Below are 546237 nucleotides of genomic sequence, written 5' to 3' on the forward strand. Positions count from 1 at the left end.
GGTCCGGGAGGATCCCACATGCCGCGGAGCGGCTGGGCCTGTGAGCCATGGCCGCTGAGCCTGCGCATCCGGAGCCTGTGCTCTGCAACGGGAGAGGCCACAACAGTGAGAGGCCCGCGTTCCGCAAAAAAAAAAAAGAGTAGGGTATGTTTTAGCCATCATTGCTATGTAACATCTATTGCTATGTAACAAGCCACGCCAAAACTTCGTGGCTTAAAGAACAGCAACCCTTTATCCACTCATGATCCTGCGATTTGGGCTCTTCTTTGCTCCCCGGGGAGCTGGCTGGGGTGATCTGACTGGAATGGGAGAACCGAGATGGCTGGGGTTAGAATGTTCATATGGCCCCACTCATTCCTCTGGCTGCAACCTTCGGGGGCCGGCTGGTCCTCTGTTTCTCCAGCTGGTCTGTTATCATCTGGTTATCTGGCCCAAGTTTCTTTCCATGGCAGCTGACTCCCAAGCGAGGAAAAACAGAAGCTAAGCTCTTAACCCCTGGGTTTAGAAGTCCCAGAATGTCATTTTCATCACTAACAACATTCTGTTGGTAGAAGCAAGTCAGAAGGCCCAGACTCAAGAGGAGGAGAAATAGATTCCACTTTTCATGGGAAGAGCGTGCATATGGGGATGGGAGGAAGTGTTGGCGGCCGCATTCGCAGGTGATCCGCCACAGGACAGAATCAGATTTGGGTTGCGGGAAGACCAGTCTCTCTTCACTGCAGAGAATGGATTGTAGCTGGGCAGCGTGTGGGCAGGAAGGCCAGTTTGGAGGGAATTACGGTGGAACAGGCAAGAGTTGAAGATCTAGGCTAATGGTAAGGACGGAGGGAAGTGAATGGGTTTGCAGGATGCTTTTACAAGAGGAAGAGTCAGGTGACGCCAGGGCTCCTCCTTGATTTCAGGGCAGCTGCCCCTTGTTCCACGAAACCCCAGCTTAAGAAAGTTATTCTTATTCCTAAATGAACTTTATCTTTCAATAGTGCTTCAGTCCGGCTAAGGAGGTCACACAGGTAGGGTTAGCTTGACTCCATGAAATCAAGGTAGATGAACTGTGCTTAAAGAGGTCAGGCAGGGACACTCGGCATACGTGCAAGCATCAGAGAGGCAGCGTGGCTGGTGGCTTGAAAGAGTCTATGGGGGGCTTCCCTGGTGGCACAGTGGTTAGAAACCCGCCTGCCAATGCAGGGCACATGGGTTCGAGCCCTGGTCCAGGAAGATCCTACATGCCACGGAGCAACTAAGCCTGTGCACCACAACTACTGAGCCCATGTGCCACAACGGCTGAGCCTGCACGCTAGAGCCCATGTGCCACAACTACTGAGCCTGTGTGCCACAACTACTGAACCCACATGCCACAACTACTGAGCCCGTGTGTCACAACTACTGAAGCCCACACACCTAGAGCCCGGGCTCCGCAACAAGGGAAACCACCAGAATGAGAAGCCCGCGCACCGCAACAAAGAGTAGTCCCCGTTCACCACAACTTGAGACAGCCCGCGCGCAGCAACGAAGACCCAACACAGCTAAAAATGAATAAATTAAATAAATAAATTTTTAGAAAGAAAAAGAAAGAGTCTATGGGAGACAGAGCGGTCAGCTGGCCTCACCTCAACCCACTGCTTCTCTGTCTCTGGTGGAGAGGAGCCAGGGTCAGGCTTTTCTTTCTCTCCTTCATCCCACACTGTGAGGCTTTCCGCACTTGAGCGAGCGGGAGAGTCAGGCTGACCTATGTTCTCTCTCACCGGTAGCCCTAGCCACCAGCCCGAGCAGGACATGAAAATATCTGAGGTTGGTGAGTGTCAGTGAGGCTGCAGAAACTCTAGTTCCTGTCCCCAGAGAGCAAGAGTCTGTTTAGAAAGCTTTTGCTCTAGGAAACTGAGCCAGGGAGGCCCGGGATGTCAGACCTATGATCTCCTCCGACAGGTCCGTTGGGAAGCCCTGATTTGTGGAGCAAGGACTGCTGAGAAAAACAGAAGTCCAGCCAGCCAGGTGAGGTTCCCAAGCTTCCCCTTCCCCTGTGACACGGATGACAAGACAGAAACATCGGGCAGAACAGCCTCCCTCAGCACACTTCCTCACCTTGGCACCTGGCACTGAAAATCTGGAACAACTCGGTTGTTTATTGATCCCTTAGGCTCTTGGGTCATTTTAGGTTGTATAAATAGATGCACCTCGATCTTGTGCAAGATACAAAACTGGGCTCTTTTTTTTTTTTTCCTCTAAGCACTGAAACTAAATTTTAAGGGAAGAAGAAACAGCTATAGAAACCAAACAAAGCAGCTCAAGAGAACAAACAACGCGTCCAAAACTGAAATCATCGTCTTTCCCCCACCCCCAGTTTCCCCTCCGAACTTCCTTATTTCTCTCAACAGTAACAGCATTCTCTGAGCTGCCCAAGCTCAAAAAACTATATATTTTAAATGTTGACCCTCTTCTGTCCCTCGACCCACATAACCACTGGCACCAAGTCTTGCTGGTCCTTCGACTCAAAGGCTCTGTGACGTTCCCACAATCCTTCTCTCCCCCAGGGTCTGGCCTTTCACCCTTCACCCTTCTAAATGCCTTGCTGGCATGTCCCCTCCTTTCAGACTCCCATTAGAGTATCCTCTTCAAACTGCTACCCTGGCCACGTCCCACCCGTCATCCCGTCATGATCTCACGTCTGCCCGTCTCTCCAAGACTCACCTCTGGTCATTTGCTCACGTCCACCTTTGCCAAATCCAGCCAATCTGCTTGTCATCCCTTCACTGCCCCCTGCTCCCTCTTGCTTTGGTGCCTCTGCGCCTGCTGTTCCTCTGTCCACTTCTGCACCTCGCTAAAGCCACTCAGTCCTTCTAGTGTCCCTTGCTCCGGGAAGCCTTCCCTGATAGCCCAGGCTAGAAATCCCCAACTTTTCTACCGTGGTGTTGATGGCACTGTGTTAGGATATTCTGCCTCTGTCACTAGACTGTGAGCTCCTTCAGGGAAGAGCTGCTCTCTTCCATCTCGGGACCCAGAGGAAGAGCCCATAAGTGGGGCTGAACGACTGAGCCCCTTCTGACTGTTCTTTCCTTCTCTCCTTCCCCATGTCCAATTCCTTCTGCACAAGACTCACAATCTACCCCTATCCGCCCTGCCCGCAGAACAAAATAAAACAAAACAAAGCATACACTTAAGGGAAAAATTCTTAGCGAAGCTGCCATTCATGGCTCTCCGGGAACTACCTACTCCAACCCTTTCCACTCTAACCCTCTCCCCACTTCACAGGCACCCGCATAGCAGGGCTATCACCCTAAGGCTCCTTGACTCTGTCCATATCTTGCTCCAGGCCACCCAGTCCCCTTGGTCCAGCCCTCTTCTCCCTTTCCCCATTGTTCCGGGCCAGGCTAACCCTCTCCAAGGGTTTTGAAATCCTGCTCAAGCTCCACCCCCTCTCCACCCACTGGACGGCTCTCTATCCCTCTTTTCTGAATCCTGTGGTCTTTATTAATCTAATCTAAATCTTTATTTGTACTTACCCGTATGCAACCTCATGCTGTTCTTTCTTGAGGGTATATTTTTGTTCCAACTAGATTCTAGGGCAAGGGTCATTTCTTACAGGACTTTTTACTCCTGTCAATATCAATTATCAGGCACATTACAGGCCCTTAATGTATATTTAACAAATCATAGGAAGATATAAAATCATGGAAATATACAATCCAGCAAGAACAATATTAAACTTTTATCTTTAGCATGAAGTCAAGAGTTGGGCAGGAAGTGGAAAAGAGGGACCTGCCTTCAGGGAGTTTACATCTTAATGAAGGGAGCTAAGACAATCACAGATTAATGCCTATTAACACAAGTGATTGAAAAAAAAAACTACAGTTGTAAAGAGAGTTATTTATATAGAGATTTACTAGGTAATTTCGGAAACTGAAATCAAGAGAGGACTGTCTGGCCAAACTCAGTTCAGATCCTTTTCCAGTTTCCACATCACTCTCCCAAACCTCTGGGCACTAAAACATCTACACAAGAAGTTCTCAAACTGAACTTCCCTAGTAGCACAGTAGTTATGAATCCGCCTGCCAGTGCAGGGGACACGGGTTCGAGCCCTGGTCCGGGAAGATCCCACGTGCCGCGGAGCAACTAAGCCCGTGCGCCACAACTACTGAAGCTCGTGTGACTAGAGCCTGTGCTCCGCAACAAGTGAAGCCACCGCAGTGAGAAGCCCGCGCACCGCAACGAAGAGGAGCCCCCGCTCGCCGCAACTAGAGAAAGCCCGCGCACAGCAACGAAGACCCAACGCAGCCAAAAATTAATTAATTAATTTTTTAAAAAAAGAATTTCTCAAAACTACATGAGTATCACACCCCCAAAGGGCTTGTTAAAACACACATCGCTGTGCCCTGCCCCTAAAATTCTCATTCACTGGGGCTGGGGTAGAGAGCCCAAGAATTTGCAGTTCTTCCAAGTCCCAAGTGATTCTCATAGGGCTAGTCTGGGGCAGCACACACACGTGGAGAATCACTAGACCAGACCATTTTGGAACCTAATCACGGAGATTATTAAGTTTTCGGTTGATACTTTTTTTTTACTTGTGTGCCTATCTTTTCTTTCAGATAGACTGCAATCTCCCACAGGACAGGGACTATTTTATCATTGTTTTTCTAACCTCCTCAAATCCTAGCACAGTTAGACACAGCATGTAATTTAATACATCTGTGAAAGCTGGAGAAGAAAGGAAATTGGATCCTTCGTGGCCAAAATAAAGGCAAAAGAAAATATTTTCATTCTTTCAAGTCTTGGTCCAATTAAAGGAAATAAGTAGTACCAGTATTCATACTAGTGCCTTCCAAGTCAGCCCATTCTCCTCAATAGCACTGAATCCTTCTCGAATTAAAAGGATCATCAATGAGATCTGTATATCATGACTCATCCACTCATTCATTCACCCCCAACCCGGCACCAATCTGAATCAGTTTAAACATGACTGAGCAGCTCTCTAAAGGATTTATCACATTTGCAATAGGAAAAAACAATCTGTTTGGCAGGAAACAAATGATATTACGGGGCCCAAAGGTGAGTAATTGGCCCTAATGACTTGGAAATAAATTTGAATTCGCACTGAGTAGGCTGTATAAATATCTAGTACCGTATAACTGAATGCCCGGTGCTTCTGGGAGGGGCAGCAAGAGGGTTGGGAGGGGTGGGACGAGGGGAGCAGAGAGCGTTGTTGTCTGTTGCCCCCTCATAGCTCGTGCTGCCCCACTTTCTTCTCCTCCCCAAGCAGGTTAAAGGAATTGCTGAAGTGAAGAAAGTGGCAATTCAAAGCCTATTAACCTTGGATTTTGGAAGGTGTGCCACTCCCATGATTCTCCTCTGCAGCTGGTTTTAACGTCATAGCTGTGAAAGATTCACCTCCAGGTCAGTTCTGAGAATTATGTGTTTGGCTAAGACTGACAAGAATTGGAAGAACTTCCTGGGGGTCCCGGAAAGGTAACTCAGTTGAAGAAAGACTCCTTTGTGGACCAGAGAGGCCAAATGTATGATGGTCACTGGTATCTGGGATTTATGTCATGCCTTCCCCCCAAGTGTTCAGAGGAATGGGTACAGTGAGAATGGACTTTGTTCAGGGACATTCATTGATTGCATCACTCCAAAAATATTGATTGAGGACCGGTTCCACCCTTCATTTGGAGCTTCTACCCTCTTGGAGTTTGCAGTCTTGAATATCTTTCTAAGCTGGGGTGGCCATCCTTGATGGTTTGCTCAGCACTTTCAGTGCTAATACCAGGAGAGTCTCAGACAAACCGAAAGGTAGACTCTTACCTGGACCCACCATTCCCTGGTCAGGGCTGTCATTCATGAACTTAGGCTCAAGAATTCATAATAAATGACTCTGCTTCATAATAAAAATTTCAGAAGTATATCTGTGTCACATACTAAAGGATATCTACAATGATACCTGTGTTTCTGTATGATTTTTCCTTTCAGTTGGCTTTTTTATTTCTAATTTTTTTCTCCTCATCAAAATCCATACTAGAGTACATGACAATTTGCTCCACTGTGTTGATAAGAAAGCTGAGATATAAAAGATACTTTATTAAAAGTATCATACATATCAACACTTCCTTATTTTGTTTCCTGAGACCTTGCTAGAAGTCTGGTTTGCTAATCTCTAATGCTTAATTCCTGATAACGTATTAATGACTGATAACAGTGTAATAATTCTCTTGTAGAACTTTCGTTTAAAAATAGATCCCTAGATCTTAGAGTGCCTTATCCCAAAGGGAGAAATTTTCTTTTCTTTTCAAGAATGATATTCTAATGGTAGAACTCTAACTATGTGGGCCAATTCACTACTTAAAAGGGCAGCAAATGATCTATGGTCAACCTTGACCTTAGATTGGAGAAAGGAGATATTTAAGTGCCTCTCTTCACCTAGATAATGATTTGGGCTGTGGATAAGTAACATAAGTCCGTTACTTTTGTGGATGTAAAGGTCATTATGTTGGACTTTCACAATTTTTTTTTTTCTAAACCATAATTTTAATTTAATTTTTTTGGCCGTGCCACGTGGCATGCGGGATCTTAGTTACCTGATCAGGGATCAAACCCGAGCCCCCTGCAGTGGGAGCACGGAGTCCTAACCACCGGACCGCCAGGGAATTCCCTTAAAATTATTGATGACTATTATAAAAATTGAAGTTGGGCTTAAATAATACTCTATTACAGTATAAGCCCATCTGCTAAGCCAGCAAAGTCAAATACTTTGGCTGCTTCTTTATTTAAAAGTTTGGGGAGGAGAAGAAAAATTTTTAGGCAGAAAAAGACATTCAACCTTTTTGGAACTCATCTTTCCCCATTCTTTAGGAGAAAGAACTCTCAGCTGATTGATGGTGCTGGATCTTGGGAAAAAGCAGGAACCTAGGATGAAAGCTGGAGGGGACAAGGTAGTTTGCTCAAAAGGGACGCCTTTGTCCCAGATGTGGATATTGGACCCATCCTTGGGCCACAATACTGAAAATTGAGAAGCTTCATCCCTTCCCCCCCATCCCTACCTTTTCCCAATCCCCATACTTATGTACCCCAGAAACTTGTAAATCTTTGGATCAAGTAGGCCGTGGCTAGGAGATCAGGTGCTGGGAGTGCCATCTATAGAGTATCCTAATCTCATTTACCTCATCTTGTAAATTCATGTCACAGGGGAAGTGGATGCCAGAGAGCCACACAGCCTATCCCCATTACCAGACAAACACCTCAACCTCAGGACCTTTTGGGCACTGGTCATTTTCATTTGAAAAGTTAAATTTACAAGGCAACTGTATTAGTTTGCTGGGGCTGCCATAACAAAGTACAGGCTGGCTTAAAAAACAGAAATTTATGTCCTCGCATCTCTGGAGGCTAGAAGTCCAAAACCAAGGTGTCCGCCCACTTATTTTCTTCTGAAGCCTCTCTCCTTGGCTTGTAGATGGCTGACCTCTCCCCGTGTCTTCACATGGTCTTCCCTCTGTGTGTGTCTGTGTCCAAATTTCCTCTTATAAGGACACCAGTTATACTGGATTAGGGCCCACTGTAATGACCTCATTTTAACTTAATTACCTCTCTAAAGATCCTATCTCCGAACACAGACAACGTTCTGAGGTACTATCAGTTAGTACTTCAACATTGCAATTTTTGTTGAGGACACAATTCAGTCCATAACAGCAGCAGACAAATATCATTTGTCAGATGAATACATCCACACCGATCTTGAGTTTTAGACTCACTTTATGAAAATGTCTGGGTGTATTATGTTACTGAAGGAACATGAAATGTTTCATTTCGTCCTCTCTTCTTTGGACATTGCACAAGAGAAGTGCTGGCTGGGAAGCAAAATGGAGATCTCTTAAGTACCACTTGTCAATCAGTTTCACTTCCCCAATAATTGCAGCTCCTTGGTGGGAGCTGACCTCTTTGAAAGAGCACTCCAGATGCAGGGAATTATTTGGGACCAAAACAATCATTGGCACAGTGCCAAATTCCATTCCTTTATTTCAGAAGCGTCTATCTACCATGTGGAGATGCTTTGCTAGGTAAGTGCTAGGTGCTTTGTAAGCGGGTAAATGGAGAGTATAAGGAATGTGATTCTGACTGTCTATGTCTGAGACCTGGAAAAGTTTGGGACAGCTGCAGCCATATTGACATGGCTGAGAAATGTCCAAGGATCTGTTCTATAGTAATTTCAGAAAATCTAGCCTCCTTCCTCCTGGTTTCTCCTATCCTCTAGGTTGAGAGAATCTCAACCCATTTGGGATCCTAAGTTGCTTGGGAGATAAGGATTCTCCTACCAGTCGGGACCCTAGTCTCCTCTTCAAACATACTGACCCAAACAGAGTGCCTTAATCATGGGCTGTGACAATCTATATATCTATCTATCTATGTATTTTTCTATCTACACAACCATGTTGTATAAAATTGGTATGATCACAAACTACCCAGATTAGTATTGATTTGTACAGAATCATAGAATAGTAGATTTGGGAGGGTGTTCAGGCCACAGTCTCCTTCTTTACAAGTGAAGAAAGTGACGCCTAGCAAAGTGACTTGTCCAACGTCACAAAAAACTGAGACTAAACCCCAAGCCTTCAGATTCCCAGTATAATCTCGCCTGTAAGCTATACTATATTGAATAACCACCCTGATGTTATAGTTTTTCTCTTTGTATCTGTATTTGTCTACAATCATAAATGCCCAAAACCCTCTAAGATACCATACACTGTTTTTTTTTTTAATGTTGAGCCATCTTTTAATTTATTTATTTTTATTTTTGGCTGTGCTGGGTCTTCGTTTCTGTACGAGGGCTTTCTCTAGGTGTGGCAAGCGGGGGCCACTCTTCATCATGGTGCGCGGGCCTCTCACTGTCGTGGCCTCTGTTGTTGCAGAGCACAGGCTCCAGACGCGCAGGCTCAGTAGTTGTGGCTCACGGGCCTAGTTGCTCTGTGGCATGTGGGATCTTCCCAGACCAGGGCTCGAACCCGTGTCCCCCGAATTAGCAGGCAGATCCTCAACCGCTGTGCCACCAGGGAAGCCCCCGTACACTGTTTGAAAGCCCTCACCTCCTTTATCTTATGCACATGCACACGTGGACACAAAAAGACATTGCCATTTTGTAGTAATAAAGGCCTGATTGTGACACTGTGGGTCCCCTTGCCTTGTCCTGCATTTCTGGACTTCACCTGGGTTCAGTGCCTCCTCCCTTTTTCTCAGCCCAGGTGCCCTTCCTGTCTGAGGACTGTTGGGCTCCACTTTGCTCACTTAGGAGGGCTGCAAGTATCCAGAAAGGTGAAAGTGCAGAGAAAGGGGAGCATTCTAAGCAGGCCCTGGGTACTCTTTGGATGGATGAATGAATGAATGAACAAATGAAAGCTAAAAGGAGAGAAAAGAAAAAAAGAGAGGAGGCTGAGCTTCCAGATTCTTGGGGCTGAGGATGAGTAGACGGGGGTGGAGTTAAGGAATGGGGCCTCTTCTGCAGTCTCCCAGGAGGCTCAACACCAGAGCAGCTCATGGCCAGCCCTCAGCTGAGTAGAGCCTAGAGGCCCCCTACTTCCTTCAGACGTCTTCGCTGACATTCCTTTCATGAGGGAAAACTCAGTGCTTTGTATGCATGTTTTGAGGATAGGATTTGTTTTATTCAATTTCATATCCTTAGTAAATGTTCAACAAATGTTTTTTTTTTTTTCAGTGAATGCTTGACAACTGAAAGACATCTAGAAATTAATAATCCACTAATTTCTAGTCACAGTATAACTGCTGGTGTCCAAATCTCTTCTGTTTTACTGTGTGTGTGTGTGTGTGTGTATGTGATCAGAAAGAAACGTGGTCCCGGGTTTCTGTAAAGGTATGGATGAATCTGGGGTTTTGGAAACATTAAGATTTCAGGAAAGAACATAAACTCTGCAGATGTTACAGTTTTGCAGGAGATGGGCTCTGGTTTTGTTTAGCAGCACATGGATTCATAGGCGCCATGGGCAGAGGGTCGGATGGAGATTAACCAGCATCTTGGATTATGTGTCTGTGAAAACCTTGAAATGTGGAAGTTGGGGTGAACGAGAAAGTGTAGCCCTGGACTGAGCTGGGCCGGTCTGGAATCAAATGCACCTCTGGGCTCCTGACTGGTGAAAGCTACTTTTCTCCTACGCTACTCCCTTTTGTGGCCCTGACAGAGTGAAGAGCTAATGATTCCTGTGGTGGGCTGTGATTGCTGTTGCTTATTTGCTGCCCAGAATGTTTTTCTCCCACTCCTTCTGGTAACAAATTGTGCTCCACCACCATGTCCATGGTGGGAAACAAGTTTTCTTTGGAGCTACCTTCGCTGCCTGCTGACAGAAGAAAGAAATGCTGAGATGAATGGAGAGAGAATGAGAAGCAAGGAGATGGGGGAGATGATGACATCATTTGTAGCCCTAAAACTAGGACTCCAGATTCCCCAGCTCCTTAAGCAAAGCTCTCCACCCCTTTTTTTTCCATTAGCTCTTTTCATGTGGGCTTCGTTCATCAGCGACAGAAGATGTCCTGGTTAATACAGTTCCTTTCCTCTTTCCCTGCCTACTTGGAATCTCTATGCCTCAGTTTCCTCATAATGATCCCCTGTGGTCTCATTAATTACTGATAGATTTTTTTTCCCCCCAAACACAGATTACCTGTATTATTATAAACAGTAACTTCTATTTTTAGGAACTGCAGGTTTCCCATCTTGGCTGCCTTACCAGAGTTTCTGAATCGGGGTCACCTCACTTTCAATAACACAAGACATAATCTAAGCAGAATAGTAATGATAGTCCAAAGATTTTAGAAAATCCAAAGAACCAGGGACTTTCAGTGACTTGTATAAACGAGGTCCACAGTCAACCGGTATAAAATATTATTTTACTGTATCTGGCTTGTGCTGTGGCATTTAAGTGAAGCTTGACAAATAAGACTATAAAGTCAGGGACAGGGAGCGGTGAATAACAAAAAGAACTAATGTCTCCTTGACATCACTCACTCTTAAGAAGGCTGTTTACTTCTCGGTTTACCTTCTAGTGTTTTAAAATACTCTGGCAAATCTCAGCTTGAAATAGCTGTTCTACCTTCTCTCAATAGAAGCCCCTACCTTCTAAGTACACTGGCTCACAGTTATTTATAAACCTGATGTGAGTCAAAGATTATTTTTTATATCCCTCCTCCTAACTCCCTTCCCCCTACATACCAAGATAGACCTATATAAAATTAGAAACTTCACATAAAGTATTCAGTCACTTAGGTAAGAATTATTGTCAGTCAGCAATCATTTTTGAAGCATAAATTCATCATATTGGGTGAAGCTTGTCTCTGAGACTGTTCCATGGATACCAGCTCCTTAAAAATAGGCTTCTGTGGCCAAAGTAGTTTGGAAAACTATATGCCTCTTAGGGATTTTCAACTCTAAAGTGTCTTTGGGTAAGTTAGAAATTCCAAATCTATCTCCTCAAACATCCTTTTCTTTCAGTATCTGGTAACATGGAATAGTGTGTCTTGGATCACATTTTAGAAAACCAGGGAGGTGGCCTGCACAAGGGATGCAGAGACAGGAGGCCTGGCTTTGACTCCTGGCTCTGCCACCCTACTAGTTATATGAACTTGAGCAAATCATAACCTCTTGCTATTTCATTTTCACAGTGGAAGAGTGAAGATGGTAAGACCTATCTTAATCTGGGTTGTTTTATGGGTTAAATTATATTATTATGACTGTGCTTTAAACACTATAACAAGTTATATAAATGAAAGGTATCATTAGATATCACAGAGAAACATAAGGTTGTATTAGGCAATTAATAACATACAAGTATAAAGAAATCTGCCCTAGTAATCCTTACCCAACAATTATGTATTTAAGTCTACTTAGGGGGGCCAGCACTGAGAAGGGAACAAGGAAGCAGAGTACAAAGGTCAAAGTAGGATTAGAGCATGTTGGATCCACAAATTTCTTTGGCGATAATTGAATTTAACCCTCTCATTTTATCGATGATGAAGCAGAGGCCCACAGGGGTCAAATGAATGGCTTAAGGTCACTCAGAGAGTTAACATTAGAAACATCTGATTCCCACCCAGTGATGGGCCTCACTGCCCAAGGGCGGCCTCAATATGAGACAAATCATGGCTCCGGTGAGATTTTCAATCTAAATAGGAGAGACAAGATATATAAATGACATAATCAGAAAACAAAGACAACATGGAATAAAATGTTAAAGCTCAAAAAATGGGGCTAATGGTAACCATGTGAGGTGAGAGATATGTTAATTAGTTTGACTGTAATAGCCATTTCATAATGAATATACGGGCTTCCCTGGTGGCACAATAGTTAAGAATTCGCCTGCCAGTGCAGGGCACATGGGTTCTAGCCCTGGTCCGGGAAGATCCCACACGCCGTGGAGCAACTGAGCCCGTGCACCACAACTACTGGGCCTGCGCTCTAGAGCCCATGAGCCACAACTACTGAACCCACATACCACAACTACTGAATCCCGTGCGCCTAGAGCCTGTGCTCCACAAAAGAGAAGCCACCACAATGTGAAGCCTGCGCACCTCAAAGAAGAGTAGCCCCCGCTCGCTGCAACTAGAGAAAGCCCATGCGCAGCAACGAAGGCCCAAAACAGCCGAAAATAAGTAAAATAAATAAATTAAAAAAATATATATATATACACTTGAGTGGTTAAGTTTCCACACCTCTTTAAAAAATGAATATGCATATCCAAACATCACGCTGTACACCTTAAATACATGTGATTTTTATTCTTAAAAGATGTGGCTGAAGGAACAGGGGCAATGAGAATTCAAGAGGAGGAAGCCCAGCAGCCAGGCTGAACTGGAGATAAGACTGGAGCTGGGCCCTTAAAGAGTATACAGCACTATGGTGGATTTGGATACTGGAAGAGGAGAAACAGTAATGCTCCAAAACGCAATTGGAGATGATAGTCAAGAGACTAAATGGCTGGCAAAAGTCTAAATAGTCAGGCATTATAGTTTGGGTGAAATATTCATCAGTAAGCATTTACTGGACCCTGCCAAATTCTAAGAAGTTTCTGGAGCTTTGGGGAGGGGATGAGAAGTAGACAACTTCTCTGGTCTCTGACTTTAGAAAGCTTATTTTTTATTTGGAGAGGAGATGGGAACATAAGACAAAATTGGAGAATGTAAGCATATACGGATATAATACGGTGGGGCAGGGAAGATGGGCTATTAAGGCAGGATTTCTGGAGAAGATGAACCTTGAGTTACTTCTTAGAAGAACCATGGCTGTGATTCATGTGTGGAAGCACGTGGGATAACGTGTGTCATCCCTGCATTAAGAGGGAAATTTCAATATGCATATAATATAGGACTGAGGATTATTCTTCTGTCCTTGGTCTTTACTTTTTTTTTTTTTTTTTAATTTATTACTTTTTTTTTGCGTTACGCGGGCCTCTCACTGTTGTGGCCTCTCCCGTTGCGGAGCACAGGCTCTGGACGCGCAGGCTCAGCGGCCATGGATCACGGGCCCAGCCGCTCCGCGGCATGTGGGATCTTCCTGGACCGGGGCACGAATCCGTGTTCCCTGCATCGGCAGGCGGACTCTCAACCACTGCGCCACCAGGGAAGCCCAGTCTTTACTTTTTAATTCCTTCCTTGTCATTTCTTTTTTTTTTTATGTTGGGGGTAGGAGTTTATTAATTAATTTAAGTTTGCTGTGTTGGGTCTTTGTTTCTGTGCGAGGGCTTTCTCTAGTTGTGGCAAGGGGGGGGCCACTCTTCATTGCGGTGCACGGGCCTCTCAGTGTCGCGGCCTTTCTTGTTGCGGAGCACAGGCTCCAGACGCGCAGGCTCAGTAGTTGTGGCCCACGGGCCTAGCTGCTCCGCGGCATGTGGGATCTTCCCAGACCAGGGCTTGAATCCGTGTCCCCAGCATTGGCAGGCAGACTCTCAACCACTGCGCCACCAGGGAAGCCCTCATTTCTTTTATTAAATAAGTTTATTTTATTTATTTATTTTTGGCTGCGTTGGGTCTTCGTTGCTGCGCGCAGGCTTTCTCTAGTTGCGGCGAGTGGGGGCTACTACTCTTGGTTGTGGTGCGAGGGCTTCTCAATGCAGTGGCTTCTCTTCTTGCGGAGCATGGGCTCTAGGCGCTCAGGCTCAGTACTTATGGCTCGTGGGCTCTAGAGCACAGGCTCAGTAGTTGCAGTGCACGGGCTAAGTTGCTCCGAGGCATGTGGGATCTCCCGGGACCAGGGCTCAAATCCTTGTCCTCTGCATTAGCAGGCGGATTCTTCACCACTGTGCCACCAGGGAAGCCCCCTTGTCATTTCTTACAGGAACTCAAACGGTGGACTAGAATGCTTGGTTAAATACGATTGCCCACGCAGATTTGGACCCAGAATACTAAGTGCCTGCTCTTATTCGTGTCTGATGATTTGCTACCTCTTCCTCTTTCACTTCCATCATGTTCCCAGGCTTCCTACAGTGGATAATTGATCTAATTAAGGGCATAAAATGTAAGATTAAGGCATGATCTTTAGACTCTGCCCTATTAGTCACCATTCCCTCCAGCTAACCAGTTCCCAAGTCCTATTGACTTTTGACATTCTAAGTATTTCTCAACGTGTTCTCTGCTAGCTCTGCTATTTCCTCTGCTGCTGGATTCAGATCATAACCATTTCTCACCTCATTTATGCAATAACATTGCAACTGGTTTCCAGCTCTCCCTGCCTCTCTTTTCTTCAGTCCTCAATTTCATCTCTCACAATCAGAATTACTTTTCAGAAACACAAATCTGCCTTATATGGCCAGTGAAAATCCTTCTGAGCTTCTTGTTTCGCTTACAGGCAAAGTCCAAAGTGGCGCACAGAACCTTTCCGGTCCTGGCCTCTGCTCACCTCTCAGTTTCATTTTTGGTCGCTCCCACACAAAACTGAGTCCCATCCATAAGTGTGGTTGTTTTTTTAGGTCTCATGGTTTGTTTGTTTTTTAATGCGGGAAAGTTGCTCAGCAGACTTCAAACTGCTGATCTCCTACTCATCCTTCCAAACTCCTTCATTCCTGGTCACCTCAGCTAAGCATTCCCTTTAGCACCTTTTCTATAATGCAAATACAGTACTTTTTAGAGGTATCATAATTGGTCGTAGAGTCTGCCTTTTCTACTGAGCTGTGTGTTTCTTGACAAAGAACTTTCGGTCTCTCTCTCTGTGTCTTCAGGAACGAGACCAGTGCTGGCACACAGGTCCTGTAGGAGCACTGTACCTAGTGAGGTCTTCCCCCACCCTCTCATCCCCTACTTCACGACTTGGAAGAGGTCAAGAGACCTGCTGTGAGAGGTAAAAATCGTCAGGAGAGTGATAATTCACTTACAGAAAATGAAAAAGAGGAGGAAAAGGTAATCTATGGCTTTGCCAAGATGGCAGCGAAAGGAAGCTCATCTGGAGACAGTGACTTCCACAACAGGAAAGCCTTCCAAGGGCTAAAAAGGCCGACGTATTTTCCTTTTCAGGGAAAGCGACAGCTAATGTTATACACATCTTTTGGAAACGAGCAAACAGCCCTCAAGCTAAATGAGAATAGTTTTTCAAATGTAGTGACCTGGAGACGGTAGCAGGTAGCCCGCAGTGGAGTTCTCCCGGCCTGGGGACAGAGACGCCCAGCCTCGGGGGCTAGCTGAGGGAACCGAGAAGAAACCCAGCTCTGTTCTTTAGTATTTCGCCTGGAGATGGGCAGATCTGACATTAAACTTCCTGAAAGCTGGTGAAAACCCTAAGAGTGTGGAGACCTGGAGACCACCGGAACACAGGTCATAATGATCAGAAAGTCTTCTGAAACCACCTCGTTGTAACCTAACCATCAAGTCACGTGGGTGGCCAATATGGAAACGTGGAGTCTGTTCTATGGGGTCCTTCAGCATAGGCGCCACGTGAAGGCTCAGCGGGTCGTTTATTTTTCTGATTGTGAAAGGGACATAGGACGCGTTATTTCAATTTAGAAGGCAGATTTTCTTTTTCTAAAAAAGGAAAAGTAATACTTAAAAAGCATTTTAAAGCAGCACTTTATTTCATTTATCGAAAGCTTCTAATAACGTGCTGGTTCTCGGCTGGGTTCACATTATTATATAATCCACCCCACAAGGTTTGATGGTCACTAATTTGATGAGGAAGCTGACCAGCTCAGAGAGGCCGTCGGGTACCTTTTAGGAAGGGGCCCAGGGGTGGTTTGAATCCAGGTCTCTTACCTCGTGCCTGAGACCTTTCTAGACGCCAGGTTCTCTCTTCAAAGACTGCTGCAGGTAAAACCTAACAACTGTGATACTTTCGAGGTAAGGAGAATCTGAGGAACGGGAAGGAGAATTGAAGGTATGGGAATGAGTACGAGGGGGTATTTATTCCACTTTTTCATTTCTTAAAAGGGTTGCCCGAGAGGAGATGCTTTAGAACATCACTTCTGTAAAACCACGGTGAAAACGAGGAAATTAACAATGCAGAAAGGCTACGAGAGACTTGACAAAGTTGTTAATAACGCGAAGGCCGGAGATACACCAGGCCCTCCCTACTTCATTTATACTGACGATTAAATAAGCACAACAGGGGGCAGACGCAGGTAGAAAGCAGGCTCTCGCGTGGCTACCGCCGTTGACATTCCTGGCACTCGGCGTTCCAGATGCTTCCTTACGGTGTGCGTGTCTGTGTGGCTCGGGCTCCATATTCCACTCGTTTCCCCCTCAACGTTTTAGTCTCGCTCACAGGCGCCCCAGACGCAAAAGACGCCGGGAGCAGCCAAGATCGAGCGTGATCTCCTTAAAGACGGTGATCTTTTGTAGGAGGCGGCGGCCGGGGCTTCCCTTTTGAGGTCCCCCTACCCCGGACGCCGTCCTCGCTCTCCGGGCCGCGTGCCGCGCCGGGAGGTGGCCTTTCCGCGCGGGAGGCGCGTGCGGCCGCGGGCAGAGGTGACCTCGGGCTCCCCCGAGTCCGACCGCGGCACGCTTCGTGCGGCGACGCGAGGCGGTGTCCTGAGGTGACACCGGCTGCGCCGCCGAAGCAGCAGGCGCCGCCGATCAACTAGTTCGCACCGAGGATTCCTCTTGGTGCGTGGCCCAGTTTTCCTTAGGACTGGCTCCAACCCCTCGCCGACACCGCCCCCCGCGCCGCCACGCTCCGAGGCCTTCCCCTGGGACGCCGGGCGTCCCCCCCACGGCCGCTCGGCGCGGGCCGGCGCGCGCGCGATTCCTCGATTCCACAGGCGGTTTGCGCCGCGGGTGGGGGCGGGGCGCGCGGGGAGGGGGCCGGCCGCCGCGGGGGGGGAGGGGGGCCGCGGCCGGGGGCCAGGGGGCGGGCCGGCGTGGGGAGTTCCTTGCTCGCGGACCACACGCTCTGCGGGCCAATCCCGAGCCAGCCTCTCTCAGTGTCACACGCGGGACACGTCCAGGCGTTTGTTGGCAGGGCCGGCGAGGGGGAGGGGGCGGGGAGGAGGGAGGGGAGTTGAGTGACAGGCTTGCGGGGCAGGCTGGGAATTGTAGTTCCCAGCTCCCGTGGCCATAGCCATTTTGTAGTCGGGGGACTACAACTTCCAGAAGATCAAGGGGACCATTCTAAGGTGCCCCGGGAATAGGCGGCTCTCCCCGGGGCCGGCCGTCCTGGGGCACTGGCACCCAGCAGCCCGGCTGCAGGTAGACACGAGGCGTGGCGGGGGCTAGCGTGTGGCGGTTGTGGGGTGAGCGGCAAGCTGGGGAAAGGGGGTGAGGTGGAGCGACCGAGCGTGCCATGCATTGAGCTAGGGAGTCTCTCTCAATTCCACTCTTAGGCTCGGCGTGGGAGCGATGTCTGAGGGGTAGCCCGGGAAGGGTTCGTCGAGGCCTCTCGGGTGTCTCGTCGACGGGGCTGCGGGGGTCCTCTGGGCTCGGCCAGGGGCGGTCGGCACCGGAGGAGGCGGGCGCTTGGTGGCCCAGCTGTGGGAGTTTTCGGCTAGCGTCCGGCGGGGAATTATCCGAGGAGCCCTAACTTGTATAAAAGCAGAGTCCATTTAAAGTTGGGCTGGATAGCCTCTCTCTCATTGGTTAGGGGGCTTGGAAAAAAGAGACTCGGCGAGCCCTCGCTGTGGTGCTGCCGCCGCCGCCGCCGCCGCCGCTGGAGTTGACTCTTCTGCTCGCACTGCTGCTGCAGCACAAACGTGACTTCCAACATTTTTTATTTATCTTTCCTTTTTCTTTTCCAAGATGTAACTACGGATCAGACACTAAGGACCTTCACGTTTCGCTGATGTAGTTTTTGGAGGAAAAAGGGGGGGGAGTGAAGGGCGTCGGTTTTTTTTGTGTGTGTGTGTGTTTCGGGGGAAATTTTCCATTATGAGTGTTTTACTAAAGTGAAATTTTTTTTTTGTTTGCTTCGTCTTTGGCTTTTTTTTTTTTCCTTCCCAATTTCGGATTTATTTCAAGGCGAATCGGGCTTTGGGGGAAGAGGAAGAAAAGTCGGATTCCAAGATCAACCACCACCACCAACAACAATAAAAACCACCAGGATATTTTTTTGCAAATTTCTGACGGCTTTAAATTCATGAAGCAATTGTCCCCTTTTGCAATCAGCATTTGGATCTCAGAATGAGCAAGGAAAGACCCAAGAGGAATATCATTCAGAAGAAATACGTAAGTGCTCCTAACAACACATCCTTTGACTTGTAGTTTTAAGCAATGGCTGTGAATGTCAAGTTTATAGATAATTCTGCAGCTGAAGGGTTTTAAACACAGCGTCCGATAAGGCTGTTTCTTTCTTTTCTGAAAGAAGGCTTTTTCAGGCAAAGTCGTGTCTGCCTAGTTTGGACGAAAAAACAGATTGGTGTAGCGATACCTCCAGTGAATAAATTGACCTCGAATGACACAACCATAATCTAGTTTTAGATGAAAGGCAGGGGATTTTGGTGGAGCCTGGGTGGGGGTGTAGGGGCTGCGGTAATGTGACTAAACTGCATTCTCGGGCGGATTTGGCCCCTATTGCACTTTGCATGCAAATGAGCCTGTGTTATTATTATTAATGTTATTTGGGAAATCGTGTAACGCATGTGTGTTGGAAGCCCTTTAAGTTGCAATCGAGGGTCCGATTATGGCGATCTTGTTCCTTGCACTGGCACATCAAATTTAATGTATGTGGTCGTTTTGGATTATTTGGTTCGCAACATAAACCAATTGGGAATCGCGTTACAGCGAATGCATTTGTTGGGATTGACTTTAATAATGGGACTGGTTTTGTTTAAAAATTCATGGTTTCCAGTTTTAGGGGGAAAAAGACATACAATATAGCTAATGTTTTTAAGAAGGCATGTGAATGCATATGTAAGTGACTACAAATAATTACTCCCAGTTAACTGGCCTTCTGAAATTGGGTGATTATTCAGAGATTTAACTGGTGTGGAATAGTTAAATTTGTTTTGTGCATAGTACAGCTACGTTTTGATTGGCATGGGGAGTGTTTTTGTTTTGTGTGTGGTGGCTTTTTTTTTTTTTAAGTTTGGGGGGAGGGAGGGGAGAGGGGTCCGAGGATTAACCAAATATGCACTCGAGTGATCGGTGATTAGCTGCATGCTTTAAATCAAAGAACCCATTAAAAAAAAAAGGCCAAATGAACACACATTAGGAATAATGCAATGTTATAAGAAAGTTTTATTTAACTCGGGTCGACAAATTGGTCTTAATATTTTCCCTTTTTGAGCAGTGTGATGTGTGTAATGGGAGATGACCTTCGGGGCACTGGTTTTGTAAAAAATAGATTTAATGGAAAAGCTGAATATCTCTTCTTGAGGGCTGATCCTAATCTAGACACGTAAACTTCAACTATGAAAGAAATGCAAGGTTAAATAATTAAGCCTTACTTAAAAAGCTGTTCCCTAAAGAATTTAAGAATTAAAATACATCCGCATTGCAGAGGGCTGGGGAGAATGCAAAGGACTAGTTTAAACTCGGGCAGTAGAAACTGCAGGGAGACAACCTTGTCTGCGAGCGTGGACGCCTTCCCGGGGCACATCCGATCCGGGTGCAGCCACAAAGCAAAAGGGGTAGAACTTGGACCAGAGCCACCCCCACCCCCGCCCCAGTCATCGCGAAGTTGGGGAGCGGCGTGGGGTGGGATGTTGTGTTGCCGGTGGTCAGCGGATTGTGTCGAGTCCTGGCGTCCGGCCGCCTGCCCGTGGCTGGCGGCGGCCGCGGGAGGCAGAGCACGAGTTAACGCTCGGGGAGCGGAGCCCGTGTTCCCGATGTGCTCTAGCCGGCTGCGAAAGGGAGGGCGCTCGGGGGTCGCGGCGGGCTGGGCCGGGGCCCGGAATACGCGCGCGGCCTGTAGGGGGCGGGCTGCAGGCTCCGGACTCCGGACTCCGGGCTCCGGGCTCAGGGCTGCGGGCTCCGGGCGGGCGGCGCTGGCCGGCGGGCTGGCGGATGGGTGGGTGGGGCGCGGGGGAGGTGCGGCCGGTCGGCCTGGGGAGGGGGCGGTGCGGCGCGCGGGGCGGGGGCGTGGCGGGGAGGGGGCGGGCGGCGCGCGGCTGCGGCGGGCGCCCCCCAGCGCGCGCACGGCGGAGCATGGCGGCGGCGGCGCGGCCGGCTCCCCGCGGCCCTGCCCGCTGGCTCCAGTGCGGGCCCGAGAGCAACAGGTTAAGCCGGCGAGACGTCAGCGCGCCCCCTTCCCGCCCCCTGATTCCTCCCCCGCCTCGCGCTGGCCTCCCCTCCCTCCCTCCGCCCCCCGCGGCTCCGGGTTCCCGGACGCTCAGGCCGCGTTCTTTTGTCATTGTGACGTCACAAAGGGACGGGCCCGGGTGGAACCTTCTCCTCCTCCGTGACGTCAAAAGTCGGGCGGGAGGTTCCAGCGCGGCGGGGCTGCGGGGGAGGAGGGAGCGGCGCGGAGGCGGGGGCTGCCGCGTGGGAGGAGGAAGTGGAGGAGGAGGAGGATGCGACCGGCCTCGGCCTTCCGCAGCGAAACGCCGCGCTTCCCTCCAGGTGAGCGCGGAGAGTCTGTGGGCCCCCTGCGAGCGACCCCGACCCAGCTGATTCCACTTAGGGGGTGGGGAGCAGGGCGGAGACGTTTTCTGTCTGCAGAAACGTTTTCGTTTCCTCTGTTTCCAGGTCTGCTGATGCCGTGGCATTACTGTGGTGGTGGTCGTGTTCTCTCGTCAACGCTTTTGAAAAGCAGGGAAACTTCATGCAGGGAAGCTTGGCTTTGTAGGAGAACCGTGTTGTGGATTTGGCCACCTTGTCACTTTTAAGTCGTGTTGGGGGTGTCTCGGCAGGATGTGGCGGGATGCCTTTCTGGGTGATGTTGCACAGCATCAACTGTTGCTCTTTATGGATGCCTTGAAACACCAGAGTGGCACTTCTTCGCTGTGCCAGCTCTAGGCCTATTGAGTATTTTAGGGGGTGGGGCAGACGGGGGAAGACTGTCATTGATGCGCGTGCTTGAAAGAGCACTGGACTGCGAGTCTAAGGTGTTCTGGGTTTAGTTCTTGAGAACCGGAGAACAAGAGGCTGGAAATCTGGGTCTGTTTACTGTTCTGTAAAATGGAAAAAGTAATACGTGCCTTTGTCACTTCACTTTATCTGAGGTCACGTGCGTGAGATAATGTCCGTGGAAGATGTAAAACAGTATGTATGTTCTTTCATTGTAAGGTGGAATTATTACTTGAGCTCGTGGAAGGCAGCACATTTCCTGCAAGTAGTCTCAAAAGCCTTAGATGCCTGCCGCGTTCCCGTTTAGTTTATTGCTTTAGCAAAGCAGAGTTTGGGGGTGGGATTGTAGATGGCAGGCTTTGGGAGAAATGATTGTTATATTTCATATTAAATGACGTCCTTGAGAAACTCATAAATTGCACTGTAATCCTGTCTTAATTGCTGGGTACGATTCCCGCTACAATACCTTAAATAACTGAAAACATTTGCCTTTCAAAGCCCTAATTCACTTGGACAATAAAAACAGTTGCATGTTTTGCTCTATGGGTATTTTATGCCATTTCCATCACTCCACTGGTTGGTTATTCCTAGGCAGAATAACAGATGATACCCAGGTTGCGAAAGCATTTGATCTTTGATGCTTTATAGCAGGTATGAGTTTGAAATAAAAATCTCTGCCACATGAAGATATGATTCATACAGTTAGCGTGAAAACAGATTACCAGTTTGATTCCTAGGACAGCTCAAGCAGAATTTGTAACACTAGGCTGTAAATTTTAAGTACCTAATTTTCTGAGTTAAAGGTGCAGTATGATTGAAAAAACTGGGAAAAGTTTGTGTTACTAGATTCAAAAGTGGGATTTACTATAATTACATAAAATTGTAAAGAAAAAAATAGAACGACACCAAAATGTAGTGGTAGGATTTATGAGCTTCTGTCCCCTGCGGTGCCCCCCTTCCCCCCCATTTTACACCCAATTGAATTATTTTACAGTTCTGGGGGAAAAAATGTGTACACATTATTTAATTGCTACACTTTTCCTTTTTTAAAAAATATTTATCGATTAACAAATATTTATCGAGTATATGTGGTGTACTGCTATAAAGTGAATGGTGGTTTTTTAAAAAAAGATTTTATTTTGGTTTTGGCTGCATTGGGTCTTTGTTGCTGTGAGCGGTCTTTTCTCTTGTTGCAGTGAGCCGGGGCTACTCTTCGTTGCGGTGCGCGGGCTTCTCGTTGCAGTGGCTTCTCTTGTTGTGGAGCACGGGCTCTAGGCACGCAGGCTCAGTAGTTGTGGCGTATGGGCTTAAGTTGCTCCGTGGCATGTGGCATTTTCCCGGACCAGGGCTCGAACCCGTGTCCCCTGCATTGGCAGGCCGACTCCTAACCACTGCGCTGCCAGAGAAGCCCAGCTTTTCCTTTTTTGAGCTGTTCATGTGGCTTGCTTTCTGTCTGTCTCTAGTAGTGGAGAAAACTTTTCTCTTTGTTACATAGTCTCGGGCAGAGACAATTTAGCAACTGTCACTGTCTGGAGAGATTATAGAAGGAATATTGTCAACTTAAGAGTCCAAAGTGTGTCACTGAAATTAAAAAAAATTATGTTTAAAAATAATCCAATTTGAGTTATTATTACTTCGGTTATTATTACTTTACTGTAGACCTGACTTGTGTGTCACCCATAGCCATTGGCCCAAATAGCCAGTTAGAATTATTTGGTACTTAGATGGTTTAATGGCTGTTTCCTCTGTCATAGGAGGTTAGACCAGTTCCTGTTGCTGGGCTGAGGGCTATTGACTTACAGACGTCTTGGAAATAACTCCAGTGCTAATACATATCCTGTTCCAAAGGTTATTTAAACTTTCCTCCTTCAGAAAGAGAAAATCTTGTGGAGTATGTAACCAATGTTTCTTAGATTCAAAATAGAACCCTTTTCTTCCTTTCAAAGACGACATGGGAAAGTCATATTAAGCCCAGTACATTAAAACACCCGGTAAAGGCTAAGCTGGACCTTTTTGTTTTTAATTTAATGATAGTTTTATTTAACCTTAGTATAATAAAAATATTATCTTAACATGTAATCAGTACAAAAGTTGCTAAGATCTTTTGCCTTCTGTTTTTATCTTGTGTCTTTGAAATCTGGTGTATTTTTTTTAACCCTTACAGGGCAACTCAGTTTGGACTAGTCATTTCAAAAGTTCAAGAGCTACATATGACTAGTAGCTATCCTACTGAACAGTGCAGATCTATGTAACCAGAGGTGTATGTAATGTAGCATGGTGTCTGCATTGGTGAAAAACCTCAAGTTCTACAAAATCGCACACTAAAAATTACAGGGCTAGTGGAAAAATAAGGATGAAACATGTCACTCAAAACATATAACTTCGGTGAAGTGAACGGTAATGAGTCAGTAATGTGGATTTGGAAAAATGACATGAAATGATCAGGCAGGCAGCTCAGACTCGAGTGAAGAGTGGTTATACTCACAGTCTTTTATATAGAGTAGAGCTGGTATTGCCAGGGTAGTATGGATGGAAGTAAGCTCTTAGCCATAGGCATTGTTTTCTTTGTTTTATGGGGTTTTTTTGGGTAGATGCACACTTTTGTAGTTTGTTCTGAGTTTTTTAAAAAATCGTGACTGGATGCTGAAAAGCTGGTCTATTTTTAAGGTTTGCCCTTGATCATGATGGTCTGAGGACCTGACTCCTGACATTTTCATCCAGATGGTTAAAAGTTTTGCAGCCTAAGAAGTTTAGTTATTGGAATTCTGCTTGCGTTGTTTTGGTGCTCCTGTTACTGGTCCAGGTCTCAGTCTCCCCTAGGATTATAGTAACAGCACTCCTATTAATCGCCTTCCACCTACCCAGCCTCCCTGGTGCTCCTGGCTGCAGAACATCCTGGCTGTGATATCTCAGCACGAAGCTCCTGGCCAGTGGGCAGGCCTGGGAAGTGTGTACTTCTGTCCCCTTTGGCTCCTTCCCATATAGAAGACTTGCCAAGTGTCAGTTGTTTATTCCCAAATCTGGTTATTCCAGTTAGACTTATTATTGCAATTTCGGTTAAATATTATGTAAACCTTTGAATGAATGTGAAAAGAGAGTTGGTTTCTATGAAAGCTTGAAGCTGAATGTTTGAGAACCCTTGATAAAAGTGAAGTACTAAAAAAAAAAATGAGACGGTTAAATTAGATGTGGGCCCGCCATTTTCCCCATTTAAAAGGCTTGGGGAAAATCTGTAAGGATTCTGCACACGTTGCTTTACAAGTGGTTCCCTTTTAAGAACCAAGCTTCACTTACGGCCAGACTTCCTTCCCAACAAACAAAAAAGCATAACATGGAGCACCAAGAGTTCTCAAAAACATCTGTAACAGCACATTTATGTGTTCATTACGTTACATGTATGTGCGTATATGTATATAATCTACGTATCTGTATAAGTAGATATATATATATTTTTTAAAGATTTCCTGCTTAGTAAACTTTATATTAGCTAACCAACTTATGGTCCCTATCAGCTCTGATAAGAGCTTCCATTGTGTTTAGCCTTAATCCTCAAATATTAAACTAGACTAGCTTATCTAGTTTATGCCAGGTAGCATAGATAAAATGTGGGTCAGAGTGGCCCTGCTGAGGTAATTTGTATTACTTTTAGAGTTTGTGTCATTCTCAGGATGGCGGAGGCAGAAAGATGAGTGATATTACTCCTCATTTATATGGAGTTCAGAAGCTTGTATCTTGTAATCCAGCAACTGTAATTATTTTGTCTTACTTAGGAGATACTGCTAAAGATCTGTTCCATTTCAAATCCTCAAGCCTACCTGTTAATGGAAACAAGACACATTTGAATCAGTTTCTGCTTAGTTCTCTTGTTTCTTTCCATCTCCCAAGGTACCTCTTCTCCTCATTTCTCTGACTGCCCTCCCCTCCACAAGCCTCGCTTCCTTTTCCCGGCCCCAGACTTCGTGTTTCTGGTCCCTTTTGTCTGTCCATAAAGCCTTTTCTACACTGGCCTCCTCGTCGCAGGCCCCTTTCATTCCAGGAGGTGGGAACTCTGATGACTTTGGTCTACCTTTTTGTAGACAATTTGAGTGAGATTTTTGTTATCCTTTTAGGGTTTAATCTTTCTTGACTTCAGACAACCCTATAGCCTTCTGGCAGCCTCACACTTTTCAGTCAAGGATTTTCATTCATTTCTGACTCAGAATAAAATTGTTAAAAGTAGAGCTGAACCTAGCAGGAAGTGGCAGCACTTGCCGGATATCCTTTTGCTCCTGGTTGAATGATCCTGCCTGCTTCCGGGACTTCCTGTCCTGTCACCTCTTGCAGGTGGCTTTTGTCTCTTTTGTTCTCTTTGTCAGGATGTGCGGGGTGGGAGAGAGCCCACGTTTTGCAGAGGTAGATCCTATCCTGAGGGCCAAGTCTCAGGCACATCTGAGTGGGCAGCTGGACCACAGCCCTGGGCCTTGCATCTCTGTTTGGCTTTCTTTCTACTTCCACCAGTCTGTCTTGCCACAGATTTTACTGCTTTTGTGAGAAGGCCTCCCATGCCTTGTGGGACTTCTCTTTGCCATTTGAAGAAATGTGCCAGAGGAGCTTGGATTGTAGGAAACGCTCTAGCATCATGAGGAGAAGATGTCAGTTCTGAAGTAAGTGCCCACAGTTATTGTTTCCCTAGTGAGTTCACAGGAGAGGAAGAGGCTGTTGAGTCCATTTTACAGAAGGGAAAACTGAGGCCGGTAGGCCCTAGCCAGACAGTGAAAGGCTGTATCTCCTCCCCACTTTTTAGTCCAGATGAACTTGAGGTAAAAGGAGTGATCGGAGTAGCCCCGAAAAGGGGAAAATGCCATAATGGGGGCTCTTGGCAGCCTTTGGAGAGGTGTTTTGGCTTGAGAAAGTTGGGGGGAAGTTAAGGCAGTTTGTCAGCCTCCAGGAGCAGGAGTGGATCTGTCTCAAGTGCGTGTTTGTTGTTTTTTTAAACACCAGTTGCAGGAGCTACCCCCTTATCCCCCGCTGGCTGTCTCCTTGAGTCCTCAGTGGAAGAAGAGCTGAGATCCCAGTTGTCCTGGGACCCGGCTGGTTTGTGCTCTGTATTTTAAAAGTGCCCCCACCCCACGCTCTTCGGTGTATCTGAGGGCCGGCCTGGGCTGTGTTTGCTCTCCAGGCTTCCGAATTCATTTGATTTCGCAGGGGCTGCGACAGATCAGCCTCGATGCTTTTTCGCACCTTTATTGTTGCCCCTGACTTTTGCTGCGTAGGGTACCGTGGGGCGCTGGGGGAAATCATTTGCCCTCCAATCCTCACCAGGGTCTGGGCCGGGCAGTAAACAAAGGCTGCCTAGATATGTTAATGAGGCAGCGTGAGTAATGGGAACATTATACATAATTACTCGCATATTCATAGGGTGTATGAGGGCCTTAGAAAGGGGAACGCTACTGGCAGAAGTTCTTGAGAGCTGTTTTGGAGAGCTGGTGTGGCCTAGAAGGCCTAAATTGGATCTTAAGTTCTAATTTTGTTAAGTCTGTCAAGCTCCACCACCCATAAAGAGGAAGGCAGTGAGCATTGAAATACTGGCAGCAGTGTTTAGTTACCTTGAGTCCTAGAAGGTCATAAAATTCATAGCCACAAATTTTGCCCCTCCGTGCTCCCAGTACAGGTCTTCTCACGTATTTTCTCCAGTACAACCAGGAGTTCTTTCCCAATGATAGTTTTGGCTGGGGGTGGGGAGGCATGAGAGGGGTGGGTTGTGTGTGTCTTTTCCATCAGGAGACTCTCTGGTTTATGTGACAGCAGCCCAGGTATCTAGTGACTGAATCACCCAGGGGAATGTGGGAGCCATTTGGGTGCCCTGTTTTATTGCTCTCTTTTTAAATCTGGGTGGTTCTTTCTCCATTATTTCCCAGCCACAATTTGGGTTAGGGCTACAATGGTTGTGTGTGTTATCTCTTGGTTCTTATTTCTGCCAGCTGTTAAAAGTGTTTGGTGCCTCTGGGGGCAGAAACAGGTGCCAGGAGGAAATGAGAAGGGATTAGGGCTGAGCATGTGTTTCTTGCATTTATTCCCTCCCTAGGTTTACAGAAGGGGTGCTGCATGAATGCTTATTCTGTTAAGCAGCAGTTGGATGTTGACCTAATCAGGACTTGGAGTGTTTTGTGCTTTGAGTCCATGCCTTATTGCTAGTATGTGGGCTTGGGGAATTTAATGCCTCAGATTGGGACAGGCTTGTTTTGAATATGTAGGGCATCTCTGTGGTTATAGTGGACAAGATTGGGAATATGAGCTGTGTGACCCTGAGCAAGCCACATAACCTCGCTGGGCTGCTTCCTCACCTGGAAAACTTGTTCCATGCACCTCACAGGCTTGTTGGGAGGGTCAGTAAGATTTTTGATGTGAAAGCACTTTGTAAACTGCATACTATGCACAAATGCTCAAGAAGGTATGATTACACAGTTGGAAATCACCAACCTGGAGACATCAGGTCTGTCGGCAGCCTTCCAGGCTGACTCAGGAGTAAATGAATCAGATGAATTCTATACTTTGCCTCTTAATAAGCCAAATGAATAGCAACAGATATTCTGAAGCCCATTTTGGGATATAGAACAAAGCTTTAAAGATTAGAAGGTGATTATATTCAGTATCTCATAATAACCTATAATGAAAAGGAATCTGAATAAAAAATAAAAAATGTATAATTGAATCACTTTGCTGTACACCTGAAATTAACACAATGTTGTAAATCAACTATAATTAAAAAAAAAAGATTAGAAGGTGATGTAATCTCTTCCCAGCCCCACTCTCTGGTGGTTGAATCTCTTCTCTATTATCCAACACTTGACTTCTGAATATGTCTGGGTGGTGAGTTAGAAAGACTGACAGATTGAGAATTAAGATTAGACCGGCACTGAATCTTTGCACAGAGACGTTTCACCAAAGATGTTTAACCTGGCTCTCGGAGCAGTAATCCTTGAACTTGAAACTCTGACCATGAACCTTCAGTGGATCCAGTCTAAGCTGCGTTTGTCCTCAGCACAGCATAAAAAGCCCTTGCTCTACCTTGAGCTTCTGGCCACCCGTTCCACTGCAGCTGAGCCAGCCTCTTGGCCTTTGCACATCTTGGTTGCTCAAGTTGCTCAGGGGACGGATTGCCTGTGGAACCCACCTTGACCACGCTGAGGCCTGACTGGGCAGCCTGCCACCCTCTTCCCCAGTCAGGCAGAGCCACACCCCTTTTCTGTGGGCCCGACTCCTCACACGTACCTGTAGGTGCTGGAATTAGTGTTTACATGTGTCTCACCCTATTAACCCCACACGATTAGAGGCTGAATTTTCTGTCATCACACAGTTTAGGAAATATTTGTTGACTTGAAGCTTTTGGAGTATTTCAAATAATACCCACTAGTGGGAGGGAATTGGTAAGGGTCTAGTGGAAAAAGGTGAGCTTCACTAATCAGAATTTCACAGCTGAGAAAACCTGAGGTGTCTAATAACAAAGGTTGCACGTTTTATCAGTGACAGCCGGGGCATGAAACCCAGCCCCTGATATAGTGGAAGGCCAGCTGGGGTAATGCTTTTGGACCGGCTTTCAGAGATGCTTCCTCCTGCCAGATGGATCCTCAGTTATCCATGGTAACTGCAGTTATTGATTCATTTTCATGGGAAAATAAAATCTACATGTAATCCTCATACCTAAGTGGGCCAATAGGGTTTGTCCCCCTTTGAAAACGATTCTTTTTGCCTTACAAGAAATCATTCAACTCCAAGAGCAACACAAAGGTAAAGTCTACTGCAGTTACCTACGGGGTGCTCCTGCACTTGTAGATAATGTCGTTTTACCTATGTGGGCTCATACTCCTAAGAGATGTTCTATTCCGTGCTCTTTGCATTTATATCTCATTTCAATTATCAAAATATGATTCTGCATCATTATTTTTAATAGCTGCTGGGCACTCGGTCAATCTGTACCACAGTTTTCTTGACCCGTCTGTTCTTTTTTTTTAAAAGTTTTTGCGGTACGCGGGCCTCTCACTGTTGTGGCCTCTCCCGTTGCGGAGCACAGGCTCTGGACACGCAGGCTCAGCGGCCATGGCTCACGGGCCCAGCCGCTCCGCGGCATGTGGGATCCTCCCGAACTGGGGCATGAACCCGCGTCCCCTGCATCGGCAGGCGGACTCTCAACCACTGCGCCGCCAGGGAAGCCCGACCTGCCTGTTCTTGATGGTCTTTTCACAGTATGGGGGCTGTCGTCCACAGTGATGTGTGCAGTATGCTTTTCCTGTATCTTTTCGCACTTAATTCCAAACTCCTCAGTGTGGAACTACCACTTTGTGTTACGTGTGTTTACAATTCAGATCCCTTTTACGTTGTTTTCTGGGAGAGAGACTGTACTAATTTACAGTCCCCCAGGTAGTGCCAGCGGGTTTGTCTGTTGGCTTTTAAAAACCAATACAGGCACTTGTAATAAGTAGTAAAGATGTCAGGTGGGTTTTATTTAAGTTTCTATTTTCTTTCCTTGTCCTCTCTCAGGGCATTAGAACTAAATGAGATAAGATACGGGAAAGCACTTTGTAAAACAAAATTGCTCTGAGAACACAATGTGTTATTTAGTCAGGATGACTGTAGCAGTAAAGGAAGAAGCGTCTGTGGAATTGTACAATTACATATTTCATGTTTATGAAATGCTTTTTTTGTGAGGATGTGACATAACTTTAAAATGACCCCAGAATCCCATTCTTTTCGCAAGTGATTTCAGCCTTGGTTGTGAGGTGGGTGTTGTACGGTGACAAAGGTCCCATTGGGCTCTGGCTTGGAAGACTGTTCAGTCACATACAGCTGACGTATTCTCTGACTCTGTTAGGGGTTAGAAAATATGACATTGTCTTTGTCTTCAGAGAATTTACAGTTCAGTTGACAGCAGAGATGCCAAACCCTGTGGGAAGAGAGCCGGTGACCTTGGGTAAATCACTTCCCCTCAGTCTCAGTTTCTTCATGCATAAAATGGGGAGACTTAGACTTTCATGTATTGGCCCCTCAAGGTCATTTTGGGGGAGGCAGAATCGTACTTTAACATGTGAAGTGCTTTATAAACTAACTATCTAGACCAGATTATTCTTATTTTAGGTCCTGCAGGTCTTTGTGGCTGTAATTCTCCAGCCTCAAGGTTGAAGAGGGAACACGATGTTTCTGGGTCATCCTTGCTGATTACAGCCTATCTGGGTTGTCTGAGGAAGAGGATAGAACTGAAAATAATATAGATGCTTTTTCTTCCAAACTTAAGGTGAAATGCAGTGTGATCTTTGTATCAGACACACTTTTTGATTGTTCTGATGATGGCTTTTTATCATCCTCCCTCCCTCCATGCGAGAATGAGGTGATATCCCAGAACTGCTAAGAAGCAGCATTACTTTTTGGCATTTAAGAGTACTTTTGGATAAACTTCTTCACCTTCGTTTTCATTCTTCAGTAAAGATGTCTTTACTTTTTAAATTTTAATTTATTTTTATTTTTGGCTGCATTGGGTCTTCGTTGTGGTGCGCAGGCTTCTCATTGCAGAGGCTTCTCGTTGCAGAGCACGGGCTCTAGAGTGCAGGCTCAGTAGTTGTGGCACATGGGGTCAGTAGTTGTGGCTCACCAGCTCTAGAGCGCAGGCTCAGTAGTTGTGGCGCATGGGCTTAGTTGCTCTGCGGCATGTGGGATCTTCCCGGACCAGGGCTTGAACCCGTGTCCCCTGCATTAGCAGGCGGATTCTTAACGACTGCACCACCAGGGAAGCCCAAGATGTCCATTTAGAAATGAGGTAGGACTTAAATGTTTATTGGTTTTACCTAAATTGCCCCCTTTTCCATTCTTCTGTTGCCCAGAGCATGAAAACGCTGTGCGTTCTGTTTTCAGCTTGTGATAACGTCTTGATGTTGGGGGATGAAAGAGTCGATGTGATGGCGAGAATCCGTGGGCTGGAGTCCCAGTTAAATTGGTAGCACATGGCTTCCACCTGCAGTAGCTCCCTGCCACCAGGACCGGGTACTTGACACATGCCACGTGACTCCTTTCCAAACTGATGATCCCGAGTGGCCGAGGCTACCACCTTTGATAGGTGCCAAACGGGCAGTCAACCTGGTTTCTTAATCGTTTGAAAATGACGAAAACACTTGGCATTGCTCTGTAAAGAGCTCATTCCCGTGCATTTAGGAGGGTTTAGCAGGGGACGGGGAAACAGTCTCACTAGTAAGCCTGATTCTTGTGTGGTTTTTGTCTGACGTTCGATTCCATTCGCTCTGCAGCCTTTTCACTGGGACTTGTAGTTGGTTACAATTTTTTGAGGGGGGTTTATTTGATATATTTACTTATATACATCACACCTTATTCCAAAAAGGATTTAAGGCCATAATGAGCAGTCATCCTGGGAGCAAACAGTTTTTGCTTTGATCTGACTTGAAGTTCACTTTCTAAATCCCCAAAGTGACAACCACATTAAAATACGGGCAGCGAACACTTGTCCTCAACCCACCAGTGTTTGGGCTGAGTAGCCTTTTGTTTTAGCTCTAAAATCTTGACCTAAAACTTTAGTTAAAGGCAAGGTTTGTTAAGTAATATTGGTATTGACACCCTGAGAGAACTTTTAATGTGGAAGAATTCTAAAGATGCATGAAAGTAATCCCCAGTGGTGATCACATCCTTGAATGGCAGAGATCAGATTTCTATTTAAATGCCAATGCAGTTTAATACCACCTTTTTCCACCATGCAGGGGGTCAGGGAGGGTCTGGATTTAATAAATGAACTTCTTTGGGGGAAGCGATTGGTACATGTGACTGCATGGTCCAGCATTCTGTGTTTTTAAAAATGTTTGCAAATACTCATTCTGTACCATAATCCTCAAAACTGCTGTTAGGATTCCAAACCATTGTGGTTTAAACTTTGCTGGAATCTGAAAGGTGGCTGACAGAGTGAAAGGAAATCTCCTTAAGTGAAGAACCCATTTGACTTGCCTGATTGTCCCAGGCTCTGGGCTCTGGGCATATCTGAGCCACAGGCCTAGTCTCCTGGTGGAAAAGGTTGGGGAGTACTGGTTTCTTTCTCCTGGACTGCCCCCCACCCAGCTCAATATAAACACCATCATTTAGTCCTGCAGAAACTCCTGATACAAATATAGACTTGCAGAGCCCTGAGAAGCACACTCTTTTGTACTCGTGATAAATCAGAACTCTAATGATGCTATAAAAATGGGTTTTCTTCTGGCTCTGGTAAGCTAGGAAGCACTGGGAGGTCAGGAAGATGACGGGTCTGACTTGGAAATAGCTGAAGCTGAAAAGTGGCTTTTTTTCTTTTCTTCTAATTCTGCTCCCTGCTCCAATTACATGGAGCTGCTACCCCAATGCTGACACGGCCCCAATGAAACACAGTTTTACTCTGGAACTACTAGCCTTTTTCCTTTGCATCTAACGTGAGACTTGCCGAAGTTGTCATGTTATTTCCTTCCAGAGTTTTTTGGAGCAGTAGGCAAAGCCTCTTGGGAATATAAATAATGATTATAAAGAACAGTTAGGGGCTTCCCTGGTGGTGCAGTGGTTGAGAGTCCGCCTGCCGATGCAGGGGACACGGGTTCGTGCCCCAGTCCGGGAAGATCCCACATGCCGCGGAGCGGCTGGGCCCGTGAGCCATGGCCGCTGAGCCTGCACGTTCGGAGCCTGTGCTCCGCAACAGGAGAGGCCACAACAGTGAGAGGCCCACGTACTGCAAAAAAAAGAACGGTTAGTTTACCAAGGAAGACCATTCATTATCTTTTTCTTTTTTAAAAAATAAATTTATTTATTTATTTATCTTTGGCTGCGTTGCCTCTTCATTGCTGCACGTGTGCTTTCTCTAGTTGCCGTGAGCGGGGGCTACTGTTCGTTGTGGTGCGCGGGCTTCTGACTGTGGTGACTTGTTGGGGAGCACGGGCTCTCGAGCGCAGGCTTCAGTAGTTGTAGCGCATCAGCTTAGTTGCTCCGCGGCATGTGGGATCTCCCCGGACCAGGGCTCGAACCCGTGTCCCCTGCATTGGCAGGCGGGTCCTTAACCATTGCGCCACCAGGGAAGTCCCAGGCCATAATCTTTGATTTGCAAAAGCTTTTACAGCTGAACATTGTTTGCTTACAGTTTAATACAAATGAAGACCTTAATGGTACCTATTGTAAGAGGAGTCCTTTTACTCCACTTGTACACGGAGGAGGTCATCTCAATAAAGAACAGAACACATTGCTCAGTTCTAACTGCTCGTTTCTCCGGACAGGCATTACATACGGTCCAGGGAAGACCTGGGGTGGTGCTTCATGGTTGCTTTTTTCCTACCATCAATGGCACAGAACCCTCCCTGCTGAGTGTGAAAAGATTTTTAAGGCTGATAAGTGACCGAGTGTACTTTTGGAGTCCCTCCTCTGACTGCTTCCTTCCCAATTTACAAATCCAACCAAAGACGGTTTTAAAACGAATTTAAGGGACTTGTCTAAGTAGGCACTGACATTGGATAAATATGGTAGGCTGTCATGCTCTTAATTAAAGCCCACAACATAGCTGCAGGGAAATAGGAAGCCTCCAGTTGCAGTTTTTATTTTTTGGGAGATTATAGTTACCCCTCATCACACTTTTCAGTCTAACTACAGTGTGTGTGTATATATATATATTCTTGGCATACATTGCGGTCCTTGGCTGCTGTATCTTTAGCAAAGTGTCAGCCCCTTTTAGCCCTTTCTTTTTTAAAACTCTCATATCCCCAACTTATTCCAGTTCCTTTGGCAGTTCTTCAACTATGTTTCTTTTGGCGTTCTACTGGTGGTTCAAGACAGAAAGGCATCCTAGGCATCTCAGTCTTCCCTGAGTGATCTTGGATGTGAATGTGATTTTTTTCTTTTTTTTCTCGCTTAACAGTTCGGTGGTTTTTAGTATATTTGGAGTTGTGCAATAACACCGCGATCAATTTTAGAACCTTTTCATCACCCCAAAAAGAAACTCTATACCCATTGGCAGTCACTCCACATCTCACCCCAGTTTTTCTAGTCTTTGGCAACCACTAATCTACTTTCTGTCTCTATGAATTTGCCTATTCTGTACATTTGATGTAAATAGAATCATACAATATGTGGCCTTTTGTGACTGGCTTCTTTCACTTGGCATAGTGTTTTGAAGGTTCCTTCATGTTGTAGTGTGTATCAGGACTCGGTTCCTTTTAATGGCTGAATAATACTCGATTGGGTGGGCATACACCACATTTTGCTCATCCATTCATCAGCTGATGGCTATTGGGGTTGTTTCCACCTTTTGGCTCTTGTACATAATGCTTCTGCGAACACTTGTGTGCAAGTTTTTGTGGGGATGCTGCTTGCACTTCTCTTGGAATACCTCAAGCTAGACCGTCTTGCCCATCTAGGTGATTACTACTGATATATTTATTTACTGCTCTTTCACCTGTGAAGCTGTTCCTCTTAGCCTGGGTCCCAGAGCCTCCTGTGTTCTGTGCGGCAGAGGGCTGCATGGGACCCTCTCCTGCGGGGGGCAGCTGCCTTGCCTTGGGGTGGTGGGGTTCGCACTTTCCTCCCTGTCTGGCTGCTACTCTTCACTGTTTGTGGGTGGCCAGCAGTGGTCTTATTTCCCCTCCCCCTTTTCTTTGCAAGCTCTGAACACTTGGTCAGGCGTGAGAAAGTGGTGGGGCTTGGAATTTCATCACGGGATGATTGGCTCTTGGTGGGTGCTCAGGTGTTTTGGGTTGTCGTTCTGGGCCTTCAGGTGCATCTCTGCATAGCATTTACCACGTAGTTTTGGGAGGAGCCAGGAGTTTAAAAACCCTGGCTCCGCTCTGGGCGGCAGAGTAGGACCGAGGGGCTGTTTTCCTGTCTTACCTTTGGTTTTTGACTTTGTCGTGGTTACCGCTGTTGACGTGCTTTGGCAAAAGACTGTGGGGAAGAGAACCACCGTCTACCTAGAAATTCGCCTGATTTTCTTGCTCCTTCCAAGCCGCCTTTTACCTAAACGAAAAATGCTTAAAAATCAAAACAGGGCCTCATAACAAACTCCTTTAAGAAATGGGAGTTCTTTTAAGGAAGAGGGATGGTGCCATGTTTTCTTTGGATATTTCTGATTTTTTCCCCAGATTTATTTTTCCCAAGTTGGTGTGAGATTGTTGAGATGAGATCAGTCTCCTACTTGAGTAGAGCACTTCTGGCTCATTTTTAAGTGTTCGTAGAAAGTATGAAGCGATAGAAGAGAGTTGGAATGGTGGGGATGGAAAAAAGCCCCATGACCAAGGGTGCTGGAGGCCTTTGGAGACTTGGACATTGTGGGTTCTGGTTCTCTGGGAGTGACGACTTGGTGTGGGTGTCCCTGCCTTTCCTCGAGGTTCCTGGTGATAGGAAGCCAAAGGCTAGTGTGTTAGCATTTGGGGATCTTATTACCTACTGCTCAAGTTCAGTGTCAAAAAAATTCATTAATAACGAGATTAATCACGTTTTTCCACCACTCCCCGGTTTTTCTGGTACAGCTCTCGGTTCCAGATTGACTCTTGTGTCACTGATTTGCCTTACCTAAAGGGCAGATGGCTGTATTCACTATTTTCTCTGTAGTGGCTAACTAACCAAGAATTTGCAAGGTAAGATACCCACCTCAATTTAGAAGGTGGTAGGTGTGAGTGAGTGAGTGAGTGTATATGTGTGTGAATATCTAAGAAGGAGTTGCTATTTTAAACTTTGCATTGTTTAACTGGAAATCTGTGTTCTGTTCTGCCAGGCTGCCTTTGTGTGGTGTTACCTATAGCCTACACACATACTTGTGCCATTTCAAAAGCAAATGCCACATCCCTCCTACTAAAATTGCTTATTAGAGCTAATTTTACGAATTGAGTTAGAACTGCCCTATAATGTAATGCAGAATATTTCCCAATAATGCCTAGGTTAACAATGATAGTCTTGCTGTATTGTGCAAAAAAGGCTTCTGTTCAGACCCAGCTGGGTTTCAGGCTTAATTCATTGCTCTATGGTGGGATCACCACAGCTGCTGTGGGGCCTTTACAAATGCAAAAAAGCTGTCAGTGTTTGTTTCATCAGCTGCATAAGTGATGAGGCCAAGTTGAGGAATCCATTCCAGTGCGCAGTGTGCAGGCTGTAGCCATTATTGTTTACAGAATTAGTGTGTTGGAGCTTTAAAATAGTTGGCACATCGACCGCCCTTTAAAAGCACAAGACTAAGGGACAGGACCAGTTGGTTGTACTTGTAATGTTGGCCGGATCCAACTCAGCCCTTGTCTTTGACAGTTGCTTGCCCCCGTCTGTGCTGTGGGACTGACCCGCCCTTGGACAAGGCAGGGGTGCTGAATTCATGTCCCTTTCGTTCTGCATCTCAGACTTAGGTTTGCGGTCTTCTTCTTCTTCTTCTTTTTTTTTTGGTTAGAGTTTTTCTTGTTATTTTAGAGTCCCATAATTGTAATTGAATTTTAAAGCCTTAATAATCCTCCTAGCTCCAAAGAGATATAGGACTGTCAGCTGGGACTTCAGATATCTGTGCAATAATGTTCCAGATCCAGCTCTATGGGGTTTATTTTGTGAAGTGATATCGCTTTGGGAATTGTCCTCAAGTCTCCCTGTGGATACAGAAGTGAAGCCTACTTCTTGGCTACAGAAGGAGACAGTGGACAGGTCACTTTCCAGCCAGTTAGGGGGTATCCCTGCAGGGTTCCTCAGTGGTTGCTGACCCCCTTCCCTAGGGACCTGGTGTAGCCATGGCAGCACGTCTAGTCCCTTGAGGGACCTGCATCCATGGTATGTCACGGGATAGTGTAGAATCGTCCCTTTCATTTTAACCTGATTGATTTTCAGCCCCCTTCTCAGCTCAGGGGTCTGTCTGAAAGTCATGCCTCATGGAATCGGAGGGCACTGGTGGTAGCCAGTCTGTACAGGTTTTAAAAGCGGAGCTTGTCAGGTCTCTTAGCCAACGGGGATGAATAACGGTGCTTCCTTCCTCCCAGCTGGAAAGGTCCCAAAGTGTTCTCCCATGTTCATAAAAAAGATGGCACGAGGCTCAGGGTCTCCAAATTAAAGGTCAGTACTGATCAGCTTTATCTCAAATAACTGTCACATCTACTCTTCCTAATTCCTTTATGTCTCTACGTTTTACCCTACAGAGTGTCTGGAGCCCAAGAGGACAAATGGGTCCGATGAATCCCATGTGGTATTTGAACTGATTAAGCAGAGTTTGGGGATCCTGGTATGTCCTCCCTTGAAAAGAGCTCTCTTGAAGGGAGAGGATGGTCTTGGACAAGCATATTTTAACTCATACAGTGAACTTGCATATAAAGTCAAACATCAGTCTAGATTTTTTACTTTCTTCCTGCAGCCCCTCCCAGCAACCGTGACACTCACCCTGGAACAGTAGTAATGAAAAGGAAAATAGCAAACAGTGAGTTCCACATCCTCTGCCCCTGGGGGAAAAAAACTACCTCTTAGGGCCTCAGAAGGAAACGGCAGTTTCCTGGGCCTCGCTCTCCACCCAGAGTGCTTGGCTGCCCTTCAGGAACCGCATTGCCTCACCTGTTTCTCCTGGCTGCTGTGTGTGTTGTATATTTTGGCTTTAGGAGTCTCTTATCAATGACAAGCTTTTATTGACATTATGAGGCAGAAACGTGTTTTTGTGTTAGCTTATATGGAAGTACTGCATCGTCTGTTTTAAAACAATTTTGTGAGTCCATAATCTGATGGAGCGTGTGTGTCTTTGTGAACATCATCTCACCACTCTTGGAGACCTCAGTTGCCTGCCTCCTAGGAAACTGCTCTCAATGCCACCCTGCCATGTACTGGCTGAGCGCCCTGGGAGATCCCTGGGCCTCATCTGAGAGCCAGCCTCAGCGTTCTGCACTGTAAAATGGGATGCAGATGCCTCCATGAGGGAAGACGAGGTGTTCTGTTTGGTGTAACTGTGTTCCCTTATGCTGCACATCAGTGTCGCTCTCTTACAGCCGCTTGGTGGAGGGTTTGGACTAATACTGACGTATTGCAGCTTGCTGGATGGCAGATGATTAGTTAAATCGTTCTCCTTTGGCTGTGGGGAGAGGTGGTGAGCTCAGCACAGAGCCTGAGCTTCCTGGAGTGTCATTCTCCTGACCTCAACGCCCTCCACCCATCCAAAGAAAAATCTTAGGCGAGCAGCTCACCAGCATCAGATGTAGCATTCATTGGCTTTGCTTTTCCCATGTGGAGGTTCAGAGATCTGTTTGAGGGGAAGCAAAAGGCCTGGGGATGCCAGCGACTGGGAAGGGAGCGGCTGAATCCTAACCAGCTGATGTAAATGGCTTCAGGTGCCGAGGAGGGAACGCCTGCTCCCTGGCAGGGCGACAGTGGTGAAACAGTCCAGGTTGAACGTTGTTGTTAGAATCAGGTTTCAAACGATAGTAAAAATGTGGACGGACTCGAATACTCAGAATGGAGTGTGCCGATTCTGGTGAGTTTTCTGGTTGGTTGTTTCAACCCCTGCTGTTGAAAGTCTTTATGGGAGGATATTTCATTGGCTCTCCTGCCTTTAGAAGTCCGCTGTGATGTAGGAAGGAGATTTCACCTTGGTTTCATTACTGAGGACCTTACGGGGCCTCCTGGCTGTTAGTCTGACAGTTCTTTGTTACCGTACACCCGTCTGGATGGGATCAGAGGTTGCTGGGCTGTGTGCATGCTGATCCCCAGAGGGCTGTGTGTTTTACCTACATTCCGAGGATGTGGCCGTGTTACTTGGGGCCCTGGAAGTAAGCTCCATTCATCCGAGGGTTCAGATGAGGAAAGTGGTTCCGTGGAATGCACATTCGCATGGCCCCCCAGAATGCTCCTGGGTCAGAACTCCTGTGTCTTAGCCCCAGAGCGACAGAGGGGGGATGAGTCGTTTATACTCTGGCCACGGTATAAATGGGGGGGACATGGACTCCTCCCCACTCAGAGGGTGGATGGCTGGTGGATGGAAGTGAAAGCTTTGCTTATGAAACTATCTGCTCACTGGACCCTGTGCTGAGGGGCGGTGCCGCCACTCTTTCCCTTCTCTGGACCTACCCCTTGATGTAGAAATTTCAACCAAAGCCTCCAGACCCTCTAGGGTGACACATTTGACCAGAATTAGCCTTTTGAAAGGGCACAGCTAGGGCTTCCTGCATAAGCGCTTCAGCAGCACAACCAAAAAGCTCGTCAGCTTGGAGCTCTGATTGTTGTTGACCGTGGTTATCTTGCTGCTGCTGATAGAAACGAAAAAAGCTCATTTGCCAAGGGGACTGTCCGTCTCCTTGCCAGGAGTGCAGCTTAACTCTGGGCTTCCTCTGGTCGGAGGAAAATGGTCGCTTCCTCCCTCTTCTCTTTTCCATTTATCCAGTTGTGGCTGAACTGCTGGGGGAGGCCTGCGGAGAAGGGGGTGAAAGAAAGAACAGCTAAAAAGTGGTTGTGCAGAATGTGTCTGGAAAGGCCGGTGGCTTTAGAAAGGGGGTAAAGTGGGAGGGGGTGACAGTCGCTGAAGCATGACAAGCCTTCAGAGGCCCCTGGGACTTAAAAACAAAAAAGGGAGCTTTCTGCAGATCTTTCACACGCACACGTCTTCCTTTCCTCCGTCCATTCCCCCCTGCTGGTTTGTAAATCTCTCAGTTGGACATTTTTAACATGGGAGTGCTTCGTCCTGTGCTTCAGTTGGCAGGATGCTCACATGCAGCTGCAAAGAATTTGCTTCTCCTTTTCACAGCATCTCTCAATGAAAAGCATTAGTGGGGCTACAAAACAAAATAAAAACTTGAGGGGTTTTCAGAAGTGGAAGCCAAGTTTAATTAAAGTCAAGGAAGTTGGGGCTATATAACTCTTTTGTTAAGTCTTTTCAAGTCAGGCGTGTGCCCGTGGCCGGCAAGGTGGAAAGTGCCGGGTGGCTGCCCCCAGTTGGGAAATTTGAGGCCTCCGTGTCTGTCCTGTGTTTGGGGAACATCCTAGAGTTTATCAGAAGATGTGCTGAGCCGTCACCTCTTGTTGCCCCTTTATTAGGTGCTTGCCTGTTTCTTGTTAGAGGAGGAAAACCCTTAAGTGGCCTCTGTCTCGTCACACCCCTGCTTCCACCCCCAACCCTAGACCAAGCCCCTGGACTGTAAAACTTCTTATAAAAAGTGAAGTTTCTGACTTGATAACTGCCTTCTCTCGTTGGCTTTTTAACCTTTTAGTGTACTTTGGAGGTACTCCTGAGCATTTTCTTGGGTGATGGGTCATTTGCTTGGTCTTGGAGATTTTGCCCGTGTTCACAAACGTGTACATTTGCGAGCGCCTTTGGGAGGAAACCCTCCCTGTTATGCAGGCGGTCTGTATGTGTGTCTGCAGTGCTGACTGCAGGGACCGGAGCCCAGGCAGGGTCCAGAGCCCAGGCAGGGTCCAGTCAGGCCTGGATTGTCAACAGGAAGGAAACTGAGAATTTACCTCACAGGTTGAAGAGAGGTACATTTAATGTTTGGTGACAGGGCCTTAAATTGAGTTTTGCCAGGAGACTGCTTAGCTTTATTCCTGATATTCCTGAGTAGTCACAGAAATTGTGTAATTGTGTGTGTTTTTATAAAAAAAAATTTTTTTTTTTTAAAGACACAAGGTATTGGTACACCCAGCGAGCTCAGTCGGTAGAGCATTGAGACCCTTAAAGACGAGGAATTCTGTACAAAAGGAAAACACTGTTTCGTACTTTCATAGATTCTAGCGCTTTTCTTCTGACTGAGGAAACGATTTACTCAGGATCTTTTTTGGGTGTTTTCGTGTATTTGATCCTAACCATTTATTAGGTAGTCTGACAATCTTCTCTCATTTCATTGGTATAGAATTGGTGCTTTAAGAAGCTTAACGGTTTCAAGTGCTGTCAGGCTGACGTGTCCTGGGGCCTGGAACTTGAAACCGTACTTTTGGACTTGACAGTAAACGTGTTGTAGAGGTGCTCAGCTCTGGTTTGGGTTTATGCTCTGACTTGGAAAAGCAGTGGAACTTCGTACAGTTGAGTTTTCCTTAGCTGAGAAGTCGTAATGTATGATGGGAACATTCTGATTTCTGTCTTCCTAGACATGTGTAGCTCGACGTCGCTTTCGCTTTATTCAGCTTTAATTCTACAAGTATTTATTATCTTCTTTGTGTTATTTGTCCAGTTACGTATTTTGTGCTCTCGTGGTGGGGAAGGATGTGGGAAGGAGTCCAGGATTGAGACCAAATAACGTTCCAGGAGGTTTTCGGCCGCTGCACGCTGATCACACAAGGATCTTATTACGAGGGAGCTTCTCGTTCGGCAGGTCTGCGGTGGGGTTTGAGATGCTGCATTTCTCGAAGGCTCTCGGCGGATGGTCCTGTGTCCTCGCAAGGGTTTAGGACAGCTTTGATTTTTGTGGGTAGTTTGTGCAGTGGTTCTCATTTTTTTCACGTCTGTGTCACAACCAGAGCAGCTCTCGTGCACTGGGGAGTTGTCATCAGATCTCTTCTACCAAAAAAAGTTTAAAAGCTTCACTTTAGGGGATCCAGCTTGCTGAAGCAGCAGGGACTGAAGACCACATTCGTCATTCTCCCCCAATTGAAAGATGTTTAAAAACAGTTATGGGATTGTAAAGCCTCATAAGCATTGCTTCCAGCAGCCTCTTTTGGCCCAATGTCCTATACGCTCTCCTTTCTGAGGACCGTTCTTTAATTTTTATTCTGGAAGGAAGCCTGCTGTTTCCTTAAAGACTAGTTATTATAATGCACTGTCTGTATAATGTTATGTGTTTCCCCAAACTCTGTCATGTCTCATTTGGTAAACACAGAGCAGTCTCAGGGATTTCTGTGTAGGGCCCTTGCTGTTTTGCTGGTTTCTATCCAGAACTCATCTTGAAAGCTTATATGTCTTTTAAAAAAGAAGCTCTCTATTGGATGGTAGCTACTATGAGTTTGTACCTACTTAAATGTTTTATGAAACAGTGTTTTATCTATTCACACCTTACCATAGCCCTGTGAAGTGGCTATTTTCCCCCAAACTGCAGTTGAGGAAACAAGGCAGGGGAAGGGGTCCAGGGTCGGCATCCCCGGCCCCCATCCCCGGGGGAGGTTTGAATCCTACTCTTGTTTCGCTTTGAAGGCTGTGCTTGTCGTCTTCTGGGCGGGCAGTGCTGCCTGGTTGTTATGCAGCTGAGCCGTGGGTTTCAATTCTGACTCTTGGTATTTACTTAATCTCTCTGTGTCTCAGTTTTTTTTAATCTTTAAAATGGGGGTCATAAGTAGTATAGTATGTGTATGTCATTTAATTTTGAGTGTCTGGCCATTTTACTTTTTTTTTTTGTTTACTACGTTATTATTGCTGCCACACCGTCACTGAATTCATAAGCCCAGATCCTACCGCCCCCCAAACCTCCACAGTAGTTCTTAAAAATCATTCTCTCAAGTGTTAAGATTTTTTTTTTTTTTTTTTTTTTTTTGCGGTACGCGGGCCTCTCACTGTTGTGGCCTCTCCTGTTGCGGAGCACAGGCTCCGGACACACAGGCTCAGCAGCCATGGCTCACGGGCCCAGCCGCTCCGCGGCATGTGGGATCTTCCCGGACCGGGGCACGAACCGGTGTCCCCTGCATCGGCAGGCAGACTCTCAACCACTGCGCCACCAGGGAAGCCCCAAAAGAAGAATTTTAATGATTTTTCGCTCAGGTTAAAAGGTATGATACTACATTAAGATTTATTTTATCAGTATGTGAAACAAAACCTAGTAAGTCGCTATTTACAGAGAAGGAAGTTGGACGATTCACAGTTGGTGCTTACTAGATTTTGTGGGTCTTCATTTGTTACTTGCTCCATTTCCCTGTGTGTGTGTGTGTGTGTGTGTGTGTAGGAGGGGGGGGAGTTCCTTCTGCCTGGAAACATTGCAGCTTCCTCATAGTAAGAGTAACTGCATTTCCTGGTCACCACACTCACGTTCACTTGTCATCTTTTAAGAAATATTTTTAATTTGCTAACAGTATTGAATACACATAGTGAGTTCTCTGTAAACATATGCTGAATTGAATAACGAAAGGATTAAAGGCTTTAAATAGGATGTGTTTATAATCTTTTCTTCTACAATTATTTATCCCCACCGGTGTCTCCACTGGGACCAGCTCTTAATTATAAAAGTAAGGAAGTGATCTTCACATAATGGTTGTGTTCTTTAAAAAATTGTTTTTAAGGATTTTTTTTGAAGCATTTTTTTTCCAGGAGTAATGTAAATTAGTAGGACCCTGGTTTTGAATTCCGAAAGATCAATTTCATTCTTGTGGGACTACTCACTGAAGAACTTACTGTTTCATTTTTCCCCCCTTTTGTATCTCTTTCAAAATATTTATATCTTTTCCTTCTCTATCTTTAAAAAAATATATATATATTTAAGATGTTGGGGGTAGGAGTTTATTACTTTAATTTATTTTTGCTGTGTTGGGTCTTCGTTTCTGTGCGAGGGCTTTCTCTAGTTGTGGCAAGCGGGGGCCACTCTTTTTTTTTTTTTTTTGCAGTACACGGGCCTCTCACTGTTGTGGCCTTTCCCATTGCGGAGCACAGGCTCCGGACGCATGGGCTCAGTGGCCATGGCTCACGGGCCCAGCCGCTCCGTGGCATGTGGGATCCTCGTGGACCGGAGCATGAATCTGTGTCCCCTGCGTCGGCAGGCAGACTCTCAACCACTGCGCCACCAGGGAAGCCCGGGGGCCACTCTTCATCGCAGTGCGTGTGCCTCTCACTATCGCAGCCTCTCTTTTTGCGGAGCACAGGCTCCAGACGCACAGGCTCAGTAGTTGTGGCTCACGGGTCTAGTTGCTCTCTGGCATGTGGGATCCTCCCAGACCAGAGCTCGAACCCATGTCCCCTGCATTAGCAGGCAGATTCTCAACCATTGCGCCACCAGGGAAGCCCCCTAAAAATATTTTTTGACGTGAAATTTTTAATTATTTTTGGCAGTGTTGGGTCTTTGCTGCGCGCGGGCTTTCTCTAGTTGCGGTGATCGGGGGCTCCTCTTTGTTCCGGTGCGCGGGCTTCTCATTACAGTGGCTTCTCTTGTTGCGGAGCACGGGCCCTAGGTGCGTGGGCTTCAGTAGTTGTGGGCCGCGGGCTGTAGAGTGCAGGCTCAGTAGTTGTGGCATACGGGCTCAGTTGCTCTGCGGCTTGTGGGATCTTTCCAGACCAGGGCTCGAACCCGTGTCCCCTGCATTGGCAGGCGGATTCTTAACCACTGCGCAACCAGGGAAGCCCTGAAATATTTATTTATTTGCATTTTATGAGAATTTCAGGTATGTCCTTACTGTTTTGCATGTTTCTTTAAAGGTGAATGAAGAAACTGGTGCATTGTTTTTTTTTTTTTTGGTCAACTAGAGAATTTTGTGATTCTGTGTATGTTCACAGGAAAGCTAAAGGTTTCTATGTGTTATCTAGTATTTTGTTCTGAAGAAACGTGTGCTATTTGTAAAACAGGAAATGTGTGGGAAAAGGGCAGTTCAGCAGCCAGTTGGGATCTGAGATCCAAATTAATTTGCCTTCATTCAGGTAACTTAACACAGTCTGGTACTGATCTTTCCAGAGTGGTTTATTACACAGCAGCCCAGGACGGGAAAGGGAGATTTTAGAACTTGCGTCTTTATGTGTGAAAGCGGGTACTTCAGTAGACCAGAGCCAGCAATTCTGTTGCTTCACTGTTGATTCTGGATTTTTTTCTCTTCATGGTGATCCTTGGCATCTTTAGTCTTCGTAGGATCTAAGAAGGAGATTTTAGAGGTTTCCACTCTTCCTTTCCTTTTTTTTTTTTTTTTTTTTTTTTTTGGCAGTACACAGACCTCTCACTGTTGTGGCCTTCTCCCATTGTGGAGCACAGCCTCCGGACGTGCAGGCTCAGCGGCCATGGTGCACGAGCCCAGCCGCTCCACGGCATGTGGGATTCTCCCGGACCGGGGCACGAACCTGTGTCCCCTGCATCGGCAGGCGGACTCTCAACCACTGCGCCACTAGGGAAGCCCTTCCTTTCCTATTTTTTCCCATTCCCTGATCGCATCAGTGGAACCCTTAAAAAGCTATTGACAATCTGATGGTCTAAAGCTCCACCTGCAGTTGGACGCCGGTTGTCCTTCTGGAATGTTCTTTCCACAGGAGGCTGCTGGTACTAGTCTCTGGGCCATAGTAGGTTTTGGTTAGACCTTTGACTTATGGTCTCTGGAGAGGCCACCAGACTGCAAGAGCCTTTCTGGCTTCCCAGTTTGTGTGATAGGATTAACAGTGGGTTTTGCTGGGTTACCTGGGGCTCTGTGACTTGAGGTCACAGCCTCTGGGTCACAGAGCAGCAGGAGGTGTGCAGGCAGCAGAAAGAGCTGTCGGGTCTCCCTTGTGAAGACGTGTCTGGGCTGAGGATCCAAGAATGGAGAAGCACAGTGCAAGGGGCAGCACAAACGCTAGCCCTTGGGGGTCAGAGGCAAAGACAAGAACAAGCTGGAAAACTTTGTCCTGACCTAGAAAGAGGTCATATAGACAGGCCTTTGGATCTTTGTCGTTTCCTTTCTTTTCTTTCAAAAGGCCGAGTGCACAGCTGAATCGGAAAATTTCCCACATCCACAGCTTCTTCATTAGGTACTGATACCGGTTAATTCAAAATCACTTGTAATTGGAAGCAGCTGCTGTTTCCCAGCTGACTAGGTGTTGGAGTCAGATGCTTTGAATTAGCTGGACTTGGATTATTCATATTTTAATTAAAGTCCATTTTATCTCTCCCCTCCTCCCCCCAGTCTCCTCTCTCCAATGGCCAGGATTTTATGGTAACATATTTGAAATTACAAGAGCATCCCAGTAGAAAGGCATAATGTAAGTTCAAGGACTTGCAGTTGATTATGGTCTTGTATTATTAAATAGCGAACTTAACTGCATTGCAATTCCCTTCTCTCACTCTCTGAACCTTGCTTCTGTAGTGGGGAAATTCCATTCCGTGTAGAAAAGTTGAGATTTTTGTCCCCTTTCCTCCTCTTGGGATACAGACGTATTAGCTTAATTGCTTGTGTCAGTGCTATGGGAAAGGTGCTGCATGAAATGGGATAGGCAATTTTCTGGTACTTTTCATCTAATGGGGTTTGCAAATTAAGCCACGAATAGTGGGGCTTTGGGGCAGTTGGGGATATTTTCTTATAAGAAGAAAAGTTAATGAGTGCAATGGTGAGGCTGTTTAGTGCTTCTGTATAGATACAGAATGTTCAACAAGCAGCTTGTAGGGATAAAAAAACCGACTGCCTTAATTTTGAGAAAAAAAGGTACTGGAAAAATTGCTTTGCATTTCTCTCTCCATTGATGCTAGTGAGGAAAAGAGACAGTGCTGGAGGGAAGGAGGTAATCGGATGTTGCTTTCCTTTCCCTGTTTAAGGTGACTAACGTTTGACCTGATAAATGTCCTAGTTAATTTAATTTTGTTTTGGTCCCTCTCCTCCCCTTGAATGTCCGAGTTTAGCTGACTCGCAGAAAAACCAGGGCAATGCAGACCCACTCGATTTTGCATACCTGTTACAATGCTTAAGCATTCTGTGCAGTCTCAGGAACCTTTAAAAGGGCACAAGAGATAAGATTACTGTCCAAAAGGAGTTTAAAGTGCCCCTGGAGAGAGAAAGCGTGTATTTGTCAGTGCCTTTAGGGAACTTTGTGAATCACTGTCAGTGCATCCCATAGGATTTGGCTCATCATCTACTGAGCACTTCTAGGGGCGATCGGCTGTTTGGAGGTAGAAGGTCACCCCTGGAGCAATGAAAGAGTCCACCCAGCCTAGTCCTTCCATTTCCCTGTCTTTGCAGAGGTTGCCTAAGGATGTCTACCTAGTTGTCAGCACCTTGACTAGAGACTCCAGATCTGTCTAGCATTTTCTCCTGTTCCTGTCCTGCCTTGGGGCAGAGATCTGGGGCCCTGTGGAATGAAGCAAGGGATTTTGTTGGCCTGTGTACACGGTCAGGGACTGGGACAGATGGGCTGGGGTGTCACTGTAAGGAGTAGTGCTTGTGTGTTTCATCCGTGCCACCTGACATCTCCAGTGACTATTCAACATAAAGTTGCTATGCTAGTTTCTTGGTAATAGGCCTGGCACACTTTGATTGTTTTTGGATTTTTGCTACAAGGCCATCAGCAGGCAAGCCCTAGGTATGCTTTAAGGAAGAGGGAACACGTCTGACAAAGCAAACATCTTAGTACCATGTATTTCAATAGAAAGCTACAGTCCCTTCAAATTTACCTTCTTCATGAATGTGGGTGCTTAGTGAGAGGTCTTTGTGGAATTCTCTCCATGATAGTAAGCACCACACTTTTGAGTGCCTGGCCTGCTAAAAAACAGATTTAAATGTTAAAGTGTGTAAACTAAATGTATATATTCTCACATACCTCTGCAAAGCAGAGTTTATTCTTTTATTTTACCGATTAAGAGTCTCAGCTTTTGAGAGAGGAGAGGCTGAAGCGGTGTGGGGTGTAGGCGGAGCTGGAGTTGAGTCCACTTTTCTCCATTGTATAGATTTCAGTGATGATATTTTTGTGCCCCAAGGTGTCTAGGCGTACAGATTTTGACCCTTCTCTCTCCTGGGTAAAGGTTTTCGGGGTTGTCGGCCAGCCCCTTTTTCAGGGTACTCAAATGAAAAGAGGAACCAGTAGTTAAACTGAAATCTCTAATCAAGGTCCAGCAGGCCTCATTTTGCATTTTAAGGTAACTCTTGAACATAACAACTTAATAAGGTAAAATTATGATTTTTATAAATTGAGTAGCTATTACTGAAGCATTACACTTATATCTATTTCAAGAAGAAAAACAGGAAGAATGTATACTATATAGCTTACTAATATGTAAACAAGGATTCCATCTAGTTAGAGATGCTTGGGGAAATTTCAGGAGAAAGTTGGCAAGAACAATATGGATAAATGGAGACAAAGCAGAAACAACTTTTTTGGGGGAACGAGCACACCGGCGGTGCATGCTGTAGAAGGTGCAAGGAAAAAATTAACCCCAGTGAGAAGTATGCCCTCGGGAAGACCAGTGTGGCTGACATAATTACTGAAGGTGCAGGAGAGGAAGGGTCCACACCCACAGGAGGGAACTGATGTGTGAGGAGGGGATGGGGCAGAGGTTACCCAGCTGTTGTGTAAACTCACTGCAGGGTCCCAGATCGGTGGATGCTGGTGGCTACTGGGGGATGGCGCCAGCACCCCAAGCCTAGTCTCGCCTGCGCTGCTGAGTCTCTCATTTCGTCTGAGGTTTTCCCCTGATGGGACTGAACCCACATTTGTGAAGGGGTAGGGGAGGGGGGGGAGGAAGGTTTAAAGGAAGGTGGGGAGGAAGAGTAGGGGGGGTGTTGAATTTCAATGTTTCTCAACTCAAGGAGCAGGAAAGCGAGATTCTCAGAGTATAAAGAAAGAATTCTAATTAGAGGATAAAAAAGAATTGAGAGCTGGGAGAAAGAGAGACTTTTGGTTTTCAAAACTTGAGTGTGGGGAAGAATCACCTAGGCCTACCCTATTGATGCCCCGAGATGCTGGTCCCACCTAGCACTAGGAGAGAAGAACGCAGCTGAGATTAGAACTTAGCCTTGTCGGGTGCTTTTATTGTTTGACTTCAGAAAAGGGTTTTTGTCTTCTCACAGCAAAGTGTACAGGAGGCCACGTTGTGGGTGTGTGCACGCGCGTGCATGTATGTGTGTTCGGGGTGTGATGGTGAAGGAGGACGCCGAAGAGGGGAAGTGACAGGTGCCCAGACAAAGACGAGAGAAGCTGTAGGGCTGCTGGCTGTCTACCTTAGAAAGCGAAGAATAGTTTACATTTGGAATGGGACTCAGGGAGGAAATGCTTTGAGATTGAATTTGTTTCCCCCTGAGAAAAACGAATTATTATATACCTGTTGCTGATGGATGATAAGCTGCTTTTTGTTTTTTGCTACTAACTGTAGCTGTGACCCTCATTTTAGTATCTCTCAACTCACATTCTATAGGAAGTTCTCTATCACATAGACCTAGGATTTCAGTTGTCTGGTCAGAGGGTATATGCATTTTTAATGTTAATAAATACTAAAATGTTCTCTGAAATAATTGAAGTGCTACACTCCTCCCAGCAAGATATGTCCTTGCTAAAGTTGATATTGTCAGGTGTTTTGTTTTTTAAAGTGTCATGAGTCTGACTTGTAATGTGTATGGATTCGTGTGTTGAAGTTCATGGCACACCATGCTTCCCGTTTTCAGTGATACTCTGGGGTCTAGAATGTTTGTGTCCAAGTGTATTACTCTTTATCTCCCTTGCTAATTTATAAAAGTCTTTACTGACACCACTTGGATTAAAATTCTGCTGTCACTTCCCTTAGCTCTCCAAGCACAACTTTGTTGTACTTAAATTTATACCATGTTTATCTGCACTTGTGTTGATTGGTTAGTGTGGGTGAGGTACTATCTCCTAACTTCCCTACTGTTGTCAGTCATCTTTCATGAAAACAAAGTTACTTTCCTGCTCAAAACTTCCATAGCTCTCCATTGCTTATGGGATAAAATCTAAGCTCTTAAGTGTTACCTAAAACCCTTTGTTAGATCGATCTTATCCCAGTTTCATCTTCTGCAGCATGCATTCCTGTTCATTTTCTGTCTCTTTCCTGTCAAGGTCATGGTCCTTTAAGGCTCTGGTTGTATTGCATCTTTCTTTCTTCCATTTTGCCACTGGTGACCTCCTACCTTCCCTGAAAGGCCCCTGGGCTCCCTCTGTGTGTTGATACTGCTAATAAGCATCTACTATGTGCCGGGCACTTGGCCTTGTTCTTGAGAGAAGCTCGTGAGCAAAGGCAGTATTGTTGATAGGCAGATACCTCTTGTAGTTCACCTTTGGGTCTACTGGCCTGTATGGTACATCTTCAGGTCTACTGGTAGGCAGGCAGTAAATGTTTTTTGTTATCCTCATTTCCACCTTAACCCAAGGCTCCTCCAGATAAATTTGATTAAAATCTCTTTCCCCAATTTTTTATATTATGAGAAATTTCACATAGAAAAGTTGAAGGAACAGGTATGATGAACACTAGGACACTCTTCACCTAGACTCCAAGATAAACATCGTGGGGCGTGTATGTGCATTACCCAGCGTCTTCTTTCTTCTTCTCAAGTCTTTGACTTTGGAAAATTTGAATGGTGCTCTTGCTTATCCATTAAAAAAGGACTTTAGTAGTGTAGCACTTTAGAAGTATTAAAAAAAATTCAGTGGCTGTAAATGTTGGTAAATGTTGGCTCTCGCTCAGCTGTAGTATTGTGGCTTCTCTCAACATGTTCGCGTTAAACTATAGCAGGGCCAAGTTGAGAAATTAGTTTCTCGGTTTTCTCCTTCCAATTTAGGAAAAAAAATTAGATTTCAGATCCTCTCGTTCCTATAATCTTCTTCTTGGTTCTTCCGTCCTCCTACATTAAAAAAAAGATCATGAAGAATTGGCTACGATGTCAGTGGGAGGAATGAATATCCGAATTTACAGGAGATTGTTGGTGGTAATCTTCAAATAGGGTGCTTGAACCTGTATTGAAGGTAGTTCATTTAGTGCAGTTTCTTCTAAGCCGTAAGTAACATGGGAAGTAAAGGGCCATAACTGTTTGGTTTTTTTGTCTGTTTGTTTTTGTTTTGTTTTGTGGCCGCACCTTGTGGACTGTGGGATCCTAGTTCGAACCCAGGCCTTTGGCAGTGAGAGCTCGGAGTCCTAACCAATGGACCATCAGGGAATTCCCAACCCCTTGGTTTTAACATGAGATCTTTGCTTTTCTGCGACGTAGGTGTTACCATTAGCCTGGAAATCCAAGTGCCGTCAAGTCATGCCACCATGTAAGTGATAACTCAGTGTTCTCGTGCATTAGCTGGTATTTGAATGCCTGTGAGTAGGTTAGAAAGTTTTAAGTGTGTCAGTGTTCAGTTTTTGGAAGTGCAGGAGTGCTGAATGTAATCTGTACTTGGGAGGCCACTTCCAGTTAGTCCGCACAGAGGACTTGGAGGGCAAACGGGCTACAAACCCCTTGTAGTAAGGGACTGATTTGATCAGGTGACATGCCCAAGGCATTTTGGGTTTGCCCCAGATTGTCTGTCTTTCACTCTTCACTGCATTGTGATCCACGTGGTGCCAAAAGAAAAATAATATGAATACATCATGGTATGCAAAATTCAAATTGATTTTGAATTTAAATTTAATTTTGAATTCAAGGTCAAATTCAGAAATGTTCAGAGCAAAACGTGAACCCCCCGCCGTGTCCCTTATGCATTCGTACTCAGTACACTTTCTGTACATTTACACGCATATTTATGTAGATGTGTGTATATATATAGGCTTTTTTCCCCCCTTTTTCTTCTTTTTGGCTTGTTTTATATAAATGGAATCATGGGTCATGTTGTGTGATCTAGCCTTTTCTCACTTAACTATGTCTTGTAGATCTTTCCATGTCATTCTTTTAAGTGCTGTGCAGTATCTGACAGGACCCTATGATTTCTTTCCAAGAAGAGTGCCTGGCATTTAGGGAACGCTCAGTAGACATTTAAGTTGTTTCCTCTGTTTTGTTTACTTAAAATAAAATTTCTTTCTGTACATCTTTCACACGCGTGGGCATGTTGGCATCAGATTGCATTGGAAGTACTGAGTCCAAAAGTATGTGCTCGGTTTTTACAGTAGGAAGATATTTTTTTTTCCTTCCGAAAAGGTTTAACCAGTTTATTTGTATTTTCACCAACAGTGTATAGAGTCTTTATTTCCCTTCCTTCTTGCCAACAAGTATTATAAAACTTCTTTAGTTTTTGCTAATGAATCAGGTATGACTCATCATTGTTGTTGGATTTGCATTTCTCTGTACTGAGCCTTTTTCATTGGCCGTCCATATTTCTTTTGTTCATGACCTCTGCCCTTTTTTTTCTTTAAAGAATCCACGACAAACTTTATTTATATATTTATTTATTTGGCTGTGTAGGGTCTTCGTTGCTGCGCGCGGGCTTTCTCTAGTTGCAGCGAGTGGGGGCTACTCTTTGTTGCGGTGTGTGGGCTTCTCATTGTGGTGGCTTCTCTGGTTGTGGAGCTCGGGCTCTAGGCGTGCAGGCTTCAGTAGTTGTGGCGCACGGGGCTTAGTCGCTCTGCGGCATGTGGGATCTTCTTGGAGCAGGGCTCGAACCCGTGTCCGCTGCATTGGCAGGCGGATTTGTAACCACTGCGCCACCACGGAAGTCCCTCTGCCCATTTTTATATTGTTTTTTTTTTCCTTACTTTTTGCCAGAGCTCTTTATGTTCTTTATTTATTAAACATATGACAAATATTTTCTCCCAGTCTGTCCTTTATGCTTTAATTGTGTTTAATTGTGCCCTTTATCCTTTAATGGTGTTTTTTTCCTCATAGGAGTTTAAAATTTTTCTGTAGTCGAGTTTGGTTTTCCTTTACAGGTTTGTGTCTTGCTTAGGAATGCTTTTCTGACCTCAAGAATATGAAAATATTCTGTGAGCAATTCTCCTTCCTTTATTATTTCCCATCTGGTTAAATACTGCCCTCCAGTTTCTTAATCTTCTCTGTACTCTCACATCAGCCACTAAAATGGTATGAAAACTCAGGTCTCTGGAATCTTCCAGTAATGACTTCTTCTGACAGCCACATTTTATGGATATGTTGGGCTTTATCCCCTACTTATATACCCAAAGGCTTAAAATGTACTTTTAAAAATGTTGGTACTTAATTATTGTCATGACTATCATTATCCTGTATTAAATAATATATTAATGTTCCCATGGATGTATAAGAAGACAGCCTTGGCCTATGCATCAGTTTCTGGATTCTAAATCCATTTAAATATACATGAAAATCTACATCAATTCTGAGTTTTCTAGTCTTTAAAAAGAAAGGACAGAACAGAGGGTGAGATAAAGGAGTAACATCTATTTTGTACCATTGTGTTATACACATGAAAGGTAGAAAACTAGGAGACTGCCCCTAAACAAAGTAGCTTTCTTTTGCGGTCAGATTTGCATTGGTAAGAGTCACTTTGAGAACTGGCTCTGAGCTAGGAGACTGCCCCTAAACAAAATAGCTTTCTTTTGCGGTCACATTTGCATTGGTAAGAGTCACTTTGAGAACTGGCTCTGAGCTGCTTGCCTCTTTCGGTTGTACATATTTGCCATCCACAGGTTTCTTTTGAAGGATAGAACTGCTTTAAAAGCTTTTTAGAACAACTGCTTTAGCCTTGGATTTTCTCCCTTAATTCGAGTTTTTCCTGATTTCTTTTGACACTTGCTGCTTACTGTTGGTACCATGGATGTGTCTTTAAGTCTGTTTTCATCATGTAATAATAGGGGAAACCAGTTAACTAGGTTATTGCTGTATAAGGTAAAGCTAAGAAGTCCCTGATTAAGGAACTGGGCCTCTGTGAGAAGTAAAGTGTCATTGCTTTTGTCTGTGAACTTTGAAATTGCTTTTGGTTCCTCAGAGACCCTTTGTTTATTGTCTGCTTCTCTAACATAGTCCCTAGTAAATGAGGCTAGAAAAGAAGGCACTGTCTTTGTGTTTCTAACCTTTTGCCTCCATAAAATTCATATTTCAGTAAAACAATTTGGGGAGTCTTTGGAATCTCTTAATAAAGGAATTTTTGCTGGCATAAAGCATGCATTATGTATCAGACTTACATATTAAAACCTGCGTGATGGAAGAACAGGAGATTTAGGCTGGCTGACTCACCAACCTGCAACTTCCAAAGTCTAAGTAGGGTTATTCTTCCTCCCTCCCTCCCTCCCTCCCTCCCTTCCTTCCCCCTTCCCCCTTCCTTCCTTCCCTCCCTCCCTCCCTCCCTCCCTCCCATCTTCATTGCGGTGCGCGGGCTTCTCATTGCTGTGGCTTCTCAGTGGCTTCTCTTGTTACAGAGCGAGGCTCTAGGCGCGCAGGCTCAGTAGTTGTGGCTCGCAGGCTCAGTAGCTGTGACACAGGGGCTTAGTTGCTCTGCGGCATGTGGGATCTTCCCGGACCAGGGATCGAACTCGCGTCCCCTGCACCGGCAGGTGGATTCCCAACCACTGCGCCACCAAGGAGGAGTCCCAGGTTATTCTTTATACATCGGTTAGACTAAGTTTGGAGTTCCTCCTTCTAGTACAGTGTTCCTACTGAAATTATTTTCTGTGAAAGCTGCCTTCCTGGTACAGCCCACTAGAACCTCATCCTGAGAAGTGTTCGCCTCCCAGCTCATTTCCCTGTACCTACCTTATCTTTGCTGCCTGCCCCTGTGTCATTTACCCATTTTCCAGATAGCAGTGAAAGTAATCAGATTATCACTTTAAAGCCCTCTGGCCTTCGCAAGCTCAGCCAGAAGGCTGGGCTCAGAGCCAGTTTCTGTTGACTCTGCACTTCCCCTCCCCCAGTCCAGAAAAACTTTTTGAGCTGTTCCGGTTCCCATTCCCCAAACACATGCCCTTTTCCTTATCCCAAAGGCACTTGTAACTTGTAACCTTTTGCAATCTGGTGAAAGGGTCTCTTGACCCTTTTTCGTAAAATGCTTCCAAATGCTGAGACAGTAAAATATCCAGGATTAAAAAGGGAGCCTATTACATTGAAATGTAGCCATCAGAATGTGAAAAAGCAGATTTGTGAGATGGTATAAAACATGTTTACTTCTGAATCCTCTATTAAATAACTAGCCCTAACAGTGGGTTTAATTATTGCAGTTTCACAGCAGTGGTAGCAAATGGTATTCCTTTCATGCTGTCTGCAACCACTGTAATGTGGTAGAAAAATATATAATCTTAATTTTAATGAAAATTAGCTTGGATCGTAGCCAAATTAGCGTATGTCTATTGATACATAATTTACATAGACACACCCATTTCAAGTGTATAGTTCCTTGAGTTTTGACAGTCATATACATATTCCCACGTAACCACCCAATTAAAATATATTTTCATCACCCTAAGTGGTCCCTCCTGCCCTTTGTGTAGTTACTTCTGTCTCCACCCAGCTACTGTTTTAATTTTTATCACTAAAGATAATAAGCGTTGCCTGTTTTATACAGCATGATTTTTTCAGATTGATTCGTGCTGCTGCATTTATCAGTAGTTCATTCCTTTTTTATTGCTGAGTAATAGTCCATTGTATGGAAATATAGCTCATGCATCTACTTACGCATTGTGGGACTTTGGGTCATTTCCAATTTTTGGCAGAGGGTTGCTGTGAACATTTCAGTTCAAGGCTTGGATGTAGTCAGTAGGTTTTCATTTCTTAGGAGTCAGTCATTCCTTAGGTATGTAATTGGGTCATAAATTAAGTGTATGTTTAAATTTAATAAGAAACTGCCACACAGTTCTCCAAAGTGCTTGCACCACCTTGCCATCCTGAGTGGTCCAATGGCTCTATGTCCATGTCAGCGTCAGTATTGTCAGTCTTCCTGCTTTCTTTCTTTCTTTCTTTCTTTTTTTTTTTTTGCGCTACGTGGGCCTCTCACTGTTGTGGCCTCTCCCGTTGCGGAACACAGGCTCCGGATGCGCAGGCTCAGCGGCCATGGCTCACGGGCCCAGCTGCTCCGCGGCATGTGGGATCTTCCCGGACCGGGGCATGAACCCGTGTCCCCTGCATCAGCAGGCGGACTCTCAACCACTGCGCCACCAGGGAAGCCCCCTGCTTTCTTTTAATGGTTCGTAGTGTTAGGATCTGGCCAGAATCAAGCTCCCATGATGTAAGGTTGGTTTTCAAATGAGTTTAAAAATGCTTTAAAAATTTACATTAGATTCAGCTTGTACAGTTAGTTACTAAGTAGCACCTTAGAGTGTTCATCTTCTCTTAGGTTGGAAAGACTCTTTTATTCATCTTCTTGAAGTTTTGACTCTATACCAAACCCCCTTTTTCACATGCAGTTTGCCTTTATATGGGGAAGACTGAGGAACCGTTGTGCCTACAGCTCTCTGACTTAAACGGTCTGCTTTCTAGGCCTGTATCAGACAGGAAGTAGCAGTTAAGTCAAGACGGGGAATTTCTTGGACTAAAGGAGAAGGGAGCACTGATCTCAGATGAAGGGATGTAGCTGAGAGCCTGTGATACCCCAAATCATAGTGACCTGGAGCAGTGTATTGAATGGGCAGGCAGACCTCCCATCTCGGCTGCGATGCCACCTTCCTGCGTACACTGCGCGCGCGCATGCGCGCACACACACACACACACACACACACACACACACACACGCGTATTTTAAAATAATGTTTTTTTTTTTCTGAAGTAGTAACAAAGAAACAACCCACAGAAAGGCAGAAAAGAAGTTGTTCCTAGCTTAACTGCCCCACACAACTGTTGTAAACATTTTGCTGTATTTTGCCGGCTGTTCTTTGCCTCTGTGAAAATGTTTTGGTAATCCTGTGGTATATACAGTTTTGTTTCTCTGTTTTTTCCACTAGATATTATCATAAGCATTTCCTTATGTGATTACATGTTTTCCATAATAACAATTTTTTGCCCCACCTCACTGCCAACTTTTCTGAATCAACCCCTTCACTCGAGGTTTTCATAATGAATGAGTCTGAGGTCTTCCCCGGGTTTGCCTGTCCTGTGGGATGAAACTTCTTTTTGTATTTGTTCTTTCTTTCTTCCATAATAACAATTTTAATGGGGGTGCATCTATTCAATGTATGTATAAGTGCAGTTTTCCAGATTTTATTATTATTTTTATTACTTTTTATTGTTTCTTTTAGGATATATGACAAAATACACAATTACTGGGTCAATGGAAATGGACATCTTAAAAATATATCTCTTGTATTTTGCCAAATGATTCCCCAGAAGTATGATACTGCTGCTTCCCAGCAAGTGTTGTTCCAATACAGCACCTCAGAGCCCACTGGGATATTTAAATATTAACATTGTGAAATCCAGAGTCACCTGGAAGTTAAGTTGTAATATTAATTCAAGGTAGGACATGGTTTTAGAAATATTTTCATGTGCAGTGGCAAGTATCAACAATATTCTGGGAAATCCATTCAGGACTGTGATTTGCGATCAAGCCTCGAAAACAGTTTGCCTTTTGAAAGCTGTGTATCCCTAAAGCAATCTGAGAAACTGATCGGGTAAAAGAAGGTTACGTAGCTAGTTCTAGGCTTATTGATTCCTTATTTCTACCTCCAACAGCATAGGATTTTGAAATAGCTGAAGATCCTCACAGAGGGATGCCTTTCCCCTTCCTGCGCCTGATGCCTATTTTTTTAATGATTTATTTTTAAATTTAACTTGGCTGTGTTGCGTCTTTGTTGCTGCGTGCAGGCTTTCTCTAGCTGTGGCGAGCTGGGGCTACTCTTCGTTGTGGTGCGCGGGCTTCTCACTGCGGTGGCTTCTCCTCTTGTGGAGCACGGGCTCTAGGCGTGTGGGCTTCAGTAGTTGTGGCACGCAGGCTCAGTAGTTGTGGTGCACAGGGCTTAGTTGCTCCACGGCATGTGGGATCTTCCTGGACTGGGGCTCGAACCCGTGTCCCCTGCATTGGCTGGTGGATTCTTAACCACTGCACCACCAGGGAAGTCCTCTGATGCCTATTTGATGCTCTTGAGTCTGCCCCTCATTAGTTCACTATGGGGTCCCTGGACTGGAGTGTCCCTAAGTGTCACTAACCTTTGTGATTGATGATTTGTGTTTGGATTTAGGTCACTTGCATTTTTTCCCCCTACAGATGTTGCAGTGATCTGTAGTAATGGCAAACCTCGTTAGGCATCATGAATTATGAATTCATGGTGTTAAGAGTAGTTGGTCACATTTCAGGGATAACTCCCTTTCCCTTTTTTTACCTAAGTTTTGATACCTGTTGATACCTGTTAATCTTTTCCACTAATAAATCGTTCTAGAAATCATTTTTAAAGAACTCTGGTTCTTTGAAAGGGCAATTTAAAAAAATTTTATTGAAGTGTAGTTGATAGACAAATAATTTGTAAACAAAGGAATTAGAGGGCTTTACTTTTAAATGGAGACTAAGTGTTTGTGATAAGGTTTTGTGGAATAGTCTTTGATTTATTTAGTAAACATTGATAGTGTTTTCCAGTAAGATTGTCCCTTATCTTAAGGATCTCATTGTCTAGCAGGGGAGACAGGTACACAAACTGCTGATTATAGTATGTCGGGGGACTGAGGGACACCCACAGGCCATTTCAGAAGCTTCCAGGAAGGAGGTGCCTAACTGTTGTGGGAGTGAGGTATTGGGTCAGGGAGGGCTTCCTGGAGGAAGGCAGTTTCTTATAAAGGATGAATACAAGTTAGTCAGGTAAAAGGCTGGGGCTTGAATGGTTAGATAAGCAGGGTCAGAAAGAACACTGCAAAGCACCAGGGCCTAGAGCAGCGTGGGCATGTGTGCACACCTGTGTATGTTGGTGTGTCTGGAGTGGAAAGGTCAGTGCTGGCCATGGAGGGAAATGAGCCCGGAGAGGCAGGGCTTGTTCCTGCCAGTAACCAAGAATCAGTGAGCCACAAACTTGAAGACTTTTAAGCTGGGCTGATGGTGAACTACATTCTGAACTCTGCTGGGGGTAGACTCAGAGTTAGAGCCTCAACCTGACTTCTCCTAATGGAGAAGAGACACAGGGGAAGGACTTTGTCGTCTGAGGGAGAGACATCTGGCAGCTTGGGACAGAGGGAGGATCCTGGGGCCAGGAGTGTTTTAGGAGAGAATGTAATGAGAACCATTTCATTTTCTTGTATAAGCAATATAACTTCTTGAAAGAGGAAACCTATAAGTTGCTCCAAGGATTTAGATAACTCGAAAGCACCATCACAGGTAACTGGAGCTTGGCTACCGCGGCCTTCTTCAGCTTCTCCTTGGTGTGGAACCATCTCGTATTATGCAGACTACTGCTGTGACCAGAGGTGGCTTTGCTAACATTAATGAAGTTAATTTTATACAAGTAGATTTCAAGAAGTGTGAAGCAGTTAGCACTTCAGGCCATTTTAATTGGAGAAAATTTTTTTCCATTGAATCGCTGTTTTTACTGTGGCTCTTAAATGAAGATTGTGTGATGTAACTATAACTAAACTGACAGACTTGGGGAAGCCGCAGACACTTGATAGAGTTGACCATCTTCTCAGCTTCTGTAGTTGAGCTCTAGTTCTAGGTGTCCCTGCTTCTGGGTGTAATGAAAATGATACTGGGATTGCTGGAAGTCTTGGCTGTGAGGAGATTGCTAGACGGTGAGCAGTTAAAGAGATGCACATTTCATTGTTGAATAGCTCTTTGGCTGCTTAGGGTTTTATATTGGAAAAAATTTTTATGTCTCACATAAACATACAAAAGAGAGACCACTTCTGCCAGGCCTGTGGCTTTCTCCCCTTTTGTGAGGCTGTAACTTAATGTCAAAAGTGTCCGTTCACCAACCCCCTCTCCCCGCCCAACGCCTGCCACCAATCTCCTTCATTTTTTGATCTTGCTTCTTTTCAGTCCACAAAGAGAAGTTGCTTTTTGTCTTTTAAATAACTTATAAAAAGAAAGGCCTTTGTCAGTAACATTTTCGTTAGGTTGAAGTGAATGCTATTTTTTTTTTATTATTCTTGGTATAAGTTAGTGCAGTTGGGCATTTGTAGTGTATGTTCTAATGCTGTCATTTTTGGAGTCTTGGAGCTTACAGATTTTGACAAAGAAGACAGGAGCAGCAGATCTTTCTAAAGCAGGGATACTCAGATCTCTTCGCACCTGAGAACTCCTGGTGACTCTTTTGCACTTTGTTTACTTTGTGGTAGGTTTTTAAAAAATTTTATTTATTTATTTTTGGCTGCATTGGGTCTTCGTTGCTGCGCACGGGTTTTGTCTAGTTGCTGTGAGCGGGGCTACCCTTCGTTGTGGTGCACAGGCTTCTCATTGCTGTGGCTTCTCTTGTTGCGGAGCACGGACTCTAGGCGCACAGGCTTCAGTAGTTGTGACATGAGGGCTCAGTAGTTGTGGCTCACAGGCTCTAGAGCGCAGGGTCAGTAGTTGTGGCGCATGGGCTTAGCTGATCCGTGGCATGTGGGATCTTCCCAAGCCAGGGATCGAACTCATATCCTCTGCATTGGCAGGTAGATTCTTAACCGCTACGCCACCAGGAAAGCCCCGTGGTAGGTTTTTTTTTGTTTTTTTTTGCGGTACGCGGGCCTCTCACTGTTGTGGCCTCTCCCTTTGCGGAGCACAGGCTCCGGATGCGCAGGCTCAGCGGCCATGGCTCACGGGCCCAGCTGCTCCGCAGCATGTGGGATCTTCCCGGACTGGGGCACGAACCCGTGTCCCCTGCATCGGCAGGCGGTCTCTCAACCACTGCGCCACCAGGGAAGCCCCGTGGTAGGTTTTAAAAGTTATTTCTAACTGAAAAGTTGCAAAAAGAGTACAAAGAACTTCTGTCATTTAACATTTTGTCATGTCTGGTTATATTTTCTCTCCTCTGTGTCTTTCCCTCACCGCATACTTACTCTGAACCATTTGGGAGTAAGGTGCAGACATAATAACCCTTTATCCTCAGATACTTAAGTATATATTTCCTAACAATAAGAATGTTCTCTTACAAAACCTTAGTACAGTTATCAGTGAGGAAATGAATATTGGGAACCCTTTAAGCTGCCTCCTGTGTCTCTATAACACGTCCCCATTATTCCTTAAGCACTTTCTTACTTTCTGATACAGGAAGGTGTGCCAGGCTCATCTTGCACGTTCCCAGCCCCTTATGTATCTTGACCATTTTATGGTTTTCATGCTGTTAACGTTTTTTGTTTTTGAATTTTCCATTCTGGTTTACACTGTAGTATTCATAACATCTCATGTGTGGGTTTTGTCCATATCGTGGCTCCCTGCTTATGTCCTCTGGCCATCTCCATCCTTGAAGTGTCCATTCCCAGTTTGGGTAACTGTAGCAAGTCTCAGAATTCCTAAACTAAGGCATCTTCAGAGTTGTTTCAGTCTGATGATTCTTTGCAGCCGTCATCATGTACTGTTTATCTGCTTATGCTTTTATAAGTCATGCCTTTCTTGGGCTTTCCTTCCCCACACAGCACAGAAGTCTTGTTGTGGATGGTTGGCCCTTACTCACCGGGGCTGGTCATTTCGCTTTTCCTTCCTCTGGATCACGGCTGTAGCAAGTCCTGGACTTCTTTGATTCCTTTTCGGAATCCTTTCCACATAGCAGTAGTGGTAGCCCTGCTGATCTGTAAGAATTGGCAGGAGAGTTGGAAAAAAACATCCAGTATTAGGTTATTTAGTGAACCCTATATTTTCTCTATAAATGTAACATGTTAATGTTTTTCCTTTTGAAAGCATATATGTAGTACAGGAAATTCAGAAAGTAGAAAAGGAATAAGTAAGAAAAGAGTAAGACCTACAATATTAGTGCTCTCTTACAGTAATCTAGATCTGTGCACAAATAGATCTGTGACAGTTAAATCACATTTACAGTGTCAGACTTTTACCTTACAGGACTCTCCTCATGAACTCTTTGTGGAAACTTAGTAACCAAGACATTTTGGGGGGCTTTAATCCAACTTTTCCCTCACATATGGCAACAGAAAGTGATGTAATCAGAGTGTAATCAAATATAATCAAAACTACGTTTGAGGGCTTCCCTGGTGGCGCAGTGATTAAGAATCTGCCTGCCAATGCAGGGGACACGGGTTCGATCCCTGGCCCGGGAAGATCCCACATGCCACGGATCAGCTAAGCCCGTGCGCCACAACTACTGAGCCTGCGCTCTAGAGCCCGTGAGCCACAACTCCTGGAGCCCGGGCACCTAGAGCCCATGCTCCACAACAAGAGAAGCCACCACAGTGAGAAGCCCATGTACCACAACGAAGAGTAGTCCCTGCTCACCACAACTAGAGAAAGCCCGTGCACAGCAACAAAGACCCAATGCAGCCAAAAATAAGTAAGTAAAATAAAAAAACAAACAAAACAAAACTACATTTGAATTGTAGTTCAAGTCATTTTTTTTTAGTTTGTTAATGTGCTTTATTAGATAGCTTCTCAGGGCTCCCATCTGTTTTCCTTGTATCTTTACCAACAGTAAGAATATTTTCTTAAAAAGTGACTGCTGGTGGCTTCCCTGTGGCGCAGTGGTTGAGAGTCTGCCTGCCGATGCATGGGACACGGGTTCGTGCCCTGGTCCGGGAAGATCCTATGTGCCGCAGAGCGGCTGGGCCCATGAGCCATGGCCGCTGAGCCTGTGCGTCCGGAGCCTGTGCTCCGCAATGGGAGAGGCCCGTATACCGCAAAAAAAAAAAAAAAAAAAAAAAAGTGACTGCTGGGTTCTGTTAGACAATTTGTAATGGAGTCATATTTCTATTAAGGGTCTGAAGAGTTCACTACTACAATGACAAGTTGAAACTCCATGAGTTTCTCTAGTTATTGTTACATTAATAACTTAATTTGTACACTTCAAACCTCCAAGGATAAGGACAGTTGCCTGTTTTCAGTTTCTCTGAGCAAGCATATTTTTACCTTATAAGCTCACATATTACTTAGAAAAACACCCTCCTCCCCAAATACAGACCTGAATCAAACCACCAACAAAATTGAGTGAGACAGAGTAGTGTGGTGTATCCCAACTGTGTTCTGAGAAATATGTTATGCTTTTGAGGGGGCCGGGGAAGGAAGCTTCTGTGGTCAGATTTTTTTAGAGAAAGAGAATCACAGTGCACATGAACAAAGCTAAAGGAAAGAAACCTGTTTAAAGCTGATAATTCTCAAACTTAGTTGGTCAGTGAACCCCAATTATGAATAATATCTGTGGACCTAGGGTTCTCTGGAACACTCTTTGGGAAAGACCAAAGTAGTGTAAAGAGCACTGACTGTTCTAATCACGCCTCTGCTGCCAGCAGCTAATTTGTAAACATGAAGGTGTCGGTAGGATAAATCAAATTTCAGCTTTCTCTACAACAGAGGTCCAGGTGTGTTTGACACCGGGAAGAAATGGCATTGGTCTCTCTCTGTTTGGGGTCATGAGGAAGAGGGTCTGCAGAGGGATGAAATTCTTTCTGTGGGAAGGGGTTGGGGGGTGGAGTTAGAGGGAACCAGAACATTTGTTGAGTCCCAGCTTTTTGCATTAACTCACTAAGCCTGCCATCAGTGCTCAGAAGATGGTGTTATGCCCTTTGCTATAGTAAGGAGCTTGCAGCCTGGAGAACGGGTGGAGCTGGCATTCAGAAGCGCTGGTTTCCTGCTCAGTTAGGCCTGGGAGGGGAAATAAGAACAAGTCCACCTAGCTCTGCCCGACCCTGTGGTCTTGGTCTCGGTTCCCTTTTTTTCCATGGCACCGTAGCTTGGGGGCCACACAGATGGCCTCGCTGCAGTTTCCAGAGCAATCCTCATTTGGCCGGAAGTTATTGAGGCAACCTCTGCCAGTTTCCTCACTTCAAAGAGGGTGGGCGTGGGCATGGGGGAATAAGACATTTGTATTGAATCATATTTTCTGTTGGTCTGGCTTGCTTGCCTTGAGGCTGATCTGAGTCTTCTCTTGGTCATCACTTTGCCTGCTGCCCCTTAAGAGAACCAGAGTTCAGTGCTGCCAGGATCTCAGGTCCTGAGGCCGTGGGCTTCCGAGTAACTGCCTAGCATGGCTGCCCACCCCACCATCACCCCGCCCCTAACCTGCGGCTTCTTTTGTCTCTATACATGGAAGTCCAGATCGTCCTGACGTGTGATTTCTAATTAGTCCAGTATATGTTGAGAATAAACCACTGAGTCCAGAGTGTGTGTTTATACCTCCATTTGGAGTTTGGATGGTGTGGAACTGCCCTACGCAGACTGAAATCTGTTGGAAAACTTCTCAGCAGTGAAGGTTGGATGTGTTTTTCCTAATTATCTGACTGCTGTGCCTTTCATCTCATAAGCATGTAAAAACCTCTGCTTAAAGACTAGTTAGCAAGTTCTGATCTGAAATATATTTTAAGAAAAGATGCATAATATACATGTAAAAATTTCTGCATCTTAAAGATGTGCTGTGGGCAGTGAGGGAGGAGGGAGGGCCTGGGAGCAGGAAGGCCTGTTCCACTGTGATGGGATCAGTGACATTGAAGCGTCAGTCCATGGAAGCATCTGGGCTTGCAGCTGACCTCCTTCCCCTCTTGGCCCCAGCTTCCTGAGATGCTGTTCTCGTTCTGAGCTCATGGAGAGTAATAAACTGCACCTGTAATTCATGAGCTTGCAAGGCCTTCTTTAACTGCTTGCAGCCAGGAGAATAATGACATCATTTAAAATTACAGATCGTTCATTTTGGGCCCTTTCTGTTTCAAGTTACGAATGAAGTTTGTGAGCCAATTACTGGATGGTGGAGCCTGTTTGCAAAGACCAGGCACCCTCATGTTGTCACTGCTGCTGCTGGTGTGTGTATGGGCGGAGGGGAGGGGAGAGGTAGAGAAAGGGAGCAGGCAGTCCCCTGGTGCTTTCCCAAATCTTGCGTTCTTTTTTTTTTTTTTTTTCCCCTTTGCGGTACGCGGGCCTCTCACTGTTGTGGTCTCTCCCATTGCGCAGCACAGGCTCCGGACGCACAGGCCCAGCAGCCATGGCTCTCGGTTCCAGCTGCTCCGCGGCATATGGGATCTTCCCAGACCGGGGCACGAACCCGTGTCCCCTGCATCGGCAGGCGGACTCTCAACCACTGCGCCACCAGGGAAGCCCCCAAATCTTGCGTTCTTAATTTGAAATAGTTTTTAACGAAGGGTTAGGGTTACCCAGACCCTCTCAGGGATACGAGTCAGTAGATAACTCTTCAGTGAGTGTGTTTTGGTAGCCAGGAAGCAGAATATATTGGGTTGAGAAGATTCTGGGTATAAAAGAATAAGACTACGTTCCCTATGTAGTCTCCCTACAAACTGAAGACTTAAAGGCAAACATTTAAAGCAGTGTATAGGTAACTAGGTTTTCAGAAACTATTTCTGAAATGGCTATAATTACTCAAATCCCAGGTCTTTAAAAATTCCAAAGGAACAGCAGGTGCCGTGTAAGGAGGAGGGCTACAAAATGATAGGGTGTGACTTGAATTAGCAAATTGGAACTTGAGCCCTTTTTTCACTCTAAATTTCTTTTTTGTTTTCAGAGACTGGTGAGAATGTTAGCATAACTTTAATGCATTTAAAAGTGAGAACATATTAATCACAGGCATTTCACTTTCTGTCATGGGTTCTGGACATTTTGGCTTGAAATCAGTCACCAGTGTGTTCCTTAGATATCTACAGAATCTCATTTATATCTTTATTTCTTTCTAGCCTTTTCACTCAGGATTCATCTGAGTGACGGGAAGTGCCATTTATTCATTGACTGTGGAGGGTAGGTTACATTAATGGATAATTGCAGTCCATCTCCCATTGTGAGAGGATCACATTAAATGGAGAATGTTGGCCAGATTTTATTTCTTGTATAGATTTAACTGCAGCCTGTAAGCTCTAAAGAGTGGTTTGTGTGGGATGATTCTGTTTTCTTTCCCACCATGGTTTGATAGGAAGAATGAATGCAGAGCTATAGTTGTCCTGTATATTTGCAAGGTAGGGGAAATTACATGGATCCTCGAATATGAAATTCAGATCAGCAAATGAGGCTGCCCTCTTGGTGTGTTGATGGACACATTTTATTATTAGCCTGTGAAGGAAATGTCTGGTTTGGTGACTTAGGTTGTAATAAGGAGAGCTCTTTATTTTTCTGGAGTAGTAAAAATTTGATTAACGTAGATTGTCAGTGTTGGTGAGTTGTATGTTGATGTGTTTTTTTGAGTCACTGATATTTAGGGAAAAGTATATCTCTGAAAGGGGGGAAATGGGTTACGACTCCCTGTACATAGGAGGGTAACAATTCATGACATCCAAATCCTTCATTTTACAATAATTACAAATGCGTTACTTCAAGAGTGATGAAGAAAGGTGTATATTGCAGCTTTAGTAGCTGAAAACCTAGTGCTCTAATAAGTCCTCTGTTTTTGCCTTGATAATATTCAGGATGGTTTATGTCTATGCTTTATTTAGGGTGATTTAGAGTGGTCCCTGTTTCTTTACTCACTTTTCCATATTTTGTTATCTTTTTGCTTCATTCATTTTATAGTGATTCACTTATTTTAGTAGCTTTTCTTATAGAATTCAAGTAGAATTACTTACAAAACTGAAACGGGGCTTCCTGTGCTTTGCCCAGGATGGACGATTTTAATGCGAAGAATAAGAGAACATTAATAATACACATACTGCGATCACAGGATTTCTGGTGGTTAATTTTCAAAATAGGTGACAGTTAGGAACCACAAAGAATTTTCAGTAAATTTCCTCTTGTTCACACTTGATGGCAGAATTAGAATAAAATGGTAATTCTAATTTTTAATTTATAAATGAAAGTTATAGGAATCTGGGGCTGATTTTGATAGCCTTGTAGCATTTGATTGGTTCCTTCACCTCTCTACCTCCACTTGCTTTCTGGTGGAAAGTGTGATCGCGACTCAAGGCACACATACATCCTTATACAGGGCAGCACTTCTCAGACCTGCGTGGGAATCACCCCGGGGCCTTGCTGCGATGCCTGTTCTGGTTCAGGGCCTGAGAATGCGCACCAGGCAGGCTCCCAGGCTGTCCTGAGCAGGGGGCCTGGGGAGGGGGCTCTGTCAGTTGCCCCCACTTGCAGGCCCAGCAGCTGCTGGCCTTTGCTCTTTAGGATGCGTTTTATCCTTAGGACTTGATGTTTCTTAAGTTCGGCACTTTTGTTTGCTTTTATTAATTTATTGGAAGCACTGTTTAAAATGCTTCTTGCCCTCTTTGCCCAATCAAATAAGATCTATTGGGAGAAAGTTGCCCCTGTTTTGTGATTAAATAATTGTGATTAAAATCTTTAGTATTATTTTTAATACCGGCCTCAACATCCTGCCCCAAGAAAGTCCCCAACCCAATCACCATTAAGCAAGGTATAAGCTCATTGGACAAGGCAGTAGTAGCTGAGGGAATAGATATTTCCAAGTTTGGACAGTGCTATTTCAGGTGCAGACGTTACTGTGTATTGTTAGTGTTGAGTGCTTTCTTTTTCCCCCGGGGTGAATCCTGACTGTAGGTTTAGTGATAGGTAATCTTGAACCCAGCACTGAACCCCCAGTGCATAATTTATGATTCGGAGCACTGGGTCCGAACCCCAACTCTGCCCCTTGTTCAAGCTGCGTGACTTCCAGCAAGTTGCTTATGTTCTGTGTGCCTCAGTTTCTTCAACTGGGATGATCATAGTATCTTCCCCATGGGGTTGCCTTGGAGGTAATTAATGTCAGGTGCTTGTAAACATTCCTAGGTAAGCAGGAGGCAGTGGTTGCTCCACTAGGTAGCCAGCCAGCCTTGATTTCACTTCAGTTGTCCTGGCCCTTTTCTACTGTGCTTCCTTTTCCCTGCCTCCTGAAGTTGGTGGTAGAGGATGGACATTGTTTAGTGATCCTCACTGTGATTTGGGGGAGATGAACCTGTACTTTTTGGTAGCCTCCCAGAGGGTTGATCATTCATTCATTCTTTAGAGGAATGATTTAAAGCTGGAGGATTCCCAGTCTGCTGGCAGCCTTTCCCAGGACAGCAAGTTTACAGACACTGGAAGAAGCCAGCTGGTGTGGGGTACAGCCCTCTGTGCAGCAGCCAGACCATCATCTGATGGCCCTTCACAGACTCCCATTTCTAGATGACGGATGCTTTACTTTTGACCTTTGTTGCCTGGCCTTTTCCCCTCTAGCTCTTTAATCATCTCTTAAAAAATCAATCAACAAATATTTATTGAATGGTTCCTCGTAGGTCCCTAGGCTGTTCCGTGGATTTCTGCCCCGAATCCAGCTCTTACCCTGGACAGGATCATTATCCTACACAGTAGCCCTGGACAGTTTCTTTGGTGTCTGGTTTCCTAGATGATGGCCGGAAGCTGAGCAAGCTCAGCACTTTCCTTGCATCACCATGTGTGTGTGCAGAGCACGTGCTGGTGGGGTCAGCCTGGTTCCAGGTGTGCCTGGCGCGGTAGGGAGAGCCGTTGAGCAACTCTTACACTGTTTCATCCCTTTGATTGGCTCTTTTTTCTTAGCTAAAGGCTTCCTAGGACCACTTGGGCTGGAACGTCTGAAATCTGTCCTGGGGTCACTGCAGCCGGGTTGCCCCTTCTTGGCACTTGGTAGGAGGGGTGGAGGGGTGCCCTCTGAGAGTGAGCACAGACCTGGGGTTTAGTTGTACAGGGTTTCTGGCCCGTAATTTGCACCTGGAAAATGAGCCTGTCCGAGGATGTGGCTGCTGGCTTCTGTAAGGTCTTCTGTCTTTGGAACGGTAGCTGTACTGCTAGCATTGTTGTTGCAGTCTTGAGGAATGATTTAAAGACTGTCTGCTTATGTTTGCTTATCCTCTTGAACGTGCCCCCTTATGTCATGTCACGCGAGGGGGCTTCCTCTTTGAGAGCAGTTGACATCTGTGCTGGGGAAGGGGTACAGGCTGGTGACATTGCTCCACTTTGGAGACAGAAAGGCCCCACTGTGTGGTGTTGCTCCCGAAGAGCTAGGTGCCTTTGGTGGCTTTTTCTGTTTCACCACGCTGCATCCCATTCTCCTTCACATCCGTCTTTCCCTGCAGCGTAGTTCAGCTTAGAGTTAGTACTGATTTCATTCTCTGGTGGTGTTTCCATCTTCGGGGGAGTTTAGGTTCAGGCTAGAATGGGGAGGGGCGGGTTGTGATGTGTGAGTAAAGCAGCTCATTTCCCCATGGACCATGACCTCGTCGCCGTCGTTGGGTAATAGGTCAGAAGCAGATGTCCTTGTTGACTGAGAATAAACAGAGTTCAAGGGGTCTTGGCCTTGGTTTTTTCCCTGATCTCTTTGGATTATTCCTTCAATACTTAACATTCTGTCTGTAAGAGATGTGCTTACAGTTCAGATGAAGTCTCAGGAATTACTTGGGCAGGGTATGAATGTTTACGAGGGGGTCTCACCATCCCTGTAGGGTATTGTACGGTACACATTATGCATATACACACATCATTCTGAACATTTTCAAGTTAAGAATTTACTAGTATTCACTATTCTGTTGGCTGCATTTTCTTTAAATGCAAAGAAGAGCTCAGTTTATATTTCTAGAGGCTCACTTGTGGCACCAAATCGATCTCTTTTCTAAATATCAGGTTTTTCAAAGCTGTAGCAGCAGTTTCTCAAGGCTTACAGTGTTCTGAGTTTCTGCTGGCAGGTAACTTCAGTTTTCTTCATACTTTGAGATTCACCAATGGCAGATGCTTTGCGTGCTTTGCCGTCAGCAGTCATGTGGTGTGTCCTGAGTGTCTTTTGGAGTTGGAGTACATCAACCCTAGCAGCAGCGACCGCAAAATCTCGGTCACGATCCCCTACCCACCCACCTGCCCACCTACCCACTGGCCTCCTTTCTCATTAACAATGAGAGGCAGGAGTTGTTGGCTTGGCAACATTTTACCTTAGGGATCATGCCATTTAGTCCAAATTCTGGTGAATTGAAAAGAATACTGTCTTCTTTAAATGGATTTTTCAGATACTTTAAAGAAACTTTGAACTTTCAAGTGAAGTAGCTAGATCAAGAAACAGAATCTATTTTTTTTTTTTAAAGATGATGTTGCGGGTAGGAGTTAATTAATTAATTTTTGTTGTGTTGCGTCTTCGTTTCTGTGCGAGGGCTTTCTCTAGTTGTGGCAAGCGGGGGCCCCTCTTCATCGCGGTGCACGGGCCTCTCACTATGGAGGCCTCTCTTGTTGCGGAGCACAGGCTCCAAACGCGCAGGCTCAGTAGTTGCGGCTCATGGGCCTAGTTGCTCCGCGGCATGTGGGATCCTCCCAGAACAGGGCCCGAACCCATGTCCCCTGCATTAGCAGGCAGGTTCTCAAGCACTGTGCCACCAGGGAATCCCCAAGAAACAGAATCTTATCAGCCCCTCCCTAGTAAAGTTGTCTTCAATGCCATAGTTTAGTTTTGAATTGTTTGGACTTTTTTTAAAAATTAATTAATTTATTTGTTTTTATTTTTGGCTGTATTGGGTCTTCGTTGCTGTGCGTGGGCTTTCTCTAGTTGTGGTGAGCGGGGGCTACTCTTCGTTGTGGTGCGCGGGCTTCTCATTGTCATGGCCTCTCTTGCTGTGGAGCACGGGCTCTAGAGCGCAGGCTCACGGGCTTAGTTGCTCCGCGGCTTGTGGGATCTTCCCGGGCCAGGGATCAAACCCGTGTCCCCTGCGTTGGCAGGCGGATTCTTAACTACTGCGCCACCAGGAAGCCCTGTTTGGACTTTTAAAGAGGCCTGGGAAGACCTTTCACAACAGGACAACAAAAGAGTGTACAAGGAATGTAGGAACAAAAGCACGAGGGGCAAGTGGGACAAGTGGGATGGAGAACAAATAGAAGGTGGGGAAGATCCACACGCCATCCTTTTTCCTGACCTCATCCTTCTGCTTTGAATTTTAAGTGACTGTTTTCTTTGTTCTGTTTTTAGTCGATTGCAGTTAACTTTTATATATAACTTTAAAATTCCTTGGAGCTCTGCTTGGAGGAAGGGGTTGTGGTTTTTACAAAAGACCTGTATCTCACCCACCAGGAAATTGGACTGGTCTATTCTGTAATTTCATTATGTAGTGTTTGAGGCTGGAGGTTGCTGTGGGTTTTTCCCCCTTTTTTGCTGATGCCCTGCTATGAATCAAGAACATTTTTGTTTATTGGGCGAAATTTTGTATCTTTCTGTAAGTTAGTCTTTCCTTTTGATTATGTGATTAGTTTACTTTCAGACTTAAGACTAGTAGCCAATGAGAAATGCATTCATTGCCCAGATTTCCTAGGAGAGCAGAGCCTGGTTTCAGTTAATTTGCATAGTTCATTATAGTGCATAATTCATCAGGTCCAAGAAATCCAGACTCCCAGCCAGTGTAGTTTAAAACTTTATTATTTTTCTCTGGATCCAGTAAAGTGACAGCTAAAGCCAGCACTTGCTACACTGTAGACCCTGACTTGGTTTTTCTCATTCAGATCAAGAGTTTCCATCTAGTGTTCCTGCCATAGCGTGGTTGACAGTGCTTCCTCCTTGAGTTTTTCCAGTCTTTTGGAGAGGCACAGAGAATTCTGTTATTTTTTCTCCCCCATAATGTCCCCTAGCAGTTTCCAGTCATTTTCCTGAATGTTTTCCCTCTTTTTCGTTATTATCTGAGTGAGTCTTGTTGAACTCCTTTGTGTTGTTTTGGGAACCCAACCACCATTTGAAACATGCCTTTTAATGATGAAGTGCATCCTGAGTTTTAAATGGTCAGTGAGTAAATGAACTTTCAGAAGGTAGACTGTTTGAAAGTCGATTCTGCTTGTATTTTTTTTTGTTGTTGTTTGTTTTTTTTTTTTTTTTTTGCGGTATGCGGGCCTATCACTGTTGTGGCCTCTCCCGCTGCGGAGCACAGGCTCCGGATGGGCAGGCCCAGCGGCCGTGGCTCACGGGCCCAGCTGCTCCGCGGCATGTGGGATCTTCCCGGACCGGGGCACGAACCCGTGTCCGCTGCGTCGGCAGGCGGACTCCCAACCACTGCGCCACCAGGGAAGCCCTCTGATTGTATTTTTAAAGTCATCTCTTCACCAGCCCTTCTTGCTTACTTGAGCGTCCTGCATTATTCTCATGGATTTGGTCTCTCTGCAAGTACACTTGGAAATGACACTGATGGTGAAAAGAAGTGTCTGACAGTTAAATGGCACTTTCTGTGCGCTGGGCACTAGTCTAAGCATTTTACATGTATCAACTCATTTGATCCTTATACCATCTGTGTCAGCATGGTACTGTTAGCTCCATGACAGGGATGTGGAGACAGAAGCCAGAAGGACCAAGCTCACAGGTGGTCTGGCTCCGGAACCTTTTTTATTGTCACCCAGAACTTGATGCTGACAGTCATTTCATCCATCTCCCTGCCTTTCTAAAGAAACTCAGATGTTTAAATAGAAGCACAGCGTTGTTTTTCTCCATCTTTGACTTTCCTTTTTTTAAAAAAAAGTGTCTTTTAGAAACTTCATTTACATATGAACGTTGGTAAAAATTGAGGAAGAGATAATCCTATCCCCCCTGTGGTTAAATAGTGACAGTTGATCTGTTGAATACCTTCCTTCTTTAAAAAACAGGGAGATTAGGCAATTACAACAGATGTTATCATTAGAGTCACTTACTCTTATTACATATATTACAGTGAGGGCCTTAAGCTGTGAGGCTAAGCTAGACCCTCCCCATTTTGAAAAGACATAAAACATGTCACTATGCTGTCGTCAGTGACTGAATCCACCATTTGGTCGACCACAATTTTTTTGCTTATTAGGGAAATTGGTTCTCTCAGGAGCATTTTGTGTGCAGTCAATATGCCACGTGCTCTGATCGCTGTTAGGGTAACAGAGGAAAGTTTCATCATGGCTCTTCTCCAGGTTCATTTGAAGAAAGCGGTGAGGAGCCCTCTGGAGGGTTGACATAGTAGTAGTTGAACAAGTGTGACCTTTCTGGTTGACTGCCTTTCCTGTGACGCTGGCTCGGTCTTTCCCCTGCCAGGATCCCTGCCTGCCTCAGCCTCAACTCTTAAAGCCACCCCACGGTCCTTGTTGGGTAGCTCTTTGGGAAAATCCCACACTCTTTCCCTCTCTTTCAAAGGTTCCCGTTTTATCCTCAGAAGGAGCTAAATAAACATGACTCCCATCTAACAGACTCATTGTTCTTCTTCTTTGGGCTAAACAGCCCCTGTGTTCCCTCAGCCAGTTGCGTTCATTATTCTGGTTGTGGAGATCCTGTCAGTATCCTTAAAAAAATAACCCCTATTTTAAGTTTTCCATGTGTACTATAACTAGTATAATGATTTTGCATACCATTGGACTCAGCCACTCTGCTTCTAGGAATTTATTTAGACTTGGCCACAGGGATGTGTATCAAGTGTATTTCACTGTGTATCACAGTGAAGAATTGTAACCAATGGGTGATTGGTTAAATTAGTGAACATCTGTTCCATGCAATCATTAAAATGATGTGGTAGCAAGAATATTTAATGACATAATGTAGTAAGCGAAAAAAGCAAGTGAGAAAATAGTATGTACAGTTTAATCTTTTGTTATTATAATAATTCAAATAGTATATTTGTTCAGGAAGAGTACTATAAAAGGATATATATATATATGTGTGTGTGTGTGTATACATATGTATAGGTACACACACACACACCCAAAATCAACGGTGTTTTATTTGAGTGATCAAAATAAGTTTAGTTTAATTTTGGTTTATCTGAGAAATAGTTATTGATTTATTGATCTCCTACCATATGCCAGGCACTCAATAGTGAACAGTGGCTGTGGTGTTATAGACGGAGGGGACAAGACAAGTGCTTTGATAGGTGAAGTGTCCAGGGTGCTGTGGGTACACTTTGGAGGGACAACTGAGACTTTCTGGATGTCACAGTGTAGACACTTGGAGGGTAGGAATTAGCTGGTGAAGATGGGGGTGGAGAGCAGTGTGTTTGAGAGTAAAATGTAAGGTTTCGTGATAAATCATGTGCAGGAGTTTGGGAAGAGGGAGGGATGCTTAAGAGGTAAGGCTTATTTGTATTTTTTTCAAGAAATATGCACTGCAGTGTAACTTAAAAAATTGGCATCTAGGATCTTCCTTGTCCAAAGAAGAGAGAGTCCGGGAAGCAGTGAGAAAACAGAGTCGCCATGTCTTAAAAGAAGCCGCTCATCCAGCTGTGGATTGAGACAAGGGAGGTTTTCCCGGACTGACTGGTTGTGCTGGGCTGGGCTGGGTGTCTCTGGTGAAATAGATGAATACCAGATAGCTAATTTAATATCTAGAAGTGCTGCTTAAATGCCTTTGTCCCCTACTACTGATGAGAGCAAAACAAGCATGTGATTTATGTAAAAATACATGAATATTTTAGTTTTTGTCATAACCCTGAAGAGCAGTGTAAAAGGGATGCTTTCTGCTGTAGCCATTTTGCAGAATAAAAGTAAAAAAATCAGTATTTTTTTTGAAAATATTTTACTCTTTATTTTTGTACTAAGTGTTGAAAATCTGGTTGTTATTTTTATATTTTTGTTTTTTTGTTTTTAAACATCTTTATTGGAGTATAATTGCTTTACAATGGTGTGTTACTTTCTGCTTTATAACAAGGTAAATCAGCTATACATATACATATGTCCCCATATCTCTTCCCTATTGCGTCTCCCACCCTCCCTATCCCATCCCTGGCTGCTTCCCACTAGCTATCTGTTTTACATTTGGTAGTGTATATATGTCCATGCCACTGTCTTACTTTGTCACAGTTTACCCTTCCCCCTCCCTGTGTCCTCAAGTCCATTCTCTAGTAGGTCTGTGTCTCTAATCCCACCCTGCCCCTAGGTTCTTCATGACCTGTTTTTTTTTTTAAGATTCCGTATACATGTGTTAGCATACGGTATTTATTTTTCTCTTTCTGACTGACTTCACTCTGTTTGACAGATTCTAGGTCCATCCACCTCACTACAAATAACTCAATTTCATTTCTTTTTATGGCTGAGTAATATTCCATTGTATATGTGTGCCATATCTTCTTTATCCATTCATCTGTTATGGACACTTAGGTTGCTTTCATGTCCTGGCTGTTGTAAATAGAGCTGCAATGAACATTGTGGTACATGACTCTTTGAATTACGGTTTTCTCAGGGTATATGCCCAGTAGTGGGATTGCTGGGTCATATGGTAGTTCTATTTTTAGTTTTTTCAGGAACCTCCATACTGTTCTCCATAGTGGCTGTATCAGTTTACATTCCCACCAACAGTGCAAAGGGGTTCCCTTTTCTCCACACCCTTTCCAGCATTTATTGTTTGTAGAGAAAATCAGTATTCTTTACAAATGACTAGTCACCGTGGAAAACGCTGTCTGCTGAAGTTACCATTTATAGATAGCATTAATAAGTCGCCCTCCTCCCATGTTACTGCAACCAAAGCTGAAATGGTGGTTTATACAGAAAACAGAAGGCGAGTGGAACAAAGATGGCCCTGAATTTTGGTGAAGGGATTCTCAAGATGGCATAAACCATGCTGTTTCTGTCCTGTGCTGTCTCTGCATTTTTTGCCAGGTTGTTCTGGAGAGCTGGGGATGCCCTGGCTTCTGGAGGTGCTGAAAGGAAACGGGCCTAAGTCTTCTGACTGATCTTCCTAGGAGATGGGATTTAACCTCAAATACTCAGTACCCTTTGACCAGATTTAGACCAAGATTATTGTCTTAAAATAGCTCTTGGATGTGACCCCTGCCAGGATGACTTGTAAATCATTTTGTGCCAGGAACTGAGCTGACTTTGGTTTGTGGGCTGCTGATTCCAGGTCTGGGAACGTGTTCTGATTTTCTGTGTCTCTGAGGGGCCGCCTGCCCAAAGACCCCTTTTGCGAACCCTCGTGGAGTAGCCCACTGTGAGCGCCGGTCCTGGGCTCCTTTGGGACGCTGAGGTTTGCCATGGCACTTTTGGATCTGCAGTGCGATAACTCCTATAGTGTTTCTGTAACAGAAGTTGTGGGGCTCTGAGACTTTCCCCTGTGGAGGGTAGACTGGGGCAGGGGATTCATACCACCTCACCCCAAATCCAGTCTCCTCCCCCAGGGAAGAAGTGCTGGTTGCCTGCTTCTTACCCACCTAGTGTGAGTCCTGGCTGTGGGGAGCCTCCCTCGGTTTGAAACCTCACTGGGTTTGAAAAAGCATGAAAACTTATGAGCAAGCCTTTTCTCTGCACAGGTCAATATTGGGATTTGCTTTTCTGTCCAACACAGAAGCAAATCCCTTAAGGCAAACCACAAATGGTACTCTGATTCAGCTTGCAAAAAAGTAACTTTTTTCAAAAAAGTAACTTTTTTCTCTGGTTTTTTTTTTATAAGATAAAATGTGCTTTTTCTTTAAATATCTCAGGGTCTGAAAGGGAGTTTGTAGTGTAAATATTTCTTTAATAAGTCACTTTTAACAGCATGAAACTTGGGGAAATTTCCCCACATTTGGACCGTGTCCCTGAATTGTGTCACCAGAGGTGTGGCTTTTGGCATTGACATGTATTTAATTTGGGTGGCTACTTTCCAGTTTAACCCAGTGAGTTGTCACAACTGCCCCTCCCCTCTTCTTTTTAAAAACAATTGTAAATCAGTTCAGATTTAAAAAAAAAAAAAAGCACTGTTGTAAAAGTTCATGTAAATGGAAGCAATATTGTATCTAGGTCCCTTACTGGAATGCCTTTGAGGTTCGTACATGTTGTGTGTACCAGTAGTTTGTTCTTCCCTTTTATGGCTAAATAGTCTGTTTTTCTTTTTTCTATGCCTTTCTTTTTCTGTCTAGTTCTTTCTGTTTTTCTTGTCTTCTCTTATCTTACCTTCTCAGATGGTCTGGTCCTTCCATTATTTCACAGAGAGTCCATTTCTTAACTGGGCATGAAAACAAGCTTTAGTTTTCACACAGACTGGAAAAGCCAAGTACCTGGAGTGATGATCCAGCCAGATTCCATGCTCACCCCTCCAGATGAGGGGAAAAAACAAGCAAATGTATCAACAGACCCAGCCTTTGTTCCTTAGCATCAGAGCTGGGAGTAAGCCCTGGAGTTCTGACTCTCCTTTCAGCATCTTTCCCTTAAATCAGGCTGCAGCGTCCAATTCTACAAAATATGTTTTTTTTGCTTGTGTTAACTTGTTTTGAAACTTAGTTTTTGGGGAAGAGAATTCAGTGCTGAATGTCACAGAGCTCAGTGCCGGGCAACGGTCTCCTACGTCTGTACCTCTTTACGTCCCTTCTTTTGATCAGAGGGGAGAAGTGAGCCAAAGGGACTCCAAACAGAGAGGAACCACGGAGCCTTAGGTGCAGCAGACTGTCTCCTGACCTCTGCTGCAGTAGTTTTCATCAGTGAGAAAGTGCCATTCTGGTGGATCTGTGTGCCTGGTTGGTGTGCACTGTAACTTCTCATTTTCTTTCTTATACGAAGAAGGTGCTATGTTGAGAGCAGGTGTCCTGTGTGGGGCGTGGGCGGGGTTGTGGCCTGGGCGGTGGCTGGGTTGGGAATCCGGAAGGGTGCTAGCTCCACCTACTCCCGGAGCCTCTGCGAGCCTCTGCGTAAATACTGGGAACTGGGGCGCAGGTCTCACAGAGCTGGCATTTGTACCTCCTTATTGTGGCCTCACATTTTCAGGAGAGTCAGCTTTTCTGAGAAATCTGTCAAAACTGAAATGACAGAATGCTGCTCAAGTCAGAGCATGCGGTTATTGGTGCTTCAGCAGAATGTTGTACGTCCAGGTGCAGCGTTGAGAACCACGTCTGTCTAGTTCGTGAGGTGATGCACGAACTCGCAGAAGTGTGTCTTTTCTCTGTGGCACTAGTTTTTTGACTTGCAAATCTGGGGAAGAAAGTTAAGTAGCTTGAAAGTAAGTGGACTTGGTGGGAATGTTCCTTGGTGATATATAGGAACTTCACTGCATTTTAAGAACTTATTATTAGAAGGTTAATTTCATCTCACTTGGGCTTTTTCAAAGCAGTACCCGCAGTGCATTTGTCATCTAAGCCTTTCCCCGAATGGCAGGTGTGAGGCTTGCTAATTACCTTAGTCATTAGCTCCCCAAACAGCCTCAGACCTGCTGCTCCCGAAGCCCTCATGGAGGAACCCCTCTTTGTTTCTCTTCATTATCTTGTTTGGGGAAAAAATGCTGTGTTTGGATTCATGGTATAGCCAATATAAGTGATTCTAATTCTGGGTAACAGCTATGCAGACGGTAGGGTTCACAGGCGAGGACCCCTGTGAGGCTTCCTGAGGTCAGCACCGTGCTGAAGGTCACTGAGGCAGTGAGTGGCTTGGCCGGACTGCAGTTTGGGTTCTGCCTGTGGCTCCCTGGCTGGCCCATGCCATGCTCTCCCCACTTGTGTTGCTCTCCTGCTAGGTATTCTACCACATCGCCCTTTTATTTCTAGCACGTACCACTATCTCAGATACCTTACTTGTTATTTACTTGTTGTTTTAGAATATAGAAGCAGGAAGCTTTTTTTTTTTTTTTTTTTTTTTTTGCGGTACGCGGGCCTCTCACTGCTGTGACCTCTCCCGTTGCGGAGCACAGGCTCCGGACGCGCAGGCTCAGCGGCCATGACTCACGGACCCAGCCGCTCCGCGGCATGTGGGATCTTCCCGGACCAGGGCATGAACCCGCATCCCCTGCATCGGCAGGCGGACTCTCAACCACTGTGTCACCAGGGAAGCCCCAGGAAGCTTTTTGTTCTTGCTCAGGTCTACCTCAAGCACCTAGAACAGGGCCGGCACTGTACTTCCTAAGTGAATGAGTACATAGTACTTTGAGATTTGCTGTAGTTCACTTTGTGACTTGTGGTGTAAGATTTCTCATAGGCAGGGCTTTAATCCAGTAAATGATATTGAGAAGTAAGAGCCATGCATTAGATGTAACTCATATGGTTTGTTTGGTACTTGTGTGTTGAGGCTGAGAGGCCCCTGGAAATACAGTTGAGGCCTCTTGGAGTGGGAGGAAAGAGGAAGCTTAAATTTGCAAAATGCCAAAGGGAACCCAGAGATGTCAGAAATAGATCTTGGAGGAAGAGTTTGCGGACTGTGAAATAAATTGGCAGAAATTATTTGTGAACTATTATTCCTGGTTTCTAGCGCGTGTTGGTAAAGCAAAACATCTGCGTACCTGGCCTAGTTTGTTTGATCCTGGCTGCCACCGTAAAAGCCTTTCACAAGAAACACAAGAGTGGCATGCTTGTCTAAAAATCATCACTGTATTTTTGTAGATTGATTCTGTTGGAAAGAAGAGCTTAGACATGTTTTTATTACAGTCATCACTTCTTTAAGACGCCAGCTAGTGGACAATCTGGAGGACTACAGAGGGTCAGAAACAGTGCGTTTGGTCCCTTAGAATTTTGTTTGATTGACTCGATTATGGGCGGCTTAGCAAAGCGGATGCCTTACTTTCCCCCCATCGATGTCAGCTGGCCTCCCAAGGTAATGAGAAACGACTGTGTGTAGCCGCATCTCGAAGCATTATATTTTCAAACGTAACTTTGGTCTTTAGCCGGGGAGGCATAGCAGAGTCAGTAAACCCTAGAGTGCGGAGTGGACTCTGGAATTTTGACCTACACCATTTGTGTATTTTGGAGCGGCAGTGTGTCCAGAGTGCAGGTGGAATACCTTCATAATTAGGATGGGGTTTGGCCAAAATAGATGAAGTGTCTTCTGCTGCTTCAGCCCCCCCATTTGTTGTGCTGGTCCTGAGTTCCTTGAAGAAACAAGTGGAATTTGTGCCCAGTTCTTTTATGTCTAATTCAGTTTGAGTTTTGAGTATAATACTGTAACCAGAAGTGGGAAAGGGCTTTAATGAAGCAAGTCCCTTGGGGTGTATGCCAGCTGGGCCCAGTGTGCTGTCCATACACCAGCACCTGCTGGTTCTGACTTGGAATCTGATTTCTTTATGGCTCCAAAATCTACGAAAGAAGAAAGTGATGCTTTAAAAATTAATCTTCTTTTTATCTTTAGATTGATTTCCTAGTGATGGAGGACTTAGTAAGCTGGAGCCGGAGATCATTCATATGGGTCCTGCTTTTGTTCAGTTCCATTCCATAAATATTTTGTTAAGTGTTTTCTCAGCTAATACCACAAGTACAACTAAAACGGTGACCTCTACACACTTTGATTCTAAAAAGAGAGCTGCTTGCTTGAGAAGCTCTATGAAATACAGATTCTGTTGTTATTTAGCCAAGGGTCCCAGTTAGGAATCTTTTATAAGAAAGATTGTTTCTGTAATAATTTTCAGGTTTGTTGCTGAGGACGGTAGATTTCCTTATGCTTTGCAGTGCTTAAAAGCGAAGACATTTTGGGCTGTTCTTGGCAGTAATAGTAGTGGTATGACAGAAAAAGTGGAGAGCCACCTTTATTTCCCCTTTTCAAGTACTGGAAGATGCTGACTAGCATTCCCAGAGAAGCAGCACATGTTTTAGTGTTTGCTGTGCCTGTGGGCCAGGCGACAGAGAGCGGGAGAGGTGCTGAATGGGCTGTGCCTGGAGCCTTTCTCTAGACCAGCACCTCATGTGAATTTGGGGTGAACCCCTAGGCCACAATAGGGTCATTGCTATTGCATGAAGCACTTGAAATCAGTGAGACTCGTTGTTGGAGACTGTGGAAAATGAAGAATTTCCCTCGTTGCAAAGATTATCTGTCTGTCTTTCTCTCTGTTTATCTATCTTTTGGAAGGTCATTATTAGTGTCTTTATTTTTTTTAACCTTCCCTCCTTCCCTCCCTCCCTCCCTCCCTTCCTTCCTTCCTCTGTGTTGGGTCTTCATTGCTGTGTACAGGCTTTCTTTAGTTGAGGTGAGCGGGGGCTGTTCTTCGTTGTGGTGCGCGGGCTTCTCATTGCCGTGGCCAGCAGAGCACAGGCTCTAGGCGCTCGGGCTTCAGTAGTTGTGGCTCGTGGGCTTAGTTGTTCTTAGTTGTTCTGCAGCATGTGGGATCACAGCCCTGGACCAGGGCTCGAACCCCTGTCTCCTGCATTGGCAGGCGGATTCTTAACCACTGCACCACCAGGGAAGCCCCATCAGTCTCTTTAAAGAGCCCAGCTGTTGTTTAGTTTTTTTGTTTTGTTTTTTTTAGTAGATTTTATCTATCTAGATATCTACCTATTTATTTATTTTTGGCTGTGTTGGGTCTTCATTGCTGCACGCGGGGCTTTCTCTAGTTGTGGCTAGTGGGGGCTACTCTTTGTTGTGGTGTGCGGGCTTCTCGTTGCGATGATGGCTTCTCTTGTTGTGGAGCTCGGGCTCTAGGTGTGTGAGCTTCAGTAGTTGTGGCTCGCAGGCTCTAGAGCGCAGGCTCAGTAGTTGTGGCTCGCGGTCTGTAGAGTGCAGGCTCAGTAGTTGTGGCTCGCAGGCTCTAGAGCCCAGGCTCAGTAGTTGTGGCGCATGGACTTAGTTGCTCCGTGGCATGTGGAATCTTCCTGGACCAGGGCTCAAACCCGTGTCCCCTGCATTGGCATGCGGATTTGTAACCACTGCGCCACCAGGGAAGCCCCTCTTGTTCAGTTTTTAAGAAACCTTTGAAGCAGTGTGGTTTGGTTAAAAGGATTGCTTGAAGCCAGATGACTGTGTTTAAATCTCAGCTCTGCCTCTAGTGGAATGACCTCGGGCAAGTCATTTAGCCTGCCTGCACCTCAGTTTCCTCACTTGTAAAAAGAGGATAATAGTAGGACCTTTGCCTTAGCGTAACTGTGGGATTTAGATGAGTGTATGTGGTTTAGAATGCACCCCTGTAGACACTCTTAAGTATTAGCAGTTGTGATTTTTATACATCCTTTCCCCACCAGTTATTTATAATTAGAAATGGTACGTTGCTCAGCATTTAACTTGATTCTGTTAATTAGCAATAGAATTTTTAAAGTCAGAAATAATTTCTTCCTGTCCCCCTATGAAAGCCCCTTCAGAAAGGGGGAAGAAACAACTCTTAGAAACCAGTTCAGAAATAAATCTTATCTGGGAAATGTAGAGACAATAGCACGTGTCAGTTTTTTTCCCCTTTTACTTGAAAATGCAAGTCTTAGGATGATAGTTGGGCTTCTTAGGTGGTTATGGTTTGCTGTGGCTTTGGGAGTCATTTGAAGGTGATGAATGGATTTGTAGTAAAGATACACTTTAATTTGAAATCTGAGATACTCAGCAAACATTGCCCTGAAAGTAATTTCCCCCAAAACCCCCCAAGAAATTTTTACCTTTACTTTAGTAAACTTGGAGGTTTGCCTTTTGAACTTAAGTTTTGCCCTGCTTATAAGATCAGTAAAGATGAGTTTTCCCAAAGGTAACCAGGGGGCTCAGAATCCAACCAGAGCGTGTCCTCTGAATCCCTGAGGTGTTGGGTTGGAATGTAGTTTTTGTTTGAATTAACTTCTGCTGTTGAAATGGCCGTGACTGCCTGGGTATTTGTTCTAGGCCCTCCTACCTATGCCCCCTTCATTCACCCCTCTTCACCCCCAGGGTAGGTGTGCCCCTGGCGGGGATTAATTACCTTCAGGGCACCACATAAAGCTGGGGTGTGCAGAGCTGGCCGAGGGCAGGGCTAGGGGGGTGTCGATCCCCGTCGGGTCTCTTTTCAGTTCCCGTCCTGCTCCCCCAAACTTGTGTGCTTAGGCCTCTCTTTCCCAGCTCTGCTCTCTCCACTGTGTCTCAGCAGCAGACGAGACGAGAAGCTGCAGAGGGAGGCAGAGGCAGCCGGGGTCTCCCAGGCTGCGTGGAGGCTCGCTGATGGTCCCGGGCGTTGAGCTCACCGCCCCCCACTCCCCACCGCCCCCCCCCCGGCTGTGAGAATGGGAGTGATTACTTAGACAGCTTGCTCTGCCTTTGTGTTTAAACTGCAAAGGAAAAGCTGAAGTCCAGGACTGGGCCGGGGGACGAACGGCTGTAGCCAGCCAGCATTTTGAGAGGGAAAAGGAGAAAGGAACAAGGAAGGTATAGGGAGCTGTGCCCTGGCTGCCCTGGTGGGGTGTGCTCTCCAGCCATGCCTCCTTCTGGAAGAGGCACGTTGATGTCTGTTGTAGGGTACCTGGGACCTTTTTCATACCCAGCAAGAACTGTTTGTTTTCCGGCGACAGGAGTAGAAAGAAGCAGCTTGCTTTCAGCGCTTCTAGCTGCTGCATAGTTGCTGGGACGTGGAGGCTGGGAATCACATGCTCTCAGAGCCTGTCCTGATGTTCCCCAGAGCCACCCCCCACCCCCTCTTTAATATGAGGCATCTCAGAGGAGCTTCCTTTGGGGCAGGCCTGATTCCCGGGTATGACCGTGCCAGGGCTGGCCAGCCTCATTAGAGAAGATTTTTGGGAGCAGAGACAGTGAGGGATGGGAAAGGTAACAAAAACCTCTTGGGATTCCCGGATTGCTCAGGATGTTATAAACAGTAAGTGCTGCCTTTGATCTTGGAGGGTGGTGTGGGGCAGGCAAGAGGCGGGGGCTGGTTACTGGGAAGAGAAGCTGGAGCCAGACAACCATAATGGCCTGTCCAGCGGCTGCTGTGAATCCCAGTGGCAAAAGGCTCTCTGCTTGCCACTAATTTCTGTTTTCTTTGCTGTGGTTGGCTTTATTAGAAGGGCATAAGGAAGCAGCCTAGACATTCAGTTCTAATCAGTTTTCTGAGCTAAGAGCGGGGAGAACGAAATCAGGCCTTTGGTGATGTCAGAGAGAGGATGACTGGCTTTATGGCTTATTTACTTTCTTGGGTGTGTGGAGAGATATATATGGAGTGTTAGAAATCATCAAAGGGATTCATGAGACTAAAACTCAGCCTTTTCCTTCTTTTTGGAAACCTGGGACCAGTGAGGGGCTGCTGCCTTAAACATTATTTTCAAAGGGTGCTTCTGACAGTCATTGTCTTGTGTGTAACCTTTTCCTTTACTTGGTTTCAAGCTGGCTTTTATGTGCGTGAGTGCGATGGGTTTACCTGTCTTTGGTTTATGCAACAAAATTTGGAAATGGGGTCTGTACTGGAGAGTAGCAGGGAAAATATAACCTGCAGATGGCCCCGCAACTTTCTATGAGGAAAAACCTAATCAACAGCTGCAAATTATGTTAATTTAATGCAATAATCAAGCTTCTTGCATCAGCCTCATTTCGATTTCAGAGAATTTCAGCCCTGTGACTCTTTCCTTCTGTGAACTGGAGCTGAGCGCTGAGATATTTCAGTCACACCCTAGTTAGGGAGTGTATCTATGGATCTACAAGTTGGTAATTTCAAGCAGACACAGCTATATTGTTAGAGCTTCGTTAATTTGAGCTCCCCAGATTCTTCCATTCTCACAATATGTTTTCCAGTATGTTTCAAATAATTAAAACTTCGTAGTTGCCCCCTTTTTAGCATGGTTCGCTTACGATCCCGTGCGTGGATGTATAAGGAGAAAGATGACAGGAAGGAACTGTGCTTGGGGAGGCTTGTGAAGAGAATGGAAAATGCATTGCTGTGTTGATCCCCCCGCAATCCCAGTGACTTAATATTTAATCAGGACACAGGTCAAGTCTTGGTTATGTAGCAGGAGTCCAAGTTAGGCCAACCCTGTTTTGTTTCCACCAGGACTGACTTATAAGGAAAAAGGAAAACCTTGCATTTAATTAGGCAGCTCATAGGACCTCTGGGTGAAAATAGGAAAAATACAGTTTAAGAGCCTCAGTGATTGTATGCTAAATACTAATTCAGAGTGGATTGGGATCTGGGAAGTGAGGAGTGTTACTGTGTAAGTGGGTTGAGGTCTGTAGAAGATGAAATATTGACTGTTCAGTATCAACAGGCTACATAAATGTGATCTGGAGGTTGTTTTGAACCCTAGGGTACTTTAAACTCATCTGGTATTCATTACAATGCATCTCCTCAACAAGATGAAACTGTATAGCTAATGACATAAAATGTTTCCTCCTTATCTAATCAGGAATCTTTCTTGAGCAGCTAGATTAGATGTTGTTCAGAATGGATAATATAGGAAATAATTACTCACTGTATTTCATTTGTGGAATTAACCGTATGGCCTCTTAACATATACTGCTTATGGACATAAAACCAGCGAAGAGCAGTCTCTGGTATCTTTTGCCAACGGCAAACAAGAATACGATACTGTTTTTTTTATTTTGTTTTTTAAATCTGCATGTGAACTATGATATGCAGTTTGGAATTACTTTATGGTTTTGGTGCCTTTGCCCATCTTGTTGGTGGAGTTTTATGAAGTTGTAGTATGTGAACGTGGGGGAGGGGAGGCAGTGTATCATAATGAATAACATTCACTCAAGAGAGTACATGTTGTACAAGGCAGTATGATGGGCACTCCTTTGCCTGTTGTGAGCACGTTGAAATTGCCGGAAACTTACAAGATAATTTTGAGAAGAAAATAACTAGATTTCATTTGCCTTTGATTTCTGAATGTTACCAATTACAGAGGACCTGAGCCTGGGCCGATTCAAACTATTGGGTTGGCCAAAAAGTTCGTTTGGTTAGTGAATACACTGTTCAATAAAGTTCTTGCTGAAAATGAAAAATGTGTCTTTTATTTGTACTTAAAAAGTGAATGAACTTTTTGGCCAACCGAATACATTGAGTTTTGCTGTCATTGATATAATCATCCCCATTCTTTTATTAAAAAACAAGTTTGTTTATTTATTTTTGGCTGCGTTGGGTCTTTGTTGCTGTGTGCGGGCTTTCTCTGGTTGCGGCGAGCGGGGGCTCCTCTTCGTTGTGGAGCGGTGGCTTCTCTTGTTGTGGAGCATGGGCTCTAGGCGCACCGGCTCAGGAGTTGTGGCCCACGGGCTCTAGAGTGCAGGCTCAGTAGTTGTGGCACATGGGCTTAGCTGCTCCACGGCATGTGGGATCTTTCCGGACCAGGGCTCGAACCCGTGTCCCCTGCATTGACAGGCAGATTCTCAACCACTGCGCCACCAGGGAAGTCCCACGCCCACATTCTTGTTGTAGGGATAAAGGGCAGTGCCATCTTTCACCTCAAGAAAAAGGAGATCGTAAAAATGATTCTTAATAGTTATTTGTGAGTTGTCTACTCTGTGTGTTAACTGTGACCACATGAGTGTTGAGGATATTAGTTTCAGAACACATTTTGTTACTGTGAAAATGCACGCTTACCCAAGGATTAAGTCACTTCAAATGATGTTTGACAAGGAGATATTTAACAAGTTCTAAAATTCTTTTGGTTGGGTCACAAGACACTTGGCTGTAGCTTTTTATTACTTATGCTGTCTCTCTACATTCAAGTATTGGAGGCAATGAAACCAGGCTGTCTGTTCTGAACCAAAGACTGGGCACCAGGAGACTTAACTGTTTCATAACTTGTCCGCAGAAGACACGTTTCTTCGGCATCTCATGAATAGTTCTTGTCTTTACAAAGTAATGACTGCGTTCTTTTTTGGATCAATGGCTAAGCAAAGTAACAACAGCCAAAATATTTTCTTGGAAGATAGGAGAAGTTAGTAATAATGGAGTATGAGTTAGAACTCTAATTTTATGATTGGAAGCGTTCTTAACTATTACAGTTGGTGTCCAGGGGTTGATGGGAAGGTGGGAAATCTTCATTGGGCCAGACTGGTAGAATGAAAAATACGGAAGTGTAATTTCAGACATACCAAGAAGCAGATAGAATAATATGATTGCTTGTGGGACCTGAGTTTTCAAGAGACAGTAAGAACAAGGGGAAGGTGTGTGTGGGACCTGTGGTTGTGATCTTACACCCGGTTGAAGAACAGGATGCTCAGAGAGTAAGAGCTATATTCATTATTCTGTGGACTAATTTAGTATTGCTTTGCAATGGCCTACCAAATATATTAGCCTTCAGCGTATTTCCCAGTGCCTAAGAGGCTCCAGGTAGATGCCGAGGTATGTGCTTTGAGTAACATCCTTCACTTGAGTCCTTTCCTTTTTTGCAGGGTTGGAGATACTAAAAAACAGCACCTACCTTGTAAGTATTGAGTGAGTTTGAATCACACGACAGATGCTTAGAATAGTACCTGGCATATGTTGAAAGTGTTCAAGGACTATTTCTAAACCGAAATCCTGGGCAGTATCTTCAGCCAGCAGTCAGGGAGTACCTGCGTCAAGCCAAGGCCGAACCAGACTTTCTCTCTCTGTCATTTAGCTAAAAAGATAGCTTTGTACAAGGTACCTGCAACATTGGGGGTTGGTGGTACCACTGTGCCCCCGGGGGAGACTTCAGGATAGAGACGGATAGATGATTTCTTGGCTATTTCCAGATTATGTCTTAAAATAACCCCCCCCCCGCAAATTCCAGAATATCAGACATAACCATAATATAAACATAACGGCATACTCTTAAACCAAAGAGAAAAATTCCAAGCTGTTCTGAATTATCTGGTTCATTTGAGATTGGACTATGTGATTTGGTCGTGGCAGGCTCATTCTAGAACTTCAGTGCGGTTAACTCAGTTACATGCTAAGGTATCAAGCACCAGGGCTGTAGTTTGCTTTTCCCCACAGCATGGTGGTGGTAGATTTCCAACAGATTCATTCTGGCTTTTTGTCTTTTCTGCTCCCCTGGGCTGTGGTAAGGAACCTCTTAGATCTGAGTGGGTGGTGGGCTTTTGCCTGCTAGGCAGGCCAGCACAGCCTGGTTTTCCACATGCATTTCTCGCCTTGCTTTGTGCATCCATTAAGCGTATCTGAATTGTGTAGGAGTAGCTATTTCGTGTTCTTCGCTCTTCCTTTCTTACACTCTGACGAATGAGCTGGGGTGGTGTGTGTGCGTGCTTGCATGCATGTGTGCGCGCGCGTGAGTGACTCACCGTAGCCTGGCTTGGGCGTGCTGCTGCACCAGAGAAATCCTGCCCCCACCCGCCCACCGGCCCGACTCAGCAGCTTTCACAGATCTCCGGGCGACTCTCTGCTACCCCTGAAGAGTCAAACCGGGGAAAGGTTTTCCGACACCTTTTGCCTTTCTTCCGTTTGTGGCCTTTCCTTGGGATCATGCTTTGTCTGGCATTGTAGAGCTCAAAGTTATTTCAAATGTAAAGGGAGCCACTCTAGCCACCTGTGAGCAATTGAAGCCTGGTCTGTATTGATATGCGCCATTGGTGTGAAATACACGCCGGATTTCTAAGACTTAGTAATATGAAAATAAAGCTAAGTCACTTGATTTTTTTTTTAACTGAATGAGTCTTTACATTTTCAAAAGTTTCACACACGATTCATATAGTCCCATAATAACCCCTTCCCCCCGACCCCCCCATGGCACCCCTTCCCTCTCCCTGCAGGCAGCCACTAGTTAGTTTCTTCTCTAGATCTTAAATCACTTGATTTTTATATTGACTCCATGTTTAAATGATAATATTTTGGACATATTTAAGTAAATTTTTTTTTTTTGCGGTACGCGGGCCTCTCACTGTTGTGGCCTCTCCCGTTGCGGAGCACAGGCTCCGGACACGCAGGCTCAGCGGCCATGGCTCACGGGCCCAGCCCCTCCGCAGCATGTGGGATCTTCCCGGACCGGGGCACAAACCTGCGTCCCCTGAATCGGCAGGCGGACTCTCAACCACTGCGCCACCAGGGAAGCCCCTAAGCAAAATATTTTTGAAACCTCACCCGTTTAGCAGTTTTAATGTGACTATTTGATAACTTAAAATTATCGTGTGGCTCGTGTTGTATTTCTCTTGGATAGCACTGGTCTATTGTGTGCAAGAATCTTGGGGCACACCTGTGTCATTATGCTCTGAGCAAAGGGACATATTGAGGTATAATTAGTATGCAGTAAAATTTACCCATTTTAGGTATTCACTTCTGTGAAGTTTGTAAATGCCTTGAGTCATGTAACTATCACAGTCAAGTGCCCTTGTCAGGTGCCCCTTTCTAACCAGTGAGTTCTTTTCTGGATTTTCTGTGACTTTTCTGGAATGTCTTAAGTGGAATCACATAGCATTTAGCCTTTGAGTATGGTATAGTTTCTTCATGTATTGGAGATTCATCCATGTTGTTTGTATCAGAAATTGATTTCTGTTTATTGCTGAGTGTTCTCTTGTTGGCTATACCAGTTTGTGTCTTCATCATGGACGTTCACGGACATTTGGCTGTTTGCATTTTTTGGCAATTTTGAATGGAGCTGATACACACACATGTGTGTTTTTGTGAGGTTATAGTATTTATTGCTAGGTATTTATTGCTAGTGTATGTTTTAACTTTTTAAGAAAATGCCAATCTTTTCCAGAGTGACTGTGCTCTTTTTGCGTTCCACAAGCAGTGTATGAGGGTTCAGTTTTGCCCTGGAGGGTTCATTTGTATTTGGTGTTGTCAGCTTTTCAATTCTAGCCATTTTAATAGGTGTGTAGCAGAATCTCACCGTGGGTTTCAATTTGCATTTCCCTGGTGACTGATAGATGTTGAGCATCTTTTCATGTGTGTATTTGCCCATTTAAAATTGGGTTTTCTTATTATCAAGTATTGAGAGTTTTTTTTTAAAATATGCTGTGGATACGAATCTGTTACTAGATATGTGTTTTGTACATATGTTCTTTTTCTGTATTAGTTTGCTTAGGGCTGCTGTTACAAAGTACCACAGACTGGGTAGCTTAAATACTAAAAATTTTCTCACATTTATGGAGGTCAGAAATTGAAGACCTGGTTTGTCTTCTGAGGCCTTCCTCCTCGGTTTCTGGTCACCTTCTCCCCGTATGTTCACATCCTCTTTCCTCCGTACACGTCCAGACTTCATCTTCTTATAAGGACATCAGTCATAGTGGAGAAGGCCGCACCCTCATGACCTCATTTTAACTCAGTCACCTCTTTAAACACTGTCTCCAAATGTCAGTCATATTCTGAGGTACTTTGGGTCCGGCGGGCAGGGAGGGGTCACAGCTCAGGCCATGATATTTCTTAACATTCATTTTCACCAGTGGAACAGAACTGTGATTATTTGAATGAAGCTCAAATTATCAGTTCCTCCTTTTTGTATCCTGAGAAATCTCATGGCAAGGATTATCTCCTGTGTTTCCTCTAGGACTTCAATAATATTTTTTTTAATCAATACATTTGGGCTCTGACCACTTTTGGAGTTAAGTTTTTTTTGGTGCAAAGTATGGGTCAAAGGTGATTTTCTTTTTAAAATGAGTCTCCTTTTGTTTTTGTTTTAAAACTCTGTGCTCTTTGGCAGAGTAACCCATGCCCTTTGACAAAGCATTTCAACAGCACAGAAGGGAATAAAGTTATAAATTCTCCACCATGTCCAGTCTCTCTCTCTCTCTAGAGGAAATCCTTTCCAAGTTTTTCTCTGTATTTGTATGTGTGTATAATTTCATCTTCCTCCTAGCACAATTTTGAAACTTGCTTTTTTCACTTAATCCCAAAAGGCCCCTGAGTGTGTTGGGTTCCATTCCCAAAGGTTGAGACGGCTGCTGCTGGCTGGTGCTGGTTGGGTATCTGTGTTTTACACTGAAATCCTAAGTGGGAAGTCTGTAAGGAGAGGAGCTTGTGTGTCGCGGAGATCGCTTGTACCGGGCATGGCCCAGCTTTCATCTTCTTTTTCCAACAGCTGACTTAATCTTTCTTTTTTTTTTCCTCACTATTGACTGTCAGGCTTCCCGTTTTCAGTCCTTGAACAGATATCTCACAGGTCTATTTGTGTAAACCTATCTGTAGTTTTTGAGTGCATAGCTCCATAGGCTAGATGCTTCCAGGGGGAGTTGTGGGGTTTCCTCCACAGCTGGTCTTCTCTGGGTTCTGTCCCTCTGGTCCCTTCGCCCTGTTTCGTCCCCTGAGAAGTCGGCTTTGTTCCTGTTTTCTCCACAGGCCCCCCTACCTTCTCTTGCTTCCTCTTGAAAGGCTGTTTTCCTTCCTATCCTTTTTTTATGAAGACTTTAGAACCTATACCTTGTACCTGAGCACAGTGTTCCTGTAAACTTTGACTTTTATCTGTGCTAAGAAAGTTTGAATGAGACCCAGTGTCTGTGCATACACGCAAACAGTTGAAACACGTTTCATGAAACTTAGCCTTATGTTCATTACTATTGGTGATGTACTTAGATCTGTCCGGTTTTTCCTGATTTAATTTGAAAGAACGCTTGTCAGGAGAGCCGGTGTGTTGATTTCCTATTAGGGATCAACAGTCTAGAGCACAGTGTATCTTGGCTATTCACCGCTTGCCTTGATTTATGTATGTGTTTAAGCCACTTTCTCCCAGTCCCTGCTACACGGAGGCCCTTCTTCGTAACAGTGCTGTGTGTGGGAGGGGTTTAGGGGGACACAGTGTTCTTTTCTGTCAACTCTGTGCCTCGTTTCACTTCACAGTAAAGAGGAGTAGAGGGTCTTTGCTGGGCTTGGTCGTAAGGGGAAGTTCTGCTTTTTCCCACAGACTTTCCCCTCCATCTCAGTGGTTCTCAGTGTCACACAGGGATCCCTGGGGTTCTCAGAGTTCCTTTTTGGGGAATTCGCAAGGTAAAAAGTATTATTAGAGCAATACCATGGCATTGCTTTCCTGCTTCACTCTCGTCTCTCTCAAATGTGCAGCGGGGCTTTCTAGACACTACACGGTGTGAGAGAACGAACGCATCGGATTGAATTCTGTTATGAGCATCCAGGTGACTTCTGTTACACCAGACATTAATGAGGTTTGCCAAAGTGGAAGGCAGTGCCACATTTTTCAGTAAATTTTTTTATTTTGGAAAATATAACTTTCATCAGGATGTTATTTATGTTAATGTGTAGTGGTTTTATTTTCTAAGTGAATTAATGTATATTAAAATTTTTTCTCAGTCTTAATTTGAGTATCTGTCTATCAGTATCTAAATATCTACATCCCATGTAGTCAACAGCTCTCTAGGTCCTCAGTAACTTTTCAGAGTTCCAAGAGATCCTGAGACACAACAGGGTGAGACTTTTGCTGCTCTACTTAAAGGCTGTGTGGTTTAAAACCTTTTTTTTCTAGAGGAGCAAACACCTTCCCCTCCCCCCACCCTTTTAAACAAATTTATATTTATTTATTTTTGGTTGCGTTGGGTCTTTGTTGCTGCGTGCGGGCTTTCTCTAGTTGCAGCGAGCGGGGGCTACTCTTCGTTGCGTTGCGCGGGCTTCTCATTGTGGTGGCTCCTCGTTGCGGAGCACGGGCTCTAGGCATGCGGGCTTCAGAAGTTGCGGCACACAGGCTCAGCAGTTGTGGCTTGTGGGCTCTAGAGGGCAGGCTCGGTAGTTGTGGCGCATGGGGTTAGTTTTGCTCCGTGGCATGTGGGATCTTCCCGGACCAGGGATCGAACCCGTGATCCCTGCACTGGCAGGCGGATTCTTAACCACTGCACCACCAGGGAAGTCCCACCGTCCCCCTTTAAGAAACATTTTATTATAGGAAATTGCCAACCTATGCAGAAGTACTGAAAACCGTCTAATACACTACCACATACCCATTTCCTGGCTCCAGCAGTATCCAATGTGTAGTCAGTTCTGTTTCATTTATAATGTCTACTTCTACCCCTTGGATTGTAGTAAAAGCAAATTTCAAACATATCATTTAATGTGTAAACATTCTATTATTAAACTTAAAAGATGAGGATTCTGTTTACAGAAGACATGCCCAGGATACTGATAACATAAATAATAGTTTTTAATATAAAATAACTTGTCAGTATTCAGATTTCCTCTACACTGTCTCCTTTTTTTTAAACAAAAGGTTGGTTTAAAATAAGGTCTGTGCACTGAGATTGGTTGATTAAAAAATAAGTTTATTACTAATCTAATACCCCAGCCCTCGCCCCTGTAGTTTGTAATTTGTTGCAGGACAGGGTCCTTTGTCCTCAGGGTCACAGTTGTGTGTGGCCTCACTTGCCAGCGGCTTTTGGGAGAGATCTGAAACGCCGTGGATGGGGTTTTGCTTTGAGGAGAGACCTGGCCTTGGGCTTTTTCACATCTCATTTTCCCTTCTGACCAGTCTCCACTCCCTCCTCTGTGCCTTTTCACATTTCAGTCCCTCAGCTGCACTTTTTCGGGGGTGCAGATCTAGGTATGTGTAGCGTTCTATCGGCATCTGGAAACTAATGCAAGATCCTTATCTCCCGGGGTCTGTGAGTGCCGACACACATGGGTGTGTAGTGTGATTGAGAGAGCGGACTGTGAAATCCTGGTTGCCCACCTTGAGGGTGGGATCGGCACCTGGAGTCTTAGGTGGGTGCAAGTGTGAGCAAGGCTGAGTTCAGCACCGTCCCTTCCATTCTGATGCAGGTTGACCTGCGGTGCTTGGGAGGCTGGGCTGGGGAGGAGAAAAGAGGACTGGGAGGGAGAGAGGGCCCAGCACCCATGAGGCCTCTGGGAGGATCTTGGAGAAGCAGCCCCGGCTGGATGGTAGAAATTTGGTTCTAGGGCAGGTTTTTTTTTTTTTTTTATATATATACACTTAGAGATGAACAGGGCCTAAAAGAGGCCTTCTAACCTCTTTATTTTTACATTCTTACCCTTCCAAGATTCGGTGTCATTTCCTTTGTGAAGCCTTCTCCCTTCCGCCAATTAGATGTATCTTCCATACTGGTGTTAACTCGTTCTCATTTCTGTCACAACGCAAGTCACACAGGCTCTTAATTGTTTGTTTTCAGAGGTGCCTTTCCCCCTCGGTGCTGCCCTGGCCCCTGTTGATCCATCCTGTTAGCAGATTGCTGGTGAATATTTATTTACCACAGGCCTGGCTGTTCAGTAAATGTTGGCAGAATAAAAGACTCACCCTGAGTGAGAGAGTTCATGCCGGGAAAATTCCAGGAGGTGTGAGGTGTAAGGGTCAGCCCTCCTGCAACTCCCCATGGAGGGCCTTTCCATATGATGTGGGTCCTTGTAGGTCCTCACAAAAAGGTACACGAACTTTGCAGTGTTCTGAACTCATTATTTGGTGCTGATGAAAGGATTAAATGATTATATATGTACAGTGCTTAGAAAATGGGTAAAATCCATTGAAGGCTTACTCCCGTTTTTACAGAAGAGGGATTCGAAACATGAGACTGTTCATCCAAGTTGCCCAGCGTAATATTAACATTACCCCAGAGCCAGGACTGTGAGAACACAACGTACAGCCATAATGAGACTGTGTGCCCTGTGACCTCGAAGCAGGAGACTCATATTGTCAAGACACCCCGTCCCCCATTTCAGAGCGATAGCAGCGTGGGTTTTACGGGATGGGGTTGCTGCTGTTGTAGGATGGTTACTTGTCAGGTGTGTAGAGTGTGGAGACTCATCCATTAGATCTGTAGCTTGGAGGCTGTAGCCCAGTGACGATGGGCTGGGCACACACACACGGCCGGTGTACAAGAAGCCAGCAGGGAAAGCCGGAGAAGTGATTGCAGGCCTCCAAATGTGATGTCCTCAAAATGGGATTTTTGCTAGGTTCTCATCTTTCCCTTGGGACCAAAGAAGTATCTGTACACCCACTGTAAATCCATTGACTCAAGGAAGCAAACTAGGTCAGAAACAATTTAGGAACCCAGAGAAGCAAATCCGTGTATTGGTGCTTGAATTTAATGAGGCAGAAAGAAGTGTCCTTTGCATTATTTTGGGATCCCCCCTTAGCCCTGCAGTTCCCTTCTTTATCGTCCTCTTACCATCCCTTGGGACTCTGGCCTGGGGTTCTTCTGCTCTGTGGTTCCGAGTGATCCTGGGGGAGGGGATTGAAGGGCATGGGTGTGGGTGGAATTGGGGATGGATGGGCCTGGAGAAGTCAGTTGCTTCCAGGTCTGCAGGGCGTAGAGGTTGAGTTGACAACCTGCCTTGATCTAACAAAGGTTTGAGCACGAGGGAGGTGATGTGTTGAAGTGAACTCCTTAGGGTTCTGCCTCTTCACTCATGGCAGGCTCACAGTCCCCCAGGGGAAGGGTGTGTGTGTGTGTGTGTGTGTTGGCGGAACATACTGGACCGTATGATGGCCTCTTTTACTGTTCCATCCTCATTTGGGGGTGTGCCCAGATTAACTAGCATCTCCCTTTCATGGTTGAGAGTTTCCATCTTTAATATATAGGCTAAACCACTTACGCTCTGTGTACCTTGCGAAGGTCAGGCAGCTCATTTAGATTTGTCTTCCTGTTTCTAGAGTTGTTGTGCAGTGTTAGCAAAGTTACTGGGTCTTATTTTAAGATGTTTCCTTCTTTCTCTTACCCATGAAATACCTTTATTCTTCTTGGGGGAGGAAAATAAAGAACATGAGTCTAGTGCTAGGCTGTAAATGTTGTTTATTTTTTTGGGAAAAATTGTTTTTGTAGAATATTGGTGTAGGCTTGTGTCATTTTGTAGTCCTGATGATTCGAAACATTTACTTTGTATAGTTGTTGATGTACATCTCGGTGAAATAGATGTTTAGCAGCATCTTGTCTTCTACTTAACTTTTCCCGAGTGTTTTTTGGGTTTTGCTGTAATTAAACTTGGCATTCATTTAAGGAATACGTTGTGATTTCTTTAGCCATGACCTAGAGAAAATGACATGTATCTACTCTGGGAGTGAATTCTGGTAAGAACCTTTGTCCCTCAGGCCGCCTTTTTTTTTTTTTTAAATTTCATGAGTCAGACTGTAACTTTAAAAGAAACTGTAGGAGCTGTTCCCCAGGTTATTCACAAAATGAGTCTTTGTCTGCTTTTTCATTCACCATCTGGTTACAAAGCTAAATTGGAATCGTGCTTGTTTTAATTATTTTCTACTTGTGTGGCCAGGAGGTTATTTGGTCTGGCGAGGTTACACTATAAGCTCACGCTCTCATTAATACCGCCGCATCCACATCCTGCGCCAGCACCAGAATGGTTAAGTTGATCCACTTGTGTGGCCAGCGCTTGATACAACACAGTGGTCACGACTTAAAATTACCAGAGGAAATGTGGTGTCAGTATGTGGGTTTTCTTTTTTTCTTTCTCTCTCTCTCTCTTTTTTGTTTTAATCTCCAATAATGTTAATTAAGTACATTTTTCTTCCAACAGAAATATGATTATAAATGGCTTAGGTTGGCAGTCTTAGATTAGTGCATGGTGTTATTAAAGGGATATGGTGTACATTTCAAAAATTGGTATAATAAGAAAATATTCAAAACACATTTTGAACACTCCACAGCATGAATAATGGAAATAGTGTAGTCAGAAGCGTCTCCATTCAGTCACTGTTTTTGATGAATCAGCCAAAAGATGCAAGTATTGCAAAGAGGTAGTGTTTAATACTAGGAAAGTGACATCAAAAGATCTCTTAAAAGCTTTAAAAAATTCTGCCCTTTCCTGCTTGGGAGGGCTGAATACTTCAAAGCTTCAGTGTTTTTAGAAGGTGACTTAATTCAGAGTTCTGTGAAATACAGTTTGTTGTTGTAATTAAGTAATTGTTTCTTAAGATAGTCTGATAAGTGCTTACATATGCAACTTACATATTCATTATAATAGGTAGTGAAACGTACATATTCATTGTCTTGAGAAGTCAGTAGTGGTTCTGTCCTCCCCACTCCCCATTTAAAAAGCACGGCAAATGTGTAGTCTAATATAGGGAGAGGAAAGCAGAAAAAGCTTCTGCAAAAGTATTTAAAGTTGTCCCTTTGAGCAAGAGTTTATGAACCACCCTGCGACTTGGGAGCATACTTGCTAAGGTGACCCGCTACAAATGTATGTTCTGGCATGAGAGCCAGCGTTGGGTCATGGCCTAAAAAATTTGGAAAGGCTGGTAAAAAGAACTACTGCCAAACGAAAAACCAGTAGCTCTAACTTAGCCATTCATCAGTGTGTAGAAGGAGGAAGAAAGTGGGAGGATTAAAACGGCCTAGGAAAAAAAGGCCTGCCAAGAAGGATGACAATATTCATGCGAAATTACTTCGCTGATAATTTATCGATGTTTTACAGGATGGGGTTAAGTGGTTATTTGAGAAAAACAAATTGCCGATTTGCCTCACGAGTTTAATTTTTAAGATACACCTGAGTAGTAATTGGAACTCAAACTTGTCACACAGTTCTTTTATTAATGAATCAAAATACGTTGTGTAATAGTGTTAATGTAAGAGACCTTAAAGTTAAATCCAAATCTTTATTTTCATTTAATTAAATGGGCGGTTTTTTGCAGTAGCACCGTGGAGAAACAGTTTTATTATCTGGAAGGAGCAACATTGAAACCCCCTCTTCTGAAGTACACATAACCTCCCAGTACTTCTAAAGGAATATGTTGTTGTAGTGACCACACCTGAACTTCAGCTCCAGGAGAAAAGACCAAGATGTTATAGATTTGTTGGATGACTTGGTCTCTTGCCTGCCTGGTAGGCCTTCTGAGTTGTGGTAAGACTGGAGATTTTCACTCTTTAGCCCCTGCAGAGTTGGGAAACAGAACAATTCTTCGTGTGGATTTGCCCTGAAAGACAAACAAATCCAAACTGGGGAAATAGACATATGTTCTTGTATTTTAACACACATACACACGTACACACATGCACATGTTTCCTAAGCTTCTTCCCACTATCTTTTTTTTTTTTTTTTTTTTTGCGGTATGCGGGCCTCTCACTGCTGTGGCCTCTCCCCCGGATGCGCAGGCTCAGTGGCCATGGCTCACGGGCCCAGCCGCTCCGCGGCATGTGGGATCTTCCCGGACCGGGGCACGAACCCGTGTCCCCTGCATCGGCAGGCGGAGTCTCAACCACTGCGCCACCAGGGAAGCCCTTCATTTTTTTTAAGTAACAGCTTTATTGAGATATAATCCATGTACCATAAAATGTACCCTTTTAAAGCATAAAATTCTGTGGATTTTAGTATATTCACAGAGTTATGCAACTATCAACACTATCTAATTTCAGAACATTTTTGTCACCCCTGAAAGGTAGACCACACACCCACTTGCAGTCACTGCCCATTCCCTCTCTCCCCCAGGCCCCACCAGTCATTCATGTCCTCTCTGGTGCGATGGATATGACTGTTCTGGACATTTCATAAAAATGGAATTGTACAATATGTGGCCTTTCGTGCCTGGCCTTTTATTCACCCATCATCATGTTTTTGAGGTTCATCCATGCTGTACCACGAATCAGTACTTCACCCCCCCTTTATTATTATTATTTTTATTGAAATGTAGTTGTTGAAACCTGCAAGTTATAGGTGTACAGTATTACAGGTGTAAAGTTGTACACCTGTACAAGTGTACAATTCATAATTTTTAAAAAGTTATACCCCATTTACAGTTATTATAAATATTGGCTATATTCCCTATGCCTCCCCCCTTTTAATTTTTAAAAATTGTGATAAAATATACATAACAGAATTTCCCATTTTAGCCATTTTTAGGAATATAATTCAGTGGCATTGACAACATTCACCTTGTTGGGCAGCCATCACCACTATTGATTTTCCAGAATTCGTTCTTATTGCAAATAATATTTCATTGTATGAATAAACCATATTTTATTTATCCATAAATGACATTTGGTTGTTTTCATTTATTGGCCATTATAAATAGTGCTGCTATGAACTTTTGTATACAGGATTTTGTCTGGACAGAGGTTTTCAGTTTTTTTAGTTGGCAGTGGAATTGATTGGTCATGGTAACTACTTATGTCTTTTGTACATCTTTTTTTTTTGTTTTTGCGGTACGCGGGCCTCTCACTGTTGCGGCCTCTCTTGTTGCGGAGCACAGGCTCCAGACGCGCAGGCTCAGCGGCCATGGCTCACGGGCCCAGCCGCTCCGCGGCATGTGGGATCCTCCCGGACCGGGGCACGAACCCGTGTCCCCTGCATCGGCAGGCGGACTCTCAACCACTGCGCCACCAGGGAAGCCCCTTTTTTACATCTTTGTTGGAGAAATGTGTATTCCTGTGCCCATTTTTGGATTGGGTTGTTTTGTATTTTTGTTGTTGAGTTGTAAGAATTCTTTATATATTCTGGATACAGGTCCCTTATATGGTAGATGATTTACCAATAATTCCATCCCCTACTGTCATGAAAATAGGGATATATTGGATGCCCCTTTTTTCTCACATCCCTCTGAATGTGTTTTGGTATTAAGAGAAAGTGTTATAGCTAGCTTAGCATCCAGATTTGTTCAGGAATGTGCAGGTGAAAAAGAAAGGAAACGAAGTTGAGTTACATGTCAACAGAAATGAGATTCAGAGTTGGTGCCATAGTGTACAAATGCCTGGGGAATCTTGGGTCAAGGGAAGCATATACCACTGAGGTGGTAACACAGAGTTTGATCAAGTACCAGAGGAATCTGTTATCATGCAGGACATTCTGGAGAAGAGAGGAACTTTTTTGTTTGTTTTTGGTTTTTGAAAGTATGGTTTTCGGTATGGAAGAACACACAAAACCCATTAAATGGGCAGACCTTTAAAGTACTACAATGTTTTACAGTGGGAAGTCCATAGCCCCAAAGGAAGCCTTGCTTGGTGCAAGCAGAGGTGTTTCTCGGAATGTGTGTAAGTCTGTACGGATGTGCAAACAGGAATTGATCTGACAGTGTGAAGACATGGCAGCCTCCTCTAATTAAAGCCTCTTGATGACATTAAACTGTGTTGCTTAATTACAACAAATCATATATTAACAGATCACGTCTCTTAAGAGGCATTGTCAGTGTGCTGCATAATGGAAGAAAATTTGACCTTGTAAGTCGCAGGGGTTCCTTGGAGGTGATGGCTCTTGTTACCCAGGGGAATGTGAGCCACACTTGAGTTACCTTGGAGTAACTCAGATCTGAAGAGAGTGCGTCCTGATAATTCTGTTTATATGAAGATGCTTTTTATATGGATACATACTTGAAATGTAGGGACCGTTTTATATACATTGAAGGGAATAGAGTTTTCCTGTTCTTTTTTCACAGCCACTGATTTTCTGACCCCCTCTTAATTTGGCCGGTGTGGTCTGGGCTTGGCTTGACTTAAGTCCACAGCAGTTTCTGCAGGCTCATGCGACAGAGTGCTTGTTTCTTTGTCCCTCCTTCAACCAGCATTTGGAGCCCATTGACTACCAGATGGATCAAGCAGGTATTGGCTATTTTTACCAGTTGAGCATCAGGTAGACATTATATCGTGTTCTGTATGTCTCTTTCTTAGATTCTTAATTCTGAAATACTTGGGATACTGTAGAACTGTAGAAGTAGAAGACCTTTTTGAAACTCTGCATGAAGTAACAGTGAAATAAGGGCTAATGTGGGACTGGGAAAATTCTAGTTCCTGTGAAAAATGGACTCCTACTGCCAGTTCAAGAACTGGCACATAATAGCATACGACACCTTGGAGCAGGCTCACAAGGGCTGAATAATAGCATACACACCACCTAGGCTCACAAGGGCTGCTATTAATTTATTTTCATTGGTTTAGTTTTCAAAAGTTAATGGTATTAAACCAGTGTAGTATATTTAATTTCTCCCTGATGCAGACTAGTAACCAGTCATCAACCTTTTATTCTCTCTTGAGTTTGTAAATGGTAATTGAAAGTCAGTACATCTTAGCTCTGGACAACCAGAGGGGGCCCCAGGGAGTACTCTGTCTGCATCCCTCGTTTTCTACACGGCAGCGTCAGAGACGTCAGGGTCACCTTGCTTTACAAGGCAGAGGTCTGCTTTGAATCCAGATGTCTTAGGACAGGCCTCTCTCTGATCTATAGTGTCACCTATTACAGCACTGGACACGTTTGTTCTTCCTGCAAGTTCTCTCCCCTGTCTTTGCATCTGGGACACCATTTTCTTCTTCCTTTGTTCTCTTCCTGTCACTGACCATCTCTAGCTGCAGTTCCTCTTTCTCTACTCGCCCCTTGATGTTGAGGTGTCCCTGAGCATCTCTTGTCTCATGGTGTCCCCTGTCCTTGGAGGGCCCCCAGTTCTCTATCCACAGTCTCTTCTCCATGCCGCAGCCGTTCCTCTTTGACTGCCCTCTGTTTCCTGGTGAGCAGCAGTGAGAAACGGGCTCCTCCTGTCCGTGGATGCGCTTGTCCCAAGCATGGCCCCTTCATTGTCCTGGAGGACACCATCAACGTGGCTGGGCTTCTATCCCTGAAACTCTAAAAAAGGGAGTAGACTACCTCTGGGTGGGGGGTGGGGAGGGGAGAGTATGTCAAGTCTAACTTCTCTACTTGTGTGTTTTATGATGCTATTTCTAAAATTTCAGTATCTTGCTAAAAAAAATAGGAATCTGAAACATTTTGGCTTTTTCCTGTTTTGGAATGAACTATTTCTGTAAGCCTCAGAATTTAATAATTGCCAACATTTAGTTAGAGCTGTAGTGTATACTTTTTACGCATACATTTAAAGCAACATTTGTAAATTCCTGTAGACAATGATAGATACTAAGGCTTTTGTAAGGGAACCGTTTTTGCCTGGGGAAAGAATGTTGTACTATTTCCCAAATGTTGAAAACTGCTCTCTGGAGCTTATTAAAAACACACCCTCTTCTGTGTTTAGTTTCAGCATTGGTTCACTAGTAAAATACAGGGTTACAGTTTAAAAAAAGTGAAGTTAAAATTTTAGGTGCATGGTTTATGCATTTTTAACACATAACTAGGATCCTGTATCCTATCATGCTCTCTAGGTTGTGACATGCAGTCAGGATTGGGAACCAGCAGTGGACTTAACCAAATTTCTTTTGCCAGGCAAGGGTTAACTGATTTTTATTGAGTGTGGTTCAGTTGGCCACGTGTAAAAATCAATTTGTTACTTCTAATCACCCCTCTTATATGCATTCCAGATTACAGGGTTTTCTCTCTTAATGCAGATGCTGTGTTCTGAAGCCATGGCTATGAAGTTGTTAACAGTCAGGACTAACAAATTTTGCACGCCTGTAAAGTGCCCGGCATGTCCTTTCCTCTTTGCCTGTGCCTTCTCCTGTAGTTCTTACTTTACAGAGGAAGGAAGCTGATGACCAGTGAGGTCACAGCAGATAAAATCATGGGCCGGTTCCTGAGCCTGATTCTGACTGTGTGACTTGTGTGACATGAATGGAACTTTTGATACTTTGCTTTTCACTAGTTGGGCGTGTAATTTACCTACTAAATGGGAGTAGTTAGGACCACTCAGTCTGGTGCTAGAGTTTTATTTCCTTGTGTAGGGTGTGCTAACCCCTAGGCTGTAAGGTCTCCTCCCCCCAGCATGCTTTGAATGGTCATTTTAGTGGATGAGTATTGGAGAGCTGTTGAATTCATGTGTATGTAGGAAACGTCTGATTTATCTAGACTTCCATTCATAAGGCTTGGTGGTGTCCTGTACGTCTATTACAATTCCAGCCGTGATGGGGAAGGTAGATTTATGGTGTTGATGCCATGATCTTTATTCCAGTCCTTCTTAGTTCCTTCCAAGTCAGAAATATGTTTCCTGTGAGTGTCAGTGTCAGATAGTTTTAGGTAACACTCCCAGATCTCAGGTGATCTTGTGACTGTGTAATCCTGAAGTCACCTGTGGGATGTTAACTGAAGTCTGCTTCCGTGCTGTTGTTGGGACGTGTCTGTCTCTCTGTGATAATTTAAACTGTCAAAGTCCTGGTCACCTTGAGCAGGCTTGCAGTGCAAGTGTTTGCTTCACATACACCCAATGACCTCTATCTCTTTAAAAGAAAAAAAAAGTGAAACAGAGGAGACTGTTTGCAAAAGGAAGTCTTCTATACCCCGCTATTCTTCCTGCCTGTGTGATGTTATTTTCATTGTTCTGTAAAAGTTCTTGATGGTTTCTTCTGTGTAATTTTGAGATGTTTCCTATTCAATGGAAAAGTGTGAAATATTCAAGCAGAATTAGTACCCTCTCCCTAGCCCATTTCTTTTCTCTTGCTCTATGTACCTATTATTTACATGAAGAATTCTTCCTTCCATATGTTCTTTCCAACTCATCCACATTTTGAGTGGGGAAAATTAAAAAACTCTTTAAAAAATATAGTTAAGGTTTTTCTTTGAAACAGTGGATATAAAATTTACAAAGTCTTCCTTAAGCAGATGGGCTTTTAGTTTCTCTACAACACATAGGGAAGTGGTCACAGCCTGGGGCAGGCCCCAGCCTCAAACCTCACATAGACATTTGCCAGAAACGCCTATTCTTCCTGGGCCCATCACATTTATTATATAAACAGTGCTCATAAGACTTACCACACCTCATTGAGGGGACTTTCTATTTTTGTGTTTAGAAGAGTTTATGTTTATATATAAAGTATTTTCTTTGGGTAATACTGTATTCTAGGAATTATTGAAGGGGTGCCAGTTAATTTTGCCACTAGCTTGCTGGATTAGTCATTATTCTTTAGTAAATGGAGATGAGAAATCACATTGATGAAAGGCTGGGTTTGGAACAGCGCCCAGGCATGGGCAGAATCACAGTCTCCTCATTGTACCTTTGCTGATAGATAGTCAATAAATGTTTTCAACAAATGCAATTATGTAATTAAATATTATCAGGAGGGTGTGCAGTACTGAGAATGTCTAAAGTTAGGAATTCCAGAAAAAGAAAGAGTGTAATTTGCTAATAGTTGGATACCCTATTTTGTGTGAGATTTATTTAAATTAGCTTTTTATATCACACAGTATTTTATTTTCATTTTAGAACATTTAGAAACTCTGGATGCTAAAAAAAAAAAGTAGCAACATTTGTACCGCTCTGATAATTATTAACATTTTGTGCTTATCAGTTTTTCTTTCTTTTTCATTTAGTGCGCTGAAACACAAAGAAACAAGACAGAAACAGTCCCCAAAGCACATTGAACAGAAGACTTACAAGTCTTCTATTTGAAATAATTTTCTGCATATTTCTTTGTAACCAGCTATATAGTGTTCTACAGTGCAGGGGAGTGGAATCACCCCTCTCCCAGGCTTTGTGCGCTGGGCTCTCCCCTACCTCCCCTTTCCTTAACTGTGCCTCCTTGACCCAGAGGGTGGGTGTGGATGTGGGAACCTGGGGCAGAGTGCACACAAGCTCTGGGTGGTCTGACAGCCAGATCTTCAGCCAGCCCAGCTCAGCCACTTTTCTGTGTTGCCAGTTAGAATTTATTAATACCTGGCTTTGGGATAAAGTAATGAACATCCTCAGAGTTTAGCGCATCTTCATAATTATCTCCTTAGGATACAAAGGAATGAATTACTTGGTCCAAAAAGATACTTTTTTTTTTTTTTTTTTTTTTGTGGTACGCGGGCCTCTCACTGTTGTGGCCTCTCCCCTCACTGTTGTGGCCTCTCCCGTTGCAGAGCACAGGCTCCGGACGCACAGGCTCAGCGGCCATGGCTCACGGTCCCAGCCGCTCTGCGGCATGTGGACCGGGGCACGAACCCGCATCCCCTGCATCGGCAGGCGGACTCTCAACCACTGCGCCACCAGGGAAGCCCCCAAAAAGACACTTTTAAGAAGTCTTTTGATGAGTCTCATTCTCTACATAACTCTTAAATTCATGGAGATGCTCTGTGAAGTTTCATAGTTGTTTAAAATTATAGATGGTTTTTACCGACAAAGTGTTTTTCATAGGATTATTCAAATAAACTCTTCTACTTCAAAATGAACATATTATGTAATGTGGCCTTTTTTCGTCCCAGTATTTACTTTGTATCCTTATTTACCCATTACTTAGGCATTTAGTACTAGTACTAAATTACTCATTATTTAGATGCTTTGATTTTAGGTTTATTTATGCCTGTGTTCTAAGATATGTTAACTGAATCTAGGCAAGTAAAATAATGAGGATTGTTGTGAATAACTGCTTCAGTGATGCCTTCCTAGTTAGGACTGAAGAAATGCTGTTGTCCATGCTTTTCAAATTTGGTTTTCTGATTTTTTTTTTTTGGATTTTCCCACTGAACTTCAAAGGACGTGTTTCATTAAGTTCTCCTTAGATGCAGCCAGATCAGTCTTACGGTTTTGGTGGGCATAATCATTGCTGGTGGAATGCAAAGATGGTGAATATCATATTTAAAACGCTCCCCCGAAGCTGGGTTGAGATTACATCGAAGAGTTGGATGTGTGTTGGAGAGTATGATCATCTCTCCATGTAAAATTGGGCTGTTGTACATCAAAGAGACCTGTCGCGCGCGCGTGTGTTGTGTGTGTGTGTGTGTGTGTGTGTTGCTGTCAGCGAGAGGGAAGGGCAGCACGATACCCTGTCGCTGTGCCCTCAGCAGTTAGCAGATGTTCTGTGAGTTAATGTGGCCCTTCCGTTATCTCTGACAGAAGCAGGGTCTGGTTAAGATCAGATTGTTTAGACTAATGCACGTTGATCTTGGCATAGTAGTCAGGAGAGACTATGAGCTAGCTAGACCAGGAAAAGGCGGTGGTGAATTTAGATGAAAAGACAAAGTAGTTAATTATTGGGGAATAGCTTTGGTGTCTTTGACTCATAGTCATTCATTCTGACGTATGCTGCTTTTAGATTTACCCGAGAGGACCTTTTAAATAGCTTCAGAGTATTAAGCTCCGTGCTGCTGACCTTGCTGATCTGGGCATCAGAGTTCCTGCCAGCCCTTCTTTTCAGCCCTCCAGGGAGATCACGGAGACAACTAGCCATTGGGTTGTTTTTGCAGCTATGTAATACCTCAGTGTTTGGCATTTGTCCTGGAGCTTCAGTTTAACTTAGCGTTTACCTAATTTTAACTTAATGCATATGTATCATAGAATTGAATGCAAAGTTTGCTTGAGTTTTAGGGGAAGTACATGAAATTCTTTCACACTTGAGGAGTAAGTGGTGATGTTATAGTTTCCAGCGGTAGCTGTGAAACTCACTTTCATGGTTTGACTACATAAAGTAGTAGACCTAAAGCAATTTCGGAAAGTAGAAGAAGGAGGGAGGCACTCACTAATTCTGTGGGTTTTTTTTTTTTTTTTTTTTTGCGGTACGCGGGCCTCTCACTGTTGTGGCCTCTCCCGTTGCGGAGCACAGGCTCCAGACGTGCTGGCTCAGCGGCCATGGCTCACGGGCCCAGCCGCTCTACGGGATGTGGGATCTTCCCGGACCGGGGCACGAACCCGTGTCCCCTGCATTGCCAGGCGGACTCTCAACCACTGCGCCACTGGGGAAGCCCCTGTGGGGTTTTTTTGTTTGTTTGTTTTTTGTTTTGTTTTAATTCAGTGGGTGGTGCTTGAGTATATAATTTCCTCTCTTCCATTCTGTCATGTTCCATGTAACAAAGATGAAACATACTTTGACATACGGAGATTTCCCTGGTTACATTGGGGTTTAGTAGTGTGGAGTGTGTGTAGCTCTGGCTGACTCACGGGTTGTAATTGAAAAATAGAATTTTTGGAAAGATGTTTTTGAATGAGGTTCGTATGGAAGTCTGATGAGCTCTCTGCTGTTTTCTTAAACAGGTTTATTGAGATATGTTACATACCATACAGTTCACCCATTTAAAGTGTGCAATTCAGTGATTGTTAGTAAGTTCTCAAGGTTGTGCATTCATCACTGTAATATAATTCCAGAGCATTCCCAGCCCTCAGAATCTCTGATTTTAGAAGTAAATTATCTGTGATTGTTTCTCTCCATGAATATAGATCATTCAGTGTTGACTGGAGGTTTTTGATGGATTCTCTCCTACTTGTGTGTATCTTTTTATATTCTTGGCAGAAAGTTTCTAGTCCTGCATTGTCTGTCTCGTCTTGGTCTGAAGTTTTCTGTAACAGTCAACTCTTAATTAGCTGTAATAGTTTTAACTGCCTGCTATTATAATGCTTTGGGCGTTTTTCTGTAGTTTTATTAATAACTTAATCCGTAAAGTGCTGCTAATATTACAGTACGGTTTTGAAGACTTGGATTATGTACTATTTGGGGTTGTCAGCGTCCGTCTTTAATATTAGTTGAGGATCCGTTAAATTTTTTTTTTTTTTTTTTTTGGCCAGAGCCTAATTTAATTAGAAAGGTGAGTTTGTTGCTGTTGTAGAAATCAGAAAATGCGCGTCAAATGTGATTTCTCTTCGTATGGCACGGTTGCCCCCTCCCCTCCCCCCCGCCCCCACCCAAAGCTGCAGCTGTCTTCCAGGCTCAGGGATGATAGTTGGCGGGTGTTCCTACTGCTTTCTTGCTACACTTGTCAGAAGTTTCTAGTATGTGTTCTTGCAGTTCTGTGCTTTGGAGTAGAGACTTACACACTGCTTATCTATCTGTGTAGACAGGTTTCTTTCAAGGCCTTGTCAAGAGGGGCTAGAAGAGATTCAGGAATGCGGTATAGTCTGATGTTCTTAACCAGGGATGTCCATCTGAAACCCCTTGTGGAACTACAAAAATTCAGCACTTCTACCCCCAGCTACTCTGGTTTGGAGTGGAGCCCCGATATCATGATTGGAGCTGCATCCCAATTTGAGAACCATTTTAAATTGGTTTGTCTTTGTACCGAGAGTCTGAAGGTCAGGGTTATCAATTTATCTTTGTCTAGCTGTTGTAGTCCTGTTTTTTGTCTGTGTAATTGAGAAAGAGCTTTTTTTTTTTTTTTTTTTTTTTTTTTGCAGTAGGAGGGCCTCTCACTGTTGGGGGCCTCTCCCGTTGTGGAGCACAGGCTCCGGATGCGCAGGCTCAGCGGCCATGGCTCACAGGCCCAGCCGCTCCGCGGCATGTGGGATCCTCCCGGACCGGGGCACGAACCCGTGTCCCCCGCATCGGCAGGCGGACTCCCAACCACTGCGCCACCAGGGAAGCCCGAGAAAGAGCTTTTGATAGGAATTAGGCAGTATTTGGAAAAGTAGTTCACCTCTGGGTGGGGGATAGGATTCAATCGAAATTCAATTTCTAATTAAATACAGCTGACATTTTATTCATATTGTTTTGGGGATGAAGTAAGACCATCTGTGCATTTATAGCTTTTATAAATTTACTCTCTCTTATAACTACTTCATTTTCTTTAGAAGAAATTTTCTGAAGAGGATTTCCATTTTTTTATGTTTTCCTAGAGTAGCACGGGGTAAGGGTCTGGTTTAATACAGCTCTTGAGTTGCTGTGTTCTGTTTGGGTCCCATCGTGCCTCGGGGATACTCACTTTGCTTGGTTGCTTTGGGAAGATCTGTGGGAAGATCTCCCCTGCCTCTTAACTCGCTGTGCGGTCTGGGTCACGTTAGCCTTTCCTTCATGGGATGGTTCTGAGAAATGGTTGTGGTCGTACATGTATTCAGTAAGTGTTTATTGTTTTTTTGGTTGTTATTCAGCTATTTGTATTTGAAATAATGAATTCTTATGAAGTGAATTTCCTGTTTGGAAATACTACATTCTGTGTTTTTTGTCATATGTAGACTGGAATCTTTGAAGAGGGTCACAGTCTTTCCATCCTATTAAATGTGCATTGAAGCATCTATTTGGTGAATGTTACTTTGGTGTTTTAAAGGAGTTTAAATGCACTTCCCAGAGATCCTGGCTCACATTAATGTATTCATTTATTCTCTTAGAGAGCAATTCATTTTTTATTGCACAGTAGTTTATAGCAGGTGTTAGAAACTCCCGTTAACACCAATGGCAATCAACATTGAACTTTTTTTCTTCACTGTCTGCTGTCTTGTGGTTTTCCACCATTTATTCTTAATTCTCATGTGTAGTGGAAGTAATTAAATCCATGAGTCTCCTCCTCTTATTATAACTGTTTGCACCCCTTTTAAGTTTTCTCGGCTTTCCCAGATTCTGGTTTCAATTAAAGTGCCGATGGTTTTCTGGTTTGTAGGGCAGGATAGTTGGCTTTGGTGTGGCTTTTTTCCATCTTCCTTTCTGCTCTTCTGCATTTGGTTGATGCACCTGTGTACATAACTCTAAGAAAAGAATTTCCCTTCCTTTATCTGGGAGGGGGATGTCGAGTCATGGCCTAGAGAAGCCTTCTTGGCTACCTCCACAAGCGGCGCTTGATGTCATTTGTCCTGAATATGGTCCAGTGGACATAAGCATTCAGATGTTTGTAATTCCAAATAGATTTTAAATATAGTTGTCAAGTTTATGTAACTGAACTATTTTATATCTGAAAAAAGCCAGGTAGAAGGATTTCCTAAAGCTGTATTTGTAACCCGAGTGATTAGGTGATTAAGTAATCTGAGTACACTTGGACACGTGTTATGCAACTAAACATTCAGTAGCTACTCTATTTAAGGATTTGGCACTCAGGATTTGAGTGTGTTGATTTAATGTAAGATTTCAGGAAAATGTGTGTTGGGGGAGGTGGTGAGAAAGGGAGAAGAGAGCTGCATGCTTCTCCTGAGAGAAATGGTTATTTAAGCAAGGAAGCGTTCTTCTAAGTCGTTTAACCTTTTAAGCCTTCAGAATCCATTTTACCTTCCCTGATTATTTACGTGGCTGCATTTTTGAGAAGTGTTTCAGTTCTCATTATGTAGATACACTGTGAGGATGTGAATGAAAATGGGACAGAGAATGAGACATCCCCCAGTTACACCAATCTCTTTTTAAAGGTACAATTCTGTTGGGGTTTTAAAACTTACACTTTGTATATGTTGGTGGCAGCGGCTTAATCCATTTTACAGGACAGGGGAATTTAATTATGGCTCTTCAGCATGCTGTTTTCTCTCGGAGTTTTCACTGTAGCAGATTACTGTGTGTGCATGGGGGAGACTAGTCAGTATTTTCTAAAATGTATTTTGGAAACTTCCACTGACTGGTTCAGACTTTCCATAAGCTCACAGAAATGGTTTAAAGTTTTAATTTGATTTAAGATTTTGTTCCAGATGTTAACTAGTGGATTTTCTTCTCCTTTTTAGTTATACTTGAAAGGTTAGAGAGAATTGCTCTTGCTTTCTTCTCAAGTATAAAAATGTCAAACTCCAAGTTATCCTTTATTCTTCATCGAAACCATTAGGGGTAAAACGCCCACAACCAAGCCTTTGCAGACAGTGACATCGTACAGCTAGATGAGAAGCAGCTGTACCAGGCGGAGCCCGCAAGAGCCCACATAGCTGCCAATGCTTAGCATTTACTATTTACTGCCTCTTTGGGTGGGTGGGTGAGGAGAGTTAAGCCAATTAATCAGACAAAAATATTTAATTTATTTCAATGGAAGAGGCAGGTCATAGTCTACCATCTGAAGCTTACAGGATGGAAGTCGAAGACTTAATTGAGGAGATGAAAAGAGCTCCAGGGACACAGTTGAAAAGGTTTTTTCACGTTGGTAGTCTTTGCATTAGGGATGGAAAGCATTTCCGTGAGATATCTTAGACCATCTTGTACTGTGAACTCCCCCTTTGACCTTGCAGTTTAGGTTGCTCTGCTTATCATTTTCTTTAAAAAAAAAAAAGACAAAATCCCATCCAGGAGGTCACCTGTGGGTGACTAGGTAGATTAGTACTGGTTAGTTCTGAAGGATCTAGTTGTTATTTTAGCTTTTATTCTCTAATCCAAGATATGGTGATTTCCTTTGGGTGATGGAAGATACTGAGCAAAAAGTAAAAATGCTCCGAGAGTGGAGTTTTGTGGGTGAGTTTTAGTGTCTCTCTCCATAGCCACAACCGCATCATGTGCCCTAATTAGGCACCTGTGAGTGCAGTGGGCCTCACCGGGTTATCCAGAGAGAATGAGCAGAGAGTTTTCAGTCTGAAGTATTTCCAGGTTGGAAAATTCCCATTTCTATTTACAGGGTTTTTCAGTCTGGAGGTAGAGGACAAATTGAAGAGCGCGGTTTTAGCAGTGGGGTTGGGCTTTGGCATGGGCAGCTTGATAGTTGCAGTTTTGGCAAAAGGTCATCGATGGGTTTTGGCTCGCCAGGAGCTCCCGAGGAAACACTGAAGAAAAAAAGGAAGGGATACCATAAAGTCCCCCACTCACCCTCCTCAGGCTGCGGTTTTGTTTGTTATCAGTAAGACTGAGGGAGAGTTGAAGATCTGGTGGATCGAAACCAGCGGTTTCTTATTCCGGCCTTCAGCTTAACGCGTTCCGCATCGTTTCTAGCTGAAATCCTGGACTGTTGTGTTTTGGAGACAAGGCATGAGCCATGTAGGCGTTTCTTCTTACAGCTTGACCCTGGATTCTTTGGTCACAGATGTCACATCTGGCCATTCGTAGTTTTATCACCCAGTAGATGGTGAAAGTTGTAGAGATGGGTTCAGAGGTGGTAACTGGGCCCCTCTGTATCTGAGAACTAAACCGTTGCTTAAGTCTTCTGGATTATTCCTGCAGCTCTGTGGATGCACAGCATCTGTTCTGACAACTCAGGACCCGAATTTGGGGAGCTGGGTCAGCTCTGGGCGTGAACACCCGAGGGATCACAGAATCGCCACCAGCAAGGTCTGCTGGGTGGGAGGCCACTCTGTAGGGTCGCTTTTCTTTTCTTTTGTGCTGGGAAGTAACCAGGCACCTGGTGTGACCTCACTGGTTTGCTGTATCCATGAAGAAGGCAGGCTGCATGTCTTCCTGCTTCCAGCTCCTTCTCTATCTAGAGACTTTTATCAAAATATGTATTGAATTAAGCGTCTGCCTGGCAGATATTCCTTCACTGTAAACATGGAGACCATGTAGCTATTGGGAGTGATTTTGGTGTTACTCGGTAATTATCATTTTTCTTTGATTCTAAAATGTATTTGGTTTTCATATTTTAAAATGTTTAAAACGAGAAATAACCAGATGGCATCTGTGACATAGTTTCCAGAGCCAGAGCATAAGCAGGTTTGGTCATGGTGGTTTATCTTATAACCAGAACTTCAGTGAAGTTACAGGCACTGTTGGGTCTTTACATGTTAGAATTAACTCCTATCTAAACAAGATTCGGAAAGACTTCGTTTCAATGCCGGATCATATCGTTAAGTTATTTTGAATAAACAAAGGCACAGAAATGAAGCAGCAGGCTGTAAATTTGATATTAGTGAAAGAAATATTTGTCGTGGCCAAAATTTATGAGACCTAAAAAAAAAGAAAGCTGGCTCCCCCGCAGTGGATGAAGTTCTGTTAGGTCCACAAGGATCGCCTGTTCCAGGGCATCTGAAGGTGGGAGGGACAACTGGACTTAAAATTCAGGGCAAAAAATCTGGTATCTTGCGGCGTGATTAGCGGATTGTGCCACAGTGTGTTCCGTCCTAGTGGTGCAGAACATAACGGGGAATTTTTTACTTTTCGGTGAAGGAAGAGGATGCTGCTAAACACGGACACTGCTCAGGGTGAGGAGCCTTGAGCTCACCTCGTGGGGTTCCCGTGTAGTCGGGGGAGTCAGGCGGTGGGTAGAATCTCTGAGCAGGCGTGTGGTTCTAATAGGAGAACCACATGCTGACACTCTGAGTTCGAAGAAAGCTTTTCTGAGGTGAAGAGAGACATCTCAGCCGATACTTGACAGGTGACCGTGGGGAGTTGGGGGAAAGCTGGTGGAGCTGTTCTGCCGGCACGGATGGCTGCCGTGGGTGGTGGGGATTGACTGTCCTGTTCGCCGGTCACACAGATGAGACAGCCCTTTTGCCGGCGCAGGGTGGCCTGGTGTCCTGGGAAGAAGATGTTGGCCTCACGAAGCAGGAGGTCTGGGTTCTCATCCCTGCCTTTCTTGGTGGAATCCTAACAAGCCTTTCTGACTGTCACTTAGGCCTTCTAGGTCTCTCTCGGGTCCTCACATGTACATTTTGGTGCAGGTTTGTAGCGTTCTGTCGGTAGGAAAGTAGTGCATTTGTATCACTGAAGCCTGCTTAGACTGTGCCCTCTGAGAAGCAGCTGTTTTGGGGGCCCCTGCTATTGATCATTACTTTCATATTTGCTGATTTTTTTTTTTAAGCAAGTGACCACTTTATGGGTTAAACTTGTAAGTTATTCTGGCCTTCTGAAAAGTTGCTGTGTGGTCCCCCTGTACACACACTTTTGTGCGGCGTTCTAAATGGGATGTTTTGGCGGCGGCTTCATTTGGCAGGGGAGAGAGGCAGCCTGAGTCGCTCTCCGGCTGCTGCTTCCAGGCTCCCCCGGCTCCTGGCTCCCCTCTGCCCGTGGCATCCCAGGAGACTCTCTACAGACTCCTCTGGCCTCGGCTGGAGAGTTGGTAAAAAGGAGCAGATACTCCTGTAGAGAAGCTTTTTTAAAAGGAGAATCACTGTGCTGAATCTTGGGGCCAGGAGATATTCAACGTCTATGTTGATTGTTCTTTTTATCTTTTTTCCCCCTCCCATGAATAGTCTCCCTCAGTGCTCTCAGATGTGGCAGAGGAACTCAGCTCTGCCCACTGGCCCCTCGCGGTACAGACAGGCAGGAGTCTTCCTTCCATAAACCCAGTCTTTACTGCCCGCTTATCTTGCCAGCTCCCCTCCTCCCTGAAATCCTGTTTGTTTCTTGCACTCAAATTAATTTATTGACGTGTAGCTCTTTGTAAGAGAAAGCATTAAAGGCTGCTGTAAATCTGAGCGATCGTGCTTAGCCAGACTCTGTGAGGCTCCAGGTTTGAACAACTACAGCTCTCTGATGGTTAACAAGGAACTCTCTTCAGATGCCCCTCCCCCGCTTCCCCAACGTTAATGTCACCTTGCCCTCTGTCTGCGAGTTGTTTCCTAGTAACACACGCACACTGTCAGTGTCCTGGCTCAGACTCGGACTCCTGAAGAAGCAGCCCCGAGGAGGCCCACACCTGCCTCTGTGTGGTCATAGATCACTGAGTGGTGTGGGAGGTCTTTGTCTGGGAGACAGGAAGCTGCTGCATCTTGGGGTTTCCTTCCCTCCCCCTTCTTAGTCCTCTCACTTTGCTCCCCTAACCTGCTGTACACATGAAGTTGTCTGAATATCTGTTAAGGGGGATGGTGGTCCTGTCTTGCAGGGAACAGACATTGGATGGAGCGCCTCCAGCTGGTGGAGCGGTAGAAGGGTAGCGTGCAACTCTAGCTTTTGCCACTGCAGACGTGACTCGAAGTCTAAATTCTCTGTAAACACTCAGCAGATATGCAAAGTAGAGCCGGTTTTGCAAATGAATGCAGTGTAACACCGCAGAGGTTATTTATTTGCACAGGGCAACTTTATTGAGATATAGCAATACTTTCTTTTCATTGCTGAACAATTCCATTTATGGATATAACACACTTTTATCCACTCATGATTTGATGGATACAACTCATGAATTGTTTCCCCGTTTTGGCCATCATACACGATGCTGCTTGGAACACATGTATGTGCAAGCTTTTGTGTGGACATACAGTTTCACATGTTTGTCTTGGGTACATATACCCCAGAGTGGCCTTGCTGGGTCCTGTGGTCACCGGTTGAACTTTCTGAGGAGTAGCCAGACTGTTTTTCAGAACCACTGTCCCACTCTTCATTTCCACCACAATGTGTAACGGAGCCAATTTCTCCACATTCCTGTTGGCTCTTACTTTTGTCTGTCTTTATGATTATAGCCATCCTAGTGGGTGTGAAGTGGTGTCTCATTGTGGTTTTGATTTGCAATTCCCTAATGACTGATGCCGGCAAGCATATTTTCATGTGTTTATTATCCATTGGTAGAGCTTAGAATAGAAATCTTGAGGTTAATTCGTATCATCCCGTTACCTCTCAGAAAGTTTCGGCATATTCACATGTCCTTTACTTTAAATTTCTAGTTTAGTGCTAGTTTTGAAAAGAGCAGTCTGGAGATGGCAGAAAAAGCACACCTTTGTCTTTAGGAAACAATAAAATAATTAAGAAGGGCTTTTTTGAATAATAAAATAAAAAAAGTAAGTTCCAGCCCCAAATCTAATGCCATCTGATAAGGTCAGTTAACAGTTGAAATCCTAGCAGTCAGTGCGGGCTTAGAAGGTAAGACCCTATCACGTTAAATGATCCTGTGCCTAACGTGTGTCCCATGTTCCTCTTTATTGAGGAATCAGAACAACAGTAAAACCCTTCAACCAGTTTGCCACTCCCCTACCCCTGTGATTTCAATACAGAAAAAAAAGTCTTTTCAATCAAAACACTCAATTACTTTGCTGTTTCTAGGGAACTTTGGGAGATGGTTGTTCCACCCATTATTGTCGACCCACTTGGGTGTTCCTCGTTCATTAGTGCAAGACTTGAGGGACTGATTGTATATTTACGTACACTAAAAGAAAAACAAATGGGAAAAAATCCGGAGACTCATTTTCTTTCAGCCTCCTCATGTACAGCTTAAGAGAGGGGAGGCTGCATAATGACCCCCAAATATATTCAAGTCCTAGCCTGTTACTTTATGTGGTGAAAGGGTCTTCAACGGGGAGATGGTCCAGGTGGGCCCAGTGTAATCACAGGGGTCCTTACAAAACAGAGGTGGGAACATCAGAGGCAGAGAGAGAGAAAGGAGATGTGAAAACAGAACGTAGAGGTTGGAGTGAGGCTCTTTGAAGTTGGCTGAAGGGACCACAAGCCAGGGAACCTGGAAAGGCAAGGAATTGGATTTTCCCTTCAGAGCTTCCAGAAGAAACCAGCCAAATACCTCCACTTTAACCCGGCAAAACTGATTTTGACCTTCTGACCTCCACAGCTGTAAGAGAATATATTTGTGTTTTAAGACACTAATTTGTGATAATGGTTAGCAGCAGCAATAGGAAAGGAGGCTGTGTTATCCCTTGTCTTTGTCCTCATTAACAGAGGGGTGGCCTTGACTTTGTTAGCTTATGTGAGTTAACTTATCGCTTTGACCCTCATTAATTTTTCAAGATGAGAAAATAATGAACTGTACCACCCTAGAAAATCAAGTGTTGAGTGTATTGAAGGCTACATATGCAGTCTTTGAGTTTTTGCCACATTACTGGTGGAATTCAGCCAGTAATTTCGTTAGGAAACCATGTAATATGTGCTCCCATCAAATAAGAATTTTATGGGTGATAAATGCTCTGAAGAAAGTTAAATCAGTTATTTAGATTGTGTGGTAGGGTGGTCAGAGGAGCCTTCTTTGAGAAGGTGACATTTGACTGAGAAATGAATATTGTGATAAGGGAAGATCCAGAGGAATAGAATTGCAGGGGGAAAAAAAAGTGCAAAAGAGTTATTCGGGATATGGGTTCAAACCATTGCAGAGCACAGCAAGGATGCAAAGGAAAAAATACTGAAAATGAGGAAGAATGTTGAGATTATTATATCAATACTTGGTTCTGTCCCTTTCTGTATATTTGGTCACTAATGTTTGTCAGACCAAGGCTCTGGGTATAGAGGGAGCGAACCCCACACCCACCCATCCTTCCCTTATGATAAGAAGTTTATGGGTCTCAGAAAGTGTATAATATGAAGGAATTGTCTCCTTGTACATTCTATTGATTTTTAAAATTTCAGTGATGATGCATTGTTAGAAGTTTCTAATGAACATGATAAATATCAACTTAGTTGATATTTTGGTTTGCTTAGGGTGCCATAGAATGATATATTTTGTATTTGGAAATTGTTAAACTTTTTACTTGGTAAAAAGTGGTTATGGATTTGTTTCACGTATCAGTGGATGATTTTACAAGCCTTTTAAAACTCAAACCCAGTTTGCCAGTAACATTATTTCTAGAACTTTCACCTGGGAATAATTTCATTATTGTCAATATCTCAAAGTTAATTTTAAGTAGAGTTTGTTTTGAGATTAGCAAATTTAACATCATAGTATAAGTTTTGGTTGTTGAGGTGAAATTCACATAATACAAAATTCATCATCTTAACCATTTTAAAGTGAATATGTTTCAGAGATTTCTTCGAACAGGTAAAGATGAGAGGGACGGCTTCAGACTGCTGGTTGCTCAAAGCCTTTTTGCTCAGTGTCCTAGGACAATGGTGCTGGAGCCACTGACAGGCCCTCCCTCTGCCTCGTCTTCCTTTCCTACCCCAGGCAAGCCATTTGTTTCCCCATCAGTGCATTGTTTCACCAGCATCTCTTAGAAGGTTGCCTAGAATATGGTTAAGCTCAAAGAGTGCAACCATAAGTATAGATAGCATGGGGTTTTGCGGTACTGAAGATACCATGTTTCACAATAGAACAATTCTTGATCAGATGCGTACAATATACAGAATGGTGAGGATTATGAGGCAGGTGCATGGACTTATTTTTGTGCTCGTCATTCATTATTAGTGTTTTCTGTGCTTCCTATCTTTAATCACAGGTTCGTTATGGAGATGATTTAAACAGTACATGTCAGTGAACTTCAGTCATCATTGCAAATGATCACATCCTCATCACAGTGGGAGCTAGTGTGGTTGGACTGATGGACAGATGCCTTCTACGTTTGAGAGGCACTCGGACTCTCGAGCTGTTTTTAAGGGAGAATCTCTCTAAGTAATTCTGTTTAGTGATTTTTAAGAAATTCCAAGACATTGGAATAGATTGGGAAATTTTATGCCAAATGTACGGGAAAGAATAAGTGAGAGTAATGAGAAATACATCCATTCTCAAATATTTTCTTGAGTTATATTTTGTTGGATTTTCTGGAAACTTTTCAGTTTGTACTGCATACAGAAAATGAATTGTCACCGGATTCTCTTTGTACTTAAGGGCTGTGCTGGCAGGTTACACCCTTGTATCCTTTGCTGACTTGTAGACGTGTCCACTTCCCTTGTTTGAGCATCTCCCGGATGTGTTTCTTTGCATCTCACTGAGAAGCAAGTCTCCTCTCCTCCCAGTTTATTGTTGGCCATGTAATTTTGTTTATGATGTTTTTGTTTCTGGTGGTTTTTCTCGTACTCTGTACTCTCACTCAGGAAGCCCATCTCTCCTTTTCTATTTATGGTAATTACTAGAGAGCATTTTATTTTGGCCCTTGGGGAGTGCTTGCTGGGTTTCTTTGTGTGGGCATGTATGTTAAAATTGGAAAGTGTTTTCTTTGAGGTCAGGGCTTTTGTTAAATGGTCTGAAAACTTTGTCAAACCCCAACTGGCCATAAAAAAAGAGAATTGTTTTGTATAGGATAACCTCTCCTCCGCCCCTTCCTTTTTCCTAACTTTAAGGATAAAATCAGTCCGTTACTACTGTCGTGTTGGAAGGGTGAGATCTGTTTCTCTTGTGCTTGGGGTGGACAGGTCTTTTTGAGAGCTGCTGTGTAACTGGAGAATATTAGCAAGAAGGCGGCAGGCAGGCAGCTTGGTCTCTCTGGTGTGCTCTAGAGGCCCACTTACCTGGAAGCAAAAATAGAATTATATGTTAACGTGGGCAGTAGATCTCAGAGTAGAGCCTGACAGTCCTCGTTCTGATGGCACAAGAAGAGGAACGAAAGCTTCATTCATGTCCTACAGTTGACTTAGGGGCTGGGGTTATTCTGCAGTGGCTTGAGTTTTGGGTTAAGGAGAAATTGAACATCTGAAGGTTTTTTCCCCCTTAATTTAGTTCTTAGTTCCCAGTGATGGGATATTGGGTCAAAGATGATCTACCTTTCCAATCTCTCCCTCCTGATAGAATTAAATCAGTGAACAGCCGTAACCTAGTTTCCTGATAGTATTACTGAGATAGTATTTTTGTATGTATTATTGGCAATTCAGAACTGGGCTGTGACTCACAGACGTGCAGGGTTGGTTTTCCTCATTCAGTTGGAGGTAAGGAAGCTTTGAGTACTTTATTCAGTGTGATTCTGTCCTTGAAGGTAGTAGGGGCTCATTTTGTGTTTCAGAGAAAGGAAAGCTTTAGTATCAGCTAAAACTTTTTCTCGAGTTTAGAGAATACTGAATTCTCAATTTTAGAGGGTTAATGTCAAGAAAATAGAGTGTATTAAAACATTCTCTGTGTTCTATTTAAATAGTTACCTGGTTTCCTTAGTTACGTCCTTTTTTTCTTTTCTTTTAAGCTTCATTTCCTCAACAGTTTTTTTTACTAAGCTCCTAATGTGTACCAGGCTTGCTGTTAGGGAATTGTCAGGATATGGACGATTTTAATGCAGTGTGACTGTGATTCCATCAAAGGTGGCAGTGGCGATGGATGGGTGGTGCCGGGACCGAGCTCTGAGTTTACCAAAATCTCTGGGTGCAGGCCTTACCCTGGACCATTGAGTCAGAGGATGGTGGTGAGGTCTGTCCTCGATAAAGCTCCCCAGGGGATTTCCAGGGCAGCCAACCTCCTGTGCTGCGCAGACTGGAACACTAGTCACCAGCGGTGGAGGTGGGGGACTGCTTAGGGAGATGGGAAAATGGGTTTCTGGGAACCCCTGTTCAGTGTGTTTTCAGCAGAGAAAATAGAAATTCGAAGAGAAAGCACAACATGGGTATGGCAGTGGGATGTGACTCATGGGTGGGTATGATAGAAAATAGAGTCGACCACTTAGAGGGCATTATTTCCTGTATTCTTCCACCAAGTCTTAGGGTGTCCAGAAGGAGCTGCTCTGCTCTGGATCCTTCCGCGATTCTCTTGAGAGAAAACAGGTTGTAGTTTGTTTTCAGCCCTGTGCAAGTCTTTCTGATTTGTGTCCGTTTGAAAACTTGTCTGCGTAGTCTCTGTTGCCGTACAGGGTATCCTGTGAGCAGGTTTTGGGCCTCAGGCCTGCCTCTGTCTGCCTAGGGGTGGATGTCGTCATTTTCCTCATTTGCACGTGAAGCTAAATATAAGAAGGGGTGTCTGGATTTGTGTGTGAGTGATTTATGACTTCACGTGGCTACACAGAACTTTCTTACTAGCTGCAGCCGTTGGGCTACAATACGGCCTGAGCCGAGCAATGGGTTTCTGAGGTCTCCTCTGCCATATTGTTGAACTTAATTTAGGGCTGCATCCAATGTGGATGTTTCTAGAATGCCTCTGGAGCATGTGAAACATTCCTTTTCTTCCTTCCATGTTCACTCCTCTGCCTTCATTCACTCTTTATTTGAAAGCCTCATTTTCCCTAAGTCTCCGAAAACCCTTTTAGCCATAAAATGACTTGTCTGGGTCAGCCAGCCTTTACCTGACTTCACCCTTAACTTGCAATGAAGAGGTGAACCTTTGATAAAGTACCTAAGGTTAGAGTCTAGGTTGGATGTTGAACCAGCAGCTATATTCAGATCGCCAGCTTTGACACGTGGCCTGAACTTTGACCTCTCCTCTAGGGTCTGTATGGACAGCTCCAACTCAGCATGTCTAAAAACGAAACTCTTGGTTCCTCTCTCCCTTCTGTCTGCTTCGGAGCACTCTTTTCAGAAGTGCCCTTTTTTCCTCCAGAAAGGAAAGGAAATGTCCTGAGATGAAAAATTTTGGGGTTGATCTTTCACTCTTCTTTTCTCACGGGTACTTGTACTAAGGGTCCTGGTCACATAGATCATCAGCACCCAGTTTTTCTTGCCTTCTAAGTGTTTCCAGAATGTAACCAGTCCTCACAGCCTCTCGCTGCCTCCTGGGTTCTCACTTCTTGTGTAGGCAGTTGTCACAACCTTCCTTCATCACCCCCTAAGCTGGTTTATTCTTAACCCAGCAGCCTGTGCAAGTTTTTACAAATGTAAAACAAATTCTGTTACCTCTTTGCTCAGAACTCTCCCATGGTTTCCCATTTAGAGTAAAATTGTCATCTCCCCACTTCTGCTTTATTCTTTCACACACGTTACCTGAAGTGTAAATAGGAAACTTCTGCTTAATATCCACTGTGCTCACAACGTGAGTTTTGTTTCTCTTACCACTGTGAAATGTCAGCATAGGAAGGACCATGACGTTGCTTCTAGAAGGCCATATTTGCTTTCCCTAACAGCTTTGCTTGAAAATGAGACTGCACATATGCCATGTCCCCTTTTGGGGGGTCCGCCCTCATGACTTTGGAGGAGCTTTGTCCATCTATAGGTAAGCATAAATCTTTTCATTGAATCATTCACTGGTCTATGAGGCTGTTTTATGGAGCTGAAGAAACGGCAGGAAATCTCATTTTGCATGAAAGAAGCAATGCTAGAACTGGCTTGGACACAGGAGCCAGCAAATGTTTCCAGTTTTGTTTAGGTGGCAGAAATAATTGTGATCTTTGCAAACCATTGTGAAATAGTAATATGGTTAAACCTTGTCATTGGACTAGGAACTGGCTTAACTGGTAGGAAATATCTCAGTTTGAATAAAATTGATATCTTGTACTAAGTGTCCTGGTCACAGAGATCATGCATTCTATGCATTATGAAAACTGAAAGCTGTGGGAAAATACTGAAACAGACATACTTGGTAAATTGAGCCTAATAGACTGTTTATATATTTCTTGGTACTAAAGTATTGATGTGAAAGAGATTTGAGGTTGGACTTTTATCTTTGTGTATTTAGAAAATCTTTTTTTCCTGTGTATGTATGTATGTATATATGTATGTATGTATGGCTGTATTGGGTCTTGGTTGTTGCGTGTGGGCTTTCTCTAGTTGCAGCGAGCGGGGGCTACTCTTTGTTGTGGTGTGCGGGCTTCTCATTGTGGTAGTTTCTCGTTGCGGAGCATGGGCTCTAGGTTCGTGGGCTTCAGCAGTTGTGGCACGCAGGCTCAGTAGTTGTGGTGCATGGTCTTAGTTGCTCTGCAGCATGTGGGATCTTCCCGGACCAGGGCTCGAACCCGTGTCCCCTGCATTGGCAGGCAGATTCTTAACCACTACACCACCAGGGAAGTCCCTAGAGAGTCTGTTCTTTATTTACTGTTGAGTTATTGTTGAAGTCATGATCAATTTTTAGTTAATACACCAGTACTCCTGTTTCCTGATAATCTGTTTTGAGATGGGGATGCAAGGATGAGAGCTATTGTTTCTACTTGAGATGCTCACCCCTTGTCTGTTGGGGGGTAGTGGTGTTGGAAGCTCTAGAGGGGGAAGGACTTAAAACCTCTATGGTAAGTTGGGTTAATGATAATTTTGTAGGCCATGCTAAGAAATTTGGAAATTCCCCCTGTAGTAGCCATTGGGGAGCTATACAGAGCTTTTGAGTAGGGGAAAGAGCCCCTTGGATTGATGGTTCTAGAAAGTAATGCATTGCAGTTATTATTTAGATCATAATCAGAGATTGGGATGGGCGGAGGAATCAGAGTTGAAGGTAGTGGGGGAGAGGAAATAGGAAAACCAGGGGAGAGTCAGGTTACCAATAAATTGCATTGGATTTAGCAATTATAATGTGTTTCATGGCAGTGAGAACAGTTTTCATGCAAAGGCGAGGTGGGAGTCAGGTCCCTTGCGAGGCTGTGTACACTTGCGGTTCTCAAAGTGTGTTCCCTGAGCAGCAGCATCAACATCACCTGGGAGAGCTCTGTGGGTGGCAGCCACAGTGTGTGCTTTCTTAAGCTCCGGAGTTGTTGCTCACAAGCTCTCAAGTTGAGAGCCACTCCCTTGGTCATTTGTTTGTACATCAGTAAATAGAGAATTCCAGAACTGGAATCCAGGTCTCTCTTACCCCTGTTAATATGTGTTTATTCTAGTGAAGTATTTTTGAATGCCTGCTGTATACTAGACTCATCTAGTTGGGAGCACGAAGATGAAAAAGACCACGTGGCGGGTCCTCTGGAGTCACACAGGCTAGTCAGGATGCTGTCTGTGTTAACCTCATAACCTCATGTGCATGATTTGGAGATGTTTGTGTGATGCTGCTTCACTGGCTAGTTGTAAAATGTAGAGGACAGAATGCATGAGAAGCAAGTGGTATGTGGCCTGCTACACAGTGACCTGCATTCTCTATTAGTGGGAAGCACTGTTTGGAGGGGTGACAGGCATTGAAATTATTTCTGGAGACCCATGCCTGTAATGACAGGGTGCAAACCAATCCCAGGGTGGTCCTTAACTCTGGGGACCGCTGGAGGAAAAAGTGGGAAAGGACAAATGTGATGCGTTGTCAATTTATGTTAAATTCAAGGACAAAGTTTATTTGTGTACTTACTTCACTATAACTTGAAATTTTTCATAAAATGGCCCCCCCAAGGCCTTAATGGTTTTACAATGTAGCATGACCAACGAGTCCCCAGCGAATGTATGGACACTTACATGCTTATTTCCAGGATGGAGGTCCTTGATGAGCCAAAAAAGCCAGCAAGTCAGTCAGGTATTGACAGAGCCCCTAAAGTGACCCAGCAGTGTCCCAGGGCCTGGAGGAAGGAACAGGAGGGTAAAAATTGCCCTAAGCCTTCGCCACAGCTCATAGGCCGATAACTTTGGCTGGCCCTGGCAGGAGGCGTCACCCTATTGGTGCTGAGAGACTGGCTGGTGGGGTGCTGGCTTTTGTCTGTTCTTAACCCAGAGGATGAATTTTGTAGGGGAATTCCTTAGAAAATGATTTGAAGGCATGTTAAAGCAGTGTGCATCTTCAGGGCTTCCTTGTAGACGAGAATTTTAGACTTCATCCCCTGAATTTCATGTATATTCCCTGCCAATCTGAAAGGCCACATGTAGCAGAGCAAATTGGAACCACTTCCCTGAGAGTTGTATGGGTGGATATCTGTTCTTACCTACTTTAGACTCTGGCTTTCTTGTGCAAGGTAGTCTCATATTCCAGAAATTTCCTGTTCCTGAGTAGAACATAAAGGTACATGTTTTGAAGAGTCTCAGGGACGTAATGAAATGCACGAGCAAGGAATACAGTCTATTGCAACCCTGTCCAATTAATTATAAGCGTTGCTCTACTACAATGATGATGGAAACATTCTTTAGCTGACCTGTCCATTTTGGGACACACATGGCTGTTGAGTTCTTGAAATGTGTACACTACAACTTAAGGAACTTAATTTTTTGTGGCTGGAGACTACTGTATTGGATAGTTCAGCTTAGAATATGCCATTTGGGGGCTTTGGGGGGGGTATTCTTATTAACATGAAAAGGCTGTAGTGATTAAAAGATCCAAATCAGTCAGAATTCTTTTGGGAACCTACTTGTTAATAATTTATTCCCAAATGAGGCCATTTTGGAGTCGCACGTTGGCATTGCTGATACTGGATTGTCCCTCATTCTGATTTCTTTTTCTAAGATATCGGTCAAGTATTGTAATTTGACTTAATTTCGCCCTCATTCTGAAGGTAGATTGCCAGTCTGTTTGCTGCTGGATTCTTGGAGATAATGCTGCTCTAGATCTTGAGTCCTTTTTGATTATGTTGAAACAACAAACTGTCAGACCAAGAATTGCAGGGGGTTGAGTGCTGTGTTGCATGGCCCTCACTGCTGGTCCCTGACTGCACTGTTTAACAGTGAACGTGCGCCGGCGCAGCCCGTGCTGCTGCTGCCTTGACAACGGCGGTGTTGGACACGCTCAGAGGCAAAAGGGCTGACTTGGCAGCTGCCCAGCAGATTTTTATAAAGGCTCAGTTGGTGGCCGGAGATTCAGGCTGTCAGAGTTGTGTTATGCAATAAACCGTTTTCAGCAGAAGTTCTTAATCCAATTTCAGCTGTAGCTTTTTTTTTTTTAAATAGGCGGTAATCAAAGATAAGTACACATTATTTAATGGGAGTTTGGAAGAAGTAAAACTCTCCTTGCATAAGCATTTTCAGACCGTTTGCTTTATCCTGGGAAGCATGTCTGTCGGAGGAAATTTGCTGCTTGAAGTGCTTTTAATGTAAAACCAAGGCAAAGGAACATCATTCACAAGTTCAGTAAGTCAGTGGCTTCCTGGCCACTTATCTAATTTCTAGGTGTGACTATTCCCCGATTTCTCTTTAATGTTTGAGTATTGACAGGTGAACCATTTTATGGAATTTTAAAAAATGGATTAGCATCAAGTCGATTTGAGAAACTGAGTTGATTTCCAATGGAGAAAATATTTTGTTAAAAGGGGAAGAGACAGTAGTTTTAGCCTAAGTTGTGCCTCTCTCTCACTTTATCCTTCAGTGTTCTCCCTCTCTCTCTAGCTCTGTAAATCCTCGTTTGTATGGAGTCTGTGCCAAGAATCAACACCCCCAACAAATTACTACTATTATTTCCGATGCCTTTGTTGTTCTCTCAAACTGTTGATGGAAGAGGCTGATATTTCAGACAGCAACCAATTGCCTTAAGTAGGATTATTTAATAGCAGGTATATGCAAAACTTGTGCTCTAGAAAATAAAAGGCATGCATGTAGAGTTTTCCAGACGGTTTTCCCTGGAAGGAGGAAAGGGCTATGAATTCGTTCTCCCCACCTCCCTCCTGGAGCAAGTCTTTTAAATTTGCTTTTCTTGCTGGTCATCTCTTTGCAGCCATCAATTCCCCGCCCCATACCCCGCCTTGCCATTTGGCATTTTCTGTTAATCCAACCCAGGGTGGAATTGAGCACTGGAATTGGACATCACACTTTATTTTTTTAAGAAAAGGAAGTGGAAAGTCACAAATCCCTCCATTTCCAGAGCCTTGACAGAAGTGAGATATATGCATATTGTGGTATTAGTAACTCATCCAGTAGCTCCTGTAATCTAAACACATAATTGTTTGTCTTAGCACTTGTATAAGTTTTTTTTAAAATAAATTTTATTTATTTATTTATTTATGGCTGCATTGGGTCTTCGTTGCTGCACGCAGGCTTTCTCTAGTTGCGGCGAGCGGGGGCCACCCCTCGCTGCAGTGCGCGGGCCTCTCCCGTTGCGGAGCACGGGCTCTAGGCGTGCGGGCTTCAGCAGTTGTAGCACACGGGCTCAGCAGCTGTGGCTCGTGGGCTCCAGAGCTCAGGCACAGTAGTTGTGATGTGTGGGCCTAGTTGCTCCGCGGCACGTGGGATCTTCCTGGACCAGGGTTCGTACCTGTGTCCTGTCGAATTGGCAGGCGGATTCCCAACCACTGCGCCACCAGGGAAGCCCTGTATAAGTTTTAATAAGGGGTTTCATGTTAGGAGAAGGTCTTCCTGCCTGTGAACCTGAATGTTCTCTTCTCTCCCAACCTGCACAGCCCCATCTGCTTGGTTTACTTACCGGAGGCTGTGAAGAGCATGTGACGTGCTGTGCTCCCTCCCTGTGGAAGCAGGAGTGTTTTCTGTGGAACGTGGTGGCTTCTGCGTCTGTCCCGTGTGTCGTTACCAGTCCCACCCCCAACCCCCCGCAGGTTGAAATTTAAAACATTGGTGGGAGGTTCTGGATTTCAACTTAAAAACGCAGGTGTGTGTCACACTTTTATCCCACTATGTCGTGGATGTTGGCTTTGTTTTATGTGGTGATGTTGTTAAAAATGATCTGTGTGGTAGTGAAGACCTTTTTTTAAAATAATGGATTCAAATCTGCTGGAAGGGGCCTAGTCCCTGGTTGACCTACGTCCCAGTTTTCTATCAGTTGTCCCAGCATCATTATTAGCAGTGCCCTTGGCTGCGATGATAAGTTACCGGTCACTCTACCTGTGATGGATGAGACTCTTACGCAGTTTGCTCGCAAGTAGTGGGAAAGTCACTACCTTCCGTGGGCAGGGGGGACCCATTTCATTTTTAAAATAGTTGTAATTGTTAGAAAATATTTTTTTAAATTTGATCAGAAATGGGCTTCCCTAGAACCTGTGCTTTTTCATCATTGTTTTCCCTCTCTTGAGTCAAGATGGCCTGAATTTGAAACCATAAAAAAAATGGAGACATAGAGAAATTGCATAAGGATGCTTTGAGAGATGCCCATAGAATTGATATTCTTTCAGTTCTAGAAGCCGGTTGTAAAGGCCAGTGAGAGGAACTCCCTCCCTCCTTCCTTTCCTCTCCTCTGCCTTCTCCTCTTAGTAGTTTCCAGCTCTAGCTGATGCATGAGTTGTTTGTTTTTCATATAACATTTATATTCACCCCTTGAAATTAGTAATTTTAATGGTGCTTTCATTTAGCAGCCAATGTGAGTTGCCCTTTTGATGTTTTCTCTTTAATAACAAATTTCTGAGTTTAGAATTTCGCTTCCTGATCTGACACCTGCCCCGTAGTGGACCGGCGGACTCATAGTGGGTTCCTGAGGTGCTCCTGCTTCTCTCCAGCCACGGTGCCTTTGGGCAAGACCCTGAAACTCATCTCTGAATGATAACCACGAGTTTCGTGATTCCGTCCTTTCCCATCCCTTTTAAACTAAAGGGAGAAAGCATGGTGTGGCCCTTGTCCGAAGGGGAGGCCGAGCAGAGAATCACGAGCATTAACTGTGCAAGCAAGTGCTGAGCCCAACGTCTGGTATACAGCGAGCACCCAGGAGACGTTTGCCATTGTCATACAGTTGGCACTCCACAACCGTGGGTTCTGCATTCCTGGATTCAACCAATGGCAGATTGGAAACATTCAGGAAAAATCTTCCAGAAAGATACAAAAAGCAAAACTTGACTTTGCTCCACCAGCAAATATGTAAATACTTGCCCCACCAGTAAAAATGTAAATAGCATTTACATTGTGTTAGGTATTACAAGTAATCTAGAGCTGATTTAAAGTGTACAGTAGGAAGGATGTGGATGTAGGTAGGCTATATGCAGACCTACCTTTATATAATAACCTATATAATGGTTATTGTATAAAATAACCATTTTATATAACAGACTTGAGCCTCCTGGGACTTTGGTATCTGTGCGGGGTCCTGGAGCCAATCCCCCGTGGATAACAAGGGATGACTGCAATCATTATCGCTTTTTATATACTTCCCTTATGACTGCAGGGGTATTGTCCTCTGCCTGGCACCTGTTTTGTAAGCTTGACTGACCTGGACGTCCCTGTTTCCTTGCACTAAAGCATCTGGGCGCTCAGAAGAGGATTGGAAGCCCAGCTTGGTGAAAAGCTGGCCATCACTGGAGAGCAGAAGCCCGGGAAGGCTTGGCCCAGGCCTGTGGCTGAATGGAGGGCATGGCTTTACTGCATCACTGACCTGATCAGTTTTGACGCAGTCAATTAGAAGAACTCTTGGTGTAGTTAGAGCATGTTAAATCAATAACCCAGTGTTTTGAAGTGTGGGCCATGGAGGGGCAGTTTGAATGGTCAGCAAATTTATTTATATTAAGATCCTTTTTGGGCTTTATTTAAACTAACGTTGATTTGAATTTATGCCGTCAGTGGAGGTTGGGCTGGGCACTCAAGCACATTGAAAACAGTCATGCATGCCACGCCCATGTCCACAAACCCAGCCCTTCTCCATGACGGTGTGTGTGGGGAAGACACAGCAACCTGCACCCAGCAAATCCCGTACCTTCTTTTCTGTCCTGTCCAGTAAACCTGGGTAAGGAGGACAACTTGGTTTATGGTCTCATTCACACATGACCCTCTGTGGCCTGTTGTGTTGGTTTTTGTTTTTGTTTTTTACCTTAGAGGTCAGGAGAGCATCACAGAAAAACAATTCTACAACTGGGAGCTGTGATTTTTGTTGGATTGGAGCCTTCCTTTGGGTTTTGTTGCTTTGTAGTGGGGGGGCCAAAAAAGGATCCCCCCGCCCCCCAATAAAATCACCTTGGAGGGTACAGTTAACTGCAAGCTTAATGAGGTCCTGCTGTGTAATGTGGCTACTAAAATGTATCCCAGCTTCTGGATTGTGCACGGAAATAGAAATGATCTTATTGCATGTGTTGGTCCTGTTGTTCTAGAGTATTATTCACATGTTGGAATGTGTGTTTAATTCTGGATGTCACCTTTTTAAAGGGAAGTCATTCCAAATTGGGTAATCAGAGAATGAAGGTTTGAGACATCATGTCACATAAGAATGATTCAAGGAACTATCCACTACTTGTCTTAGCTTTTTTGTTGATTTTGCTTTTTGCTATTTGGTCGCTTGTTTTAGTTCAGTGAACAGACGTCAAAGGGAAGAGTTCTCAGAATATGTTAATATAGACTTCTGTATTCTGACAGTAAAAATGGCAACAATTAGATGGTTGTTAGAAGTATTCATCTTGGGATTTCACCTCATCTTTCTTTACCTTTGCCTGTATCGTGATGGAGGTTAGAAAGTGACGTGAAATGGGCAGAATGGGGAACTAGTGTGTACAGCAGAGCTTCTGAAACTTTAATGTGCATGGGAATCACCAGAGGATCTTAAAATGAGCCTGCATTTCTAACAAGATGCCAAGCGGTTAAGGCACTGGTGGTCTTTGGAGCACACTTGGAGTTGCAACGGTATGGAAGGATGTACAAGGCTGTTATATCTCTAACCTGGACTGTGGGCTTTGGAGAATTGTTAGATGGTGCTGTTTACTGCAAGGTGTGTAGTGTCTTCATGTGCTTACCTTCTGTGCCCCTTTTTCTTACATGTCTGTTATAAAACTTGGGGCAGCATGAGGTTATGCTGTTATTTTTCCTTTTAATGAAAAGATCATGTATGACCATAAACATTCTAGTTTAATTCCTGACCTGTTGCCATTTTCAAAGTTATTTCAAAGAATGGTAGACATTTTACAAATGCAAAGAAAACCCTGTCACTTTTACTTTTAAAGGTCTTATTACTCAGTCTTCCATTTGCCAAAGAAAGTGATTTTTCGCAGTCAATAGCCAAGTGAATCTAGATCTATGTGAAGATTTTTTCCCCCCCGCTACAGCCAGCAGACCCAATTATTTTTGTTTATTTCAGTGTTTGCAAAGCATCTTTTGGTCTTGGGGAGAAACAAGTAAGAGATGGGGGAAATGAGGAAAGGTGGTGTGTCATCGGGAGCCTGATTGTTCTTCTCAAGTTTTAGATGGTCTGTTAACCTAGAGGTCTTATGGAAACTCCAAATGACAAGAGCTGTTTTTAAATCAATAATGCAGTTCACAAGAATAGACACACACTCTGGGCAGCTGAATTTGCATCAGAATGAGGCTGCTAGACTCCATATCAGTGGCTATGCCTCCTCCTGTGTCTGCCTTTATTAAGCTGACCAGTAAAGTAGAATGGACTGAATGCTTGGCTACTTTGTTCCTCGGAAGAAGAACAGGGAGAACTCAGAAGGGGTATTTTGTGAATGAACTGGTTGGTGTTTAGCTGAGGGTAAGGGACTGCAACAGGGGCCGCGGATTTGGGCCCTGTAAGGCCGTGTGGACTTGGAGATGGGCGCTGTTTTTTGCAGGGAGCTCTAGGTGGTGGCAGAAGGGGTGGTGTGGCCCCTGTGTTAGGACACTGACACGCTTACTGCTGAGAATGTGAGGTGTCGCCTGGCCCTGTTGGATTAGTCACCGTGGGGAGTGTTTTTGGGGAGGAGCTGTGGTTTCAGTCAGGAATTAGAGTGATTTCAGGCACTTCACTTAACCCATTCTGGAAGTTGGGCACTGGCAGTCCAAGTGTGGGTAATGGTACATGGGAGGTGTGAGGCTGAGTGTACAGTTTTCAGAAATCCTGAGCTCTCACTCTGTCAGGCATGTTTCAGGTGCTGAGCAGGAGAAACGATTTCCTGACTCCATGGAGACATTACTTCTCAATAAGACAGCTGCTGAAAAGGGGGCAATATAACAGAGGGCTGGACTTAAAGGTCATAGAAGCTCTTGGGCTGGGGGGTGGCCGGGGAAGAGGGGGGTTCACCTGAGTTGCTTGACTTCTGGTGAGGGAGTTAGTTACATCTGGGTTGTTTTCTAGAGCACTCAGTACTTGGTCCTTCAGAACTATGATAAGGGTGGGTAAGCGTTAGGCCTCTGAAATACCTTCTTTCCGGCTTTCCAGGACTCGCAGCTTAGGTTGCACAGCCCTGTGCTGCCTCGTGGTTGGGTGCAGGCCCACCTTGCTAGCCTCCCAGTAGGGAGGGGTGTAAGCGGAATGTAGCGATTCATCGTGACTCTGCAGCTGTGAATGGCAGTTGGATTTCTAATCTCTGAATTCTTACCTGCTGAGCTTTTGGAAACAGAGCAGAGCCGACTTCTTACCTGCTAGGTTTGCACCTTGCATCAACACTGAGGGAAGTCTTGACCAGCATTCTAGATTATAAAAGAACTCGTGTGTGTGTGTGTGTGTGTGTGTGTGTGTGTGTGTGTGTGTGTGTGTGTTGTTTTGTTTGATTTTTAATGTCTAGAACTGGAAACCCCATACTCTGTGTCCTGGATTTGCTTCTCCTGTATTTAAAGTACTTTATAGGGGTCATGGGGCTGCTGGTGTCAACTAAGTGAACCTTAAATGCATCTTCCTTTGCAGGAGTTTTCCTCTCACATGGTTTATGTTTTAATTAGATATTAGTTGTCGGGGTATAATTCTCCCATATGGAGGCCTGGAGCCAAAATGAAGGCACCAGTCTGAACAGGAAGCAGTAAATCGTCACAGGAATTTTACATTGAAAGCTATTTTGGGGCTTTACAATTTATAAACTCTGTGTATGTAGGAAATAATCATTTATAATCACAGCCTGGCTTGTTGTGGAGACCTGAATGCTGAGGGTAGGAACCTGGGGGTGGTGAAGAGAATTCTGCCCGACAGACTTCCCTGGATCCTGAAAGGTGGAATTCAGCCCAGCGAGCATGAACTCTTCCCGAGGTTAAGATTATCATTCAGTTGAAACCAAAATGCTAGAGGCATTTTCACACTGAGGGGCGTTGCTTGTTGCCAAGAGTGATTCATTGTGCTTTCCACGTGTTGTGTAGCTGAATCATTTGCCTCTCATGCAGGTTGGTTCCTTGGGCTCCTCAGGTGGGGTCTGGTCAGAGCGCTTCGTTTTCCTGGTTTTCAGCCATGCAATTGGCAGGTCTCTGGTGACTCGGACCCAGTGGTGGTTAAGAAGTAACCTGTGTTCCTCCCGCAGGGTGGAGGCCAAGTCTGCCTTCAGCCTTCATGTGTGGACTCGACCACCACCCTGGTCTGTAGATGCCTTGTCTGTCTTAGGAGAGCGACTGGGGACACAGGATGTGCCTTCTGCCTCTGGAGGTGACGGAAGCCTCGGCTTGGCAGGTCTGCAGAAGTGAAGGACATCCGGGCTAGGTGGAAATCCTAGCTCTTTTCTCCCAGGCCTTCTCTTCCCCTTGTTATGGAAATGGAGAATCACTGTCATTCTAAGAAATTCTGGAAGCTTAACAGGAGCACCGCCTCAGTTACTTAGGGTTTTAGAGTCTGTGTGGTTGGATTTCTAAGATGTAGTGTGTGTTTATGCAGCGTTTAGGAATTTGTGAGCTGGAGAAGACCTTGGATAATCTATTTCCCTTATCTCGGCCCCTGGAGGGTTTAGTTGGCCGGGTAAGTGGCAGGGAGTAAAAAAACCCAGTTCTGTTGGATGTTGAGTGTAATAGCACCAGCCTGACTCTAGGGTATTTGGCCTCCTGTTAGAACAAAAGGAACCTGAGTATCCCAAATCCTGCTTTACTGGGGTATTAATGTTTTCCTTATTCTCTTAAGGCCCCAAATAACTGAGAAGCCCATAATCCTTCCATCTCTAAATTGAACTCATAAAATGCTTAAGTCTTGAAGTAGGTGTGTGACTGTAAGAACTTGTTAGATTAGCAAACAGTAGGCAGATATCCACAGAAGAGAACCTGTGAGTATCCCAAGCTGTGTGAAGCAACTCTTTAAACCTTAAAATAAAAAACTCTCTTGCCGGTTCCCTAAAACAGTGAACTCATTTGGGGCACCGGTATCGACCATCTCCGTCTTTCCAGACTTGGCTGTTGTCCTGCCTCAATCCCTGCTGGTCTGCAGTCTGTCGTTCTGTGTTTACTACTGGAATTGCTGGAGTGCCCTCTGGTTCTTTGGTGTGCCCCCCGCCTCACCTTTATTTTGACATAAGGGAGCCACACTTTTAAATGAGAATCTTCAAGACCTATTGTATGTATTCTTTTTCAAAAATCATCCCCCCATTCCCCTGCCACCCCGTTCTCTAGTCCACAAAGATCCGTTGCCCTTTTCTGCAGTGGTCCCTCTCCCTCTCTCGTTTTTGTGATTCATCACCTTAAAAGGCCAGTACAGATCCAGTTTCATTTCTTCTGACGGAACTGTAAATTCCTTGAAAGTAGCACCAAACCACAACACCAACAGTAAGTAAACTTTCCAAAGGGGTGTAGCTCGTGTCTGTAAGGTGCCTACATTCTGGCATTATTCGCTTTAAAGAACTCCAGTACAGTGATGCATTATACCTCCTGTTGTGACTGCAATAACTCCTTTTTTTTCTAAACTTTGCCAGGAATATAAAACTTCTCTATTACCAGTGAATGACGGGATTTGGTGCGGGGCATGTAAAGGAAGTGCGATGCTTGTGTCTCTCCTCCAGTCCCTTTACAGCCTGAGGGGTAGCTCTTTGCTTGTGGTCTCTCCAGGAAGGGCCAGTGCCCTCCCTCCACTATAGGAGGTAGTTCTGAGCTCCGGAACTTGGTCTCAGTCACTTAATACTTGTTTGGGATTTGTTGGTTTTTTTTTTTTTAAAGTTTATTCTGACTCTTAATTAACATTTGCTTGCTTTCCGTTAAGTAATCCCCTCTCCCCATTCTTCCTTGTTTCTCCAGGATGACAGTGATGGGATTCCGTGGTCAGAAGAAAGGGTGGTACGTAAAGTCCTTTATTTGTCTCTGAAGGAGTTCAAGAATGCCCAGAAGAGGCAGCATGGTGAAGGCATTGCTGGGAGCCTGAAAGCAGTGAATGGTGAGTGGCCTGTTTTGTTGTTTTGGATGATGTCTCTGGGCCTGGCCTTGTTTCCGAAATGGATGTGCTTTGGGCGGCTCGTGCTTCGCAGGCTGGGCCCCTAACGGCAGTTATTCTGGACATCCCGCTGGGTTTATAGATTTGTTTTGATGCTCCTTTGTATGTTGCATAATATAATTGGCAAGGTGCCTTAGTCTGCGCCCTATAGACAAGACCAGGGCTGCGATCTGGTTTCTGCCCGTTCTTGGATTGAGTGTGGAGCCTGACTTACAGGTTTTTCTGTGAATATCTGTCTTTCTACCCGAGTATGAGGGCAGAAGAAGCCTTTGATGATCTCGCTGAAATGGGGCAACTTCGGTGCTTACGCCCTGTTTATATAGGAAGTAGCCTGAACCGGTGGGCCTGCTGCCCTTCTCGCTCTCTCTCTGGCTCAACAGCCTCCTCAGGCCCTGCTTCCTTCCTTGTTGATCAAGCTGGCAGGTGGCCGCACAGCCACAGGTGGGCAGTGGAGTCAGAGTTCCCGTGCGTCCGAAGCGTCCCTCATCCTGGATGGGTATGAAGTGGGTCCTTGAAGCCTAGAGAGAAACATGCTCCCGTCTGAGTTTATTCTGGTGTCTGTTTTTAACAGGGTTAGTGTGACTCGGATGAAATCATCCAGTGAACACCATTTCAGAACTAGCATTTGGTTACTATTTATATTTTATTTCGGGGGTTGTGGCTGCGGCTGTATTCCACAGCCTCTCTTGTTCTCATTAATCTCCTAGAATCTTAGATAAATGTGAATGAATTGACCGTGTTCTGGTTTGTACTTGTTTGGAGTGAGGAGATAAGGAAGAGGAGATCCTATTATTCTTTTTTTAATTTTTTTTACGGTACACGGCCCTCTCACTGTTGTGGCCTCTCCCGTTGCGGAGCACAGGCTCTGGACGCACAGGCTCAGCGGCCATGGCTCACGGGCCTAGCCGCTCCGCGGCATGTGGGATCTTCCCGGACCGGGGCACGAACCCGCGTCCCCTGCATCGGCAGGCGGACTCCCAACCACTGCGCCACCAGGGAAGCCCGTATTATTCTTTTTGAGGTCTGGCTGTGATCCTCCGGTAAGAGTCATCACACATGGGGAACCTGACATCTTGCCAGGGGGCAGAGCGACAGGCTGACTTAGGGCGTCCAGTTTTTTTCCATCCTGCTTAGTTGTAAGGTGAGTTGTCTGGGAGCCTCTTGTTGGAACCAGTGCTTCCAGACAGGACCTTCTGGCGCTCCCTTTCCACAAGGCCGTGGCGGGGTGTTCTGACGTGGCCTTCCTGAACACCACCGGGGTCTGCCCTGCCATTCACCCAGGTTCTGTCACCCTCTTCTAGTACTGTGTGACTTGAAACAAGAACTGCCTGAAGTCTGAGCCAATGTGTATGGGAAAGGCCCGTTTTGAATCTTTCACACGTGCAGAAGCAAAATAATTTGAGGAATCTGTTGCCACAGTTAGTTACACAGCTTGGACCCCTATCTGTTCATGGGTCTCCTACCAGGTAGGGACCCCGCCATTTCTTGGCTGCCTGTAATGGAGTAATTGCTAAGCCATGTGTCTTTTTAGAGAGCATTTGACGTGATCAGTCTTGTTGACGTTGCTTCACATTGAACATACTGTTCTGCTCTTAAGTTTTTGAGGGGAGGGTGACGGGGGGAGAATATCACTGGATCCTGGGGTTATAGTAGAGCAGTGGCTGCTGCTACGGGGTTAGATTTTACTGCTGTGACAAGGCATGCTCTCATTCTGTTGTTCTGGAGTGGTGATGCCTTCGTGCTTTAGGAATCTTTTAACAACTAAAAAACCCACCCAACTGGGAAAAATCCGCTTTTAGGACAAGAAGGTAGCCGGGTGTCCAGGATTCAATAATGGTGGAATTTGGGTAAAAGAACAAAAGCTAAGATAAAGCATTCAAGAAGCAACTAGTGCTGCCAGCTAGTTGGCCAAATGTAGCTCCTGTTTTCGTTGGCATACTCGGGGCTTGACGATCCCGAGGAAGGAATTCTAAGAAAAGTTGGCACGTACATGTCTATTGGGATCATTGAAGACTTTAAATCATTCTTTTACCACCTCCATAAAAAAGGTGGTCTTTGTTGTTTGTCGTGGTAGTTTGCCTTTCACCCTGATGCAGACTGACTTGCCTTTCCCTCCCTCCCTCCCTCCCTCCCTCCTCCCCCCTCTTTTGGTTGTGAAGTTGGTGTCTGCATGCCCTTTTCTGGTTCATGTTGGTGTTTGTGCAGGCTGTATTCCAAGGCCACCTTTTTGTTATTCCGCATGTTGGATTTCGATAGCAATTCTAAGTAAATACATCTCCTCGTTTTAGAACTTGTGTGTGTTTTAAGCATAATTTTCTTAAAGGCAGCTAGCATGTTAAACAATGTGTGCTTTCTTATTCGGGGGCTACTGGAAAGCATGGAAACCAGACGCGTTACCATGGGAATAAGTCCCTCTCTGTAGGTCCCAGAATCTCAAGGGTGCTGTCCTAGGGGGGTGTGATCCAGAGAAAGCTGAAGTAGCCGGCAGCCTCCAAGGCTCTTGGTGGGGATGGGTAGTGAGAACTGCAAGCAGCCTTCTCTCTGAAGGTGTGTACATGTGTGTACATATGTGTGTACATATGTGCGCGTCTACATTTATCACTCAAGTTTGAGTGGATGCGTTATAACAGATCATCATTCGTATGCTGTGCAGTAGAGTGACCTTGTCTGGCGCTGTACATCACAGCACACTGTTTGGGGTTCTTCATCGTGGGGCAAGTGAAGATAGGTTAGTGGTGGGGCAAGAGTGGTTTTCACAGTCATGCCTTTCCTTTCCATTTCTCTTTTCATTTTTTTTGGTCCCCTACCCCCTCGAGGTTCCCTTTCAAAAGTTGAAATAATTCCATTGTTTTAGTTTTAATTGTGACAGAAAGTTATCTGACAGTAGAATTTGAAACTGTCCAGTACAGAGCCCTTGCTGGGAGGTGTGGTATGAAACTGGACGGGACAGACGTGAGAGTAGGTGCCTGTACCCCGGCTAGGGCGGTGTTGGTGGGGCTTCTGCCCCCTGTGCTCCCTTTCTCATGCTTCATGGCTTGAGGATCGTGGGTAGGGAGGTACCTCTGAGACCTGTGGGGTTTCTGTCTGTGAGGGCAAGATGACATTCTTGTTGGTGGGCTCTGTGAGTGTGTTCTCTGTGGTAGTAACTTCCTAATTGCACATGGTTATTTATGCTGCAGTAGCAGAATTGGAATTACGGCTCAAGTAACTTTGAATCCAGTACTTATTTTAGAATCCAGAATGGAGGAAAATGGCATCCTATCTTTGCAACAGTAGTATTGAAAACAAGGTGTTTTGTTTTCCCCCCTATATTTCAAAGCAAAGATGTTTCTTGGTTATTGGTCTTGCCAGAGTTTCCTGGGAAAATTCAATTTTAAAATAATATCTTGAGTTCACAGTGGAATGGGCTTGACATAATTTTTATCTAATTGGGAAATGAATTGACATCACTTCTGCGAAATCACAGGCATGCTAGGATGATGAACAAGCAGCCCCCTGCCCTGGCCTCCTGCGTGAGGAGGGTCGGGGGCTGGCGTCTGCTAACAGGGTGCCAACAACAGCAGCTTGTCTGAGTGCCTGGGCTCAGCCACGCCCCTTGTGCAGGTCTGGTAGAGACGTAATAAGCCAAGCAGACATAAGATAGTAGAGAGACCTCATACTTTATGTCATAAAATCCATGTTTGCCCTCAGTCTTGGTTTGTGGTTCCGAAGTGACGAGGGAAGAACTTTTTTTTGTCCTACTGGAGGTAACGAATCTTGAGTCTGGGACATCCCAGTGGGTTGTCTGTAGGAATTGAAGCCGTTGTTACACAGCTTGTTGGCTGTAGCCAGGCTTCAGGGGAGGCGATGCTAAGGTTTCTGCTGGATGTGAGCCTTCTGTCTACTCTCTGCTGTAGATGGTGCCACTTCTCCCGGCAGTAATAAATTGACAAAAGCTTCAGAAAGGCTGGCAGAGGCAGAGGCCTCGGCCACTCTGAGGGCCCTTGGCCTGCTGGGGCTGAAATTAGGGACATTTAAATAATAACATGCTACACAAATAATGAGTACACATAATTACACAGTAAGAGAGGGGAGCTATTAGCTGTATTTGAATTTCATTTGCTTCCTATAAATTTCATCTGAGATCCAGCAAACCCTGTGGCCAGCTAAAGCATCTTGACTAGATTTAAGGGAAGCTGGACTCTTTTTTCTTAGAATTTTACAGTAGTTGTGATAGCTGGAACCTATACTGAGCTCTTGCTTTTTGCCAGTTATTGTTCTAGCACTTCTCCTGTATTTTGCTCATTTAACTTTCAGAACCAACCATTTTCTAGAAATATAGGAAACTGCACTAGGGCGGATTAGCAATTTGCTTACACTGCTAGTATGGGGCAGAGCCAGGATTTAAACCCCAGCTTTCTCCTTTGCTTATAATAGCCACCACTTAAATAAATAGGAGTAGTTTTGGAACCCCCTATAAAGATAGGATTTCAAAAATACAAAATTGTAGGAATACTTTTTTTTTCAAATAGCAATTTCTTTTGAAGGAGATTTGTGAAATCTTTCGTTGGCAAAGAGACCTCAGAAGTGAGGGGCAGTACAAGTATTTATTCATGTGACCATGGTTCTGGGCTTCATTAGCACTTGTCATTGAATTGATAGAGGAAATCGAAAAACTGCATTCCTCCTGATTGGTCATCCTCCTTCCACACAGATACATTCATTATTTCTTTCTGTTTCTTCACCTGGGGATATAGATTTGTGTTTTTAATATTGTTGTGGAACCAGCCAGCTGGCAGAGGGCTGCCACTCACCTCCATGAGGTGGTGAGAGAGGGCAGTGGCCTTGCTGGCAACAACTGTCCATTTGTAGCCAAGGATCAAAGCTACAAGTACAAATATAGGACCCCCTGTGCAAACCGCACCCCCCCCATCCCATTGCTTTTTTAAGAGGGTAGAATTTTGTTGGACTCTTCAAAATCTCTCTGAGATTACTGATGTCTGTGGAATGAAACACGGGCCCAGCTTCTGCAAATTCACTGTTTATAGGATGAGATTAAAGTGTGACTTCCGAGTCAAAATCAAAGTCTGGGCACCTTGTCTGATGAATGGAAGTGTATTTTTGGCCATATTTGAAATGAATGCTGTGACTGTATGGTGGCCTTCTCCTGGCCTGAAGCTCTGATGTCCAGCAGTTCTCAAGATAGTCTCTACTTCAACAGGAAAGACCATCTCCCCCCACCCCCTGCCGAAGAAATTGGCTTTTCCAGGTTGAACTGCTGTGTCCGTGCTTGTGGCCTCTGCAGGCTGGGCCAGGAGTTAAGTTTTCTCTTAACAGTCCAGCGCCTGAGACATTTGTCACCTGCGTCCCCTGACGGCACTCCATGGGAGAGCAAGGCCGTGAGGGCAAATACACTTCTTGAAAAAAACCTACATTTATTCTTTGTTTAAAAATGAAGCTGCATCTCTCTTGGATAATGGTGGAGTTGGGAAGGCTTGATTTCTTTCTCTTGTAGGTGTTCTGTCGTCAGTCTTCATGACCCTGAGTAATGCAGATGGAAAATTTCTAGATAGAGCTCCCATCTGATCAGTACTTGATGGAATTCTTAGTATGTAGGAGCTATTGTGAGTAATAAAGACGGAACTGAAATTGCTAATTTTGGGGGAGTCAGAACAGCTTATTTCATCTCATCTAGGATGTCATTAAGTGATGCATTATTTTATGGGAGAAAAGAAAATATGCTTCCAGTTATAAGTGTAAGCCATGATAACTGTGAGGTGCTTTGTAACAAGAGAGAAATATGTGTGACTGGGTATCAATGAAGCACAATAAAATAGAACAAAATGCTTTAAAAATCAGAGGTGTGTGTGACTGGTTTGATGTGAGGAGGCCAGCAGGGAGGCAGGTGATGTGAAAGGCCCAGTGCCGAGCTACCAGGAAGAGCTTCAGTAAAGAAGTTGCATTCCTGTGGGCCTTGAAAGCTGTGGGACTGTTGGAGCGAGGGCTGAGGCTGGGACGGGGTAGTGTGGGGCAGGGGTGTGGACCAGCAAATAGACATTGGCCGGGATTGTTGACGTCACAGTCCAGTGGGACAAATGGCAGGTTTCAGTGGCCAGCCTGCTTGTACAGCTCTGGCACCAAGGGAATGGCGAGCCTGCCTGCAGCCCTTTCGGCCACAGAATTACGGATTGCTAGAGCTGGAAGGGACTTTTGGAGGTATGTAGGTCAGGCTCATGATTTTACAGATGAGGAATTTTGAACCTTGCTGATGAGCTTAACTGGAAGGAATGGATCATGCTGAAGGCTGATTGGAACCAGAAATCCAATTTAAATGATGGCGAGACATCAGCCTTCCCAGTAGGCATGGCTGCGTGTGAGGATTTCATGGAGCGTTAAGGATGGAGGTGCCTCTGGAGGTGAATGTATTCTGCTCCTCTTTTCCTGTCACTTGTGCTTGAGGCGCGCTGCCCATCCAGCTACCTCAGCCTGCCGCCTCTGGCAGTTCTGTGAGCTCTGTGCTCTCTCTTTGATTACAGCCCCATCCTCTTGGCTTGGACCCCTGTAGTAAGAGGGGCACACCACTCAGGTAGTGACACCTGGGGCGGGGGTGCGTGTGATGTCTGAGCTTGAGACAGTTCCACAGTGTTTTCCTGCCTCCCCGTGTTCTTAGAATGGCTCAACTTTGAGAGATGTTGAAGCCGAGGGGATGGAAACCTGCTGTGTCCTGGGATTTTTTTTTTTTTTTTTTTTTAATCATCGCGGTGCGCGTACCTCTCACTGTCGCGCCCTCTCCCGTTGTGGAGCACAGGCTCCAGACACGCAGGCTTACCAGTTGTGGCTCACGGGCCTAGCCGCTCTGCGGCATGTGGGATCTTCCCGGACCGGGGCACAAACCCGTGTCCCCCGCATCGGCAGGCGGATTCTCAACCACTGCACCACCAGGGAAGCCCCCCTGGGATGTTTTTTAAAGCTCTTCCGCCTCTAAGAGTCTGTCTGCTCAGTGCCTCCCTTTGGGCACCAAAATCCCTTTTTCTCATCTCTATGAGAACACCACTCTGGAAAATATCCCTCTTTTCTTCGTCATTTGTTTACTTCTTTACTAGATCATTCCCATCAGGAAACAAAACATGTTGTAGTTTCTCCCATAAAATAAACCCTCCGATAATCTATCTCCCTCCTGCTGTTCATTTCTTTTACTTTATAGAATTCCTCGGAAAAAAAATGTCTACACAGTGTTTCCCTCTAGTATTTATATTCATGTTAATATCCTCTCCCCGCTCATTCTCTTTTGAGCCCCTAGAGTCAGGCCCTTTACCAAGGCTAATAATGACCTTGATGGCCGAATCCAGTTATCAGTCCGTGTAGCTTTAGTTTGCCCATCCGGCGGTGTTTGACATGATGATTCTCTCCTGAACTCCAGTTGCCTACCTGCCTTCCGCACTTTGCTCTCTTGATAGGTCTCCTGAACTTGAGGTCTACCAAGCCAGCTCTGTCTCTCCACTCCCTCCCATCTGCTCCCCCGCTGCCTGTCTTTCCATTGTCAGTAAATGCCAGTTCCATACTTCTGGTGGCTTTGATCAAAACCTGGGAGTTATCTGGTACCCCCCACCCCCACCCCCGCCCCGATTTTGCAAAACCTGTTTATTCTAAACTCACAATATGTTCTGAAACTAAGTTTGCGCCACTGCCACGAGTCCACCACCTCTGTCTTGGGCTGAGACTCCTAAAGCTGCCTCAACTCCTGCCTTTTTACCTGTCTAGGCAGCAGCTAGAACAGTCCTTTGTAGTGTGAATCAGCACATGCGGTGTCCCGCATGTCCCCCCGTCTCTCTTAGCGTGAAAGGCAAGCATCTTACCCTGGACACTGATATGGTCCCCCAGCATCTCTCTGGTCTTATCTGCCCATCTCTCCCTCACCTAGTCTAGCCTTCCTGCTGTTCCAAATGCATTTGGTAGTATACTCTTGCCCCAGAATTTTTGTGCTTGCCGATGCTTCTGTCTAGAACTCTCTCGCTTTCGGTACCTGTGTGACTTGATCACTCTTGGCATTTCAGGGTCCTGGTCAAATGTGCCATTACCAGAGACCTCTTCCTTGAGCATCTTATTAAAAATTGTGCCTTTGCCTGTTACCCTTTAGCTCCTTACCTTGTAATATTTTTTGACGTAGACTCTCTCACTGCCTGGCCTTGTATTATTCTGTTTGTTTATTATAAGCTCTCGCCCCACAGTAGATTTTAAGTGTCAGGAGAGAAAAGCTTCATCCATGTTCACTGCTGCTGTATGCACAGCTCCTGGGTGCTCTGTGGAGTGTGTGGTCACCTGCACACCGGCTGTGTCCCTGCCCCTGTGCCCAGCACCCCTCTGCTACACTGTGGATGTGTTCCTCTCTGTTCAGGAGTTTGTACCATCGCTCACTCCAGATTTCATTTTGAAAATGCATACACCTTGACCCTCTCGCCCCCTCACCCCAGGTCACAGCCCATGTTATTTTCCCTGTTCCCAAAGCGCACATTTATTCATAACTGTGATGTCTTTATATAAGTCTCATTATCATAAACATTCTTGGAATTGGGTCACCCTTTTATCCTTTCTTTCTGAACTACATTTGTTGAAAGCCTACCTATGTGCAAGATACATTGATTGGTAGTTTAAAATAAAACTGTCCTTTTAAGAAAATAAAAGTTACTGCTTTTAATTCTCATAACAGTGTGGTAATTATACGATTACTATCATAACTTTGCGGGTTTGTTTAGTGGGCCTCAGATGGAAAGCAGCATGCTCAAAGCTACGTTGCTAAGAAGTGGTCAAATCAGGATCTGAACCCAGGACTCCTGAAGCCAGATCTTGCCCCACTTTTTTTTTTTTTTTAAATAAATCGAGGAAGACGTTACACTCTGTGAAATCACTTATCTTAGGTGTGCAATTTCGTGAGTTGCCAGATGCACATATACCCGTATGACCAGAGCTCCAGTGTTGATACAGGACTTTTCCGTCGCCCCAGAAAAGTTTTCACCCGCCCCTTCTAGCTCATTTGACTTCTTTAAAGTATGTGCTCATTTGGTGGTTTGTCAACATGGCTGTCTCTGTTTTTAGGAGCTTTTATGATGTTACGTGAGTTTACGATATTTCTCCAGAATGTACCAGATGCCAGAGAGTGTCTGTTGAGACCTGAAAGTGCCTCAGAGACAGAGGCACAGGTGTGTCCAGTAAGCAGCTCTTGGAGGCCTCAAGCAGTGCTCGAATAGGACCCCACAGTTGGACGTGCTCAAGGATGACATTTACCGTCTCATGGTGGCACTCGTGCTCAAGGATGACATTTAGCGTCTCGTGGTGGCACTCGTGGAGCCAGATTCTCCATGCTAAACCAGCGTCACAGTTTTCAGTCTGAGCAGTTGTGCGAGTCCAGACCAAGTGGGCTTTTAAACAGTTACTTCTCATCCTCTTCCATGTCACTTTTCTCTTGTGGCACCCCTGCCCCGCCCCCTTTGTGGTACTGTTCTTAGTCTGCGTGTTTAGAATACTCAGCCTTGGTGTTATAATTCAGGACATTCTGGAACTGGGGTTCAAGACTTGGCTTTTCCCCAAGGGCAGTTGGCATCTGTAAGTCATGTGCCTTCTCTGCTAATACAGTGTGTTCTCAGTTAGATTGATTCTTGTGAGGACCCCATGATCAGCTTGATGGCCTTGCGGATGCAAAAACGTGAGGCAGCAGTGTGGTGAGATTGCTGATTTCTTTCCATTTTCTTGTGGCTGTGGTGTAAGTCTATCTATAAGTCAGCTTGTGCTGCCCTAAGAAAATATCACAGCCTGGATGGCTTAAACCATAGAGCTTTATTTCTCGTAGGCTGGAGTCTGGAGGTCCAAGATCCAGGGTGCCGGCCACTTCAGTTCTTGGTGAGGCCTTGGTTCCTGGCAGAGAGAGAGCGAGAGCGCGCATTGGTTTCTCTTCCCCTTCTTAAAAGGATACCAACCCTATCAGATTAGGGGCCCTCCCTTACAACCTCATTTAACCTTCGTTACCTTTACAGGCTCTGCCTTCAGATACAGTCACACTGGGTGTTACGGTTTAAACATAAGAATTTGACTGGTGGGCATTAAGTCTGTAACAGTCCAGTAGGGATTTGAGATGGTGACAGTTCTATTTGTTTCAATTGTAGATTAAGTTAATTGCTGTGTTATTTTGTACCATGTTTCTTTTTGTGAGACTATAACTATTTCCTGGTAGGTCAGGAAACTGTAAGGGCTGTTTGACCTTAGAGAAGATGTTGTTCCTCTCAATTGGGTAGAATTAAAGTTGGACATTTATTTATTGAGTTGTTGCTTCTGTGAGACCACTTGGATTAGCCCAAGTCCCTGACTTCAGTGGGGATTGAAACATGATTCATATGCACAGGGAGCAGCTATCCAAGGCCAAGAGCCCTAAGAGAGGGCAAACAAGGTGTTTCTTAGGCCCTAAGGGCTTGGGAGGGGATTGGCAATTGAGATGGCCTAGGAAGGATGGTTCTAGGCTTGAGTTTGGAAAAATCATGGGATTATTTGAAGTTGAGGGAATCCTATTTGTTATACGTTAATTCATCTTATTTGCTTGAATATTATGCTGTAAATGTAATTTAGGGCAGTGCTTTCCAATTATTTTAAATTCTCAACCTGTATGGAAGGGGAAGGCCCTGTGGCATTCACCAGATAGGGCTGCAGTCAGCCCGAAGTAGCTTGCCCACGCATGGAATTTATCTGTGTTCATTCTTGTAACTGATAATGCCACCCACCTCCTTCTACTTGGAGAAAGGCCTCATGTGTTTTCTAAATCTTGCCCATTTCATGATTTGAGTTCTGTGATATGTATATTTATGGAGTTTACAATTACTGTCAGATTTACCACAATGGACTAGTGCAGTTTTGCTTTGCTTCTGAATTTCTTAGATCCCATTCCCCCAAATTTAGAGGACCTTTTATCTTAGTTTCTGGAAATAACCTGTTGTTACTTGAGCCTTCTACCGTGTATATTTAAAGCCAGAAGAGTGATTAACTGGGTAGGCTTTGGGGAAATTGCCCTGCAGTCCACACATCCCTTCATGTAGAATGCGTTAGTTAATCTCCCTGCTGCCAGATCTCGTCTATCCTTCCAGCTTTCTCCATGGCCTTCAGGGTCCTCCTGCAGAGTCCCCAGATTTGGCTTCCTCATAATTTCTTCCCGAAAGATTGTAAAACAGTACAGGTCTCGTGTTCCAGGAGGTTTGGGGACAGTGAAGGAAATGTGAGCTATTTCATAACTGTAGCCGTGCCTCTCAAGGGGAGGAGTGGCCATTGTCAGCCCAGCCTGTCAGCCAGGCTGTCCCTGTGATGTGCCAGGGAAAGCTCTAGGGCTCCTTGTTCCTGACGTCCTGGGACCCAGGTCCCCTCTCTTTGCACCGTTCCCTGACCTGTCGCCGGTGTTCTTGGTTCATTCACACCTTGGATGTAACGAGTCAGCTCTTTGTGCACACAGGGCCTCTTCCCAGCTGCCCTGCCCTTGTCTTCTGGGTTATTCCTTAACCAGGTCTGCACTTCCCTTTGGCAGGTAGGTGGGCATCCTGGTCACACTTGGCACCTGGTCTTGATGACAGGGGACGCCATCTGGGCTCGAGACTCGCAGGCCAGCTTGCAGTGCTGTCTGAAGTGGCGGTTTCCTTCCAGGTTTTCACGGCTCTGCCTTCTGATGCGTGAAGGCAGCTCAAGGTCTCCACGTCGGAAACATTTAACTGTTATTTCTGACATTCTCCTTCCTTCCCGTACGATTGGGGTGTTCGTGAAAGGGACTCATTGAATCCATGTTTTGAAAGTTGCATCCTACCCTCTAGACGGTTGATGAATCCTCTTCAGACACCATCAGGGCGGGTGACATGCCAGTGGAAATATTGCAGAGTATTCCATTTTGGCATGCAGGGGGCCTAGTCATTTCTAGTGGGATCTGCACTGCAAATTGCCTAACCTCTACCCTAGTGGCTTTATCCCGTCTCACGCAGTCCTTGACCTGACTTCAGACAACCAGTACTGTTTGAAAAGGGCCTTTCCAGTCGACTCGGTTGGAAAGCGTTACAGTTGTAAAGGGTGAGCTGGAAGCCTCTCCGCTGGCACTTTGAGTCCCTCAGAGGAATATATTGGCACACACTCCACTCTCCGCCTGAACCCTCCTTATAAATCGAGAAGCCAAGCGTTAGGAAGCACAGGGCCAGGTCAAAGTGTGTGTGTGTGTGTGTGTGTGTGTGTGTGTGTGTGTGTGTGTGTGTGTGTGTGTGTGTGTGTGTGTGTGTGTGTGTGTGTGTGTGTGTGTGTGTGTTTGGGGTGGGGGCACGTCATCATCCAAGCTGAGAGAGCCAACTGGTTCCTGATAACAGTCCCGTTTCCTTCCCCCTTCTCCCCACATTTTGATGTTTATCTTCCTGCCACTGAAAATAGAAGTGTCTAGTGAATGCAATTTACAGTGTGTTTCTATTTTTTTTTCTGGAGAGCCTTTTCTGCAGAAGATGCAAATAGCTTTTTTTGTTGTTGTTTTTTCCTTCTCTTTTACAATTTAAATAAGAAGGAAAGTGCTGGGCTGCTTTATTCAACAAGTGTTACACCTTTTAAGGAAAGTTGCCTTTTTTCATTATTGGCTTTTTTTCTGTGGTTTCAGGGGACAAGGTGCTGAGATAAGAGGCGGGAGCTTGCCGTTGATTTATTAGCCTGTTTGTTACCATCTGTCTGCCTCGCACTTCAGTCTGTTGATGGAAAGCCCGATGTGAACGTGCCACGGGGCCTGAGAGATATCCATCTTCCTGAGTTGTCTGACTGCAGAGCCTGTATAATCACTTCTACCTAGGCCCTCGCAGGAGTCTGTATTGTGGCGAGTAACCCAAGGGAGCATGGTGGCTTAGTTTCTTCTTCCACCTTGGACACTCCTGCCGCTGCAGACGCAGGTCCTGCAAAGATGCTGTCTTCTAGCAGTGTCCACAGGGTCAGCCATCCCACTCTTGGTGCCTCCCCCCTCCTGGGGTCTCCCTTTATGGAAGAATTCCAAGGGAATAGGTTAAGATTGCCATCAAGTGGCTACTCTTGGTAGTGGAAGGAAGGATACTGGCCACCACCGTGGGCTGACTTGTCACGAATTCTCCTCCAGTGTCTTAGCCCTTTTGTGAAGCAGAATCAAGGTCAAGAGGTGCTTTCCGTCTGAGGAACTGACTGGGTTTTTTTTGGCGGGTGGTGGGCAGAGCGAGCTCAGAACGTCTGCATATTGTATATCCCCAGCGAGAAGGCACCTGTGTGAACCGGAATTACACCTTCCCGGGTGGACTCTGGAACGGGAGGCAGGCTCAGTTGCACTGGTCTGCGCTCAGGGCCCTGGAGCCGTGAATGCACACGATCGAGAGGCTTCCTGGAGAGAACTGCTGGGCGTTCATCCTCCTGCCAGTCCTGGGCCAGGAGGCCAAAGCCCTCCAACTTTTCTCGTGGAAATTGGCAGAGAGGACCATGCTGTCATCCGTGAAAGGGTGGCTCCCAGTCCCACCAAGGTGAAAAGAACTAGCAGACCTGATCTGGCCGTTCTGCTTGGCTCCTGCCCGTTGTTTCCCAGCTCTGTAAGTGGAGGAATAATTTCTTTCTCAGAGGTGATTAATGGGATGATTTATTTAAAGTTCTTAGTACCTGGCAGAAAAGAGGCATTCAAAGGGCAGTTGTTATTGAGGTTCTAGGTATACATTACCTAACCACTTCTCATAAAAGCTGTAGCTGTGTCATATAACAGCATACTTAAGGGACTGTATTAAAATCGGTTTGTTTTGTTCCCTGGGTTTGGGTGCCAGCATCCTGTAATTAGACCTCACCCTAGGACTTGGAGAGCAGAAACCCTGACCAAGCTCAAAGGAAGCGATCCCTGTTTAGTTTTCCCCAGCAGGTCATTCCTCAGATGTGTTGGGAAGCCTGCCCTGTAGGAATAGTGAGAGTTTGGTTTGTATGGGTGGGGCACCCCTTCCTGGGCACAGAGCGCTGGATTCTGTAGTCTCTGAGCCGGCACTTGGTACACGAAAGAGGATGGATCTGTGCCAGCTGGGTGGAGGGCGCAGGCCTAAGGCAGGCGGAGGGAGAATGGCTTTGGAGTACATCAGCGGCGACTAAACTTTAGGTCAGGGTCAAGGAAACAGAATTCTTGGGGCCTGTGTATTTTCAGCAGCCTTTTAGAAGTGATAGAGGCTATGTGATGTAACCGTTCACACTGCAATCTGTCAAATTATATTAGCCCCAAATTCTTGGATTCCAGCCATTTAAAGCACTATTGGATGCATCAAAAAATTGATGTGTTGTAATATGCACTGACATTGTCCTATCATTCTAGTTCTGCCGGTAACTGGGTATCGCTGTGAGCAATCATCCCTTCACTGGTTTCCTCCTTAAGTAAAATAAAACTCTGGCCATCCCTTGTCTCACTTGGTTCTGTTTTAGTGATGAGTGATGGCAGGATGTGTTTATGGCAGGCTCGTGTTCTTCCAGCTCGCTCAGTGCCCTGTGTACTGTTGGGTCGGGAAGCATTTGGAGGCTTTTGCAGAGCTTGGAGGGGAGTGGATAGGAGATAATCTAGAGGAAAGGTGTCTATGGTGTGTGCATCCTTCCCCACCCACGCCTCTCCCTGCACACAGGAATGTGGGGTGATGGTTTCTCTCTGGAGGTCTCCTGCATGTATAGGAACAGAGGCAGCAAGCCCAGAGTCCTCTGTTTGTGGGTTTATACCTCTTAGTGCCTATAGCCTCGAGGGCAGCAAGGTGCAGCCTAACTCAGAACAGTTTCGTGTGGCACTTTGTTCGTTGATGCTTGCTGACCTTTCACCCTCAAGCTACAATAGGATCACCTAAAATTGTTTGTGATAAAAATGCCCCTTTGGTGTAATTGCTTGGCACAGAGAAAGTTTTTCTACAGTTCTTCATTTTCTGAATAAGCTTGTGGCTTTTGAATGGTTCCAACCTCCGTTTTCCCTTCTCCCCTCCTGTAAGAGCTAGACCACTTACACTGTGAGCCATCTGTGCCGCATTGGAGGGGATTTATCAGCTCCCGCTCTGTTCGCCCCTCCTGTCCTTTCACCCTGCTGCCTGAAAAGAAGTTCGGTCTGTCCGACTTGCCCTGTGTACTGGGTCTTAACTCCTAGCAGAGGACAGCACACAGACACGGGCTGCTGCTGGGTCTTGAGACTAAAGGCATGAAAATTCTATAGGTCAGCGCTGGCCAGGAGAGCTCTCTGCGACGATGGAAGTGTTCGTGTCTTTGTCGTCCTGTACGGTAGCCACTAGCCAGTTGTGACTCCTGAGTCCTCGAGACCTAGCTGGTCTGGCTAGTTTTAGTTAATTTTAAAAGCCGCATGTAACTAGAGTCTACAAAATTAGACCATGCAGTTATAGAGACAGGATGAGCATAGTGGTGAAATTCTTCTCTTTTATCCTCATGCTCTATCTTCTGTTGTTGTTTTTGGCTGGAAGTCGTTTTAGATAGTCAGTGTAGTCAATTTCAGAAACATTATCTTGGTATGTTATGTAGAAACGTCCTGAGAAAGTGAAACAATATTAATATTTGTTTCAAATGCCTTTTAGTGTTTTGGGCAATTTCAGAATACTCTTGCCCATGGTATTAATGTCACAATGTTCATATTATCCTTGACTTCCATATAGCAGTGTATCACTGGCTCCAAAAATTGTCTACCGTTCTCATGTACCTTATCCAGGTCTTTTTATTAGCACGACATAAGTAATGTTTAAAATAGCTGCTTTTTTTCATTAATTACTTCTTTTGCGTTCAGGTGCTGCTTCTATGACGGCGACACACCTATTTTCCTCTGATACCATTTAAATAATTTTTAAGATTTCCTTTTGGCTTTGTATTTAAAGAAATTCATTTTAATTGTGGAAAATTTGGAAATTTCAGAAAATTATGAAGATTCTGCTGGGGAGAATACCAGTTTTTATTACTAGTTTTATTTTCTCTGGTCTGCTTTCTGTACAGTTATATTTTTTAAGCACAACGTAATTGTTTTATGCGGTGGAATTTTCTACAGTTTAAGTTACATTGTAAGTCTTTCCTCATGTTACTAAGTGTTTGAAAATGTGATTTTTAAAAATCATGTGTCATGTTAAAAAAATTGCGTTCCATGTTTAGCATTAGTCTACATGATACTTTTAAGGAAAATACCATGAAGAATATACACAAAATTGTTAATAGTGATTGATGTAATTTCACCTTATAAAAAAGATAGGAGGATTATAGTTTTGGTTTTTATTTAAAATTGTTAGTAACAAAATGAGTTTATCAAAATTAGCAGGGTATAAAAGGTAAATAAATACTTTGAGGAAGACACAGAACAGCTTTACATGTAGAAATAAATTATTGGCTCCATTTCTTTTAAAAAATCATTTAGGGGTTTAATATGTATATAACATAATGTGAAGGTTAGTAAGTATCAAATTTATGAGAGCTCTAATTTTTATTTCACCTGAAAACTTGAAGGTTATTTCTCAATAATCCCTAATTTTGATCGGTGAATGCCAGGAAACCAGTGTATTATAGATTACACAAGGCATTCCTAGCAAAATACTTTTAAGCACAAAGAGATAATTATTTGAAACATTTTTCTCTCTAGGAAGAAAGCAGGGATGGGATGCCTTTGAAAGCTTGGTAAATTGTAGAATGAGGCCCCCCCAAGGCAATAAGAGCGCTTCAGGCTTATGAAGGCCCTGAGATGGCCTCAAGAAACAACTTATGCTTTCGACAGCATTTATTAGGCCTCAACCACTTTCTCTAGGCTTATGCTGTTTCGAGGGTTATTAAGATGAGCAAGACTAAATCCTCTTGGTCAGTCCCCTGACAGTCAGGTATTAGAGATTGAATAGCACCTGCAGAGCAGGGGGTGTGTGTCACTAAAGGCTGACCAGGCAGAGGACCAGGAACTTTCTGGGCAGACAGAGGAGAGAGTCTTCCAAAAGAGGGAGCGCCATATGCAAGGATGCTAAGGCTTGAGAGCTCAAGGAATGCTGAGAACGTGTCATTTGCCACACATGCCCTCAAGCCAGCTACCCCAGAGCCTCATGGACTATTGTGGGGTGTTGCCAGGTTTGAAGACTAAAGCACTGATATCCAGTCTATTGCATGGCTCAGAAAGCTGATGTAGGAGACCTCTCTCTCTCTCTTTAAATAAAGATAGAATTTAAACCAGTAAAAGGAGCAACAAAATAATAAAGACGAACTGTGTCGAAATCCTTGCACATAAATTCTTGTCTCTCCATTTACTTTCTTAGTACTACTTTCTAGAAGTGAAATTGCTGAAGTAAAGGCTTCAAAAAATTGGCATCCATTTATCAATCTTTTACCATACTTGCAGTGTATGGACCATATAGGCTTTGTCAAAGTTAGATTTGAAAAGGGGATCAACTGCTCTGCAGTTGTGACCTGAGTCTGCTCTTGGTTCCAGTACTTTTCAAACATAGTTTTCCATTATTCTTTATTCTGAAGTAGGTAACATGGCCATGTTGGGATTCTTGTTGAATTTTACTTAATATTATGGCAATTCATTTTCAAAATCACAGTGTTGATAATCTTCTTTAACTTGGCATCATTTCTCTGTTTACCTTTTGAAATCCATTATCTGAATCATTTAAAACATATATTTAAAGCTAAAGTATATATTATCTTCTATTTGTTTTTATAATCAAATAATTAAAAGTATATATTAAACAAAAAATTGTATTTCATTAGCACCAAAGTTTTATGAAGCCATATAGGTAGGCCTTCATAAAGCGCTCGTCATGTGCCATTGGTACTTCAATGTATGTGTAATTACTTTTTTTTTTTTTTTTGGCTGTGTTGGGTCTTCGTTGCTGCACATGGGCTTTTCTCTAGCTGTGGCTAGTGGGGGCTACTCTTCGTTGTGGTGCGCAGGCTTCTCATTGTGGTGGCTTCTCTTGTTTCAGAGCGTGGGCTCTAGGCGCATGGGCTTCAGTAGTTGCAGCACGCGGACTCAGTAGTTGTGGCTCGTGGGCTATAGAGCGCAGCGTCAGTAGTTGTGGTGCACAGGCTTTGTTGCTCCGCGGCATGTGGGATCTTCCTGGACCAGGGCTCGAACCCGTGTCCCCTGCATTGGCAGGTGGATTCTTAACCACTGTGCCACCAGCGAAGTCCCAACATATGTATAATTATGTTAATGTCTTAAAACCACTGTTTTCCTTATGCCTATTTAACAAATAAGGAAACTGACAGAGACACAGAAGGCTTTCAGTGATTCTCCTTAAGTTCAAACAGTTCACAGGGAGTAAAACTAGGATTAGAAGCAGGCAACCCTGTCCAAATTACAGTATGTGCACTGTGAACCACTAAGGTTCTTAGTGGCTTAGTAGATGCTTACCAAATAAACCAGTTTTCTTCTTTTTCTAAATTAAAAAAATCTGATGAGACATTTTTTCTGATAGCTTATTAATTTGAACTTCCTGGTTTAATTGTAGTGCCATTTCATTGGTATTAGTGACTAAATCCATAGCAACCAAGTTTGTTTCACTAGTTAATACACAGTCACCCAGCCCAGATCTCCCTTCTGTGTTTTTGTAATTATTGGTATTATTTTATAATTGAACATTGTGGCCTTGAAGTCACATAGGCTGTAGGGCCAGCCACATGCATTATACAGTTGAGTGCTGTTGGCGCTTCAGGAATTACCAAGGCCTCTTGGAAAGGGTTCAAGCCAGACTCTGTATGTACTTAATTCTGCTTGGTATATTGCCAGTGTCTGAAATTTTATTTAAATACATACATTTTTAACAATATTTATTATTAGTATGATGGTTCTGTAGTTTTGGAAGTCAAATATATTAGCACAGTGGATCATATTGGCTTATTTTTAAAAATGATAATTTAGGTGATATGATCAATATACCATGTAATTCAGCCCAAATAACAGAGAAATATCTTTGAGAACATAGCTAATGCAGGGCACTCATTAAAATCCTCTATTTCCTCGACTTCCTAGACTCCACAACCTTTTATGCCTTTCTCTCACACAGGGCAACCCACGCTACCCTGTCCCTCCTTTTTAAGTATTTTTGGTAAATTGCTGTTCATAGCACTTAACTCACATGTTAAGGTGCCTCCTTCGTATGCAGTAGCTTGTATAGGTAGCAGGGAACTGGAGAGCTTTTGGAGGCTGCTCTTGGGTGGTAAGAAGTACTCCAGGATTTGCCCTAGCTCTGGCAGGCTTGTCTTTCCTTTACGAGGTGGATCCCAGCCCTCAACATGGGCTGACTTCCTTGATTGGATATATGAGTAAAACAAGGTCTTAATTCTTCTGAGGCAGCAGGTTCTTTAATTAATCAACACAGGGTACTATTAGATATCTAAATTTGATTAAGCCTAGCAAAATGCTGAATGCAGCTGGTGGGCTGCTGGAGTTGGCCCAGCTCAGAGGTAATGACATGGTAGTGCACGTAGGTGGGTCTTTGATTCTAAAGCTCTTAGCAGCAGAAATAGGTCCTCAGATGTCCTGGTGTTGAGGTGATAATTAGGTGGATGATGGCCATGTACCTGGCTGGCTGCAGAGCATTTCTTTGGATAGGACATCCTTCCTGAAATTCTGTTCTGTTCTGAAGTAGCAATTGGAGTGACTTGTACTCTGGAGTCTTGAGTAATAAGAGGTCCTTATATTTAAACGTTTGGAGATTCGGTGGTACCTTGCTGGTGCACTAGCAAAAGCTGAGTCCTGAAACCAGTTTGCCACTAACTTATAAATTTGAGTATTCGTGTATCCAAGGATTTCTAGTAATTCCACTCCTAGGTATGTATCCCAGGGAAACTCTAGTGCATGCTTTCCAGGGGACAAGCAGAAGGATGTTTGCAGCATGGTTAATGATAGCAACAAATAGACAAAACTTTAGACGAACAAGAGAATCAAAATAAATAATATACTATTCAGGCATGCATATTTGTGCTGTAACTTAAACAATAATGAAATGAGGTGGGGGGAAGCACAATAGATAATGTTTTAGTGATTGGGTTTGCAGATATTCTTTGTATTATTAAAAATTAAATAAAATGGGGGTAGATGGAGTTGCTAGTATTTGGGGAGTCTTGTCTTCATTTGAGAATTGAGACTTGCTCTGATCTTTGGATGTTGAAACTTAGCTGGTGATGTTGTCAGTCATATTATCTTTGAACAAGAAACAGTCCTTGCCAAGTCTCCTTTTCTGCCCTCCCCTCTTCTCAGAATTTAAATATTGAAAGTTGTGTTGCTGTTCTTAAACTGAACCTAGTTCTCAGTGTTGTTGTGTGTCTCCCAGAGGGTGCTGGTGCTTTTAGTCTGTCTGGTGCTGAAGATACGTTCCCTCTTTGGTAAACCGACGTTTGATGTAAACAGTCCAAAAACTACGGAAGTTCACAGGCAAGAGTTTTCCAGTTCCCCTTCCTGATCCAGCAGCAGAGCACAGGCCAGCGTTGACGCTAAGCCTGTCTTTTAGGGAATACTGAGTGCATGGTCACATGCTGATGATGGTTTTGGAAGTTAAGAGCAGCCTGGGGCCAACATCCTGTTATGCCTTATCTTTTTGAATTTAAACACCTTGTTACTTTTTTAGTTGATGGGAAGAGGAAGCAGCAGTGAAGCCAGGGAGAATAGAGATATGGAAAGAGCACAGAGCCCTTGTTGCCATGGCTGTGTCGGATTGGTCAGAGGTGGAGATGTTAAGGATGACCAGTATCCCATTCATGACCTTCAAGCTTCATTTCTGGCTGGTTGTTTATGTCTTATGGTTTGCAGTTCCTTACTAACCTTTTCTCAGGATTACCATACATCCAAATATCTGTCTCATACCCTCTTTCCAGTTCTCCCTTTTGGGTGCTTCTGGTTAGTAAAGGCACTTAAAGACAAGTCCCAGTAGAAAGAAGAGGGAAAAGCCAAATAGTCATCCCTTAAATGTCCTTTAATTGACTGTGCATGACTTATGCTGCAGTGGGACACATGCCAAACAGTTGTTCACCATCATAGGAATATATTGCACTGGAGAGAACGGAATGAGGGTCTGTTCTGGGCTCACACTGGCCATGTAATGATTGGAGAGGCTTTTCCAACCCTGTATCCTACAGCGATTTGTGCAATGACATTGTTCTGGTGTGTTAGCTTACCTCTGTCCCCAGAGACCTCAGGGTTCATAGATGGCCTTCTGCTTGTTGAGAACTTATAAGGAACTAATACTGTGACCTTGGTTAAGAACCAGGCCTGAATAAGCCTTCGTTTACTCATCTGTAGAGTGAAGGGTTGTACTAGATTATCTCTTAAGGCCCTACCTATATTTTGGTTTTAAAGTGGTGGAAATCAAGTAGAGGTTAGGGAAGACCATCACCTGCCTCCTGATAGTTTTTGCTTGAAAGTGAGGCAGCTGGAGATGCCATGGTCATTTAGGAAACAGGAACCAGCCGTAGTGGACAGAGTAGTCACTGGCCCTGTGAAGAGGACAGGTCTGCTTTCAGGATTTTTTGAATTCTAAATAGCTTCACCTGTGTGAAGCCCAGAAGGGGCTCATTCAGTAGTTAAATAACAACAACAACAAGCTAAAAGTAAGAGTAAGGGGGCATTCTCTCCCCAGTTCCCTTGGATGAGCCTGTGAGTGGAGCTTTCAATACCATGTGGGTTCTCTGAGGGTGTTGCCACCATCTTTTTTCCCCTCTGGAGAGGCATAAAGAGGAGAATGTGGGCTGGTGTTCAGAGCATGTGTTTTGGACATGATAATTGCCAGCTGAAGTTCTAAAGCTTCAGGAGAATTGACTTTAACAATCAAAAAGCTTATGACATATGAAAGGAGATGCGAGCTCCAGTTATCTGAGGCCAGGGAGCTGGCCAGCCCCGCTGGAATCTTGCCTTTTTCATCCCTCTCGGCAGCTGCCAGGCCACAGAGCCCGTTTTGTAAAAGATCCTCAAGAAGCAATGAGGGAAAAGAGCTTCTGTTTTATTAGATTAGATGAATTTATGTGTCTGGGGGAGGGGTGTCTGTGCGCTCGTGGTGGGGAGGGCAGCGGTGGCCCATGCAGTCATCACTGAAGTGATGAAGCACCCTGGTAACAGGAATGGGAGGCAGGGGGCGGGCGGGCTGGAGAAGGAGCATGTGGAAAGAGATTTCTGCAGAGTCTGTCTGGAGAGCTGCCCAGGTTTCCCAGCCAAAAAAACAAATAAAAATAAATAAAAGGCAAGTGCTGAATGACACAGATTATGATATTAAAAAGGGATGCCATTGAAAATGTGCCATGGACCCCGCTGCCGGGCTTGGGGGGGGGAGTGTGTGCACGAGGGGGGCAGTCTGGCACACTGGGCACACAGAAGTGTGGACAATTGAACTGCTCCCGTCCAAAGTGGCGCGCCGCCGGCCCACACCCCATGTCAGAAATTCTAAGATAAGGATTTGTCTGCATTGCAGGTTGAGGAAATTGCAGGATGAAAAGCAAGTCCATCTTTTCCTTTTTCTCATTCTAATTTACCAGGAAGGAAAAAAGCCCCAGACCCCTCCTCTTTGGTGTTAGATTCCCTCCCAGCCACATAAATAACCTCCTCTCCCTGACGCCTCCCCTCCCCCAGGCCCCTGCGCCGCTCGCCTGGCTGTCCTATTGCCGCGTGGAATCTGCACCGCCGGAATCTGCACTGCCGCCTGCTCATTACGTACAGGGGAGGATTGTTGACAAGTGCTCTGGAGCCTGCCTCGCTGCGCTCTCCCTCCCTCCCTCCTCCCTTCCTCTGTCCTTCTTCCTCTCTGTCTCTCTGCAATGATCCGGCTCTGAGGATGGCTGCTCCACGGGTCTGTCAGGTGCAGTTTTTGGTGGCTTATCTTGAGGAACCTGGGATAGAAGGTCTGTTCCTATAAATAAAATAAAAATCAAATAGCTGTAGATTTGTTTCAGGCTGCTGTGGCTTTTGTTGGAGAAATAGGCCTTTTGTGGGTTTCCCTATTGGGGTCCTGATTAAATCCATTATGGATGGCAAGGTGCCATATATATATATGAGAGTATGTAAAAAGTGTTGCGATTTGCCTAATATTAATATTCTTTCAGCTTTGGTATCCTCCCTAGGGGCAACGGTGGCTCCTGCAAAGGTACTGTGGAAATTTACAAGAGAGAATTAATGTCGCTCGTAAAGCATTAAGCTCTGTTGACCATTTTGGCCAAATCTTCAGTTTTAGGCTTGTACGAGTTTAGACCTTTCTCTGGAGATTGAACACCATCCAGCTATGGCTGGTCCCTTTATTTTATTGCCAATTTATGTGATCATTTCCCAGCATTTAAAAATAGATGTTTCATTAAAGTTAACTAGTTCATCCCCACCATAGCTTTGGTTTCCTTTATAAACAGCATGCATGGTTTTCATTTCCTGTCATACTTTCCTTCTCCACCTCTTCTTTCCTTGAAAGATGGAGGAAACTGAGGCATGTCAGCAGAGACTGAGTGATTCTAGGTTAGACCTTAAAGCTTTGAACTTTGAGTGCTCTCATTTCTGCTTCCATATTTTGTGCATTGATCCATGTTTGTATTACTAAATAGAGACACAGGTGAGTTTTAGCAGCCATCAATTTTAGGTGCCTCAAATCTTTGCAGATTGTGTGGCCGCGTTCCTGGAGTTCTGCTTTCTGTACTGTTTCCTTTAGATTTCAGCACGGGAACGAAGGCGGCTTTGGGAGGCTGTAGGCCTCTCTGAGCTTGCTTGCTGCCAGCAGGTTTTTTTTTTTTTCTTTTGGACTTTGAATAGCCCACTTAATGCTTTACTATATTCATCTGAGAAGTGGGTGTGTAGTTGACTTGTCTGTATGTGAGGGGGGTACTGAGTGCACTGGGAAACTTATGAACAGAACAGTTGAGGACTTGCATGCAGTCCATTTTATGGGCTTAGGGAATAATGGCAGCCAGAGAGGTTTTTTGGGGTAAGGATGTGGCTGTTTACTTCTCTGTGAATTATGATGTTAGGACACAAAGTGTTTGGAGTTGTGCCCATTTATCATTACCGACTTGTGCACAAGCTAATAACTTTATGAGATTTGTTGATTTGTGTTAAAGCCAGCTTTGTTTAACTTTGTAGAGACTTGCTAATACTGGAGAACCGGTTTTTTTTGGTAACTTACTTTTGGTGGGGTAAATGTAATATGAAACTTTAGAGATAACTCTCTCTCTGTCTCTCTCTCTCCCCCTCTCCCTCCTTCCATACACACACACTCACACACCTACACTCACAACCACACACACACACACTTCAATTATTTACAGGTAGAATGTCACTATCTGGGAACATGCACCGCATATGGAAAATGTCCCCTTGAGAAGCACAAATTCCATGATTTATAAAACCAGATTTTGGCATGTCAGCTTATCTGAACAGAAGACTTTGGACATGCTGGTCTTGTTTGTCTATCTAAAAGAATTTCTATAAAAATGCGCAGGGTTCCTGTCCACTGTGTCTGCCTCTTAAGTTCCCGGGCTCCGCAGTAAGTGGTCCATTGTTCTGCAGCTCATTTCCACACCAGCCTAAGCACAACATCGACTTTAATCACTTCTGTATGTGGAAAGCAGTTTTCGACCTCTGGGGGGCTCGGAACTGGGCCGCCTGTCCAGCAAATACTTTTACTTACCTGATAGAGACTTGAGTTTCATGTTTTAGGGGATTCCAAGATGCGTGCTTTTGATGGACGGTCATAATTAGGTTGACTGGTTTGCCAGCATAAGGTACTGGGATGGGGCATGGACCTAGAGGAGGTACGACGTGGGATAGAGGGTTTAGGGTAATTGGATTTAGGTAGAACTTCTCATTGTAGAGCAATGTGGGTGCTTATATTTTAGTAATCACTACTGCTCAAGCTACTGTATCTGTTCTGATCGTTATAAAAATCATGTCAAGGATGAAGAATGGGAGGATGCGGGAGAGTATAGGGAGGAAGTGCCTTTGCCCCAAAGCAGCAGAGGAGTTGTGGTAAAATGCACAGTGCGTTTTGCTCACTGTTGTCATCATCAGCGTTTCAGCAGCTTCTGGGCCCATCCAGAAATCTTTCCTAGAGATTATGGATCCTTCCCATGGAGGGATTTTGTATCCAGTGAAGTTCCGCTGTGGCTCTTCGGTGGTCGTTGTTGGAGCCTCTCCATGAGGAGTGTTTTCTCTCCTTGTGTACCTCCTGGTCAGGACGTGGGGAGGAGAGGTCTTTTGTCTCTTGTTGGTGCTGACCCATTTGGGGTTTAGTAAGAGCAGCGATCTGGTCCCTCTCCCTGTGTGTACTTGTGACCTGTCTGCTGGCTTGTTCCTTTGTGCCTCGAGGTGAGGAAGTGCTTCCTGGGCTAGGGTTCTGTTTGTCTCTTCCTGCTCGTGTCTCTTGAATTTAGTCATTTGCGTGATTCTGAAATAGGAGGAAAGGATGAGGTCAGACATTTTCCTTGCCTGCCCAGTGGCCCAACTTTTCCATGTTATTATCACTGCGTCAGATTTTTTTCTAACATCTGTTCTCAAAAAATCAAGCATGCAAAAGAAGGTTTAGATTACCCAAGAAGGTTTTGTGGGGAAAAAGTCTGGTGGTGGTGAAGGGCTTGTAGGGGATTGTCTGTCTGTCTATCTACTATCTACTTTCTGGGTGTTAAACTAACAAAAACCTGTGTTGCCCTGTGTCTTGAGGGCTCCTTTGAGGGTTTGTTGGGGCTATGTTTGGACCCCGTTTTCTTGGCTGGAGTGAGAAATCTGCACAGCTGATTTGAGAGCAGACAAAGGGGAGCCCTAGTCTGCCAGGGGCCATCCCCCCGAGGGAAAGGGATAATTATTTTCCATAAGCTGAGGTATTAAACCACGCTCACTTGTGTTTCGTTGACCATGAGTGTGGCAGTGACATCGTGCCTCACGACTGTTATTTGTTCTCAGCCACCTTAGCGTTCTGAGACGGGAAAGGGTGTCAGTGGACCGGCCTGGGCTTAGCTTTGCGGACCCTTCTGCACTGCTCACCCCCTTTCCTGGACCCTGCAATCGATCCAGAAGCTCAGCTGCTGACCCGAGTATGTACAGTTGGGTTTAAACTACATATTCATGTTGACCCCGTGAAGCTGGCCCGAGCCAGAATTTCCCTGGCATCCACATGCAAAAAGCAAACAATCCAATTTTTCTTTCAAAATTTGAGTGAAAATAGGCTTTATTTTCTACTAGTAGTGGCAGCAAACTTGACATTCTGAATACCTCAGAGAGGGTCCTACCTCAACCAAGGGGCTGCTTTGATAATTTTTCTCTCAACTCAAAGTGCAGCAGCCAGCCACCTCCATCCTCCAACACACACACACACACACACACACACACACACACACACACACACACACACACACACACACACACACACACACACACACACCAGCCACAAATGAAAGCTCTCTTTGGATGCTTGACTGTTTAATATGTAATGTGATACCTTGTCTCGCGGTGACAGGGTGACAGACGGGCATTGGCTCTATAATACAGAATTACCTTTTGTGCATCTCTTCTACAACAAAGCCAGATACACGGACTCTCCCTAATATGCTAATACGTTTGGTTGCTCCAGATGTTTTGGAAGCTCGGGAACAGCTTCAAAGGTCCCCTTGTTTTCCTTTCTCTTTAACCCTTCTTTTGTGAAATAAGGGCATTAGATTTTCCTTCAGTTTTGTATTCCACCACGTACGTGTAGCTGATGGGAGGACTGGCGAAACTTCTTTGTGTCTAAAACAGAAAATTGTAAGCACTGCCCATTCTCGTCCCCCTTTTCAGATGTTAGGAAAGAATTTCCTTCTCTGTGCACATTTCTGTTCTGAAATCTGTAGCTCTCATCATCACTTAGCTGAAGGACTCTTTGGCCTCATTTGTGTTTTAAATTTCCCAGCCCCCCTTATGTTAAGGCCAGGGGGAGATGTTCATGCACATCTCCAGCCCCCCCGGAACAGGACTGCTCCTTCCTCTTTGCTGCTGCCGCTCCAGGCTTAGGAAGAACCAGTTCGGGTATGTTGCCTTGAAAGCCTTTTAGTTGCTTGCTCATTTGGGAGATGAGGGTCCAGAGCTCCTGAATTTTGTTTCCTTGGGGTTCTCAGCTCGTGAGCATGGGCACTGCCCTTGTGGTGGCCTGTGGCACGCCGCCCCGTCAGCTGACGGTGACTCGCCGAGCGCTGCCTTTACCGCAGTGATTTGGAATTTCCAGCTCATATTTATTGCTCTTGTGAAAGACAATGGATGTGGTTTAATTTAAGTTCAACCTACTGAATATTAATAGAGGAGAACGAATGCTCGTGTGGGGAGGCGGTCTTTGGGCCATCGCGTCTCCTCTGTTTAACCTCCTTCCCCCGACAAAGGTTTGTGTTGATGGTGGGCTTGGGCGAGGGTGGGAAGATAAAGCCCGTTGGTGTGTTTGGAGGAGAGGATGCCGTTTGATTATTTCTCATTGACTAAAAATAATGTAAAAGATCGGTGGCAGGGCTTTGTTCCGTAGGGGAAAGGAAAGGCAGTACTCATTGGCTTGTCTGATGGTCTGATAACGGCTCTTCTGCCCCGTGGTGTCGTGTTCCATCTTGCTGACCTGGCTTTTCTGGACTGGGCACGTGGTACGAGTTGGATGAAAACGTTCAAAATGAAATAGGGTAGCCAGTCCACTGGAGATGTGAATAAGGGGGTGGGCGGTGTGCAGAAAAGAAAAAAGCCCAGGTTTATCCAACCATGGAGACTCTCTAACTACAAATAAATGTACATTTTCTCTGTGCTGATGTCAGGAGGGGGGTACTCAAATTGAAACAGTTATACGCAGAACAAGTCCCCCCCCCCCCCCCCCCCCCCCAGTAAAGGCTGGAAACAGCTGAGGTCTTCTAGTTCACAGAACAGGCAAGCAGTCCCTTTGTGTGGGCCCCTTTTTCCTGATCTGGAAAGTGAATGACAGCCCATCTGTCTCGTAGTTCAGGTAACAGACATTGTTAATCCTTGGAATGGAGGCATCTTTGGTGTTCTTTGAAGATATTAGCCTGATGAGGGCTTGGGACTGTGGACTCAGCACTTTGATTCCTTTTAATGGAGCTCAGTCATGCCTTAGTGTTTCAGAGCATTCTCATCCTTTTGCCTGACATTGAGCTCACATACAGTCAATTAAAATTCCCCCTTTTCATGTAAAACTTGATAATCCAGTTTCCCCGAATTTGTGCTTGGGCAGTTGGTTTCTTTTTTTTTTGGAGAAAAGAAACATTATATCCTTGTTCTAGACTGATGCCTCTTAGATATGAACACTTTTTTTCCATCATGCGTTACTTTTTAACTGTATTTGTCATTAGCAGGGTCTGATAGCTGTGTGATAAGTTTTAAGCAGCCTTACTTCCTTTCACAAAATTAATGATCCAAGGTGGAAGAATGCCCCAGCAGAACTTTGGTTTTGGGCGCCTTACTGTGAGTGAACTTTGGATTTGGGTGCCCTAACGTGAGTTGTATTATGATAGATTGTACAAACATAATTCCTGAGATCTAGTGCACACTTGCCCAGAGCTTTATAGTGTCTTAGGGCAATTAGATCTCTTACTGGCTTGAATCTTGCTTCCCCCTGCAATAGTGGATCTCAAGATGTGGCCCCTAGACCAGCCAAAGCAGAACCAGCATCATCTGGAAATTTGTTAGAAGAGGACACACTGGGGTTATGCCCAGGGCGTAAGTTTGAGGGTCACTACTCTTTACAGTCTACAGAGGTTCTTTTTGTCAGAATGACAAGGGTAGAGCTGTCATTGAATAGCTGAACTTTTCTCTGCTAATTCATTCCTTCACTTACTCACTCATTCACTCATGAGCTGCTTGCTCCCTCAGGAGATGCTTGAGATCTTGTTATGTGCATACCAGAGGGGACAGCAAGTGCTTCTTCCTCAGGTTCACCGAGCAGCGCCTGCTGGCCCTTCTGTTTTCCTCCTTGTTCCAAACACAGCTTCAGACAACCACCTCTTCTTCCTCCTTCACTGTCACCAGCACCACCACTGTTTTTGTTTTGTTTTTGTTTTTTAGGTGTATTGCACATACCAGCTTTGCTCTCCTCGTTTTGCTGTTGCAGGTTTGCTTGCTGGCTCCAGTGATTCGTATTCACTGCCCTCCCCTATTGGTTACCCTGCAAGTGCAAGATTTCTTCTTTGTACCTACTACTAACTGATACATACAGGAGTATCTCCTCTCACTACTAAAATTTAGGCTTTGTTGGATTTTGCCTGTATCCCCCGTGCCCTGGCATATGGTGGGTGTTAAAAAATGAAGTTATATTTCCTTCCTCCTTTCTTGCTTTATTCTCCTTTAAGTCCTTACATACTATTGAAAAATTTGAATTCAACCAAGAGTACACTTTTATTTTAGAGATAATCCCCCTTAAAAATTAGTTTTATATATGGTTCCATAACCAGAATTTTTATTTTGAATTTACCATCCTTTTCAAGTGTGGTAATTCATCCATTAGCGCCTTTTTTACACGTGACTTATATTATGTCCCTGGGCTAGTTTCCTAATCTGCGTTTATAAGTATGGTCTGTATCTTCCTACTATTTGGTGGGCTGCTGCGTGGTCATCCCCCCCCCCGCCCATGACATTGCTGCAGTGTGCTAATTTAGTGCTGGTCAATAGAGATGTTACTTCAACCACATATGTAGTGTTAGTTTTCTAGAGCTGCATTACAAAATTTTAAAGAAGCAGGTAAGACTAATTTAAGTGTATTTGACGTAACCTAATAATACATCCGGAATATTTCAAGAATTAATATCAAATTATTAAAGAAATGTTAGTTATAGTGAGTTTTAGATAAGGTTAAATAAAAGTAATAGTTCATCTTCTTACTCACATAGCCATATTTCAAATGCTCAGTAGCTCCCTGTGACTAGCGGTTACCGTAATGGATAGCACTGCTCTCATCTTTGAAATGTTGGCCACACTTCAACCCTTAGACTCATAGATTTCCCTGCAATTATGTCTCCTGTTTGCCTCACAGTGCAAACGCCCCACATTTTCTGTTTCTCTGGGAAGTTGCCTAGTGTTTTCACTTCCATATTGTAGTCATGACTCCCAAAGCCACAAGTCTGAGTGACAGCCATGGGATTTTATTTACTGCATTGTATTAGATTTCCAGCGTTATGTTATTACTCATACCCTGAAATGATGTAAAAATAGATAACTGGGGAAATGCATGCGTAAACAGGCTAAGTCCCAGGGTTTTGTTGCAGTATACTGTGTTCTTCCAGAAAATCTTACCCAATATGTAGAATATTGTGTTCTATATAGTGTTTACTGCAACTAATAGGAACCACTCTTTAAGTGCTTCAACCAAAAAGGGATTTAATACAGGGACGTAAGTGCTTACAAACTTGCTGGAAGGGTTGGGAGAACAAAAATCAAGGGCCACCCTGCCCTTTTGGCTTCACTTAAAAGCCAAACACCGTGGCTGTGAAAATGCAGACACTTGCTAGCATTTCTGCTGATGCCCAGAGGCTGGTGACTAGACAGTGGAACTGGGGGCCGGTGGCTGTGGACACTTGTGTGGGTACAAGCCCCCCGTTGGTAGAACCTAAATCGTATCCAGAACCCTAGATGCAAGGACATCTGAATGCTAGAAGACCAGGCTTTTATTCAGCTGTGACCCGTTGGCTGGTGGCTCAGCAGCTTCTATGTCACTTCGCGTAGCCCTTTTCCCAGTCTGGGTTACTAGTGGCTCATCCTGGGGCCACCAGACTCCCTCTTCCGCATGGTACCGTGTATGGAGTCGTGGAGAATCCTTATCCTCTGAGACAATCAGATTCCAATACAGTGACTCTGATACAGTGGATTGCTATGAAGAGCAAGTTGTACAGTCAGACCTCTAGTTAGGGACTGATATATGGCCACAAGGTAATGATTGATGCTTTTTCTTGGGTGGCAGGTACTGGTTCCTGAAGGCAATTCCAAAAAGGATTTCAGTGTTTCTAGAGTAAATATTTAGCCCTGGAAGGGTAACTAGTTTGAATCGGTAATACGTGAAGTTTGTTTCTTCCTTTCCACTCCCCAGCCCTGAAAGGCGTTGATGCACTTCAGAAAGGATGCTGTAGTGCATTATTACAATCACACATTTCTGCTTGACTTTCTTACTGCGGTAGTTATTTCTTTGGTAGGCATTTCACTCTCGTGTAAGGTCTAAAGTAGGATGAGGTGGGACTTTTCCCCCTCCATTCACAAGGGATGTGTACCTTCTAATTCTCTTCTATCCAGATTCTTGTCTGCCCATATCAGCCACTGTGTAGGGTTAACTGTGGTAAAGTGCTGCTTCCTGATGTCATGTATTGAAGTGTTTGTCCCCTTTTTTCACCTGTAGGGCTCCTTGGTAATGGCCAGTCTAAGGGATTAGGACCAGCATCAGAACAGTCAGAGAATGAGAAGGACGATGCATCCCAAGTGTCCTCAACTAGCAACGATGTTAGTTCTTCAGATTTTGAAGAAGGGCCGTCGAGGAAAAGGTTAGTACCCAAGGCTGAAAATATTGCTGCCTTAAACCAGGGACTTCACACTAGGTGCCAGTTTTGTCCGCGTGGGGACAAACTTGGGCCCACTCACCCAATCTCCTGATTTTTTCATAGAGGAGCCAGAATTCTAGAGTTTTGTATCAGATATCCTGGTTTCTAAATATTGTCCACTAATTATTATTAGAGATGAATAAAGCAAAAAAATGCTGTGGACCAGAAGAAAACACTTTCCTGCCATAAAAATTGGCCAAAGAGTTGCCAACTTGTAATTCCTGTCTTTGCTGTTCATTTTAATTGATTTTCATCAGTTGTATTCTTGAGTATATTAGATGGTATTTCACCATTTCTAAAGAGATGTTTCTAAAAATTTGAAGAATTAAATGTGGCGTTTCTGAAAAATTTTTCCCCTTGTCAGGAAAGTAAAATCCACTTGGTGTTAACCAAGTTAGTAGGTGTGAAATCGGTTCTTAAAATTAATTTACCAGCAGGTTTTAAATTTTTTTAAATGACTTTCCTAAATAAGCTTTAGATAGCTTGATCAGGAAGTTGGCTATGGTAGTTTGATAAGAGTTGTGGCTTCATGGTCAGACAGTGACATTATATAATAACGCTTTTAATTGGGTGTTTTAAAAACCCTTTGTTAGGTATCAGCCTTATTTCACGCCTTGTGTTGTCTGCGCGGACTGCCACCTCCCTTAGAGTTTATATTTCATTTCATTCCTTTTCTGCTCTCATACTCAGTGTTTTCCTGGATGACAAGATTAATTACTTTTTCTTAGAATCTGTTTTTTGGAGAGGTTTGGGAAAGGGGGGAAAAATAACTCCTGGTCTGGACTTCGTTGTTTGCCCTTTCTATATACAGAATTACAGTTACTTTTCAGAAACCATCTAGTTGTGTATATCTAATGAAGAACTGAATATGGTGGCAAATTAAGAGGAAGGGAGAAGAGTGGCCATGTGTGGATACTTAAAATCCTTAACAGAACTGTACTTTAGATCTGAAATTTGAGATGCATAGCTCCAAGCCTTTATTTTCCTCTGTCACACAGTGTCTTCAGTTAGAATACCCATGGTATAGAGTCTGTATTAACTTCCATCCTCTTTTTCCCTCAATCCTCGGCACTGTGTCTTAGAAGGTGTCATTGGATTTGTTAGTACAATTAGCACGCGTATGTAAGGAGTATCTCTGCCAGTGTACTGGACTTTGTATGTTACTCTATTTAAAAACATTTGGCTGGGTGTCTCAGTGTAAGCCTTTAATGTTTCAGATGCTCTGTGACAAACATTCGCTCTGCCCCAGTTTGAAAAGTGCACCGTCACAAGAGGGAGAGTTAAAGGGTGTGTAAGAAAAACCACATTAGTAAACATGCTGGAATGTGTAATAATACTGTCCATGTTTCCAAACATGGGTGGGGGGGTCATGCATCATCTTTCATCTGTTTTTGAGGAACAAAAGTCTGTGACTGTGGTTGGAAATGACAGTACCCGTCCTTCAGCTACATGGCCGTCCATCACCCTCACCTCTGGTGAGGTCGGTCAGCATGGGGGTATGATGACAAAGGCCATTAGGCTTCATTCTCGTGGGGTGGGTGTGGGGAGCCCTTTGTCCCTGGCTCCTAGCGCCTTTCTCAGATGGCAGTGCTGCCGGCTTCCTCTTTGCACGGGACTGTGGTCCTGTGTGGCAGCTGTGTGCAAATCAGTCAATTAACTTTAATTCTCCAGGGCAGTGAAAAAGAGAAACTTTGTTTAGGGGAACTTAGGGAAAACTTAACGCATTGCTAATCTGCTTTAATTATTAGTGTGCCAAGTACCTTGTTTTACTGAATTACGGATTCATGACAGCATTTTGGGGAGTTACGATCACAGTCTACTATCAGGGACATATAGTGTAGATTAAGGTTTTGACAGGTTAGGCTAGATTTAGGGCTGCTCTGGGGTGGCCTGCGTTGCAGAAAGGGGCTACATTACCCATCCGTAAACTACGGTAGTGTAGTTAGGGCATAAATGTCTTGAAGTGTTGCAGGGTACATAGCAAATAGAAAATAATAACTTTTAATAATATTTGGCTTATTTTGATTCCTTGTTGGTATTTAGCATAAACGTTTAGTGTAAATTCTATGGTATGAGCCCTGCCTTGTAAGGGTATGAACTGGAATCTGAATTCCTGGAGCTTTGTCAGTTACCGTCAGACTTCAGTGCTCAACCTTCCTTCATGTTACATGTAATGTACCTTTTCTAAGAAGCTGACGAGTGTGCTGTCTCTGCTGATTCCAAGCCAAGCCCAGAGTAACTACCTAAAGTGGTGATTTTGAAATGTCGCTGAAGCGACATTGAACTGATTGTTGACTAGATCTTACTCTTTATCTAGCGTCTAAAATTCCCATAAATATGCACGAGAAGAGCATGTTTTATGATGCACCACTTGCATTCTCTTTTGGCATTTAGACTTTCTATGTGAGAACACTGAGTCCTAAAATTCCAGTCATGATTTATGTATTTGTTTTGGAAAATGCTCTCTCTCTCACCCTCTCTCTCACTCTCTCTCTCTCTCTCTCACTCTCTCTCTCTCTCACTCTCTCTCCCTCTCCCTCTCCCTCTCCCTCTCCCTCTCCCCTCCCCCCTCTCCCTTTAGAATGATACGAATTGCTAGCTATTTTTGTACAGTTAATTGCTCTTTCTAGGTGCATGTTTTTAGGATCACCAGTTAATATGCCTTTGTCTTGGTGGGGGAGGGAAAGAAAGGGAATTTATGTGTTTGACTTCCTTAAGAAAAATTGAAATCTGATGTGTAGACTATGCCAACCTCAGTTTAGACCTTGCCCTGAATTTCCAGCCTGCAAGTTGAAGCAATTCCATTTTCTGATTGATGCTTGTAACACATTTCTTAAGTCTTTAGTCAAAACATCCCATGTGTTTACACTGTGTTATTTTTCTACCGGAAACCCCCATAGCTATGTTTGGTCCTATGTACTTGCTGCCATTGGTTTTACTTAAGTTGGGGATCTTTTTGGTACATAGGAAGCAGTAGAATCCAGAGTTCCATAGGATTTATTTTTCTTGATTGAGGCAAAAATAAAAGGTATTTCTTTACCTAGTCATTAAAAGGTCATCATCTGAAGTCACTCTTTGTAAAAGGAAAAGCCAACCTTTCTAGAAGCTCTTTGCCTGTTTGATGGACAGGGCAGCCCAGCCATTGAAGATCTGAAGGACTTGGCACTGGTGGGAGTTCCTAGGCATTGGTTTTCTTTTTCTTTTGATCCCTGTGGTAGGTGAGTTTAATAAATAATTTAAAAAATCATACATTAATTAGTTCTTACTGTTTAGAATGGAAACATTGTAGAGGTTTTCCACCTTTAATCATGCCATGCCTAGCTCCTTACCCTCCCCCCCTTATATTGCTCATCCCATGATACTTGGTTATTGTAAAATTTGTTTCCTGCAAGAAGTATCTGAGGATTTTTAGAAACCAGAATGGACCAGTTTTGTCAGTCATGTGTGGATAGACTGTGAGAAACTTGGGAATGATGGTTATGATCAGGATAAGGGATTATGTGTTTGGCTGGTGGAAAGAAGGTGTACAAAGAAGTTGGTGAAATGGTATACTTTCAGGTGTAAGTGCATGGGAGATCCAAAATGCATGGTCCTTCAGGGGTCACTGGCCTTGGCCACTCAGATATCTAGCAGAATTAAGTGTTGTATGTACTTATTTTATCTTTGGATGGGTGGTAGTTCTCAGGGACGTGTCATGGGCACCTTGTGGTTAAGAATATGGGCTGGAGCCAGACCGTGTGGCCTCTTCTGGCTCAGCTGTCTGTTATGTGTTCTTGGCACGTTCTGTAACATCACGGGCCTCGGTGTTCTCACCTGTAAAATGTCTGTGACAGTAGTAACCACCTCATGGGGGGTTTTGTGTCCTAGGCAGATTGATTCATGAGGAGCTCCCAGGTATATAATGAGGACTCCGTGTGAGATATTACCGTTAGCCGTCATCAGCGTGTATGACACATGAATTGCTACATGGGGACATGCACATTCACTGAAGACTTCTCAAATGTGATTTTGATTTATGCAAATTGTGATTTATATCTTTTCTCCATGGCGCCGCCCTCACCGCCATCCATGGGCAGATGGAAAAGTGTGGGCCTGTGTCCCTCTTTTTTTTTTTCCCTCTTTTTTTTTGAAGTTTGCTGAGTCACGGGAAGGACCCTAATGGTGTGGAGTGTGAATTCTTCCACAAAGCTTGTTGTGACCAGGTATTTGCTTGCAAGGAGCAGGTGTGAGTGGGGTGAGGTTGTAGTTTGTGAAGATGCTATCTGGGCTATTCACATGTAAGTCACACGTAAGCCCTTGGGGGGTGGCCCCTATTTTACTAGTACTTAATAGTAAGATCCCTGACACACTTTTAAAAACAAACTCCACGAGTGTCTACTGAAGTAGTAAAAAAAAAAATAGTGTGGACTGTGCCTCTGTAGGGATGTAAGTGTTTTCTTTTTATTAAACAAAGAGCTGCTGTATTTTAGTTATTTAAGCCTTTGAGAGTGTAAGACTTGATGGAGTTCAGACAGTCAGCCCTGCTCTAGGAGGTTGGATTTTGAATGTGGAGTGTTAGGGGTGAGGACTTGGTGTGGTTCAGGTTTTGGATATGAATACATGTTGAGATGATGAGAATTCTCCCAGGCTTTTAATAGGCATCCCTTTTACAGCTGAATTGTCAAATATTACTGTTTTCCTTATTATTTCTGTTCCGAGGTACTACGTTGACATGCAGTAGTTTGCTACCTCCAAGTTTGGAAAGAAGATAGGCCCTTCAAATGCATAGGATTCTTACTGGGCAGCACGCAGTGTTAGAAATTGGAGTTATTCAACGTCACCATCCTTAGGAATTAGAATTTTAAAAGCCTAAAGAGTTTTTACATATCTGTGTAACAAAATGCATTTGTAGGATAGTTTAATGTTAAATGCACTATTGAATTCAGAGCTATTTTGACTGAAACATACTCTCTACCTACAGGAAGTAAAAAAGGTGCAAAACTGATGAACTGAATATTATGTGGCACCTTTAATAACCACAGAAAATAACTGTAGAGTTACATAAATGTAAAAAATGTAAACCTAGCTGTGTCTAGCCCATCTGCTCTTTTAATTTACCCACACAGCTGTCACTTCTGGTGCTCTTCATTCCTTCCTTTAGATCTATGTGGCTTTCTGGTATCATTTTCCTTTTGATTTTGCTTGTAGGACTTTAACATTTCCAATTTCTGCTGGTGTTGGATGACTCTTTTAGGTTTTTTATATCTGATAAGGTCTTTATTTCACCCTGATTAAAAAAGAATCTTCTTATTAGGGTTGTAGAATCACATGCAGTTGTGAGAAATTCACATTCAGTTTTGGAAGATATTTTTGCTGGGTATAGAATTGTAGGTTAATAGTTCCTCCTCCTCCACTCCCCCATGGAGGTTGTTAAAGGTACTGCTCCACCATCTCCTGGCTTGCAGTGTATCTGGCAAGACATCTGCTTCTAAAGCTTTAAAAAATCTATCATACAATATGCTTTCATATAGGTTTCTTAGATTCTTGTGTTTGGGCTTCATAGAGCTTCTCAGTTTTGTAGATTTCATCAATTTGGGAAAGATTCGAACCGTTATTTCTGCAGGTATATTTTGCATGCGTTCCTCCCCCTGCCCTGTAGGGATTTCAGGTGCACGTATATCAAGGTGTTCCAAGTTGTTCCACAGCTCATGAATACTCTGTTCATTTTATTCCAGTCTTTTTTTTTTTCTCTGTTTCATTGTAGATAGTTTCTACCTAATATCTGCAGACATATAGTTTTCGCCTCAGACATTGTTGTCTTTAGTCTCTAGACGTCTCTAGATTTTTTCATAATCTTTAGTGTCTCCCCTAATATAGCTTAGTCTTTGTTCTACCTTCTCGAACATATGGAATGGAATTATAATAGATGTTATTAGTGTCTTTGTCTACTAACCTATCATGTGTGTCACTTATGGGTCATTTTGGATTGATTGATGTCCCTGCACTCAATGTAGGTCATATCTTCCTCCTATTTTGCTTGCCTGGTAATTTCTTATTGGATGCCAGGCATCGTAAGTGTTCTTTTGTTGGGTTCTGGGTATGTTTGTATTTCTCTGCCTCTTCTCAAGCATTGCTCTAGGGTATGAGTAGGTTACTAGAGAACATTGAACCTTTTAAGCTTTGTTAGGTAGGGCCAGAGAGCAGTGTTTGGTGTAGGGGTAGGTTTTCCCAGCTACTCAGGTAGAACCCATATAAGCACTTTACTCAGTGCCCTGTGAGTTATGTGTACCATTTTGACAAAGCATGATTCCCAGCCCTGTGTGGGGTTTGGGGAGTGTTCCCTGTAATTCTTTCTTGTGGTACTTTTCCTTGGGTACTTCCTTCACACACGTGTGCTCAGCGAGTACTTGAGGAGGGTCCTCAGCAGATTCCAGACTTTTCTGTGTGGCTCTTGCCTCTCGAGTACTCTGCTCTATACATTCTTTTCCTCCCCAAACTCTCAATTCCTTCTCCTTAACTCAGGGATTCCTCTGGATTTCTCTCAAGGCAGTAACCTGGGCAGTCATTTGTTTCCCAGGGACCGCGGTGCTTTGTTGTGTGATGTCCATTGTCTTGTGTGGATTTTTAGTTTCTTCAGGCAGCAGGGGAGTCCTGTCCCTGTTACTCTGTCTCAGCCAGAAGCAGAAGTCCTGTCTGTTCTTTGAATGTTGACTGAGAGAAAGAGAATGAGATAGAAACACACACGGGAAATGTAGCTACTATGTTTGCACTTTATCTTAGTCACGGTCATAACCTCACGTTTAATTAGTCATCAAAAAGTGAATTGCCTAAGTAGGCCCCAGTGCAGTGAAATAGAAAATTTCAAAATAAAGAAGCAGCTGACTTATAAATAGAAAATCTCCCTCCACAAGAGAGCATGTTGCTAGTAGAAATCCATCCTTCATACTCTTTGAAGCGCCAGAAGCTCTGTCTCTAAAAGAAGAACTGTCCCTTAGTGAATAGAACATATCGTGCTAATAAATCTTACTTTAATCCTTATGAAATACCTGGAAGGTTTTATTACCCTGTTTTATAGCTGAGTCAACAAATGTTCAAAATACTTCACCAGTGGCATGTTTCGTGTAAATAGCAAAGTCACGATTTGAACCCAGCTCTTCATATCTCCAATGCCTGGAACTTTTCCACCATGTCACCTTCCATCAGGAGTATCGGATGTAGGTCTTATTTTTTCAGGTACCTTCAGGACAAATTCCAGAAGGGTGCTCCTTTGGGTCAGCAGTGCCCGGCTTGGCGAGCTGAACCGTGGCTGGTTCACTGTGCCTCTCGCCCCCTCAGCTGAGCACCTCCATGCACTGGACAACTCTTGCGGCCCCTCAGATTATATAGCCTATAAATGGTCTCTTCTCTGCTGGTGCTTGTATTCCTTCTTTAATGTAATAAGTGAAATTTTTTTGTTCATTGTAAACCAAGCAGTAGATAGAAGACAGGTGAATCTTCAGTTTCTTTTGAGTAAAACACACTTTGCTTTTGAAATCATTTCTGGAGCCTTCCAGTATTAGAGGTTAGAGGTCATGCTTTCCTGCACAAGTCATCCTGGATGTGAGAACTCTGAGGACCTAACTGACTATTTTATTTCAAGTGACCGTTCCAGATAGATCGTGATGACTTAGTGATTATAGTGGGTTCTTCCTACATCCCTCTGGGAAAATAGGCTTTTCTTTCACTTCACTTTTCACTCTTGTTGGCTCACCTCAGGTTCCTGCTCATGGGGGGTCTCTTTCACCTTCCCTGCTGTTCAAGTTTGGGAGGGGAGTTTGCACCTCTCAGCTCTACACACCTTAACCCTGATCTTAAGTGTTTTCCCAGATTAAGTGGCCACCAAGGTGAATCTGAAAGTCACGTGACTCCAGTTGGCTAGCAGAGAGCTGGGAGAGCCTTTCTGATTGTGCCAGGGCTTCTCAGTGTCATCACCCACGGTCATGGTTGGATACAGATTCTTCTCCTGCAGCAGCATCCCCTGGGCTTTGTTCACACCTCTCAGATCCTGCTCATGAGTTCTGTCCCCTCGGTAACCCAAGACACTGGCAGTCTGTTCAAGAAAACCCTCCCGCGTCCCGTCCCTCATGGTGACATGGAGCCTGGCCATGGTGTCTGCGGAACCATGGAAGCCGCTCTAATCAGCGTGACGTCTGACTGGTTTTGCACATGACGTTTTTTATGGGTGGTTGGTTTATGGGATTCCCTGTTTCCTCTTCCTGTCTTGGAATTTTGACTGTGTGGCAGATTGTTACCTGTGTGGCATGACTTGGGGGTTTCAAGACAATGTTTTGCATTGCTTTGGTTTCCAAGAAGCAGACCCTTTTCCTCATTTAACAAAGCATCTTGTGGAGTCCATCTGTGTGGTCCTTCTCACACGTTAGGCCTTCTTGACTGTGCATGTGAAAATGCACGAGCAGTGCCCTTTATGGAGGACTAAAGGCGCAGCCCAGTCACGGATCAGAGGATCAGAGGAAGGAAAGCCCAGGTCTAGGTGGTGTTTTGGGAGGTGGGGCGGAGGACGCAGAGGGTGGAGCTTGGAAGAATCTGGAACTGGGTGGGGATTGAGGTTGCTTCGTGATTGCCCAGACCTGGGCTGGTGATTCGGGGTTCCCTGTGTGGAATGTGTGTAGATTTGTTTGGCCTAAATGGCAGGACGGACTGCAGGTTCCCTTCCCTTTGGAATGTTTTCTTTCTCCCCTCTACCCTGTGCTTCTAGCTTTAGCAGAGGTGCACTGTTACCGCCCAAACCAGCATAAGTAGGGCTGAGGGGTGCTCTGTGTGCTTGACTTCACCCTGGGCTGAGCCCCTGCATGTTGTCCTGGGTTGGGTCCGTGGGAGGCAGGAGCTGGCGGAAGGGCGTCACCTCTCATCCCCAGTCCCGCAGACTCTCACTGGCCTGCTCTTCCTTAGGGCCGTGGTGGCGAGGCCGGGGGAGGTCGGGTGTGGAGGGCAGTGTTCAGGGCTTGTGGGCTGCTGCTTGCACTGCGTGGTGTTCCTGTCCTTTTCCAGGTTCCCTGTCCTTGCACGGAGTCTCCTTACCTGTTTTCTCAAGGCACTCCCCTCCTGGGAGAGCCTTCCTGCTGCTTCTCTCCTTTCCCCTTCTTCTTCTCGACCCTGTGGACATGGCACGTGGCTTTAGCCTCCTGAGACCCCCCTCCTGACTTCAGTGCCTCTGGCCCGGCACTGTTCATAGGTGTATCCCCGGGACCAGGACTCTCATACAGTCCGTGAGGCCATTGTTCCTGGGACAGGAAGACAGCTTTCCAGGGCCTTGGTGTCTATGAGATTTTCTAAACTCTTGGAGTGATGCTGGGTCCCTGGGTAGCATACGAACATGTGTAAACTATTGTGTGTCCATTCCTCATGGCCTCTTGATCTTATGGCAAGCGACCCCTGGGTGGGAGACTTACCCCTGACTGATCCTCTGAGTTAGATGGTTTAAGGAGTGACGTGTTTTTTCTGGCGCAGTCATAACTAGGCCTTTGATTAGAAATCGGGAGAAAGAAAATTCTGAGATTCCAGGATCATGTGGACTGACACTTCGTCTCCTTGGAGAACCTTTTTCTGCTGCTTAACTCAACTTTTCCTCTTAACTCTCCATGAGAAAGACAGTCTTCCAAAAGAATTACCCCTTTGCAGGGTGGCTTCGACAAATGTTTATGTGCCACTTCTGGTGTGCCGGCCAGATTCTAAATTGTTTACGTGTATTAGTCCATTTGATTCTCACAGCAGACCCTTTGGGATAGGTCTTTGAACATCATTCCCATTTTGTAGATGAGAAAACTGACACACAGAGGGGATTGGGTGAACTTTGCCAGGAGATAAAGCCCCCAGATTATTTCAGAACTCAGTAAATGGTTTCTACCCACCTTGAGTGGAGTGGTGCAGAGCCCCCATGGAGTCCTGGTGTTGGAGACGGATGGAAGAGTTCTGTTTTCAGAATTTTGGGAGAGGTCTGAGGATTCTCAGGGCTGGGCCAAGCGATACCTTTCTAACCCTCAGAGGAGTGGGACCTTCAGGGAAGCAGAGTCCAGGAATGCTGATTTCTTCATCAAGATTCGAGTTGTTTGCCAGGTACTGGGTGGATCTAAGATATGGTCGATTAAGCCTCATTTTGAGCTGCAGGAAATCTCCATTCCAGAGGGAAGAAGGAAAGAAGCAGATCATTTCAAATGCTGTGTCTCGAGTACCATGGAGGATGTGACGTCTGTGGGACACTAGGGGGTGTCTAGGGAAGTTGGGGCACCCTACAGTGAGCTGACAGGAACACTGAGCTTTTCCTTTTGTAGACGCTTTCACTCTTGCTAGGCTCTAGATTCCGTGGAGAAGCTCTTGCAACTTCCTGACGGAGGGTGTTGGGAGCCAGCTTCTTGGGCACGGTAACACGGGGAGACAGGCCCAGCGCCGGGGGCGCAGCCAGCCCGGTAGCTGCATGTGTTGGAGCCACATTAATCACGCCGTGAGCATGTTGGGTGCTGCAGAGCAGCGAGGGCCAGCGCTCCATGCCGGGAGCTTCTTCGCAGAGGCTGAGCCTTGACACATGACGTGGTCCGTGTGCTCTGTAGCAGGCTGTTTCTGGAAGGCCTGGTGTGCTTCAGTACTTTCTCTAACTGACTTGACCAGAGGGCTGGAAGGGGGCAGGGTTTATTTACTAACTTTTCTGTACAGCACGTTTGAGATAAGAAGGTTAGTTGATATTTTGAAGGGGCACACGTGTTTGTTGGGACAAAAATATAGGTCCCGCTCCAGTTTTCTTCCGTCTTGCAGAATCCATCGTCAGGATTGACACATTACTGTAGTTGATTTAAGCAGTCACCTGTAGTGAGAGTAGGGTGCACCTGACACCCCACCCTGCCTGTTCTGGGCCTGCAGAGACCTGCAGTGGTCTGGGAGCTGTGCAGGCTTCGAGTTGGACCAGCCCAGGTAGGCCGCCTTGCAGTAACCAACAACCCAGGTGGTTCTTCGAATTAAACACGGTAACGTATCTCAGCAGTAGGTAGGCGCCTGCTGTGCTGTAGCCTTGGTCCCCAAATCACTCCAAGCCAAGATGTGCTGAGAGGCACGGGAATTGATGTTTGTTGGATGCGTGTTGAACGATAGCATTAGTTAGCTTCCTTTGATTAGAGGAGGGAACAGATGGGCTCCCTGTCTTCACCTTAGTAAATGAAAAACAAACCCCAGTCGCGATCTCTTTCTTTTTTTTGAACCAAAGGATGAATTGACTTAAACATAGAGGTTCTTGGATAATCAGAAAGGGATTGGCGGGGGGGGGGGCGGGGGGCTTTGGTAATTGAAAGCTATCACTGTCATTTTCTGGGTTTGATTAGGAGACTTTTAGAATAAATTTATGTTGGCTCCATCCTTACTTGACTTTTAAAGTTATCATTGGAATTTCCATTTTTAAGTGTCTCTTAAAGCACCACATATCTGGCCTGGCTAATCTGGGGTGGGGTAGCACCTTGTATATGGAGTAACACAATGTAGGCATCTAAAGCAGGGAGAGGTGTATCCTTCTGGCATTGTGCAGTTTATTTTCAGATTTACTGTTAATGCTTATCTTCCTGGAATCGTGTATTAAGCTTTTTCATTAGTGAAGCTGGGCTCCTCTTTCCTTAACACATTACTTTTCCTGCTAGAGAGGAATTCTGTTTAGAGAAGTCTTCGTAGATAGTCAGTTCTTCTCCATAAAGACGTACCACCCTCCTAAGAGGTCAGTGCACATGGGTCTTAGTGTGAAGGAAGGAATGGGAAACATGGGGCCCGCCCCAGAGCACGTGTGTCCTCTGCAGGGTTAGAGATTGGCAAAATCCCTTTGATTTAATTGGTCATTAGTTGTTACCGAGGACAAATTTTTGGATGCTTGTGAGAATGGGCAGCTGCTCCCAGAATTCGCTTGAGGTTCCTGGTAAGCACACAGGCTTCTGCTGCATTTATTTGTTTAAGGAAAATGGTAGAACTTCATTTGAGGCAGTTTTATTACCGCTGTGGCCATTTCCTTTTTCTGTTAGCTCAGAGATCTGATTGCAGGGATATCACTTCCACCTCCTATGCAAATGATGGTGTAGCATGCATGCTTTGTGGTTGCCACGGAAACTGGATACCAGTTTCCTTCCTTCCTCTTCTAGCACTGCTCTTCCTTGTGTTTTCGATATGAACGTCTCTGTCACGTGCTTTTGTCCTCCTTGCCTTTTACGCTCCCAAAGGACAAATGTAAACGCATCCCTGATCTCTTCAGTGGTATCTGACCCTCCCGGAAACATCTTATCAGTTCGTAAGTCTTCCTTGATGAAATGGAGAGCGAGCACAAAGACAGACGACACTGGTTCCATACATCTCACGTGAAAGGCACGAGATGCTGGGTTTGTGGGGTTTGGAGTCACCTCATTTGCAAAGGGGGTGACAGCCATTAGTGTCACTTGTGGTTCACATGTGAGTGCTTTTGCAGGGGTTGTTAGACATGGCTGTTTATGCAGAATGTTCCCTGATGTCAGCATCCCCCCTGGCTGCTTAGCAGCTCAATTAAAAGCAGTGCACATTGTTGCTGCTAAGATGAGGATAGAGTGTTCTCATCACCCCCGCCCTACCCTTTCCCTCTCTTCTTCCCTCCTCTTCGTTTTGATGGTAGGATTGGCTGGGTGGAGGGAGGCACTGCGCTAGAGAGATTCTAAAGGACAGGTCGAGGAGGGAAGGCAGCAAGGTAAATCACTTGTCAGGGGCAAGCTTTTGGTTCATTTCTGCTGTTAGAAATTCAGAAATTTAAAGAAGAGACCATAATAATAGATGGGTTTTTTCCCCTTGGAATAAGGTAAATGTGGGACAAGAATATTTTCTCACTTGCTTTAGGCTCAGTTGCTTTGATCTAGAAACATAGAATCTATCATGGCCTCATAAAATGCCTTGATAGATCTCTCCCGCGAGCTTAAAGCCCGTCCCATAGGATGAGTGTGGAGTCAGCAGCATCTGTGTGATTTTTTTTTTTTTTTTTTTTTGGAGTGTGTTTGGGCAGGGAGGGAATTGGGTGATCATCGCTATCTAGCTGTGCTCACTCCATGTTCAAGCTTTAAAAGGGTTTGGCCCTCAGCTCCCTCACAGATGGGATCGTCCTTGCTTTGTATCCCCAGTGGCTGGCGGAGTATCTGGTATGTTTGTATGTTTTTGTGAAGGTAAACAAATTCTAAGAGTAGCCAAATAAAGTGTAAGGAAAGGAAATCTTTCTAGAGGAGTTGTTCTGTTTGAGAAGCATATTTTCCTATTTAGAATTGTCCAGATCCTACATACCCTCTTATCATATTGGAAGGTAGGTGCGTGTGTACTTGTGTGCCTGTCTCTCTGTTGTGTGTTTTTGAAGTGTTGCCCATAGTTATTTATTTTAGAGGGTTAGGAAAGACTGGAGCTGTTTTTTGGTAGTAATATATTATTCTGCTCTTTTATTCCCCCCCACCTCCCCAGCCGTTTCTCCTCCCTTCTTATCTCTCCTCTGCTTCCATAATACTTCCTGGGTCCAAAATTCCACATCCATCTATATAGAAACCAAAATATAACGTGTAAAATGACTTGTCAGGGCCTCTCTTGTGACCTCTGATTAGGATATAAGCAAGTACCTACTTCTGCTTTCACAGCAGGTTGTGGAGTCCTCAAACCACTGCAGTGTAAGTTTTCTGCATTTCCATCAGGCATTGTTAATCAGTGATGCCAAGTGAAGGGGGAAAATGCCTTCTTGTCTGAAGGCCATGTGGTTTTTCCTGTGGTGCTAGCTTAGTATTGACTACTGTTTTCTGGTAGAATTTTGAGATATTTAACCAGATCATCGAATTCCGTGATAATAAGCATTATTCTCATTATGATGGTAACAGATATATCTGGCATTTTTTCCTGTTACCCTCTCAGATCTTGGTTTTCCCAGAGGTCAAAGAAGACTTAGCCTTTGTTTATTTGCATTTTTGGAGTTTATTTCTTAAATAAAATTTACTCTGTAAAGTTTGAACAGCATATATGACCACTTTATAAAAAGCTTCAACTCTGTAGAATTGGCATTAATGTTAATTCCTGCTGTCTACTGTATATAAAATGCAGAAAGATTGAAAACGTTTAAAAGGAAAACGAGAGTTGGGTCTTAGAAATGAATCTTTGTCCTGTTGTTCATACTTGGTTTCAGACATATTTGGAAATGAATGGAGGCCTTCTGAGATGTTGCTTCTTTCATAGGAAGTACTATTTTGTTGAGTATATAACAGTGTAATAGGCCAGGTGCTTTACTTGACTGGGTCAAGTAAATTGTTCTCTGATAATATAATTAAAAAATAACGCGAAGCAAGCATTGGCTCTGATGTATTATCGTGTAAATCCATTTAGTGGTTATTGATTATTATCTTGTGGGAAGGCTGTTTTTGTCAGTGCCTACTTATCTGGGCCTGGTAGGATTACTGGGGCCTTGTTTCCAGGCCGAAGCCCACCTTGGCTCCTGCAAACTATTGGGGAATGAATGGTCTGAAGAGGATGCTTCAAGTAACCATGAGCACGATTCAGGTCAATCTTGGGGGATACTTCGTGATTACCCTATGATGTATTCATTAACTTAACATTTTGTTTCTTCCCTGTTAACTTGGAACTGTGCAGGATGGGATTCTAGCAGTTTTAAAATATATGTAGTTTTCAGTCCTTCTTTCTCTAGAACGTAATTATAAATTTGTTCAGCCTGTTATTCTGCCCCCAAGAACTATGTTTGCATCCATTGTGACAGCCTGCAGACTGTTTGTACTATAATCTGCTTGCTGGTCTGGCAAATGCCATTGTGTAATGTGGACTGGCACTTGGCCTTTCTGGCGCTTGTCGTTATTCCCCTTTGTAGGGATTTGAGCCGCTCTGGCCAGGATTTCTCTCCCTATATTCATTTCTGAGGCCTCCTACCGTCCAGTCTCATGGAACGAGGCCGGGATAAATAGAGCCCTTATAGATCATCTGAATGTCAGATCATCCTGGTGCACAGATGAGAAATCTAAGGCTTAGGGAGGACTGGGCACTGGGAATCCTCACGGTGAGAATGTCTGTGAATGTTTGAAGTGATTTTAGAACCAAATCAAAATGTACATTGATCTTGTCCATACAGCCAAAATCTGTATTACGTCTCTGAAAGATGCCCTCCTGCTATGAGCTTGGGCTGTTGTTGAAGCCAGAGGAAGGTACGGCAGTGCAGCTTTCCCTGGGTGCTGGAGACCTGGGTGTTTCGAAGGTCAGGAAGAGTGATGCCAGCAGACACACAGAAGGCTCGCTCAGACTGGTTTTTGCGGGGCCCTTTCCATCACCGTCACCGCCTCTACTCCCACTACCTTTGGTACAAACGAGGGCTTGCCCATGTTATTCAGATTTCTTGGTTCAGCCCTCAGATGGGCAGGACTTAATTTAATCCCTGTTTGAGGACAAACATTTTTGCCCATCTTCACCACTCTCCTGTGTTTGCCCAGATATTTTAAAATTTATACATAAAACAATGAAATTTGTATACAAAGAAAGTATTTAAGACTGTAGATACAATTTTCTCCTTCGTTGAAGCAATTTGAGAAATGAAGAGGCCCACAGATGTCAGTTTGGACAGTGACACCCACGGATTTCCCAAAGAGGTTCTGTCTCCATTGTTGACCCTTAATCTAGGAACATAGAAACTGATTTTGTTGAAACCCCCTTGAGCCAGTAGCCACTAACTGCACGACAGTGGGAGTGGACACACTTCTCTTAGCCAATAAAGCCAGTAGGGAGCCTGTTCCCAGGCCTGCCTGGCTAGGTAAGCAGGCTAAACCTGCCATGAGCAGTCCCCATATATTTTTGCTAAGCGAACTAGGACCTGCAATACACACGGCACCAGTGTGGCACCCTTTATGGTGCTACCTTTGAAAGTAGACTTTATCAAAATTGAGAGGACAAATCCAGAATTAAAATCCCTCTGGACTAAATCTGGTTTTCTTCATTTAAGATGTAAAGTAGATCTTTGATGCCGGCTGCCTCAGCAATTAAACGGGCCTTCGTGTCCAGTATTAGGGACAGAATGCCTCTGTAATGTGGTGCAGTGGAGAGAGCAAAGGCTTTGGAATAATGTAGATGCTTGCTTGGCATCTGTGTTCTTAAAAGCCAGGTAAAGTCGCTGAGCCTCCATTGCGTTGTCCGATAAATTTGCACTACAGCACCTTACGGAGCTGGCTCTAGCCCAGTGGTTCCCCGACCTGAGCGTGTAGGAGACCACCTGGAGGACCTTTTAAAGCCCAGCTTGCTGGATCCCACCCCCCGGAGTTTCTGATTCAGTTAGTCTGAGAATTTGCATTTCTGATAAGTTCCCAGGCAGTTCTGATGTTGCTGGTTGGAGGATCACACTCTGATAACCAGGGCTCTGGTAACCACTGGACTAAACGCTGTTCATGATTTTAAAGCACATGGCATATCACTGTCCCTCAACAAATACTAAATATCCATTTTCTGTCGAGTCGCTGTGTAAATGGACCGCGATGACCCCGCAGTTACGAGTTCTGGGAGCCGTTAGCCTTTATCAGGTAGATGCAGCCTTTGCTCCAGAAAGACTTGATCTCAGAGCAGTATTCTCCCCTTGTGGCCGCTTGTTAGTTTGGGTGACTCCTTTAGGTAAGAATTTAGATGAATTAATTTTTCTTTTCTTTGGTGAGCTGTGATCATTTTGTTGTTCTCTGGTTTGGGTTCTCCTTTGAACAGACCTTTACTCAGCCCAACAGGTGACGCGTGGCTCGAATTCATCGGTTTGTGCCCCCCTCCTCTTTCCTTCATACATGTTGAGTTTAGGCCTTAGCCGCTCTTCCCATGCCTGCTTGAGATGATGCCTTTCGAGACCTTTTTCATTATATGTCCCCAAACATTTCCTTCCTCAGCTTGTTCATCTGCTTTGTGCAGAAACAGAACAATGATGTCTTTCCTTCCCTTGTGGTTTATTTGAAATTATTTATAGACTGGTCTCTGGCTGCATGCCGCCTCCTTCCCAGCCCCCAGGCCCCGGTGTAATTTCTCTTTAGGTAGTTGCTTACGTACAGTGTGCCCTACCTAAGGGCACACTGTCTGAGTGGAAGTATTTTCCTGCTACAAACAACTCGCCAAAGCGGACAATGTGATTTCATCTTGAATTGCCTTTGCACGCGATTGTCGTGGGCTGGCTTTAATTCCCCATCTATAGGATGATTTCCAGCTCCCTGTAGGTCATCGTGGGTGGTGCACCCTTTGGCCTGGTAGGTGCACCCACACTGATGGCACGGTACTAGGTCTGGGGATGTTTCCTGCTGTTCTTTCTGGGCTGTGGAGAGGAGAAATTGGAAACGGTACTGTGTCCCTGCAAGTTATTTCTTCTTTTGTTTTCTACTTAGTATTCACGGATGGTATTCGGCTGACAGGGAGACAATGCAATATCCGTCACATCCCCGTTCTTATGATTCTACCAGGCCTTTCCCCACAGCCCTTCCAGGGCACGTGTGTGAATATGTGTGCGCCCGGCAGCGGTGGGGTGGGAGTGAGAATATGTACATATGGAGGTGCCAGCGCACCTCTCATTCTTTCTCTGATTTCACACGTTTCAACTTGCAGAGGATTTAATTTAATTTATACCTGGCGGGGGAATTTGCCCATAAAACGCACACACACCTCCATAAGTCTGTCTCCACCTTTCACTGTGTGCCCAATTTCAGTGTTTTACAAAGCAAGTTGTGTTTTAGATCAGAGGAGGAGAGATGACACTAAATAACACTGTAGCTGTCCCTTGGTGCACAGAATTCATATACTTCTAGTCATGTTTGCTGTGAAGGGCAATTCCATATACTGATCAACATTTTCTCAGTAGCTTGTCTTTTAAAATGAAATTTGTTGTATTTTTAGCTTGTGGGTTTCTTTTCAGGGGCGGTGATGTCTCCCAGAGAGTGTTGCACAGCGATTGGGATGAGCCAGTTCCCTTGAGGAGGTGCTGGGGGGAGGGAGTGTCACAAAATTTTTGCAAGGGCAAAATAGGGTCACTTCTCATCTGTGTTTATTTTACCCACTGTCAAGTGTGGATGGGAATGCTTTGGTTTACAGTCACCGTGACAACAGAGGCTACTCCCTGCCCCTCAACAGGCAATGAACCCATTCATTTATCCAAGTGCCTCAAAATTCCATTATGTGCATTCCATGGACTGTTAATTCAAGTATTTTGACAGAATGTTGTTGTGTGTTCTCTAAAAGTATTCAGTAGTGGCTTAATCCTGTTCAAGTCACCAAATACGTGTCTCGAGGCACTGTTTCTGTCTCTCCGGGGGCGATGAGAAGAAGGATGGTCAACAACAGAACAGGGTTCCTCAACTTCCTGTATCTGGGGCTTTTCTGTGCTGGGACATTCTCTGAAGTTTTGTGGTCGTATATAACTGAATTTTTTTCTTTCTACGCCATAAATAGATTTGGGCTTTGTTTTCAAGAAAAATGCTTTAAGTTACCACCAAGTTAAATCTCTTAATTCTGGCTAGTTTATTTCAAATTTCTGGGGTGTTAGGTTACTTTTGTTAATTTATTACTTTATTTATATTTATTTTTGGCTGCGTTGGGTCTTCATTGCTGTGTGTGGGCTTTCTCTTGTTGTGGCAAGCAGGGGCTACTCTCCATTGTGGTGTGCGGGCTTCTCATTGTGGTGCAGAGCACGGGCTCTAGGCGTGCGGGCTTCAGCAGTTGTGGCCCTCGGGCTCTAGAGCGCAGGCTCAGTAGTTGTGGCGCATCGGCTTAGTTGCTCAGTGGCATGTGGGATCTTCCCGGACCAGGGCCCGAACTCATGTCCCCTGCATTGGCAGGAGCATTCTTAACCACTGTGCCACCAGGGAAGCCCTACTTTTGAATGTTAGTCATTGTGGTTCCCGCCCCAGCTTTATTGAGATGTAATTGACATATAACGCTGTGTAGACTTTAAGGTGTATAACCTGGTGCTTTGGTGTATACACATATTACGAATGATTACCACAGTAAGGTTAGTTAACACATCTGTCACCTCATGTACTTTTATTTTTTAATTTAATCTTTTAAATATACAGTAAAGTGTTATTAACTAAGTCACTATGCTGTACGTTAGATCCCCAGAACTTACTCATGTTATAACTGGAAGTTTCTACCTTGATCACATACACACACACACTCCTGCTAATAATGACTCTCTGTTTCTATGAGTTTGGTTTTTTTAGAATCCACAGCAAATGAGGATCACAGTATTTCTCTGTCTGACTTAACATGACGCCCTCGGCGGCCATCCCTGTCGTCATAAATGGCAGGATTTCCGTTTTTATGGCTGAATAATATTACATTGTATATTCATACCACGTTTTCTTTATCCATTCATCCCTCCACAGATTCTTAGTTTATTTCCGTATCTTGGCTGTAAATAATGCTGCGGTGAACATGGGGTTGCAGGTATCTCTCTTCGAGATAGTGACTTCATTTCCTTCGGATGAATGCCCAGAAGTGGGATCGCTGGACCCTGTGGCAGTTCTGTGTTTAATTTTTTGAGGAGCCTCCATGCCATTTTCCAAAGTTAGCTGCACCAGTTTACACTCCCACTGACAGTGTGCGAGGGATCTCTTTTTCTCCACATACTCCCCAGCATATGTCTTTCTCATGTCATTTTTCCCTGTATAATGTTTGTATTCTATGTTTTTACGTTCCCTTAAAATGAGTTCAGTTCGTGGAAGAATGAGAGTCTGGTGGGCTGTCCTCCTGAGATAGAGTTTGAGTCCTCACCTGGTGCCTTCGTGTCCGCAAAGGTCTGGCTCTAAACGGACCCAGCCCAGCCCTCAGGCCCCACTGGTTTTATTGTTTCATTGTTGAGCTAATCAGCCTAGGAGCCCAGGGGTGTGAGGTTGTCTTTGTAGCTGTTTGCTTTGAGAAGGGGAGGTCAGGAAGGAATAAACTACTTTTCTTCCTGGAAAGTTCTCTTCTCTTGAATGATTGGTTCCCAAGCCTGTTTCTATCCCAGAGGGAAGTTGTTTCGAGGGCCGACTCCCTCGTGTGGCCCAGGTCCTGTTCTTTTTTTCTTTTCGTTTTTTAAATACATCTTTATTGGAGTATAACTGGTTTACAATGTTGTGTTAGTTTCTGCTGTATAACCAAGTGAGTCAGCTGTATGCAACATCCCCATATGCCCTCCCACCTTCCCTATCCCACCCCTCTAGGTGGTCACACAGCACCGAGCTGATCTCCCTGTGCCATGCGGCTGCTTCCCACTAGCTATCTATTTTACATTTGGTAGTGTATATATGTCCATGCCACTCTCACTTTGTCCCAGCTTACCCTTCCCCCTCTCCGTGTCCTCAGTCCATTCTCTATGTCTGCGTCTTTATTTCTGTTCTGCCACTAGGTTCTTTGGAACCATTTTTTTTTAAGATTCCGTACATGTATGTGTTAGCATACGGTATTTATGTTTTTCTCTTTCTGACTTACCTCACTCTGTATGACAGACTCCAGGTCCATCCACCTCGCTACAAATAACTCAGTCTCATTCGTTTTAATGGCGGAGTACCAGGTCTTGTTTTGTAATTCTCCTGCTGCAGCTCCATTACGCTGCACTTCATGGAACCCAGGCTTCACGGTCAGACCCGGAAGGCAGGGTGTGTGTTTGCTGGTTCCCTGAGGTTCCTTTCCATCCAGCTCACGGATTCTCGGCCTCAGTTTCCCTTTCAGGTGTACTCCTGCATGTGCTCACGTTTGAGGGGTCTTCCCCGGCGTAGTCAGTAGTTCTGGGCCTGCCTGTTGCCTCTCCTTTGTTGAAGGGGGAGCGGGATGAGAGGATGGATATTCTGAGTTTTAGATTGATAGCGAATCCTCAGAGCTCACTGAGTAGTGTTTCCGTTGTGTGACTCCTTGCTCAAGTTTGTTGGTGTCTTTGTAATCCCAGAGCTGAAAGATTGTAGAAGTCTAGGACAGGGAGGTCTCACTCACCTGGTGGCACCAACAGCTCCAGCGATGCACCCTGTTTCTACCTGTAGGATTCATTCATGTAACATTATCTGCTTTCAAAATTGTGTAACACAAAGAAAACAGTAATTTGCGGGGGGAAACCCCTGTGACGTTACATTGCTGTACTCTGCATCTCTGATGAAATAAATCCATTTCAGAAAGCACTGGGTAAAACCTGGGATACCTGGAATTGTGTGAAATAGGAGAATCAAACACAGAGAAACCTGAGGAAGAGCACAGCTGAGGGACTAAGCTGGGGAAGGGAATGACCGTCCTTCTGCAAACCAGTGGGTTCCCAGGGTTAACTTCTGGGGGTCTTTTCTGGGAGTGAGGTTGTTATCACTGGGCTCTGAGGGTATTTTGGAGGGAGTGGGGGGAGGCAGAAAACTTTGAAGTGTCCAGCTGGAAATGTTCTCCTACATATGCTCATTTACAAATTGCTGAGGGCGGGGCCTTCCGACCCTTCCCAGGGCTGATGGATGGCTGGGAGCGTGGTGTTTGGCATCGTATTGACACAGTGGAAGATGGATGTCTCTTTGATCAAAGGGAGACCATTAGGGCATGTTTAGGCTGGTAGAATTGAAGAGACTTCTTCTAAAGGGAGTAGTTCCGCGCCTCCTGGCCCCCATGGCCTGCCACCCGCATCTTTACGAACAGGATTCAGATCTATCCGGCTTGCAGCCCTGGCATTTTGCTGAAGCTAACCGTGAAGAAGCTTGCATTTAAGTAGCTTCTGTTTCTTTGAGTTAATCAGTGGGTTACAGAGAAGGGGAGGATGTCATTTGTTTCCATGATGCCTCAGCACGTCATGGGTTCGGACCATTTGGGAAGATGTGACCGTCTTCTCTCTCGCGTCCCCTCCTTCACGGGGCCCCTACCAGCACCCGTCCTTAAATTGCACCTTGGGGTTCTCCTTTTCCTCCAGAGCTGGCTTGCCTGGTGGTGGCGGTGCAGCGCAGCGAGAAGAGCCACGTGGGAGGTTCCCGTGGCCAAGTGTCTCGCCACTCAGTGGAAGGGGCTTACATTCTCCTCTGGGCTGGGCAGTGGAATGGGAGAGAATGGGGCCATGGGAAAACAACACGTCTGCCCATGGGAAGCGTCACAAAAACTGACTGTTCCTGGTGTGGGAGGACCCACGGAAACTAGCTTTGAGTTTGGGGTTAAAAAAATAAGTGTTTAGAGGTTAGTCACTTTTTAAACTTTCAGTTCATAAATGTTGATTATTGGAGGTTTCCATCGGTTGAATTATCTCCCCCCTGCCCGCCATTTTCACAGTTTATTAGAATCATGGAGAACACTGGGATTCTCTCCCATTTCTTTCCCTCTTTTCTCTACTTTTTGTTCTCTGTCCTCTCTTGTACGGCCATACAGAGAAGATGGGAGGAGCCAGGCAATGCCGAGGCTTTGTGACAGCACCTAGGACAGAAGGTGGACCTGTGGCCTGCTTTGGAGGGTATATGAGCTGCAGTGAAGGAGGCTGACCTGTGGCTTCATTGTTTCCTGTTTATGGACACGAAAATGGGCTCGAGCAGGAAGGATTAATGAAGGGCTTAATTGAACAGGAAGTCTTTCAGCCCTTCGGAGTTGCTGAAGTGGTGCATACAGCTTGGGTGTTTATCTTGAGTCCCGTATAAGAGGTTGGACTTTCCTGTGGTCGTTTCCTGGAACTTGGTGAGGATCGGAACTTGTCAGGGCATTTGAATGTTGCAGACGGAAAAGCGATAACTAGTCACTGACAGCACTGGGCGAAGGGGAGGGCTTGTTTGGATTTCTGTGTACTGCCAGTCTCGCCTCTTGGGGTTTTCTGCAGCTGGCCTTGCTCAAAGCCTTTGAAAGTCCTTTGAGCTGCTTTTATAGCATCTCAGCAAATTCAAATATAGTATCTCTGGAAAGGAGTGATAAGTCACTCGTCTTATTAACAGCAGGATTTTGTTGGTTAAATGGGTGTAAGAAAACATATTTGATGACAGGGCCCCTTGTGAGTCAGAGACCAACTTTTCCCTCTTGGAGAAATTCTCATTTTGTGATGTAAGTGAGGTCTAGTCAGAAGACACTGTCACTAGACCCCTGCGAGGGATCTTTTGAGCCACACACAGTTACGGTGGATGTGTGTGTCCTGCAGATGTTTGGTGAGTCTCTGCTTGTCATTTGCTGCCGCCCACAGACGTGACCCCTTTCCACTTAGTGCTCCCTTGACCTCAGGTATTAGGGCCTGTGGGTTCATATCCTGCAGAGTCCATCTGGGACTCCCAGGTGGTTGACAAGGAAGAAGTGAGGGGACTTTTATACTGGGGAGAGGCCTCTTGGGTCCCAGAATGGGTGTTAAGAGTGTAAATGAGAGACGATCCTGGCTGAGTTGGAAGGTTTGAGTTGGCCTCCATTCCCCTGGCCCGTCTGGTTTAAAAGTCCACTTGGTTTGGTTTTATATAGCGATGCCATTTGGATAAATGTTTCTGCTTCCTGGCCTGACATATGGTTACCTTCTGCAGCCCTGAACGTTGGTAGAAGTTCAGCATTGCTTGAGGGTATCCTAGGCCTTGTTAGAAAGGAAGGTGAGTTCTATGCCATGACTCTCTCTTGCCTCCTTTGAATTGATACAGGTTCTTGGGTTTTTATTTAAATTTCTGTGCCACTGTTGTGTCTGCTGGGTCCTTCACGGCAGCCTCCAGTGACACTGAGCCTGGGCTGAGTCTCCGAGTGTGGGATGCTGTGAGCTCCTGTTTTTCATTGGGAGCACGTGTGGTACCTCCAGGATCACAGAGCACAAACAGCGAAAAGAAGGGAGGATAATGGCTCTTATGTTCATTAGTGATTAGCAGATTCCTTTTAATTATGGTCATGTTTTTTAACTTCAGCAGTTGTCATAAAATCCTAGGCCTCTTTTGTAAACATTCAGGAAGAGACAATTTGTGTGGATTGTAGCGTACCCTTTTGTCACAGAACAGACTTCCCTCTGCATTTTGGTTGGTGATAGCTTAAGTAACGCCCATACTTTGAACATTACACGTGATTATGTTTCAGCCTACTAAATAAATTTCTATCAGAGCCCCAAAATGAATACTCTGGGCTTCCCAGGGAAGGAAGCATATTAGAACCATGGTGCATTACTTTAGTTTTGCCTTTTCTTTTCTGCGTGGTAAAAAATCACTTTTGGGGGAGGGAATCCAGTGGATTTTAGCCCTAGGTATATTTTCAAGATATAAAATGTTGGATTGTGAGTTGCTGTGTATTTTCCATATGCAAGCAAGGCACTTGAGTTGTAATTGAGTTGTTGGGTTAAACGCTATTGCTAACATTGTTCATCTCTTACTTTCTGTGAAAAGTGGCTGGTTTCTTACTTAGCTGGCATCAGATGTTAGTGCAGGTACTAAAAATTGGTTAATGCCAGGCTTATCATAAATCTGCGAAAGTCATAATTCCCCTTTCAGGGGTGATCCCAGAGCTGGTGTCTAAAGACTGTCTACTGCCACCTATTGGTGCATGTTGGCTACTTCATGGGATTTCCAGTGGGCGGGGAAGTTGTCCAGAATCCCTTTTCTATTTGCCGTCCTTTAAATAAAGCAGATCCCTGTTAGCAGACTTACTGTCCAAGAGGCCGAGGATGTGAGAAGCTGAAGTAAGCCTACTCCGTCCGTATCTTTCAGGGACTGGTTAGCTCTCCCAGCGCTGCCTTTGTGCTTTGGTCCATCACGTGCGGATGGACTTTCGAGTCTCACCCTGTGCACAACTCCATGGGGAATGTTTCTGGTGGGACGTTTCCATAGATTGACTTTTCAGTTATACTGCTAGGGTTCCACTGGGTTCTGTTGTTTAATGAATGAACTGTGTAACATTGCAGGATGAATTTCTTCGTGTATTTTTCTTCTCTCCTTCAAAGAACGAAGTAAAACATGATTCCTGCCTCACAGAGTCATTTGGTCTCCCTTCCCAGCCATCGTCTCTGCCAGGATTCGAGGAGTTTTCTGGCAGTTCGCAGCCGGGTATTGGGTAACCTAAAATTGAGAAACTGCTGGGGTTCTTGTTGAAATAGTATTTTTAAAAACAAAATTGGCAGTCCCACCTCGAGAGAATGAATGGAAAGGCAGATCAGCATTTCAACTGGTTCTCTGAGGCTTTTACAGATGAGTGTACTTTAGGTAACTTGTTCACACCTTGTAACTACAGTAGTGTATTAGGGATTTCTTTGGCAGATCCATGCTGGATTAAGACTTTTAACTTCCACGTGTTGGTCTTCTGACTCGTGTTATCCTTTTGTTACTTTTGCTGTAAACAGTTTTTGCTCAAGACTGCCCTGAACCCAACAGTCTTTGTGGAGAGGAGCATTTGCAGCTCCTAGATCCTGGGTTTGGAGGTGGATCCCCGAGAAGGAGAGGGTTATGCGGCCTGGGGGTGGCGAAACCTGCGGCTTTCCATTGGTGGTAAACTGTAACACATGTGACACTTGTGACTGACAGAACAAAAGGGCTTTGTTGCCGCTTTAATTGTTGATTAATGATGATCCCTCTCGAATTTGACATGGTTGCTTTCTAGAACACAAAAGAAGTCAATGTCAAATATTTCCTTGATCATGACAGAGTCAGGATTTCCAGGCAGCCTCGGTTCTTTGACATTTCAGGATGCTGCATCAGACTTTAAAAAAATAATAATTGCATCATTTTATTAATGGGATCCAAAGCAGTTCTGCATATTACTTTTCATACCATTTGTGTGGGCTCACACCACCAGCCTGAGATTTGTGTGCCCAGCAGATGTTTTACTTGGGAAGACACCACATGTATCTTGTAGATATTTAGTACTTTTGGTATTCTCCTTTCTCTCCCCTGACCCTTTTTACCTGAGGTAAAGAAAATGAAGGCTCACCTTTCTCTCTGATGCCCGCCCACTTTCTGAGGGAGTGCAGTTATTTGTGAGCATTTGGAGTATCTTCCGAAGTCGGGGTGGTGTTTGGGTTTGCAGTACTTGCCTTCTCTTTCGTCTGGCCTTTTGGTGGGTAGAGCTGATGAATATACTTATAAGTGGTTAGGTTAGCCTTCCTGAGGATATCTCAGGGTTCTGAAGGAAGTTCATGTGTTTTCCTAAATGAATGATTTATTCCTAACTGGAAGGATTAAGCCTTAAGGCAGCAGAGTATAGATAGCATAGTAGTTAGTAGTTAAGGGAATTATGCAACAACTTCTGGCATTGTGCCATTTTTTTTTTTTTTGGAAACATCTATATTTAAACGTTTTTCCACCTCTGCCTTCTAAAGTGCAAGGCGGTATGCGTATCTCAAGATCTGGAAGTTACCACGTTTGCTGTTTTGCCTGACAACCTGTAGTTGGGAAGTAGGCGCTAGCAATCTTTAGCAACACAGGCATTTTGGAGGTTTTTATTTCCCACTTGGTACAGGCTAAGATCAGTACTTGTCACCAGAATTATGAAATCATGATGCAAGAGGAATTATTACAGGAACGACTATATTCAGGTTTTATAGATGAGGTCAGCGGAGATTGGAGCTAGAAGGACCCTGAGTTGTTTCCTTTTCATAGGGGTTCTCCCCCCTCCCTCCCCCGCCCCGCCCCACCCCACCCCACTGCTTCTGCCAACAAGGAAATAGAGTCCCAGCTTGCCCAAGGTCACAAGGTAGTTGAACCAAAGCAGCCCAGGTTTTGTGATACCATGGTTCTTTTCCTTGTACCACTCTGACCAAGCAGAACTTTACAGGGTTTCATCTCCAGGAGATTCAAGCAAAAAAAGTTCCTTTCGGTATATCAGGTTAATAGCAAACTTTTACTCTAGTTGCCTGTGTAATTTAATTTAAGACAAGTGCTGCAAATATTTAACATCCTGCGGTTTTTAGCATAAACAATTTCATGTCTTTCTATGTTAAGCAAGAAATGAGGCCTCTGAACCAGTACGGCAAGATCTCCAGAAACACCTGAAAGCAGGCATTTCTCTTCTCATGCAGACCTGCAGACCTCCCTTTCCTGTCACTGGGTGAAGTCCCTACACCCCGATGAGACAAACACCCATTGTAACTCTGGAGCAGGGTGGGACGTGAGCGCCGAAGGATGGAGCCTGTTGCCAGGGCTTCTCGTTACCAAGTTTGCTGTGCGTTGGTCTCTGCTAGCCTCCGGGTTCACTTGAGGATGTGTTTATTTTCTCTTTACTATACAGGATGTTTACAGCCATCCTGTGTGGTTTGCCCGCAACTGCACTTGCATTTGAATTTGGTGGGCAGCTTGCCCTGGGCAGGGGATATCCCCTGCCCGACCCATACAATCTCCAACACACACCCGCCCTTGTTCCTTTGACTAGCTGCCAGGTCTGTAGTGTGTGTGTGTCTGGGGGTAGAATAGAGTGGGTACTTATTTTGGAGATGGAAACACAGGAAATTTTTTTTTTTTTTTTGAATAGGCCTTTCAGCAAGTTGGCAAAGCTTCAGGGCCAGCTCCCACACCGGCACAAAGAGCCTGGCTATGCGGGTCCCTCTGCATTTGTGGGATATAACGCATTTTCTTTCTTGAGTGAACACACCCCCTGCGCTCCCACCCATGCCTTGCTGTCTGTGTAGACTTGGGGTGTAATCTAAATAACTGGATTTACCAGCTTATGTTTTTAATATTGGAAAATTAAGTTAATAAGATGGTGTTTGGCACACACGGCCCTCCACAAGGACCGGCTGGGCACTGCCTTAGACCCCCTCGTCCCCCTCGCTCCCGCCTGGTCCAGCTGCGTTGCGTGCATACCGCTCGTCCTCCATGGGTTTGTAAACGATCAGAAATCCTGGGCAGAAATGGAATTTAATTAACCTAGACATTGCTGTTGTGCCGTATTTAGGGCTGCCCTAGAGACTGAGCACACAGATAGCAATAAGCCGGTTAACTCTATCCTGCAGGTGACCCCGGAGGAGACCCGGAGACACAGTGCCACGGTGATGGCGGGCTGCCCAGAGGCTTCCAAAGGCAGGGTTTGGGGAGGGCAGGAGAGGGCACCGGGAGAGTGTTACAGAACAAACAGTATTTGGCACAGGACGTGGTCAGCCACCAGTGGGTTTTCTTTACAAGCTTTGTCTTGGAATTTATCTGTTAACTTGGAAAATAACGCTAGTGTTTATTTTGGTCTGCTTCTCTATTCCCATAAAGGTGCTGTACTTTTTTTCTTTTTAACCTAAATATGAAATATATTTGAAGACTTATTGGGGTAAAATTTTATGTGATCAAGCGAAACATTCCTTTGGCTGTTGGCCCCGGTGCCAGCGAATCCCACATGAGAGAAGGCTTCACTGTGAACCGTGGGGCGTGGAGGAGAGGAGGGAGAAGACGGACGCCCTCCCCTCCAGCTCACGCAGCTCGTCAGGAAGCGCCGTCTCTGACGTGCGGTGGTCTCGTGTGCAGGGGCGCGTGGCAGGACCTCCACACCTGGGCCAGCGGATTGTGGCCCAGGGACAGGTGTCCTGCGTGTGGACACGTGGGGTGCAGCGGCGTGCCTTGGGGTGGGGGGGTACCTTGTGACGCAGCGTGGTTGACAGCCAGGACGCGACCTTAACTGGATTTTGTTCGATGATGCTCCTGATGGGCAAGTGGCTCAGTAAGTTCTCAATAAGCGGTGCCGGTGGTGGCGGAGGAAATTGTGACCGAACAGGCAGGTGCTTCCGAAACTGATTCTTAGTGAAACTGGATTCCACTCGACCTTCGCGGAGCCGTATCCTGGGATGGCCAATAACTTTACTGGTGGCAGAACCACAGGCCTCTCCTGTAGCTCTTGGGTCCGTTTCAGATCTGTCCAGCCATCTCCCTGCCACCTCCAAATTGCCATGCCCTCTGCCCCTCTGCTCAAAAAACGTGTGATTCCTAAGGAATGAGTGAGGAAGTGGTATTGTTCATAAATGGGACAGCAGCGCAGTGTTCCTGCCCTTCTCTCTCAACACCTACGGAGGGCTCGCCCTCGACACGCGGCAGCCCGTACATGCAGACATAGGACATAAGGAGGCCCTGGCAGGAGAGCCCACTCTGTAGGCCATCGAAGGGCAGAGGAATGGAAATGGAGTTGAGCGGGAGGTCCTGGGGGATGTGCTATTTGAGGATGGCTCAGTCTCTCTGAGGAGGTGACTTTTGAACAGAGACATGGAAAACGTGATTCTGTAAAAAGCAGCAGGCTGGAATGTTCCCCTCGCTGGATTATAGGAAGAAGCCAGCCATGGTGAGATAAACGGGAGAAGCATTCCAGCCAGAGGGAGCAGTCTGGAGTAAGCAGGGTCCCCTGAGAACCTTTGCCTCTATCCTAAGAGCATTTATTTCTACATAGAGTGACACTCTGGGGGGATCAGATCAGTAAAGCAACGTTCGTATCAACACATCTCCCCCCCCGCCAACGCCCCCAAAAAGAGGCACTTTTGCTTAAATGGGATTCACACCAGCAGGGCTGAGCTTTGTTGTGACTGGGTTGCCATGGGGCTCCTGTCCCTTCTGGAAAAGGGACACCCAGATGGCCTTACCCACGACAAGGGCTTCAGATAGCAAGCTCTGCATTCTCTGAACTTGCTCTCTGAATATTTTACTCTTTCAATTCACATACACACATTTACACCACAGAAGGTGAGGAACAGCGATGATTTGATCTGAAACCACTTCTGTTCCCTAAGCCTCACTGCCCCTCAACCCTAGATTTTAACACACTGTAAATAAAAGGTTACCCTCAATGTATTTATTCATATATACATGTATTTGCACATTTTTTCCTCAGTTGGTTTAAGTTTCTTCGGCTTGCTGGAGAGTTTGGTTTTAGTTGGTTTCATTGACCTTCCTGGCACGGAGGAGTTTTCTGTAAGGGAAATTCCTTCCTGGATCAGTTAATAAAAGATCAACACAGAAGTGAGTCTTGTGCCACTTGACACTCCTGTGGTTTGTGTGGGACAGACGCCCTCTGTATTTTCTGCATTCTGGCTTGCTGTGCATTACCAACGCGAAGCAAAGGCCCTCCTGGCTAAACTTCAGGCAAAAAAGCCTTTGGAGGCCCTACATTCTGCTTGTTTCTTCCCTTGATGCCCAGGAGCTCCACACTCTCTCCAGCCCCACCCCTGGGTGGCTCTGAACTCCCTTAGTTCAACCTAAATTTCCATTTAAAGCATCTTCGCCCTGGTAATGGACTGGAGGGTGTTCCTGGTGGAGGGATGGGTGGCTCCCATCTTGCTGGCCTGATCACGGCTGGCGCCCAGCAGCTGAGTACAGGCCCTCCTGGAGCTCCACCGCCGTTGGTGGGTGTCTGATCATGCCTGTCCTCTCCTGCACACCAGCCTCCTTCTTTCCCCAGCACCTCCAGGTGCAGATAACCTAGGTCTTCAGCACATCTGGACCTCCCCGCCCCCTTTCTGTACTGATTTTAATAACATACACTCATTTCCTCGTATCGGACACTCTAGAATGAATCACCTATCCCGCAAACATACCCCGAATGGCTAAGAGTGCTTCCTCCCTGGATTTGGCCTCTGAGTTGTGTCATTCAAGCTCTTTTGTTGCGTGGGGACAGCAAAGCAAAGCCACACCTTTGTAATCCCCCGGGACCCGCACACACAAAGCCAAACCGCAGACCTGCACTTTGCACAAAGTACGGATTCTTCTGGCCTCTTTAAAACAAGATATTGGTTTGTCTTGTTCTTTAGGTCCTGCTTTCATCTGCGTCTCACAAATACTTCATCACTTGGGAGCTTGGCTTAGTCCTCTGAGGGGTAATTTATTTTACTGCCGCTTTTTAATCTGTTATGCCCTTATTTTTCATAGCCTCCCTGAGAAAGTCATCAGGGAAAAAGCGCCTTTTATTTGAGCAACGGTCGGAGCATTTATCTTTGAGGTTATGAAATTGTAGAATGTTTTTCCGTGTCCTGCTCTGTTATCTGTGTTTGCGTGTTTGTTTTTCATTCAGGCTGTGCCGTCTTCTCATTATGTGTGGCATTTGTCATTGCCGACTTTTGAGAAAGCAGTAAACACGGAACATCCTGTTCACGTACAGGCAGTGATTCCATAAAGCCCCCTTAATGCCCAGGGTGTGAGTTGTGTCCATTTAAATGAAGATGTACAAATCAGAAAATTGCCAATTAAAACCCCTTTTCAGTAGGAAAACATTACAGGGGTTTTCTTTTAACAGGAAGGGCAAGTTGGAGGAGAGAGGGAGCTTGGAAGAGGAGGGTAGTTCTCTTGGGCTCAGTCCACCCTGAGGGTGGCAGGGCATGGCGCCGCTGTCTACTTTTCTGTATCCTGTCCTTTCTCTGAAGTGATCCTGCTCAAGGCATGGGCTGTTTGCTGCCTGGTGCCAGTGAGCTGAATAGAGAAATGGAGAGTGAGCAGTGAGCATGTTAAAGCAGTTGAACAGGGTGATTTTATGTCTGTGAGTCTAATAATAAATTTGAGCTTGTAGTTTATGTCTTTCATTTTCCCCCTACAATAATTATCTTATAAAAATATCCATTTGTAAAAGACAGAAAATCTAAAGGGGACCGTGAGGGGGAACCAAATGCAAAACGGATCCTCTTCTGCGAAGGTTTGAGAAGCACTGCGCCTTACATCTCTCAGTCGGACAGGGACACACACACACACACACACACACACACACACACACACACACACACACACACACACACACACACACACACACACACACACACACACACACACACACACACACACACACACACACACACACACACACACACACACACACACACACACACACACACCCCACCACCACCCCCCCCCCCCATCTGATCCTCCTTGAAGGTCAGTCCTCTGGGCTTGGAGGCTCTCCCAGCACACACTTCTGCTCTCTCATCTTCTGGACAGTCAGTTGGTTGCAAAAAAAAGAGGTCTTTGTTCCTCACAACACAGGAATGGGAGCATTGTTTTATTCCCTTACCATTTATGACGTTTGGAATTTCTGTTAAACCGTGTTATGTGGCTGTTTTCCTCTGGTTATTCCTGGGTTCTGAAGTGCTTTTGATTAATTTGTGACGTTTGTAAGATTTTAGGGACTGAGGGTTGTTGCCCAGTTAGTATGCAGCAGTCATGCTGTCTCCCTGTTGATCAAATGTCAGTTCATATTGGGAATATGACCTATTCAGGAGTGTTTCTGGTGGGTCGTAAAGGAGGCAAGAGTTGAGTCTGGGCAGGACACGGGAGGTTAAAACTTAAGGGAGCTAATTTTTACAAAGTGGAAAACCAGTGTGTGTGTGGGGGGGTTATTTTGTTAAATACTAGAATGTTAACTTAAAATGTTAGGGTATTTTGAGCACCCGCAGTTAAAGATACTATGCTTAACTGTTTTCCATGATCTCAGCGATAGTTAAGGGAAGACTTGTTCGTGCTGTAGAATTATAAATATATGTAATACTCAAAGCAGCCTTGAGCTGGGGTGGCTTTATCAGCCCCACCCACATAGGGATTGACTCCAGTTTGGGGTTCTGAGCAGATCCGTTTAAAGCCCTGTGCCGTAGGGCTGCTTTTTGATTCTTGTTTTTTCCCTGCTCTCAAATATTGTTTCTTGAGCATCTTTGTGAGCAGGGCCAGAGAGGTGGTTTAAAGCAGGACACGTACAGGTTCACATCCTCAAAGGTGTTTATTTTCCATTAGGCTGTTGATATCTTGAAAATTCAAGGAAGAGCTAATAGGAGGCAATTTATGGTAAAGGTCAAGCCAGTTATACAGGGGGTAAAAACACTTGGGTAGATAAAGGAAAACGGTTACTGGCTACAGCGTTAGGAAAAAAGTAAAGAAACCTTTCCAAGAGTCATTAGGATTCAAATTAATAGAGTGTCTGACATGTAAAATTGTGTGAATGAACAATGTCTGGTTAAGGAGATTGAAGTTGTGATTTGTAGACACCAAAGGATAAATTAGGGGTTTGGTATCTATGTAGGATGGTAATAGGGGAGAGGCCTGAGAAAGGTAGGTTAAGGCCAGTTTTTCAAATCCCTAACTAAGGACTTTGGACTTTTTGTGTGGGCAGAAGGTAACCCATAATTTGGGCATGAAGGAGGGGTTTTGAATAGACTAGAGAAGTGATCTTCCCCCCCTCCCCCCACCCCCTGCATTACAAGCTTTAATTCCAGGTGGATTTATTTGGCTGACTTGGAGTTAGAAGAGCTTAGAGATGGGGAGACTACTTCCTCTGGGGGTGTGAGACCAGGTCAGTGACAGGCTAAGGTGGACGGGGTGTCCTTACACAATATGAAGGCAGTTGTGCATGTGTTTGTGATAGTATCGTGTTAAAGCACAGAATGCTAAATAAATGTGGCAGATGATTTGTGAAGAAGCACAAAAGTCATTAATCCCGTGTCACCTAATACCGCATGCCGCTTTGGAGATACCCAGGCACACGCTGGTTTGTGCACAGGCACGCGCTTGTGTGCAAACGTACACACATGCTCATGGTGCATATTTTATATCAGTGTAGACAATGTAGCCCTTTAAAGCAAATTTATTGCCCTTTAAAGCAGGCTTGTGGTTTACAAGAGTGAGAGAGATATAGAGAACCTTAATTAGAAACAAAGAGTTTGCTTGAAATAAGGTCTCTCTTCCCTTTTGTGTCATGATTTTATTGCTGCAGGTAGATCTATATCCTCCGATCTCTGCTTGTTGTTAATTTTCTTTTGCTTTTACAGGCCCAGGCTGCAAGCACAAAGGAAGTTTGCTCAATCCCAGCCGAATAGTCCCAGCACAACTCCAGTAAAGATAGTGGAGCCATTGCTACCCCCTCCAGCTACTCAAATTTCTGACCTCTCTAAAAGGAAGCCTAAGACAGAAGATTTTCTTACTTTTCTCTGCCTTCGAGGTAAGACTGTGTTGCCATTTTGGAGGGAGCGGCCTGGTTGAAGGAAAAAGGGGCAAGGCCTGTCCCCAGGAGTTTTGATGTTGGCTTTGGTCTCTGCTCTACAACCTCTGTGAATTCCCAGCCTGGTTTGAGGGAGTGAGAGTGTAAAGTGAGGAATCCCACCCAGAGGGTGCTTGAGCCTTCCTGTTTCTCCTTCCCTTTTCCTCTGACTCCCGAATCACCTTTCTTGGCATCTCAACACACAGTGTCACAGTTTGTAGTCTTACATTTTTTTTTTTTTGGTAGTCTTACATTTTTATAATTGACTTCTCCCTGACATCCTTTTAGGACCTCTACCACCCCAGCATCACCGTCACACACATGCTTTGCAAACTTGGCTTTTTGTTTTGTAATTTTTTTTTTTTTTTTGGTGGGGTAGTTGTGGATGGGTGTTAGTTCCCGTTTCCTAGTGCTTCCTGAGGTCTGAGAATAAGCCACGCTAATGGAGGGTCCACTCCCTCCCCCCGCCATACTACTTTAGGAAAAATAACAGTAGTGCTTTGTAGGTGTAGATAACAGTGGAAATATTGGTCTGTCCATACGAACAGGACCAGTGAACGGAGTGCACGGAGAGGATTTTGTAATTACAAAATTACAATTTTGTAATGAAGGATGGGTTTGGATTTACATGGCCTTATTTTGGGAAAGTCTTTACTGTAGGAACTAAGTGAGGGAAGAACACAGAAAATGGTGAGGGAGATTGAGGGGCCTCTCCATTTCAGGTAGGAGCATCACAGAAGGGCGTCTTCGAGCTTCTCGTTGCCCTGTTGGGCCATAGCATTTCAGTCTGTTCTTTGATTGACGGTGCTCACGTTGGTCACTGAATCGCCGCAGGTCTGTCAGGCTTTTCCATGGAAAGCGGACCCTTGGCAGCCTTTGTGATTATACAGATTTCATTGTGAGGCTCTTTGTTTTTGTTTTTTTTGCGGTACGCGGGCCTCTCACTGCTGTGGCCTCTCCCGTTGCGGAGCACAGGCTCCGGACGCGCAGGCTCAGCGGCCATGGCTCACAGGCCCAGCCGCTCCGCGGCATGTGGGATCCTCCCAGACCGGGGCACAAACCCATGTCCCCTGCATTGGCAGGCGGACTCTCAACCACTGCACCACCAGGGAAGCCCACGAGGCTCTTTGAAACTCCATATTTCATTTCTCATCAAACTCGATTTACTCATTTTTTTGGGGATCTGGATGGGCTCATTTCCTGTTTTGTTCAGAGAGTTGTAATCTGTTTTGATGTTTGATTGTCCCAGATCCCATCAGTGTAGCCCCTTCAGGCTGGCTGCCTTGCCCTTTGACACGTCCCTGTCATGCTCCCATCCCAGCTCCCTGACGCAGTGGAATGTCCTGGACTCTTGTTGTGTACTCCCTCCCTCAGCCCCTAGATCAGCCATTTCTTCTAAGAGCCCTGTTCATTTTAAGGAACAGCTGCTCTTTAGGAGCTAGGGTCTGGGCTTGAGGTGTGCTCATAGCTATCAGAGGGAAATGCGTTGTGTGTGGGGGGGCATGTGCAAGGGCATGTATGTGCACATGTACACACATGCTCATTTAGTATGCACATCTATGTCTCTAGGTCTATTAAAATCCATGAACGAGCACCAGTACCTCCTAATTTTAGTTTAGCACCAAAGGGTTCCTTCTGGTTTTCTGTTTTTTTTTTCCTATATTAAACAGTGAGAAAGTTGACTCCTGTTATCCATAAATTGTTTATTTGATCCATCTTTTCCAGTGTGCCCCACCTCCCATCTCTTCTGCCACCCTCCCCACGGAGCCCTTCTGATCTCACTTGGCTGGGACCCTGTGAACGGCCTGACCTGTGTGTGAACACCTACTTCTTCATCCTCCTTTGGCTCTCGCACACCACAGGGGCTGCCGTGGTCATTACACACACACACACACACACACACAGACACACACCCCTTGTACCAGTTTGCTTTAGGACTAAATTGTTAGGGAAGGGAAAATGAAGGGTGAGGTTTTTGTTTGAGATTACAGGCTACTGATATGATAGTCCTGGGAGACTCAAGACATAAAGGAGGAGAATAACTGTATTTCAGTGCAGACCACTTCTCCCTCACGAAAGGGAGGTGGGGTGGGTAGCAGGGCCTCCTGCCAGCATCTCCCTTGGGTTTGACATAGCTCTTTGCCGAAGGAGTCTAGTGATCCTAGGTGTTGAGGGTGGAGATGGAAAGGAAGGTGTAAAAACCCACTAGCAAAGAATCAAGTGCAGGATTGGCTGTGAAGGGTGAAAGGAAGAGGAAAGATGAGAGTGACCAACCGGCTGGTAGACGGTGGGGTGGTGTCATGAGCAGTGGAGGGTGAGTGGGACCAGGTGATCAGAAGAAGGAATTTGAGCCAAAGGGATCTTTGAAGGGTCAACAAGTGTCATCAGAAGCAAGATGGTTCAGGTAAACAATTAAAGCTCTGTGTTGGTAAGACTCTTCATTGTGTCTTTTTAATCCCACTGGAGCCACATTTACCTTGGAGCCATGCCTTAACTCTTTTCTTTAGGAAGATTCATTGATCGTGTTCTATTAGGATGTCAGAAAACTGCTCTGCAGATTATGGAATTTAGTTACGAGCAGAATTTGTATGTTTGTGCCACGTGCCTGTATATGCATGATTTGTTCACATCGTATTTCCTCTGGTTTGGGGTGATTCAGGGAGGACCTGCTTGGAGAGGCATGCTTAGTACTCGAGTAAATGGCACGTAGGGAAAACATTCCCAAGTACCCAACTTTGACATTTCCAGGCTCGAGACACAAGAGAATCATGTCTTTTCATAGACACAGTTTACTTCTGTCACTTGTCAGATGGAACAAAAGTTTCAGTAAGTGAAACATAAGATGTTTAATTTTGGAAAAATGCTCTGAGGCTTGGAAAGTTCTTCCTGCATTCATGAGCCAGACAATACAAATAGGTTCCGTTGTTTATTTTAGCTGATGTGCAATAAGGTTTTGACACAGAGTATTGCACTCTCTTCCTCTTCCTCCTGTGCTTTTTAGATTTAAGGTATTTTATTTTAAAAGCCAGGGCTGTGTGAGGTCAGGTGTGTTTACCTGATCTGGCTTTTCTAAAAGCCTCAAATGATAGGTGATTCGCTAAGTACTTCATGATATTGGAAATGTGATGGATTTGGTGGCCTTAGATGGCATACTTTAATATGCAGTTGCTTGAGCTAATTAAAACTCATATTTTGGGCTTCCTTGGTGGCGCAGTGGTTGAGAGTCCGCCTGCCGATGCAGGGGACGTGGGTTCGTGCCCTGGTCCAGGAAGATCCCACATGCCGTGGAGCGGCTGGGCCCGTGAGCCATGGCCGCTGAGCCTGCATGTCTGGAGCCTGTGCTCTGCAACGGGAGAGGCCACAACAGTGAGAGGCCCGCGTACCGCAAAACAAAAACAAAAACAAAAACAACAACTCGTATTTTGAGGTGTACAAGAAGGGTTAAATAGACAAAGCCTGTTGTAGTGGTACTTTAATAATTCTCTTTCGGTTTCAAATGTTGAAACTTTTTTTAGTTATAAATGTATTTCATGTTCCCTAGGGAAGATCAGCAGAAAAGATGGAGAAACAGACCAAAAAAAAAAGAATCAAAATACCCCTCCCTCTCATCTCCCAGAGGCAACCACTGTTTATCGTCTCCTTGGTGAAAATGTTACTAAGCCTTCTCTGTGCATATACAATATAAGTCACACACCCCAACTGGAATTGCATTATATTTTTATTTTTGCAATCTGGTTTTCCTATTTCACACTCTCACATAAATACCCCTTCCATCTTGTGGATGTCTCATCATTTATCTAATTCTTGATTTACATGTAGATGTATTTCTAACTTTTAGGTATCAACTGCTGGTGACACTTCCTCACTTAAGTCTTGGCCTCATCTGGCATCTTAACAGACAAAGTTGATAGTTGGGAATTTGATTAACTTTTTCTTTTACACCTGCATTCTAATTCTGCCGCTGCTTTTTTCGTTCGGGTTCCACACCAAACAGAGTTTGTCTGAGCCCTAAACTTCATGCTCAGCCTCAAGAGCCCGGCCACTCCATCACCCTTACAGGAGTCTCTGGGTAAAGGAGACAGTCTTGATAGGCTTCAGTATTGGTGGGAAAGAAAGCCTGGCTGCAGAAATCGTGAAGGAATCAAAGACCTGGAAACGATGTTTATTTCCAAGGATTACAGATCATCCTTTTCTCCAGTCCTCCGTTATTACCCGTAATAGTCTCAGCGCTAATTTGGAATATGGAAGAGAATGAATCTTGAGACTGAGAAAAAGCCGGCAAGTAGAGTTCTTTAAGCCTTGGTGTTCGTTACCCATCGTGACACTCAGCAAGCCCAAGACCCAGCCTTCTCCCCACAGCTCCATTAAGTATCTTCAGCGAAAGCCTGGGGTGGGGAAAAATGATACCATTAATAATTCTGGGATTAGTGTGTACATGTCAACACAGCAGCCAGTTGTTCAGGGATAAGAAGCTTTAGAGATTTAAAAAATCTGTCGTAAGGCACGCATAGACCTTTCAGCTAAGTTTGGCAGGGCTCTCTCCTTTCCTATTTAATATCATGACCTAAAATCTCTAAAGGAACCGAAGAGTGAACAGTGCAGCCGGCCCGAAGTGTTTGCCTGCAGTGTATTTATCTTTAAATGGCTGCTTTGAAGGGGGTCCACATGGCTCCTGCCAGAGGCATAATTAGCATCTTTTGCCGAGAAGGGGGAGGGGTGTGTGCCCTGGGCGGCGTGCATCGATTCTAACCATCGCTGCATTTTCTGTCACCGGTCTCGTTATTCTTAATGAGTTCTGTCTTCTTCTCTTTGTCCTGACTGTGATTATTAGCAGGTTAAAAAAGCTTAACACAGCAGAGCAGTGGCAGGTTAAATGATTCTCTTATTTATATTTTTCTCTTTATGGGGCTCTGCAAACAAGGGGATTCCCAAGGGGCATCCCTGAAAATACACATCTACACATGGTTCCTTCTTCTGACCGTAGGTGTCACAGTCCAGTGTCACAGTTCGGAGGAAAGAGAGCTATTTTGGAGGAGGAGCTCTTAGGAAAGACCCACGCTGTCAGCCGTGGCGAAGCAGTCCTTTCTGTTTTGGGACTGCTTGCCTTTTGTTTCGCAGGTCTTAGAGAATCTTCAGCGATCAGCCGTCATTCAATTGCTAATTAATTCAGCAAGCCTTTATTGAACGTTTTTTATATGCCAGACACTAGAAAACAGATTAGCAACATGAAAGCAGTATCCCTGTGGTAGGTGCGATAGACCAACTAGGCAATGCCAGGGTAGAGGATGCGCGTGTGGGACAGGAAGGGACTCTGCCCAAGGCTCTCTGGGATGGAGCTGGCTTTGTAGAAGGAGAAAGTTCTGCAGGAGCCCCTCCCAAGACCTGGGATGGTGTTGGGCTTGTTGTTTGGAGGGCCCCTCGTTAAAGCAGGGCAGTTAGACGTGTCCGATTCTGTGGGCCCTGGGCTGGATGTTCACCGACGTTCTTCAGCTGAGAGAGGAGACATAACACGTCCAGACCCTTATTGAGTAAGATGATCTCGGCTAGAGGAAGGGCTCTCTAGCCGGAGGCTGAATGATCCTAGTGGATCTTGGGCAGATGACTTAAACCACTCTAAGTCCAAGTGTCTTCTTTTGTAAAATAGGTGTGTAGTCGGCACACAGTTGCTGTGGAGTTAAAGTCATGGGTGTGAAGCAGGCCAGATGGTGCCTGATGTGGTGCCTGATGTGGTGACCATCCAGTGGACTTAACTTAGGTTTCCCAGTGAATTTAGGCAGACGAAGAGGGTATTGGAGGAGCCTTCCGTTTGCAACTGAAGAGGAATGATATAAAAGACCAGCTGAGGAGAATGCAGGTACCAGGAGAGACAGACCACCCATGGAACTCTCGCTAAAGGCATTCATTGGCTTTATGGGTAAGGAGCACATGTTCTGATAAGAGTACTGGCGTTGGGTATTGAGGAAGCCTGGGGTGATTTCGAGGTCACAGAATGAAAGGGGATTAACCTGCTATAAAGCAATTAAGTAATCCTCCAATTGCCAGGAACACTATGGCACTAGTAATGGACTTCCTTGAGCAAAATGGGAGTACTTTACATGGACTCTGGGGAGGAAGGCCTTCTTCACGGTGATGCACAGCTTTTCTTTGATGGATCCTTTGAGAGGTGTCGCATCTTAATTTTTGAGAGAGGAAACAGACAAAGTGGTGTTCTTGCCACCCTGAGGATTTCAGTGGCCACCCTCACTTTTCTCCGGATCAGACTGGCCTTATGTTCCTCATATGCTTGGTTTTCCAAGAGCCTGTATACTTGGCTTAGTTGTGCTGAGCAAGCAATTTACTTGCCAGGAGAGTTTATCGGGCTAGTTATGAAGAAATACGAAACCATCGTGTCCTTAAGCGCCAAGGAGGGGAAGGATGGATCCCCTTTAATTGCTCTGTGACCTCGATCAGTCGTTAAGACTCCAAGACATTTTGCTCAGAGGGTTGGCCCCACTCCAGACTAGCTGGCCTCCGACCAGGCTTTGCCCTCCCTGCAGATAGAGCAGCTCCCTTCTCCCTGCCAGTGGCTGCTGGCGCGGAGTCAGTATCCTTCTCACAGTTGCCTGTGGCCTCCCCCTTAGTTTCTGGAGAGTCCCTTAGTATTTCTTGTCCTTTCTGAAATCCATTTAGAGAAGGTAGATGGAAGTAAGGAGAGTCCTGTTTTGTTTACAGAGCACCTTGCTGGCGGCTGACAGCACTAAAGTCATCAGGATCCGTGTCCCAAAGGCAAGGTGCCCCTTCTACCGTATTTACGTCTGATAGGATATGTGGACACTTTCGTGGTGGAGAGGGCACAGACTTAGGTGTTCTCTGGGTAGTCTCTGTGTGGCCTTGATGAAGTTAGTTTCTGACTTGTTTCCACTTCTGCTAGGTTGAGGGTGCTGTGTGGTGTGATCTGCACATTCAGTTGCTGGGAGGAGATCCAGAGACCTCATTGCATTTGACTGGATGTGTATGCGTTTGTGTACGTTTCAGGTCACAGGTGTAGACAGCCTCGTGGGAAAGACAGTAAGCAGATTATTCCAGCTTTTAATTAAATGATACTTTCTCCCATCGCTGTGGTCGGGTGGGTCGGCACGTGAGCCGACGTGTCAAGAGGGAAAGTGGTTCTCGTTGCCAAGTCCCTCATGCCAGGGCTCTTAGAACACATGCCCTGCCGTGGGGCATTTCCTAAACGTGCGGTCAGACTGGCACATCTGGGAGCACGTAACTGAAGAGGGGGACACTGAAGTGACCGTCATATCATCACTTCCTCCCTGTTCTTCTTGAAAAAAGGCTCTTATGGGCTGAAGGTTTCCAGCTCTCACAAGGCATTACTCTGCCCAAGTTCCAGAAATTCTAACTGTTGAGTTCATTTTGTGTTTCCATCCTATTTCTGGGCACCGCACTGCCCCCCTCCCCTTGTTGCCAGTTTGCTAACTTTCCCACTTAGTAAAGCAGAGAGGAAAGAAATTGCCTATGCTCTCACCTGTGGAAAGTGACAGCCTGCTTTTATAGTTTTGAGTTGTTTTTGTCAGTGAAGCCATGTGTCAGCCTAATGCACTGAAGTGTGGGTGTTGACAGTGCTTTTGCATATGCTACCTCGTAGGCCTTTGGGGTCATCACAGATGTTATGTCTGAAGACATTAATCTCATTGTACAGACAAGTAAACTGAGGCTCCTGACAATGGGCACGTGACTGCCAAGCTGAGGCTTCATCCTGGACTTCTGGATTCCACGTAGAGTCCTTTTCAATGATTGGCGTCCTGTTTTTGGATAACGTGTGTATTATAAGGAAGAGCAGTTCCAGGACGGGCTTCATCGCCCAGGCCCCTCCTTATCCCATAAGGAATTAGGGGCTCCCTTGGTGTTTGGCCTTTGGCTGGCGGGCTGTTTCCCAAGCCCTGCTAAATGTGCCCCTGGTGGTGCCAGAAATGACATTAGCTGCATGTTTAAAAATTTTATTGTAATATTAACTACATTTTTTTAGGGCATGTGATATTAATTTTCTACTGATATAATAGAATCCATTTAAATCATGAATATGAATCATTTTAAAGAAAATAGCAGGTGGATATGGCACATCATCTCAGGGCCTGTGGAAGTGGGTGAGGTTTGGGAAGTCTTGGTGTAAATTCTTCTTCCCTGGTAAATTGTAAAGCCCGACCTGGAAGAGACAGAGGTCATCATTCAGTGTGTTAACAGTCGTCGCAGTCTTTCAGGGCACTTGGTGTTTACGTGCGGGGTGCCTGAGTGTTCAGGGCGAGTTCGGATGTCTGGTCTGTGAGGGTTGCTGGTGCCTGGATCAGCGCCGGTACATACACAGCGGGATGAATGGACCAAGGCAGTTGTACCCACTTTCTCCCTTGACTCTCCAGTTTCGAAGGATGGAGCTCTCTCCTCTCCTTTCACTTGGGAAATCAGTAAATAACTATCCCTTTCTCCCCCTACCCAGGCCCTACCGGGTCACTTTGAAGTTCTGTATTTTAATTTAATATGATAGTAGGGGCTGATTGCTTTCATTCTGTTTGTGTATCCTGAAGATCAATTACAGACACGCCGAATGGGGGGAGGGGAACAGCCCAGAGGTTATTAGGTCAAGCTACAGAATTTGACTCCCCAGCTAATGCCAGCGGGCAAGGAATCCCTTTAGGGTCTTTGCAAAATAGAGCTGAGCTATGTTTAGCATGTTAAGATAAAGAACTGGTCGGGGGAGGGAGGATAATGAGAACGAGGGCTTGTATGTGTACATGATTCATGGAGAAGAATCCAATTTTATAGAAACCACAGCCCAAATTAGAGAAGGCAAGCTTTTGGAGTAAAATGATTTCTGTTGTGGTTGTAACATACCACAGTTTGATTTTTGTCCAGATGAAAACATTTGGTTTTCACTTCAGTAAATATTGTGGAGACATTGCCAGCTAATTCTGAAAAGTAATGAAATACGGCTTTGGCAAAGCGCAGATGCATTCTGCACTCCCGATTCCACCGACTGATCCAAGTTCAGATTTTTTTTTCACGTTTGCTAATGTGCTTGAATAATCAGGAGAGAAAAATCTGCCTGCGATTTTAATAGAAAACTGTATATACTAAATACACACGTATAACTACCCGCCCCCTCATACCCTATGCAATCCTTAACGCTCTTAAAACACTAAAAGCATTTACTTTTCATTGATTCCTCCTTTAAAACGACAGAGCTTGTAAAGGAGCGAGATGGTGTGATTTTGTGTGCTCAGCAGCCCGTCTGACTTGCACGATTGGGGCTTACACCTCTGATGGGGAGAGCCCACCTGAGGACACCAGGTGTCGGGGCTGCAGAGCCCTTCCTTTCTCAGACCCCTTGTTTTCACCTCCTTCGCCTGTGTTTTGCAGCAGAGCCCTGCTGTAGAAAGGGAAGGTTATTTTCGTCCCCGTAGATCCATGCCCGTTTTTCTGAATGCTGAACCCACAATGAGCTTTTCAAAAGTTTGCCTCATCTGACATTTGGAGGGAAGACGTTTCCCTAATAAATTTTCTAGAGAGGAAGCTTACCTCTTACGTGCGAGAATCTATAAGGTGCCAACTATTCTTAACGAAAAATTCTAAAAACACGTATAGTCTTCTGTTTTCAGATACGAAATGTTAATTTAACTTTCTGTTCACACGGCCTCAATTTGATTATCTGATATTCCTGTTCACCCATTTTATACTGAAGAATGTGGGATAATTTACACCAGTGATGAACAGCACAGACTTCTGGTTGATTTTAGGGCTTCAAAATATCCTTTCCTTCATCTTTTTCTTTTTTTGTGTGTGTCTAGCAGATTCCTCCTCCTCTAAACTTATTTGTGAATTAGATAATTGAGCTTGTAGCCAGGCTAAGAAGAAATAAATATGCCCTATGTGAAGGTCTTGACTAGTTTGGCTTCTCAGATGCTTTTGGTTTTCTTTTATGTGTTTGAGGTTCTTCTTTGGCTTTTCTCTAGGTATTACCAAACAACAGTCAGTGTTTCTCCGTCACCTTGATTATGAAATGTGAGGTGATCTTACTGGTTTTGTGTCAATAAGAAAGAAAGAAGCTGTTTTTGCTGCCTTTCCCCTCGTGCCGTGCTTTCTCCTGATCTGGAATGTTGGCTTGGCCTCTCCGTGGCTTTGCAGATGGACATGTCAGCGGGGTCTTAGAGGGATTTCCAGTAGCTACATGGTGACAGAGCTTTGGAATATGCAGCATTGTACTCTGTTGGATTTAGTCTTTTCTCCTTGCTTCAGTTTGACTACAAGGTTAATGAGAGGTACAGGTATGCAGGTCCCCAGTAAAATTCTGGAGGTCTGGTTTTTCTGGGGGAGAAGGCTGTAGTTGATGAGGCCACTACTGCGGGGCAGGTTATAGATTGGCAGTGGCTTCTTGAACAAAGCCTGGAGAATAGTAAGGCCATAACCAGGCTTGGGGAGAGTGCTGTCCATGATGAGTGGCACCTGCGGAGGGGAGAACTGGCACAAGCCTAATATTTGAACCAAGGGCATCTTGCCTCTGTTAGTAATTAACTGACCTCTCCGCCTGAGGATCCTTATTATTGAGCATGGGTCCTTTTCCTCCACTTCTCCCCTCTCCCTTCTTTGTACGAGCCTCTCCATTCCCCATCTGGCTTGAGAATCTTCATGGCCTTTTATTTTGTTGATGCTTGATCTTCAGGTCCAGACCAACATGTCAGTCATCTGATGAGAACCCAAGTCACCTTTCAGGGTGAAAGCATTCTGCTTTTATCCCCTGTGCCTCCATCCTTAGAGAAATTGTGTCCTTTCCGACTTCTGACTGCAGAGCCAGTCCCGTCAGAAAGATTTTGTATTATTATAAGTTTTGGTTTGAGAGTGAGTCCCTCAGGAAACACACACCTCTACCTCCCCTTTTACTAGTCTTCTGTTTTCTGTTTCACTTTTCTCTTAGCCTCTGTCTTTTAGAATATGTAACAGGTTCCATCACTTTGTTTATATTTGCTGAGAAGCTGTTTAAAGAAATGGATTCATGGGACTTCCCTGGTGGTCCAGTGGTAAGGAATCAGCCTTACAGTGCAGGGGACTCTGGTTCGATCCTTGGTCGGGGAACTAACATCCCACATGCCGCGGGGCAGCTAAGCCCGCGGGCCACAACTCCTGAGCTCACAAGCCTCAACTAGAGCCCGCAGTGCCACAAACTACAGAGGCCATGCGATCTGGAACCCATGCGCCACAGCTAGAGAGAAGCCCGCGCGCCGCAACAAAAATCCCACATGGCTCAACGAAGATCCTGTGTGCCGCAGCTAAGACCCAGCGCAGCCAAAAATAAATAAGTAATAAATAAATCTATATTAAAAAATGGATTCATAAGATTGGTTGTTTTCTGCTTTTGTTGAAGAAATTACCCCATATGCTGTCTTTAAGATGTTAATGAAACTTGGATTCTGAACTGAGCTCCTAACATCCCCTCCATTTTAGTTCTTTGGAACATAAATTTAATGTTGACCCCATTCTCAGAATCTTGAATGTAAGGAATGTGATGCTTTATACATTGGGTTTGAGTTTCAAAAACTCCTCAACAGATTCTGTAGGTGGCAGTTAATTATTTCTCATGTGTTTCATGTAGATTTTACCTGATTCTGTTTGAAACATAGATTTACTTTCCCCCTTTTGAAGTTACTCCCAAATGGCCTCTGTTGCAGTTTATTGCCTTTTCTCCTGAGGTGGGGGGGGGGGCGGGAAAGAGGAAGGTGAAGCGGGTAATGGCTTACTTCCTGGAATTATAGCCTTTAATCCTGCTTCCCTCCGACAGAGGGCAGAATGGGCTGTGGAAGTTACTGCAGGGTCTACAGGAAAACCTGCTCTTCACAGTACTAACCCATTTTCTGATTTCAGCCGCTGGTCAGTGCATCCATGATAGTGTGTAGGAAGGTTCTTCTTTAAAGGAAGTTAGATGTGGATATTTTGATCTCGAAGGAACTTGAAGAGATTTATTTATTTAACCTTCTCATTCTACTGAAGAGGGAAATGTAATGGCTGAGCCTGTAACTTCCGGGTGTTGAGTTCCCCAGCTCTGTCTGTCTGGCAGCATGTAGTGTGTTACCTTGTGTCATGTTACATGCTAGAATGAGTTGGAGTTTATGGTAAATTTCCTTTTCTTTCTTTTTTTCCTTCTCTCTCTCTCTTTTTTTTTTTTTTACTCAGAACCTCTTTTGAGTGCTGAAATAAGGTTTCTCCTGCTTTTTCTTAAGTACTTAAAAAGTTATATTTAGGAAAGGATCTAACGGTAGGGGTATATTTGGCTGTGGAGGTACTTATGTATATCTGTGTGGATGGTAAGTTCCAACTGAAAACTTCGAAGAAGGAAGCTAATAAGGGTGGTGTCTCCTCTTTCTCTATTCAGTCTTGTACCAATTGTAAAACCACTTAGTACACGGGTAAATATACTGTTCCAGTGGAAATACGGCCAGATATCTCCTCCTCCTTCTTTTTTTTTGAAAAACTTCATCTCTGACTTCTATTTGATTAGACGATTTTCCCCAAAGCCTGTGTCAGACCTTCCTTCTGTTGAGAGCCTGCTTCTAATTGGAAGTGATCAAAGGGGAGAAAACAAAGGAAATGGCTTTTGTCAGAGTGTATCCAATTCTGTTATCCACAGAATTTTTGTCACATACATCCCTTTGGAGTTTCATTTCCGTTCAGTGGTGTGTCCCACATAACTTGTAGGGTTTTGAGTATTGGTAGGTCATTGATGACAACAAGAGGAAGGGAGTGTCTTTGCCTTTGTGTTTCTGGGAGCTGGCCGGTTTGGGTTTCCCACTTCAGTGCCGTGATACCACTCAGTCATGTCCGTCTCCTTGTGAGAACATGCAGCCCCGCAGTTGGACAGGAATGGTTTAAACCATTGTGGTTGAAGTCTGAGATCCCTATTTGGGAAGGAGAGCAAATTTGGTTACTTGAATCTTGACCGGTGTTCCTGGAGTGTTAGCTCATTCACAGGAAACTGTCGAGAAGAAATTAGCTTCACATTTATTAGTTCTTCCGTTACTTGATAGTAGCTCTCCTCAAGATACCTAATGGGAAAGAAGATTTGATGTGGGGCCAGAAATTAACTAGGGGCTTAAAAAAATTTTGATCAGTTAATCAATCAATTTGAGGGATTTTTAACAGCCTTCGGTCCCAAACAGTTTACCAATTAATTGACAGATCTCCTTCTGAAAATTCATGATTTGATAAAGAACTGTATTGTGCTTCTTTGTAATATTGAGCTTATTTTCTGGTGTTTTTGTTCTGTCTTATGTTCAGAAACAAAACCATTTGGGGATAAGGAGGTTAAGGTGTGAAAGGAGTAAGGGATGTGTATGAAGAGGGTTTTTTATTTTTTTAAACCAGCCTTTCAGTTAGTGTTATGCAGGAATTTATTTTAATAATTTTACATGCTGTTAACCTGATCATCATATCACAGTAGCTTCCACATATATTGTGGTTTTTGGGAACCCATCCCTGTCATTCACCCCATATGAATAGGAGATAGTTTCCTTCTATAAGGAAATGTCATATTTTGTTTTCACTACTTGCTTCTGATTGTCTCTTCCTTCATTTTAAATTCGTTAGCTCAGATTTATACTTTTTAAGTCTAGAAAGTTAAAGACACAACCCAGAATAGTCTCTTGTCCTTGACGCCGTGGGTAGATTTTTAAAAATAAATTTTATTAATTTTTCTTGCTCAGTTCAGTCCTTGGTGGTTTTTCCCTTCCCTTCTTAGGAACTATTCAAATGAGATTTTTAAAATTTTCCTTTGTCATGTTTGGTGAATGGCATCATCCCCCAGCTGGGGGATTTTGCTTGAAATCTGTTAAAAGGACACAGATGGAGTTATATTTCCCGGGGCATGTTTGAAAAATAAATTAAAAATGGCAGTAGAGATAAATAGCTTTGTTTATCTGCTCAGTCATGAGGATTTCAGTTTGTAACGTAACGAATGGCTCCATGTGAAGTGCGCCTCTGGAAGGGGTGAGGATCCAGGCCTGTGTTTATGCACCTTCTTTTAAACCCACTAGGTTCTCCTGCGCTGCCCAACAGCATGGTATATTTCGGAAGCTCTCAGGACGAGGAGGACGTCGAGGAGGAAGATGATGAGACAGAAGACGTCAAAACAGCCACCAACAATGCTTCATCTTCATGCCAGTCGACCCCCAGGAAAGGAAAAGCCCACAAGCATGTTCACAATGGACATGGTAGGCCCGCTGTTGAATTTGGGTTAAAAAAGCTAAAATCCAAAGCTTTGGGTGAAACGTAGAATCGATCCTATGTTGAGAAGATGAAGGCTGCGGAGCTGGTGGCGAAGCTAGTTTTGGATGCTTCTTTAAGTACCAGGCACTTAGCAGTCATTGGTGTAACACAGTCCAATCAAGTGTGTCCTAGACAAATAAATTGTTAAGATGAGGATACATATTCTTACGTTTGCGGAGCTGATGATAAATTCCATAAGAGCGGCAGACGTAGGAACTGGAAGAGGAAGACGTCACATCTAAACAGAGATGGTCAAGATGATTTTGTGAAGACGCTATTGTGATCAACTTACTGTTGTGATTTTAGCAGGCAGAGATAGTGAAGAAAGGCAAGTGTTATCCAGTATGTGAAATCAAGTACATGCATATGTATTGTGAACTAGACTGATTTTTTTCCCCCCTCGACTGTTAACATTGTGGGGGAGGACACGTAGCCCACAAAACAGGAACAAAAGCGTTGAATGTGAGAGAGAAAAGTATAAATAAGTTGGCTGTGGAGAGTGCTCGCTCAGTGGTTTTTCAACAGGGAGGTGACTTAATTGGAGTTACATTCTGAAAAGATTAAGTTGGCATCAATTAAGAGGATTTCATAAAGGGAAATGATTTAAAGAAGAGGAAACACATTGACAGGCTGTAATTGGAGGCAATTACCTGGCCAAAGGTAACGAGGGACTAAAAGGTGATCATGGCAATGTAACTCGGAGGATATAAGTACAAAAATGTGTGGGTAGATAAAGAAATACTGCAGGGAGTAGGATTGAGAGAACTTGATGAGTAATTGGATTAGCATGGGGTGGGGGGAAGGAAGTAAGAAAAGACGAAAGAAAAGGAGAGTGGAGCAAAGAGCATAAGGTTGGGAGAGGTGACGGCCGTTTTCTGTGAGTTCTTAACCAGATTCTTTGCTCGAGATCATACTTCCATTGGGACTCACAGAGACCCTAGAAGGTCGAGCATCCCCGTCTACAAATGGCAGAAAACCAGTGCTGCCAGTAAGTGATTGAGGCAGAGGAAAGCTTCTCATTTTTCTTCCTCCACGGCTGTGCACTGAACTACTCCTTGTCTTTCTGGATCCAATGGGAAGTAGAGATGCAGGGCCAGCATTGCTTAGATGTGTCAGGAATCTGTCTCGCCTGCACCACTGTTGGGCATTTTTGCCTTGTCAGCTGAGTGATTATTCATCTGTCCTGCTTCCTGCTTGCTTAGGGCTGTGTTTAGGGGGCACAGAGACATGACAACATGTGAGTTCAGGACCTGACGTTTGTCGGGGAGATGAGGTTAATAATCTCAGGCGTAACTCAGTATTTCTCAGCCTCCGCCTCTTCATCTGTAAGGTAGGGATTAAGTGAAGTGTTTGTGTAGCCTCTGTTAGCTGTGTGTGTAGACATGTTCATAGTTAAGGGGTGGCTTCTCTAATTTCCTTTTAGTGGGTGGTCTTTCAGAAATACCCTTCGTGAGAGGGTGGATCGAGGGCTGTTTTCCATGAATGACAGTAAAAATATGAGCGTTTTCAGGATGGGTTCATCTACGTTTTCTCTTTTGATTCCATCTACTTACTCTACAGCAGAGTCATGGGGAGGTGGTCAGGGCAGGAGGTGTTTCTTGCTTTACAGTTGAAGAAATGGAAGGTCTGATGTCTTGCACCCGTCACCCAAAGTGGCAGATTGCAGTCAAGGTTTTTGAAATGCCCCCCGCGCTAGACACTACTCTATTGTAAGGGCGAGCATGTGAGCAGGTGTGCTTTGCGATGGGTCCAGCCTGTGCTGTGATGGTGGAGCTACCACTCTCATCTGGTCGACAGCAGCAAAGAGCCAGTGCCACAGGCCATGGCCTGGGAGACACAGCTCTGCGTGGGTCTCCAGTTGTGCTGTTGCCACATGGCTTTCATGTCTTTGGAGGTTTCATGGCTTTAAGAACCCAAAGGATGGCAGTGCTTGCTTCTCTGCGAGGCCGGTGGAAGGACTGGGCTGAAGCCAGCTCGGAAATGCACAAGCCGTCGGGAAAGCTTCCCCAGTTTTGAGTGACCCAGAGGACGATGAGAGCTTTGTTGAAAAAGAGAAGTCAGCTTCGGAGGAGGCCAGGTTCTGCCTCAGATTCGGTATTTCAGAAAAACACTGAGTTCTCAACACCTAGTTAGCCGAGCTTACTTACCTGCCCTGTTCTGCATCCTCTGTGACGTGAAGAAGGCCGATGACAAGGAAGCAAACTGCCACCAGCAGGTTATTAAAGCAAGACTTAGTGACACTGGGGAGTAAGGCCCCCCGGCAGGAGGGCGTAAGGAGATTCCTGAAGGTACTGTCCTCAGCAGCAGAGATTAGAGGGCCATCACCCAAAAGTGGTAAAACGAAAATGTAATAATCTTTGAAAACTGAACATTTAGCTGTGAAATAGTGTTCCTTTCCCAGCCATTTCTAGATAATTGAAATTACACCGTAACACCAAATTGCATAACACACACGTTTGTTCCCCCGCCCCACCCCCATTCTGTTCCCATAAAGGTCTTTATCAGCATCAGCTAGTCATCAGGAGCTTTGTTTCCTGCCCCTTTTAAGGCTTAATTAGCTGTGCCTTGCTGGGTAGGCATTTAATTTCTCTGGTTGTTAATTTCCTCTTCTATGAAACAAGCAGGATAGTGTAGATGGTCATTCATTTGTTCCTTCATTTATATCCCGGAATGAAGAAATAGTTACTGCGTGTGTCTCGGGTACAGGAATCGTTACCATTGAGATCTGTTATGGTGGATGGTGGGCATTGCTGCGTGTTAAAGGGAAGGGCTTTTCCAGGATGACCTGATTAGCTGGGTGAAGATCCCTAACTAAAATTCTATTCCTGGAATCCATTTTTTTCCTCCCTGAGACATTAGTACCATTTTCAGATTAAAAACATTTATATCCCACCCTGATTTCATCTCCTTCTCATTCCCATCTATACTATATCTTCTTGTCCCTATTATGACCCACAGGAAACTTGGTACCCTGTTGTCTCCCGCAGAGTATGAGTTGCAGAATGGCAGCAGTGATCCCCAGGACTCTAGTGGTTTTCACAAGAATCCTCCAAGCAGTCAGGCTGGGATCCCTGAGAACTCTGTTTCCGTGATTAACAAACACAGATCAAACAGTGGCAGAATTCCCGTGGCAGCTTGCACTTGTCTTTCCTGCTTTGTTTTTACTGAGACCCTTTTCTTTGTAAATACAGAGCAGAATTTCTTGAAATTCCTTGTAATGGGATTTCATCTCGGGTACCTATCAGTTATAAAAGCGGATAATTGTTTAAACGTGACATCTGTCAACAGAATGAAACAGATATTCCTAAAGAGGGTTCACTTGTAATAGAACGTTCTCTGCGGGAGTACAGAAGGTGTTTACCTGGTCTGTTGGCATGGCATTGGGCCAGTGGCTTTATCGGTAAAGAAAGCAGATAGATGGTCGCTGATTATGTATATGAGGAAACTGCTTGGACTCACCCAGGACCAGCCCTGACTGACTTCGTTTCTTCTGTCTGGGGTTCAGAGGGGGCCTCCTTCAGGTTCAGAAAACTGAACTTCTCTAGTTCAGGTTCAGAGAGCACCTGCAGAGCCCCAAGCTTGATCAGATTTGCAAGGCGCTGACGACTGCTTGCTTCCCAGTGAGCAGAGGCCGGTGTCAGAGGGCTCCTGAGCCATGAGGCCGACCACTTGGCCTTGCCGCTCCCCAGGATGGATGAGAGGGCCCTGTGGTGTGACACCTGTGCCACGGGGAGGCCGGGGATGCTCTTGTCCTCCTTCACGTGGCCCTCCCACGCCTCGGCCCCCTCTCCCTGATTTTACAGGGCACTTGGTGAACATGAGCTAAGAATCATTCTGGAGAGTAAAGTAAGTTCTCTGACTGCATGGGAAGAAAAGGCGGGGTACAGTTCGTGAATGAGATGAGGGCGTTCCTTTTCCCGGCCCTTGCCTTAGTTTTTGATTGACGGATTGATTGATACTTGCCTCAGTTTTAACTCCCTCATTTTCCAAAAAGTAAAATCTACAGACAGATCATCTCCGTTTCCTTCTGATTTTGGACTCAGGGGAACAGTGTACCGAGTGTGAAAATAGATTTTCTAACAGGGAAAACCTGGATGAGGCCACAATCACCACGTGGTCAAGCAGGTCCTCAGAATTGCGGAATTTTTCCACGTGAGAGAGTGGAGAAGCAAGCTGCCTTTGGGCTCTTCTCCCTGACACAGGATTTCTCTGGTCCAGCGGTGCTTGCCCCCGCTTCGTATGCTGGAGATGCCGAGGAGTGTCGGGAAATGCAGCAGCATCTGCACCTCCCCCGGGCGCAGCACCCTCACTGAAATGTGGGGAAATAAATGCACAGAAAACAAAATGGGGAAAACTAACTCTTTATTACGGGGTAGCTTTGGCCCCAAACCCTGATTTGGCGGCAGGTCCAGAGTTTTATTTAGGCTGTGTTGGTTTGAAGAAACGAGAACCCAAGCTGCCGATGGTGTCCTCCTTTATCTTGTTTCTCCCCTAAACTTGAACCCCAGTGAAGTAGCAGGTTCCCTACAGAGCAGGAGTGGAGCTAGTGGGAGCTGATGCCAGGAGAGAATGCTCGCTCCCCCTGCCCTCCCCGTAGGTGTCTAATGGGGCCTGGCTGGGGCAGTGCTCAACTTCCCAGGGATAGGAGCCCTGACCCCAGTAGTCCCCTGGCAGAGCCTGGTGACCCCAGGCACATGTTTAGTTGCGCAAACATTGCAGAGGACTCAGATGTTCTCATTTATAACCCACTGCGCATCCTAAGGGAAATGGATGTGTTTATTAAAATGCATAATCTGAAATGACAAGGATGGCATCACACGTGCTTTTGACCTTGCCTCAACACTCAAGGGTTACGGTAACAGTGCCTCCAGCGGCTTCCATTTCGATGGCTCTTCAGAGTTTCCAGAATGTGCTTCAGTATACAGAACCTCAAATGATCCTAACAGTAGAGCCCTTAGCTAATCTCTGTATTTGGCCATCAAACAACACAATCAAAACGTGGCTCTTGTATTTGTGTTACAAGTTGATATTTGAAGTGGCTCGGTTTTTGAGAAGTTCTCATCGTTGGTAATTGTTTTTCAGCAGGGTAAGTGAGGTAGGGTAGAGGAATTAATGCTTTTGTCTGGAATGATGCTGGCTTTGGTTTTTCCTAGGTGGTGAGGCATTCCTTAGCCTTTGCACAGGAGAACTCAGTGAGGGTGGGTTGTTCCCATCAGCCCCACGTTGTATATTCTCCACATGCTTGTTTTGCACTTAATGAAAAGTGGAAGGAATAGCAGAGACCACTGTTTCTTTGTGTGCTCCTCTGTTTCTGAAGAAGGACATTTCTCACAAGTCTTTTTTTTTTTTTCCCCACAAGTGTTTTTTAAACAACATGTTATCGGACTCCCAGCTGGAATAATTTCATTGCTTTTGGATTGACATGGTGGTGGTGGGGGAGTTGTGTAAGGGCCGAAAAGCGGTTGCTTGGGTGACTTCACCCCATTTCTGTCCTGTGATTGCCTTTGAGGTGCATTCAACAGCCCTTCTGTCTGGGCGGTGGAGGGGTGGGTTGTGTGGGCAGAGCCAGGGTCCCCCCATGTGCCACGGGGAGATGCTCTCCAGCTGAGGAATGCTTTTTTCTTTTACCTTCCACCCCTCTTCCATTTGGGGCCACTTGACCTAGTGGTTGAGATCAGGACACTGATGCTTGTCTGACCGTATGTGGTTGCAACTTCGGGCAGTTTTAGTTTTCTTATCTTTAAAGAGGTAGTAGGAGTGCTTTTTCATAGGTTTTTATTTTATTTTTAATTAATCAATTAATTAGTGGCCGCGTTGGGTCTTCGTTGCTGTGCGCGGGCGTTCTCTAGTTGTGGCGAGCGGGGGCTACTCTTCATTGCAGTGGCTTCTCGTTACGGAGCACGGGCTCTAGGCACGCAGGCTTCAGTTGTTGTAGCACACGGGCTCTAGATCTCAGGCTCAGTAGTTGTGGCGAACGGGCTTAGTCGCTCCATGGCATGTGGGATCTTCCCGGACCAGGGCTCAAAGCCCTGCCCCCAGCATTGGCAGGCGGATTCTTAACCACTGCACCACCAGCGAAGTCCTTTCATAGGTTTTTGTGACTGGCAAGTGAGTCAATATAGGTTTTATTCCGATGTGGTAGAGAACACTGTATTGGCTGTTAACTCCACGTGTGAGTGAGAAGATCTTGAAGTCTAGAACAACCTTGCAGTTGATAAGAGAATCCTGGAAAGTTAGTACGTTTCAAATACCTGGCACGCAGTGAGGGCTGCCCGAGGGGGCTGCTGTTAGCACTGTGACGTTACTGACCGCATCTGAGGGAGTTGCTCCGAGTGTGGTAGATGGTCGCCGGTGACACCCGTCCACCAGTATGACCAGCCCGTCCCTGTTTCTTTTCATCTTGCTGAAGCGTTTGCTCTCTCGGTCCACGCGGGACCTTGGGGATATACACACACATCTAGGACTGCTCTGGCCCCTGGTAGTTTGGTGTGCGGACGGACACCTGGCTTTTCCATTAGGGTTCAGGAGTGGGTAGGGATGGCGTTTCATTTGGGGGTGATGAAAACATTTTAAACTTGTATTTTTGTGGTGATGGTTGCACAACTCTGTGAATATGCCAGAATCCACTGGATGGTCCGCCTTGAATGAGTGGATCACGTGCTATGTGAATAATAGCTTACTGAAGAGAACACAAGTCTGTTAGTAATGAGTGAGTGACAGAGGCACTCAGCACAGCGCCTGGTGCTTGACTGGGTTCTCAGAAAGGGGGTGCTGGCTACTGTCCTGTTGCTGGCCTCAGGCCCCATGACTCTTCTAAAGAACTGTGATACTCTGCAGTTCTGAAGAAATTAACGATTTTCAGAATCTTCAAACAATTTTGTTGTCCATACTTGCCTGGGGTACGTTTATATCATACATATTATAAATTGAATCTCTGAGCTGTTGACCCAGCTGCTCAGTGTTTAGTATTTCCAGGTAAATTCATCTGGCTTGTCTTAAGGGGACATTTTAGTCACTTGGGAAGTTGTGCTGTTCCCAGAGACTATACAGTGTGAGTATAGGATTTCCAAAAGTCATTCCTTTCCTGGCTGGGGGGGTTGGTGTGGTACCATAGCAGATCTACAGAATTTATTTGGAGAACCTTGAAAACAGTCCTTATTACAATACAGATATTTCTGTATTTGGTTTTCTGTACTAATATTTTTATTCTGCAAATAACTAATTCTTCTATAACTTGTAGAGTGGCTGTGTACATGGAGTGCCTTCCAGTTTAGCTCTTGTGCACACATCCAAGGTGTCTCTCTCCCCCGGTTTGTTGTGAATAGTCAGAGCTTCCTTGTTCAGATCCGAAGGTGGGCTAGAGTCTTGCCATTCACTTCGGAAGTGGTTGGCCTTTTAGAATTCATGTCCTTGAACGCAGGGCTCTGTGAAACCCTGAGCTACAAAATCAGTTCATTCATTTGCTCTTCCAGAGTTGATGCTTGTCTCCCTCTGAGTATAACCCATAGTTCTCTGCTCTGTCTTATTTCTGGAGGGTGAGAAAGTATGAGATTCCTCTTGGACCACTGCCCACCCTCCCAACAGGCCCTCAGCCCAGGCAGTCAGTCCTCTGTCCCTGCCATGGCATGTTGGAGAATGCAAGAGCCATGGAGCCACCTGAATTGCGGACAGGCAGGGGGTCAGGCACCATCTGGCCATCCGTCTTGTCCTTTCCTTGGCTCCTTTGGGGGCCAAGGGGGCCAAGAAACCATTTTTCAATGACAGAAGCCATTCATTTGGATTGATGGTCTTTCTGATGCCCTGACCTTTGTATTCTCATAAAGGCCATGTGCCATTTTCACACTTTGGTGTCTGCAGTTATTAGGATCCTATGTAAGAAACGTGTTTAATTGGCAAATCTGTCTAACTCTGTCAGGTACGTTACATCAGTATCCATCATGTATTCACATTTCTAGATCTTGGAACCCTGGTAATAACCAAGTTTTTTGACAGGAAAAACATTGTATGACCTACAGAGTCAGGTTCTTACAAAGAGAAGAAAATCCAATTTGCTTTAAAACTTCTTTCCAAGAGATTTGTTTCCTGTTACACACGTAGCCGAAGTGATGAGATCTCGCTGAGTGGAAATCCCAGGGGCTTCCGCAAACTCCGTGTAAACCAGTAGAACTTGCTTGTGATGCTGGCGCTGGGTGCTTGGAGGCCTCTGTAGGTTTCAGCCCTTGCTGGGCTCCCAGCGTGAGTGAGATCCTCATGGGGCTTATGCTGACCTACGAGTCCTGGCTTTCTCTACCTTGACACGTGATTGCTGGAGCTAAGTCAGTGGAGCCGTTTTTACCCAGGGCAAACTGGGTTACAGCACTCAACACAGGCGGCATTAAAACCCTTTTGAACTGTTGGCACAGGTTGGCAGACACATTCCATTGTTTTCAGACAATAGTGACTCAAAGTTGAACTGGCTCCAGGGAGCAAGTGCGGCTTTTGTACAGTAACAAGGATTCCGTGCCAGCCGATTGATGGAGTCTGTCTTCCCCGAGTCAGGACGCCTTGTAATGACACGAAGCTTACATTTAAATATCTGGCTGCAGATCAGAAACGTGGCTGCTTCTCTTTGCCTTTCTGTAGCACAGTCTTCTCTATTTACAGCGATTCTTTTTTTGTCCCTTCGATTTGTTTTGGGGGTGGGACGGGTCTTATTTTAGGTAATTTGGGGGTTAGTCCCACGTTCAGCTTCCTGCTTCTTCTTTCCTCCTGTGCATCGTGTGTCTGCTGGCAGACCTTCCGGCCCAGCTTTCGGTAATGGCTCTTGTATTTCTCCTTCAAGGTGAAGGTTAGATGTGTTGGGTCATCTCAGGATATCATAGGACTTTTGCCAGATGCCAAGAAAGGAGTCCTCTTTCCTGCTCACCTAATAAAAGACTTGCTGTCATTCAGATGAGGTGCCTTTGGCAGCACAAATAATTAGCACAATTGGGGCGCCCGGCTCTGGCAGGGGAAGGGGGCAGGCAGAAGTGCTGCTGCTGACCTGTGCGCTCTGTTGAGAGGGAGTGACTGTTTGCACATGTGGGTCTTTGCTGTTACAGCAGGCGCTTTTAAGAAGATCCAACTTGCTTGTATTTGCACAGCTCCTTTCTCTGAAGAACGGATAGCATTTTACATACTTTATTTTGAATACTTTAGCGATTCCTGGAGGGCAGATAAGGGCAGGCAGCTGGTTTGTTTTGTAGTTGTGGGAATTCAGGCATAGATGTGTTTGGACCTGGTGGCTAGAAATCGCAACCAAACTATCCCTGTCCCTCCAAGAGGTTGTGTATGGAGTGAGGGTTTTAAAGACCTTATGATCAGCGTTTTATCGACTGCCTTGTGGATCCCCCAGGAATCTCGTCCGGATCTGTGTGGACAGAGTCAGGTGGGGGAACACCGTTTAGTACAGACTCTGGAGCTGTAGACGTGAGTTCCTCCTTGGAAAGCATCGCTTTCCACCTTACAGATGATGGCGGGATTTTGTTGGTGAAGATGTTTCTAAAGTGCCTTCTTGCCCGTTTCTTTTTCATCCCTTTCTGGGAGCAAACCTTACCTTCTGAAGTGACCCTAAGTCAGAATACCAGCCTTTGGATTTAAAGGTTTTGCTTGCTGTGGTGTGGAAACCCTTGTCTACAGACCATTTAACTTTCAGAGTATGTATATACAAATCAATATATTTGTCTCTGTTCATTAATGCAGAGGTGTTTGTATCTGAGTACAAAACAATTTCCTAATATGGTTCACCGTGATAAATGCTTTTTTCCTCTCCTTAAAGAGATGAGTCCAATTATTTCTTTTAATTGGAGACAGTGTGTGTGTGTCCTCTGTACATCTCGAACTTTCTGTCTCTTATGTTCACAGGGTTTAGGCTTTTCCTGTGAGAGTGAATATTTTTTCCTTTCCCCTTCTCTCCTCTTCTGGAGAATCTTACAAATTAAGACAAAAGATAATTACTTGGAGGAGCAAAACTGCAGGTTCCCACGACACTTAAAATTAATGAGCTGTTGAGGACAAAACACACCTCGTCTCAGGCACCATCATCTTCACCTAACAAGCGCCCCCCCATCCACCTCCCAGTGACACGTGAGTTGGCTTTTTGGCTGTGTTTGCCATTTGGGTGGACGGCTGCTGTAAACAGCAAGGCGGTTACAGAACGGGGATTCCTTTGAGAACTCTCCCTTTGTTTGCAAATCAAAGTTAATTTGATTCCATTTTTAATTTTTGTATTTTTGAAAACCTTCCCCTTTCCCGATGATCTGATCAAAATAGTCTTTAGTGGAAACTTGTGCTGCAGTTCACAGAGCAGCCGCTTCGGTTTATTACGTGAAGGGCGCGTGCCTCCCTCTTGCCTCTCCTCTCTGTGATCAGGGTTCCCTTTCCCCACAGTGTTTTCCTAGGGAGTCATTTTTGGTGTTTGTGGTGTCAGAGCTCCTACAGGGCATTAGAACAGAAGCAGAGTTGTGCGTTCTGTTTCAGGTACAGATAATGACAGTGAAGGCTCTGTCCTCCCGCCCCCAGATCTCAGAAAGATGTTGCTGGCTAACCACAGTGCCAGCTTTTAACTAAGCTCCTTGAAGTCTCTTTCTAGCAACTGGCCTCGCCCCCATGGTTCACCTGGAAAAGAAAAGAGTGACAAACCGTGAGCACTGGTGCCCTGATGCCCATGTGGCATTGACCCGGTCGTGGTGTGGTGATCCTTACAAGCTAACGCTTGCCCACTGCTGCCGCAAAGATCCTTTCTAGACTAATATCTTCTCACTGAATCCTCCAAGTGACCCTATGAGATAAGTAGTTAATTGGGAAACTAAGGCTTGGACAGGAAACCAGTCCAAGGTCAGATAGTTAGCAAATGATTTATCTGGATTCAACTTTAAGTAGCTTCATTTTAGAGCCTGAGCTTTTTGGGGGCTTTGTAGGTCTAGGCATAAGTACAGGGGCCCTCAAACCCTCTAGTAAACCACGGTGTAGCTAATAACCACGGAAAAGGTGATCCAGCCTACTGGTTTCAGGCTTGTTGGTCTCAAGACCCATTTCTGCTCTTAAAAAACTATTGAGGGACCCCAGGAGGCTTTTATTTTGTGGATTGTATTTATTGATATTTACCATATTAAAATTAAAGACTGAGGTAATTTAGAAATATTTACTCATTTAAAAATAACACAAACCCCCATTACATGTTAACACAAAGAACATTGTCATGTAAAGGGACAATATTCCAAACCCCAACAGTTAACAGGAGAGGAGGGTTGCATGATTTTCCATTTTTGCAGATGTCCTTGAAGTCTGGCCTAGGAGATGATGGCTAGATTCTTAGGTCTGCTTCTGCATTCAGTCATATACGAAGAAAATCAGTCTCGGACAAAGAGGTGGTTGGAAGAGGGAGGAGCCTTTGTGAAAATTTTATTCTTTGATTTCACACCCAGACTCAACCAGTGGTAGTTTCTTCAGGGTCAGTTGTTACCATCATCTGAACCCACATCGGTGAGCTTCTCCTGCTCTGTTACGTTAACATCCATTGGTTTGCCTTCTCCCTCGAATGGCTCTCTGACCCACACACAATTTTGTAATGTCTTGTATTGATTGTTTGAAAATAATGGTTCACTGGGTTATCCACCCCTACCAGTCATCGGCACCTTCCGTTACGCTGTTTCAAAGAATCTTCCCTCTGCACTGAACTCATCAGGAAAGTCTTTAAGTGTTGAGAGGCCGTCGAACTCATGGTGGCAGATACACGTTTTCCAGAATTGTAATTTTTGCCTGAAATCGTGAATTCTGTCGTTGGCAGCAAACATTGTTACTTTTTCCTTGACAGCCTCACTTTATTCATTTTTGAGAAAATGGCTGACAAATAACTGCATCGGTTGTCCTTTCAAGTAAAAATAGCATTCCGTGAAAAAGCAGCTAGCTTACAACTTGATCTCACAAGTGCTTTTCCCTAGGAATAGTCGTCATACTGGTATTCAGGAGAAATGCCTTATGTGTGGTTCCTTTTTTTTTTTAAAGTAAATTTATTTTATTTATTTATTTATTTATTTTGGCTGCATTGGGTCTTTGTTGCTGCACTCGGGCTTTCTCTAGTTGCGGTGAGCGGGGGCTACTCTTCGTTGCGGTGCACGGGCTTCTCGTTGTGGTGGCTTCTCTTGCTGTGGAGCACAGGCTCTAGGCACGCGGGCTTCAGTAGTTGTGGTGCGTGGGCTCAGTAGTTGTGGCTCACGGGCTTAGGTGCTCCGCGGCATGTGGGATCTTCCCAGACCAGGGCTCGAACCCGTGTCCCCTGCATCAGCAGGCAGATTCTTAACCACTGCGCCACCAGGGAAGTCCTGTGGTTCCGTTTTTGTCACACAAAGTATGTGTATTCCAGGGTTGAGATTTAATACTGTTAACAATTCTATCGCTTTATCACTTTCCAAAGTGAAACTGTCTTTTTCTTTTTAACTGCTAGTAAATGGTAATGAAGATTACCAATATTTGTTCATTTAGTTTGGCGCCACTGCATTGATTTGTGTTGAATTTTGCTACCTGTTGACGTTTTCTTTTGGTTTTGTTCTGTTTTTAGTTTTATGGAGATGTAATTCACATATCATAAAATTTACCCACAGTGTACAATTTTGTACTTTTTAGTATATTCACAGAGTTGTGTAATGATCATCACAGTCAACTTTAGAACATCTTCATCGCCTTCACCCTGAAAAATCTGTACCCATTCGGAGTCATTCCCATTTTCCTGAACCCTCCCCAGCCCCTGGCAACCACTAACATACTTTCTGTCTCTTATGTATTGGTCTAGTCATTTCATAGGAATGGAATCCTATAATAGGTGACCTTCTGTCCTTAGCTTCTTTCACGTCCCATAATGTCTGCAAGATTCGTCCATGCTGGAGCACGTATCTGTTCCTGATTGCTTTTCATGGATAGATGACACCCCATTTTGTTTAGCTAAATGCCAGTGCATGAACCTTTGGATTTTTTCCCCAGTTATTAACTATAGTTAATATTTCTGCTCTGAACATTCATATACATGTTTTTATGTGGACATATTTTTCATGTCTCTTGTGCTCATACCTGGGAGTGGAGTTGCTGGGTCATATGGTGACTCTGTTTCACATTTTGAGGAACTTCCAGATGGTTTTCTAGAGTGGCTGCACCATTTTACATTTCCACCTGCAGTGTTTGAAGGTTCCACTCTGCATTCTCACCCACACTTGCCTTTATGCATCTTTGTGAACGTAGCCGTCCTAGGGGATGTGAAGTGGTATTTCATGGTCATGTTGGTTTGCATTACCCTGATGGCTGATCCACCTTTAGCCATTACCATCACTGAAATGTTAACGCAGTAAAAAAGGTAAATACTCTCAGGATAATTAAGAAAGTACTTTTGACCTAGGGGATCCCCTGAAAGGGTCTGTGGGTCCCCCATGGGTCAGGTCGCTCGTTAAGCTGGTAGAACAACGAGGGCTGTGGTTTCAGCATCATATTTTTCCTTGCTTGGCCAGGACGTTGGCACTGCCTGTGTTTTCCCATGAAATAGGATATTGGGAGGCAGTGGTAGGCAGCCGGGTCGAGTAGGAGGTTATGGTGAGTCGGCTTAGGCCTGCCCTTGGGCTGTATTGAAGCCCATTCTTCTACTGCATTTGCGGGGAGGGTGGGAGGCCAGAAGAAGAGCTCTGGCCACAATCTGCGTGTAATAACCTGAGACGGTCCCTTTAAAGAGGCAGCAGCAGTAAGGTCTCCCCAGTGCCGAGTGCCTGCCGAACCCAGACAGGGCACTGCACACTCTCTACGTAGGAGTGTGTGGTTCTCAGCCTTAGAGAGAAAACTGAGGATTTACACAGCTTGCCCAGGTGCAGGCAGTAGGGCTGGGAATTGAGGCACTCATACAAGCTTGTGAAAGGGAACCAACCCCCAGAATAAATTTTTTTTGTAACCAAACAGAGAAGTAAGTAATTCTAGTATTAGCACACTGCTCATCTTGGTGGCAGTAGCAAAGGTCAGGAAAGTATGGAGTATTTAAGATTAAAAATAAAAAGATGAAACTTCCTGTGCTTTGTTTCAATAAAGGAGCTATGTTCACTGCCTGAGAAAATTGGTGAACGGTCAAGAATTGCCTAGATTCATGTTCCTTGGCTTGATTTTTAATCACGTTGAAGTATGACTTCTTATGGATGTTGCTTCTAATTTGTCTGGAAGGCGAGTGCAGATAGCGCCAGCTTGGGTATGATGAATGGATTCTGACAACGTGTAGTTAGTTACACTTAGAATAAATGCCAACCATTTGAAGCGCTCCGTTTTTCTGTAACAAAGTAACCAGCAGAGCCTTGCACAACACGGGATCATATACCGTATTTTGCTGTGGCGTGGTCCTTACGTCCGTATTGAGCATCTATTTAGAGTGTGTCATCACTGGGGCTGCGAGCAGCTTTAGAGATCAGGGCTCACAGCCCATCCAGATACGGAAAGCGTGAATCTGTGCGTTACACCACATACGGTGTAATAACAGGTGCACTAAAGAAGCAAATCTAAGCGATCGAGTCAGAAACAATTAGGGGGAAACTTAGAGGAATGTCATACCATCTGAAAATATGTTCGGATATTTTTTCTTCTTCTTCTTGCGGGGTGCTGCTGGCTGCGTGTAAGAAAGTCCCCACCTCTGACCAGCTTCATGGGAGAACTTTCGAAGCTAAGAAACTTAAAAAGTGGGTTAGCGGATTTAGCAACATAACAGATGGAAAAGCAAAAAAGAGGAAAATATTTGCAATCTACAAGGCATAAATGTAATTTAAAGGCCACTTAGACAAATGGGGGGACAAAGAAAGCATTGATGGCACTGGGGAGGGCGTCCTTGGAAGACATACGTTATTGTCTGATGGACCAGTGGGAGAGGGGGTTTGCCTTCTGAGTCTTTAAGCTTCAGGAAGAGGTTTCAACTCAAAGGAGGCGGAAGTTTTTCTTTACAGCTGCCTGGTCCTGTGGTGACTTCTGCCTGGCATTCTGCAGGGCCTGGTTGTGGGGTGGGTAACCTTGGCGTGGAGGTACCCAGTGGGTGGGTGGGCACAGTGACCTTTTAAGGCTCCTTCTGTCAGGAAATACTCCAGGAGCCTTTTTTTTTTTTTTTTTTTTTTTTGCAGTACGCAGGCCTCTCACTGCTGTGGCCTCTCCCGTTACGGAGCACAGGCTCCGGACGCGCAGGCTCAGCGGCCACGGCTCACAGGTGCAGCCGCTCCACAGCATGTGGGATACTCCCGGACCGGGGCATGAGCCCGTGTCCCCTGCATCGGCAGGCAGACTCTCAACCACTGCGCCACCGGGGAAGCCCCAGGAGCCTTTTTAAAATGACAGCCGCAAGGGCTCACTGGCTTCCCTGGCTGTTCCGCGTGGAGCTCGTGGGGCCGGGCAGCCAAGCATGGGGCATCCTTCCTCCTTCCCTGGAGAAATAGGCCACCTGCCCAGGGGGTTTGGGATGCGGGTGTGGGGGGACCTACGGGAACCAGAGAAGCAGATGTGAAGGGCCTGTAGATGTCGTGGAGGAGTGCCGGGCCCACCAGGTCTTTCCTGGAGTGCGAGTCCCGGCTGTGAACCGAGGAGAAACCTCAGGGCAGCAACGTGATGAAGTTTACTGTAAGGACCCTGAGCATCGCTGTTATCTTCTCAACTCCCTGAAGCGGGTTCGGGGGTGTGCAGCAGGCACACAGGGAACCAGCACTGAGCGCAACCTGGGGACCAGGAGGGTGGGCCTGGGAGGCAGCAGGGCCTGGGCTCGGCACTCGCCTTCCATTGGCGTCCTCTGTAAAATGGGCGTGAGGACAAGGTCCAGTCCCTTTGGGTTCAGAGGCTGTGACTTCCTCGCCTGACCGTGGCCCCTGGGCTGTCGGCAAACACTTAATACTTGTATGTGTGTTGTGACTCCTGGGGTAGAAACGGGTCCGGCTCAGAGCGCCTGTGCCTCTCTGTCCCTCTTCTCTGGTCACTGAGGGCTCAGGTGAAGCAGCTGTGTCCTGACCCATATTCGTCGGCAGATCTGCAGCCTTAAATGCATTACTTTAAACTGAAGAATATGTTCTTTTTTAGGATCCCCTGTATCTTTATACATGAGGTGGTCCTGTTCGTGGAATGTGACTGTTGGTTTCTTTTTTTTTTTCCTATTAATTTATTTTTGGCTGCGTTGTGTCTTCGTTGCTGCGCGCGGGCTTTCTCTAGTTGCGGCGAGTGGAGGCTACTCTTCATTGCGGTGCACGGGCTTCTCATTGCGGTGGCTTCTCTTGTTGCGGAGCATGGGCTCTAGGTGCATGGGCTTCAGTAGTTGTGGTGCGTGGGCTCAGTAGTTGCTGTGCACGGGCTCAGTAGTTGTGGTTCGCGGGCTCTAGAGCGCAGGCTCAGTAGTTGTGGCACACGGGCTTAGTTGCTCCGCAGCATGTGGGATCTTCCCGGACCAGGGCTCGAACCCGTGTCCCCTGCATTGGCAGGTGGATTCTTAACCACTGCACCACCAGGGAAGTCCCTGTAGGGATTTTTTTTTTTTTTTTTTTTTTGGTAGGGATTTTTTAAAATGGATTTTTCAGTGGTTTCAACCAAAGCAGATAGTTCCTAGGATGTGTTTATAACAAAAAGTTATAAAAAAGTTATATTTTTTGGTCTCTCTGTGTTTAGGATTATTCCTGTCCTTCGTGGTGGTTGTTTTGACTTGAGGTTGGGTCTTGAGAGCGTGTGAGATGTGATGTTTGTCCAGAATGTTTTCCTTTTCTTTCTCCTTTTGTCTTTGGGGGATTTAGGGTACCTGGCAGCAGGCAGCATCCTCTGTAGTGACTTTGTTCTTCCTCTCTCCTTACTTTCCAGTTTTCAATGGTTCCAGCAGGTCATCACGGGAGAAGGAACCTGTTCAGAAACACAAAAGCAAAGAGGCCACTCCGGCGAAGGAGAAGCACAGTGATCCCCGGGCCGACGGCCGGAGGGAGCAGGCTTCCACGAGCCACCCCCCAGCGGCCCCCTCCGCGGGCTCCTCTGCCAGGGGGCTCCCCGCTCACCACCACCCCCCTCTGCATCGGTCGGCTCAGGACTTACGGAAACAGGTAAAGCCCAGCCCTGCCGCCAGGGGATCATGGTCTGGCCCGGAGGGTGCCGGCCTTCCTGCCAGATGCCACCGCCGCGTTTCATCAAGTTAACTGAAGGGGGAATGTGAGTAGTAGCCTTGAGAGATCCATCTTTCCGGAGCTCAGAAGGCAGGAAGGGATGCTCAGAGGTGAGGGGGTGACCTGGGCACCGAGGTGCCAGTGCACACGCCTCTCCTACCATGAGGATGCATTAGGCGGGGCTGTTGGTGGGTTTGCATCCCTCCCCGGAGGGTGCTGCCAGCACCCAGTGCCACCAGCAGTGGACCCTCGCTTGCTGGGATGCCCTAGAAGGGTAGGGAGGGAACACTCCTTCGTTACCCCTCCCCTGCCCCAGCGCCCCGGGCACCAGGTGAGGCAAGGAGTCCTCAGGTGAGGCCAGGAGCCACAAGTTACCTTGGAACAGGCCTGCACATGGCCTGGAGTGTCCCCTGTGCTTCTTGACGGACACGTTGGTGGCTCGGACACGTTGGTGGCTCGCGGCAGGACTTCTGATAGGCCTCCAGGCGGTGATGAGACGGGTGCAGCCGCGGGGGACACTTACTCCGTCCTGCGCCCTCAGGGTTAGCGGAGGCTGCACACGCTCTGCGCCACCCCCACCCCCACCCCCGCCAAACGCCCCGACTTCGGGGTCACATCCAGAATGCAGATCCTTTGTGGGTGCCTCTCCCTGCCCTTGGACAGAGTTCTCAGCACCTGGGAGGGGGTGTGGAGCTCGGTGAGGCTCTCACCCGGGTCCAGTGGCATTTCGTTACGCGCTCTGCTCCTGTTCTCACTCCATCTGAGAGTGGGTGAGCCATGGGGATCAGAGATGCGCTCTCCACACTGGGAATTCTGTCACATACAGTTAAAACTTTCCTTAGAATAGACTGAGGACTCTAATCTGGAAAGATTGATTGATTCTGGGCGAGGCGCGAGTGGCCTGGAGATTCCCTGATGCGCACCATTGTGGAGAGAACTAATAGATAGATAGATGGTCATTGTGGTGTGAAGGTTGGAATGCCTCCTGTGGAATTGCTCTTTCTCCATGGTCTTTCTCATTCTTGATGCTGTTGGGGACCATTGTCTCTGAATATGTAGCTGTATGCACGCACATCCATAGGATTGTGTGTGTGCACACGTAGTCTTAACCTTTAGCTTTCAAATATCACTCAGTCCTCCAGCTGGAGTGGACGAGGCAAGAATCCTCCTGTTTAATGTTTCTACGGTCCTCAGGTTGCCACTTAGTGCTTCTGAAGTGTCATCTTGAGATTAAACAGGTGGTTTTTGCATATTTTAAATGTTGCCCACTGTTCCTGAAACACAAACCTCACGGTTTTCCTCACAAGAGCACCTGAGCGTGACTGTGGAATTGGCCGCCCTTGAGCTGGGTACCCGGTTTTCAGGACATAAAGTACAGGAGGCAGCATCCCTTTGGTGTCTTGAGTCCCCATTCCATTTCCAAAGCTGTTGGCCGGACAGGCCTTTGTGCAGAACTTTCCTCCAGATCTTTGCTTATGAAAGAGAACAATTCAGAAGGGGGTCTAGAGAGGGAGGGGATCCATCTGTGGAGCAGGAATCTCAGTGAGGAATGAATGTGTGACTTTATTCACATAGAACCATAATCTCTCTCTCTCTCTCTCTTTTACACGTGAGGCTGGATTGAGTAAACCCCTATCTCAGTTGGTCCAAGCTCATCCTCAGCCCCCAGCGCTTGCCCCTCAATTCAGGATTTCCCTTTGTAACTGAAAAAGAGGAGTTCTCGCAGTTGGAGGTGAGAGTTGAGGGGAGTAGAAGGTACCCCTTCCCTGGGATGGGCCCATCCCCTTGACCCACAGCAGGCTCACGCGGCCGCTTTTACACGCAGTGTAGAAGATGGAGGGGAGACCTGGGTGGCAGGGCAGACTGTCATCTGAGTGACTGTAGGAGCCTGGCTGGCTTTCTGGGTTCAGGTCTTGCAGGTGGGGTGTAACCATCCCCATCCCACCCCCTCCTGCCTGCCCTCCCTCCCCTGTCTAATCCAGCCGGGTGGGATGACCCAGGACTCCCAGGTCTAGTTGGGCTCTGACCACGACCTTCACCCGAGACTTAAGCTGTAATAGTTAACCTTCCTGAGCCTTATTGTTCATTTGGAGCCAATGATGCCAACCCTTCTCCCAGGGACATTGTGAGAAATGAAAGGATAATTTTGATACCATCAAATCCCATTAGTTAAGTACTCTAAGAAAAAAGACCAATAGAAGCCCATTGTAGATTCCTTTGTAATGGCCTGATGCAAGTGATTAGAATCTGACCTTTCATCTTTTCAACTGCATAAAAGATGGGAGGCCCAGAGAATACTCGGATCTGTAATGTCAGATATGATTAATTTTTTTCTGTCGGCCTGAAAGAAAAGATCAGTGATTGTACGAAGTATAGCTGCCAGGGTGGAGGGATGCCCTATGTAGGGGTGCTGCTGAGAAGTGACCATGCCCTGCTGGCCCCAGTGCACCGAGAGCTCACTCTTCTTGCTGGGACCTTGCCTCTCACGGTGCTGGGTGGGGTGCTCAGCTTCATAAAAGCCCCGGCCTTTGAGACTCAGAGCATGAGAACTCAGTGTGAGGGGCCTCCCTAATCCTCCAGCTTTTATTCTCCCAAAGGCTCCAGGTGTGCCAGGTGACACCCACACATGGGTAGCAGCCCTGCAGCTGCCCTGGGTGATGATTCGGATGTGTGGTAGGTGTCGAGTGCTTCCTTAGAACAGTACATACGTAATGCGCAGTAAAAATAACAAATTGAGGATGGAGAAACAACCATTCTTACACCTAGAGAGGGTGTGGAGATGTTTTCCAAGCGTGTCGTGAAGAGGCTTTTGCAGACAACTGTGTGTGGTTGGTAAGCCAGGATGTGGAAGACGTGGGTGGTGAGGCTGCCCCCGGCTGGCACACCTCCCGTTCTCATCTGTTGCGCTGAGGCTGAGCCGTAACGTGAGGGAGAAAACCACCAGCTTGTGTGGCAGGGCAGACACACCTGGCGGAGGGTCTGCTGGGCTGTGGCACCTTTGAGGAGAGGTTTTCACACTCAAATGTATGGCAGCTGGAAAAAGTCTTGGCCTAGTCGGATGGAGAGAGGAGGCCGAGCTGTTCAGACCGAAGAGTGAGGCGTATTCTTTAACCTTCTGGAAAATGAAAAATGGGCATCCAGAGAGAAATGGAGAGACTCGCCTCAGCTAGAAGAATGTGGAAGGTCTGACCGTGCTCTTCATCAGGTCTTGCGGGGAGTTTGAACTGCGCCTCTGTCACGTGGTGCTTGTGACTGGGTCAGGTGGCCTGCAGAGGGGAGGGGGCAGGTGCTTTGGGAAGGTTCGGGGCTCCGACCAGGACCAGGTGTTCCTTTCGGAGAGCAGGGCTGCGTCAGCCGTGTGCCTCTGCTCACTAACTTCCAGGTGCCCGCCACACCAGCAGGCCTGCCTTTCCTGTCTGTAACTCGCTGCCTGTCCAGTGGACTCTGTTCATTTAGGCTCTTTTGCTATTTAATTTGAATTTTAAAGTCCAAATACACTGTCCCCAACCAATAGTGTTTCTCTTGGGCACCTTTGCTGCTGCTCTGAGAGGATGGGCAGAGCCACTCGACTCAATGACTCCCTCTAGTGGGAAATGGGAGTTTGGTAGTTGACTTTCTGGTTGAACTGAGGACCGCTTCATGTCTGTGCGACAGGGGTAACCTGAGCTACAGGTGCCAGGTGGGCGGTGGTGGGTCAAGACACCCCACTTCCTGCAGAGCTGGGTGACAGCTTTGGGGTGCAACGTCAGAAGCCCACACCTGAGCTGAGAAGGAACACCTTGAAGAGACGTTAAGTTATTCAGCTGAAGGGCCTTTATTGCCCCCCAGAGGGCTCTGCCTCCCGCCTCCCGCCTCCTGCGTGTTGATTCTCCAGTGAATTACAGTGACCCCTCTCCCCGTGTCAGCACTTCCTCCAGATGTGTAGAGTTGAGAGCAGGCCCGTGTGGTGGGCTGGCCAGGTGACCTGGGCGCGTGTTGAGGTGAAACAGTGTTGGGCTCTATTCCATGGTGGAATAGAGCGGTGGCTGGGGAGACGCCCAGTGTGAAGGTGAGACAGTGCCTCGGTCCATAGCTGTGTCTCCTTTGGTACCAATTACTCATTGGACCCTGGAGGCAAGCACAGGCCAATGACTAGGCGTCTGTGTTTATAGAAATAGGTAAATAAGAAGACGATCTTTTTGCCATTGAAGATGGTGAAATAGTTATGCAGAATTCCACCATGTGAAAATTTGGAATTTCCTGTACGACAGTGAGGCAGGAGATCAGGTGGCCCCGAGAAGCCGGACTGGATTGACTCGGGGCCCTGCGCCGTTCCTCCAGGTAGAATCTGGGAGAGTGGAAGCCTGGCTTCCCGGCCTCCTGCAGGTGCACAGCCGTGTCGGGGGAGCGCAGAGCTGTCGGGGACTTGCACACACTGAGCCCCTTTCTGCATCCTCACCGGTTAGGTCAGAATCTGGATGGGGGAGGGCTTTAGACTGGAATCAGCATTATTTTCAAGCTCCCCAGGGGTTCTCTGGGCTCCCGGGTTTGGGAGGCACTGAACCTAAACCTCAGCAAGACATGACGGCTGGCGGTGGGCTCTGCCGGCAGGAGCTGGTTGGTGGTGTCCACTGTGCAGTGGTTGCCGTTTCTGCTGGCGATCCTTATCTTCAAGAAGGGATTAACGGTGCCCTGCGTCTGCTTATGTGTAAGTTGGGTGAGAGTCGGAGCAGCCCCCACAGAATGAGGGCTTCGAGGGGTGTCTTCTCTGAAGATGCAGATCCCTGAGCATCTTGCTGGTGGAAAACTCTTTCTGTGAGCCTCTGCAGGGTTTTACTGTTTCCTTTAGTTTTTCTAAATGGTTTGTTTTGTTTTTAGTCAATGGATATTTGCATTCCCCACTGTACATCCTATTCCAAATTAGTGGTACTTATCATGGAAATTTTGTCTTTGCCCCTGCCCCTGGTTTTATAAATTTGTTTTTAATTTCTTGTTGCCAGGCTGCTAGTTCTGTTCTGGTTTTGTTTTAAAATTTCCTGTTACGTATTCTAGACCACCTGCTCATTCTGAGTCCTGCTTCATTCTCAAGTGGCCGGCAGGGTGCATCCAGGCCGTAGTTCCTGGGCCTTCTCTTTGGCCTCTCCCTCCCCAGTGGGGTCTGGGACCTCACTGAGCCCAGAAGTCGAGGCTGGCTCCCCAGAAACCTGGTTACCAAACGCCCCGGGTTTGGCTCATGGAACACAATCTCACACCAAGAATTCATGGCTTTCATTGGACCGCGTGTAATTGGCGAGTGAAGAAACACAGGTCCGGGGGCTTCTCTCCTTTCTCTGTTTTCGTAACCTTCTGTTAGTAGTCTGCTGCCGTGGCTCCCAGAGTAGGTCCTTGGGTGAGGCTCAGCATCACCTGAACCTCATTAGAAATGCAGATTCTCGGGCTCCATCCCAGACCTACTGGATGGGAGACTCTGGGGATGGGGCCCAGCGACCTGGGCTGGGCCTGGGCCTAGTGCAGAGGTCGTTGAGACTCGGGCCCTGCCCTCCAGGACCTGGTCCCAGGGGTGGGTGCGTCGGGTGTGGACAGGACAGGCATGAACTGCTTTAGGTGCCACATGGCTTCCCCAGCTGGGGAGCCCAGGTCCTCCTCTTGGTCACCTTCTTCTCTGGGCCCATTGGTGAGAAAAGGCAGCTGTTGTTTCTGCTCTGTTTCCCGGTGAGCGTGTATAATGTTTAGTCTGCCTTTTGGGGAGGTGGTGTTGCTCAGGTAACCCTGGTATCCCTGGTTGCATGTGCAAACTCGATGCCCAGGATGGTAAATGACATGTCAGAGGCCACTGAGAGGCAGAGCTGTGATGTGGTGTCCGCACCGGAGCGGTGTCCGCATCAGCTCCTGCGCTGGGCCCGTTGTCATCCTTTGGAAATCAGTGCTTTTCTGGTGTCCACCCTTGTCACTCGCTGGCTTCTTTTAATACATGAGGGTGTCCTTTGTGTGTCACAAGATTACTGTGGTGTCCAAGCTGTAAGATGGCTGTGAAGAGAGGCTGATTGGTCACCAAATTCCCGTAGGACCGAATGTGGACGCTTGTAGGGGCGGGAAATGGGAGCCGTCTGTGCAGAAGGGGTCGGGCCTGTTTTGCTTCATCAGAGAGGCGAGGTGTATCCAGTGAGGTGCCCTGGGGCCCGTCTCACGGTGACTGATTGGCAGACGCCCACGGCTGACGGCTACACCTCTGGGCATGGCACGGGACCGGCACCTGAGCCACGTGAGCGCTCTTATTCCTTTGTTTCCGTAGCATTTTTGTTTGGTTTTTTACTTACTGAGCATGGATTTTAAAATTCTGCGGGCAGATCATGCTGCTGTAGGGAGCACAGGAAGACCTGCAGCCACGTCTTTTCTTGGCACAGGCGTGCGTCTGTGCGTCTGCCCCCTTACCAGCAAGACCTTGCTGTCGGCTGTTGTTATTAACTCGTGGCAGGGGATTGGCAGGCACGTTGAGGGTCCTCACTGGGAAACATCTAGTTTCAAACGGCAAACGTGCATGTTACAACACACCCAGGAGACCCCCTGGGCAGCACCCAGGTTGGCTGGTGTTTTTGCGCGGAAGGATGGGCCCCTAGTCCTGCGGAGATCCTGAGAGCGAGTATCTCAGAGCTGGCTTCGGGGCTGTGTGTTTTGCCTGCCTTGCCTCCCAGAAGCGGGCGCCAGCCGCTGAGTCCGGGCGTGGGGCGGTGCCCGCTGACAGGTGCTAACTCCCCTTCTCCCCCTCTGCTCCTCCCAGGTTTCTAAGGTCGGCGGAGTCACTCGAATGTCATCTCTGGGTACCAGTGCAGCCAGTGCCAAAAAGATGCGCGAAGTCAGACCTTCACCGTCCAAAACTGTGAAGTACACTGCAACGGTGACGAAGGGGACTGTCACATACACCAAAGCCAAGAGGGAACTGGTCAAGGAAACCAAACCTAATCACCACAAGCCCAGTTCAGCTGTCAACCACACAATCTCAGGGAAAACTGAAAGTAGCAATGCAAAAACCCGAAAACAGGTGCTATCCCTCGGGGGGGCGTCCAAGTCCACCGGGCACACCGTCAATGGCCTCAAGGTCAGTGGCAGGTTGAACCCAAAGTCATGCACTAAGGAGGGCGGGGGGCGGCAGCTGAGGGAGGGTCTGCGGAACTCCAAGCGGAGGCTGGAAGAGGCGCCCCCGGGCGACAAGCCGCAGTCGCCCCCCAAGAAGATGAAGGGGGAGGCGGGTGCTGCGGAGGGTCCCGGCAGGAAGGCGGCCCCGGCCCCCGCGGAGAAGGTGCCGCCTGGCGGCCACGGGAAGAAGGAGGTGCCCGAGCGGAGCCTGGAGAGGAACCGGCCGAAGCGGGTGTCGGCCGGCAAGGGCCCGCCGGGCAGACAAGCACACGGCAAGCCGGACGGCGCCCCCTGTGAAAATCGTTCTACCTCGCAATCGGAGCCCCTGCCCCGGCCGCACGAGGCGACGGCCAAGGCCGAGAAGGGGGCTGGCAGGGCCGGGTGGGCGGCCATGGACGAGATCCCCGTCTTGCGGCCGTCGGCCAAGGAGTTCCACGACCCGCTCGTCTACATCGAGTCGGTGCGCCCTCAGGTGGAGAAGTACGGCATGTGCAGGGTGATCCCGCCCCCGGACTGGCGGCCCGAGTGCAAGCTCAACGACGAGATGCGCTTCGTCACGCAGATCCAGCACATCCACAAGCTGGGTCGGCGCTGGGGCCCCAACGTGCAGCGGCTGGCCTGCATCAAGAAGCACCTCAGATCTCAGGGCATCACCATGGACGAGCTCCCACTCATAGGTAAGGCCCCCCCCCCCCATCCCATGGTGTCTGCCCCAGCTTAAGCTTCTCCAGGCCCTTCTTGGCCCGGGAGGAGTCTGAGGCCCCCCTTTCTGCAGGCGCGGGGTGCTCAGGACAGATGGAGGGCTGGTCCTGTGACCCCCGCTCTCACACTCGGCAACCCCTGCTGCCCCGAGCTGCGGGCCGCCTTGCTGAGGCCAGAGTGGTGTCCGGCGAGAGGGGCAGGAACGCTGCCCCCGTGCATTTGTCTGCTGGGGGCTGCCTTACCTGAGTTCTGCAGGCTGGGAGGCTTGACCTACAGGAAGTTATTTCACAGTCTGGAGGCTGGAAATCTGAAAGCAAGGTGTTGGCCGGGTTGGTTTCTCCTGAGGCCTCTCCCCTTGGCTCGTGGACGGCCGCCTTCTGCTGTGTCCTCACGTGGTCTTTGGTGTGTGTGCACGTTCTTGAGGTCCCTTCCTCTTGCTACAAGAACACCAGTCATATTGGGTTAGGACCCATCATGGTGACCTCATTTTACTTTAATTACCTCTTTAAAGACCCTGTCTCTAAATACAGTCACACTCTGCGGCCCCGAGGTTAGGACTTCAACATATGACTCTTGTGGGTGGGGTACATTTCAGCCCATTTATCTCTGTCTGCTTATCTGTCCTTGCATCTCAGTTTTTCTGGTGATTACTGGGCCCTCGTGGAGCCCACAGGTCCGGGAACACTTCTGAGAGCAGGCACTGAAGCTGAGCTCTCCTTGGTGACTGCTTTTGTGAACATACACCCAGCTATTGTGAAGACCCTTGGCCCCCAGGCAGAGCCCACAGATGGCTCTTGGAATCCGCATTTCCCTCTTCCTCTCCCCTTATTGAGCCTCCAGGATTAACTCACTCTGTCAGGGATGAGCAGTTCTGCGGAGTGGGGTTCCTTTTGGGTCTGCCAGGTGAGTCACGTGCTTCCCTTCTGGCTCTAGACCCTCGACAGGAACAGGGCATGTCCTTCCTCCAGTTGGAGAGGACAACTTTTTAAAGGCAGGGAGCAGAGGAGATATTATCGGTCATTTAGGTGTCAAGAGTTGGCAGTAAGATAGGGCTCCTTGTAAGATAGAGGTTTCATTATTACTCTCAGCAGGTGAGAATCACTTAAATTGAAAGAATTCTTGGTTTGTGGTCCACTGTTGGGATGTGGTCGAAGGTGACACAGGGCTGTGGGAACAGGCTGAGGAGGTGCCAGCCTCTCGGGAGCTTGGCGTTGTCTGCGAGGGTGACCAAGAGCCTCACCAAGTCGGGGCTGCAGTGGGACGTCTTGGGTCCCCCAGCCTGCCTGGGGGAGGGGGGGACGGCAGGTCTTCTGGGGACAGGTGGTGTGCTCAGGTGACGTCATGAGGGCAGAGAGCGATCTTCCGTTCAGAGTGAGTTTCCTTAACTTTGACTCCCGTGGCACCAGAAGCCGCGAGGACCTGACACTGTGGTGTGTGTGTTCACACCCGTTGCTGTTAGCCCAGCTGTAAAGCGTCGTCAGCTTCCAGAAGAGGAGCTGAGCTGGACCGTTACCCGCAGAGGCCTCAGGCTGTGGCTCTGAGCTCAGCCTCCTTGCAGTGTGAGAGACTTGGGAGTTTTGTGTGTGTGTGTGTGTGGTACGCGGGCCTCTCACTGTTGTGGCCTCTCCTGTTGCGGAGCACAGGCTCCGGACGCGCAGGCTCAGCAGCCGTGGCTCACGGGCCCAGCTGCTCCGCGGCATGTGGGATCTTCCCGGACCGGGGCACGAACCCATGTCCCCTGCATCGGCAGGCGGACTGCCAACCACTGCACCACCAGGGAAGCCCGAGACTTGGTAGTTTTGAAGGAATTTCCCAGAGTCCACAGAGCAGCTGCTCCTTCTCTGGGAAGGCAGCACTTTGTCACGTAGCATCCTCGTGGTCCTGAGAACGGGTTGATGATAGCAGGTGAGGAGTGAAATAATGGATTTGCACGTACTGGGTCAGTTTTCTCCGTGCTGTTGAATAACAGTGATTGCCTCCTTTCTGTTCAGCCTGTGGTCTGAGCCCCTTGGGGTAACTCCCATCCCTCTTCACCTCGGCACGTCCGGGTGGTGTGTGGGCAGCCCCAGGAGATGCCCCAATTGAGAGCAGGGCCTGGAGTGCATCTTGGAATCTTGGGCTTTAGGCCCCTCCCGGCCAGGGTTGGGGCGAGTTTCCTCCTCGACGTGGCCCCCACTGCACTGACCACAGCCAGCGCCAGCGTCCCACCAGCACAGTAGATGGACTTGGGCTGCCGCTCGCCCTTCCCTGGCTGAGGCAGCCCTGAGTTGCCCGGCCGCCAGCGTGCACGTGCTGCTCTCAGGAGTCCCGCTGCTTTTCCGTTCATTTATCTTACATAAACGTATCCCCATCCTTTAAAGAGCTAAACGTTCTTAATGTTTACTTTGCTCACCTACCGTTTTGTGGAGTATTTACCTCCTAACAGCCAGTGGATGGTTATTCTGGAAGATTTTCTTCCCCGTTTATTGGCCAAAGGGAGGTTGATTTTCCAGGTCCCACTGAGAGAGTCACTTGGCGGGCATTCAGACACATCTGAGTTTTGACATGCTTTGTACAGTGTGATCAAGGGGCGTAGTGAAAACGAGCCCATACACCTGGGATAAGCAGCCCTCTGTGTGAGTGGTGATGGGAGGAGCTGAGGGACAGACCACCGCCTGCCCCGAGGTGCGTGCTGCCTGCTGCCCGGAAATCCTGGGGGAGGGGGTTGAAAATAAGTTACTGTGTGTGTGTGCGTGTGCGTGTGCGCGTGCGCTGGGGGTGTGGGGGGGTTGGGAGTGACAACACGTGCTGCGTGTGTACACTTTCCGACATCGCAGCTGTTCCGGGTGACGCTGGCTCGTGGGTATGGCTGGGTGGGACTGTCTACCCAAGCCTTGCCAGCCCCAGCCGGGATGCCCTGTTCCATCACCCTGCCTCCTGGGGTGTGAGACGTGTGCACCCTGCCCCTGCTCCAGGGGACGCTGGACTCGTCCTCCTCGCGGATCTGCTCTGCCGTCTCTCCTTCCATTCAGCCCTCTGCCTAAGTGTCCTCTCCTCGGGGCTCCCTGCCCTGACCACCCTCCTAAGACGGCCGCCTCTCAGCCTGTCCTGCTCTGTTTATCGTCCTAGTGCCCAAGATGGTCTAAACCCTGTCTCCCTGTAGACTAGATTGTTCTGTTTGCTGCTCTGACCCCAGGGCCTGGCGGCATCTCTGGCACGGGGCACCCATGGACTCTTGGGTGATGGAGGATGGTCTTGTTGATGGGCCTTTTCACTGACTGTCCCTGTGTTTTCCTCCCTCACTGTCCCAGGAGGCTGTGAGCTCGACCTGGCCTGCTTTTTCCGGCTGATTAACGAGATGGGCGGCATGCAGCAAGTGACTGACCTCAAAAAATGGAACAAACTAGCAGACATGCTGCGCATCCCCAAAACCGCCCAGGACCGGCTGGCCAAGCTGCAGGAGGCCTACTGCCAGTACCTGCTCTCCTATGACTCCCTGTCCCCTGAGGAGCACCGGCGCCTGGAGAAGGAGGTGCTGATGGAGAAGGAGAGCCTGGAGAGGCGCAAGGGGCCCCTGGAGGGCCACACGGAGCAGGACTACAACCGCTTCCACCCACTGCCCCGCTTCGAGCCCAAGAACGGGCTCATTAACGGCGTGGCCCACAGGAACGGCTTCCGCAGCAAGCTGAAGGAGGTGGGCCCCGCGCAGCTCAAGACGGGGCGGCGGCGACTCTTTGCTCAGGAAAAGGAGGTGGTGAAGGAGGAGGACGACAGAGGCATCCTCAGCGACTTCCACAAGTGCATATACAAGGTAGGGCCCCCGGGCGGGGCCTGGGCGTGGGGCCTCGGGAGCACATGCGGGCCTGGGGTCCGCTGCATCAGGCTCCCGAGACCCGGCAGTCGGCTCTGGCTCCGTTTCTCACAGAGAGGCGCCTGCAGTCTGCAGGGGGCTGGGTGTCCGGTCGAGGTTACTGGGCGCCCAGCCAGGGGAGTCGCTTGCCCGCGTGGCCTTGGGCTTCCTGTCCATTAAATGGGTTTGTGTGCGCACATGTGTGCCCATGTGCCAGGGGTGCAGCCTGGGAGCCACACCCCCATCCTGGAGTGGCTGCCCGTCGGGGCCAGGCCCTCTGTAGCTCCTGACGGACACGCCCCCACTGCCACCCAGCCTGCCCAGCTCGGCTCTGCCGGCTCCTTTCTGTCCGCCATCACGGGTCTCCCGGGGAGGCTCCCTGCTTCTGCCGCATCCCGTAACCGCCCAGCCATTCTGAGGAGGCGCCCTCTGGGGAGCGCGGTGGCGTCCTGGCTCTGTGTCTGCAGGGCGGTGGGGACCCGGGCTGGGAGGGGGCACAGACTGGGCACTGCCACTGCACCGCTCCGGCAGCGATCTGCTCCGTAGGCTCCGGGGTGGGGTGGGCCCCGTGGAGGCCTTGGTGGTCACGCTCCCGCCGCACGAGCCTGGTCTGGAGACGCGTCGGGCATCTGCGGTTCTGCCCTGAGTTCGGCCTCTTCCCTTTGAGTCCCCGCTCCGAGGTCCCACCTCTGGCCACCCTCTGCCTCGCTTCTCATTCTCTCCTAGGCTTGAGTCCTGCCCTCCTTTCTGGAGAGAGATGCCTGCTTGCCTAGAGCTTTTCCTGTCACCGGACCCAGCCAGGGTCGGGTCTCCGCAGCTGTGGCCGCGGTCTGGTGGCCGTGACAGAGCTCCATGGCACCTCTGTGCGCCGAGGGGCCGGGAGCTCGAGGCTGCAGGTTCTGAGCCCCCTCAGCATCTGGGGGCAGTGACTGTGGTGTGCTGGGTGTCATCGCCTTGCATTACAGGCACCTTGCTTTAGTTGACACAAAATCAGGTTCCTTGTAGCAGTTGGAATTTTATCGTGTAACGAACGGCACGTCAGGAGAGGTTTGGACTTGCGCAGCAGTCTTTTAGTTAGAACGCTACTTACAGAGCTAAAGAGTAAAGGCAAAGGGCAGGGTCTGCAAGCGGAGTGCTTTGACTGTCCTTCCAAAGGCAAGAAGGGCCTGCCCCCTTCCTAGACCTGCAGCTCTGTTCACGGGGATGCTCCAGCATCGCCTCATTAGGGAGACCCTCCCTGAGCACCTGCCTTGCGGCCCTGCCCCTCTGCTTCGGCTCCTCGCACTTAGTGCCACCTCCCAGCTGTTCTGTGTGAGTCAGAGTTCCCCAGGCCGCCACGAGGCCAGGGACGTTGTCTGTTTTGAGCACTGCTCTATCTTCAGCCCTTAGAACCAGGCGTGTACACAGTAGGTGCTCAGTAAGTACTTCCACAGTCAGGGGGTGAGCATGCCTGGTGAGGGATGAGTGGAGGGCTTGCCTTTAGGACAAAGCGTATCCGCCATGTGTCACCCCAGTGAGCTTGCCCTTGCTAACATTCCCAGGAAGGGGTGGCGTGCAGGGGTGGGGAGGGGACGTTAGATAATCTGAAGGGCCTGTGTGCTGTCCCAGGGAGGCGTGGGGGACGGGGAGTGGCTCCGTGGCAGAGAAGGGCCGGATCCTTCTGTCCCCTGCACATCTACGAGGCCAGGCTGCTCATCTGGCCGGTTCTCACGTGAGGACCCTCAGGGTGGGTGTAGGCGTCGCCCAAGTTTCTTTCCCGGGGTCCCCGGTCCCGAGGTGCAGCCAGTGTCTGACTTGATGCTGTTGGTTCCCCCCCGGCCACAGACTTTCTCCTGCCCTTGCCACGTTGCACCCGTTGCTCCAGGGAGTGAAAGCAGCTTTTCAGCAGGGCACCCTGCAGCGCACCCAGGGCTCCCGTGGGACCCCGTTCTGCTGGCTGGGGGTGGGGTCTGGCCCGGCGCTGGATGGCCAGGGGTCCTCCGACTCCTTTGTTGGCACCGAGGGTCTTTCTCAGGGAGTTTTTCCGCCGCCTCTGCTCGTGTCAACTCAAGACGTGGCCCAGCCCCCGGTCACAGGGATGCGTCACACAGGGGCCTGTGACGAGGTGGCCTGCTTTGGGGTCCTGGCTCTTCTTTGTTTCTTACGCTTGACTCTTGTTTTTGTTTTCTTTTCAGGGGAGGTCTGTTTCTTTAACGACTTTTTACCGAACAGCAAGAAATATCATGAACATGTGCTTCAGCAAGGAGCCCGCACCAGCTGAAATCGAGGTGCGTGAGCTGGGCGGTCCCGGCCCCCACTCCGCTCGGAGCCAGGGATGGAGCCCCTGGGCCTTCTGGGGGCGGGCGGGCGGAGGGGTCGTGAACGCTCAGCCCGTCGTCTGGGTGCTGGGGGCAGCCAGAAGTTTCAACTCGTACCGACCCCAACTTGTGCAGGGTCAGCAAAGGTGTAGTGGAGAGAGCGAGCCTCCCCGGCTTCGCCCTGACTCCCCTGGAGCTGAGGCTGCGGCCCGGGGAGAGCCCCAGCCGGGCCCCGCCCAGCTGACCGCCTCTCAGCCCTGCTCACCCTGTCCTCCGGGTGCGTGTTATGCGAGAGAATGTTTGGAATCCCTTGAAACCCCAGTTGTGCTCTTTGCTCTCTCCTGTTTTTCATTTAACGGGGTTGGCAGGTTGCCATTTCTGTGCTTCTGAGTTGCGTGAGGCTGGAGAGGTGCAAGTGCGTCCTGCGCCCAGGCCGGCGAGCAGCAGTTCGGTGTGAGGCGTGGCCCGGGGCGCCCGGATGCTGACGTAGGTGGGCCTGTGCAGGGAGAGGCCCGACTTCTCTCGCTGGTTCAGGGCGGTTGCTGGCGGAGCATGCAGTGATGCGGACTGCAGCCTGGCTTTTGGTGAACAGCTGGTCTCAGAGCACATCTTTTTCTTCAAAGATACGTGCTTCTTCCTCTCGGTAAAACCGTGCTGACCACCAGGGCGCCCGGGCCCTGATGTTTTTTTTTTTTTTTTTTTTTTGCGGTACGCAGACCTCTCACTGTTGTGGCCTCTCGCGTTGCGGAGCACAGGCTCCAGATGCGCAGGCTCAGCGGCCATGGCTCACGGGCCCAGCCGCTCTGCGGCACGTGGGATCCTCCCAGACTGGGGCACGAACCCGTGTCCCCTGCATCGGCAGGCGGACTCTCAACCACTGCGCCACCAGGGAAGCCCCCGGGCCCTGATTTGATTGGGTTTCCCGGGAGTGGGCCTTTCAGGACAGTCTGGGTCACCAGGACACCTGGTCCCCTGCATCTGTGCCGCGTGGGACCCCGCCTCTGATGGTAGCCGTCAGAAGCCCAGGAGGTCCCGCCCTGGTGCTCAGGCCTTGGTTTCCCAGGTTGGTGAATTCCGTGTTCGATTTTGGCATCACCGTCATTGCTTTTAGGCCCCGGGTCTGTACCCTGGGTGGTATCTGTGAACACCACCCAGTGGCCTGACCTTTGGCCCTGCCAAATCCACGTTCCATCTACCGCGACGCCAGCGGTGCCCTGATTCTCCGACACGTGGCCGTCACAGTTGCTTCCCAAGTGCCTGTGCCATTTGTGGGAGAAACGTCAGAGGAAAGGAACGCGACTCTGGGGCTGAACACCAGAGGTGGAAAAAGAGGCCTTTGCTTTACAAGCACAGGTCCCTGTCGGGCGTCCCAAAGGGTAGGGTTGTCACTGTCCGTCGCTTCCTACTCAGGAATTAATTCTCTCTGGAAGCCCAGGTTTCGCTTTAACAGTTGTATAATATCTAAACACAAAGGGAAGACATGCTAAACTCCACCCTTTAAGTCTGGCTGACTTCTAGATCCTGCAGAGAGCCTGGGCCCTCTCCTCGGCCGGTGTCACCAGCCTGAGTGGCCCCCCCACCCCGTAGCAGACGGCCCCCTTCCTCCCCTGCCTCTTTATTCACCCAGCAGAGGTTGGTGTGGGTCTAGGTGGGACTGGCCTGAACCCGTCCCCTCAGAGTGCTGCTCCGTCATGCGCTGCCTGCTAGGACGGCTGTTTGGAACCCGGGCATTTAATGCTGTCGGCCTCCTCCTTGGCGCGGGGCAGCTGGCCGCCCCCAGGCTGGTTTTGTTGCAGGAGCCGCACGGCGGGGTGATGGCTGACACCGGGGGCTCGTGGGTGAGGCTTCCTCCTTTAAGTGGGGTTCCAGGAAGCAGGGGTGGGTGATGCTGTACTTCTGGAATGATGAGTGGAGTCACAGTGAGGGGGGAAACTGAACCTCTCTCACCTGTTAGCAAAGCACGTCCTGACCCCCTCTTGCCCTGCAGTCGTTTAGGTCATGCCCATCCCTCCCCCATCTGTTTCGGTGGCTTGGGTCACAGCCTGGGGGTCCGACCCTCACGTGCAGCCCACTCATTGGGGGTGTGCAGCGTGTGTCTGCTGAGACGCCTGCCTGGGGCTGTGGTCATTATACCTACGGACGGTGGCCGGACGTCTTCAGCCCCTTTGCTGTTATCGCTTTCTCCCTCCCTTTCGTATAAATGATTTTTTTTTTTTTTTTTTTTTGGCGGTATGCGGGCCTCTCACTGTTGTGGCCTCTCCCGTTGCAGAGCACAAGCTCTGGACGCGCAGGCTCAGTGGCCATGGCTCACGGGCCCAGCTGCTCCGCGGCATGTGGGATCTTCCCAGACCGGGGCACGAACCCATGTCCCCTGCATCAGCAGGCAGACTCTCAACCACTGCGCCACCAGGGAAGCCCCTCGTATAAATGATTTTTAATTGTGGTAAAATATGTTTAACGTTTACCATGTTAGCCATTTTTAAGTGCAGTTCAGTGGCCCTGAAGTCCATTCACGTTGTTTTGTGACCGTCACCACCATCCATTTCCAGAACTTTTCCATCTTCCCAAACTAAAAGTCGGTTCCTGTTAAACACTGAGCCCCCGTCCTCCCTCTGCGCAGCCCGTGACACCGCTGCTCTTCTTTCTCTCCGACTTTGACTGTCTTGAGTACCTCACAGGAGTGGAATCACGGTATTTGTCCTTCTGAGACTGGCTTATGCCACTTCGCGTGAAGTCCTCAAGGTGCATCCGTGTTGTCGCGTGTCCGAGTTGCCCTCCTTTCTGAGGCTGAGTCGTGTTCCGTGGACGTTGTACCTTGTGTTTATCCAGTCGTCCACTATGGACGTGGCCGCCGTGACCGTGGGCGTGCGGTCGTGTGTCTGCAGCCCCGTCCCCCTGCTCCCTAGTGGCTGTTGCTCTAGGCGAAGATGGTCCCTTCGTCTCGCATCATTGAGTTGAGCTGGGCCCTGTGGCCACGGGTAGCGAGATGGTGCTGACAGCCCTCCCTCTCCCCGCAGCAAGAGTACTGGAGGCTCGTGGAGGAGAAGGACTGCCATGTGGCCGTGCACTGCGGCAAGGTGGACACCAACACCCACGGCAGCGGCTTCCCGGTGGGAAAATCAGAACCGTTTTCAAGGTAACGTCGGACGCTCCTGCCCGTGTCCTGGGGACTGGACAGTGCCCCTCCACGTCCGTCAGTGACGCTCCTGTGCTTTCCTCTGCAGACACGGATGGAACCTCACCGTCCTCCCCAATAACACAGGCTCCATCCTGCGTCACCTTGGTGCTGTGCCTGGTAAGCCTGCCTTGGGTGGCTGTGGACCCAGCTCGCCCCTTTAGGAGCTGGAGGGGAGGGGACTGCGGTGCACGCACGGCGCGTGGAGAGAACTGGGATTGTTAGAGAAGAGAGAGGGGTCAGCATCATGGCTGAAGTCAGTAAAAATGCAGAAAGTAAACCAAATCGCAGATCTGGAAGCTGGGCAGATGAGTAATGGCCAGCTTTCCACCTTGGCCAATTTCAGAGCTAACGTTCTGACTCTGTGGGGCTACTGCCTCACAGCCGGGAGGGAAACCAGTTGTCCTGGGTGTTGTGGGAAGAAGGGGCCCCTGGAGGAGGTGACCAGCGTGGGTGACCCCACGCTGGCGGGGAGGGGTTACCCCGAACAAAGGGGCCCCGCTTCCTGGCTGGTGGCCAGTCGACAACAGTCGTGGTCGTGTTCCTTGGGCATCTTGCCTCCTGCCTAAAGTCACTAGTTAAGATGTTCTTCCACGACTGTTTTGTGTCACGTGATCTTGGTTTCTGTGTAAGAAGCAGGAAAGAGCAAGTCCCTTCTAATCACTGGGTTTTGTCTGGTTTTGAATCCCATTTCTTTTTCTGGTTTGGGGAGAAGATGCAATTTCTCTTGCTGTCCCCCTGAGACATTGGTCTTCATCCTGCCCTGTCCCCTGTGTTCTAGGAGTGACAATTCCCTGGCTAAATATTGGCATGGTCTTTTCTACCTCATGCTGGTCTCGAGACCAAAACCACCTTCCCTACATTGACTACTTACACACTGGTGCTGACTGCATTTGGTGAGTACACCGGCCCCAGGCCTCCTGATGCCACCTCGCACTCACTGATGGCTGACAGCCTTGGAGGGCTTATTTTGCGAGTTTGTCCCGTGTTCCGTGTCATATCAGCCTGGGGAGCTGTGTTAGAAGTCGAGCTGGTGGAGAATATTTTAATTTGCTCAGGTGATGCATCTGTTCTCAGTTGCTGCTAATACGGGGGTTTTCTCCTGTGAGGTTTTCCCCTGGTGGTGGTTGATTTCCAGGAGTTCGTTTCATAGCAGGGTCAGAAACAGTACAGCAGAAAGCTGGCCGGGAGTGGTGCCCAGTCCACCGACTGCAGAGAAGAGAGTAGGTCTTACTGGAAGTGGAGTTCTGCCGTGGGAGATTTCACGAGTTTGTCTGTTTCCCAGGAAGCCTTCTGCCCGGTTCCCAGGCGTGATCCCTAACTGTAAGGCTCACCAGCCCTGATCCGAGCTGGCTCTTCAGCTCCTTTGTTTACGACGGCAGATGGGAAATCACTGCAAATAATCAGATGTCTAGTCGTCTCATGGGCTACCGGCACCGCATCCATCCCACACTAACTGTGTTTATTGTCCTAATGGGGTGATTAGCATCGTTTATTAAGACAAACAAAGTCTTAGAACTAATGTTCTCCCTCCAAGGAGCCAGTGTCGGCAGCAGCCTGGCCATCACGACTCGCCCTGCCTTCCGGCTGTGTCAGGGCCAGTGGCGGTCGGTGTAGAGGCGGGCAGGCCCTGTGGATGATTTTCTGCGGTGGGGCTGGGGTCTCGGGCAGAGCTGAGGGTGGACAGCCGGACGGTCCTGCGCAGGGCGGCTGGCCGCGTGGACGCTGTGGGTGTACGTGCTCTCCTCCAGGAGCCACTGAGCCCTGAGCGCCGTTCCCCACGGAGACGCTGCCGGGCAGCGCCAGCCAGTCTGCGTTGAGAGTCGCAGGGTCCCACGCAGGCCTGTGACGGGCCCCACCGGACCCTGGTTCCTCATCGGAAAGTGGAGTGACGTGGCCCGCGCCCCGCACGGTGATGGGGTGAAAGTTCGTGGCCCCAGTGGTCGTTGTTCTGCTTGGCCCATTGAGCGAGAGGCAGGGAAACCCTAGGTTCTGTGGGCTGTGTGAAAACTAATCCCTGGAACCTCACTGATGGGGGATAGAGAGGCGGCCGGATAGGATCAGAGAACTTCATGGTGTGTGGTTTTTCTTAAAACACGTGATTGAGGTTAGAAACCCTGGATTTAAATCACAAATCCGTAACAGAATATGTTGGCATTGAAATAACAAGCCCTTAGAAGAGCCTTGGATGTGGTGAGAGCCTCCTCTCACTCGGCAGCGGAAGTCAGGACTTGAACCCTCCCCACCAGGCCTGGGCAGCCTGAAGACCTGTCACACGGCTCCAGGGGTGTCAGATGTCCCACTGAAGCCTGTGGACGGCGGGGTTGGGAGGTCCCAGAGGAGGGGGCCCGGAGGAGGCTGCAGGTGCCTGCCTCGCGTGCTGACCACCGGCACCAGGATCTCGGGAGTCGCAGGTGGCAGGTGCGTCCCTGCTGGGTCCTCCTGGGACGTAAGTGGCAGTTCCCATTCTCCTGAGCCCTGGGATCGCACTGAGGGTCCAGGTTCTTCTGGTTGAGTTCGGGCCGCGTTTCCTCCCACCATCTTCCCGAGCTCCTTGGCTCCAGAGCGGGGTCCGTGTTGTCGGAACCCCAGCCCCTGTGCGGCCGCTCCCTTCACCTGACGCAGGCCCTCGTGGTGCTGGCTGTCCTGCGTGTCTCTTGTGTATTCCACACCAAATCCTGGTCCTGCAGCGTCCTCTGTCTGCTACAGAAGAGTGTCAGGTGCCAGCCCAGCGATAATCGCAGCTTGGGAGGCTCATGAGAGGCTTTTGAGCGTGCGGCTGTGTCTGGATCTTATTTACAGGGGCTTTTAAACATCTGCTTTTGGTTTGAAGACTTTTGGCTCACGCTTAGGTCAGATCTGCATATAAAAGATGAGCATGCTTGTCTGCTGCAGGGGCTGCAGAGCTGCCCTGGGAGGAGAGACCCTGGGGACGCTTACGAGCAGGCCCACCTCCCCTCCTGCGCCCAAGGCCAGTTTCCAGGCTGCTGTTTGCTCATCTCTGGGGGAGCGTGGAGGATGGGCTCCCGGGCAGAGGGTCCTTGTCAACCCCTTCTGCCCTGATTCCAAACCACCCAGGTATTGCATTCCTGCTGAGGAGGAGAACAAGCTCGAGGACGTGGTGCACACCCTGCTGCAAGCCAACGGCACCCCCGGCCTGCAGATGCTCGAGAGCAACGTCATGGTACGGGGGCCAAGATGGTGGTGGAGACTGGGCTTGCGTCAGGTGGCAGGGCCAACGCAGTTGTTTCATGAGCTCACCCTCTTTGTCCACCTGCCCCTCAGAGGTAAAGAGGACAATGAAAAATCAGTCCTCCAGGGATCCAGCATAAGCAAAATGTCCTCTCTTATGAAAACCAAAGTAAAGTGCATTCCTCTGATTGATGGCCCAGGACACAGGACTCATGCTCGGGGGGACCTTTGACTCTATTTCCGGGCCTGGTGGTTTTTTTTTTTTTTTTTTTTTTTTGGTAAATGGCGACTGGGCTGGGCTGGGCAGCTGGATGACTGGGCCACCTGGGCTTCTGGTCAGGCTCACTCAGGGATAAGCACAGCGGCTGCTGACCCTATTTTCAGACAGTCACGAGCCTGCTGAGCTGCTGGGAACCTCTTTAGCCTAGAATTGTGTTCTGACAACCTGAGCTCAAGGCTTTTCCGGCCTCCGCTGACCCTGCCTGGGTCTCCTTTCGCTCTGGGCCCGCCTCACTCTAGGTTTGGCTCGGAGAAGGTAAGCAGCAGCCCCTGTGCTGTGCACACGGATCCCGGTCCAACCGGTCAGTGCCCGTGGGGACACGGGGCGCTCACAGCGGCCATGCCTTTGCCTGAATCGTCGTCAGTCTTGGGCCTGTATCAGTTTAGAACTTCCTCCTCCTTTGTTTAGGAGTTACGTCTCTTTATTTTCTAAAGGAGAAACAAAACATCTTTCATACAAAACGTAATCTGTGTCTGGAGCAGGCTTAAGTCCCGATGCCCCGTCTGGAGGGCAGGTGGGCCGGCAGGCTGTCGCGGAAAGGGCTCCGGACGGTGGGAGGGAGGCACCCAGGAGGGTGGCCCTTTGTGGGCGCACTGCTCAGCCCTCGTCTCCACAGATCTCCCCGGAGGTGCTGTGCAGGGAGGGGATCAAGGTGCACAGGACGGTGCAGCAGAGCGGCCAGTTTGTCGTCTGCTTCCCGGGATCCTTTGTGTCCAAAGTGTGTTGCGGCTACAGCGTCTCTGAGACCGTGCACTTCGCCACCACCCAGTGGACGAGTATGGGCTTCGAGACAGCCAAGGTAGGCAGGCGGCCCTTGGCACGCGTTCCTGTGCGTGTGTCTGTGTGTAGATAATGTTTAATTTCAAAGTGAGTCTTGGAAACCTGAGTTGGCTGAGAGTTTTTTTTAGAGAGGGAGAGCTGTTAGAGGTTGACTGTATCATGAAAGTCGTCAAGCTCTGTCACTGACCCTCTGCGGTACTGGGAGGTCAGTACTGAAGGTGTTTAAGGCAAACACAGTTCTCCGCTGGCGGAGCCACGAGTACCTGGTGTCTGGTGTCTTTCTCCAGGGAGACACGATTGTCGTACAGTTTTCAATTGCTTTGAATCCAGATGGAATTCAACATTTGAAAATTCAGATAGCGACCCCTCCCCGGTAAAGAAAGCCCTTGACGGCTGCCTAGAGTTGAAAATTGTGCCCTAAAGGGACGTGACTGCCCCTTGCAGGAGATGAAGCGTCGCCACATAGCTAAGCCATTCTCCATGGAGAAGTTACTCTACCAGATCGCACAAGCGGAAGCGAAAAAGGAAAACGGTCCCACTCTCAGTACCATCTCAGCCCTTTTGGATGAGCTCAGGTAACACAGGACCCCCGGGGCCCAGGCCGGGCGGGATGGGGGTGCGGCCCATCCTCTGTGGGAAACCGCCGGCCACCGGCTCGGAGCTGCAGGGCCCGCCTGGGGCTTGGCCAGTGGGCGAAGACTTCGGGGTGCCGATGCTGCAGGAGGTGCACCCTCTTTGTGGAAATGGACAGGAGGGGGCTCCTGAACCCCTGGCCTCACGGGTCCTTGGTGCCCCTCGCCAGCGAGGAAGGGCCCTGGGAAGGAGCAGACGGGGCAGGAATTGAAGTGACCGTTTGCGTGGCTTCCCGTGTGACCTGCAGAGGCTCAGCGGAGCTGCTGGACAGCACACGATCTTCACGCGCGTGTTGACCCTCTGATTCCGACGTCGGCAGATAGTTTGTCACGTCCGTCTTTGGCCTGGGCGTGGGGGCACCCTGGCTGGCACTGGGCGCTTTGCCCCAGGTTCACCGCAGGCAGGGCCCGGCCATCCGAGAGCCCTTGGGGGTGGTCTGGCCTTTCAACTTCGTACGCAGGCCCCAGGTGGGGAAGCTGGGCCCTGAGGTCCCGCGGCCCAGCCACTCGGCGCCCTGAGCCTCGTGTATCTGGACAGGGACACGGAGCTGCGGCAGCGGCGGCAGCTGTTCGAGGCCGGCCTCCATTCCTCCGCCCGCTACGGCAGCCACGAGGGCAGCAGTGCCGCGCCCGACGGGAAGAAAAAGCCTCGGAAGTGGCTGCAGCTGGAGACCTCGGAGAGGAGGTGTCAGATCTGTCAGCACCTGTGCTACCTGTCCATGGTGAGCCCACGCCTCCCTCACGGCCGCTGCGCCGTCTCCCTGACCCCCAGCTCTGCGTTTCTCTGTCCCCTGCCCATCCTCCCTCAAGCAGCTGCCATGCGGTCACGTGCCCCCCGCCCCGGTCTCTTTCCTTGTCTCTTTTACCTTCTTTTCAGCCCTGTGACTGATCTTGCTGCCCCATGGACTCAGAAATCTGTCTGGTTCAAGCAGCATCTCCTATCCCCAGCCTCCCTGTGCCTGCTCCTGGCTGGAACGCGGCCCCCTGAGCTGCCACAGTCCAGCCCGTCTGCCTTCCTTCCTGGTCGCTCCTGCAGCCTCCTTGAGGGGCTGATCCAGCCCAGCCTGAGGCTGTGTTACATGCTTAGCGTCCCCTATGCCGACCCCATCCCAGGCCAGAGGTGACCCCGTCCAGAAGCCTTGCTGGACGGCCAGCTGGACAGTGCAGACCCGCCTCTTGCCTCCCGTGGGCAGCTGCCCTGACACAGGTCTCTGTAAACGCAGGAACGCCCCCCGCTGCTGTGGCCTCAGCCGATGCCATTGCCCTCTCCCTACCTGGGCAGAATCCCCCTCCCCAGAGAGAAGCTTAGGTAGTAAGTGCCAGCGCAATGCCCCCCTCGTGCATCCCCACCAGCCCCACGTGGCCACCGAGGTGCAGAGCGGCAAGCGTGTCCCAGGTCTGACTCTTGGCCTCCTGGCCATGTGCCGTGTGACTGTGATGCCGTCTCACCCCCTCGCCCTGCGTCCCCGGCACACCTCTGGCTGCCCTGCAGAGAAGAGGGGACTATGTGGCCACTCCCGCTGAGCCAGATGCCCCTTGTCACACATGAGACGTCAGAGCACTGAGAAATAACGGGAGGAATACTGTAATAGTTGGCTGGGGCTGCCGTATCAGAGCACCACCGACTGCTGCCTTGAGCAACAGAAGTCCCTTTTCTCATAGTTCTAGAGGCTGGAAGTCCAAGATCGATGTGTCAGCAGGGCTGGCTCCCTCTGAGGCCTCTCCTTGGATCACAGACGGTCGCTTTTCCCTGCGGCACAGTGGTTGTGTCATCCGGGACTCACAGGGCCTTTCCTCTGGGTGCTTCTGTGTGTTAATCTCTGGTTAAAAGGATGTAAGTCATATTGGACTAGAACCCACCCTTATGACCTCAGTTTCCCTGATTATGTCTTTGAAGGTCCTCTCTCCAAATAAGTCACCTCTGGAGTTACTGAGGGTTAGGACTTCCATGTCTGAATTTGGGGAGGGGGGTAATAATTCCATCCATAACAACCACACATCCCACTTTACATACTTTCTTCTATCTAGCTTTCTTTTCCCAGAGGCTTTTTAGAGGATACAGTCAAGAATCAAGCTGTCTTTAAAACAAACAAGTCATAAGAATTTCCCCAGATCTTAAAAATGTTTTGTGAATATCGCTCATAAAAGCCGCATAGTTCTGTGTTCGTTCCTCTTGCATTAGAATGGGGTTATTCTCGTGGGAAACAATCATCGTGTATTTCCCATGAGCCTGGGTGACTCTGTTGTGACCTCACGTGGCCCTGGTCCCTTCCTGTGGGCTCCAAAAACGGCAGGGTGTGGGCTCATTTTCAGGCTCTCCCTCCGAAAGCTGTACCTTGAGAGTTGTCACCAGGATTTCTTAGCCAGAATGGTATTTTAAAAAGCACATATCCTGAATACATAGGTAAAAGTTGAAGTTTTATTTATATACGCTTTTCAATTGCTTAGGTACTAAGGGGTTTATATGTTTTTGTTCACTGTTTCGTATGTACGTCTGTTCCTGTCCTCAGCCCCGGGTGATGTGTTTGTGCCAATAAGTGTCATTTCCTTATTCCTACAGCTTATTTTTTTTGTTTCTTTTTTTATAAATTTATTTACTTTTATTTATTTATTTATTTATGGCTGCATCGGGTCTCTGTTGCTGTGCTTGGGCTTTCTCTAGTTGCGGTGAGCGGGGACTCCTCTTCGTTGCGGTGCGCAGGCCTCTCTTGTTGCGGAGCACGGGCTCTAGGTGCGCAGGCTCCAGTAGTTGTGGTGCGTGGGCTTCAGTAGTTGTGGTACACGGGCTCAGTAGTTGTGGTGTGTGGGCTCAGTAGTTGTGGCGCACGGGCTCTAGGCGCACGGGCTCAGTAGTTGCGGCGCACGGGCTTAGTTGCTCTGCAGCATGTGGCATCTTCCCAGACCAGGGCTTGAACCCGTGTCCCCTGCACCGGCAGGCAGATTCCCAACCACTGTGCCACCAGGGAAGTCCCCAGCTTGTTTTCTTGTCTTTGCTTAGCAACAATGAAGATAAGAAACCTAGGTCTTCCCGTTGAATCCTCATGAAAAGACCTGTGATCCTTTGCATCTGGTGTGTCAAGGCAGCATTTCTGCATTGTTTACACTGAGTGAGACCAGGACCGGGAGTCAGGGTTGGGGTGAGGGATGCCCCCCCGCCCCCCCGCCCACACACACACAGCTCTGAGCATCTGCGGGGCCTCGGCCCATCCCTGGTGCCAGCGCACCCTCAGGGCACTGGAGATTCAGGCTTGCGTGGCAAGGGTCAGGAACCGTGCTGGCTGGAGTGTGGACAGAGGTGCTGCCTCCCGAGGTGGTGTAAACCAGCTGGACCAACCGAGCCGCCCAAGAGCAGGAGCAACACGCGTTGCCGCCGAAGCGTCCAGGGTGTGGCCATTCTGGCACCTTTTGTACCGGCGTAGTTTTTGAACCAGAAGTCTCAGGAGCCCTGAGAACCCTCAGCCCCTGCCCACCAGCCCGCCGCGCTCAGACCCTCTGGCGGGAAAGTGCACAGGAGCCAGGAGGGCCCTCGAGGCCTTTGGGTGCAGCTCACAGATGGTCACTTACTTGTTTCCTGGTTGACGATCCCGGTGACTTGTTGGTGTTCTCGTCAGTATCCCATGTCTCTGGGTCACAGACGCCCCTGGCCTGGGCGGTGACCTCGCACACTCTGCTCCCGGGACACCCCCCTGTCCCCCACCCCCGAGTCCCCTCAGCCTCGGGTGCCTCTCGTCCCGCAGGTCGTGCAGGAGAACGAGAATGTGGTCTTCTGCCTGGAGTGTGCCCTGCGCCACGTGGAGAAGCAGAAGTCCTGCCGCGGCCTGAAGCTCATGTACCGCTACGACGAGGTCAGTGCCTCGCGGGGTGGCAGCGGTCCCCTGCCCGCGTGGTCCATGTCACAGCTCGTCGTGACCGCGTGCAGCCGGCCTGGTTCCAGGTGCCTTCTGGCCGGACGGTGCCTGACGTGGTGGGAAGGTAGCTCCTTGCGCCAAGGTGGGGGAGTGGGCAGGTCCGGCTCGAGTTCCACTGGCCTGGAGAGACCAGGAGCTGAGGCTGCAGGGACTTTTGTCCTTGTCCGCGCTTTGTCGTGCCCGAGCGAGCCTGTCCGCAGCGCGCTCAGCTCTGCTTTCCCTCCTGGCCTCGGTGCCTCGGTTCGTAAAGAGTTCGGTTTCAGGGCGTGGCTGCCCCACTGTCTGGAGGGGACTGTGCCTTCATCTCCAGTCGGGGCCCAGAACAGACCGAGACCGAAATCGGCAGGGCCAAGCCAGGGCTCCCCTTCCCTCCAGGCCGAGGGCCGCTTCGGGGGCCTTGCGGCTGCGTCCATCTGGTCTCTGTGTCCTCAGAGCAGCCCGGGACTCGGCCTGAGGAGCCTTCCTGGCCCCAGCCCCGCGGGGCCGGGGCCTCTGGGACACAAAGTGCCGATCGCCGTGCCCGTCTGCCCGTGTCGGTGTCCCTCCCCCGCAGCTGCCAGCGGTTCTGCTGTGGGTCTGCGCGTGGTGAACTTCAGAGCCTGCGGCCACTTGCTGAGCTATGGGCAGCACCCGTGCCCTTGTCCTTACCCCGGGGCCTCGGCAGACACGGAGCCTTTCACTGTTTGCTCCTGAAGGCTTCAACTTCTGAATAAATCCCAGTTCCACCCTGTCTGAAAACCGCAGCCGTCCCCAGAGGCAGGTCCACATGAGGCGCTTTCTGTGTCGGCTGGTCTCCACTGCCCGTTAGGTGCCCCCACGGGGAGGGCGCTGCTCAGCCGGCCCGGAGCACTGAGGGCTCCGCTTCCAGAGCAGCCTTGCTCGTCTCGTCACGTGTGTTTTACGTGCTTCCAGGCTGCTCTGCGATTGCGTTTCCGGGTACAAGCTCGCAGCTCCGGAGACACGTGGCCCTTTTCTGTGGGGGGTCACCTTGGGAGACTGCTCTGGGGACCCCGTTGCCCCTCTTGGCCCGCCCTCTTCCAGAGAAGCGTCCTCCTCCCTGTGGTGTCTGGCCGTGAGCCCCTCTCTGAGGGTGGAACCTGCCGGCTCTCCCATCCCCACTGCCCCTGAAACCTGGGGCCGACAGTCCCACGTAAGGCGGCCTCATCCGGCCATCACACATGGCAGCCCCGGGCAGGGCCGGGCCGGGTGCCCCGGGAGGCAATGGGGGCACCCGTGGGGTCTCAGGCTGTGGTCAGACTTGATCAGAAGCCTTTGGCTAAATTGTAAGATTGGAAAGCTGAAAATAGATCTCTTTGCATCTTCTTTGTTTTTAAAGAGCATGTTCAGCGAAGGCAATAACCACTTTCCCCTCCCTGCTTCTTCACTTGAACAGCAAATGTCAGAACACGGTTAAAAATAAACCCTCGTGTCTGAGTCAGAGCATCTCTGGCAACTCGCAGGGTACAGCCGGCGGCGCTGGGGCTTCTCGAGATGATTCTGAAGCTCGACAAAACGTGGGTTAGTTTCCACCTCCAGCCCATCTTGGAGCTAGGTGTCTTGATGTGACCAAAATCCTGGAAAAGAATCACATATGTAGTAGGGTCTGTCGGTCTGAAGCTTAATCATTGGTTCTCACGCATAGGGAAAAGGTTTTCAGCCTCCTACTTTGCCAGTGGCCTGTTTTAGTAAATGAAAATCACAAGTCAGTTCCCTGTTGAGTTGAACTGTATTTTTTTTTTTCTTTTTTTAATTGGGGAATTTCCAGCTCTGGGTTGGATCTCAGAAATGGCTTTTGAGAGCACAGCTCTGGTCTGAGCCCTGGTGCCCAGCAGTCAGACCCCTCTGTCCAGCTGTTCGGTCCCACAGGTGCAGGTGGGCGGGCTGGCTGCCTCCTCGGACCCCCTGCTGCCCAGGTGGCTTTAGCTGCAGGTAACTGGGCTTTACTGAAGCTCATCTGTTTGTTCTTCATTAGCATGTGTATCCTAAGTGCTTTAAGTGGCCCAACGATGTCTGCAGTGCCTGGGAGCAGGCCTGGGCCCGGACTAGGCTGACCCTCAGGCTTGAGTGAAGGAGTGGCCTCCTGTCCCCGTGTCCTCCTGGTCTGTCCGTCCCTGGCTCCAGCAGGTGCTCTGCAGTGTATGTCAGAACATGGGCCATTTTAATACTCCTCCACGTGGTTTCTTTTAAAACTGGATGGTTGCGAGTTGTGTTAAAGTTACACATGTATTTTTGACGCCAACAGATAGATGGTTCTCTTGTTGCGTTTGTGCTCTCCCCTTCGCTGAGGAGGGAATGAGAAACGTTTATAGACACGTGTTTGTATTCATCTGCAAGAGCAGGTTAAGTAGGCTCCAGAGTAGCAGAGAGAGCCACAAGCAGCCCCCAGGCATTTGTCACCGTGCAGGGATCCAGGCGAGGGGCCCTGGACACTCAGGCCTGAGTCTCCCCTCACTTCCCAGCCCTCCCCTTCCTGCTGGGGCCCCGGGCGGCCTCTCAGCCCCAAGGAGGTGCCCCGGTGGCGGCAGCAGGAAGCCTGCTGCTGTGTTGTCTCGGCGGCGAGGGACCTCATGGACACGGGTGAAGGTACAGACCAGATGGGAAAGCAGCTCTAAGGAAACAGCCCTACACTTACTCTGGTTTCCGGGCTGCAGGTATTTCAGGGCTTTCAGCTCGTGAACGTTTGGACTTTACAGCCACCAGGGGGCGCTCCTGGGCTCCCTGGAGGGGGAAGTGGGGTTAGGAAGCTGCCCATCAGGAAAGGACCTGGCGTACCGTTTCCTTGGCTTCCAGATGAGAAAAGGCAGGTTTCTCCCCCAGAAGGAGTGTTTCGTTTAGGTGCCTGGCCAGGGGACCTTGGTCTCGGGAAGTTGTTGTCCTAACCAGCTCCCAGGCCGCCGCACCCGGGAACCTCGGGGCGGATTTCCAAGGCCACCCAGCCCTCCCCACCCCACCCCCTCGGTGCCGCTCTGACTGGTTTGATGAAGGTGACTCCCTGGGGGGTCCTGGCGACGCTCTTCCGTTGGCTAATCCTGTGTCTTCCTTTCAACCCGAAACAGGAACAAATTATCAGCCTGGTCAATCAGATCTGTGGCAAGGTATCTGGTAAAAACGGCAGCATTGAGAACTGTCTCGGTAAACCCACACCAAAAAGAGGGCCCCGCAAGAGAGCGACGGTGGACGTGCCGCCCTCCCGGCTCGCCGCTGCCTCCTCCTCGTGAAGACGCCAGCACCGTGGGCCGGGGATAGATATTTTTCTGTAATTATTATATTCTAGTTTGGAGTACTGGCTGTAGGATACAAGCTGTCTTTGCACTAGCTCTGAAGAAGATTTTCTTCTGGTTTTAGAGAACTAATTTTGTTTTAGCATTAAACTGTTGAACTTTTTTTGTACTTAGAATACCTAGATACTGCAGTCAGATTTTTGAAACTGCCGTATATTCACTGTTTTAAAACCCTTGAGGGGCTGTTATTAATTTGTATCGCCCCTTGTGGCTGACAAAAGCCTTTTTGTTTGATTTTTGTTTGTGGTTTTTGTTTTTGTTTTTGTTTTTTTTGTAATTGTTGGGGGAAAAAAGGCTTTTTTAACCCAGTTTTGAAGAGGGTAAAGTTTGGAGAACAAATTTTAAAACCATCAGTAATGTGAGCAGATTTTTTTCTAGAGAGGAAAAGGGATAGGAGACACACGCACACACACACACACACACACAAAACTTGAAAGAAATGGCTTTACTTTGGCTGTCTTTTCTTCTGTCATGTGCAGGATGAGTTTGTAATTGTTAAAACCGGAGAATCCCCATTTTGTTTCTTTGGGCGGTTATGGCAGCTGAAGGTGGACGTTGTTTCCTAACCATAGGCAAAATGAGGAGGTCGGAGTGACTAGGTTCTCTTTACCAGCACATCACTATGCATCTGTTTAAGGAAAAAAAGGAAAGAGAAGAAAAAGACTGCCTGCCTTGGAGGGGGTCGCGTGAGGGAAACCTGTGCCTGATTTCATTAGGAAATCCATTCTGTTATTTTTTGGTGCTGTTGGCTACTTTATCAAAAAACCCTTCAATAGCATCCTTAAAACAAAAAAAGGAAAAAAGTGATTGAAGCCGTTAAGTGCTTCTTCGTCATGGATGTGCAATCTTTCTAACATTCCGTCTTCATCTCACAGCTTGTTGTTTTACACCTTCACAGGTCAGCATTAATCTTTCTTTTTAAACTCGTTCTGTTGGCGATCACATCTAGAGCCACTAGGAGGTCTGCCGTTCTTTTTGAATGTGAAAATGTATCTGCGCTCATCTGGTCTATTTTTTCTCTTCATGTTGTAACAAAAAGAAAAAAAAAAATCCCGTCCCTTTTGTACATACGCCTGTAAATTGTTTTAAATACTTGAGCCTTTTTCTGGGTGGGGGAGGGGAGGGGGTGAGAAGACGAGATGAAGAAAAGCCTTACACTTCAGTTTCTTCATCGGTTGGATTGGATGCTTACAGGGTTTTTCTTGTAACATTTATAAGTGCTGCTTACATCACTGAACAACAACAACAAAAATAATAATGGAGTAGCTGTTGCCCTTCTCCGGTTGTGTGTACAGTATGTGTGGAATAAAAAAGGGAAACTGTTTTCACAAGCTGTTCTTTGTTTCATAATTGGATTCACCAATCCCGCAGCTGCCCGTGTTGCACTGAGCTCGCCGGTGGGGCTGTCTTGTCAGGAGCGTCCTGTGACACTTTGTCGGTTGTCGTTGGCAGAAGACTGAACTGTGTTGGAATATTTAACAATGACATGAGCAGAGTCGTGTTTTCCAATGTGCTTGTCCGGTTTTCATGGCCTTGCTGTGTGTTCTTGCCCTCTTTGGACAGTGAACTTCTGCCTACGGCTTACGGTCTGACGTTTAATTTATTAGCGCTGCTCTGCACCCCTCCCCCGGGAGGGAAGACTTCATGTTGTTTATTGCCAGTTTTTTGTTTACTTTTCAGGTTTGTACTACAAGGTTTAATAATAAAAACAAAGTTTTTTGGACACTTGTTTGTCTTGTGGAAGAGAGTGAATGAAATGAGGTGTTTTCCGATAAACGGGCTGCGGGGGTCTGTCCCACTGGCCAGGGAGTGGAGTGAACACCGAATTTTAATCTTTAATCTCACTTTCCCTCTGCTGGCAGTTACCTGGATGGTCTCTGAACAAAAACCAAACGGCTTCCGTTTGCCTCTCATTTTCTGTGGGGCCCCTGGACCCCAGCGGGCAGCGTGGCCACGAGGGTGCAGGGCCGCAGCCGCCCCTCCTCGCGCCAGCCTGCCCCTCGTCTGTGGGCTGTGAGCGAGCAGGGAGAGGGGAAAACACGTCCCTGGGGGAGCGGGGTCCCGCCAGGAGCGATGGCCGGTGGGCTTGGCTTCGGTTTCTCTCTCTTCCTCTGGGCCCAGGTGTGTGGTCTATTAAGGTAGGCCGTGCTTGTTGGACTTCATAATTTTTGTAATGATCAGATGAAAACCCAAACTTGGTTAGAGCCGAGAGGAAGCACAGCTTCCTGCCTGTAGAGGGCTTCGCCGTTCAGTGCCGAGCCGGCGTGGACACCGAATTTCCTGGCCTAGCCCGCACGGTGAGGCCTGCAGAACGTGTGTGTTTAGCAGCCCTTCTGTACAAACTGGCCGTGTTTGCGGTCCTCAAACTTTATTGTAGCTGTTGTTTCAGTCAGTTTCTCACACATTATTGGCAACTGTAAAAATCGAGAGCCTCCCTAAATCCACCTGCCTTCCCCATGGGCCTCTGGGCACAGCTGTGTCATCCTCTGAAGGTGGCCAGAGCACGGACACCCGGGTTTAGGAGTCACTGTCGTCAGTGTGTAAGGTGGCCAGGGCGGTGTCCACCTCTACTCCCTCCTCGTCAGACTGGACCACGGGGGACTCCCCCACTTCGCTGGGGTCCTGGGCAGCTGGGTCGGTGCAGGGTGCAGCTGAGGACGGCCGGGTGGCCCGGGAGGCATCCGGAACCTGAAGAGTAACTTCATCCTGACCGGGGCTCGCTTCAGGCCCTGCAAAATAAAGCAGAGTCGAGCCTGTCCTAAAAGTGCTGCATCTGAGAACTGCCCCTGAAGATGGTCATTTGAACTTGCATAGAATATAAAGCGGGTGGGAGTTCTCTGTTCCTGTGACGTGCAGGCTGCAGAACCAGGCCCCATGGCAGTGCAGGGACTGCCCCCAGAAAATGCTGAGCTAGGTGACGCCCAAGGCAGCCCAGGGCCCGAGCTGACCCTTCTGCCACCTGTGACACGTGGAAAGATCCCGAACCCTTTCCAGTATCCAATAAAGCACTGTGCTCAAGGCCAAACCGCGAACACTGCATTTCTTTGAGGAGCACTCCTGGTAACCTTGATAACCTAGATTTACCTCTGTATATCCTTTGAAATAATTCAAAGAAATGGACGTTAGGAGAAAACCCTTGTGGATCCTCTTAGAGGAATCAAAACCATACACAGGTGATGGAGTTTCTTCCTGACCCTGGGAAGGGGCCGGCCTTCTCGGCGGGACAAGGGCCTCCCTCCCTGGGACGGCACTGCTCACGCAGTTCCCGGGAAGGGGAGACGACGGACGGAGCTGCTTTGTGGAGACCTTAGAGACACACGTGGACAGGAAGCCCCGGGCCTCAATTGTGAGGACGGTAGCCCGTGGAGTGGGGCCACCAGTGAAGGGGGCAGGTGCTGCTGAAGGGCTGGCCTTGCCTTCTTTTGTACGTGGCAGAAACTTAAACGCGTTCTCTGTAATGGCGTCTGCGAAGACCACCCACCCAGAAGGAATGGTCCAAAATTTAAAATAAATTGAGTCCAGGTATAGGGCCAAAGCCTCAGTAAGTACACACCGAATGAACATGGAATTTCGGGAAGGCATTAAATGGAGGTAACATGCCCACAGGGTTGCGCCTAATTTTTAAAATATGAGCCGAGTGCTGAACACAAACCTTGGCCCTGCCCACAGCAGAGATCAAACACCTGCCGAATGGGGGAGGGGGAGCCACACAGGAGAGCTCCCACCTCCCCCAAATTCTAGTGCTTAGCCACAAAAACCCCACTCAAAGTAACTTGTGAGCCAGAGGAGAAAGAACACACCATTTAAGAAAGCTCCCTGTTCACTGAAGGTGTCTGGGTAAAGCCCTGAGAGTCGCTGAGAAACTCACAACCACAACAGCCAATGTTTCATTTGTCCACTTCTGTGAAGCCAGACTGGGCGTGGAATGGGTTAGTGGGACAAGAAGATCTGTGCACGCCTTGTGCAACCGAACCGCCCTGTATCGGTTCTCCATGTGCAGGGAAGTCATGGAACTAGGTGTGACTCAGTGTGTGCAGACTTGTCACCCCTACCTGAGACAGGGGACAGCACAGTGCTCCCCTCGCCACCGGAGTTCAGGAAGACATCCAGGGCCTCCTGGTCAGAGATGTCCACCAGGTCCATTTGCTCCAGCAGGTCCACATTCACTTCCATGGATGACATGCTGCCCATGGGCTCTGGGGAGACCGGCACAGGAAGAGGTTAGACCATCTGTCATTTAATAACACTTTAAAAGGTGAGCTTCCACTGTGTTAGGCTAAAAGCACATTGTGTTTTCTAGGTGTAAAATATCTCCCGCTACTCCAGACTTTTAAAATAGACTTTGGAGCAGTGTATTATTGACATGTCCCAGTTTGGTACTTTAAATCCATCCTAGCTTAACCTTGGTTACTATTACCTCTTACACCTGCCACAGCAGTTTTCCTTTTCACCCCCAGTCCTCTGCTTGCAGGTGCTGAAGGGAACCCTTTCTGCATCAGACAATTCTTGGCTTCGGAGGTGGGCGCTGACTCAGAGAGGCTGACATTCCTGCCAGACACCTCTGGCTGTGGTTGCCCCCAGCTTTACTACAATTCCATTTGGAGTCTTCTCTGCCCTTGTGACATTTCTCTAGTCTTCATCTTAACAGCAAAGTTTGAGCATCTGCAAGCCGGCGAGTTGCAACCAAGAGCTCCCTGCGGTGAAAGCACAGACTAGAGAGAGAATCAGCCCACTGTGGAGAACAGTACGGAGGGGCCTTAAAAAACTACAACTAGAGCTACCATACGACCCAGCAATCCCACTGCTGGGCATATACCCTGAGAAAACCATAATTCAAAAAGAGTCATGTACCACAATGTTCACTGCAGCTCTATTTACAATAGCCCAGAGATGGAAACAACCTAAGTGCCCATCATCGGATGAATGGATAAAGAAGATGTGGCACATATATACAATGGAATATTACTCAGCCATAAAAAGAAACGAAATTGAGCTATTTGTAATGAGGTGGATGGACCTAGAGTCTGTCATACAGAGTGAAGTAAGTCAGAAAGAGAAAGACAAATACCGTATGCTAACACATATGTATGGAATTTAAGGGAAAAAAATGTCATGAAGAACCTAGGGGTAAGACAGGAATAAAGACACAGACCTACTAGAGAATGGACTTGAGGATATGGGGAGGGGGAAGGGTGAGCTGTGACAAAGCGAGAGAGAGACATGGACATATATACGCTACCAAATGTAAGGTAGATAGCTAGTGGGAAGCAGCCGCATAGCACAGGGAGATCAGCTCGGTGCTTTGTGACCACCTAGAGGAGTGGGATAGGGAGGGTGGGAGGGAGAGAGACGCAAGAGGGAAGAGATATGGGAACATATGTATAACTGATTCACTTTGTTACAAAGCAGAAACTAACACCATTGTAAAGCAATTATACTCCAATAAAGGTGTTAAAAAAAAAAATCAGCCCACCAGCAGAAAGACACTATAGGACTAGAAGTCTGAGCCTGGGCACAGTGAGGGGTGCCTCCAGGGTCTGGCGTTCATATTTAAACTGCCTCTGTGGTCCAGAAACTACAAGCCAGGTAACTTATCATCCCAGGCATGACGCTGCCTGTCACAAGCAAATAGAAATTTCTGGATGTGGACACGTCCTTAACCCAGGATCTCAAAGGAATATAAACACAAAATCCAATCCAATCTGGAATTTACAGTACACATGTCACTATGAGTGCGGGCCAGCAGAAACAAAGACTATTAGCATCTTTTCCCGAGAATTCAAAGTGGCTTTAAATATTTTAAAGAATGAAAAGGTTGAATCAAACAATGAACAAGGTGTCAAAAATCAGATCAGGCATTTGAAAAAAAGCCAGATAACCTCCAAATAGGAAAAATCACTGAAATTTAAAACTTCGGGCACAAGTTAAAGAGGTGAGAGCCAAATAGAAAATTAGTGGACGAAATAAGTGGGAAGTATGAAAGAGCTTAAGAGAAATGGAAAATGCAAAAGTTTACATATTGACAGTTCCAGAATGAGAATGGAGACTGTAGGGACCAGCAGTATTCGCTGATTATCTTCCAGATTTGCTGAAAGATCAGACACGCAGGATTTAGGAACAAAATATATTCAAGCAAGACAGATGAAAGAAATCCTCACTTAATCCACTGCAGCGAAATGATGCACATCAAAGAGAAAGAGCAGATTAGGAAAGATAAGGAAATAATTAGACCTACAGCTCAACAACAGGAGTCAGAAGACAGTGGGATAATAAATTCAAAGAGGTGAAGTAAATATCTCTTAAGATCAAGTGTGAGATACAAGTCCCCCCTACGCCTGCTCTCAGCAAACGTCGGACCACAGGAGGAGGGAAGAGGGCATGGGTCCCGGGAGGGAGGCCGAAGTGCACGGAAGAGACATGTAAGTCTGTGAGTATATATAAAACTCTGAGTAAAATAATCATGATAGTATCAAATTCGGGGAATTTACTCCAGCTGAATTGGAAAGACTGGACGATAATGACGGGAGAGGCGGCTTGACGAGAGCCAGATCCCCGTTGTGTCTGGCAGGAAGGTGGGAATCTGATTGTCTCTGGGCACAAGAAATCATGAAGGCTCAGCATCAAAGCAGGTAAAGCTTGTTGCAGTTGAGACAACATCGCACTCAAGGTGGCAACATCCAAGGCAGAGGAGCCGGGTGACGTGCCATCACCGTCGCCCTGGGCTGCGCAGGAATCACGGCCACTTCACAGGGGACACCGGGGCGGTGTTGCCCTGGGGCTCCTGCAAGGCTGACCCGTCAGGGGGACATGAGTGCACAGGGGTCAAGGTCGTGCCTCTGGGGGCTGCTCTCCTGTCGGGGAGAAGGTGGGGAAAACACGGGTTTTCTTTGTGACTGTGGAGTCCTTCGTGGTGTTTCAGCCTGGCTTTGCAGAGTCTCCCGTTTTTTCTGTCTGTGCCATTCTCTTAAAGAGGGGAGAAAAATAACTGGACCAAAAGCATAGGGAACACTTGCAGGAAAACAGCACCAAATAAGACGGTAACGAAGCCAGTTTTATGATGTTCCGTGTCAAGTTTGGCTCACGTTTGCTGTGATCACTGCCTGCCTGGCTTCATTGCTGTCATCTGATTTGGTGCTTCCTATTTTCCTGAAAATATTTCCTTTAAGTGATAAAATCTAGTTATTCTGTTTGTAAGAGACATTCCTAAAATATAAGAACAGGAACATTAAAAAAATTTAAGGAAAAATGGGAAGTGGGCAAACAACTAATTAACTTGAAGAAAGCTGACATGGCTATATAAATATCAAAAAAATAGACTTGAAGGGGAAACAAAAGCATTATTGGGGTAAAATACAGCACTTAGTGGTGTTTTCTTTTTTTGGAGGTTTATCCACACTACAGCATGTATCAGTAGTTTGTTCCTTTTTTTTTAAATTAAGTAATTTATTTTTGGCTGCATCGGGTCTTCGTTGCCATGCGCAGGCTTTCTCTAGTTGCAGCTAGTGGGGGCTGCTCTTCGTTGCCGTGCGCAGGCTTCTCATTGCAGTGGCTTCTCTTGTTGCAGAGCACAGGCTGTAGGCACACGGGCTTCAGTAGTTGTGACCTGCGGGCTCTAGAGCGCAGGCTCAGTAGTTGTCGCACATGGGCTTAGTTGCTCCGCGGCATGTGGGATCTTCCCGGACCAAGGCTCGAACCCGTGTCCCCTACATTGGCAGACGGATTCTTAACCACTGCACCACTAGGGAAGCCCCCGCTTAGTGATTTTTTTAATGGTTCAATTCACCAGGAAGGTAATTCAGAATTTCTATGTGACTATATATCTTGTGGTTATTTTTATAAAGCAAAATACAGAAGAATCACAAGGAAAATGGTAACAAGTCCATAATCATGGGGGAAATGAAGATCTAATGTATCTCTTTGATGATTAAGCAATCCAAAATTGAGTATTAACAGGAAACATCTGAACAAGCCAATTTAGAAGCCTTTTCAAATGGACACTTACAGACCCCCCCACCTCAATCACAACAAAGAGAACTCTCCAGACGTTGCCATGGGTCCCCGAGGGGACAAAGTTGCCCCTGGTTGAGAACCACTATTTAATGAAGAATTAAAATTAAGATAGTACGGTTTGGCTCAAGGCCAGACAAACAGAAGACTGGAATAGAAAAGAAAGCCTAGAAAAGACTCAGTTGTACTGAAACTGACAGAAGACCATGTGAGCAGTGGAGAGAACACTGGTGCTGAGATAGACGGTTACTGCTGTGAAGAATTAAAGTCAGATCCTTACCTCCCAATGCACACAAAAACAAACTGGTCGTGGATTTAGGGCCCAAATATATAAAATGGAAAACATAGAAACTTTTAGAATAAAACACAGCAGAGTATCCTTATAACTTGGAGGGAAGGACTGCCTAAACAAGACACAAGTACAAACCATAAGCAAGAAAATAAAGTGGGCAAAGCTTAAAAATAAACACATTTAGCAAAGGCCACAGTAGAATAGAGAAGCCACAGATTGAGAGAAGGTATCTGCACCAGACATCAGAAAAGGCCGATACCACGAGTGTAAGACTCTAAAGGAAGACAACCAACCAGTAGAAAAACGGACAATCAAGGAACTGCAGATTAAAGCCAAAATAAAGTATCATTTCATACATCTAAATCTGTGAAAAATTTTAACTATCTGACACTACCAAGTGTTGACAAAGCTGTGGAGTGAGTAGAGCATGCACATACGGCTTCTAGAGACTGTAAACCGGTGTGGGTATTTGTGACAGAATCCAGTACAATTAGATATGCTTGTCCTATGACTGTGTCCTTGTTCTGCGCCCTAAAGAAGTGGTTCTCAAGATGTGGACCCCAGACCAGCAGCCTCGGCATCACCTGGGAACTTGTGGGAAATGCACATTCTTGGGCCCTACCCCAGACCTACTGGGTTTATCACTAGCCCAAACATCCTCCTGCCCTCCCCAGGCACTGGGACACCCAGGGGCTGAGTCAGAGTGTCTGAGGGCACAGGGGGCGCCCCTGGCCACACAAGATTTGACAACTACCTGCCCAGCAGAGATGCCAGGAACCCAAGGTCTAACAGTGGGAACACACAGGTACAGACAGGACATCTTCAAGGTGAGGGATGTGGTCACAACTAACTACACACTGTCAGGATACCCAGGTGCTTAGCAACAAAGTGAAAGCAATAGATATTTTTCTGAGAAAATGGGAGTCCTGTCAGGTGGAAGAGAAAACCTGCGTCAGGGTCTTACAAAACACCTCATCACGTCCTAATGGCACTTGGAGCTGCTGGGCATGCGTGGGCCCCAGGTCCCCACTGCTCCTCAGCACGATGGGCACTGCCCTCGCCCCCCTTCAAGTGCATGAGGCTCCCCCCCTGTGGTTCCGAGCCTCACGACAATCCCAGTGGGCACAGATGTCCCTTCACCCTTAGATCATTTTCTGGATAAAACTTTCCATGCCTTTGTCTTAACTAAAAAATGATGCTTTGGAAAGTGAGAAGAATTCAGACTGCTATTTCTGGTTTAGTGGAATGAGTGTAAAATACCGTGTTCACTGTAGAGATTCTTATTTTGATTGATTCTTCTAAATGAAGGAGTGTTCATCCTTGGAGAGGAATGTGCTGTAAGGAAGGGGTGTGTGACTCCCAGGCTGGGAAGTCTAAGGGATGGCCCTGGACAGCCTTGTGTGGAGAGGTCTGTTTGTTATTTGTGAACATCTTTTCTGCTCCAGCTGAAGCAGGAAGCTGGAAAGCCTAAGGCCTCCAATTTTCCTCCTCAGTGCTTTCAAAACCACACATATTGGCAATGTACGTGTGGCCACTCTTTTTTACCTTGAAAAAAAAAAGCTCAACAGTTTTTTGAAACTTGAAGGACATTTTTTTAGGTGCTTGAAACCATGAAAATTCAATTCCTTAATACTTAATTGCTATCTGTTCAACACGTCTTGGCCGAGCCCTTCCTTCTCTTTGCCCAGCACTGGGCTGTGCTGGCCACAAGGACCTGACAGTAACAGCCCATCCCTGTCTCAGTGCGCTCACGGCCAACGAAGAGGGACTTCTGAAGCTGCAGCCTCTGCTGTGTCCTCATCCCCTGAGGATGGGCTCTCCTGAGAGGCACTTTCATATCCTCTTTGCCTCTGCGGAGCACTTAGCAGGTGCTCAGGAAATGTCTGCTGAACTAAACTGAACAAGCATTAGAGTCTCTACTGCTCTTTTCTTCACTGTCCCACCTCCCCATGCCCTCTCAGCATAACGTCTCACTCTGCTCAGATCTGTGGGTCAGATTTGCCAGGGTGTGTGTTATGGACTAAATGTTTGGGTCCCCCCCACCTGCCCAAATTCCTATGGTGAAATCCTAACCCCAGTGTCATGGTTTCTGGAGGTGGGCCTTTGGGAGGTGATTATTCTAGAGGTCATGAGGGTGGGGCCCTGAGGATGGGGTTGATGCTCTCCCTGTCAAGTGAGGACCAGCTGCAGACCTCTCAGAACCAAATCCGCTAGCACCTTGACCACAGACTTCCAGCCTCCAGCCCTGTTGTGTATAAGCTAGCAGTCTGTGTTGTTTTGTTATAGCAGCCCAAGCAGACTAGGGTGGTGTCCTTCCCAGCTGCTGCCCACCACATGACACAGATCCCTGGAGTGAACAGGGATGGCTCTCTCCATAACCAGCGCCAAACATTAAAGAAACTGAATAGCAAACGTACTCTGAGGGAACATGCAGTCTGACTTTCCCAGATGAAGACAGACTCTCCATCAGTGGGACACACAGAGGGCGAGCTGACTGGAGATGAAGCAGTTGAACAAATCTGTACCATCCACCTCAGTTTAAGAAGCACCGTCAACGCATCCGTCAGTCATTCTAAGTCACGCCTATTAGTCTGTTTTCTCTACATTCTTTTCCTTCCTCATTCTTTGATTTCTTTAACCTCTCCTTGGGGAGCACATAGAGAAGGAAGGAACAGAGGGAGGGTAACAGATAAATTGGGAGCAGCTTCCGTGAGGGGCAGGGCATGGAGAGCAAAGGCCAGGGCCAGGCAAAAGAGGAAGAATGAGCACAGAGGTTTGGGAGGAGCAGGGGCTTCCAGGAGGATGGAGGGCAGGTAAGCGGGGAAGCCCAGGATGCCTGTACACACTGCCCACTGCTCCTGTGCTGGCCAGAGAGGAAACGTCAGCTGCCCGCCCAGACCACTCCTCCACAGGCACCAGGTCCTGGGAAGGAGGGGCTGGTGAAGGGGCCTGGAATCCAACTCCTGTGCCCTTCAGCGTGTTCTTGGGAACCATCAGATGCATCTAGATGTACATCACAGCACGACTTACAGAGGCAAAGAATCTTAAGTGTCCAACTAGGAAACTGTTAGGATATGTCCTGACCATGAAGATGCTGCTTTTAAAACATACCCTTTCAAAGGATTTTTAATAATATAGGGGAAAGATCCCCATACACCATGAAGGAAAGTTAGATACAAAGCCAGATATGTGTACAGTCTATATAAATAGGCACAGGAGAGAATCAGCCTAAAATAGTAACAGGGATTAGGGATTCTGTGCTACAGAATTATGGCGAATGTTTGTCTTTTTAATGTTTTAAGAAAATGTATTCCATGTTTTCTAAATATCTTCAACAAAAGCCTAGAACTACAAGAAGAGGCAACAGCAAGACAAAGATGGCAGGACGCATCCCCTTTGAGCCTCTGTCCCAGCCCTGCTCTGGAGGCAGCACCCTAGCCACACACAGCGCAGGGCCCGCTCCTGACTTGCCTCGCCTCTCTGCTGTCTGCAGGTAGCCCGTGGACAGGTACTGCTCCATGTCCTGCTGGAAGGCTTCCTCAAAGAACTTCTGCCGCTCCCTCAGCTTCATTTGCTGGGTTTGCTCCATGTCCAGGACCTTCTGGGTGTGCTCCGCGTCGAGTTCAGCTAAGGACACAGAATAATTGGGGTCAGGCAGGGTTTGGAAAAGGACTGAGACCGGAATGGGTATAAATACCGACTCACGGGCTCACATCTGGCCCCCTGACTGCAGCACAACAGGTGGAGAGCCGGGGCTCCTGGAGGACCGTGACCACCGTCCACCTTAACCTCACCCAGCCCGGCCTCAGGAGGCACTCAGTAAACGCTGGTTGCAGAGCCAGCACGTGGCCACCGGAGTCTGTGAGAAGAGCACCTGGTCGTGGCTTTGCTGTCCGTGAACCAGCCACCTGGCTGAGTCAGTTAACCTTGCTGAGCCACATGCTGTATGAACATTTGGGACAGACATGTTACCCCAGGACTGACGTGAAACATAAGAACTTTACATTCCAGCGAGGGCTGCGTCAGTCACGCCAGGGAGAACTGTAATACGATGAGCCTGAGCCTCGCCGCCAACAGAAGCCTGCATTTACCTTCCCATGTGACCCACTGGCAGCTCACCCTTCCCCAGGCTGCACGGGGAACACAGATGATGCAACCACTATTCATCCTGTACACGGGCCAAGGGGTGGTCCTGAATCTACTTCTAACTCTCCAGTCCTTTGTTCTTCACGGGGTGCGGTGGGCAGGATTTGAAGACAGCCCCCAGGAACTCTGCCCCCAGATGCACAGCCCACAGGACCCCAGGACTCGTGATTAGGGTACTCTCTGTGGCACAGCTGACTTTATGAGAGAGAGGTCGTCTGGGTGGGCCTGGACTCTTCCAGGAGAAGAGATGTGAGCACAGAAGGGGTCTGACATGGCTTTGAAGATGGAGAGGCCTAACAAGGACTGAAGGTGTGTCCAGGAGCTGAAAGCCACCCCAGGCTGACTGCCCAGCCTGAAAATGGAGACCTCAGTCCTACCACCACAAGAAGCCAGGACTCTACCAACAACCTGAACGAGCTTGGAAAACAGATTCCTTGCAGCCTGGTCAACCCGATTCCAGGCTGTGAGACCCTGAGCAGAGAACCCCATCACAGGTTAGAACAGCCATCATCAAAAAGCCAAGAGATAACAAGCGTTGGTGAGGATGTGGAGGAAAGGGAGCCCTCATGCGCTGTTGGTGGGACTGTAAACTGGTGCAGCCACCACGGAAAGCAGCATGAACGTTCCTCAAAAAATTAAAAATAGAACTAACATATGATCCATTAATTCCACTGCTGGATATTTATCTAAAGGAAATGAAAACAGGATATCAAAAAGAGATCTGCACTCCCATGCTCACTGCAGCATCGTTCACAATAGCCAACATATGGAAACAGTTTAAGTGTCTGTCAGTATCTGAATGGATAAAGAAGATGTGGTACATATACACAAAGGAACATTATTCAGCCATGAGAAGAAGGAAATCCTGCTGTGAGAGAACACAGGTGTGCCTTGAGGACATTATACTGCGTGAGATAAGTCAGACACAGACATATACTGTATGATCTCACTTATACGTGGAACCTAAAAACGTTGAACTCATAATAGAAACAGCAGAGTGGTGGTTAGCAGGGGGAGAGCGGGTGGAGGAGCTGGGGAGATGCTGGTCCAAGGGCGCAAACTTGCAGGTAGAAGAGGAGTATGACTGTGCCCACAGTCAACAGCATCGTATTATACTCTTCACAGTTTCTATGAGACTAGATCTTAAATGTTCCCACCACAAAAAAGAAATGGTAATTATGTGACATGATGGAGGTGTGAGCGACTCCACAGTGGTCAACATGTTGTACACCTTAAACTTACACAATGCTATACGTCACCTATTAAAAATTAAATTAAAAATCTTAATAAGAAAGTCTTCATGGTGTTACCAAGTGATTTTTAACCAAAAAAAAAAAACCCCCAGAATTTACAATGAACAATAGTCTTGGAGGTCCCACATGATCGACCTTAGTCATTCCCTCCACAAATACTCAATACCTCGTGTCACAGCTCCCAGGTACAACATGATCCTGTACGTGTAGATCTTAAAAACTTGATAATGGAGTATATTTTTAATCCCAAATCAGTTACAGCCTCAATATTTAGAATATTCCGGATATTCTTCTTGTATCCTAATCTTCATATATGCAAGGAATGCTAATATTAAGCAAAGCAACACAGACGGGAAAGTAAATCATCCCGACATGTAATCGCATGTACAACGATGGTGATGTGCAGTCTTCTCACACTATGATAACCACTATGAGCGTTCTCTGAATTTTCATGTCACCCTGACTTGCAGCCCCCATCTCATATCTCTGTTCACAGGGAGATGGTCTGGAAAGAGCACAGGTTTTGGAAGCAGTCTGGGCTTGGTCCTGTCCCCGTGATGCCTTTAGGTGCTTCGGGCACGTCATCCCACCTCCCTTTAGCCTACCTCTGATTTCTGAAAGGCAGCTCTGTGTGAGCTCATCTGTATGCCCACAAGGTCCCAATTCAAGGTGCATCTCTTATTCTTTTTGGGGGGGGCTGGTCAGAGTATCCTCTGAATCCCAGGGAACCTACAAGTCAGCTTAGCCCAGAAGTTCTGGGGAATTAAGGCAGCTCTCACCCAATGGGTGACAGAAGCCAGTGTATCAATGCCCAGGCTCCCATCTTTTGGATGGACAATTCTAGGAGCCATTCTGAACAATTGTCAGAGGTCCTGGTGGAACCGCAGCAGCGACTTCAACAATGCATCCCTTTATCGACGTTTCCTCCTTGCCCCCTCACCCCTGCTTCCCGGGATCACCTCTCACAAACTACCTGCAGGAAAATCCTCATCTCAGGCTCTGCTTCCCGAGAAACCCAAGCAAGGATATCTATTACCAGCTACAACTAACTGAACCTCTCTGGGTCTCAACTTCCTCCTCTGTACAAGAGTGGTGAACATATTTCATACGGGTGTTGGCAGGATGAAATGAGGTTAACACGTGGATCACCAGGCACACAGTATTGCCAATAGCTGACAGCGAATATTAATACCAGCATTATTATTAGGAAAAGGAAATGATACGAAACATTACCATGAAGCAGGATGAGCACGACACTGAGAATCACCCCAACCCTTTCAGCCCCACTCAGACACTTCAGACTGAGTCACCTATCAACGCCCTTAACGTGCAAGGAATTGAGCATGTACTTTTACGAGGGAGAAAGGACACTCAATAGGATGTCTTCTCATTTATTTCACTTCAGCCATCCACCTATCTGATCAAATGCTTCATGACTGCCAGATGCATTAGAATAAGTCAGCCCTAGAATAGATTAAGTATGCTTCACACACTTCCAACGAAGTTCAATTACTCTTTAAAAAAAAAAATTCCAAAATAGGAAGCTCAGAAACAAAGATCAATGCAGAAATTATCAAAGGGGTTTTCATTAAAGAATATCTTGTTTCAACTGAACTAAGATTTTCTATAGATAGAGATATATAGCTATGCAACTTGAAAACTTTCATTCTTCTCAAGACTTCTGCTTCATGTTCAATTCTCGTGTTTCTGAATTATAAGTTCTATAGTTTTTGTCTTAGGTTTTTTACATTGGAATGAAATGTAATCATGTTCCAGCCCTCACAAAAGGGGGGACACGGTTGGGTTACGGAACTTAAAATGACTTAAAGGAAAATAATCACTGTTTTAAGTTTTAAGACATGTTACACACTAGTTATCTGAAACACTTCCAAGCACCTTTTGTCATTTCCCACTTTATTTCAGAGCCCCCCTTACATCTCAGGGCTGACCTCTAAGCTAGAATCACAGAACTAAGTACATTAACTCTATACCAGCTGTACACTCAGGACAATGATGAAAAAAAGCACATGGCAGTTATTAAAAATAACTGTCCTGCTCAGCAGCTAAGAAGATTCACCCTCAGCTACGTGCCTGAGCAAGGATGTTCTGATTGTGCCGTTTGTTCTGGAATCATCGGTTCAGCTTTTGCCAAGAAACAACTACATTTGGGAGTGGAGAAATGATGGAAGGACACTGAGGGAATATTTCAAATCCAGAAGTTTTAAGAGCATCTGACTTTGGGAGAACGACTGTGGAAAAATAGAAATTATAGAACATTTTCTATAAGGAAAAATGACCCACTGTTCCCATCGAAGATGTCATTTATTATACCGGGGAAAGCCAGACAAATACAAAGATTTTAAAGAACTTCAACAAATAGCCTTAAGATTAAAAAGAAAAACCAAACACACCAAAAAATTAGGTAAAAGATGCTGTAGTTTTTCTATCAGGAGTCAGGAGTAATCATTTAATTCCATTATCAACCCAGGTCTGTGTCTCCTTTATTTCAACTCCAGGTCATTGCTCAAGTTTTATCTGACTGCAACTTCCACTCTAGCCTCCACTATCAATTTCAATTGGATAATTTCTCAAAACAAACAAAAAAATTCCATTACCAGTGAAGATGTTATAATCAATTCTCAATTATATGTTTTAATGGGGCATAAGGGTATATATGAGATATTAAAAAAAATCCATCAGGCTCATTTCAGGAACAGTTTCAACTTATTCCACAACTAAGCCCTTTTAACAGAGCTGATAAGTAATAAAAGACAGTGAGGTGTGAATGACTAAAAAAGCCTGGAGCTGCTGGGAAGAAAGAAACGGATGATGTGAGGAAAACCAGGACAAACCTGTCTGTAAAAGGACTTACTGAGAGTATCTTTAATCCAAAAATGTTAGAAGAGGAAACAATAAAATTTAATTAAATATGAGTTATGAAAAATTCTGGTAATCTCTACATAATATTAAAGATTGAGAACATTTTTCATTCAAGATAAATAAGCAAGACTAAGAATAGATTTTAAATCTATCATTTAAATATTTACAATTTAATGTTTTTATATCGAGAATACAAATTTTGTGATACTAAAATGCATATGATATGATCAAGGAAGAAATGTGAAATCTCTGTAAATTCCTAAACAAATTTCTAAATACAAGTAGGTAAACACGTACCTTCCTAAACTTTTTTGACAAAAATTTAACTGCCAACAGGCTGTCAAACTACATGATCACTAAATTACTACACAATTCTGTCATTGTGACAGAATTTTAAAAATAGGACCCATTATTTTTCTTATGCTTCTAATTATTTGCCATTTATTTAAAAGTTTTTTTTTTGATGCATGAACAATGCATGTACATTGTGGAAAAAATTTTAATCATAAAAAAGCACATGGACTTCCCTGGTGGCTCAGTGGTTAAGAATCCACCTGCCAATGCGGGGGACACGGGTTGGAGCCCTGGCCCAGGAAGATCCCACATGCCGTGGAGCAACTAAGCCTGTGTGCCACAGCTACTGAGCCTGTACTCAAGCCTGCGAGCCACAACGACTGAGCCCACGTGCCACAACTACTGAAGCCTGCGCACCTAGAGCCTGTGCTCCGCAACAAGAGAAGCCACCACAATGAGAAGTCCGTGCACCGCAACTAAGAATAGCCCCTGCTTGCTGCAACTAGGGAAAGCCCGCGCACAGCAATGAAGACCCTATGCAGCCAAAAATAAATTAAAAAAAAAAAAAGGCACAAATAGTAAGGTGAAAATCCCTCTGAAATTACCATAAGCGGAGGAGCACAACTAACATTCTGATGTACGCTCATCAGCATCTGGTGTACATTATTTTCTCCTTGAACCATATGAAATTGCAATATTCAGTCTTTTTTTTCTCTTTTTGTACCACTGGAAGAGTTGCTGTTTTTTGTTTTTTTTTTTTGCGGTGTGTGGGCCTCTCACTGCTGTGGCCTCTCCCGTTGCGGAGCACAGGCTCCGGACGCGCAGGCTCAGCGGCCATGGCTCACAGGCCTAGCCGCTCCGCAGCATATGGGACCTTCCCGGACCGGGACACGAACCCGTGTCCCCTGCATCGGTAGGCGGACTCTCAACCACTGCGCCACCAGGGAAGCCCAAGTTGCTGTTTTTTTAACTTTTTACTCTGAAATAGTTACAGGTTCATAGGATGTCGTCAAGAAATGAACAGAGCGGTCCCACACACCCATCCCGAGTCTCCCCAGTGCTAACATCCTATCTCGTTACGGTACAATATCAAAACCAAAAAGACAGACAGCGGTACACTCCACAGAGCTTATTCAGATTTCCCCAGTCATGCATGCACTCGTGTGTGTGTGTGTGTGTGTGTGTGTGTGTGTGTACAGGATGGGGGAGCTCTCTCCAGGCTCATCACACACGCAGGCTTGTGTAACAACCGCAATCAGGATGTTCAACATTACTGTTACCACAAGGCTCCTCCGGTTGCCCTCTGGTAACCATCCCCTCCCCCTTCCTCCACTCTTACCCCTCCCTAAGTCCAAATCTGTGATCATGTTATTACACAAATGCTACCTAAATGAAATCATGTGGTATATATATATCCTTCTGAGATTGGCATTTTTCACTTGGCATATTCTTGAGGTTCATCTTAGCAGTTGCTCATATTGATAATTTGTTTCTTTTTGTTGCTGAGTTGTGTCCACAGTGTGGAGGGACCACAGTTAGTTTGACTAGTCACCCACTGAAGGACACCTGGGTCGCTTCCAATTTTTGGATACTGTGAGTAAAATTGCTATGAACATTTGTGTACCAGCTTCTGGATGAAAATAAATCATTTATTTGAGATAAATGCCCAAGAATGCAATTGCTGGGTCATATGGTAAGTGCATTTTTTGGTTTTGAAAGGAACTGCCGAACTCTTTTCCGGAGTGGCCCCTGTCACCAGTGTACGGGGGACCTCATTCTTCCACATCCTTCCTCACCAGCATTTGGTGAGACCTACTTAATAACTGTGATACAGAATCTGTTTCCTTCCCTCCTCCTTTTCCCCAGAGTATGTGTCTGTTAGAAACAAGTTTTAACTTCCTCTTAAATATTTCCAATAATTGCTATGATTTAAATAGGAAAATATATTTAATTTTAGAAAAATTCTATATAGGAACGGAGGACTTGTTAGTGACAAAATATACAAGATTTCCTTCCATTTTTAAAACCCACCTACTCTGTATTTTTACCATTTAACAGTCACCTTTTATTCCTAACTCAAATTAGTTTTCAAAATAAGGCACACTCAACCATTTTTAAAGTCTCCCCAACCTCCTGCCCCGCCTTAAAAAATGAATGCAAATTGTTTCAGGGAGGACAAAAAAAAAAAAAGACCTTTAATTAATACTGTCCTAGAATTGTAGGTTTTAAACATTCATTTAAAATACCAACTTCTGTGCCCTATGTTTCTACAGTTTTTAAAAGTTTTCTGTCTAGCCTTCATCAACAATTAGTTTCCAAGACAGGTTTACAATTATTTTATACCATACATTATTTCTATGAGTATTCAAAAGTATTATAGAGCCCTTTCCTTAATTCCTCAGAATTGGTCTTTGGAAAAAAAAATTCTGTGCATGTTAAAGTCAAGACATGTTTTAACAGAAAGTTAAATGGCTCTTTACAGAGCGCCTCTTCAGCCCCCTCCAACACACACGACGCATGCACGCACACACACTTATCAAAAGCCAAAAGGTACTTACTGCGTCTACATGCAACTAATAAAGGATACTTCTTACCTAAAATGTAGTAGTTTAGAATAATGGCAGGTTTTGCAGACAGACAGAATAAATAACTCCTTTAGACAACAACTCATGGCAACTGCTAAGGAGACTCTACAAAGTTCATTTAGAGTAGCTACTTGAACAGCTGTTTCCTAAACCCATGTCACAGGAAACAAACACTATTCTAGTATCTAAACTTTTGGAACACTTAAAAAATTTCTATCAATTACCCTGAAGGAAATGACCACTATCTAGAGTACTAGCAAAATAGACACTGCAGAAACACGACATGTACAAGGTTTGCCCAAAGCAGTAAGACAGAAATGCTCAACTGTACCTTATCTTCTGCGGGAAGAGCAAGGCAGCTTAGAAGCCCCTGATGAGGCTGCTGGTCTCTGAGCCGCACCACTCACCTCGCCACGCCTCCAGTTTCCCATCAGTTAGGAAGCGGGGGGTGGGGGTGGGGTTGGATGATATCCATAAGAAAGTCACATCCAGCTCTTAAATGCTATAATTCTATTTTTACTTCCTTTTTGACTGGGGCAGGAAGAGGTCTCCTGAATCCTGTCTTTTTTTCTTTTTTTTTTTTGGTAAGATAAAATGAAAATCAGATTAGCAGTAAAGGATTTAGGACCTTTTGAATTTGACAGTAACTTTTCAAGAAAATCAGATTCAACTATTAACAAAACGCTGAGGGTACGTTTGCATTTATCTTCCTGGTCATTTTACTGCTTAAAGAATGATGAGAACAAAAAGCTTAAGATTAATGGGTAAGTGAGAAGTGCACTCAAACTGTGGCCAGAGGCTTCACGAGTTATGAACCTGTTCCAACGTCATGGCGGGGGTCGGACTGGAAGGCCCGTGGCCTGAAGTGAGTCTAGGTAGCGTCACGACGGCTGTACTTCTTGCCGGGGTCGACAAAGACCTAGATGGGTAAGATGTCAGTTTAAAGGGGTGGTTCAACTCCACTGGAAAGGGCTAGTCCATGATATGTTACAAAGGATACGTTTTACAGAAACAGTATGTGAAATTGCTGTGTTAGATATCGAGCGTATGCCATGTTATCCCATTCTTCGGATGGTTTCCAATTTTTTCTTGTAAGATTTAAAAAACTCCAGGCTAGAAGCTCTGTGTTATGAATATTTAGCCCAATTTCCTAGAATTTTAAAGTCCTGACATTTTCCTTAATTTTACTTAGAGTACTGATCTACTTAACAACAAAATTTGGGGGGAAAATGGGAAGGGTTTAGATTGCTCCAGGAATCCTTCCAAACTCCGAAGTTTGTTGTCGTTGTTATTGTTAGTACATTCAACACTCTAGAAAAAGAAGTACAAACCAGCTGCTTGTATCTCAGTATGAAGATCAACTCTTACGGAGTTCATTCGAAGGGGTTATGGAGATAGCAGGCCCTTAGTGTCATCAAAATCAATTCGAGGGCTGGTGACACAGAGGTTGCTGGATCACTGGGCCCCATGCCCAGAGCTACCAATTCAGTAACTGGCAGGGTCAGAGGATTCACATTTCTACCCAATTCCAGGGTGATGCTGATGCTGTTGTCCAAGGACCAGACTTTGAGAACCACAGCTCTTAATGAACTGTTTCTGCGCATCCACTTCAGTCAAATTTTTACTTTGTACAAATATTTATATAATGGAAAAGAATAAATATAAGATGGGGAAGTTGGCACAATTCATGGAAATGACAGAAACGTCCTCTCCTAAACTCTCTTTAAAATATTTACAAGATCATCTAACAAGGAAACGCTCCAGCAGCCGCCAAAACGTATAATCATAAACAAGCAGGACGTGTAGTCATCTTCACTGATGAGAGACAAGTAACTCTAGGGTCAGAAAAGTGCTGGATCCCATTCTGTGGAATCCCTTACCAGTCCCTGGCTCATGGCCTGCGGGCTTCATACAGCAGGAGACAAAAATAATGTGACCATCTGTTCTTTGTCCTGAACCCAGATGCAGCCAAGGGGGAGGTCCTCATCCTCACCATTTGCAGAGACAACGTGGAGGGGTTTACATTAATGTAATCAATATAAAATTACATTTGTATTTAAAACTAATAGACAAACTCTGTCAAATAAAAATTAAGAGAAGAAAAAAATACATATACCCAGAGTTAGATATATGGCAAAGAAGGTATGCCGACGGAGGCAGAAGAGATGTGAAAATAAGTGACTGGTGATGGGGTCCTGGACTTGGCATATTGATATTTTCAGCTGAAGGAGTTTGAAGAAATGGCAGAAGCAGGAAGCTCACTCTGACCTGCCCCTTGCTCTTCTCCCCTGAAGCAGGTCCTAAGACCCTCCTGTGGAAGGTGCCCTCCCTGTACCCAGAAGTCAGGAGCATCCTTATCCCCAAGACGGAGGGACACAGAGAAGAGTGCAACATGCTGGCCTGGCTAAGTCTCCTCCAGTTCACTACCCTTACCTCAGGGCCTTTGTCCTAATGACATTTCTCCATGAACATCCGCTCTTCCTCAAACCTGGCTTAAAACACTCAAGCTTAACTCTTTCTTTGGGTCTTCATTTCCTTATGAAGGCCCCCGTGTTAACGTAAAAGTTAACATTAAATAAATCTGTACACTTTTCTCCTGTTAATCTCTGTCATTTTAATTGTCAGACCTAGCCAAGGACCCTAAAAGGATCGAGGAAAACATTTTTTCCTCCCCTGTACTAATTATCATGCCCCAATACACGCTATAACACATTTGGAAGCATCAATGAAATGAATAATCTGATTTAAAAATTATACATGTTATAGAAATTAACATAGGAAATGAAATTGTTAAGAATCAAAAGCTATCTAATGGATTTTTCGTAGTAATTCTGAAATCAAAACTTGATCATGTATTTTTTTAAAAGGTGGTGAGAGGTGAGGAGAAGCCTAGCCCCACCAGATATTAAAACACTTCACAAAACAACAATTTAAACATTATGGAGTGACTTCCCTGGTGGTCCAGTAGCTAAGCCTCCGCACTCCCAATGCAGGGGGCCTGGGTTCAATCCCTGGTCAGGGAACTAGATCTCACACAGATGCTGCAACTAAGAGGCTGCATGCTGCAACTAAAGATTATGCATGCCGCAACTAAAGATTATGCATGCCGCAACTAAAGATTCCACATGCCACAGGTAAAAAAAAAAAAGATTCTGCATGCCGCAACTGAAGAACCCGCACGCAGCAACGAAGATCCAGCGCAGACAAGATAAATAATTTTTAAAAACCACCAACATTACGTAAAACAAAAAGAGATGGGTGGATCATTGAAGTGGAAAATCCCTAAAAGAGATGTGATCATATGCTAAACAAATATAAACAAATCATATGCTAAACAAATATAATAAAGGATATATCAGAAACAAAGGAGAAAGTAAAGAAATTTGTAATAAGTGGCACTGTGAAATCTAGTTGGCCATTTATAAAATCAATTTAGAGGCATACAGGATAAATTAAATAACTGAAAACCAAAAATGATATATGGAAAAAGAAAACCAAATTAAACCTTTAAAGTTACTAATAAGGGGTCTTACACACTACAGAAGAAATTATCAAGGATCAACAGATACTGTGTAACATGAACAGTAAACACTCTTGGATATTAAAAGAAATATAATAAAAAGGGAAACAACAGATTGAGGAAAAAGAATTGCCACAAGTAGCAAAAGATCATTATTTTTACCAAAGTAAATAAAAAAAAGAAAAAGAAAAAAAATCGACGCCAATAAAATCTTTTCAATAGAAAAAACAGTTCACAGAAGCCACAAATTGTTCAGCCCTATATGTTATTAAAACTGAAGTACCATTTTTGTCCAGTTACATATTGGCCAATATAAAAACAATGCTAACAAGAGTGAGGTGAGATACTTTCATTACTAATGTTTGCATAAATTGTTAAAAAGACTCTTAGAAAGCAATCTGATTTTAAAAATCTCTAACATACTTTCACCTAGTGATACCGCATCTGAAGATACATGCTAAGGACATAATCCAACAGAATAAAAGAGCTACCACCTACCTAAAGAAGCTCATTTCTGTATTAAATGACTCGGCCACTTGATGAGCCATCATGTAGCCAACAACAAACATGGTGAAGACATCAGATATTAAGTAAAAGAAGAATAAAAAGACAAATATGTGTAACTTATCTCATGAAAAAGGGCTGGTAAAGCACTCCTGAAAAATTAGTTTCATTAATACAGTGAGACTGTGGAGGGTTGTTGGCCCTCAATGGTATAAATTTTTTGTAATGTTATATAGCTTTAGAATTAAAAATTCAAATAAGCATAAGGTTCTATAAACACACAAAATATATTTTCATTCCCCAATAATCATAATAAATATGTATTTTGACATATCCAACTAATACTTTATTGTTTTGGGTGGTTATAAAAAAAAATTCCTTCTGTTAAAATGTTCAGTGTATATGGGCTTCCCTGGTGGCGCAGTGGTTGAGAGTCCGCCTGCCAATTCAGGGGACACGGGTTCGTGCCCCGGTCCGGGAGGATCCCACATGCCGCTGAGCAGCTGGGCCTGTGAGCCATGGCCGCTGAGCCTGCGGGTCCGGAGCCTGTGCTCCGCAACGGGAGAGGCCACAACAGTGAGAGGCCCGCGTACCGCAAAAAAAAAAAAAAAAAAAAAAAGTTCAGTGTATGAATGTACTTCTTTATTCACTTATTCTTATGTAATATCATTCACAAATTTAATTTATTCAATACATTTAATAAGCATATTTACTACATGCCTATTAACTCCTTATAGCTTATTTGTTCATGATTTAAAATAGAATACTTTATAGCAATACAGTGTTACCTGGAACTTTTACAACCAGAAATTTCCATTAATCAACATTTTTGAGCTTCATTAATATAAGCAGTTAATCACAATGATAACCTAAGACATTAAGAGATTTTAAAGACCTTTCTGAAGTATTAAAAAATTTTATAATACATTCTACCGCTTTGCAAATTGGTAATCTTGGACAGACTAAACAGCAAATAACAATGGTTTAAATGGCAAATAAAACGTTTAAACAAACTTCTCAACCTTGAAAGCCTGGTATATGCTCATTATGCAGCAGAAGTAATCACATAATTAAACATGTGAGAACCTTAACCTGCTCTGGATTCCCAGCTGTTAAACAGAATCTGTTCATGGATTAAGACAGATCACACCTAGGTTTCACATCAGTATTTTCTATTCCGAAATTCTAAACTTTCACAACAAAAGAAAACAAGTTCTTCCCACTTCTAACACTTGTAAGGAAGGAATGACTTTTTTGCAAACAGAAAACTAAAGAACACAAAACCCAAAATCACTCCCTTGCTCCTAACATTTGAATTTCAGTACAAAAGTAGTGTCACTGGAATTTTCTCAAGTAACAGTTCTCATATCTATGATAACAGTGATGTAGACTGGCTGCTATATTATAAGAAAATTTTGAGAAATCTCCAAAAACTAGACTCAGATGCCTGTCTAAGGAAATTTGGAGGAGGGGTCAAAAAGAGAAAGAAGACAATAAGGTCTCAGTACATCTGAAAATGAGACAATGTTAATTAAAACAAAACCAAACTTGGTGGTGGTGATTGGGCCTGGTGTTGAAGCCTACATTTTTTTTAAGTCATGAGTAAAACATTACAGATATAGATACTAAATTTAAATTTTCATTAACTATATAAAATTTATATTTCTGTATCTTCCTCATCCAGGAACAAGCAACAAGTTGACAAATGTGGGCCAATTCTGACAGCTGCCCCCTGAGATGAGTCTCACTATCAGTATGGGGAAATAAACTTAAGCTTTGGTTGCTTTCTTGAGTCCCATCAAAAATAAAATGCAATCAGAGATAACACCACTTTCTATTTTATGTGTGACCCCAAAGAAGGTGTTGAAGGAATGCCATCTGCAGGTCTACAATTTGAGCATTTCTATCTGAACAAATGATATTCTTCTTTTTAAGGGGGATCTGAATCTGGAGATCCACAAGACGCAGCTGGCGTGGGCACCATGAGAGGAGGAGGTGGCGGTCCCCGGGCGGCGCCCCCCCTGCTCCCCGGGGTCTCCGTGGCTACCTGGCCTCCTCTCCTGGAGCTAGTTCTCCTGCCCTCATTAGCTTGTGTTATCTTTCCCACCAGCCTTTTTACTCAGCTAGCTGTTGACTAAAGTCTGTGAAAAGTTTTTAGAGGACAAGATCCTTCCAGCAATTCAGAGCCAAGATGCTGTGATTTTAGGTTTAGTATCTCCCTGAAAGGACATCTGCATTTCAAAAGGACACGGTAGAATCCAAAGGCCTTTAAAGCTCAAGGAACAAAGCTAAGAGAGGAAGTTTTTGGGCAGGGGCTCTGCCCCATGACTGGGCAAGTCACACCACCGGGAGCCAGCTCCTGTGGGCCAATCCCAAGTCCCCCTCAGGAAGTGTCCTGTCCACAGCGGAGAGAACCCCCTGGTTACACAGGCAGCTTCCCACACTCCACCAGTGGGATGCTGTGAGATCAAAATTATGTTCAGCTTAAGATCACACATTAGCATAACGATTCTCCATGCCGATAGAATAATTCAGATGTTAGATTTCTTTAGACTTTAAATATCACTGAAGAACACTCAATAATACTCAAAACAATTACCTTCGGAAACGTTTTTACTTATGCTGCCTTGATTTCAAATTAAGTAGTCCAAAAATTGCAATCTAGAACAATGGTCTCAAACCTTTTCAGGTTTAAGAGTGGGTGTACTTTTACTGAGAATTTACTGAGAAAATACATGACAAAGAAATCTATTGAGTTCCGTAGCACTTTTAAAAATGACTTTGAATTTTATTCTGCACAACATTTACTCATATTTGCAACAGAATACTGCATATATTTCAACTGCATTTATCACACAGAACCCACAGCTCAACATGCTTTTGGATGCAAGAGCCTCTCGCTATAAATGTCCTCATGCCACAGGTTGGAAACATTCTGCTTCTGGAAGGTTCAGTGACAGTCAAATCTCAACATGCTTGAAAGCCGATCATACCACATTATTTCCAGAAAATATTTTAGAAATGGGGATTTATCACTTTCAATTACAAGCTGCTGGAAGCTTATGAATGAGTGACTTATGAATAAATTAGTACTATGAATGGCTGCCTTGGTCCCCTCCCTCCTCCTACCATAAGTCCCTCGCTGCCAGCTAACAGGGTGGGGATGAGACATGGGTTCTGTGCTTCCCAGACAGGCTGGTGGTACTAGCCAGCAGGGATGGCAGGAGATGGTCCCTGAGGAGATCCCTGAGTCCAGAAGCAGAGGAAGAAGTTACATGAAGAAGGGACCAGCGGGAGAGCAACACATCAACACATGGGGCAGCCTCTGGAGTAGACCGAATTCCTCACTTACCTTTGAACTACTTCCTGAAATTTCACCATTAGAGATTTACATATTTTACATTTCTCTTTTAAGCAAATCGAGAATACTCTATTTGGGAGCTTTTAGAAAACTGCAACATTCAAAATAGATATAGATGCTAGATATGGGGAGAAATGGGTAGAAAGGTAGACGATTTTGAAGAAAGGGGGAGAGGGCAGCTGTGGTGGAGGCCTCAGTAGGGACTTTTGGCCATGAGGGTAATTAAGGCCCAGCAGAAAGAGGGACCAGAAAGTGAAAAAGACAAGTATGAAATGTCAAAGACACACTATTCCTGATTCAAGATGGTGTTCAGAGATTATTTTACCCTCTGTTCTTCCTGTTTTCTCCTGGCTCTTTAACTACATTATGGACAGTGAGGACTTTTGCAAGAACAGCCTGGAAACTAGACCACTATTCAGGAGGTGTCGCTGAGAAACCGCTTTCCCAGTTACACATGACTTACAGCCGACACCCTAGGGCTCCAAATAAGCCCCGCGCTTTCCCCTGCCCTTGACTGTGACTGCGCTGCCCTTGGCCCAGAGGCCCGCACTCAGCCAACCTCTGCTCGTCCTCCGGGTCTCAGCTCAACGCTGCCCCCTCTGACAAATGCAGGGAGCTTTCGGCTCTCTCTCCGCCACCCTCCCACTGCAACAGGTAAGTGTCACTGCTGCCACATGCTCACCCTCTGTTCCTCCACCAGACACTAGATTCCTCGAGGGCAGACATGAGGTCTTTTAAAGGGATCGGGATATGCCACCCCAAAATATGCCACTTTGGTCTGAGGATTATTTTGAGCTGAAGGCAATATAGAAACAGCAGAAATGGAAAAAGCTCTTTGGCCTTCCCCTCTCTGTCTGAAAGCAGGGTATAAATTTCCCTTTGTAAAGGAAATATAAATTTACGCTTGTAAAGTTGTCTCCCTCTCCCCTACCAGGCAGAGGAGACGATGCATCAACAGAGAAGGCAGCAGCCTGAGTCCGTGTAACAAACGTCACTCAGTGACCCCCTTCTCCCATTAGGTCCCCATATACTCACCTTCCCACAGTCTACCACCCCTAGAAGCCTGAACTCTCCCTCCTTGTCTAGTTATATCTTCACAACTTATCATCCTTGTTAAAATGCTATATAAACCCCCGGGTCTAACGGCTGCTCTGGGTCTTTGCTTTTTTTCTATGAAGGCCTCCATGTGTACACAAAAATTAAAATATTGCCCTCAAATAAAATATCTGTCTTTTGTCAATTTAATGTTCAGGGCATAGGCACTAAACCTAAGAGGTGGAGGAGAGAGTTTTCCTCCCCTACACTTTCAGCCCGGCAGCCTCAGCGCCTGCCACGTGCTCAGCGAGAGTCTGGTGAATGACCTGGTGACCACCCTGGCATGGGGGCTGCACAGTCGATACCACACATCCAGGAGCAGGGGCACCATGTACAGGTGGGTGGTAGCAGGCTTCCCACCGGCTGCTCGACTGCAGAGGTGCAGGAGGCAGTCACAGCAGGCCAGGTGTTCAAGATGCAGTCATGCAGAAGACAGACAGACACAGCCGCTCAGGAAACAGCAGCGCAGCTGAAGGGGAACACTGGCACGCCATTGCATGCGCTGAGAACAAACATGTACCATCGCCAAGGCTAACAGTGGGAGCAGGACGTGGCTGCAACTGGCTTTCAGGGGCTGGCAGTGGACAATGTCAAATTGGTCCATAAAATCAGTGTAGTACACACTCAAAAACACCTGAGCTTAACAAGATGCACTTTAATACAAACATGCCATTACCCAAGGACTACGGAAAAGTTGGCCAAGAAACCTGTAAAGCATTAAAAATGGCATTCCAAACATAACGCCACTCCCAAATGATCAACAAAATATAGCCTCTGAATCACTTCCCAAAATTCATATTTACAAAACAATGCAATGAACTTTTCCTTGGGGTTGACAACTGAAAGTAGGCAGAGAAACTGAAGGAGTATTGAGTTTATCCAGAAGCAGACAACCTGTTAGGTTATTTATCCTTTCAATGAAGGGTTCAATACACGCACGAGATTATGGGAAATCCCTTATATGTACTCAATGATATGTACTTAAAACAGCAGCAAGATAGATAAGAAGCCTACTCTGTTGCAAGGAAAGTCTATAAGTTGAGCTACCACTCCTAAAACCAGACCCATGGTGTTTTGAAACTGGGATGTGACATGACAGCATCCTTTCCATGAACTCTCCACAAAATGTCAATATTCCTTAGAATGAAGGCTTGCCCACCAATCCAATACAGAGAAATAAGTTGTTTTCTTAGGCAACTTTGTGTGGTCTTTCCCTGTTCTAGGCACAAAATAGGAACTGAAGAATGACTGTGAAAATAGCAAATCGATGACTAATGACAGGGTGGGAGTAAGAAGGCACAGCATTCAAGAAACACCCACCCAGGAAAAGAGTTTAAGCCAAACAGAATTATTTTCATTTTATCACTTTGTGTTTTCGTGTAAGATCACGAGCAGGAGAGAAAAACAGAAAACAAACAAAAAACCCAAACGCTTGCCATCTTATGAAAAAGTCTGCCTAAAACTATAGTAAAACAAGTTGAGTCGACTGTATGAGATGGTTTGTAACATACCAGGGAAACAGCCCTATGTTTCCATGTCCTCTGAATATGTGAGCATATAAACTAAGGTCCTAGATAAAGATACAAGATTTTTAAACCCTTAAAGACACAAACTTCATATTATGTAAGATGATGTATGTTCTGTTTTAAATTCAGGTAAGACAGAACCACACAGTACTCCAGAGACAGAAGTGATCTGATAAGCATTTTGGCACAAATCGTTCAGGCCTTTCACTGTCCTCTATCTACTTTCCCTTGTATGCAGAGGAACTTCTTATTCTCCATGGTCAAGGCAATTAATGGCAATGCTCTTGGCAACAGGTAGCTCTGCCTTTTTGGCTCAGGCAGCTTCGCCAGTTCTTAAATTTGCTTATAAAAACATAGGTGGGGGCTTCCCTGGTGGCGCAGTGGTTGAGAATCTGACTGCCGATGCAGGGGACACGGGTTCGAGCCCTGGTCTGGGAGGATCCCACATGCCGCGGAGCAGCTGGGCCTGTGAGCCACAACTACTGAGCGTGCGCGTCTGGAGCTTGTGCTCAGCAACGGGAGAGGCCGCGATAGTGAGAGGCCCGCACACCGTGCTGAAGAGTGGCCCCCGCTTGCCACAACTAGAGAAAGCCCTCGCACTGAAACGAAGACCCAACACAGCAAAAATAAATAAATAAATTACTAAAACTCCTACCTCCAACATCTAAAAAAAAAAAAAAGTGCTGTTTATTAAAACAAAAAACAAAAAAAACACATAGGTGGGTCCCTTAGAAAAAGCCCCAGAATCTGACAGTGAATTTCTTATGTCTTTTTCTTTTTTTACCCTTACCTATCCTAAGCCTAATTCCTTCCATTTATGATCATGGGTACGCACACGAGAGATGAAATATTTTCCCATTTCCTAGAATCTCTTAATTTTGATGGTCAAACAGGCCCTACATTTACCACTTATGACAGTAAGCAGCTAAAATGTTCCTGCAAAGGGATTTCAATAGCATGTTGTCATTCTTCCTTTATATCAGCATTTCATTACCTCTCTTTCTCTATACCCGAAGTCAAGAGAAACCTTCGATTCTCTGTATACTTCAGAAAATTGTAGAAGAGGAAATATGTTCCCAGGTATCAATTTCACAGACAGAATGGAAAGCACTATGAAAAATACATGTTTTAGTTTTCTGAGCAAGATACTTCTTACCATTAGTCTAGAAATCCCAGTACTTTCTGTTTTGTTTTGTTTTTGCGGTACGCGGGCCTCTCACTATTGTGGCCTCTCCAGTTGCGGAGAACAGGCTCCGGACGTGCAGGCTCAGCGGCCATGGCTCACGGGCCAAGCCGCTCCGCGCCATGTGGGATCTTCCCGGACCGGGGCACGAACCCGTGTTCCCTGCATCGGCAGGCGGACTCTCAACCACTGCGCCACCAGGGAAGCCCTTTCTGTTGTATTTTGAAAGATAAAATGAATTCGATTTTTTGTAATCCCTTTGAGAAATCGTAATTTGCTACTATTAATTCACTGAGTCAATTAAAGGATACTCTGGGAAAATCGCAGAAAAGATTCTTCCACATTTCATATTTCAGAACTAAAATAAAAGCTCAGAGTTGAAGTTGATACTGTGGTGCTTGAAAATGTCTCACAATCATCTTTTGTTGAATTAGTGGGTTACAGCTAACAGTCTGTGGCACTGTCATTGTTCTCTCATATTCACCAGACTCAGTTACATTTCCCCTGATAACTTCCTGAATTAACAGTAGGGGGGTCCATCTGAGACTATTTGACCCTAGATTATAAGCCACTTTTCTACAACAAAGGTACTTGCTCTTCTATGTGTGTAGCATAAAATAAGTACTTACTTTTTTTTTTTTTAATGAAGTGGATGTATGAATGAGTAACTAACTTGCTTTTAATTTTTTTCCTAAGTCTTGTGAAGTAGGATGAAAGCAGTGAAGATGTTTAAACTCAATTGCTGTGTGTGGGCTATTAGGACCATCTCCTTTTGGTAAAGAAAATCCAATGAACAGAACCAAAAAGAGGTGTCTGCTAGGGAACAGACTGGAAGCCACAGACACTGGCTTATTCACCCTTATTATAACCTCCAGGTTGGAAGCTTGACCATGCAGAATTCAAGGCAGGTAAGCCCTCAAATGTCCCTAATAGTCCTAATTTTCACATTTCCCTTGGGCCTAAGCTTCCATTATCTCTCACTAACTGGTCAACAGCCTCCTAGCTGGTCAATCCAGATCCACACCAGCCCTCTTCCAATCCATGTCTGCATAGTAGCCAGAGTGACTCATCTGCATAGCAAACCTGGTCATGTCACGCCCTGCCTAATAAAACCCTCCCGAACTCCAGTGCTCTTAGAAGGACTGCTTCACATGGCCTAAATGATCCCGTCACCTCTCCAGTCTCATCATGTACCACCACCTGCACTCACTGCCCCCAGCTCGAATCGTCTCCTTCCTTCTACCTCTTCAAACTTGACATAATCCCACTAGCCTTGAGCTTTGCACGTGCTCTTTCCTCTGGACATAATCTCTTCCCTCCCCTTTTAGCTCCTACTCAGCTTCCAGATCTCAGCTTAAGTTCCACTTCCTCACAGAAGGATTCCATGATCTCCACAATTAAGTGAAACCCACCCTTATGATAAAACTTCTAGAAGAGAAAAGGAGAAAGTCTCCATGGCCTTGAATTAGGCAAAGAGTTCCTGGATATGACAAAAGCACAATTCATTAAAAAAATTTTTGATAAAATGGATTTCACCAAAATTAAAAACTTTTGTGCTTCAAAATATACAAATGAGAAAATGAACAACCACAAACTGGAAGAGAAAATTGGCAAATCACACATCTGATAAAGAGCTTGTATCCAAAATACAGAACTCTTGCAACTCAATAAGACAACATAATTAAGAAATGGGCAAAATATTTCGGTAGTCATTTAACCAAAGAAGATACATGAATGGCTAATAAACACGTGAAAAGCTGCTCAACATCATGAGTCAGTGGAGACGCCCAAATCAGAATCACAGGAGAGGGCCTCCCTGGTGGCGCAGTGGTTGAGAGTCCACCTGCCGATGCAGGGGACGCGGGTTCGTGCCCCGGTCCGGGAAGATCCCACATGGCGCGGAGCGGCTTGGCCTGTGAGCCATGGCCGCTGAGCCTGCGCGTCCGGAGCCTGTTCTCCGCAACGGGAGAGGCCACAGCGGTGAGAGGCCCGCGTACCGCAAAAAAAAAAAAAAAATCACAGGAGAGGGAACACAGGGTGTCCTCTACGAGCACCATCTGTCTATCAAGCAGCCTAACCCAGTACACAGAGCACAGCCTCTGCGGTCAAGAAGACAATGTTCAAATGCCTGCTTCACAAGTCTCTAGCTGGGTAATTCTGGAAAGTTACTTTAAACTCTCTCAAATTCATGCAACAGGGACAAGGACACTACGGCTGCTGTGAGAATTAACAACGTGTACAACATGGCTTATGCCCCCTTCACTCTACCGAAGCTGCTCTTCTCTTGGTCGCCAACGGTTCACATGTTGCCAATTCCAATGGACATATTTCAATCTTTACATTTCTGAGAAGAGGACAAAGCTGACCACTCTCTCCAATATCTAATTACTCCAAATTTTGTTAATTCTGCTTCCAAAATACCCCTGGGATCCATTTTCACTTGTCCCCATCCCAGTCCCGTTCCCTATCTGGCCTCTGCTCTTACCCAACCCTTCCTACTGTCCGTTTTCCACATACCTAGCCAGAAAACAACACTCATTTTCCCACATACCCAGTAAGAGTCATCTTTCCAAATTATGGATCAGATGTTACCCCCCACACACACCCCGCTACTCAAAACCCTTTGTCGGCCTTCCCTGCAGTACAAATGAAATCCAAACTCTTTCTAATTCTCCGTAAGGCCTTCTGGGTCTGGCTTCTGCGGCGGCTCCAGCCTCGCCACCATCTGGCCACATAGGCTGCCTTTCAGTTGTTTCACACCTGCCAATTTCTTTACCGCCACGAGAAATTTCTCCCCCTGCCCCTTTTTCATACTGGTTTTCTCCCTCTCATTTTTCTGTCTCAAACAGTCACTACCTCGGGTAGTCCCTGCCCTTTCCACCCCCTTCCCCAGTCTAAATTGTGTCCCTGTGATAATGAGTCATTGCTTGTAAACTGCCTAACTCTTCCTGCTGGATCGACCTCCATGAGGGCATCTCCCCTGTTCCTCATGTATATGTCTGTACCTGTGCGTGTATACTGTGTATGTACATACACATATGTGCATACACCCATTACATGAACGTGTACATATGATATACATGTATACCTACTACCAGCAGAAGGCCTGGCACACAGTGGTCGATCAACAAGTGAATCCTATTATTTACTTTTTGTTAAGGTCTAAGAATAAAATGACGGTTAACCCAGAGTCTTCCAAGTACCTTTCCCAACAGCCCCGAGACAACTTTGGGATTCCTTTCTGTTCCAAATACACTTGTATACACTGTCTTACTGTTTTTCTATCTCTTCCTACTAGACTATCAGCTCCTTGAAAGTAAGAATCTTTTCAACTTCGAATTCCCAATGCTTAACAAAGAAACAGGCACAAATCTTTGTTGAATCAGCAAACACTGATTACAGCAGAAAAATTTTTTTAAAACCTTATTTTTATTTGGACAACCTTCACAGGTACCAATATGCAACTGGCCCATCTGGTTTTACTTTGATGTTTTAATAGTTAATCAGAAACAGAAAGCCAGATTGGCTACATCATCTCTGAAGAGCCTGCTTTCACTTTCCATAAGATGTACTTGAACATATAGGTAATTTACATTCAAATAATTAATTCTGTAATTAAAAAAATCTAAAAATAAAACACATATGGCTATATACTCTTTCCATACTTTCATCAAAACATATTTTAGTACTGACCTACTCTGGCTTAGAGATTGACTAAATCAATTCCTGATTTACTAACAATAACCTTATAGAATAAACTGAAAATTGAAGTTGATGCAGAAGCCAAAAGAAAAACAGCACGCCTCACACCCTGCCAAGAGACACTCCCATAAGAATGAACTTCATAGTTTCCAATAAAGACAATGAAACTAGGATTTAAATCACTTTTCTGCAAAAACCAGCTCTATTCAAAACTATATTGTGATGTATGGAATGCTTTCTTTGGCTGTTTCACCTTTTTATTTGATGTACTGAATACACTCAGTACACCAAATTTTAATTTTGGATACACCAAGATATCCCTTTCTCTTAATTAAAAAATCAATTCTACATATTTGTAGTAATAGAGGTTAATAAAATTTTTTTAAGGTGGAAAGAGTTGTTACTACTTTTCTGTTAACATGGACAAACATGTTTGTTAGCTATATTTCATAGTGTAGCACATTACAGCAACTTGAAATAGCAAATGGGGCACTCCTGGAATTTTTGTGTGACATTTATAGCCTACTTTTGAAAAATTATTATAAAAATAGCAGAAAGAGTCCTGCTCATTAGCCTAACCTTGCTGCCCAAGAGAACAAAAGAAGGATGAAGCAGAGGAACTCTGCGCAAATGTATTGTTATTTCGTCAGCTTGTGTAAGGACAATGAACTCACTACCATAACAATGCCCTATTTTTGCACCTGCCCGCTGCCTCCCTTCTGGGCAAGCACCAGAAACTCCACCTTCTAAACCAGGGTACTCACTGGCAGATAAAATTTTTTTTTTAAATTCCTTCTTCTTCCGGCAGATCCCCAAGACATGTCGATTCTGTTTGCGGAGTAAACACTTGACTTTCTAAAGTTATTACTCTGTTCTTGCTGGGAGTGCTTTACGTAAGCCAACTATGAGCACGGATTTTTGTAAATTTCCGCTTAAACAGGGTTAACGTTTCTGATAAAATAATAACATTTGAATGTGAACTAAGGCAGTTTGTGAATTGAATACCAGACAATATGAAAATAAAAAGTAATTCAAAAGTATACTCTTAAAAAAAAAAGTATACTCTTAGTAAACTAGAAATTGGTAAACCAGGTATTAGAGAGCTATAACATGACTTAACATCTGTTTCACTTATTAATCTAAAAAAACCTAACAACATCTTTCTATCTTAATGGCATTAAGGAAATAAAATTGTCATTTTAGGTATAATAATGGTTTTGTGGTTCTCTTATTTTTTAGAGGCACACATTGAGATATTAATGGATGAAATTATACTACATAGGGAATTTGCTTTAAAACGATGCAGTGAGGGAGGAACAGGCAGGGATGGTGGTGAAAAAGATGGGCCATGTGTTAAGCGTTGAGGCTGGGTGATGGGGACACGGACTTTCATTATACTCTATTTTGTACACATTTGATAACTTCTGTAACAAAAAGGGGGTGGGGGAAGCATAATAATTCTTTTAACTGTCAACCTGATCAAACAAAAGATTTCAGCTAGTCACAGTTCAAATTTATTCAAAGAACTGTCAATCGAAATTAAGAGATTGATAAGGTCCTATTACCTGTCACACTAAACCTCACTGTAATCTCTTTAAAGACTGTAAGTCACTGATCCGTGAAGAATCCTCCCTCCCTTTGCTCCCTCCACTGTCTCTCTCTTCTAGTTTCACTGCAACTACTGCTCCTGGGGTTTCAACAGCCGTGTGGGATCTTTTTCAAGATCAGTACATACTCACAAGACAGGTGCCTGGAATTCCACAGGCTTACTGCCGTGTGACTGCAAGCGCGCCTGATAACCTTCCTCTGGGCAGTCTTCCCTGTCTGGCAGGCCCCCGGAACCCCGCACCAGCCCACGGTGATCCCATAGTCCACTTGTGGTCCTACAGACACTGACTGACTCCCAGCTGTACTGTGAACTTCCTGATGGTAGCAGACGCTCAGTCCTATTCATCTTTACATCCTGGGCTTAGATTCAACAGGAGCAGAATAAATGAGGAATGAGAGAATAAATTTGTAAATCTCGAAGTCAGGAGCTCATTCTAGAACTCTAAATATTTTGATATTTTTCACATTGTAATTTCAAGACATTTTTCTAAAAATGTGCATTTTACGAATGCACATTTGTTAATAAACTTTCTGAAACCAAAGTCTGAGTCCTGAAGATATACTTATGATAAAAATAGCCAATTCATATTTGCATGTGAACAATTACCTTATTTTACAGAGCTCTGCCACTGTTTTCATTAAAGAGACACCCATGGCTAATCAAAAAATGGAGAGCTAGGAGTTCCATCAATAAGAATTATGGTTAGTACGCACTCATAATTACAAAGAGCTTAACATTCATTCCAAATTTATTATATGGCTGGCACTATTATTATTTCATTTATTCTCACAAAAGCGCTATGAGGTAGGTACTACTATTTTTCCCATTTTATAGGTAAGCAAACAGACTCAGAGGTTTAAGTCACTTAGCCAAGGACATACAGCTGCAAGTGATGAACCGATTCAAACCCAGCCTGTGAGTTGAACAGCTAATGCAGACACCTCCACCCGTATTTATTACGTACAAGAAACTCAGTTCTGCAACCTACGGAGGTTTAGACTTGATTTTTCTCTTTTTCTGTATCTTTATGCCTTTCGAGTACAAGACAGAGAAAGCAAGTAATGGAAAACAAGTCACTTATCCTGTTTGCCTTGTCTCTGTAGTAATAGTAGCTGACGCTTACGTAAATGCCAGACACTGCTGAAAACCCTTCACATGTACCGACTCAGTTAATCCTTATAGCAATTAAAGGATGTAGGTCCTATTTTCGTCTTCATTTTTTAAAGAGGAAACTGAGGCTCAGAGAGGTTACACAACACACCAGTGAGCACTCCTAGTGGCTCCAGATTCAGTGCTCTTAATCACCTGCTCCACTGCCGAACAGGTACACATATACCTGGGTTAACCTGAAATGTGTGGTTTAAGGATGAAGCCTTGTATATCCTCTGGAGCAAAGTTACCATGTTTGCTTTTTTTTTTTTAACCTATGCTGTTTTTTCCAGCTATATTTCATAGTCTAGTTTTCAATATCAAAATTAGAAAAATTACATTGGTCAACATTAATTTACAAAAGTAGATATTGTTATTTTCCATCCTACTACCATATAGGAAATGTCTGATACATGGTATAGATTAAGAGAAAACTAAAGGAAAGGTTTGATAGACTCAAGAATTTGATTTATCAAATTAATAACATTTCTGGGCTAGTCAACTCCAAGGAGCTTTCACTATAAGCCACTGTAAAGAGCCAACTTTGGAGGGAACTATACTCACTATCTTGTAATAACCTATAATGGAAAAGAATGTAAAAAAAAGAATATATGTACTTACGTATATATGCATAACTGAACCACTTTGCTGTATACATGAAACTAACACCTTTTAAATCAGCTTTATTTCAGTAAAAATTTAAAAAACAAGTAAATAAATGAATAAAAATTAAAATGAAAAGAGCACATAAGATTTGAAGAGTCCGCTGTCAAAGAAGATATCCTAATAGCAAATAGGCACATTGGAAGATGCTGAATATTATTAGTAATTAAGGAAATGCAAATTAAACTGCCATATTACACACCCACTAAAATGGCTAAAATTTAAAAGGTGGACAAAAGTAAGTGTTGATAAGGCTGTGGAGCAACTGAAACTCTCATATATTGATGGTAGGGTTGAAAAACAGAAGAGCCACTTTCAGAACAGCTTGGCAGTTTTTTAAAAAGTAAACATATACTTACCATATGACCAAGCCAATCATCATCCTAGATATTTACCCAAAAGAAATGAAAACATATATCAGAAAAACACTCATTAAAAAAAAAAAGTCAACTTTGGAAAATTCTTAAAAATGAAAAACAGAAATGGTCACTGTGTAAACATTTCCTTCTGCTCTATGCGGTTAACGTAAGTTCTCAGCACCATTTTAAATCATAAAGGAGAGTCTCTGCCGCGATTGCTACAAAGTCTTCAACAGAAAGACAGTGAATCCACATGGTTAAGTACTTCAAAGATATCTTTGAAAGGTACAAAGATATCTTGTCTCTGGAGATGCCCACATCTCTGGAATCTGGGCACACACACAAAACCAGAACCCCATGTAGATTCTCTGAATCATCACAAAAACAAAGTTACAAGAAGATAGAGATGCTGCGTAAGTGGATGACTTATTTCCTCCCTCCCTCCCACAAACACTGACCGAGGGCCCACTGTGTGCCAGGTGGTGCATCAGCTGCTAGAGATGCAAGCACTGGCGGGTTCTTCCTTAGTCGGCACTACATCTCTGGTGTTGGATAGAGCAGACGGCAAGAACAACAAACACAGGTGTTTACTAAGTGAACCAACAGCATTTCAAGACCTGAGGGGGTGGTTTGGGGGAAACAAGGCTCCCTTAGACAGAGAAAATTAAGAAACTGAGGCTGAGCCTGGCCCTCCAAACAGGAGGAGGCTGCACTATCCCATGAGGCAGCTGTCCAGGTCCTGAGACCCAAGGAAAGACTCAGACTCAACACCCGTACAATGTGGGGTGTCTGTGGGGTGTCTCACATATGAGAATTTCATTCTACTTGGAGCATACTGTTTTCACCAAAAATTATTAGAAGTGAATCCACTGTCACGCTCTCCAATGAGCACGGAAATAAACACCCTCCAGCACAGAGGGCACTGCCTCAGCAAGCCATTCCACCCAAATGCTCAAAAGATGTTTGTGGAGAAGGAGGAAAGCAGCCGTTCAAAGGAAGCGTTTCCCTGGAGTTACCTGGACATGAAAAAAGGCAAGTCTACTTATTAGTTAGTGGTTAGATCCTCTAATATTTCTCTCACAATCCAAGTGCAGTGTCACCAAGTTTTCTAGTATTATTCAATACAGCCCCAAAAGAGGGAGAGGGTTCTGATCTCGGTCGAGTGCTTTCCACCATGAGGCTGTAAGTACTATGTTTTCTCAAGAGAGAATTTAAAACAGGTTTATTCTACAAACACACTGATGATTTTCTGCTATATGTCCTCTCAGTACAAAGCACAAAATATTGCCAACCTAACGCAACTGTCTAACTCCAGAAAGCAGTAATGTTTTCACCCTTTAATCTACACAAACCAAATCAGCCGTTTCAGGGCATAGCTCCATCTGACTTTCATGGAGTCTTTTTTAAAGACTTCTTTGGGCTTTTCCAGTGTTAAATTTGAAAAAAAGAGACACCGTAATGTAAACCTTCTTACCACGGTTCTGAGAAAACACACTTGTTCTTTAGAGTAGAATACAAAATTCTCTCAAGGTAGTTACTGATGCTGCACAGGGCAATCTGAGAAAAGACTGAATACGAGGGAGACCAAGAAGTGAAAAAGAAACTCAAACAGCCTGCTCACCCTACAGTGCTGCCACCGCTTTCCGAAGTCACCCACGTGGGCAAGAGACCACAGAACAGCTCCTCCTTGATTTTATACTGCCGTTTCCAGCTGTGATCAGCATTTTGGTATTTAGTCTCACAAAAGTGCAAATGAGGAAACTGGCAAAAGTAGCAGCAAAAATGCTCCTGCTAAGAGGGTCCCGGGCAGGAAGGAGGGGGAGACTCGGCCATCAAGGTTTGCCTCTCGGCAAAACTGTTTTCACAGTGTGACATACTTTCTTTTCGAACTTCTTTTAACTGATCAGTGAGGAAAACACTTTTCAAAAAGCTGTCTGGTTCAAGATAATCCCAGCAAATAATATATCCTTAAAGTTTTCAGCACAAAAGAAATTGTGATGAAGCCAGAGAGGCAATGGGCTTTCAAGAAGAATTTTACCCACCCTGTTAAAGAGCTTGGACTTAATCCTGAAGCTCAGTTTTCCAAAATACTGCACGCAAGATAATTTGTGGTGGCACAGGCAGTTTTAATAGTAGTTTCCATTTGTGTCAAGCGATACTGGTTTTCCATTGATAATAAGAAGAGTATTTTACTTTTTCTCTTTTTTTTTTTGCTGTGCTGCACGACTTTTGGGATCTTAGTTCCTCAACCAGGGATTGAACCCGGGGCCCTGGCAGTGAAAGCGCTGAGTCCTAACCACTGGACCGCCAGGGAAATCCCTAAGAAGCATGTTTTAAAATACATTTTTAAAATGAGTTGACTTATATGTATATGTATAACTGATTCACTTTGTTATAAAGCAGAAACTAACACACCATTGTAAAGTAATTATACCCCAATAAAGATGTTAAAAAAAAATAAAAAAAAATTAAAAAAAAAAAAAATGAGTTGACTTAAAGAAAGTCCGTTAAAAGCAATACAGCCGATACATGGATATGTCAAAACTTGTGACTGAAGCTCTAGGGACTGATGTTAGGAAATGCTGCTGGAAGGATTAGGGAGCCGCTTCAAGGTTTCATGATGTGGCTGATTGGAATTTTTAGATAGAAAGCTAGATGGCTCCACAATGTTTAGAAGACAGTTAAAAAGAATCCAAGCCAGAAAGCAAGGGGATAGGATGCTGTCTTAGTACTCCATCCATCCAACGAATATTTACTGAGTCCTGTGCCAATCACTGTCTAGACACGCTGGATGCAGCAGAGAAAAGCCAGATAAGTGTATGTCAGGTTTGCATGTTAGAGAAAGAAAAGAATGTGTGTCAAAAGTAAAACAAAGCCAGGTAAAGGGAGAGAGAGAATAATGCACAACTTAAAACATGGACACCTTTGAAAAGGCAGCAGGAAGAAAGGAACGGTGTAGGCAGAGGGCTTAGGAGTAGCCCCAGGCCACGGCAGGGCGTGCTGGGCCCTCAGAAGGAACAGCGGGCAGCAGCTGGGGCTGGACAGAGGGGCCAGGAAAGAGTGGGAGGAGGTGAGGTGGGGGTGGGGGGGCAAACCGCTGGGTGACTCAGGCCAAGCAAGGAGCGAGAAGGGCGCTGTTCTCAACAGGATGAGAAGCCGCAGGGTGTCTGGAGCAAGGAGGTGATACTCCGTGTGGAGGGTGACAGCAAGGCAGGGACTGGGCGAGGAAGCCACCGCAGCTTCCAAACACAGCCGAGGCAGCTGGACCAGACGGCAGTGGGTGAGACGGTAAGGAACGGTCAGATCCGGGATCTAGTGTGAAGGCAGGGCTGACCGGGGTTATTGAAGAATTGGACGTGAGGTGTGAGAGCAAGAGAGGAATCAAGCAGCATTTTATTTTTTGGTTGTGTGTTTGTTTTGGTCAAAGCCCCAAGATGAATGGTGGCGTCACTGGGATGAATGAGCGGCCAGGAAGGTGGGAAGATGAGTGTGAAGACTTCAGGCTTTGCCGTGTTGAGCCAAAGTTGCCTGTAAGCACAGCTGTACAGACCCTGAGTTGGCAGTTGGCTTTTCCAGCCTAGAATTTAGGGGAGAGGCGGGATAGGAGCCCTTTAATCAGGGAGTCACTAGCATCAGATGGTATTTAACGCCTGGGGACTGATGAGACCACAGAAGGTGAGAGAAGAGGCCCAAGGATTGAGCCTGGAGGCACTGCACCACCTGGGATGAGGGGAGTAGAAAGGACAGTGAGGCAAATGCGACTGAGAGAAAGAAGAGTGAACTACGGGGAAAATCAGAGTAAGTGCTGGAATGATTCAGCAGCCGATGTAGGAAGAGAGAAGGAAAAAGTGCCAGAGCGAAGTCCTTGAGGAGGAGAGAGCAGATGGGAGGCGGTGCGCAAAAGGAGAGCTGGAGAAGCGGAGACATCCCACCGATCAGGGAGGTGGCAGAGAGCAAGACACGGGGGTGGGGAGAGTCAGTGGAAGGAACGCATACAGGTTCTCTTCTGATTGCTTCTATCTCCTCGGAGGAGTCAGGAGAAATCAGCTGAGAACAAGGAGCAGAGATGGGATGCTGGCAGTCTGAGCAAAGAGGAGCGGAGGTGAAATGCAGCAGGAGTGCCAGTCTGTGCTCAAGGCTCTCCAGTAAACTGTGGACAAAATTTAAAGTGAGACCTCAGGGAAGGTTGAAGGCTTTTTCCAGCCACATCCAGCTGCTCAGGATCAGACACCATGCAGGCAGAGTTTAACTTAACCAATTAAATTTTGCCAACAAAATTTGGCAACAAGAGGTTGAGAACTGCAAAGCGTTATTCCAGAGTACTAGAAAAATTAATTACCCCTATGGCAAAAAACTGATGCTCACTTCATACTACACATCCATATAAGTTCCAGATTCGTTAGAGTGAAATGAGCAAATGATAACTGAGCTGGAATAAAAACCGGAAGAAATTACAAGTTAACATTTATTTCTTAGGATTGGGAGGGAACTTTTTAAGCATTAAAAACAATGGAGGATGTCGTTTTAAAATATTCACTTGAATACGTAGAAATATTAAACTTCCATGTGTAATAAAAATGCAAACAGAATTAAAAGACAAATAACCAAGCTGAGAGTTTAAATACCTGTAGTAAATATGACAACAATTTGATATCCTTAATATGTAACATCCTCACCCACAATCATTAAGTACACTAAACTCCCTCTTGGAAGTGGCCAGAAGCCTGAACAAAACGATTCACCACCGTCTACTTTTGTTTATGGAACGGGCACACCTCTACAAGGAAAGCCACATGACTGTTTGGTTTTCCAACAGGGCTCAGTCAGCCACTTGACTGGGCCCGGAAATCCATAAAACTCATTAGGTATGGACCAGTCTTCTGAGAAAGTGCAAACTCCATCACGTGCCCAAAACAGTTTCAACAGCTGAGCTACAAGAGCCCATAGGTTATTTTCCAGCACAAACCTCCAGAAAACTGAGGAAAAAACTCATGCAGCTCCATATGAATTCAACAAATAAAATCTCCTTTTGAGCCTGACAGGTAAAATTTTCACAGAACTCTCCTTTCTGTGGGACTGAGATTTAGTTTTTCTGAAAGGTATAATTTTTGCTGTCAAGTGTATACCATGTTCCAGCAAAAAGGTAATGAAATAGAACAGCTGTATTTATTCATGATACCAAACATACATGATATACAACAAAAAGTTGTCCTGATACATTTCCAAAAAGACTCTATTGCTATAATTATTGTTTACAGGATAGTAGTATATAATCATTATAAGAAATTACAGAAGGGTAACATTTAAGCATCACAACGCTGATCTCAAGGCCCTACTTTTGTGTAGTTTAATACCTACACAAGCTGTTAGAATTACAACTCCTCTTCAATATAAACTGTCATCTTTGGGAGTTCTAGGTCATGGCACAGCATGACATCTTATGACAGGTATTAGAACAAAGAATCAACTAGATCTTAAAAATAAACTGTCTTAGAGCCAAAATTAACAGGGAGGATATGAATATTTCTGTAGTATAGAACATAGATACTGACTTCATTTAAATACTAAGTTATATAACATAAACCAGCATTTTAAACTTACACATATAGACATGTGAGGAAAAAAGCAGATACTTAAAATCTGGCCAGTATTCACCAACAAATCAAGATTTTCAGGGAGTAATTTCTTAAATCATTTTAAAAAATTAAATTTAATACCAGATTATACCTGTATTCAAATCTTTGCTCTTAGAACCACCATGTTAAGATAGTGTAACTGAGGGAAGAAGAGAAAACATCATTTATTATACACTCCCTATAAATACTTTAAAAATAAGCACTAAAGTTCTCACTTCCTCCATTCTTACCAGTTTATTCCTGAACACTTAACAAGTAACGAATAAGGATGTGAAAATACCTCGAGTTAGAATTTCATTCCATGATGCTCCAGTGTTATAATGAATCCCTGAGCTATCACTTTGCTTCGGTTAATGTGTCTAAGCTTAAAGAGCTTGAAGGGTTTGCTACACTACACAAAAGACAGACATGAGAAAGGGAGAAGAAGAAGGAAGTTTCCCTTTAATTCAAGTTCAACTTTAATACATAATCTCAGAAACAGAAAAATCACAACAGAGTAACAAAGAGCTCAGGGACGACGTGTACTTCTTTCATTTTTGTCTTTGGAAACAAGTGGGCTTCCATCTGACAACATGATATATAAATGTCATAACATGTGCCACCTTAAAGGCAAAATACAGAATTTTTAAAAATGCAATAATTATTAAAAAATTATTCCTCAGTAATCTCCATGGGTAGAATAAATTACTCAACCAAAAAAAAAAAAAAAGCCACAGATTAATTTCTAAGGTATAATTTTTGCAGTAAATTCCACAAATTCAATATCCTTATATGTGTTATTTATAAAAATACCACAAGTAGACATCATAAAACCATCACCAACAGGTGACAGGGAGCACTGAAGTTCTGTATAATTAGGGAAATAACATACAGGTTTTAATCTGTATAAAGCATTATTACATTTTCAAAATCCATTTGGAAAATCATCCGTTTTACAGGAACCAATATAGTAGCACGGAATGAACTTTAACTTTACATTATTACTGGATACAGCTCACATGTTTAACTATAGTAACTGCTTCTTGGAAAATGGACATACTAGCAGCAAGGGATGCTGAGTTAGTTTTATGGAGCTGTACATTAGTACTGGGCTCATTACTCTAACGGCTGGCATTGCTTTCCTGGCATTTTATATTTATCTTATAAATGTGCTGCCTCATAAAAATGACTGGGGAATTTTACCTGATGGATAAGACACAAAATTATAAAAGCAGAAGTCCTACATTTCCATGCAACATTTTTTACTTATTTGTTTTAGGTATTAATTTAGTAATTATCATGTCTTTGTAATATAAAGAAACAAATAATGCTTTCATTAAAATATACTGTGTAGGTTCAAATCAAGGTGAAATTTAATTTCTGCTCTTCAGTGATGTGTCACCTGCATACCATGCAAATACCTCAATGTACCCAAGCACGGAGGTAAAAATGTTAAAGAAAAGCAGTGAAGGAAAAAAACATAAAGTTCCACCTACAGGGATTCCTCTGATTATTTTCGGTGAGTCCTGGAGATGACATGGATGTGAGAACTGAACAAGTAAACAGAAGCTCAGTGCTGGTCAAGTGAAACCTCCAGTCACCAGGCAGCTCCCCTGATGTGCATCTTCTGGGATGTTGAACAAAGGAAGTGAGGCTGAAGCCAGAAGCAGGTTTTTCCAAAGAAATTCTATCAAGCCTGTTAGTTTTCTGCTGATGGCTTACGCAGACATATACAGGAAGCTGCTGCCTCTATAAAAGCCAAATGCAAGCTCTGAGGGCTCTGGTGTGCAAAGATGTATGCACAGATCTGGGGCCATACCAAATGCTGCTCAGAAACAGGGGGAGGGAGGCTGAAAATATACTAAAGCATCTGCATCTGTCATGTAGGCACAAAGACACATTAGTAACATACCACAAGAGAAGAAACCTTGCTATCTGAAAGTAATAAAATAAAGATTAAGAATACAGTTTGTTTCCTAACACAGAAGGTATCTTTAAATTTCCCCCAATTCATTTTCAACATGGCTTTAGCCTAAAGGTTCCTTCAAATTCAGCAACACTAACCAGTAGCTTGGAATGTGCTATGTATTTTTAGTAAGTATCTTAAATCATCACAATTCCAATAGTTACAGATACTTGTCAACAGTCTTTTCCTGTTTCAAATCGTATGCTCTGAACCCCACTCCCTCTGGTCCGCTCTGCATCACAGCTTCATCAACCAGCCACTCTCACTGCCCTCAGCCTCTCCCTCTCTACAGCCTCTTTTCCTTTTCCATACAAAGGCACTCATATTTCTCACAAATTAAAAAACATTCCTCCCTTCAACCTGACCCTCCCCTCTAGCCTCTCCTCTCTTCTTTCCTCCTCTAAGCCTTAGCTTTTGAAAGCACCGCTCTACTTCCCCATTCACTCAAATGTTTAGTAAGTACCAACGTGCCAGGCACCTGGGGTCACATGGCGAACGAGGCAGAACCTCCCACTCATCCCCTCATCCTCCGCCATCTGGGCTCCCCTCCCGTCCCTACACTGGAACACCCATGCTGCTGAAATTATTCCAAGTAACATCACCAATTAGCCTTTAGATAGCCTTCTCAGACTATCTTCCACTCTGTCCTCTCCACCACGTGACACTGCTGCTTGGCATTTCCTTGAAATGTTCTCCACTGAGCGACACCACTCTCTCCCCCTTACCTCTGTGGCTGACTGCTGGCAGCCTCCGTTACAAGGAACTAGTTCTCTTCTTATGCCTGTCCAGTGAATTCTAGTGCTTCCCAGATTTCTATCTATTGTCACCTTTGTTTTCTTCTGCCTGCTCTCCGTGAGCAACTGCATCCAAACCCAAGGCTCCCCATTCCCACCTGTGTGCTGACTGTCCCCAATTCAGCTCACATCTCTCTTCCGACGTCCAACGACCCACTGGACACTTCTACCTGTAATGTCTCATAGACACCTCAAATTTAATATGCTCAAGACAGAATTCACTCAACAAGAATAAAATATTTACAATTACCAAAAGAAGTGTGAGACTTGTATATTGAGAATAACAAAACACTGCTAAGAAAAATCAAAGCTATAAATAAATGAAGACACATTCCATGTTCATGAATGGGAAGACTCAATATTGTTAAGATAGCAATTCTCCCCAAATTGATCTAGAAATTCAAAACACTCCCTATCAAAATCCCAGCATGATTTTTTTTGTAGAGATAGACAAAATGATCCTAAAATTTATATAGAAATGCAAAAGACCTAAAATAGCCAAAATTATTTTTAAGAACAAAGTTGGAGGGCTTATACTTCCCAATTTCAAAACTGCACTAATCCAGGCAGTGTGGTATTGGCAACAAGGAACAAAACTGAGAGTCCAGAAATAAACTCTTTACATTTATGGGCAAGGTGCCAAAGCAATTCAATGGGGGAAAAAGCCTTTTCCAAAAAACGTTCTGAGACAATTGGATATATGTAAAAAACAAAAAAACTTACTCTTACATCACTCAAAACACAAAAATTGACTCAAAATGGATCATAGGAAAAAAAAAATGGATCGCAGACCTAAATCTAAGAGTCTACAATAACAAGTGTTGGCAAGGGTGAGGAGAAACCACAACCCCCATACACAGCTGGTAGGAATGTAAACAGTACCACTGCTTCAAAGAACAGCTTGGCAGTTTCTTAAAAAGTTAAGCATAAACTTATCATATGATCCAGAAATTCCAGTCTTAGCTATATACCCAAGAAAAATGAAAACATATGTCCAAAGTCTTGCATATGAAAGTTTATAGCAGCATTATTCACAATAGCCCCAAAGTGGAAGCAATCCAAATATCCATCAACCAGTGAACGGATAAACAAAATGTGATAAATTGATACAATGGGATTTTTTTTTTTTTTTGGCTGCATTGAGTCTTCGCTGCTGCACGCAGGCTTTCTGTAGTTGCAGCGAGCGAGGGCTACTCTGTTGCAGTGCGCGGGCTTCTCATTGCAGTGGCTTCTCTTGTCGTGGAGCACAGGCTCCAGGTGCATGGGCTTTGGTAGCTGCAGCACATGGGCTCAGTAGTTGTGGCTCGTGGGCTCCAGAGCGCAGGCTCAGTAGTTGTGGCGCACGGGCTTAGCTGCTCCGCGGCACGTGGGGTCTTCCAGGGCCAGGGCTCAAACCCATGTCCCCTGCATGGGCAGGCGGATTCTTAGCCACTGTGCCACCAGGGAAGCCCATATACAATGAGATATTAATTCACCAATAGAAGAAAAACAATCTACTGATATATACTACAACATGCATGAACTTCAAAAATTTAACATGAGTGAAAGAATCCGGAAGCAAAAACACGATATATTGTATGACTGCATTTATATGGAAGGTCCAGAAAAGGAAAATCTGTAGAGACAGAAACTGCTTAATGACTGCCTGGGGCTGGGAATACAAAACGGTACCGAATGCAAGGGAGCAGAAAGGAATGGTCGTGGGTGATGAAATGTGCTAAAACTGGATTGTGATGATGGTTGCACAACTTTATACGTTTACTGAAAATCACTGACTTGTACACTTAAAAATAAATGAAACAAATCAAACCTCAATGAAAGTGTTTTAAAAAAGCTTTTCTCTATCAGATACCAAAAAGTTTTGCACTTTTGTGGGATTACTGGGAACTGGCCTGCAGTCATTAATAAACTGATACTTTTACCTCCTCCCCAAAAAGCCAACAGAATTCACTATGGCTCCCTCCCAAATCTGCTCCTCTGCCTTTATTACATATCCTGGTAGGTGAAAAAATCTATCTACCCACATGTCCTAGCCAGAATTCCAGTCATCCTAGACTCCTCACAACAATCATGAATTCCAGTCATCCTAGACTCCTCACAACAATCATGAAATTCACTTAGATTCTTGAATCTGGGTCTTTCTCTCCATTCTACAACTGCCTTCATTCAAGTATGTTTAACAGTTTCTCAACTAACCCCTCTTGCTCTAGACCTGCTCTCTTCCAATTTATCTTCCATATGATCCCAGAAAACTTGCTCTACAGTGCAAGTCAGATCCTGCTACCCTAATTAAAACCCCTACCTGGCTCTCTCAGTTACAACAGTGACTGCTGGGCTCTTCGGACCATGCAGTCCTGCCATGAACAAAAACTTTTAACATGCACCCCAAATGTGTATATTTATATAACATATACATCAATTCCTGTATTAGTTTATTATAGAATGTACACAAAACTTAAAAGGATGACATAAAAAAGAAAGAAATGTAAGTTCCAGTTTTCTTCTCCACAACTATTACATTGCATACTCACTTGCCTCTTTGCAGACCACTGGTCCAAAGGAAAAAGCCTAACCTCCTTTGCATGACATGTAAGCTGTGAGGCATGTGTTCCCTGCCTACACCTCAACTTCATCCCTCACTACTTCACCCACACATCATATGCTTCAGCACTAACTAATTGTTCATAGTCATCTCATTGAACAAGAAGGTAAATTTTAACTTGTATTCCTTTTTTTAAAAATATCTTTATTGGAGTATAATTGCTTTACAATGGTGTGTTAGTTTCTGCTGTATAACAAAGTGAATCAGCTACACATATACATATACTTATATCCCCATATCCTCTCCCTCTGGCGTCTCCCTCCCAACCCTCTAGGTGGACACAAAGCACCGAGTTGATCTCCCTGTGCTATGCGGCTGCTCCCCACTAGCTATCTATTTTACATTTGGTAGTGTACATATGTCCATGCCACTCTCTCACTTCGTCCCAGCTTACCCTTCCCCCTCCCCATGTCCTCAAGTCCATTCTCTATGTCTGTGTCTCTATTCCTGTCCTGCCCCTAGGTTCTTCAGAATATTTTTTTTCTTTTTAACATTCCATATATATGTGTTAGCATACGGTATTTGTTTTTCTCTTTCTGACTTACTTCACTCTGTATGACAGACTCTAGGTCCATCCACCTCACTACAAATAACTCAATTTCGCTTCTTTTTATGGCTACAATTCCATTGTATATATGTGCCACAACTTCCTTAACCATTCATCTGTTGATGGACACTTAGGTTGCTTCCATGTCCTGGCTATTGTAAATAGTGCTGCAATGAACACTGTGGTACATGACTCTTTTTGAATTATGGTTTTCTCAGGGTATATGGCCAGTAGTGGGATTGCTGGGTCATGTGGTAGTTCTATTTTTAGTTTTATAAGGAACCTCCATACTGTTCTCCATAGTGACTGTATCAATTTACATAACCACCAACAATGCAAGAGCATTCCCTTTTCTCCACACTCTCTCCAGCATTTATTGTTTGTAGATTTTTTGATAATGGCCATTCTGACCGGTGTGAGGTGATACCTCATTGTAGTTCTGATTTGCATTTCCCTAATGATTAGTGATGTTGAACATCCTTTCATGTGTTTGTTGGGAATCTGTATATCTTCTTCCGAGAAATGTCGATTTAGGTCTTCTGCCCATTTTTGGATTGGGTTGTTTGCTTTTTCATATTGAACTACATGAGCTGCTTGTATATTTTGGAGATTAATCCTTTGTCAGTTGCTTCGTTTGCAAATATTTTCTCCCATTCTGAGGGTTGCCTTATTGTCTTGTTTATGGTTTCCTTTGCTGTGCAAAAGCTTGAAGTTTCATTAGGTCCCATTTGTTTATTTTTGTTTTTATTTCCATTTCTCTAGGAGGTGGGTCAAAAAGGATCTTGCTGTGATGTACGTCATAGAGTGTTCTTCCTATGTTTTCCTCTCAGAGTTTTACAGTGTCTGGCCTTACATTTAGGCCTTTAACCCATTTTGAGTTTATTTTTGTGTATGGTGTTAGGAAGTGTTCTAATTTCATTCTTCTACATGTAGCTGTCCAATTTTCCCAGCATCACTTATTGAAGAGGCTGTCTTTCTCCATTGTATATCCTTGCCTCCTTTGTCAAAGATAAGGTGACTACAATGCGTGGGTTTATCTCTGGGCTTTCTATCCTGTTCCATTGATCTATATTTCTATTTCTGTGCCAGTACCATATTGTCTTAATTACTGTAGCTTTGTAGGATAGTCTGAAGTCAGGGAGCCCGATTCTTCCACCTCTGTTTTTCTTTCTCAATATTGCTCTGGCTGTTCGGGGTCTTTTCTGTTTCCATAAAAATTGTGAAATTTTTTGTTCTAGTTCTGTGAAAAATCCCATTGGTAGTTTGATAGGGATTGCACTGAATCTATAGATTGTTTTGGGTAGTATAGTCATTTTCACAATGTTGATTCTTCCAATCCAAGAACATGGTATATCTCTCCATCTGTTTCTATCATCTTTAATTTCTTTCATCAGTGTCTTACAGTTTTTTGCATACAGGTCTTTTGTTTCCCTAGGTAGGTTTATTCCTAGGTATTTTATTCTTTTTATTGCAGTGGTAAATGGGTGTGTTTCCTTAATTTCTCTTTCAGATTTTTCATCATTAGTGTATAGGAATGCAGGAGACTTCTGTGCATTAATTTTGAATCCTGTTACTTTAACAAGTTCATTGATTAGCTCTAGTAGTTTTCTGGTAGCATCTTTAGGATTCTCTACATATAGTATGTCATCTGCAGTGACAGTTTTACTTCTTCTTTTTCAATTTGTATTCCTTTTATTTCTTTTTCTTCTCTGATTGCTGTGGCTAAAACTTCCAAAACTATGTTGAATAACAGTGGTGAGAGTGGGCAACCTTGTCCTGTTCCTGATCTTAGTGGAAATGGTTTCAGTTTTTCACCATTGAGAAAGATGTTGGCTGTGGGTTTGTCATACATGATCTTTGTTATGTGGAGGTAAGTTCCCTCTATGCCTACTTTCTGGAGGGTTTTTATCATAAACGGGTGTTGAATTTTGTGAAAAGCTTTTTCGGCATCTACTGAGATGATCATATGGTTTTTCTCCAATTTAATATGGTGTATCACATTGATTGATTTGCATATATTGAAGAATCCTTGCATTCCTGGGATAAACCCCACTTGATTATGGTGTATGATCATTTTAATGTGCTGTTGGATTCTGTTTGCTAGCAATTTGCTGAGGATTTTTGCATCTATGTTCATCAGTGATATTGGCCTGCAGTTTTCTATGTTTGTGTCATCTTAGTCTGGTTTTGGTATCAGGGTGATGGTGGCCTCGTAGAATGAATTTGGGAGTGTTCCTCCCTCTGCTAGATTTTGGAAGAGCTTGAGAAAGATGGGTGTTAGCTTTTCTCTAAACGTTTGACAGAATTCGCCTGTGAAGCCATCTGGTCCTGGGCTTTTGTTTGTTGGAAGAGTTTTAATCAGTTTCAATTTCAGTGCTTGTGATTGGTCTGTTTATATTTTCTATTTCTTCCTGTTTCAGTCTCGGAAAGTTGTGCTTTTCCAAGAATTTGTCCATTTCTTCCAGGTTGTCCATTTTATTGGCATATAGTTGCTTGTAGTAATCTCTCATGATCCTTTGTATTTCCGCAGTGTCACTTGTTACTTCTCCTTTTTCATTTCTAATTCTATTGATTTGAATCTTCTCCCTTTTTTTCTTGATGAGTCTGGCTAATGGTTTATCTATTTTGTTTATCTTCTCAAAGAACCAGCTTTTAGTTTTATTGATCTTTGCTATCATTTCCTTCATTTCTTTTTCATTCATTTCCAATCTGACCTTTATGATTACGTTCCTTCTGCTAACTCTGGGTTTTTTTTCTTCTTCTTTCTCTAATTGCTTTAGGTGTAAGGTTAGGTTGTTTATTTGAGATGTTTGTTTCTTGAGTTAGGATTGTATTGCTATAAACTTCCCTTTTAGAACCGCTTCTGCTGCATCCCATAGATTTTGGGTCGTGTTTTCATTGTCATTTGTTTCTAGGGTTTATTTATTTATTTTTTTTGCGGTACGCAGGCCTCTCACTGTTTTGGCCTCTCCCGTTGTGGAGCACAGGCTCCGGACGCACAGGCTCAGCAGCCATGGCTCACGGGCCCAACCGCTCTGCGGCATGTGGGATCCTCCCGGACCAGGGCACGAACCCGTGTCCCCTGCATCGGCAGGTGGATTCTCAACCACTGTGCCACCAGGGAAGCCCTGTTTCTAGGTATTTTTTAATTTCCTCTTTGATTTCTTCAGTGGTCTCTTGGTTATTTAGTAGTGTATTGTTTAGCCTCCATATGTTTGTGTTTCTTTACAGATTTTTTCCTGTAATTGATATCTAGTCTCATAGTGTTGTAGTTGGAAAAGATACTTTATATGATTTCAATTTTCTTAAATTTAGCAAGGCTTGATTTGTGACCCCAGATACGATCTATCCTAGAGAATGTCCCATGAGCACTTGAGAAGAAAGTGTATTCTGTTGTTTTTGGATGGACTATCCTATAAGTATCAATTAAGTCCATCTTGTTTAATGTATCATTTAAAGCTTGTGTTTCCTTATTTATTTTCATTTTGGATGATCTGCCCATTGGTGAAAGTAGGGTGTTAAAGTCCTCTACTATGATTGTGTTACTGTCGATTTCCCCTTTTATGGCTGTTAGCATTTGCCTTATGTATTGAGGTGCTCCTGTGTTGGGTGCATAAATATTTACAACTGTTATATCTTTTTCTTGGATTGACCCCTTGATCATTATGTAGTGTCTTCCTCTGTGTCTTGTAATAGTCTTAATTTTAAAGTCTATTTTGTCTGATATGAGGATTGCTACTCCAGCTTTCTTTTGATTTCCATTTGCATGGAATATCTTTTTCCACCCCCTCACTTTCAGTCTGTATGTGTCCCTATGTCTGAAGTGGGTCTCTTGTAGACAGCATATATACAGGTCTTGTTTTTGTATCCATTCAGCCACTCTATGTCTTTTGGTTGGAGCATTTAATCCATTTACATTTAAGGTAGTTATCAATATGTATGTTCCTATTCCCATTTTCTTAATTGTTTTGGGTTTGTTATTGTAGGTCTTTTCCTTCTCTTGTGTTTCCTGCCGAGAGAAGTTCCTTTAGCATTTGTTGTAAAGCTGGTTTGGTGGTGCTGAATTCTCTTAACTTTTGCTTGTCTGTAAAGGTTTTAATTTCTCCATCAAATCTGAATGAGATCCTTGGCTCGGTTATCTTGGTTGTAGGTTTTTCCCTTTCATCACTTTAAATATGTCCTGCCACACCCTTCTGGCTTGCAGAGTTCCTGCTGAAAGATCAGCTGTTAACCTTATGGGGATTCCCTTGTATGTTATTTGTTGCTTTTCCTTGCTGCTTTTAATATTTTTTCTTTGTATTAAATTTTTGATAGTTTGATTAGTATGTGTCTTAGTGTGTTTCTCCTTGGATTTATCCTGTATGGGACTCTCTGGGCTTCCTGGACTTGATTGACTATTTCCTTTCCCATATTAGGGAAGTTTTCAATTATAATCTCTTCAAATATTTTCTCAGACCCTTTCTTTTTCTCTTCTTCTTCTGGGACCCCTATAATTCAAAAGTTGGTGCATTTAATATTGCCCCAGAGGTCTCTGAGACTGTCCTCAATTCTTTTCATTCTTTTTTCTTTATTCTGCTCTGCAGTAGTTATTTCCACTATTTTATCTTCCAGGTCACTTATCCATTCTTCTGCCTCAGTTATTCTGCTATCGATTTCTTCTAGAGAATTTTTAATTTCATTAATTGTGTTGTTCAGCATTGTCTGTTTGCTCTTTAGTTCTTCTAGGTCCTTGTTAAACGTTTCTTGTATTTTCTCCATTCTATTTCCAAGATTATGGATCATCTTTACTATCATTACTCTGAATTCTTTTTCAGGCAGACTGTCTATTTCCTCTTCATTTGTTAGGTCTGGTGGGTTTTTGCCTTGCTCCTTCATCTGCCGTGTATTTCTCTGTCTTCTCATTTTGCTTAACTTACTGTGCTTGCAGTCTCCTTTTCGCAGGCTGCACGTTTGTAGTTCCCATGGTTTTTGGTGTCTGCCCCCAGTGGGTAAGGTTGGTTCAGTGGGTTGTGTAGGCTTCCTGGTGGAGGGGACTGGTGGCTGTGTTCTGATGGATGAGGCTGGATCTTGTCTTTCTGGTGGGCAGGTCCACGTATGGTGGTGTGTTTTGGGGTGTCTGTGACCTTATTATGATTTTAGGCAGCCTCTCCGCTAATGGGTGGGGCTGTGTTCCTGTCTTGCTAGTTGTTTGGCATGGGGTGGCCAGTATTGGAGCTTGCTGGTCGTTGAGTGGATCTGGGTCTTAGCATTGAGATGGAGAACTCTGGGAGACCTCTCGCCAAATGATATTACATGGGGCCAGGAGGTCTCTGGTGGACCAGTGTCCTGAACTCGGCTCTCCCACCTCAGAGGCTCAGGCCTGACACCTGACCGGAGCACTAAGACCCTGTCAGCCACACGGCTCAGAAGAAAAGGGAGAAAAATAAAATAAAATAAGAAAAAGGAAAAAAAATAAAGTTATTAAAAAATATATTATTAAAAATTTAAAAATTAAAAAAAAGAAAGAACCAAACCAATAAACAAGTCCACCAATGATAACAAGCGCTAAAAACTCTACTAAAAAGCCAAAAAAAGAATCCAAAAAAACCCCAGACAGACAGAACCTTAGGACAAATGGTAAAAGCAAACCTACACAGACAAAAATCACACAAAGAAGCATACATATACACAATCACAAAAAGAGATAAAGGAAATATATATATATATATAAAGGAAGAGAGCAACCAAATCAATAAACAAATCTACCAATGATAATAAGCTCTAAATACTAAACTGAGATAAACATAAAACCAGAAACAAATTAGATGCAGAAAGGAAACCCAAGTCTACAGTTGCTCCCAAAGTCCACCTCCTCAATTTGGGATGATTCCTTTACTATTCAGGTATTCCACAGATGCAGGTACATCAAGCTGATTGTGGAGATTTAATCTGCTGCTCCTGAGGCTGTTGGGAGAGATTTCCCTTTCTCTTCTTTGTTCGCACAGCTCCCGGGGTTCAGCTTTGGATTTGGCCCCGCCTCTGCATGTTAGGTCACCCCCTGTTGTCTTTCGTGAAGTCTGAGGTCTTCTGCTAGCGTTCAGTAGGTGTTCTGTATGAGTTGTTCCACATGTAGATATATTTTTGATGTATTTGTGGGAAGGCAGGTGATCTCCACGTCTTACTCCTCCCACCATCTTGAAGGTCTCCCCCTTAACTTGTATTCTTGAAATAAAATAAACATCTCCGCATTTTTGCAATTGTTCTTTCTTCTTCCTGGAATGTCCTTATTACCCTTTTCTGCCAGGTCAGCACTCAAGTGCCTCTCTCTAAATAGTTCATTACTCCTGCCTCAGTGTGCTCATTTTTATTCTAATATTTTTTACATTGTATTGAAATTGTATATTTGCCTTTCTATCCTATAAGCTTTGCCACAGTGCTTTTAGCTCCTTGAGGACAGAGGACAGCTGTCTTACCCAACCTGAGTCTCCACTACCTAAATATTGCCAAATGGCAGCTGAAGAGTTTTGTCTTACATGTTAAGCTAACTCTTTGAGTTGAACCAACACATTCTACCCAAGTTTGCCATCTATCTATTACATCCAAATTTGTGGCATGCTACGGCTGCCAAGCCAACAGTACACGTAATCCATACCCAAGTCATCCAAACAAGTGAGCCTCCTGATGGTCTCAGAATTCTCCAGTTCAGACAATCTCATTAATTTTATCTCTTCTTTTTAACACAAATTTAGCCATGATTATCACTGGGAACTGTTCCACCTCAAAGATCTCAAACTGAAATTCTTTCTTTGACCACAAGATCCCCCTCAACAACCAAGGTGTTTTTCACCTTTAGGGCATAGCCATCCCCAGTACCTTGTATCTGGCTTATTTTACTGGTCTCATCAGGCCTCTCCTTTCTGGCCTGAATTCCATGGCCAATCATTTTAATCATGATCTCATTAGCACCCAAGATTACCATGATCTGCTGATCCACCATATATGCTCTTTAACTCCCAGCTTTGTGTTAACCAAAGCATATTTGTTTTGGTTTATATATCTACTTCTGAGCCTAGCCTTGCAAATTCAGACTACCTCCGTACACAGATTCTTTTTCCTGTATTACCTGCCAGCCTTTCCTTCTCTAAGGTCTCAGAGAAAGAGATGTCCTGGATCCTCTACAAGGATAATCTATCTGGATCTTTTTTCCCATCTTCTCTAGATCTTAATCAACTCCTTAACATCTTCAACTTCACCTTCTCCCCTGACCTTGTTCCTGATTCTATCTCAAGTGACCTTTTCATCTCTTACCTAATTTCTCGTGTACTTCTGATTTACAATCTGGATTCTCCCTTTACAAACAACTCTGTCAGGTCACCAGTTGTCTATTCATCCCCATTCTGCTCAACTTTTTTGCATTACTTATAGCACTGATAACCACTTCTAGTTTAAACTTTCTCCTCTCTGGACTTCCTGTCACTGAATTGTCTTGGTCTTCCTCCAGTTTCGATGACCACTCTGGCCCTGTCTCCTTCATTGGCTCCACTTCCCAGAGCTAAGCCTTAAATGTGATCACACTGTATCAGGCTGGTCTTACCTGCCTTTCCCCACATACTCTCATGATGATCTACCCACTGTGATAGTGATAACCCCTAAATCCTGGCATGTTTTCACACTGTCAGTCACATTTCTGACACAGTTGGGTAATGTTGTATTGAGGAGGAGATTACACTGGATGTCCTCTTATATGATACAACTGGATCCCATGTTGGTCATTTAATTTTTCAAAAGGCAGTTAATATAGCAATCCATTAAACACCACTTTAATTTAAAATATAACCATACTTTTTCCCCTGAATTCTTTGAGTATAGGTCGACTTGTTGAGAAAATCCTTGTATAAGCCACCTATACTGCACTGGGTAAAATTTCCGCCTATTTTTAAAAGCAGAGCAGGAATTTAAGATCTGTGAAGCAATCTGTGCATAGAACCTTTCAGAATATTTATTATTTTCCTCCAAGTCTTTTCTAATTCCTAATTATACATTTTGCAGCAATTTTTAAAAGCTATTTACCTATATTAAGTCTTCCAAAGCAGTCAACTTAATCTTCTTACAAACAGTTCTCCTTAATGATGAGGTTTCATCATTTTATCTGATATTTAATTAAACTGCATATTAAGGGTGTGGAGAAAAGGGAACCCTCCTACACTGTTGGTGGGAATGTAAATTGGTACAACCACTATGGAAAACAGTATGGAGGTTGCCTAAAAAACTAAAAATAGAACTACCATACGATCCAGCAATCCCACTCCTAGGCATATACGCAGAGAAAACCATAATCTGAAAAGATACGTGCACCCCAATGTTCACTGCAGCACTATTTACAATAGCCAAGACATGGAAGCAACCTAAATGTCCATCAACAGAGGAATGGATAAAAATGATGTGGTACATATATACAGTGGAATACTACTCAGCCATAAAAAATGAAATAATGCCATTAGCAGCAACATGGATGGACCTAGAGATTATCATACTAAGTAAAGTAAGTCAGACAGAGAAAGACAAATATCATATGATAGCACTCATATGTGGAATCTAATTTTAAAAATGATACAAATGAACTCATTTACAAAACAGACTTACAGATATTGAAAACAAACTTATGGTTACCAAAGGGGAAACATGGAGGGGTGGGGAGGGAGGCTAAATCAGGAGCTTGGGATGAACATACACACACCACTATACATAAGATAGATGACCAACAAGGACCTGCTGTATAACAAACACAGGGAACTCTACTCAATATGCTGTGATAACTTATATGAGAAAAGAATCTAAAAATGAATGAAAATATGTATGCGTAAAACTGAATTATCTTGCTATACCCCAGAAACTGACACAATATTGTAAATCAACTATACTCCAGTAAAGCTAAAATTAAAAAAAACCCAAAACACTGCACATTACAATAACGAGGGTAAATGAATTTGGGAACAAACAATTCACTCTGGGTAGCAATGAAAGTATTTGGCCGTACTGGCGAGTAGACTATCAGCCACGAGCATTCAGCACGCTGTGGTATCAGTCAGTGTGTTTTACAGAGAAAAAGGAGAGTGACAGTTAATTTGGTAAGGCACATAAGTGAAAGAAAAAGAACAAGTTCACATATTAAAGCCATGTTAAGTCGGGAATGATATGGAGATAAGAACAGTAACCAAGCCTAGATGTCCTCACCTCTACTCTTTTCAGTGCCACGATATTTCTAGACTGATACTTAAGAGTGATTAAGATTCATATATGAAATGACAATCTATTTTAAAAATTAAACTGGAAAAATGATGAAAATCCCTAAATAACAGACACATCTATTTGTGGCCAATTTCCTATGTCTTTAAGGACTGTGAAAAACTTACTTACTCTACATGTAGTTACAATGATGGGTTTCCTTCCCTGCTGAAAATAAAAAATTAAGACTTTTAAGATCCTACCCACCTTTTTATATTGTAATAATATTCAAGCGACTATCATTAAAGAGTTTAAATGAATGCAGTATTTGGGGGAACAGAGAAAACCTTCCTGTTGCCAATATTTTAAAAAAACAAATAATAAACAATTAGTTTCAATAATGCTGTAGAGACTTGTTAAGTACTTCACAAGTGCAAGGTGAACTTAACTCATTAACCTCAATGGAGTACAGAAGGAAGAACCCAGAACTCAGTGGATCATACTGTTCTACGTTACTAACTTTGAGGATTACTAATTTTCCCTTTTTGTCCCCCAAAGTTAGCTCTTCCCCAACTTAGCAAGAACCTTCTAAATATAACTACAAGTAGAATAAAACAATTGGAGGAAGTAAAACCTTTTGTTTTCCTGCAACATATAAAGGAAAAAGAAAGGCAAAAGCAATGTTCAAAAAATAAGCAATTGTTATAATATGTTTGAATGAATTTTTCTCCTCCACTAATGACTTGGAAGAGCAGTTATATTTCTCCTTTTCTTATTAGATGCTATTCACGCTTTTGAAATATTAGCAAAACACTCAAAAGGCAGAGCTTGGTTCAAGATGGCGGAGTAGAAGGATGTGCTCTCACTCCCTCTTGCGAGAACACCAGAATCACAACTAACTGCTGAACAATCATCGACAGGAAGACATTGGAACTCACCAAAAAAGATAACCCACATCCAAAGACAAAGGAGAAGCCACAATGAGATGGTAGGAGCGGCGCAATCACAAGAAAATCAAATCCCATAACTGCTTGGTGGGTGACTCACAAACTGGAGAACACTTATACCACAGAAGTACACCCACTGGAGTAAAGGTCCTGAGCCCCATGTCAGGCTTCCCAACCCGCAGGTCCGACAATGGGAGGAGGAATTCCTAGAGAATCAGACTTTGAAGGCTAGCGGGATTTGACTGCAGGACTTCAACAGGACTGGGGGAAACAGAGACTTCACTCTTAGAGGGCACACACAAAGTAGCATGCGCATCGGAACCCAGGGGAAGGAGCAGTGACTCCATAGGAGACTAAACCAGACCTACCTGCTAGTGTTGGAGGGTCTCCTGCAGAGGCAGGGGGTGGCTGTGTCTCACCGTGAGGACAAGGACACTGGCAGCGGAAGTTCTGGGAGGTACTCCTTGGCGTGAGCCCTCCCTGAGTCTGCCATTAGCCTCACCAAAGAACCCCGGGTAGGCTCCAGTGTTGGGTCGCCTTAGGCCAAACAACCAACAGAAAGGGAACCCAGCCCCACCCATCAGCAGACAAGCAGATTAAAGATTTACTAAGCTCTGTCCACCAGAGCAACACCTAGCTCTACCCACCACCAGTCCCTCCGATCAGGAAACTTGCTTAAGCCTCTTAGATAGCCTCATATACCCAAGGGCAGACAGCAGAAGCAAGAACTACAATCCTGCAGCCTGTGGGACAAAAACCACATTCACAGAAAGATAGACAGCATGAAAAGGCAGAGGGCTATGTACCAGATGAAGGAACAAGATAAAACCCCAGAAAAACAACTAAATGAAGTAGAGATAGGCAACCTTCCAGAAAAAGAATTCAGAATAATGATAGTGAAGATGATTCAGGACCTCGGAAAAAGAATGGAGGCAAAGATCGAGAAGATGCAAGAAATGTTTAACAAAGACCTAGAAGAATTAAAGAACAAACAGAGATGAACAATACAATAACTGAAATGAAAAATACACTAGAAGGAATCAACAGCAGAATAACTGAGGCAGAAGAACGGATAAGTGACCTGGAAGACAGAATGGTGGAATTCACTGCTGCGGAACAGAATAAAGAAAAAAGAATGAAAAGAAATGAAGACGGCCTAAGAGACCTCTGGGACAACATTAAACGCAACAACATTCGCATTATAGGGGTCCCAGAAGGAGAAGAGAGAGTGAAAGGACCAGAGAAAATATCTGAAGAGACTATAGTCGAAAACTTCCCTAACATGGGAAAGGAAATAGCCACCCAAGTCCAGGAAGTGCAGAGAGTCCCATACAGGATAAACACAAGGAGAAACACACCGAGACACATAGTAATCAAATTGGCAAAAATTAAAGACAAAGAAAAATTACTGAAAGCAGCAAGGGAAGAACGACAAATAACATACAAGGGAACTCCCATAAGGTTAACAGCTGATTTCTCAGCAGAAACTACAAGCCAGAAGGGAGTGGCATGATATACTTAAAGTGATGAAAGGGAAGAATCTACAACCAAGATTACTCTACCCGGCAAGGATCTCATTCATATTTGATGGAGAAATCAAAAGCTTTACAGACAAGCAAAAGCTAAGAGAATTCAGCACCACCAAACCAGCTCTGCAACAAATGCTAAAGGAACTTCTCTAAGTGGGAAACACAAGAGAAGAAAAGGACCTACAAAAACAAACCCAAAACAATTAAGAAAATGGTAATAGGAACATACATATCGATAATTACCTTAAACGTGAACGGATTAAATGCTCCAACCAAAAGACACAGGCTTGCTGAATGGATACAAAAACAAGACCCATATAATATGCTGTCTACAGGAGTCCGACTGCAGACCTAGGGACACATACAGACTGAAAGTGAGGGGATGGAAAAAGATATTCCATGCAAATGGAAATCAAAAGAAAGCTGGAGTAGCAATACTCATATCAGATAACACAGACTTTAAAATAAAGAATGTTACAAGAGAAAAGGAAGGACACTACATAATGATCAAGGGATCAATCCAAGAAGAAGATAAAACAATTATAAATATATATGCACCCAACATAGGAGCACCTCAATACATAAGGCAACTGCTAACAGCTATAAAACAGGAAAGCGACAGTAAAACAATAACAGTGGGGGACTTTAACACCTCACTTACACCAATGGACAGATCATACAAAGAGAAAATTAATAAGGAAACACAAGCTTTAAATGACACAATAGACCAGATAGATTTAATTGATATTTATAGGACATTGCATCCAAAAACAGATTACACTTTCTTCTCAAGTACACATGGAATATTCTCCAGGATAGATCACATCTTGGGTCACAAATCAAGTCTTAGTAAATTTAAGAAAATTGAAATCATACCAAGCATCTTTTCTGACCACAACACTATGAGATTAGAAATCAATGACATGGAAAAAAACATTAAAAACACAAAAACATGAAGGCTAAACAATACATTACTAAATAACCAAGAGATCACTGAAGAAATCAAAGAGGAAATCAAAAAATACCTAGAGACAGGGCTTCCCTGGTGGCGCAGTGGTTAAGAGTCTGCCTGCCGATGCAGGGGACACGGGTTCGTGCCCCGGTCTGGGAAGATCCCACATGCTGCGGAGCGGCTAGGCCCGTGAGCCATGGCCGCTGAGCCTGCGCGTCCGGAGCCTGTGCTCCGCAACGGGAGAGGCCACAACAGTGAGAGGCCCAGTTACCACCAAAAAAAAAAAAAAAAAACAAAATACCTAGAGACAAATGACAATGAAAACATGATGATCCAAAACCTATGGGAGGCAGCAAAAGCCGTTCTAAGAGGGAAGTTTATTGCTATACAAGCCTACCTCAAGAAACAAGAAAAATCTCAAATAAACAATCTAACCTTACACCTAAAGGGGCTAGAGAAAGAAGAACAAACAAAACCCACAGTTAGCAGAAGGTAAGAAATCATCAAGATCAGAGCAGAAATAAATGAAATAGAAACAGAACAATAGCAAAGATCAATAAAACTAAAAGCTGGTTCTTTGAGAAGACAAAATCAATAAACTCCTCAAATCAATAAAATTAGAAATGAAAAAGGAGAAGTTATAACAGACACCACAGAAACACAAAGCATCCTAAGAGACTACTACAAGCAACGCTATGCCAATAAAATGGACAGCCTGGAAGAAATGGACAAATTCTTAGAAAGGTATAACCTTCCAAGACTGAACCAGGAAGAAACAGAAAATATGAACAGACCAATCACAAGTAATGAAATTGAAAGTGTGATTAAAAATCTTCCAACAGGGCTTCCCTGGTGGCACAGTGGGTGAGAGTCTGCCTGCCAATGCAGGGGACGTGGGTTTGTGCCCCAGTCCAGGAAGATCCCACATGCTGCGGAGCACCTGGACCCGTGAGCCATGGCTGCTGAGCCTGCGCGTCCGGAGCCTCTGCTCCGCAATGGGAGAGGCCACAACAGTGAGAGGCCTGCGTACCACAAAAAAAAAAAAAAAAAAAAATCTTCCAACAAACAACAGTCCAGGACCAGATGGCTTCACAGGTGAATTCTATCAAACATTTAGAGAAGAGCTAACACCCATCTTTCTCAAATGCTTCCAAAAAATTGCAGAGGAAGGAGCACTCCCAAACTCATTCTATGAGGCCACCATCACCCTGATACCAAAACCAGACAAAGATACTACAAAAAAAGAAAATTACAGACCAATATCACTGATGAATATAGATGCAAAAATTCTCAACAAAATACTAGCAAACAGAATCCAACAACACATTAAAAGGATCATACACCATGATCAAGTGAGATTTATCCCAGGGATGCAAGAATTCTTCAATATATGCAAATCAATCAATGTGATACACCAATATTAACAAATTCAAGAAGAAAAACAATATGATCATCTCAATAGATGCAGAAAAAGCTTTTGACCAAATTCAACACCGATTTATGATAAAAACTCTCCAGAAAGTGGGCATAGAGGGAACCTACCTCAACATAATAAAGGCCATATACGACAAACCCACAGCAAACATCATTCTCAATGGTGAGAAAGTGAAAGCATTTCCTCTAAGATTAGGAACAAGATAAGGATGTCCACTCTCACTACTATTATGCAACATAGTTTTGGAAGTCCTAGCCATGGCAATCAGAGAAGAAAAAGAAATAAAAGGAATACAAATTGGAAAAGAAGTAAAACTGACACTGTTTGCAAATGACATGATACTATACATAGAAAATCCTAAAGATGCCACCAGAAAACTACTAGAGGTAATCAATGAATTTGGTGAAGTTGCAGGATACAAAATTAATGCACAGAAATCTCTTGCATTCCTATACACTAATGATGAAACACCTGAAAGAGAAATTAAGGAAACAGTCCCATTTATCACTGCAACAAAAAGAATAAAATACCTATATGCAAAGAATAAAAAGAATAAAAGACCTGTATGCAGAAAACTATAAGACAATGATGAAAGAAATTAAAGATGATACCAACAGGTGGAGAGATATACCATGTTCTTGGATTGGAAGAATCAATATTTGGAACATGACAATACTACCCAAAGCAATCTACAGATTCAATGCAATCCCTATCAAACTACCAATGGCATTTTAAAAAATTAATTAATTTATTTATTTTGGCTGCACTGGGTCTTCGTTGCGGTACACAGGCTTCCTCTGGTTGCGGTGCGCGGGCTTCTCACGTTGCAGAGCATGGGCTCTAGGCGTGCGGGCTTTAGTAGTTGTGGCTCGTGGGCTCTAGAGCACAGGCTCAGTAGTCATGGCGCACAGGTTTAGTTGCTCCGCGGCACATGGCATCTTCCCGGACCAGGGCTCGAACCCGTGTCCCCTGCACTGGCAGGTGGATTCTTAACCACTGCGCCACCAGGGAAACCCCTATGGCATTTTTAATGGAACTAGAACAAAAAAATCTTAAAATTTGTAGAGAGACATAAAAGACCCCGAATAGCCAAAGCAGTCTTGAGGGAAAAAAACGGAGCTGGAGGAATCAGATGCCCTGACTTCAGACTATACTACAAACTTACAGTAATCAAGGCAATATAGTATGGGCACAAAAACAGAAATATAGATTAATGGAACAAGACAGAAAGCCCAGAGATAAACCCACACACCTATGGTCAACTAATCTATAACAAAGGAGGCAAGGATATATAATGGAGAAAAGACAGTCTCCTCAATAAGTGATGCTGGGAAAACTGGACAGCTACATGTAAAAGAATGAAATTAGAACACTGCCTAACACCATACATAAAAATAAACTCAAAATGGATTAGAGACCTAAATATAATACCAGACACTATAAAACTCTTAGAGGAAAACATAGGAAGAACACTCTTTGACATAAATCACAGCAAGATCTTTTTTGACCCACTTCCTAGAGTAATGGAAATAAAAACAAAAATAAACAGATGGGATCTAATGAAACTTAAAAGCTTTTGCACAGCAAAGGAAACCATAAACAAGACAAAAAGACAGCCCTCAGAATGGGAGAAAATATTTGCAAACGAATCAACAAAGGATTAATCTCCAAAATATATAAACAACTCATGCAGCTCAATGTTAAAAAAACAAACAACCCAATCCAAAAATGGGCAGAAGACCTAAATAGACATTTCTCCAAAGAAGACATACAGATGGCCAAGAAACACATGAAAAGTTGCTCAACATCACTCATAATTAGAGAAATGCAAATCAAAACCACAGTGAGGTATCACCTCACACCAGTTAGAATGGGCATCATCAGAAAATCTACAAACAACAAATGCTGGAGAGGATGTGGAGAAAAGGGAACCCTCTTGCACTGTTGGTGGGAATGTAAATTGATACAGCCACTATGGGAAACAGTATGGAGGTTCCTTAAAAAACTAAAAGTAGAACTACCACATGACCCAGCAATCACACTACTGGGCATATACCCAGATAAAACCATAATTCAAAAAGACACATGCACCCCAATGTTCATTGCAGGAATATTTACAATTGCCAGATCATGGAAGCAACCTAAATGTCCATCGACAGATGAATGGATAAAGAAGATGTGGTACATACATACAACGGAATATTACTCAGCCATAAAAAGTAACAAAACTGGGTCATTTGTAGAGACGTGGGTGGACCCAGAGACTGTCATACAGAGTGAAGTACGTCGGACAGAGAAAAACAAGTATCGCATATTAACGCATATACGTGGAACGTATAAAAATGGTACAGATGAACCGGTTTGCAGGGTAGAAATTGAGACACAGATGTAGACAGCAAACGTATGGACACCAAGGGGGGGAAGCCACGGGGGAGTGGGGGTGGTGGTGTGATGAATTGGGCAATTGGGATTGACATGTATACACTGATGTGTATAAAATGGATGACTAATAAGAACCTGCTGTATAAAAAAATAAATTCAAAAAATAACACTCAAGAGGAAAAAATTTTCAATGACTATTAGTTCTTTAAAACACTAGATATGATACAATAATCAGTTTAGGGTCTGTTCAAATTTGAGAGCTTTAATTGGCCTGTGGGTAGGTTGGATGTGCTGTTAAATATTGTGCATAATTAGGGATGTGTGTGTAAACAAGATATTTCAGCACAAATTGAATTATTCTATCAGGTAATATGTAACACTATCTAACCTTTTGCAAACTGCTGGTCTCCTTTTTTTCTGTGAATACTGTCATACAAAAAAAAAAAAAAAGCCTCAGTACTGAGATGCAAGCAAAGTTGACATTTTGCATAATCTGTGTTCCTGCCTGTCTTTTAATATTAAGTTGCTTTTTTTCTTCTAACATAAGAAGATGCTAGCAGACTAAAAGAAAAGAAGGAGAGGGAGAATAATATTTTATGAGGGTTTCAAATCTTATTTTAAACCAGTGAGGAAAAATAATGTACATGAGTTGTGGTTCACAAATTGATTAAGAATAATGATGTAGCCATGATAATACATCACATGATCATTGAACATGGCCCTCAACAAACTGGCCATGAACTTAATCATTTACTATAACTAGTGAGTCAAATAGAAACTCAGCCAAAACAAGTTTGTCTGATTATAGTCATAGTAGGAATAAGCCTTTATACCTTTTACCTTGCGGGTTACTTATTTTCTCTAACACATCCAAATAAATCATACACGTGAACAATTCAGCTGTAAATAATATATGGAAAATCTTTAACCAGTAACTCTAAAAGTCAATACTAGCTTATATATGAAACATAATAAGCAATAATTCAAAGTCTTCTTGGTTACTGAAATTCTCTGAGAAAAGAAATTTCACTACTCAATTGCTAATGAGTAATTGAAAAGTGGCAAACTGGAAGGGATTTCGGCTGTTGGAAAGTTTGTGGTTTTCCCTATTTTTCACAAGTGTTTCCCCATAACCAGTAAGGGTCAACGTGACCAAGAATTATTCTTCAGTGCCCACCTGCAACAGTTCCCTAAAATTAAAAAGCAATGCTGGGCACTTTTAGTATCTCAGAATATAGTTCATCAAAGCTTGTAATTTTACAGATTGAGAAACTAAGGCTGAAAAAGATAAAGAGATGTATCCAAAGTTACAAGATGGTGGCAGAGCACGACCCAGCACTGAAAACCTTGCAGGAGGTTCATGTGACTCTGGGTCAACTGCAGGGCCACCTCTCTGCCTTTATCACCACAGCCTCTACGTGTGGCCCAGGCTCAGCACAACAGAAACCAGAATCTTTTTAAATCATGATTCTCTGGGACTTCCCTGGTGGTCCCATGGCTAAGACTCCGTGCTCCCAATGCAGGGGGCCCGGGTTCAATCCCTGGTCAGGGAACTAGATCCCACATGCCACAACTAAGAGTCCACATACTGCAACTAAAGATCCTGTGTGCCACAACTAAGACCTGACCCCGCACAGCCAAATAATAAATAAATAAATGTTTAAAAAAAAACCCCAAAACACTATGATTCTCAACAACCTCAAAGTTAGCGCTGTGTCTCCTAACATACTACTTATAATGTCATTAGCAGAAACTCTCACTTGGTACATGTGTTACAGCTAAAAAAGAATATCAAAACCACCTGTGATTAAATAAAATTTATGAAAACAGTATTAAGCAAACTTTTATTTTCTGATGTAAATTGTCTGATTTAAAGAAAAAGGAATGCATTCTTTCATCATCAACAAGAGAGAACATCTGACATCAATTAACTCTCATCTACTTTAAAGTGAAGAATTAAACACAAAATTACCTTTGAAGGTTTCAAGTTCCTTCCTGTAGGAAAAAAAAGATATAAATTTATTAATCTATTCCCAATGGAAACTGCTCTTAGATTATAAAGTTTTAAGTACTTCAAATGCCCAGAGTGGTATTTCTAGATGCTCACATGTCAATTATACTTCAGTGAAATTACCAGTACAATTAGCCTAAAGCTACTATTTTCAGTTTTTCTGCTATTACCCTATTAATGGCTCAAAAAAGTTCTACCAAAATTTAAACTATTAAAACACTGAAATACTTATAAGAAGACATACAGTATTTTAATGCCAGCTAGGAACCATCTAGTATGTGTAAGAATCAGTTTATAAAAGCACTTAACAATTTTCCCTCCACTGATAAATATTAAACAACAGATTTTTAAAATCTTTAATTAAAAATCATCCAGAATAGGAGCAGTGTTTTCCCCTGTTAAATGAAAGGGGAGAGCATATATCAAAGGACTGAAGTCCATAGATCATCCTGACACAAAACGGCCAAGCCACCAGGAAATCCTCTGGTTTGTAATTTTGTCAGTGTCAATTAGCGATGCTGAAACACAAAGTTTCCTGGGGAAGTGTAAAGCCAGGGAAGATAGATGAACAATCATATAACGAAACATTTTTTTAAATAATCTATTTATTCATTCATTTATGGCTGTGTTGGGTCTTCGTTGCTGCGCATGAGCTTTCTCTACCTGGGGCGAGCGGGAGTTACTCTTCGTTGTGGTGTGCAGGCTTCTCACTGCAGTGGCTTCTCTTGTTACAGAGCATGGGCTCTAGGCACGTGGGCTTCAGTAATTGTGGCACGCAGGCTCAGTAGTTATGGCTTGCAGGCTCTAGAGCACAGGCTCAGTAGTTGTGGGGCACGGGCTTAGTTGCTCCGTGGCATGTGGGAATCTTCCCGGACTAGGGCTCGAACCCGTGTCCCCTGCATTGGCAGGTGGATTCTAAACCACTGTGCCACCAGGGAAGTCCCCATAATACAAAACATTTTTGACAAAGAAGGTCAAAAGCAAGTTTTTTTCAGGTTTTCCTTTATAATTTTGTAATTATATTTTTCTCATTATCAGTACTAATAATTTTGAGGAGGCAAATTCATTTAGTAAAGGTTTGTTATCCCACTCAAAATATGAGACATTTCTTTTATTTGCATGTACGTTTTACTAAAAATCTAGAGCTATTTTAGATTCTCCAATCAGTATTCCACATTGCTAATTACAATACCCGTCACGCTCCAAAACAGTTGACTACAATGAACAGCTGGCTGGTGGAACTGGCAACTGCCACTGAAAAGCCAATATTCTTGTAACAGCCAAGTGAAGGTTCTTAAATCAGATGGTCATCTCACCCCTCTTTTTTTTCTAAAAATACCAACTCATGATAATATTGCCCCAGCACCACAGTTCATTAAGAAAAAAGAATGTTATTTTCAATCCTATCATTTTAAAAAAAAAGAGTGCAATTGTTTCCCTTGAGCCAATAGCCCAGCTGCATTCTTAAAAGACTAGGTACAAAGTAAACATGCCTAAAACCTACGTTACACTCCAATAACGGGATGAAAGCCAAAATAGCCCTGGCGGAAAGGCAACATGTATTGTAACAGAATATCCTGAAGAGATACCTTCAATCTACTTTTTTTTTTCTCTACTTCTTATTGATGCCCTCGTGTGAGCAATCCCCTAAGGCCACCAAGGGGTGGACAAGATGACGGAACACTCAGTTCAGTATTTAGGAAGTAATTCTTTTCTCTCTGATTACAGTCTTTAGATAATGTCTGCCTTCCTTCTTTTAGAACATGCAGCAGTAAACAAAATTTCAAAAAAGCACCTCCTGTTTTAAAAAGGTGAAACTTGGAGTAATGATTTCAGACATTGTTTTTCCCTTACTCTCGCCCTGAATACTAAAAACCATAAAGCGAAGAATCCAGTGTCTACTTTATTAATGAGTCATTGCCCAATTGAGGGAAGCTTTCACGTGGAAGGGAAGCTTACCATGCCCACCTTCCAACCTTCTGGCTGCCTCATCAAAGCAACGGAAAGCTGCTATGAGAAAAGAGGAAAGGCGAGCCGGGTGCTCTCCCTAGACACCTCTGCTTACAGACTGTCATGACCCACGGCAGTTCAAGAAACTTCCTCTCAGGAAGTAATCCACTCCTGTACCCAATTCCTAAGAAAGAAGACTGGCTAAGGTAGTGGTGGTACAGATAACGGTGGTTTAAGCTAAAAGTCAGTACTACGGAACTTTTAAAGAACTGATAAAGGAAATCAGTAGCACTGAAAGCCTTGAAGTGTTGTAATTTTTAGGGCAAACTCCACAATGTCAGAGGTAACAGCATCTGGAAATACAGAAGATGTAAGAGAAGGGAGGGAAAGGCACGTCAAGCAGAGGTAACGGTGAAAGTGAAGCCGTGGAGGCTGAACGGTGTGGGTTATCTTTAGGAAAGAACCATTCAGAAGAGCAGGCTGAATGAAGAGAAAGTAGTGGGAGACGAGGCTAAAGAGGTAGAGGATTCTGAGTGCCAGGCTAAAAGGATTTGCTTTTATTTTTAGCAGGAGAAAAACTTGAGCAAATCTGTGCTTTGGGAAGAACATTCTAGCCGTGATGGACAGATGCACTAACAAGGGGGAGCATAAAGCAGGGAGCACTCAGGAAACCATCAGAAGAGTTTGAAGAAGAGCCAACTAGTGCCTGGAAAGGGCAACATAAGTGGCAATGGCCATGAAGAGAGGGAGTCCAATTTGAAAAACACCATGGAGAAGACTCAACAGACCATGGCAACTGATGACATGGCACAAGTACATAACCGTGAGAGTTCTAGTCTGGATCACTGGAAGGAAAGGGAATTCGTTAGCAGAACACTTAGGAAGAGGAGCAGATTTTGGAGGGCAGTGCATGAGTTCAGTTTGGAACTTAATGAAATAATCTGGAAGGTAGGAAACCTAAGGCTGGTGATGCTGAAAGACATGACTCCCATCCCCTGAAACCCACTCAGGGATTCAGCTCCCCCACTGCCCGTTCAGTCCTGAACCTACTCCAGCTTGGCTTCCACACCCCACCACTACAAAGTGAGGGTCACCAGCAATCACCAAGCTGCCGAAGGCAATGCTCACTCTCAGTTTTCATCCAAATCCCTCAGCAGAATTTGATTCCTTGAGAAAGTTTTCTCTAGTTTTTCTCCTTCTCCCTCAGCTCCTTCTGCTACTTCTCTACCCCTTCCAGACCACTAGATGCTGGAGCTCTGCCAGCCTGGTCCTGGGCCCTCTGTGTAACTTATATTCTCTCACAAGGCAATTCATTCAGCTATGCAGCCTTAAATACCATCCACATACTGACTTCCTGATTTATACTTCCTGTCTTGATCTCTTCTTTGAGCTCCAGACGCAAATGCAACTGCCTATTTGAGAGCTCTGCTCAAAGTGGAGCAGGCTTCCCAACAATACCTGTAAAAGAGCCTGTTCGGGCTTCTCTGGTGGCACAGTGGTTAAGAATCCATCTGCCAATGCAGGGGACACAGGTTTGAGCCCTGGTCTGGAAAGATCCCACATGCCGCGGAGCAACTAAGCCCATGCGCCACAACTACTGAGCCTGTGCTCTAGAGTCTGTGAGCCACAACTACTGAGCCAGCGTGCCACAACTACTGAAGCCCGTGCGCCTAGAGCCCCTGCTCCACAACAAGAGAAGCCACCGCAATGAGAAGCCCGCACACCGCAATGAAGGGTAGACCCCGCTCGCCACAACTAGGGAAAGCCCGTGCGCAGCAACGAAGACCCAATGGCAGCCAAAAATAAAGTAAATAAATTTAAAAAAAAAAGAGCTTGTTCTTCCTTCAGTCTCTCTCATCTCAACTCATGCCATTACCAAGTTCCTCAAGCTTTGGTTTACCCATCTCCCTCCTTCGCCACATCTAATCCATCAATATATCCTATTAATTCTATCTCAAAACATATCCTGAATCCATCCATTTCTCCCCATCGTCACTACTGTCATGATGATAAATATCGTGCCTTGGATAAATATTCATTTTCTCATACTGAATGTAATCTTTGATCATTCATTCAACAAAAAATGTACTGAGCCTTAGACACTAGGAATAATGTTAGGAATAGCAGTAGGAATAATGCTCAGGTTGGGTTATACACGTTCCATAACCTCAAGCAACTTTAGTGAGAAGAGACAGAAGTAAAGCAACAGTTAGAAACTGATGTCATAGATTAGTGCTCTGATAATGCCAGCCATGCTGAGGATTTTCTAGGAATACAGAGGAGGGAGCAACTCACACACTGTGGGTTGCCGGGAAAGGCTTCCTGGAGGAGCCAGGATTGAACTGAGTTTTGAGGGAAAGTATAACTGATGACGACAGGTAACACTGATTGAAAACACGGCAGATGCTTCACTCTTGATCATTATTATGTCATACTCGCAGCTAACTAAATGAAAAAGCATAGGTGACCAGGAGTTCTAAGTTCTGGCTACTCTCCAAACTCTTATCCAAGTTCACCTTTTCCATGAAGATATCCTTCACACTCAAATGGCCATCTCCCCTTACCTCAGCTCCTATAGCACTCAGGTCCATCAGTTTTATAACACCTGGTGCACTGCCTTGTAATGCAGTGATCTCCATGCAGGTATCATCTCTACAATTACACTGCAGAGATCCTAAGTGCAGAGATCATGTCGCATCCGCCCTGATCACACATGTGCAAAGAGTCAGACACAACAGACACTCTGCAGCAAGTCATGATTATCAAGTATGGTGGCTGCAGGATGACTAAGAATAGCTGCTTCTTCAAAGAAGCCTTTGCTAGGACTAGGGAGGGTTTTATTCTTTATAAAAAAGTTTGACCACATAGTCTCTCATCTGATAACAACGTGTTTGCCTCTTGCAGTTTCAAAAATCTGAGTCTCTTCTTTTTCAAAGTTTAATAATATTTTCAGAAGATCCAATAAGTAGAAAGAATTGAAATGCCTTCCTTTAGATTTTACCATATTTTAAATTTTACTCAATTCAGCAAAGGCCGTCACAAAATTTAGCATAACTAACCCTGAAACTAAAACATTCACCAAATAACACCAGACTCAAAAATCTAATATTTCCAAAGGGCGAAACTGCTATTTAATCATTTTCTCTACAGGGGTTGAGTTATGAGGGCAGAAAAAAAAAAAAGCATCACATTAATAAATAAATCTATGGAGTGTTGCAAGAAGTATATTAAATCTGTATACGTATAGAAATCAACTAAATCAGACCCACAGATGCAAACTTAATAGATTGGAACCACTGGATAAATGTCTCCATAAACACAATCATCTCACAGATGGAAGCACACTTTCTCTAAACACTAAACTGCTTCCCCAGGACAAATCCATTATAAAAACCTTACACAATGATTCTCTATGGCAAAATACCACATTCAAAATGTGAAGTGCAAAATCAACTCTCACATTTTTCTTCATATTTGAAAATGTTTAGGGGAAATTGTTTTAAAAGTATGATCAGCAAAAAAAAAAAAAAATAAAAATAAAAAAAAAAAATAAAAGTATGATCAGCAATACTTTCTGTATTGAACACAGTAGAAGAGTGTCCCTTTGTTATGGCTGATGGATAGGAAAGTTCATAGGAAAGATCTTACAAGACCTCTTTCACAAAAGACCGGCTACTATTCACTATTACCCAATCTTTTGTTTCTTAGCATTCTACAGTCATGAAAATGTGTACCCTTATGCACTTGGTGAGTTTGTGGTCAAGAGGGTAGAAAGTGGATGAGGTGGCACTGGGGGAGAGCTGGCCTACCTGCTTGAGGTAATTTTCACAAAACTGTATCTTAGAAGTCCCTGCTGTCATTTGCTCCTTACACAGGTACTGTGGAGGGGCATGTGTTATAGAACAAGATCTTTTTAATACATAGAATGGGAGGTGGCAACAACCAAGAACAGAACCCAAGAGAATAACAGAACTAAAGCATCTACAATGGCAACTAGACACTAACCTACAGTAGAGAAGAAAATTTAGGATATGAGTGTTATAGAAGTTAAAAAAGGACAGTTTCAAGAGGTCAGGTACATGAGGACTGATTTGTCAATGGGCTTAGTTACCTAAAGACTAAGAAGAAAAATACAGGTTAAATATTTAAAGTGCATCATGGATTTGGTCTCCATGAACGTCTCAATATGACACAACCTGTATACGATCTTTCTCTAGAACAATATTTTAACTTCAGTGCGCCATGCATCTTGTCCATTCACAAGCAACCTGTCAGAATGATCTACCTCGTTGGCTATTAGCTATTTTTGTATTTCTACAAATATTCCTCAGCTTTGTCTGGGATACAGTTCATTTATTTGGAAACAGTTTGATCTTTCTGATGTTTGCTTTTATGCTTAGTTAAGCAGGTCTGGAACAGGGCTCGGTCAAGGGCTAACTGTACCCCTGCTGAAGGATATGCTCCTGAGTGCTCTGCCTGGTACCCCAGGAACTCTAAGCTTTTTCAGTCTGGCCGCTGGGCTCAGGCACAGTGCGAGGATGTGAGTGCCGGGCACTGCTAACTGACCCTTTTTGATGATATCTCCTCCTGCCTCAGGTGGTTTCCTCACATGAATTACCGGTCCTCTGCTGAATATTCAGGGGAGCTTTCTGCAGATTTTCGGTATCCTCTCTCCCTGGTACTGTGTCCTGTGAACTCTGGCTGCCTTGGGTCCCCAGGCGCTCAGCTGTTCTTCAGTTCAGAGAGTCTGCCAGGCTCTACCTGGGCCCCTCCCTGCACCTAGCCTGGAAACGCTCAAGGCAGGATGCTGGGGAAACCGCAGGGCTCGTTCCACCTGTTTCCTATCGATCAAGGAGATCATTTCTCTTCTTTGCCCAATGTCTTCCAAAGTGTTATTTCCTTTATTTTGTCTGTTTTTTGGCTGCATCAGGTGGGAGAGTAAGTCTGGTCCCTGTTATTCCAGCTTGGGAGGATCCTTTCTGTAAAAGCACTGCCCGAAGGAAAGCTCTCCTGATCTACTTTCCATTCAGCACCCAAATGGATCTCCATGCAGAACCTCGGAAGTTAGTTATTGCCTTTCTGCCTATCTCTGTTGGACCTCCTTCTCTGTTGTTCACCTTGGAGAATGCCACTGGTTTCTTCTGTTCTATTCTCAGCAAAGCCAGGCCTGTGGCAAGTCTCCCAGGCACACCATCCTCAACACTCTGACATGGAAGAACAGCTCAGACCCGTGGCCCACAGCCTGTCTAGTGGACAGTCAGTTCTTGAAGCTCAGGAGTTTGGTGGGTTATTCTCTAGAACATAAGCTGGTCAAATACTACTAAAGATAACATCTCAAATAAATCTGTTATGCTTTAAAGATTTTCTAAACTGTCTACAGCCCACATTAACATAAAAATAAAACACAAAGAAGAGCATAGTTCCTTAGCATTAGCTGTAATACATAAAGCAAAAGGAATAATGACTCTCTCAAAATATGCCTGGGCACTGAATCTTATCAACAGAAGCAGTGCCCCCACTCACAGGAGAGAGTTTCTAAGAGATGACAATTAAGTTTCAAAGTCTAAATGAATCAGTGAAAAATGCTTCTAGAGTTTAGTATGCCCCAAAGCAGATTTCAAGTCCAAAGCAAGACTGTGTTAAAATTATGAGTCATTTATAATTAAGTTGAAATACTAAAATTACACTGTTCTTCAAGATGTAGCTATTTTCAGAGAAATTCTGATGGTATGCTGCATACTGAACGGGAAAACAAAGGATCCAAAAGTCTGGAAGTAAGAAATATTTTAATTAAATCACTTACATATAACTTTAACTATATTATTATGGAAGAATCTCAATAATAATTCTAAGGAATATTATGCTGGTACTGAAAAGATGACAAATTTAGAAGGCTGACCTTCTTTTTAGCTCTACTTCTTCATTCTTCTAAACGTATCTGTTGCTCCTCTGCTTGGAAGGGTGTCATCCCCCATCCCCGTGTGGCTGCCTCCTTACTCAGGTCTCAGCTCTCACGTGTCCTCCACGAAGGGCCTTCCCTGCTCACCCCAGCGAAGCAACCCTCCCCACCTCTATAACGTTATTCTGTTCTATTTTCTTCAGTATAATTGTCTGAAATTATCCTTTTTTAAAATCATGTACAGGGACTTCCCTGGCAGTCCAGCGGCTAGGACTCCACACTCCCAATGCAGGGGGGGCCCAGGTTCGCTCCCTGGTCAGGGAACTAGATCCCATGTGCCGCAACTAAGACCCAGCACAGCCAAACAACCAAACAAATAAGTTAAAAATAAATAAAATCATGTACACACTTATCATCTATTTCTCCCCACACCCATGACTACAAATGCTAGCTGACTCCCGAATCTCAAGTCCACTTCTCTAACTGCTAGCTAGACGATGTAAATGGTCTTAGGTTCTTTATTTTGGCTCATATATTCAATATTAACGCTTCCCACTTGATGAAAAATGTATTTCCTATTGGTTATGAAAACCTATGCAAGGCATCTAGGAGTTACACTTGTATGGCTAACTCATCTTCTGAACCATATGACAACCTAACTACTGGTACCAGTACTTGTCTCTGCCTACAGCCATATTTCATGCACTATACCATGTTTTACTATTGATCAAGGCGGTGTCTATTCCTGTCCATAAAAGCTATCAGTAGGGCTTCCCTGGTGGCACAGTGGTTGAGAGTCCGCCTGCCGATGCAGGGGATACGGGTTCGTGCCCCGGTCCGGGAAGATCCCACATGCCGCGGAGTGGCTGGGCCCGTAAGCCATGGCCGCTGGGCCTGCGCGTCCGGAGCCTGTGCTCCGCAACGGGAGAGGCCACAACAGTGAGAGGCCCGCGTACCGCAAAAAAAAAAAAAAAAAAAAAAAGCTATCAGTAATAGCAATATCACTTTATATGCAGAAGAGTTATTAGAAAAGCTATTTATGGGTATCTTCTCCCTACAATTATACAGTTGCTTATATGTCACTTTCATTAGATAACCAGCTAAAGTAGGATGTCCTTTTTCAATGCAGAGATACTTAGGTTAAACCGTCTATTCAAATGTTTTTCAAGGGTAGATACACCCCTAGGAGTGTTCTAAATTTCTATGTTTCCCTCTGCCCACACTGAGAATCTGCCATAGTAAGCCACATTACTGTTGGGATGGGTCACATCCCTCTTTTCACAGGAGGCAGGAATTTATTCTGTGCCGGGAACTTCTATCAAATATATGACAAAATATCGTATATCCGTTCTCAACTACAGATGCACTGATACCAACATCTGGGACGGATTCCACTTATCCCAGTGCAACAGTCAAAAAAAAAAAAAAGAAGACCCTGGCCTTGATGCTGGCCCCTAAGCAGTAACATAATTTCATGTAACTCAATCTCCTCCCCAGCTCCAACAATCGCTGCCTGCCCACTCCCCAGTCTCTGATGGGAGCAGAATGAGAAAGTGCATCGGAGCCCATCGCAGACACGATTAGCACTGGAGGTGTGTGAGAAATTATCCTTCATTCTCCCACTCTCCCCATCCCCATCTAGTTGTCTGATCCAGATTTTCTGGAAAGCTACAGAGTGGGTACACTGTAATACACACACACACACACACACACACACACACACACACACACACACCCTTTGTATTACACATTATCTTCTTCAGAGTAAGAAAAGAAAAATCATTAGTTTGTAGGGCCCCTTGTTAAAGAGGAAAGAGGCTTATTTTTAAGAAACTCTTCCCTTGTGGACCACATAATAAAATGTTTAATTTGGGGTCTTTGAAAGTTTTTCAAATGGTGTAATATAGAATATCAAGTCACAGAATTTTAATATGTATTAGAGATGAACTGGTTCTATAAGCAAGTAAGTTGTGAAATGCTGAGTCAAATTTCTCTACTATAGGAATTCTCAGAACCCTTAATAAACTGACATGTACTACAAAGTTCCATGAGGCAAATACAGGGTAAAGTGTTTCTGGAACTTATTTGATCATGGAATGCCAGTGGCTATCTTCTCAGTCCACTGTTCCTGTAAAACACTTCAGGGAATGTTGTAGCTAATAAAAAATTTCTAAATTCAATTTTTATGTTTATCAAAATAGTACATGTACATTCCTTAAGTCAAATAGTGCCCACAAGGATTTATGATGAAGCAGATTAGTTCCTCGGCTGAGCTCTCCCCACCTTTCTGTCCTGCTTTTCGCAAGAAGCTACATTCAACTCTTCTAGAGATTTCTTCTGGTATTTACCTCCATTATTTCTAAATAATATGCCATTTTTTTCATTTTTTTCCATTTATTGACACTAGCCTTCATAATATTCCCAGTTTTGATAACCTCTAGATTGAATAAAAGTAAGAAGCTTAAACTGTAAGTAAGACATCTCTGAATAGTAAATATTCTACATAATTTATTATTGGAAAGATATTTTTTGATCTACATTTGACTGAATAAAACTACTTCATTCTCAGTGTTGTCAACTCAAATTATTTACACTACAAATGACTGTTAATCAGCCATATATGTGTGTGTGTTGTGTGTATTAACTAAACAAATTGATTCCAAAAGGTTTCTCTGAAGAAGATAGTTCATCCTTTTATATCCTGAATAAAATAAGTTAAGAATTTCAGGAAGACGATGCATATACAGTCAACTAATATTTGACAAGGGAGCCAAGAATACTGAATGGAGAAAAAACAGTCTCTTTGAGAAATGGTGCTGGGAAAATCGAATGTTCAGGTGTAAAGACCCCTATCTTACACCACTCACAAAAATGAGCTCAAAATGGATTAAAGACTTAAATATAAGACTCAAAACAATAAAATTTCTAGAAGAAAACAGGGGAAAAAAGCTCCTCATTATGGGTCTTGGCAATGATTTTTTGGATATGATACACCTAAAGCACAAGCAAAAAATAACAAATAAACAAGCGGGACGACATCAAACTAAAAAGCTTCCGCACAGAGAAAGAAGTGACCAACAAAATGAAAAGACAACCTACGGAATGGGAAAAAATATCTGCCCATCATAAATCTGATAAGGGATGAAGGTGAACTGGATGAAAGTGGTCAAAAGGCACAAACTTCCAGTTAGAAGATAAATAAGTACTAGGGATGTAATGTACAACATGACGATGACAGTTAACACTGCTGTGTGGTATAAATGAAAGTTGTTAAGAGAGTAGATCCTGGGCTTCCCTGGTGGTGCAGTGGTTGGGAGTCCGCCTGCCGATGCAGGGGACGCGGGTTCGTGCCCCGGTCTGGGAGGATCCCACGTGTCGCGGAGCGGCTGGGCCCGTGAGCCATGGCCGCTGAGCCTGCACGTCCAGAGCCTGTGCTCCGCAACGGGAGAGGCCGCAACAGTGAGAGGCCCGCGTACCGCAAAAAAAAAAAAAAAAAAAAAAAAAAAGAGAGAGTAGATCCTAAGAGTTCTCATCATAAGGAAATCCCCCCCACCCTTTTCTTGTATCTAAATGAGATGATGGATGTTGACTAAACTTTCTGTGGTACTCAATTTACAATGTATGTAAGTCAAGTCATGATGTCGTACACCTTCAACTTATACAGTGCTGCATATAACTTACATCTCAACAAAACTGGGAAAAAGAGTTTCGGAAAGATTACAGTTTATATTGATAAACAGAATTAAGCAATGTTGCGTAGTATTTCCACTATTTGTATTTAGAAAGGCAAGTTAACTAGAACTGAGAATCACCAATGATTCTGTAAGCTAAATGGACCAGCTTTTATTTGGCCCTTTTAACAAAACTCTCCCTTATCTTCCATAACCTTGCAGGAAAGTATATCATTATCTCTATTTTACAGATAAGAAAGCCAAAGATAGGTCATTTGCAAAAGGTCATATAGGTAGGAAGTGCCAGAGAAGGAAATCAAGCATAGGTTTTCAAGGACTTTTCACAATAACCAAAACAAATCATATTACTGTTAACAATTGTGAATTAAATCAGTACTTATCATTTCAGGATAAAAATATGATTTCAAGCTAAGTCACAAGTCTAATGTCTCATTAGACAATCAGATGCAAAATACTTTGGCATTTATTAATAAATATTTATTTTATGAAGATGCTATGAGTAACCATTAACAAAATATCTACATATATAATTTTTTTCAAAGTCTTGGAAGGTCCATCAAAGTACTAGTTAATTTAAATTTCCCACCTTTGGTATTTCTCACCGAAACTGTTAGGTTTAAAACCTATTATGACATCTTACATTAATCTCATGCAGTCCTTGAGAAATAAATTTTATAATTTTTTAAAATTTGGCCTATCAGAACATGAAAAATTTACCATTATTTTACCTATAGATTTCAAGCTACTGATTATAAGCTGGTAATCCTCAACTGGCACACTATTTTTTCCTACATTATTTCAGAGTAACAGGTGCTATCAACAAATCTGCTTATCCTATCTAAATTTACTAAAATTATGTAATTTTTTAAGAAGTCTTTCCAATGCTTGCCAAGAAAAGCTTAACAACAGGATAAAGTATAAAGGAAAGTGAACAGCTTGCCCAAGAGCAAAGAATTAGTAGAAGCCAGGACTTGGGTCTTCCGACTAATGACAGTGCTCTTTCTACTACACAATTCCTCTAAACACCTCTAAAATGATATTTCAATTATGTGAAACATGCTAAGACTTGTCCAGTACACTTTGGCTTTTACTCAAATTAAAGGTGAGGCTGTTTTCCAAACACGAAGTTGATTTTCATTTTGTAACATATAAATTGTAATGTACTAATTATATATCTAATAAATCTAAGTCACTGGGTGAGAGTGAAGAAAAGAATGACAAATAAAATTTCATAGTTCCAAATCTTATTACCCATTTCCGGTTCGGGTTAGTCTAATGAAAATTATCACCGTAATAACTACTACTGACAGAGCACACACTGCATCTGATAACGACCATCTCACTGAACCCTCACAACAACTCTAGGAAGCTGGTACAATATTATCTTCATTACAAGCTACACATGTTGAGGCTAAGAGATTCAATAACTTGCTGAAGGTCTCATAGACAACATGTGACAAAGCTGCGCCCCTTTCCATAGCCTGAGCTTAGGTTCCTTTTCCTCCTGCTCCAAATAAAAGAGAAGAAAAGGGGAAAAAGCAGCGCAGGATCTGCCACTTGGAGAAAATGAGGTCGGGGGTTCTACTTGATTGGGAAGCTCTGCCCATTGCACTTCTCCCCTCCACCATCTATCCCAGCCTTAGCTTTCCAGAACTCATCTCCAATAAAACAGCAACAGATAGTGGTACCAAAAAAAAAAAAAAAAAAAAAGTTTTGGAAAGCTTATTAAATAGATTTACCTGACACCTTTGTCTTTTATCAGTCCAAACTTATAAAGAGTAGCATGTAAAGTACTGTGGAAAACTTTCAGACTGAAAATGAATATCATGGTCAATTTTTCAAACTCACCTCTTATTTTTCTTGTAATTTTCCAGGTGTTGGGACTGCATATGTTTGTATCTTTCTAATTCACACTGTCCACATAAATCCTCCAGATTCAGCAGGTGGTTTTCTACCTCCTCAAAACTAGCCTCTAAATGAGCTGAAAGTACAGAAGGTCAAAAGAAGAAACAAACGTCAAAAATCAGAATCCTTGATCATGGAGAAAAGAAAAAGTGTCCAAAAGTTAAAAGTCTGAACTGTTGAGATTGTTCTGTATTTATCTAATATTTTTATTAAACTTTCTTGAAGCAAAATAAAATGCACTAACATTAAAACATACTTCAAATTATCTTTTTTGAGTATATTTTTCTATCTCGAACATTTTTAAGACAGAACTTTCCAGAATACTTTAAATACTTTATCAACACATCGTAAATCAACTATACTTCAATTAAAAAAATACTTTATTAACCAGGATGAGGAAACAGAGTATCCTGATTAATCTAATGTATGATATCCTAATGATCTCATATACCACACACGAAGAGTCGATTTTCATATGCGAATATAGCAAAGTATAATTAACACGTTATGCCGGACACAATTTAATATCTGAGATTCCTAGTTACTTTAGCATTTGTTCTGCCTTGCACATGATATATAGAAACCTCCAAGGCACTGCACAGATGTACAAACACTCAGGAAGCAGTTCTCACTGTCCACTGGTCTTTCAACAGCTCAACTCTGCCTCTAGGCCACAGAGCTTTGCAGCTTCATTGGAACATGGAGATAATCTACGTCAAATCCTTCATTTAAAAGATTCAAGCCAAAGCCTGCAGAAATTATTTCAGAGCTCTGCCCAAGGTCACCTAGCTAGTGAAGAGCAGTCAGGAATCAAAACTGAGTCCCTCTTACATAAAATGATTTCCAGTTGATAGATGCGTAAGTAAACCAAGACTTCATAGTTATAGGGGTGAGGACTGGTTGTTTTCTCAGACAACAGAAAAGCTTCAGAGGTCAAAGATTTTAGAACTCAAACAGCATCAGGGCCATTTACCGAATACTCACCACATGGGCCAGACACCGGGGTACAAAGATGAAAAAGATAGCCCTTGCGCTCAAAGAGCTTCAAGTAGAGGGCAGGCATATTTCAGTGACAACACTGCCTGACAGAGCTTGGCTTGAGGTGCTGTGACAACTCAAAGGAGAGGCATCTAACGGAGATGAGGGAGAGCGAGACTCAGCAAGAAATATGACCCCCGCGTCTGGGAGTCACAGCCGTCCGGAGGAAGGGGCCTCGAGGAAGGAGCAAGCTGGCTGTGCAGGTTTCCAGCCTTGGTTTCATTCGGATAGCTAAGCTACAAGGACGGTGTGTCTAATCCCTTCCCTTAGCCACGCGATTGTCACGTGACTTTCTAAACTAGCTTCTGTATCACCTACATTAGGCGCAAATTCCCTAAATTTCAACTTGCAGTTTTAGGTTTATTAAGATACATATTTTGTCCGTTTTTAATTGATCTGTTTGATCTGGAGATCTGTTAAATCCAGAAGCGTTCACATTTTCTAATATCCTAAATTTTAACTCTACTAAATATCTATGCTTCTAAAAACTCCCGCCTCTATTTGGTAGAGTCTAGGGCTTAAAGACATGGATTTGGGGGGAAAATAAAATTTTACTGAAAAGTTAAAATGTGATGACAAGTAGTTTAGCATTCCTCTTCAAAGACATTTTAGGTAATGATTTTTATCATACTGATCTATCACTGTAGATCATGGCAAGTCTGGAAAAGACTGATAATGCAGTTCATGACGGTTTGGAATCTATCTTCAGGGGTAACATACAACAGCTAATATATGTGACTATGGAAAGCCTAACCAGAAACAGTGTGCAAAATCTAAGTTTTAATCAATGAAAAATTATATCTAAGATTTTAATAATGTCATAAATGGTACATAAGGAGTTTATGTGGCGGGAAACAGGCAAAATGATGCTATTATGTTAGTTGCTATTTAGATTATTTTTTGTTATTATATTAAATGGAAAAATGACGAGCAGCCTCAGCCTGGGAGCTGGTGTCACTGGCCCTGAAGAAGCAACGTTCAGCTCATTCTAATAGCTAATAGGATTATTTAAAGGCTATTTCACTTTGATAAGTGATAAGAACTAGAATAATTACATTTAATATGGAATCCATTCAGCTTTAAGCTACTTGGTTCCTTTAGCATCACACATGTTATCCTTAGCATAGAGGGGTCTGGATAACAGTGAGGCTTTGATATGTAGGCCAACAGCGTCATGTTCCCGTGCTGAATGGCAAACCGAGATTTAAAATGCTCGGGAGAGTCAGTGGTCGCTTTATGGCTGCTGCCAAACTTGTATTTACGTTCTCCCCTTTAAAAGTTGTGGCCAGGGACCCTCACTCCCTGGCCACAGCCTACTTTTCCAACCTCACTACCACTCTCCTTCAGGACTGCTCACCACTCCGAGGAGGGTCCTGTGTGTTCCTGCCCCCTTGCCTCTGCCTCTCCTGAGAGGTCTCCGCTTGCCTCCCTGCCCTGCATCTCCCTGGCAGGTTCAAGTCAGAGCCCGCCCTCCTTCCAGCCTGCAGGGCTCTCTCCCCTCTTCTGTGCTTCCACAGACCTATGAGCCCTGCCCAGGACTTATACTCTGACATTCTACCACAAGTTGTGTACTCTTACCTCTCTCAGGCATCTGTGAATGTCTTAAGCGTAAAGACTATATCTTTGCATCTTTGTATCCCCTAATACCTAGTCTGCTGAATTCAATTAAAAAGGATTTCTGGAGACAGAATGATTCTATTACTCTAAAACATAAAATAATAACCAAGAAAGCAAATCTATGATTCATGTTCATCTAATTTAAATATTAGAAGGTTACCCTAAATTTTGTAAACAAGTTAAGTTAAACATGGGCGGAGAACGTTGAAAACATTAAACAAGATGGTACTTTGTTATTAGTGTATCAAATCAGGCCCCATTACCAGTGAGTTAAAGCAGAAGAAGCAATGGAACTTTTCCATTTTAACTCTTAACAGGCTTGAAGTCAGTAATAAAATACAGAAGATTTGTATTGATGAACATAAATCTTCTTCCCTTTTTATATTAAAAACTTTTTAAAAACCTTTAAATAATAATTATAAGCATATATATGGTATGTATTCTGAATATTTTATATTGAATTTAAACGGGCAGAAATTTAATCTCCCCATCACACCCTGCTCATCTCCTGTTAGGAAACGAGTTGCAGACATGAGTCAATCTGGTAACCAGACTTAGAATGCACGTACATAAAACACCAGCAGGCCTCCGTGGACACAAATGTACCTTTTTATAAGAAATTCCAGCCTCACCATTTTGCTCCCTATAACAACAGCATATGTCTCATTTAGTGATCAGCGGAAAAGATGGGTGGAATTTTATTGGGAAAAGCCATTTGGGAGAGCCTGACAGCTGTGCAGGAAAGAACGTCACAAATCTTTGGGAGGAGACCATCCCAGAGGAAGAGCCATTCTGTTTGGAATTTTCCTTTGTGCCATTTGTTTCGAATACATATTATCTGTAGTGTAACCACTGACAGAAGAATGGAACAGCACGTTAAAGTTCGTAATTTCACACTTAAATGAGTATATTCTAGCAAAAATAATTAGCCTCAAGGAACAAAGAAATCTTTGACTGTAAACCCACAGGTCACAGAGGCTGGGTACTAAAGGACCACAAGAGTCTTCAACAAATACTTTCATTACTCTTTGTGTAATAAGGTAATGATGGTATGATAATAAGGAACTTTAAGAAATGCATTAAAAGCCATCATGGAACAAATGAGATCTGTGTAGTATATACTAAAAGGTGTCAAAAGAGAGCTAATGAGTCTCTTGAAGGGTCTAATCTCAGAACGTAACCTGGACAATAAGATAACGTATTTCATGAAACCCTAAAAACGGACAGTCTCTCTGCTAGATGCACTCTCAAACTCCGTACAGAGAAAGCAAAACAGGTCAGATCAAAAGAAAGATGCAAGCTCAGTATAAGTCTGTCATTCTCTTACAGCACTTTGTTATCTAAGAATTAACAGAATCATCTGTTCTAGACAAAGGTAACAGTCTTTTTAAGTAGGTCATACAAAATAAACTAAGCAATAGAGATAACTCAGAAAAGCCCTTGACATTTTAGACTTCAGTATAGGAATAGGATTAGACTACCCTCTAGTGGAAGTTCAAGAGAATTCAATAAATACTTTTCAAACATATGACCACTTTTATGACAAAACGCACAGAATAAGAAAGCGTACAGGATGTGGAGGACAACATTCCCTTTTACCCTTACACACTGTCTTTCCAGGTACAGAATACTACATTGTTGTTCTCACCACATTTCATGCTATGGTTTTACATTCTATTTTGCAGGACAAGCTAAATTACGTAACATCCATCCAAACCCTTCTGTCAAAGAAAATGGATTTGTAAATTTGCAAAGGCCAGAGAGACTCCCAGTAGAACGTCAGCACCCTGGTGGAAGCTGCCCGGTCTTGTTCACTGCTGTATCCCCAGAGCCTACAAACGGCACGTGGCACTCAGCAGAAGCCTAATACACCAGGCACTGTGCTGAGTGCTTTACACCCATCACCTCCTTCAACCCTCCAGCTACCCTACGAGGCAGGTACTCTCACCCTCAATTCTGCGAGCAAACTAAAGCTTAGAGAAGTTATGAAACCTGCACGGGGTCTCACAGTTAGGAAGCTGTGGAATTGAGACCCAAATCCAGATCGGAGAGTCAGTCCAACAGCCCTTATTTTCCAATTCCCAGCATACCTTTATCATTTCTTTTTTAAATGACAAGCCTTACCAGTAATTATGTATTACACAGGCTTTTGTAAGCTGGATGGATCACACCCTATTAAAAAAAACATGAGTAGATTATCTGTTCTTACTTAATTCCTGAGGGAGTATGAAATCAGGAGTCATATTTATTAAGCCATAGGACAACACAGCTAAAAGCATCATCAAAGGTTCAAATTGTTCACATCATATTAATCCCTTATTCTTTAATAAGGGCAGACCCTCTAGAGAGCAGGACAAGACTCAAAAGAATTAAGTAGCCTGGGAAATGGAGGGACTGACTGGATATGGTATTAGATTTGACAGTGAAAGGGTAAAAAGTTCAAAGAAGCTAAAAGGATCCTAACATATAGGTCAGTTACCATTTTCTTCTAAGTTATTTTTATTTTTTATTATTGCTTGACTAAACCTTGTAATATTGTATCAAGGTATTTAGGTGATGATAAGGAGTATTTGGAAGCTACCCAAAAATAAAGGAATCCACAGTTTATGAGCAAGAATTTAAAACCAAATGGTTCGAATACCTAAGAATGATCCATAAACTCATTGAGATGAACTCGCAAAATACATGAGTGATATAGATATATATTTATACAACCTACCAGATTTGGCTTCAAAATATTTTCCTGAGACAAAGGCAACAAAAGCAAAAATAAACAAATGGGCCTATATCAAATTAAAAAGCATTTGTACAGCAAAGGAAACCCTCAACAAAACGAAAAGCCAACCTCCTAAATGGGAGAAGATATTGCAAATGATGTATCTGATAAAGGGTTAATATCGAAAATATATAAAGACCTCACACAACTCAATATCAAAACCAAAAACAATCTGATTAAAAAATAGGCAGATGACCTGAATAAACATTTTCCAAGGAAGCCATACCGATGGCCAACAGATACATGAAGAGATGCTCAACACCGCTAATCATCAGGAAAATGAGAATCGAAACCACAATATCATCTCACACCTGTCGGAATAGCTATTACCAAAAAGACAGTTAACGAGTGTTGGCGACGATGTGGAAAAAAGGGAGCCCTCGTGCACTGTTGATGGGAATGTAAGTTGGTGCAGCCACTATGGAAAACAGTATGGATTCCTCAAAAAATTAAAAAGAGAACTACCATAGGATCCAGCAATTCTACTCCTTGGTGTTTATCTGAAGACAATGAAAACACCAGTTAGGAAAGATACATGCACCCCCATGTTCACTGCAGCTTTAGTAAAAATAGCCCAGATATGGAGGCAACCTAAGTGTCCATCAACTGATGAATGGAAAAAGATGATATATAGATAAACGCAATGGAGTATTACTCAGCCATAAAAAATAACGAAATCTCGCTATTTGCGACAACATGGATAGACCTGGGAGGGTATTATGTTACGTGAAATAAGTCAGACAGAAAAATACCATATGATTTCACCTACATATGGAATCTAAAAAACAAAACGAATAAACAAAACAGAAAAAGACTCACAGATACAAAGGACAAACTGGTGGTTGTCAGAGGGGAGGGCAGTGGGGTAGCTGGATGAAATAGGTGAAGGGGATTAAGAGGTACAAATGTCCAGTTATAAAATAAGTTAGTCATGGGGATGTAATGCACAGCAAAAGGAATAAGTCAATAATACTGTAATAACTGTATTGTGGCAGATGGTTACTACACTCACAATGGTGATCAATTCATAATGTATTTAAATGCTGAATCACTATGTTGTACACCTGAAACTAATATTATGTGTCAACTACACTTCAATGAAAAAAAAGAATCAAATTATTTGGAAGCGACCATCTAGAATAGGACTTCAGAGAATCCTCTAGCTTTAATTTGCCTTTAGTGGTCAATGTTCTCAGATTAGTAAAGAGAGAAAATTCAAGCGAGCATTTGGGAAGCCTGCTTCATTCATTTAAGAAGCCAAAATGCAGTTTCTAAAGAAGACGGTATTATGTCACTAAGTATTATTTTTTCAGGATATTAGAATCCAAATTGAGAATGAAAATACAGTATATTCTCCCTTAAGAAAAACTTATATATACTGCATGTCCTAAGCAGAATTAACTATGAAAATAATTAGAATTGTGGCAAATGCATTTAATCAGAAGAGTGATATCAAACAAATAACATTTATAAACAGAATTTACTCTCAGCTGGAAAGAAAAGGGGGAATGGTATTAGAGGTGAATATCTCTGCAAAGAAATACATAACCAATGAAAAGCAAGCGACTCAGAGAGATACAGGAAGAGAAGCTAAAAAGAAAGTGGCTAAAAGGAATATTCCAAATATCTTGGAGGCTTTTCCCATCAGTTAGTTATCAAAGCCTTGAGAAGAATCATTCCTATACTTGGAAGAGGGAAATAATGCGGAGGGCCTTCCTCCTAAGACCTGGAATCTCTTTTCCACACCCTGCCTTCAGAAATAACTGAACACTAAGGCCAGGGTTTCAAGAATGCAGTTCATGAGGCCTATTGACAGCTGCCACCCTAACTGCCTCATCCCTCACTGAGTACATCATCATCGTGACTGGGATCCTGGATTCACACCTTATTAACTGTGTGACCCTGAGCAAGTCACAACCTCTCCAAGGCTAACCTTCCTTAGCTGTAAAGTGCGATAATAAAAGCTACTTCTACAGGGATCTTGGGAGGATTGAAAATGTTTGTAAAGCGCCTAACGATCTCTGACATATAGTGGGTGCTATAAACATTAGCTATTGTTATCAGCAATAGCATTCCAAATACCATTCGTGTCTATTTTATTCACACACACACGTTTTATGATTTGCTAAGTACCTGCTTTGTAAATCAGCTTTATTTTGCTTTCAAAAAGGCAGTACTGAAAAACAGAAGAGATGGTGGGGTATCCTTACCTCCTTACCTATTAAGACTGGGTCAGGTTATCAGCTCAAGAAATTCAACTCCTATGTAGATAACCCCTACCTCTTCACTAAGATCTTAAGCTTGGTTAGAAAATAATAAGCCACAATATTATCCTAAGATGTGGCAACTGTCAAACATAAAAGTTAATTTTCTGGGGCTTCCCTGGTGGCGCAGTGGTTGAGAGTCCGCCTGCTGATGCAGGGGACACGGGTTCGTGCCCGGCTCCGGGAGGATCCCACATGCCGCGGAGCGGCTGGGCCCGTGAGCCATGGCCGCTGAGCCTGCACACCCGGAGCCTGTGCTCCGCAGCGGGAGAGGCCACGGCAGTGAGAGGCCTGCGTACCACACACAAAAAAGTTAATTTTCTGAATATAAACTCAAGAAATAAATATCAGCATAATTCATCCCAATGAAAACAACAAAAATATATAAATTTCCACAAGGTATAAATTTAGCCAAACAGGTAACCTAATTTAATAAGGGTTTGATCTCTCATCAGTTTAAAGAGGAAAAAAAAGCATATTTCAAGACATGAAGCTCTGAGCAGACCTAATTTTAAAAGCAACAACTTCCAGAGTATATCCTTTAGTCGTAACAAAGCCACCCCAATCCTTTTTATTTCCTACATTTACACTTTTAAACAGAGACCTAAAGTCACAGAGACCACCCTGAGTCACTTTAAAGAATCAACAAAATTATGTTTTCTGAGCAGAAATGAGGCAGAAAAAGTTGGTGGTATACTTTAGAAATCACTTCTACACTTTAAATCATCGTTTTCTGTCAAATCATCAGTTAATCAGAATATGAAATTAATTAGAACTATTTCCCCCCACATCCTGTTAAGCAATAATTTAATGTAGTCTTAGAAAGCTTTGGAATTACACCAAATTATTTTCATTCCTAGAAGTAATGTGCAGAGGCAAACATGGAACTTACTCAGACTTGCCGTCAGGGATTCTAAATCTGCCTGCAGGCCTGGAAGCTGCCGAAGCTGCTGCTGTAGCTCTATCAGGCTCGCCTGCTTCTTCTCCCAGTGCGCGGAGAGCACCACCACCTCGCTGTCGACCAGCTGCAACACGGAAGAGGCGGGTTAAAGTAAAACCAGACCGCAGGCACAGAGATTACAGCCAGCTAATGAGAGTCAGCCCACGTTACCTCCAAAAACCCTCCAACTGAGTACAGACAACAGGAGACTCTAAAGAGACTGGAGCTGTTTTCTTTCTGAGAAAACAACCACCGTAACATCCAGTGCAGAAAACCTCGAATTACAGCTTTTATCAGTGCATCTTAACCCAGGGAAGAGAAAGGTCAGCAGTGACTTTAGAAGTCACTTCTAACTATACCCTATTTTTAAGTAAACCATGTATTTGAAAATTCAAATCTAGAAAAAATAAAACAAAAAACAACCATGAACAACCAAAAAGAAAACAAACAAAAACAAACCCAAAACATAATGAATGGATAATTATTTGTTTTACAAAAGGAATTCTTTTAAAAGAAAAGTTCCCTAATGCATTTAGAATATATTATGATTCAATTTCCATTTAAACAGGAACACTCACTGCATAAAGTAAGATAAATGGTACTTGTATACGGAGGAATCACTGAGGCTATTGATCAATTCCAGCAAAAGGAGAAAAGGATTTATACTAACAAAGAAGACATTCGGAGGTGAAAGGTTCCCAACAGCAGGGTGGTGAGATGCCAGACTAGCCTAAAATAATTCTAACTTGTTTTCCTGAAGACTGTAAAGACAATGACAGACAGCGGTTTCTCCCGGTCAATTTTGTTTTGGTTTTAACATGGTGAGAGAGGAAAGGACCTAGAATAAGACTTAGGAGGCGCATGGAGAGGTTATCTTTTGAAAACATCACCAATAATAAGAACTGTGAAAGATACCCATATTTTATACAATAAAGACTTCAAAATTCATTATATAAAAGAAGAAAGTGTATTTGAATTTTATATGTAAAATCAGAGTTCATAGTTAACTTATATTAAAAAAGGGGCAATTTACGCATCCCAAGATTAAGATTCTTTAAGAGCTGAAACATGAATACAACTGATTTTTACTGAATCTCACTAAAGAAAGAACTTTTAGAGCAATAAAAATATCAAAATAAGATACAAAATTATTTGCATGTGGCGCTAGATCATTTTAGCTTCCACATTTTAATATTCTAGGAATTCACAACATTGAAATAAAAAAATTAAGCTACAATAAAGAGGTTAGAAAGCTGCCCTGTTTCCTCACATTATCCCCACTTCACGCACACCTCCCCATTGTCAGTCAGCCCACATTAGAGGGGTAACCACATCGTCTCACATACGAGCCTCAGCTGAGCTGGGGAGGTGTCACCAAGCGCTACTCCAAGTGCATGTCTCATTAATTCTGTATACTTCAAAATGTCCGTGCCAACTGGTTTTGTAAAGATCCTGAAGAGGAGTTTAAAAGATACTGAGCATGGCTAACAGACACAGCTGTGATGCAATAGTAAGGAAACTGGGCTTGCAACAAGGATCCGTGCCCATAGGGTTCATCTGTAATATCCAACAAGTTTCTACGGACCGCCTGCTCTTTGCCCGGCACTGTTTCAGGCACTGGAGAGACCATGGTGAACAAAACAGAAAAAAAGACCCCTGCACTCTTGGTGCTTTAGTCTGGTGTAGGTCTCACAAATTTTCTTAACTGTAGTTTTTAAATTCTAAAAAAGAAAAAATAATTCCTGTATCACAGGGCTGAACTGATGATAAGAAAGATATTTTTCCTGGTACATGGCATATCTTTTAAAAAGTTTGTTAAATCTTAATTACTCTGGTTAATTATGTTAAAAATTTGAAAAATCTAGAATAAACAATTTTTAGATATGAACCATTTCTTACTGAAAAGTAAAGTGAAACATACTTAAGTATTAAAACTTAAGTACAGTATAGTTCATGTCTTCCACAAAATTGAAAATTATATTCTGTATATAGAATATAAGAAGCGTGCACAGAAACTTCAAAAAAAAAAAAAAGAAGCGTGCACAGAAAGAATATATCAGAATACATCAAAATACTATTTTAATTTAAAAGAATGGGATGTTGAATGGATTCTCAGAAATCATTATCAAGTGTAATATAATAATACTAAAACATTTTGAGCATTTCTATGTGCCAGGCCCTGTGCTAAGCAATGTACATATATTATCTCATTTAACTACACAGCAACCTTGTAAACAGAGCAATATTACCACTTCCATTTTACAGAAGAAACCAAGGCACAATGAAGCTGAGTCACTTTCCCAAGGGCCACAGAAGACCTAGATTCAATCCCAGGGAATTTGACACTTAAGCCCATGCCCTTAATTGATATTCTAGGGATTGTGTATAAGGGGACATGAAAGGAAGAAGTGAAAAGCTAGCAAAAGAAAAGGTTCTGAAAAACTGTACTTCAACTTTACTTAATAAGAAATGAGCTATCTCCAGAAGGCCAATTTTTCTCCTCCAAGTAAACAGTTCTGAATAAATCCAGATTTAACACCAGGAAATCAAGTTTAAGTAGCAAGACAAACCCATAGTTTGGGTCTGTTGCCCAAATTACAAGTCATTCCAAAATTCCTTCTGGTGGACACTGAAGTTAGGAGAACAAAGAAAAAGCAGGGACACAAGTAAATGGGTAACATTAGGACCTTACTTTGTATAAAACAGTTCTGTGTTTTGGGGGCATTGTTATTTCATGTGATTTTCAAACAACTTCGGTAAGCAGTGTAAGTGGTGTTATACCATTTTATATGTGAGGAAACTAAAAATAGAGAGACTCCGTTTATCTGCCCAAGGTCAAAATGTATTACTGCAGAAAGTAGGCATTCCCACACCCAGTTTAGTTCACTTCCCACCACAGGCAAAAGAGATCCAACCTGGAACACAAAGAGAGTGAAGCATGCCTAATTTAAGCAGCTTATGCACCAAATTGTTAAAACATGAATCTTAAAAGTTCAATTTGAAGGCAAATATTTCACAGTAATAAAAATTATAAGCAAATAATGCACTGGAAGTCTAACTTAAAAAGGTACCCTCAGAATCTAACACCTAAGTCACTATCAATTATGAACTCATTTATACATTGCTAAGGGAGGGAAAAACAAATCAAAAAACTTGTTAAAAAAGAAAAGAAAAAAAAAAAACTTGTGGAAAATGTCTAGACAACAAAGTTACCATTGACCAAACTGCTTTCTAAGATATTGCTTTGAACTTTAAGACTATATAGTAAGAATTAGCTTTAAAGTAATTGAGTATAAAATAATTTGTCAAAGAAAACTGAATTGTCCTTAGGTATATTTGCCCTGGCAGGTTGATACTCTTTGGTTAAAGGCCACTAAAGACACATGAGCATGGCCTGACAAAACAAACACGTGATAAAACACTTTGCATGTTAAAGATATACATTTTAAATATTTACATATGTCTCAACAATACGTCAGAGAGCTTTTTGGTTTTTTTTTTTTTTTTTTGCGGTACGTGGGCCTCTCACTGTTGTGGCCTCTCCCGTTGCAGAGCACAGGCTCCGGATGCGCAGGCTCAGCGGCCATGGCTCACGGGCCCAGCCGCTCCGCGGCACATGGGATCTTCCCGAACCGGGGCACGAACCCGTGTCCCCTGCATCAGCAGGCGGACTCTCAACCACTGCGCCACCAGGGAAGCCCCTCAACTACTTTTATTCAACATTACATTGGAGGTTCTACCCACTGTAAAAAGACCTGAAGAAAGACTGGTAGGTTTTTCTTCTTCCCTTCCATCTACACAAAACAACTCCCATCCCAGAATGCAAATTATTAGAATAAGAGGATTTAGCAAGATGATTGACCATGGGATCAAAATACTACAAGTCAAATACTGCAGGTTTTGGTAGATACTGGGACAAAAGTTAACTTCTATTAGAAACTTGCTAAAACGTTTTACTCTGAATAATTTTACTGAATGTATTTTCTGCATCTGATGATTATGTATTTTTCTCTTTTAATTTGTTAACGTGATCAACGGCATACAAAAGATTTTCTAATGTCAAACCAACTTTATAATCCTGGAATAAATCTGGGGTGGTTATGCCTGGCTGGATTTGGTCTGCCATCACAGCCATGTATACAGCAGGATGTCTCCCAGGTAGAATGCCTCTTGCTTATCATCCAACATTCACAGAACAAGCACATATACAAACACATACCCAAAGTTCTGGCTCACAGTTATATAGGAAAACTTTACATTTACGCTTGATACACATTTTATAACAATGTGTGAGAATATTCTCAAGTGAAATTTCAAATAACATTGGTAGAATATGAGAATCACAAGACGGTACAAGGAGCCCATCTATAAAGGAGAGGCAAGCCCTGCATACTGTGAGTGTGGATAGGTCACGTTACTACACACGAGGCAGCTGTTTGTCAACGAGTGTTTCACAGGTTTGGTAAGCAGAAAGCTATGTTTGAAGCACTTTACTACCTAACAGATTGCTACCATCTATAGACGTTTTGCTGGTTGTATATATATATATTATAATATATTCTTAAATATATTTAAGAAAGTTGGTTGAGGGCTTTGGGTGGACGTGTAACACATTATGACTTTTCCAATTTAGAATGTGACAAATAGGTTCCTGGACAGAGTGCTGGCACAGAACATCTGATTTCCAGAAATAGGTTACTGAAGTTAAGTGAGAGATAATGCCTCCATTTTGCTTGTAATTTTTGTAACTGTATTCATGAATGGGACTGGGCTCCAATTTCACCTTCTCATACTTCCCTTGTTGGGGTTCAGTATCAGTTATTCTAGCCTCATGAAATGAGCTGGGCAGTTTCCCCTTTTTTCACTTGCTGCAGGAGTTTGTCTAACATTGAAATGGTAGTCTCTCTGAAAGTCTGATAGAACTCTCCTATGAAACTTTGTGGACCTGGTGCTTTCTTAGTGAAAAGATTAATCACTAATACTGTTTCTTTAGTGGCTATAGGACTATTCAGGATTTGTACTACTTTTAAAATTGGTTTTAGTAAAAATTTCCAGGGTTTTTCCATTTTGTCTAAGCTTTCAAATTTGTCATAGTTTTTCACAAGCTCTTATCTTTCACTCTGCTGTAGCTGTAGTTATATTCTTTAATTCTTAAAATTATTTATCCTTCTTTCCTTGCTCCATATCAGCAGACATCTATCTACCAAATTTTATTAGTCTTTTCTAAGAACTTGTGGCTTTGTCTGGCTTCTATTGTATTCTTTATATTCTATTTCATTTACTTTTTTCATCTTTATTATCTCTTTCATTCTTCCTTCATGATTTATTCTGTCCTCTAATTCTTAGGTTAGATTAGCTCACTGACTTTCAGTCTAAGTTTTCCCCTATAAAATTTCCCTCCAAATAGTCTTTGGCAAATTATACAATTTATGTGTAGTAATTATTATAATTCAGTTCTATTTAAAACTTTTTAGTATTATTTCCTTCTTTGAACCATAAATTATGCATTATATTTTTTAATAGTTTTTTTTTTTTTTTTTTTGCGGTACGCGGGCCTCTCACTGTTGTAGCCTCTCCCGTTGCGGAGCACAGGCTCCGGACGCGCAGGCCCAGTGGCCATGGCTCATGGGCCCAGCCGCTCCACAGCATGTGGGATCTTCCCGGACCGGGGCATGAACCCGTGTCCCCTGCATCGGCAGGCGGACTCTCAACCACTGCGCCACCAGGGAAGCCCTTTAGTAGTTTTTTTTAAAAATAAATTTATTTTTGGCTGTGTTGTCGTCATTGCTGCATGTGGGCTTTCTCTAGTTGTGGGGAGAGGGGGCTACCCTTTGTTGTGGTGCGTGGGCTTCTCATTGCGGTGGCTTCTCTTGTGGCAGAGCACAGGCTCTAGGCACGTGGACTTCAGTAGCTGTGGCATGCGGGCTCAGAGTTGTGGCTTGCGGGTTCTAGGGCGCAGGCTCAGTAGTCATGGCGCACAGGCTTAGTTGCTCTGCGGCAAGTGGGATCTTCCCAGACCAGGGCTCGAACCCATGTCGCCTGCATTGGCAGGCTGATTCCCAACCACTGCGCCACCAGGGAAGTCCCAATGCATAATATATATTTTTAATTGGAAAATGTATGGAATTTTCAAAATTGTTTTCCTATACTGACTTCCAGCTTCATTTGCACCAGGATCAGAGAATATTCTGTATGACTTGATTTACATGAAACTTGTCGATTTACATGAAACTTGTTGAGAACCGCTTTGCGGCCCAGTACATGGTCAATTTTTATGTGTTCCAGGTGTGCTTTGAAGAATCTGTATTCTGTATTTGTTGGGGCAGATTCTGTATCTGCCTATCTGGTCAAGTTTGTAAATCACATTAGTCGCATGTCCTATATCCATACTTAGTTTATTTGGGTTTTTTCCCTATCAATTAAGAGGAATGTATTAACATCCCCCCATTTTGATGATAGACTTATCCATTTTTCCTTATAACTTGTCTTTTACATACGGAGACTTACTAGACACACAGGTTTAGACTTTTTCCCCTTAGGGAACTGAATCTTATAGAGCGATCCTTTGTTTCCATTTAATTCATTCTCATTATTCTAGTTTCTTCTACAGGTTTAAAAGATATACACTATTTCTGTTCTTTAGTGGTTACCCTTGAAATTCTGCCCTCCATATTTAACTTTACATCTAAGGTTAATTAATATCTATACCCTCCCCATTAATAATGCAAGGGCTTTTAAAATACTTGAACTCTGATAATCTGCCTTCCAGATTGCATGCTATTCTTATCTAGCATTTTTGTTCTATAATTTTTAATTCCACAAACTAGATAACTGATAGAAATACATAGTCACTGTTTATATTTACCTATGGTTTACCATTTTCTTTGCTCATTATTCCTTCCTATACCTGAGACCTACCTCCCAAAATCATTTCTTTTATCCAGAAATACATTTTTTAGAAGTTCCTTTATTGGACAACTGTTGATAGAAAACTATTTTTATCTGAAAATGTCTCACTTTGCCCTCATTCTTGACAACAGTTTGAGAAGTCTAATGGAAACTCATTCATTTGTAAGTGATCTATCTTTTCTCTTTAGTTACTTTGAGATCTTCTCTTTGCCTTTGGTGTTCTGTAGCTTCAACATGACATGTCTAGGTGTGGATAATTACTTACCTTGCTTGCTTGTAATACTTTTTGGATCTAAGGATTTACAGATCTCATTTCTGGAAAATTCTCAGCCATTTACATTCTCCTACATTGTCTTTCCCTCATTCTCCTTCCAGATTATTAGATATATTAAGCTGAGCTATATGAAACTGTAATTTTACAGATCAAAAAGGTCTCATATTGGTAATCTTACTTGGTTCAACCTATAGACCTTTTATAACTATTTTTTATTAACTCCTCTTTCATATTTTCCATTTTCATATCTCAGAAATCCTTTCTGGGTAATGTCTGACTTCATCTCCTACTTCAATGTACTCTTTCTTCAGCTATAGATACCTGCTGTTAAGCACATCCTTTGGGTTTTTAATCTCAATGACTTTTAAAAGTCATGTTTTAAAGTCATGTTTCATACTCTCTTATTCCTTACTCATTTTCATCCATCTTTCATCTCTCTAAAAAACTTTGTGTGCTCCTATTTAATTGTCTATATACAAGAGTGCAATATCTAAAGTGCCTTACAGGTCTAAATCTTACTCTTTGGTTCTAGTGACTCCAACTTTTGGTAATATATTTCTTTGTGGGTTTGCTAATCTTTGGCAGGGGGGAGGGGGGTGGTTAGGGGATGAATCTGTGGGAATCTTGAAGGGCCTGGGTTTACAAGTTTCATCCATGAAGAACTGGTATTTGTTTCTGTTGAGTGTCAAAGACACAGTCACCTGTAGCCCTTTCATTTCTTAAGTTAGTGGTTCCTTGATCATGCAGGAAGTATAAACTAGAGCCCAACACTCATGTGAGCCCAAGACCATACAAACAAATCCAAAATGGAGACTATATTTATTCCAAGTTGTTATGAAGACGAGTTTCCTTGTTGTCTCCTTTTGCCAACAAGTAGCTTTTCTTTCATCTTTTCTTTCTTTTTTGAAATGTCCTAGATTACCCTTTCACCAAGAGATGTAGTCACTTCAAATATCCAAGAGCTTTATGCAGGAGTCTTAGACTCAGTTCCCCATAGACGAAAATCTCCTGTCACCCAAATCTCTAAAGCTTTTGTTTTACTATTTGACCCCAGCTTCCATGTTATTTTTTTAACCACTCTCATTTCAGTTCCCTGGTGTTTTTGTTTGTTTTCTGCCTTTAGGATTTCCTTTAATTTTTGTACACTTACTGCATTTAAAAATTAAAAAAAAAAAAATCTATCCAGCATTTAGGTGTTTTACACCTAAAGGGCTTTTCAAAGTATCTAGTCTGCCTTACTAACAGAAACCTATAACCTTCTTTTTCAGTAATTTCTAAGAGAAACATTAATGTCTAAATGTTATCATATGTATTACCATGTTCTGTACATGTAACTACTACAGTTTCATTAATTAGGTAAATGGTGAAGTCAGTCTAAATTAATTAAAAGTCAGAATCACAGAAGTTTTTAGAAAGAAATAATGTTTGATTGCCATCAATAACACAGACTATATTTCATCTTGGCTAAAAAAGCTTTAAGTACATATACCAAATAATTTTAATTACAAGTCTCTTTTATTCATTACACACTCTATAGAGCTAGAAAATAGGTTGTTCTTCTAAGTAATTGAGGTTGACTCCTGAGATTTTTATATTTATTTACTAATAAGCAAATTAATGCTTTTAAGTAGACTGAGCAAAGTTAAACTTTTGCCCCCCAAAAAAGGAATTCTTAAATAGTGAGTAGAAAGAAATGACATAATTTACATAAACTGCAAAAGTATCAGACTCAAATTCAAAGCATTATACCTGGATGAACCAAATATTTACTTGCAACTCTAGAATAAAAGTTACAAACTCTCTAAGCTAACTAAATTACTTGACTGAGAAATTATGAAAAAGTGCTTTATTTAGGGAGTTTCATAATCAACTACTAAATTAAATTTCAGATATCCTGCAAAACGTTTTAACAAAACTACAAATTTAATTTCTTAAAAACTAGCACTGAAGACTACAAAAGGATATTTTCCCCGTGAGTATAAGATTAGCCAATTCTTTACCTCGCCAGCACTTGCGCATTCCTGGGCTCTTCTGTGGAGTGCAGCCCACGTATCTTCATACCTAAGAAAAGCAAAAAATAATTCAAAATACAAACCACACATTAAAAAAATTCTACCTATGTATACGTATGGCTGATTCATTTTGCTGTGCAGCAGAAGCTGACACAACATTGTAAAGCAACTGCACTCCAATAAAAATTAATAAAAAAAATTCTACCTAAAAATGAACCTGTTACACCCTGTGGTGTCGGAAAGGAAAGCTCAAAAAATAATGGAGACACATTGTAAACACACAGAAGTCAACTTCAAGGGGCTTCCAATTGCCAAATCTGGGACAACCTGAGCAACAAAACAAATAATGGTAGAAATGGGTTATAACTCATGGACTAAAACCAACAGCCATGAGTTCATAGTGATTTAAATAAACAGTTGAATGGGGCAGAAGGGAAAAATTCTTCCTTGCAGTAGAATTCCAATTAATAATGATAGAAAAAATAAGAAAAATAGAAAATCACCATTTGGTAAACACAGTACTAATTATTTCAGGCAAGAATTCTAATAGATGCTAAAATTAGTGGGTGAGAGTATAAAGAGAAACAGGATATTTTCATAGTCTCTAAGTAGCTCCCCACAGGATACTTATTAATTTAAAAGGGGGAAACAGTATTAAAGTGCAGAAACCTGGCAGACACTTCCTTAACCAAGTGGTCAATGTTAACATCAGCAGTAAGGAGACATAGCAACATCACGTGCCTACTGATACAATGCACTGGAGGACACAACATTATTCTTCTGTTATTCTCACCATAAAAGCACTAACTTGAATTTAATCATGAGAAAACAGCAGATAAACCCAAAATGAGGGATATTTTGCAAAATAACTAGCCAGAAATAAACCCATGCATAGATGGCTCAATTACTTCACAACAAAGGAGTCAAGAATATACAACAGGGAAAGGAGAGTCTCTTCAATAAATGGTGTAGGAAAAACTGGACAGCCACATGCAAAAGAATGAAACTGGACAATTATCTTATACCACACCCCAAAATTAACTCAAAATGGATTAAAGACCTGAATGTAGGACCTGAAACCATAAAACTCCTGTGAAAAAACATAGGCAGTAAGCTCCTCGACATCGGTCTTGTGATGATTTTTTGGATCTGATACCAAAAGCAAAGGCAAAAAGAGCAAAAACAAACAAGTAGAACTACATCAAACAAAAAAGCTTCTGCACAGCAAAGAAAACCATCAACAAAATGAAATGGCAACCTACTGAATGCGAGAAAATACTTGCAAATCGTACATGTAATAAAGAGCTAATACCCAAAATATGTAAAGAAATCATACAACTCAATAGCAAAAAACAATCTGATTAAAAAACAGGTAGAGGCTCTGAACAGATATTTTTCCAAAGACATACAAATAACCAACAGGTACATGAAAAGTTGCTCACTTCACTAATCATCAAAAAGTGCAAATCAAAACCACAATGAGGTATCACCTCACCCTTGTTAGATGGCTATTCTAAAAAATACAGCAAATAATAAGTGTTGGTGAGGATGTGAAGAAAAGGGAACCTTTAGTATACTGTTGGTGGGAATGTAAACTGGTGCAGCCACTATGGAAAACAGTATGGAGGTTCCTCAAAAAATTAAAAATAGAACTACCATATGATCCAGCAATCCCACCTGTGGGCACATACCCAGACAAAACTATAACTTGATAAGACACGTGCACCCAATGTTCACAGCAGCACTACTCACAAGAGCCAGGACATGGGACCAACCCCTTTGCCATCTGCAACAACATGGATGGACTTGGAGGGCATTATGCTTAGTGAAATAAGTCAGACAGAGAAAGACAAATACTGTATGTTATCACTTATATATGGAATCTAAAAAATACAACAAATGAATGAACATAACAAAATAGAAACAGACTCACAGATGCCCAGAACAAATTAGTGGTTACCAGTGGGGAGAGTGAAGAGGGGGAGGGGCAAGAAAGGGGGAGGGGATTAAGAGGTACAAACTACTATGTATGAAATAAGTAAGCTACAAGGGTATAGCACAGGGAATATAGCCAATAATTTATAATAACTTTAAATGGAGTAAAATCTATAAAAAGTTTGAATCACTGTGTTGTACCCCTGAAATTAAAATTGTAAATCAACTATACCTCAACAAAAAAACTTTAAATAAATAAATAGAAAACAAAATAAACCTGAACTCATAGGTACAGAGAACAAACTGGGGGTTACCAAAGGCAGGGGGTGAGGGGTTGGGTGTGGGTGTGTGTGTGTGAGAGAGAAATGGGTGAAGGTGGTCAAAGGTATAAACTTGTAATTATACATAACATACAGCACGGTGACTATAGTTAATAATACTATATTGTATATTTCAAAGTTCCTAAGAGAGTAAAACATAAAAGTCCTCATCACAAGAAAAATTTTTTAAACTATGTGTGATAATGGATGTTAAGTAGATTTATTGTGGTGATTATTTTGCAATATATACAAATATTGAGTCATTATGCTGTACACCTAAAACTAATATAATGTCATATGTCAATTATCTCTCAAAAAAAAAGTTCAGGCTTAAGAAAAAAGAACTCAAATCAACAATCTAACTTCACAACTTAAGGAACTAGAAAAAGAACAAACTGAACCTATAGCTGGCAGTAGGAAGGAGACAACAAAGAGAACTAAGAAAACAATTCCATCTACAGTAGCATCAAAAAAATTTTAGGAATTAACCAAGGAGGTGAATACTTGTACAATGAAGACTACAACATATTGCTGAAAGAAATTTTAAAAAAGACATAAATAGATGGAAAGATATCCCACGTTCATGGAATGGAAGACTTAATATTGTTAAGATGTTGTCAATAGCACCCAAAGTAATCTACAAATTCAGTGTAATCCCTATCAAAATCCCAATGGCATTCTTTGTAGAAGTAGAAAAAAATCCATCGTAAAATTCATATGGAAGGTCAAGGGATCCTGAAAAGCCAAAACAATCTTGAAAAGAAGAACAAAGTTGAAAGACTCACACTTCTTGATTTCAAAACTTACTACAAAGCTACAATAATCAAAATCAAATAATAATCAAAACAGTGTGGCACTGGTATAAAGGGAGACATATAGGCCAATGAAATAGAGAGCCCAGAAATAAACACTTGCACGTATGGTCAAATAATTTTCGACAACTGTGCCAAGATCATTCAGTGGGGAAACGATAGTCTTTTCAACAAATACGCTAGGGTGCTGGGAAAGTGGATATCCACATGCAAAAGAATGACGTTGGACTCTTACTTTAACACCATACACAGAAATTAACTAAAAATGGATCAAAAAATCCAAACATAAGAACTAAAACTATAAAACTCTTTGAAGAAAACATGGGGAAAAGCTTCATGACATGAGATTTGACAATGATTTCTTGGATATAACACCAAACGCACAGGCCACAAAGAAAACAGACAAATTGGACTTAATCAAAATTAGAAACTTTTGTGCATGAAAGAACACAATCGACAGATAAAAAGGCAACCAATAAAATGGGAGAAAATATTTACAAATCACATACCTGATAAGGGATTAATCTCCAGAATATACAGAAAACTCCTAACACTCAACAACACAAAACCACCCTATCCAAAAACAGGCAAAGGACTTGAATAGATATTTCTCTAAAGAAGATACATAAATGGCCAATAAACACATGAGAAACTCACCATCATCAGTCATTAGGGAAATGAAAATCAAAACCACAATGAGATACCACTTCATACCAATGAGAATGGCAAAAAAACCCAACCAGCCAAACAAAAGACCCCCAAAACAAGTTTTGGTGAGAATGTGGAGAAATGGCAACCAGAGAAATGTGCACTGCTAGGGGAATGTAAAATGGTGCAGCTGCTACGGAAAACAGTATAGGGGTTCTTCAAAATATTAAAGTAGAATTACCATATGATTCAGCAGTTCCTTTTTTCAGTATATACTGCCAAAAAACTGAAAGCTGGGTCATGAAGAGATATCTGCACACCCACGTTCATAGCAACATTGTTTACACTAGCCAAAAAATGAAAGCAACCCAAATGTCCATTAATGGATGAATGAATAAGCAAAATACGGTACATTCATACAATGGAATATTATTCAGCCTTAAAAAGGAAGGAAATTCCTTTGAATTCGTGGTGATCATTTTGTAATGTACAGACATATGGAAAAACTATGTGGTGCACCAGGTACTAACATAGTTTTGTAGAGCAAACAAACGAATAGAAAAAGAGATCAGATGTATGGTTACCAGAGGCGGGTGGGCGGGGTGTGGAGGGAGGGGAATGGAATGAAGGCAGCAAAAAGGTACAAACTTCCGGTTTGTAACATAAGTAAGTACCAGGGATGTAATATACAACAGGATGAATATAATTAACACTGCTGTATGTTCTATATGAATGTTGTTAAAGTCTAAGTTCTCGTCACAAGGAAAAAAAATTCTTTTTCTTTTATTTTGTACCTATATGAGCTATGGATGTTCACTAAACTTACTGTGGCAATCATCTCATGATGTATGTAAGTCAAGTCATTATGTTGCAATACCTTAAACTTATGCAGTACTGTATGCCAATATCTCAATAAAACTAGAAGACCAAAAAGGAAGAAATTCTAACAAGCTACATGGATGAAACTTGAAATTATGTTAAGTGAAATCAGCTAATCACAAAAAGCCAAATACTGTATGATGCCACTTATAAGAGGTACCTAAAGTAGTCAAATTCACAGAAAGAGAAAGTAGAATGATGGCTGCCAGCGGCAGATATTTGCAAGATCAAGAGTTTTGGAGGCTGGATGCACAACAATGCAAATGTACTCAGCAGTAGTGAATTGTACACCTAATAATGGTTAAGATGGCAAGTTTTATGCTATATGTATCTTACACAATTTTTTAACAATTAAAAACATTTTACTATTTAGGTATATGCTATTTAAAATGGTCTTTCCTCCACTCAATACTAGTTCCAAAGAGAAAGACTGTGTTTCAGTGCAATGAAGAGACACATTACAGACATTCCTATGGCTGCAAATTTTTCATGTTAAGTCCCCAAATGCACCCCATTTCCCAAAACTACCATACACATAAGTCTACAAGTCTGAAGTAAATCTTTCAATGAAGTTCTTTCAACTAAATCCCTAGATTAAAAAAATAAAGATATCAAGCAAACAGTACACCACTGATTAATTTTTACTATATCTCCTTTCATGTTCACTTACGTTCCTCACTCAACAAAACCAAACAGGAAATTAATGTCAAATTAAGCACTCAGAGAAGAAAAATCCCCAGATTTTGCAACCATAAAAAGAAACCGCATAAAACATTAGAAAAGAGAAAGCAAAATGTAGGTATAGGTGATTGTGTCCTAACACAAGCTGATATGGCGAAGGAGCACACCCTCTACTGTACACATGGCTCCCACCTATCCATCAGATGCCATGTTACGAGGTACAGAAATGCATATAACAACATATGCAAACCATATACTTATTTCTATAACAGCTTTATTGAGGTTTGATACACCATAAAATTCATGTGTTTTTTTTTTTCTTGGCCACACCACGTGGCATGAGGGGATCTTAGTGCCCCAACCAGGGATCAAACCTGCGCCCCCTGCAGTGGAAGTTCGAAGTTTTAACCACTGGACTGCCAGGGAAGTCCCAAAATTCATGCTTTTAAAGTGCATAATTCAGGACTTCCCTGGCGGTCCAGCGGTTAAGACTTCGCCTTCCAATGCAGGAGGTGTGGGTTCGATCCCTGGTTGGGGAGCTAAGATCCCACATGACTCCCAGCCAAAAAACCAAAACATAAAACAGAAGCAGTATTGTAACAAATTCAATAAAGACTTTAAAAAAGGTCCACATCAAAAAAAAAATCTTAAAGTGCATAATTCATCCAAGATGTAGCACACCTCAGTACTTCATTCCTTTTCATGGCTGAATAATATTCCATTGTATGGAGACATGAAATTTTGTTATTCATTCATTGACTAATGAATATCTGCGCTGTTTTACTTTTTGGCCATTATGAATAATATTGCTTTATGAATGATACTGCTACTATGCACATTTGTGTATAGTTTTTTATGTGGACATAAGTTTTCAATTTTCTTGGTGTGAAACTGCTAAGTCACATGGTAATTCTCCTTTTAACTTTTTGAGAAACTACCAAACTATTTTCCAAGGCAGTGATTTTACAATCCCACCAGCAGAGCATAAGGATTCCAATTTTTCCACATCACTGCCAACACTTGTTATTGTTTGTCTTTTTGATTATAGCCATGCTAGTGGGTATGAAGTGGTATTTCATCGTGACTTTGGTCTACACTTCCCTGATGACTAACGATGAGAATTTTTTCATGTGCTTATTGGCCATTTGCCTATCTTTTTTATGGAAATGTCTATTCAAATCCTTTGCCTATTTCTTCACTGGATTATTTGTGTTTTTACTGTTGAGTTATAAAAGTTATTTATACATTCTAGATACAAGTACCTCAACAGATGTATAATTTGCAAATATTTTCTCCCATTCTGTGGACTGTTGTTTCACTTTCTTGATAGTGTTCTTTAAAGAGCAAAAGTTTTAATTTTGATAAAGTCCAATTTATCTTTTTTTCCTTTGTTACTCATGCTTTTGATGTCATCTAAGAAAATCACGTATTTTAATATTAATCTGCACGTCAACAGAAATGGATTGGAGAAGAAATGGTAAAAAAATTAAGAATCAAAGTAAAAAAGAAAAGAAAATTATTGGGGACTCAAATCCAGAATTGATTTTCTTGCAACAAAGAAACCATAATACATGCACGTGATAAAGTTATTGATTAGTAAACACAACAGTGATCAATATGCTAGAAGTCTGAATGGCCTTTGTATTAATCAGTGAAATGCAAAAGCCCCTCCAGGAACACAAATAAGTAAATAATTTCCAATCTCCTTGTTAAGGTAAAATTTAGTTATTTTAAGGTTTCTATCTATAAGGTTATAAAATACTTTTAGACAATAGTCAGAAGTATAACCTTTTTATTCAAACGAAAACACTTACCTGCTCAGTAATTCTAGTCCAGCAGAGCACTTTGGCAAATATGGAACAGTCCTGCCAAAAGAAACACTTGTTTTATTAAAAACTGCTGCTGATTTAGGCCAACTTAAAAAAAAAGTTACGTATAATAATTTTGATGCTGTCAATCATAATGTGGAATATTTTTAAATCACTAATGGCAATTGATCTAAACTTTTAGAAAAATGTATTGTTATTCCAAAGTTAATATACTGCAATATACTATCAACCATCAATTTGCCCTATAGATCTTTTTTTTTTTTTTTTTTGGGGGGGGTACGCGGGCTTCTCACTGCTGTGGTCTCTCCCACCTAGGAGTACAGGCTCCGGACGCGCAGGCCCAGCGGCCATGGCTCACGGGCCCATCTGCTCCACGGCACGCGGGACCCTCCCGGACCGGGGCACGAACCCGCGTCCCCTGCATCGGCAGGTGGACTCTCAACCACTGCGCCACCAGGGAAGCCCTGCCCTACAGATTTTTAGCACACAAGAATAAACACTTTAATAGAATGTTACCTAACAAGAAATTTTTTTAAAAGCTCCTCATCTCTAGGTTTAAAGTGAAATTTGGTCATGTGCTTTACTTTATTAAAAATGAAAAACTGCACAAATTATACTAGTGTTTTCATATAAAACAGATAACACAGCTAAAGAGGCTCACTTGCCAAGTACTGTTTCATTATCAATTTGCTTCTCAATAATGGAGAACTTTTACTGTGCTCTTAATATACAAATAAAAATGATTAATTGTGATCAAATAGCCATTGACTGTCATGGAGTAAAACAATTACATGTCACCATTTTTCAACCATTTTACAATTTTATCAGAAAAATTTCCAGTGTTACAAAATTTAGAAAGAATCAATAAATTGTTTAGTCAGATGCATTCAACAGATATAAAATCAATTAAAGTAATTATACTATCATGACTACAACCAAAAGTTGTATGAAATTTAAGTCATAGTAAATTAAATCAGGACGAGCTTACCTGGGTTTGTTTTTTACTTTAGCTTCTCTTGATCTGTCACTTAAAGTCTTCAGCCTATAATTCAACAAGTATAAAATATCATATTTTTACAGCTTAAGAGATTTCTTTCAAATGCAAATTTCACAGCTCATAAAACTTTGGGTTGGATAAGCTAATTTTTTTTTTAGCAAGAATTAAGCACCTCTACAGACAACAAATATTTGTTTACTATATATCAGACATCACAAATGGAAAATTTATAGCAAATATTTTTATATTTTTCTTGCCCCAAATCCCTTTTCTAGAAACATTTCCTAAATATGACTGGACTAGAAAACCTCACTACTCTTGGCAACATCAGAAAAAAAAAGTGGTCTCCATAGGTGAACTTGATCGGCAACAAAGATATCTAAGCAGCACATTTTTTTTTTTTACATCTTTATTGGAGTATAATCGCTTTACAATGGTGTGTTAGTTTCTGCTTTATAACAAAGTGAATCAGTTATACATATACATATGTTCCCATATCTCTTCCCTCTTGCGTCTTAAGCAGCACATTTTTAAGTAGATAACTATGCCAGGCACTGTCTAAGTGCCAACATTCAGAGAAATTTTAGCTATTGATAAAAGGCTTTCTAAAATACATTACAAACCTCCTTCATTAAAGAGGTCTTGGTACATTCTATTGAACATTTTCTGATAACTCGGCATCATTATCATGAATACCAGTGACTGCATTTCGTGGCAAAACAGTACTCTCCTTAGATGTTTCTGAACTAGGAATGTCTCTTCATTTACCAACTCGAAACCAATCTAAAGTGGTTTTCTGAGTTTGTTCAGGATCCTACATCTATTTCTTCAAAATTTAAATTTTCCATCTCTACCATTGGGGTCATCTGGTATCAGCTACCACTTACTGCTTCTGCTAGCTATTTAACTGTAGCGGCCTACTCCCCTTTTATTTGCTTTTTAAAATTATTGGGCTGGGAAACATAAACGGGCTAGAAATACATATGTAAAATAAAATAAATAGGCTCTTCTATATATAAAATATGAAGTTCATAAACTTCAATGTTTTTTCACTTCACCAGCCCAATTTTTACCTACCTTTAACTGTGGACTCTGTATCACATAACAGACTGCCAAAAAGCAAATGCTAAATTATGGGATAATCTCAGATAAAATGAGATATCTGGACATGTTCTTCTTAATCTGATTACTTCCACAAATATTCATTTCTAAATAGAGTCTGAAGCATAGGCCACAGTACCCCAGCTAGCTCCACGAAGCGTTTGTAAAGCTAGACACAGGTGCTCCTTTCTCAAGACACTTTACTGCACTCAGTCAGAAACTGTCCTAGCATACAAGGTGACTCTCCTATGAATGCCCCAACCCTTTGTTGTACAGTTGTACGTGCAAGCCCTGACAGAGGATAACAACTTTTTGGTCAATAATGCGTGGCTTAAAACCAGAAAGGGACTTCTAGTGTCAAGTCATTTTTTTTAACAAGTTGCAGTGTCAATTTCATACTAAGATTTTTTTTTTAATATTGTTCTATGTTCTTTTTCAAAAACTAAAATATTGATGAGATCAATTCCAATACGATGTTAAAAAGACTTAGCAATCTCTTTAATACAAAACTATTTGTATATATCTCTCCAGATGAGTTGAATTTAAAAAGTCTAACCTGTCCCAGAAAAACAATATAAATTTTCAAGCTTAGCTTGGAAACTAGTAAATCCGGTTTAAACTAAGATTAAGCAACAGCTACGGAAAGGTATTTTAATAGCCATTCAACCATTTCCACTCCAAAAGCTGAGAAAGGCACTTAGTTGTGACATCCGAGGTAGAATTATACTAGGATAGGCAGACACAGCAGTGCATTATACTCAATACGATTCTAGTATTATATTCAGTGATTTGGGACAATTCCATATCGTTAGGTGTTACAAGGATATTGAAAGCTCACTGCTAAGACCCTCTTTGAACCATTCATTATAGGACCTAGCAAATCTTTAGGTTAATATTTCAAATATTTATTTCTGAAAAAAATGTTAAATTTCTTAATTATAAGATATCAAATGTGGGGTTCTCCTCCACACTTCCCCAAAAGAAAGAAAGAAAAAAATAGTTTGGAATAAAAGAGGAAGGAGGAAGCTTATAGGGAGCTGAAAATAAAATTGTTGGAAGGTCAGTAAGAGCTTCCCCAGGTGGCTCCTTAACAACCACTTACTTTAAAAATTGGTCTTTAACCAAATGTAATGTGTGGAATTTATCTGATGTGGATTTGAACAAATCAACTGTACAAGGACATTTCTAAGAACCAGGAAATTTGATTATGGACTGGAGAACTGATAATATCAAAGAATTAGTGTTAATTTTGCTAGGTATGATATTGGTGTTGCATTTATGTATTTTTTTTCGAGATGAAAGCTGATGTATGAGAGATGTAAGAGCTTAGTCTGAGGTTTACTTTATAAATAAGGGAGAGACAAAGCAAATGTGGTAGTAGTCGACAACTGTTGAATCTGAATAATGAATATATGGGACTTGCTGTGTTATTCTATTTTTGTATATGTTTAAAACTTTGTAAAAATAAGTTTTAATAACAAGAAAAGCCTTTTATATATTCATCTTTCCTCATCACACCTTCTCCATATAAATCATCAATATGCCAAAATTCAGAATAGAAACTGCTGTAGAAAACAAAGTAGCAAGAAGAATGTTGGAAACAGTGAAGAAAGTTCAGGAGAGAAAAAGATAAAATAAGAATAATAGTCAATGTAACACTTTAAGTTGAAAAAAAAATAAGGTCAGACCCCCAAAAAAGCAAGACAGTTCTTTTTGAAGTATATACTCAAAACTCAGAATTCAACTGAAAGTAGCTTACCATTTTTATTTGGGGATAACTCTATTTAAGTTTCTCACAGTGAGTCTGTGCTGGAAACAACCCGCTAATAAAGTCCCACAATGTCTTGACACACTGAGAAGGAAATACTGAGCTGAGTGAAATACCCCAGTTTCCTAAATCATAAAATAGGAGTATTGTACTTACCATAATGATTTGACACAATAAGTAAAGGAAATATGACTTTGGCAGCAAACTATAATTGTAAATTATAAAACCAATTCAAACAAAAAGTATAATTAAAAACTATCTCCAGGGCTTCCCTGGTGGCGCAGTGGTTGAGAGTCCGTCTGCCGATGCAGGGGACACGGGTTCGTGCCCCGGTCCGGGAGGATCCCACATGCCGTGGAGCGGCTGGGCCCGTGAGCCATGGCCGCTGGGCCTGCGCGTCTGGAGCCTGTGCTCCGCAACGGGAGAGGCCCCAACAGTGAGAGGCCCGTGTACCGCAAAAAAAAAAAAAAGAAAATCTCCAAAGTTAGTAAAAATTATCACCATCATGAAAGGTAAGAAGCCAAAAAAAATAAATAAATAAAGGTAACAAGCTATGTACATTACAGGGTCAAAGTAAAATAAAGTAGAGGTCCCCCGATGCACCAGTTCCCATAAAAGCCTTCTCCACTGTTCCTAATCGTCTTCACAATACCGCATACCCCCAGGGAGACGTGAGTGCTGCTGTGTGAGTATATTAATACACAGACTTCTAAGTGAGCCACCTGACAATTATTTTCTACCAGAAGCAACTAATGCACACTTCAGAGTTCAAAGCACTTACCTTCAAATTCATGACACCACAATATTTTATTTTTAGATTGTTGCAAAGACTTACCTTAATTTGACCCCAGCACGTTTATTTTTTTTAAGCTTTACGGAAAATACTAAGAGGGAGGCATCTTACTACGAAACGGAGATAACTAGCAAAATTGCTTAGACAAAAAGTTTATAAAGTAGTTACACAGAATGAGAGGTGGAGCACGACAATGACTGATGAGCAGGAAATGTGCTTTCTGGACCTGACTGGATGGCATGAGGGACCTTGACGGCATTCCATTTATCCTCACTTCAATTTCCTACTCATCTAACCCCATCAGCTATTATGAAAGGTGAGGATGGCTGCTTTAAAGCACCACAAAATGTGTTAATTACCATATTTTGTCCTTTAAGGCTCATTTTCTTGTCTCCATTGTTCCAACTCTAAATTCTGTTTATGAATAAAAATCCAATCTATTATATTTTTCCGTTAATGTTTATCATTTTTTCTTTCTTTTCTAAAGCCAAGATCAGGAAACACGAAAGCATTAACCACACCTAAAAGTGCACATGACCCCAAAGCTCTGAAGGCTGAGAGATTCACACAAAAGCCAGAGACTCAGGAAGGGGAGAGAGGACTATACCCTATCTCTATCCTAATCACCCCCAGACACACCACTTCGGTCCTGACCTCTCTCCTGAGTGTTTCATAAATTTCCAGCTGCTTCTTGGACCTCACAGCACATTCACTGTCAACTGCTCCTTCTCTCTCAAAACTACTCAACTTCTCTCCTGTTGGTAAATGACATCATTATCTAAGATACTGCAAAATTAACATCCTCAATTTCTCCACCTTTTTCACTTCCTAGTCTCACATTTTATGAAATCGACCAGTGCCTGTCATGTCAGGACTATTCCCTCCTTCAATTTCTATTCTCTCTCGCCTGCCCCCTAATTATAGCCTTCTTAATACTCTCCCTGTTCCCCATCTCTAACCCTCCCATCACATCGCCTCCCAAATTATTCTTCCAGAAATATAGGTAGGCTCAGGCCGCTCCCCTCCACAAAAACCTTCAGAAGATTCAGTCAACCTAAAAATAAGCAAGACCACCCTATATAAGATAGCAACCTCCCACCCCAAAACCCCTTAACCTACTTTATTTTTAGCGACAGTACTTATGACCTTCTAGATATTCTGCCTCCTGCCAGTAGAATGAGCGCAGGGACGTTATTTGCTGTCCGGTGTATGCATTCTCCACTGTAACCCCAGTGCCTGTCAACACGTAAGCACTCAATAAATATTTCATAAATGAATTAATTTAGCAAAGCACTGAAGACCCTCTATTATCAGACACTAAACTTCCTTTCCAGGTTCCTCTTCCACAAGAGCTTCATCTCTGAAATCCCTCACCCATATCTATCCTCATCCCTCCTCATTCTTCAAGGCCCAGTCTAGAAGCCACCTCCTCTTTGAAGCCTTCCATAATGCATCTGAACTAATGACTCTTTCCTCTGGGCTCAAAAATCACATCACTTCTATCTTTCACATTCAGTTCCTTCTGCTTTGCTTTATGTTTACCACCAGTCTAGGGCATCCGGAGGGCAGAAACGGTTTTAGTTAACTTTGTAGCCCCAAGATCTAGTCCAATACATAGACACTGGCAAAGAGCAGGTGAAACTGAGCCTGTGGCCTCTTAAATCTTTTTTTTTTTTTTAAGAAATGAAAAAAGCTTCTATTATAAAGAAGACTGAGTTCCTAGCCTCGTGTCTGCCACTTGGTAGGAACTCAGTAAATGCTTATTAAGTCAAGTTGAATATTGAGATGTTTTTCCTGCTAAAGGTAAGTAATCATGGAAGAGTCAACATTTTAGGCAAAACCTCACCATTTTACCACACTGTGAATTAGAATGTTAGCTCCTCTCCTTTGAGGTTTTGATACTACAGAAGGGAAGAAGAGGAAATGAGTGCAGTGGGCAGGGCTGGACGGCAGGGCAGAGGTGGCTTTGAGGAGGAAGCACCCACTATCTAGTTGCAACACTTGTATCCATATCCAAAAGCACCCAGAGCATTTACAGACAGGAAACGCCAGGCAGTGACAGGCAGCTGCAAACCCTTGGTAGATCTGATTGTCAGTTTCCTGAAGGGTTTTACACGCCTGCAGGCTTCAGTCCTGGGGCCGTGGGTCACAACTACTCAGAAGGTAAAAAATCAAAGACCAGAGTGGATTTGAAGTAAATGCTTCGGTAGGTCCAAAAGTCTCCCTCAGAGCTCAAGCCAGTCCCTAAAAAGTGGATGTTCTGTGTGAACTCTCCGAAAGGCTCCTAGAGCTCCGAGGGAGTTAAATCAGATGAGGATTCATGTAGGTGAGGGGGCAAGAGCGAAGCTGGGAGGCAGTCCCCTCCCGTGGCCTTTGGACTAGCTGGCCACCTAGTTAGGCCAGAAAGAAAGCAACATTATTTCTAGGTTTATCTCGATTTTGACACAGCTATTATTATGAATAAAAAATTAAAAATTACAAAAAAGATCACGAGTCCATGGACGATTTACAGCCCCTTGAAGGCCAGCAGCAATCTTTCCACAGCCCTCAAGCTTCATTTTTTCTAAGTTTGAATGGAAAGTTGAAATTTTTTATGTCCATCAAATATGCTTTAATCACTAATGTGACATTCTCTTGCAGGCTGATAAAGAAAATTCCTATTTTACTTTAAAAAAAAAAATAATTGCCTACATTCCAGCAACAGATATATGAATTTCAGAAACTGAAAATGAGCAGAAAAGCCCTGAGGAGAGGCTGCTGCTATGGGCTGCTGTGAAGATCCACGTGAAGGAGCTCAGGAAAGCACCAGGCCTTTCTTCTCTACTGAGTTCCTGGGGCAACCCAAACAGATGAAGTTTCCAATTATTTTGTTTCCAATTATATTTTCTACGGGCACTAACAGCAAGTTCTAAAGGAATGCCAGGTCCAGTTGGGTAGTTTTGAGAGGTAGGGTCATGTTGCTTTCATCCCTGAATCCCTCAGTGCCTTCATGCAATATATACATGAAGCTGTGTTTAATGTCACCTTTTCCCAGCCTGGCAAAATATTCAAAAATACGTTGATCTTAGGCTGAATATGAAACAGTTTACTAAAAGGAATTACATGGATTTTTTCTTGTTAAGAATCGCCTAGGAGAGCACCTCAATACATAAGGCAACTGCTAATGGCTATAAAAGAGGAAATCGACAGTAACAAAATAATATTGTGGGACTTTAACACCTCACTTACACAAATGGACAGATTATCCAAAATGAAAATAAATAAGGAAACAGAAGCTTTAAATGACACAACAGACCAGATAGATTTAATTGATATTTATGGGACATTCCATCCAAAACCAGCAGATTACACTTTCTTCTCAAGTGCACACAGAACATTCTCCAGGATAGATCACATCTTGGGTCACAAATCAAGCCTCAGTAAATTTAAGAAAATTGAAGTTATATCAAGTATCTTTTCTGACCACAACACTATGAGATTAGAAATAAATTACAGGGAAAAAAACGTAAAAATCACAAACACATGGAGGCTGAACAATACGTAACTAAATAACCAAGAGATCACTGAAGAAATCAAAGAGGAAATCAAAAAATACCTAGAGACAAATGACAATAAAAACACGATGATCCAAAACCTATGGGATGCAGCAAAAGCAGTTCTAAGAGGGAAGTTTATAGCTATACAAGCCTACCTCAAGAAACAAGAAAAATCTCAAATAAACAATCTAACCTTACACCTAAAGGAACTAGAGAAAGAACAACAAACAAAACCCAAAGTCAGCAAATGGAAAGAAATCATAAAGATCAGAGCAGATATAAATGAAATACTAGCAAAGATCAATAAAACTAAAAGCTGGTTCTTTGAGAAGATAAACAAAATTGATAAACCATTACCAGACTCCTCAAGAGGGAGAGGACTCAAAACAATAAAATTAGAAATGAAAAAGGAAAAGTTACAACAGACACCACAGAAATACAAAGCATTCTAAGAGACTACTACAAGCAACTCTATGCCAATAAAATGGACAACCTGGAAGAAATGGACAAATTCTTAGAAAGGTATAACCTTCCAAGAATGAACCAGGAAGAAACAGAAAATATGAACAGACCAATCACAAGTAATGAAATTGAAACTGTGATTAAAAATCTTCCAACAAACAAAAGTCCAGGGCCAGATGGCTTCACAGGTGAATTCTATCAAACATTTAGAGAAGAGCTAACACCCATCCTTCTCAAACTCCTCCAAAAAACTGCAGAGGAAGGAACACTCCCAAACTCATTCTATGAGGCCACCATCACCCTGATACCAAAACCAGACAAAGATACTACAAAAAAAGAAAATTACAGACCAATATCACTGATAAATATAGATGCAAAAATCCTCAACAAAATACTAGCAAACAGAATCCAACAACACATTAAAAGGATCATACATCACGAACAAGTGGGATTCATCCCAGGGATAAAAGGATTCTTCAATATACGCAAATCAATCAATGTGACACACCATATTAACAAATTGAAGAATAAAAACCATATGATCATCTCTACAGATGCAGAAAAAGCTTTTGACAAAATTCAACACCCATTTATGATAAAAACTCTCCAGAAAGTGGGCATAGAGGGAACCTACCTCAACATAATAAAGGCCATATACGACAAACCCACAGCAAACATCATTCTCAATGGTGAAAAACTGAAAGCATTTCCTCTAAGATCAGGAACAAGACAAGGATGTCCACTCTCACCACTATTATTCAACATAGTTTTGGAAGTCCTAGCCACGGCAATCAGAGAAGAAAAAGAAATAAAAGGAATACAAATTGGAAAAGAAGAAGTAAAACTGGCACTGTTTGCAGATGACATGATACTATACATAGAGAGTCCTAAAAATGCCACCAGAAAACTACTAGAGCTAGTCAATGAATCTGGTAAAGTTGCAGGATACAAAATTAATGCACAGAAATCTCTTGCATTCCTATACACTAATGATGAAAAATCTGAAAGAGAAATTATGGAAACACTCCCATTTACCATTGCAACAAAAAGAATAAAACACCTAGGAATAAACCTACCTAGGGAAACAAAAGACCTGTATGCAGAAAACTATAAGACACTGATGAAAGAAATTAAAGATGATATCAACAGATGGAGAGATATACCATGTTCTTAGATTGGAAGAATCAATATTGTGAAAATGACTATACTACCCAAAGCAATCTACAGATTCAATGCAATCCCTATCAAATTACCAATGGCATTTTTTACAGAACTAGAACAAAGAATCTTAAAATTTGTATGGAGACACAAAAGACCCCAAATAGCCAAAGCAGTCTTGAGGGAAAAAAACGGAGCTGGAGGAATCAGACACCCTGACTTCAGACTATACTACAAAGCTACAGTAATCAAGACAATATGATACTGGCACAAAAACAGAAACATAGATCAATGGAATAAGATAGAAAACCCAGAGATAAACTCATGCACCTATGGTCAACTAATCTATGACAAAGGAGGCAAAGATATACAATGGAGAAAAGACAGTCTCTTCAATAAGTGGTGCTGGGAAAACTGGATAGCTACATGTAAAAGAATGAAGTTAGAAAACTCCCTAACAGCATACACAAAAATAAACTCAAAATGGATTCGAAATCTAAATGTAAGACCGGACACTATAAAACTCTTAGAGGAAAACATAGGAAGAACACTCTTTGACATAAATCTCAGCAAGATCTTTTTTGATCTACCTCCTAGAGTAATGGAAATAAAAACAAAAATAAACAAATGGGACCTAATGAAACTTAAAAGTTTTTGCACAGCAAAAGAAACCATAAACAAGACGAAAAGACAACCCTCAGAATGGGAGAAAATATTTGCAAATGAATCAATGGACAAAGGATTAATCTCCAAAATATATAAACAGCTCATGCAGCTCAATATTAAAGAAACAAACAACCCAATCCAAAAATGGGCAGAAGACCTAAACAGACATTTCTCCAAAGAAGACGTATAGATGGCCAAGAAGCACATGAAAAGCTACTCAACATCACTCATTATTAGAGAAATGCAAATCAAAACTACAATGAGGTATCACCTCACACCAGTTAGAATGGGCATCATCAGAAAATCTACAAACAACAAATGCTGGAGAGGGTGTGGAGAAAAGGGAACCCTCTTGCACTGTTGGCAGGAATGTAAATTGATACAGCCACTATGGAGAACAGTATGGAGGTTCCTTAAAAAACTAAAAATAGAATTACCATATGATCCAGCAATCCCACTACTGGGCATATACCCAGAGAAAACCATAATTCAAAAAGACACATGCACCCCAATGTTCATTGCAGCACTATTTACAATAGCCAGGTCATGGAAGCAACCTAAATGCCCATTGACAGACGAATGGATAAAGAAGTTGTGGTACATACATACAACGGAATATTACTCAGCCATAAAAAGGAACGAAATTGAGTCATTTGTTGAGATGTGGATGCATCTAGAGACTGTCATACAGAGTGAAGTCAGAAAGAGAAAAACAAATATCGTATATTAACGCATGTATGTGGAACCTAGAAAAATGGTACAGATGAACCGGTTGCAGGGCAGAAGTTGAGACACAGATGTAGAGAACAAATGTATGGACACCAAGGGGGGAAAACAACGGTGAGGTGGGGATGGTGGTGTGCTGAATTGAGTGATTGGGATTGACATGTATACACTGATGTGTATAAAACTGATGACTAATAAGAACCTGCAGTATAAACAAACAAAAAACTAATACTAAACTTTCTTTGGGTTATTTCTATGAAAATATGTTAATATAAATGTTTCAGACATCACATGAAATTTCTAAAAATCTTATATGTTCTGGTATAATGTTGTAAGTCATAATTCTAGGTATTACTTTAAAATGTGTATCTCAGAAATAACTAAATTTCCTTGTCAATTGCATTATTATGAACTTTCATCAAATCTTTAACCGTGGTCATTTTTAAGTCTTTTGTCATTTACAGACAGTTCTGGGTGTACTCTGATGCTTCTGCAAAAATGTTCCTATAAAAGGGTTTCATCTTCAAGGAATTCATGGAAAAGACTCTGACAAGTACAGGTTTCTGGTAACTGACTTATACTGCTGCACTGAATAAATAAGCATTTTCAGAACTCTAATGGAAAACTGATGAATTCATAAAAGTGCTAACAAAAAATCAAGATAAAAAAATTAATTACATGGGACTGAGTGAACTGATGAGGATGATTATAATTTTTGTGACTTTCTGTTTGAATAAAAAAAAAAAAGAATCGCCTAGGAATTGGTGGACCTGACAAAGGTGAACATCAGAGTTTAAAGGTGCCAGTCACAGACATCCCTTGAAGATGAGTTATTTCTCTGCCAGGTGACAGGCTAATGGCACACACTGACAGTCCAGTGCTTTGTCAGCTGAAAATGACCTGTACAAGGAAGCCAATGAAGGGCCTAAACGGAATGAAAGCCCTCTCAGGATGTCTAATCCCAAACTGGCCCCAGTTTATGGCATCTTCAAGAGGTAAGGTCAGTTTCCAAGGCGTTCTACCCAGATCCCCTCAACCCTCTCCCTATCTAAACTCGGGTTTTCCAGATCTCTCAGGATGGTTTGGGTCCAGAATCTATATTCCTTGGTAAGCTGAACCTTCTTCAAGCCAATGTCAGGAGAATGAATGGGTTCAAAGGCAACCACATGACCTAGGGAGTTGCCGTAGTTGTAACTCCCAAAAGATAGACTGTTTCGCCATCAAGTAATTCCTTGCGCTGATGACAACAGGGCTGTCCCAGATGTGTTTATCTGTGATCATCCTCACGCTATCGTTCCAGCATTATACCCCAATTTTTCAATACAATAATTTACGTTCTGAAAGGAAGTTACTTTTTAAATTTAAAAGGGGGGGGAGGAAATGCAAGTATGCAAGCACAGCATCAGTGAATGACTGCTACAGCATCTACAACTAATATTCTTAAGGACACCAAACCAAGATTACCAAAAATGCTTTACATGTAAGTGCTCAAGTATTTGACAGTTTGTTACTACGCAGCACCCAAGAGGCAAACAATATAAACATTTTTGTCCCATAAAATTTTAGCTAACGTCTTTCTCATTAGAAATTTAAAACATGATGGAGAGGTCCTCATATTCAGAGCATGCTCCAAAGGATTCGTAATCTAAAGGTGACAGACAAATCCTTTATCAAAGTGACACCCTTTCTAAAGTAATGGAAAAACTAAAATGAATTAAGCACTACAATAGTGACATAGTGTGACTGCCCTGTTTTACTTGTTAATTCATTCATCCTCACAATAACCCTATGAGTACCATCTTCACCCTCGTTGTCCAGTCGTGGAAACTGAGGCAGAGAAACTTGCAGAAACACGTTTCTGCGAGTTTCTGGCGTTAGCGTCTATGCCTGCGGTTCCCAGAGTTTGCCGCACACAGGAATCACCTGGGGGTCTTTAAAACCCCATCGCCAGTCTGATGTAATTAGTATTGTTTGCGACCCAGGCATCAAGATGGTTAAAGGTTCCCAGGTGATTCTAAGCAAAGTTCGGGAACCGCTTGGTCCGTGTGCGCTTCACCACTAGGCATTAATAGTACTGCCATAGTTCTGTTGTTTCTGTGGCCCTAGAGTTTCTTCACTGAGGCGTTAAACCCGAGGCAAAGGTAGAGAGAGAAAGCAAAAGGGAAAGAGGCACCAAGCCTTGGCAAAGGTTCAGCGAGCGAACCGAGCGCGAGGTTGGACAGGACGCGCGGCCGGGCCCCGGTGGGTGAAGGCTGCCGCGCCCGCGACCTCCGGCCTGGGGAGGGGGCGGCGGCCCGACTGCAGGCGGGGCCGCAGAAGCTCCGAGGCCCGAGAGAGCAGGGGTCTCGGCGGCGTGGGAGGGGGCTCAGGGTCACCGTCCCCCCGGGGCAGAGGAGCGGGGAGGCGCGCTCGCCCCTCACAAGACACACCCCTGGGCCGGCCAGGGCTGCCAGGAACGGGTTGCACGATCCCCGGCGCGCCCGCAGCCTTCCCGACCCCCTTCCGGGCCCGGGGCGCGGGTCAGAGCCTGCCCGGTGGGACCTAAGTTACTTTGTGCGGCCGGACAGACGCCGGAAAGTTCGTTACTTTCCTCGAGCTGGCTGGGATGGGAGGTGCGGGGCGGGGTGGGAGTTGGGGAAGAGGGAGGGAGAGGGACCGGACCGGGGTGCGTGGAGGCCGCGTCCCAGTGCCCCCCGCTCTTCGGCCCGGCCCACGGGTTCCCTTTCCGTCCCCCACCGTGTACCTACCCGGAGGTGAAATCCTGCTGCACGCTCAGCAGCCGCTCACGCAGGGTCTCCAGCATCATCGCCGCCGCTGCCGCCGCCGCCGCCGCCGCCGCCCTCAGCCCCGCGTAAACACCGCGCCGCACCTGTCACGGCGCGCCCCGCACTCTCGCAGCCGGCCCCGCCCCCGGCCCGCTCTCGCCTCCGCGTCGCGGCCCCTTCCGCGTTCCCGCCCCCCGCTCGCGCGCTCCCGCCCCGCCCCCGCCGCGCCCAGGCTCGCGCAGCCGCAGTGGGCCCCGCCGGGCTCGGGCTGCGGAAAAAGGGCGGTCCTTCTCTCCTAGCCGAGAAACTGAGCGGCTCGGATGCTTTTTCCTAGCCCAAAGCCAGGCCCTGTCCTTTTCCTCTTTAAAATTGAAGTGGCCACGTGAAAGAATGCTTTAAAACCAGCGCTTCTTTGAGTGAGTGCAGCGTTTGTTTTCACAGTTTGGAAGAGCGATGGATCAATTTCTTACATAGCGTGCACCTCCCCTGTAGCAAACACTTTCGTGGACTCTGGTTCCAGGATCTGACCCCGCTGGCTTTGACCTTGGATGAGAAAATTATTCTGAGCCTCGGTTTCTTCATTGATAAAGTGGCAAAAATCAACTGTTCCGACATCTTTACTTTCCATTCTCTTTTCAACCTACCCCATCAGGCTTTCGTGCCCTTCACACCAAAGGAGGTGGCCTTTGTCGAGTCACCAGTGACCGCCATGTTGCCGATACCATTTGTCACTTACCTGCCCTGATGTTTTTCTCGACCTCTCGGTGGCTCTCAAGCAAGTCCTTATCCCATTCTTCAAGACACGTTCTTCTCTTTCTTTCAAGCACTCCATTCATGCACTCTCCCTTCCTGTCCACTCCTCCTCCTACTTCAGCAGCTGCTCCCAAGGCCACATTTGCAGGCTCCTGCTCTTCTCCATGTATGGCCCCCTCCTAGGTTATTCTATCCATTAGGATGCTGTAAATCCTATCGAATCACCGGTGAAGCCCAAATCTCCATCTTCAACCCTGTCCTCCCTCCCCCTCCTTCAATTCCTACCAGTTGCTTACTCCACCTGTATCCAACAGACATCTCAAACCCAAAATACCAAAAATTGAAAATTTTATTGCAAACTCACTTTCAAACCTAATCCCAGTCTCTTCCATCTCAGTAAGTGGCACCACCATACACCAAGTTGCTCAAGTTAAGCCACCTGAAATTACCATTTCCTATTTTCCCCACCTGCTGAATATTAATTCATCAAGTCCAATCAACTCTATTTCTAAAGTATTGCTAGAACCTGCTCCTCTTTTCACTATAATCACCCTGGTCCAAGGCACCATCATCTTTCACCAGGAACACTGACAAGTCTCCTTATTCTACTCTTTTGCCATGCACACGCCTGTAACTCATCCTTGATACAGCAGCCAAGAGAATTATTTAAAAGAGCAATCATATTGTGTCGCTTTCCTGCATTAAATCCTTCTGTGCCCTTAGAAAAAAAGTCGACCTCCTTACTCGGCTTACGAAGTCCTAAAATTTGAACCCTTCCTGACACTCTATCCAAAGTAAGTACTACTCACCTATCATTCCTTGACATTTAAGCCATAGTAACCTTTGGTATGTTGTGTGTTCCCTGAAAATCCTGGATTCATTTCCTTGAGGCCTGTTCACAAGCTTTTCTCCAAATTGTCCTATGGCTGGCTCCTTTGTGGCATTCAGATCTCAGCTTAAACATCATCCTCTTAGGTAGATCTTCCCTGATCATTCCAGTTACCAGCCCAATCACTTCCTGTACACTCTGTTTTTCAACTTAGTACATAACACTGTCTGATAATTTATTTAATAATTGTTTAAGAAAAAGTTGTTTATTTATTTGCTTACATATTTATATTAAAACCAGCTCTGAGACTAGGATGAGGTGGGCAAGGCATTCACCTCAGGTGTAAAACTTAAGGGGAAGCCAAACCCCTTAGTAATCAAGATGAATAATATTTTAATGCAATATTCAAAAAACTTTAATGAAAAATTTTCTGATGAACAAAATATCAAAATTTTAAGTTTTAAGACAGATAGGATCTCTCTTTATTTTAAAGACTGTGCCAGTGGTAAAGAATCCATCCTGCAATGCAAAGGACGCAGGTTCGATCCCTGGTCAGGGAACTAAGATCCCACATGCCGAGGGACAACTAGCCCACGTGCCACAACTACTGAGCTTGTGTGCCTCAACTAGAGAGAGAAAACCCGCACGCCACATCTAGAGAGAAGCCCAAGCGCTGCAGCGGAAGATCTCTTGTGCCACAACTAAAGACCCGACACAGCCAAAAATTAAAAAAAAAAGAAGACAGGATATGATAGGGCTGGGATTGAATGAGTAAAACGAGATGGGCTGTGTGAGGATAGCCTTTTCCTGGCAGAGCAGAAGTGACTGTTCTGATTAGTGATCTAGGGCAGGGGTCCCCAACCCCCGGGCCTTGGACTGGTACCGGTCTGAGCCCTGTTAGGAACCAGACTGCAAAGCAGGAGGTCAGTAGCAGGTGAGTTGCCCCCAGTCCATGGAAAAATTGTCTTCCACGAAACTGGTCCCTGGTGCCAAAAAACGTTGGGGATCACTGATCTAGGGAATAAGGAGCCTGGCCCCATCCTTTCTTCTTTCCCTTGGGTGCAAACATCCAGTAAAGAACAGCCATTGTACTCCATAAGGACAGGCTGCCAGGTGAGCAGGCTGCAGTGACCCAGTGCTTTCTGTGACTGGGTGGGCAAGTTTTAACCTGAGGTACAGTAATAGGAGTTCTGCTTGTCCATGAACATAAGTCATGTGCTTCATCACCCTTACCAGAAGTGAAAGTGATGTTTTGGGTGCTTTATGCTGACTTTCTTATTTCTTAGTAGGTTGAGACAAGTTGGTTTAGAGGGGTGCTGTTTATTGGGTCTTTTTCCACCACCCGGAAACAGTACCTGGTACAGAGTAAGCGATCAAATGATCAGGTCTAGAGAGACAGATCCCTCACTGTCTAGTAGATGTGGAAACCACATGTACTGAGAAGTAATAAATCTTTTTCATTGTATTCAATTGAAATAAACTCCTCTGCTCATATGTTTTCAATTTACTAAGTTTCATACATTCCAGTAAAGTACCAAATCAGATCAAAAAGTGTATGCCTGTCCCTAGAAAATAGATTTACTTGCGCCCAATCATTTTTATCTTGACCATTGCATTGTTTATTAGTCTATGGCATGTCTGTCCTTCGTTTTGAGGTGTTTTATGAACATTCTTAACCCCATGTCTGATAAACCCCAAAACAGTAACAGTTTTAAAAGTGCTAATAAGAAGAGATAATTATAAGGAAACAAAAGTAAATTATAAAAATGAAAGTAAAGAGAGAGACAATGACTACTGTTGCACCTGAGTTGTTTTGTAGGCATGATTAAGGACCAAGAGTTGAAACATGGGACACGTTGTGTCAATTTAAGTAACAGTAATCGGCCAGAAACTAGGAAGACTGACTGGCAAAATGAAAAAAAAAAGTTTTGAACCAACATCAATAGTGGAGGCTACTGACCTAATCTTAATTCAGCAATTGGTTGAGAGTTGATTTGAAAACATAATAGCTAAGCAGGGAGAAGGCTGTGATGATAAAACATTTGGGGCAAAAGCACCAAAGCTGCTTAAGAAGCTCCCTCTGGTGGTGCTGCCCTGGAGCAGCCGCAGCAGCATCACCTGGGAGCTTGTTGCAAATGCGGAATCTCAGGCCCCACCCAGACCTACTGAATCAGAATCTGAATTTGAACAAGATCCCCAGGTGATTCATATTCATTTAACATGTGAGAAGCACTGCTCTAGGACACTTGCTAAGGGAAGGGGTTTCCTCGTCTCAGCGGATTTTTACAGTAGATAAGGTGATGAATGAGGATTTGGTGGAATTGGAACCAAAGAAAAGACGCTATAAAAGAAGAAGCCATAGGACCCAGATTTCACACCACTTTTTTGGCACAGATCTTTTAGAGTAATTGGAAAGGCACTACTGCCATTTGAGTTACAGGACTCTAACAGATTTGTAAAGGCATCTACGTGTTGTTATTCACTTATTTATAATTTAAAAAAACCAAGATTTTTGATATCTTTAAGAATTTAAAGATGCCAGAAGAAAGAAACCAATTAAACGCTGTAAATGTTTCTTGTGAAACCATGAGTCCTTCTAAGAATAAAGTAAGCTAAATAAAGCTGGAAGGTAACATCATGGCGTTTTGAAAAGGAAAACAGACGGGAACCTGAGAGGTGGACGAGGGGAATTCCACCACGCAGAGCAAAGATGAGAGCCCAGCTGAAGAAGAACACAGAAGAAGAGGGTATTGGGGGAGCAGGCTGAGGTGCGGTGGGAATCAAAGTCTGAAGACAAGCTAACAGACCAAGAAGGCAAGCAGTGTGTGGAGTGACACTCCCAGCAAAGTTGGGAAAGAATATTTTCAACATGAACCACATTGAAAGAACAGTGAGAGGCAGCTCAGCTGCATCTATTTGTTTTGAAATTTTATCACACTATAATAAAATGTAATCAGGCACCTAACCTCGTCTTTTTGCTCAGATGGAGAAAAGAAAGGTACTACACAGTGCATTAGAGGAGGAAACCTCTTTTATTTTTCGTTAATCTATGTACGGATCTATATGATCTATGAAATATTCACAGATAACCAAGTGACTCCATTCATTAAAATGTAGGGACCCTACATGAATAGAGGCGACCACAAATAAATGGTTTTCCCTGGAGAAAGTGTATCTCAGAAATTACACCTTCTGAACCATTATAGAATAGAAATCTCTTCAAGTGGGAGAATTTAACTCAAATGGAAACTTTTTAATAAGAATTACAAAAAGATGATTGAGACAATTATTACCTACAGTTAAGTATCAGCTTAATATAGGTGGGGGGAGTCCTAATAATTGAAAAGGATTGAGGAGAAGGGCAAATATAAGGTCCCAGTGCCCTGAGAGTTCCTCACCGTCCGCAGGAGTTGCCCATGTCAGTGGAAACTGATACTGAGAAACTGATTCTAGGAGGAAACTAGAGAGACTCCTTTAAATGCAGTTAAGTGGATGGTTCTCAACCCTGGCTGCACTTTAGAATCACTTGGAGAGCATTTAAAAAATACCAATACCTGGGCCCAATCTCTGGAGATTAAATCTCAGGTTTAACTGGTCTGAGGCCACACCTCCTCAGCCACACTGTTTCAAAAGTTTCCCAGCTGATTCTAATGTACAGTTGGGGCGGGAACAACTGAGCTGAGCTTTGCAACCTGAGCTGCCTGCAGGGAAAGGAAGCAGAAACTGGCTAGAACAGCGACTGTGACCTCAGAGTCCACCAGACCTCTCCCTGACTTCAGGATTCCAGGCTGAAGCTGGTCCCCACTCTCCCAGCTCCTTCAAACAGGCACCAGCCCCATCACTTAGTTTGTAACATTTGGTACGTGGGCCTGAGCCCCTACAGCCTCTGCCCAAACGGCGCTGGCTGACGCTGGAGGCAGTGGTGTGAAGGGGAGGAGAGAGCGAGCGAATCTGGGCACTGCACTGGGGAGGCCAGGCTCTGTCTGGCGTGCTCAGGCCACCCCCAAGGCATGCGGTCTTTCTGTAAGGATGCTACACAGCGAACAGAGGGAACCCCAGGAGCTGGCTGCGTCTTGAGACCTGGGCTGGTGGAACTGGAAGCTTCTTGTTGCCTTTCAGGAAACAACAAACGTTCAAGTGTCCTGAGCAGCTCTCAGTAGCTGTCATTTCAGGGAAAAAAAATGTCCCTTGTCCCCTCTCCTGGTGACTCTTCCAGTCCCATTTATCTCTCTGTCTCTGACTCCCTCTGCTTTCATTTGTCACTCTTTCTAAGCTCTGCTCCACCATATGCTGCCTGCCGCCTGCTGACTTCAGCTTAACGCCCTCTCTCCATGCCTTTTGGCTACTGCCATTGCTGCCAACTCTGCCCCTCCCTGAGTGACCAGAAGAAGGCTCTAAATGCTTTCTCCGGTCCTTCATTTAACAGAAAATGCCTCACATAAGCAAAGCTCTTGCACGAGACCACCTCGTGCTATACACGTCTGCTTGTAGGCCAAGTACCAGTCCCCAGCCCAATCTACTGTGACCCAGGTTGCAGGGTCAAGCAACACAAAACATGCGCTAGAACTGCTTTTGGGAGGGCTTCCCTGGTGGCGCAGTGGTTGAGAGTCCACCTGCCGGTGTGGGGGACACGGGTTTGGGCCCCGGTCCAGGAGGGTCCCACATGCCGCGGAGTGGCTGGGCCCGTGGGTCATGGCCGCTGAGCCTGCGCGTCCGGAGCCTATGCTCCGCAACCGGAGAGGCCACAGCAGTGAGAGGCCCGCGTACCGCAAAAAAATAAAAAAAAAGAACTGCTTTTGGACTTTTATTCCCCTAGAAGGGGATTATTAGGGGCTATTTCTTAGACCCATGCAAGGGGGAAATAAGCCTCTAATAGCTAAATTAGAGAAAAAGTACCCAGTGTACCTGGTAATGTTTTTGCTTACGTTGCTTCAATTCGAGGTTTATATATAATAAGTGGTAAGTTTCCAAACATTGCCTTTATGATGTGCCGAGAATCTCGACAAGGGGAGGGGGAGAAAGAAAGTAGTTCTCATGTACAAAAACACTGGCTTCCTCTGCTTTAACTAGTGTATTGTCTCTGTTTATACACAGAAATGCAAGTGAACAGATGTATTTGTTGTCTTAATAAACCATTGTATATACCAAAGAAAAGCTCGTGGCATACGATGAATGGTTTATTTCCTCCATTATTGGAATTCTGTTCCTGAAGTGAGTCTAACTGCTGTGCTTAACGCCATCCTAATTAGCCGCCACTCATTACCTGGTGGTACCCAGCCAGGGAACACGGCATCGAGAGAGAATGAGCTCATCGATGGAAGACTTTTTGTGACACCTCCACTTTTTAAAATAGTGGAAATGTCACAGGAGGAAAAGTACCCCAAACAGGAGCCCCATTCTTCCTCTCCTGGAGGCTACAGTGAAGAGGAAACACTGGGCTCTTAGGCTGACAGTAAGATCGGTCTGGGGGATCCAGGAGTGCCATCCATCTACCGATTCCCCACTGCTTCCTAACGTGCCCCCCTCAGTCCTGCAAGGCTGAGTCCTCGTGGTTTTCTGCAACATTGTCTACTCAACGAGAGCGACTGCTGAGGCCCTGCCTATGCCCGGCGCTCTACCAGATGCCACTCACATACTAACGTACTGACTTTATCTTACTGTAATGACAATGATGGCTATTACCGACTGAGAGCTCACTTAGGCAGGATTCTAAGCACTTTACACATATTATTTTGCCCATTTTGCAGATGAGGAAATGAAGGACAATAAGGCACCTACAAACCCGTGAAGAGTTTCTAATCTAGGTGAGGCGATTAGCGTTTTACCTGTGGTGATGACAGCCCAGACGAAGGGTGACTCACCTTGACTTTGCTTTGGAAGAAAGAGTCATGAAAGGGGGCCTGGTGTTGAGCGCCCCTGAGAAATTTAAATCCAGGTACGTCAGCACGAACTCCTGGAAGGTGCATGTGATTCGTTGGTGAAGGTTGGCATCTGGCCCAGCCTTCCCGGGCAGCTCCTGGCAAATGGCGCCTGGTTACGTGGCGGTTACAGCCCCCCATCAGGGGGCTGAGCCCAGCTGGCCCGATCTGTGACACTTCCTCCCTCACAGACTGGCAAGACCCTAGAGGGAGAGAATAGAGAAGACAGGAAGCCCACTGGTGTTAGGACCAGAGCAGGGGAGGGGTGGACCCTGCCCATGCCAGGCACCCTTGCCCTCTGCCCTCTGGAAGGGAGTGGGAGAGGGTTACACAGCCCCTGCCTGGGATCCCACTGTAGAGACTCAGGGTCAGAGAGAAGGAGACTCCCCTAAATGGGAACAAAAGGCTTCCCAGGGTAAATGTGAATCAGAGACCTGGGGGGGTGGGTGTTGAGCCCCAACTCTGGGGGTAAAGGAGGAGAGGAGGAAGGCCCAGGCTGGGGAATCTGTCCTCCCTATTGGCCAAACCGACACACCCTGCTTCTGCCGTTAGTCACACACAGTGGGTCACCCCAGATCATTACCAGCTTCACTTCCTCAAACTCACAGAACTAAGGCACTGCCCGTCTGACTGCAGGAGGACAGCCAGCATTCTGAGTCCCCTCCATGGCACGGGAATCTGAGCAGGGCACACAGAGCCCACCAGTGTTCACCGGTATAAACAGCCTCTCCAAAGCCCCATCTAACTTTTACCTGTTTCACACTCTCTGAGAAAGGACTTTCAGGAGGAGCTGGGCACGCTTCACAAGGGTCTGTATCATTTTCCCCGGGTTCAGATGGTGGAGACAGCATGTCATCTTGGAGCAGGTCTTCTAGAAGAATCATTTGCATGGCCTTTTATGTAGACCAATGCAAACAGGCATCACTTGTTCCAGAGGAAGGGTGCAATACGTTTTGGTAGATAGATCTTAAAGGTTGTGGTGAAGAGGTTCACAAATTTGCATAAAATCCATGGTGCCTCTGAAAGAGCAGATATAATAGAGCCCCTAACTCCTTCCCTTTCAAAGTCATCCAACATTATAAAACATCTCAGGTGGGACAGGGTATCTCACTGAGGTCAGATGACAGAGAGACTTCAGACTAAAGACAGCCCAGGGGAAATCATCTTGGTGGAAAGGGAATGGGGGAGGTTGGGGAAGAGAGGTTTGTGCTGGTCACCTGGGCCCACGGCACAGCCTGAATTCTATCCAAAAGGGCTACTTTGGGCACAGTGGAGGTTTTGTGTGTGTGTGTGTGCATCTGTGTGTAAACAGAGACCCGAGTCACAAAGATGATCTCGCTGGGAGCCCAGATGCCTTTAGCAAGGAACCACCAATACCTAGTAAGTAGCGGTTATCCTCTAGCCTCATGGGGGTGAAGCTGAATTTTGACTCCAGCCAAGATAAAGTAAATCTGGCTCCTTGAACTAAGACGATCTCTGAGTTTTGGGATTTATTATGAGGGGAGGGTCTCTACGGAGAGAAGAAGAACCATTCAAGTGATATATGAGTTGGAGGCTGACTTGAATAATAATTTTACCCCAAGCTGGTGAAGCAGAATATCCTGGCGTCTTGGAGGGGTAGCAAGTCAGAAATGCGTTACTGTCCCCACCCCTTGTTTGTGCTCCTGTGGGGTACAGTCTGGGAAACGTGGGTCACACTGACTATTTTCTCTTTTTGAAGTGCCTTGTCTACTCTTGGGGGACCATAAACCATCCTGTCTTCATGTTTTAATACAGAGCATTGTCACTAAGTGTTTGCAATACCTTATTGCATCTTCACAATTGCAGCCCTAAATCAAATCAGATCTGGGAGCTTGTCCTACAGGCCAGATGGGATTCAGCCAAGGATCAGATCCAGCCTTCAAACTGGACCTCTTTTTTTCTCTTCACTGTTATTTCTTTACGTTCTACTTACATTTTACCCAAACCTGATGATGTGTTTTGAGTGGGGAGAGAGTTTCCATTAATCCCCTATTTCACCATCACTAAATTTAACCTCTGATGTAAAGTCTCAAGTTCTTTGCCCTAAAAATAGCTCGGGGCTGAAATGAGAGCAGAGGCGAGGATCAGTGTCAGCTGTGGTGTCATCAGAAACCCACTGATGTTAAAGGCCAATAAAGTCCCCTTGTCCTACCCTGGCTTGGCCTTTGCATCCACCCTGTGGGGGGCAGGAGCCAGACACATCACCACTCTTCCCAATCAGAATTTACACATATTAGTGAACACTAGAGAGCAGCCTCAGTGGGGCACTACTCACCCTCTCAAATGTTTTGGAAAACTGGCCAATTTTCCCTTGGAATTTTGACCTTATACAAATTTTTTTGAAAAAGAAAACAAATATTAATGATAGGCTTCCTGTCAATAAACTCAGTACAATGTACCTTATCAACTTTTAGTAAAAATGTGAAACTACAATGGTTTATGCTAAACATATCCTGTTGAAATGAAACCTTACGTTCCAGCAATCAAAATAACATGTCAGTCTTTTGTTCATTTTTCACAAAACTGAAATTTCCAGGATTCTTAAACTACACACACACACACACACACACACACACACACACACACCATTTAAAGAAACTGAGAAACGAGGGGGTTGCAGTAGAATTCCCTGCACTGGCATTCAGTAGGCCTTATAATGTAGATTTAATGTATTTGGGGGAAACACAATTCAGTCCATAACACCAGGAAAAGACTGGGGATCCCTGCCATAGAAAAAAAAGATCTAGAACATATACTTGACTTCTATATTTCCATGGACTTAAGGAAGGTAAAAAGTTGTCTCAATGGAAAAATTACATGTACACACACACATAGAATAGGTCATTTTCAAACATTTTTCACATATACCATAGTAATTTTGATAGGAATAGAATGCTATCCAATAGTAATAGTAATGCTATACAATAGTAATAGTAATGCTATCCAATTCCTTGCATTTTTTGATATTTATTTAATTAATTAATTCGTTTATTTGGTTGTGCCAGGTCTTAGTTGTGGCCGGCAGGCTCGTTAGTTACAGCTCGCCAGCTCCTTACTTGTGGCATGCATGTGGGATCTAGTTCCCTGACCAGGGATCAAACCCAGGCCCCCCTGCATTGGGAGTGTGGAGTCTTAACCACTGTGTCACCAGGGAAGTCCCCAATTCCTTGTATTTTTAAGACTGTCACCTAAAAGGTTTGATCATAAGTTTTAAGTTATTGCAAAAGATCAAATGTCAAGGGGGAGTCTGGATTTTGTTTTTAAACTTACTACCCACTGATATTTTAATTCTATGTCCTCTATTTTGCCCAGCAGTAAAATTAAGTAATTCATTTCTAGATGGTACATTAAAGGCACAGCTCTTGGTCATGACTTTAGTCTAAGTGTTCATTTGACACATAGATGACTCTGGAGAACTCGACTATTAGTTGCCAATTTGTCAACAGTCAACAACAAACAACCTAAATCATCTACTCCTGATCTAAGTCATGCCAGACGGTGACCCCATGGCACCTTGTTCTCTCAGCCCGGAGGCTGGCATTCGGGAAGCTACAATGCTTCTTCACAGCAGTAGTGCTTTGGAGTTCTGAGCTAGGATGACGTGTAGAGATGACCTGATACTACTGCTGCTGCACCTTGGGTGCACACATGCCAGCTGCCAAAAACAGCTCTTCGTGTTTACTTTAAAAATCTACAGTGTTTGCCAATACAAAAACTTGAGGTACAGAAAGATGAACGTCATAAGCTGGAACTTTTAAAATTCTCACTCCGCAAAACTGGAGTCATTTTTGGCTGAATTTCCAAGAGCCACGTCAATGTTCTGACTGTTCTTAGTGGACCTCATGATTAGTCATGTGGATGATTTAAGGTCAAAATATATCAGGCTGTGTTCTCACCTTTTATAGTTTTTAAAAGTTGATAGAGCAATAAGATAAATTAACTGAAGGGGACATACAGTTTCAATTTTTTACATTATAAAGTTGTCATAGGTGTGGCTTTCTTGGAACTTTCATCACACACACACACACACACACACACACACACACACACACACACACACACACACACACACACACACACACACACACACACACACACACACACACACACACACACACACACACAAATCCAGTCCAGCTTAAAAGCTCCATCCTTGGCTCCTTCCCTCCCAAGGTGCAGGCCTGGCCTAGGCTCATTGGACCCTCCACAGAGAGGAAGATGGACAGACAGATAAGGGCTGGTCTGTGCTTTCACTTTTCTTCTTCCTCCCCCTTCCGCTTTTAGGTTCTCCTTGGTCAGGCAGGGAGCTGGCAGATGAACTACAGGAAAGGGGAAGGATGTTCTATTTACCAGGGCACGGATATAATCCTCCCCAGAGGCCCTGAGGTCCCCCTCCCACCCCCTGCCCCCGGCAGTGCCCTGACCTGGGCAATCCGACTCCTCTCTTTCCCACTTAGCCTCTGGTTACCCGGCAGAAAGCTCTCTGATGGGAACCCCTCAGAGGAGCTCCCCACATCTCTCATGGCCCCGCAGGAGACTGTAAGGTACCCTTGAGTTTATTAAGCCCTTGTTTATCTGTACTCCACAGAGGCAGGGTATTTGAGCCAGTTAGTTAATCAGCCAGACTAAATAGACTCCAGGCAGACCTGATAAAAGCCACTGTGCATTATTAAGGGCTTAACCAAATTACATTCGCTAGAGATGAATGTTCACTTGATGACGGAACTCCCCAGGCCAGATCGCTCAGAATAAATCCCACCAACAAAATCACAGAGTATAAACGATGCGTTACAGACAACGCCGCAGCTGAAAAAGCAACGCTCCTAAGGTTTACATCAGTGTTTAGAAACCCAAGATGGTTCTTCCCCCTAACCACAAAGTTACAGATGGTGGTTTGGTCGATAGGCCTGTTCTACGGAAGCTGGTTTAACCCCTAAGGCGGCCGAATGACAATCGGAGCCTGAGTTCTGGGTCTGGAGTGGGGAACCACGGCCTCTGTGTTCAGGAGGGGAAAGAGCGCTCTTCCCCTTTCCTGGGTCCAAGGCCAGTCCTCACGGCCCTCCTCCACCTCGGAGCTCCCCTTCTCCTGGCATCTGAACTCCCACTTGCCCTGAGCCCTTGCACTTGACCTGGGTCAGCCTGACTCATCTAGTGCACCCAGATCCCCAACCTCCTCCTCCACCACTTTACTCAAACCCTCCCTGAGATGAACAAGAAAGCAATTAATTCGTTCAAACTAACATTTGATTTTCTAGCGCTCCTTCCCTTCTGTGAGCGTTTAGGCCTTTGGAAAAGGATGCTCTGTGTTTGGGATCTCACCTGGCTGCAGGAGTCTGGAGGATCAAACAGGGTACAAGATAATAATAGATTTATTATTCTCAAATGTTGTCTCAGACTGTAATTATCCCTCTTTCTCAACTGCCTTTTAGCCTCTTGGGGCAGAACAAGCCACTTCTAGCAGCACACTACTGCCCACCTCCACACCCTGCCCTCCATCCACCTGCCTATTCTAAGGCAAGACCCCTCATTTTGCTACTGGTATTATTGTTCTTGTGTGTCAATACTGACTTTTATAGTAGATACATGTTGTCTTGGGGCAAAACCACTCATATGGAAGGACCACCTCTCTCCCATTGGATATATCCAAATGGGATATATTTAAATGGTGGTCATCCTTTTTCTGGCCAATGGCTGGGCAAACTACCCCTGCGAGGATAATTGCTGTCATTCTCCTTGAACTTAGTGATGAAAAGACTAAAAATGGTTGGACGGATTCATCCTTTCTAGGGAAGATGTCCAGACAAGACCATTTAGTAATCCCTGCTACTGAGGCCTTCTGGAGGCGCCTGGGGCTGTCTGTTCTGAATCTGCCCTATATCCTGCTGAAAGAATCCCTTTTGTTCAAGTTGGCCAGAGTTGGTTTCAGTTGCTCGACACAAACAACCCTGACTGACACAGCTCTCCTCGGCCTCTCATGCTCTATCTGCACCATGAACTTGGGACAAGGTCTCAAAAGAATGACATACTTCTTATTCCACTGAGGTACCTCACTCCTACCCCAAATCTTATCCTAATACCCCACCCCATGGCCAAACCTCGTAAGTCTTTGGACCCGTTTGGTGCTTCTGTTGTTTGATTTCTGGAGGTTTGCTGGAAGGCCAGGGAAGCCTGGTCTGCCTCCTCCCTGTGAAAGGTGAGGAGCGTCTTCTTTTGCTTCTCACCCACCTTGGAAACCAGTCCCCCCACATTCTGTTCACTCCTAGCCAGCCATGCTTCCCAGAATTACTTAGCAGATTTTATTGCGTTTGTCTGTAAAGCTTTGGTTATACTTGTTCACCCAAAAGAATATGTTATTGGTTGAATTCCTGCCAGTATAATAAAATGAATTTTAAAAGTTTAGGGCAAGTTGGGTGCTGCTTTGCATTCATTTCCCAATGAAGCCAAAGACAAAAGGATTTGGAGATGCCACAAATCCAAAGGAGTGCAAGTTTCATTCATCCATAAACATGCTTGCCAGTAGCCTGCCCTTTACTCACTATGTTCACATTACAAATTACACTACCTATACTTTTTGAAGCCACTGTCAACCGTCTAGAATTCCTGGGTGAGCTTAAGGTGTTTCCTTAGCAGAGTGTCTTGTAGAGTCAAATTCAGGCAGTCTGATTTTAGGGCTACACTGTCTCTCCAAGAACGAAGGGATTGGGAGTTTTAATACTGAACTTTGTCGGCTTAATGTAGGAGGCTGCCAGCGTGACCCCAATTCTCTATTCTTTAGCAAAAGTAACTATAAAGTGTAACAAAATATTTCTACATTTCCAAAATGAGGAAAAAAATGTTTTCGGGTAAGTTGAGTGGGCTGTGTCATAGACAGTCTCCAAAGACAGCCCCCCAATCAACTGTGCATCCCAGTTTTCATGCCCTCGTGTAGTTTCCTCCACTTGAATCTGAGCTGCCTTTAAGACTTGCTTCTTTTAACTTGCAAACTTGGTGCCTGTGTAAATTCTGAGGCTACTTCATAAGCAGCCTTGTAGCTTCTACCTGGGACGCTTGAAATGCTCACTCTGAGGGAGCCAGACACAATGTAAGTAGTCTGACCCCCTTGCGATGGCCATGCTGGGAGGAAGCCCAAGTCAGTCACATAGAGGGACCATACGGACAGACAGATAGACATGTGGCCAGCCTTTGGCTCTTCCACTCTTCCCAGCCGAGATATTGGAGTGTCTACTTGAGTTTTCAGACAACTCCAGGCCTAGGTGACATCTGACTGTAATCACGTGAGAGGCCCCAAGTGCTAACTGGCCAGGTGAGCTCAGTCAGCCACAGAGCCATGAGGGAGAAGAGTAACTGTAGTTTTAAGCTACTTAGTTTTGGCATAGTATGATGTTATGCAGCAGTAGATATCTGGAACAGATGCTGAACGGAAGAGACAAATATTGAGATCATACCTAGTACCAGACCCTGTGCTGCTTGCTTCACATAAATCATGGGGTGAAAATTATCAACATGGAATGTTGGCCAGTTTCTTCCACATCACTCTCCCATATCGACAAGGAAAAAGCCCGTAATTTCCAGCTTCATTTAAACCATCTTATCAACCAAACTTATCTCCCAAAACAAACCACTGGTCTCTCTTCTTCAGAATGGTTTCTCTATACTTGTGATGCAGAATGGCCAGAGAAACACAGAGTTGGAGAGACTGGAGTTAAAAAGAAAGGGCTTTTCAGAAGAAGTTAAGTCATCTTTGTAATAAAGTCTGGGAAAGAGATGAATTGGATAGGTGGGAGGTGAAGTGGGAGTGATAGAAAAAGCAAGGAGGGGTAGAGAATGTTCTTTGGTGGTAAATGAGGAACTCCAGACACTGAGGACACAAGTGAATTAGGTAGAAGAATCAAGCAGCTATGAGAAATACTGCAATCGGTTATGATTGGATTTGCTTCAATGCTAAGAAACTTGAATAAAATTGGAATTGCTTTTCCATGATATTTAGCCTGTAAATCCTGTTTCCTCTGGAACCGAACCACATGGGTTATGGCTTCAATTATGGCTACATGTATCATCTATTTAATTCTTTCAAGACTCTCACGAGGCGTGTATTATTGTCCTTGTTTTATAGATTTAGAAACCAAGGCTCAGAGAGGTTATGTGACTTGTTTAAGGTGATATGGTAGTAAGCAGTAAGGCTGATTTTTAAATCCAGCCCCGCTGACTCCAAAGGCCATGAATTTCCACCTCACCATTCTGGGTCAGCTCCCTAGCACTGTAACTTCTCTTCATAGCACTGTCCTTTCTTCTGCTCCTGAAGCACTTTATTGCACGTCATGGCAGTGTCACTGGGGATCCTGAGAGGGCTATGAAAGTGGGGAAGACAAGGCAGTAAATATTTGTACATGGAAGGTTAGCTATTTTAAAAATCAGAGGCAGTCTATACTTCACTATATTTTGTTAATGTACCACAACCTGAGTTTCTTAACAGTTTCTAAAAGCACGTTTTAAAAAAATGGCACACATGAGTGTCAGATAATGTAATTTCTTAAAACTTGGTTATGTGTCCTTTATCATTTCAATTCTGTTGTGATCTATCGAGCTTTAAAGCAACTAGTTTGACAGAACCTACAAAGAAGATAACATTCAAAGGCTATCTTGGAACGATACCTTTTAATAATAAAGGATGCTTCTGTGTATTATAAAGCTAGGTACAAAATACTTGACAAGAAAAGGAGATTGGGTTCTGATTCTTTCTCTCTCTTTTTGATGCCAGCAGTTGCTTGCTAACCTTTCCTGATCAGCTTTTTATCTATATTCCTTTTAAAAAGGGAACAAAACCATTTAGCATTCTCCTGGCACATTTGTGTCATAATGCAGGTATGCTTCGGGGAGAGAAATGAGAGAAGTTAGTCTGTTAGATGATTCAAAACATTCACCCTGAAATTCCATGACCAAAAAAAAAAAAAAAAAAAAGACGATGTTGCTTCCAAGTGATATTATGAATTTCCTGTTTAAAATGTAAAATTATGAAATCTGGAACGTACTCTTTAAACAGGAGCACATATATAAAAGCATACCCTGATCATACATAAACATATTGCCTGGTGTGTCGTGACATTCACCTTTTGGCAGTTTTCACCTCCAGCAGAGCAGAGGCTTGGGGAAAGCAGGGAATTTCAAACCAGCCAATCTGACAACGTAACAGTCTTGACTTTCTAATTAAAGATCTGGCAGGAATGCTAAAATAAGAATTGGCAGTTATCTGTGAATTTTAACTATTCGTATTTTCTCATGCCTGATTCTAAAATTTCCTGACAGATGTCAGTATTAAAAAAAAAGTAAGAGAGGTGGGACAGATGGGGTGGGATAAGCATGGGCTTGGCTTGACCTGGGTTTAAACCCTGGATCTATCATTTGCTAGGTGAGTGAGGTTGGGAAATTTCCTTAATGACTCTGAGATTCTGTTTCCCTGCCTGTAAAATGGAGGTAATAACACCAACAGCAGGTGCTGTTGTGAGGGTTCAAATGACACAATGGATGACAGTCTGTGTCTGGCCCTGCGACGTACATAGCAGGAGGACAAGAAGCCACGAGTTCCCTTCCTCATAACTTCAGAGGTTGAAAAGAAGATAGGGTAGCAATTCCATCCTGCAGTCTTAAGGAACATATCTATGCTTATTATTTTCTTAGATTTACTAGCAAATGATCATCTTCAAGTGCACAAAAGTGCACTACGTTTGGAGCCACAGGCCCGCATTTAATTTCAGGGTCCAGCTGGGACTCCTTGACTTTTCTAGATGCCAGTCATCACCGGAAAGAAAATACAAATGGCAACATTCAGCTCCAAACCACTTGTAGGGTTGCTGTAAATATTAAAATCAATTACCTTTACATGCTTTGGAGAATTGTTCTTCACAATAAAAAAAATTATCATTATGTACACAGAGAAAAAGGTTTATTTGTAAAGTGTGAAAGTTCTTATGAAACAGTCCACTGAAGCCTGAAATATTGTTACAGTAGTATTGGGACAGGAGGGAAGGGGGCAGGACACAACCTTTAAAAGAATGACAGAGCCGTTGAGGATACGATATAAACTGGTTAGAACCAACTTGGCCCAAGGTAGTGGAAGATTTGACTTAGGTAGACCTTGAGCCTCATTATACACTGGTTATAACGCATTAGTTAAATGACACACCCACAGGTGCCGGGACAGTTCTGAGGCTGACCATAAAAGGCCAAAAAGTGGGCGGTGGCCCAATTCCTGGAAATCCCCGCCCCTTCCCCCAAATAGTTGGAATAATCCACCCACTCCTTAGCCTATGAAATTACCCAGCCCTTGGAAACTAACCGCCCCATATCTCGGGGCTGCTCTCACCTTCTGAGATGGACCACATTCTGTCTGTGGAATGTGTTTCCCTAAATAAACTTGCTTTCACTTTACTATGGCTCACTCTTGAAGTCCTTCCTGCGCGAAGCCAAGGACCCTCACTTGGCGGCCCCAGCCCGGGGACTCACCCGAGACCGGGGACATGACTATCCTCTCGCGCCCCATTTTCCTGCAACAGTATATTGTCCAGTGACATTTGACACAGGGCCACGGGCTTCTAAGAAAACAGTTATATTAGAAAGAGGAAAAGCTTTCAAAGCGAGTGTACACTATGTGGTGGTTGTACTGTTTGCCGTTGGGAATCAGTTTCTTTCGCTCATTGAAACTACTAAGCGTTCTGAGGCTTATTCTCTGCTTTTACCACAGCACAACATGAAAGACGGCTTTAATTCTTCTTGCCCATTTAGGACAATTTTCAACATTTTCATAGAGTCGTGTTGCTATGTTAGAGCCGACCTGCTGTGTGGTTCAGTCTTAGCGGCAGCAGGGTGGGAAGGCCTGGAGGCAAGCAGATTTGAATTCCCAACAGCGTCCATTGCCTATGAGCTGTGTGGTCTCAGGCAAGTCACTGAGCCGCTCTGAGCCTGTTTCATCAACTGCAAAATGGAGATAATAGTACAACGTCTTGCACGAGTTTTGCAAAATTAAAGTTTTAGATACATAAAGATATAAACTACAGTGCTTGACATATAATGGGTCCTCATAAATGCTTAGGGGTATACAGAACAGTCACTCATAAATTTGTTCAGGAAGTTAAAAAAATCAAAAGATAACTTATGCTGTTAACCCACCCACATTACGGATGATTAGTTTGGACTCAGGATTAGATTTGATACATCTTTTAAAACATATGCAGAGCAGATAAATTAATATTCACATGCCTTGAGAACCTTAAATTTTCTATTTCCTGACTTCTGGTACAAAATTTGTAATGCAGTTTAAGTTTTTTGTAAAGCTCCCTTTTCTTTTCCTTTGGTTTACCTTTAATGAACAAATAAACCCACAGCATTTTCAACCGTATTGGTAATTAAAGCTGCAGGGGGAGTTATTTTATTTTATTTATTTATTTTATTCATTCAATAAAAAATTATTTTTATTTTATTTTATTTATATATTTATATATATTTATTTTAGTTATTTATTTTATTCATTCAACAAAAATGAAACATTAACTCTAGTTATCAAAGGGAAGCCAGAATCTAGGAGACGAGATGGTGAAGCTCCCAGCAGTCACTTGGGCTACTGATGCTGCTGGGGTGTTACTACATGGTTATTTTGTGGGCATTCAACCAAAAAACCAAAAAACAAAAAACCAACCCCCAAAAAACTGATGGCCTAGTAGCTCACCCGTTTGCTAAATCAAAATTGGAGAAATTATCTAGGGCATTCAGCTGTTCTCTGGAGAACATACTGTTTCTTAATTACCTAACTAGAAAACTCATGTGCCTCTGAAGAATGCTTAGGAAACATTACAGAGAGTTCACGCAAACTGCAGCCTCTTGTGGCAAAGGCCCCAGTGTGTATCTCCCACATGAAATTAGTTCTCGGGTCCTGACGTAGCCATTTCTCCCTTCCCAGTGTCTCCTCCCTCCTGTCCCTTTCTACTAGCACTAATCTAGGGACCTTCCCACCTGGCCTGCGCGCCTCCAATCTCTCCCCACTTTCGTCTGTCGTACACTCTGCTGACAGCCATCTTCGTAGAGCACAGGTCTAAACAGCCAGTCTCTTGCTCACTCTCAGTGGCCCCACACATCCTACCCAAGGTCCAGCCTCCTTCAAACATTTAAGGCCTTCCATAATTTGACCTCACTTTACGTTGAAACTTCACCTCCTATGTTTCTGTTATCACAGCCCCAATTCCTTAACCTCATACATTCATTTAACAAACATTAAAAAAGTGCTGCAGGGCTTCCCTGGTGGTGCAGTGGTTGAGAGTCCGCCTGCCGATGCAGGGGACACGGGTTCGTGCCTCGGTCCGGGAAGATCCCACATGCCGCGGAGCAGCTGGGCCCGTGAGCCATGGCCGCTGAGCCTGCGCGTCCGGAGCCCGTGCTCCGCAACTGGAGAGGCCACAGCAGTGAGAGGCCCGCCTACCGCAAAAAAAAAAAAAAAAAAAAAAGTGTTGCAGAATCAAGCACTGGATGGAGAAGCAAGACACAGCCTCTGCTTCCAGGGAGCTCAGAGTCTGGAGATGGGTTAAACATTTACAAAAAGTTACTGAATAATGTGCTGTTATATTTATTTACTAAATACCCAATGAATATTTCACAAGTACCTATGATGTGCGAGGAATGTTCAAGGCATACGGTGGCCGGAGTGTCTAACGTTTCCCAGAGTCAGCAAAAGCTTCAAAGAGGAAGAGGCATTAACTGAATCTTGAGAGGATCAGATGGCCTCCAAGTGGGGAATTTCAAGCAAGGACAGTCCATGCTCAGAAGAAAAGGGCCGGGAGGTGGGGGGCAAAGCACACAGGATCTTGGTGGGATGGTTCTTGTGGCTGGAGCACAACTTTAACAATGTGCAGGACTTGAGTTTGAGGAGAACTCCTTTCCTGGCCCCAAATCCAGAGCACACACTCTCTGTGTCTGCTGAGCTCTATTCATCCTTCAGGCTCGGCTTGGGGGTCACCTCTCCAGAGAGGCCTCTCCTGTTAGTCCAATCCCCAGTTATTTACTCTAATAATGCCTTGTACTGTTTCTTTCTAACACAAATAATTTTAAGAAGATCATTATTTAGGTAATCATTCAAGGTCCATCTCTCCTTCTCCCCAGCTTCAAACTTTAAGTGCAGTGAGGGCAGGCTCACACCTGCCAGTTCACAAATCCCCCCTCAGCACAGTTCCAGACATGTCATAAATGACCTAAAATACATATTTTTGAATTAATAATGATACGTATTTATGGTCATTTTCCCTTTTTGCAGCATGACCATATTACTCTTTTTTTTTTTTTTCCTTGTGGTACGCGGCCTCTCACTGCTGTGGCCTCTCCCGTTGCAGAGCACAGGCTCCAGATGCGCAGGCTCAGTGGCCATGACTCACGGGCTCAGCCGCTCCGCGGCACGTGGGATCTTCCCGGACCGGGGCATGAACCCGCATCCCCTGCATCGGCAGGCGGACTCTCAACCACTGTACCACCAGGGAAGCCCAACCATATTACTCTTAATGTTGGGCAGAACATTCCAGAATGTATTCTCTAGTCTAGTTCCATTGAGGCTGTTCCTCACTTTGCCTGGACACGCATAGGACTCCTTTGTCCTTGCCTTGTACCCCGACATCAACACACACTTAAACACACACTCATACCCTCATACTCCTCTATTCATTTTTATATTTGCATCCAGAAGCCAGTATTTATGTATCAAGGGGTGATGACCTCGTTAGGAGATCCTATTCCAGCTGAATCTTGAATATTTGTTACATAAATGCAGCAACGCAAGGGCAGACTTTCAACTTGGAAACATTCAGAATTGCTTTGGTTCCAAAAAAAAAAAGTAACAACAAAATCCCTTAAAACATTAAATACAGAGAGTAACTATGAATATCAAGTCTCTTGATATTTTACAATTCGCCCAGACTCACGGCTTCAACTATCATTTACGTGTTTGTCTTAGGTTGGGTGCCCAGAAGCAGATACTGAGACAAGGATTCGCGTGCAGATGATTTAGTGAGGAGGTGCTCCCAGGACTGGAGAGGGAGACACAAAGTGGGAGGAGAGGAAGCCAGGCAAAGGGACAACCTCAGGCGTTCTTGTAGAGGGTAGTTTTAACCCGATCCTGGGTGTGAGGAAACTCTGCGGCTTCAGTTATGCCTCAGAGTTTTCCAGGGACAGGGGAGCTGGGCTCTTAGACATGACCCCCAGCCCCCAGCCCTGCACGTGTGTCAGCCACTGGTCAAGGGTTGTCCCCGGGGAGGAGTACATTTCCAGGCACTTCTATCACCACAGGCAGAGAGCTGACGCACACTCACAGGACCCAGAATGACAGCGCTTCCAAATCTACAGTTTGTCACCGGAAAAGGACACGATGCAGCAACAGCCTTGAACTAGGGGCACGGAAGGCTGCCTCACAGCTGGGCCCAGAGAGCCCAGGCACAGGCTCTCTCCCAAGGGCTGTGCTGAACGCATTTTCTCTCTTGGAGCAGGAGCCACTGATGCGTGCGTGGGACACCTTACAACCAGGCAGCCCCAAACGGCTGGGGTTTCTCACATTCCACAGGCCTCACACATGGCCTTAGTGCCCCCATGTAACCAATGGCAGAGCCTTCTGGGGGTCTCACTGAGACCAGATGCAAATCACCGACCTCACCACGATCACTGAACAATGTTGACCGGCTGGCACAAACTGTCCAGAAATCCCATGGACCCATGGTTACAAAGCAATCAGTGTGTGTCCTGTCTTCAGGAGGGGCCAGTGCCCTGCAGGTGTGCTTCTCTAGAGTGGACTCTCAGAGCATCTCAAGCTTAACATCTCCCCAGCTGAGGTCCTGTCATTACCTCCTAGATTCTTCCTCATCTTGTCCATGACGGTTCCATTCTATTCGCTCCGGCTGAAAACCACGGCGTCCTCCGTGACTCCTCTTTATCTCACGCCCCGCCTCCAGTCCCTCTACACGTCCTGTGAGTGCCACCTTCAGAATCTACTCAGAATTCCACTGCCTCTCATCGTGCTCACTCACACTATTTGGATCCAAGACACCCTCACCTCTCACCTGGTTATTTCAACGTCTTCCTAATTGGCTCCCCTGCTTCTGCTCTTCCCCTTTCAGCCTTCTCTCAACACAGCAGTCAAAACGTTCCTATTAAAGATGAATCGTATCGTGTCACTTCTCTGCTCAAACACCTCACCTCACTCACAAGAAAAGGCTCCTACAGGCTCCTGACCTACAGGCTCTGTAGATCTGGGCTCTCCTGCTTCTCTGGTTGCACCACCACCTACTCTTTTATTTTTATTTTTTATTTTATTTATTTATTTTTGGCTGTATTGGGTCTTCATTGCGGTGCGTGGGCTTCTCATTGCGGTGGCTTCTCTTGTTGCGGAGCACGGGCTCTAGGCACGCGGCCTTCAGTAGTTGTGGCACGCGGGCTCAGTAGTTGTGGTGCACGGCCTTAGTTACTCCGCGGCATGTGGGATCTTCCTGGACCAGGGCTCGAACCTGTGTCCCCTGCACTGGCAGGTGGATTCTTAACCACTGCACCGCCAGGGAAGTCCCCACCGCCTACTCTTTGTTTTCTCCACTGCTTCAGACTGTCTGCCTCCTTCCTCATCATTCCTGCCTCAGGGCCTTTGCTGTGTCCTCTGCCTGGAAGGCGCTTCTTTAGCCAGATCTTCTCATTGTTAGCTCCTACTTCCATCAGGTTTTCCTCCTCAGTGAGGGCTTTCCAGATATAAAACTTCAGCCTCCTCTTAATATTTCATAGCCTTCCTCTCGTCCCTTTTTTTTCCTTAGTCCCTATCATTATCTAACATAATATACATTTACTTGTTTATCCTTTTTATTGAATGTCTTCCTTCTGGAGTGTATGTTCCAGGAGGGTGGAGGATTTTGTTTTGTTAATTGTTACATTTCCAACCCCTGGAACAGGACCTGATATAAAGAAATTGCTCAGTAAGCATTTTTTGAATGAATAAAGGAATGAAACACACCAGAGGAGTAATATCACTTATCTACTAGATTGTAAATTCCTTTAGTTCAGGGGCTGTCTTATTTATTTTAATATTCCACATTGAAGCTAATACAGTTCTTTTTTTGAGGGTTTTCAGTAAACATCTATTGAAGGAGATAAATTCCACTGAATTAAAATATACTCACTTTTAAAAATAAGAAGGTGCACTAGTGTTAATATTTGGAGCTATGGATAATTTTCTAAAATAATGCAAATATTTAAGATTTTTTATAGAAAATAATTACCACATTTGATAAATCTAAGACATCACTGAATATATGACACACCATTATTTTATGTTCTATGGAGATAGGGAAAAAATGCTGTCTATAACATAACAAAATAGCTGTCTATAACAAAATGCTGTCCATAACTATAACAAAATGCTTTTTTATCACTTGAATTTTTATTTTACACTTATTGAAAGAGTTTTTAAAGATTTCTTTAGCATAGATATTATTCTATATCATGTTTGTACAATATTTAAAAATAGAATTGAAATGAATCCAAATCTTTGGAATCATTTTACTACAATGAGTCATTAATGTCCATGTTTTGTGATCAAGAATGTTCTTAAAAGACTGCCCCACACTCATGTCTCGGATTTTTCCCCAGGTCTCTGACAACCAGTTAGCACTTTTTGATATACAAGTGCAGGCAGTGATAGCTGCATCCTGACAGCCACCTGGCCTCAGTGGCTGTAAGAGGCATCTCAATTTCAGCAATATTAAAATGTGAAAAAATGTGCAGCTAAGAATCAATGAAATGGGAATGCAATGACACACCCCTTTCCAAAGGCCTTAGTATCTTTTTTTTTTAACCAATTCTAACTTCTTTCTCTCCAGTATTGTGGAATAGGTAAATTTTATTAACTACGGCAATTCGTCTACAGCACATGGAGTCAAGAAATCTTTTCATTTACATTCATCCTCAATATTTGCACAATGATAACCACAGGTCATGAAAGTGAATTGCAGCGGTAATCATAAAATTATTAACAGTTGATAACAATTTAAATACAACCAGTTGAGAAAAGAACATTTTAAAATTTGATTATTTTAGTCCAAGCAGAACATGTGAAAATTAGACTTCAATCTTCTTTTCATTATCTCTTTAACTAGTAACTAGTTAAAGTGACTTGTCAGGGCTTCCCTGGTGGCGCAGTGGTTAAGAATCCGCCTGCCAATGCAGGGGAAAACTGGTTCGAACCCAGGTCTGGGAGGATCCCACATACCACGGAGCAACTAAGCCTGTGCACCACAACTACTGAGCCTGCACTCTAGAGCCCATGAGCCACAACTACTGAGCCTGTGTACCGCACCTAGTGAGCCTGCGCTCTAGAGCCCGTGCTCTGCAACAAGAGAAGCCACTGCAATGAGAAGACTGCGCACCACAATGAAGACCCAATGCAGCCAAAAATAAATAAATAAATAAAATAAATTTTTAAAAAATTTAAAAAAATAAAGTGTCTTGTCATTAAATATATTTTTAAACCATTTAAAAATGTATCGTATTTTTATTGAGGTAAAATTCACAGAATATACAATTTACCGTTTAAAAGTATACAATTCAACAGCATTAAGTACATTTACAACTATCACCTCTATCTAGATGTAAAACATTTTCATCACCCCAAAAGGAAATTCTGTCCCCATTAAGCAGTCTCTTCCCCCTTCTCCCCTGTCCCCAGCCCCTAGCAACCACTAATCTGACTCTGCCTCTATGGATCTTTCTTATTCTGGCTATTTCATATAAATGGAATCACACAACGTATGACCTTTTATGTCTGTCTTCTTTCACTTTATCATAATGTTTTTGAGGTTCATTCATGTTGTAGATGTGTCAGTACTTCATATCTTGTTTCTGCTGAGTAATATTCCATTACATGGATATACCACAACTTGCTAATCCATTTATCAGTTGATAGGTATTTGGGTTGTTTCTACCTTTTGGCTATTATGAATAGAGTTACTATAAGTACTGTTTTTCAATTCTTTGGGGTATATACCTAGGAGTGGAATTGCTGGATTAAATGCAGTTGACCCTTGAACAGCATGGGTGTGAGGGGCGTGGACTTTCCTCTTAGTCAAAATTCTAAGTTTAACTTATAACTTGCCCACCATAACCGAGGTTCCTCTGTATCCATGGTTCTGCATTTGAGGATTCAACCAACAGGTGGATTGTGCAGTACTGTAGTATTTGCTACCGAAAAAAATCTGCATATAAGTGGACCCTTGCAGTTCAAACCTGCACTGCTCAGGGGTCACCTATAGTAATACTATGTTTAACCTTTTGAGGAACTACTAAATGGATTTCCATAGGGACTGCATCATTTTACATTCCTATCAGCAATGCACGAGGATTCCAATTTCTCTATGTCCTCACCAACATCATTAAATACATATTTGAGAATAGTTTTTCTGGAGCTGTTAAGACAGAATTTATGAAAGTTCAAATTTACAGAACTTTCTCTGAGCACATTTTGACACACTGCTTGGATTTTAAAGTTGTTATCCAGGCAGAGTTACTGGGTACTTCTCTGTAGTACTCAGAGCACCTTGTTATTCTGGGAGCCCCATGTGTTTGATCTCTCGGCTACTTTTAAGGCAACCTCCCTCCGCCCCTCCTTGCTCTCTCCACGTTGTAGACCATTCCCATTTTCACATAGGCCTTTATTTCCCTATTTTCTCCCTGCAGCACACCAGGCCTTTGTCCCCACCCTCACCCAGTAATTCCTACCCAACCCCCCAGTCTCAGTCATATGCCAGCCAGGAGGAAAAGCCACCAGAGGAGTTACCAACGGCCCCAAACTTCCCCTAGTCTAGTCTAGACTCTCTAAAGAAACATCCCAAGGCTCACCCGAGCACAGCAAACACAGATTCTCCCTGCTGGATTCCTGCTATTCCGGGCACCGGCCAACCCCTTCCTGTTATGAAAACCTAGCAGTGTTTCAATCAAGCAGATCGCCTGGTGTGGTGAAAAGGACACCATATTAGGTGGCAGAATATCTGGGTTCCAGGCCCTGCCTATCACCTAAGAACTTCATTCTTTTCAGCATTCCCCACTGAATTCCTGCCATGTGCAAGGTACTAAATTATGGGAACAGATCACTTATCCTGCTTAGGTCTTAAATCTGTATCATGGAGAGAATACCTAATTTTTCTGGAAAATGATGATCTTGGACATCCATTCCAAATGAAAATCATTCTGTGAGTGTGAATTTGAAAGGTGGCTTGGAACAATGGTTCCTAGAAGGAGAGATGTTAACAAATGAGTAAAAATTTCCAAAACATTTGGAAGCTGACATGGGACATTAAAAGAAAATTACCATTTACAATCATCATCATTTTATAAAGTGCCCCAAATTCGGCAGAACAAAAATCGTAGAATGAAAGACGATCCTTTAACTTAAATGCATTTTTGCTTTGATTATTGGCCTTATTTTTCTAATTTCTAGAGAACCACTAGCTCAGAGGAGAGGCATCCAAAGAAGCTGTAACCCAATCTCTCACCCGCATCTCAACAACATGTGCTGTCTGAACTGTTTCTCATTTCTGTCTCCCTAGTTACTTCTTTAGTTATTTGGAACTCAAAGTTCTCACTCCTGTGAGAGAGAAACAAGCATTTTTTGAGAGAAATTAGCATATGCAGCCACTAGAGGGCAGACCTAAGCCTGAGGATGTAGTTTCCTCAGCTGCAGTACCAGTCACTTCATCGCATCTCCCGTGTGTCCCCAGAAGGCGCTGCTGCTGTCTTAAGTTGCCTAACACCTGATCATTCGTGCTGCCAGCCCCAGCTCCCTGCAGGTTCCTCATCTGAGCTGTAGTGAAAGTCTACCTTATTTCAGAGGCAAAGTTGGGAGGGGCAACTTATCTTCTTCAAGACACTGCCCGGCATCAGAAGCCCAGGAGGAGTTTTCTTTTGTGGAATTAAATTCAGTAACTTGAATTCATCACTGGCATAAAAAATACTTATAAAGTCCTTCGGGGTGCCGTAACTCTTCTGAGCATTGAACTAGAAAGACTAACCAGGACTCGCTGGCTGGTCAAGTTTGAGTGATTTATCAAAAGACGCTGGGGGAAATTCTCCTGCTAACAGTCAATTTCTTCAGGGACAGCAGGGTGATTCTATTCCTTTTCTTTTTCTAAAAAGACAGGCATGATATCAGCTCTGGAATTTTCTTAGAATCCTTACACATATATTCTCATTGTATCCTCAATTCTATGAGGATTATCACGATTTTATTACCTTGAAATTCAATCTCAGTTTTTTCCATGCAATTTCTACTTTAACAATGAAAGGTTTTCCAAAGTAAAGTTGACGTTAAAAACATGAAATGCCACTAGCGATCTGATCACGAGAAGCAGCTCTCCCTCTCTACCCCTTCCCACACTCACCCCTGGCTCTGCAACTCAGAGGCGACCATTTGGAATTCTGAACTGCTACCATTTTCAGGATTTCTCGGGGCCCCCTACATATCTCTAAGTAATGTTCTTATGCTATTATTTCTTGGTTTATCAAGCCTAAATGTTAGCAATTGAATTTCTTTAATAATAGATGAGAATTTAGCTTTTTTAAGGAAGCCTCTCATGATCCCAGGTTTGAAGATAAAAACACCAAAGCTCAGGAAGTTTAAGGGACTTGTTCAAGTTCACATAACCTAGAACCGATAAAGTAGAAATTAGGACCTGCGTCTTCTAAGTTTAGAATCCGTGTAATTTCCACCCCTATGTTGTGGGAGCGACTAGAACAATGCTGATTACCCCCCAGCGTTGCCAGTGCTTGGTGTTTGGGTATCAAGATTCATGTAGTAAGTCCTCTTAAAACTGAGTTGCCAGATGAAATACAAGATACCCAGATAAATTTGAGTTTTAGATAAAAACAAATACTTTTAAAGTGTATGTCCCAAATATTGCATGAAGTACACATACTGAATTGTTATTTATACTTTTATTTGCTAAATCTGGCAGTCCTACCTTAAAACTATGCATCTAGGCCTTCTACTTACTCTGGTTTTAAAACTCCAGAACTATAGATTAATTCCTTTGTCAAAGGAATTTTTCTGAGAAAGACTGACATTATTCATGATTTCCAAATAGATAAAATATAAAGCAGACAAAACTTTAAAATATAGCGTTTAGGGATACAGACATATGAAATAAGATTATTTTAAAAAAGGAAGCAAACTAGTCACACAAAATTCAGCAGCGAGGCAACCTGGGAGGTAGGGGAGATGCCGTAAGGAGTAGCACATAGGGGTCTTCTAAGGCGTAGGTAAATTGACAGCGCAGTGGTGTTTAGTTTCTCATGTCACGTATTTCTATGTGCTGCTTGTATGTATGTCACATTTTATTAAAACTACAAAGAAAATAAAAGCTTGCTTAGATTCTGGAATGAGACAGACTTAGGTTCTAATCCCAGCTTTAGCCTCTCTGAGCTTTAGTTTCTTCATCAATAGAATGGGAATAGTAATAGCTAATTGACCACACGGTTTAGAAATAACGTTATGTAGAGAACAGCAGAGAGTATACACATAATATGTCCTTAGGAAATGTTATTACTGATCTTTCATTCCTCAGTCCTAGGGGTAGTAGCTGCATCCTGTGGATGCCATCTCCACAACACCTGAACTGCTCCTTTTCTGCCTTTTCGGTTCTCCAGGATCTGTCTAGCAATCCCTTACATTACGTTTCCTCTGTTAAAACAGCTAGTGTGATTTCTGTCTTCTTTCTGGATCCTAATGATACAGCTTTCTAGAACAGTAAGGTTGGGGTCGACGTTATCCTCATGAAATACACAAGGCTGGCTGCTGATTACTTCCTACAGATAAGAGAAAAAAATTACTTCTTTGTTTCTAGCTCAGAGACTTTTCCTAAAGCTCAGCTGACTGGGCTACATAGAAACTAATTTAGAAATAAACATATTTAATCAGCTATCTAGCCGATTTAAAAAATACACATGTAAATTTTTTCATAAAATTTGCATTCATAAAAGCTTCTTGTAGAAATTCCTATTCCTGTAAATCATGTGATGCAGCCAGACATTCTATATGATTCCAATGACATGTTTAAAACACAATGTTTATGTGTATAAACAAAGTCTCATTGGCTCCATCTTTAAAATACAATGAGTTAAACAGAAAATGTTTTAAGTATTTATTAAATCAGTAAAAAGTAACCAATAATAAACTTATTATATGTTAATATAAGTAAGATATTTTAATGGAAAATAATTATATTTTCCAAATCACAAAATATTTAGTCAGAAGACTAGCATATTTTAAAATTTGGCAAATCTTTAAAATATATCTGGCTTAATAGAAGACAGCTAGATTCTCATATATGCCTCACATTCAATCTGTTGAGATATGTTGTTTTTGTGATGTATATGAAAAAAAAAAATAGCCACACATAGATATATAGTTTGAAATGGGAATAGTATCTTAATAGCCTTTCCAAATAATTGTAGCTATTCTTCTTTACTATTACACAAAAGCTTGACAAGTGACAGTTTCTTTTTTTAAGTGATAGTTTCTTAAAGGTTAGTTGCAATGTTCACTCTGAAAACATATCAATAAACAGATTTTTTACAGATCTGTTGAGATATAACTGACTTACGATAAGTCACACATATTTGAAATGTACAATTTGATGAGTTTTGACATATGGATACATTCATGTATATATCACTAAAGTCAAAATAATAAACATTTTTTTATTACCTTCAAAAGTGTCTCTGTGTCCCTTTGTAGTCCATTCCTCCTTCCTATGTCCCCCAAACCATTCCCAGGCAATCACTGATGTGTTTTCTGTCACTACAGATTACTTTGTATTTTTCTCTAAGAGCACTGCGCAAAGGAAATATAACATGAGCTACAAATGTGAGCCACATATACAATTGTAAATTTTCTAGTAGCATATTTCATTTAACACAATATACAAAATATTACCATTTTGCCATGTAATCAACATAAAATTACTGAGATATTGCCAAAGCCTGAATGTTTGTGTCCTCTCCAAAATTCATATGTTGAAACCTAATCCGCAATGTGATGGTATTTGAAGGTGGAGACTTTGGGAGGTATTACATCATAAGAGTGGAGCCCTCATGAATGGGATTAGTGCCCTTTAAAAGAGACCCCAGAGAGCTTCCTTGCCCTTTCCACCATGTGAGGACACAGGAAGGAGACTGCCACCTATTAAGCAGGAAGCAGGGCTTCACCAGACATCGAACCTGCCGGCACCTTGATCCTGGACTTCTCAGTCTCCAGAACTGTGAGAAATAAATTTCTGTTGTTTATAAACCACCCAGTCTATGGTATTTTTGTTACAGTAGCCTGAACACACTAAGACAGATACTTTACATTCTCTTTCTTTCCATATGAAGTCTTTGAAATCTGGTATGTATTTCATACATATAGAATCTCTCAATTTGAACTAGTAACATTTCAAGTACTCAACTGACATATGGTTAGTGGCTATGACATTTGACAGTACAGGTCTAGAACTGTACCTAAATGTGACTATAAAGTATGTAGTCTTTTTTGTCTAGCTTCTTCCACCCAGCATAATTACGAAATGTATCCATGCTTTAGCATGTATCAGTAGTTTGTTCCTTTTTATTGCTGAGTAGTATTCCGTTGTTTGAATATGACACAAATTGTTTATTCTTTCCCCTGCTGATGGACATTTACTTCCTTCCCACCCCAGCCAAGGTTTTGGCTATTATAAATAACTCTGCTATGAATTTTCATATTCAAGTCTTTGTGTGGACATATATTTTCATTTCTCTTGTGAAAATACCTAGGAGTAAGATGGCTGGGTCATGCAGTATATGTTCAGCTTTTTATAAAACTGTCAAACTGTTATCCACAGTGTCTGTACCATTTACCATTCCCTTAGCAATTTATGAAAGTTCCAACGTTTTACATCCCCTCTAATACTTGGTATTGTCAGTCTTTTTAAGTTAGCCATTCTACTGGATGTACAGTGATATCTCTTTGTGGTTACAATTTTCATTTCCATAATGACTGATCATGCTGAGCACCTTTTCATGTATTACTTGCCTTTCATAGATCTTTTTCAGTGACATGTCTGTGCAAACTATTTGCCTATTTTTCATTAGGTAACTTGTCTTCTTATCACTGTAAGAGCTATTTATATATTCTAGATACCTGTGTTTCGTCAAATATATGTTTTGCAAATATTTTCCTCCAATCTATGGCTTGCCTTTTCATTTTCATGGCATTTTGAAAAGCAAAAGCTTTACATTTTGATTAATTTATTGACTTTAAGAGTTTGTGCTTTTCCTATTTCCTATTTAAGAAATCTTTGCCAAACCCTGAGTCACTAAATTCTCCTATGTATTCCTTTAGAAGTTTCGTAATTTTGACTCTTACATTTAAGACATGGATACTCAAATTAAGTTTGAGTTAATTTTTATATATATTAGGAGATAATGATTGAGGTTCCTTTTTTTTTTTTTAATGACTATCCAGTTGTTACATTTGCTGAAAAGATTATCTTTATCCCACTGCACTGCCTTGGCATCTTTGTTAAAACTATTTTGCCAACATATGTGTAGAATTATTTCTAGAACCTCTATTCTATAGGTTCCATTGATCTATATGTCTCTCTTTATACCAATATCACACTATCTTGATTACTATAGCTTAATCATAAGTCTTAAAATCAGGTAGAAAACTCTTCAACTTCTTTTTCAAATTGCTTTGGCTGCTCTAGTTTCCTTGCATTTCCATATAAATTTTAGAATTAGTTTCTCAAGTTTTACAAAAATAAAGCCTATTAGGATTTTGACTGATATTACACTAATTCTATAGATCCATTTGGGTGATAGCAATAGACATTCTATACTTTGTTACATTGAAATACATCGGTTATCTTGTACTGTGAATGGATTTCACCCACACATGACTTTGTAACATCATGCTTTGGTCATTTGGCAAATACTGGTTCACTGGGTCATGCAGATCTTCCAAATGTTTACACATTTTATTATATAATATATTAATAAAACATATTCATTAATAATTCCACCAATTTCATCAGAAACGTCTATAAGAACAGGGAAGCTGTCAACTTCATATCACTGGCAGATACATGCTCTCCAGAAATTCAGAGTTTTGCGGGACAGCATACATTTTATCGTTGGCAACTAATACTTTCAGTTGTTTTCCCTGAAGTGACAGGCTCACTTGCTTCCTTTTTCAGAAAATGTCTGCCAAATAACCAAGCCTGATAAGCCTAGTCTGTCTGTCAGTCGTTCTTTCAAATGAAAGTGCTGTTCTGTGAAAACAACAAAAACAGAAAAGCAGCTAGCTCAGCTCACGACTCAAACACAGGTGCTTTTTCTTGGGACAACCCTTGTTATTTGATGTGCAGCTGAAGTGCTTGAGTTTGTACTTCTCATTTCATCACGTAGAATACTAACAAGTTGTGTATTCAATGGCTGAGGTGTAATAAAATCAGTATCGTTTGCTGCCTCATCAAGGGCGTTGTTAAGTGCAACTGGCCTTTTGTTGCTGTTGCAAGTGTGTGGTGGTGAAGAATTACAGTGTCTACTAATGTACCTTGGTGCCACTGCCTCGACTTACGTGAAGATGCCAGCAGTTTTACTCACCATTCCTTTTGCACTGTTGTCACCCAGTATCAACAACCATGGAAAAGGCAATTAACATCCTAGTATTATTACGAAAAAAAATAGTTTTGACCTTGTGGACTCCCCATGATAATTTAGGGAACTCTCTCCCTCCCAGGGTTCCATGGGCCACGCGTTAAGAACCATTGCTTTAAGGGTACAAAAGGGCAACCTGGAAGGATACCTGGAGGCTTTATTGAGAGTGAAGCCTGCGCTGAGGCTCCATGGACACATGTGTGAGTAAAGGCTTGCTGTATCGGCAAAGGCAACAGCAGGAGCAAAGGCACGAGGTGGGAACAGCAGGTCTCCTTTCCTCAGTTTTGGTCAAGCAAAGAGTGCAGTGAGGGCACGTGCCAGAGCCTGGATGCGAGCGATACAGAGGGGCTTGCGTGCAGGAAAGGGGCTGAAACCATCCTTCAGCTGATGGAGAGCTCCTGGAGGTTTCATAGCAGGGCGGGGCGCAGAGTTGTTTGTTAGCTCCAGCACTCTAGCAACAATGTGGTGAATGGATTTGGGAGGTTTACACTGGAGAGAGGGAGCTCACTTAAGAACCTGTGCTCTGTCAAGGTAAGAGATGATTTAATAGAACAGATGGTCAACAAATTAAACATTCAACCCCCGCCTCCTCATTAATTCCGTCAGAATATTCTAACTAGTGTTTGCTCAGGGGACACGACTATATATCACCTCTAATTCATGGATGCGGACTTGGGCAGTAAAAAAGAAAAGCAGGCTTACAGATCAGACTTCCTGTTTCTGTCACCTGTGTCCTTCCAGACCCTCAACCGGAAATTCCCACCCTCTCTGCTCAGTTTAATCATTTCCTATAAACTAGGAAACGGAGAGCAAAGAGCAGGGGTAGGAGTGCGTTTATAAGCCATGTTTAATTGTTTCTCATGTGAGCATGACTGGGATATTATAGAGGTCCGAGGTCACAGAATTAATTTTTTTTGCTTTCATTATGATGTGTATGTTTCTGTGTATATGCACTTGCACACACATGTGCTTGTGTCCATATACGGTATTTATTTATTTATTAACACTCCACTGCTGCCCCCTCATCCAAATCTCTATTAGCTCTTCTCGACTTCTCCAATGACTCCTCATTAGTCCTAACCTGCTACAATCCGTTTTATACACAGCATCCATAGTGAGCTTGATATGATCAGATATGATCAGATCATATCAGCTGCCTGCTTACAATCCTCCAATGACATCTTGTTCCACCTAAGAAAAACTTCAAAATACATATGTTGCTCCTCAAAGTCCTACCTACCTGACTCCTGCCTGCCTCTCTGACCACTTCTCTCCCATCACAAATGGCCTTTCTCACCAAAGTCTCATAACCCCGGCTTTGGTGTGGGTCCATCTTGGGCCATTGGCACTAGCTGTTTTCTCTGCAAGGGATGTTATCCCCCTGAGGCTGTACATGTCCTAACAGACCAGAGGAAGCCCCTCTCCTGGTCACCCACCTAGAGGAGCCTCTCTATCACCCCCACCACTTCACTCTGTTTTATTTTCATCATAGGCTTTAGCTATGGTGGCACCTGCAACACTGCCTGGCACACAGTAGCTTCTCAATAAGTATGTGTGGAATAAATGGATAAATTATTTAGAGGTAAGTTTTTCTTTTCATGTTTGCTTTTTATAGTTCTCACAAAGTTGTAATACAAATGATCTAATACTGATGATCAGTTTACAGCCACCTTTTGGATGTCCAATTTTTTTTTTGTTTTTGCTTTTGTCAGGGTTTTATTCCTTCTAAAAACATGCAGTGGAAATTCACAATTACTTAGAAAGTAGATGGCTTTCTCTTAACCAGCTAGAGATATTAGTCACAGTTGTATAACAAGAGAATTTACCACTATATTTATGGAATGATGCCAATGTTTCCCTCTTTAGAGAAAGAGGGAAAGAATAAAATATAAAAACTTCACAATGTGGAGGACACAAATGTATCAATAAATTATTATAAAATGTAATAAATGCTGTAATCAAGATACAAAGCACCATGGGAACACAGTGGTAGGAACTGTTTTCTGTGCCTCAGGAAACCAGGGAAGACTTCAGAGGGAGACGGCAGTTGATATGGGTCATGAAGGATGAAGAATTTTCTAGGTAGAAAAGGGGGAGAAGGGCATTGTAGGCACATGGAACAGCATATAGAAAGCCCAATGTGTAGAAGAACATGGTCTGGGGAAATAAGTATTAAGTAGAAATTATCTTTTTTTCTTCCAACGACCCACAAATCAAGGATTTGTGTTCAAAGGGGAACCTCCACACCAGTGATATTCCTCTAACTGTTTTGAAACTACTTAGAAAGCAGTGGAATCATTTTCCTCCTAAGGAAGTCCTGTGTAGAACCCCCAATGCATACAATAGTAAAACGCCTCTCTGAGTGAAGAAGACCTAGGGTCTGCCGTAGTTCCTAACCTCTCGGTCCCTCCCTGTGTAGACTGACGGCCCACTTCAGGACCCCAGAGCTTTCAAGAAAGTTAAAAGTTACCACCTTTTACTTGTGTTAAGAAAACTGGGTGGGAGCTGTGGCGGCACTGACAGCGCACCGCCCAGGTCTCCTGCCGCAGAGAGCACAGTGACAGATGGGGACTCGCACAGCATGTGCGTGAGTCCCCACTCCCCGCGGGCTGCTTCTGGCCAACGACTGAATGTGACAGGGTTGCTTATGCAGGCCTGTTCCTGCAAGACGGGGGACTCCTCTGATGGGCGACGTCGGCTCAAAGGCTTGTCATCAACCTGGCTGAAACATTCTTAAGGCTCTGGGGCGATCTGAGACTGCCCATCCGGCCCCCTGTTAATACTTCCCTCATCCTTCCCAGCCATCCTCACCTCCTTCAGTTCCCTCCCCTTCTTCCCTCATTGGCATCTCCCTTGATAAATTTCTTGCATGTCTAATCCTGTCTTTGCATCTGCTTCTAGAAGGACCCGAACTAACACAAGAGCCTATGGAAGTGAAGCAGCGTTATCCCTATAATTGCCTTATTTCCAGATTAGCTAAAGTAAGAGTTCCAAAGTGCACTGATATTGGCACGATTCCAATAACCCAACAGAGAGGAGGAGAGGATTGAGAAAGGAACTCCTAGGCACTCGTATTCTTAAAGCCTGCAAATTAATCATGACTAAATTCCAAAATCTAAATATGGGCAGACTGAAAAACTTGAATAGATATTTAAAGAGCCAAAGTAGAACTGAAGGTTAGTTACCGGAGGCTGTTTTTACACCCACACAACCTGGCAGATCATTGCTGTACAGTCTTTGCCGCAAAAAATACTACAGAAATATGGTCCTTTGAAAACATCTTCTGTCCCTGTATAAATGACATAGGATCCGGAGGCATTTCTGCAAATAATATGTTTTCCTATGCCAGTGTATAAATAGCTTTAGAGTACTGAGATAAAAAGGAAGTTGCCAAGGCTATTGCTACACTGACAAGAGAAGCAGCCGATTTGGAGTCTGTACCGCTATTTGCTGTTAGTCCTGAAATTTACTGAGACTGAGTACACTGTTGTTGTTTTCACTCGACCAGATAAGAGGGTGGATGCTGCCATATCTGATCACATAGAAAAAGCCAGAATGGGGTCTTCCCAACTTACCTTCCCTTTTGGTGACATTTACCTAACAGGCAAGTACTTTCCTTCTATTGGAAAAAATTGCCTTTTTAAATGATAACCAAATCCAGGTCTCCCCAGCGTTTAATGCCACAGTGTCCCTGTGATCCTTCTAGATTGGACCAAGGATACTTCCGTTTTTCCTTTCTACCGTCTGGAAAAACTTATAAAGGGGGAGAGAGATCTGCAGAAAATGTGAAAATCCAAGATGTACTAGCATACCTTGGAGATCTGCACCATTAAGTATTCTGATCTACCGATAGGCCCATGGTTGTCCTTGCTATTAGTTTGGACTCTGCCAGTCCTTACTTTAATTCATATATTAAACCTTTTCTGATGGCTTACAATGTGCAGGTGCTGGGGATAGCAATGAATGTGACAGGCAAGGTCCTGCTCTCTGTTGGCACAGGCTCTTACTGGGCAAGTGGGTGGTAGGTATATAACATAATGGAAATATGAGTAATCCGACAGAGTGACTGGGAAGAGAGAGTGGCTGTCTTACATAGAGTGGTCAGGGACGTCCTCTCTGAGAAGCCAGCCATGGAGAAGACTACGGAGAACAGGGAGCATCAAGTGCAGAATTAGGTGAGAATGAACTTGCTCTGTTCAAGGAAGAGAAAGAAGGCTGAGGGGGTTGGACCAGTGAGGAGAGAAATGTAGTGGGAGATGAGGTCAGCTGAAAGACAGGGCCCACTCTTGTAGGGCCTGTAAGGCCCAGCATGGTTCGGAGTTTGGGCTTATTCTAACGCAAGGGGAGTTCACTGGAGTTGTTGGGCTTTTTGTTTTATTTATTTTTGTTTGTTTTCAGACACAGATACTTTAAATGTTGAATGTTTCTATCAAGGATCTGAGCATTTACATTTTTCTAATCAAAAATTGCCCGTATTTAACTCTTCCTTTCTTGGAGAATGTGTCCTCAAATACTAGCATGTCACCTAGCATACGTAGATATTCAATAAGTGTTGACTAAATAAAAACTCGATTGAGTATAGAGAAAGGCAAGGTTGTGGTAAAATCTTGTGTGAAATACTAATAGTTAGTAGATCAGCACTGGATGGAACCCAAAGGGATGAAAGCGGCCAAGTAAGCTCTTGTGTTATGACAAATCCCCAGTGAAGAGAAGAGGTGACTTGGCTATTGACACTAATGGGGGAGACTTCAAAGTGTTGTAATTTAACACGAGACCCAGGAAATAGGCACAGTTATGAAGGCGTTTCAGTGACCTCCAGGATGTGTGCTGTGTTTGTCTTCTTGCTGGATATGGTCTTGTCTCCCTACTGGAGAAGAAGAGAAAGAGGTTTGAATACTCCTCCTTCTTCTGGTTTATTAAAAGGTAAAATGAACATCTGTCTTTCCTATTGGCTGTTCCGTATCTAGAAACCCTTTTGCATGTTTGGATTTTCCCATCTTGTATCAGTGAAAGACAGAACACATCTTCCACTATAGAAACTGAAATGTCAGATACTTGCTTTCCCAGTCTCCACTGAGAGAGGCAGGTCTTAGTCACAGCCTCCACTTATGAGATGAAGTCTTGACGTTGGGGGAACCATAAGAAACTCTCCATTGTCTCTCAGGGTCAGAGGTGGCAGAATGATCAAGTTCTGGGGTAGCAGTGCTAAAGGGGCTCAATTAGCCTATTGACTATTCAAGTCATCATGTCCCTTCTCAGGACTATATTTCCTGGCTACCTCACTGCAAACTTGGCTCTTCAGCCTTTCTAGAAATTTTATGAGCCACCCAGTATCCTTCAATAAATTAATTTTCTGCTTCAATCAGACAGAGCTGGATTCTAGTCTTTGCAACTAAGAACTGTGAATGTTCCAGAGAAATACTGGGATGTATGTAGAAATATCTGTTATCTGGCTTTGAAATTGAGGGCAATGAAAATCCAGATGATTTTCTTAAGGGTTCTAGTCACGATCTGGTCAAGTGGTTAATCAGATTATCACCTGTGCGCACCTAAACTGAATTGCCACCGAAGGCTAAGTTTAGGGGAACTGAGCGATCAATGCTATGGAATATGAAGGTCACAGGGAATTCAAGGACTATGGCATGAGGTGGTATCTTCTAATGATAATCGATAGCTTAAATAAAAAGACATGCTCAAATTTCCAAATTCTCAGTTCAAAGCACATGCTGAAAGCCAGAGGCTTCCATGGCTTTGTCAGAAGAATTTATCGCTTGCCACTGAAGTGTGCAGAGAGCCAAATATCAAATGCACAGTTTGACCCTGAAAGTTTCTGAATTAAAAGGAGCTGAAGTCACATCCTCAGCTGGTCTCTAAAGAGAAAGTCAGACCATTGATAGGGGAAGTGAGGGCCTGGAGAATTTCAGTGGGAAGATTTGGATGATTCGTGTAGGCCACGGCAGGGCATGCTGGACTGAACTCACGAGAAGACCCAATTACCTAATTCAAAAATAGAATACAGGAGTGTGTAATTGTGGAACATAATTTCCTTACGTAGTGATGTGATGAACCCTTGAATACTAATGTGTCATTCCATGCCTCTGCAAGAGCAAAACAGAACAAATGGCAGATCAAAATCCTTATCCATGAGGTCTACTGAGACTCTAACTTTTTGCAAACTTTAAAATTTTATTTTTGCACTCCTGCGAAATAATAAAACCGAGTTAGGGCTTCCCTGGTGGCACAGTGGTTGAGAGTCTGCCTGCCGAAGCAGGGGACACGGATTCGTGTCCCGGTCCGGGAAGATCCCACATGCTGCGGAGCAGCTGGGCCCGTGAGCCATGGCCACTGAGCCTGCGCGTCTGGAGTCTGTGCTCCGCAACGGGAGAGGCCACAACAGTGAGAGGCCCGCGTACCGCAAAGAAAAACAAAAACAAAACCCAAGTTAAAATAATTTCATCCAAATCTGAATAGTCATTCTCACTAGTTTTTAACCTAGACCAGCCTCTGAAGTATACCCTGGTTTACTCAGAATATCCTTGAATCCCGATTGAGTGCCCTTTGCTTTTTCCCTCTATCCCTATAATAAGGGACATCATAAGGAATTTGTTTTCATTTGCCAGAGTCAGCAATATACTTTCACCACAGGGCCTCAAGCTTATGCCAGTTCTCTGGGTTTATATCAAATTTAGTCGACAGAACATGGAGCTGGCTCACTATATTAATGACATCATACTGATAAACTTGGAAACAGGAAGTAACATGCAACCTGGGTGCTTTGGTATATCGTGTGTGTGAGGGGGGTAGAATACATCACATGGAGTTATGGAGCTTGTTATCTTGCTAAAGTTCCATGTGTTTGCAGGCGCATTGGGGCGGGGGTGGGGGGACTAGGGACGGAGGAAGGGAGGGGGAGGGGGGTGGGGGAGAGAAAGAGAGCGAGCACGAGTGAATGAGCACCCTGGGGAACTGGGGGATGTTGAGATATTTTCCTACAAAATGAAAGTAGCTGTCCACTGCCCTTCTTACCACTGAGCAAGGGAGGCACAAGGCTTTATAGGCCTTTTTAAATTTTAGAAGTCATATGTACCACATTTGGATGCTGTGGCGGACACTACTAATTGTCTACCACTATGGATTTCTTCTGTTTTGATGGAACCCTAATTCTGTTTGAGTAGCAACGTGTCCAGTTAAAAATATTCAGATTCCCTTGCAGCTAAGAGTCACCAGGTATCAGCGCATGGCTAATTGGCTACTGTGGCACAAAGCTCAGGATTTCTGGGAAATGTACCGCCTCTGTTTCCCTCCTTCTTCCTATCTGGAGCTGTGGTAGCCAACCTGTGACCATGACTGTGAGGCAATATGCATGAGCACAAATCACAAGTGAAGGATGGTGGAACCGAAAGATAGAAGGATCCTGAGACACTACTGGTAATAGGGAGCCACTGCACCAGCCCTGGGCTGTTTACCTCCATACTTCTTAACCTGACAAAAATAACCCCCCATTTGGTTAAACTATTATGGTTGGATTTCCTGTCCCTAATACACTTCCTAGCTGATACAAACGTCTTGTGCTGCTCACTTAATGGGTGGCTAGAAAAGCTGCTAGCTTTGAGCTGGGGCCCAGAGCAAACCTTTCCACCTTGTCAAGCCATTGGTCCAGGCAGTTTCCCCATTGGCCCCTATTTCCAGAATATCCAAAGGTGCTCAAAGTGCTAGTGCCAGAAAATACATTGTATGGATTCTTTGGAATGTATGTTAGGAGAACGACAGGGGAGGACCCTTGGGTTTTAAACAAAGCCACACCTTTCTGGGCAAGTAATAATTCTTCTTTTGAGAAAAATTTGTAACTTGATAATGAGCTCTAGTGCATGCTTCTATTTCTAGACTATTCTATTCCATTAGTCTATTTGTCTATCTCTATGCCAATACTATCTATACATTCTTGGTTTTTATAGATTTATAAAAATTTGTGATATCTGGAAGAGCTAGCCACTCACCTTGTTCTTCTTCAAGAGGGTTTTAACTATTCTTGGGCCTTTGTATTTTTATATAAATTTTGGAATCAACTTGCCAAGTTCTATGAAAAAAAATTTGTTTGAATTTTGACTGAGATCACACCAAATCTATTAAACTGAGGAGAAATGGCGTGAGTATTCCAAACCATAAAAACAGTATGTCCCTCTACTATGCAGTTTTTAAGTTCTCTCAAAAATTTAGTTTTCTGCGTAATAGTCCTGCATATTTTCTGATAGATATCTCCTTGACATCTAGTATCTTTGATACTATTACAAGTTTTAAAAATTATTTATTTTTAACTATTTAGTAGCTAGCATTTAGAAATATGATTGTATATATTAATTTTGTATCAAGCAAACTTGCTAAACTTTAATGCTTGTAATTTCTCTATGGATTCTTCCAAATTTTCTAGACATAAATTTTGTTATCTACAAATAATGACAGTCCTCTCTGACAATTCTTACAACTTTCCCTTATTTTACCTGTTTTACTAGTCTGGCTAGAACCTATTATAATGCTCAACTACAGAAGTATTATCAGAAATCCTTGGGTTTTTTTTTTTTAATTTCAAAGGGAGTGCTTTCAATGTTTTCCCATTAAGCATGAGGTTTTCTGTTTTTCCCCCCATAAATAGTCAAAACAGGTGTGTGTGTGTATTGAAATATAATAGATGTTGTCAGACTGCTTTCCTAAAAAGCTGAAACAACTCACTTTTCTATCAGCATTTTTGCCAGCAATAGGTGTTACAATACTTGAAAATATTTGCCATTCTGTTGGGTGTAAAATGATACCTTATTATTACTTTCATTTGCATTTTCTCAATGGTTAATAGGTTTGATCTTTCCATATGTTATTGACTATTTGAACTTGCCCTCTATGAATGATCTCTTTGTATCTTTTGCCTAGTTTTTGTTGTTGATTCCTTTCTTCCAATTTGAAAGAGGTTTTTTTCAGAGTATAATTAACTCCCATATGTTCTCTGCATTGCAAGTAGTCTCCTAAGCTTATTATGTTACTGACTTTGTGTTTTAGCTATAAAATAGTTTTAAATTTATATATAATAAAATGTCTATTTTTTATTTTGTATGTCTATTTTTCCAGTCTTGTCTACACGTTGTTTCTTAGATTTTCTTGTGGAATTAAAAAAAAATTCTACATTTAAGTCTTTTAGCCGTATGACTTTATTTCTATATACTGTATAAGATAGCAGTCCAATTTTACTTTCTTTCAGTTGGATAAATATCTGTATCACCACCAATTATTAAATAACTCACTCTTTCCCACCTAAATGAAACGCCATCATATATTCGTAACTGGATTTAAATTATGGGTTGTCTGGGCTGTTGCATTTTGATTTGTCTGTTCTATGCCAATAACATATTTATTTTATTAGAGCAGATTATGTTGTGTTCTTATAACCATTAAAGCATGTCCTCCCCCCTTCACGAATCTTACTTTTCATATTTTCTTGGTTATTGTTGGATACTTATCCATTGGTATAGACTCTAATATTATTTATTTTATTTATTATTGTTTAAAATATTTATTTATTTATTTGGTTGCACCTGGTCTTAGTTGCAGGCAGGCTCCTTACTTGAGGCATGCATGTGGATCTAGTTCCCTGACCAGGGATCGAACCCGAGTCCCCTGCGTTGGGAGCGTGGAGTCTTATCACTGTGCCACCAAGGAAGTCCCTAATATTATTTATTTAATTCTCCTTTCCCCTCCTCCTTCCTTTTGCTGAGAAAGAATTCCTGTTCAAATTATAATTAGAATTTCATTAAATTTATATATTAATTTAGGAGGATTGAGATTTTTATTATATTAAAATTTTATCCATCCTAAAGTCATGGTTTACCTTTCCAATTGTGCATATCTTAGCTTATTATATCCTTAAGATTTTTATAATTTCCTATACTCTCTTTTTAAAAATTCATTCTTAAGCATTTTAGTTATTTCTATCGTGAATGGAATAATTTCTTTCATATCTATTTTTAGGCTTACTTCCAGGATAGCTTCTGGGTTTTTTTTTTTTTTTTTTTTGGTAAATCTATCTTTTTTGGTAACAGGTTCTCTTGGGTTTTTTACTTCTACTTCTTCTTTTCCAATGTTTATATCAATTATTTCATTTCTAATCTTATTTCAATTGTTAAAATTTCCAAGACAGTATTAAATAAAAATGGCAATGGTGACATAGCAGTCTAGTGTCTGATTTTAATAGAAATGGTTATAGTGTTTTATCATTTAGGATAGTATTTTTATTTTTTGTTAATTAGTTTTTATTACATTTGTTATTTCCTTCTATTTCTACCTTATTTTGATTTTTTATAAAGGTTATGTGATAAATTTCATCAAAAGACCTTTAAACATCTGCTTTTTTCCCTCTAAACTGCTCACGTAATAGGCTACGTTAATACCATTCCTAATATTCATTCGCACTTTACACAAATCCTGCTTTATTATTTTTAGGTTTTCTAAAAATTAGCTCTGCTTTTTTATACATGTATTATTTCTTTGACATGTTTGCTGGAGTTTATTTGTTAAGGTTTTATTTCGAATTTATATGCTTCTATACACGTATGAGTTTGATCCAAAATTTTTTTTTTGTAATTATTTTCTGGATTTGGCATTAAAGTTATGCTATCTTCATAAAATAAATTGGAGGGGGTTTCATCTTTTTTCAAGGACTGGAATATTTTAAATAACATTGGAATAATTTGTTCTTAAGGGGTTAGATAAAGCTCAGCTATGAAGCCATCTAGTTCTGGTATTTTGTCCAGTGGTAGATTCTAATTACCTTTCAATATCTGTTATGGTAACTGGTTTATTCAAGCTTTCTTCTTATTATTGAGTTTTCTAATTTTAATTTTTCTAGAAAATTATTCATGTCTTCTAAATTTTAAAATGCGATGGAGTCGCATGTAGTATTCATTTATAATTCTATTTAATTTCTCCTTTATCTATGGTTTCAGAAATGTTTATCTATTTTGTCATTCCTTTCAAAAAACTGGCTTTTGGAGTTATTTTTTAAAACTTTTTCTTATTTTCATAAATTTTTGTTTTTTTCTTTATCAAATTATTTTTCTTGGTTTCTTTCAAATTATTTTGTTGTAATTTGGAAATTTTCTTAAGATCCCAATAACCTATTAATAAAAACAATTTTTTTGGTTAAATCCACCAAAGCTGATTTTTATTGTTTACAACAGAACTCATAGCTCTAGTTTTAAAGAAGAGTTTCTAAGCAGGATGAAAATAATAATACATGAAAAAAAATTCAGAAGGGAAGTCAAAAAAATTCTATTGGTATAAGAATATGTCAAGGAGATGAAAGTTAAGAAGAAATTACTCTTCATCCTTTGGGGCAATGTTTCTCTACCTTTTTTTTCCCTTTTTGTTTTCTTTCATTCTTGCCCCCCTGAGGGGGGAAATTAATTATTTAAAGTTTAAAATTATATCAAATATCTCCCTGACAAAAGAAATTAAATATTAAGGAATAAGATGTCAGATAGGTTGAGCTTTGGAGGATCCCAAAGCATTATCAAATCTAAGGTTTTTAAAAGCCTGTTCCTCTGCCCTCCCCCAAGAATTAAATTTTGCCCTTTTGGGGGTGATATCACCCCTTTTGGGAATACATGCTTTGGAGTATAGAACATAAGAGAACCTTGCCCCATAGTGGGTTATTTCAGATATTCAGAAAAGGAAGTAGTACCTAAGGTTCTGGAGCAAAATGAAGATTCACAAGCACTGACAGGTTTGAGATATTCCCTTACAGACCCAACAAAAAGACACACAGTCTGGTGTTTGCTATTAGTTCTGGGGGCGATCGAATGTAGACCTGAGACAGTTCAATAGAAGTCATATATCTAGGAGAAGGGACAGGAAGGAGAACTGCCTGTCAAGAAGGAAGGCAATTATGCTGGTCGTGGGCATGTCTGCCTTTGGATCCACCCCTTGCTTTTCCCCAGCTTTAATCTATACAGCAAGAGGCCGGCTCTCACACTGCACTTCTCAGGCTGTCATGTCAGCAGTCCTCCAGCTGGATTTGTCCAGTGGGAGGCACTGGCAGGAGACTGGAAGATAGGAAGAATGAAAAAGCCAAGGTATTTTTCTTCTCCTCTCTCTCTGCCATGGCTGTGTGTTTTCTGTGGCTCCAACTCCTGCTGAATGCTGATGCACTATGGTTCCAACTTCGAGTGGGCTATCCCAGCCTCCGGGTTCTGGTAACATGACCTCCTGCCTTTGTTCCTCCAGCCAACCCAGGGTTAAGGGTTTCCATCTCTAATCTCTCAGTTGCTTCACTATTCCCTATTGTCTTCTCAGCTCTTCCATCATCTGTGTGACCAATTCGGTGCATTAAATATCCTCTGTTTTTAGATACTTAGACCCTAATGAATGATTAATGGAAAACCCCGAAATTTAGCATGGATGCATAGTGGAAGGCATTTATGAGAAATGAAAGAAAAGAGAAAAGTGATATAATTGTAGAAGTCTATTTCAGACTTCTACAGAGGGAATAGAGGGAGTATACAGACTACAGTTTATACTTAGGAATCAAAAACAAGCATATCCACAATAATTTGTTTATACCTTGGTACTATATTGTAATGTATATTATCAGTTTATACATTGGATTCTCTTAGTGGGCACTGAGGGTAGGCACATAGTCTTATTCAAATCTTGCATACCCAGTTCTCAGCACAATGCCTAGCATATACTTGGTGCTCAATAAATGTGTATAGAACAAATGGAAGGTAATGCACAGGCAAAGGTATTAAATTATTTTTAGGAGTCAGTTTACTTCTGTGAGTCCCCAGCTTGGAATCCACAGACTACCATTGGGGTCTATGGGGAGATTTCAGGGGGCCCACAAACTAGAGTGCAAAAAAATTACATCTTTATTTTCACTAACCTCTAAGGAAAATTTTAGCATTCTCTTCAGTTCTGAGTGTAGGACACAATCCCCAGTAGTTTCTGGAGCACCTATCCCTAACAGAAATCAGAGACATTTTTATATCACATATGGTTGTTGCAGCTATGGTACCATTATCACGGGAAAAGAGACCAGGGAAAAGATGGAATTAAATAATAAAGAAGATGGAACTGACTTTCTAAAAAGGATTTAAAACAGCTGAGAGGAACATATACAGCATGTTAAAAGATGAAGCAAATACTTAAATAATGAAGGAAGGTCAAAAAAGCAACAATAAAGGTATAAAGGGGGAGCCAGAGGTAAGGGGTCAAAACATTGAGCTACATTTTTACGAAATAGTTCTGAGAACAAGTATGCTGATGAATCCTTATATGTAGCTTGTTGGTTAATACTAGAAGACAGTGTAGCATAGAGACAGAATATCCTGTCTATTCAATGGATTTTACAGGATTCAACCGGATTAGACTTCCACATTATACAGAGAGCTTCATTTAAGTACTTTAATTAGATACTGTCCTAAACCATGAAATAAACTTATACTAGTACAGCAGAATATAGCTTTATTTGACAGCAACATCTTTCTTAGGCAAGGCTCAGTTTTCAAAATTTACACTTTTAAGGCACTATCTGAGTTAACTATAAGGTGAGAACAGCAGCATTTTCGCTGGGCAGCAAATGAGTAGGAGGGGCTGAAGGAGGGACATTCCAGGCAAGAATGAGAATTCAGCTGTGTGCAGTCAGACAGACTGGAGTTTTAGATCCAGTTTGGCCTTGTAATATTTTCAAGTTATTTCACATCTCCAAGTATATTTCCTTATTCACAAAATGAGGATAACGTCTACTTCACAGAATTCTTGTGAGGGTTAAATAAAATAATAGAAATGAAATGCCTGGCAATTTAACGTCACTGACGCTATTGTTAATGGACTTAAAAACTACAGCTTTTCCTCCTTCATAATTATCTTATTCTTAGTCCAGTTTCATCTCAGTGTTATTTCAGCAGAGTCTAGCTAGAACTGTTGCTAGTTGTAGCAGACTAACATCTGATGATGACAAAGAAGACAAAATTCCGTGGGGATGTGCTTTCCTCTGTGCAGATAGTAACATCACTCTCTGTCACAGATTGGGCTCCCCAGAGTTTAGTGTGTAGGATGTATCTTAGGAGCTGCCCTTGGATCAGCATCTGTGGAAGGAAGCAGGTGTGGGCTGAGGGAGAAGCTGACTGTGATGCAGGCCTCACAGCAGCCTCAGCTTACTGGGAGTCCTGCAGCTAGAAGACCCTTCAGAATCATCCGAAGTTGGGCTGAGACGGCCTGGCCTTGACACTCCCACATCCATCAGTCAAGGCACGTGGGAAGGGAAGTGGCCTTAGTCAAGGGGTTCTCCGCAGCTGAGGAATCCCTGACCTCCTCCGTGGAAGGGGGTCTGGGCCGGGTACCACTGTCTATGCACCACATCCTATGAAGATGAACTCTTTCTCTGGTGGCTTTCCTCCCTTTCCAGACACAGAGAATGTCACATTATCAAGTTCCTTCTAATTCTTTTATTAGCAGTTCCTAGGGAAGATTGAGAGATTTGTAAGGAAGGTATACAATGATTTCTAAGGGAGAAGGAGGTATCTTATTCCCGATTGAAAAGCATCTCCCACCTCTGAGTAAACGAATCAGGGGAGAAGGACAGAATGCAGACAAGCTCCCTACAACACTGTCAAAAGAACCTGAGCAAAGGCTGAGGGTGACCGATAGAGGAAAATGTATGAAAAGCACAAGCTCTGAGAGATCTGAAGTCTATCAAGTTCCACAGGCATGACCATATCCCAAGATCTTTAAGATTATGAGAGCAAATGAGGGTATAGGTGGTGCATTCTAACTTAGGAATTCAGGGTGCAGCTTCAAACAGAGAAATTAAGTACCTGAGTGGCAGAATGCAAACGGAAGCACCTTCTTGCGAGAGAAAAGCTTAGAAAAGTGGGGGGAAGGGGGTTCTAGGTTCTTTCTCCCCTAGTAAAGAAACTTAGAACATTTTAGTCCCCAGAGATATTACTAATGAAATGTACCTATTCTCTTTGTCTTAAACGAATTGAGGAGGCCAAGAGTTGTCCAAATAACCATTCTTCCATGACATTCATCTCCTTATATTAAAAGAATGAAAGAAACAGAATTCTCCTCAGGGTATTATAGCTGAGCGACTGAGTGTTAATGGTTCTCCAGAGAGGCTAGTAAATAACACTTCAGTGAGGCCCGCGGAGCTATTAGAGAAAGGATGCTGCTTCCCTTCCAGTATAATGGACAGTCATCAAATCTTCTTTGCCAAGTACTTATTTGAATCTCCATTTCAAGGCTAAGGAATCAATAATTCACCAGAGGAACGAAAAAGAATTAAATAAAGTAAATTTAAACCACGTTGTAAAACACCATGACATAGCTTGTACAAGAATGGCTGGGGTCTTTTCTAGAACTTGTTAATTTTGTCTTTTAGATGATCACTTCTGGCCAACGCCAGCTTGGTATTTGTATCTGGTAGAGGAAATTCAAAGAGAGCTGAAGAGAAAAACAGTCAAGTGAGTCCTGCCAACTAAATAAAATGGCACCTGTCAAAACATCAATTTGTGTGAAATGGCAAAAGAACATCTAATATACAGAGCCTGTCAAAGAACGTCTAAATAACAGTGCTTTTCTCAGCAACTTCTGTGCTTAGGTTTATACTTAAAATACATATGTCTAGGAACTCAGAAGAGATGAGGGTTGAGTTAGAGTTCTCTCATTTGAGCTCCAGTTCACGACACACTAATAGTACACTCATCACAAGTGCTGCCTTTGTGTCATCCCAAACAGTGAGGACAGAAAAGCGACGCGTACCTCCTGCTTCGGAGACTGCCTATAGTTATGAGTTTGCAGCAAAAGCAAAGAAAGGTTATGCCGTTGATCTCATTTAGAAGCACAACAGTCTCAAAGGCTTTGAGAATGAAAAGCATGCCACATTGTGGGAGAGGATTTCTGTACAGAAAATTATCAAAGGCGTTATTGTAATGTCTCTATTACCAGATACATGAGTCCCTCTGAAAAAAGAACACCATCTAGCCTGACCTTCAGGAAAGTTGGTGATATCTGTGTCACCACAGACTTCACTTAGCCGAACGGACGCTAAAGTGTAGAAGACCAGCCCAGGGCTGGAAAGCAGTGTCCCCCTCAGGCCAGATGCGGGACCAGCTGTATCAAACTGAAAGATGTTACAGGGAGTCAGCACAGCTTCCCTCTCAGAGAAGTTGCTGTGGGAAGTGAAGCAAATCCTGGAAATCTCACTGACTGACATTCCAGGTTTGCAGGGCTGAGGGTCAGAGGCATGTGCAGGTTTAGGCAAACATCACATACCCCTTTCCCTTCTCCTCCCACCCTCTCCACATAAAGCCCTGTTCAAATGAAACGCCCAGGGATGGTTCTCTCTCAGGTGTGCACCATTCTCTATGATGGCCCTTCCAGCTCTTTCCCTTTGAGAAACTTATTAAGCTAAATCACACTGCAGTGATCAAGAGATTTTCCTGCTGATATCTTCACATATCTTTCCTTCATTTATATTCTCTTACATTCCCTTTAGTTTCCTTAGAACATTCCAAATAATCCTCCCCCCCATGCTTAGGGTAGAGGTTTGATAACATGGTAAAATCATCATTGAACCACTTGAATTTTCACTGAGAGAAGGAAGGTAGACAAGTCTGTAACCACCACCCCTCCCAACACACACACACACACACACACACACACACACACACACCCACACCACACACACACACACACACACACACACACACACACACACACACACACACACACACACACACACACACACACACACACACACACACACACACACACTGGTTCCCTGCCATATCCAAGTGGCGGCTTTTATCTGTTGGGTCTGCCAGGACTGTCAACACCCTACATCGTTTCAACTGTCGAATGCAGCAAAAACTCCCTCACATGTTTTCAGGGGAGGCTCCCAAACTCTTGTATTATTGTGTCACTTCCAGCTCCTGTGCTGTGTGCAATCCTGAACACGACAGCCTCTTTCTCCACAGAATAAACACACAGGCAGTGAAAGGTCTAAGACAAGCTTTACCGGGGGAGACTGCACTCCGAGACGAATTGCCTCTTACAGAGGCATTTCCGGGACAGTAACACCACCACCCTTTGCTGCTAAATAAGCTCAGAGAACTAAAGTGGGACCAACAGGCTGACTGGCTGAACTTGGCACTTCTGAGCTAGGCTTTTCTTTCTAGAACCGCTATTTCATGCTTCAGTCTTGGTGAAACGCAAAGGCGCAGAAGAGGTTCCTGCTAAAACTGAAACCACCCAAACAGTGAGTCCAGAAGCAGAAGCAGTGAGTTGCTCCCTGGAGAGGGATGACACCTCCTCGCTCCAGCCCGCTGGACCCACTGAATGGTTTCTTTTTGAAAAAGCACACCATTTCTACCTACACATTTCTATCTACAACAACCACTAGAGTTGCCCTTAAATCTCAACTCTTCCAGTTGTTAACAGTGGGAGCATTTCTCAAAACAAATCAGTGGGATGTCACTAGAAAAGCAGACAGACCTGTTCTGGTTGAAGTGGGGGAAGAGCCGCCCCAGACTCCCCGCCGGAGCCTCACCGAGGCTCTAAGGCGCTCTGGCGGACGTCACTGCAAAACTCCTGACCTTGTTCAGGGTCTCAGGCTGGTGGTTTTCCAGCCACGGCTCTCGGCTCTCGCTCACAGAGCTGTTTTTTGTCTGGTTCTCCCAGTGCTTTAAGCATTGTTGTATTCATTTCCAACACTTAGAATCCAAACACAAAAATCAGTAGATTTTTCATAAAGGCATGAAATGTCAGGCTCCTCTTCAAAACTCAGAAACTGGGAAGAGACGGCACAGGCAATCCCTCACGGCTGCGGTGCACAGAGGCCAAGCAGCTGCTCCCCGTGGCCCCTCAACAGCTCTGGGCACTCACTCATTTGGTCACCTGCCCGCCCATTTGGGCTGATGGCCTCTGTGAGCGCAGATCTGGCTGACCTCATCTTACAGTTTAGTCAACATTGACCTGGCTGGGTAGTAGTGATGGCAGGAGAACCTGGGTTTCCTAAGTGCAGGTTGGGCGGTGCTTTCTAGTACACATCGGCATCTCTCAAATTGGGGGTCCATGGAACTGGTCTTCATGATCCACGAGAATACTGTTCCTTTAGAACATGTCCTATTTACTGACATTCAAGGAATCCCATGCTACGCCCAGCTACCAGCGGACTGTGAAGTTTCACAGCCATAAATGTGTTGTTTCTGCCTTGTTGTCTGTCTTAGAAAAGGAGGACTCTGTTACAGCACCCTCACTAGCATTCAATTCAGGATATACTGTTAGCCAGATATATCCCCTGAAACATCACAGGGAGAAACAGAAAAGACTTTTTTTTTTTTTTTTTTTTTTTGTGGTTCGCGGGCCTCTCACCGTTGTGGCCTCTCCCGTTGCGGAGCACAGGCTCCTGACGCGCAGGCTCAGTGGCCATGGCTCACGGGCCCCGCCGCTCCGCGGCATGTGGGATCTTCCCAGACTGCGGCACGAACCCGTGTCCCCTACAGCGGCAGGCGGACTCTCAACCACTGCGCCACCGGGGAAGCCACAGAAAAGACTTTTTAAGCAGCGAGTAGTTTTGATTCCTCCAACTCAGCCTCACAAGGGGATCTACAGTGAAGGGTTCAAAAGGAAAGACTCACAGTAGTGCCCATGGCAAGGGCACTGCCTTCTACCCCAGTGAGGCCAGGACAGAAGCATCTTTAGCCTCACTTTCTAACAATGATTTTAATACAGTAACGAAACTGAGAAGTAACTCAGCCAGATGGCCTGGGTTCGAATCCCAAGGCCACCATTTACTACCAGTATGATGCTTGGGAAGATACTTAAGTACTGTGCCTCAGTATAGTCATCTGTAAAATGGTAATAATATTTATCCTGTGAAGTTATTGTGAGAATTCAATGAGATAAGCATGTAAAACTCAGTGCCTAGCACATAATAAACACTGAGAAATGTTTGCTATTATTAGCACAGCAGGTTTATAGTTTATAAACCATTCTCATTTCCTTCCATTTCTTCCATATAACCAAGCTGTGAGATAAGCAGGAGGAACTGTGTCCACTTCAACAGACAGGGAATCTGAAGAGCTTAAGTGAGTTGCCCACAGTCATGCAGGTAGGGAGGGAAAAAGCTAGTGCATAAACCAGGTTTTCTGCCTCAAGATCCTGTGTTGATTCTACTACCCACAATGCCTCTGGGATCCTCTAAGCAGGAGGAATAGTTTTCCAGGACTATTCTGAGGGTTTGATGTCAACACGTGTTCATATATGGTGGGAGCAAATCACTTAAAATTTAGGGCTTCTAAGAGAAGCAGCAGAAGCAGGAAGAAAAACAGAATTTATATACAGAAAGGAAAACCCGCGGCACAGTAAGGAAAATTTTTTTTTAATGAATTTATTTATTTCTGGCTGCGTTGGGTCTTTGTTGCTGCACGAGGGCTTTCTTTAGTTGGGTCAAGTGGGGGCTACTCTTTGTTGCGGTGCGTGGGCTTCTCACTGCGGTGGCTTCTCTTGTTGCGGAGCATGGGCTCTAGGTGTGCGGACTTCAGTAGTTGTGGCTCATGGGCTCTAGAGCACAGGCTCAGTAGTTGTGGTACGTGGGCTTCAGTAGTTGTGGTGTTCAGGCTCAGTAGTTGTGGCACGCAGGCTTCAGTCGTAGTGGTGTGCAGGCTCAGTAGTTGTGGCACACGGGCTCAGTAGTTGTGGCACGCGGGCTTCAGTAGCTGTGGCTCGCAGGCTCTAGAGTGCAGGCTCTGTAGTTGTGGCACACGGGCTTAGTTGCTTCGTGGCATGTGGGATCTTCCTGTGCCAGGGCTCGAATCCGTGTCCCCTGCCTTGGCAGGCAGATTCTTAACCACTGCACCACCAGGGAAGCCCCAGGAAATTTTTAATTTGAAATGAAAAATAGCCTGGTAGGAGATGGTTCCCAAATGATGGGCAGCTCTCAGGTGGTAGCAGCAACTTCCATGTAGTAACTAAAGGGGCCTTCAAGGGCACCCTAGTGAATTTCTATGTTTGTCATGTGCCTCTCATCCAGGGTGGATGGAGTACAGTGGAGCTGGACAGGGGACCAGTGATGGGAGAGGGGAAGAGACCCTTCCTGGCCAGAGCATAGACACTCCACACATTGCTGGTGCGAGAGTTTAAGTAAGGCAGCAGCCAACATTTCCCATGCAAAGTAAACCTGTCATATTACAGGATTTTCACTGGTTAAAGCCTCAAGGTGCTTTTTATGGTGCTTCCTAAATTACTGCTTTGGATTCCAGAAATTTTATACTGGAACTAGGCACTGCAGCAAGCTCACTGGAAATAGATCTTGAGTAGTCTGCTTAGGACTACAGCTTGGTCCCAGAGGCAGTAACAGAAAACTGGCACTGGCCCCGACGGGCATATATTTCAAGTTTTACTTCAAATGGGCCCACGGTTTTATTCGTTTTAAGGCCAACGAGGGAGGTGGAGGTGGGCGTGGGAGGAGTAGGGGCGCCGGCGGGTAGAGACAGGTCTCTTTACCTTGCTTTTGATTCTAAGGGCATTTGCTTCTCCCCTTGCACTCTCAGGCCCCCACGCTTAACCCTGGCCCACATCCATTCCCCCCCATCTTACCCTTTCATACCCCTCCCCCAACATTAGGTTTGGTTGAGGTGGGTCAGGCCAAGGTAACAGCTGCATTAAACACCTTCTGAAATAGCTTAATGGGTGCCCTTTCCCTACAGCCTCTTTCTATCCTAGGGAAATCTTCCCTCTAGCAGAACATGGTAAGAATGGTGGAAAAATAATTTTTGCATTTTCTTACTGCAAGACATCCTGCCATCTCCCTTCCCATGACACAGGACCCCAGGTGCAGTACACTAAGCTACACTTCTCCCTATGTGTCATTTTCCTGTCGGGTTGCCAGATAAAATATAGGAAGCCCAGTTAAATTTGAATTTCAGAGAAAAAATATAATATTTTAATAGAAGCATATTCCAAATACTGTATGGAACATATTAATACTAAAAAATACTATTCACTGTATTAACATATCTGAAATTCAAATTTAATTATGTATCCTATATTAATTTTTGCTAAATTTGACGACCTTATTTCCCTTGGAAAGTGCCTACTTAAGCCTACTGAGTAGAAAAGAGAAGAATCCTGGTAATTTATGTTTTTTTAAAAAAATTGAACAATAAAATAAAGATATTAAAGACAGTTTTTCATGGAAAAAAAATCAGTGCATAATACTGACCATTTCAAACACACACACACAATTTTCATTTCTGCATACTCTCTTCAAGTTTTTGTCCCTGCACATTTCAATTTTTTTATGGAAAAGTACATGAAACTGGAATAAGGTTTATTGTTTAATTAGTAGTATTGTACTCAGGGACTTCCCTGGCCATCCAGTGGTTAAGACTCCACACTTTCACTGCAGGGGGCGCGGGTTCGATCCCTGGTCGGGGAACTAAGATCCTTCATACCATGCAGTGCGGCCAAAAAATAAAAAGCAAACAAACAAACAGAAAAGGCCTTTTCACAGTTGTTACCTGCTCACTTCCGCTCCATGAGACAATGAATCTTTGCCTTAGTGGTCCGGGTGCCTAGCACCATGGCTCGCACACTCAGGAAATGCTCTTGTTGGTTTATCGTACTCGTTTGTTCATTAGATGACAATGTACTATGTTAAGTTGCTTGACGTGGTTAATGAATGCTTTTTTGGTGGAGAAATGACAAACCATCTTCTTTCAAGCTGGCCTAAGTCGGTGTGGGACTCCTAAGCTGGGCTTCTTGGGCTGTAGCCACAGGACATTGAGAGCTCTGATTTTGTTCTCCTAATCAGATCCAACTCCATTATTAATTTTACACCTGTAAGCAATGCCAGTTAGCATTTATTATATGTCCACTCAGAAAACAGGAAATTCACATTTGTTCCTGTAGGTGTATTTTTAGACACTGCCTTATAAAGGGTGGATTTACAGAAAACCCATTTTCTAAATGTCAAGGCTTCCAAGCACAGCAGAGTTGTGATCCCCTAAAAGGCAGCTGGGTACAACACCCATCCCTTAGTCACCTGGACTATACCCTGATTGCTCTCCCATCTCTGGTCTTCCATTGTCTAATTCCTGGTTCCTACTTTTTTGAAGTCACATAACTTCTCTGTCTCAGTTCCCTCACCTGGGAAGATGGAGATGATGATACCACAAAGCAGGGTTGTGGTGTGAATTAGATAAAATAATGTATAAATAACCATGACATAAACACACACAGAAGTACTTAATAAATGCTCGTGTCCTTGTTTCCTTCAGTTTCCTGTGGGCCACAGAGCCTTCTTAACCCATTAACAACAGATACCAGGGCTTCACACTAAATAATACTTGTATAACCCCAAGGCTACAAACTAGATGTTCAACCCAAATGGTACATTTCCAAGATCTATTTTAAAAAATAGTAAGATTATATAAAGTACCCTAGTGAACTGTAAACTCTGTAAAAACATTTTTTAAATCCAGTATTATAACTAATCAATAGGAAGTATGCTGATGGCAATAAGAATCAATTAAGTATTTCCTGGGCAGCTTTAGTTATCTTTTATAGAAAGGTTCTAAAGAGACAGTCTGCACAATTCAGGTCTCTTAGAAAACTGTCAGAGCATATCTAGGAGGATGACCTCTTTTCTTATGGATCAGTTATGCTGTAGCTGGTCAGTGACATTTTATTATTGGATCATGATAAATAAGGAGATGACAATGGTATTTCATACTGATAAACTCAGTTTAAAAGGATTAACTATATGTTTTACTCTCCTTAACTTCTTCAGTCTTCTTGCTTAAAACTATAATAATAGTGGTAGTATCAGTAGCAAAGCTATATTGACTGCTCACTACATGTTATTCGAAGTCCTTTACATGCATTAACTCATTTAATTCTCCCAAAACCCTATTATAATGTCAATAGCTACTGGTTCCATAGCATTTACTAGGGGCCAGAAAGTGTTTAAGCACTGTATATGTATTAATTCATTTACGTCTCACAGCAGATCTGTGATGAAGGTACACTTGTTAACCCCTTTACAGGGAGGAGAAGGAAAGTGAGCTTGAGAGAAGTTAAACTTGCTTAAGATTACAAAGCTCAGCATCACGCAGAATCAAGGTACCAGGAAACAGCAAATGTCCTTCTATCACTTTTCTTTATTCTTGGCTGTCACAGGTCCTACCTGATTCTGTGGTCTACTAACAAAAGAACACTTTATGTTGCGTTAAAAACTCTAATAATAAACACACCACACCATTCAAAGAGCTTTGAAATCACCATCAGAGAACTGCTAAAATGATCACAATGGCTGAAGCCTTGTTTCCTTTTTCAATCTGAACATGTTGAATAGTCTCTGATTTGTGTCTGCATATCTGTGTGTATTGGTGTGTGTGTCTGAGAGAGACAGATTATGAAAGCCCAAGGGAGACACACAACTGAATGCGCTGCAGTCATCTATCTTGCGCCAAGAGGGGAGGCAGCCAAAACACTGGGGATGGCAGAGGGGAAAGAATCTGGGGTTTTGATGACACAGTTGAGCAGCTGAGCTCAACCAGTCCTGGAATCACCACACCTCTCTTACATAAGCAAGAGTCTTATTGTGTAGGCAACTTCCACTTTGGGTTTCTATACTTGGAGCTGAAAATATCTTAACAGATACAGATACATTAACTATACTCGTATTTCCCCATATACTTCTATTTCAACTTTCTTGTCTTGGGGTACTCTTCAGAGATATACACATGCCGAACACACACACACACGCACACACACACACACTGGAGGTCTCACTATGAATCAGTGCAGTACCAAACACTGCCCCCAATCTCAGTGGCTTAAAACATCACACATTTACTTCTTGCTCATGCCTCTTGCCCGCATCCATTGTGAAGTGGCTCTTTGTCATAATTCCTTTGAGACCAAAGCTGAAGGGGAACAGTAACCAAAAAGCAGCATGTCACTGCGGCAGGAAGAAAAGAGAGAAGTCCAGAGGACCTTATACTGGCGATGGAATGCCCTGGCCCCAAAGTGACATGCATCATTTCCGCTTACAACTCACTGGCCAGAACTAGTCACGCAGTCCTGTCCAACCACAGGAGGGCCGGGAAATGCCAGAAGGGCAATGGGACCAGGTGCCCGGAAGGAGGTGTGGAACAGCAGTAATGACCGCAAAGCCTACAAGGTACTGGGGCTCCTAAATAGGGCTACTCACCTGAGGAGGGTAAGTGACGTATAGGAAATAAGTGTGGGAAACGGATATTTTTTTTTTTTTTTTTTTTTTACCGTATGCAACTTTGATAGCATTTGGATTGTCTTAAACGTTTAAAGACTGAAGTATAACAGAGATAAGCACACAAAACATAAAAGTACAGCTCAATGAATACAGAACAAGAAATAACACATTGTCTGCACCCAGACGCCCACCTTGTGACCCCTCCAATTTCTACCTCCATCCTTCCTCCCAAAGTTAGACTGATTCTTAATCCCACGGACTAAAAATTAAAAAGAAATAAATATTTACAGACTTACCATGAGCGAAGTAGAAGATAACAACCCCTTGGGGTTTTTCTAAACCCAGGGGGAATAAAGAGGCTATTATTTTGAATAATTGACACTTACAGGAGGTAAAGAGCGGGTAGAGAAGTAGCTGGACCCAGGAAGAACTGGGTTCTCTGAGACTTAGAGGACGGAAGTGGAGGAGATGGTACCTGCCCCGTGCACCCCTCAAGGTGTCAGGATCTCCGATGATGCAGTACATGGCTCCCTGGAACTCATCACTGGACTTCTTGGCTTTGGAGCCTCGTCACCCACGCTGAGGCAGACTGGAATGTCAGAGGCTTCTCCCTGGCAGCTATGCTCCACAGATGACAGAAGACCAGTCTCAACACTGGCACTGGGAAATCAGGAAGAGAAGGACTAGCAACCGCCCTGGTGTAAGGGCTAGACCCCACCCCATTTCTGAGAGCCCCAGGATTCCTGTTCTATACAGTAGGGAAGTAGTGGTGGCAGTAGGTGTCCCAATAACAACTGTTTTTGGCTGGTTTCCCAGGTGGGGAGGTGGGGCCACAAAGCCTGGGTATAATTTAAAAAACAAAACCAAATCATCCATCTTCCACCTCTGCCAGGTGGGCTGTGAATGCACACCTGTCTGCATGACGCAGTTTCATCTTCATGTTGTAGATGTCCAGCTCTGACCTAAAGCAGCAGAGGGTTGGCATTGCGAGCTCTTCGGAGCCTCAGTGCCTACCCTAGTTCCTACTCTGAACCCCTGCCAGGAAGGAAACTGGGGAGAGGGCACGTAATCAGTGCATCACTCAGGGTTTAACCATGAAGAATATTCACATGTATGTATGACAGAAAAAATGTGAATTATTAGGCATTGGCTTACACAACTATGGCAGTCTCCACGAGGCTGTCTTCTTGACAAGTGTTGGAGCCCAAGGTCGAGAAGCAGACGGAAGGGAAGCTCGTGTGAGCAGGGGCTGGAACCCCGCGTGGGCAGGCGGAAACCCACATCCTTTTTTGTTCCCTCTGGCCTTGCTGGTGCGGGTATTCTGCAGAAGCTGAGGCCCTGTGTCATGTTGCTGAACACGTATACACCTGGCCCAGGGTGCAGGGAAACTGAAGGAAGATTTGGGGGATGGATGGTAATGGCAGGCCCAGAGCTGTTTCATCTCAACGGAGCGACTCAGCAGACCAGCAGCGAGTTCTTGCCACACGACAAACTGGAGGCCGCTACTATGCCTCCTTCCAACTCTCGTGAGAGAATATTCCTTGGAGTCTGTCCTAACCTGAAACACACGAGAAAAAGGAATTCTGGGAAATGTAGTTCAGCCTGGCCAAGTAGGCACATTACAAAGCCATCACTATAAGCTTTGAGTGAAGCCTCACTGAGGCCTCACGGCCCGCGTCTCCGGAAGTGAGTCTGGTCTTTAAATCAATACCATGCTCCCCCTCCTCTCCTCCCCTCAGCTGTTTTCTGCTTCTCTTAGCGGATCCCGGCTTTTGATACTCCAAGTCCTCTGAGAAGCAGACACCCAGATTGGTTAAAGGTGCAAGAAATTTATTAGGGGAAAAAACTGTGAAAGAAAACGTGGAGAAAGCCAATAGGGGCTTGAAAAGACAGTGATGCAAGTCTGACCCCAGAGAAGGAAGAAATGAAGAGTGGGTAGAAGTGACTTAGACTGCAATCCAATTCTACGGAAAGTTCGGCAAAGCTTCCTGTCTGAAGAGTCCCGCATTTCCCACAGGCAGACCGGCCTTAGTATCCCTGCTGTGCCTAGCCACCCCAGAGCAGCCTTGGGAAGTGCAGCCTGCAGGGAACCCTGGAGATGGATTTCGGAGCACAACCACCCAGCCCTCGGTTAACTGCACTCCCGGCAGTAGAAGATTTGAAGGCCCACTCTCATGGCTGCTACACTGCCTCATTCTCATTTGTTGCTCAGATCAGGGCTCAGACTCAGCCCATCTTCCTCTTTTGGAGTGTGAAAAATAACTAAGGCCAGGAGCCTTCTTGAGGTACCTCTTCTGTCCAGTGACTGGTTTCTGTTCAGTCAGGACAAGCTTTATCAGGAGTAGATGGTGGGGATGCTTGGAGGTGAAGGCTGTTCCGGGGTGTCTACAGGCAAGCAGGTGGAGTTGCTGTTTGCCCAGGCAATTAGACTAACCTTAGGGCACTTCATGAAAAGTGTTTGGCTAAGTTTAAACAGTCCTGATTCCTGGAATTTATTACACATTTCTTAAGAATAAAACAAAATAAAATGAATGAAGCATTTGGCTGTGAAGGGGGAAGTGTGGAATTTGCTAAAGATAGGGATTCAGAAAATACAGGTCGAAGCATTTTCTTCAGTCTTTTATTCCTATTCTCTTGAGAAATCAAATGTAAGCTTCTGTAATAGATGAATGTAATGAATGGAAATAATTTTTGCCTAGGCAATGAAAAGTTGAGGACTGTTAAATTTTTAACTCCTGGAAGGCAAGGGTTGTTCTTCTGAAGCTGTGTGACATTTAGTGGGTGTGGTACAGAGCAGGACTTGGTTGCTCTTTGGTGGTGAGTCCATTGAGATTTGAGCTTTTTTTCCATGGCTGCGTAACAGCAAAAATAAATAAATTCACATTGATCATGTTGGGGCTGGGGTGGGCGGAACGAGGCATGGCCTTACCACATCTTGTTATTGCTAATCTCATGTTTATAGCAAGCCAACTCAACTTTTGCAGTAAGTGTAAATTGCACTTATGCTATTTTTTTTCTGTGATGCTCACCAGAGGAGTTTCTGATCAAGCATAGAGTCCTCATCCTGATTAGTCATCTATCTACGCAAAGTACTCATCTATGCAAAGAATGGAGTCTAAGTAGGTCTGCTGAACTTAGTTCTCAATTTCCTGGCCTTTGGGTCAAATTATGCACTTTTAATGAGCATTCATATCATTTTCTCATTGAAAATACCAGAAGTGGATTTGCTAGATCACTGAACCTTGTACTGATGTCTAATAAATATCAGAAAAAGATCATCAAGAAATAATCTCAGGCTTCCCTGGTGGCGCAGTGGTTGGGAGCCCGCCTGCCGATGCAGGGGACACGGGTTCGTGCCCCGGTCCGGGAGGATCCCACATACCATGGAGCGGCTGCGCCTGTGAGCCATGGCCACTGAGCCTGCGCATCCGGAGCCTGTGCTCTGCAACGGGAGAGACCACAACAGTGAGAGGCCCGCGTACCGCAAAAAAAAAAAAAAAAAGGGAGGCAGAGGGAGACCTGACGGATGATACAGAGAGGAGGAGGCGATGTGAAGACAACAGAGAGAGATTTGAAGATGCTGGCCTTCACATTTGGAATGACATAACCACAAGCCAAAGCATGCTGGAGGCACCAGTAGCTGAAAGAGGCAAGGAATGATCCTCCCCTAAAGCCTCAGGGGGGAGTGTGGCCCTGCTGATACCTTGATCTCCGACTCCCAACCTCCAGAACTCTGAGACAGTACCTTAGTGTCCTTCTTAGCCACCCAGTTTGTGGTCATTTGTTCCAGCAGCTCCAGGAAACGAATCGCACCACCTCTCACCCTCATCACATCAGCCTCACAACTGACTTCTTGGAGTCTAGCTCTTGCCTCTCGAGTCCACCCTGCACACTTAATTTTCCTTAACTCCTCTGCGTGGGTTTCAAAACTTTCTATAATCTGGTCCTCTCTCCAACCAGCGCAGCTTTAGTTTCCATTAGTAATAATAACAGTAATGATAACAACCACTCGAGTGCTTTGTTTTGCTGAGCACTTTATAGGGAGTATTACACTCCACCCTTGCAACAACTGCACTGAGGTGGGCATTATTATCCTTACTTTACGGAAGGGGAAACTGAGGCCCAAAGAAGTTAAAGAGCTGCCTGTCTGAGCAGCATGTCCTTGCTCCCAGCCACAGGCTTTAGTGCTCAGTGTGTGTCCGCCGGCTACGACACTAGCAGGCCTGTCTGAGAGCCTTGTTCTCTCATCTGCTTGTGTAAAACTCACCATCCTTCCAGACTCCACGTGTGTACCACCTTCTCCACGAGCCTCTCTTACATACCCATCTGTCACCTGCCTCTGAACGCCTTGTAAATTGTAGGCAGAATCTGTTTCACAAACTGTAGAAATTAGATTCTGCTTTGTATTTTTAAAAATTCAAAACATTATTGGAAAAGAATATACCATGTAGAGGAAGATTAAAAAAAACAAAAACAAATCCCAAGTACCCTACTCAGTGATTCCTGATTCTGAGGAAGCACTGATTCTTGTTCCTGGGATTTCTCCCTAATTTGAAATAGAATTAACTCACCTTTTTTTGGTAACGTGTCCAGTTACAAATTCTCTGGGCTGTGCAGGCACACTGATGGCATTATCCAGAAAATCTGATTTCCATGTAGCCTCTACGTAGGATTTCTATCCATCGACAGCAGCACTATCTGTCTAGTGGAAACGCACTCTGAGCAACAAATGCAAGCCACTCATGTAATTTTAAAATTTTCTAAAGTGACTGTATTTAAAAAGTAAAAAGAAACAAGTGGAATTAATTTTATTTTATTTAACCCAATAGTGTATTTTGCTTAACTCAATATATCCAAAATATTATCATTTCAACATGTAATCAATATAAAAATTATTGAGACATCTTTTTTTTGTACTGTCTTCAAAATATGGAGTGTAATTTATACTCACACCACCTGGAAACGTGGGCTAGCTGAATTTCAGGTGTCCAACAGCCTCATATCTGATAATGCAGGTCTGGAATCACAACCTTTTAGAAGGCCACATTTCCAAGTTCTGGTCTTTGGTGAAATATCTAATTTAAACTCAACAAAACAAGATGTCTTTTCTTGATGTCTAAAGTATTTTCTATTCCCTGTAAAAAATTTGGAAAATGCAGAAAATTACAGAGAAGAATATAAAACTCCCCAGTATTCCAACATTCCAGGTTTTTTTCCTAAGCATAACTAAAAATATATAGATTTTAAAAATTAGAAGCATTCTGTTATACTATTTTGCAATGTTCTAGCTCAGAAACCTAGCCATCCCCTGAAGTTATCAGGTTGTCCCATGTATGTTGGTTTCCTCTCTAAGTAGATTTTAAATCCAGAAGACAAAGGTCATGTTTCACACCATTTCTATGTACCCCAGAGAATACAATTGAGAACATGAAACTCAATCAATAATCAGTTGACTTGACTGGAAAAATGTTAATTAATCAACAAATATTGAGTGGGAGTGGCTTCTCTGACCTCGTAGTTAGCAATAAACTGGATTTGAGAGTTGGACAAACCCGACAGTACACCTCACTTTGGTCTGGAATCATCCTCTGAACTTGGAGGCAAGATCTTGCTACTTGCTAGTAGCTAAATATGGGGTGATCCATTAATGCTCCCTCAGCCTTGTTTTTTCCAATGGTATAGATGAGAAACATGTGCTTACTGACCTTATTAATTCTCTCAACTTTCCCAGGGTCATGTGAGACCCAAATGAGATCATGTTCGAATGGCATCGTACATACAACAGCACTCTACAAAATAAGGAGGTGTGTTGTCATTCCTCTCTCTAACCTTGCTACGCTGTGTGAACTGTGCTCTGAATATGCTTAAAATTTGTCCCCAGCCATTGACTGCATCCACTTCTTGGTAATAGTATCTAAGATTATAGACTTCGAATGACTAGTATATGTATTAGTTTTAAATCATTACTTTTTAATAATATGTAGCTTCTCCTAGAATTTTAACCATATTTATACCAATTGTAAAATTTTTAGTAATTGGTGCTCACTGCTAGTCATTAGCCCCCTTTAATCGTGACTTTCTTATTCAAATTTTTAAATTCTTTACATTGTGAATATCCCAAGCAACTGTTTTAGAAAATACGGGGCGTGCTAAGTCTTCTAGCTCGTTGATGTCTAAAATGTCTGAAGTATAAATGTTTTTTATATTGGGGTTGACAGATAAAATACAGGACACTCAGTTAAATTTGAATTTCAGATAAACACTAAACATGTTTTAGTATGTGTGTCCCTAATACTGCATAGAACATATTTATACTAAAAACATATTGTTTATCTGAAATTCAAATTTAATTTGAGTGTCCTGTGTTTTTATTTGTTAAATCTGGCAACCCTACTGCTTTGTTTTTGTTGTTGTTGTTGTTTTTTGGACTGAGTATAGAATTCTTGGGCTATAGCTTTTCCTGTCAAAATTCTGAGAATGATGCACCATTATCTTCTGTTACTGTGGAGTCTGATTTCTGTTCTTCTTTGGGCAAGCTTTCCTTTTTCTTCCCCCCCTTCTGAATGCCTATAGGGAATTTTCTTTATTTTCATAATATAAAGTATTTTTGAGGACATGTAGGAATTTGGGGGCATTAATTAAGGCTCTTATATGGTTTCTGAGACTCCTGAAATTATGTTGCATATCTGGTAGATAACCTTTCTGATTTATCTTAAACTTTCCTACCCCCCACCCTCTCTGTACGAATCTGAACTTTTTGAGGGTGTCAGCTGTGTATCTGTAGCACTGAATCTGTAATCCGCAGAACAGCGAGGGGGAGTTGAAGGAATGTTGGCTAAAAGATCAAATGAACGAATAGGGGCTGAACTTTAGGACCAGCCACACATTTTTCAAAGTCTCATGCACAGTGCAGCTAAGTCAATGCACAGTAGTTATTGAGCAATATGAAGTGAACTGACGACAGTTCTCTGACTTATAAGGAACACCCTCAAGAATGAAGGAATGGACGTTGGTTTCAAGGAAAGGGGAGATTAAAATAGGTCTCAATTCCCGGTAGGGGGAATATGATGCAGAAAAAAATTTAATTAAGAATTGTAGGCTAATAAGCTTTTATTTATTCAGAAGCAGAGTGAAACTCATGTTTCATTTTGTCACCCTTGCTGAGAGGCCCAGAAGCATGAGAAAATAATTTTTCCCACTTTCCAGCAAATGACAATAAGTTGCCCCCTGCTGTTGAGAAGCGCAACATTCCAGCATTTGATGGAGGCAAGAGGCCAGTGAGAGCCCTGGGATTCAGTCCAGACAGACTGCCCCAAAAAAGGAGGGGGAAGGGTGACTGACTTATGAGCCCATCAGTATATTGGGGAGGGAATGAAATTCCCTTTGATGTAAGGGCTGCAACCCTGAGTTGGAGACCTGATTCTTACCTAGTCTCAAACCTTCTCTAAAACCAAATCATAGCTGGACTCGGCTGTGGAGCTCAGCTCTGAGGCCCTCGTCTTCCAAAGGGTGAAGAGCTCAGCATCCTTCATTCCATTGCCATCTCTCCCTGCATTTCCCTGATGGAAGCAAATAATTCACATATGTCAAGCAGCGCTGTAGGTGCTGTGAATAAGATTTTCCTTGACCGCCTGTACTTCAGCACAACTCCATTTTCTTTAAGGCAATAAAAGTAAATATTCTTTAAATTATCAAGTCCTAGCTGTTAACCTCAGTCAGATTTAAGGCGACTCTAATTTCATTCCCAATTGCCTTACATTCCTTCATCTGCTTATCATTTTTCAGTCATGTGAGTCTCCCATGGCATCTGGTTTCCCATGAGATGCTATTCTTTATGAATTAAGCTCCCAGTTTCCTAGAATTCTACCCTGGAGTCATTTTCTTAACCTGAGCTTGAACTCAGCACCACGTTGGATGCAACCCCATAGGTAGTGGTTGCTACCCCAAGAAGGTCCCAAGTCTCTCTCCTAACTAAAAAGGTTGAGTGACTCCAAGGGCCCAGATGGAAGGTTCTCTCATTCCTAGAGCTATATCACTGCTCTACCTGATAAAATATGATAAGATCAGGTCCTTGAACAGCACCATTCTCAGTTAGTGAATTTGAGTATGGGAATGTCACATTAGAGGTTTTCAATAGGCGTACACGTATACGTAAGCCAATATATAGGCATGTAATATAACATTCATAGCTATGAGTTACAAATCATGGAAATGAGCTGTACAACTAGAGAAACTGGATCAGACCCAGTATGGTATCTTCTCTTGCCTCTAGAGATTTGCCTTGATCAGAACCAAAGTCTTGGCATTTTTAACCATTTATTGATACTCTCTGGCTGTTTTCTTGAATTAAGAGATTTGATTCCTGTGAGATGCAGGAGGGGACAAAGAATGCACTGGTGTCTGCCAGCTTGAAGATGTTCTGCAATGTTTAGGAGAACTTCTTTCGTAGTGCTGGAGGGCAAAGAGGCTATTTCTGACTCATAGGACTAAGTCTTGCTTGTGTGCAACATCATTTAAAGTGCGGTATTTTACCATGCAATTCCAGGTCATGGAGGACCCATTATTCTATGCCTGCTATCTTGAAGGGCATGGCCCAGCTGTTAATGACACCATGAATATACATCAAGGTCAAGGAGATGGCTCTGACATTGAGATAAAAGTCATCTTTAATGGATTTGACTGTGGTTACTGTAAGCAGGCACCCCAAAGTAACATAAATACACAGGACAAAATACGTATAGACGAGTTTTATAATTCCCTTACCATATGAAGTGGAATAAGTAATTTGCCACCCGATTACAAGTGGGAGAAAATGTGCCCCAGACCACTTTAGCATTGACCGTTACCTCCCTTCCCATTCCGTTCCCCGTGACTGATCCTGTTGAATACAAAAATACTTGAGGAACAGAAAACTAATGAATTTGGGGGAAATGTCATATGGGTTTTTTATTCTAAGAATCATTGCATATGGTACTGAAGAATCTTTTTGAAGAGGAGAAGGTGGATGATTCTAATAAGGTTAATTCTTAAAACCAGGGCTTGAACAGAAGAGACTGGACAGGCTAAGAGAAAGAAGCTGGGCCTGGGGTGGTCCAGAAAAGGTTATCACTTATTGGAAAGTCACAATATACCACACTGATGGAAGAGAAGCCTGGCTAAAGGGAGATGCCATGCAATATCTGATGTCAGACTGTGCAAGAGGGCTCATATGCAGAGCAAGCTCTGGATATGCAGGTCAGGTTTGAAGGACTGAAATATGATGGGGCACCAGGGGAAACCAAACTGTCTGGACTTGGCTCTGTAGCAGAGGATATGCCCTGACGTGAGGGGACGATTTGGTGGCAGAAAGCAAGGACCTGCAAGGGAACTAAGGACATCAGGGTAGAATCCAGGCATGCAATGTGCATTTTAGGAATCCACACAATAAATGATTGGGTAGGAGAGAGACAGAGTCAGACAGAAAATGCTTGAGCTCCAGGAATAGTGCCCAGACACAGGTACCTAGGCAGAGAGACAAAACCTTATTACATAAAAACTGGGAAGAACCAACAGCAGTATGATAATAGTACCAATGGCAACAACCTTAATCAACATGAATAACCATAGCTAACATGTACTGAGTAATTACCATGTAATGGGCTAAGTGCTTGACCCTTCCGTGTTTTCTATCCTTACTTAACAGAGGAGAAAATAGAGAGATGAAGTACATGTTCAAGGTGATGCAGTGCTAAGTGTCAGAGCTGGGATTTGAACCCAGATCTGTCTTATTCCCAAGCTCATGAGCTTCCCCCTCTTCAGGGTGGCTCCTGATAAAAGTTCCCTCCCTGAGGTTCTGGGGGAGGCCTGGGCCCATAGCAGAGATAGCTCAGCTGGACATCAAAAGCAGATCAGTGCTCTTCCCAAAATTAACATAAATAAATATCAATCTTGGTTATGTAAAGAAGACTAACCTAAAAAAAAACCCCTGAAAAGTGATCACTCCACCATGCTCAACATTGGTGAAGATCTTTATGGAAATCTATTTCTGTTTTGAGGATATACAAAATACAATTAAAATGTGAAGTGATATTGCTGGGGACCACAGGATGGGATGGGAACACTCATATACCATTTGTTGTGGGTTGAATTGTGTCCTCTCAAAAGGCATGTTGAGGTCCTGATACCCAAGAACCTGTGAATGGGGTCAGATTTGGAAACAGAGTCTTTGCAGACGCAATCACGTTAAGATGAGGTTATACTGAATTAGGGTGGAAGACAAAAGACTGGTGTCCTTACAAGGAAAGAGACATTTGGAGACACACAGATACATAGGGAAGAAAGCCATGTGAAGATGGAGGCTGAGATTGGAATTACGCTGCCATTAACCAAGGAACACCAAGAATTGCTGACCATCATCAGAAGCTAGAAGAGGCAAGGCAGTGTTCTTCCCTGGAGCCTTCACAGGGAAAAGGCAGTGCCAAAACCTTGATTTTGGGCTCTGACTTCCAGAACTAGGAGAGAATAAATTTCTGATGTTTTAAGCCGCCCAACTTGTGGTAGTTTGTTACTGCATCCCTGCTGGGCAAAGGTGAATTGATAAAATCGTCTTGAAAATAACTCAACAAATGTATCAAAACTTTAAAAATTCCTCTTCTCATGAGTCCTATTTCTACTAAACTATCCTAAAATACTGTTTATAGATTGAGATACATGAAAGATTTATTCACAATTAATTGTTGCATTATGTATAATATTTTTCAAAAGGAAACAACCTAATAGCTCATAAGAAGGAATGATTAAATAGACTATGGTATATCCATAGGATAAAATGTTATACAACCATTAAGACATTTTAATGATTTTTAGTAACATGGAAAAATATCTAAGTTATAATGTTAGATGAAAAAAATCAGGGAAGAGAATATTCAAATCAATATGATGATAACTCACTAAAATATGCATGGCAAAAAACTGGAAGGAAATATATCAAAAGATTAATGGTGATTATCTTTGGGTTTTGGGACTATGAGTGATATTTTTTTCTATATGTCTTTTGGTATTTAAAATTGTCTAGGACTTCCCTGGTGGCGCAGTGGTTAAGAATCCGCCTGCCAATGCAGAGGATACAGGTTTCAGCCCTGGTCTGGCAAGATCCCACATGCCGCAGAGCAACTAAGACTGGGTGCCACAACTACTGAGCCTGTGCTCTAGAGCCCGCGAGCCACAACCACTGAGCCTGCATGCCACAACTACTGACACCCGCACACCTAGAGCCTGTGCTCTGCAACAAGAGAAACCACTGCAATGAGAAGCCCGCGCACCACAACGAAGAGAAGCCCCTGCTCACCGCAACTAGAGAAAGCCCACGTGCAGCAACGAAGACCTAATGCAGCCAAAAATAAAATATAAATAAATAAATAAATTGATTTAAAAAACGGTCTATAATGAGCATATATTACTTTGTCTAATGAGAAAAAAGAGCTTATAAAAAAAGTTAGAGGAATTTTTATTAGAGGGTTTGCAAACGAAGCAACTGACAAAGGATTAATTTCCAAAAGATTCAAGCAGCTCATGCAGCTCAGTATCAAAAAAACAAACAACCCAATCCAAAAATGGGCAGAAGACCTAAATAGACATTTCTCCAAAGAAGATATACAGATTGCCAACAAACACACGAAAGGATGCTCAACATCATTAATCATTAGAGAAATGCAAATCAAAACTACAATGAGGTATCACCTCACACGGGTCAGAATGGCCATCATCCAAAAATCTACAAACAATAAATGCTGGAGAGGGTGTGGAGAAAAGGGAACCCTCTTGCACTGTTGGTGGGAACGTAAATTGATACAGCCACTGTGGAGAACAGTATGGAGGTTCCTTAAAAAACTAAAAATAGAACTACCATACGACCCAGCAATCCCACTACTGGGCATATACCCTGAGAAAACCATAATTCAAAAAGACACATGCACCCCAATGTTCATTGCAGCACTATTTACAATAGCCAGGACATGGAAGCAACCTAAGTGTCCATTGACAGATGAATGGATATGGAAGACGTGGCACATATATACAATGGAATATTACTCAGCCATAAAAAGAAATGAAATTGAGTTATTTGTAGTGAGGTGGATGGATCTAGAGTCTGTCATACAGGTTGAAGTAAATCAGAAAGAGAAAAACAAATACCGTATGCGAACACATATATATGAAATCTAAAAAAAAAAAAAGGTTCTGATGAACCTAAGGGCAGGACAGGAATAAAGACACAGACATGGAGAATGGGCTTGAGGACACGGGGAGGGGGAAGGGCAAGCTGGAACAAAGTGAGAGAGTGGCATTGACATAAATACGCTACCAAATGTAAAATAGCTAGTGGGAAACAGCTACATAGCACAGGGAGATCAGCTCTGTGCTTTGTGAGCACCTAGAGGGTTGGGATAGGGAGGGTGGGAGGGAGATGCAAGAGGGAGGAGATATGGGGATGTATGTATACATATAGCTGATTCACTTTGTTATACAGCAGAAACTAACACAACACTAAAGCAACTATACCCCAATAAAGATGTTAAAAAAAGAAAAAGAAAAGGAGATGCCAATTGAAAAGTCATGTACAAAGACTGGAAATCTGTTATTATTATTTACACTGATGCTATACAATGGGGTAGATACTTTTTAATGTCACCAATGTTAATGATGCTTATATTCACACAGAGGTTGATAGCACATTCCAGGGCTTACAATTTGCAAAACATTCTCATCTGACATCTGTTATCTCATTTGATTCCTAAAGTTTGCAAAACGTTTTCATTCCACATGTACTATCTCATTTGATAAGTTAAAACAAGTCTGTAAAGAGTAGGCACTGTTATGCTTATTTTGTGGAGGGTGCTGAATCCTGAGATGCTGGTAGAACTGAGATAGAATACGATGAACTGAGAACTACCGAACGGGCAGGCTCTCCTGCACCAGGGGAAGAGAGCAGGACCAGGGAGGCCCCAGGTGGCCTGAGCGTGACCTGGGCTCTGCCTCTCACTGATGCCAGCTTCCACCCAGTAGGCCCCAGCTCCCTCACCTACGGAATAATCAGATGCCCGGAAGAGCTCTTCTGGCTCTAAAATCCTAGGATCCTAAAACCCTTGAGGTTTGGAGACATGGAGATTCGCATTGCAGTCTTTAACTTTTTGATCCCCCTGATTTCTTCCTAGAGATGAGATAATGGTATAAATTTAAAATATGCCCTCTCTCACTCTCTCTCCATTTCTGCCCCAAGCAGAAATCCCTGGGCTATCCTCTTTATCTCTTTGTGAATGATAAATAAGAGAACTCCATGGCTGTGTACTTCGTACTTTTCCAGCTGACCCCTCTTATGCACAGAGGCTATGGGAACATCGACACATTCACAGCCAATGGTTTATTTATTACAGTGTCTCAGGGACGGGGTGCAGGGCCATGATGAAATAGACTCCCAGCCTCTCTCTCTACTCCCTCGGACCTGACATCTTCTCATCAGACAGCGCTTCCCCAGTGTGGCTGTCTCTTCTCTCCTGTCTCCTGTTACCCAAATAACATAATCATAAAATTGAGAGACTGGAGAACAGCTCGGTAAGTCAGCTCATCTAGCTCTTGGGCTGGGGTAAGGCTCGCTCCTAAATCACCCCAGCTTTCTGCCCTTATTGAAGCTCTCTTCATTTAATAACCGATTCGAGGGCCAGAGGAAAAGGTATCAGAATATAAAGCAAAGGTTCAACTTTCCACATCCCATTTGTGTTTGAGTATAAATTATAAAGGGCACTTTAATTCTGCGTCCCAGTTTTCAGCAGTACAGGGACTCTAATGGATTCATCTGAAATTACATTAGCTCCAGCCCCATCATTCTTGCTCTGTTTCACAAGCTTGCCTGGAGGAGGCTGATAAATTGAGTCCTGCCAATCACATCACTCGATTGCCTCAGGGGAAACTTGGAGGGCTTCTCTCAAACCTTAGTATTCATTCATAAACATTTATCAAGTGCTTACTAAGTGCAAGGTGAAATCAAGGCCTTTATTCTTCCTTCCTCCTTTCTCCCTTCCCTTCCTTCTTTCCTTAGAAAAATGTTGTTTGAGCCCCTACTTAGAGTGTGACAGATGCCGCGGAGACACAGTGATGAATTACAGACCGTCACTGCCAAGGAGGAGTTCACAGTAGTTGGGGGCATCGTTAGCCGTGAGATCTTATGATAGGACATGTCACTTCTCTGAGTTATTTTCTTACTTGTATAGATAATTATTCCTTCCTAAAGGGTGGACATGAAGATTAAAGATTATCGTGCATGGAAAGCATCTGATAAAAAATCTGGGTCATACTAGTTATCAGTAAATATTGGTTTCCTTCTGTCTCTGATAATTACAATATAACATGGCAAGTGTTAGGATAATCAGAATTGTATATTCCTGGAGCAAGAGAGAGGACCTGGGCTCTGAGCCTCCACCTACCCAGGGGCACAGTGAGCGTGGTGGTGGGGTAGGCAAGACATGGGGCACTGATGTCATGGGTTATGGGAGTTTGCTAAGTTTCCTGGGCCATAGGGTGCTGATGTCATGGGTTATGGGAGTTTGCTAAGTTTCGTGGGGCCATAGGGTGCTAATGTCATGGGTTATGGGAATTTGATAAGCTTCCTGGGCCATAGGGTGCTGATGTCATGGGTTATGGGGGTTCAATGAGCCTCCTGGGACAGACAATAACTCCATGGAGAAACTGGCTGAGGCTCTGGTCTCATGCTAAGATTTATAAGCAATTTACTCCCTGGTGTTGCCCTTGAAAAAGAAGGAACTCATCCTGAGGAGAGAGTTGAAACGTACAATGTGGTTTGGGATACTGGCAAGGAAGAATGCTTTTGAGGGTGGTGGTCAAACCGTCTTCTGGTCTCACCTCCTGAGTTTGTCAGGTGCCTTGTGAATGGGTGAGCTGTCAGGAAGCAAACAAGCAAATTAAAGGAAAAGACTTGAATCACAAGAGGTGCCACTAGAAACTCCCTTTTTTGGTCTAACAGGTTTTAGCATGAGTTGGAGGAGGACAGTTGTGCTCTGACACAAGCATGGTTGCAGATCAAACTAATACCAGTGAGGCCGGAGAAGGCAGGGACCACAGGACACCATCTGTGTAAGGGAAGAGACACCTATCTTTGCATAGACCAAGGAGCCAGAGATGGAGCCTCTGGGTAACAGGGAAAGAGAAATGTGGACGCAGAAGACCATCATGGGTGTTCGGGAATATACGTGGACACATTAGGGATTTCTGAAACACAAGGAAGGTACTTGAACTTGACAAGCCATTGTAATACTTGTCACGGCTCCAGTCACTTCTGAGTGCTCTGTGCTTGCAACCCCTATGATTATAACTGTGTGCCTGACCCAAGGGGAGCATTTTCAAGGGTTTCCAGGGGCCTCTGATGTCAGAGTCTCAGTTGTTGAGTATGAATGTGAGATAGAGAGATATCTGGCAACCGGTAGAGCAGCAGATATGGATGGATCCAGAGAGAGGGAGACAGAAAAAGTAGAATGAGCTTCATGAACTCTAGCTACTGTGGGACAAAAAGACGACTCAGCTCCCTTCGGTTCCTGAACGAACTCTCAACTCCAGTCTCTGTACGACCTCGCTGTGCTCTTTTCAGTTCTCCATGGGTTTGCTTCTTCGGCCTGGAAAGCTGTTAAGAATCATTGTGATAGGTATCATTGGCCTTAAAAACACTCACCTACAGAGTGTTCGTCCCAGCTGCAAATGCCTAACTTTCATTGGTAGGAAACATTCACTGAGTCTACCCATATTCTTCCCTTGTTCCTCCAGGCTGCCAAGGCCCAGGGAGATCTGGGTTACATATAAAAGTTCTAGGTACCAAAGAGATCTGCCTGCTTGAGGGGTCCATTAGGAAGGCTCTCAAAGAAGGTTTCATTTTCAACAAGCCTGATAAGGGATGCTATTTTGGATAGGGGTGAAGAGAGATGGGACACGCTCCCAGTAAAGGCAAGGCTCTGGCACGTGCAAAGGCACGGAGGTATCAAAGGTCATGTCATGGGGAGAAAGATTTGTTCTGTGTGTCCTGGGGGCACAGTGGGAGTGAGGTGGGTTGGACCAGACTGTGAAAGGCCCTGAACACACGGGCTTTATTCTGAAGGTAGTGTGACACCACTGGTGGCTTTTAGCCAGAGAAGTCACGTGACTAGTTTTCCTTTTGACAAGGTAGCCTTGGCAGCAGCGAGGAGGACCAGTTGGTGGTGGTGGTGGCCCCACGTAGATGGCAGGAAGACACCCGGAGGCTAATGAAACAATTCAGGTGGAACAGGATGAGCACCTGAAATGAGCGGTGTCAGTAGAGGGCGAACAGGATGAAGCCTGGGGGAGATTTAGAAAGTAGTGATGACAGGACTTCATGAATGACTGCACGCTGAGGGCCTGGGTGGGGCAGCAGAAAGCAGATGGAGGCCACTAGGGAAGGATGACTCCAGGCTACTCTGTAGGGCAGCAGGAGCACAGTGGTGCTGTAGATGGAAGTAAACATTGCAGGGAAATGCAATGAGGGAAAGGTTGGTCTCAGTTTGGGACACACTGAGTTGGAGATGCTTCTAGGATACCACAATAGAGATGCCGACAGCAGTAGGAAATACCATCCTAGGATTCAGGAGAAAGCTGGAAGTGCGAGATGTGGATTCGGGAGCCATCAGTCTGTGTGTGGTTTAAGTTACGGGAAAACATGAGATCATCAGGGAAGAGTACTGTGATGGTGATCGGACAAGAGGTTCTAGGCTAAACTTGATCGAGAGGAGTATAAGAGGTGGTGGCCTGAATCTATAAGACCCACTGAGTTGAAGAAGAGTAAAGGATAAAGGCAAGTTGAACTATTTCAGCCTGGAATTCAGGAGGTTGAGCCCTTAGCCCTGCAGGTTTAGAAACCTGAGTTTATTAGTTCACCCAAGGGGTGAGCTGATCAAGATCTTAGGGTGTAATTCATATAACCAACCTCAAAACAATCTGCTTTCCAAACTAGAATGGGGTTCTATTAATTCACAAGGGAAAATGCAAAGAAGCACAAAAGTTGTCAGGTACTGATTAAACGATACACATTTCCAACTCTTATTGTTTTTTGCGCCGTCTTGCTGCAAGGTGGAGATCATTCTATTACAAAACGAATACTTAAGATCATTCTATTACAAAACGAATAGTATTCGTAAGTATACTTACGAATACTATTATTCTATAGGACACCCTTTGGAGAATACTGTCTTCAACAGTATTCTCCAAAGGGTGTCCTATAGAATAATAGTGTGACCGGAAGCTCCCTAAAATAAGTGTCGTAAAGTTTAATAAGTAAGTTAAATAAGTTTGGTAAACCTTAAATCCTTCCCTTGGATGTTCATAAAGTACGTTTGTGTTAAAAGCTGTAAGGAGCCCGAGAGTAAAGCAACCCGTTATCCCTAGCCCAGCATCCCTAAGTCCTTTGCCATGGAGCTCTCCCACCCACGATACCCGCTCTCACTTCTGGCCTGGCCTCGTCTATCTGTGTAATTGATAGCTCCTCTTGAGTGTGTAACAGACATCTCAAACTTAACATGCTCAGAAACAGACTCTTGGCACCTGCCTCTCCGAGCCTACTTCAAATCTTCCCCACCTTAGTCAATGGTACCTTCACTCTCCAGTTTCTTGGTCCCCAAATCTTGGAGGCACCTCTCTTTTTCTAATACTTTGCGTGCAAAAATCAGCAAATCCTATTAGCTCCATGAAAACATATCCCACATCTGACCACTTGTCACCAGTTCCACGTGAACCATCCTTGTCCAAAACCCCACCATCTTCTTCCTGGATTGTCGCGTTAGCCACTTACCCCCCTGCTTCCACCCTCGCTCCCCATAATCTACCCTCCACATCGCAGCTTCTAAAACCTCAAGTCAAGACACACCGTTCCCTGGCTCAAAATCTTCCAATGTCTTCCCATCTCAGTCACAGTAAAAGCGGAAGAGCTTGAGATAAAAGAGGGAAAGGAAGCACCGTGTTACCATATGCTGAGATCCCTGATGGGGCCTGGCGCTGTGCTAGGTGCATTGCAAAGGTCCTATCATTTAATGCCCCCAGCAGCCCTGTGTGCTTCTATGACCAGCCCACTCTACAGGCAAGGAAACTGAGGCTCAGAGAGTTTCTGTGACTCTCCAAGATTACTCAACTACAAATAGTGGTGGTAGAATTTGAACCCACATTTTTCTGATTCCAAAGAGGATTCCTTTCTGCTCTACCAGCTGCTTATTCTCTCGATATTTGATTCTACACGTCAGAGAGTGTAGAATGACAATTACGGTGGCCTGTGAGACGCTGCCTAATCCGGCCCTCCATTGCTTCTCTGACCTCATCTCCGACCACTTACCCCTTCTGTCACTGTGTTCCAGTCACGTGGACCTCCTGTCTTACGGCCTTTGTACCTGCCTCTGCCTGAAATGCTCTTCCTCAGACATCAGCATGGCTCACTTCCTCACTTCTTTAGGGTCTCAGCTCAAATGACCACTCACTAGGCCATCTTATTTAAAATATATTTGCTTTGTGTTTTTCCATAGCACTGTGAACGTGTGTGTAAGTATTTCCTTTTTGTCTGCCCCCTTCACCTCCCCAACCAGCACAGAAGCTCCATGAGAAGAGAGGGATTTTGACTTATTTACTGCTGTAACCTCAACATCAGTATTTACGAGACTACGTGGCATGCAATAAATGTTTTGTTGAAGAACTGAATAAATAAATAACTCTCATTCTTAGATCTGCAGGACACCCCTTAGGAAGCTGGTTTAGACTTTTGGTGTCTGCTTCTGGGCAGTGATATAGAACCTGAAAAGGCCTTAGGAAGACGGCAGCCCTAAATGCAGGTTTGCAGACATGAGCCTTTTCCAGTTAAAATATACTGCACTTAAAATTTGGTGATGGTTGGGGGGTAAAATAAGGAGTCAAAAGGACCAGAGTCAGTTGACCTGGAAGTTAACCAGCACTTAGGTTTGGCTTTGGGTGAATGCCTATATGCCTCTCAAGGAGAGAGCATAACTTTGTCTTATACTTGTTTGTTTATCGTCTGTTCTTCCAGCTAGAATGACAGTGCCATGAGGGAAGAGACTGTTTCATTCACTGCATTCCCAGTGCCTAAAAAGTGCCTGACATGTAGTAGGTGCTGATTAAATATTGATCACTTATTGGTTCTTTTCCCATGCTGCCTAATAAAGACTTATTTTTGCTTCATGACTTACTCATTTGATACTTCTTACTTATGATGCTCAAAAATGTACATTTAAACATATTCATTCAGCAGTCAGTACCTACTGAGTACCTACTATGTGCTGGGAGCAAAGATACAGGAATATGTGAAGCTACTATTCTGTCCCATAATGAGCCACTTAATCTCCAGGGATAGCTCGTATTTAAAAGCAGGAAATGACTGCATAAATTTTTTCCTGAAGAAAGACAAAATTAGGTCAAAATTCTGTTCTATGCAATGCTTTCTTTACTCTTGTGGAAGAGAGCAATAGAATGTACCAAATAAGTGGAAGAAATGGGAAAAAAAAAGGGAGTATTGACTTAAGTAAAAGGTCACATACTAAAGGATTTGTAAAACAAGCCAAGGAACTTGGACTTCTCATATGAAAGATGCGGGTTCTGCCTGCCCTCCCCCAGTGATGATTTGAAAGCCCATTAACCTCATTTGAACTGAGATGTAAGATAATCACCCCAAACTCGAGTCTTAATACTATCACAGGTACCACAGCTTCCCTGCTGCTGCTCAAATTTCTAAATCACCTTTAATCCATTTTACATTCAATTTGATACTTTGTTCATGACGTGCTCTGATCTTCCAGTTGTACAACACCCTTAGGAAAAAGGGATATTGTTTTCTTATGAGAAACCTAATTTTCAATGATCAGAATTAAGAAGAAAATCTCATAAACTTCTCTTCCTGAACGCACACCTACACCCTTGAGAGGACTTTAGCTCATTGTGTACTCATGAAAAGAATACAATATCCTGAATGAGTCAAACCTGGAGATGCCAAATGGTGATATATGGGCTTTTTAAAGAACAGAGAACTGAGCCAAAGTTTTACTTTTGTCTGTGAAGTATTGGAGGTTACCAGCATTGCAAGCGTTGCAAGAGGGGTGATGGAGTCAACAGATGTCTTCATTATGCTTGTTTACTGGATTTGGGGTGGCTGTGAGGGTGAGGATGGGAAGTCCCCCACTGGTAACAACGTCAAGTGCATTGGTATTTGCGGCTCCCTGGCACCGTCAGTGTTGACATGCAAGAGTATAAAGGCAAACACTTTTAAAAAAGTGGTTTCTCTTCTGATTTTTCCATAGTACTCATGGCACATTTTTGGGGATTACAAGCAGAATGACTTAATAGGACTTCAATGTCCTGAGAAACTCTTCCTTCCACCCTTGACTGCCTTTGTTTTAGTAAAGATTGTTATTAGACAAATACCAAGAGAAGGGGCTTTTCTAACTTCTCTGTATCAAAGCTAAAAAAGTAATGGTTTAAAATAAAATAAAAAACATATGTATATACACACACATACACATATATACGCATATATATGTTTAAGACTTTACTTTTTAGAGAAGTTTTAGGTTTACAACAAAATTGAGAGGAAGGAAATCTATATTTATTATTAATAGTAGCACCTTGTATTAGGTTCCTGTGGCTACTGTAACAAGGCACCACAAATTTGGTGGACTTAAAACAACAGAAATTTTGTCTCTCACTTCTAGTTTGGAGGCTAGAAGCTCTAAGTCCAGCAGGACGAACTCCCTCTGGGAACTCTAGGGGAGAATCTATTCTCTCCCTCTTCCAGTGTCTGGTGACTGTCAGCGTTCCTTGACTTGTGGCCACAAGACTCCAGTCTCTGCCTCAATGGTCACATCGCCTCCTCTTCTTCTGTCTGTGTTCTCTCCCTAAGTCTTACTTATATAGGGACACTTACCACGGCATCTAGGGCCTCCCTGGATAATCCGGGATGATCTCATCTCAAGATCCTTAACTTCATTGCATCTTTTTTTCCCCAATAAGGTCACATTCACAGGTTCCTGGGATAAGGGCAAACACATATCTTTGTGGAGGGCCACCATTCAACCCACTACACATCAAATATTTATTGTTCTCTGTGTGTGCCTTAAGTCATACTTGCTAGCAGCTACAAAGATTTTAAAATTAGCATTCTGTCCTGAAACTTCATAAATCATAACTCCTCTGGGGACAGCTGCCAAAGACAAGACTAGATTAAAATTCTGAAAAGGAGAATGGTTTATAGAGGGAGTTAGAAACTCATAATCAATAGTTAGATCAGAGAAAGGAAATTAACGTTGGCTAAAATATCTTCTGCCATTTGCTTTGAAACGTGGTCTCATTCAATTCTCCTTACAAATCTATTTTAAACTTTGCTTCTGTAAGTGGGGAAATAGAGGTTCAAGAAGCTGGGTAACATTCCCAAGTCCCACCAAATACTAAGAGCTGAGCCAAGATTCAAGGCCAAACTCTGGCTCTTGTCTCACCAAGAGTGCTGCTTCTCTAGCAGGACAGGGGATCTCCGGTACCTCTGGTGCCTCTGAGCCAGCACACGCTTGTGTCCTCCCTCTGCTGGGGTCCCCTGGGGAGAAGAGGGTATAGAACTCTTAGGGATTTGGCAAAAGCTGGGTCCTTGGTCTAGGCTAATAGACCTGGATTTTATATATGGACAGGAGAAGAAAGAAATACTTTTGAACAGTGGTCCTCTCTGTCGCCCACCTTTATGCATTGTCACTATCATTGTATGTCCATAACTAGAGAACTGAACAGGCAGGACAGGCTTGAAAAATCTAAATGTGATTTTCCAGGGCAGGGGATTGAGCAAGGATGTATGACGGTATCAGCATAACAATTTTGTAATCAGTTTTTGCTTCAATAAATAAACAAAAACAAAAAAACCAAAACGAAACAAAAAACCCCGAAGCCCAAAAGACAGTACGTTTTTTGTGAAAACTAATTACGACACTTTAGATTTTAAATTAAGTAAATATACTTTGGGGGGGGAAAAAGCAAATACAATACACTGGAAGATAAAACAATTTTGATTTTCACAAAATTAACATCTAGGTATGAATCTTAAATCCTTCGTTGTTGAGTAAGGAAATTTTTTCATTTGAACTACAGAGAAGTGGAGAGGGAATGTCTTCTGTGGTCCTATGCACTGACCTCATTTCCCCTCTTGTCTCCTCGCCTTGAAGATAATTGAGTAACATCTGAAGATAGTGTCCTTAACAGGAGGACAGTTCAACCCACCTGAGAGGGACCTGCATGTACTGAGAAAGCTCCTGGTGGCCCAGCCCCTGGTAAAAACTGCATTTCCCACTAGATGGAGGGTAAATGTTTAGAATTACTGAGGAGTTATCTCCTTTGCAACAATCATTAAGCAGAGTAGCCCATTTTTAATTAGACTTAAATGTGCGAATCACTAATGGTTTAATGACAAACGTAATTTAATAACCAGGCCCTTCAGTGAAGGCAAATAAAGACTGTGGGAATTATGCATCTCAGAAGCTTTTCTGTATAATCTTGTAGACAAAGGCACAAACAGCTAAGTCAATTAATGGATGTCTCTTTAAGGGCAAGACAGGTTGTTAGTGCCTCAAGGGCCTTGGAGACCCACCAGGACAGAGACTCTTAGGTTGGCTGCACTGCCTGCTCCCTCACCCTCCTGGGTCCAGTCCTTAGACGTATTTTACCTTTCATGTGGATGCTTGCAGAAGGTGTCAACTGATTAGGCAATCAGGGTGGGTTCTGCTAAAATCTTGGAACCCTCCAGGTGTATTTAAATCCTATTAGTGGCTTCTTCAGGAGAAAGGGCCTTTGAGAGCTAGAGATGAAGCTATAATGGTGGAATGACAGATGTGGAGTTCATACTTTCTGGCAGGAGAGCCTGCCTGGGGAGTCTCATGTCTCTCCAATAAAAGCAGGAGCCTCCTGCCTAACCGGAAGCTGACCAACCTGGCTGTTCTGAAAACAGTAGCTGTGGCCACGACAGCAATGACAGTTTCACACCTGCTCCATGTGAAAAGGACTCTGATCATTTCAGTCACCTTCACACAACGTGGAATCATCAGTGTGTGCAAATCGCAAAGGGAAAAAGTACTTGATACAATTGACTCTCCATTCCTTGTGGTTTAAGACACTCTAGAACCATCACTCACAGGGCTGGGGCAAGCTCAGTGTCCTAGAATTTACAGCTGTCAGCTAGGACGATGGTGTCTTCCCTAGCTGGAAAAATGTCTCAAGACTTTTACACTTTTTACAAAATATTGTGTTAAAATTGTGTAAAAAAAATTGTGTAGGCAAGTATTGTCATTGAGAGGCTATTTACATTTAAGATAGCAGGTTCAGGACTTCCCTGGTGGCCCAGTAGTCAAGATTCTGTGCTTCCAACGCAGGGGGCGTGGGTTCGATCCCTGGTCAGGGAACTAAGGTCCTACATAATGCGCCACACGGCCAAAGAATTAAAAAAAAAAAAAAAAGATAGCAGGTTCATTTGGTAATAATAATAGGTAACATTTACAGAGGAGTTATCTGGTGTTAATTTTTTCCCTCCAACAGCCCTGTGTGTGAGGTATTATCTCATTTTACAGACAAGGAAACCAAGACACAGGGAGTTTAGTAACTTACCACACAGCTGGTAAGTAGTAGGGTTGGTTCCAAAGCCCACACTCTTATCCATACACAATGCTAGAAATTCACATATGTAACCTATGTGCTTCTTATCTTTAGTTGCATAATTGATTTTGCCGCGTGGACAAAGGCCATAAACAAGGGCAATGTGGACAGCAGGGAAGTACTAAAGCATAGCAGTCCGAAGCATGGCCTCCCAGTTAGATAGAAATGAACTAATACCTCATGTCCAACACATACATCTGTGGGAGGCTGGACAAATTACCGATGTCTTGGGACCTCAGTTTGCTCATGTACAAAATGGGAACGATAAAGGTACATAACTTATAGGATTGTAATGGTTAAATGTGATGACTGTAACAATACCTAACATTTATTGTATGCTTATTTTTGTGTCAACTATAAGATGCATGAAAGTGACTGGTTTCTCCCTTGACACAAGAAAAGCATTTACATAAGTTATTACTATTGGTATTATTATTATTTTCTCACTCCGTGTCAAGCCCATTTTGACAAACTTCAAGAAATCATTAACTTCTTTTGGTGTAATGAAATTCTGACCCACTGAATACAGTTCTTAATAAGTGGGTCAGGGACAGAGCTCAGAAATTTTCTTTGTTATGTGCAATTTCACCTATAATTTATTTTCCATTTTAATCTAATGCATAATTGAACACACTTTTTAGAATATCACATTCTATATTGCTTCTATTATTCTTGGAAAGACGTTATCTTTGTCATAGGGCATGACTAAATCTAGCTGAACCTCCAACTTCCCGAGGACCTGATAAACAGGCTTATTTCTCTTCACAGATTAGTAAGGAGGTGGGAATTAAGTCTGAATCCTAATTCTTATCTACAGTGTAGGACAAACAGTGTAGGACAAAATAATCTACAGTTAAAGTAACTTGAAATCATAGTCGTAGTTCCCTCTTGGGCAGAGTGGTGGGGTTACACTGCAGCCCTCAGGCTACCTGTGAGCTGCAAAGGGGTGAATGCCAAACAGCCTTCATTTTCTAATCCATTTCGCAATCCATTCTTGGCAAGAAGCACTTTCTACCTTTCCAACCGTCAGATTCTTAGGCTGGGCAAATTGGGGACAGCTTTTCGATTACGCATTCCGTTCCTTCCCAGCTTACAAAGTGATTTCCCATCACCAGCACGAGTTATCAAGGGGAGAGCCGTCTTAAGACACAAGCCTAAATTAGAGGCAGCCCCGAGGTGTACGCAGAGGCGCCGCAGAATCACAGATATAATGAAACGGGGTGAGCCTGCTACTACCTGTGCCCTAGATACAAAAGAGGCTCGTCTGATAGCCTGGGAAAGCGGGCGCCAGCACCCCATTTTATGAGGGGGCTGCTGTTTCCACTTTTCCACATCAGGGAGTCCTATGTCTTAGTAATTGTCACAGGAGCTAGAATTGGACCCCTTAAAAAAAGTAGCCACGTTTGGGTCACTATCATCAAGCAGTCAGGCAGAGTCTCTTGATTGGGGTCACTTGGATGTAGACTAGTTGGGTAAAGTTTGCTTTCTTCTTTCTAGTCAGTGTTTCTTCTAAACCCTGTCTTCTTGTCCCTCCCCCATTGGCCTTCCCACTTTCTTCTAGTAAAACCAGCTTTTGCCCCCTTTATTCATCAGTAAAATGCTAGTATCTTCTTAAGGCTTTTATTCTTGTTCTCCCAACTCTTTCCATTACCAGAGACCAAATCCTTGAGGAAAGGGATTAGGAGACAGTGTGATGGAGGGGCCACTGAATCCGAAGATTAGAAGTTAGAGGGCTGGATTCTAGATCTGCTATGTAGCAGGTGTTGTCACCCACCCGTCCACTCTGGACCTCAGTTTACCTGTTGGATGGCTAAATTGGAGAATCTGGATTTTTATAACTCATAGGCTCATGGATCATTAATGATACTCATTTTGGAGAAGAGGAGAGAAGAACATTGGAAATTTTTTTTCCAACTCAATGTTCTGCAATTCTAACAGTGAGTGTTAGAATCTAACCTCCTGGAGGAACATTTGGAGGCTGTCATCACACCATCCCTAAATATATGTCTCATCGAGGGCACGGAGATGGAGAGAGAAACGGGCATGAGTTCAGTGCCTTTGTTAGTGACTGCTTGGTACCTGCAGGATTCTCACCATTGCTCTTCTTTTATTTAAGATTTAAAAAATTTTTTAAATTTATTTTTGGCTGTGGTGGGTCTTTGTTGCTTTGTGCAGGCTTTCTCTAATTGTGGCGAGCGGGGGCTACTACTCGTTGTGGTGTGCAGGCTTCTCCTTGCAGTGGCTTCTTCTGTTGGGGAGCACGGGCTCTAGGCACGTGGGCTCAGTAGTTGTGGTCCATGGCTTAGTTGCTCCGCGGCATGTGGGATCTTCCTGGACCAGGGCTCGAACCCGTGTCCCTTGCATTGGCAGGCGGATTCTTAACCACTGTGCCATCAGGGAAGTCCTTCACCATTGCTCTTTGAGGGAGATGTTGTCATCACCAAAGTGCAGGTGAGGAAATTCACATTTAGAGAGGACTTGCCCAAGCCACGCTGCTAGTAAATGGGAGAGTCTGTCAACTTCCCCATTCTCTGTCTGCCGTAAGACTGGCCCTGGAGCATGTCTGACTGAAAGATAATTCTGAGCGAATTCCCAGGATTCCAGAAGTGGGAAGTCCCAGCTGCTCTGTTTGCTATTCTCCAACAATTTGTAGAATTCAAAGAGTGAGGATTTCTCTAGACCCTGGAGTCCAGCACAAAGGTGCAGTTGTACCAGAGACTGCCAAGGAGCACGCCTTACCTGGGCCACTTTACCCATAGGTGGGGGTGGAAGACCAGCTGATGAGAACTTCACCTACTTCCAGGTGTTGAAAGAGGATGGAAAGGTCTTCTATTGTGCCCATCCCTTCCCTGCTAGGGAGGTCAACTTGTCCCAATTTGCCTGGGATGTTGTCAGTTTTAAACCTGGAACTCCCAGGTTCAGCAAACACCACTGTCCCAGGCAAACTGGGATGGCTGGTCACACTACAGTTTCCTGAGCTCTGAATTTCTGTATCTGGGCAGACAAGCCTTCCATTCCGTCTACAATATAAATAAAATTACATCTCTGCCTGTTGAGATGTTACCTCATCGAATTTGGAGGTTGTGTTTAAGATTGTTGGCTGCAACATAGATGTGTCTGCGGAGTATCCAAAATTCATTTTGGGGCTTTGGGGCAGGAGGACGCTCAAATGAGCCCAAACCTGGATATAGCGAGAAGCCTTGTGATTATTGGTTGGAAAAGCAAGGCCACAGATACAACCTCACGAACAAAAGCAATAACCAATGGGCTCAGACAAGCTCCTGACTGACGCTCCAAACTGCAGTAGATCTGCAATCAAACTACTTCCCACCTGGGTAACTCTGCTGGGTGAGAATCGTAGAGAGTTGCTTATTTAACTAGGAGCTACAGTTAATGCTTCTCCTCGGTCAACATGGGAAAATCAGGTAGTTAATTGTAAAATGCAAAAGTTAAAAATTTAACTTTTAACTTAAAAAGCTAACAACTTGCGAAAAGGTAAAAAACTTAAATGTACACACACACAGAAAGATATGCCACACCCTTGTTCTAATAGAAAGAAGGAACAGAGATTCCCAGAATTCACGTGACAGAAATGGACACCTTCTAGGGAAAGGAAAAGAGAATTGCCATTTGTTGAAAACCATGCCAGGCATTTAACAGATACCATTTGATTCTTTTAGTAACCCTCATTTTACATTGCTGTTCCACTACCCAGCCCCAACCCCATCCATTGTACAGATGAGGAAACTGAGGCTCAAGCCCGGGGAGAAATTGAAGGCTTGCCTAAGTTCACATGGCTGTCTGACTCCATGCTTTATCCTGTATGCTGATTTAACGCTAGGACACAGAGAACTGGCTTCATTAGTTTGTCCGAGGCAGACCCTGTTACACGGGAATTACCTTCTAATTTTTGTGACTAGGGAAGCTCACAGACGGACAGTTCTTTAGCACAGCTTCATCCTCCAGGAGACAACTTGGGCCCGGATGTGGTTACCAAAGACCAAATGTCTCCAGACAGCCCTGTACTGCTGGAAGGTCCAGAAACCAGAGGGCCTAGAGACAGCCAAGCAAAGCTTCCCAGGAGTCCCATAGCAGGGGGACCCAAATGTGACTGAGCATCAGAAAAGCGGGGGAGGGATGCAGCCAACAGCACCCTAGTCTCACCCTCTGGTGATTCTGATGCTGTGGGTCTGAGGCAGAACAGAAAGTAAACTTTTAACAAGTCGATTTAACCACTACGCAATTTGGGAACCACTGATTTACGAGATAAGACACAAAACCTGGAAAATGAGGCCTGCATCCTATTTCTTGCTCAGCTACAGACACAGTTTTGAAGGACAATTTTAAGTCTTAAGAGTCTTTTGTGATGGTGAGAAGGGATGAATTGCCTCATGGGTGGGCAAAACGTGGCCCAGCAGTCATTTATCAACTCCGTGCCTTGATTTCCCCAAATGCACCTTGAAGTGGTATCTGAAGGTGCTTTTCTGAACTCTTGTAAAGATAAGTTAAATGCATAATAGAATACATGAGCTCTTAGGAGGAGAGGAATTCCACCTGTTATTATTGAAGCAGCAGTTACTGTAGTAGCTCAATAAAGTGCCACTTTTTGTTCTTCATCAGTTTGGAAAGAAGATACAGTTCTCGAGTCATGAAGCCCATAAAAATCTCTTTCATGGGAAACTACTTAGAGCCACGTGCATGGTTCTCTATCCTCAACGGAGAAAGCAGCCAGCAAGAGCCCCCACCCACCTCACAGACATGCGATGTAGCCTCACGTGTCTTTCCCTCATGGGTACAGTGACCAATTATTCATCAATACTCCTGAGTTCTAATTCTCATTCAGTAGCTGATATAGGAAACCTTCACAGAATCCCTGGTGTGCAAATGGACGTTGTCTCAAAAGTTCATTTGGAACTTGGAAAACTATCAATACAATTTATTTAAACTACGGTTGGTTCCCCTCCCCTCCCCGACATCCATAAAATACCATTTAACCTAAGCGACACCTAAAGTCTTGAATGAAGAAGGGGATAGAACCTAGTGATGCAGTTTAGCAATGTGTCTATGGGGAAATACATCCAGCACAGTAAAATTACCTACCAGCCACAGTGAGCTCTGGGGTCTGGGACACCTACCTTCCTCTAGGAAAAAGAATAGTCTGGAACAGCTGGCCAGGGAAGAAGGACACTCAGCTCTACATGGAATTTGGTGGCTCCTATGACCTGGCTGGGTAAGGTTGGGGCTGGGTATTAAAGGGGCAGGGATAGGATTGTTGGCTCTTCAGTTTGGGGATGGAGACGTTCAGATTAGATGAAATGATACTCCAGGAGACAGGAATGGGAGGATGGAGTGAGTTGAATGGTGGTCCCTACAAAGATATGTTCATTGGAACCTGTGGTTGTGACCTTATTTAGAAAAAGAGTCTTTGCAGAAGTAATTACATTAAGGATCTTGAGATGGGATCACCCTGGAATAGAGTGGGCTCTAAATCCAGTGGTAGGTGTCATTAGAAAAGAAGAGAAGGGGGAAGACTCAAGAGGAGACCACATGATAATGGAAGCAGCCACGAGCCAAGGACACCGGGAGTTCCCAAAGCTGGAGGAAGCAAGGAAGGATCCCCTCCCAGAGCTTTTGGAGGGAGCGTGGTGCTGTCAACACCTTGATTTGGGACTTCTAGCCTCTAGAGCTGTGAGAATAAATTTCTGTTGTTTTAAGCCACCCAGCATGTAGTAATTTATTACAGAGCCCTAGGAAACCAACACAGGACAGGACACAGGACAGAGGGTAAGGAGCTGCCAGGAGTCAGCTCTGCCAACCCAGTGCCCAGAGACCTCCTTTCTTTCCTCAGCTGGTTCCACCCTTCTCCTCATCACCCACTGAATTACCTACAAGCCTCCAATCTGGTTGACCCTAGATGGCTAAAGTACAGATTTTTTTTTTTTCCGTAAGAGCAAATTTAGGAAAAACAAATGTTTGCAGACCATATACTTTTTCTTCAAAAAAAATTGTTTTTTTTTTTTCAATCAGAGAACTGTGCGTAGGCATTCTTGTATTATTTCTTACCAAGATCACAATGGTTTCTGTATCAACCAATTCAAAGGACTTATTTTCAGGCCTTACCTTTCTTGACGTCTCCAATTGTTCTGGAACCATTGACCACATTCTTCTTGAAATGCTCTTTACTAGGTTTCTGGGAGCCTTCTTGCCCCTCTGTATTTTCTTCTACCTCTCTGACCACACTCTGTCCTTCATACCATGTTCTACTCTATCCAGCCCCATTTTCTCCTTTAATTCTTTACTTTTGTTACTTATACCCACAGCTTTAATTGACTTCATGCAGTTGATTCCCACATTTCCACTTCCAATCTTGACCTCTCTTCTGACCTGCTTGCCCAACTTCCTCCTACATATTTCCTCTTGGATTTCTCAAGGGCATCTGAACACAGCATGCCTCAACCCCAACTCATCATCTTTCCCCTCCAACCTGGTCTTCTTTCCAGTATTTCCAATTTTGGTGAATGGTTCCACCTGTTACACAAGCTAGACATGTAGGTGCCATCCTTGATCCCTCCCCACTACACTCCCATTTCCAATGTCGCCAGGTTCAATGATTTTTTTTCTTCTAAATATCTCTCAGATCTGGTCATTGTCTCCACTCTGGTTTAAGCTCCCATCATCTCTTGCCTTGACTATTGCAATGGTTTCTTAACTGGTCTTCCCCATCACCCTTGGTCCTGTATTCCATTCTCTATTCTATAGTCAGAGTGACTGTCTTAAAAGGCAAGCCTGTGAGTGCCATCTTCCCTCCTTCCCTCCACTGCTTGAAAGATAGAGAACAAATAAGCAAGCAAGCAAAGAAACAAAAAACAACTCCTGAACCCTGGCTACAGATGCTGCATGGACCTGTGGACTTTCTTGGCCCAGAAACTCCCTATCTCCCTACAATCTCGGTCCCAGTCACTAGTGACTACTTTTAATTTCACCTACCTGCCATGGTCCTTTCTACCACAGGGCCTTTGAACATACCTTCCCTACCTTCTTTGCCTAGTTAACTTCTAATTATCCTTCAGATCTCAGGTCAAGACTTCCCTGGCCTTACCCCTATGTTCATAGCAGCACTATTTACAATAGCCAAGACATGCAAACAACCCAAATGTCCATCGACAGACGAATGGATAAAGGAGATGTGGTACACATATACAGTGGGATACTACTACTCAGCCATAAAAAAGAATGAAATAATGCCATTTGCAGCAACATGGGTGCAACTAGAAATTATCCTACTAAGTGAAGTAAGTCAGAAAGAGAAAGACAAATACCAGATGATATCACTTATATGTGGAATCTAAAATATGCCACAAATTAACCTATCTATGAAAAAGAAATAGACTCACAGACATAGAGAACAGACTTGTGGTTGCCAAAGGGGAGGGGGTATGGGGGAGGGATGGACTGGGAGTTCGGGGTTAGTGGATGCAACCTATTACACACAGAATGGATAAACAACAAGGTCCTACTGTATAGCACCGGGAACTATATTCAATACCCTTGGATAAACCATAATGGAAGAGAATATAAAAAAGAATGTATATATGTGTATAACTGAGTCCCTTTGCTGTACAGCAGAAATTAACACAACATTGTGAATCAGCTACACTTCAATTAAAAAAAGAGAAAAAAGACTTCCCCGGCCTTTTTGACAAACCAAATCTCCTCATCTTCTGTCCTGCATTGTATACTCCTCTCCTTAGCACTGGTCACACGTGAGCCTTCGTCTTAGTTTAGAGGGTAGTGGGGTATTTTATGTTAAAGAGGACTTATTTCTCCTGTCATCAGTGTCATTTTGCCAAAAACCATAGGTGGTTCCTATAATTAGTTGACTTTGAGAGGTCTCACTGATGCTGAGTTGGAAATAGGGATTGATCCCCATCCCTTTCTACTGTTTCCTTAGCTGATATTCTTGGAAAATAACTGGTGATTCAGAAACGCTCTTTCGAGTTCTTGAGCTCAAAAGCCTGGTGGCAATAATATTTGGAAATAGGATACCAAATGGCTGAAGACGTTTTTCCTGGGTCAAAAGTATCTCCTTTTCCCTGTTCCACAAATGAGAGAGTCATTTAGGTTAGCAGGATCCTCTTCGGAAGAGAAAAATTCTCCTTAAGCGAATTCAGATTCATTGGTACTTTCATGAGAATTACTGTGATCAGGAAAACAACTTCTAGCTGATACCCTGGAAGTTGGAAGATTTGAAATTTGATGGAAGGTTTTTCTTCTAATTTTATGTGTCTGAAAATCGATGTGAGCATATGATTTGGTAATGTCTTTTTCCCCTGAAAAAAAGCTGTTTTTAAATTGACAATGCAATTTTGATTTGATGGAATCTTAGCACCCTGTCAAACTTAGGATGAAGGGCTAGCAGGCCTGCGGGTGTTATGTCAGGCCTGCCGAGGAGGCTTGAGGCTGTCACGAGGGCACTGATCTCCTGGGGCTGGGCAACTGGGCAGTGTGGAGTGAGTGAAGTCGTGAGTCAAGTCCTGGAGGGATGCTTTCTGTTATATGCAAATAATTCACACTTTCCCCGGGTTATACAACAAACCATTTCAGCTGTAAGTATCTTTCCTAATCCTTTACAACTTTACATTTTGATCTCTAGTCATTCCCTGCATTTCCTTTCTCTTGCTCCAAACCTGTCCATTTAAATTTTTCTGGTATTGGGTGTGGCAAAGGGCTTTATGAGGGATGCAATAATTTTCCCCTTATCTTCAAAAACCAAATATCTGGGAATTCCCATAATTCACCTGCCAAACCACATCTCCCAAGCTTCCTCTCACACTTAGTACAAAAATACTTTGGCAGAGTTTAGTTTATGGAAAATATGGGCATAAGACGACAAGGTTTGCCATCACAGAAAAGGTTCATGCTCATCCGGTTGTCATTTTTACAATACAAAGCATTCATGCAAGATTCCAAAGATGCTAGTTTTCAGACATTTGGGAAGAAGCAGCTGGTGAGTTGCAGCAGCAAAGCTGTGCGGAGCCCGGAGTTCCCTCCTCCCCTAGAAGGTTCGGCCCATCATTCACCGGCACAGAGAGAAGAGCAGTCAGTGTCTGTCACACGCCAGCGGACTCTGATGGACTCAGGACCAAGGCTGTTTGCTTGCTGGGCTTGCTAGTTCGTCTCCATTTGCTCTGCCCCCAAATCACTTCTCTGCCTTACTCTGCGCTTGGGAAGGCTGGTCCTTAACAATCATCACCTGGGCTGCCCTGCCCTCCACTTCCTGTTGTGAGCAGCCAATGGGAATCGCACAGGAGCCTGGCAGCAGCAGAGAAGTCAGGGTGTTTCTTCTCTGCCCATCCCTGCGCTGGCAGCGCATCGATGACCGTCCTCTCTGGGACTGCAGCCCTGCCTTCATTGCTCTCTGCTCGGGCCCATGGGTGGTGTGGCTTCTGCTGTGTCTGGTCTCTGGGGGTTGGTATATTTAGCCATGCCCACACCTGCTTTAAAGTCTCTGCAGTTAAACTACCTACTCCCTAAAAATAAAATGACAGTTTCACTCCACTTAACGAACAACTCTTCTACCAACAGCAATCGTAATATCCACAATACTCCTACCTCTCACACCAATACTCTCCGTCTTCCTACAGGAGTTTAGGTGAGATCAGACCAAGAGCCTTCAAAGCCCTAAGCAAGTATAATTTACTTAACTCCTGCCCAATAAGGATTGCAAGAGTATACCTCACATCAATTGAATGCAAATCACACTTTAATTAAGCTAAATCCTCACTAAATGGAATTCTATCTCTTGGCATGATCTCAACCGACTCCGCGGACTATGCTTGTGTTCAAGAGGATTTGATTCAGTGCAGTTGAGTTCATAACATTCCCCCAGAGCTTTGTTCTCGCCACTTACTGTCCCTTTTGAGACCACTTTGGTGACCCGTCCGACCAGGTCCAGGGGCGGACAGTGGAGGCTTTCCTCAGACGCTCGTCCCCTCCCAGCGCACGCACGTCCTCTGCAGCCGCTTCCCCTCTACCTCCACCCTCTCCTCTCCTCCCGCCCGCAGCTCACCTCAAACCCCGTCCCCTTTCCTGTGGGCTTTTCTCTCCCGCTGAGCTCTCACCTTGACCAGAAGGATTTTATCATCCCACCTTCTCTTTTTTCTCTGGTTTCTGTCTCTCACAGTCTCATCACCCCCGCCCTCACCCGCATCCCCGCTGCAGCTCTCTGCCCCCCACCCCATTCTCTCGATCCTCTCCTTTCCCAAGACCTCATCAGTAGCTCAGCCTCCCTTGCCTTGTGAGAGGCCGGACTCTATGACTTGTCTCTGATCCTTGACACTGTCCGCTTCAGTCCGCACTGTGTTGCCTCGAAGCACAGTCTCCACTCACTGGACTCAGTAGCCATGGTCCCACTGCCCTTGGATTAGGGTCCAGCCCCCTCGGTCGGCGCCCTAGCTCCCACTTCCTCATCTTGTCTGATTTCTTTTCCTCACAGGTATCCTCCACTTAAGACAATTCAGGCCACCTGATGGTCAACAAATCTCCCTTCTTCCTGCCTTTGCATACACTCTTCCCTCCCTATGGAATGTTCTCTCTTTCAGCTCAGCAAGATGGAAGCCTACCTGATTTGGGCTCAACTTAAAAGCCACTTCCTCCGTGAAGTTTTCCCCAATCTCACCGGCCGCAAGCAATTCCTCCTCCTGGGTACTCCCCGCCTATAACACCACACTAGCCTCTGCGAACACGTTCGCTCACGTTAACGCTGCCAGTTGAGTTGGCCGGTCCCCTTGTGCTCTCTCCTCTACTAGATGGTAAATAGGAAACTAATGGGTGCCGGAGAAAATGACTTCACTTAGAACGAGGAGATGGGACTCTTAAGTCAACCTACTTAGGAACCTTGGAAATCACTTACTCTTTCTGGATTTATGTTTCCTCATCTAGAAAATAAAGTGGTTACACCTGGTGTCCTTGACCTTCTCTGCCAGGACTAAGGCTCTATGAACTTATTGTCAGACCTCTAAAGTATAGCCTATGAGATGCATTTATTTTCTCTCCTTGCTTCTGCCTCTTCTGTGAAGTGGTGAGAATTGGACAACTGGGCGTCTTCTCAGTGGCCGGTGGACCATCCAGTGATGGGGCGGGAAGTATGATGGTGGCTAACAGCATGGGCTTGGTTGATACCAGGTAAGAGCTTAAAGCCAGCTCTATGCTTTGTAGCTTTGCAAACTCAGGCAACAATTTAACCTTTCTACACTTTAGTTTCCTCACTTACAAAATGGAGATCATAATAACATCTACCCCAGGGGGTCGCTGACAGGTTAAGTCAGATAAATTAATTCATTCCTCAGTCTGCTCCTTAACGAACACCCATTAAATGGAAGTATGAGCGTGGAGACCTACCTCTTCTTAAGCCACCATGGAAACTATTTAACCAGGAGAGGAGAGAGGCCCTAGACCCCCGATGCACTTTAGGCTCATTGGGGAGCTTTGAAAACATACCATTGCCTGGGCCCAGGTCCAATCGGACTGAATCAGAATCTCTAGGGGTGGGGACTCTGGCATCAGTATTGTTTAAGAAGCTCTCCAGGTTATGCTAACTTACAGCCAAGGCTGTGAACCATTCCTCTAATGAGTATTTAATTGACCCCAGGAGAGGAAAATCCACGTGTTGAATAACTAATTCTTAAGTCATGCTTCAGAGGAGTTTAAATTCTGTGGACAAAGAACTTTCCCAATTCAGGGTCAGTAACTAAACTCACGTGTATCTCCTCAGCTCTTCCTGGTAGGCCTAGATACAAAGCTGCCTGCCTGAGCGAGGAATGGCCCTCATGAAATGACTGGTGACTCATCCTTCCCAGCGTGTGAAATTATTCTGGAGGCGTTCAAATCCCTCAATGCTCTAACTGATGATATGGATTTAAAATTCAGAATCTCTAGTCAACTACTTTTTTCAGTTCTCTGTTCCAAACTATAACTTAATAGGATGTCACCATGGAAACAGGTATTTCTATTTAAGGACCAAGCCTCCCCTTGGAAATTTATCTTGTCTATCTTTTGATTATGATCAATGAGAGGTGGTGAACAATTGAGATTTGTATCCATGGAAAATGTGTAAAAGATCTGGATTTAGATTCCTAAGGGTGATACAGCCCTTTCTCTGAATCTGTTAAGGTTTCATTTGTGATAATAAGATACTTATCCCGTTGTGGAAAGAAGAGAAAAAAAAAAAACCTCTGCATTTCCCGAATATTGTTCAATGTTGGGTAGATATGGTTCCAAATATGAGAAAGAAAAGTTACCATTATAATCTGCCTCACTTTCATTTTCTTGGGCTCCGAAGGATAGAACCAAAAAAACAGTCCAAGCCTATTTCAGTCTGGTTAGAGGGTGTCAGAAACCCTGGGTCTGGGGTCTGCACCCCAGGTTTCCATCCCACTGAAGAGCAGTGGTCCCCACAGCCTGGTTAGGTAGTTGCTGGGCCCTTTTGGGCCCTTCTTGATCCTAACAGTCTCTGAAACATCCAATCATCAGACACTTTGACCTTCACGGATAATGGGGAAAATGAAAAGAAGCAAGGAGGGAATCAGGTGGGAAGGGACTGCGGGAGAAGACAGAGAAGGGCAGGGACAGGTTGCTTGTGCCAAAGACGCATGTAGCCCTGCAGGGAGGAGCTGGTCTCAGAAAGTGTGGCGGCGTTGTCATGTGTCAATGTGGCTAGTCTGCACTGTGCATCCCAGATGTCCCCCTCCCTGCATATTTCCAGTTAGGGTGGCCCACGGTGACATTTTACGCAAGACTGGAGACATCCACACTGCCTTTGTGCTTAGCAGCCCACGCACATTATCACTTATCTGCTGGCACGTATTGTTGGTGTAGGACAGTGGCTGGCCTGCAGCTACCTCACCTTCTCTGGGACCCTCCCTCAGCTTTTCAAACCCCTGGGCCAGGCGGCGGTTTAGCTCCGTGACAAAGGGGTCTAGCTTCTGCATCTTGCGGGATAAAAGCTCATCATCAGGTTGGAGGCATAAGAGGATGACGTGAGTTTCCATCCTTCCTGTGTGTTCTGGCTTGTCCGCAATGTCCCCCAACTTTGTAAGGAAGCGTTTACAAATTGCTTCTGTATGTGGCTCATGTCACAGTTTATAGTAACTCATCATTTCCAGCACGCAGAGTATCTGCTCGTTGCTCCTGCAGCCTGGTCAGGCTTCTAGGTCACTGTCCTACCTGCTGAACCCCCAGGGGTCAGTGCGTGATTCTACTGTGGGTGGACTCTCTCCCCAGCCAAGTGAAAGAGGCTGATGTTGGGATCAGTCAGAACAGTTCTACTAGCAACAGCAAGACACCTGGTTTTTCTTATTTGAAATTGTGCCATTTCTTCTCTTTGGTGCTATAAATTAAAATTTTTTCCAGAACATTCTTTTTGCCTGTTATAGACTCCCTTTGCACAACCTATAAGCTATTCATATTATTATACAAAATACTACTTCCATTTGATAACGTGTCAAGCTCCCAGAAGCCCAATCACATTTTAGTAACGTGCAGCAAGGAACCAGTCCGTGTTTATGGGGCTCCAGTTATAAAGGCGGCTGAGCAGTAAGAATTGCAAGAGATTCAAAGATGCCAAGGACAAGCTCCCAGCCCTCAAAAATCTCACCGTCTGGATAAGCTCAAGGACCAAGGCACTGAACTAGGAATGCACACCTTTGAGTCAGGTCAAGGCATAATTTTCGTTCTGATCCAGCCCCCCTGCCAGAGGAACAGAAGTCCCCAGTTGCAGCCAGCCACAAGCATTTACAGCTTAGCTTGGTCTACAGGAGACTCGAGCCAGCTCGGCACATCCATAGCTTTTACTTGCCCAGTGTTTACATCTTCCAAGTGTTTTTGATAAATTCCAAAACAATTTGGAGATGTCACAGAAATGGAAGTCACAAGTTTTTGTTGCTGTGGCACTATTTTTAAACAACTCGTGCTGGATTCTCTTCCTGTCTGGGCTCTAGGTGGCCTCTTAGTTCTGCCCGGGCCCGCTAGTGCCTGCGGTTGTACAAATATTTGGAAGGAATTGAAAAGAGGTACAGATGCAATGAGGGGGACCTGCCTAGTGGGTTGACTGCTGATACAGTTCTGTGTCTGGCTCAGCTTTGAACATTTAGGGTAAAAACAGGGGGCTGACTTACCGTGCGCAGCCTGTTGCCTCCGAGGCTTACTACTAGCCAGAGTAGTAAGGCGAGGAAGCGGTCCCCTCTCCCAGTCTTCTGAGACCTTCTTCAGTGGGGAAAGAACTTCTCTTGAAGGTGGCTATGAGGGCGCCAGCTGGGTGGGGTCAGCGTCGGGGATTCCTGGGAGGGCACGGTGGTGTAGGCTCCACGCAGCTGTGACGGCCCAAATCAACATCCCCCAAGCGTGCATCATCTTCTTTAGCCAAGTCTTGGAAGGTCCTGCAGGTGGTAGTGATTGCTAGAGTTATTAGGGACCTTGGAGGAAAAGGCTGCTGGGAACTACCTAGTCTCCTTTTTTTTTGCCCGTGGGAGTGAGTTCTAGCCGAGGGGATTCTTCCTTGCACCAGGTCAGCCATGCTGGCACTCAGAGCGGCAGTGGAGTCAGGGTGCTGGGATTGAGGTGCCTGCCGAACCGGCAGAGCACCTCCGTCCTGAGGCACAGGTGCGCTTGCTGCAGCAGTGGCACCTGTGTCTGAGGCGCTGGGCTGTGCGGATCTCCTGTGGAACAGAGGTCTGGGTTTCTGGGGCTTGCTGCAGTGACACAGGCCCCAGGATGACAAGACGCAGCTGTGGCTCAATGTACTTCTTCTAATTACAGGCCTGGGACTGGGCGAAAGAAGGTAGAGCTAGAGAATGGGTCTGGGCACTCTAGACTTAGAGGCTAAGAAGGGGAGTAGCCTCCAGTGAAGGAGAAGGCATGGCCAGAGAGGTAGGAGGACAACCAGAGAGCTCAGTGAGAAAACTCTCAAGAAAAAAGAAGTGATCAATTGTCAAACACTGCTAAGTACAACACTGCTCTTGGATCTGCAAGATGGACGTTGCTGTATAATAAAATTTGGCTTGCCTTTCTCCTGGGTTCCTTGGAATTATCCAAGTGGTAGGCATGTCTTTTTTATTCATGGTGTGCCTTGATAATTTATGCTAAAGAGGTGACTCGGGGTGGGCTCCTAGATAGCTTATGCTAATGAGATGATTCACGATGGGGGTCACCCATGCCAGAAAGATCAACCCTGTGTTTGGAGGGTTGGAGCTTTGAGCCCTGTGATAGCAGCCTAATTTTCTGACCTTGGGGAGTGGAGAAGGGCTGGAGGTTGCATTTAATCACGAGGCCAGTGATTCAATCAGTCATGTCTATTACTGCAGCTGGCTGGAACTTTCTGGTTGGTGGCCACACTGGTGTACTGTGAGGGTGACATGCCCTGATTCCATGGAGAGGGGCACACAAACTCTGTGTTTAGGACTCTCCCAGACCTTGCTCTGTGAGTTCCTTCATTTGGCTTCTTCTGATTTATATCCTTCATAATAAAACTATTGTATAATCATAAGCATAGTGCTTTCCAGACTTCTGTGAGTCCTTCTAGTGACTTATGAAACCTGAGAGTTGCGGGAACCCCTGAATGTGTAGAGGTGGGAACCCCTGAATATGTAGGGGTCACACTGATGACCACACCATTGGTCATAAGTGTGGGTGGCCTAGGGACCCCTGATCTTGCAACAGTCTTCTGGAGACTGAGCCCTTAACTCGTGGTGTCTGCACTAACTCTGGGTGGCTGGCATCAGAACTGCACTTACAGCAGGGGTCCACCAGTAGCATGGATGAGTGGTGTGCTAGGGGTGGAAACGTGAGAATAGAGGGTTTAGAAGAAAATATCAAGAAATATGTGAAGATTCAAGAATAGACAACTTTGGGGCATTCTGTTGGGAAGAGGAACAGAAAAATGGGATGATAGGATTATACTAAACTTCTCTAAAATATTGATTATCGGTTTATAAGGGGATAAAATCCTAGACAGGCATCCATATGGGTTGTTTTGGAAGAGCAGGTATGTATTGCGTGGTCATGATTAACAAGTCACACAGAAAGATAGTAACCCACGAGGAAAGGCAGAGAAGTAGTATTGGAAGAGGCACAGGAGTTGGGGTATTTGAATGACACAGCTAGTCTGAGAACACAAAGCAGAGGCACAGGGTAGGGGAAAGGAGTGGGAAGAAACTGATCCAAGGTAGGGCGTGAGGGGATGGATAGGAGAGGTCAGGATGGCCGAAGAACTGGGCCACCACCATGGCTCTGAGGGATTCCAAGCAAACAGAAAAGCCCCAGCAAAAGAATTCATTTACCAATGGATCATCTGGGCTTCTCAGCTTTAACTGGCTGTGGGGTGACCAGGGCCAAGAGCTTATGTCTTTCTCTTAGTGGTCCCAGCACAGTACTTGGTGCAGATGTTCAATAAATGCTTGCTGAGTGAATGAAGCTTTACAATACTACCTACTTGGTCAGATTTGAACCCCCAATTCCCCCCTCTCCCATCATACCCTCAAATTGTCTATGTGGGAATCTAACAATCACGATGAGCTCCACTGGGTGGAGAAAGTGCTGGCAAGCCAAACCGGATGGACACCTGCTGGGGACTTCTGAACAGTAATTCCTGAACGCAGATGACTCCTCAAGTCCTTGCTAACAAAAGAATCTTTGGTTCCATGACCTCCAGAGAGGCCAAGAGAAATAATAATGATGGCAACAATTAGAATGTCAATAACACATACTGCCTGCTTACTGTGTGCTAGGCACTGGGGTAAACCACCAGCATGTATGCTTTCATTTACTAATACCTGTGAGGTAGATACCATGACTAGATGCATTTTACAGATTAGGAAACTGAGGTGTAGAAAGAATATGTGACTTGCTCAAAGTTGTCCTGCTATTGGTGGTAAAGCCTTAACCCGAAGTGTGCCTTGACTATTGGGCCAGTGGTTCCCACATCTGGCTGCACATTGGGATCACTTGGGGAGCTTTGAAAACCCCCCAAATCCCCGGGTTACAGCCCAGACTTGATGACATTAGAGTGTCTCAGATGAGAGCCAGGCTTTAGTATTGTTTAGAGATCTGCAGCTGTTTCTGGTGTGCAGCAAAGTTTGGGAATGACTTACTAGGCTATATTGACTCTCAGAAGTAGGTTGAAGTGGCCAAGTGATGGCCTGGGGTGTGTAGGAGAGAGTGTTCACCCCTTCCTGCTCCCTCAGGTACAGAGCAGAGCTTCCCAGGTGGGAGCCATGCTGAGCAGAGAGGATGACAGTCCTGAGGCTGTGGTGGCAGGTCTCCCTTTTAGTTTCAAGTTCTCAGCCCTACCCCACAGACTCAGGGGAGGGCAAGCTGAAATATTACAGAAGACAGGATGAAATTGATATGAGATTTATTATTATTGTTATTTTTATCATCATTCTACAATTTAGATCAGCCAGAACAGTTGTGTTCTTTTTTTTTTTCTTTCTTTTTGCGATACGCAGGCCTCTCACTGTTGTGGCCTCTCCCGTTGTGGAGCACAGGCTCCGGACGCGCAGGCTCAGCGGTCATGGCTCACGGGCCCAGCCGCTCCGCGGCATGTGGGATCTTCCCAGACCGGGGCACGAACCCGTGTCCCCTGCATCGGCAGGCGGACTCCCAACCACTGCGCCACCAGGGAAGCCCAGTTGTGTTCATTTTAATAAGCTAATGAGTACTGTAGGAGAGCCTCCCCCAGTGATTCATGGTGATGTATTACATTAAATGTTAATTGCCAAGACCAGAAAGTTTTAAAAAAAAAAAAAAGACACCCACACTTTCCCTGTAACCTGCCCTGCAGGGAAATTTCTCAGCCTTGAGCTGGATATTCCTGCGGAAAATGTAACCTATAAATGCAGCCCTATCATTTACAGACAATCCAGTAGGAGAGACCATAAATGACTCTCCCTTTCCAACAGCGTGCACGGGAAGGAATTTGAAGGATACGGCCTGTCTCAATTTTGTGGTGCAGCAAGACCAGGCCATCTATTACAGCCAGTAAAATGAAGCAGACAACTCGAGGGTCGTGGAAGCCATGAGGCAGTTGGCACCACCTGTGATATTTCAGGGCACTGAGTACAGGACGGCTTTGGAGTGAGGGTGAGAGGTTATATGCTAGATGATTGAGTGCATAAAAATAATCGATTGTTTGCAGAAAGCACATGATAGCCACACTCAGGGGCAAAGCAGGGACTGTAGGGGTGACCCTGTCTGTCACAGAACAGCTTGGTCTCTTCCTGTCCTCACATGTTGTATTTGCCTTCTGTTATAATGGGGGAGTTGTTATATTTTGTGTTTCTAGAACCTTCTCTGGCAGGGTTAAGAATGGAAATGGGGGTAGGCGTGGAGTGTATGAGGTATCTGTGTGGTAAGGGCAGACCTACATTTTAGGGTAAAGGAGGGGGGTGTTACCTATTAGCACCTCTGTTAGTTTCCTATCGCTGTGTAAGAAATTACCCACACATTTAGCAGCTTAAAGCAATACCCATTCATTAACTCACGGCTCTGTTGGTCAGAAGTTTGGGCATAGCATGTCTGGGTTCTCTGTTCAGGGTTCCACAAGGCTGAAATCAAGGTATTGGCTGGGCTGTGCTCTCATCAGGAGGCTTGACTAAGGAAGGGTCGGCTTCCAAAGCTCATTCAGGTTGTTGTGGAATTCAGTTCCTTGTAGTTGTAGGACTGTGGTCCTATTTCTTTGCTGGCTCTTAGCCAGTGGCCACCTGCATTCCTTGCCTTGTGGTCTCCTCCATCTCCAAAGTCAGGGATGGAGAATGTCCTTCATGATTCAAATCTTTCTGGCCAAGAATAGTCCTATCACACTGAAGAGATCACCTGATTAGGTCAGGCCCACTGAAGGTAATCTCCCTTTCCTAAGGTCGACGGACTGGGAATCGAATTACATCTGCAAAATCCCTTCACAGCAGCACTTGGATTAGTGTCTGATCGAATAACTGGGCAAAGGGGTGTGTACACCAGGCCACACCTGAGAATTCTGCCTACAACAGCATCTCAAGTCAGGTTCTGAAAGCGTGCTAGTGGTCATGAGTGGTGTATGGACCCAGTAGCGAGGCCGTTTCTGGGCACATCTGCATTCTTGAGGCTTCCTTCTCCGTGACCCTTGGACGCTACAATGCTTGGTCTATGGGGATGGTGTTAGAACTGGCAATAAAATCTCACAGTGTATATTTGTTTTTTGCATGGCTTATGGAAGTGTTAACATTAACTCACTAAGGAGTCCTGAGGCTGACCTTTCCCAGCAATTTACTGTGGGACAATTAGTGAAGGAGAAGAGCTGTTGCTGTTGGAGAAAGAGAAATACAGGAATAAATTAATAAAAATGGTTTTACTGGGCTTCCCTGATGGTGCAGTGGTTAAGAATCCACCTGCCAATGCAGGGGACATGGATTCGATCCCTGGTCTGGGAAGATCCTACATGCCATGGAGCAGCTAAGCCCGTGCGCCACAACTACTGAGCCTGCGCGCCTAGAGCCCGTGCTCCGCAACAAGAGAAGCCACCACAGTGAAAAGTCCGTGCAACACAGCGAAGAGTAGCCCCCACTTGTCACAACTAGAGAAAGCCCGGGCGCAGCAACAAAGACCCAACACAGCCAAAAATAAATTAATTAAATAAAGAAAGAAAGAAACTAAAAAAAACAAATAGCTCTTTTTAAAAAAATGGTTTTATTATACTTCCCACTTAGAAATTGTGCATCACAGCTAAATCAATGAGTTTGAAAACGCATCTATCAGACGACAGCCTTTTAGATATCTCTGTAAAAGGAAGGTCTAGTCAGTTCTTTCTGAGATGAGGCCAAGATGGAGTCGACTGAGAGGTGCAGAGTGCGGCCTTAGCTGAGGAACATGGCGTGTGTGATGTTAAAGGCCACATCATAGAGCCTGGTGGGGAAGAGGTATAAAAACAACAAGGGTGGTTGGGATGAGCAGGGGAGAGGAGCTGAGAATTGAAGGGGCTTCAAGACATCACCAATGCCTGTGGCTTTTCTGGGCACAGAGTGAAGGTTACTGATATGAATATATTTATGAAATACCAGGCATTTGGCTAGATGCTGGGGTACAGATGTGTTCCCTCCCTTCACGTTATTGGGAGAAACCAGGACAAGGGCCGAGAGTCTTAATGACCAGTGGTAAGAGCTACGAGCAACGCATGTGGAGGTGGTGGAGTGTGGCGCACACACCTAATTCCAACTGTGTGTCAGGAAAGTCCAAGCTGAGTCTTGGAGGGAGACTAGAACAATCTACCATTTATTTGTCCGTTTCCAACACGTGTGTGTCTCATAGGTAATGAGAATGCCTGTCCAAGTGCCAGACTCACAGGAAGCATTCAAGAAATATTAATAATTACCATCATCATTGTTTCATACCGTTCCTCCCACCCTCATATACATTCTTAGAATTTTGGATCTGAAAGTGGTGGAGAGATGATCAATGATCAGGTCTGATCTCCTCGTTGTCAGGTGCAAGGTGAAGCGACCCAACCTAAGGCACTGGGTTTGTCCGTCACCGGAGTGACTGGCATCCTGTTTCCCATTCTAAGCGCTTCTGCGGTGGTTCTCAAACTTGAGTGTGCTTCAGCACGTGAAGCGCTTGATAAAACGCATTGCTGTGCCCCTCTCACCCCCGCATAGGTCCTGATTGTTCAGTTGGTCTGGGTGGAGCCTGAGAATGTGGATTTCTAATGAGATCCCAGGGATGCTAATGCTGTGGGAAACCTTGAAACCACTGCTCTGCAGCATGCTGTCATTCACCTCTGTGGACGGTGCTTGCAAAGTGTTAATAGAACATCAGATAGTTGGTAATTTTACAGTGGACATTGATGAATTTGACCTTGGAGGCAACTCGCTCTAGTGAAGAATGGCTACCCAGAGGAAAAGGCCTGAAGTTCTCTGCCAAGACGGTGAGCAGTGAGGATTTTAGGAAGGTTGTGATCAAGAAGGGAGCCACCTGCCTGCTTGCGACCTCCTGTATCCTTATGCTGGTGACAGAGCAAAAGACAAAGCACTCAGCATTTCCCAGAGTGACTCAGAAATGATTAATACCCACAGCTCCTCGAGCGGAAAGGTGGGTATGCAAGATGCAATTAAGATGATAAAGAACCCCAAGAAGCAGTGCTTAGCAGCAAGCCGGGGACGCTAAGGTGACGAGGAGAGCTACTGCCTGTCTCTGGCTCTGCGGAGACCGTTTATGAGATACAGAGAGACGGGGTACATGATTCTGCCAGGCTCATCAGGAGAGAGAAGAAAGGTAATTGGAAAGGTTATTTCCAAGACGTGGGTGTTTCTTTGTCTCCCTCCCTGGAAGGATGTCCCCGGAGGGATGTCTCCCTGGAAGGATGGAAGCTCCAGCAGTCACTGATAACGGTGTTGATGAGAATTTCAATGGGTGGTGGGTGGAAAAAGCGACTGTGATTTGGTTTAAATTCAGACTGTGTCTGGCTTGGCTAGTAATTGACAGAGGGAAGTAAATGACCCGAAAGAGGTACTCAGCGTGATTCAAAAGTCTTGTGTGAAATTCTAAGGCAGCACAGGCTATATACGCAGGGCCAGCTCTGTCAGGCAGGAGAAAATCGTTTCTGGTGCTGCTTTGCCTCCCCCTTCTGCCATTCTGGACACCCTGACCTCTCTCCGGGGCCAGGTAAAGGCTCCTGTGCGCCATAAATATTCTCATTCCTTCAGCAAACTGCTGTAAAATCAATTAACTAGATTCATACCAAATGACCAAATGGTGATTTAATGCATCTGTTTAGGTCATTGGCTTAACTCTAATAAATAACCCTGTAACGGTGGAAGGGAAGCAGAGATGGGGAGAAGGTAGCACCGGGCGTGTATATCCAACCGCCCACTCAGCCCCTCTGCGTGGATGTGTAATAGGCACCCCGCTTCCACGGCTAAATCTGAGCTAATTTTGCCCAGCCCCTCACCCGGACATGCTCCTCTCCTAGTCCCCTCCACTGCAAGCCATTGGCAGATCCTTCTCAGTCTACCTTCAGAATACAGCCTTAATCCTCCCCACTGGACTCCCTGCGTCTACTGTCTCTCCCTACAGGTAGTTGTGCACAGAGCAGCTGGAGTAATCGTTTAGAAAAAGAATAATCAGATCATGTTGCTTCCTCTGACCTCAACCTCCAATGCCTTCCCCTAAAAATTGGCCTGAAATCCAGTGTTCTTATACCTCTCAGGCCCTGCCTGAGCTGGCCCCTATCCGCTTCTTATCGCTCACACACTCTTCCTGATCTGGTGACATTGTCTCTTCCTGCCCTTGAACACCCCTATTTCCATCCCAGAGACTTTGCACTTGTTTTTGTCCCTGAACGGGATTCTCCTTTCCCGAATCTTTGTACAGCCTACTCCCTCATTTCCTTCCTGTCTCTGCCAGATGTCACCTCTACGGAGAACTTCCCAGGTCACCCCCACTCACCACCACCCCTGGTGGTGACTTGCTGGTATATTTCTTGTCTGTCTCCTCCTTAGAAGGTGGACTCTTTTAGGACAGCAACTATGTCTTGTTCCTGGTTCTAGCCATAGTGAGAATAACACCTGGCACATAGTAGGTCTCCCAAACTATTTGTTGGAGGAGTGAGTGCCAGTTATTAGGAACTTGGTAGGCAGGGACTTGTGGGTATGTATGCATTGGCTAATCTGTGCGAGCCACACTCAGCATGGCAGGCACCATCGTCACCATTTGACACATGAAGAAACGGAAGCTCAGAGAGACTATGTAACTCTTCCAGGATGATGCTGTTGGGAAATGGGCAACTGTGACCTGCCCTTCAGCCCTTCTGGGTCCCCTGGCAGACTAACAAGTCAGATTTTCAGGGCAGAGGAGCCCTTCGAGCACATCTCTAATGATGGTGTTGACAGGAATACCAACTAGCACTTACCAAGTGCCTGCATTGTGTCAAGCACTGTTTATTTTCTTGTCTAATCTTCCTAGTAACCCTTTGAAGAGGTATTTATTCTTATCCCTGTTTTGTAAAAAGAGGAAAGAGAAGGCACGGACAAATTTAGGAAATTTCCAAGGTCATCTGGCCAGTAAGTGGTGGAGGCAGGACTCGAAACTAGGCGGCTGGACTCCAGAGGCCTCACACGTAACCTCAGTTCTATCTGCTGCAGTCACCCAAACCTGAACCCCGACGCTGTCTTCCCAGCCCCTGGTCTGGGAATAGTTTCCTGGTCCCTCATTCCCCTGTCCTTCCCCCGTGAGGGCTGTGACTTTGTCTGTCTTATCCTTTCCTGTATCTGAAGTGTCTAGAGTACCAGGCACTGAGTGGAAAGCAACAGAGGTCGGATAAATGAAGGAAGCAGTGAAAATTTCAATAGGGAATTTTTCTATCATCAAATTGCTTAAAATTTCCCGTTGGAGCCAGTAAGTCTTTAACAAATGTTGCCACCATGAATGACTGATGTTAAGAAGAGTTGGCCTGTAAGTTTTTGACTTTGGAAGCATCGAACAGATGCTTGTGTTTATGAGAAGGAAAAGATTTTCCATCATCTAGAACTCTGTCACTTTGTTCTTTCTACTACATTTTAGAATCTGGAAAGGATAGAGCATTAATGAGGGCCCATGGAAGAGATGCAGGGCTGGAACAAACTGAGGAAGTTACACACATTTGCACAGATAAAGCATGTGCAAATGTGCGTGTATATATACACAAATCCCCGTGAAGCAGTGTTAACAGTACAAGTGTGTGTTGTGTGTGTGTGTCCTATCATTCAGGGTCTAGTCAGGAAACAGAATCCGCGTGAGTTACTCTAATAGAGAGAATTTACTCTAGGGAATTGAGTAAACAGCTGTCCAAGGACAGGAAAAACAAAAAGGGAACAGCAATGTGACAGAATTAGCACAGAGACAGTGACTGCAGGAAGCAACTGGAAGCTCTAGGGCTGGGAGAACGAAGGCAAGAGGCTGAGGTCTCCAGAACTGAGAAGCTTGTACGGGGGCCCACATGTGTGACAGCCCTCTGGGGAGGACTGCCTGACTACTGCCCAGGAGCTTGGAGGAGGAACCCCTGGAGCTGGGAGACAGAGGGGGTGTGGGCTCCGGGAGCCAGGTTCTGGGAGAGTGAAAAGAAGCTGGCAACGGGAACCACCTGCAACTAGAACCGACCTACAGGTGCCACAATGTGGGGGTGGGGTGCACACAGGCACAGCAGCAGGTCCCTCTTCCGCCTCCCCCTTCCTGTCTTCATCTAGCACCCCTGACTGCTGACGCCTAACAGGGAAAGGACAGTCTTAAAACTGCGCCACTCAGATGGGATTTGAACTCACGGGCTGGGACTCAAGCTCAGCCAAAACTCAGATTTGGGACTTGAACCCACTGTCTTTTTTTTTTTTTCTTAATTTATTATTATTATTATTAGTTTGGCCGTGCTGTGCGGCTTTCGGGATCTTAGTTCCCCGACCAGGGATCGAACCTGCGCCCCCTGCAGTGGAAGCTCGGAGTCTTAACCACTGGACCGCCGGGGAAGTCCCTGAACCCACTGTCTTTTAATTAAGATTGCACACCTGGTCTCAGGACTTAATGAAGCTCGGGTTCTGTTTGTCTCAGCAAAGAAGAAATTCAGGGAGAAGCAAAGTGATAGGTAAGATGTGGATTTATTTAGAGAGATACACATTCCACAGACAGAACGCGGTCCGTCTCAAAAGGCGAGAGGGGTCATGGGAGAAACACACTCCACAGACAGAGCATGGGCCATCTCAGAAGGTGAGAGCAGCCCTGAGATATGAGGCGGTTAGTGTTCATGTGTTGGGTAGTTTCATAGGCTAACAAGTGGGAAGATTATTCCAACTATTTGCGGGAAGGGGTGGGGATTCCCAGGAATTGGGCCACCGCCCACTTTTTGGCCTTTTATGGTCAGCCTCAGAACTGTCCTGTGGGTGTGTCATTTAGCTAAGGCATTACAATGAGTGTATAACAAGGCTCAGGGTCTGCTGGAAGGTGAATCTTCTGCCATCTTGGAACTAGTTGGTTCCAGCCAGTTTATGTCTATCCTCAAGGACTATGTCATTCTTTTAAAGGTTGTGCCCTGTCCCCTTCCCTCCTGTTTGTCTCACTCCAGTATCACTGAGCAGATTGTAGAAGGGAATTTAGAGCTGAGAGAGAACACTTAATGACACACAGACAAAGGTCCTTCACCATGGCCAGTACCCTGCATACCCTTTACAGGAGACTTAACATTTATTTGGACCTAGATTGTTCACCAAGATGCTCCTCACCAGCCTCCCTTGAAGGTTCTGCATCAAAGAATACCTTCCCCTGGTCCAGTCCTCACGAAGAGAATAGACACAAAGATGCGTCTATTCTCTACTTTCAATAATATGACAACTCTTAATTAAATAATATACTAACGTGTATTGACCACTCTCAGGTACACAACATTTGCAAATGTTATCTGATATAATCTTCATTAAACTATCTCAGTAAGTCTAGTTAACAACCACCACCACACATAGTTACATTGTTTCCCTTGTGATGAGAACTCTTTAATATCTGCTCTCTTAGTAACTTTCCAATACACATTGCAGTGTTATTAACTAGCCTTACTGTGGTGATCATTTCACAATATATACAAATATCAAATCATTATACTGTACACCTGAAACTCATATAATGTTATATGTCAATAAAAATTTTTAATAAAAAAGGAAATAAGCTTTATTATCATTCAGATTCCTACTGGAGCAATTTTAACTAATAATGCTTTTCTTTGTTCTTGAAAACTTACCATTCTGGTTAATGGTTGACCCCAATTCAACTATAAGGCCTACCTGAAGAGAGCGCAGAGTTGTTCAGAGAGTGATTCCCGAGAATCATCTGGAGGGCTTGCTTGTTCAGATGGTGGAATCTAAGGCTCCACACCGGATACACTGAAAAAAGAAAAAAAAAACCCTCAAATGGTAATATTTTTATCTCCAATTTATGGACGAGAAACTGAGGCACATAGGACTAAAGCAATTGACCCAAACTTATAAGTTTATATGTGACTAAGTTCTTGGACCTGCGTTCATATCTTTTCTACTTTATTGCATCTAATCCCTTAGTGAATAAATCTCTAGATGGGGACTCAGCTGACTTCAGCATAGAATAGAGTTGTGGCTACAACAGATGCTTTAGAACCAGAGGAAGCTGGTTTTGAGTTTGAGCTACGGTTCTTGCTACGTAGCAAGAGTGACCATGGACAAATGGCTTAACCTCACTAAGCCTTAGTTTCCTCATCTTGAACATGGGGATAAAACTAGTATTTGCCACAGAGGTTATTTTTCAGGATTAAATGAGATAATTCATACACATCACTTAGTATCATTTGTTACACACAAGTGATAATAACAGATAGCTTTTTAAAAAGTTATCATTATTTTCCGAAGTAAAATTGGGAAATCCTTTGTACTTCGGTTGTAGGACCTGAGGATGGTGGTGGGAGGTCCACTGCTAAGGTAGACTGATAGCCAAGTTGTGGAGCATTGGGCTGTCCCACAGGCCCCCATGGTCTCGGAGGAGTTGGAGGCTGAAGCCACCTCCAGAGGTAAGAAGGGCAGCGGTGGGAACAGTAGCAGCTGAAGGGTGGGCATCTGTGGCAGGTCAGATTTGGAAGATGCAGAGAGGCATGACCTGGTCAAGACACAGCAAATGGCTCCACCATCTTCTGCTTGACATCTGGGAAGAAGTTTCACTGGACTCCACTTCCCACATCCTGCCTGGGGTAGACTGAATGCTGGTGTTGAAATTCTCAGAACTCAGTGCGTTCATTACTTTACATGGTAAAAGGGACTTGCCGATGTGATTAAGTTAAGGATCTTGAGATGAGGAGATTATCGTGGATTATCTGAGTGGGGGGCAATGTAATCACAAGTCTCCTTATGAAAGGAGGCAGAGATCAGAGGAGGAGAAGGCAGTGTGGTGATGGAACCAGAGACTGGAGTGATGGGGCCCAAGGCAAGGATGCAGACAGCCTCTAGAAGGTGGAAGAGGCAAGGAAGGGCTTCTCCCCCTGGAGCTCTCAGAAGGAAACAGCCCTGCGCGCACTTCGATTCTAGCTCCAGAAGACTCGTTTTGGAATGTGATCTCCGGAACAATAAATCTGTGTTGTTTTCAGCCACCAAATTTGTGATAATTTGTCACAGCAACTGCAGGAAACTAATACGTTGCCCAGCTGACTTAGTCATCCCTTCTTTACCACTTTTATCTCTTTACTTTGTTCACACCTATATTACTGCACAGATAATATCAGATCCCACTGTGTTTTCTTACTTTTCTATCTCTCCTACTAGATAAACAGCCAAACTCCTTGAGGAGAGGAGCCTCAAGAGGACTGAGAACGTAACAGGCTATGTACATACATACGGGTGACCCGATTAACATGTGGATGGGTTGGAGGGTACTTGTTACTCTTCTGAGCAATCTCAAGTCTGTGACTATCTTTATTTAAAAATTTATTTATTTACTTATTTTTGGCTGCATTGGGTCTTCGTTGCTGCACATGGGCTTTCTCTAGTTGTGGTGAGCAGGGGCTACGCTTTGTTGTGGTGCACGGGCTTCTCATTGTGGTGGCTTCTCTTGTTGCAGAGCATGGGCTCTAGGCATGTGGGCTTCAGTAGTTGTGGCTCACAGGCTCTAGAGTGCAGGCTCAGTAGTTGTGGCGCACGGGCTTCATTGCTTCATGGCATGTGGGATCTTCCTGGGCCAGGGCTCGAACCTGTGTCCCCTGCATTGGCAGGTGGATTCTTAACCCTTATGCCACCAGGGAAGTCCCAAGTCTGTGACTATCTTACAGGACCTTCCTAAGCTCCCCTCCTTGGCTTAAAAGCATAAAGATGGTGTCAAGAATAAAAAACAAAAAAACAAAAAACTACACTCTGAATGTATACCCACAAAAATGACACAATGTATACCCACAAAAATGACACACATACCCACAAAAGTGACCCCTTTGATATTTCCCTGGCTACGGTCAACTTAAAGTTCAAAGCAATAATCTTCCACTGAAGGATCAAGACTAGAAAGAGGGGTAGGAGGAGAGAGAAAACGTTCGGAGCTATTTCGAAGAGGAGTGTTACAAATATAATTGAAGAAGTGATCAGAATATGCAGTACCGGTTATTCTAAGGAAAATAAATTCATGAGATTCAGATTTCAGCATGACAGAGAAAAAAGGGGATGTTTTTCACATTCTCCACAAGATGTTCAGCAAGACGAATCTGTCGAGAAATGGGGGGAAAGGTCACACAAGAGCCAAGGGAAAACCGTGGATGGAATTCGTTCTGTCACATGGCATCATCTCAATTAAAATATTACTGGGGGACTGTCATTTAGACTCTTTCCAGAATCTTTTTTTATAGAACATTGACAGGGCTTGTTTATTCAATAGGAGAACCTCTGAAATCTTGCCATTAGGTTTGCATTCTGAAATAATTAATGTGTGAATTCGTCTATTGCCTCTATTTTGACAGGAGCTGTCTCAGATGTGTGAGAACTTGATGGTAAACAAAGCAGTGCGTCCCCTGAGATGCCCAGAGTTTGTGGAATTCTACTAGAAGGTGCCACATCTGGGGTTTGCCCCACAGGGTCACAGGAATCTGGAGACCAGACACACTCCCTGGGATGAGGTCTCCATAACAGGAAATAGACTGCTGGGAGAAGCGTGGTTTAGGGGAGTGTGGCACAGACAACTCATGCTCAGGATGAGTGGTAGGTACAGTGTGGACTCAGAAACCAGTCCTGGGTGGGGAGGCACCGCGTGGATTTATTTGTAATGGTTGCTGATTTCCAGGGTGTAAATATTCCTGCCATAGCTGGTTTCAATTAACAGCAAAATTCTTGAAGAGTTAATGACCAGCTCTTGTTGGCCAGTACGAACCAGCTCCAGCATACCACTGCATGGGTGTGGCTTGCAAAAGGCAGGCATCAGAGGGAATACACGATAGGCAGAAGACCAAATTGAGAAATTACAGGAATAGACTGCAGGCAGGTCTAAAGCCGGAGCTTGTCTGTGGGGAGGGGGCATGTGTTGGGAAACTGACCCATGATTTACCAGTCTTGCAATGACCTGCAGGAAAGTGCTGTGGTCGTTGCCGGCTTTTTGCGTCTGGCAGGTGAGCGGACATATGGCTAGAGTCTCCAGAACTGGGAAAAATCAGGAGAGGACTGGATAACAGTGGTGCCATTCTATTTTATTAAAAAAAAAAATTGTTTTTGACTCTGCATTGTGTGGCTGGCAGGATCTCAGTTCCCCGACCAGGGATTGAACCTGGGCCACGGCACTGAAAGCCTGGAATCCTACCACTAGGCCACCGGGGAACTCCCTTATTTTATTTTATTTTACTGTATTTTATTTTAATTTTTTGATGGTCTACTACGGGTCACATGCCATATTAGTGTCTGTTTCTTTAAATCCTCCTGACAACCTTGCAAAACTGGTGCATTATTTGCATTTCTTAGCTGCAGGTGAGGCAAGAGGGGTTAAGTACTTGCCTGACATTGTGCGCTGGTAAGTAGAAAACACTAGGGTTGGAATCCAGGTGTTTCTCACTCCAGAGTCACTTCCTATAATTGAGCTGGGGGTGGGGGGAAAGGTGGGAATGGGAGGAGATTGGACAAACTAACCCAGCCCAAGACTTTCTTTCCTGAGAAGCAGTGTCTCAAGCTCCTGTCAAAGCCGGGCTAGCTTCCAGAGGCTGTCACAATCCCAGAGTCCTAATTCACTGGGTTTGGCCTGGGTCCAGCATCTGAGGCCAGAGATGACACTAGAAGTCAGATGCTAGTTAAGTAAGTTTCCGGGCACCCAGCGCATTTACAGCACAGCCGTGAGCCCCTCAGATTGGGGTTTAGGGAGCTGGATATGGCCATCTTAAAACGGAGGGGGCCAGCCAGAAGGAGGTAGAGGGTCAGAAGCGCAGCTGGAAAGAGTGGCGTTCAGGGCAGAGTTCCACACTGCGAAGGAAGTAGACTGCAGTAGGGCATTTCGGGAATGCGAGACGGGTCACAGAGGGGTGTCTCCCCTAAGTAGAGATTACACAGTGCCCACCACGTGACCACCCAACCCTTTCTCCCAATTTACAGAGGCCGTTTTAAGGGAATTGTTATTGAACCAAAAGAATGATCAGAACCATACAGATAAATACCAGCTCCAGGGTCCCTTAGGAACTGAGCTGGTGATTTAATAATGCAATTAGCCTTGGGCACCCTCAGCAGCTGATCAAATCACCCCCGCAAGATGGTCCTCGTGCCCCAAGTGGCTCTGTGCAGAGCTGAGACGGAACAATACTGTCCTGGCCGACAGCAGAGGTCTCAACCCTGTGCCTTGGTGGCGGGGAGCTTGGGAGTACTGCAGAGATTCTGGGAATCCCTCTGTGTATACGTGTATTATCAATCAGTGGCTCCTCAAGGTACAGCTAGTATCCTGTGGACATGTTACTGATATTTGAAACAGGAGAATTTTATACTTAAAAAAAGGAGAACCAGAACGGGAAGGCAACAACTGAGACAAACAGTTTAAAAGCAAATCATTTTCGTTAATTGATAGTGGGCAATCTAAAACCTTTCCCCAAAACACTGGTGTATGTGTATGTATGTGTGTGTGTGTGTGGTGTGTTTATGTGTGTTTGTATGTCCTTGGTGTGAAAGGGGAGAGAGGGAGGGAGGGTGAGAGAAGGGGGGGAAATGAAGTATGTCTTGACCACGGGGCTATGTGGAAGGCCAAGCATGTTGGTGAGACGGCAGGAAAAGAGCCAAATGGAGAGACAGCGAATATGGGCTGAGACGAGGATGAAAGAGAGAATTCAGTGCAAGCTCTGAGGAACTGTCGGTTTGCCCCCAAGGTTCCCACGTTTCTCAACAGGATTCTGATTCATGAGCGCCCAGTGTGTTAGGGACCATCAGGAATCCATGTCTGGTCTTGATGTCCAGGAAAGGGAAGGGAGTGGAGGAGGTTTTGGGGTTGAGCGTCTGACTCATAGACAATTGGGCTACAGGGACATTGGCAAGCTCCCGAGCAACTGGCTGCTTCATTTACTCTCTGCTGGAGGGACACGGGCCCAGTTCGGGAGCTGGCACGGCAGTCTGGGGCAGAAAGCAGGGAACAGGGCACTTTCTGCAGCACTCAATCCCACAGCCTCCAGCTGTCACCCCACAGAGACTGCCAGGACAGCTCCCCATGGGGATGGGTCAGAGGACCCACGGCCAAGCTCAAATAACTGTTCTTCCAAAGAGCTCTTCTTCATTGCTCACCACATCAAAGTTCTACCCAAACATTTCATTTGTTCTTCTTGTAAGGTGGGATTGTAATGAATGTAAAAACTGGAGGATAAATGCTTCCTTCACTATCTCTATTTATTTATTTATTTATTTTTAGTATTTTAAAGAAGATTTCTTAAACTCTAGTTTTAAATTCACTAAGTGAAAAATGGTATATTTAAACCCTGTATTTACATGAATGAAGGCAAATGAAAGATTAGAAGAGAAATAATATTGCAATATTACATTAAAACTAAATATCGTAATTCCGAGGAAAATTTTACAACAAATGAGGACATCCAGCATGAACTAATCATCTCTTTTCAATCATAGAGAAATGTACCAAATGCCTACAAAACAATACGGCTTTAGAATAGCCTGCTTCAGAATGCAATCATCTTAAGTGTTGTCTTGTGGATTGATTAACCCAAAAGAACTTGGTGGTGAATCTGCTCTCTTTTCTGAACAGGACACCCATTCATCACTATTCTTTTTCTTTCTCTTAAAATGATAAGCCTTGAAATATCAGATTTTGGGTAGGAGTTTTCAAGTTCATTAGCATGGAATTCTTATAACTCTTATTTCTCATTACTAGTCACAAAAGTAATTCACATTCATAGTAAAACAACCGTAAAACATAAAAAATGAAAAATAACCCCTTCCTTAAAAGAATCAAATGTAAAATCCTGCATAGTCTCGGCACCCGGAGTTAATTACTATGCAAAATTTGGGTGCATTACCTTCCAGTCTTCTTTCCATTTTTTTGAAAAACAAAATTAGGGTCATAATACACATTGAGTTCTTTGTATTAATTTTTCCTTAATTTTTAACATTTTCTCACATTGTTAAATACTTTTTAGAAACATAATTTTAAGGATGGTATCATAAATTACTTAGCCCTTTCCCAATTCTTGAACTTTTTTTTTCTTAATATTTTGCAATTGTGAAAGTACTGTGATGAATATTCTTGTATAAAGATCTTTGAGTGAATCTCGATTATCTTCTTAGGATCAATTTGTAGAAGAAGAATTGCTAGGTCAAATAATATGAAGAGATTTAGGTCTCCTGATGTAGTGAATGTCTCTCAGGTCTTTTTAGCATTTGGACACAAGTGAAGTCACAGACTCACAGTCCTTGGTATGTTTTAAGAGTTAAATAAGATACTCAACCCTACTGGCAAAAGGAACATCTAACATAGAGGTGTGATGAAGATCAACACCCTTACTTGGCTCAAAAGTAGAACAATGTCTGTGATTCGACTGAACAGGGGGCTGTCTTACATTTCTCCAGCAGCAAGTCCTCCCAGGGTCATCGGGAGACTCACCTGTTGCTGATCTGACCTGAGCACCTGTACCTTTTCAAGAAGTGGCCAGCATTCACAAGCTCAGAGGAGGCTGGCTCAGTAAGCAAAGGGCTGTGAACTGAGATGTGATTTGTTTTTTATCCCATAATCCCAAAGACTTGTATTGATGTGCATTTTCAAAACAAGAGGTAATGAACTCAACATTCAACATTACAAAAACAAAAAAAGTACACAGCTTTTACTAGCCTGAGGACCTCTCTTTTTTTTTTTTCTTTTTTTTGCGGTACGCGGGCCTCTCACTGTTGTGGCCTCTCCCGTTGTGGAGCACAGGCTCCGGACGCGCAGGCTTAGCGGCCATGGCTCACGGGCCCAGCCGCTCCGCGGCATGTGGGATCTTTCCGGACCGGGGCACGAACCTGTGTCCCCTGCATCGGCAGGCGGACTCCCAACCACTGCGCCACCAGGGAAGCCCAAAGGACCTCTCTTCTTATTTGAGCACCTGCAGTTACTTGAGTCTCCTCTGTAGCTTCCTTTTCCTCTCCAGCCTACCAGGGAGTGTCTAGAGGGCACTTCACATTGGTTGACGGTCCCTCAGACACATGGGCACCCTCACTGCTGATGTGCCTCTGAGATGCTCTGAGATGCACTTCTCTGCTCTGGGCTGCCGGTGCTCACCTTCCCTCCTTTCTAATATCCAGTGACAGAGGGACCCCATTAAGAGATTCTTGGGCTGGGAGCTGTTATAACCTCTGTACTAAGAATCTCTGGTTTCAAATATAGATTTTTCTCCCTAGAACATCCCTGGTGGCTGGATCTGTGCTTGTGTCCAAGTACTTGTGCTCTTGCCAATGCGCTTGGAATCACTACCTTGTCCATTTGGAGAACTTGTTGCCTGACAAGTCTGTCTGATTTTTCTTCCCCATGGAGGCTTTCCTTCCAAGGACACTGTTTTTCCTCTTAAAACTTAGCGTCAGGTGGCCCCATCTCACTTTGCTAAGCACGTCTGAACTTCAGACAAAGACATATTCCTAGATAGTTCCAAGACAGCTTCTAGGCTCACCAGCAAATCAATGAATTTAAATAGATATTAGGGTAGAAGGTCATTACCAGGGATATTCCAATCTCTGATCCAGCCGGCAGGGATTGTCTCTGTAACATGTCTGACTAAAGTGTTCTTTAGAAAGGATGTGTCCATTTCGTTTCCAAGAGAAGCACCTACATCCCTAAGCCATCACCAGTATTATATGCCATCACCGACAAAAGGTTTTTGCCAATTTAGAGGCAAAAAAAGAGTATCTGGTTCTTTTTACCGGCAATTAGTTAGTTATTAGTAAATCTGAATACTTCTTCACATGTTTACAGTCTACTTTTCTTTATTTGGCAATTATCTGTTCTTTTCTTTTGCTTAATTAAAAAAAATCTTGAAATAGACATCTTTTTCTCATTAACTTTTACGTTTTACGGATGTTAATTAACCATCTGTTCGTCAGGTGGGATACTTTCAGTTGCAACCAACAGAAAATTGAAGGGATTTATAGTCTCATAAATAAGAAGACCCACGTAGGGCGGCTCTGAAATTGGTTAATTCAGGCGCTTCATGGTGTCATCAGGGACCCGGGCTCTTTCTGTCCTTCCACTCTGCTAACCTTTGTATATGGCTTTGCTCTCAGCCTCACATCTTCATGGTCTGGAGATGCTGGCTTGTAATTCCAGAAATCACCTCCTCATCACAACAACATCCAGAGGCAAAAAGAGGCTCTTCTCTTTCATGAGTCTCTTTTCAAGTTTGAGGAAAACTGTTCCCAGAAGCCTTCAAGCCAACTTGCCTTCACAGCCCATTGGCCAGAACTGTATCACATGACCATAATGACAGCGTCATGGGCAAAGGAGACTACTGTGATTGGCTTAGATCAATCACCACTGGAGGGGTTTCCCTGGTGGCGCAGTGGTTGAGAGTCCGCCTACCGATGCAGGGGACACGGGTTCGTGCCCCGGTCCAGGAAGATCCCACATGCCGCGGAGCGGCTGGGCCCGTGAGCCATGGCCACTGAGCCTGTGCGTCCGGAGCCTGTGCTCCACAACGGGAGAGGCCGCAACAGTGAGAGGCCCGTGTACCGCAAAAAAAACAAAAACAAAAACAATCACCACTGGACCCTGAATAACATGGGGGAGGAGTGGGTAAATACCTCAACGAAACAGGGCTCTCTCAGTAAGGAAGGATGGGAGAAAGACCTTCGGATTTGCTTCCAATAGTATCTGCCACACCACGACTTTCATATGAAGATTCTAGTTTTGAAACAAAAATAGTAGCACATCTGAGATCTTTCTCAGAGCAGAGGCCGTGATGCCAGGAAGGTCTCTTCATTGCTAACATGCAATCCTTAGCAGAGGCGCCTGCATCTCACTGGGGGTCAGAAGATTAATTCCTTAGCTCCATTACAGTGGTCCCTCTGCATAGCTCAGACTCCCCCAGCTTAACAGGCAGAGATGTTAACATCAAGGAGTCTGAAAATATTTCCTTTTCTCCTAACAATTGCTTGGAGTTCTCAAGTACTTCCTTTTCCTGAGAGGAGCATGAGGTATATATCTAGCCCTCATCGAGACCAATTCAGACATCTGTTATGTTCCCCTACTCACCTGGCAGGTGTGTGAGTTTCCCATGACCATAAACTTACAGGCTTAAGACAACACATGTATATCATTTTACAGTTTTGGAGGTCAGAAGTCCATCTGAAATTGGTCTTACTGGGTTAAGATTAAGGTGTCCACAGGGCTGCATCTCGTCTGGAGACTCTGGGAAGAAACTCTCTCCTTGCCTTTTCCAGCTTCTGTAGGCTGCCTGCATGCCTCAGCTCATGGCCCCTTCCTCATCCTACAAAACCAGCAATGGCCGGTTGAGTCCTTCTTACACTGTATCACTCTGACCTTCTTTTCCATCTTCCTCTTCCACTTTTAAGAACATTGTGATTACACAGGGCCCACCCAGATAATCCAAGATAATCTTCCCATCTCAAGGTCACCTGATTAGCAGCCTTAATTCCATCTGCAACTTTAATTCCCCTTTGCCGTGTAACCAAATGTATTCATAAGTTATGGGGAGTAGGATGTGGAAATCTTTGGGGGAAATCATTGTTCTGCCTCCCTTTCCTTTCCTCCTCTATAATCTTTACTGTCATTGTGGGTTTTGTAGCTCTCAGAGCATGGTTGTTAAGGTACTCTGGCCTCAAAATTGTCCTGCTTTGGTTTTCTAGAAGCCGTTTCATTCATCTCCCTCTGGGCCCATAAGGGCTGTGCCTCTGGCTTTTTGCTGAAGACTCAAAATTTGAAATCAGATCGAAGAGCTGAAATATCTCGTCTTCCAGTCTTTCTAAGACTCTCTGCTCCTAAGAATCAATATTTCTACCCAGTTGCCCTTTATAGAACCTCCATCCCACTCTGCTCCTATTTAGGGTCGTACTGTGTGTATTCGTTCCTCTTTCTATGGCCTCCTTGTTGGAATAAATCCATCTCGGAGCAGAGAGTGTGCTTACTCCTTTTTGGCTTCCTTCTACATGAGTGTGGGAAACACGTACTAGGAAGGAGTTAGCCCAGCTCTAGGTTCTGATGGGTCCTACAAGCTGTCCTTTATATCAGACATTGCCTTAGGTTATTTCAACAGGTCAGAAGTAATATCCTTTCGCTCTTCTTTCCCTCTTCTTCCTGATCTCATTTGTTACACAACACGCTTTCTCACCATTCCCTAATCCAAATTAATCACGATGGGAAAATCAGAATACTCGCAGGTGGGGCAACACGGCAGCAGACAGCTCATAAAAAAACAGAAAACAGAAGGAATCTGTGCACGGTCCGCCTGGCACTTAAGACTTTACACTCGGTCAGTCTCTGTAGATTATCGGTGATCTGGGAAACACTAAAGATACAAGTTATTTCTCTATGTTTGATGAGTTTAGTGTTAGCATTTGAATCCCAGTAACATAAAAATGTCCAAATAGAAAGCTCAATGAACTCTCACTTCAGAACTCAGACTGAAAATTGTGGATCCTTAAGAGATCTATATTTCACCAAATGTAGAGCCCTTTGAGGCTAAAAGCCTTAGCGGAAGCCCCATAACCCTCAGGCCATGTCTGAAACATGACCTGGTATAAAATTGAAAAGAATAAACACGTTTGAATCATGCTGATTTAATTTTCTTTACAAACTGGTGTGGAATCCTTGCATCATTACCTATTTGGGGTTTCTACAACCCTGGAATGCGGGTGGATACTTACCGCCCCTGGATGCATTTGAATAATTAGTCACTGGCTTCCGAAGATACGACGCTCGGCTGCTGAGGGCCTGTATATTTTTTGAAAAACTGATTTCAGCAAAGGGTTTTTTTTTTTTTTTCATCTCTGCTTTTTAAACTAAACACCTGGTTTCCATGAAACCCCAGGCCTCGAAGGCTCCTTTCCAGCTAAACACTAAAGAAGGCACCTGAGTCTTTTTTCCACAACAGACAAGAAGCAGGAACAAGGGATTGAAATGAAACAGCTAGAATGGGGCAGGGCCTGGCGCCTTTCTTTTCCTTTTCTCTCCTTGTCACACTCAGGCTTGACGGTACAGCTCTGTGCTGTCAGTCAAAGCTCCTACCAGGCATTATTTTCTTATCATTTATTCTCCTCTCTTCCCATCACGTCATTTCTTAGAGCCCTATAATTACCCAGCCTGTGCATCTGGACTGTCAACAGGCTCTTCTGAGTGAAATATAACTAAATAAACTCCTTTAATGAGGAAGGACCGGCATCCAAGGTGGGTCCTTCTTCTTCAAACTCTTCTACGGTTCTGGTCGGCCTCACTCTCCTGGGACTGCTTGCTTATTCACTGCAATGCTAATCAGACTTCCTTCCAATGAGGGTGAGACTCTCACCTTGCATTTCAAATTAAGCCCACACTCCCAGGAAGCCCTGTGTTTGTGTAAGATGTGGAAACCAGCATTGAGAATACGGAGGATGCTCTCCTCTTGATCAGATGCTCACGAGAGGGAGCTTTGCTGGTTTGCCAGCTCGATTCCTTCTTGTTTTAAAGCATTTAGAATGTAAGCAGCCCTCTGGAGCCAGCTTATGAGTTTTGAAGACTTGGTCTACTTTGCAGTCCTGAGGGGATTATCCCTTGTTCCCTGCGGTGGGCAGAATAATGTTCCCTCCCATAGAGGCCCATGTTCTAATCCCCAGAACCCATGACTATGTTACCTTACATGGCAAAGGGGATTTTGCAAATATAATTCAGGTTGAGGACCTTGAGGTGGGAGATGATCCTGGACCATCTGGGAGGGCCCAAGGAAGTCATTAGGGTTCTCATAAGGGGAAGAGGGAGGTAGGAGAGTCAGAGAAAGAAGTTAACATGGAAGGAGAGGTTGGGGTGATGTAGTTGCTGGCTGGGGTCACAAGCGAGGGCTACAGACGCCTCTAGGAATTGGAGAAGGCCAGAAAGCATTCTACCTTACAGCCGAAGGAACACGGCCCTTCCGACATCTTTGATTGTAGCCCAGGGAAACCTGATTCAGAGTTCTGACCTCCAGAACTGCAGGATCATGAATCTGTGTTGCTTTGGGTCCCTAAGTTTAGGGTAATTTGTAATACCAGCAAGAGGAAACAAGTGCATTCCCCCAACCAAAACGTGTTTTCATTAGGGTCTTTTAGTGGCAAGGCTCCAGTGCATCTCAAACAAGGACACGTTTATCCCAGGGAGACCTGTGTTCAGAAGCCCGCGCTCCACCCCCTCCCCCACCAGGAAGAGCAGGACCCGGAGGTGGGTCCGGGAACCCAGCAGGACACCCAGTGGCGCTTGGCCTGACCTGGCTCCTTGGCAAGTTTCTTACTGCCACACCCCCACCCCCCCTCGCTGGCTTATCTCCCCCTGTTCTATGCATTTTATGTTTCATTCCTGATCTGTTTCCTTTCAGTTCCTGCTTCCTCAAAACTTTGCCCTGAGAATGGTGCTTCATGGCTGCTACCCCACCCCAGACTATTTCATCAGCCTCAGATTCTGTTATCTGTCCCGTTCTTTCAGCTCACGTTCCTGAGGAGACCCTGACTGACCCAGCCCAGTTACCATACTCGACCACGTCCCGGGTTGCTGGTCAGCCTATAAATGGACTGTCTTTGGCTCATGTGTCACCCCCGGTCCCATCAGCTGTGGCCAGGGTTCAGAGTGCTGGGTGAGAGATATGGCTGCCTGTGAGCTCTGTCCACTGGGGGCGTGGCTGCCGAGAAGGGGCAGCAGGTGGTGAAGGTAGGGGCGCTGATGGTTATTGAAGCCAGTTTAGGGCACAGACACTGACTTGGAAAGTTGCTTTTCTTCCTGAATAAGGAGTATAGAAAAAACTTCCTATGAAATCTCTTCCTGATAAACCCTAAGGAGCCTTGGGAAGCATTGGGGTCTGCCACCTTCCCCCCTCCCTCCCTTGCTGACTCTCCAAACAAGAATGAATAGCCATTTAGGTTGCTTCCATGACCTGGCTATTGTAAATAATGCTGCAGTGAACATTCGGGTGCATGTGTCTTTTTGAATTATGGTTTTCTGAGGGTACATGCCCAGTAGTGGGACTGCTGGGTCATATGGTGGTTCTATTTTTAGTTGTTTTTTTTTTTTTTTGCGGTACGCGGGCTTCTCACTGTTGTGGCCTCTCCCATTGTGAAGCACAGGCTCTGGACGCACAGACTCAGCGGCCATGGCTCACGGGCCTAGCCGCTCCGCAGCATGTGGGATCCTCCCGGACCGGGGCACGTACCTGTGTCCCCTGCATCGGCAGGCGGACTCTCAACCACTGCGCCACCAGGGAAGCCCCCTATACTTTTAATTTCTCTTTGCCTTGTTTTCCTGACTTATCAACTTTAAAATCAATAGAATTTATGATTTTCTAAATTGTGTTAAATAAATAAAAATTAAGCACCAACCTCCCAAGATTGTTGTTTGGATTTTGCATGGAGGACACCTAGCACGTGCCTGGCCAAGAGGAGGAGCACATTATTTCCATCGCTGTGTCCCACTGTTCCTCTCCCTACCCTGCCCTGCAGCACACCCTGCTGCCCATCACAGCACTCCCTGCTTTCCATGACTAAACACAATGTTCATGGACTCTCTGGGTCCTCTGTCTGCCTTTCTATTTAGGTCTCCAGACAGGCTTTTGAATGTGAGCAGGATGAGTAAATATGTGCTTCTGTACTACACGGGCCGCACAGGATGTTACTTTCTCTGCAGTATATCAAGAAGTATTTTTTTTCCCCTTTAAGAAATGGATAGATGTTCTTATATTTGAAGATATTTGAACGAGTGTATTAGGGCTCTCCAGGAAAACAGAATAGGATACACACACACGCGTGTGCGTGTGCACACACACACACACGCATTTATTATAAGGAACTGGCTTATGTGATTATGGTGGCTGCCAAGTCCCAAAGTCTTCAGTTGGCAAGCAGGAGACCCAGAAGAGCTGATGGTGTAAGTTCCAGTCCAAATCTGAAGGCCTGAGAACTCGTAGAACCTATGGTGTAGTTCCAGTCTGAAGGCTGGTAGGTTCAAGACCCAGGAAGAGCCAATGTTTCAGTTCAAATCTGAAGGCAGGAAGAAACTGATGTCCCAGCTCAAGGCAGTGAGGCAGGAGGAGTTCCCTCTTACTCAGTCTTTTGGTTGTACAGTATTTGAGCCTTCAACTGATTAGATGAGGTCCACCCACATCAGGGGGGCAATTGACTTCACTCCGTCTACTGATTCAAATGTTAATCTCATCCAGAAACATCCTCACAGAAACACTCAATAATGTTTGAACAAATGTTTGGGCACCTATGGCCCAGCCAAGTTGACACATAAAACTAACCATTATGGTGAGGATCTCTTCTATGGGTCCAGAGGACAGCAGCTGGGACCCTAGGTGAGAACACCTGGCAGGTGGCTTACTGTAGTTGCCCCGTCCATCCTTCTTTACCTAACATTTCTCATTCCCTTCTCTTGTCTGGCTGGCTTTTTTGCCTAAATGATTTAGAACATTGGGGCCCCTAATTATCCACAACACAATTTGGTCAACTTTGTGGCAATCATGATATTTTTTGGGAAATATGCCCTTTTGCTCTCCAGTTTTGGTAATGTTACTGCAAAAATCAAGCCAGCAGTTTCCTCTTATTTTTCATCCCAGAGATTTCTGTCCAAATACATCATTTATTGCCTTGTTTCCAAGATACATTTCGCACTCTTCAGTCTCAGATATCTGAAATCTTGGAACATTTCTTGCAGAGAGCCCCAGGAGTTCTTGCTGATGCTGGCACTGGATTTCCCCTGGTTTCAGAGCATGTCAAGTAAAACAGTGCTTCCTGCCTTAAAGGAACATAGCCCCTCCATACTGTTCTGCATAGTGGCTGTACCAATTCACATTCCCACCAGCAGTGCAAGAGTGTTCCTTTTTCTCCACACCCTCTCCAGCATTTATTGTTTCTAGATTTTTGGATGATGGCCATTCTGACTGGTGTGAGATGATATCTCATTGTAGTTTTGATTTGCATTTCTCTAACTACAAATAGAACTACCATATGGCCCAGCAATCCCACTACTGGGCATATACCCTGAGAAAACCATAATTCAAAAAGAGTCATGTACCAAAATGTTCATTGCAGCTCTATTTACAATAGCCAGGAGATGGAAACAACCTAAGTGCCCATCATCGGACGAATGGATAAAGATGTGGCATATATATACAATGAAATATTACTCAGCCATAAAAAGAAACGAAATTGAGCTATTTGTAATGAGGTGGATAGACCTAGAGTCTGTCATACAGAGTGAAGTAAGTCAGAAAGAGAAAGACAAATACCATATGCTAACACATATACCTAGAATTTAAGAAAAAAAAATGTCATGAAGAACCTAGGGGTAAGACAGGAATAAAGACACAGACCTACTAGAGAATGGACTTGAGGATATGGGGAAGGGGAAGGGTGAGCTGTGACAAAGCGAGAGAGAGGCATGGACATATATACACTACCAAAAGTAAGGTAGATAGCTAGTGGGAAGCAGCCGCATAGCACAGGGAGATCAGCTTGGTGCTTTGTGACTGCCTGGAGGGGTGGGATAGGGAGGGTGGGAGGGAGGGAGACGTAAGAGGGAAGAGATATGGGAACATATGTATATGTATAACTGATTCACTTTGTTATAAAGCAGAAACTAACACACCATTGTAAAGCAATTATACCCCAATAAAGATGTTAAAAAAAAAAAAAAGGAACATAGCCCCTAATCCTGGGAGTTCAGGAGAGGGCAGGGTGTTTCATTCAAAAGCAAAACAACTGAATACCTACTTTCAACATGTGAAAATAACAAGTACTGGCACTATTACTATTTCAGGCATTATAAAAATGTTTTCTTTTCATGGATAAGTTATGGTGGTGGTACATTATTAACTTCTATGAATCTTTAAAAAATTATTTTATGATCTTGCATTTGTTGAATTATAAAGTCCCTTTCCCTAGAATCATACACCATTTTTTAAAGGCAGAAAGGACTATGGAGTTTTTCTGGTAACTTAGGCCACAGAGTTAAGCCACATGGCTGATTGTGGACTAAGCCAGGAATATCACTCATGTGTTCCTGTTTCTCCACATCACACAGTCTACCAATGACACACTGACGGCTGCAAGTGTTCTAAAAGTACCTCTCCTCCAACCGTCTTTCCTTGCACACTTGATTTTTTGTGTGTGTGATTCCTGAAGGGGCAGATTGGCATTGGCTTTTGCATTTTTTAAAGCCAAAAGTAGGTTTGGGTATATTGAAGACCAGATGATGGCCTTCTGAAATGTAAGAGCTATATAAAACCAAATAAATAACTAAATTACTTTTTTTTTTTAAAGTAAAGGAGTGTTTGCAGATAAGGCAAAAGTTACCCTTGCAGCTAATGGAATTCCCTGAAATTGCACTGAAACCTGAAGAAGAAGAGATTCAATAAAACTAAGACCTGCTAATTGGCTCCCATCTGGGAGGCATTTTAGTTTTGATGACATCAAGAGGTTGTTATTAAATTGATGATTTCATTCCTTGCTATTCCTTGGATAGGAGGCATGAAGAGGGGATTTGGCCTGTATTTTGTGGGAGGGAGAGTTGTAGAACAGAGCAGAAGCTCAGAACTACCTTTTCTCCTGGTCTCTACACTTAAGAATGTCTCTTTCTCATTTTCTGAAGACCTCAGGAGAGGGATCACATCCTAGCAGTCACCTATGCCTGTCCAACCACTGCCACCTCCCTCCAGGTACGCCATGGCCCTCCTGTATGACATGTGGACACATATGCCAATGGGGGGACTTTTGTGACCTCCATAGCTAAGTACGGGCTACAAAAAGCAAACCAGCTCTGCAAGTCACACAGTCTAACAGAGGACAATGTCAGAAACCCATGTCAGCGTAGAATTTAGCTGATTCTCATAAACCTCTGGTTTTCTTTTTGAACTTAGGCTTCATAATTTTCTTGTAATTTTCTCCCATGTGCTTCGAAGTATTTATTTTCAAAGAACATTCAATTAATTTATTTTCCAAAATAATGGGAGGAAATTGCCATGCAAGCAATAAAAATGTTTTCTGAAAATGAATAATTCCGGTACTGTTTTAGGACAACCAGAAGGATAAAATAAAATGATAAACCAGCAGCTGGGAACATGGGATTTGTGTAATTCTAGAAAGAACCAGTAACTTTAAAAATTATAAGTTAAAAAACTGATATTTCGGCATTTGAGATCTCAATAATTCAGGTCACATTTCAAAGATTGCCCTGGGTAATTTATTGTTTCCAGTTTGACATCGATAGGTGTCTTGCCAGCATAAAATGGAATGCTACAGAAACCGAATGTAATATCCTCTTTTTCCAAGCTTCATTCAGTGTCTCCTGAGAAAACGGGTTGTGTCAGGGTTCATGTGTAATCTACTCTTTCTGGAAGTGTGTTAGAGAATTACCATGTGGATAACACTTAAAAAGTCCTTCCTGGGGCATTTTATGAGAGAAGTATTATTCATGTTATTTTGCGAGCAGGATTCTTAAAACACATAAACACAATAATTAAATGGGATATGTAGTAGAGGGTTACCAAGCTAATTTTTGAAAACCAGTAAGTTATCAATAGATTACAATAGGCCAAAAAAAAAAAAAAGTAATGAGTATCCAATCACCACACTGTACCCTTTAAACTTACACAATGTTACATGTCAATTACATCTCAATAAAGCTGGAAAAAATAGCTTATTAAAATGAGAATCCTTTCTCACATTTAGAGATGTTTCAAGCTCAAACTAAATATTTTCTTTTAAGTATCCAGTTTATCAAACAAGTTCAATAGAGTACAAGTAGAAAACTGCTGTATTATTTTCCACCTCTGCCTCTTTCAACAGGCTCCCTCAACTCACTCCTCCCTGCTCCTGCATACGATCTTGGGCGGGTCCTAGAACTTTCCCAGTCATTTTCATAACCATAAAAAGTGCACTGGTCACATTCAAGAAAGAAGTCCAGCTCCTGCAAAGTCCCATACAATTAAGCTCCTGTTCCATCTAGGACCTGCTCAGGGTTAGAAAGCAGTCGGGGGGGTGGGGGGGGGTGGGGGGGGGGAGAGGGGTGTGGCCAGCAGCTCCATTTCCACGCCCTCCTCCTCATTCCCCATCACCAGGCAGCATCTGGGTCCTCCAGGGCTGCAGGTTGGGGAAGGAAGAGGGAAGCCGCTGGAGGGCTCATACTTGCCTGTGTGGTTGTAGTATAATGTTGGGCCCCTGGGCGGCTCAGAATTCAAATGCTGATTTCCCTCCTGTGGGCGCCTGAGCAGTTCTTTTGGAGGTTCTTCTATCTCCAGGTCCCTCTCACCTTTGCCTCCTCTGCTGGCAGCTGATGAGCTGCCCTAGGTCCCCAATTTCTGCAGGCCCACCCTCTCCGGTGGTCACCTGGCCTCTCCAGGCACCCTCCTGGGAGGAGGTCCTCTCCAGGTGACCCAGTGTGGCTTCCTTCTGCAGAGGTCATCTCTGCCCCATGCGATCTCAGACGTCTTGGGCTCTCCAATGTGGAAATGCAGGCCATTTACACGCCAGCCACATCCCCTCCCAGGCAGGTGTCAAGCACTAGACCCTGTGTTCCTCCAATTCCAGGGACTGAAACAAGCTCTCAGAGTGGTTCACTCGAGGCCTCTCATACCAGCAATTTACTCTCAAATGGCTCAGGAGAGAGGTTTTTGTATTATAATGGTAATTTTTCTGTGCATTTGAAATTGCTCCAAAACTTAAAAGAAAATCATGTATATATATTACGTGCATAAATACATATGCTAAAAACATAATGAGGCTATATACCATATACAAAGCCTATATCCTGACTTTTTACTTAATAGTTTGTTATTAACATAACTGTATTAATATATGCAATATGTATAAACATTTTTAAAGTATATACAGTTCATTGTAGGTAGATACCATAATTTAACTAACCAAGCTTCTCTTCTCATACTTTTAGATCACTTATATTCTTTTAATATAATAAATTGTGCTACAATGAACAAATAGATTTGGACAAAGATACCATTGTTGTGCATAATGAAATTCAGGGGTCTGGTTTTTCTGCACATTTGCTAAACTGTAAGGAGGCTCTTATCTTAATGTCAGTTATGGACTATTACTCCATCCATGAAAGCCAGAAAGGACTGATTTTTCCCTGCTTCAGAGTTCTTTCTGACTAGGCTCACCAACCTTGGAAGTGACATCTCAACATTGTGAATTTTCTCCCATTTAAAAATCCAAAACAAAGTTCCTTTCAACAGTGTCAGAGCGCATTAGATCCAGAACACAGCCATTGGGTTCATGATCAGAATGCTGCCAGCACCACTGGGTTATCATGAGGAGACAGAAGTGATGATGGATATGGGACATGGCTAGGTATGCAGCTTCTTTCTATGACTGTGTTGAGGAGAAGCAAGCTGATTGGCCAGGTCTTTTAAAATATATTTTTTAATGCTGTATTAGAATTCTGTTGAATACCTATATTCAGTGACTGAGATGTTGGGCCCCAGATGTGCTGACAATGATAATAATAATACCTAACACTTACATGGTGGCTTAAGGGTTTCAAAGCCTTTTACTTGTATCATCAAATCTGATCCTTGCAGACTCCCTGAGAGGTGATCAGGGAAGGTATTAGCATCCTCATGTCGCTGATCAAGCAAGCAAGAATGGGAGTTGAGTTTGTGCTCAAAGTCACGATGATAAGAAGAGGCAGAGCTGAGATGCGGATTTCTCACCATCTGCTCCATGTTCCTGGGCGCCCAGTGCTTCCGCCCCACAAGCTGCCCCACCCTCAACTTTCCAGCTGGTACTTCTGTCCACACAATTGTTCAACAGACTGTTTTTCTTTTTCTTTTTTTAAAATCACCTCTCACATCCTATTTATCATGTCCTGCCATTTTACTTCTGAAACATATCCCGAATCTGTTTTATTCTCTCCATCTCCACTGAGTGCATCCCTGTCCAAGTCAGCATCATCCCTCACCTGGACGAGGGCAACAGCTGCCCACCTGGCCTCCGCTTCCACTTCTACATCGCATGGTCTGTTCTCCACAGAGCAGCCAGGGGACTTCCCTAAAACACACAACAAATTCTATTCCTTCCCTGCTCAAAAACTTCTAATGGCCCTTTGAATAAACTCTAGAAAGTCCTCACCCCAGCCGCTCGTGCGCAAAGCCCCACACGACCTGATCTCTTCCTGTCTCTGACTTCCCCCATCCCCATCTCTCAACTTTTCTTCCATCTCCTTCTGTGTCCCACATCTCCCTCTATCTCCCACCCTCTCCCATCCGCTCCATGAGACCCAGCCACGCTCAGCTTTCCCTCTGTTACTAGAACACATCAAGCTCACTGCTGTTCTATAGTCTTTCAAAACCTGAAGCGCTCTGTCCCCAGTCCTTCCTCTGGCTCTTTCTCATCACCCCAGTCTCCCCCTGAAGACTGCTTCTTTAGAGAAGCCATTCCTGAGCAGTACTTCGTCTGAAGGAGACCCTGTCACTCTTTGTCATGTTGCCCTTTGTACCTCATCATGGTACTTACTTTATTTGTTTATTGTCTATCTTGATTCACTAAATACAGTCCCATTTATTTAACAAGCACTATATTAATTACTATGAGTCTGGCACTGTGCTAAGTGTCTTAGCAATATTAACTCATTTAATCCTCATGATGACCTTTATTCACTTTTCTTAGATGAGAAAATGGAGGCACAGAAACTTCCTCAAAGTCACCCAGCTCGTAAGTGGCAAAAATCAAGATTTGGATCTAAGCAGTTTGGTTATGTGTCCTTGCTGTTGGATGGGGGTCTTGTCCATTGTGTATAACCCTGAATGCCCATCACGTAGACTGGTGCCTGGCTCAGGTAGGTACTCAATAAATATTTGTTGAATGACTGAATGATTTCATGGTTTCCATGGAGACCCTGACACTGGGTGTCCATGAGCTTGTCCTGGGTAAACCCCCATTATCTGTCTGATCCTTAGACCCTTGGTATTATTCAGGAACTGGACTAGTTAACACTTTCTGAGCTATTTCAACATCAGCTTCAGCCAGAGTAATGTTTGAAACTAAAGCTATCATCTGCCTGAAATCTACACAATGACAACTAACATTTACTTGGTGATATATAGTTTCTTTAGTGCTTTCCACATGCATCTTCTCATTAACAGTGGTCAAAAAACAAGACAAAACAAAACAAAACACCATTTCAAACCCCTTCGGGAGATTAGATGAGACTGAAGCAGTCATTCCCATTAGCTCAGAGGGTGAATGTAATAGCTTTTCACCTGCAGTTAAATTCAGAGGCAAGCAACCACATGCTATGAATCCGCCTGTGTCAGTAACATCCCCAGGGAACAGTTACCTGAATTAGTAAGACTAATTTTGAGTTGGCAGAGTTAGAGCTTACTGAGAATGTCCAGTTATGAGCGAAAAAAAAAGGTGGGAGGAGTTAGATATGGCAGGGCCAGGTACAGCCATGTTTATTAAATACTGGGGTTTTAAAGAAACCATCTCCCAGCTTTGTACATTTCCCTCCTTGGTTTCACAGAGCGCTCCCATCATTATACTGCTGTCGACCAGCCCTGATCATTTCCCTTATTTCCCTTAAGCCTGCCCTCTCCTAGTTAGCCTACGTTCTGACCCTTTCTAGGTGCATCCCTGCCTTTAAAACATATCTTTCCTGTGTCCCATTACCTCGTGGATTCATTAACTGAGTAACTAGTTCTGATAATGGTCAACTCCAGACGCTACAGGAGAGTTGCTTTTTCCGTGATCACTTCAGTACATGGTACTTTAGTTTTCGCATTATTGTCTGTCTTCCCCAGTGGGTTACAGGCAACATGAAGCTGGTCTGGTGCAGTGTTAAGAGTATGGGCTTTGATGGCAAGCTGCCTAAGTTCAAATCCTCGCTCTGCCACTTACTAGAAGTGTAAGCTTCTGCAAAGTACTTCATCTTTCTGTGCAACCATTTCTTCTTCCATAAAATGGGAATAATATAGCACCTCTGTGAGAGGGCTGTCATGCAGGCTGTATTCCTACATAGAAAGCACTCAGAACACTGCCCAGCCCAATGTAAGTGTTACATCAATATCATTATTGTTGAAAACAGTGACAAGTTTTGTACTCACCATAGCTCTCACATACATAATAAGTACTCAGTAAACGTGTGATGGGTCCAATCTCATTGGTTTTCTTCATTACAAGTCTCTATGGATTACAGTAGTATTTGTCCCAAATAGTACTACACCAGAAACTCCTTACAGACGTTTAAAATAAATTTGTAAAAGAGTAATAATTTTTGCAATAATAAAAACAAAGCATGATATTATGAAATTAATAACTGGGTTTTTTTTTTTCAGTGAGAGAGAGAAAATTGTTTGCAGTCTTTTAATAAGATGGTTCTTCAAGCTGGGGAGAGCTGTAGGTCAACACCCACATCCAAACGTGATCCATTACTTTGAAGGTCATCAGGAATGGTGGCAATATTTGATGACTCTGTTAGCTGGTTCAGGATGTTCAGATCAAAGATGGACCCAGAAATGATGGAGAACTCACTCTACACCTGTGGTCCAGCCTAGCTCTGTTAAGTCCAGCTGGTATCTGTTCAACTGCAGGTTACCTACAGATATGTGAGTGTGGAATTAGTTTACTATTTTAGCTACTGAGATCTTGGAATCGTTTGTTATGCAGAATTATTACAGTGTAAACCTCTCTAGGATGGAAATTGGTACAGGAAGCAGCATATGGCCTAAAATGTATGTGGCAGTGGCTTTGAGCTCCATCAGCACATAGTAAGGAAACAATAACAGAGGTTGGAAAAATGATGACCCATGTTATGCAGTGGCAAAATATTTGGCAAAACTGTCACCTGTCAAAATCTGAAAGGCAAAAAATGTACCAAAAGAGCTTAGGAAGAGGGTTAAGGAGGTTTTGAGACAGAATATCAATGGTGTGAGCTGTTTGTTACAAGTTGTATGTCATAAAATACTACAAGAAAGAGATGGCATCTGAAAAGAACTGGTTGATTTGCAAGCAGAATAGAGAGGAAATATATAGCACTCAAGAATTTTGGAACTTTCAGGGTTGAATGGCAAAACTGTTTCTCATCTCCAACCAGTAAAATAGAACGTTGAGAAGTTCTATAAGTACGAAAAACCTACTGAGGCTGAGCCTCCAGGGAAAGACCAAATCAAGCTTTTAAAAGGCATTGAAAGGATGAAAGAGGTGCCTAATCGATTTTTTTCTCCTACAGCGGGGCACAATGGACCCACAGAAGCCTGATATATCAAAGTAATGGCTAATAAGTAAATCGGATATCTCAAAAAAATTGTGAATATGATTTTTGTCACAAAGAGTTGTCTAGAATCAAATACAAAAAACCAACAAAGTTTTGAGCGAGTATCTTGCCCAAAGCACCATAGGCTGGTTTAAGAGACTGATCTTTCAAGATGTAAAAGTATCTTTGGGCCTCCAACTTTCTACAGGCAGGAAGCAGTCTGAGAAAGCTGCCCTGCTGCTAAGGAGGTAGAGGGACCAACTCATCCTGGTTTGCCTGGGACTTTCTTCTTTTGGTACTGAAAGTCCTGCAGTCCAGAAAAACCCTCAGTCCTGGGCAAACTGGGACGGTTGGTCACCCTTCAAGGAGGGCATATTCTATAATGCTGTCTTTTATGTAGCCAAGAAACATAATGAAAAGGAAGGAACTCCAGTCAGTAGAGTCAAGAGTCATGGAAAACAGTGGGCTTGGCACCCGTTCCCACGGAGCAGAGCCAAGGCTTAATTAAGGACCATTTCCTATCCCTTAGGGTCGGGAGACCTGATGGGATTTCAGACTTGCAGAATTTCAGGTGCCCCTGACCACTGCCATCCTTCCTTGACCCACCTTGGTTAGAGCCATGGTTTCAGTTGTTTCACACTCTGTGCCAGACAATGTTCAGGCCCCATTTGGGATTTTCCCAGGGACCCCTTATGAGCTAAATGACAGGCCCACACAGACCGTAAAATGGGGTTTATTTCACTGGCATACAGTTACTGAGGGTCCTAGTTTTCCCTATGCAGCAACAGGGAGAACTGTCAGGGGTATCCCAAGATAGCAACCCTGAGCTGAAGGCCTGATTCCCCTCAGATCTATGATCCACAAAAGAGAGTGTTAGATCAGGCTGTTTTGGAGCAATTTGGTATGAATCGTCTCTCTTTATGTGATTGCGCCAGCCAGCTCTGAGGTGTCTGAGTTGCTCGTGCCCAGCCTGTGAGAGATCATCCAAGCACAGCCCACAGGTCTAATCTGCGGTAGGTAAGGTGGTAAGTAGCTGACTCTGCCTCCCTAAGATGCTGAGAACAATGGACACAGGAAAGAATGTTGGGTTATGTTCCTTAAAAGGTGACTCTGTCTATGGTATGCACTTAGACACCTTCAATCTACTCTTTAAAGTCTTAAAGAAAGATATATTGCTGTGGACATTTCATGTATCCAACAAGACTGGAGGTGTAGAAAGTTTTAGGCTAGAGGGGTCTTTTAGCTGGTTGAATCATTCATATGGGTAAACCAACTCAGATGCTGTAGAGATGACGCTATGGTTCTACCAAATCTCATTTCATTTTCTTCTTCCTGAGCACAAAGGAGTGTGTCTTCCCAGCCTCCTTTACAGTGAGGTCAGGGCCATGTGACTGGGTTTTGGACAATAGCCATAAGACCCCCTGTCTTCTATCACCTCTTCCATATTCTCTCTCCCCCTTCCAGAGCTATCTTCCGTGACATGTACCTGCCACATTTAAGCTGGCAGCACTACAAGATGGAAGGGGCTTGGGATGCCTAGGTTACTGCTTGCAGGACAGACTCCCAGGAGAGCGGCCTGGCCTGCTTTGGACTGTGATGCAGGAGAGATTTGGGGATTGTTTGTTATACCTACTAGCATTGATTACCCTGACTGCTAGAAAAGGCCAAAGGAATGAAAATGGAGACTTCACCATACTGTTTTTCTCTTACCTCAGATTCAACAACTAGTTTAACGTGACATCAGGATTTGTCACACATGTCATTGATTGGCCTCATAGTTTTTGGTTGAAGTTGGGTGGTACAGGGAAGGAGGAGATACTAGGATGCAGTGTGTGTCATTGAATGTCCTTGTTCAAAGGATGCACCACAACTGAGCAGCAGAGGTCAGAATATAAAAATATTTACATATAAGAGTCTAAAAACAATGACACCAACAACATAGTTTCTTTCCTTCTTCCAGGCTTCAGGACAACTATTCACATCCAACCCCCTGGGGATCTCCCTCCCCATTCCTGTTACTTTTCTTTGTTGGTTCCCAGAGGACCCATTCACAAAGTATGATACATTTATTTCTCTCTCATCAGAAATAAACCCTAAACGTGGAAAAGTTCATACCAGCCCTGATGGCATGCTGGGAGTTTAAACTAGCTCGGAAGTCTCGCTGAGGCAAAGATTTTATATTTGTCTTAAAGCCCTAATATGGTCCTTAACAAGCAACAAAAATGAACCCACTCCCCAAGGCACTGACCTGGAAGTGTGTCTTTGCTGTTTAAATTATGATTATAGCTTTCTGAGCTACGGTTTGTTAATGAGCTCTAAATGGAAGTGTTTATCTCAGGAGGAAGTACTGTTTCTTCCTCTTGTCCCTGGTGACACACTAAACATACTAATTGATACGAAGCTGATTTTTAGGAGACAGGAAAGCCCCAAGGCCTTTGTCATATTGACAGTTGTGGCAAGAGCCATCACAGGACTTGTCACATAGTCATCATAGGGCTGAAAACAGGCTACTCTCATTTCACGGCATCCCTGGAGCATATGGTTCCACCAGGCTCTAGTAGTTTACATCTCATGCAAAGAGCTGCCCTTCTTTTACTTGCCCTTATTACCTGCATGGGGACCTTCAGGAGCTCTGGGAAACGGCCCTCTCCTTTATATTTTATGAAAAATGTCATATCACTTTATTACACTGCCTCCAATTTTATCCATTAGAGAGACATTTGGATGAAGAAGACCAGGTAATCTCCTCTTCAAAAATGGGGTAAACTGCAACACAGATGGACGACAAAGCATCCATCCTTAATGCATACAGAGAATATGCAGACCAAGGAGAAAAAAAAGTAGACAAATTGAAAGACAAAAAAAGAGGTACATGAAAATATGAAATATCAATGGTCAATGAGCTCAGAAGTCTTTTATTAAACAAATTAACTTTACCAGTAAGTAAAGAAAATAAATGAGATATAATATAAACACCACGAAGAGAAATGGCCCCTTGCCTCCAACCAAACTGGAAAGTATTTTATTTTTTTTACAGTAACACCTAGTGATATTGAGGGTGTGGGGAAATAGGCAGGCATTTTTAAAATATTGCTGGCCATGGAGCAGAGTAAATTGGAGAACTATTTGGAAATATTTACCCACGGTCTGGTCTTAAATTTCACTTCTAAGGATTTATTCTAAGGAAATAAATATGAATGCATATCAAGATTTATCTAAGGAATATTTATTGCAGAATTACTTAAAATAATAGAATTGGAAGACAACCAAAAATCTAACAATGGGGACTTGGTAGAATAAATTATGTAGCACCCAATGATAGAATGCAATGTAGCTGTTAAAAATGAGAGTCTAGACTACTTAATGATATGAAAAAATATTTCTGACATGTTAAGTGAAAATGGTGAGTTTCAAAAAAATATTACCCCAATTCAGAAAATTAAAAAGAAAAAACGTATTTACACAGAAAACAGATTGAAAGGATACACACCAAAATGTTAGTAGTTATTATTTTAGTGTGATGGGATTTTTTTTTCTGTGTGTGTATGATGATTTTCTGTATTTTTCAGTGTTTCCAGTAGGAGACATGTATTTCTTTAATAAGCAGAGAAAAGGTCTCTTTTTTATTTAAAACATGAGAACTTCTCTGCAAAAGTTCAGGTGGAAAGTTACTTTCACAGCCACTTGTACTAGCTTGGCTGGCTAGCTTTTTGTTGAACCCTAAGTGAGAACTGCATGAGATTTTAGAAAGAGAGGGAAGAAAATAAAGGCCATTTTTTAGTTTGGAGCATTTGAGAAGAAGCAGACCAGAAGCTCCGGGAGACCATGGGTATAAGGTGACAAAGGGAGAAAGACCCACAGGTGGGAGAGAAATATAGACAAGATTGTGAGAAAGGCTGAAGACTACATTGCCTGCAGTAGGTACCAATGCTTTACCCTCTATTATCTTTCCAATACCCATTTGGGAAATAGGTGATGTTTTAGCTCTTTCAAAAAAGGTATTCATAAAGAATAGCTATGATCTTAGGCTACTACTGAACGGGAGATGTGCCTTTTCCTTTCCCTTAACTTTTGGAAAAGATTTACTAGGAACTGGGGATAATGAGGAGGAGAAACTGTAAACCATTTTAGTGGGATACAAAATGGAACCAATAGAAAAGGCAATTTTTTGGTCCCTGCTATAGCAGATTGAGTTGCCAGCAAGCGGAGTGGATGAGTTGACCTGACAGGATCCTTTTCAGCCCTGGGGTGATTTGCTTTCTCAGGCTTCAACTTCTCAGTGCTCCAAATTCTTTCTATATGAAGGTCATGTACAAAGTAAGTACCAGGGTTTGACAGGACCTGGGTTTCTGATATTGCATATGGTGTACATCAAAGATCTCTTTCAATATATCAAGTAGTAAGCAAAGAGATATGAGTGAACTGGAGAGGTCAACAGGGATGGAGACAAGACTGGAGACCCTGTCCCATTAGGGACAATGGAAGAAAACTGGACTTTTTTTTGGCCTGGAAAAGAGAAGCTTTAGTGGGCACAGGATAGCTGTCCTCATCTAATTTAAAATGTCGTGAGGAAGAGGGAATAGATTCCTTCTGTTTGGTTTCAAAAAGTAGAAACAAGGACCAGAGATTACTAGGGCGTTAGCTGTGTTTCAGGATAAGAAAATTCTAATAGGTGCAGTTGCTAAGCAGAGGATTTGTGAGGAGGAGTAAAAACTAGGTGTTTTTGTGTATGGTGTTAGGAAATGTTCTAATTTAATTCTTATAAACTCAAAATGGATTAAAGACCTAAATGTAAGGCCAGACACTATAAAACTCTTAGAGGAAAACATAGGCAGAACACTCTTTGACATAAATCACAGCAAGATCTTTTTTGACCCACCTCCTAGAGTAATGAAAATAAAATCAAAAATAAACAAATGGGACCTAATGAAACTTAAAAGCTTTTGCACAGCAAAGGAAACCATAAACAAGATGAAAAGACAACCCTCAGAATGGGAGAAAATATTTGCAACTGAAGCAACTAACAAAGGATTAATCTCCAAAATATACAAGCAGCTCATGCAGCTCAACATCAGAAAAGCAAACAACCCAATCCAAAAATGGGCAGAAGACCTAAATAGACATTTCTCCAAAGAGGACATACAGATTGCCAACAAACACATGAAAGGATGCTTCACACCACTAATCATTAGAGAAATGCAAATCGAAACCACAATGAGGTATCACCTCACACCAGTCAGAATGGCCATCATCAAAAAATCTACAAACAATAAATGCTGGAGAGGGTGTGGAGAAAAGGGACCCCTCCTGCACTGTTGGTGGGAATATAAATTGATAGAGCCACTATGGAGGACAGTATGGAGGTTCCTTAAAAACTAAAAACAGAACTACCATATGGCCCAGCAATCCCAGTACTGGGCATATACCCTGAGAAAACCATAACTCAAAAAGAGTCATGTACCACAATGTTCATTGCAGCACTACTTACAATAGCCAGGACATGGAAGCAACCTAAGTGTCCATCGATAGATGAATGGATAAAGAAGATGTGGCACATATATATACAATGGAATATTACTCAGCCATAAAAAGCAACAAAACTGAGTTATTTGTAATCAGGTGGATGGACCTAGGGTCTGTCATACACAGTGAAGTAAGTCAGAAAGAGAAAAACAAATGCCGTATGCTAATGCACATATATGGAATCTAAGAAAACGGTATTGATGAACCTAGTGGCAGGGCAGGAATGAAGATGCAGACGCAGAGAATGGACTTGAGGACATGAGGCGGGGAAGGGTAAGCTGGGACGAAGTGAAAGAGTAGCACCGACATATACACTACCAAATGTAAAATAGATAGCTAGTGGGAAGCTGCCGAATAGCACAGGGAAATCAGCTTGGTGCTTTGTGACCACCTAGAGGGGTGGGATAGGGAGGGTGGGAGGGAGACGCAAAAGGGAGGGGATATGGGGATATATGTATACTTTTAGCTGATTCACTTTGTTGTACAGCAGAAACTAACACAACATTGTAACGCAATTATACTCCAATAAAGATATATATATATATAAAAAAACTAGGTGTTTATCTTTTGATCCCTTGTTGCAGGTGAACTTCCTGGGAGGCAGACTCAGAGATTAGCTGTAGGAGGTTATTAGGCAGTGTTCTTGGGATCAATAATTGTGGAAGGGAAGGAAGCAGGATTGTGCAAAGGGAGGAGAGCAGGGATGCTGTCGCATTGGAAGCTTCAACTGATCCTACAGAGCGACTTGGACATGGAATGTTCTTTGAGAGCTATTCTGAGTTTGAGTGAAAGGGCTCAGCCTGTATAAGACCTCTGCCTCAATCAGTGGGCCCAGGCTGCCCCAGGAAGGCAGCATGGCCTTGGGAGAGAGGTCCCCTCAGCTAAGGAGTCTCTCATGTTTGAACAGGGATCTGGGTGGTTCATTACAGCATTCATCATGACTTGGGAGAGGGTAGGAGTTTTAAACAAGACAGAAAAATTGATTTGACTATATTAAAAACAGGAACATCTGTTTGTCAAAAGATGCCATAAAGAAAATACTTACAATTTGGGAGAAGATTTTAACACACACAACTGAGAAAGTACTAATATCAACAATATATAAAGAGCGCCTACATAAAATCGAATAAATAATACAGTAAGAAAATGGACAAAAATCATAAACGGGCATTTTATGTAAGAATAAACATGTTCGATGATGCAAGTATTGGAGGGCGTGTGGATCAGCAGAATTTCTTATACATTGTTGGCAGGAGTGTAAATTGTTAAGACTGCTTTGGAAAAGTTTGGTATTACCTTGGAAAATTGAATATTCACACCATATAATCCAGTAATTCTGCTGGATTCTACACATGTATAAGAATAGACGTAGAAGCACTATCTGCAATAGCAAAATCTCAGAAACAAGCCAAGTGTCCACTGACAGGAGAATAAATAAAGGTACCTGTACACAATGGAATATTATATAGCAATGAAAACAAATGAACTACAAGTAGCCATCTGGATGAGCCTGAGAAATTAAACATGCACTGAAAAAAGTAAACCTAGAATATTAACTACAGTATGATATCCTTTTTATAAAGTTAAAAAGTAAAACTAAACAACATATGTTGGGAACACATATATATGTAATAAACTAGAGATATGTAAAAACAAGAGAGTGATCAACAATACATTAGTTATCTTGGGGGAGGGAAGGTTGGGAGATAGGAAGAATACAGAGCATATAGGTAAATACATACAATTAATATCAATACTCTAGTTTTTGTGTTGGATGGTAGGCTCATGAATGTTTATTATATTATATTAATAAGTGAATAAATAAATTATTGAATAAATAAATTTTAAAAATGTAAGAGGAAGCCATGTTTGAACCAGTGATGATGGTGTGTCATGAACCAGGGATTATGATTAATTTAAATGATGCATCTGAGGTCCAAAAAAGGAAGTGGAGCAGGAGAAACAGGAGGGGAAAACCTTCTACTGTTTTTAAAGTGGCTCAGGGAGAGGCTGCAGGTCCCATTTGTCGGGAGTATGGTGCTCATAATTTCCTTTAGAAACAATACAGAAACATAAGGGACTGCTAACTGAACATTATAGTCATTCTCTCCCCCCATGTGGAGACCCCACGACCCCAAAGACAGCTTAGGGTACATGTCCATCCATTCTTCAGATGAGTCTGTTGTCCTACAGTAAATGACCTGCCTGAGTGACATTTCAGCCGTCTTTCAGATGGAGACATTTGACTGTTTTGATTATTCCCAGTTACTTCACAACAGCAAAGGAAAGGTCCTTTAGAGGTTTTTATGGGAGAGTACTCTGCTGCCAGGGGCGTTTACTTCTAGGTAATAGACCTGCCTGTGTTGTGATTGGAAGTCTTGGGCAGTTGGGATGTCTTGAAAGTGGAAGAGGTGCTTTGGGAGATGGGGAGTTTCAAGCAGAATTAAGAGAGGCATTTGGGGGATGTTACTGAGAAGATTTGAGCTAGATGACTAAGGTACCTTCTACCTCAGGATATGAGTCCAAGTTCAACCCTCCTCCAGAGGGCAATCAGAGCAGACCACCCTTTATTTGACTGAATGCTATTTTAAACTCCACCCATCCCCCACCCTCTAGGAGCCATTTGGTCCTAAGTTAATAGCCAGTTCTTTTAAGTTAGATTGTAACACTAATTAGATATCTAGCATATGGGGATTTATGAGCCTTGAAAATAAGGACCACGCAATCACAAGGCCAAAAACATTTTTATCAAGCTTTTCCCCTTCCCTGCAACCAAATCCCATATTCACAGAGATAAAGATGAAATAAGAGATGTGATTGGTAGCCTTCATGTATCTGTATATTTCTTAAGATAACAAGTACCTGCAACTGATCTTGACAGCTAGAGAACTATTCACTCAGGTTATTTTTTTCTCATAGTTTTTATCTGGCATCTTGTTTGGATTACAGGCTTCTCTGGATGAGCTTGTGATTTGATTGTCTGATCAGGGAACATACTCATTAAAAATAAATGTACAAAGAGCTTTGGAGATTGAAGTTTCATGCTTTATATGTTGAAAAGAAAGAGGTCATGTCAGCTAATCAGCTTCAACACACATAAATGCAATTCCCAAGCCTCTGAGTGCAGGGTTTAAAGAAGAGATGATGAACCCAACCCATTCACAAGTACTGAGGGAGGTTCCTTGAGTGCCTGGGTAAATTTGGCTTCTACTGAATACAGGCTGACCACCCAAGTGGCCCCACTATGGGGGCTTACCGGCCCGTTTAGGATGGGTCCAATAGGCTGATTTTGGAATAGTTTACTCTAAGAGTCAGGATAGTTTAATTGCATTTATTTAAGCATTCTGTTTGTACAGTGAACATGGGAAGTGACTCTTTCTAGGGAAAATTGTGAACTTCTATTATCTTCTTTAGTATCTTTTTCTCCTTCAACATGATGTTAAGTATGGGAGGGGAAGCATGGGCTTTTGAATTAAAAACAAAAAAGAAAATGTGCTTCAGACTAGCTCTGTTACATGCCAGTTTCATGACACTGATAAGGTATTTTACAGCTTTTTTACTCATTTTTAAAATCAAAAGCACAATTATACCCACCTTAAATGGTTGTGTGAGAATTAAATGAAACCAGTTGTTTATGTGTTTTGAATATACTTTGCTCTGAAAATTATTTAAGGTAGCTTATACATAAGGCTCTGTTAAAGACACATGCACATAATTACACATGTCACATACAGATGCACATACTTACACATATACTATTCACAAATGTAGCATAAATTAAAAACCCAGATTAAAAGATGAAAGGAAAACAAAGGTGGAAACACATAACGAAGACAAATGAGAATTAAAATATGAGTGGGATAGAAAAAAGGAAATCTTGTCTATAGACTGCTTCACAACCTCCATAATATAAAAAAGGAACCAGTTGTCCAAGAGAACTGCCAAATATCATTTGTTCCAAGACCAGGCAGGAAATTTTTCCATGTAAAGAAGACAGTGTATGAAATAATGGCAAAATCTTTGACAAGGGGCTTACAGTTCATGTGATGATGAGCTTCATAGGGCTGTCTGTTGTATTGATTTTTGATGGCATTACACCAGAGTAAACACAACCAGAAAAACAAAACAAAACATGTAGAAGTTGCCTGGAATGTATTTCGAAGTATCTTCCACTTTGATGATCTGGCTTGCCCCCCTGGGAGAATGGATGAACTATGTATGTTTCAAGCAATTCTTCCTGAACCAGACAATGTCAGTGAGCCTATAACAACAAAGTGCTGTAGAACTATGTGTACTTATTCTTCTGGTACCTCTAAAACTCACCAGAAATCTAGCTTGTGTCCATACTTGTGGACCTGTCATGATTACAATGCAGCTCCAAAGACTTCTCTGTGATAAAGTTGGCTTACAGAAACTTAAAGGGTCATTCCTGTTAGGAATATCTGCATTTTAATAAGCAACTCTTGAACATCCCAAACCCCTAAAGGTCCAAAGGAATGGGTCTTTTAATGGGAGTGCTCTGTTCACAATGGCAGGAGGGGTTTGAGGAGATTTTTTTTTTTCTGGAATTTTGTTATCTACATAAGTGATCATGACTCCATTACATATAAACTACTTCCCTAAGGAGAGATACAAGGTCCAAATCTAATGAACTTTTTTTTGTTTAATTTTCAATTTTTTTTTCAAAAGCTATCCATTTTACAAGGCAAAAACTTTCATTGACTCTGCATCTTCCAAGACAACTGTTGCTAATGGAAGCTTGTTCCTAATATGTCCTTCATGATTCCAGGGTGATTTTGCCCTGAATAATCTTACTCTGTTCCCAGTAACAACATGCCATTCACAACAAGATCTGATGGGAACAATTTATTTTCAAATTGATTTTCCCTTCTGTAAGAAGCTCTTACCATTCGTTTTATTTAAAAGTTCCTTCTAATTAAAGCACATTATTAAAAAATTCAGTTTCAATCTTTATGCCATTAGGTAGGAAAATGCTCTGAAAATCAAATAGCTTTCAGTGTCACAAAAGAAAATGGATTCTTCAAATTGGGAGTTGCTTTGGAAAGAGCTTGCTATCTGGAAAGCTGATTAATACTTTCTTTGTACCAATTCATTAATGTATAACAGTCAGTCAGAAGTGGAGGCTGTGATACTAACCAATTTTATGGAAAGGATCACAGTAAGCAAGATGACGTCTTTTAGCCTCTATACTCACAATGTCTTTTGCTAATGGAAGCCACAATTGCTCACCTGACACCTACAAACCCTTCTCATTAAAAAAAAACAAACCCCACAGTTATTTAGTTGCTTTAGACTAATAGAGTCTGTATGTTCAGCTGGAGTTCATCAACGTTAACAATGGGAAAAACCATACCATAAATTGGTTCTATGTATCCTTCTAGGTAAAGAAGAGTTTCTTTCCTTCTTTCTTTTTAACTGAAGTGTAGTTGACTAAAGAAGAGTTTCTTAGGGGCTGAAATAGTGTCTCTCTCAAGGAGGAGTGTTGTTTTTAACCAAGTTGTTTTTATCCATTTTACCTGGAGAAGTCATTATTCACAAAGAGAGGGGTGGGCATCACTTTTTGAAAGGCTGCAAAACCATTACGTAGACACATTCATTGATTGTACCAAACTCTTTCTGACCAATTCCCTGGAGCCCTGGTGGATACAGAATGAGTCCAGGAAGGGAGTGAGATTACGGTTGGTGATCAAACTGATGGTCATTTGGGAAGGGGGTGTATCAGTTGAATTCCAATCAGGAGACAGAAAGCACACAGTAATTTAAGCAGGGGAAATTTACTGTAAAGAATTATTAAGCAGTGATAGCGTAACTATAAAAATGTAAAGATAACTCTAAAGGGTACTACTATAGGGCTGAGGGAGAGTATCCGAGGAAGGACAAACTTGTGACGGTGCCTTCCCCAAGCCTGAGGCTCAGAAGGCGTAGTTGAAGCCCACTGGGTAGCGGAGAACTTTGCTGGGCTGCCAGTTCTAGAGCTGGTCTGTAGGTGCCAGGCAAGTAGGAAACATCCCTCTGAGGTGCAGGTAATTGGGGCAGGTGCACAACAAGGTGGGCAGATGCAGAGAGAGTAGGGGTACCACTGTGAGCACACGGCCTGGATTGCTGGGTGTCCACATTGGGAAGGCCATGAGAAGGTGGTCACCAGGCCCAGGCAGGGCTACAAAGTCATTGAGGGACTGCAGATATGCAGCTGGGGCAGAACACCACCAGTTGTGCCCTCACACATGCCCCACTAAAAGGCCATGCAATAGGAACAAGAAAAGCAAAGTGCAGTAACCAGAACCTGGAAGAGAAACCTCCTACCTCCTGCAGTGTCCTTGCAGTGCCCTCTATTGACAAAGCTTATATCACATTCAATGTAAAGGAGAAAAGCTTAGGGTCCGGTCCATTCTGGCAGAGCAGGTACTGAAGGATGCATCTGGAGTGAAGAGGCAATGCATTGATAACTGACTCACTTATGGTGATACAGAGCTACTTACAAAAGCAGTGAGAAGGTAGGAAGGGGGAGGGAACCGGCAGTCCCATCCACCTCATATGCCAGAGGAATTAGCCTTTGTGCTAATGTACAAATGCTGAGATTTGTAGAACCTGGTCTAAATGGATGATGGGATAGACAACAAGGATGCTCTACTCGGGTACAATTGTGCTGCCAATCCACAAATTTAACTAATTGCTTACCAAACAATTGATGTTGTTCCTGAGAGCATAAGTGAGTAGGTCCTACCCTATGTATTGCTACTGTCAAAAAAAAAAAAAAAAAATTCAATCGAATCAGCCAAGTCAGGGAAGAAATCATGTTTGTAGCTAGGGGTCAGGTAGCAGGAACAATGGGTTGATCTTTCAGTTTTCAGACAGCTGATGGAGAATCTATCAACTCAGCTTTGGCAACAGTTAAATAGGCCCCTGTACTTTGGGAGGGCTGTAAGGGAGGCACAGAGATGACTTTGACAATTGCTACTACAACAGTCTAAGAATCAAAAATAGTAGCTTTTAATGCCCCCTCCCTGTCTTCCTATTACCATGGCAACATGAGACTGCTCCACATGTAGCCCATTTGTAGACTTTCCTTGACATTTCCCGTAACCCATTTTCAACCTAGACGGCATTGCTAGAGGGGGAGGGAGTGGGCAAGGCGGGGGCTCGTACCTAGTCCTCACATTTGCTAGGAATTGCGGCACCTCCCACCCTTTGGCGTGTGGATTCAGGCTCCTGGTCTTCAGAGGCTGTTTCTGCTCCCCAGGAGTGCTCAGAGCTGCATATTACTGTGCCATCAAGATATGCTCTAAATAGAAATGCATTTTTTAAATTAAAATAAATAGAAAAAGCCACCATGGGGGCTAATACTGGGAACACGTGGGAAAACGCAGTTGCCTTTGGTTAGGAGCAGAGAAACAGCCAAATACATCTATCATTGATCACAACAGGCTACAGCTAGTTTGTCGAAAAATAGGACATCTCATGGGTCTTTTCAGTTTTACAGACAGTAAAAGTTCAACCAAAAATTTTTAAAATGTGCTTGGTCTCAATGACTTTGGGTCTATAATGTATAAAGTGATGGTGATAACGATTATCACAGACTTGTGATAATAATTTGCTTAATATAATCAACTTAGGTAAATCACTTCAAATTACTAAATTGTATGTGTGTATGTATCTATATCTGTATATCTTGCATTTCTCAGACTTCCCAAATAATTTCTGACTCTTCATAAAGCCTTACACCATGAAGTAGATATGATCGGAATGAATAAAAATGTTATTAAAATTTGGTTTTACCGAGCTTATTTATAAGGAATGGTTAAGAATTTTAAAAGGAATTCATTATCCAACCATTAATAGTTACCAACATGATGTAGAAAGTCTTTGTGTGTGTGTGTGTGTGTGTGTGTGTGTGTGTGTGAGAGAGAGAGAGAGAGAGAGAGAGAGAGAGAGAGAGACATTCTATGAAATGACTTTTGCAGAGACATTCTGTTGAATGACAGAGTGCCCTGACTGATAACAACAGGACTTAGCGGGGACGTGGCGGTTTTTCATAAGTGAATTACGTTTAGAAGATAATTATGTTTGGAAGACTTTTCTGTTTTCAAATTTTATTAAGCCCTGTGGGGACTCTCAGAATTACTTGTCTGGAATCATCAGTGAATAAGAATAAATGGTAATTCCATGACAGGCCTGCATATTTCTCTTCTAAACCAAGAAGGTGACACATGGGCAAGGGTGCTGTTGAACTTCTGAGTGTGCTGAGAGCCACTGGGGACCCAGCTAGAGAAGTCAGGAGAGTTGAGAAAAAGGCTGGTGGGGCAACTTTGAATTGTCACAGTTCTATCAATACATACCAGGCCACGTTTGCCCCTTGTCTGTGGGAGGAAGTGAAAAGCAGGAATTGTCGTTTCCATTTAATGGATAAGGAAAAACTCAGAGAGGTCAAAGGATTTATATGCCCAAGGCCACATAGCTGACATGTAACAGAACTGGGATTGAAAACCCAGTCTCCTAACTACAAATGCTGTATTCTTTCTAGTTCATTACACTGACTCATATCCGCCAAGTTCCTTCTCAAGTTCTAATTTTTTAAAAAGTCCACAAAATAAATGTGTGGAAATTAACAGTGGATGGGTGGTGTACTTCATTTTGTAAGGATAAATGTCTTCCTTTGTTGCTAAATAATAGTAATAGACTCTAGATATTGCCATAAAAAGTATTTAATAAAAATGCCTTAAGCATTCTTTATAAAATCAGAGTTAAATGAAGTAGATTAAATCTTAATAAGGACGGCATTTGATCAGGCCTCATAACCAAATAAGGTTTGGTAATATTTTTAAGGATGTGTTAAGTAAATAACACATCTTGCTCTAGTAGGTCAGTGTGCAATGTCAAAATTTAACCAAAATTGTTCCTGGAAAATAAAGTTTCCATGTTACGTACATGTGATGTACTTTGTTTGGGCTCTCATGGGATGGAGCAGGAATGCGGAAATAGAAAAGCATTTGTTAATTCTTTTTAGCTTGTTCCTTGCAAAGAAACAAGAGCTGGCAGCTTTAGGAGTGGTGATAGGAAACAATGTCCTCGGTACAAAGGAAATTGCTGGTTTAGACTGTAATTGGAAATGATTCACCACTTTACTAGCTAGTGATTTTTCAGCAACCTGGATGAAAGTGATTTGAAATGTGCTGTCATACTGGGTGAAAAGAAAACTCAAAGCCCTGGTCCTAATAACACCTCCAACCAATAACCACACAAAACAAAGTGACTTAAACTTGTTTTGACATGGCTTCTGAGAATTTCAATAAACCTTCCAAGGGATCTAGAGATACACTATAGGTAGCCTTAAAGCAATAGTTTTCTATCAGTGTTTTGCTCTTGGTAGCCCCCAAACATTATGAGGCATATCACTATTAGAAACAGTTTCACTGCTCCGTGTGAGGTGAGTAGAAAGATTAAACGTAATACCTGCTTTTACCATCCCTAATGCCCTTTGAGGCCCCTGGGGTACTTCCTAAGGGAAATAAGTTTAAAAATTATTTCCTTGAAAAACATTTATTTGTTGGTAGCCTCTGGAAAAACGTCTGAAAAATCATCTGTTACCTTGCCCTTAGAAGTTATAGAAAATTGTCTCACATTTCATATGCCCAAAGCTATAATACATGCATAATTATGGATGAACTGTCTTTGCATAAATTTTAAACTATTAAAGCAATTAATGATTAATGACTAGATTAGGGAAGATGCTTAGTCTCTTCTGGAATCCCAAACCCATCGGCCCCCCCGGGAACAGCTGATCAAAAGGACATTCGGAAGTACCTGGCTGAGGGTGGAGGACAGTTAGAAGGAAGGATTTCTGCTGCCAGTGATTTTATTGTAAGCTCAGATATGTAACGTTATCTGAGTGATTACAATGAAAAAAAGGAGGGATTCAAAAATACTGACATGATAATATATAATATCAAGATGAAAAGAAGAGTATCTTAGAAATGGTTATTCTTGAACTTAGCCTTGAATATCAAGGAAACTTGAGCTAGATTTGAGCTTGGTATACAATCTCAGAATGTGTAATTAGTAACTTTTACATAATCTTATGCCGATACAGAGGATGTATCAATATACAAGGGATTTAATTCAGTAGCCAATCCACTAAACAATTAATCAAAACGTTCCAGAATGCATTTTTGGGATACTTAATCTGCAGATTGACCATAAATACAAATGTTAATGTACTTCCTTGTATCATAGCCAAATTGTAGGTGTTTAGAGAACATTTAGGAAAACTCGCTTTTACTCTTAATCATTTAACTTGAAAATAGTTAGTGGTGCACTTTTGAATTTAAACTCTTATTAAATACCTTACTATCTCAGCCACATCACTAGTATTGGCAATAGTTTCTTTTCTTCTTCTTTATTTTTTTGGCTGCGTCGGGTCTTAGTTGTGGTGCACGGGGGTCTTCGTTGAGTCATGCGGGATCTTTTGTTGCAGCGTATGGGCTCTGCGTTGCGGCGCGCAGGCTTCTCTCTAGTTGTGGCACACAGGCTCCAGAACACATGGGCTCTGTAGTTTGCAGTACGCGGGCTCTCTGGTTGAGGAGCGCGAGCTCAGTAGTTGAGGCGCGTGAGCTCAGTAGTTGTGGCACGCAGGCTTGGTTGGCACACAGTCTCAGTTGCCCTGTGGCATGTGGGATCTTACCTGACCAGGGATGGAACCCATGTCCCCTGCATTGGAAGGCAGATTCTTTACCACTGGATCACCAGGGAAGTCCCAGGCAATAGTTTCAAATCCACTGATGTTGCTACATCAGAAGTGATTTTTGTCCCATTTTGAATTTCTGCCTTCTTTCCCATATTGTAACCAATACAGTGATATGGTTATAAGGCATTATTAATGTTACATACTATTATTATATACACAACATTTGAAAATCTCTAATCATAATCATCACTATGACCACAATATTTTTATTGTACTCAGAAAGACTGGCCAGAGATTGGTTTTTCTCTCTGCATAATTTATAAACTCTCTGAGCTTCAGTTTCTTCATAGCCATAAAATGAGGGTTAATAATATCTACCTTCTATAGTAATTATGGCGATTAGATGAAATAAGGTATATAAAAATGCCATAAACCCAAAGAATTATAAAATGAATTGTGGAAATATAAAAGCAGAAGCACAGGAGATAAGTTAGATTATAGTCACACAAAAAAGTCCCTTCAACTTTTGCTGCCACCCTTTTATGGCTCAGGTTGAGCCATAAATGAAAATGCCCTAATGAAAAGGTGTGTGAGATTGCTACCGTTTCCATTTTTTGAATGCAACTCTTAGGTCTTCTGCAAGCTCAGATGAGCAGCTTGGGGAAATACTAGAAATACCTAAAAGCTAAAATGCAGTTCTAGATAAAGCATCTGAAGTTTTACAAGCTTTTTACAATAACTGCGTTTAGTCCTGACACAAATAGAACAAGCCTTGATCCAATTCCTTTTAACTCTTCTCTAAGGAAACACAATAAGTCATCTCATGAGATATTTTTAAGTTGTCTGTCAGCCTTACTGTCTCTTCTTCTCCTTTTGTCTGGCAAAAACAATGTGTTAGTCCACGAAGCAAAAACCTATTATTGAATTAATGCCAAGAATTCTGGCTTCTAATGTTTAAGGTGTTCTCAATGCTAGAATATTCTGGGCTCTTCATAGGAGGGTACAAAAATGACATGAAGTAGAAACAGACTGAACCCAATGTAATATTACAGATGAATTAATATCAAGGGTTTTAAAAATCCATATTGTCATTTAGGGTGAGCATGGTGATTTTCAAAAAGAATAAGTGACTAGTTGACTTGTCACCTTCTATCTGCTGCTGTCATCTGAGCCTATGTTCCTGCCAGGAGAACTTCCTCCTGCCCTCTCTGCCTGGCTGAAACCTACTCATACTTTAGACCCAATCCCACTTTTACCTGCTAGGGCCACATGAACCTAGCATGACCCCTTGCTCCTTAGAATCCTTTCATACATACATAAATCACCCAGGTGGCTTTAAGAGCAGCTTTTGCCTTCATTTTTATTTTTTGACATTTATATAGTCTAACAAGTGAAGTTTGTTATCAATGTTTGAACAATTATTTATTGTCACTATTATTATTATTGGTTACATTAATATATTTCTTTGGGGTTTTTTTGATTGAAATATAGTTGATTTACAATGTTGTGTTAGTTTCAGATATACACTAAAGTGATTCAGATCTATCTATATATAAAATCTTCTTCAGATTCTTTTCCACTAAAGGTTATTATAAGATATTGAATATAGTTCCCTATGCTATACAGTAGGTCCTTGTTACTTATCTATTTTATATACAGTAGTGTGTATCTGTTAATCCCAAACTGCTAATTTATCCCTTCCTGCCCCACTTTCCCCCTTGGTAACCATAAGTTTGTTTTCTATGTCTGTGAGTCTATTTCTGTTTTGTAAATAAGTTCATTTGTACCATTTTTTTGATTCAACATAATGAGTGATATCATATGATATTTGTCTTTGTCTGACTTACTTCACTTAGTATGATAATCTCTAGGTCCAACCACATTGCTGCAAATGGCATAATTTCATTCTTTTTTATGGCTGAATAGTATTCCATTGCGTATATATACCACACCTTCTTTATCCATTCATCTGTTGATGGACATTTGGGTTGTTTCTATGTCTTGGCCAATGTAAATAGTGCAGCTATGAACATTGGCATGCATGTATCTTTTCAAATTAGAATTTTTGTCTTTTCTGGTATATCACCCAGGTGATTCTTAATCATGTGCTACCTTCAATTGTTATTTCACTTTTCATGTGCACATCTCTTAGCTGCTCATTTGGGCCACAAGCTTCTTGGAGGCTGAAGTAGGGTATGTTTTCCAAAGTTTCATATCTACAGTATGTGCATGGTAAATAGCTTTTAAATTAAAATGGATTTAATTGATAGACGAGTTTTAAAGGTGGTTGATTAACATTTCCCCAGCAGCTATAGCATAAAATTCCAAACAGAATTCTGCCATTTGAGATGTCAGAGTATGATTTCAATGCCTGATTTTGTTGCTAGAATACAGGTCTCCCAAAGAGGACAGAGGCTGCTGTTAAGTGTCAGAAGGTCAGAAGTGTCCGTTAATTTTCTTTGGTTTCGGAAAAGGAATTGAGAAACGAACCTGTTTTGCTCACATGTTGAAGGACTGCATTTCTAACTTCTATATGCAGTATTTAATTCCACTCTGGATTTGGGCGTAAGTTGGATTAAAGACCTCCAAGGCAAATTTTTTATTATTCCCACTCTGGTTTACCAGGTAAGAAGAAGTAGGGGGCTACACATCAAGCCCCAAGTTAGTTTTCTATGGAAAATTTAAGAGGATTGTTTTTATTTAGCAGCTTTTGAAGTGCTTCCAAATACCCCATCAGAATTTGTAGACCTTTCAGGAGATAAGAGAGACTCGTTGTGAAGGTGGTTTAATCAGGAGATCAGGATCCAAGCAGCCTCTGGCTTCTCCCAGTGTGAAGTTGGGATTACTACTCTTCCTGCCATTCTCCATCCCTTCTATTTTCTTCTCTGTTTTCTAAAGGCTTTCCAGTCCCCGTTTTAATCTGATTTACTTGCATTTGGGGTAACTGTGACGGCTTTCCAATTTGAGAACATTGGTTGATTTTTAAATACTTGTCAGTATTTAAAATCAGTGTGTGATTTGGGAAGTTTCTTCTTTAGGCCATTTCCCCCCATTTACCCCAGAATCTGAGAGTTGGAAGAGTTTGGTTTTGTAACCAACTCTGCATAATTCACACAGCCCTCTGCTTGTCAGAGATCATGTGAGCTTTGAGTCCAAGGGAAAAACTAGTTATTATATTTAGAATTACAAATCCCCCAAACCCAGAAAAGTATCTAATAAACATATAGCGTTTCACTGGCATATAAAATCAAAGTCCTGGGAGGGACTGAAGTTCTTCAAAGGTTATTTTTCTTAACATTATTTTTCCCTAACTCATTCCTAAATTTGGTGCTGTACTTTGCTCTTAAAATTTTCCAGGGAAGAAAAATTTACTACATTCTCTGGCCTTGTTTTAATGTTTGACAGCCATTGAAATGAGAAAGTTGTGTGAAACCAAAACTCTTGCTGTAGCCTCTGCCTGACCTCACTCCTCCTGTCTTAACTGGAGACTGGGATGTCAATTCGTGCACAAGCATTAGATAGAACCCATTCGCAGGGAGCTCTAGGGGCTTAACATTCTGGCTCGGGCCATTTCTTTTGACCTCTTCTCTGGTAATGAAGATGACTTTCTACTTGCCTCTCCTGAGTTGCACTGTACACGCCACCCGCTCTGGTCTGTTTTGTCTCCTTCTGTTCCCTGACACTTGCATCTTGCTTGTTCCTCTGTGTGTGCTTTGTTTATGCTGTGTCCCCACCTGGCACACTGTGCTCTGTATCTCACCACTGGGATGTAAACACCAGGAGTTCACAAGCAGGAACCTTGTCTTTTTCACTTGCAGCTGTATCATTAGATGTGTCTCAGTCATGTCACTCATACTGCATGCCTACAACTCCACACATATTGGTTAAGTGATATTTAATAGTTAATATTCAAATTCTACCCAAACATCAAAGCCCTTCTCCAGAGAAAGAGAACAGCATAACCTTTCATTCAACACAATTACATGGGTGTCTACAACATAACCAATATTGTGCTTCTAAATTTGCAACTACAGTTATATTCAGTTGTTCTCTCTTCCAAATTATAGGTTTTCCTTTACGTTAAGAATGAGCTTCCTACAATTGTTGATGAGTAAAAATATTGGGCCTCAATAACACATTAAAGTAATATCCTCCAATTCTGGACTGAGACTGCAATAAGAGAGTAGATACCATTTATCGAGGGCTTAGTATATTTATATAACAAATACTCATACAGTACTTATTGTGTGCCAGGCACCATCCTCAATTCTTAGGGCTTTATAAATCTTAACTCACTTCTCTTAAGCATGCTGTGCATTAGGTACAATCATTATTCCTATCTTACAAGTAAGGCTTCTGAGGCACAGAGAGGTTAAGTAACTTGCCCAAAGTCACACAGCTAGCAGAGTCAGGCAGTCTGCTTCGAGAGCCTGGGCTTTAACCACTTCATCATATTGCTGTTTTCTTGGTACACCACTTGAGTCCAGGTTTTATGTTCCTACTTCTACTTTCTGCTGATGGGGACAACTTTCAGTGCCCTAGACTGCCACTCCTTCTACACACAGATACTGGTTTTATGAGTCAGAAACTCAAAGTTGGCTGTTTCCATTCTCAGCCCACATTCAGCATTTCCAAGGCTTGCTTTCTTCTACTCCTTTCTGTTATTTATGAACACACCTGTCTCCCTGATGCAACTGGTAGCAACTGTGAGGACAGCAAATCTCATCTCCCCTCCCTCCCTCCATGTTCCAGAACACAGTACAGTGCTTTGGACATAGTAGGCATTTCATAAGTATTTGTTAAAGAAATACATATGTTTAGAGAGATTTTCCTGTTCTTTTATTTAAAGTCAAACTGCTCATAAGAGTTAAAAACACTAAAACTCATGTCACTTCTGAGCTGGATTATAGGGAAAGTAAATAGAGAGTCCAGTCCAGCTGTGGGAACACAGGCCTAGGTGAGCACCCAGAGAGCCCTTGAACCTGGAGACTAAGCAGTCTTAACGTTTTCAGTGGTACAGTGGCCAGGAGCTAACAGGTTGCATTTAGGGAGAAGGATGAAGTATGTTGTTAGAAGATAGTTTCCTCTGTGGTGGTTTTAATAACACAGTCAAAAATATTTTATGACCTTCTAGGATAGTTCTTATCTGAGAAGGTCTGTGGTCAGTTAAAGATGGCCACACATTCTTTGCTACTTCATCATTCAGCAGTGGAGTCTAATTTCCCTCCTCTTGAACTTGGGCTGGACTAGTGATTTGTTTGACCAGTTGAATGCAGTGGAAGTGATGCCACATGACTTCCATGTCTAGGTCAGCAGGAGCCTTTTGGCATCTTCCTTGGCCTCTGGAACACTCGCTCTTGGAACGCAGCCACCATGCTGTGAGGAAGCCTAAACAGCCCCCTGGGGAGGCCAGCATGGAGGGGAGCCAAGGTCTCTGGCTGAGAGCCACAGTGGAGGGCCCAGCCTACAGCCAGCACTGACCCGCCAGTCATGTGAATAAGTCATCCTGGACTGGACCCTCCAGCACATTAAGCCACCCCAGCTGACGCATGTGGAGCAGAGATGCTCTGTCCCAGCAGGGCCTTCCCAAATTCCTGACTCAAAAAAATTGTGAGCAAACTGAAATTGTTGTTTAATGTCATAAGCAGTAGAGAACAGCAGCAATGTCATAATCTGCACAGTGAAAAACAGCCACAAACACAGCCCATCAAAGAGCTTTTCACGGGCTTCCCTGGTGGCGCAGTGGTTGAGAGTCCGCCTGCCGATGCAGGGGACACGGGTTCGTGCCCCGGTCCGGGAGGATCCCACATGCCGCGGAGCGGCTGGACCCGTGAGCCATGGCCGCTGAGCCTGCGCGTCCGGAGCCTGTGCTCCGCGGCGGGAGAGGCCACAACAGTGAGAGATCCGCATACGACCAAAAAAAAAAAAAAAGAGCTTTTCACTTCATACGTAATTTTTCCCAAAACATACCCACTAGTACTACATATTTGGCCTGCTCTCACCCCTTGAGTCATGCGGTGCTTTGGAAAGAAACTGTTTGCTTCACACGTAATCGTTCAAAACTGTATCAAATGAGGAAAATAAAACAAAACTGAACAAAACCCTATGGCTCCGTTATTCTAGGATCAAATTGTGAGGAAATTAAAATGTGACACCCTGCACTGGAAAAGTTCAACACATAAGCCCATGATTGCTTTAAACCCACATTTATGGTATTAAGAAAAAATCTAGGCCTTCAACTAGATCAAACATTTACTAGATCAATTATTTCAGAGGAATGTTATAGAGCTGATGTAAGGCCACCCCATAATATAACAGGCAGAATAAGAATATCTTCCCACCTCTAACCCTTGAAGCCTATTACTAAGAGCTGATTCATTTGTCTTTATAGGATCCTTTTTAAAATGCAAAATATAGTGGGAGGGTTAACACAGTAACAGTTAATACAGCTCTCAATCATTCACAGTTAATACAGCTCTCAATCATTCACAGCTCTCAATCATTCACATTTGCTGTGCAGCAAAATTCCAGTTCACTGTGTAAGCATAGGGGGAAATGGGGTGACCTCCCGAGGAATCAGGCAGCAGGAGGACGCAGGGCATCTGGGAGGCAGAGGAGAAAGTCTGGGAGACAGAAAGGTGTAAAAAAGGGAGGTGGGGAGTGTCTGAGAATTTCTCCTCCTTTATTGGCGTCTTTTAGGCAGACCAAACTTCTGAGACTTACAAGAACCTTTGATAAATCCAGGCTTACAAAGGGTTAAATGAAACAGCCAAGAGTCCTCAGTTGTTCTCTCCAGTTATTGTCTCATCATGTTCTGCTTCCTCCCAGTGTCACCTCTTTTCTGGCCCCTTTCAAGTGCTCTTTACAATTGGATGTGCTTGACCTCTCGGTGACCGTCATTCTCAGTGGAACGGGGTATTCCTTCCTCTGCTCTCCCCATATGGCCTCAAATTCTCTTGGCCTTATAGTTTGGCAGACTGAGGTTTATTTCCTACAAGTGCTGTTTTCTTCCTCTGTGATGCCCCATAGCTCTGGTACTGACATCTATACAATGCAGTGTAATTGTTACCCATTTCTCTTCCCATTAGACCCTGACCCTCCTTGACAGAGGGGAGATTTTTCCATCTCCCTAGAGAATGGGACAGTTATGGCATACGCTAGACCTTCAACAAACATTTGCTGCTTGAATGGCTGGCCGAAGGGATGAACGGACAAATAAATTGCATTTCCCTTGAAGGTAGAGCTTGTGTTATACCTCCTGCGTCCCTGGTACTTAGCACAGTTCCGTGAACAGAGCCTAAAGTCGGTGGATGCCCTTTCAGCATAATGATCATTGGAACAGGTCTTTAGGTGATGAGTTATGTGTGTTTACTTTATTTCTTTGTTAGTTATGCCAAACTTACTCCTGAAAATGATTTAGAGTAACTGAACATTAGAATTAGGCTTTCCCCCCAAATATCCTACAGACTGCAGGATGGTTCTTCTGAACTCCGAAGAGTCAGCTGGTTTTACTGCAACTTATATGAGCAAACCAGAAACCATCAGCCCTTGAGCAATGGAATCCTGGGTGTGGTGTTTGCATGGTTTAGCCCAAGCATGTCCCCATCCTGAATGGGACAACCCACTTACAAGGGAAGGGACACATGGTCAAGTGATGGTTTTTAACATCCTGTCACAACTACGTATTTAGCTGGACTGTCAACAAAAAATGAATGTGTTCTAAAAGTCACTTGTCAGTTTCAGACCCATTTAACTTCCTTTAAAACAGATCACATGCCCCTTGAAAGCAAAGACTATGCTTTTAAGCTATTTGTGCAGTGAATGTCTATAACTACTTTCAAATTTATGGGATTATAAGGCCAGGTCTTCTCATGCCCTAAAAATTGGAGTCCAGCTTAAATTAAAATGGTCTTCTGACTTAAACCACGAGTGCCCTGACTGGCAGGCTCACAACTTCCTCTTTTTACATTGACTAAAACGTTCTTTTTCTTAATCTCACCCTTCCCCCACCCTTGTCTTTCTCCCCACCTCAACAAAATCACCAATTTATCAAATAACTGCTGTGGAAACTTCATTAGAGCTGCTATATTTTACTTTCAGTATCACCCACCCAGGGTGCCTTGCCGAGTGAGAGCAGATGTGCTTTCCTTGGCTGACGGCCAGGCCAGCCACTGAGCCATCACTCCTGAGGTGCGTGTTCACTTCTGTGAGCTCATCACAGGAAGGGCAGCTCTTTCCAGAGAGTTCTCTTAATGAGAGAAAAAAATCTGTCTTGCTTTGTGCTTTAAGTTGTCTGCCCCACGTGCTGGAGCCACCTCTGCACAATAGTCCAGGGGCAGAGAATGGGGCTCTGTGGTGTTTTGTGCTGCACAGAAAGTCATGTTTTTTTTTTCTCTCCTGATCCAGGCAACTCTGTGTACTGCTATAAAGGGGATTCAGGCTAGAGCTGACAGCCCCCCAGGCCCTCTTCTGTTTTGTACCATCCCTTCTCCTCACTCACCCAGAGCTTTCCCAAGTCCCTCTTGCTATAAATTGAATTCTGTCCCCCAAAGGAAGATGTGCTGAGGTCCTAACCCCCAGTATCTCAGAATCTGACCTTATTTGGAGAGAGGCCCTTTATGGAAGTAATCAAGTTAAGATGAGGTCATTGGGGTGGCCTGTAATCCAGGATGACAGGTGTCCTTATAAAAAGGGGAAATATGGACACACAGACACGCTCAGGGAGAAGATGGTCATGCGACTGGGGTGATGCAGCTACAAGCTGAGGAATGCCAAGGATCACCAACAAACAGTAGAAGCTAGAGGAGGCTGGGAAGGACTCTCCCCTGGAGATGTCAGAGAAAGCACAGACTTGCTTTTGGACTTTCAGCCTCCAGAACTGAGACAATAAAATTCTGTTTGGGTAAGCCACCCAGTTTTTGGTGCTCGTTATAGCAGCCCTAGGAAACTAATACTCCTCCCTTCCCAGCACTTGAAACAGCTACCTCAGAGGCCAGGGTCCCCCATCATTATATTACCACTCTGGCCACATCCCAAGTGGCAATTCTTTCTCCTTTTGCCCTCCAGCTACCAAAACTTGTCAATCTTATGTTCCACTTCCGCATGGCCTTGGCCTTGGCCTCGGCCTCTGCAATGATTAAGTAGTAATGAAGTGACTAGGAACAAATGTATTGTAAAGCAGAAAGGGTGGGCTTACAGATTAATTGGCACAGTTATCAGTTTATATAACATTTCCCAGAGGTTTCTTAGGAAGAATAGCTTACACTGATGTTTCTCAAACTGAAGTCTGAGTTCTCGCTGAGAATTTTTTATCCTGTGTTTGCATTTACAAGACAATCCAAAAAAAAAGTATCAATTTTCTATGCATAAAATTAAAACTTCCGTTTTGCCGTGGTTGTTACAATTGAATGCAATTATTATAGAAGACATTATGTTTTTTATTTTTATTTTTTCCAGCTTTATTAAGGTCTAATTGATAAATATTAATTGCATATATTTAAGATATACAATGTGATGTTTTGATGTTTGATACATCGTGAAATGATTACCACAATCAAGCTAATTAATATATGTTGTATAATCATCTCACATGGCTGCCTTTTTCTCTGGTGAAAGGACATTATGTTTTAAATCAATTTTTCTCAAACTGAAGTTTGTAAGACACTTTTTGTTTTCCTTTAAGAAGAGCCTATTTATTTCTCAAAATTTACAAACACTGCTACATAAAAGGAATGGTCAAAGAGGAACCTGGCTGAGGGCACTTATGACACTCTGCAATCTTACCACTTGCCTATTCTGATACTGAGCTGGATCTCATTCAATGCCGAGCCAAATTTGCTAGCTCATCATTAGCTATTACATGTACCTGTATATTTGCTTGAGGTTTTTAGAACATAAAAAGGATTGTTCACCTGTCTCTCTGCCCATTTAAACTGCCTTTGTGCATGACACTCTCTTTTCCCCTCATGGAGCACATATGTCATGAGCTACTTTTAAAATCAATTATTCAGGGTCTTGGAGGCTGGAAGATGGAGCAGAAGTTCCCTGGAGTATTTTGAAGTAAACATCAAATTATAAATGAAGCACTCTTTATAAATAGGTCAAAGGAATGGGGAACAGGGACATAAGTGGATGGGCTAGATTCCAACCCCTGCCTAGCCCCCAGGAAAACTTTTTCCCCAGCATGAGCCTGAGTTCACCTGCTGGGAAAGCGCTTGGGAATCCTTGGGGGTAATGCCCCTGCCTCTGAGTCAAGTGAAAAGGTTCTCTGATCCACAGTGTGTGTGTGCACGTGTGTGTGCACGTGTGCGTGTGCGTGCGCATGGGGAAAGAATCCTCTTCTCCAGGCCAGGCTCCTCCCTCAGCATTATCAGCTAGTAAAGAAGACATGCTACCTCTGCTAAGGTTGCAGAGAGGGGAGAGTGGGCTCAGAGCAGGAGGGCAAAGTGGGCTGGGTGGCCTCTGGCTCGCAGGAAGCCCCATCCAGGCCTCCCTCCCAAGGCCTGACTTCCAGCCCTCCCACGGCCTGTCCAGGGCAGAGGGCCTTAGCAGCTGCTTGCAGAAAGGTTTAGACAAGCAGAAGAGCAGGAGACAGTCTGACAGGGGGTGATTTTTTTGGAATGGAATGAGGTACAAGGTTTATAATTAGATTCCTCATTACTCTAAGTTTCCAAAGCAGGCCAGGCAACTCTATGGATCAGGCCTCCAAAACGGCCTTCAGGGGCCTCTTTTTGCTCTCTCTTCTTCTCTCCATAGAAAACAGTTAAGTAAACAAGCCACCCTGGAAACTTCCTCTTACTGGACCTCTAGGAGCAGCAAGGATTAACCAGGCCTTGGCTGAGGAACGACAGGTTATGTGAGCTCTCGCCAGGTACTAGAAAATCCATCTTAAACACCCTTGCACAAAATCCCCATAATGTTTAATTAAAAGATAATATGTATACATATGCTTATACACTTTTATATTATGTGATCTTTTCATCACATGTGTTATGTTTTAATTAAACACTAATCAGTTAAGTTTCAGTTAACGAAGGTAAGCTCTAAAGATCTGCTGTACAGAATGGCTATCATCAAAAAGAACATGAATAACAAATGTTGGTGAGGATGTAGAGAGAAGGGAACCCTTGGACACTGTTGGTAGGAATGTAAATTGGTGCAGCCACTGTGGAAAACAGTATGGAGGTTCCTCAAAAAACTAAAAATAGAACTACTATATATACCACCAAGCAATTTCACTCCTGGGTATATGTCCAAAAAACACTATGTAATTTGAAAAGATACATGCACCCCAATGTTCATAGCAGCATTATTTACAATTGCTAAGATATGGAAGCAACCTAAGCGTCCATCAACAGATTAAGAAGATGTGGTATATGTATACACACAGACACACAGACACACAGACACACACACACACACACACACTAGAATACAACCCAGCCATCAAAAAGAAGGAAATTTTGCCATTTGCAACAACGTGGATGGTCTTAGAGGGTATTATGCTAAGTGAAATACGTCAGACAGAGAAGGACAAATACTGTATGACATAACTTATATGTGGAATCTAAAAAATACAACAGACTAGTGAATATAACAAAAAAGAAACAGACTCACAGATATAGAGAACAAACTAGTGGTTACCAGTGGGGAGAGGAAAGAGGGGAGAGGCAATAAAGAGGTAGAAGATTAAGAGGTGTAAACTATTACGTATAAAATAAGCTACAAGGATATATTGTACAACACAGGGAATATAGCCAATATTTTATAATAACTATAAATGGAGTATAACCTTTAAAATTGTGAATTTTTATACCATATACCTGTAACTCACATAATATTATACATCAACTATACGTCAATTAAAAAATAAAGATCTGCTGTAAAATATGGTACCTGTAGTCAATAACACTGTATTGTACACTTAGATATTTATTAAGAGGGTAGACATTATGTTGTACTCTTAACATACTAAAATAAAATACAAAATATATTTAATAAAAAGTAACCTTTCTCCTCTCCCAGATCTTCAGGCTTTCTCTTCAGAGGCAAGCCATTTATCCTACCAAATATGTTTCTATGCATTGACAAAACCATACATGTATCAGTGGACACATATGTGTTGTTTTTTTTACATACACGGGAGAATATCATACCCAATATTTGGGATCTTGCTTTATTCACTTAACAACATACCTAAGAGCCCTTTTCATGCCTACACAGAGCCATCTAACTCATTTTTAAAGTCATGGGTACTGCAGTGAACATCTCATACATACATCTCTTCTCAGGTGTGCAAGTTTATTTGCCAGATATATTTGTAGCAGTGGAACTGTTAGATCAAAGGTATATGAATTTTTTATTATGATAGATATTGACAAATCGCCCTCTAAGGAGAACATGTTGATTTACATTCTCTGCCTGTCTGCACTCTTACTGGTGCTGTACGTTTTCAAACTTTCTGATCTTTGTAAAATGTATAAGTAAACAAATGTGTCTCAAGTGACTTTCCTGCTTCCGGTCTTGCTCCCTTCAATTCAGTAAACACCCTGCAGCTTGTGTGATGTTTCTCAGACGTGAATCCAATCCTGTGACTCAACTCAGCACAAAACTCTTCCATCTCCTCACTGTCCTTGGGATAAAGCTCCGTTTCTTTGACTGGCTCACAAGGTCCTTAGTATTTGGGCCCCTGCTCAGGGCCACTGTCACCCTCTATGCTTCAGCCATGCTAGACGACTCTGCCTTCCTCAGACAGTCCTGCTCTCCCTCACGTCCACCCAGGCCTCTCCTCTGTGCTCCTCATGCCTGAGGACACTCTCCTTGGCCTGTCTCCCCTTCTCTGGCTCATTCCTACTCATTATGCTGGTTTCACCTTCCATGTGGCACCCACTAGGTAATGATGGGGAGCACCCTGGCTGCCTCCACAGTCCCCTGAACTTCACCTTTTAAATTATGTAACATTCAGCATGTAAAAAATAACATATATATATGTACATATATGTAAGTTATGAAACATAACCATAACAACAAACACCTACGCACCTACTAACCCACCTTAAGAACCAGCTGGCTGCCAACACTGTAACATGTACTGTTTTCCTTGCCACACTGGGTGGTAATGGTCTCTATACTTGTCTCATTTCCCACCATAGTCTCAGTTCTAGGGGCCATGGGTCTGGGTCTGACTTGTGCACAGTGATATCCCAGGGCCAAGCACAGGGCCTGACAAGTTTTATTGCAGGCCTTAACAATATTTAAAAATTGAATTTAATAATATCCAGAAAGGGAATACTTAAAAAAAAAGTAACCAGGTTCCCAGAGAGCAGGTTAGTCATTAAGAACCTACCACCAGTTCACTCTATATAATTTGGGTCATTTTTCTAAGGTCAAGGGTCAGTCTGTAGAAATTAAACCTCCTTCTCTGGCTCCTTTGGTGAGGCTAGGCTGCTGGGACATATTTCTTTTCTTTCTTTTTGTTGTTGCTGTTGTTCATTTACATTTTCAAATTGTTTATCAACAAGGTTGAACAGCTTTTGAGTTACCAGCAATTCACCTTAATGTGGTAATTGCAAAGTGAATGAGTTTATTTTCCTTATTCTTTTTTAAAAAATTAATTATTTAGTTAGTTATTTTTGGCTGTGTTGGGTCCTCGCTGCTGCGTGTGGGCCCCCTCTAGCTGCCGCGAGCGGGGGCCACTCCTTGTTGCAGTGAGCTGGCCTCTCATTGCGGTGGCCTCTCCCATTAGGAGCACGGGCTCTAGGCGCGCGGGCTCAGCAGTTGTGGTTCGCGAGCTCTAGAGTGCAGGCTCAGTAGTTGTGGCACACGGGCTCAGTTGCTCCACAGCATGTGGGATCTTCCCGGACCAGGGCTCAATCCCGTGTCCCCTGCATTGGCAGGCTGATACTCAACCACTGCACCACCAGGGAAGCCCTATTTTCCTTACTCTTTAAAATTGTCCTGGTCTATGATTTTAAAAAATTTTTTGTTTGTTTTTGAATTGCAATCTTTACTACTCTTTACATGGTATCGAATATTTATTAAAAGAAGTAGAAAAAAGAGAAAATCACTTTGCTCTTAATAATTCTTGGTTCTATGCGGTCATTCACTGATTTGTTCATTTAACAGATGTTTGAGTGCCTACTGTATGCCAGGCATGGTCCTATGTGAATAAAGCGGAAAAAAATCACTGCTCTTGTGGAACTTATATTCTAATGAGAGGACACTGGCAAAGATATGTGGTAATAAAAGGGAAAGTAAAGCAAGATAAGGGGATGAGAAGGGACAAGTCTGGATGTTTCTTTAAAAGAGGAGTTCTGATGAGGTCTCCCTGATGAGATGATATCTGAGCAGAGAAATCAGTGAAGGAAGGAGAGAATCAGTGGAGGTACTGGGGGTGGAAGGTGAGGAGAGGGGGGTCCCCGGGTAGGGCACACCTGGCTGTGTGTGCACATTCATGCCTACTTCATAGAATATCCCAAGCTATAATGTTGCTGTTTACATTTTATAATAGATTCTCTTAGATTTGATAGAGCTTATGGGTTGAAAACACTACCTTAAGCCCCCAAAACAACAAGTTTCTCTTTACTTCCAGGCCCCTGATGGCTCCTGGCCCTTCACTAAAAAGTAGCTTCACCCTTGCCTGCTTCCTGTTGACTTTGAATGAGAAGATTGCTCAGCTACCTACTTCCCGTTTAGCGAGGCTCCACAGAGAAGAGATGGAGGAGGTCTAATGAGATGACACCTATGAAACCCCAGTGCATGTACTTGCATAGAAGTTTATTGCTATTTTGGTTACTGTTATGAGCTTGGAAGTCAGGGGTACTCAGTACAGTTGTATTTATCAAGAACAAAGATGTTAATTCTCTTGTGTATTAGGAGTCAAGCCATTCAAAGCGTATGTGTATTTCTATCTCTCCAAGCAAGCTGGGACACATTAGACCAAACACCATGTGGGGTGGTCTAAGCAAAAATAAAAACCCCAAGGAGTTGCCTCTGTTGGGGGAGCTCCTCAAAGACAAAGGTGGTCCAGGGCCTGGCATCAAGTAGCCTGAAAGAGGCACCAGAGAAAAGAAAGGGAGGATTTCCACACAGGATGGGTGGAGCGGAAGGGAGGGACACCACTTAGTGGGAAACAAAACAAACATATCCAGTACAAATTTGCACAACAAGAGAAAGAACAGAGGGTTTACCGTGCCAGTTAGAGAATAAATAAAATGTGCATATTGGCAAATTGGCACATGGAATGAACAGGATGAGAAACAGTCGATCAAGAAGGATTATTACTGAAAAGAACCATGACTTAAAGTGTAGCTCGACTCCAGCTTCAGAGTTTCTAGGGCTCTCGAGGTTTGGTTAAGGTGGATGGAAACTACCTCCCAGCTATGTTCACAGTCATGTCTGCAAAAATAGAATTGCGACAATGGGAAAAGCCTGAAGGGAGATAAACTGCTGTTCATATTCTGTCCACTCATGTGCTGCTTCAGTTTAGCCTTACTAAACAGGCACCAACCTGTAGAAAGATGGGGGTATTTCCCACTCAATCATTAAGGTGCTCTCGCAAAGGAACTGTCTACCAATAAGATGCATTTGAAATGATGGTAAGAGACAACAGACTATTAAATAGTGGAATAATGAGAACTTACAGCTCACTTTCAAGGTCTCAGGAAAACAAAAAACAGAATACCTCTGAAGAATTTAGGAGTGCCTCTTTCTCTATCCTTCTCTCTGTCTCTCCTGCTTTGCAATATTTATGAAAAACTAGTAAAACAATTTTGCATGGTTATAGATTCTCCAATCAAGTTTCCCCTGGGTTATATTCAGACAGACTTAGGAGAGAATCCTACGGATGATAACGACCATGATAATAAAAGTAATTTCCATCATCTGCCTAGGCCATTATGGTTCATATAGCTCTATCACTTACATGGTCATGTTTAATCTCCACGAGAACACTTAGGTATCATGTATCCCTGTTTTATAGATGAGAATGTTGACCCAGGCTCATGCTGCCAGCATTGGTAGATGGTAGAGGTCAGAAGAACAGAACTGTTAGGTCTAAACAGGGCTATATATTTTATCTCCCTCTGCTTTCCTCTCTGCCCTGGTGGGAAAGAGCACCAAGCCCTGGCATTGACCCTCACCCTCGCTCCGTACACTGTGCCACTAACTTATAGTTCTCACGTGTCGGAACCTCTTTATGACCCACAGGGGTTGGAAGACAGAGAAATGGCTCACCCAGGTATAGGCAGAGGTGAGCAACCAGGGGCCTGCCTGCCAGCCTCAATAGGCAAGAGGACTTCTAAGGTCAGCTTCCCAGAAGCTGGGGCCCTTGTTCTCAAGGCAGAGTTAGGCCCTCGTAGGCACCAGCTCTGTGTCCTGTGCTTCTTTCAGCAATCCCGTTCTTTGCCTCTTGCCAGAAAACAAACCCTTTGAACCAGTGTTTGTCAAAGTATTCACCAGACTGTTCTGGAAGACGTTATGAGACACTGGGATGGTGGAGGGGGTGACAGAAGGATTCTGTGATCAAATGAGCTTGGGAAATGCTCTTGAAGATTTATAAGCACATTAGTATATTAAAGTTTCTGGGAAATCCCACAGTAAAGAACTATTTAATTTTATTTATTTCTGTGGTTCTGAACCTCTTTCTTTCTTGTAACCCCTATTAATGTCTAGAAGAGTATTTCTTTACCCATTATTGAGTTGTGTAATTATGCAACACTCCAAAATATACCAGAGCACAGAACGTTCTAGAAATGCAGAGCTCCCTGTACATGACTTGGTACACAGCTTAAGAATGTTGAAAAATTTGAGGCATTTTCTAAATCTGTGGGGGTCAAGGTGCACTACATATATAAAAGAATGAAACTATGACCAATTAAACAACCGTGTTCATTTGATAATGGTCTAGATCAGGGGTTCTCAAATTTTTTTGCAATTAGAATCACAAGAGGAGCTTTAAAAATTTTGATGCCCAGGCTGTACCCAGACCCATTAAATCAGAAGCTGTGGGGTGTAACCAAGGCATTAGCATTTGCAAAGTTCTCCAGGTGATTTCATTGTACAGAAAAAGTTGGGAAGGAAAGGTATAAATGATTATCCTAAAGCAAAGAGCAGACGTGGGACTGACAAAAGCTTCTGGGAACTTATCTGGGCCACTTAAAAACTGTCCGTGAGTTTATGAAATATCTCCCCTCCTGGAAAGAATAAGACAAATGCTACAGACTTGGCTTACCGTGTTACAGTCCTAATCGGTAAACATGTGTTCCTAATATGCCTGAGATTGGTTTAATTATACACAAATAAGTTTGGCTTATTGTAATTGCAGAAAGCTGCAGATGTGAAGTTTTAATTATCACATCATGTGGCATTTTAGTTCAAGATGGACAAATGCAAGTTATAATGAAAGACACTGAAGAGTTGGCTTAGAAAACGAGTTTTGGGGGATATACAACATAATTGGCTTCTGAACCCACTACTGAATTCAGAATGCTGAATGCTCTGTGGGAAATACTTCCCTTCAAAAACTACTTGAGGGCTTCCCTGGTGGCGCAGCGGTTGGGAGTCCGCCTGCCGATGCGGGGGACGCGGGTTCGTGCCCTGGTCCGGGAGGATCCCACGTGCCGCGGAGCGGCTGGGCTCGTGGGCCATGGCCGCTGAGCCTGCGTGTCCTGAGCCTGTGCTCCGGGACGGGGGAGGCCACAGCAGTGGGAGGCCCGCGTACCGCAAAAAAAAAAAAAAAAAAAAAAAAACTACTTGAATAAATATTCAGATCATGAATACACAGTAACAGTGGCTGAGAGCTAAAACTCAGGTTATTTTGATCACTCCAGAGAGCCATGAGGAAAGAGGAGACACTTAAGATGGGATGGAGTCAAGAAATTTTTAGAGCATAGAACTCTCAAGAAAGGGCAGACCTTAGTGAGGTCATGTATTGAGTTTTGAGTGGTCAGGAATAAAAATAATACTAGACTTTACTGAGCACTTCCTACAGGTCAGGCTGTCCTGTAAGTGCTTTACCTGTTACTTCATTTAATCCTCACTGACGAGGGAGGTACTGTGGTTATCCCTATTTTCCTGATGAGGAACCTGAGGAGACTGAATGAGCTAATGTATGACAGGTGCTTGGTGCCGTAGCTGGTACATGACAAACACGCAACAGTGGTAGCTCCTAATTTTTGGATCACAGAATCGCAGAATGTTAAAGTTGAAGAGAATTTAGAGATCATTAGTGAGACTCATTTTGTTCCTTAAAAAGAAAGTAAACAAATAAAACTGTAATAAGAGGGGAGTTCAATATTTGGGGTCTGCCTTTGATTCAAGTCATTCAAGTGAAGCAAGAGGAAATGGCCATTTCATTTGATGCTCTAGGAAAAGATGTCTATAATCGATAACAAAATTTAAGTGTCTGTTCTTAAAGATGGTGTCATAAAGGCTATACTGTCTCATCTTTATCTTGTAGCTTAAGAATTGTTCCTGCAGTTCAGGTACAGTGCCACCAGGGGAAGATAGGAAACTACAGTCACTTGGATCAAGCTTCCAGGTGTTTCAGCTTTTCTGTGATTCAAGATAATGGGTCTCTGATTAATCCACTCTCCCTCTAAACAATAATAGTGCATTTTCAAATTTTGAATAAACTATATATTTTCTAAAATATAAAAGTAAGCCATCTTTGAGAAAACTCTCTACAGAAAGATAATACCTTAGAAATGGGATTTAGCAAACTTTTTCCATAGAGGGCTAGAGAGTAAATATTTTTAGGCTTCATGAGCCATGCCGTTTCTGTTCCAACTATTCAACTCTGCCATAACATGAAAACAGCCATAGGCAATATGTAAATGAATGATTGTAGCTATATTCCAATAAAACTTTATTTACAAAACCAGTTGGCGGGCTGGATTTGGCCCATGGCTTGCTGATCCCTGCCTTAGAATAAGTATTACAAGTTCAGTTGCCTACAGTGAAGCAGGGTGTGTCCGGTCCCTGACAAGTCAGTGAGCACATCTTCCATTTAATAGCTGACCCCACTCAGCCCCGGCTGATGATGGCCGTGCAGATGTAAGCCCAGCGTGGCCCGATCCTTCTATTTTTCAAAAACAGCTGGAAACAGATTTTTACGTGAGAGTTTCTGATCTTTTAAAATTTGGCCATTTATTCAGACAGCCACTACCCTGGGTACTCAGCAGAACAACTCGGCAGATTGCATCTGGCCCTGTTGTGCTGCTTCTGCTGCAGAGCAATTTTTAAAATTAACCAATATGCTCAAGATATAGATGTGGAGATTTCTACCATTCTTCTTTTTTTTGTTTGTTTTAACTGAATAAATCTGACATGCAGCACTGTGTAAGTTTAAGGTATACAGGGTGTTACTTTAATACACTTATATATTGTAATATGATTGCCAATGTAGTGATATTTGTCACATTACATAATGATAGCAATACATTATTGTCTATATTCATTATACTGTGCATTACCTCTATGGCTTATTTACTGCTTGTTACCGTTGTCCTTCTTAATATAAGCAGACTCTTACAGAGCACTGATTAAATGGCAGGTCTTGTTCTAAGTGCTTTATATGTATTAACTTATGAATTCTCCTCACAACCACCTTGTAAGGTATATGCGATTACTATTTCACCTCAGGCAAAGGAAGGTTGAGTAGCTTGCCCAAGGTCACACAGCTAACATGGGGCAGAGCTGGGATTTAAATGTAGGCAGCGTGAAGGTGGAGTCTGTGCAGGGAAATCACTACACTGTTCCTGTCTCCCTTCTGGGGCTACCGCCCTTTTTCCACCCTGCACTAAACTTCAGCAACAGTGATAGAAGGAGGGAGAAGGACTCTTTTTCTCTCTCTTATAACTGGACTCAGGGCTCAGGGTCCCTTCCCAGTCAACCTATCTTTCTGTTCTGGGGACTTGGTGGCTCTGGGAAAAGTCATGTCTGACATGCCTTCCTCAGCAGCCTGTGTGAGGCACGCACCCAGCAAATGTCAACTCAGAGGTTTGGGTCATTCCATTACCCTGTTTGTATTTTATTATAATTATTTTTCTGTA

General features: G+C 43.9%; 2 protein-coding genes across 12 annotated transcripts; one reads left to right on the forward strand and one right to left on the reverse strand.

Annotated features, from left to right (window-relative positions):
• Positions 1 to 17728: 17728 nt before the first annotated feature.
• JARID2 (jumonji and AT-rich interaction domain containing 2) lies at positions 17729 to 260563 on the forward strand. Of its 11 annotated transcripts, none has more exons than XM_033863847.2 (18): positions 17729 to 18615; positions 37533 to 37615; positions 37745 to 37807; positions 132689 to 132824; positions 198013 to 198182; positions 212276 to 212452; positions 229359 to 229591; positions 236409 to 237441; positions 240757 to 241256; positions 243470 to 243562; positions 246610 to 246728; positions 246817 to 246887; positions 247549 to 247663; positions 249846 to 249951; positions 250856 to 251038; positions 251464 to 251594; positions 252190 to 252373; positions 255389 to 258500. In XM_033863847.2, exons 6-18 carry the CDS (start codon positions 212299 to 212301, stop codon positions 256250 to 256252), a joined length of 3786 nt encoding a protein of 1261 aa, XP_033719738.1. In that variant the 5' UTR covers positions 17729 to 18615; positions 37533 to 37615; positions 37745 to 37807; positions 132689 to 132824; positions 198013 to 198182; positions 212276 to 212298; the 3' UTR covers positions 256253 to 258500. The 11 variants fall into 11 exon arrangements, with proteins under 11 accessions (XP_033719738.1, XP_033719737.1, XP_033719733.1 ...); XM_033863844.2 differs by lacking the exons at positions 17729 to 18615; positions 37533 to 37615; positions 37745 to 37807 and adding exons at positions 20733 to 20949; positions 164198 to 164339 and having other exon boundaries at positions 255389 to 255496; positions 256953 to 258500; XM_033863843.2 differs by lacking the exons at positions 17729 to 18615; positions 37533 to 37615; positions 37745 to 37807 and adding exons at positions 20735 to 20949; positions 164198 to 164339; positions 258616 to 260563 and having other exon boundaries at positions 255389 to 255496.
• DTNBP1 (dystrobrevin binding protein 1) lies at positions 259271 to 379464 on the reverse strand. Its single transcript, XM_019944977.3, has 10 exons — positions 379287 to 379464; positions 366321 to 366374; positions 365318 to 365368; positions 358217 to 358277; positions 348986 to 349118; positions 340342 to 340474; positions 326914 to 326936; positions 270611 to 270766; positions 262893 to 263036; positions 259271 to 261569 (listed from the first exon to the last, which is right to left on the reverse strand). The coding sequence occupies exons 1-10, from the start codon at positions 379343 to 379345 to the stop codon at positions 261358 to 261360; spliced, it is 1026 nt and encodes a 341-aa protein (XP_019800536.1). The 5' UTR covers positions 379346 to 379464; the 3' UTR covers positions 259271 to 261357.
• Positions 379465 to 546237: the final 166773 nt, after the last annotated feature.

Source organism: Tursiops truncatus, chromosome 10 (assembly GCF_011762595.2).
Source record: "Tursiops truncatus isolate mTurTru1 chromosome 10, mTurTru1.mat.Y, whole genome shotgun sequence".
Taxonomy (NCBI): Eukaryota; Metazoa; Chordata; class Mammalia; order Artiodactyla; family Delphinidae; genus Tursiops; species Tursiops truncatus.

What these genes read in the sequence shown, in the direction of transcription:
- JARID2 (XM_073810351.1), top strand. Translation starts at nt 20,536, where the DNA reads ATGGCGGCGGCGGCGCGGCCGGCTCCCCGCGGCCCTGCCCGCTGGCTC. An exon ending in ACTGGTGCTGACTGCATTTG is followed by an intron (nt 247,664 to 249,845) that starts GTGAGTACACCG and finishes CAAACCACCCAG; the next exon opens with GTATTGCATTCCTGCTGAGG. An exon ending in ACCTGTGCTACCTGTCCATG is followed by an intron (nt 252,374 to 255,388) that starts GTGAGCCCACGC and finishes CTCGTCCCGCAG; the next exon opens with GTCGTGCAGGAGAACGAGAA.
- DTNBP1 (XM_019944977.3), bottom strand. Translation starts at nt 379,345, where the DNA reads ATGATGCTGGAGACCCTGCGTGAGCGGCTGCTGAGCGTGCAGCAGGAT. An exon ending in CAGCAGGATTTCACCTCCGG is followed by an intron (nt 366,375 to 379,286) that starts GTAGGTACACGG and finishes GTTGAATTATAG; the next exon opens with GCTGAAGACTTTAAGTGACA. An exon ending in ATCCCTGACGGCAAGTCTGA is followed by an intron (nt 340,475 to 348,985) that starts GTAAGTTCCATG and finishes CTGTACTTTCAG; the next exon opens with CTCATTTAGAGGCTAGTTTT.